The 537,213-nt window shown below is 45.1% G+C and overlaps 2 protein-coding genes and 2 non-coding genes across 4 annotated transcripts; 1 reads left to right on the top strand and 3 right to left on the bottom strand.

Annotated features, from left to right (window-relative positions):
* The first annotated feature begins 83,487 nt into the window (after positions 1-83,487).
* TRNAK-CUU lies at positions 83,488-83,560 on the top strand. Its single transcript has one exon. It is a non-coding gene; the product is annotated as a tRNA-Lys (tRNA).
* Positions 83,561-144,457: 60,897 nt separating this feature from the next.
* On the bottom strand, positions 144,458-455,929 carry SDC3 (syndecan 3). Its single transcript, XM_030218519.1, has 6 exons — positions 455,618-455,929; positions 339,313-339,393; positions 194,682-194,808; positions 192,717-193,264; positions 171,775-172,051; positions 144,458-144,705 (listed from the first exon to the last, which is right to left on the bottom strand). Exons 1-6 carry the CDS (start codon positions 455,666-455,668, stop codon positions 144,539-144,541), a joined length of 1,251 nt encoding a protein of 416 aa, XP_030074379.1. The 5' UTR covers positions 455,669-455,929; the 3' UTR covers positions 144,458-144,538.
* Positions 455,930-490,246: 34,317 nt separating this feature from the next.
* LOC115481015 (pumilio homolog 1-like) lies at positions 490,247-536,905 on the bottom strand. The gene is given in 10 exon segments (XM_030220000.1): positions 490,247-492,073; positions 500,133-500,325; positions 503,394-503,515; positions 509,377-509,502; positions 517,662-517,799; positions 522,217-522,351; positions 530,686-530,815; positions 536,423-536,509; positions 536,511-536,688; positions 536,803-536,905. Coding segments are annotated over 10 exon segments (1,344 nt in total). The 3' UTR covers positions 490,247-491,941.
* On the bottom strand, positions 535,270-535,354 carry LOC115481280. The gene has a single exon (XR_003943936.1). It is a non-coding gene; the product is annotated as a small nucleolar RNA SNORD103/SNORD85 (small nucleolar RNA).
* Positions 536,906-537,213: the final 308 nt, after the last annotated feature.

The raw sequence follows: 537,213 nt of genomic DNA, 5'->3' as shown, positions 1-537,213 counted from the left end.
ATAGGCGACAGCGGGTTGTTGGCGGTGGAGGGGGGGTCGAGAAGGTCGTTGGTGGTGGGGGGTTTGGCAATGGCAGGGGGGTCAAAGTGATGGCGGGAGGTTTGGCAATGGCGGGGGGCTCAAAGTTGGTGGCGGGGGGTTCGGCAATGGTGGGAGGGTTGGCGGCACCAGGGGGGGCTAAAATGTGCCCCCTCACCTCAGGCTCTGGACCCCCTCCCGCCGAAGTTTGGCTATGCCCCTGGTTATAAGTAATGAGAGTGCATTCTGGGGTCTTTTACAAAGGTGTATTAGCGTTTTTAGTACTCGCTAATGATAAGCGCACTCTAAATGCTAGAGATGCCCATAGGCATATACAGACATCTGTAGCGTTTAGCGAACGCTTATTATTAGCCCACGCTAAAAAGCTAGCGTGCTTTTGTAAAGGACACTTTGTTAACATGACTACGTTGATGCTCAAAATCTCTGTCCCAGTGGCATAGCAGCCCACTCACTTTGAGCCAGTGGCTTAACCAGACAGCCAGTTTTGGGTGGACCTGAGCCCAAAGTGGGTGGGCACAAATTTTTCTCTGCCCTATCCTACCCCACCTCAAAAATAAATACTTTACCTAATGAGGATCCCCAGGTTCTGACAGCTGAAGACTTTCTCTGAAGGTGGCCAGAATTCCCTTTTATCAAGCTTGGCAGGCAACAGCAACACTGACTCTAAGCCACTAATGCTGCACCCCGTACATGCTTAGCTGTCGGTGGCTCAAGGATGCTGTCACCGACTGCAGAACTTGCTAGAAGAGAGTTCTGGCCATCTTTGGAGGCGGTCCTCAGCTAGGGATCCCCACCAGCTATACAGCACGGCTCAGGACCGGTGCTAGACATGCTAGGGCCCAGGTCAGAAAATAAAATAAAGGAGAGCCCCATCCCTGATCCCCTTTCCTCCCTGCATCCCCTCCAATTTCCCCACCTGCCATTACTATCACATCGACAGACCCTCACCAAATACAGATCATAAATTAGAAATCAAAATAGACAAAATCAAATAGAAATGAATTTCCTTTTGTACTAATACAATACAAAGACATTTGTTATGCCATTTCCCAAACCTAACAGATTCCATTCAAAATATTCCAGATAATGATTTTTTTCTACCTTGGTTATCTGGACATTTTATTTTGCCATCATGTTGGTTTCAGTTTTTTCTTTTCTGCATTCCTGTCTGTCCTCTGCTAATTCTCTTTCCAGCAGCTGCTGCCCATTTCTTTTCCCTTCTCTCCTGTCTATTCCTCCTCACTACCCGACTTTGACATATTGATTGTTTCTTTATAGCTCTTTCATCTCTTTTTTTTCCTGCCTCTGTCAACTCAAATTTCACCATCTTTCTCACCCTTCTCTTCCTTTTTACTTTTCAGTTACCTATCAAATTTCCATCTTCTCCCAGTAGCTGTCCCATTCCCCATCTCACTCCTTCCTCAGCCCTCCATTCCCATTACCATATTTCTATCCCATCATATTTCTACCCTCTGTAAACACTACCCTCTCAATTATCCTTGCCTCCGCCCTCCTCCTCCCCCTCCTGGTCTCTTCCACATGGTTCCACCATTCCCGTGTTGATGGAAAGGAAGGCTATGCGGGGCAGAACTGTGGCAGTTGTGGGTGGAGCTGTGGGCGGTTTTGGACAGAACTATGAGTGGGCTGGGCGGAGCTATGGTCAGATTGGGGCCGAGCTCTGGGCAGGCCCTAAATCTCCCGCTCGGGAGCTGACCCTCTTGGCAGCTCTGCAACTGTCTTGTGCTTAATATTAGCCCTGGCTAAGTACTATTTAACCGGCCTAACTTAGCAACAACGAAGTACTCAGTCCTTTTTTTGATCGGACTTTAACCCCTGGATTCAGTATCATTTACTGAGTTTTCCGCACCCAAATTTGGGCACAATGTCGAGATGTGATGCATCTCAATTGATTAACAAGCCAGTTAATGCCAATAATTGAACGCTAACAATCAATTATTGGGGCTCATTGGCCTTGATTGAGAATTGGGTACGCACCTTGTTGTGACCAAAACTCATAGGGCAGGTGGGAAACCCCGGCGAGAGTTATGGGGTGGCGCTGGGAATAACTCAGCCAGACAAGATATATAATATGAAAATAAATGTTTTATTCACCTGAGTCCTGAGACCTGTTACCTCACAGGCCAGGAACCTCAGATGCAACAATTTCTCTTATTTAGTAACAGTCTTGAGCAGGCCTCTGGCTAGCAGACCAAGCAGTCTGTGGCTGATGGGGGCTACCCTGCCTCAAACATAGCCTGTAAATTCTCTGGTCTTCTGAAACTCTGGTCTGGCCCCATCCAGTCCTCAACAAAGCTTGCAAGTCTTAACAAAAAACAAAGTTGGCTTACCTCAGCCCAGTGGCGTAGCGAGGGGGGCTGCCACCCGGGGCGGGGCGGTTCGCGTTGTACCCCCCTCAGGTGCAGCACGATGACATACCCCTCCCTCGGCGATTCGACACCTCCCTGACCCAGTGCCCACCCTCTTCCGTCCAAAAATATCGGAATCTGAAGCCAGGCGCAGTGCCTCGCGCCTGCACGTAAAAGAAATGTGCACCGTCTCATCGGGCCTTCCCTCGCTCTGTTTGTCCCGCCCTCCGCTGACGCAACATCCTATTTCCACAAGGGTGGGACAGAAAGAACGAGAGAAGGCCTGATGAGACGGTGCACATTTCTTTTACGTGCAGGCGCGAGGCGCTGCGCCTCGCTTCGGATTCAATATTTTTTTAAAGGTAGGGAGCTGGTTGGACAGAGGAGGGTGGGCACTGGGGGGGGGGTGTCGATGCACCGAGGGGGGAGGAGCTGGCAGGTCACAGCAGTTAAACGTATTCCGTGAAGGCCTACAGTGCTTCCTTCCCTGGGCCTCCTAACTTCAACCTGGCCCTGTCTTATTAAACTCCCAGGTATTGACTCCACCCCTCCCAACTCAATTCCTCCCAGGGCGGGATCAGTGCTCTTAAGGTTGCCCAGGCTAGTTAGAGAGGGACTTTTCTTAAGGGTAAGGGGCAGTGTTCTATAAACCTCATCACTGGATTCAGTAAATGGTGCTCAAAATTCGATGCCAAAAATAAATTTGGCGCTAAACTGTATTCTATAACGGGCATTCTGGGATGGGCACCCTTTATAGAATAGTGCGTAGCAGCAGGATTCATACCCAGCTTTGGACACAAGGATTTACACCAGTTGAAACCTGGTGTAAATCCTGTCACATAAGTTAGGCACAGATCACCAGTATTCAGTAATACTATGTCCATCTTTAGTTAACGCCCCTGACTCGCCCTGAGCCTCCCATGGCATGCTCCCTTTTGAGCTAGCACGCGGATCATTATAATGCTTAGGAAGATGCATGCCCAAATCACAAATATTGCCAATTAACACCAATAATTGATTCTTAGCTACCAATTATTAGCGCTAATTGGCTCATTAGTCAATTTAGTTGTGCAGGCATGTCAGGATAGTGCACAATTCTGTACGCAGAATTTGCACACTATTTATAGAGTCCAGCTTACAGTGTGCAATGTAAAAGGGGAAGTGGTAATCGGGGGCATGGGTCGGTCGGGGGTGTTCTCTCCTAGATGAATATGGGGGATCCCCTGTCAACTTGCTCGCCAGAATTTACACCAGGTTTCAGCTGGTGTAAATCCTCGCAACCAGCTGGGGCGGGAAGCAGGGCCAAGCACTCATCTCAGAGCACCTTTTATTGGGTATTTTGTTGGGTATTATTAGGAAAGGTATGGAAGACAGGTGTGAGGATGTTATAATGCCGTTGTATCACTCCATGGTCGCCGCATCTCAAGAAAGATATAGTAGAATTGGAAAAGGTGCAGCGAAGGGCGACTAAAATGATAGCGGGGATGGACGACTTCCCTATGAAGAAAGACTAAGGAGGCTAGGGCTTTCAGCTTGGAGAAGAGACGGCTGAGGAGACATGATAGAGGTATATAAAATAATGAGTGGAGTGGAACAGGTGGACGTGAAGCGTCTGTTCACGCTTTCCAAAATTAGTAGGACTAGGGGGTATGCGATGAAACTACAGTGTAGTAAATTTAAAACAAATCGGAGAAAGTTTTCTTCATCCAACGCATAATTAAACTCTGGAATTCGTTGCCGGAGAACGTGGTGAAGGCGGTTAGCTTGGCAGAGTTTAAAAAGCGGTTGGACGGTTTCCTAAAGGACAAGTCCATAGACCACTACTAAATGGATTTGGGAAAAATCCACATTTTCGGGAATAACTTGTATAAAATGTTTGTACGTTTGGGTAGCTTGCCAGGTGCCGTTGACCTGGATTGGCTGCTGTCGGTGACAGGACGCTGGGCTCGATGGACCTTTGGTCTTTTCCCAGTATGGCATTACTTATGTACTTATGAATACCACTGAGTTCTGATTTTTCCAGCACCCAATTTTTGGTACCATTTACTGAATCTGGTCCTAAACCTCCACAGTCACTCAACTTTTAGGGACAGAGACCTTAAGGTGTCCGCAAGCCTTCTACAAAGCCACTGCTATTTCCTGGCAGGGATGAGGCACCTGTTAAAAGCATTCCAGTTGAGTAAGATCAAGTTTGAAAATGTGTCCTAGACATAACCTAGTTTCATAAAATTCTTGCCTGCAATGAAATTTTCAAGACCGCTTCTAAATAAAGCATAAAGCACAAAGCAACCCAGTCTACCGGGGCTCACTGAACTTACTGCTGTCTTTTCTAGCACAGAGATAAGAGACTAGCCAGCTTGCTGAGTCTCTCATTACCTGCCAGGGACATTTCATACTTTATAGAACCTATTAGAAATTAGATATTAACGCAAAGAATCTGAAACTCACTTGTTGAGTAAGGGCTTGCCAATTTTCACAAAGTTAAACCTCGCTTAGGTGAACTTCAGTCAATCCATGAATCTCCCGGGGATCATGTGGGTAGATCTGTTAGATTATGCCCCATCTCCCCCCGGATCTCAGAAAGTACAGCATAGATCTATTTCCAGGCTAGGATCACATTCCCTGTTAGATTTCTGTGGATCCACTATGAATTTTGTCAGCAAGAGGTCTGTCTCGTTCTCTCTCTCCCCCCCACCCATGTCTCCTCTCTCTCTCCTCTCTCTTTCCTCCCCTCCTCTTCCCCCTCTCTCTCTTTCCTCCCTTCTCTCTCACTCCCTCTCTTCTCCTCCCTCCTCTCTTCTCCTTTCTCTTCCCTCCCTCTCCTCTTTCCTTCTCATTCTCTCTCATCTCTTCTCCTGTCTTTTTCTCTCCCTCTCTCCTTCTCATTCTCTCTCTCTCTCTCTCTTTTTCTCTCCCCTTTCGTTCTTTCTCTTTTCTGTCTCTCCCTTTCTCCATCTCTCCTTCTCCTTCATTTTCCTTCTTCTTCTTCTTCTCTCTCTCTCTCTCTCCCCCTCCCTCCCTTTCTCTCCCTCTCTCTCCTTCTCTGTCTCTCTCCTTCTCTCTCTCTCTCTCTCCCTTTTTCTCTCCCCTTTTCTCTATTCTTTCTCTTTCTCTCTCCCTTTCTCCATCTCTCCTCCTTCATTTTCCTTCTTCTTCTTCTTCTCTCTCTCTCTCCCCCTCCCTCCCTTTTCTCTCCTCTTTCTCTTCTCCTGTCCTCTCTCTCTCTCTCTCTCTCTTTCCTCCCTCTCCTCTCTCCTTCCCCCTCTCTCTCTTTCCTCTCCTTCTCTCTCACTCCCTCTCTTCTCCTCCCTCTCTCTCTCCTCCTTCCTCTCCCTCTCCTCCTCCCTCTTTCCTTCTCATTCTCTCCATCTCTTCTCCTGTCTTTTTCTATCCTCTCTCTCTCTCTCTCCTTCTCTCTCTCTCCCTTTTTCTCTCCCCTTTTCTCTATTCTTTCTCTTTTCTGTCTCTCCCTTTCTCCATCTCTCCTTCTCCTTCATTTTCCTTCTTCTTCTTCTTCTCTCTCTCTCTCCCCCTCCCTCCCTTTCTCTCCCTCTCTCCTTCTCTGTCTCTCTCTCTCTCTCTCTCTTTCCTCCCTCTCTTTCCCCCCTCTCTCCTCTTTCCTCTCCTTCTCTCTCACTCCCCTCTTCCCTCCCTTCTCTCTCCCTCTCTCCTCCCTCTTTCTTCCATTCTCTCTCATCTCTTCTCCTGTCTTTTCTCTCCCTCTCTCTTTCTCTCTCCTTCTCTCTCTCTCCCTTTTTCTCTCCCCTTTTCTCTATTCTTTCTCTTTTCTGTCTCTCCCTTTCTCCATCTCTCCTTCTCCTTCATTTTCTTCTTCTTCTTCCTCTCCTCTCTCTCCTCCCCCCTCCCTTTCTCTCCCTCTCTCTCCTTCTCTGTCTCTCTTTATTTCTCCCTTTCTCCTTCTCTCTCTCTCTCTCCCTTTTTCTCTCCCCTTTTCTCTATTCTTTCTCTTTTCTCTCTCTCCCTTTCTCCATCTCTCCTTCTCCTTCATTTTCCTTCTTCTTCTCTCTTTCTCCTTCTTCTCTCTCACCCTCTTTCCTTCTTTCCCTCTTCTCTTTCTTTTCTTTCTTTCTCTGTCTCTGTCCTTCTATGTCTCTCCCCCCTGTCTCTCCTCTCCTCTGTCTTCTTTCACTTTGAAAGAATTAGTCTACCAGATCTATGGGAAAAAAATTAAGATTTTCCACAGCTTCATCAAATTGGCCTGTAACCTTTTTCAAGAAGATTTGCAGTCTGCTGCTACTGAGGGAAAATAAGGTGAGGAAGAAATTAACGACCACAGAATGAGAGCAGCGCGGAAGGCCTCCATCCTGGGCACAATGTGCTGCCATACGTGAATGAAATATGCTTGTGAAGATCAGCCAGTTGGAAAGTCCAGAAATGTATGAGGACTCAAAGGTGCATTTAACTGACAGGTTTTATTCCAGCACTGGGCTCCTCTGTCAAGAGCATTCAGCTCAGACCAGTTGTTGTAGATTAATAGGGTATTGAAGGAGTGTTTATGCCCTTGAAATACCCATAGAATTGCCGAATAGCTAGTTATGTTTCTGTAGTGAGAATGTTGTAGGAATGTCTAGGGTTTTCTGCATATTGTTCACCCTGGCATATGTTCGCCATGGGACATATTTTTATCTTAGTTAATCTTGCGATTTACCTAGCATCCTAAAGCAGCCGAGATGTGCAGGCAGTGGAAGAGTAACCTGTGATTAGAGCACCAGGCACAAACAGAGAAGTCCAGTTTAAACCTGGTGCTGCTCCTTGTGATCTTGGGCAAGTCATTAAATCCTCCATTGTCTCTGGTCCAAACTTAGGGCTCCTTTTACTAGCTTGGCAGTTTTAAAAGGGGTTAGACGGTTTCCTAAAGGACAAGTCCATAAACCCTACTAAATGGACTTGGGAAAAATCCACAATTCCAGGAATAACATGTATAGAATGTTTGTACGTTTGGGAAGGTTGCCAGTGCCCTTGGCCTGGATTGGGCCGCTGTCGTGGACGGATGCTGGGCTCGATGGACCCTTGGTCTTTTCCCAGTGTGGCATTACTTATGTACTTATCGAGCCCAGCACCCTATCAGCTGCCAAAGAACAAGCAATTTGTCCCGTCCATCCTAGAAAACTGTATTATTCCCTCGTCCGTTCAACAACATTCTATGGCTTTTTCCTCCAGGAAGCCATCTAACCCTTTTTTGAAGTCCGCTAAGTTAACCGCCTTAACCACCTTTTTGGGCCGAATTCCAGAGTTTAACTACTCGTGAGGAAGAAAAATTCCTCCGCTCCGATTCGTTTTAAATTTACCACACTGCAGTTCATCGCATGCCTCCTTGTCCTAGTATTTTTGGAAAGCGTAACAGACGCTCCGCATCGACACGTTCCATTCCACTCATTATCTTATAGACCTCTATCATATCTCCCCTCAGCCGCCTTTCTCCAGCTGAAGAAGCCCCAGCCTCTTCAGCCTATCCTGATAGGGAAGTCGTCCCATCCCCTGTATCATCTTGTCGCCCTTCTCTGCACCTTTTCCAATTCACTATGTCTTTTTGAGGTGCGCAACCAGAATTGAACACAATAGTCGAGGTGCGGTCGCACCATGGAGCGATACAATGGCAGAATAATATCCTTATTTTTGTTTTTTTCCAATCCCTTTCCTAATGATACCCAACATTCTATTTGCTTTCCTAGCCGCAGCAGCACATTGAGCAGAAGGTTTCAATGAATCATCAACGATGACACTAGATCCCTTTCTTGGTCTTGTGACTCCTAACGTGGAACCTTGCATGACGTAGCTATAATTCGGGTTCCTCTTTCCCACATGCATCACTTTGCACTTGTTCACATTAAACGTCATCTGCCATTTAGACGCCCAGTCTCCCAGTCTCGTAAGGTCCTCTTGTAGTTTTTCACAATCTTCCCGCGATTTGACTACTTTGAATAACTTTGTGTCATCGGCAAATTTGATTACCTCACTAGTTACCCCCATCTCTAGGTCATTATGAATATGTTAAAAAGCAGAGGTCCCAGCACCGATCCCTGAGGGACCCCACTAACTACCCTTCTCCATTGCGAATATTGACCTTTTAGGAGCAGCAAGGGTAGCAGGGGGGTGTCGGGCAGTGGCCGGGCAGGGGGCCCAAATCACCCTTAGTCCGCCCCTGGCAGATCCTTTCTAAAATACCACCACAATTGAGCACATCCCAATCTAGGCATCTCAATCCCAATCTCTGTGTTCTATATGAATAGGGATGTCTGTTTCTATTTATTTATTTATTGCATTTGTATCCCACCTATTTGCAGGCTCAAAGTGGCTTACATAGTTTGTTAACACAATTATTCTTGGATGTCAGGTACAATTATTGTTGTATAGAGATTAGTTAAGGGAAGAAGTAAAGAGTAGAAGGAAGGCATTTATTAGGTGTAGTAGACGGTGGGTTTTCAGCAGTAGATTAGTAAGGTTCTGGGTCTTCATTGTATGCTTTGTTGAACAGATATGTCGAGGGATTTGCGAAAGATAGTTGTTTCGTTGATTGTTTTCAGGTTTCTAGGTTACTTGGTCTCGGTAGCACACAGACATTTTTAATTGCCAGGGCCGCTGAGATAGGGGGGGCAGAGGGGGCAAATTCCCCAGACCCAGGCCCCCAAAGGGGTCCCGGCACCAGGGTCTCTCTCTCTCTCTCTCTCCTGCTGGGACCTGAGTGATCGCATCCCAACAGGAGCAGGAGAGAGACTCTGGTGCCACAGCCGGACCCCTTGGCAGCTGGGGAGGACCCAGAGGAGCAACTCCAGCACTGCTCTTCTGCCCAGCTGAGTGTCGGCTTTTCCCCTCAGGGCGCATACTCAGTTTTGAAACCCAGCATACCTTGAGAGAAAAAGCAGCCGCAGGGGCAGGCACTTGGTTGTAATCCAGAATTCATCTGTTTAGGTTTGCCTGTTTGCTATCAGACAGAGACCACTCTATAACTTTGCTTGTCGACAGCATGACAACTGTTTTTACGCAGCAAAAAGAAAACCATGCCATCTGTTTCATCTGAGAAGTACAGATGTCCAGCAAGATCTTAAGAGCAGACTTTCCACTGAACATGGTTTTTGAAAGTAAGGATACATTCTTTTGTTCTGTTAATAGGTGACAGAGCTGGTGCGGATTATGAGAGAGTTTGGATAAACAGATTATAAAGTAGAAGATAGATCTGTTTGTAACTGGCTAGATGGTTGGATTGCTTGTGAAAGTTATATCCGGTAAAGGGATTAAAGATTGGGAATACAGTATTTCTATTTGGAACAATAGCATTCCTTTCGCTTTATGGAATATGGGATTCTTTTACTAAGTGGTGATAAACCCACCGTGGGCTTGCTGAGCGGCAGTCGGGACTACCGCCAGTCCAATGCAGGCACCGGTGGTAGTTCCACCCCCCCCCCCCCCCCCCAGGGCGCAGCACTTCCAGGCACTAGCGGAAATATTTACAAAAATTTCCGCAAGGGGTTAACCGCTCAAGGGGTTAACCAGCGGTAATCGGGCAGTGCCGTGTGCTGGCTGGTTACTGCTGGTTTAGCACAGGAGCCCTCACCCTGCAGGGCAGTGGGGACAGTACAACCCCGGTGCACGCTGCAAGGGGGTGCAGGGAGCAGTCGCACGGCTGTCAGCTCCACCGGTTCCCTGCTCCCTCTGACGTTACTGTTCCAGGGCAGGGAACCGGCTGAGCCGATAGCCAAGCAATTGCTCCCAGCACCCCCAGGAGGTAAGAGCACTGCGCTGGGGGGGTGTGTGGAGGTGATGCGCCGGGGAGGTGCGCAGTGGCGATCCGCCCGGGTGGCAGCCGACTTTGTGCAAATGACACTCATTATACGAGAGGAAATAAAATTATTATCCTTGTAGAGATGTTTTCATTTACCCATGGCTACAGCAGCAATTCCCAACCCAGTCCTCGGGGCACACTGGGTCTCTTCGGATTTTCAGGATATGCGCAATGAATATTCATGAGTTAGATTTGCATGCAAATGAGGAAGTGCCTCCAGATGGGCAAGGTGTGCCTCCAGGGAATGGCTGGGCTAGAGTCAGATGTAATGGACACACCAAGCCAGTCACGTTTTCAGGATACCCACAATGAATATGCATGAAATCAGTGGCATTCCTAGGGGGGGGCGGTCCGCCCGGGTGCACGCCGCCGGGGGGGTGCCGCGCGCGCCTGCCCTCCGTTGTTCCATGCTTCTTCTCTGCCCCGGAACAGGTTACTTCCTGTTCCTGGGCAGAAAAGAAGCATGGAACAACGGAGGACAGGCGCGCGCGGCACCCCCCCCCCCCCCCCCGCGGCAACGTGCACCCAGCGGGGGGGTTCCTTCGCGGGGGTGTCCTTTTGCCGGGGGGGGGGTCCGCGCTGCATCGGGGGGGGGGGGCGCTCCATCTCTGGTCGTCTTCAAATCTAAGCTAAAAGCCCAACTTTTTGATGCTGCTTTTAACTCCTAACCCTTATTCACTTGTTCAGAACCCTTATTTTATCCTCACTTTAATATTCCCTTATCTCTTGTTTGTCCTGTTTGTCTGTCCTAATTAGATTGTAAGCTCTGTCAAGCAGGGACTGCCTGTTCATGTTCAAGCGTACAGCGCTGCGTACGTCTTGTAGCGCCATAGAAATGATAACTACTAGTAGTACTAGTCTTTGGGATTCCGGAATCTTGCTGCTCTTTGGGTTCTGCATGGAATCTTGTTACTCTTTGGGATTCCGGAATCTTGCTACTCTTTGTCCTTATCTCTTATTTGTCCTGTTTGTCTGTCCTAATTGGATTGTAAGCTCTGTCGAGCACGGACTGTCTCTTCATGTTCAAGTGTACAGCACTGCGTACGTCTAGTAGCGCTTTAGAAATAATAAGTAGCAGTAGTAGTAGAGAGAAATACCCCGGTGCCAGGCCCCCCTTGGAGGCACAGGTCCGGGGAATTTTGCCCCCCCCCCCCTTCTTAGCAGCCCTGCTGCATTAATATTGTCATGCAACTGCATATTGATTACAAGGGAGATAAAACAATGTTTGTTTATGTGAGTAACATCACTGTGCATCAGTATGGTTCTTTCTGCTAAGGGCGGACTTGTTCCCTCCACCTCTGCTGTTCTTCACACAGTCTGAATTAGGTATGCATTGTCTTTAATGTACCACATCCAAAAAAAAAAAAAATTAATGAGGTGTTAATGCATGCCCTTTATAGAAACTGTCATCTTGCTTCACTGTTTGGAAAACAAAACTTCCACAGTATACCATGTGGTTGAAATTATGCAAATGTTTTTCGAACAAACCATATGTGAGTGCTGTTTCCTTAGTTACGCCTGGTGACCTATACAACGTGTTGAATGCAGATTTTAGTACAGAAATAACGCCAGATCTAACAAAATGCAGTTTATTTGTGTCTGGCGTACAAAGATGCATGCTCTGTGGATTTCTGACTGAAGAAAAAAAAATTCAGGCAACCTTTAACCCTAATCTGACCAACAGGGGTTGCATGTTTACGTTAAACTGTTTTTCTACACTATCAAACAATCAGGTGGCTTTTCAGCCGCTCAGTGCAGCCATAACACATTTTGATGCGGAAACATTTGAAATTTTATTTCTGTTCAGGTCCCCTGGATACTCCATATTGCTATTTGAATTAAAAAAGCATTTATTATATTAACTTTAGATTTTACCTGTGCTGGTCACTTTTTGCACAATCCTGGTGAGCAATATGAAAAGAAGAATTAGGTTTAGTACTGCGGATGATCCGAAGCGCCTTTTGGAGGAAAGTAAAAAGCGTAGTGACGGTGCAAGTGACAGTCAACGCTCTGGCACAGAATGTGAAGACCATCACGCTTATTTTCGAAAGAGAAGGGTGCCCATCTTTCGACACAAATTGGGAGATGGGCGCCCTTCTCGCAAGGCTGCCCAAACCGGCATAATCGAAAGCTGATTTTTTGGCACCCTCGACAGCTTTCCGTTGCGGGGATGACCAAAGCTCATGGGGGCGTGTCAGCAGGGTAGCGAAGGCGGGACTGGGGTGTGATTAGGAGATGGGTGTCCTCGTCCGATAATGGAAAAAAGAAGGGCGTCCTTGACGAGCACTTGGCCGACTTTACTTGGTCCATTTTTTTTCATGACCAAGCTGTGAAAAGATGCCCGAACTGAGCAGATGACCACCGGAGGGAATCGGGGATGACCTCCCCTTACTCCCCCAGTAGTCACTAACCCCCTCCCACCATAAAAAAAACAGGTTAAAAATACTTTTTTGCCAGCCTCTATGCCAGCCTCAGATGCCATACTCAGGTCCATTGCAGCAGTATACAGGTCCCTGGAGCAGTTGTAGTGGGTGCAGTGTACTTCAGGCAGGGGGGGGTGGGGGGGGTTGGGGGGCTCAGCTTCCAAGGTAAGGGAGCTTTGCACCTGGGAGCAATTTCTGAAGTCCACTGCAGTGCCCCCTAGGGTGCCCGGTTGGTGTCCTGGCATTTGAGGGGGACCAGTGCACTACAAATGCTGGCTCCTCCATGACCAAATAGCTTGGATTTGGCCGTTTTTGAGTTGGATGTCTTTGGATTCCATTATCGGCTAAAACCAAGGTCGGCCATCTCTAAGGTTGACCCAAATGTTGAGATTTGGGCGTCCCCAACCGTATTATCGAAACGAAAGATGGACGCCCATCTTGTTTCGATAATACAGTCAGGGATGCCCCTTTACGGGGCCATCCTTAGAGATGGGCGCTCTTAGAGATGGGCACCCCCGTTCGATTATGCCCCTTCACGTGACAGAAGAGGCTCTAAGCAGTGATACTGAAATGGCAATTCACTCAGTACAAATTAAAGATTGTGGTATCTTTCTCATATACTTTGGTTAGTTTCTGCAAGCACTGAGGGTTCCTTTTACTAAGGTGTGCTGACAAATGGGCTGCACTAATGTAGGCGCGTGTTTTGGGCGTGCGCAGATTCATTTTTCAGCGCGCCTGTAAAAAAGGCCCTTTTTTAAAAAAAAAAAAAACCTTTGCTGAAAATGGACGTGCAGCAAAATAAAAATTGTTGCACGGCCATTTGGGGTCTGAGACCTTACTGCCACCCATTGACTTAGCGGTAAGGTCTCACGCAGTAATGGTCTATGCGCGTAGAATGATGATTACCGCCCGGTTTCCGCCACGAGCTGGAAAATAAAAATTATTTTTCCGGTGCGCGTAAAAAATGAAATTACCGCCTGGGCCACGCGGTAGCCAGGCGGTAACTCCAAATTGACATGTTTAGGACGTGCGTATGCGCCTATGCGGCTTAGTCAAAGGGCTCCTGAGTCTGGTCACTTCTCTAAGCAAAAACATGTTGGTCGGATGAGTGTTACCAAGCTGATTTTAATGATCCATTTTCATGCTTTAAAAGAACTTTTATAAATTATTTCCTGCTTAAAAGTTATGCACAGAGCAAATAGGCCAGTATTTGTGAGCAAGTAGGTGTGTTCAGGGGGAGCAGCTAGCTATACATAGGCTTATTTTCCACCTCCAAACCTCAGTGTCCTGTTATAAATTTTTCCTCCACAAGCCTATTGAAGCTCTCTCAGCTATTTCTGCAGATTTCTGAAAGGCAATTTTTAACAACTTGAGCTTCTGTGTTGTAGGAAGTAGAAAGGCTTTGATAAAGAGGTTACAGAATGCAGGGGAGATAACAAATCCAGATGGCTGTGAATTATGGTCAAGATGACCAGGGTCTCCAGAGAAATCTTTAAAATAAATGGTAAAAGTGTTATTGTCATCCTGGTTGCTCCCAAGCACTTCAGTGTCTGTGTTACTGTTTTCTATGTGCACTGCTGAACTACTGTATAATACACAGTTATATGGATTTCTTTTACATGAGTACATGTGAACATGTCACGAGCATGTATGCACTCACACACACACGCACACATAAACACACAGGCAGCATGCTGATGTCAACACGCATGCACCACATGCTGGCGCGTGCGTTATGGACCTGCACTGAGAATGCTGCTGATTGGAGCCGCTCAGCGGGAGACTCTCTGACTTTGGCAGGAGTGAGGGAGATGACTCGCCAAACCGGGAGTCTCCCGCTGAAAGTGGGAGACTTGGCAGGTCTGATAATATACATTCATGCACAAGCACACACAAAGGCACTCAAACACACATACATGCACACACCATGTTCATACACATGCAGACACATGCAGACACGTGTGCACACACACATAAGCACATGTTGCACATGTACAGACAGATGTGTGCACACACACATAAGCACATGTTACACACAGACACATGTAGACACATGTGCGCACACATACACATGTGCACACACATACACAGACACACACCTACACACACATGTATACACATGCACATTACAAATATACACGTGTGCACACACACATTACAAACCCACATACACATACTCACACACATACATATATACACACATGTGCGCACACACGCAGCAGACACGTGTGCACATACACATAAGCACACATTGCATACACGCAGACACAGCTGTGTGCAAACACACATAAGCATGTCATACACATAGACACATATGTGTGCATACATACACATATGCACACACATACACAGACACCCACCTACAACATATGGCATACACATGCACATACAAATATACACGTGTGCACACACACACATGTACACACTCACACACACATATATATACACACATGTGCACACACACACACACTATCTGACCCTCCTGCACACAGCGGATCATCTTTTATGTGATGCCCAAATAATGTGAAAGGATTACCTTCCTATTACAAAAATTGCATTGTCTTCCTATAGAAACAAGAATCATTTTTAAATTTTGTTGTTTGAAGATCTTTTATGGTCATGTCCTAACATATATAGGTCATTTGTTAATAGTCCCTTCTATCAGTAATAATACACATGTGAGAAACAACTTAACTCTTAATTTCCAGAAATGAAAGGGGTGACGTATAACAAAAGATATCCCCTCCCTCCCCCCGATATTCAAAGCGATTTCAGGGGGCAAGAGAGGTTCCTTTCCCACTGAAATCACCTATGGCTTCCTAATCCATGATATTCAATGGCACTGAACCAAGCAGTGCCACTGAATAACTGCTCTGATCGCCCTGAGAAAGTGGGTAGGTCAAGAGCTGTACAGGGGGCAGAGGTTGGGGAGAAGCAGGGGGTTATGCAGGTGCTGACAATATTCAGTGCAGGGACATGCATAACTAGATTTTACTTTTTAAATGGCTCCAATACCCCTCCTAGCCCCCCCCAAAAGAGCCCCCTCCTTTCCTACCTCCTACCCCCAGCCCATGAGACTCAACACCTCCTTGCCCCCCAAACCCCTGGGTCCACCACAACTCCAATATCTTGGGGGGTAGGTGAGAGAAGGAACATTTTTAAGAACTTTTTGCCTTGGGTATTTGCCACGGAAAGACCACCAGCAATAGATACTGTACAGTGGCCAAGTAGACTCAAATGAACCACTTCAGGTATTACCTCATCACTTGTTTGGTACCGCAAATCTCTTTTAGAAGATATTCGCCTCGAGTGGACATGATTGAAGGGATGTCATACAAGCCATAAGTATGGAGCCAATTGTGACATTGTAACAAATATCACCAATCAAGTTCCCCGTGCAGGGTGATAAATAACGTGTTGCCCTCTTCCAAACGTGCTTTCTCTCGGGAGCTACTGTGCATCCCAAGGCTGTATACTGTTTTAGTGTTTGCAAATCTACTTTCTAGTCAATTCAGTGCTCGTGAATTACAGTTAACTGGCTTTGCAAACCCAAGTCATCAATAGAAGGTAAAGCATGAGCAGTGTCAACTCAAAACTCCTCCACCCTGCACATACACACACACACACACACACACATCCATACACCCTCCCACACACACCTCTATATCCATACACACACACCCATGCGTGCACACACATACACTCACACACACACTCATACACACACGTAAACATACACCCATGCATGCACACACACACACCACACACTTACACACACATCCACACAAATACACATACCCGTACACCCATACACCTCTACACTCACACTGTCCCCACACAAGACATCCATAAACCCACACGCAACACACCATGCGTGCACACACACATACACCCACATGCACACACACAAACGTACACCCATGCGTGCACACACACACATGCATACACACACACACACACACACACATACATCCACATACACACACAAACAAACAAACACACATACCCGTACACCCATATCCACACCTCTACAGTCACACTATCCCACACAGAAATCCATACACCCTCCCACACACATACTCCCACACACACCTCTATATCCATACACCCCCACATACATACATGCAACATACACCCATGCATGCACACAAACATGCATACACCACACCACACACACACACACATCCACATGTGTATATGCTCACACACACATGCAAGCACACACACAAACTCACATGTGCATATGCTCACACACATACACACACATGCTGCTCTGCTAGTGTGCCTTTACCATGTCCTGGCTGGACCACATCTAGAGGAGAGAGGGTAATTGAGTCTGCATGCCTGTGTGAACTCTGACCTCTCTACGGAGACAGCCAAATCATGGTGCAAATTATAGTCAAATTCTGATTGTGATTTTGAGTGATGTGGCACCTGTCCTCTGGGCTCTGAACTAAGACTACAAAGTCATGTCACATAGACCACTTGATCACTTCCAGATGGCAACGAAATTTCAATCACTACCAATCTAAACCACATTTTCAAAGGTGACCTAGAAGTAAAAGGCTTAAGGGTGAATTTCAAAGGAACCTAGGCAGTTAAATAAGGACCCACAGAATAAAAATTGTAACCCACAGCCTGGATACATTTGCTCTCCTGGAGTCACCAGGAAGCTGCATATAGATCTGTAGCCAAAAATGGTAGTCCTGAGGAAAGGTTAAGCCAAAAGATTACTTAGCTGACTAATGGTTGTTTTCAGTGCTCTGGTAACTGGCTAAATTTACTTGGCTGTGAGCATATTAACAGCATTCCAAAACTTAGGGGTCTTTTCACTAAGGCGCACTGAAAATAGCTTGCGCTAGTGTAGGCGTGGGTTTTTGGGCGTGCGCCGATCCATTTTTTAACGTGCCCATAAAAAGGCCTTTTTTTGCCGAAAATGGACGTGCGGCAAAATCAAAATTGCCGCGTGTCCATTTTGGGTCTGCAACCTTACCGCCAGCCATTGACCTAACGGTAAAGAATCCGTGTGGTAATGACCTACGCGCGTCAAATGCCACTGGACGCACGACTGAAACTAAAAAATATTTTTCAGACTCGCGTACCGGACGTGTGCCAGAAATGAAATTACCGCAAGAACCACATGGTATTCGGGCGGTAACTGCATTTTGGCGTGCGTTGGGCGCGCGTAGACGCTTACGCGGCTTAGTAAAAGGGCCCCTTAGCCAGCTGGACTTTAGCATGTTAGACGTATAGAAAAAATTAATGCGGGCATTCACACCACTTTTGCTGTGGAAGCCTCAGTGCTGTGACCCTCCACTCCCTTGCACCCAATGCTAACCCCAAAGCCTCATATTATGGAAAAAACAGCTTGGACCTTGGCAATCACAGCCTCTCCCAACCTAGACGCCTGATAGATGCAACTCTTAAACCCCCAGACGCATGACAACAATCTCTTCTTCTCCAGAAACCATGACCTGAACCTTCTCAGATTCTATGTTTGCAGAAGAAGGAGATGAGCAGTAGCTCCACGGAGAAGGAGATTTGCAGATTGTGGCTTGCAGAAGAGAGAGAAGTGATTGGTGAATCTGGAAGGGGGGTTGGGATTGGTAGATTGGGTCTTTGATGGAAAATGGAGGGGGAGGAGATTGGTAGGTGCATGGGATGTTATTTTAGGTATGGTTTGCTTAAGTGATAAAGACTATTGGAGAGGGTTTGTCTGTTTGTCCTTCTGTATCAGTGGCGTAGCCACAGGTGAGCCCACCCACTTAGGGCTCAGGCCCACCCAAAAGTAGCACACGTTTAGCGGTAGCTGGTGGAGATCCCAAGCTCCATCAGCTGAAGACGGTAACGAAAATGCTATTCTCCACGATACTGGCACCTGCACATGCTCAGTTTTCAGCGCATGCCTGCTGCAGACTGCCAAGGTAGAAAGAAGCATTTTTCCCGCCAGCTGGGATATTTTCTTGGTGGTGATATGTGAGGGGAAGAACACTTGGTGCCCACCCACTTCTTACCTAGGCCCACCCAAAATCTGTTGTCTGGCTACGCCCCTGTAATCTGTATACATCTTTTTGTGTGCACATGTGCAACGAAGAGATGTGTAGGACTTCAATCCTCCTGAAGAGCAGCACTAAACACGGAGGAACTTCAGGAGAACCAAATTTTGCTGGCAGAGAAAAGACAGAGCTGCAAGAAGAGCCAGTGGGAGTCCTCAGGTCCCACTGGCAGAAAGAAGGGAAAACTGCTATAAAAAATTGGTTGGAGTCTCAAAGTTCCATCGGCAAGGACTGATTGATCTTTGGAGAAAGGGGAGAGAAGGGCTAGGTTAAGAGGGCAGGCTGGAAGGCAAGGAGAGGGAAGGGGTGAGGAATGGAGGATAAGAGAGGGGCAGAGAGTGCAGGGAATGAAAGGGGATAGTGCAGGGAAGAGAACAGTGGAGTGGAAGGAGGAGAATCGGGAGGGTGCGGGGAGCGGTTTGGCAAGGAAAGTAGGGAGAGGGGGAGGAAAAGAGTGACAAGGGGTGGCAGGGAAGTAGACAGAGTGCAAGGATGAATGTTGAGGGAAGAGGGAGATTGGCATAGGGGCAAGGAATAGTGCAAGAGGGTGAGGGGGACCGGTAGTGAGTGCAGGGGCCCTGAGGAAAATGCAAGGAAAAGATAAATCTAAATTCCTACAGACACACACACACAAATCACCTGCCAACAAGAATGAAAAAGGGATGGCAGGAATGAGGGGGAGAGTACACGAGGGGATAATGAAAGGATGGGTGGCAGGGAAGGGTAGGGAGTTCAGGACAGATGGTGGCAAGGGAAGAGATGGGAAAGTCTTTAAGAGAGTGGGAGGGAGTGTATGAGTAAGGGAGAAAGAAGCCTACATCCCCCCTCCCAACATACACACTCACATCAGTAGCATACCCATTCCCCAAATTCCCCAACCCCCAATATACTCATATCCCCTATACACGCATTCAGAGCCTCCATCATACTGATCCCCCAACACTCTCAGACCCTCAACCTTTTGCACACATTTCCCCCATATTCACATATCCATCACCCTCATACATTTATTTATTTATTTTTATTTATTTATTGCATTTGTATCCCACATTTTCCCACCTATTTGCAGACTCAATGTGGCTTACAGAATTTGTTATGACATTGTCATTCCATGATATCACATACACTTAGTATTGTATAGAGATTAAGTAAGGGAAGAGAGAAGGAAGGTGTTAGGCAGGATAGTATGGAAGGTGGACTTTTAGAGATTGGAAGGATTGGTGTGGTAGTTTTTGTGAGGCTAGGGTTCTCTTTGTAGGCTTTGTAGAAGAGACACCTCACCCCATACCCTGATATCCAACTCTCCTCCTCCTTCCACACGGATAAACAGCTAAACTCGCTCCACAGAGATAAATATACACATCATAGCACTGACACACGAACCTGTATTCACCATCAGTCACTAATCACACTCCGTATACACTGTCCCTCTCAACTCACACATCCTCTGCCACCCTACTGAGACTCACTTGTCATAAATGCAAATATTGTGGTTCAGTATTTGAAGTCAACGCTGACTGTGATGTTTAAATATCAGGTGGTATATTTGTAAGGCCAGTCTTGTGCCTGTACAGTATAAGATAAAAATGAGTTTAAATAAGAGTTTAACGATCGCATTATGTTGTCTGCCCCAAATGGCCAGTTCAAGCATTGCAAAATATGATGACCTCATTCACTGTAAATCAGTGTCCCAGAGCTAATGGAGGACAATTCCTTTCTCCTGTTGTATTTACAATAGCAAGTGACATCATAGTGGAAAAAAGATTAAATGCACTTGTCCATATTCAGCTTGATTGCTGAGCTGAAAGGAAATAAAAGCTGGCTTTTTGGGCTTTCAGCTCAATGAGATTGAGGACTGGGATCCAGCATCATGTACTTTCATTTGCAGCTATCTGGGGGATAGAAAAAAAGCCACTGTCAAATTGCAAAAGTGTTTGAAAATTTAACAAACGTGAGGGTCCTTTTTACTAAAGGGTGTTAAGCCCTAATGCATGCTTAGTGCATGGAAAACAGGCTACCGTTAAAGTGTGCTGCTGCGGCTAAGAAAGCAAATAGAATGTTAGGTATTATTAGGAAGGAATGGAAATCAAAAATGAGGATGTTATAATGCCTTTGTATCGCTCCATGGTGCGACCGCACCTTGAATATTGTGTTCAGTTCTGGTTGCCGCATCTCAAAAAAGATATAGTGGAATTAGAAAAGGTGCAGAGAAGGGAGGCGAAAATGATAAAGAGGATGGGACGACTTCCCTATGAGGAAAGGCTAAAGCAGCTAGGGCTCTTCAGCTTGGAGAAAAGGCGGCTGAGGGGAGATATGATAGAGGTCTATAAAATAATGAGTGGAGTTGAACGGGTAGATGTTCACGCTTTCCAAAAATACTAGGGCTAGGGGGCATGCGATGAAGCTATAATGTAGTAAATTTAAAACGAATCGGAGAAAATTTTACTCAACGTGCAATTAAACTCTGGAATTAGTTGCCAGAGAATGTGGTAAAGGTGGTTAGCTTAGCGGAGTTTAGAAAAGGTTTGGACGGCTTCCTAAAGGAAAAGTCCATAGACCGTTATTAAATGGACTTGGGGAAAATCCACTATTTCTGGGATAAGCAGTATAAAATGTTTTGTACTTTTTGGGGATCTTGCCAGGTATATTGTGACCTGGATTGGCCACTGTTGGAAACACGATGCTGGGCTCGATGGACCTTTGGTCTTTCCCAGTATGGCAATATTTGTATACTTATGTACTTATGTTAAAGGATTTTGCGATATTTTGCCTTTTAGCATGCACCAACTCGCACGTTAGCCATTTTTAAAATTATTTTTGGAGGGAGTGGTGTCATGGGCAGAAAATGGACATGGAAATGTTAACCAGCTAATGCTGAGTTAACACAGAAGCTTTTAGCGCCACCTACATAGCAAACAGTAAGTGCTCCCGCGTTAACTTGTTACAGGAAATGTGTTCTAATGTCAACATTTTAAAAAAATGATTCAAAATTGCCTTAAATTGTGCCTCATTGAATCTAGGCTTAGCACGTGGGAAATCCTGCATAAAGGCACGCTAAGCCCAGATTCTAATGTGTTTTAGTAATAGGCCCCTCAGTGACATACCAAAGGTGGGGTGATGGGTGCGGTCCACCCCAGATGCAGGCAGTAATGGGGTGCACTGAGCAGTCACACAGCTGTCGACTCTGCCCCAGAACGGGAAGTTGAAATGAGAGGGAGCAGGGGACCGGCAGAGCCGACAGCCGCACGACTAGTCAGTGCACTCCTTTACTGCTTGGAGAGAGGGAGGCGGCAGCGACGGGCGGATGGGGGGGGTGATGCAACTGGAGAAGAGAGGTGTTCTGCTCTGGGTGTTCAGTACCAGCTAAGCAAGCAAAGCATAGGACTGCCTTCCTGTGGTCCTACCTGTCTGCTTAGCTATGCGAGTACCGACACTAATGGGCGGTGCCTGTATAACCTCCGCCTCCTCCCGACTCTATCTGCATAATGCTACAGTGGTTAGATGAGATATTTATCAGTACCGTGTGGTTAAGTGCAGTTGAATATCCGGGGACAGCCTGCTGAGCAGGGTTCAAGTGGATAGGAAACTCTCCTGCCTGCCAGTGGCGTGCCTTGCCACTGTGCCCCCACCCCTCAAGGCGCATCACAACCCTACCTTCAAGTCGTATCACATCCCCACCCCTCCAGAGGTGCATCACACCTCCCCCCCCCCCCCCCCCCCCCCCACAAGACACATCACCCCAACCACCCTCCTTTTGGCAAGGAGGTGCATGGAGCAGTTGCATGGCTATGGGCTCCGCCGGTCCTCTGCCCCAGAACAGGAAGTAATGTCAAGGACGGCAGGGGACTGGTGGAGCCAACAACCACGTGACTGCTCCGTGCACCCCCTTGCTGCCTGCACCAGGGGGTGCACCACCCCGCCCCTTGGTACGCTACTGCTACCTGCTTAAACTCCATTGAATGACGGCCCTAAACGATAAAATTAGGGCGCAGAGTGACTGTTCTCTGTTTTGCTTCAGGCTTTCCCTCGCTGCGCTGGAGTCTGAAAAGAAATAGCAGGACTGCATTGCAGGCTGTTCTCCCACAATCTAGTTGTAGACATCCGTAAAATCCACCCCTTTCTTTCCGAGCACTCTACCAAAACCCTCATCCACACCCTTGTCACCTCTCGTTTAGACTACTGCAATCTGCTTCTTGCTGGCCTCCTACTTAGTCACCTCTCCCCTCTCCAGTCGGTTCAAAACTCTGCTGCCCGTCTCATCTTCCGCCAGGGTCACTTTACTCATACTACCCCCCTCTCCTCAAGACCCTTCACTGGCTCCCTATCCGTTTTCGCATCCTGTTCAAACTTCTTCTACTAACCTATAAATGTACTCACTCTGCTGCTCCCCAGTATCTCTCCACACTCCTCCTTCCCTACACCCCTTCCCGTGCACTCCACTCCATGGATAAATCCTTCTTATCTGTTCCCTTCTCCACTACTGCCAACTCCAGACTTCGCGCCTTTTGTCTCGCTGCACCCTACGCCTGGAATAAACTTCCTGAGCCCCTACGTCTTGCCCCATCCTTGGCCACCTTTAAATCTAGACTGACAGCCCACCTTTTTGACATTGCTTTTGACTCGTAACCACTTGCCTCCACCTACCCTCCTCTCTTCCTTCCCGTTCACATTAATTGATTTGATTTGCTTACTTTATTTATTTTTTTGTCTATTAGATTGTAAGCTCTTTAAGCAGGGACTCTCTTTCTTCTATGTTTGTGCAGCACTGCGTACACCTTGTAGCGCTATAGAAATGCTAAATAGTAGTAGTAGTAGTAGTAGTAATTTAATACAACAACATTCATTACAGTACTGACTTCATTTAAATTTCCCTTGGCTTGGATGTGTTCCATTTAGAGATAGGCCAACATTTTCATTCTTAACTTGTGGTCATAATCTTGAGTATTTAGCATATCTGATGAAAATGATATAGAAAATTCTAGGGCAGAGAAGGGGAAAGTTTATAGATTCTCGGAAAAATTCATGTTCCCTCATTTTTTTCTATGTGTTTTAATCCAATCTCACATGGTGAAAACCATAAAACCCACCCCCCCAGTGGCTGAAGTTCAGAACGTGGTTAATATGTCCTATCCTGATTCATGGATTTGAATTTGGGCCAACGTATAATGCTGTTTGAATTTACTAAACATTGACTTGGACGTGATCCAAGTTCAACTGAATGCATTTCACACTAATTTGAGGGAAGTAAGGAATCTACTGCAATTTTAAAATCACTGACAATAAACACAGTATGTCAGACGATTTAGAGACTCAGTTTACTAGTCAGTGAGACGCAGAATGCTTTTTCTTGGATGCTGAAAAGTGATAAATGGGGGCAGCTTCGTAGCTGTTGCTATAGGCTGGATAATCCTGGGAGGGGGTGAAGGCTGACAGGTTGTTACCGTGTGTGTGAGTGGAAAAAATATTTCCTCTATTCATTTTAAAAGTATTGCAATGTAACTTCATTGAGTTTCCCCTAGTCTTTGAAAGAATAACAATCGACTCACATTTACCCCGGTCTACGCCACTCAGGGATTTGTAGACCTCTATCATATCCCCCCTCGGCCGTATCTTTTACAAGCTGAAGAGCCCTAACCTCTTAAGCCTTTCTTCACATGAGTCATTCCATCCCCTTAATCGTTTGATCACCCTTCATTGTACGTTTTCTAATTCTGCTATATCTTTTTTGAGATACAGCGACCAGAACTGAACACAATACTCACGGTGAGGTCGAACCATGGAGCGATACAGAGGCATTATAGCATTCTTTGTCTTATTTTCTATCCCTTTTCTAATAATTACTAGCATCAGGTTTGCTTTTTTGGCCACCGCTGCACACTAACATAGTAACATAGTAACATAGTAGATGACGGCAGAAAAAGACCTGCACGCGTCATTTTTTGTGTATACCTTACCTTGATTTATACCTGTCTTTTTCAAGGCACAGACCGTATAAGTCTGCCCAGCACTATCCCCACCTCCCAACCACCTGCCCCGCCTCCCACCACCGGCTCTGGCACAGACCGTATGTCTGCCCAGCACTATCCCCCCCCCCCCAACCATCTGCCCCGCCTCCCACCACCGGCTCTGGCACAGACCATATAAGTCTGCCCAGCACTATCCCCACCTCCCAACCACCTGCCCCGCCTCCCACCACCGGCTCTGGCACAGACCGTATGTCTGCCCAGCACTATCCCCGCCCCCCCAACCATCTGCCCCGCCTCCCACCACCGGCTCTGGCACAGACCATATAAGTCTGCCCAGCACTATCCCCACCTCCCAACCACCTGCCCCGCCTCCCACCACCGGCTCTGGCACAGACCGTATAAGTCTGCCCAGCACTATCCCCACCTCCCACCGCCGGCTAAGCTTCTGGGGATCCCTTCCTTCTGAGGAGGATTCCTTTATGTTTATCCCACGCATTTTTGAATTCCGTTACCGTTTTCCTCTCCACCACCTCCCGCGGGAGGGCATTCCAAGCATCCACCACTCTCTCCGTGAAAAAATGGACTGCATATGTCTGGTAGCGCTATAGAAATGATTCATAGTAGTAGTAGTAGAATATGACCCCCTGCGCCTAAATCTATGCACTGGTATTTACGCCAAGTAAAACGTGGCTTAAATGGTCACCCCTGGTGACTCACTGGACTGAATCCTCCTTAAGAACTTGATTATTCTATAGCTAAACCAACCACCTACTGATCCCTCTGAATTGATTATATTAGCCATATTATCATTATTGGTCATCATATATTATTGTTTTTTATTATGTGTTATGTAAATTATTCTACAGACATATCTTCCTTATTTCTTACATAGTAATATGTCAAAATTTTTTTTTTTTACATTTGTACCCCACGCTTTCCCACTCATGGCAGGCTTAATGCAGCTTACATGGGGGCAATGGAGGGTTAAGTGACTTGCCCAGAGTCACAAGGAGCTGCCTGTGCCTGAAGTGGGAATTGAACTCAGTTCCCCAGGACCAAAGTCCACCACCCTAACCACTAAGTCACTCCTCCACTGTTGCTACTATTTGAGATTCTACATGGAATGTTGCTATTCCACTAGCAACATTCCATGTAGAAGTCGGCCCTTGCAGATCACCAATGTGGCCGTGCAGGCTTCTGCTTCTGTGAGTCTGACATCCTGCACATACTCACAGAAACAGAAGTCTGCGCAGCCTTCTACATGGAATGTTGCTAGTGATAGCAACTCAGTAGAAATCTCCAATATCAGCAACATTCCATGTAGAATCTTCAATAGTATCTATTTTATTTTTGTTACATTTGTACCCTGCGCTTTCCCACTCATGGCAGGCTCAATGCGGCTTACATGGGGCAATGGAGGGTTAAGTGACTTGCCCAGAGTCACAAGGAGCTGCCTGTGCCTGAAGTGGGAATCGAACTCAGTTCCTCAGGACCAAAGTCCACCACCCCAACCACTAGGCCACTCCTCCACTCAACAAACCTCTTACTCTGTTCATAACTATATCTTTTGTAATATAATGTAAGCCACACTGAGTCTGCAATTAGGTGGGAAAATGTGGGGTTCAAATGTAGCAAATAAATAAATAAATACAAATTTCTCTCTGAACCCCCTCCCCCGGTCCTACCTCAGAGCCGTTGCCCATCGCAATTCCTATAGGCACCCTGCGCCAGCCCTGCAGGCTTCTCTCTACTACATTCCCGCATAAGAAACAAGTAGTAACATCACTGAGGGCGGGACATGATAGAGAGAAGCCTGCAGAGCCGGTCCAGGATGCCCTATAGGAATTGCTGCCAGCAGTAGCTGAGGTAGATTGGGAGGGGGAGTTCCAGAGACAGATGGGCAGATACCAGGCCATGAGTGGAGAAGAGGGAGAGAGAGTAGTGAGGAGTCGCCACTGAAGAGTTTTGGGGGCCTCGTGGGCTGCTGACTGGGTGGGCCTGTGCCCACCCAGGCCCACTCTTAGCTACACCACTGCGGTAAACCCAACTCGGGTTTACCGCAAGCAAAATCGGAACTACCGCTGGCTCAGTGCAGCCACCAGCAATAGTTGTGGCTCGAGCGTGTGCCATGTCCGATGCGCCGGAAAACATTTTTTCCTAGTGCGGCACTAACTCAGTGGTAATCGGGCATCGACGAGTGCTGCCCGGTTACCGCTGGGTTATCATGGGAGCCCTTACTGCTACCTCAATGGGTGGCAGTAAATGCTCCCCACCACATAGCCACGAAGTAAGAGTTATTTTGCCTCATGGCCAATTATTTTTTTTTTTGGGGGGGGGGGGCTTTTTACCCACTGTGTTTAAAAGGACCCTGGCACATGGGAAAAATGGCCTCCGCCTCTTCCGCAGGGGCTTTTTTCCCATAGCTTAGTAAAAGGACCCCTGTGTGATTAACCTGACCAGTTTAGTTCTGCCAAAATAGCTGGTATGGAGTTCAGCGCTAACCAGTTCTTTTTAGTGGTGTTAACTGGTTAAGAGCCGCTGAAAATGGCTGGTTAGCCCAAAACAGACAATTTACGTGTGCAGGAGCCATTTCCGACTGGTTCAATTTCGTTGAATATCGACCCCCAGGTCTAGAAACATAGAAACATGACGGCAGATAAAGGCCATATCACCCATCCAGTCTGCCCATCCTCTGTAACCCCTAATTCTTCCTGTTCCTAAGCGATCCCACATGCTTATCCCATGCCTTTTTACATTCTGGAACAGTCCTCGACTCCACCACCTCCACCGGGAGGCCATTCCATGCCTCCACCACCCTTTCTGTGAAATAATACTTCCTTAGGTTACTCCTAAGCCTATTCCCATTATGACATCACAATATGGTTACCAGAGACTGAAACTCTTCACATTAAGGGGGGAAAGTAAGCCAAGAATAGGACAATTGAGCCATTGTGACATCACTGATGAGGTTGGCTCTTAGGCATTGGTGGAATAGAAGCATAGAAACATGACAGCAGACAAAGGCCACATGACCCATCCAGTCTGCCCATCCTCTGTAACCCCTAATTCTTCCTGTTCCTAAGCGATTCCACGTGCTTATCCCATGCCTTTTTAAATTCTGGAACAGTCCTCGACTCCACCACCTCCATCGGGAGGCCATTCCACGCCTCCACCACCCTTTCTGTGAAATAATACTTCCTTAGGTTACTCCTAAGCCTATTCCCTCTTAACTTTGTGATATGCCCCCTCATTCCAGAGCTCTCCTTCATTTGAAAAAGGCTCTCTTCCTGTACATAAATGCCCTTGAGATATTGAAACGTCTCTATCATGTCTCCTCTCTCCCTCCTCTCTTCCAGCGTATACAAGTTGAGGTTCATAAGCCTGTCCCTATCATTTTTGCATTCAAGACCGCTTACTAATTTTGTAGCCGCCCTCTGGACCGACTTCATCCTGTTTATATCTTTCCGTAGGCGCGGTCTAATTTAGTCAGTAGTGTCCAGCGTTTAAAGAAACACTAACCACCGCGGTGGGGTATTATCCCCTAACAGGAATTCATGTCTACATTAAAGACTTTTGCTGAGGCATCAGCCACGATAAGGTATCGTAATGTGTTTGTCAGGGGCTCCAATGCCAACCTTTAATGTGGAATATTTTTCAAGCGAATTCTGCGCTTGCATAATGCATGAGCTCGTCTCAGGTCAGGCAGTGAAAAATGCTGCATTAGCCCAGACAAAGTTGCAGGGGCAGCAAAACTAATCTCTATCTTTTTTTTTTCTTTTCTTTTTCTGTTTTCATGGACTATAAATGAATCCCCTTTTTTTCTGCCAAATAAAATGAAATCACCCCATGACAAACCTGCTGAAAGAGGGGCAGTTTCTTTGAAGATCCAGGAGGGCTATGGCAGTGAAAAAAGAGACTAGCCAGGATTTTTTTCTCTCTGAACCAAGAATTCGAGGTGCAGTTCCCTCATTGCCTGACATTCAAAGCCATTTAAAAGGCCACAAGAGGCTCCTGGCCATTTAAATCACTTGTCCGGAGCTAACCACGGATATTTTGTGGCAATTGCTGCTGAATATCTGTGGCTAGTGCCCAAGCCAATACTGGTTAATTTGTGAGCGGTCTGGCACTTATGCGGTTAAATGTTGATATTTAACACTTAACTACTCAGGGGCGTAGCCAGACCTCGTGGTGGGAGGGGGCCGGAGCCCAAGGTGGGGGGGGCACATTTTAGTCTGCCCCCCCCCCCCCCCCGCTGATCTGCCGCTTCCCACCCACTGCCGCAGCATGCTCAGTTTCACTAAAAGGAGCGTGCCGGACATGATGAGAAGACAGAGCAGGGCAGGCAATGCGGTGGCGCCGGAGACCGGTGCTGGACAAGGCTTCGGCTGGCGGAGGCTGGGGAACCCCGCCAGCAAAATCAGGGGCCCACAGGAGATTTGGGGAGGCCCAGGCCCCCGTGGCCCCACTTAGCTATGCCACTGTAGCTACTACTAATCATTTCATTTGCAGTGCTTTACACATTTTATGCAGGTACTTTTTCTGTCCCTAGAGGGCTCATAATCTTTGTACCTGGGGCAATAGAGGGTTAAGGGGTCTTTTTATTAAGCTGTGGGGAAAAGGGCCCTGCGGTAGCAGCGGGGACCATTTTCCTGCATGCCAGGGGTCTTTTTACCACAGCAGGTAAAAAGCCTCCCAAAAATGGCCATGCAGTATAACTCTTACCACGTGGCCATGTAGTGGGGAGCATTTACTACCACCCATTGAGGTGGCGGTAAGAGCTCCCGCGGTAACCCGGCGGTAACTGGGCAGCAAGTGGTGATGCCCGATTACCACCAGGTTACCGGCACGCTAGAAAAAAAATGTTTTAAATTTCTGGAGCGTCGTAAATGGCTTGCGCTGGAGCTGGAACTATATCGCTGGCTGCCACGTTGGTCAGGCAGTAGTTCAGATTTGGCATGCGGTAAGCCCAACGCTGGTTTGTAAAAGACCTCCTAACTGTCTTGCCCAAGGTCACAAGGAAATGCAATCGGAACTGAATCCAGGTTGCCAGGATCAAAGCCTGCTGCACTAACCATTAGCTCACTCCTCCACTTCCCTAGTTCAAGTTGAAGTTCAATTTATTTGATACTGGTGGAACCATGCCCGTTTCCTCAACAAGGAAACTGGCCCTAGGAAGGGTGTCATGTAAGCTTTTTTTTTCTCTCCCCTGCCCTCCTCTTCATGTCCAGCGATTCTTCCCTCCCCTCCCCTCTCCTCCATGTCCAGCGATTCTCTCCTCTACTGTCCTCCCATCCCATCCATGTCCATCAATTCTCCTCTGCCCTGCTCTTCACTCCCCTTCCCTTCCGTCCCCTCGATGTCCCGCGATTCTCTCCTCCCCTCGATTTGTACCTGAACATTCTCTGGCTGGCTGGCGCTGGCTTCCGTTCGTAACATCCCTCCTGACGTCAGCGCGCCTCCAGCATTCCCTTCCCTCTCACTGTTCCGCCCTCTGACGTCATTACGTCTTGACGCGAGGGCAGGACAGTGAGGGGGAATGGAACGCTAGAGGCTGGCTGACGTCAGGAGATGTTATGAACCCAGGCAGCCAGACGTGGAACGTTGGAGGTGCAAATTATTATATAGGTTTACAATACATAACCGATATAGGGGAAGAAGAAAGGGGCAACACACCACAACACGGAACGACACAAAACACGAAAGAAAAGCGGGAAGAGGAAAGGTTACATATTATCAAGAAGAAAGGAACTAGGGAACAGTAGGGAGCTTGAAGCTGTCTTGTACAGTTACTAGAGAACAAAGTCCCAGGGAGAGGGAAAAGCAAGATCAAGCAGCCATTTGGCGAAAAGTCATGGAAACGTGGAGGGGCATAATTGAACGAAAACGTCTATCTCCATGGGCGTTTGTCTCCAAGAATGGGTCCGTGAAGGGGCGGACCGAACCTTATTTTCGAAAAAAATAGATGTCCATGTTTTATTCGACAATTTGTGAGCTGGGCGTTTTTGTTTTTCAGTGATAATGGAAAATGAAAGCGCCCAGCTCAAAAACGAATAAATCCAAGGCATTTGTTCGTGGGAGGGGCCAGGATTCGTAGTGCACTGGTCCCCCTCACATGCCAGGACACCAACCGGGCACCCTAGGAGGCACTTTTACAAAAACCAAAAAAAAAGGTAAAAGAGCTCCCAGGTACATAGCACCCTTCCCTTGTGTGTTGAGCCCCGCAAATCCCCCTCAAAACCCACTGCCCACAAGTCTACACCATTACTATAGCCCTAAGGGGTGAAGGGGGGCACCTACATGTGGGTACAGTGGGTTTGGGGGGGTTGGACGACTAAGCATTAAGCAGCACAATTGTAACAGGTAGGGGGGGATGGGCCTGGGTCCACCTGCCTGAAGTCCACTGCACCCCCTAACAACTGCTCCAGGGACCTGCATACTGCTGCCAGGGAGGTGGGTATGACATTTGAGGGTGAAAATAAAAAGTTGTGAAACATCATGTTTTGTGGTGGGAGGGGGTTAGTGACCACTAGGGGAGTCAGGGGAGGTCATCCCCGATTCCCTCTGGTGGTAATCTGGTCATTTAGGGCACTTTTTGGGGCCTTATTCGTGAAAAAACAGGGTCCAGGAAAAGTGCCCTAAATTCTAGCTACAAACGCATACTTTTTTTCCATTATCGGCAAAAGGCGTCCATCTCTCCTCGGCCGATAACCACGCCCCAGTTCCACCTTCGCCACTCCTCCGACACGCCCCCGTCAACTTTGTACGCTTCCGCGATGGAGTGCAGTTGAAAACGTCCAAAATCGGCTTTCCATTATACCGATTTATTCGTTTTTGTGAGATAAACGTCTATCTCCCGATTTGGGTCGAAATCTAGGCGTTTTTCTCTTTCAATTATAAGGTGGATAGTAAGCTTTCAACTGGGACTTAGGGACCCTTTTACAAAGGCGCATTAAGGCCCTAAGCGTGTCCAGTGTGCGCCAAATCAGTATTAATGCCTGGCTACTGCGTATCTCGGGTGGTAATTCTGAATTTGGCATGCGTCGAAAACACACAGTACAAAATGTTTTCTGTTTGGCGCTTACCTGACGGTAAATGGCAGTGGACGTGCAGTGGGTCCCTACCACCCCGGTAGCGCATAAGACCTTACTGCTAAGCCAGTGGGTGGTGGTAAGGTCTCAGGCCAAAAATGGAGGCATGCTGGTTTTTATTTTGCTGCATGTCCATTTTCTGGGCCATTAAAAAAGGTCCTTTTTCCAGGACACAGTAAAAACTGGCCCAACGAGTACCCAAAAGACGTACTCGCGCTGCTGCAGGCCATTTTTTGCTGCGGCATAGTAAAATGACCCCATTTGTTAGCAAAGGACTCCTCAAGGCGCAGATATCGGGGAAGGGCATTCCACGATGTAGGGAAAGCGAACCTGAAGCAAGAACTTTTAAAGATGTCCCGAAAGACCTGGCGAAAAGAGGGAATCACGAGAGAGCCCTGGCCAGCCGACCAAAGGGATCGCAGAGGAACATAGGGAGTCAAGAGACTGGCTAAGAAAGATGGCAGCCCGAAGACTGAATCTGGCCTGCCATGAAGTCACCAAGAATTGCACATGTCAATTTGGGTATGCGCCTAATTTGTGTACACTATTTAATTAAATAACAAGCCAATTAGTGCCAATAATTGGCTTTTTCACAAGCAATTATTGGTGCTAATTGAAATCAATTAACATGTATGCATGTTTTATGTGTGTCCTGGAAAGGGGGCAGGGAAATGGGATGGTCAGGGTGGAGCGTGTGCGTGGATGACAGTTACATCTACAATCATAGAACAAGGGGTTTCCGCATATAAATTCAGGCAGGGATATTTGCACCACCTTTTCACTAGTGCAAATAGATGCACCTAAATGCACGTTCAACCCCTGTGCATAAAGCACTATTCTATAAACTGCATCTAACTTTAGGCGTGGCTTATAGAATAGCACGTAAGCATTTATTTCCACGCCGATTTTTCAGGTGCAATTTACAGAATTCACCCACATTGGGCCACATAAAAAGCAACGCTACCTTTGGTGGTCTTTTACTAAGCCGCAGTAGCGTTTTTAGCTTGCGGCAGGAATCAGCTTGCGGTAAATGCCGAGACACCCATTATATTCCTATGGGCGGCTTGGCGTTTACCAGCAGCTGATTTCTACCGCGAGCTAAACTCTCTACCGTGGCTTAGTAAAAGACCTCCTTTGGATATTGCACTTAACTGCATAAGTGTTATCCCGGATATTCCCTTACCCTTATTTGTTCTGTCTATTTACCTGTCTTATCTAGATTGTAAGCTCTTTGAGCAGGGACTGTCTTTGTGTGTATGGTGTACAGCGTTGCGTATGCCTTGTAGCGCTATAGAAATGATTAATAGTAGTAGTAGTAGTATTCAATGTTGATGCCTGGATATGGCCCAGCATTGAATAACTGAGAATAAATCTGCCAGCGGCCAAGAAAACGCTGCCCGCTGAATATCGGTTGGTCAATTTTAAATATTTTAGCAAAGGCAAAGACATTTACTAGAGCAAAAGAGGCAGATCTTTCATAGAAAACAAAGCAGGATTTTCACCAACATTTCCTCTTTCATTTCATTTTGTTTTCAAAACAAACAAAAATATCTCCAAATAAAAAATAGCCTCTTCTGGGTGCCTCACACGCATCATAGATTGTAGCATCCTTAAGGTCGGCAGTGACCCAGAATTGCTTCTGCCCCCTCAGTGCTACATGAATGCCGTTATGAACAATAGCGTTAACCTTGGTATGGCATTAGCTGCATCAGTGGAGCAGAAACGACTGAGGGTCAGTCTTGACCCTAATAGACAAAAGGGATAGGAGAGGGTCAGATCAGGGAAGCTTTTGTTATTTTGTGATGACCCAGCGGCCCTTTTACTAAGCCGCATTGCAGCCTACGCACGCACAACATGCATCAATTTGAAACTACTGTCCAGCTACCGCGCAGTGTGGCGCTAATGAGCAGTAATCAGCAGTGTACGCACGTTGACGATTACCACCTAATTAACGCAGGAGACCTAACCGCTAAGTGAATGAGTGGCGGTAAGGTCTCAGACCCAAAATGGATGTGCGCCAATTTTAATTCGCCGCACTTCCATTTACAGCTGAAAAAAAGCATTTTTTACAGGCACCCTGAAAAACGGATCTGCACGCGTCCAAAACAAGCACCTATGCTAACGCAGGCCATTTTTCAGCACACCTTAGTTAAAGGACCCCCTGATTTGTTTAAATGAAAAGAATGAAATTCCATTTGTTTTTCTTTGGTCTTAAAAGAAAGGTAACTGGAAATTTCATTTCAAACAAAAGCACATCGCTGTTCTACTTTTATGTGATATGAAACCCAATTTTCTCATACCCAGGTAAATGGGCTGTTTCAAAACTGCCCACCCCTCCTGCAGGTTAAAGTACACTTTAATGGTTCTTTGAGTTTGGCTGGCTATCAGATCCTATTGTTTTGCTTTGAATGCAGCTGCTCTTCGCTGTCCCCCAGGGCCGGAGTTAGCAATTGTGGGGCCCTGTGCAGAGCAGTTCAGTAGGCCCCCCTGCCCGTGCCCGCCCACGCCCGCCACCATAAGCCTTAATTTATCAGTTTAAAAGGAGGTTTAGAGCTCTCGGAACCCCACCTCAACCCGTACCTTGATATGCATCCACCACATTTCAGTAGAGAGCGGCAGACAGCGGCAGACAGCAGCAGCCTCCTTGCTGCTGCATCCCGCTCTTGTGGATGCAAGAAGCGACATTAAAAAGGGGGCGGGACGCAGCAGCGAAGAGGATCTGGGCTCGGCAGTTGACAGGCTATGAAACTCGCTGCCTGATGCTCTCTATTGAAATGTGGATGCACATTAAGGTACGGAGCAAGGAGGTGTTCCAAGACAGGAGGACAAACTTGCCAAAGATGCGGGACCCCTAGGAGCGTGAGACCCTGTGTCACTGCCCCTGTCACCCCTGCCTAAGACCTGCCCTTCTGCCCGCCCCCAGATGCTGCTGTCCTAGGCACCTGACTAATCTTACCTAGTGGTTGGGTCAGCTCTGAATTTATAAACTGTCCCTCTGAATGGTTAGATCCAATCAGGGCCGCAGAGAGGGGGGGCATGAGGGGCAAAATTCCCCGGGCCTCCTAGGGGGGCCCAGCACCGGGGTCAGGCCGCCGGTGCTACAGTCCCCGGTCTCATCTGCCTGCCTCCTCAGCTCCGGGCCCCCTGTATTCAAAGCGTCAGTCGCAGATCTCCTCTCTTCTGGCCTTCCTTCCCTGTGTCCCGCCCTCGCGGAAACCGGAAGTTACATCAGACAAGGGCGGGACACAGGGAGGGAAGGCCAGAAGAGAGGAGATCTGCGACTGCCGCTTTGAATGCAGGGGGCCCGGAGCCGTGGAGGCAGGCAGGTGAGACCGGGGACTGCAGCGGCGGGGGGAAGCGACAGAGGGCGGCAGTGGTGGGGGGAGCGACAGGGGGCAGCAGCGGCAGGGGGAGCGACGGGGGGGGGGCGGCAGCGGCAAGGGGGCGGACCGCCCTTGCTCCAGGCCCGGCCTAGTTTCTCGGCGGCCCTGGATCCAATAAAAATGGTGTAGAAATTGGACATGCAAATCTATCAAAATTAAGCATCACACACCTCATAATTCTGCTACCCTTTTCAGTTATATAAATCTACATGGTAAGCAAATAGTCAAGTTTCACTGGCAGGATTTGATTTCTTATAAGTAATTTCCCAGCTGACTGTAACTTATCTGTTATCTTTCTGAATCTGTTCCTAATCATTAGTAAACATTTCTTTTTTTACACAATGCGGGTTAAACTCATAAACTTGTTTAGTCTCTAATTCACACCACCCCGTTATACCTGGGATTTGAAAGCAATCAGAGAAATATGGATCCAAAGTATTGTGTAATTAGCGTACTATGAAACATTGTTAAATATATATAATGGCTTGGAATAACCTCTGGTGATGTATTTTCTATTCTTTACCAAATTATTATTATTATTTTCAACACTTGATATACTGCAAGTGATTCCTGAGGTGACTATGCAATTTACAATTTCGATTACAGGTGCTTTGCACTGTCCTTAATGAGCTCACGATCTAAGTTACATATATTTTACCTGGGCCAATGGAGAGCCACGTGACTTGCCCAGGGTTACAAATGAATATAGCAAGATACCAAAGCAAATAAAATAGTCCCTAGTCCTTCTAGGGCAAGAAATACATTCAGTTAGGTTTTCAGTTGACCTGCTGTAAAAAAAAACAGTACCTAAAACCAGAGTATAGAAATCTGCACTTCCCCAGCTGCAAAGGAATGAAATACAAACTAATGCATGCGTGAAACTTCACCTACCTGAGCACGCAGTTATGGAATGCACTGCCGCGCAGCTTGAAATCGATTCACGAAAGAACGAACTTCCGCTCATTACTGAAGACCCATCTTTTTAACAAAGCCTACCACAAAGATCAACCAATGTGAATATTTTTATTTTTGTTACATTTGTACCCTGCACTTTTTCCCACTCATGGCAGGCTCAATGCGGCAGGCAATGGAGGGTTAAGTGACTTGCCCAGAGTCACAAGGAGCTGCCTGTGCCTGAAGTGGGAATCGAACTCAGTTCCTCAGGACCAAAGTCCACCACCCTAACCACCAGGCCACTCCTCCACTCCATATGCACAACTCGCCCATTTATATTCAGAATTGTCTCTTAATATCTGCTTGTATACTGTTACTTTGTTTTATTATCATCATGTCGACCAAAACCCTGCAATACTAAATGTTCATTTACTAACATTCTTCCACTACTCATGATGTATTGTAAGCCACTTTGAGCCTGCAAAGAGGTGGGATAAGGTGGGATACAAATGCAACAAATAAAGAAATATAGAAATATAGTAAAGCAGTGCGTTTTCTCTAGCGAAAAAGGTGCCAGTACTCAAATGCCAGGCCACCCTTCAGGGGTGGGATGATCACTAAGGGACCCACCCCACTATAGCCGGGCCCCCTGCAACCAGTCACAGAATCTATGACAAGGCACAGTGGCGTAGGAAGGGGGGTGGTGGGGCAGTCCGCCCCAGGTGCACGTGCTGGGGGGGTGTCGGCGCCGCTGGTTACCTGCTCTCTCTGCCCCGGAACAGGTTACTTCCTGTTCCGGGGCAGAGAAAGCAGGGAACCAACGGAGCCGACGCAGCTCCCAGAGACGACGTGCACTCGGCGGGGCGGAGCGCCAGCGGTAAAGATGCACTTTGGGGGGGGGGGTTGCGTGCGCCGAGGGGGGGTGCGCTGTGCTGCACCCGGGAGGGTGCGCCGTGCTGCACCTGGGGGGGGGGGTGCGCAGCGGCGACCCGCCCCGGGTGTCAGCCGGCCTCGCTACACCGCTGACAAGGCAGAATTTGTGTGTAGAGCCTGAGCTCTTTCATTAAAACTAGGGGATCATGGGTCAATTTTAGCAGACAACAGGAAAATGTCCCGGTACTCAGTACCCCCCCCCCCCCCCCAAGTACCCCCTCAAGAAAAGCCCTGCAGTAAAGTCTCAACTATCCAACGTATGGGACCAGCCAGTCGGCTAAGTGAAAAGTCGGGAAAAACAGAAAACAATGGTAACCCCCTATCAATGCATAAACAAAGGCTGTAAAATCAGGGTCCCAACAGTACTGTTTTGCTGTAGAAGCAGGGTCCTGGGTCTGAAACAAATTGTCTCAGGTGTGAAACTTCCTTCTGTGCTATGCCGGACGACAGAAAGACGAAAAACAAATCACAAAAACCCTCAGGTATCCATATCCACAAACAGTAATGTGCACGTACAGTGTAATCATTTAAAATTGAAATTAAACACTTAAGACCCTCATAAATATAACCCACCAAGCAGCTTACTAGAAATCTGGTAGCTAAAGAGGGTGGACAGGTTTTTTTTCATTCATTCACAGTGCAAAACAAAGCCCTTAACCAACGTTCTCTTCATAAAAAGCAGTGTGGAAGAGCAAACAATCTTGAACGACTGCAAAAGAATTAATATAGCATAAATCAATATAGCAATAATCTTTTTTACACACATAAAATATCTAAATGCAGCAATAGTCCTTCAAAATTAGAAGGAGGTACGAGATTGTAAGCTCTTTGAGCAGGGACTGTCTTTCTTCTATGTTTGTGCAGCGCTGCTTATGCCTTGTAGCGCTATAGAAATGCTAAATAGTAGTAGTAGTAGTAGGGGGTCAGTCGGATATGCCGAATGGTCGGATTAACGAAGGTCGGATAATCGAGACTGTACTATAATTTTTTCAGATAGCATCCAATAAAAGACATTCTTACTTGTTTTGAGAAAAAATAAATGCTTCTGAAAATGTATGGGGTCTTTAATAGTCAAGACCCCATACATAGTAAACATAGTAAACATAAACATAGTAGATGACGGCAGAAAAAGACCTGCACGGTCCATCCAGTCTGCCCAAGAAGATAAATTCATATGTGCTACTTTTTTATTTGTACTGTCCTCTTCAGTGCACAGACCGTATAAGTCTGGCCAGCCCTATCCCCACCTCCCAACCCCGCCTCCCAACCACCAGCTCTGGCACAGACCCTATAAGTCTGCCCAGCACTATCCCCGCCTCCCAACTACCAGTCCCGCCTCCCACCACCGACTCTGGCACAGACCGTATAAGTCTGCCCAGCACTATCCCCACCGCCCAACCACCAGCCCCGGCACAGACCGTATTAAGTCTGCCCAGCACTAGTCCCGCCTCCCAACCACCAGCCCCAGCACAGACCGTATAATTCTGTCCAGCACTAGCCCCGCCTCCCAACCACCAGCTCTGCCACCCATACAGTGTTTTCAGAAACTTTGACTATCACTGTCAAAATACTGCCTGGATTATTTTTTTCTATTATTTTCTATTATTTCTATTATATCTATTATTTCTATTATTTTTCTATTATTTTCTGTTTTCATTATTTTTTTTTTATCTGTTTGGTTTTTGATAGGTATGATTTTGTGATGTTATTATTGTTATGTTGGTTTATGTGTTTAATTTGGAGTATTGTGTTCAGTTTTGGAGGCCTTATCTTGCTAAAGATGTAATAAGATTGGAAGCGGTGCAAAGAAAAGCTACAAAAATGGTATGGGATTTGCATTGTAAATCGTACGAAAGACTTGGCTGACCTGAACATATATACCTTGGAGGAAAGGAGAAACAGGGGTGACGTGATACAGACGTACAAATATTTGAAAGGCATTAATCCGCAAACGAACCTTTTTCGGAGAAGGGGGAAGGCGGTAGAACTAGAGGACATGAATTGAGGTTGAAGGGGGGCAGACTCAGGACTAATGTCAGGAAGTATTTTTCACAGAGAGGGTGGTGGATATGTGGAATGCCCTCCCGCGGGAGGTGGTGGAGATGAAAACGGTAATGGAATTCAAGCATGCGTGGGATAAACACAAAGGAATCCTGTTTAGAAGGAATGGTTTTCTACCCCTGATATCTCACCTTGCATCCAAACCAAAGTTTCAGCGTGCTTGTCTGACATTGCTGTCTGGATGTCTCAACACCACCTGAAATTAAACATGACCAAAGCCGAGCTTCTCATTTTTCCCCCCGTTTTCTATTTCTCTTGATGGCTCTCTCATTCTCCCTGTCTCCTCAGCTCGAAACCTTGGGGTCATCTTTGACTCTTCTCTCTCCTTCTCTGCTCATATCCAGCAGATCGCCAAGACCTGTCGTTTCTTTCTTTACAACATCCGTAAAATCCGCCCCTTTCTTTCCGAGCACTCTACCAAAACCCTCATCCACACCCTTGTCACCTCTCGTTTAGACTATTGCAATCTGCTTCTTGCTGGCCTCCCACTTAGTCACCTCTCCCCTCTCCAATCGGTTCAAAACTCTGCTGCCCGTCTCGTCTTCCGCAAGGGTCGCTTTACTCATACTATTCCTCTCCTCAAGTCGCTTCACTGGCTCCCTATCCGTTTTCACATCCTGTTCAAACTTCTTCTACTAACCTATAAATGTACTCACTCTGCTGCTCCCCAGTATCTCTCCACACTCGTCCTTCCCTACACTCCTTCCCGTGCACTCCGCTCCATGGATAAATCCTTCTTATCTGTTCCCTTCTCCACTACTGCCAACTCCAGACTTCGCGCCTTTTGTATCACTGCACCCTATGCCTGGAATAAACTTCCTGAGCCCCTACGTCTTGCCCCATCCTTGGCCACCTTTAAATCTAGACTGAAAGCCCACCTGTTTAACATTGCTTTTGACTCGTAACCACTTGTAACCACTCGCCTCCACCTACCCTCCTCTCCTCCTTCCTGTACACTTTAATTGATTTGACTTGCTTGCTTTATTTTTTGTCTATTAGATTGTAAGCTCTTTAAGCAGGGACTGTCTTTCTTCTATGTTTGTGCAGCGCTGCGTATGCCTTGTAGCGCTATAGAAATGTTAAATAGTAGTAGTAGTAGTAGAATGGTTCCATGGAATCTTAGCGGAGATTGGGTGGCGATGCCGGCAACTGGAAAACAAAACGGGAGCTGGGCAGACTTCTACGGTCTATGCCCTGATCGTGACTGAATAGATTGGGATGAGCTGGAGTGTAAATTTTAAGGGGCTTCGACGTTAGCTTCAGAACTTAGTACAAGGACAGTGCTGGGCAGACTTCTATGGTCTGTGCCCTGAGAAAGGCAAGGACAAATCAAACTTGGGTATAAAGTATCACATACCATGTAAAATGAGTTTATCTTGTTGGGCAGACTGGATGGACCATACAGGTCTTTATCTGCCATCATTTACTATGTTACCATGTTACTTTTTTGGATTCTACATGGAATGTTGCTACTAATTGGGATTCTGGAATCTTGTAACTCTTTAGGATTCCAGAATCTTCAGAACTTTTCATACAAGAACAGTGCTGGGCAGACTTCTACGCTCTGTGCCCTGAGAATGGCAAGGACAAATCAAACTCGGGTATACATATGAAGTATCACATACCATGTAAAATGAGTACTCTCATCCATGCTTTCATTACCTCTCGCCTTGACTACTGCAACCTACTCCTCACTGGCCTCCCACTTAACCATCTACCCCCCCCCCCCCTTCAATCAGTTCAGAACTCTGCTGCACGTCTTATATTCCGCCTGAACCGATATACTCATATCACCCCTCTCCTCAGGTCACTTCACTGGCTTCCGATCAGATACCGCATACAGTTCAAGCTTCTCCTTCTCACCTACAAATGCACTCAGTCTGCAGCCCCTCACTACCTCCCTACCCTCATCTCTCCTTACGTTCCCGCCCGAAACCTCCGCTCACAGGACAAATCCCTCCTCTCAGTACCCTTCTCCACCACCGCCAACTCCAGGCTCCATCCATTCTGCCTCGCCTCACCCTATGCCTGGAATAAACTTCCTGAGCCCTTACGCCAAGCCCCCTCCCTACCCATCTTCAAATCCTTGCTCAAAGCCCACCTCTTCAATGTTGCCTTTGGCACCTAACCTTTATACCTTTCAGGAAATCTAGACTGCCTCAATTTGACTGCTCCTTCTTGATTGACTGTACACTTGTCCTTTAGATTGTAAGCTCTTTGAGCATGGACTGTCCTTCTATGTTAAACTGTACAGCGCTGCGTAACCCTAGTAGCGCTTTAGAAATGTTAAATAGTAGTAGTTTATCTTGTTGGGCAGACTGGATGGACCGCTCAGGTCTTTATCTGCCGTCATTTACTATGTTACTATGGTGTAAGTTGGTATGGGCACTTACAAAAATTTAGGAGCGCACTCTTACATCACATCAATAAACTTCGTGCATACCTAAGAAAGACACCCATGCTCTGACTATGGGGTTGAATTGCCCCCATTTTGTATTCCTGTGATAGAGCACTTTTTAGTGTCTGACAAGCAAGACAAGTTTAAAATGGATCTAACCATTACTAATATGAAATGGAAAGATGATTCCTACTGAAGAATATGGAAATGAACCAATTCAGAAATTTCAAGATTTGTCTTCTTCGATTTCCTTTGGAAAGTATAAGGGTACTGTTAGTTTGAGTGTAGCTAATTAGCATAAATTGTTCAGAATAACTAATAAAAACAGACCAATGAGGAATAAATGTTATGCCTGATCTTTACGCTTATACAATAATGTACAACCTACATCATTGCTCTTTCTTAACCTTCCCTATACAAAATCCAAGATTTAATTGAACTCTGTTCAGGGAAATTTGCCCAAGATAACCTAATTAACACTTCTATTTTAATTATCCCTACAGAATTCAATTACTCTGTTCTCCATATTATTTCCTTATTGCGTAGTTTCATTGTTCACAGGACCAAGGAAGGATTGGCAACTCAGATTAGTTTTTTTTATCTTGATTGCCATTGTTAATGCTCCTCTCAGATCTAGTGAATTGAGAGCAGCTGAACTGTGCAATTAACCATAAAACTGGTCTTTAATTCTTCTGCAAAAAATGACACTGGATAGGCAGTGGCAGTGTAAAGCATCAGCTTCATTTTATTGGTGATTTAACCTGTCTTTTCTTGCAGCTCAAATAATACATTTATAAAATTAAACACATAAACCAAACTAATAAAAATGTAACAATAATAACATCACAAAATCATACCTATCAAAAATTAAACAGATAAAAAAATTCATTAAAACAGAAAATAATAGAGAAAAATAATCCAGGCAGTATTTTGACAGTGATAGTCAAAGTTTCTGAAAACACTGAATGCCGCAGGTTGATTCATTTATAGTATCTGCTCACTAACGCACAAGATAATTTATGGAGAAGCCCCTGAATATATGCTCCATCTCATCGATCTACTTTCTAGAAATGTGCTAATAACTGCAAAGACCTACCTCAATCTACATTATCCCAACTGCAGGAATGTTAAATACAAGACCCTTTTTGCTTCGTCCTTCCTCTACATCAGTCCAAAATTCTGGAATGTTCTGCCGAGACAACTAAAAGAACTTGTCGACCACCACCTGTTCAAAAAGTCTTAAAAAAACATTCTTATTCGCCAAAGCTTATTCCACTGGCAACTCCTATGTTTAACCTCTCTCCCTTCCTGACTGTACATGGTTATCTGCCAATTGCTTTGCCCCTGTCTTTCACCCCGTGTTTTCCACTGTTCCATTCCCTGCCTGTCTCAATCTGAAACTCAGTCATTATTTTTTCCTCTTGAATTATTGTAAGCCACATTGCGCCTGCTCCTGTGGGAAAATGTGGGGTACAAATGCATCAAAATAAATAAATAAATCCAATCAATCAATCAATCAATCAATCAGTGTTGGCCCCTATCCAGGTACTTCAAATACATCAGTCCAACTACATAAATTTAATAGTGTGTGTGTGTGTGGGGTGGGGGGGGGGGGGTCATTCAAATATGAATCATATATCACCCAATACTAAAAACTAAATTTATCACAACACCATACCATATAAGAATCTTCTGGATCTCAGTGGCAACTTTTTTCACACGGACCACTCAGTCCACGACTTGCCTGTCTCCTCATCGATCACTATTTATTAATTACCATTTATAACTCCTTCATTATTAATATCAAATCAATTTTAAAATGTTTTCTCTTAAATTTTATATATGAACTCAATGCCACTTATCTTAGTTTTCTGATGGTCCCGCTGTGAACATTGGGTCATGTTTTACTTTTGGTTGCATTGCAGAACAACCGAACTAGAAGTTGAGGGCCGCACCTTGACGCAGCCAAAGACGAAACATGGCCCATGATGGGAGCGGGTCCATCAGAAAAAGAAGATAAGCTGTGTTGATTTCATATATAAAATTTAAGAGAAAACATTTAAAAATTGATTTGATACTAATAATGAAGGGGTTATAAATGGTAATTAATAAATAGCGATGAGGAGGCAGGCAAATCGTGAATTGAGTGGTTCCTATCCAGGTACTGACACTGAATATGCAGGTACTCGACAGCTCCAGGAACTTATCCAAGTACCGGCAATATTTGGGCAAATTAGGTGGCCAAACAGAAAAGGCCAGAAGGATGCTTGGGTGGAAAAGGAGAGGAATGGCCAGAAGGAAAATGAAGGTGTTAGTGTCTCTTTAAGGAGTCGTTTTGCTAAGGCGCACCAAAAAATGGCCTGCGCTAGTGTAGGCGTGTGTTTTGGACGTGTGCAGGTCCATTTTTCAGTGCGCCTATAAAAAAGGCCTTTTTTGGCCGAAAATGGATGTGTGGCAAAATAAAAATTGGCGCGCGTCCATTTTGGGTCTGAGACCTTATCTCCACCCATTGACTTAGTGATACGGTCTCATGCGTTAACCAGGCAATAATCATCAGCGCACATACACTGCCAATTACTGCCCAGTTAGCGCTGCGCGCCAGAAAATAAAAAATATTTTCCGATACAAGTATCGGACGCATGTAAAAAATGGAATTACCACCCAGGCCATGCAGTAGCCGGTCAGCAGTTCCAAATTGACGCATGTTGGGCGCATGTAGGTGCCTATCCTGCTTATTTTCGAAAGAGATCGCCGGCCATCTTCTGACAGAAATCGGTTTTGGGGGGATTTGGGGGGCTCAGCACCCAAGATAAGGGAGCTATGCACCTGGGACCAATTTTTGAAGTCCACTGCAGTGCCACCTAGGGTGCCCGGTTGGTGTCCTGGCATGTTAGGGGGACCAGTGCACTACAAATGGTGGCTCCTCCCACAACCAAATACCTTGGATTTGGCCGGGTTTGAGATCACCAGCATTAGTTTCCATTATCGCCGGAAACCAATGCCAGCTAGCCAGCTCAAATGCTGAGATTTGGCCGGCTCCAACCATGTTATCGAAGTGAAAGATAGCCGGCTATCTTTTTTCGATAATACGATCAGGGTGCCGCTTTATGGCGCCAGCCAAATAGATAGCCGGCCATCTATTTGGCCGGCGCCATTCGATTATGCCCCTCCATGTGCCTTTGTAAAAGGTCCCCTAAAAGTCTCTAGTGAGACCTCATTTAGAGTACTGTGTACATTTCTGGAGACCACACCTTCAAAGATATGGTATGATTGAAGATTTACTCCTATTCTCAAAAAAATAGATCTGGCTTGAGAAGTTCAAAAACATTATTGCTTGATTTTCCCTCAACTAGAGGGATGCATATTCATTGTGGATATCCTGAAAACCTGACTGGCAAGGGGGTACTCCAGGACCGGACTTGGGAAACACTGCTTTAATATAAGGGATGACAGAAATGTAGCAAGCTGCCATAACTACCTACTTCAGATGATTCCATTGTGAATGCATGTCATTTCACATCTTCTCATTTGAATCGACCTACCTCCTGAAAACCTTGAGATTCAGTGAAAGAAGGGACTCCCTGGGAGATTACAAGCAGGCTCAATTATTTGAGATTTCTACATTTTGTTGGATGCAAATTGGTACCAAAGGCAACAGGCAAATCTTATCAGTTGGGGGTCCCCGGAGAATGGAGCTTGACTGCTCTGATTTATTCGAAAGACGCTTGCAGCTTTTTAAATGCTGTTCTTACTTCCATTTGAGTTGTCTCCGTGTTTATTACAGTAGGAACCTGCCATTCAATTCAACTCCTGCTTCACTCATTTATTTAAGATTGTGTTTAGGTAAAGTCAATCCATCTTTTGCACTTGCCCCAGGACTCTATATATGATGTCCAAATTTCCACCCTCAAATTTGGACACGTGCCAATGATGCATGCGCGATTTAATTGAGAAATGAGCCAATTAACATCCATAACTGGGTTCTAACAACCAATTATTGATATTAATTGGCACTCATTAAAATTTCTGAGTGCTCTGGCTGCACGCCATTCTATAAGACCTAAGTACATAAGTATTGCCACACTGGGAAAGACCAAAGGTCCATCAAGCCCAGCATCCTGTTTCCAACAGTGGCCAATCCAGGTCACAAATACCTGGCAGAAAAACAAAGAATAGCAACGTTCCATGTAGAACCCCAAAGAGTAGCAAGATTCTAGAATTTTAAAGAATAACAAGATTCCATGCAGAATTTCAAAGAGTAGCAACATTCCATGTAGAACCCCAAAGAGTAGCAAGATTCCATTCATAATCCTAAGTACATAAGTATTGCCATACTGGAACAGACCAAAGGTCCATCAAGCCCAGCATCCTGTTTCCAACAGTGGCCAATCCAGGTCACAAATACCTGGCAGAAAAACAAAGAATAGCAACATTCCATGTGGAACCCCAAAGAGTAGCAAGATTCTAGAATTTTAAAGAATAACAAGATTCCATGCAGAATTTCAAAGAGTAGCAACATTCCATGTAGAACCCCAAAGAGTAGCAACATTCCATTCAGAATCCTAAGTACATAAGTATTGCCATACTGGGACAGACCAAAGGTCCATCAAGGCCAGCATTCTGTTTCCAACAGTGGCCAATCCAAGTCACAAATACCTGGCAAGATCCCCATGAGGCTTAACTCTACTAACATGTAAGTGAAAAGGGAGAGTGGCCATGGTATGTCAGGAACGCTCCACAATTTGCATGCAGAATTATAGAATACGGCCTTCGTACAATATAATTTGGCATTTCTACCCAACAATAACCCCAAAGAGTTCCATGTGGTTTAGAAGCAAGAAGCTAGGCATTACTAAGAAAATGGATCATCAAAAAGAAACAACTATTAATTATCCTATTAGCAGACATTTAGACATTTTCTAAAAAGATAAGTTTCTAGCATTTTTCTAAAATGTTTATAGCTCAGATCAGATCTCATAATCAATGGTAACGAATTCCACCACAGAGAAGCTTGGTATGAAAAATAGCTACAAATATTTATTTATTAGGATTTATTTACCGCCTTTTTGAAGGAATTCACTCAAGGCAGTGTACAGTAAGAATAGATCAAACATGAGCAATAGGCAATTACAGCAGTAAAAATATTCAAATAAAAATACAAAGTATGGCATCGTATACTACTTACGATGTCAACACAATACGTAACAGAACATTATAGTTGATAGTGAAGGGTGAAATATAGATAGGTAAGAAAGTAGAAAGAGTTAGAAAGTAAGGTGATTGATTTAAAGAAAGTTGCACATAAGGTCAGAGAAATGGTTAAATATTACTCTCAGTGACGTACCAAGGGGGGGGGCGGTGGGGGCGGTCCGCCCCGGGTGCACGCCGCTGGGGGGTGCTGCGGCGTGCGCCTGTGGGCTCCGACTTCGCGAACTTCGCTCGTTCGCTGCAGCTCCCTCTGCCCCGGAACAGGTTACTTCCTGTTCCGGGGCAGAGGCAGCTGCAGCGAACGAGCGAAGTTTGCGAAGTCGGAGCCCACAGGCGCGCGCCGCGGCACCCCCCCCCAGCGGCGTGCACCCGGGGGGGTATCATTTCACCGGGAAGGGGGGAAGGTATCATTTTGCAGGTGGGGGGCCGCGCTGCACCCAGGGGGGGCGCATCGGCGATCCGCCCCGGGTGCCATCCACGCTAGGAACGCCACTGATTACTCTTTTATACTTAAATTTCTTAGCATGAGGGTAGTGTAACATCATATAAGATGTTACCAAGGCCTCACAATTTCTAGTTGGCAAGTCCAGGAGCTGCACCATATAACCAGGAGCTAATTCATGTACAATTAACTAGGTTGTGAGCAAACTGAAAATAATGTGAGCTCTCACCGGAAGCCACAAAGATCAACAAATGTGAACTCCTTCACACATATCCAGAACTGTTATACTACTATCATGCTTTATCATTAACATGTAACCCAAAATCCTCTGTAATACCAAATGTCTATTCTCTTCTTGTATCCACTACTCATGATGTATTGTAAGCCACATTGAGCCTGCAAAGAGGTGGGAAAATGTGGGATACAAATGCAATAAATAAATAAAATAACTAAATAAGCCAGTGGGGTTCCAAAAGAAGTGGAGTTACCCTTTCAAACTTTGAAGATTTATAAATAAAACGTGCAGCTGTATTCTGCAATGTTTGCACAAATTAAAGAATTAAATCGTTAGCTCCAATGTAAACTAAATTGCAATAATCCAGGTGGGCAAGCACAGTAGACATAGTAACACAGTAGATGACGGCAGAAAAAGACCTGGACGGTCCATCCAGTCTGCCCAAGAAGATAAATTCATGTGCTACTTTTTTATTTGTACTGTCCTCTTCAGGGCACAGACCGTATAAGTCTGGTCAGCCCTATCCCCGCCTCCCAACCACCAACCCCGCCTCCCACCACCAGCTCTGGCACAGACCGTATAAGTCTGCCCAGCACTATCCCCGCCTCCCAACTACCAGTCCCGCCTCCCACCACCAGCTCTCGTACAAACCGTATAAGTCTGCCCAGCACTAGCCCCGCCTCCCAACCACCAGCCCCAGCACAGACCGTATAAGTCTGCCCAGCACTAGCCCCGCCTCCCAACCACCAGCTCTGCCACCCATTCTAGGCTAAGCTCCTGAGGATCCCTTCCTTCTGCACAGGATTCCTTTATGTTTATCCCACGCATGGTTGAATTCCGTTACCGTTTTCATCTCCACCACCTCCCACGGGAGGGCATTCCAAGCATCCACCACTCTCTCCGTGAAAAAATACTTCCTGACATTCTTCTTGAGTCTGCCCCCCTTCAATCTCATTTCATGCCCTCTCGTTCTACCGCCTTCCCATCTCTGGAAAAGGTTTGTTTGTGGATTAATACCTTTCAAATATTTGAACGTCTGTATCATATCACCCCTGTTTCTCCTTTCCTCCAGGGTATACATGTTCAGGTCAGCAAGTCTCTCCTCATACGTCTTGTAACGCAAATCCCATAACCATCCTCGTAGCTTTTCTTTGCACCGCTTCAATTCTAGCAAGATACGGCCTCCAAAACTGAACACAATACTCCAGGTGGGGCCTCACCAACGACTTGTCCAGGGGCATCAACACCTCTTTTCTTCTGCTGGTCACACCTCTCTCTATACAGCCTAGTAACCTTCTAGCTACGGCCACCGCCTTGTCACACTGTTTCATCGCCTTCAGATCCTCAGATACTATCACCCCAAGATCCCTCTCTCCCCATCCGTATCTAGTAGACTCTCACCGCCTAACACATACGCCTCTCTTGGACTGAACTATCAATCGAAAAGAGTGTTTGTTGATAAACGTTTGCTCTAGTTCGTCTGTTTCCACAATAAATGAAAAACTTTGGTAACAATTGCAGATATCTGTGATTTAAATGTTAAATAACTATCCAGAATAGCTCCCAATATTTTAAGTCTGGGTTCTACATTAAAAATAATTCCATTAATGTTCAAACTCGGACATGTAATTTTCCCGCAGGAACTACACAGTATCAAAAATGTCGTCTTTCTAACAACTTTTAATTTCAATTTTAAATCTCTAGCCCATTGTTCCAACAGATCTAAGCCTAGTATCATATCTGTATAAATTTCTTGTACATCAGCATCTAAAGGAATTAAAATTGTGATGTCATTATCATAGATAGTTAGCAGTATATGATATCCCAAGATAATCCTGATGTGTTTATAATAGGAGGAAAAACCTCAAATTCAAAGGGAAAACTCCGTTGTTAGATAACCAACATAAGGGAGGACCCTTAAATCATCATGGGTAAAAAAAAACTCCTTTTTTTAAATGGCTACTGCTCAATAATTTTAGAAAATGTTATATTTATGAACCGTTTGCACTTTTAAAAAAAAAACGGATCAATATGCACTTATCTTTAACTTTACAGTCATAAAGATACCGTCCACGGTCCGACTTCGGCCCAAGTTTCACATTCTGCCTCAGGGTCCGTGGTGTCAGACTGCTAAGATCTGTAGAGAAAGCACAAAAAATCAGTATCGTATCTCAGCAAAGCATGACTTCAAAAGAGGACTTTCTGTAAAGACCCTTACAAGATACTTCGAAGTCAATATGCTTCTACTTCTGCTACCTTCAAAAGATGGCTGCTCTTTATATACATTGATGTCAGACGCCTTCAATTGTAAACGCCGCCCTTAAGCTGTCAATCAAATCATATTCAATCATCTGTCTTTATTCAAAAGAATTTATTCCACTCTATTCTCGTATTTATCCCAAATGGACATAATGTATGTAAACGGAAACTCCAACGTTGTTCTTGTCTTAATAACAAAAGTTTTTTTATCACCTCCTCTCGTATGCCATTGGAGCTGTTGGTGCACAAAGCATGTGAGGGGACCAGTGCACTACGACTCCTGGCCCCTCCCACGAACAAATGCCTTGGATTTATTCATTTTTGAGCTGGGCGCTTTCATTTTCCATTATCGCTGAAAAACAAAAACGCCCAGCTCACAAATTGTCGAATAAAACGTGGACGTCTATTTTTTGCGAAAATACGGTTCGGTCCGCCCCTTCACGGACCCGTTCTCGGAGATAAACGCCCATGGAGATAGACGTTTTCGTTCAATTATGCCCCTCCACGTAAGCCACATTGAGCCTGCAAATAGGTGGGAAAATGTGGGATACAAATGTAACAAATAAATAAATAAATACACAAAGATTCACAATAGCTTCTGGAAGGTATCTCCTATTTTCAAATGAATTACTAACAGGATAATTAAACATGTCGTAACGCAGCTATTTTTTCTTGTCGGTGAACAGACAATAATTGCACGGAATTCTCTTCTTCACATCAAATGATATTTTTCCAGTTATATCTCTTCGCTACACTTGTAAGTTGTCAAAAAAGAGCATTTGCCATGCACTTGCAGTCTTTAAAAGCAGTCAAAGAGCTTCCCTAGGCCCCACACGGGGAATTACCTGACATTTCAATTTAGAAATCCATCAGCACACTGTCACGGAGACATGCCATATGCCCAGGCACTCTTTGCATGCTCTTTAAAATTCGATCATGCCTGAATTCTAGAAATGAGCTTTTGCTATTTTGCCAGTATGGAAGTAGTTTTGACAACTCCAGCAATGCTCTGTAAGCATATTAAGGCAGCTCACCTGATTCCTGTTCACCGCAACTCCAAGGACCCACACACAAAAAGGTTAACATTTTCCACCGAACTTTCCTCAACCTTCACTTCCCTAATTGCAAAGGCATAAAATACAAAACGCTGCACGCATCAACCTTTTCTTATATGAGCACGCAATTCTGGAATACACTACCACGCAACCTGAGAACGATCTACGAACTAACCAACTTCCGCAAATCATTGAAAACCCATCTCTTTGATAAAACCTACTGAAAGGATCAAAACACATGAAGTCCACACACACTGTTAGTAATGCAACAAGGCATTCTCTTCTGAATGTGGTAATTTTACCACACTTATACCTCTACTCACAGAAAAATGCTATACCAAATTGTTCTCCTGCTATTGTTCAGCTGCCCTATCAGTTTCCCGTCGTTTCTTTCCATTGTTCCATTGTTCTTCTCCACTGTTCTATTCCCTTACGATACTCTGACTTTGTTTTCGCATAACTCCTCACAATGTAATCCATAATCGAGTTGTAACAAATTGTATTTCCACCATTCACAATGTATTGTAAGCCACACTGAACCCGCAAATAGGTGGGAAAATGTGGGATACAAATGCAATAAATAAATACATGTGACCTATGTCACTAATCACCCTAGACTTTAATAGGTGTTGCAGTGTTAATACAGGTACAGGTGGCCTTGTTTGTGTTAATGTTTGTGGTATGATAGAAGTCTACAAGATAATGAGCGGAGTAGAGCGGACAGATGTGAAGCGTTTGTTTACACTTTCAAACAAGAACAGAACCAGGGGACACAAGATGAAGCTAGAATATGGTCGATTTAAAACAAACAGGAGAAAGTTTTTCTTTACTCAGCGCGTAGTTGGACTCTGGAACTCGTTACCGGAGAATGTGGTGGCAGCGGCTGGCCTTACGGAGTTTAAGGGGGGTTTGGACAGATTCCTGAGGGAAAGGCCCATTGAACATTATTTTTAAAAAAAATAGGGGGGGGGGTTGCCGGGTTCTTGAAGCCTGGATTGTCCGCTGTCGGAGACAGGATGCTGGGCTTGATGGACCCTTGGTCTTTTCCCAGTATGGCGGTGCTTATGTGCTAATGTCATACAGGGACATCACTTACCCTAGTATCTGTTCGATACAGCATGGGTGTGATTTTCCAAGCTGGCTCACCTCTCTGGGGATAGCCAGGGGAGGACTTTATCTATTCATTTAATTTATAGTCCGTTCTATCTTAATATTTGAAGTGACTTCCAAATAAAACATACACAATATATTTTCACAACAAAAAAAAACTATGAAAATAATCCTAATATATAAAAAAAACAGTTCTAAGAATAAGTAGAAACAAATAATTCTTATAGTACAATATCATGGAAGACCTTTTATAAGAACATAAGAATAGCCAAACTGGGTCAGACCAATGGTCCATCTATCCCAGTATCCTGTTTCCAACAGTGGACAAGACAGGTCACAAGTACCTGGAAGAAACCCAAATAGTAGCAACATTCCGTGCTACCAATCCCGGGGCAAGCAGTAGCTTCCCCTATGTCTATCTCAATAACAGACTAGGGACTTTTCCTCCAGGAACTTGGCCATACCTTTCTAAACCCAGATACACTAACTGCTGTTATCACATCCTTTGACAACAAGTTTCAGAGCTTAACTATTTGTTGAGAGAGAAAAAAATATTTCCTCCTATTTGTTTTAAACGTATTTCCATGTAATTTCATTGAGTGTCCCCTGGTCTTTGTACTTTTTGAAAGAGTGAAAAATGGATTCACTTTTAGCCGTTCTACACTACTCAGGATTTTGTAGATCTTAATCATATCCCCCCTCACCAATCTCTTTTTCAGGCTGAAGAGCCCTAACCTCTTTAGCCTTTCCTCATACGAGAGGAGTTCTGTCCCCTTTATCATTTTGGTCACTGAACTTTCTCTAATTCCACTATATCTTTTATGATATGAGACGATCAAGGTGAAGTTGCACCATGGAGCGATACAGATGCATTAAAGTATTCTTGGTCTTATTTACCATCTCTTTTCTAATAATTCCAAGCATTCTGTTTGCTTTTTCTGGCCACCACCGCCACACGCGGGGCAGAAGATTTCAATGTATTGTCTACAATAACAGATCTTTTTCCTGGGTGCCGACTCCCAAGGTGGACCCTAGCATCAGTATTATTCTTCCCAATGTGCATCACTTTGCATTTGTCCACATTAAATGTCATCTGCCATTTGGATGCCTAGTCTTCTGGTTTCCTACGGTCTTCCTGCAATTTTTTACAGTCCGCATGTGTTTTGACAACTTTGAATAGTTTTGTGTCATCTGCAAATTTAATCTCCTTGCTTGTTCCGATTTCCAGGTCATTTATATATATATATATATATATATATATATAATTTCTTTATTTTCATATATCAAAATGCCTTTTTTCCAAGCGCACAGTGCAAATGGACCTGCGTGCGTCCAAAACACGTGCCTACACCAGCGCAGCCCACGTTTAGGTGCACCATAGTAAAAGGGCCCCTTAAGCAACTACCTCTTGTTTGTCCTATTTGTCTGTCCTAATTAGATTGTAAGCTCTGTCAAGCAGGGACTGTCTCTTCATGTTCAAGTGTACAGCGCTGCGTACGTCTTGTAGCGCTATAGAAATGATAAGTACTAGTAGTAGTAGTCTTTGGGCTTCCAGAATCTTGCTGCTCTTTGGGGTTCTGCACAGAATCTTGCTACTCTTTGGGATTCCGGAATCTTGCTGCCCTTTGGGATTCCGGAATCTTGCTACTCTTTGGGGTTCTGCATGGAATCTTGCTACTCTTTGGGATTCCGGAATCTTGCTACTCTTTGTCCTTATCCCTTATTTGTCCTGTTTGTCTGTCCTAATTAGATTGTAAGCTCTGTCGAGCAGGGACTGTCTCTTCATGTTCAAGTGTACAGCTCTGCGTACGTCTAGTAGCGCTATAGAAATGATAAGTAGTAGTAGTAATATTCAGTGCCAGATAGCTGGCTATCCAGCAGTGAATATTACTGCTTAGCAGCTTAAAGATAGCCTGTTATATCGGGCGATATAACCGGCTATCCATCGATTTTTAAAGTGAGGGTGGCCAAGTTTGGTGGCCATATTTGGCCACCACAAAAGGTGTAATAACTTTGGCCAGTCTGACTTTATATCAGCGTGGCCGGTTAAAATCAGACCGGCCAAAGTTAAACCAGATATTCAATGGCAGTCACCAGTAATGGACTGGCGTTGAACATCCGGGTTTAGCGGGGACCGCAAGAGACAGCCCAGCTATTCCCCATGGTCTGACTACAGTGGTGGAAATAAGTATTTGATTCCTTGCTGATTTTGTAAGTTTGCCCACTGACAAAGACATGAGCAGCCCATAATTGAAGGGTAGGTTATTGGTAACAGTGAGAGATAGCACATCACAAATTAAATCCGGAAAATCACATTGTGGAAAGTATATGAATTTATTTGCATTCTGCAGAGGGAAATAAGTATTTGATCCCCCACCAACCAGTAAGAGATCTGGCCCCTACAGACCAGGTAGATGCTCCAAATCAACTCGTTACCTGCATGACAGACAGCTGTCGGCAATGGTCACCTGTATGAAAGACACCTGTCCACAGACTCAGTGAATCAGTCAGACTCTAACCTCTACAAAATGGCCAAGAGCAAGGAGCTGTCTAAGGATGTCAGGGGCAAGATCATACACCTGCACAAGGCTGGAATGGGCTACAAAACCATCAGTAAGACGCTGGGCGAGAAGGAGACAACTGTTGGTGCCATAGTAAGAAAATGGAAGAAGTACAAAATGACTGTCAATCGACAAAGATCTGGGGCTCCACGCAAAATCTCACCTCGTGGGGTATCCTTGATCATGAGGAAGGTTAGAAATCAGCCTACAACTACAAGGGGGGAACTTGTCAATGATCTCAAGGCAGCTGGGACCACTGTCACCACGAAAACCATTGGTAACACATTACGACATAACGGATTGCAATCCTGCAGTGCCCGCAAGGTCCCCCTGCTCCGGAAGGCACATGTGACGGCCCGTCTGAAGTTTGCCAGTGAACACCTGGATGATGCCGAGAGTGATTGGGAGAAGGTGCTGTGGTCAGATGAGACAAAAATTGAGCTCTTTGGCATGAACTCAACTCGCCGTGTTTGGAGGAAGAGAAATGCTGCCTATGACCCAAAGAACACCGTCCCCACTGTCAAGCATGGAGGTGGAAATGTTATGTTTTGGGGGTGTTTCTCTGCTAAGGGCACAGGACTACTTCACCGCATCAATGGGAGAATGGATGGGGCCATGTACCGTACAATTCTGAGTGACAACCTCCTTCCCTCCGCCAGGGCCTTAAAAATGGGTCGTGGCTGGGTCTTCCAGCACGACAATGACCCAAAACATACAGCCAAGGCAACAAAGGAGTGGCTCAGGAAGAAGCACATTAGGGTCATGGAGTGGCCTAGCCAGTCACCAGACCTTAATCCCATTGAAAACTTATGGAGGGAGCTGAAGCTGCGAGTTGCCAAGCGACAGCCCAGAACTCTTAATGATTTAGAGATGATCTGCAAAGAGGAGTGGACCAAAATTCCTCCTGACATGTGTGCAAACCTCATCATCAACTACAGAAGACGTCTGACCGCTGTGCTTGCCAACAAGGGTTTTGCCACCAAGTATTAGATCTTGTTTGCCAGAGGGATTAAATACTTATTTCCCTCTGCAGAATGCAAATAAATTCATATACTTTCCACAATGTGATTTTCCGGATTTAATTTGTGATGTGCTATCTCTCACTGTTACCAATAACCTACCCTTCAATTATGGGCTGCTCATGTCTTTGTCAGTGGGCAAACTTACAAAATCAGCAAGGGATCAAATACTTATTTCCACCACTGTATATCGGGGCCAATATATCTGGGTCTAATTTAGCCAGTAACAGCCAGCATTTATAGAAATCCTGACCTCCGCCAGATAAATCGCCATCCCCACCTTTCTCCACCCATTTTCTGCATCGTTCCACTTTACCTGTTAACAAGGAAATTGCTGTCATTAATTGCTAAGGTGTCAAATTCAACGTTACTGCAGAAACCACATTAACTATTCACTTGCATTAATTGCTGTGTTAACAGCTAACAAGGTACATGGGTCCCAAATGTTTTACAAGTGAAATAATAAAACCTTAGCTGTGTGGTCATAAGAACTATGTGTTATGATCTTTAATTACATTCTGCTAGTTTTCTCAGGAGTTAAAGGCATTCGGCCAATTCAGCTGCCCAGAGGACAAACCCTGGAACACTTATCAATGCCCCCAGGCTGCCTTGACATTTTTAAAGGGCACTTTTTCTGTTTATGCTCTTTTTCTGTACCAAGTTCAGGCATATCAACAATCGCATTAAAGATTAAAGATCAACCAGTGAATCGAGGGCCATCGTGTCATATTACAGCAGCTTTCTCACTAGTGAGTTGGGATGGGCATGACAGCGACATAGCTAGTGTCATTGCATGTTGCTATGAAATGAAAATGAGCTAAAAAAAAAAAAAAACCACAATCCATTTACTATGATATTTAAAGTCATTTATTTTATTTATTTATTGCATTTGTACCCCACATTTTCCCAACTATTTGCAGGCTCAATGTGGCTTACATAGTACCGTCAAAGGCGTTTGCCCAGTCGGTGGATAAGAAATACAAAGTTGTATAGTGATCGTATGAGCTATAAGTGGAGGGTCGGAATGGATGAAGATTGCGTGATGTCCTGTTCGATCATAGTCATGCTGTGTTGGTAGATGAAGAGGGTTATGTGGGGTCGTTGGGGTAGGCCTTTTTGAAGAGGTTGGTTTTTAGTGATTTCCTGAAGTTCAAGTGGTCGTGGATTGTTTTCACAGCTTTTGGGAGCCCATTCCATAGTTGTGCGCTTATGTAGGAGAAGCCGGCTGCGTAAGTTGTTTTGTATTTCAGTCCTTTGCAATTTGGGTAGTGTAGGTTTAGGTAGGATCTTGACGATCTGACTTTGTTTCTTATTGGTAAGTCTATAAGGTCTGTCATGTATCCTGGGACTAAGCCATACATGATTTTGTGGACATATATTAAAGGGTCCATATAAGATCATGCTTGACTGCATAATATCTTATGAACTAAAGTAAAAACTTCAGGGGGTCTTTTATAAAGCGGCATGCTATCCCGGAACTACCGCCGGCCCAACGTGACAATTGGCAGTAGTTCCAGCTCTATTTAATCAGCTAGGAAAGGCACCTGGCTGGTTAAATGGTACTTAAATGGTGCGAAATCGGAAAGAAGTAGAGAGATTGTGGATGCTTTCCAAAGTGCTCTGCTCAGACAAATGGTGACGGAACCCACAAGGGAGGGAGCGACGCTGGATCTGGTGCTCACGAATGGGGATAGTGTGTCAAATGTCCGAGTGGCTGCGCACCTGGGAAGCAGTGACCATCAAACAGTTTGTTTTGATATAACGGCTCTTGTGGTTAGCGGCCACTCTAAACTCAGTCCTGGACTTCAAGCGAACTGACTTTAACAAAATGGGGGAATACCTGAGGAAGGAGCTGATGGGCTGCGAGAACGCACAACATGTGGAAGGACAGTGGTCCAAGCTGAAAGAAGTAATAAACAGGGCCACAGACCTTTATGTAAGGAGAGTAAATAAAAGCAAGAGAAAAAGGAAACCGATATGGTTTTCAAAGCAAGTGGCTGAGAAAATAAAGGCTAAAGAGTTAGCGTTCCAGAAATACAAAAAATCTCAAGTAGAGGAACACGGGGAGGAATACCAGATGAAACTGAAAGAAGCCAAGAGAGAGGTATGTCTGGCGAAGGCGCAAGCGGAAGAACAAATGGCTAGAAATGTACGGAGGGGAGACAAAAACTTCTTCAGGTATATTAGTGAAAGGAGAAAGACTAAAAAGGGGATTGTGAGACTAAAAGATACAGCAAAACGCTATGTAGAAAATGATGAAGAAAAAGCCAATTTGCTAAATAGATACTTTTGTTCTGTTTTTACTGAAGAAAATCCTGGGGAAGGACCAAGAGGGACTGACAAAAGTACACCTGAGAATGAGGTGGATAGAGCACCGTTCACGGAAGAGAGTGTGTATGAACAACTTGGAAAGCTAAAGGTGGACAAAGCCATGGGGCCGGACGAGATCCACCCCAGAATACTGAGGGAGCTCAGAGAAGTTCTGGCGGGTCCTCTTAAAGATTTGTTTAATAAATCCTTGGAGACGGGAGAGGTTCCGAGGGATTAGAGAACGGCGGAGGTGGTCCCTCTTCACAAAAGTGGGGATAGGGAAGAAGCTGGAAACTACAGGCCGGTAAGCCTCACTTCGACTATTGGAAAAGTAATGGAAGCCATGCTGAAGGAAAGGATAGTGAATTTCCTGGAAGCCAATAAGTTGCAAGATCCGAGACAACATGGTTTCACCAAAGGGAAATCGTGCCAAACGAATCTCGTTGAATTCTTTGACTGGGTGACAGGAGAATTAAATCAAGGACGTGCTATGGACGTCATCTACTTAGATTTCAGCAAGGCTTTTGACACGGTTCCCCACAGGAGGCTCTTGAATAAACTAGAAGGGCTGAAGATAGGACCTGAAGTGGTGAACTGGATTAGGAACTGGTTGACGGGCAGACGCCAGAGGGTGGTGGTAAATGGAGTTCGCTCGGAGGAGCGAAAGGTGAGTAGTGGAGTGCCTCAGGGATCGGTGCTGGGGCCCATTCTGTTCAATATATTTGTGAGTGACATTGCCGAAAGGTTAGAAGGTAAAGTTTGCCTTTTTGCGGATGACACCAAGATTTGCAACAGAGTGGACACCCCAGAGGGAGTGGAAAACATGAAAAAAGATCTGAAGAAGCTGGAAGAATGGTTTAACGTTTGGCAATTAAAATTCAATGCGAAGAAATGCAAAGTGATGCACTTAGGGAGTAGAAATCCAAGGGAGGCGTATGTGTTAGGTGGGGAGACCCTGATAGACACGGACGGGGAGAGGGATCTTGGGGTGATAGTATCGGAGGACCTGAAGGCGATGAAACAGTGAAACAAGGCAGTGGCAGTAGCGAGAAGGTTGCTAGGCTGTATAGAGAGAGGTGTGACCAGCAGAAGAAAGGAGGTTTTAATGCCCCTGTATAAGACGTTGGTGAGGCCCCACCTGGAGTATTGTGTTCAGTTTTGGAGGCCGTACCTTGCGAAGGATTTTTAAAAAATGGAAGCGGTGCAAAGAAAAGCTACAAGGATGGTAAGGGAGTTGTGTTCCAAGACGTATGAAGAGAGACTTGCTGACCTGAACATGTATACTCTAGAGGAAAGGAGGAACAGGGGTGATATGATACAGACGTTCAAATATTTGAAAGGTATTAATCCGCAAACGAATCTTTTCCGGAGATGGGAAGGCGGTAGAACGAGAGGACATGAAATGAGATTGAAGGGGGGCAGACTCAGGAAAGATGTCAGGAAGTATTTCTTCACGGAGAGGGTGGTGAACGCTTGGAATGCCCTCCCGCGGGAGGTGGTGGAGATGAAAACAGTAACGGAATTCAAACATGCGTGGGATAGGCATAAAGGAATCCTGTGCAGAAGGAATGGATCCACAGAAGCTTAGCTGAAATTGGGTGGCGGGGTGAAGAGGGGTTGGTGGTTGAGAGGCTAGGATAGGGGAGGGCAGACTTATACGGGGTCTGTGCCGGAGCCGGTGATGGGAGGCGGGACTGGTGGTTGGGAGGCGGGAAATACTGCTGGACAGACTTATATGGTCTGTACCCTGAAAAAGACAGGTACAAATCAAGGTAAGGTATACACATATGAGTTTATCGTGGGCAGACTAGATGGACCGTGCTGGTCTTTTTCTGCCGTCATCTACTATGTTACTGTGTTAAGAATATAAGAATAGCCATACAGACAAATGGTCCATCTAGCCCAGTGTCCTGTTTCTAACAGTGGCCAATTAAGGTCACAAGCATCTGGCAGAATTCCAAAGAGTAACAACATTCCATTCTACCAATTCCAGGGCAAGCAGTGGCTTCCCCCATGTCTATCTCAATAGTAGACCATGGACTTTTCCTCCAGGAACTTTTTCAAACCTGTTTTAAACCCAGATAGACTAACCAATATTGCCACATCCTCCGGCAAAGAGTTCCAGAGCTTAACTATTCTTTGAATGAAAAAATATTGCCCCTTATTTGTTTTAAAAGTATTTCCATGTAACTTCCTTGAATGTCCCCTAGTCCTTGTACTTTTGGAACGAGTAAAAAATTGATTCACTTCTACTTGTTCTACGCCACTCAGGATTTTGTAGACCTCAATCATATCTCCCCTCAGCGGTCTCTTTTCCAAGCTGGAGAGCCCTAACCTCTTTAGCCTTTCCTCATACGAGAGGAGTTCCATTCCATTTATCATTTTGGTTGCTCTTCTTTGAACATTTTCTAATTCTGCTGTATCTTTTTTGAGATACAGTGACCAGAACAGATACAGTGAGGTCAGAACATGGAGCAATACAGAGGCATTATAGGTTTTTCGGTCTTATTTACTATCCCTTTCCTAATAATGCCTAAGTAGAGGAGTGTGGTAGCCGTGTTAGTCCACTCTTAAGGTTATCAATAGAAATCAAACAAAATAAAACATGGAAAAGAAAATAAGATGATACCTTTTTTATTGGACATAACTTAATACATTTCTTGATCAAGAAATGTTTTATGTCCAATAAAAAAGGTATCATCTTATTTTCTTTTCTATGTTTTATTTTGTTTGATTTCTATTGATAACCTAATAATTCCTAGCATCTTGTTTGCTTTTTTTGGCTGCCACTGCACACTGAGCAGAAGATTTCAGCATATTATCTATGATTCAAATTATTCTTTCCAAAGTGTATCACTTTGCATTTGTGCGCAGTCTCTCTAAAGCAGGGGTTCTCAAGCCAGTCCTCGGGACACGCAGATCCAGTCAGGTTTTCAGGCTACCCAAAATGAATATGCATAAGATAAATTTGCATATATGGAGGTAGGGCATGCAAATCTATCTCATGCATATTCATCGTGGGTTTCACAAAAACCTGACTGCCTCGTTGTATCCTGAGGACTGGGTTGAGAACCCATGCTTTAGAGAGTCTGCGCACAAATGAAATATCGCACGCGGACACATATCGCCTAATTCTATAAACTGGTGCGCTCAATTTTACACTCAACATGTAGAAATTATGGGAACCAAGATGGCGGCATAGCAGGATGCGTCGAGAGGCAGCTCTGGGGTCCCGTTTGGCGCTAAAGTTTTTTTCCGCGATGATGCCTCATACCAAACGAAAGGGGTCTACGAGGTTAGCTCCCCCACCTACCTCGACGTCCTCCCCGTTCCACACGGGGCTCGAGCGCTTCTTCTCGCCACTTTCCCGCGGAAACAGAGACATGGATCCCGTTGCGCAGCCCTCGGGAGAGGCGGAGACCATGCTGGGAGAGGAGGTGTCTCTTTCACCACCAGCAATGCTGAAACCTCCGTGCCCAGCGTCATCGACGAGTCTGGTTGAGAAGCAGCAGCCTACCGGAAGTGTTTTGGCTGCTGCTTCCAGTGAGGGTCAAGAAACGTTGAGGAAGACGCTAAGAGCAGAGGCAGGAGCCTCAGGAAAAGAACCGGAGGTAAATCTTGAGATGATTTGGAAGACGCTGAATGAAATGGATACAACTTTACATCAGACATCAGGTGAAATTAGAGCCTTTAATAGTAAATTTCAAGAACTTAATTCTAAAGTGGATTTAATTAAAGAAGAAACTGTTGAAAAAATTCAAAGTGTTCAAAAGAATGTTGACTCTTTACAGGAATTTAGACTATCTGTGATTAAAGACAATGTTGACATTCGGAGAAAGATGGAACAGATTGAGAATTTCAATAAAAGACTAAATTTACGTTTGTTAAATTTCCCTAATCTCCCTGGGATTACTCCCTATGATATGTTCAAAAGATATGTGAACGAAGTTTTACAAATTCCTTTGGAAGCTATTCCGCCAGTAAATAAATTATATTATATTCCTGTTCCTAAGGGAGAGAAGGGGAAAAAACAAGAGCTTCAAGAAGTCAATCTGGACTTAAATAATATTTCAGCAATACTGGAACAGACATTGGATGAAAATACTGAAAGATCCACTTTAATTGTGTCATTCATTTTTCAACAGGATTTGAATAATATAATGAAACTTTATTTTAAGAACTTGAAAACCTGTTTTGGGGGAATTAAGGTTCAGATTTTCCCTGATGTAGTGAAATCTACCCAACAAAGAAGGAAAGCTTTCCTTGCGTTAAAATCAAAAACATCTGATATAGGAGGGAACTTCTTCTTGACATTTCCATGTAAATGCATTGTTAAATTGGGTCAGATTAAATACACCTTTTATTCACCTGAACACCTTGAATCATTTCTTGATTCAAGGCAGCAGTAATGATATAAATATAACGTGGGAATGTTAAGCCACTATCTTTTTTTTCCTAATTTTGTTAATAAATACTTGTTTTAAATCCTCTCTAAATTCCACCGACCCCTCTCTAACCTTAATGTGGTCTAAGGAAGCAAAAATTTATGTTATAGGAATTTGATAGAATACGATTTGTATATCTGTATAACTGTACGATATTTCCTTAAATGTTGTTTAATTTCCTCTTATGAATCATGGCTGTATTTCAATAACAAGTATTTTCTTGTTGTAATGTTTAAAATTAATAAACAAATTTAATTTAAAAAAAACATGTAGAAATTACTGCTTATGGTGTGGTAGAATTGCTTTGTAGGTCCTGAGTGTTTTGTATTCTCAGTATGCCTAGTACTGGATTTTGGAGGGGGTGTTAATGATCGGCCACGGATGTCAAATACCCTAGGTACGCCACTGAAGTTAGGCGTGTAATTGTGGACTTACCCTAGTATTCTATAACAGCAGTTGCACTCATAACACCACTGCAAAATTTTCATGTAGCACACATCATTCCGGTGCCTAACTTTAGGTAATGTATATAAAATTAGCCCCATAGAGTGCACTCTTTCAGAAAGAATGTGCCTCTTTGCACATACTGCACCCTCTTTCAAAAGAGTGCACACTCGCCAAATTTCTCCTTGATGAAAAATGGCCAAACAAACTCAAATAAAATGAACGTTTCTGGAAACAACATAGGGAACAAAAACCTCGCAGCGATAGAATCCCTAAGAAGACAGCAAAGGTGACTCAATAAAACAATGATGCTGTATTGGTCTAGGAGGTTTATTGGTCAACAACAACAACTCAATACGGCTGTGTTTCAGCTCACTGGCCTTCCTCAGGAGTCTTCTAATGTTGTTTGGATTGGTCTATCTGCATCACTTGCTGTAGTGAAGTATGTCAAATTCTATTCTTTGTTGCAATTTTAAAAATGGCGGGAAGTACTGCAGGTAGCGCTGCACACCCTCAAATAACACACTCTAAACTCTTCTCTAGACTTGTGACAATTTGTCCGTAGTCCAAAAAGTAAGAACTTGATATAGATAGACCAATCCAAACAACATTAGAAGACTCCTGAGGCAGGCTAGTGGGCCAAAACATGGCTATGTTGAGTCCTTGTTGTTGACCAATAAATCTTCTAGACCAGTATAGCATCATCATTTTATTGAGTCACCTTTGCTGTCTTCTTAGCTAGTGCAAAGACAGATATCCAAATAGGATGGCCATTGACTATACCACACAAGCTTGGGCCCGTCAGTAGGGAGCTTCTCAAAGTCATGTTAGAAAATACTTCTCATTTCTGTAGCACTAACAGATGTACACAGCAAAGTCATTCAATGCTGTAGGATATCAGATATAAATCACTTCCGGACCAGCTGCCACAGCTCAAGAGCTCTCCAACTTTCTTGGTGCCATGCTACCTGACCCTTCTTCATTACATTATACTTGTAATTAATTTATAGTAGAAAGAGAGTGGAGGAGTAGCCTAGTGGTTAGTTCAGTGGTCTATGAACCAGAGGAACTGAGCTTAATTCCCACTGCAGCTCCTTGTGACTCTGGGCAAGTCACTTAACCCTCCATTACCCCAGGTACAAAATAAGTACTTATATATAATATGTAAACCGCTTTGATTGTAACCATAGAAAGGTGATATATTAAAGCCTATCCCCTTTCCACAAAAAGACAAAGGGAAGGAGACAAAAGTCCCACTCTAAGGTCACAACCCAGAATGGTGAAAAGCAGAGTAGAAAAGCCACCCACAAGAAACCACATCAATAGGATAAGCTAGTCCAAAATAATAAGCTATTAGGAGTGTTTTGAACTTCTTAAATGAGGTTTCTACTTCATTTTGGGTTGGAGCAAGTGCACTAAAACAAGAGTGCTTTGTGCATCCTGGCCAAATTGTAAGATGTAATAAATTTTATTTATTTATTTTATTTGTTACATTTGTACCCCACTTTTTCCCACCTCTTTGTAGGTTCAATGTGGCTTACATAGTGCCAGAGAGCAGATGCATATTCCAGTGTATACAATTACAAGGTGAAGTTGTGGTATGGTAAAGTTCACGTGATAGGACCACATAGAGGAATTGTTCAACGGGAGAGTTCAGTGGTTATCATTACGAGTTATAGTGTTGTTGTGTTGCAGAGATTAGGCATTTACGTTGGATCTGTCGGGTATGCCTTTCTAAAGAGGTGTGTCTTGAGTGACTTTCTGAAATGTAGGTGGTCGTATATGGTTTCCAGGTCCTTTGGTAGTGCGTTCCATAGTTGTGTGCTGATGTAGGAGAAGCTGGATGCGTACGTAGATTTGTATTTAAGACCTTTGCAGCTTGGGTAGTGTAGATTTAGGTGAGTTCGTGTAGATGCAGATAAGTTTCTGGCTGGTAGGTCGATTAAGTCTGCCATGTAATTCGGTGCTTCGCCGTATATGATTTTGTGGACCATAGTACAGATTTTGAAGGCAATCCATTCCTTGATTGGGAGCCAGTGTAGTTTTTCGCGAAGGGGTTATACGCTTTTGAATGGCGTTTTTCCGAAGATGAGTCTTGCAGCCGTGTTTTGTGCGGTTTGAAGTTTCTTTAGGATTTGCTCTTTGCATCCTGCATAGATTCCGTTGTAGTAGTCAGTATGGCTCAGTACCATTGATTGAATCAGGTTGCAGAATATTTCCCTCGGGAAGTATTGTTTCACGCGTTTGAGTTTCCACATTGAGTAGCAGCTGAACAAGAATGTGGGAGATCTGAATAGAAATCGTATTAAGTAATTGTAGGAATCTTGAATGGAATTCAGTAAGAGAATGGGAGGTGATGTTCATCTCTTAGAAGAGGGATGACACAATTGTATTTTTTAGCTCCCGTGAAAAACCAAACAGAGGTGTTCTGAGTAATTTGTAATCTCCTTATTGGAGAAGATTTCAAGCCTTGATAGAAACTAAACAAACCTTCAAAGCTGTTCTTCACTGTTGTGGTGCCATCCAAGCAATGTTCAATCTAAAAGAGCCTTAGGCTACACATTGCATTAAGTGTTATAACATCCACCATGTTTCCTGGCAGCCACTAACATTCAAAAGGATGTTCGTGCAATGAAATTTTCAATTTAAGAAGATAATTGGTTTTGATTAATTTTTGCAAGCGTCTGTGTGTGTGAGTGTAATTGGCCTAAGGGTTTGAAGAGTCTGCCTAGCAGATGTCCAAGGCTGGAGTTTATTTTGTGATACTTCAGACAACAAAATTGCTCCTCGTCTTCCTTGATTACCCTGTTCTTCCCAGGGCTTCTTGTAATAACTTACAGCTTCTGCTGCCTGCGGTGTACACTGGCTTTAGGATCCAGAGTCTGCCAGATAACTTTAGGGAGCAGAATGTTGCCAGGAGATAAAAGGTCTGACCTCTCTGTTTTTCAGGTCGCCTACCATTAATAGGAGTCAAAGGTCGGCAAACAGGAAAAGGCATGGACCTTCCTTTATAGGTTCAACACGAAGGGTTCCCTTGACATATCCCATGTTGTTTCACATGAATGCACATCCTCAGCATTCCCCCCAGCTAAAAACAAATAATAATAATCAGATTTGCTGAAGGAACAGCATCTGAAATAGATTGTAAGCTCTTCTATGTTTGTGCAGCGCTGCGTATGCTTTGTAGCGCTATAGAAATGCTAAATAGTAGTAGTAGTAGGTCCCTAAGTACCAGCATCCCTATTATAATTCATTAAATAGCAATGATGTTCCATGGACTTGGGGGTTTGTACCTTACACCACAGTGGACCTCGTGATCAACCTGATGGGTAAAGAAAAAATGGTTAGGAAAAATATGCCTAAAGTTGACTTTAAACAGCTGAGACTGGGTTCTTGTTTCCTGGAGGAGATACAATGCAGTGATTTTTCCTCCACTTTTCTTTCAGAGGAAAATGGATTGGTTCCTTGAATGTAAGCAAAGCATATCCGTCATGCCTTGAGTCTGTCGATACAGTGTGGCTTTCTAAGGTCTGACAAGCTGTCTCACTTGCAAAATCCAATCTGTCTATATGAATCTTAAAAACATTCCATTACTGGGGCTCAGTTTTTGCAGCCTTCTTCCCCAGCTGACATCCTCCATCAGTCCGTGGAATGTACTGTACAGTACTCCATGATGGTATGGTATCGTTAAAGGTCTCAAGCCGAGCAAGTCTTCTTTAACCTCTATCTTACTGGAGGTCAGACCTTGATGGACCAGAACAAAGTCAATAACCAGGGAGGTTTCCATGGGAACCAGATAGCCTCTCTGAAAGAGAGCAAAAGGAAGGAAAGAGAAACTAGGGGACTCATTTTGTTTTGAAATAGATTTATGAAAAAATGGGAAATGGGTTTCAAAACAAACAATTTTCAAAGAGCCCATATTGGCTGAAAGTGTGGTCTTTGCATCAGTTTGCCATGGGAAAACACATGTGGAGTTTACTTTTGAATACTGCCTTCAGTGACAAGACATACAGGTAGCTTTGCAACCCTGTGGTTTCCCTTGAGAATTCGTTATGTGTCATGGTTAACTATATGAATGACAATAGAGGGTTTTCCTCTAAAGCAGAGGTCCGCTTCCTCTAAAAATATTCCTTGAACTGAGGTCTTTTAAGTTGTTCGTCCTCGCTCCCACTCCTCCGTGCTGCTGTTCAAACTCTGTGGAATCCAGTTTCGGAGTCTGTCTGACATCGCAGCACGTTGTACGTCGTCCTGCACGTACAACGTGCTGCGACATCAGACAGACTCCGAAACTTAAAAGACCTCAGCTCAAGGAATATTTTTAGAGGAAGTGGACCTCGGCTGGCGGGGGTTGTGGTCCCCCGCCAGCAAAGGTAGGTGTTGGCGGCGGTAGGGGGGTGGTGGTGACGGCGGAAGGGGGGGTGGCAATGGTGGCGGGGGGTGGCAATGGCGGCAGGGGGGGTGGCAATGGTGGCGGGGAGGGCTATAATGTCCCCCCTACTCTGGCTCTGGCTCCCCCTACCGCTGAACCCCAGATACGCCCCTGGTCTACCATTTTGCCCAGCACTAATGTCAGGCTCACCAGTCTATAATTTCCCAGATCACCTCTGGAATCCTTTTCAAAAATTGGCGTTACATTGGCTACCCTCCAATCTTCTGGTACCATGCTTGATTTTAAAGGTAAATTACATATTACTAATAATAGTTCTGCAAGTTCATTTTTGTCAGTACTCTGGGTTTAATACCATCTGGTCCAGGCAATTTGCCTCACTGCGTCTTCCAGGTTTACAGAGATTTGCTTCAGTTTCTCTGACTCAACAGCATTGGAAACCATTTCTAGCACAGGAATCTCCCCCCACATCTTCCTTGGTGAAGACCGAAGCAAAATATTCACTTAGTCTCTCCACTATGGCCTTGTCTTCACAGTGTGCCCCTTTTACCCCTCTAGAGGTCCAGCTGATTCTTTTACTGGCTTCTTCCTTCTAATATACTTTAAAAAGTTTTTACTATGTGATTTGCCTCCAACGCAGTCTTCTTTTTAAAGTCTCTCTTTGCCTTTCTTATCAGCACTCTGCATTTGACTTGCCATTTCTTTTGCCAATTCTGTACCAGATCATGTTCTCCACTAAGGTCTAGATCTATAATTATTCCCCCTCTTGTTGGTTCCTGAACCAGGTACTCCATAAAGAAGTCCTTAATTTCATCTAGGAACTTTACCTCCCTAGCATGCCCTGATGTTACATTTATCCAATCAACAGAAGGGTAATTAAAACCACCTATTACTACTACTACTTAACACTTCTATATTTATTTATTTATTGCATTTGTATCCCACATTATCCCACCTCTTTGCAGGCTCAATGTGGCTTACAATTCTTCATGGATGATGGAGGTAGAAGACAACATACAATTGGTTTTACAGAGGGTTTTGGGTTACATGGTGGTGAAATACATGATAGTTTTAAAGCAAAAGACATTAAAGAACATTTCTGGATATATTAGAGATAGTGCAGTTATACGTGTTGATCTTTATGACATATTTTGTCAAAGAGATAAGTTTTCAGTAGTTTGCGGAAGTTGGTCAATTCATAGACCGTTTTCAGGTTGCGTGGCAGCGCGTTCCAGAGCTGTGTGCTTGTATACGAAAAGGTTGATGCATGCATTGATTTGTATTTCAAGCCTTTGCACTTGGGAGGATGAAGGTTAAGGAATGTGCGAGAAGATTTTTTTGCGTTTCTGGGTGGTAGTTCTATTATGTCTGACATATATGCTGGGGCGTCACCATGGATGATTTTAAGGACTAGGGTACAAAGTTTGAATGTGATGCGTTCTTTGAGTGGGAGCCAGTGCAGTTTTTCACGTAGGGGTTTTGCGTTTTCGTATTTTGGTTTGCCGAATATTAGTCTGGCTGCCGTGTTCTGGGCTGTCTGGAGTTTTTTAAGTATTTGCTCTTTGCAGCCGGCGTAAAGTGAGTTACAATAGTCCAGATGACTAAGTACCAGTGATTGTACCAGGTTGCGGAAGACACTCCGTGGAAAAAATGGTCTGATTCTTTTTAGTTTCCACATTGAATGAAACATCTTTTTAGTTATGTTTTTTGCGTGATTCTCAAGTGTTAGGTGTCGGTCGATGGTGACTCCAAGAATTTTTAGGGTATCCGAAATTGGTAGACTTAGTTTAGGAGTGTTGATGGTGGTGAATTCAGTCTTGTTGTATTGCGAGGTGAGTACTAGGCATTGGGTTTTTTCTGCGTTGAGTTTCAGTTTAAATGCGTCTGCCCAGGAGTTCATAATATATAGGCTTTGGTTGATTTCATGGGAGATTTCTCTTAGATCTTCTTTGAATGGGATATAGCGCTACAAGGCATATGCAGCGCTGTACACCATACGCATAAAGACAGTCCCTACTCAAAGAGCTCACAATCTAAATAAGACAGGTAACAGACAGAACAACTAAGGGGTAAGGGGAATTAAAGAGGAGGAGATAAAAGGTACAGGCAAGTGAGCAGTGGTTAGGACTCAAAAGCAGCGTCAAAGAGGTGGGCTTTTAGCCTGGACTTGAAAACGGCCAAAGATGGGGCTAGACGTACATACTCGGGAAGTCTATTCCAGGCGTGTGGTGCAACGAGATAGAAAGAACGGAGTCTGGAATTAGCAGTAGAGGAGAAGGTGACAAACAAGAGAGATTTATCAACAGAACGGAGTGCCTGAGGGGGGGTGTAGGGAGAGACAAGAGTGGAGAGGTACTGGGGAGCAGCAGAGTGAATACACTTATAGGTCAGTAAGAGAAGTTTGAACTGAATGCGGAAACGGATAGGGAGCCAGTGAAGTGACTTGAGGAGAGGACTAATGTGAGCATAGCGATTTTGGCGGAAAATGAGTCGTGCAGCAGAGTTTTCTATCAACCAGTATGTTAGCTTCCTTAATTTCTGATAACATTTCTGCATCCGTCTGTTCATCCTGGCCAGATATATGGAATTTCTATCTACAAGGATTCCAAGGTGAGTTTTATGTCCTACAGAATTTGTAGTCTATTCGATTCCAGGCCCTCTTTAATGTCTAATGCTGCCCTTCCAACAATTTGGTCCAACCTGTCACTGGGCACCATTTATTGAGGGGTCCTTTTACTAAGGAGCGCTGAAAAATGGCCTGCGGTAGTGTAGGTGCGGGTTTTGGGACACATGCAGCATCATTTTTCAGCGCACCTATAAAAAAGGCCTTTTTTAAATATTTGCCTAACATGGACGTGCAGCAAAATGAAAATTGCTACGCATTCAATTTGAGTCTGAGACCTTACCACCATCCATTGACCTAGTGGTAAAGATTCATGCAGTAACCGGGCAGTAAATATATATTTTTCGGACATGCGTAGCAGATGCGCTCCAAAAATGAAATTACTTGCAAGGGCCATGCGGTAGCCGGGTGGTAACTCAGAACTGGCGCGTGTTGGTCACGCGTAGGCGCTTGCGCGGCTTAGTAAAAGGGCCCCTAAATCCGGTCCTAGTCACTGGGCACCATTTACTATATACTAGCAGAATATCTGACCTTCATTGCACATGCAAAACTCAGACAGATCTTCACCAAATACAGAGTAAGTGACCACAGACTAGAAATAGAAAGAGGCAGACAAGGACTCAAGTGGAAATTCAAGCAGTGGCGTAGCCAAGGGTGGGCCTGGGTGGGCCCAGACCCACCAAATTTGTGCTCAGGCTCACCCAGTAGCAGCACACCTATGAAGTGTCTGGCAGCCTCACCAGCCAAAAATTCCTGTCCTTCCTGCATACCAGCCTTCCCTCTGATGTATTCCCGCCTATGCGGAAACAGGAAGTTGCATCAGAGGGAAGGCTGTGGAGCCAACATGAGCAGTGTGTATTATTTGCTGCCAGTGAAAATCTGCTATTTAAAAGGAATGGGGGGGAGGGGGATGTTTGAGAGACCATATGGCATGCAGGGGAGAGAGGGAGAGACCAAATCACTTGTGGGACAGGGCGGAGTTCTTCTGCCCACCCATCTTGGGCCCAGGCCCACCCAAAATTGGGTGTCTGGCTATGCCCCTGAATTCAAGGAAGCCAGACTCTGCACTGCTGGAGAAAGAGAAACAGAAAAGCATTTCCTATTGCACTCAACAAAATACAAATACATCTGAGATATGCAATTCCCATTCCTAACAGAGAAAATCAAAAGAATGAGCAGGAAAAGCTCAGTGTAATCCTGGGTAAAAGAAGAGAATTAGCAGCTTTAGTAGCAAGTTAGGTTGTATCCTGCCACCAGGCAAGAAGTGTGAATTGAGCAGGGATAATGCAGACCAGGCCCAACCCTACTACTACTACTTATCATTTCTATAGCGCTACAAGGCATACGCAGCACTGCACACCATACACAAAAAGGCAGTCCCTGCTCAGCTTACAATCTAGATTATTCTTCCTATTGAGTTCTCTGTACATAGCTTTATTTTCCTGTTGTTACTATTACTTTGTAATTTATTTATTTATTTATTTATTTATGTGTTGCATTTGTATCCCAGATTTTCCCACTTTTTTGCAGGTTCAATGTGGCTTACATTATGCCGTAATGGCGATCGCCATTTCCGGAATGAGAAATACAAAGTATTGTCACATTAAAGTTCATAAATGTTAAGGTAAATTATAAAATAAGTTGGATAAATAGTTCTTATTATCACTTTCTATCTTTTTTCTCTGTCTACCAGTACATGTATTTCTTTGTCGACATATGTATAACTGGCATGTCAATAAAGTTATCCGAATCTGACGTGCAGGCATTTCCCACATTTTTTAAGAAGTCCAAACAGTCCATGATCCATACATGAGACCCAAAGACACTGTGAAAACAGTACTCACAGTACCCAGGGAAAGGGAGGGAAATTTCGGTCATCACATAACAGCAATCCCTAGTGCCAAGACACAGGAGCTAGAATTCAGGCCTCACCCCGCTGGTGAGGCCCATTGGTTGCTGAAGTGGAAAGGTCTATGAAATAAGCATCCAAAACATGATAGTTTTGAAAAGTGCGTTTTTTTCTAATGAAAAAGGTGCCGGTTCTCAAATGCCAGGCCACCCTTCAGGGGTCGGGTGATCACTGAGGGACCCACCCCACAATAGTCAGGCCCCCTGCAACCAGTCACAGAATCTATGACAGGGCAGAATTGGTGTGTAGAGCCTGAGCTCTTTCGTTAAAACTTGGGGACCATGGGTCAATTTTAGCAGACAGTGGAAAAGATGCCGGTACTCAGTACCCCCTCAAAAAAAGCTCTGGTTTTGAATGAAGTCTCTGCTCTGATTCCCTTGGACCAAAGAAATCATTGATTATAACATGTGTGTATCTCATTCTCATCCAAGATCACACATCCAGTACAGAGTCAGTTTTAAAACCTTGACAGTTTCTGGACCAAACCAGGGTTATTTCCAGCCTCCCCTTCCCCCTCCACCCACACATATACACTTCCAATTCCCTTTGGGGCTCCCATGATCATAGATTTGCAGACTGACTCTAAAGGTCAACATGACACTCAGGGCAGTTGCCCTTCCTGCTCACCCCTTGTGACAGCCCTGATTAAAACATAAGACTTTCCAACTGCCATGACAAAGCTCTAAGCAGAGGAGGAGATGGAGGCCTGGGAAATATGGAATTATGTTTGCCTTTAATGGGGTTGCTTTGGAATTCAAATGCATCTTTATCAGGAAATGACCTTGTAGGTTTACAACAGCATAATCAGCAGACAGTGCCAGATCCCAGCTGTGTCCTGTAACTTCACTGCAAATTCCCAGAAAGCTGGAGAGGGAAGCTGAGGGGTAGAGAGATAAGGTCTTTATACATTAAAAAATAAAAAATAAAAATCAAGGTCACAAAAGGTTAAATGCAAATTTGATCTAGCAGATCATCCCTTTAATCAAAGATGTGCATCTGTCACACTATGAAAAGAAAGATGCAATCTATTGTAAAGTCCAATATTTTGAAATGCCGAGGTACTCTTTTTATAAGCATTTGCATTTGTCAGCTCTCATACATTTTGTTAATGCTCCTTAAAAAAAACTTAGTGCAAGCTAATTCAATGTAACATGCATTATCCTACAAATAAATGTATGCAAAGTCCATTAGCATGCATTCAAAGCGGTTTTTTTAATTACAATGAACGTGTAAAATAACATTTTAAAAAATGGAGAAAAAGCCTAAGAAACCCTAAATTGCACTGAAAACGTTTCTACTATCATACCAGAAATCATTCCTCCCATGAAATTGAGTGGCATGCAAAAAAAAAATAAAAACCCCGATACTTTAACATTACAGTCCGTGTTGAATTCAATTGCGAAATGCAGTATTTAAATTTATCAAACAAATACTCAAAAAATCCACTTATTAAAAAACTAGGAAATCAGGCCCGTTTCAGGATCAAATGAAACGGGCGCTAGAAAGGTTTTCCTCCCCAACCCCCCCTTCTCCCTCCCTCCCTCCCTACCGACCCCTTCGTCGCCCCTTCTCCCTCCCTACCTACCTACCTACCTGCGGACCCCTTCGTCTTTCTGACGGCATTGCTACGCATTCCGCACCTGCCTCTTGGACGCACCGAACGCCATTGCTCCGCCCTCGACGTCATGACGTTTGACGCGAGGGCGGGGCCCCTAGCCTGGGCGATTTCGGTGGCTTCACCACCATGGTCTTACGAACCGTTCTGGAAGGAAGTGACAGTGACGTCACTGTCCTCAGAACGTTGAGGGTGAGTTTTATTATATAGGATGACTTTGTTTGAAGGAAAAAGGCCTCAAAGAGCTCCGAGATCAATTTTAATCTCATGGAGCTTAAACAGACCTGGACGGTCTTCTCTTCATCATAGGCCAAAAAAACCTTATAATGCCATAGGTTTAAACTTCTTACAATAACTGTGGTCAAAGATTATAAAGCGACTTGCATATTTTTCTTAGTTATAATGTAGGCAGTGGTGTGCTGGAGCAGGCTCTCACAGGCTCGCAAGAGCCGGTTGTTAAGTTTTTAAGAATTTTGGGAGCCGGTTGTTAAAGTAGGGCCCTCCATGGCTACTTTAACAACTGGCTCCCAAAATGTGGGCTTGGGCCCCCTGCTGAATTATCTTTTACTTTGCTGATGGGAATGCTGAGCCCTGCCAGCCAAGTAAATAGACTGCTGCTGCTCCCCACTCCTTGTTTCCAGCTCTGAGCAGCAGGCTGGGACTTCTCCAGCATGTGAGAGAAGTTCCAGCATGCTGCTCAGAGCAAGATGTTGGGAGTGGCGGCAGTCCATTTATTGGCTGCCAGCAAAGGTATGCCTAGCGTGCCCGCACGAAGGGAGGGAGGAGAGAGAGGCAAGTATTGCTCCCCCGGCCACCCCTGGCCCTTCCAACTGCAGAGCTGGCTAGGTCTGGAGAAAGAGCCTGTTGTTAAAAATTTACCAGCACACCCCTGAATGTAGGTATAGATGTTTACAAAACTATGTAAGCCACATTGAGCCTGCAAATAGGTGGGAAAATGTGGGATACAAATGCAATAAATAAAATAAATAAAAAATTACTATGCGATATCCATTATACACATTTGATTGTTCTGTAATTCCACACCACAGTTTATGTATTTAAATTTATACCTTGACACTCAGCTATTTCGCTGTCCTCATTTTTCCAGATAGTTATCCGGTACCGATGCTATTAAGGAGGCATTAAGGGCTCCTTTTACAAAGCGGCGGTAAGCCCAATGCAGGCTTACCGCTCGCTAAACAGGAAGTACCGCTGGGCTACCCCAGCAGCCCGGCGGTACTTCCCACCCCCAGCACGCCGTCGTATCTGGCGCTGGAAAACTTGGGTGCCCCGTTCGATTATGCCCCTCAATATTTATTGAGACATCTAATGTAAAATTTTATCAAAGCATTCCATCAACTTTAAAGTTGGGTCATTGTGTGTTTGTATGTTCGATCCTTGTTTGTACGGTATGAATGAAGTACATCTTTCCTGCCTAATTAATGGAGCTCCTTTCATACTCTTGTTTTATTTCGTTTCATTTTATTGCATACCGCTCAGGTCTGCCGGTTAGTTCAAGCGGTTTGTTCAATTCTAATAAATAAACAAATATTTTCAAAAGAAATGAAAAAGTGGGTATCATCAGCGTACATTCTACAGTTCACTTGCTGGTACACTTAAGCAGATGTAAATTCAATTAGTTGGTAAACACAGGCTCCTTGGTATCTTGGTGATAGATACAGTGGCTCAGCAGTGAAGATTTTTATCAGATGTTAGAATTAGCAGGATGCCTGGATGTAACAACAGCTACTCGGAATGAATCCTCTCCCCTTCTCCGGGACTAAAACAAGCCGGTAACCGGGTTTTGGGTCTGTTACTTGCCCCTTGGTCCTTGAATCCTTTAGTAAGTGCATTTAGTGATTTTTGTACTCAGGATTACTGAATCAGGCCGGACAGGAGGGATCTCCCTCTTGGCATGGGTCAAAGGTGGGAGATGGAACTCAAGACAAATTTTGCGGGCAAGCAGGGAGCTTATAACACATAGGAGGGAGATTACTGCTGCTATCAGACCCTTCCCCAAATCATCATAAGCCCTCCTACCCTTCTTTCAGGTTCCAGAGGCTTCTACCCTGTTCCCCATACAGTTCTTTACATCTTTGGAAACTTCTAGTGTAAACATGTGGTTTCTTGAACAGGTGCAGGAACAGCAAGTTCGCAGAAAGGCCACAAAATAATCTGGTTCCAAGCTGTCTATCAGCTGAGTGCTAGCGACCTGGAACGCATTGCTGTTGTAGAATGCATAATAGCAATATACTAGTTTTTCCACTAAACAAAATTGAAAATGATACAAAAAATCAGTATATTATTCAAATACTAGTAAAAGAAGCTCGTTTCAGAGCAAATGAAACGGGCGCTAGCAAGGTTTTCGTCGCCAACACCCCCTCCCTCCCTCCCTCCCTGGCCAACCCCTTCGTTGTTCTGGCATTGCTCCGCCCCCAACGTCATGACGTTAGACTCGAGGGCGGGGCCCGGAGCGATTTTCCACCCCCCCCCGCCTCCCTCCCTGCCAACCCCTTCGTTGTTCTGCCATTGCTCCGCCCTCGAGGGCGGGGCCCAGAGCAATTTCCCACCCCCCCCTGCCTCCCTCCCTGCCAACCCCTTCGTTGTTCTGCCATTGCTCCGCCCTCGAGGGCGGGGCCCGGAGCAATTTTGGTGGCTTCACCACCACGAACCTTCGAACCTTTTTGAAGGAAGTCAGAGCTTGGCTTCACTGACGTCAGTGTCCTCAGAACGTTGAGGGTGAGTTTTATTATAGTAGATAGTATGGAGGAAAAAAGTGCCTCGGATCTTAATCTGATCCTCTGTTCATCATTGGCTCTAAAAAAAAAACCCTCCAAAATGTCATATTATTCATTGCTCACTAACAAGTGATTAATTTATGAAAATAACTGTCGTGACAAAATGCATAGTTCCATAAAATTGTTGCTTCGCAATATATTAGAACTCGACGCAAAATGAGCACTTATCTTTTACATTAGAGGACTTCAAACACAATTCTTCAGACGCTCCATGCAGACAGACTCTTCTCTTCCTATTGGCTATCAGGGCTGCACAGGTCAGAAAGGTAAGACTGTTATTGAAAGAACTGTACTCAGCATAGAGAATTAAAGACAGCACAAACTGCTGCTGAAATTCTCATGATGTTGCATGCTCTTTGGGGATCTTGCCAGGTACTTGTGACTGGATTGTCCACTGTAGGAAGCAGGATACTGGGCTTCACAAACCATTGGTCTGTCCCAGTATGGCAACGCTTATGTTCTTATGTACCTCTAGAATGGGGGGTTTGTCCGTTTCTGATAATCATGTCACCTTTTTGAAATAGTGCGCCCGATGTGAAAAGAGGACACACTATTTCAGAAACAGTATACCCTCTTTTCTAATAGGGCCCACATGCAGAAAAATGGCCAGAAACGGCCTGGAAAACTCAAATAAAATGAACGTTCCCATAAACGACATGGAAAATTGGCATGAACTGAAAATGTTTTGGCTGCCCATCGCTGCTCTGCTTAATCACTAGGCTACTCCTCCGCTCCACAATGGGAAAAGAATCAGAGCCCCCAACACCAGAGATGCAGATCTCTCATTAATAGCTTGCATCTCTTGACAGAACTGTTACACTTGAAACAAATTACGATCCCAGGAGTTTAAAAACAGACTGAAAATGAAGACAAATCTAAGCCAAAGAATTTTAAAACACTGTCAAACATCCAGAAAAAAAAAGAGAATTGAGATAGGCATGGACAAAATATACAACGTCAGGTTGTACCACAGGGGATGAGCGATTGTGGCTGAACAAAACTTTTTCTCATCAACAGGACAGATTTCTCTCAAAGCTCACCCCACCCCCACCCTCCCGTCCCTGTTGTTTAACCTTTTTAGTTATTATGTATGTGTGTATCTTGCAAAGGGAGAAAATATCTATTCTATAACAATGCACGTAACTTAATTGGGTAACTAACTAATCAAGTAATTATCAGCACTAATTGTCATTAATTAAGATTTACGCACACAACTCTCTGAGTGTATTCTGTAACATGGTGCACGTAAATTCCAAGTCGCATAATTGGAAAAGGGGTGTGGTTATGGGCGTGGAATTGGTAGGTCATGGGCGTTTCTAACATCTATGTGCATTATTATAGAATACACCCGTTTTATACCTAATTTAGGCAGCAGAATTTATGCCAAGTAAAACATGGCCTAATTGGACGCAACCAAATTTGGTCTCCTGGAGAGGCGCTCAATGTATTCTATATACCGCGTGGAAATTTAAGCCTATTCTATCAAATTTGGCTATACTTTCCAGAATACGCCTAGGCGTTTTTTACCAAACGGATTTTGGGGGGCCATTTTTAGAATCTAGCCCTTAGCGAGCATCATCCCGGTGCCTAACTTTAGGCAATCTATTTATTTGTTGCATTTGTACCCCACATTTTCCCACCTATTTGCAGGCTCAGTGTGGCTTCCCTAATATCATCAAGGCGTTTGCCTAGTCGGTTGATAGCAAATACAAGGTTGTTTAGTGATCGAATGAGGTATATGTGGAGGGTCGGAAGGGATGAAGATTGTGTGTTGTCCAGTACGATCATTAGGCATGCTGTGTTTCTGGGTGAAGAGGTTTACATAGGATCGTTGGGGTAGGCCTTTTTGAAGAGGTTAGTTTTTAGTGATTTCCTGAAGTTCAGGTGGTCATGTATCGTTTTCACAGCTTTTGGGAGGCCATTCCATAGTTGTGCGCTTATGTAGGAGAAGCCGGATGCGTAGGTTGTTTTGTAATTCTATAGAGAATTACTCCCTATGAGGGTAATTTGACAAAGAAATTTGCTTGTGAAAGTGCTTTTATAAACTTGCACGACTGCAATAACTTGGAACTCCAACCCAGATGTCCATATGTGATGCCAGTCAGATATTGGTTGCAGGACCTTAGACTTCTTCAGCTGGACATAAACAGGTTCCAATCAAACATGACGTTATGGGAGGTAATTCTGTAACTGGGGGCCTCCATTTAGATGCCCTAAGGCCACACGGTAGAAGCTTATTCTGTAAAGGAATCTAGGCTGCGCCTAGGTTCTAATATGAAATGTTAGCATAACCCCATATCGGCATGCTGCCTAGATGCAACGGAGATTCGCACATTCTGTATGCTAGTAGTGAAAGAGCAGTGAAAGTAGGAGTCCTGCGGCAGGACTCCTGCCTGTGTCCCGCTCATGATCCACCCATGTGCATGCCTCCTTTTCAAATGCCCGCTGTGTATGTTATGCAGATATTTATGGAATAACACTTAGATTGTTGGTATTTACATGGTATGTGCACAGATATGTGCATATATGTCATTATTCCATACATTTATGTGCACAGCACATGTATAAATGCAAGCGCCTGGTTTATAGACTTGCCCTTTATTTGGGCTGTTTTAGATTGGTCTTGTTTAGCAGCTTGAGGTTAAAAGATATGCGAGGGAGAGAGGAAATACTGAATTTTGACAAGTGCAAAGTGATGCATGTGGGTAAGAGGAACCCGAATTACAGCTATGTCATGCAAGGTTCCGCGTTAGGAGTTACGGACCTAGAAAGGGATCTGGGAGTCACCGTGGATAAGACGTTAAAAACTTCTGCTCAGTGTGCTGCAGCGGCTAAGAAAGCGCACAGAATGTAGAGTATTATTAGGAAAGGGATGGAAAACGAACACGAGGATGTTATAATGCCGTTGTATCGCTCCATGGTGCGACCGCACCTCGAGTATTGTGTCCAATTCTGGTCGCCGCATCTCAAGAAACATATAGTGGAATTGGAAAACGTGCAGCGAAGGGCAATGAAAATGATAAAGGGAATGGAACGACTTCCCTATGAGGAAAGGCTGAGAAGGTTAGGGATCTTCAGCTTGGAGAAAAGGCAACTGAGGGGTGATATGATAGAAGTCTACAAGGTAATGAGCGGAGTAGAGCGGACAGATGTGAAGCGTTTGTTTACACTTTCAAACAACAACAAAACCAGGGGACACAAGATGAAGCTAGAATATGGTAGATTTAAAACAAACAGGAGAAAGTCTTTCTTTACTCAGCGTGTAGTTAGACTCTGGAACTCGTTGCCGGAGAATGTAGTGACAGCAGCTGGCCTTACGGAATTTAAAGGGGGTTTGGACAGATTCCTGAGGGAAAAGTCCATTGAACATTATTAATTTTTTTTTTGGGGGGGGGAGGAGGGGTTTGCCGAGTTCTTGAAGCCTGGATTGGCCGCTGTCAGAGACAGGATGCTGGGCTTGATGGACCCTTGGTCTTTTCCCAGTATGGCGGTGCTTATGTACTTATGAAGAAAAGTGGCATGGGTGAAGAAGCTGGCCAAATGGCTCAGGCACCTTTGTTAAGGCTGGCAAGGATCCCCAAGCCCCAGAAACTGAAGAAGTCCTGCTCCGGTGACCCAGAATGGTCCTGTACTCTCTATGGTCCGCTGCTGCACCAGTTCACTCCCCTCCCACGCATGCTCAGTTTTTGCACGTGCACAGGACGGAGGAGGGCCAACTTGGCAGCAATATATGGAAAGTGCTGCAGCAGTCTCCCACCGCCAAGCTGCCGTCGCCTACCTTTGCTGGCGGCCCCCGCCAGCCGAGGTCCTCTTCTTCCGGCGCAAGGCTCTGGACCCCCTCTTGCTGCAACAAGTACAGGAGAGTTCTGGGCTGCTGGAGCAGGACCTCTTCATCTGACAGGACGAGAATCTCCGCCAAATCAGGTATTTATTGAATTTTGGGATCACAGGGGGCAGCAGAAATAGTGTATGCCCACCCCCTTTGGATTCAGGCCCACCCAAATTGGCATGTCTGGCAACACCATTGTTCCCAACGCATATCTTTGAGAGACACCTTAAGGTAGTCTGAAGTCATGTGACTGTCCTACTCATGAAGCAGTTTGCCAAGGTGGATCAAAGTGGGAACCGGAGCCTAAACTGTGGTCCTCTTCTTTTGTTTTTCTGAGCTAAGCTGTGCTTTTGGGGTTTGCTTGCATGAACTAAGAATCAGAACCAAGTTGTTGAAGAAGTGGATTGAAATGAATATGGAATACACACAAACATCACTAGACACATATAAAGACTTATCTGCTCCAGGCTTAGGGCAACAAAATTCTTCCCGGTTTATCGTTCCAGAACTTGTTGCCACCCTTCCAAGGAGATATTTATTTGGATGTCTCAGTAGTCAGGGCAGGTCAAACCCAGTAAGCGGGGTAAGCACTGCAGGGGGGTGCCTGCCTTCAAGGGCGCCGCTGTGGCGCTGTGCCGCAATACCGCGCCACCCTTGGGGGTTTAAATCTTTAATTTACCTCCGTCCCAGCAGCCGCGTCATTTGAAAGCCCTGCCTGTCTCTAGCCTTCCCTCCGTTCATGAGTTCGTTCCGCAGAGTCCCGCCTTCTGACGTCATTTCCTCGAGGACGAGACTCTGAGGGAACGAACTCATGAAGGGAGGGAAGGCTAGAGATAGGCAGGGCTTTGAAATGACGCGGCCGCTGGGACGGAGGTAAATTAAAAAAGGCTTAAACCACGCAGGGTGGCAAGAAGAAAAAGAGGGATGTTGGGGGGAGAAGAGGGCGGGCAGGTGGTCATAAATGGGAGGGGGATGGGGGCGAAGGAGAATCGCTGGACAGGGGCAGGGTGGTAGAAGAGAGAAAGGAGATGCTGGGGGGGGGGGGTGCCAACTCATAGTCTGCAGGGGGGCGCCAGAGACCCTAGGACTGGCCCCTGTCAGTAGTGCAAGGAAATGGACAACAGTGGTGGAAAAGATGGACCTTTAGCAATTGGTGAGTTTTGGCCAAGTAGACTTGACATGATAAAGTGATTATTCAGTTGCAGGTCAGACTGAGGGTCAAGACATAATGGCCATTGTGGGATCAAGTTTTATAGTCAAGAATGGGGCATTAAGGTTTATTGCATTTGAAAACCTGGTACTTCCATAGTGTTTGCAGGTCTCTGCTAGTTTCTAGGCTCCATGATAGAAACGCAAAACACTTAATTTTCCTTTCCAAATGAGCTATTAGCAGCTTCACGATAAGAAATGGCTTGATCCCTGCCGCATCCCCCATCTTATTCTACTCATAGTTCTGCCAATTTCTCTTCAGTCTTCTGAGTCACAGACACAACTCCATCCAGACACTGTCATTGATCTGAAGAGTCTTTCTTCCTTTGCCCCTTTGTAGTGTTTCTTCTTCTGCTTTGTTTGTGCGGTGGTGGTGGGCTAAGTGCATTCTTCTTTCTCACAATGCACCTGAAAGGGCTCTTGCCGAAACGGACAATAGCTTGAGAGTGCATGAGCTAAATACAATTCGTTTCCAGGCCAAGCTAAGATCAATGAGATCACGAGCTCAATTCGGGTGCTCGTCATGGAGCCGGGAACTCCCCGCCGCTCCAACTTTCTTCTTTTCAAACAAATAAGCGTAAAAGGAAACAAAAATAACAAAAGTTTGGGAATGAAAGGCGAAAAGTGCAATTTAGAACGTGGCATCTCTTCTGGGATCTCACAATTTTACACTGTGATAAAGGAGGAGATTTTAAATTTCCATTTACCTGTTGAGCAGAGATGAGAAGTTGCTAGTGTTGAACTAGCCTTCAGGGGTCCCAGTGCTCAAAACTCCAGCGCCATTCCAAATAGCGCCATAAAAATATCAGCAGAACAGCGCAGAAGAACAATGCCCTAATGCTCAATGCTATTGAGATGCAAACATAGGCGCGCTCATAGCTTTGAGCATTAGGGAGTTCGGCAGGAGGGTTGTACTTGGTGCATGAGCAGAAGAGTTCAGCGGTAAGCTCAGCTCCTGTGTGCATTGAACCTGGTAAAACCCGAACGTGAAGCACACATTGGCGTCTGTTTTCTGCGGCCTAAATATAAGCATTTTATAAATGTATTTAGCTTGGACGCTTATATTTAGACACAGGAAACAGACTCCAATGTGTGCTTTCGCTTGGGCCTGCTGTTTCTATCGACCAACGCTTAAGGGCTTGTACTGGCTTCCTTCTGCTTCCAAAAGCAATCAAAACTGGCAGATTTTGCAGAAAGAATCATGAGAGAAGCATGAGAATCATGAGAAATCCTCTTTTCCGACACCCTAACGCCTGCTCTGATCTAGCGTTATTTCTTGCAGTGGTAATGCAGTTTTGTTTCGGGCGCTGTTTTCTGAGCCTTGGGGAGGAATACAAAATGACCTCATTAACTTTGGACGCCCGGGCCCGGGGAATTTTGTCGTCCCCCCCCCCCCCCCGCCCCACCTCTCAGCGGCCCTGAATGTTTGAGAGACCATCCAGCTTATTTTCGAAGGAGATCGCCGGCCATCTTCCGACACAAATCGGGAGATGGCCGGCGATCTCCTAAAGCCGGCCAAATCGGTATAATCGAAAGCCGATTTTGGCCGGCGCCAACTGCTTTCCGTTGCAGAGTCGGCCAAACTTCAAGGGGGCGTTTAGGTAGGGTAGTGAAGGCGGGATGGGGGCGTGCTTTGAGATGGCCGGCTTAGCCCAATAATGGAAAAAAGAAAGCCGTCCTTGGCAAGCATTTCGCCAGCTTCACTTGGTCCCTTTTTTTTCACAACCAAGCTTCAAAAAGCTGCCCAACTGACCACCAGAGAGAATCGGTGATGACCTCCCCTTACTCCCCCAGTGGTCACCAACCTCCTCCCACACACAAAAAAAAAAAATTTTAATATCTTTTTTGCCAGCCTCTATGCCAGCCTGTAATGTCATACCCAGCTCCCTAACAGCAGTATACAGGTACTTGGAGCAGTATTTAGTGGGTGCAGTGCACTTCAGGCAGGTGGACCCAGGCCCACCCCCCTACCTGTCACACTTGTGGTGGTAAATTTTAAGTCCTCCAAAACCCCCCAAACCCACTGTACCCACATGTAGGTGCCCCCCTTCACCCATAAGGGCTATGGTAATGGTGTACAATTGTGGGGAGTGGGTTTTGGGGGAGATTTGGGGGGCTCAGCACCCAAGGAAAGGGAGGTATGCACCTGGGAGCAATTTTTGAAGTCCACTGCAGTGCCCCCTAGGGTGCCCGGTTGGTGTCCTGGCATGTGAGGGGGACCAGTGCATTACAAATGCTGGCCCCTCCCGCGACCAAATGCCTTGGATTTGGCCAGGTTTGAGATCGCCGGCCTCGGTTTCCATTATCGGCGAAAACCGATGCCGGCCATCTCAAACCCGGCCATCTCTGACATTTGGCTGGCCCCAACCGTATTATCGAAACGAAAGATGGTCGGCCATCTTGTTCGATAAAACGGTTCGGTAGTGCTCTTTGCGGCGCCGGCCAAATAGATGGCCAGCGCCATTCGATTATGCCCCTCCATATGGCATGCAGGCAAGAGAGATAGGAGGGGGTTCTTCTGCCCACCCATCTTGGGCCCAGGCCCACCCAAAATTGGGTGTCTGGCTACGCCCCTGCCCTGGTATATCTTTGACCAGGTTAAAGATAACCAACTATGTGTTGCCCGGCTAGCTCAGTTGGTAGAGCATGAGACTCTTAATCTCAGGGTCGTGGGTTCGAGCCCCACGTTGGGTGAGAATAGTAATGTTTGTGGAGGAGTGGCCTAGTGGTTAGGGTGGTGGACTTTGGTCCTGGGGAACTGAGGAACTGAGTTTGATTCCCGGCTCAGGCAGCTCCTTGTGACTCTGGGCAAGTCACTTAACCCTCCATTGCCTGCCGCATTGAGCCTACCATGAGTGGGAAAGCGCGGGGTACAAATGTAACAAAAAAAATTGACATAGTCGGTTATCTTCAATCCGGCCTAAAAAAAACCCTGGATATTCAATGCCGGTCACTGGAAATGGCCTGTCCTTGAATATCTAGGTTCAGTGTGGACAGCGGGAGACAGCCCAGCTATATCTCCTGTGGTCTAAATATCGGGGCCTTGGTGGCTGCCGCTGCTTCTGAACCAAACCACTGAGTAATAGTACAGAGATATATCATTTTAAAAAAAGGTATCCATCCATTGAGTTCAAACATCTAAAGACTGCTGATAATGAGGCAATAATTCATTTGTGCTGATCCAGGGGACGGAAAAAACAGCGCAGCTTGAAACTGGTTGCTAGGAAACAAACACGTCCTAGCCTGAAGGTTGGGGTAAGGAATATAATAGAAATATTCAAATACCTTAAACAGTATAAATAATGCACCAGAAGAAAACCTTTTTCAGTAGAAAGGAAGTTTTATAACAAAACATCAACATTATGAGGCTGAGATGGGTTAAACTCAGGACTAGCATCAGAACATATTTCTTCACAGAAAGGATGATGGGTGCATTTTTCTATCCTAATTTACTAACAAACAAAGTGGGAGGCATTACGAACAAGTTCCAAGATGGCCAATGACACAATTTATTCTTCAGATGCAATAAATAGGCCGTGCTTCACCATACAGGCCTTCGTCAGAAGTCCTGTCCATCAGTGACCAATCCGCACAGCCATGCTGATTGTGATCTTAACTATTGGAACGGCGTGGCCAGCATAAGAAAGCGCGGGACCCTTTTACAGAGCGGCGGTAAACCCGACGCGGGCTTACTGCTCGCTCTTCCGGTACTACCGCCGGCTCAATGCGGCCACCGCCGGTAGTCTCGCCACGAGCGTGCGCTATTTCTGGTGAAAAAGAAAACCCCTGGAAATGGATTGCGTGGCGATAACCCGTTGGTAATCGGGCATCACCGCGCACTGCCCGGTTACCGACGGGTTAGGGCAGGAGCCCTTATCACCACTTCAATGGGTGGCGGTAAGTCTAAGTCTATCAGTTTTTGATATACCTCCTTCTACTGAAGCACAAATCAAGACGGTTTACATATATAACTATTCAGGCACTTGCTCTATCCCAGATGGACTCACAATCTAAGAATATTGTACCTGGGGCAATTGGGCTAAGTGACTCGCCCAGAGTCACATGGAGCTGCAGAGAGAATTGAACCTGGTTAGAAAGATAGAAACATGACGGCAGATAAAAGCCATATGACCCATCCAGTCTGCCCATCCTCTGTAACCCCTAATTCTTCCTGCTCCTAAGCAATCCCACATGCTTATCCCATGCCTTTTTAAATTCTGGAAAAGTTCTCGACTCCACCACCTCCACCGGGAGGCCATTCCACGCCTCCACCACCCTTTCTGCGAAATAATACTTCCTTAGGTTACTCCTAAGCCTATTCCCTCTTAACTTTGTGATATGCCCCCTCATTCCAGAGCTCTCCTTCATTTGAAAAAGGCTCTCTTCCTGTACATAAATGCCCTTGAGATATTTAAACGTTTCTATCATGTCTCCTCTCTCCCAGCGTATACAAGTTGAGGTTCATAAGCCTATCCCTATCATTTTTGCATTCAAGACCGTTTACTAATTTTGTAGCCGCCCTCTGGACCGACTCTATCCTGTTTATATCTCTCCGTAGGTGCGGTCTCCAGAACTGCACGCAGTACTCCAAATGAGGCCTCACCAGAGACTTATATAACGGCACTATCACCTCCTTTTTCCTGCTGGTCATGCCTCTCTTTATGCACCCAAGCATCCTTCTGGCTTTGACTGTCGCTTTTTCTGCCTGTTTGAAAGCTTTAAGGTCGTCAGACATAATCACCCCCAAGTCCCTCTCTTCCTTCACACACTGAAGCACTACACCCCCTATACTGTACCGTTCCCTCGGATTTTGTGCCTGACCCTGCATTTTTGGGGGGATTAAACCTTAGTTGGCAAATATCGGTCCATTCCTCTAGCTTCGCTAGGTCCTTCCTTATGTCATTCACACCCTCCAGGGTGTCCACCCTGTTGCAGAGTTTAGTATCATCCGCAAAGAGACAAACCTTACCAGACAGCCCTTCTGCAGGAGCTTAACCCACTGCTGACCGTTGGGCAGCAGTGGGAATCAAACCTGATTCCCTAGGTCCGCATCCCACTGCACTAACCATTAGACACCACTCTTCCACTTGTTGGTTCATTGACTTTTTGTGGAAGTTTTGGTTTCCTGTCTTTGCTTTTTTGTTCTGTCCTAATTTAACCATATAATTACCTGAATACAGCCACGGAATACCAGTGGTGCCCAGGTAGCTCCCATCTCTGTCCACAACTCCTCCCCTAGACTGCCGCAGTGGTACTGTCTAGATATGTGCCACTGAATATCTGGGTTTGGCCCAGTTAGTATGATTTAACGTAAGACTGGCAATGACTGGGGGGGAGGGGAAGATAGGTAGGAGTGTGGAGTAGGGAAGAAAACAGAAAGACTCTTGCTGGAAATGAAACTTCATTAATGCCTATTGTCAAGCAGGTTCCAAATCCAAAGCTGCAGGATAATGTAAAAAAAATTAGTTATTGGGGAGGTCCGTGAACTAAATGTTACTGTATCTTTCCCAGGTAATTTGACCAATAACATCCCTCCACCTCTCCAGGAATGACCCCAGCATAGGCAGAAGCACCGTAAATGCAAGAAATTGGACTTATACCTCTCAACATAGTAGTTTGCCTTCTCAACTCTGGGACACCTGCTTATCTTTTGTCAATTCCACTTAGCTGTCCATTTAATTTTTATACCTCCAATCCACGATACTCATGTGATACATCCGTTTCTGGTTCGTTAATGTTCAAGTTCTTGCTTTTATGTATGTTGCATATCAAAATTCAATAAACGTATTCTGAAAAAACAAAATTCTTCCTCTCATCCTCTTGACCCTTAATTTTCAACACTGTCTGGTCTTACACAAAGAGTGTGGAATCCTAAAATCAAGAATCGCATTAGAAAGTCCAAAGAATGGTGACAAGTGTAATAAAGGGCGACACAGCAAATGAAGAGAATGAAAAGCTGGAAAAAAAAAATAATCCTTTTGGCATCAGTCCCCATGTGGTTGCTTTATAGTTCCAGCTCCCTTTTCATGGCTATTTATAACTCTCTTCCAGGTTGAGCAGCTCCTGCGGATGAGAGAATGCAACCGACAGGCCCAACGCGTCTCCGCTTAGCAGTTGTCCGATCTGTGCATTCATTATCTTCTGGAAAGCTGCACATGATCTGCCACCCCTTCTTATTTCGAGAACAATTTCAGCGACGCTTTCATTTACTGGCACTTGTGATGAGAGCCAGTGCTGCGCAAATGGAAAAAAAGGGGGGGGGGGGTAGAGAAGTCTTATTTCCCATCTTCATTACATTTTCTTTCATCTGGTCTTCTGTCATGATGTCATGGGGACCGGTTACCGCATTTATTTTCTCTTCCGTGTAATATTCTGCAGAAATGACCCACCTACTCTTCAGGGCTCACATTGAAGCTGTTTACTAAAACGCTCTAAGCAGTTATCCCGGGATTCTATATAGGTTGTCCAAAGTTGGGTACCTAAATTTGGGCACCTATGGCATGCAAATTAATTAGTTAGGGACCCTTTTACAAAGTGGCGGTAGGGCTATCGCACAGGTAGCACCCGCCCGGTTAGCGCGCCCACCCGGTGATCATTTCAAAGTTGGCGCATACTGTTTCCCACAGTAGAAAATATTTTTCTATTCACTACCGTGGGGTAATTGGCAGCACAGCCACATTGGCGTATGCTGCATGAGAACCGCACATGTAGCGTGTAAGCCCTTACCACTAGGTCAATGGGTGGTAATAGCCGCACGGTACCTTTAATTCTAGCACATGGGCATTTATTGCCCCCATTTAAAAAAGCCATTTCTCCCAGCCGCGGTAAAAAAAAGTATTTCCACGTAACTTCCCTTGAGTGTCCCCTAGTTTTTGTACTTTTGGAACAAGTAAAAAATCAATTGGCTTCTACTCATTCTACACCACTCAGGATTTTGTAGACCTCAATCATATCTCCCCTACCACGAGGGGCAGAGCCAGCATTGTGCACCAGGGCTGGCGGCAGGTCAAGAATGTCCACAGTCTGCTCCTTTCTCCCTTCTAACTGGCCAGGGAGATATCAGGATGCATCATTTGGGAGGGGGGGGGGGGTGAGGGGGGAAATGTCCATACTGTTTAAAAACGGAATAATTTGATATCTGTGGATGGACTTTGGATTCAGAAGGATTTATTGTTTGGGTGGATCCCTGATATGCTGAAGATCTGGTGTCCATTCTATTGATAAATAGTGCCCTAGGAGGCACTGCAGAGGACTTCATAAAATGCTCCCAGGAACATAGCTCCCTTACCTTGTGTGCTGAGCCCCCCACTACCCACAACTGTACACCACTACCATAGCCCTTACTGGTGAAGGGGGGCACCTAGATGTGGGTACAGTGGGTTTGTGGTGGGTTTTGGAGGGCTCGCTGTTTCCTCCACAAATGTAACAGGTATGGGCCTGGGTCTGCCTGTCTGAAGTGCACTGCAGTACCCACTAAAACTGCTCCTGGGACCTTCATGCGCTGTCATGGACCTGAGTATGACATCTGAGGCTGGCACGAAATATTTTTAAAGATGTTTTTTGAGGGTGGGAGGGGGTTAGTGACCACTGGGGGAGTGAGGGGAGGTCATCCCCGATTCCCTGTGGTGGTCATCTGGCCTTTTCGGGCACCTTTCTGTGCCTTATTCGTGAAAAAAAAACATGTCTGGGTGAAAACGTCCAAGTGTTCGTCATGGACATCCTTGGTTTTTTCGACTATGGGTCAAAGATGTCCAAGTATTAGGCATGCCCAAGTCCCGCCTTCGCTACGCCTCCAACACGCCCCCTTGAAATTTGGACATCCTTGCGACGGACTGCAGTTGGAGACGTCCAAAATCGGGTTTCGATTATACCGATTTGGACGTCCATCTTCTGATTTATGTCAAAAGATGGACGTCCTCTTTCGAAAATGAGCCTCATAGTAACATAGTAAATGATGGCAGATAAAGACCTGTATGGTCCATCCAGTCTGCCCAACTAATTAAACCAAACCAATAGAAAAATAAATAAAAATTAAACTTAAAAAAAAACACAGTAGTAGTGACAACTAGATAGACCTTAATGTCATCTCTTTCCTACCACTCTTCCAAAGACCTAATCGGGAAAAAAGTCTTTTAAGGATTTTTTTTTTAATTTAGTAAAAAGAGGTTTCTGCCACAATAGAGAAGAGAATTCCTCAAGGTAGAAGCAAGAATAGCAAGAAATCTCTAGCCTAGGCTAGGAGTGCAGGAGAACCATCCACAAAAGAGCTTAGAAGGTTAGCGTATCGGGGTTTAAAAAAAGTTTGGACAAATTCCTGGAGGAAAAGTCCATAGTCTGCTATTGAGACAGATATGGGAAGCAACTGCTTGCTCTGGGATTTGTAGTATGGAATGTTGCTACTCTGAAATTTTTCATGGAATCTTGTTACTCTTTAGGATTCCAGAACCTTGCTATTCTTTGGGTTCTACATGGAATGTTGCCACGATTTGGGTTTCTGCCAGGTACTTGAGACCTGGCTTGGCCACTGTTTGGAAACAGGATACTGGGGCTAGATGGACCATCGGGTTGACCCAGTATGGCTACTCTTATGTTCTTATGTTCTAAAAGCATTCGTACAAATAAGCAGATGACATTGGAGGGGGCGGAGGGGGTAATAAAATAGCACATGTACATTGTAAATCACTGTATATTAATGGTTTCCCTTCCCTGACCCAAATCCACCCCAGGGAAGCCCATTACTGTGCCTAAAGGTACAGAATCTGCATTTTAATTGCATTTAAGGGGAGGGGAGCAATTTTCAGTCAGGTCGTGATCTCCAGGTAAAGACCCATTTTCAAAGGTATTTGAAAATTGCCCTTGTTAATCATAGAAGCCCAGTTGGTGATAAATTCTGTGTTAGGATTTGCATCAACCATATTAATCACCTGCAGAGTCCAGGCAGGCCTCTTTAATTTCTCCTTTGAAATACAGAGTAGCCGAGTGATCAGTAATTCATCAGAAACAAAGCAAGGCTGTTGGTGTGCAGAAATTCTGAGCATTTATTAGCAAATCTATCTCTATTTCTGCTTATTTTGCACATGTGGCATTTGCAACAAATGGCTGACATTGTAAACTAGTTATGGATTTACAGTAAATCAACAAGTTGCGTCTTTATTGAATGGAACAAAGAAGCCGGAAGAACCAGTCTTGCAATGCTGTAACCTCATGTTTGCTGATATCTCTATATACCAGTGCGTTTTTTTCTAATGAAAAAGGTGCCGCTACTCAAATCCCAGGCCACCCTTCAGGGTCGGGTGATCACTAAGAGACCCACCCCACAATAGTCAGGCCCCCTGCAACCAGTCACAGAATGTATAACAAGGCAGAATTGGTGTGTAGAGCCTGAGCTCTTTCATTAAAACTTGGGGACCATGGGTCGATTTTAGCAGACAGTGGAAAAGGTGCCAGTATTCAGTACCCCCAAGTACCCCCTCAAAAAAAGCCCTGATTGTAGGCATCTAAAATTGCTCTATAGAGAGCTGCTGGCAGCTGTGACTGCCCCAGCCTCTTTCCATTTTTCCCACATGCTGCCTGATGACATGGGACATAGAGGTAGATGCACTAAACGTTTTCATCGTTAAATGAGCCCTCAGGGAAGAATTTCCTATCCTTTCCATGCACTTAAGCCTATTTTCGACGACAGTAGCAGCTAACGAAAACGGAATGGAGATGAGCAATTAGTGTGAAAACCCCATTGAAACGACAATGCACTAACCTTTTCGATTGCCTTTACGCAGGAAAAAGGCAGGAAAACTAACGAGAGGTCTGGACCACTCGTTAGGACAGCTCTGTGCCAGGAAAAATCATTAAGAGAAAAAATAAAACAAACTTTGAGCCAATCCCAGCGCATTAGCAGAGCTAAAAGCGCTGTGATTGGTCCAAAGGACGTCAGAAAAACATAAATAAATAAAAATAAAAAAAGGATCGGGAGGGGCAAGGGCGCTCATCAGGAGCGTCCTGTACGGACGGCCTTGCCCCCCCCCTGCTGCTCCCCACTTTCCGCCCGCTCCCCCCACCCCGAAAAAGCAAAATTCAAGCAGCCCCTCGCCCCCTCCCTTCCTCACTACTCTCACCTCAGCTCCGCCTCACCGACATCCTCCGTCCTGTGCCCCGCCCCCTTTTGGGGTCGTCGCCGCCCATTCCCCTCTCCATCGGGCCCCCTCCCTCTTACGGGCCCGTGCAGCGCCTCTCTCCTCTGTCGAAGGCGCTGCACGGGCAAGAAGAAAGCCTGATGCCTGCCTTTGCCCAGCTTCGATGGCGCGTCTTTCTCCTGCTGGGCCCGCCCCTTTCTGACGTCGGTACCTACGTAGGTTACTGACGTCAGACAGGGGTTGGGCGCAGCAGGAGAAAGACGCGCGACCGAAGGCAGGTATCAGCTTTCTTCTTGCCCGTGCAGCGCCTTCGGACAGAGGAGAGAGGCGCTGCACGGGCCCGGTAGAGGGAGGGGGGCCCGATGAGAGGAGGGGAATGGCGGCGACGACCCCAAAAGGGGGCGGGGCACAGGATGGAGGATGTCGGGAGGCGGAGCTGAGGTGAGAGTAGTGAGGAAGGGAGGGGGGCAGGGGCTGCTTGAATTTTGCTTTTCGGGGTGGGGGGAGCGGCGGAAAGGGGGAGCAGCGGGGGGGGGGGCAAGGCCGTCCGTACAGGACGCTCCTGATGAGCGCCCTTGCCCCCTCCCGATCCTTTTTTATTTTTATTTTGATTTGGGAGCCATGTGCTTGTGATTTGACTGTGTTTGACTGTTTGTGGCATGCGCAGAGCAGCTAACATAAGCTTGGCTGCTCTGCGCATGATTTGGGGGCCGATTAACGATGTGTATTGTGATTCTTTGATACATTGTACGTTTCAATACCGATCTCAGCATGTGTGACTTTTTTTTTTGGTGCATTTTTCGTTATTTTAAAATCGTTAGGGACTTTAACGATTTAGATTTTTTTACGTTTGGTTGCTGCATCTGCCTCATAGATTCTGTGAATGGTTGCAGGGGGCCTGGCTATTGTGGGGTGGGTCCCTCAGTGTTCACCCCACCCCCGAAGGGGGGCCCGGCATTTGAGCACCGGCACCTTTTTCGCTAGATAAAATGCACTGCCTACAATTATGCCAGGTCTGAGTATTCTGTAATGATACCTGGGCACCCTACTGTCATTACAGAATGTGCTCTTATCTGGTGTCATCGAAGCACCTTACTAGAGGTGCCTTGTTAAAGAATTGTGTCTATAAAGTATCTGAATGTCTCTATCGTATCCCCTCTGTGTCCCCTTTTCCTTTAGGGAACACGTATTTCTTTCCTTAAGTCTCGCCTGAGGGCTTTTGGTGTAGGTAGCCTGTTTTAGGACTTCCTTACCCTTTTCAGAAGTACCGCCTCTTCCCGAACAGGATACAGTATCTTCATCATGGGCAGCTCTCCTTCAGCTCTGCACACTTATCTTGGTAATGCCTCCAAAGGAGGTGTAAGGAGGGGAAGATCAGAAAGTTAAAAAGAGGCAGGGAACAATGCACAAGGAATCTTTAGGGCCAGAAACAGTGGCGTAGCCAAGGATGGGTTTGGGTGGGCCCAGGCCCACTCACTTTGAGCTCAGGCCCACCATTAGTAGCACACCTATGATGTGGCTGGCAGCGATTCCCAAGCTGAAAACTTCTAACAACTGTCCCTCCTGCATACCTTATAAATTATTTATGGAGATGCCCTTCCTACATGGACACTCTTGTTAACCTACCGCCCAGGAACTCCCGAAGATCGGCCCGCTCGTACCTACTCTCCATTACCCTGCTCCCGTGGCCTCAAATATAAGGCCATCTATGGCTCCTCTTTTCCTTATCTCGGCATTCAACTGTGGAACGGGCTGCCTCGTGAGATCAAATTCACTTCAGATCACCGACCTTTAAGAAGCGTCTCAAGACCTTCCTTTTTGGCAGAGCGTTTACACGAGTCCTGCAGGAGCCGCAGCCTTTTAGCCCACAGCTCACTCCGTGATACCCTATCACACCCTCTCTTCCTTTCCCTCATCAGTCATCTCTTTCTCCCTCCTGTGGCCCTTGTCCACTGTACTTTATGTTATCGTATTATGGTTTGTTTATTAACTATGTACGCCACATTGAGCCTGCCCATGGGCGGGGAATATTGTGGGATATAAATGTATAAATAAATAAATAAATAGCAGATCTTTGCCTGCAGGAAGCACCGACTGATACATACTGCTTACACCGGCCCCACAGCCTTCCCTCTGACGTATTCCCGCCTATGCGGAAACAAGAAGCTGCATCAGTGGGAAGGCTGTGGGGCCTACATGAGTAGGGTGTATTAGTTGCTCCTCACTGAAAATCTGAAATTTAAAGGTGTGCAGGAGAGGAGGGATATTGAGAGACCATATGGCATGCAGGCGAGAGGAGAGACCAAATCACCTATAGGATGGGGTGGGGTTCTTCTGCCCACCCATCTTGGGCCCAGGCCCACCCAAAATTGGGTGTCTGGCTACGCCCCTGGCCAGAAAAGAAAGATGTAGCACAGAGTTAAGTAAAGTTCATAGTATTCGCAATAGCGTGCTTGTCTGACATTGCTGTCTGGATGTCTCACGCCACCTGAAATTAAATATGACCAAAACCGAGCTTCTCATTTCCCCCCCCCCCCCAAACCCACCTCCCCGCTCCCCCTGTTTGTCTATTTCTGTTGATGGCTCTCTCATTCTCCCTGTCTCCTCAGCTCGAAACCTTGGGGTCATCTTTGACTCTTCTCTCTCCTTCTCTGCTCATATCCAGCAGATGCCAAGACCTGTCGTTTCTTTCTTTACAACATCCGTAAAATCCGCCCCTTTCTTTCCGAGCACTCTACCAAAACCCTCATCCACACCCTTGTCACCTCTCGTTTAGACTACTGCAATCTGCTTCTTGCTGACCTCCCATTAGTCCCTCTCACCTCTCCAGTCGGTTCAAAACCTGCGGCTGCCTGTCTCATCTTCCGCCAGGGTCGCTTTACTCATACTACCCCTCATCCTCAAGACCTTCACTGGCTCCCTATCCGTTTTCGCATCCTGTTCAAACTTCTTCTACTAACCTATAAATGTACTTACTCTGCTGCTCCCCAGTATCTCTCCACACTCGTCCTTCCGTACACCCCTTCCCGTGCACTCCGCTCCATGGATAAACCCTTCTTATCTGGTTCCCTTCTCCACTACTGCCAACTCCAGACTTCACAGCATTCTGTCTCGCTGCACCCTACGCCTGGAATAAACTTCCTGAGCCCCTATGTCTTGCCCCATCCTTGGCCACCTTTAAATCTAAGATGGAAAACAAAAGAGCAGATCGTGTAAAAATAGGATATAATTTATTTAAACAGTATAGCAATACTCATGTAAATACAAACAGCCCGACACAGGCCGTGTTTCGCCCAACTGGACTGCTTCAGGGGCTATACAAGGGTCCTTTGCTGCCAAATATAAGGCAGACGGAGCAAGTCCTGTCAATAGATATATGAAGAATTGGTTTGGAAAAAAACAGCTTGATCAGAGATTCCAAAACATAATAATCCGCTGACATAGAGCCAGTGCCACAATCACGTATCTCTGAAATCGCACGATCTGCTCTTTTGTTTTCCATCTTGGAGTTTGCAGACCGTCTGCCTTTGTGCTTTCTTGGACCCCACCTTTAAATCTAGACTGAAAGCCCACCTCTTTAACATTGCTTTTGACTCATAACCACTTGTAACCACTCGCCTCCACCTACCCTCCTCTCTTCCTTCCCGTTCACATTAATTGATTTGATTTGCTTACTTTATTTATTTTTGTCTATTAGATTGTAAGCTCTTTGAGCAGGGACTGTCTTTCTTCTATGTTTGTGCAGCGCTGCGTATGCCTTGTAGCGCTATAGAAGTGATAAGTAGTAGTAGTAGTCTCTTGTAACCAGAGCTAATATTGTGATGTCATAATGCCTCAGGCCACCAATAAGAGCCAACCTCATCAGTGATGTCACAATGGCTTGATTGTCCTATACTTGGCTCACTTTTATTACATAGCTCTTTGAGCAGGGACCGTCTTTCTTCTATGTTTGTGCAGCGCTGCGTATGCCTTGTAGCGCTATAGAAATGCTAAATAGTAGTAGTAGTAGTAGTCTCTTGTAACCAGAGCTAATATGTGATGTCATAATGCCTCAGGCCACCAATAAGAGCCAACCTCATCAGTGATGTCACAATGGCTTGATTGTCCTATACTTGGCTCACTTTTATTACATAGCTCTTTGAGCAGGGACTGTCTTTCTTCTATGTTTGTGCAGCGCTGCGTATGCCTTGTAGCGCTATAGAAATGCTAAATAGTAGTAGTAGTACTTCTGTCTCGCTGCGCCCTATGCCTGGAATAAACTTCCTGAGCCCCTACGTCTTGCCCCATCTTTGGCCACCTTTAAATCTAGACTGAAAGCCCACCTCTTTAACATTGCTTTTGACTCGTAACCACTTGTAACCACTCGCCTCCACCTACCCTCCTCTCTTCCTTCCCGTTCACATTAATTGATTTGATTTGCTTACTTTATTTATTTTTCGTCTATTAGATTGTAAGCTCTTTGAGCAGGGACTGTCTTTCTTCTATGTTTGTGCAGTGCTGCGTATGCCTTGTAGCGCTATAGAAATGCTAAATAGTAGTAGTAGTAGTCTCTTGTAACCAGAGCTAATATTGTGATGTCATAATGCCTCAGGCCACCAATAAGAGCCAACCTCATCAGTGATGTCACAATGGCTTGATTGTCCTATACTTGCTCACTTTTATTACATAGCTCTTTGAGCAGGGACTGTCTTTCTTCTATGTTTGTGCAGCGCTGCGTATGCCTTGTAGCGCTATAGAAGTGATAAACAGTAGTAGTAGTAGTCTCTTGTAACCAGAGCTAATATTGTGATGTCATAATGCCTCAGGCCACCAATAAGAGCCAACCTCATCAGTGATGTCACAATGGCTTGATTGTCCTATACTTGGCTCACTTTTATTACATAGCTCTTTGAGCAGGGACTGTCTTTCTTCTATGTTTGTGCAGCGCTGCGTATGCCTTGTAGCGCTATAGAAATGCTAAATAGTAGTAGTAGTAGTAAAAATAACTAGACAAGATTAGCTTTATAGACATTATCCGCCGTCATAGGCTTTGAGAAAATAGTAATTCTCCCCTTACACGTTCATGCACAACTGTTCTGAAGAAAAACGGTGTTTTTCATCGACTCAGCTGAATGATTACAGCAGGACTAGAAGGCAGTTCTCCTTCCCGATAGTCTAAGAAATCAGAAAGTCTCCTTAGCACCACTCAAGGATTAGCACCAACGGAAAGGGTATCCGTTCCAGTAACAAGCACAGCAGTCCAGAGCCCCAGTAAGGGTATCAGTCAATCAATGCTGATAACTTTACTCCTTTTCCCCTCCAATCTCTTACAAATTAATTGTCCTGGTACCGTCGAGGTACTTGGTGAGCTGCAGGCAGGGAAATCTAGCACACTAATATGCTCTCACTCTGTGGGATCTCTCATAAAAGACAGCAAAACCATCTCAGTCAACCATCTCTGCCTGCTCTCCTGCTGCCCTTTATCTCAGAAAAGCATCCTAACTCCAGCAGTGCAAGGATGGTCCCAGTAGGGGGCAGTAATGAGCGTTTCACTCTGAAAGCAGCAGAGGAAAGTGGAAATCGTAACTGTGGGTGGCAAATGGTAGGACAGCAGCGTAAAGCTTTTAATAGCAGTTGTTATAGAGGACACTCAACTCAGGAGAAGATAGGAGACAGATATTTGGTGAAGGGTAATGTATTGGTACAGGTCTGTCCAATTTATTAGCTCTAGGTTGCCTTCTATATTTTTCTTTTTTTTTTTAAGGTGAGGAAAAGGATTATTGTGAACAAAGAATTTAAAGTGAATTGGAGACATCATCACACAAGCATGGAGGCTTACAGCTTTCAGAAACAAAAACGGAAGAGCAGGCAGGGGTCTGTGGTAATATGGCTGATTCTTCCCAGAAACAACCAAAGGGATAAAGGTAACGTAGAAACATGACAGCAGATAAAGGCCATATGCCATATCCAGTCTGCCCATCCTCTGTAACCCCTACTTCTTCCTGTTCCTAAGCGATCCCACATGCTTATCCAATGCCTTTTTAAATCTAGAAGAGTCCTCGACTCCACAACATTGACTGGGAGGCCATTCCACGCCTCCACCACCCTTTCTGTGAAATAATACTTCCTTAGGTTACTCCTAAACCTATTCCCATTATGACATCACAATATGAGCTCTGGTTACCAGAGACTGAAACTCTTCACATTAAGGGGGGAAAGTAAGCCAAGAATAGGACAATTGAGCCATTGTGACATCACTGATGAGGTTGGCTCTTAGGCATTGGTGGAATAGAAGCATAGAAACATGACAGCAGACAAAGGCCACATGACCCATCCAGTCTGCCCATCCTCTGTAACCCCTAATTCTTCCTGTTCCTAAGCGATCCCACATGCTTATCCCTTGCCTTTTTAAATTCTGGAACAGTCCTCGACTCCACCACCTCCACCGGGAGGCTATTCCACACCTCCACCACCCTTTCTGTGAAATAATACTTCCTTAGGTTACTCCTAAGCCTATTCCAAACTTTTTATTACTTCAACCAAGCTTACCAAAATCTGTTAGTGCACACGCTGGCTATCTTCCAATCATTGGAGCCGACTCTGTGGGTGCTTGAGCACCCCCAATATTGTGAAAATTCCTTGTATGTGTACAAGGAGGGGTAATTTCCATTGGGCTTAGCACCCCCAATAATTTTGAAAAGTTGGTTCCTATGCTTCTAATTCAAATCTCTTGGCATTTGGCTAGGCTCAAACTTGGCATACAGCAGTTCAAGGACAGCCATATACAGTCACAGGCCTTATTCTGGCCTGGACATATAGGATCACGACATAAGTACATAAGTACATAAATATTGCCACACTGGGACAGACCAAAGGTCCATCAAGCCCAGCATCCTGTTTCCAACAGTGGCCAATCCAGGTCACAAGTACCTGGCAGAAAAACAAAGAATAGCAACATTCCATGTAGAACCCCAAAGAGTAGCAAGATTCTAGAACTCTAAAGAATGCAGAATTTCAAAGTGTAGCAACATTCCTTGTAGAACCCCAAAGAGTAGCAAGATTCCATTCAGAATCCCAAGTACATAAGTATTGCCATACTGGGACAGACCAAAGGTCCATCAAGCCCAGCATCCTGTTTCCAACAGTGGCCAATCCAGGTCACAAATACCTGGCAACATCCCGAAAAGGTTCTATACATTTTATGCTGCCTATCCCAGAAATATCAAACAAAATTCACAAAGTGTATAAATGCAAATACGATAGTCTTAAATGATTCTAGACTAAAGTGAAGGAGAGTCTCATACAAAGTACTTAGTAATATTATTTTCACTCAATAGGTGAATATATTACATATATTTATGTCATAATCATTGACTCAACCTCCACCATCCCAATTGTGATAGCAAAAAACAACTTGCTCTGCTTTTTTATATATATATATATGTGTACCCATCAAAAGAAGCACACTGCACTTATCTTAGGCAGATTGGTGCCCTCTTAAAACCCCGACAGGTTCCCGTTTCGTATTGACTTTGTCAAGGGGGAGTGGCTGCAATTCCGATTCCTGCCCCAGGCTTTTGTGTGTGCTAGCTTGTATAATTTAAAAAAAAAAAAAATAAGCATTGGATTTTCCCCAAGTCATTTTAATAATGGTCTGTGGACTTTTCCTTTAGGAAGCCGTCCAAAACTTTTTAAAACCCCGCTAAGCCAACCAACTTTACCACATTTTCTGGCAATGAATTCCAGAGTTTAATTACACATTCAGTGAAAAAATATTTTCTCTGATTTATTGTGTGCCCCCTAGTCCTAGTATTTTTGGAAAGAGTGAACAAATGATTCACGTCTACCCGTTCCACTCCACTCATTATTTTATACACCTCTATCATATCTCCCCTCAGCCGTCTTTTCTCCAAGCTGAAGAGCCCTAGCCACTTTAGCCTTTCCTCATAGGTAAATTGTCCCATCCCCTGTATCATTTTCGTCACCCTCCTCTGCACCTTTTCTAATTCAACTATATCTTTTTTGAGATACGGCAACCAGAATTGAACACAATATTCGAGGTGTGGTCGAACCAGGGAGCGATACAAAGGCATTATAACATCCTCATTTTTGTTTTCCATTCCTTTCCTAATAATACCTAACATTCTATTTGCTTTCTTAGCCGCAGCAGTACACTGAGCAGAAGGTTTCAACGTATCATCAACGACGACACCTAGATTCCTTTCTTGGTCCATGACTCCTAACGTGGAACCTTGCATGACGTAGCTATAATTCGGGTTCCTCTTTCCCACATACATCACTTTGCACTTGCTCACATTAAACGTCATCTGCTATTTAGACACCCAGTCTCGTAAGGTCCTCTTGTAATTTTTCACAATCCTCCCTCGATTTAACAACTTTGAATAACTTTGTGTCATCAGCTAATTTAATTACCTCACTAGCTACTCCCATCTCCACATTTATAAATATGCTAAAAAGCAGCAGTCCCAGCACAGAGCCCTGGGGAACCCCACTAACTACCCTTCTCCATTGAGAATACTGACCATTTAACCCTACTCTCTGTTTTCTATCTTTTAACCAGTTTTTAATCCACAACAGAACACTACCGCCTATCCCATGACTCTCCAATTTCCTCTGGAGTCTTTCATGAGGTACTCTGTCAAACGCCTTCTGAAAATCCAGATACACAATATCAACCGGCTCCCCTTTATCCACATGTTTGTTCACCCCATATACTAATGCCCTTTAGAAAAAGAACCCCAAAGTGACAGGAACATACCAGATTCACCAGTCACAGAGGGTTATGCATGCATGAGAAAGAGTAGCATACGCTGTGTCTCTCATGTATACAAGTATATCTGCTACATATTTATTATGGATATTCTGAAAACCAAACCAGGTTCTAGAAAACTGCTCCATGCATCTACTGCACAGTCAAAGTGAAAAGTAAGTTCTACAATCAATGGAAGTACTTTCTTCTCCTCCGCCCGTCCACGATAAATTAGAGTCTTTCTCTGCGCTTATAGATTTGTTGTCATGTAAACATTTGAGGGGCATTGCAGATATAGATTTCCTGCCATGTTAGTTTGATGTATAGAAACAGATGGAATCCATGTAGAATGATAAACTCAACTGCCCCTGGGCCAGAGAATCAAGTAGTCCAGGTGACCTATAAAGCCCAGAGAAAAGCATGTCGGCATGAGCAGATACCTTGAAAATGTTATTTGAGTTCTCTCAAAGAGGAAAAGAAGGCGGAAAGGCGCAAACGTGAGCAACAAAACAAAAAAGAGTGAGGTATTCATCGTGTCACCGGTTTATCGGCAAGGCGTTGTTCACATTGCAGAGCGATTTTTCTACTTGGGACCGCATGGCGTTCTAGCAGCCAGGATCTTGACATCAAGTTTTGTCACCATAATATAACAGATTGGTTTGACCCCTGAGGCAGGCCTTTTGTGCTGAAACATGGCTGTGCTGGGTTGGTTTTATGACTTTTATAATAAAGACTCTCATATTTTGATATCCTCTTTGAGTCCGCCTCACTCTTTTCCATTTGAGTTCTCTCAACGAGGATTTCAACTGATGTGGACCCCTGCTTTAAAGCAGCAACTTTCATACTGTGCAGTCCAGGCAGGGCTGCTGAGAGACTGGGCCGGGTCCGGGGCAAGGCCGCCCCCGGGGTCCCGCCCCCTCCCCCCTCCGTCCGCCACAGGTCCAGGCCCCCTGCATTGAAATCACAGCGCCTCTCACCTCCATGTGAAAGCGCTGCAGGCAGCAGCAGATCGACTCTCCTCGGGCCTCCTTCCCTCCCTGTGTCCCGCCTTCGCGGAAGTTACATCAGACGAGGGCGGGACACAGGGAGGGAAGGAGGCCCGAAGGGAGGCGATCTGCTGCTGCCTGCAGCACTTTCACACAGAGGTGAGAGGTACTGTGATTTCAATGCAGGGGGCCCGGCCCGGTGGCAGACGGTCGACGACGGAGCCGAGGACGGGCGGGTGGGACTGCGGCACCAGGCTCCCCTTGGAGGCCCGGGCTCGGGGAAATTTGTCCCCCCTGCCCCCCCCTCTCGGCAGCCCTGAGTCCAGGGCAGGGGTATAGCAAGCCCTTCGATTTTTTTTATTGGGGGGGGTCCAGCAGTGCACTGGGGAGGCAATGCATTCTCCCCTCCTCCCATGCATGTTAAAAATACCTTTGTTGGTGGGAATGCCAGAGTCCCATCAGCCAAAGAAATTCCATGCCTAAGCCATTCTCCTCCTCCTTGTGCTGCTGCTGTAATGCAGAAGTCGGCAGTGTGCCTTTAGCTGCTGACCCCAGGACTTCTCCTTTGTGGCTAGAGGCACACCACTGACTTCGTAGTACAGCAGTAGCATAAGAAGGAGGGAGGCAGCTTGTGCACTGAATTTCTTTGGCTGGTGGGGCTTCAGCATCCCTGCAGATTTGAAGGGGGCCTGAGCTCAAAGTCAGGAAGCCCAGGCTCCCAAAGCCCCCACCCCCCATGAGCCTACACCACCGGTTCAAGGCTCTGTTGCTCTCATTTGTCTGACAAAAAGGTGTGTGAAGTATTAGAGGCCTGAACTTTATTTTAACTCCAAAAACATACTATGGACCGACCCTATATACAAAAGGATTGAACTGGGCAGGGGAAGCTCCTGTCCGAGTAAACCCCACTAAGATGGCCATCTGCCAATATTCAAGGGCACTTAATCAGGTATTGCCACTAAATATTGCCTCTGACCGGCTGTGCCTCTGTCCAAATATGTTGAGGTGGTTGAAGGGAGGAGGTTGGTGGAACCAGCATTTAACCAATCACTGATGTTATTCTACTAATTGGTTAAGTAAGCAGACAAAGTTAGGACGGTGAAAAGGCTGTCTTATCTTTATCCACCAAGATAGCTGTAGACTGAATATCAGCTGATGCTCAGTTAACATCTCGGCGACCACACACAGAAGAAACAGTCACAACAAGGGTGACAAAGGGAAAGGGCAGCAGACGATGTCCAAAATAACACCTTTATTGAAACATCCAGAGACTCGACACGAGTCGTGTTTCGGCCCACAAAGGCCTCTTCCTCTTGAGTCTTCAGTTGGATGTATGTTGATATAAAACTACGTCTAAAATGATATATATGTCGGACCTTATAGACCTACCAGCAAGGAACGCAAAAAAGTCATCACGCACATTCTTGAATCTCCATTATCCCAACTGCAAAGGACTTAAATATAAATCAATATATGCATCTAACTTTTCCTACATCTGCACGCAACTATGGAATGCATTACCATTGGCCATAAAAACAACTCACGATTTGACAACCTTCCGGAAACTATTAAAGACTTAACCTGTTCCAAGAGACTTATCATTTAGACCTTCTTAAATGAACTGACATCACAACTTTACCAGAACAAGTTAACATTGAACTTTTCTCTGATTTGTTTTTTTTTTTTTTGGTTTTTTTACATAAATTAATATAAAGGAAAAAGAAAACATTTTCTCTCATCAATATATATTATATAATTGTCCACAATTGGGAGATCCAAGATCAGGAAAACAATCTCAAAGAAAATAAGAAAAACTCAAAATGGTTAATCTTACAATTCACATTTTCTGAGGGAGGAAAGTTAATCGGTAATTTCAGCCGGTACAGTGGTAACTAAAGGAAGTTTTAATCGGTAATTTCAGCCGGTACAGTGGTAACTAAAGGAAGTTGCTGCAGAGGGTTCTTCATCTATTCTTTCAACTCCACAAACTCTTGTAATTTCTTAGGTTCAACAAATAAGTAATAAGGAAATAAAACACTTACAAGGGAATCGCACTAGGAAGGTCCCACCTAGGGCAATGATTACTGGCTTAAAAGCCAAGAATTCACGCCTCCTAGTCTGCGATTCCCTTGATATGTCAGGAAATATATTCATCTTTGAACCCAAAAAACTATCAGCCATGTGTCGGAAATACAATTTCAAAGCATTGTTCCTATCTAAATCAAAGGCGAAAGTCAACTTTTCTCTCATTTGTTTACTTTAATCTCATTGACACTATTGAATGTTATATATTATCCTTGTTCTCAAATAGCTGAAATGTATTGAACAGCTAATCATTTCTAACTTATTTTATATATTTTTTTGTACTTTATTTGCAATAATACTCTGTATTTTCATTCTGTTAATGGCGATTACCCTTACGGCATAATGTAAGCCACACTGAGCCTGCAAATAGGTGGGAAAATGTGGGATACAAATGCTGCAAAATAAATAAATAAATACTGATGATATTTGATATTTTGCCGCTTTCTTCCAATAAACACTCCGTGGAACGTTTTTGTTTTTTTTCAAATTTGAACTCCTGAGAGTCCAAACGTTCCACGGAGTGTTTATTGGAAGAAAGCAGCAAGATATCGAATATCACCAGTATCATTTTAGACGTAGTTTTATATCAACATACATCCGACTAAAGACTCCTGAGGAAGGCCTTTGTGGGTCGAAACATGACTCATGTTGAGTCTTTGGATGTTCCAATGAAGGTGTTATTTTGGACATCGTCTGCTGCCCTTTCCTTTGTCCCCCTTGTTGTGACTGTTTCTTCTATGTGTCTACAAGGGTTACTCTTCTTCTGTTTTCCTGCCGTATAAATTTGAGCACCATTTATTGAAATTTCCCCTAAAGGTGTGTGTTCATGTACGTTATAATGCATGTTATTAATGCATCTTTTGCTAAAGGGCACGAAGCCCTAGTCAGAAATTTACGAGTTAAAAACTACAGTGCAGTCTGCTTTTAATGCAAGAAGTTTAATACACCTTGAAAAATTAAGCTGTCACTGAACAGGTTCCATGAACCAAAACCTGGCCTGACTCTGTGATTTTGTTATGATTGGGAAAGAGCTATGTAAGTGCTTGCAGGCTTTGGCACATCAAAGCAAAATCATGTAATTACTACAGGCATTACCTGTTTTCTCCTGGTCTATTAAATAACTCCATTTATTTTAATTTTTAGCAGCTGCAGCCACCGTCTTCCCTGTGCGCGTTCATTACGGCTCAGCAGTTTCCCCTAGTGAAGTGATTTGAAAGATTCATAAAAAGAAGAGGTATGCATTCTTTGCAAGATGTTCCCTTCTGTATTCCATCTACACAGAGGTTAGGTATGCAGAGAAAGCTTATCCACATTTTAATCCATAGCTCTGAAATTCGACCCCCAAAGAAGCACAGATCGGCCGGGAAATATTCAACGTTTCGAAAATTGTGCCTTAAAGAAGCTTTTAAATAGCAGTAGAGTGATCTGATGATCACTCTACTATTTTTAATTCATTTTTGGCTTCCTTCATGTTTTGAATTGTTGGTATTATGGTTGCATTGTTTTTAAGTGTGCTACTTTTATGATTATGTTTATTAATTGTTGTAGGTTGCCCACAGTTGCATTTTTTGTGACTTGGACAAATTATAAATTTAAGTAATCGCTTATTTTCCCAGGAATAGACCAGTAGCTCAGTGGCAGTGCTATACACTGGTGTAGAGGACCTGGGTTTGAGGTCAGGTGTCCCACTCAGTTAGGCCGGTGGTCGGCAAACTCATTAGTCAACAGAGCCAAATATCAACAGTACAACGATTGAAATTTCTTTTGAGAGCCAAATTTTTTAAACTTAAACTATATAGGTAGGTACATTGTTAATAACTTAATTAGGGTACTCCTAAGCTGGCCTTTGCTACAAACTCAGTCCTGGCCAGCATTGTGCAGTAGGACTGAACTCACTCAGTTGTCCTGGCTATTTCAAAGTGCAAGGAACTTGTGCAAACAGTATCTACCATTCACTACTTTTAATAGAATTACAGCATTAAACCCAACCATTCAAGGAAACTGTATAACTCCACCCTCACCCCACGCAGCATGAGTTTGAGGTGCACTGCTACCCAGCCCCGCCCCCACCTGCCCACCACCCTCAGCTCCCCAACAGCCCTCCTCGCTCCATTCCTGCCGGCCGTGGCCACCCAGGGTTTAAACTTTACCTTTTTATTTTAAGTCGCAGCGACCGACGGCTCACTTCCAGGCTCCAGCTTTTCCTTTCCCCGCTCAGTGACTCCCGCCCGGCCTCGCGGAAACAGGAAATACCTCATCAGGAAGGCAGGGCATTGAGCGGGAAGTGAAAGGCTGGAGGAGGTGAGCCGTCGGCCCGTCGCTGCAACTTAAAATAAAGAAGTTTAGACGCTGGGCAGCCACCGGCAGGAACGGAAAAAGGACGAAGGGCTGTCGGGGAGCTGAGGGCGGGCGCCTATGGACTGACTGTGAGCGCCGGACAGTGGTGGGGAGCGGACTCGCGGGAAGAGCCACACTCAAGGGGCCAAAGAGCCGCATGCGGCTCGCGAGCCGCGGTTTGCCAACCACTGAGTTAGGCTTAGAGATGCTATAGAGGCAAAGGGGAAGGTGCTCCATTCATCATTCAACAGCAACCCCTAGAAATTGGACTTACGGAGCATGACCTTAATATTCCTGGAGGAGCCCTGGTGCCTGACCCCCCATACAAGGTCTATTATTTCAATTGTTGGACAGAGTGAGTTGGGACAAAGAGATGTGCCCAGGTAGAACATTTTCAGTTCACTATCATATTTGTCAGACGTTCCTTTGGGCTTATTTTTTCATGGTTTATCACTTTATTGCACACAAATTGACTGTACCCATGTGGATTCATAATGTAAACACAAGTTGGACGATATTTAAAATCATTTAACTGGCCAGGAACAGCACCTGGCAAGTTAAATTATACTTTACCGGCTATCCAGAGATATTTAGTGGGAGATAGCCAAATATCTGTTCACTAATGGAGGCAGTGTTTCTGATATCCGGGTGGGTGCCCACCTATGTAATAGTGATCATCACACCGTATGGTTTGATATAAGGGCAAAGGCAGAGTGCAGACGCACAAAACTCAAAGTACTGGATTTCAGACGTACTGATTTTGATAAAATGGGGGAATACCTGAAGAAGGAGCTGTTGGCGTGGGAAGGCGTAGGAGAAGTGGAAAAACAGTGGTCCAAGCTAAAGGCTGCTATAAATATGGCGACTGATCTTTTGGTGTGGAAAGTAAACAAAAATGAGAGAAGCAGGAAGCCTATATGGTTCTCCAAACAAGTAGCTGAAAAAATAAGAGCAATAGAGGCTTTGTTAAAAAAATACAAAAGAACGCAACGAGAGGATGACGGAACAGATTATTGGATTAACCTCAAAGAAGCGAAGAAGGAAATATGGCTAGCAAAAGCGCAAGTGGAAGAAAAAATGGCTAAAGATGTAAGATATAAACAGGATGGAGTTGGTCCAGAGGGCGGCTACGAAATTAGTAAGCGGTCTTGAATGCAAAAATTACAGGGACAGGCTTAGGTACCTCAACATGTATACACTGGAAGAGAGGAGGGAGAGAGGAGACATGATAGAAATGTTTAAATATCTCAAGGGCATTTATGTACAGGAAGAGAGCCTTTTTCAAATGAAGGAGAGCTCTGGAATGAGGGGGCATATGACAAAGTTAAGAGGGAATAAGCTTAGGAGTAACCTAAGGAAGTATTATTTCACAGAAAGGGTGGTGGAGGTGGTGGAGTCTAGGACTTTTCCAGAATTTAAAAAGGCATGGGATAAGCATGTGGGATCGCTTAGGAACAGGAAGAATTAGGGGTTACAGAGGATGGGCAGACTGGATGGGTCATGTGGCAAAGCTTTATCTGCCGTCATGTTTCTATGTTTCTAGGTGGTGTTAAATACGTGGTCCCAGGAAGCAGATTAAACAAATTTTTTTTGTTACATTTGTACCCCGCGCTTTCCCACTCATGGCAGGCTCAATGCGGCTTACATATTATATAAGGTACTTATTTGTACCTGGGGCAATGGAGGGTTGAGTGACTTGCCCAGAGTCACAAGGAGCTGCCTGTGCCTGAAGTGGGAATCAAACTCAGTTCCTCAGTTCCCCAGGACCAGAGTCTACCACCCTAACCACTGGGCCACTCCTCCATCCAATTTATTGGGAGATCCTAGATCAGCCTCCAAACATATACCCAGGAGCTGCTCACAGCAGGAGCCCAGTGGTAGTTCCCACCCCTAGTGCACACCACGTCCGGCACTATACAAATATTTTCCATTTTTGTAGCACCGGTGCTTACCCGGCAGTAATCGGGCAATGCCACGCACTGCTGGTTACTGCTGGGTTAGCGCGGGAGCCTTTACCACCACCTCAATGGGTGGCGATGAGTACTCCCCATTGAAATGGCCAGCCCTTTACCCACTGCAGTAAGAAGGGGCCTCAGTGCGCATCAAAAACACGCGTTGATGCTAGCACAGGCCCCCTTTTATCGCAGCTTAGTAAAGAGACCCCTTAGAGAGTTCCAGAGCAAAAAATGAAAATGGATCACTTTAACTTGCTATAAAACATGAACCAATCCTCCAGGGTCTGCTGTTAGGCACATTTCAATTTTCTCATGATTAGATGTGATGATCTATGGTATTTTCTGATTTCAACCTTGGTAAGTTTATTTTATTTTTTTTTCGTATACAGTTACAAGATGTTCAGGATTTTCTGAACTTCTCCGCTCTGGGATATTTGAGGCAGATTAATTTGCTCTGGAAAGGCACCATCAGTGTGTTGTTAATTATCAGTTCACTTAACGGGAAAATAAGCATCCAACTGCCTTACACCCTTGAGCTGCTTGCTGTGAAGCAGTCTAGTGACAAATATGTTTGGGTGAGTTCAGGTGCCGTAGAGGCTCCTCATCTGTTTGTAGTGAATCTCAGCTTTTCACTTTCCTGCACCCTCCTCCTCTTAGTAAACTCGACTCAGGAGAGAGACCTTGGGGTGTTGGTGTCCGAGGATATGAAGGTGAAGAAACAATGTGACAAGGCAACGTCTGTGGCCAGAAGAATGCTAGGCTGCGTGGAGAGGGGCATAACCAGCAGGAGAAAGGAGGTGTTGATGCCCCTCTACAAGTCGTTGGTGAGGCGGCCATATCTTGCTAAAGATGTAAAAAGACTGGAAGTGGTGCAAAGAAAAGCTACGAAAATGGTATGGGATTTGCGTTGCAAACCGTACGAGGAGAGACTTGCTGACCTGAACATGTATACCTTGGAGGAAAGGAGAAACAGGGGTGATATGATACAGATGCTCAAATATTTGAAAGGTATTAATCCGCAAACGAACCTTTTCCTGAGACGGGAAGGCGGTAAAACTAGAGGACATGAATTGAGGTTGAAGGGGGGCAGACTCAGGACTAATGTCAGCAAGTATTTTTTCACAGAGTGGGTGGTGGATATGTGGAATGCCCTCCAGCGGGAGGTGATGGAGATGAAAACGGTATTTCAGACTGAAACTGCCTTAACCCAACTATCCTGGATGTGACTCTATCACAATGTGTAGACCATTACCGCCCATTACCGCGTGAGACTTTACCACTAGGTCAATGGCTTGCAGTAAGGTCTCAGACACCAGCAAAAAAAAAAAAAGGCATTTTTTGTAGGTGCGCTAAAAAATAATTCTGCGCGTGCTCAAAAACCGTGTCAACACTACCGCAGGCCATTTTTCAGCGCACCTTAGTAAAAGGACCCCTAAACATATAATCAAGCTAAAAACAAAACAGCAGAGGTCTTGCACTGGTATGGATCAGTTTCACTCTTTCTTCCAACCCAGGATGTTAATTCAAGAAGCTTACCTTGATTTTCATGGGATGTTCATGGGTCAGAGCCTTTCAAGCATTTAAAGTTTATTCATTTGATTATCTATTCTATCTTTCATGAACAACAAAAAGGTAATGAGCACAACTATGGATGTTTAGGATTTCTGGAGTCGGGTGAGAGAATGAGGAGAGGAATAAATGAGCTTTTCAGCGGCCTGGGATGGTTTGTGGAGAGTGAGTGGAGGTTTGCTAGGAGGGAAGGACATCTAACATAGCCTTATACCTTGCAGCGCACCTAGGCCAGACCAGTGGCATAGCTACAGGTGGGCTCTGGCCCACCCAATTTTGGTACAGGCCCACCCAGAAGCGTCACACCCCAGCCAATGAAAATTCAACATCCCCGCTCTTCCTTCCCTCCACCCTCGCATGTCTAGTGCTTTTCACCTCTCCCACAGTTTCAGCACTTCCATATCTTTCTCCCCTGCCACAGCGGCGCTTGCACTTTAATGCTATCATGCCGCTGGGCAGGATTTCCACGTGATGCGTCGTGGCCTTCCCTTTACCACGACTCACCCACTGATGCAACTTCCTGTTTACGCAGGCTGGGCAGGACGTGGCAGAGAAAGAAGGCTCCGACACAGCACACAGGGCTGTGTGGAGTTTCTGCTGGGTGGTGATGATAGCATGAAGTGCAAGCGCCGCGGCGGGAATGGGGGGAGAGTAAGGAAGATGCGGAGGTGGCGGTGCCGGAACTGTGGGAGGGGAGTGGGGAGCTGGACATGCAGGGGTTGGATGGAAGGGAAGAGGCGCTGGACATGCATGCATGCAGGCGGGAGGTTGGAGGGAAGGAAGAGAGGCACTGGGCATGTATGGAGGTGCTGGAGGGAAGGGATAGAGATTTGGAACCTCAAGGGAAGGGAAGGGAGAGGTGCTAGATATGTAGGGGGAGGGAAGGGTGAGAGGTGCCGGGCATGCAAGGGGACTCTTTCAAAAAGTTGGCAACTCTAGTGCCCACCCATCTAACCTATTGGCCCATCCAAACATTGCCTTCTGGCTACGCCACTGAGCCAGACCCAATCTGACACGGACCTGGGGCAATTTCTAACCCGAAGACACTCTGTACTCTCCCATCAATCACTGAAACTCAAAAGCCTGGGGATATTGCTCCCTCAGCGCTCCCCTCAATCCTGCACCGAACAGAGAGAAAACATTTTCAGTTCTGTCACAATTCTTTCTGTATTGATTTCAAGTACTCTCCCCTCCTTCATATCCCTGTACCTGGCAGTGCTTCTGCCTAATCAGTTAGAAATGTATGTGAAAGGCGAATGCAATCAGAAAGACTCCCTACTGGCAAGAAATCAAAGCATAAACTCTTATCTAGAAATGCTGTAACTGTTCCAGGGATTCCAAGAAGAAATGGAAGACAGCAATGGATGTATCTTCTTAATAATTATAATTTAATTGTTCAGTACCTCTGATTAGCCTTTGTTGCATTCACAATAAGAATATATTGTTTTGCCCAATTAGGGAAGAAGCAGGCTGTGGACCCTCAGTAGCTGCAGATGTTTTTCTGACCCCTCTCAAGAACAGCTGGTCGGTGCAGAGACACAAATAGATTGTAACATAGACCCTATTGTTCAACAGACGAATGATAGAGGTTTGCTCACTACCTCTACGCACCAGCTCAGGAAGTTTCCTAAAATATACAGCATGGAAATGTCAACAGAAAACTGTGGTCTGCATTGTTTCATCTCACCCCCACCCCTTCCTTTTCTGCTCCCTTGATCCCTCCACCTTCATCAGATACAGAATTGTGAGACTGAGCATCACAGCAGCCTTGTAAGGAAAGCGTATTTGCAAGGTTAAATGATCCAGCACTGATCTTGCACCAGAGAAAAATGCTTTACTTACAGTTTTATATTGCAAAAAACTAAAAATAATAATAATTTGTTAAACAAGGAAGTCAGAATTTAAGTGTGGCTTGGAAAGCAAGGGGAGATAGGGAAATTTAGACATAAGACATAAGATTGCCATATTGGGTCAACCAAAGATTCATCTAGCCCGATGTCTTTCTTCCACCAGTGGCCAAGCCAGGCCACATTACCTGGCAGGATGCAAAAAGTAGCAAGATTCCTTAGTACCAACTCCCCCCCCCCCCCCCCCCCCCCCCCCAGTGATAGGCAGTAGCTTTCTCCTGGTCTTCTCAATGGCAACCCAACTCTCGAACCACTAGGCTTCTCCTGTTTGGGATCTCCAAATTTCTTCATGCCTCTCGTGAGAGTTACTTCACACTCTGTAAGAAATAGTCATAGAATTTACAAAACACCTGAATTCTACTCCTAGGAGTTTTGTCATTCATCCACTGCTCCAAGTACTGAAAAGGACTGGGAATATCCACTCTATCATGCATAGACCAGTGGTACCTAAAGTGTGGGCCATAACTCTAAAATGAAATGACAAAACCAGTAGATGATCACAGGAACTGGGCTGTTCCCCCTCCTTCCAGGCTGTTACTTGGGACCTTCTCTGGTGACTCCAGGAATTCAGATGCTACCAGAACAGGGTCTGTATCTCTGTCTTTTTTTCAATCTGACCTCAATTTCAGAGGTCAAGCAAATTCCATAAGCTGTAATTGCTACAACTCCAGCATTAAATCCTTCCCCTCGTATTTGGAGACTTCTTTGAAGGCCTATTTGTATTATAAAGTTTATGTTTTAAGTAATGCACCCAGGGTCACTGCAAGGATATTAGGCACCCTAGGCAAAGTTACAGTCTTGTGCCCCCAAATTTTTTAAGCGCCCTGCTGCACCCCCCTCCCCCAACAATCATGATCACCCCACCTCTCCCAGAATAATCTGGGTGAATGGGTTATCTGAAAACTGCCCACCCTCCCTGCTGGTTAAACAAACTCCTGCAGTTTCTGACAGTTTATTTTGCTTTGACAGCAGATGCTTTTTTGGAGCCCCTCAGAACCTGCTGCCCTAGGTGGCTGCCTAGTCCTGCCTAACGGTTGAGATGGCTCTGAATGAATCTATCTGGTGTTGTTATCAGAAAGCCTCCTTCTCTTTATTGTAACCTGCACCGAGTCCCATAGCAGAACAATATTAAATAAAATGGAAAATATACCCTCCCGCGGGAGGTGGTGGAGATGAAAATGGTAATGGAATTCAAAGATGTGTGGGATAAACACAAAGGCAGTGGCATAGGAAGGGGGGCGGTGGGGCGGTCCGCCCCGGGTGCACGCCGCTGGGGGGTGTCGGCGCCTCGCTGGTTCCTTGCTCTCTCTGCCCCGGAATAGGTTACTTCCTGTTCCGGGGCTGAGAGAGCAAGGAACCAGCGAGGCGCCGACACCCCCCAGCAGCGTGCACTCGGTGGATTGGCCCTCCTACCCGCCCCTCACCGCCTTCCAGGTATGTTCTCGCGGCAGGGGGGGTTGCGCTACGGAGGGGGGAGGGTGCGTCGCGCTGCACCCGGGAGGGGGGGGTGCACAGCGGCAACCCGCCCCGGGTGTCAGCTGCCCTCACGACGCCACTGCACAAAGGAATCCTGTTTAGAAGGAATGGATCCACGAAATCTTAGCGGAGATTGAGTGGCAACACCGGTAATTGGGAAGCAAAACCGGTGCTGGGTAGATTTCTACGGTCTACACCCTGATCGTGACTGAATAGATAGGGATAGGCTGGAGTGTAAATTTTAAGGGGCTTCGACGTTAGCTTCAGAACTTAGTACAAGAAGATTGCTGGGCAGACTTCTACGGTCTGTGCCCTGAGAAAGGCAAGGACAAATCAAACTCGGGTATACATATAAAGTATTGCATGCCATGTAAAATGAGTTTATCTTGTTGGGCAGACTGGATGGACAATACAGGTCTTTATCTGCCATCATTTACTATGTTACTCTTTGGGGTTCTACATGGAATGTTGCTACTAATTGGGATTCCGGAATCTTGTAACTCTTTAGGATTCCAGAACCTTCAGAACTTTTAGTACAAGAACAGTGCTGGGCAGACTTCTATGGTCTGTGCCCTGAGAAAGGCATGGACAAATCAAACTCGGGTATACATATAAAGTATCACATACCATGTAAAATGAGTTTATCTTGTTGGGCAGACTGGATAGACTGTTCAGGTCTTTATCTGCCGTCATTTACTATGTTGCTATGTTACTAATGGTTGAGATGGCTCTGAATGCATCTGTCTGATGTTGTTACCAGAAAGCTTCCTTTACTTTATTGTAACCTGCACCGAGTTCCATTGCAGAAAAATATTATTTATTTATTTATTGTATTTGTACCCCACATTTTCCCACCTTTTTGCAGGCTCAATGTGGCTTACAGAGTATGGAAATGAGAACGTCATTACATGATTTAAGAAAACAGTCGATCATAAGCTGGGGTGAGAGAGGAATTTAGGTAGAAGGTGTTAGGTAAGGTGGTGTGAGAGGTGTTTTTTGGTGTACTTGGGTGGTTTAAGGAATGATTTGTTTCATTGAGGGTGACTTTTGTAGGCTCTGTTGAAGAGATGTGTTTTCAAAGCTTTGCGAAAGCTGGTTAGATTGGTCATGGTTTTTAGGGACATGGGTAGTGCGTTCCAAAACTGTGTACTTTTGTACGCAAAGGTAGTAGCATAAGCCTGTTTGCATTTCATTCCTTTACAGCTGGGGAAATTCAGGTTGAGGAATTTGCGGGCCGATCTTTTGGCATTCCTGGGCGGTAAGTCCACTAGGTTTAACATATAGAGTAAAATGGAACATATACTTGGAGATGGCATCCTGTCACAGTCCCTGCGGCACGGTCAGAAGTACATTTTTTCCACAACTGCTCCGTCATCAGAGAGCCCTCCTGCCCAGTAACATTATTAGACTGGGGTATGTTCTGTATCTGATTTCAAACTACTGACCTCAGTACCTCAGCCATGCAAGATCCTTAGCTACTAAAGGTCTATTAACTTTAAGAATTAAAAACAAATAAAAAAGAATCCAAACAAGCCACATTTAAAAAGGGCAAATTTTCCATCCAAACGTACTCAACAGCTCCTAAAAAGGAAACGTTGGAATGAGCTCTTTTTGAGTTTCATTACATAGGGCTATTACTGAATAGAGCAACTTCGTGTTCTCATTCTTCAAACAGAAGACAATTCTAAAGTGGGCCAGTTTCTGTCATTCTGACACCTTTCCCTCTACCAGAAATCCAAAGGTATTTCTGTTTCTCAGTCACAGCAAAGATACACGAAGCTCCGTGCTTACTGAAATTACACCACCTGGAAATCTTAGGTGAAATGGCTCTCAAACTGTGTGTACAGCTGCTGGTCCTAAATGTATTCTTTTCTTTTGCTTTATCAAGTCCAAATGAATGTGGGATTTGGCTCACACCTTTCTCGGCAGCTCAAGGCAAAATACGTTCAGATAAAATAGGGATTTTTGTTCACTCAGAGGGCTTACAATGTAAGTTTGCACTTGAGGCAATGGAGGGGTTAAGGGCACTGTTCCCTCTAAGCTGAGTGGGAGTCCTCCAATCACCTTGCTGCCAGTGGGGGGCAGTGCTTCAATATTGTGTTTTCAATCGCTAGGGACAAGCAGGTTTCCAGAAATCTTGCAGAACTTGTCTGTCCCTCACTGTTGAAAATGTGACAGTGAAACAGCGCCGCCCACTGGCAGGAGTGTAGATGGAGTAGTAGTAGTAGGACTCCCACCCAGCTTAGAGGGAACAGTGGTTAAGGGGCGAATTCTATAAATGGTGCTCAAAATTTGGCGCAGGGAAAAAAAGCACTAAGCACGATTCTCTAAAGGGTGTGCATCCTTTACAGAATCACGCTTTCCACCGATTCCCACGCTTAACTTTGAGCACCAGACTTACGCCCTGCTGAAATCTGGTGTAAATGCTAGCACCCACGTTAGGCTCACTAAAGCAGTATTCTGTAATTACACACACAACTTTTCTGAACACCCCTGAAATGCCCCTTTTGAGTTAAGTGCCAGAAGTTAGATGCCACGCCGCATAGAATATTTGCAGCCAGATGCGTGTGCAAATTTTAATAGGTGCCAATTATCTTCAATAATCAGTTGTTAGCATCCAATTATTCACATTAATTGGCTCATTAGCCAATTAATTTGCACACACATCTCAGGAGTGCACCCAAACTTTGACTCCCAAATCCAGGCACCATATACAGTGGTGGAAATAAGTATTTGATCCCTTGCTGATTTTGTAAGTTTGCCCACTGACAAAGACATGAGCAGCCCATAATTGAAGGGTAGGTTATTGGTAACAGTGAGAGATAGCACATCACAAATTAAATCCGGAAAATCACATTGTGGAAAGTATATGAATTTATTTGCATTCTGCTGAGGGAAATAAGTATTTGATCCCCCACCAACCAGTAAGAGATCTGGCCCCTACAGACCAGGTAGATGCTCCAAATCAACTCGTTACCTGCATGACAGACAGCTGTCGGCAATGGTCACCTGTATGAAAGCCACCTGTCCACAGACTCAGTGAATCAGTCAGACTCTAACCTCTACAAAATGGCCAAGAGCAAGGAGCTGTCTAAGGATGTCAGGGACAAGATCATACACCTGCACAAGGCTGGAATGGGCTACAAAACCATCAGTAAGACGCTGGGCGAGAAGGAGACAACTGTTGGTGCCATAGTAAGAAAATGGAAGAAGTACAAAATGACTGTCAATCGACAAAGATCTGGGGCTCCACACAAAATCTCACCTCGTGGGGTATCCTTGATCATGAGGAAGGTTAGAAATCAGCCTACAACTACAAGGGGGGAACTTGTCAATGATCTCAAGGCAGCTGGGACCACTGTCACCACGAAAACCATTGGTAACACATTACGACATAACGGATTGCAATCCTGCAGTGCCCGCAAGGTCCCCCTGCTCCGGAAGGCACATGTGACGGCCCGTCTGAAGTTTGCCAGTGAACACCTGGATGATGCCGAGAGTGATTGGGAGAAGGTGCTGTGGTCAGATGAGACAAAAATTGAGCTCTTTGGCATGAACTCAACTCGCCGTGTTTGGAGGAAGAGAAATGCTGCCTATGACCCAAAGAACACCGTCCCCACTGTCAAGCATGGAGGTGGAAATGTTATGTTTTGGGGGTGTTTCTCTGCTAAGAGCACAGGACTACTTCACCGCATCAATGGGAGAATGGATGGGGCCATGTACCGTACAATTCTGAGTGACAACCTCCTTCCCTCCGCCAGGGCCTTAAAAATGGGTCGTGGCTGGGTCTTCCAGCACGACAATGACCCAAAACATACAGCCAAGGCAACAAAGGAGTGGCTCAGGAAGAAGCACATTAGGGTCATGGAGTGGCCTAGCCAGTCACCAGACCTTAATCCCATTGAAAACTTATGGAGGGAGCTGAAGCTGCGAGTTGCCAAGCGACAGCCCAGAACTCTTAATGATTTAGAGATGATCTGCAAAGAGGAGTGGACCAAAATTCCTCCTGACATGTGTGCAAACCTCATCATCAACTACAGAAGACGTCTGACCGCTGTGCTTGCCAACAAGGGTTTTGCCACCAAGTATTAGGTCTTGTTTGCCAGAGGGATTAAATACTTATTTCCCTCTGCAGAATGCAAATAAATTCATATACTTTCCACAATGTGATTTTCCGGATTTAATTTGTGATGTGCTATCTCTCACTGTTACCAATAACCTACCCTTCAATTATGGGCTGCTCATGTCTTTGTCAGTGGGCAAACTTACAAAATCAGCAAGGGATCAAATACTTATTTCCACCACTGTATAGAATCCAGGAATAAGTGACTTGCCCAAGATCACAAAGAGCAGCAGTAGGATTTGAACCAAGCCTTCCTGGTTCTAAAAACACTGTTCCAACCTAACATAGTAACATAGTAGATGACGGCAGAAAAAGACCTGCACGGTCCACCCAGTCTGCCCAACAAGATAAACTCACATGTGCCATTTTTTTGTGTATACCTTACCTTGATTTGTACCTGTCTTTTTCAGGGCACAGACCGTATAGGTCTGCCCAGTGCTAACCCCGCCTCCCAACCACCCGCCCCGCCACCCACCACCGGCTCTGGCACAGACCATATAAGTCTGCCCAGCACTATCCCCACCTCCCAACCACCAGCCCACCTTTCAGCTGTTCTTCCACTCTTGTGTATGTGTACTTTTAATTCTTAACTAATCTACTCTGTGGATTAGTTAAGAATTAAGAGTGGAGGAGTGGCCTAGTAGTTAGAGCAGTGGTCTTGCAATCCAGAGGTGGCCGGTTCAAATCCCACTGCTGCTCCTTGTGATCTTGGGCAAGTCACTTAACCCTCCATTGCCTCAGGTACAAACTTAGATTGTGAGCCCTCCTGGGACAGAGAAATATCCAGAGTACCTGAATGTAACTCACCTTGAGATTCTACATGGAATGTTGCTACTACAGGAGATTCTACATGGAATGTTAATGTTGCTATTCCACTAGCAACATTCCATGTAGAAGCCTGCCCTTGCAGATCAGCAACGCGGCCTGTTTCTGTGAGTCTGACGTGCAGGACGTCAGACTCACAGAAACAGGCCGCGTTGCTGATCTGCAAGGGCAGGCTTCTATATGGAATGTTACTAGTGGAGGAGTAGCCTAGTGGTTAGTGCAGTGGAACATGGAATGTTGCTACTATTTGAGATTTTACACAGAATGTTGCTAGTGGAGGAGTGGCCTAGTGGTTAGAGCAGTGGTCTTGCAATCCAGAGGTAGCCGGTTCAAATCCCACTGCTGCTCCTTGTGATCTTGGGCAAGTCACTTAACCCTCCATTGCCCCATGTAAGCCGCATTGAGCCTGCCATGAGTGGGAAAGCACAGGGTAGAAATGTAACAAAAATAAAATAGATACTATTGGAGATTCTACATGGAATGTTGCTATTCCACTAGCAACATTCCATGTAGAATGCTGCGCAGGCTTCTGTTTCTATGAGTCTGATGTCCTGCACGTGCAGGACGTCAGACTCACAGAAGCAGAAGCCTGCGCGGCCACATTGGTGATCTGCAAGGGCCGACTTCTACATGGAATGTTGCTAGTGGAATAGCAACATTCCATGTAGAATCTCAAATAGTAGCAACAGTGGAGGAGTGGCCTAGTGGTTAGGGTGGTGGACTGTTGATTCCCACTTCAGGCACAGGCAGCTCCTTGTGACTCTGGGCAAGTCACTTAACCCTCCATTGCCCCATGTAAGCCGCATTGAGCCTGCCATGAGTGGGAAAAGTGCGGGGTACAAATGTAACAAAACAAAAAAAAAAAGAACATGCTTGGAACTACAGGAGAGACCCCCATCCCCTTCTAAATGGGAGCTAGAGGCTCGATTAAATGCAATGTCCAAGCACACCTCGGTAGGCTGCCTCTACAGGTTACAGCTTATGAACTCCAGAAAGAAGCTTTCTTTGGCATGATGCAAGTAGTTTATCATTTCTTAAAGTTTGTTTTACTGCCATGTCTGAGCACAGGTACAGGGTGGTTTACAATCTTAAAAACAATATAAGAAAAGAACTACAAACTTTGACACAAAAGACCTAAACAGCCAGTGCATCTTTTCTAGATACCGCATACAATTCAAGCTTCTCCTCCTTACTACTACTACTACTTAGCATTTCTATAGCGCTGCCAGGGTTACGCAGCACTGTACAAGTTTAAACATGGGGAAGGACAGTCCCTGCTCAAGAGAGCTTACAATCTAAAGGTTACAAACTATGTAGTCAGTGTAGGTAACAGGAATGGGGAAGGTGGTTAGGCGCCAAAAGCAAGGGAGAAGAGATGGGCCTTGAGTAAGGACTTGAAAATGGGCATGGTGTATGGGCTCGGGAAGTCTGTTCCAGGCATAAGGTGATGCGAGGCAGAAGGGGCGGAGTCTGGAGTTAGCGGTGGTGGAGAAGGGTACAGAAAGGAGTGCTTTGTCCTGAGAGCGGAGGTTACGGGTGGGAACATATGGGGAGAGGAGGGTAGAGAGGTATTGGGGGGCTGCAGATTGAGTGTACTTGAAGGTCAATAGGAGAAGCTTGAACTGTATACGGTAGCGGATCGGGAGCCAGTGAAGCGACTTGAGGAGAGGGGTGATATGAGAGTATCGGTTTGCACGGTAGATAAGACGTGCGGCGGAATTTTGGACAGATTGAAGGGGGGATAGGTGGCTAAGCGGGAGGTCAGCGAGGAGAAGGTTGCAAAAGTCAAGACGAGAGGTAACGAGCGAGTGGACGAGGGTTCGGGTGGTCTGTTCAGAGAGGAATGGGCGAATTTTGCTAATATTATAGAGGAAGAAGCGACAGGTCTTAGCTGTCTGCTGGATATGGGCAGAGAAGGCGAGGGAGGAGTCAAAAATGACTCCGAGATTGCGGGCTGAAGAGACGGGGAGGATGAGGGCGTTGTCAACAGAGACAGAAAGTGGGGGAAGAGGAGAAGAGGGTTTGGGTGGAAAGACAAGGAGCTCAGTCTTTGCCATGTTCAGTTTCAGATGCCGGTTGGACATCCAGGCAGCGATGTCTGAAAGGCAGGCCGAAACTTTGACCTGGGTTTCAACTGTGATGTTGGGAGTGGAGAGGTAAAGCTGGGTATCAAATGCACCAGGTCTGCGGCTCCTCACTGCCTCTCTACCCTCATCTCCCCCTATGTTCCCGCCCGTAACCTCCGCTCTCAAGACAAATCCCTCCTTTCAGTACCTTTCTCCACCACTGCCAACTCCAGGCTCCGCTCATTCTGCCTTGCCTCACCCTATGCCTGGAACAATCTTCCTCAACCCCTACACCAAGCCCCCTCCCTACCCATCTTCAAATCTCTGCTTAAAACTCACCTCTTCAATGCTGCTTTCGGCACCTAACCTTTCGAGAAATATAGTATGCCCTATCAGATTGACTCTACACTTGTCTTTTAGATTGTACACTTGTCTCTAGATTGTACACCTGTCTTTTAGATTGTAAGCTCCTTGAGCAGGGACTGTCCTTCCATGTTAAATTGTACAGCGCTGCGTAACCCTAGTAGCACTTTAGAAATGTTAAGTAGTAGTAGTAGTTCTACCAAAAAAGGTGCCGGTACTCAAATGCTAGGCCACCCTTCAAGAATGGGGTGATCACTGAGAGACCCACCCTACAATAGCCAGGCCCCCTGCAACCAGTCACAGAACCTATGACAAGGCAGAATTGTTGTGTAGAGCCTGAAATCTTTCATTAACACTTGGGAACCATGGGTCAATTTTAGCAGACAACAGAAAAGGTGCCGGTACTCAGTACCCCCAAGTACCCCCTCAAAAAAAGCCCTACTTGCCCAAGCCCACCTCAACAGATAATCCCTTCTCTCACACAGTAACCCCAGTCTGAACCCTTCTCTGATGAAATAGCCCCAACGGTGAGCGTTGGCAGTAAATTTGAGTGACTGAGATCATGCTCTACTTACCCTGGTTTAGTCATGAGGTTCATCAATGTTATAGTATGTGCAAAACTAACTCATTTGGAGACATTGACCCCAAGAAGAATGCATACTTGTGTGGAAAACTGCCCAAGACAAATGATCAACACTCATCCTAAATTTTAAGATATGCTAAACACACATGCAACAGTTAAAATCCAACATTTGTGCAGCATGATGAGTAAGACAACAGGTACCCGCCTGGACGCCCAGACATGTCCTCAAAAAGAGGACATGTCCAAGTAAATCCGGACGTATGGTAACCCTAAGAAGGGAGAGTGCCTTGGACAAGAAGCAAAGTGGGGGCAGGCAGGGCCGCCAAGAGGGGGGACAAAATTCTCCAGGGCCCGGCTTCAAAAGGGGGTCCCGCCCGACACTGACATGGCTCGCCTGCTCCTGTGCACCACAGAGCAGAGTTATCAAACTATTGCGTTAACTCTGCTCTGCTGGTCACAGGTCCTTCTTCCTGCCACGTCCCACCTCCTGTGTGAAGTACTTCCTGTTTGGGCGTGGCAGGAAGAAGAACATGTGCAGCAGAGTGGAGCAGGAGAGGAGACAAGTAAGGGGGGGGGCATGCGCATGGCCCAGGGAGGGGCAGGCCTGGGGGCGGGGTTGCCCTGGGCCCAGCTTTGTCTCCCGGCTGCCCTGGGGGCAGGTGGCAGGACCTCTCCCCCTCCCCTCCCCACCATGCAGACTGAAAACTTTGCAGATTATATCACAGAATGAATATGCTCAACTGACATTCTTCCAGCAACAGAACGGTTAAACAAATATACAGTTCAGTTTAGTTTATTCACTTATATTTTGCATAATTAACTATGCAGATAACAAAAATAACATACATAATCCAAAATAAATTGATATATTAAAAACAACAAAAACAGCGAGCCTCATTCTAATCCGTCTTCTGCAAAATAATTAATCTCTTTATCTGACTAAAAATAAAATTTAGCCCTCAATTCTGAAATGCTGCACAGAATAAATATGTTCTAAGCAATTTCTTAAACTGAGTTGTATCAGTCATTAATCTGATCTGTAAAGAATTCCACATTGTTGGACCTGCAATAGAAAAAGTCTTTTGCCTCAATTCTTGAAAATGAATCTTCCACAAAGCTGGAAGAGATCATAAACAGGCAGTTGGCCTATCTCAGGGACCTAGTTGGTTGATAAATCAGTATTTCTTCCCGAGGGAAATATTTCGTAACCTGGTACAGTCCATGGTACTAAGCCACGCAGATTACTGTAATGGAATCTATGCGGGATGCAAGGAACAAATCATAAAGAAACTTCAGACCGCCCAAAACACAGCAGCCAGGCTTATATTTGGAAAAACACGTTTTGACAGCGCCAAACCACTCCGAGAAAAATTGCATTGGCTACCAATGAAAGAACGTATCACATTCAAAATCTGCACGACTGTTCATAAAATTATTTACGGCGAGACACCGGGATACATGACAGACCTCATCGACCTGCCAACCAGAAACACCACAAAATCTGCACGATCATACCTAACCCTCCACTACCCAAGCAGCAAAAGACACAAATTCAAATCCACCTATGCAGCCAGCTTTTCCTACCTAAGCGCACAACTATGGAACGCATTGCCAAAAGCAGTAAAAACTACACTCGACCACCTAAATTTTCGGAAAGCACTAAAGACAGACCTGTTCAGAAGAGCATACCCCACCGACCCAACATAAAAATGCCTGTTCACCTGCGACACAATGCAACTAAAGACCGTAAAGAACATTACCTGAGTCTTCTTCCCCATTTCCCCCCCTACGTTCCCCCCAATTGTACCTACCATACAAGTACCTCATTCTACCACAATATCACTTTGTATTCATTCATACCATGTATTTGTTCAGACCGGAATCGGCTAACGCCATTAACGGTTATATGTAAGCCACATTGAGCCTGCAAAAGGTGGGAAAATGTGGGATACAAATGTAACAAATAATATTAATAATAATAAATCTTAACAACAGTTCTTGAGCAATAATAAGATTCAAATTTCGATACCTTATGAATTAAAAGCAAAATTTTAAAATGAAAATCCTTCAATATTAGAGAGATATGCTGAAAAGATGATTGGCCAGATACAAGACGTGCAGCTGTTTGCTGGACAACCTGCGGTGCTCTAATACTGGACCTGCCAAACCCAAGTATAAGGCGTTGACGGGTCCTTTTACTAAGGTGTGCTGAAAAATGACCTGCGGCAGTGTAGATGCGTGTTTTGGGCCCTCGCAGAATTATTTTTTAGTGCACCTACAAAAAAAATGCATTTTTAAAAATTTTTGCCGAAAATGGACATGCAGCGAAATGAAATGTAACACGCTTCCATTTTGGGTCTGAGACCTTACTACAAGCTATTGACCTAGAGCTAAGGTCTCACACAGTAACCGGGCGGTAATGGTCTATGTGCGTCAAATGCCACTTGACGCGTGTAGCTGCCACGCGTAAGAAAATAAAAAATATTTTTCAGATGCGCATAGTGGACGCGTGCCAAAATTGAAATTACCACAAAGGCCACATGGAGGGGCATAATTGAACGGGGCCGGCCATCTATATGGGCGGCCATCTCCAAGGCCGGCCCAGGAAAGCGGCATACCCGACCGTATTATCGAAACAAGATGACCGGCTATCTTTCGTTTCGATAATACAGTCGGGGCCGGCCAAATCTCAACATTTGGGCCGGCGTTAGAGATGGCTGGTGTTAGAGATCGCCGCCATTGGTTTCCCGCCGATAATGGAAACTAATGGCGGCCATCTCAAACCTGGCCAAATCCAAGCCATTTGGTCATGGGAGGAGCCAGCATTTATAGTGCAGTGGTCCCCCTCACATGCCAGGACACCAACCGGGCACCCTAGTGGGCACTGCAGTGGACTTCACAAATTGCTCCCAGGTGCATAGCTCCCTTACCTTGTATGCTGAGCCCCCCCAAAACCCCCCAAAACCCCCCCAAACCCACTACCCACAACTGTATAACACTACCATAGCCCTTATGGGTGAAGGGGGGCACCTACATGTGGGTACAGTGGGTTTCAGGTGGGTTTTGGAGGGCTCACATTTATCATCACAAGTGTAACAGGTGGGGGGGGGGATGGGGCTGGGTCTGCCTGCCTGAAGTCCACTGCAGTATCCACTAAAAACTGCTTCAGGGACCTGCATACTGCTGTCATGGAGCTGGGTATGACATTTGAGGCTGGCATAGAAGCTGGCACAAAAATGTTAAAAATAATTTTTTTTGGGTGGGAGGGGGTTGGTGACCACTGGGGGAGTAAGGGGAGGTGATCCCCAATTCCCTCCGGTGGACATCTGGTCAGTTGGGGCACTTTTTTGAGACTTGGTCCTAAAAATAAATGGACCAGGTGAAGCCGGCCATCTCGTAACCACGCCCCTTGTCCCGCCTTCCGTACCCTACCGAAACGCCCCCTTTAACTTTGGCCGGCCCTGCGATGGAAAGCAGTTGAAGCCGGCCAAAATCGGCTTTCGATTATACCGATTTGGCCGGGTTTAGGATATGGCCGGCCATCTCCCGATTTGTGTCAGGAAGATGGCTGGCCTTCTCCTTCGAAAATAAGCAGGATGGTAACCGGGCGGTAACTCCAATTTGGTGCACGTTGGACGTGCATAAGTGCCTACACGGTTTAATAAAAGGGCCCCTGAGGTAGTCCAATCAATCAATCAATCTAAAATCCTCCCCTGAAAAACAGCCCTTCAACCTGCTTAGCATCTTAAGCTTAAAAAATGAACTCTGAACTACTTTTCTAAAATTGAAATGAACACCTAAAATAACTCCCAAATGATGAACCTCTTGTGTCAAACAGACCTCATTTTCACAAAGGTTGATTGTATCTGGAATCTGTTCCTCACGTCATCCACCAAAAAACATCATTTCAGTTTTATTCGCATTTAAAGCCGATTTGTTATCTGTTAACCACTTTGCTATTACACTAAAAATTGATTTTAATCTTACCACTGCATCTTCTATAGATGGTTTCGAAGGGAAAGAAAAACTGAATGTCATCAGCGTAAAATCTATAATGGATGTTAAATAAATATTAAACAGAACTGTAAATAGTTAGAAAGGTCCCCAAATTCTAGAACTATGTATGTACTAAGACAGGGCGGAACAGCTGTCAGGGTATCTCTGCTGGGTTCTCCCACTGGATGTCTACCTGGCTGAGGGGGAGGGTGCAATTTTTTTCATCCTATAGGTCAGTGTTTTTCAAGTTAGTCCTGGAGTACCCCCTAGCTCAGGTATGGGCAACATCGATCCTCAAAGACCACGACCCAGTCAGGTTTTCAGGATTTCCCAAATGAATATGAATACATTATCTCAGTGGCGTAGAAAGGGGGGCGGGAGGGGCAGTCCGCCCTGGGTGCACGCGCTCGGGGGGTGTCGGCCCCGCTGGTACCCCGCTCCCTCTGCCCTGGAACAGGTTACTTCCTGTTCCGGGGCAGAGAGAGCAGGGAACTAGTGGGGCCGACGCAGCTCCGAGCGACGTGCACTCGGGGCGGATCGGCCCTCCTACAGGTAAGAATGTGCTCCGGGGGGGGAGGGGGGTTGCGCTCCGGGGGGGGGCTCTCGCTCCGGAGGGGGGTGTGCCGCGGAGGGGGGGGGCGCGCCGTGCTGCACCCGGGGGGGGGGTGCGCAGCGGCAACCCACCCCGGGTGTCAGCAGCCCTCGCTACGGCACTGCATTATCTTCAACAACCGTTGTATTTAATTATCAATCTTTATTAAATGTTTAATTCAAAATGTAATCATGTTATCCATATTTTAAAACCTTTTCACAGGTGAGTCTGACGTCGGTGCCGGGCAAGATGGTGGAGGCTATTATTAAGAATAAAATTGCAGAGCATATACAAAAACATGGACTGATGAGACAAAGTCAGCACGGATTTAGTGAAGGGAAGTCTTGCCTCACCAATCTAATGCATTTTTTTGAGGGGGTAAGCAAACATGTGGACAATGGGGAGCCGGTTGATATTGTATATCTGGATTTTCAGAAGGCGTTTGACAAAGTGCCGCACGAAAGACTCCTGAAGAAATTGCAGAGTCATGGAATCGGAGGTAGGGTACTATTATGGATTAAGAACTGGTTGAAAGATAGGAAGCAGAGAGTAGGATTGCGTGGCCAGTATTCTCAGTGGAGGAGGGTAGTTAGTGGGGTCCCGCAGGGGTCTGTGCTGGGTCCGTTGCTTTTTAATTATTTATAAATGACCTAGAGATGGGAATAACTAGTGAGGTAATTAAATTCGCCGATGACACAAAATTATTCAGGGTCGTCAAGTCGCAGGAGGAATGTGAACGATTACAGGAGGACCTTGCGAGACTGGGAGAATGGGCGTGCAAGTGGCAGATGAAGTTCAATGTTGACAAGTGCAAAGTGATGCATGTGGGTAAGAGGAACCCGAATTATAGCTACGTCGTGCAAGGTTCCACGTTAGGAGTTACGGATCAAGAAAGGGATCTGGGTGTCGTCGTCGATGATACGCTGAAACCTTCTGCTCAGTGTGCTGCTGCGGCTAGGAAAGCGAATAGAATGTTGGGTGTTATTAGGAAGGGTATGGAGTCCAGGTGTGCGGATGTTATAATGCCGTTGTATCGCTCCATGGTGCGACCGCACCTGGAGTATTGTGTTCAGTACTGGTCTCCGTATCTCAAAAAAGATATAGTAGAATTGGAAAAGGTACAACGAAGGGCGACGAAAATGATAGTGGGGATGGGACGACTTTCCTATGAAGAGAGGCTGAGAAGGCTAGGGCTTTTCAGCTTGGAGAAGAGACGGCTGAGGGGAGATATGATAGAAGTGTATAAAATAATGAGTGGAATGGATCGGGTGGATGTGAAGCGACTGTTCACGCTATCCAAAAATACTAGGACTAGAGGGCATGAGTTGAAGCTACAGTGTGGTAAATTTAAAACGAATCGGAGAAAATTTTTCTTCACCCAACGTGTAATTAGACTCTGGAATTCGTTGCCGGAGAACGTGGTACGGGCGGTTAGCTTGACGGAGTTTAAAAAGGGGTTAGATAGATTCCTAAAGGACAAGTCCATAGACCGCTATTAAATGGACTTGGAAAAATTCCGCATTTTTAGGTATAACTTGTCTGGAATGTTTTTACGTTTAGGGAGCGTGCCAGGTGCCCTTGACCTGGATTGGCCACTGTCGGTGACAGGATGCTGGGCTAGATGGACCTTTGGTCTTTCCCAGTATGGCACTACTTATGTACTTATGTACTTATGATTAAATTTTGAATTAAACATTTAATAAAGATTGATAATTAAATACAACGGTTGTTGAAGATAATGTATGATATACAAATTGTAACCAATTATTGAGTATATACCTAGACTATAACTTTGTTTGATCAATGAATATGCATGAGATCCATTTGCATACAATGAGGTAGTGCATGCAAATAGATCTCATGTAAATCTCAGGGCAAATCTTGAAAACCTGACTGGGTGGTGGCCCTCGAGGACCAAGGTTGCCCACCCTTGCCCTAGTCCTTTGTTCTTCACTCCCAGTCCTTGAGGTCAGGTTTTCAAAATGTCCCTAACGAATATGCATGACAGAGATTTGCATGCCTACTACTTCAATTGTATGCAAATCTCTCATACATATTCATTAGGACTATCCTGAAAACTTGACTTGTTGGCAGTCTTGAAGACAGGGAGTGAAGACCAAGTTATGCATGCAGTGGAGGTGGTGCATGTTAATCTATCTTATGCATATTCAGTATGAATATCCTGGAAACCAGACAGGCTAGGAGGCACTCCAGGAAACAAAAAAGGAGAAAGGGCCCCTACGAAAGGAATGCCAAAGGACAAGGAAGTAGGGGTGGACCAATAAAAATGAATAGTGGAACCTTGGAGTAAGAACTGATAAAACATATTGGGCCTGATAGTCAGCCTACGGCGGGCAGCAATTTTGCAGTCCGCCAATGGCATTAAACTTGAATATTCAATGCTGGGCTGTTATCTATTCAATGCTAACTTTTTAGTAGTTAAAAATAGACCTGCTATTTATGCGGCCTATTTTAACCACTGAACATAACCCGTTAAGGGCCAGTTTCTATGTAAGGCACCTAAAAACTCCACGCAGTAAACATTTCCATCTAAACGTATTCCATAAGCATCACCTAGATTTAGGCGCAATATATAGAATATGCTTAGTCAATATCCTAGTGCCTAAAATTACGCACATCCATTTACACCAATGAAAATGTGGTGTAAATCCCAGAATGTAGATTTAGGCACAGGCTATCTCTCTATATAAAAAGCAACACCAACGTTCTATGAAGCCTCCAGCCGGAAGTGTGAAGGGGGCGAGATATCCGGTTTCCCTATGAGTGTCTGCCCCGCCCTCTCTGTAACACAGTCAGTGAAGGAAAACCGCAGAGCACGAAATCAAATCGCTGGCTCTGTAACAGTGAAGGACTCAGAGGGGGGAGGGGAGAGAGGCCAGAGGGCAGGGACACACACACTCCCACATGCACACAGAAGAAAACATTGCTAGCCCCCGTTTCATTTGCATCAGAAACGGGGCTTTTTTACTAGTATTCTATAAAAATGCTTGTAAATTTTGGAACACCCGCGAAATACCCATTTCCCTGCCCATAACCATGCTCCTTTTTGCCTGTGTGTGTTAAAATGTAGGCACAGAATGTTACAGAATGCGCTTAGGGAGTTGTGCGCGTAAATTCTAATTATTGCCAATTAGTGCTCATTATTGAGTGTTAAGTGCTGTTAACAACAATGATTGGCTTGTTAAGCCAACTAAGTTATGCGTGTTGTTATATAATATGCTTGATTTTTGACATGGAACACTAGACGCAATATATAGAATCAGGCGGTAAGCGCTGAATTTTCTGCACCTAACTGGCTATGTTGTGCAATATAGCCAGTTAGCAGCTAGCCACTAACTATGGGTATTTAATGGGAGATAACCAGTTATCTCCCACTGACTAGCCGGGACTAGGCACCCCTTAACCAGTCAGTGTCCATATCTGGTTGGTTAAATCGTTTTGAATATTGTGAGGTAAATGTATTATGATTGAAAATAAAGACCACAGGTCTACATAAAGCAAATCTCCAAAAGATGGTCTGACTCTATCTTCTGAATTCTACCATCTTCTAAATTTCTACCATCTATCTTCTGAATATCTACTTCAAGGCTCCACTATTTCCTTCCTTGTCTAGGGGGCCTCTCCAGACCAGCCTGAGAAACATTGATTTATAGGTCAGTCATGGAACACTTTTCCAGTGGGTAAGAATGAAATGATTGATTTTAAAATTTCTTAATGCGTTTGGTATAATTAATTAGTTGATTTAGTGCAGGCTGTTTTTAATTGCTCCCATTTATTCTGACCATTAAGAAAGGTCAGATACCTCTTCCTCCTCTTTCTAATTTTCATTCTTTTGGCATGCTCCAAATTCTTTTTTGAGGAGGTGGGAAGTTGGGTGAGATCAGTCAGATTATGCTTAGCATTCTTAAGTACAAGACTGTTTGAATGGTTATAGAAACATAGACAAATAGAAACATGATGGCAGATAAAGGCCATATGACCTATTCAGTCTGCCCATCCTCTGTAACCCCTAATTCTTCCTGTTCCTAAGTGATTCCACGTGCTTATCCCATGCCTTTTTACATTCTGGAACAGTCCTCGACTCCACCACCTCCACCGGGAGGCCATTCCATGCCTTAACCACCCTTTCTGTGAAATAATACTTCCTTAGGTTACTCCTAAACCTATTCCCATTATGACATCACAATATGAGCTCTGGTTACCAGAGACTGAAACGCTTCACATTAAGGGGGGGAAAGTAAGCCAAGAATAGGACAATTGAGCTATTGTGACATCACTGATGAGGTTGGCTCTTAGGCATTGGTGGAATAGAAGCATAGAAACATGACAGCAGACAAAGGCCACATGACCCATCCAGTCTGCCCATCCTCTGTAACCCCTAATTCTTCCTGTTCCTAAGCGATCCCACATGCTTATCCTCGATTCCACCACCTCCACCGGGAGGCCATTCCACGCCTCCACAACCCTTTCTGTGAAATAATACTTCCTTAGGTTACTCCTAAGCCTATTCCCTCTTAACTTTGTCATATGCCCCCTCATTCCAGAGCTCTCCTTCAGTTGAAAAAGGCTCTCGTCCTGTACATAAATGCCCTTGAGATATTTAAACGTCTCTATCATGTCTCCTCTCTCCCTCCTCTCTTCCAGCATATACATGTTGAGGTTCATAAGCCTGTCCCTATAATTTTTGCATTCAAGACCGCTTACTAATTTCGTAGACGCCCTCTGGACCGACTCCATCCTGTTTATATCTTTCTGTAGGTGCGGTCCCCAGAACTGCACGCAGTACTCCAAATGAGGCCTCACCAGAGACTTATACAATGGCACTATCACCTCCTTTGTCCTGCTGGTCATGCCTCTCTTTATGCACCCAAGCATCCTTCTGGCTTTGGCCGTCGCTTTTTCTACCTGTTTGAAAGCTTTAAGGTTGTCAGACACAATCACCCCCGCGTGGATGCCAAAAAGATTCTGCTTAGCAGATCTATATAGCAAGAACAAAAACCCAGCATGACATTCATCTGACTAGCATTTGTACAGATAGGGGTCCTTTTACAAAGGCGACCTGAAAAATGGCCTGCAATAGTGTAGGCGCGGCGTTTGGGAGTGCACAGAATCATTTTTCAGCGCACCTGTAAAAAAAAAGGCCTTTTTCTTTTTGCCGAAAATGGAGGTGCGGCAAAATCAAAATTGCCGGGCATACATTTTGGGTCTGAGACCTTACCGCCAGCCATAGACCTGGCGGTAATGACCTACGCGCGTCAGATGCCACTTGGTGTGCGTCTGCTACACGTGTCCCAAAATAAAAAAATGTTTCAGATGCGCGGCAAAATTGAAATTACCGCAAGAGCCACGCGGTAACCGGGTGGTAACTCCAATTCGGCACACATTGGGCGTGTGTAGGCTTAGTAAATGGGGCCCATAGTTTCCTGAGCCAGAGAATTTGTGAGCCAAGAGTCACATGTGAATTTTTTTTTAAACTTTGAGGAGGAGAATTTTCAAAACCTAGTACATGGGTAAAACAGCTGTTTTAGCTGCATAAGAAGGGCTGCTGATAACACTAGCATTTGTACCAAATCCAATGACACACTCGAGGCAATTATATTTCTCAAATTGGCAAGACACTGGCTATAGCTTTATTTACTAAACATCAGCTTTACAGACTTAAAACCTTTTTCAAACATGTTATCATAAACTTTTTTCACCACCCATGTAGCTAGATGGTGACATACTACCTTCAGTATTTAACCTCCTCCCGTCATACCTTCCCCATTACCCACCCGTGGCAGTGACTTACATCAGACCAACATTTCTAAGCCTAAGACCATAAGCGTTGCCATACTGGGACAGACCAAAGGTCCATCAAGCCCAGTATCCTGTTTCCAACAGAGGCAATTCCAGGTGACAAATACCTGGCAAGATCCCAGAAGCAGTGCATTTTCCCCAAGTCTATTTTAATAACGGTCTATGGACTTTTCCTTTAGGAAGCCGTCCAGACCCCTTTTAAACCCTGCTAAGCTAACCACCTTTTCCACATTCTCTGGCAACAAATTCCAGAGTTTAATTACATGTTAATGAATTTAGGCCCTATGATTTGAAATTCTGCCCAAATTTACAGAAATAAACTTAATAACCCCCCCCCCCCCCCCGCAACCAAGCTGCGACCCCACAATCTCCCCGATTCCAAAACACCAAAAATCAATTTTCACCAGGGTGGGCCAGGTGGGCAAGTTTCATCCACACAAATACTCTCCCAATTCTCTCCTCACGCAACTTTTCCTTCCCGCCCAATGTCCCTCATTCTCTCTAACACTAGCCCCGCCCTCGATGCACATTTATCCAATCCATGCTTCCAAAACATATTCTTCAAATTTCCTAAAACATCACTTTACAAATTAACCCCTCTCCCCCCCCCCCCCCCCCCATTATAGTGGCTCTCTGCTGCTCAGCCAACGTTCCACTTTAGTGTGTAGAGTTTTTAAATTGTCCCACACCCTACTCCACCATTAGCCTTCAGAAAAGATTGAGTTTAGGTTGATGGAGGAAAAGCATACAGAGGGTTTACATTATCAAATGCCTACATTTGCAACTGCTGAAAAATGAGAAGGTTCTTTTTAAACATGAGCTTCCCAACACCTCCTCGCCTAGGGGCAGTGTGAAAATTGCCTCATTTATACCCTGAAAATTTTTATCAGGGGACTCACACAAATGGAGCAGACCTTTGCTGAGCTGAGCCTAATTATGGGCTCATAACAGGCAGAATCTTAATTGGTGCAATGTTGTGCAACTTATTGGGGGATTTTTAGCTCGGAAACTGGGATTAACATCCTTGTCTTGTCAAACGCGTTCACGTTATTTTCAGTGGAGAAATCCCAGCCAGTTTAATTATTTCTAGATCTCTCTCTTTTTCAGACTGCAGAGACTCTGTTAATGACATTAGAGCTGATATCATCTGTGTCAGAGAGAAAATGTATTATTCCAGCACCAATTCATTCCATAATGTTACTTTTCGTGATCCTGATCAACACCTGGCCAATGATGCACAAGATGAAATTTAATATACATCCTCATTCTCTGCTTCTCTAGATTTGTCCTTCATTACCAGATTCCTGTGTCCTTTTATAATCTTTTGGGTGCGTATTTGAACTGCTGGTGGTCAGTGTTTTTAGAATTGAGACCCAGACTTTCAGTGCAGGACCATATCCGGGTCAGAGGCAGTACCAGGAAGCTAGGCATATATAGCCAATAATCAATACCATACCCATGAAGCCAATCAGGGAACAATAGGGTGGCTATTTAAGCAGCCCTGCTTGCCCAGTTTGCTATATGAGCACCAGTCATGAATAGCGCCGATGCCCACATAATTCTTGGTTTTGCCCAGGCTCTGTCCCCAGGCAATGGTCAGAGGGGATATTCACTGGCACTGCCTGTTCAAGTGCCACTAAATATCCATCCCCTCCTGACCCACTCAGCGCGATTTAACCAGTCAGGTGTCTGGTTAAATCGTTTTGAATATTGCATGCTATATTTTACCAAAGGAAAAAAAGCACAGCTGGGCCTTCAAGACTGAGACAACAGGAGTCCTTTATTAATATCAGACCCGACATGGGCCGTGTTTCGGCGTGAACAACGTCTGCCTCAGGGGTCTCAAGACTTCAATCGCAGAAACTCCTGACGGCGTAAGACAGGAGTTTCTGCGATTGAAGTCTTGGGACCCCTGAGGCAGGCGTTGGTCACGCCGAAACGCGGCCTGTGTCGGGTCTGATATCAATAAATGACTCCTGTTGTCTCAGTCTTGAAGGCCCAGCTGTGCTTTTTTTGTTTGCTATTTGTGAATACTGTTTTACCCTCTCTGGTTACTGTATTCTATATTTTACCCAAATAAAATGTTTAGTGCACACAGTAAAAAATGGCAGGTGGAGACCCACGTGGTCCATCCAGTCTGCCCAATAAAGTGGGCCAGAACCATGGCCGCCACTCTGTGTGGGGTTCCAGCCACCCATGTTTAAATGCTGGCTGTCAAGTCTCCACAATGCCAATCATAGAGGCAGCCAAACAGGATGAGTCTTGGTTATAACCATATATCCCCTAGTACTGCTGACAGTATTCAACTTACCAGTCAAAATGTCTTCCCCTCCCCCCTGAGCTGCACAGCACCCTCACTCACAAGACAATAAAGTGATCTACAACACTGGAGTTGCCGAAGCTTCACCTGCCTTTTGCCATTTGCAGGACACAGACCATAGAAGTCTGTCCGGCATCGGCCTCAGTTCCCCCATGCTGGATTTGGCCAATCATCTTTCAGTCTCTTGCCATTTGCAGGATACAGACATAAGTACACAAGTGTTGCCATACTGGGACAGAGCAGCTCAGTCCATCAAGCTCAGAATCCTGTTTCCAACAGTGGCCAGTCCAGGTCACAAGTATCTGGCAAGATCCCCAAACCGTACATTTTATGCTGCTTATTTTAGAAATAAGAAGTGGATTTCCCCCAAGTCCATCTTAATAATGGCTTATGGAGCTATCCAAACCTTTTTAAATCCCGCTAAGCTAACCGCTTTTACCACATTCTCTGATAATGAATTCCAGAGTTTAATTACATGTTGAGTGAACAAAGTCTGTCTGGCATCAGTCTCCGTTCCCACTACTTTCCCAATATAACACCTCAACAGCCATGTTATATTCCCATCCTCTTTCTATTTAGGCACCCCCGTGTCTATCCCATGCATCTTGTTTAATTTGCTCACCATTTTTAACTCTACCACCTCTCCTGGAAGGGCTCGCCAATCTTTTGTTAGTCATGACCACAATTTGCATGGTCACTGAAAGCGCGTGACCCTTGGAGGGTCGGGACAATACTGTCCAATATAGCACCCACTCAGGCTGTGACCCCATACGTGAGTATCATGACCTTGTTTGGGGTTATGACCCCCAGATTGGAAAGCTCTGACTTAGTAAATTGTTCTTTCTTTGCTCCTGCTGCTTAGCTGTAGCCCCTCATCAGAGCACAGAGGTCTCTGCATGCCATAAAATCTCATCTGAAGTCCAGCACATTCACAGCCAGGCTCCTCCTGCAGCCTTCTGGTCCTGGCGTTCTTCTCTTTCCGTCATCCTAATGAACCCACTTTCACGCCGAGATTGTAAAGCAGATGCCGCAGATCCGGAGCTGGCAAATGCAACTGAAGAAGGCTTATGAAATCCATTCAAACATTGACTCGGACAACTCAGTGGTTCTTGGATCTGGACAAAACATTGCTATGAAAATGCTGTCCATTAACCAAGCAGATCTTCCCAGCTCATTAACCGACAATAACAGAATACAAGGCTTTTATCTTCTGCTACACATTGATCTGTATCATCACATACTATAACACCCCCCAAAATTAATAAACATGCACAGAGCCAGGTATTTCTGAGCTTCCTTCCAATGCCTTTATTTTCTTTTATAAATGGGCACAACACAGAAATAATTAAAAATATATATATAGAAAGAGAGACAGTACCATTACAGTGCTAGCTTCATTGGCAAAGACATTTTAACTCTTATTAACCTCTCTTCACTTTATTTTCTTTCAAGTTTTGGCCTTTGACTTGGAACAAAAACAATTAAAACAGTTTTAACAGACACTATGAAGCATTAAAGTACTAAAACTCAAGAAGAGTTATGTACATACAAAAAAAATCTGTTTAAGATTATGTGTTCTATTCAAAATATTTACATGCAGGTTTCGTTCTTGTATTGGTTGAATAGTTGAACACCCTAAAATTCACCTACTATCAAAAGAATTTCAATTCCTTCCCCATTTCAGTTCAGCTCGGGAAGGTTAAGAGTCTTTAGGTCATCTGGCAAGAAAACAATTTGCTCTATTTCAAGGTCTCTTTTGGATTTTGTACACGATTTTCTCATTTATTTACAGGATCACATAGGCATGTCGTCTGTCCGGCAAAATGAACAGAAACCCAACCGCAAAACTGTCCTGCCTGTGCAACCCCTGGTCATTGCCGGGTTCAAAGCCAGTCCTGATTCTCTAAGGCTGCCTCCATTATCGTGGTGAAGCTAATTGTTTATGAATTAATGCATTCTTTGATTGATAATGTAGCCTAGTTATGTTTTTAAATCTCCAGAGCACTGATCATATATCTTTGTCAGCGACCATCAGTGAGTCGCTCTGACATGGATCTAAGTGTTTCAAATGTATGCTGCTTTAGGTTAAAACTAAAATAAAGCCCCTGGTAAGAAACGAACCAAAGGTTTACTGAAATATGCATTTGTAAATATGATGTACATTTCTTCACATAAGAGAATGGTACCTTCCTTTCTGCATGTCCATTTGGGGTAAAATAATTCTAAAAATATGTTGGCATATGATGATGGGGACCCATTTGAAAGGTTACACAATCGAGCATCTGCAGATTTACTCTTATGTTGCTTCATTACAAAGTATCAAGACCTTTAAAGAATCTGGGGCCCATTTACGAAAGCCATGTGGTAATTTCATTTTTTACGTGCGCCAGAAAATATATTTTATTTTCTGGCACGAGGCGAAAACTGGGCAGTAACTCCGACTTGACATGCGTAGGCGATTACCGCACGGTTAACGTGAGAGACCTTATCGGTAAGTCAATGGCTAGCGGTAAGGTCTCAGACCCAAAATGGATGCGAGGTCATTTTTAGTTTGCCGTCCATTTTCGGCAAAAATTTTAAAAAGGCATTTTTTTTTTGCAGGCGCGCTGAAAAATGGATCTGCGCATTCCCCAAACCCGTGCCTACACTATCGCAGGCCATTTTTCAGCGTACCTTAGTAAAAAGACTCCCCTCTGTTTTTCTCAAGACCGACCCAACCACTAGAATGCTGCACCTGAATCCCTGGAGTTCTGCACTGCTCTGCAGTTCTTGAAGAAAACAGTTAGAACAGTACTGCGCTACCCAGCCCACTTTAGATCGCAAAATCAATGGGGCAGAGAACACCCATAAAGCCATTGTGTGGGGCTGAAATACAATGTGCTTATTAATTAAGGATACAAAGGTGAACATTTGAACGTGGCTCCCTGAGAAAGCACACCATGGAAGCTCCCTGTGCAGCGCAACTGCTGCACCCCGAGTGTGCCATTTGTATGGATGTCTATACAGGGGGTAGTGTGAGATCCGTTCCATGTGCCTTCATTAAGCCTTTCAACTTCTACCTTTATGGTGCTCATTTCAAAGCCACTGTTCTTTCCAAGAGTCCCTGAGGAGCTCTTGCTTGCCTATCACTGCTCTGCATTATATCAGGGGTTTACCCTAGTGAGACATGCAACCATTGAGACAATAACCAATATTGTTTATGCTTTAGCCTATATGTCTTTCATTAGCACCAGAAATACACATTATCAGCTGTTATAATATAATCTTCATTGTGGGTCCCAATGTATTTTCTGGAATCTGAGGTATCTTGTAATATATCCCACCCCCAGTGTACTAAACAACTCACAACCCAGGAGGGTTGTGTGGGTGACAAACAGGAAGCCTACGATGCTTTTATCCTAGAAAGCCTGCTAAGATACAATCAAATCTCATGCCAGACCAATGTTCTCTTGACTTTTCTATACAGGGACAATGAATATAAAAACATCAGAATCCCATCATGCACAACAAGGACTTGCTTCATAATCAGAATGGCTCCCATATCTACAAGTCAATTTGTACACTTACAATTTTTTTTTCCAGTGTCTGCGCGTTCAGTAAGTTCCAAGCATTTCCTAAATCTCCATACATGGACTTCCATCCCAAAATCTGTTCGTCCTTATGAAACGGTCTGGTGAAAGTGTGCTACAGAATGGATGTATAACACAATTCAACACTAAGTTCATTTCCTATTGAACTGAAGTGAGTAGCACCAGTGACAAACCTTCTTCTAAGTTCCTTAGGAGTCCATTATTTCAAGATGAATTTTGATGTTGCTTGTTCTGAATTACCCAGCTGTGTGCACGTGACTTTGATTTAGAAACACAACAGGCGAGTCCAACGTGTTCCGAGTTTTTGTGTGCGTCTGTACAAATTATTAAAACAAATGTCTTACTTGGATGAAACTGATGTATAACCATGAGATCCTTGGGCAAGACGAATGTGAATGATCAATAAGTCCCAGTTCATATCTGCTCATTTCCCCACTTCAAGTTATTGGTGGGAATTTTCCAAAGAATAGATATGGATACCAGCAGCCAGTTACCTGTATTAAGTTTCTAATGAGTATTTTCAGCTTCTGTATGGATAGTGGTGGGCTAAAAATATATCTAACCACTCCACCAGTACACATATTAGTAAAGGGATGGAGCAAGAAAGAACTAAAAAGGCCTTCCTCAGGATTTAGCTAGCGGTAATGAAATACACGTGATGTCTAACACCTTGCCGCTTGCTGTTGGCAAGGTGTTAGACATCACGTGTATTTCATTAAAGCTAGCTAAGAATCCCCACACATCCAATAGAAGACTCCTGAGGAAGGCCTTTTTAGGCCGAAACACGACTCATGTCGAGTCTCGGATGGTGCAATAAAGCCAGCCTTCTTTTTGACGTGGTCTGCTGCTTTTTCTTGTGTCACCCTCATTGTGTTTGACTTGTTGTAGTGACTGCAAGGGTTACTGTTCTTCTGTTTTGTTTTTGCAAGAAAACTATTCACAGAGGAGGGAATTCAATAAATAAATGGCACTGAAACTTACATGCCAAAATAATTCTGCGCTATCTAGAATAGCATGTAGCCTAAATCCTGTGCCTAACTCTTGGCTGTTGGACTTCTGCCTGCTGAACTCTAGTGTAAATGCCGGCGCCCAAGTAAGGCACGGTTAGGCAGTAGTCAGAATGCCCCTGACGTGCCCATGGCCATGCCCCCTTTTGAGATATGGGCCATGGAGATTAGACGCCATGCCTTACAGAATAGCATATATCCAGATGTGCACACAAATGTAATGAGTGCCAACTGCCGTCAATAATTGGTTGTTAGCACTCAATTATTGATCGTTCCGAGCTCATTGTCCAGTTATTTGCGCGCGCATCTCAGAAGCACCAGATATGATGGTGCACTATGGGTGGGAAGTACCGCCAGGCTGCTGCAGTTGCCCGGCGGTACTTCCTGTTTAGCTAGCGGTAAGCTCGCGTTGGGCTTACCGGTGATTAGTAAAAGGGGCCCTAAGTTGCATGTGTATTTCTGGAATTTAGGTGTAAGCACATATGCCAGTTCTATGGCTGGTGTAATTGTTTGAGCCTAACAGTATAAGTTCATACATACCATGTTATCCTTTCCAGAATAGGTGCCTGTATGTTTTAGAACTATCCCCAAAGCATCCCAGACTCTGTTTACACTACATGACCTACCAAGTGCATTCTCTTCTAAATGCTTTTACCCACTGTCCAAAAAAATCAAGACTCATTTTAGAAATCCAGAATATTAGAGTTGGAAAACAGTTTTCAAAGATATCATAAGTACATAAGCATTGCCGTGCTGGGACAGACCAAGGGTCCATCAAGCCCAGCACCCTGTCACCGACAGCGGCCAAAAGAACAAGCAATTTGTCCCGCCCATCCTAGAAATACTGTATTCCCTCGTCCATTCAATAACATTCTATGGCTTTTTCCTCCAGGAAGCCGTCCAACCCTTTTTGGAAGTCCGCTAAGTTAACCGCCTTAAACCACCTTTTCCAGCAGCGAATTCCAGAGTTTAACTACGCGCTGAGTGAAGAAAAATTTCCTCCGATTTCGTTTTAAATTTACCACACTGCAGCTTCATCGCATGTCCCCTTGTCCTAGTATTTTTGGAAAGCGTAAACATACGCTCCACATCGACCCGTTCCATTCCACTCATTATCTTATAGACCTCTATCATATCTCCCCTCAGCCGCCTTTTCTCCAAGCTGAAGAGCCCCATCCACTAATCATGGATCTGGGTATCTCGGTCCCTGGGTATCAAATCTGCCCTGGAAACGGACACCAAGAAGATGATTCCAGATGGCTTATGTGTTCTCTGCACAAGTAAACGGCAGGGTTACACATGCAAATCAGATTACACATATAGGTACTGATTTAGGAAAAGACACTGTAAGATGTATATGCTAACCCTCCATTGCCCCTGGTACAAATAAGTACCTGTATATAATATGTAAGCCGCATTGAGCCTGTCATGAGTGGGAAAGCGCAGGGTACAAATGTAACAAAAATAAAATAGATACTATTGGAGATTCTACATGGAATGTTGCTACTATTGGAGATTCTACATGGAATGTTGCTATTCCACTAGCAACATTCCATGTAGAAGGCTGCGCAGGCTTCTGTTTCTGTGAGTCTGACGTCCTGCACTTACGTGCAGGACGTCAGACTCACAGAAGCAGAAGCCTGCGCGGCCACATTGGTGATCTGCAAGGGCCGACTTCTACATGGAATGTTGCGCTAGTGGAATAGCAACATTCCATGTAGAATCTCAAATAGTAGCAACAGTGGAGGAGTGGCCTAGTGGTTAGGGTGGTGGACTTTGGTCCTGGGGAACTGAGGACCTGAGTTCGATTCCCACTTCAGGCACAGGCTTGACGGAGTTTAAAAAGGGGTTAGATAGATTCCTAAAGGACAAGTCCATAGACCGCTATTAAATGGACTGGAAAAATTCCTCATTTTTAGGTATAACTTGTCTGGAATGTTTTTACGTTTGGGGAGCGTGCCAGGTGCCCTTGACCTGGATTGGCCGCTGTCGGTGACAGGATGCTGGGCTAGATGGACCTTTGGTCTTTCCCAGTATGGCACTACTTATGTACTTATGCAGTTCCTTGTGTCTCTGGACAAGTCACTTAACCCTCCATTGCCCCTGGTACAAATAAGTACCTGTATATAATATGTAAGCCGCATTGAGCCTGCCATGAGTGGGAAAGTGCGGGGTACAAATGTAACTAAACTAAAATAAATATGCTATGGAGCACACAGATTTAAATGGCATATTCTGGGCACTCCCTCAAAGAATTTGTGTATTTGTATTGTAGAATGGCAGTATGCCTTGGAATAATTCCACACTGACATCTGCTTTGAGTTTTGCACAACCCTTGGCTAACTTCTCCCTTTCACCTGGAGGAGAGCTTACCCACTGTGCACTGACAAGTGCCTCAAACTGCTCAAATGCAGAGTTTCGGTGGACGGTTCCCTCACCAGCTTTCCAAATGCAAATAAAAGAGCAGGCAAGCACTGGACGGTACACACTGGCCGTTACAGAACATGGCCAAACCTTGGGGAAAACGTTAGAAGGATATTTGCAGGACATGCCCCCGATGAGGCATGCAGGGGACTTTTAGGAGGTACTATTACACTGCGTACTCTCCCACTGATAAAGGAAATAACGTGGCCTTGCTCATGGAGGGCCAGCCCAGATGTTGGCTGGCACGCACTGTTGACCAATTACAGCATTAAGAAATGAAGGTACTGTAAAATGTTCAGCCTCATTGTAACAGGCCACGCTCCGAGAGGTTCACTGGACCATGGTTTCATGCTACAATTTGCATCATGCAAAGAACCAATTAGTTCCTTTTTAGGGGGTAATTTTAAAAGCTATTTAATAGCATAAACAGAAGAGTGTGCCTAGAAATGGCTGGTTATAAAACTGCATGGAGTATATGCTGGCAGAAGGCTGCACAAGCTTTTTTACCCGTGATGAACAAAAGCATTCTACAACACAGTTTGCACTTAGGCACAGACTTTAGGGTTTTCAAAAATAAGGTGCAAATTTTCTCAGAAATATTGCGGGTTCTTAACAGCAGGTATCAATAAGCCTTTGCTTAGTTGCAGTAAAGCATTTTTTTTTTTTTTTTTACAAAGGACAATGTCTCTACTTTCCTTCTGACAATTGGTGCAACTTACGTGCATATTCCGTGCACAAGTTTGACAGCCTGGGACAAATTTAGAGGTGCTTTTACTAAGGCGCGCCTAAAAATAGCCTGCACTGGTGTAGGCGTGTGTATTGAACGTGTGCAGGTCCATTTTTCCAGCCCGCCTGCAAAAAAAGGCCTTTTTTTTGGCTGAAAATTGAAGTGCGGCAAAATAAAAATTGATGCGCAACCATTTTGGGCCTGAGACCTTACCGCCACCCATTGACTTAGTGGTAAGGTCTCGCGCATTAATCGGGCGGTAATTGTCAGTGCGCGTACACTGCTGATTATCGCCTGGTTAATGCCACGTGGTAGAAAGTAAACAAATATTTTCTGCCACGCGTAAAAAATATTCGAATTACTGCCTGGGGCACGCGGTAGCCGGGCGGTGGTTCTAATTTGAGACACACTGTACGTACGTAGGCGCCTATGCGCCTTAGTAAAAGTGCCTCTTAGTCAATTCAATTCTTGTATACTGCTAATATCCCCTTTCCAGGGTTCGGTACGGTCTACATTCTAGGTACCACCCTAGTCACTCATTTTAGCATTATGGTGGGGGATGTTATACAACAGCCACTAACAGTTACATGTGTATTATGCAGGTAAATGTTTAGAATGATGGCATTTATCTGCATCTGAAGTCAAGCAAAGAAGCACCAAAGGCCTCCAAGAGTGGGTTGGCATCCAAAGTTTACTGAAGGACCTGACACAGGTCGTGTTTCGGTGAAATGCCTGCATCAGGGATTGTCAATATGAATCCTACAATCAGGGTATTGTCCTCTGTTCAAGTATCATTCCGTCTTGCTAGGCAGCGAAAAACCTGTGAAAAAGCTCACGGCTTAGCAAGACGGAATGATACTTGGACGCTCTACAGTCTTGGCAGTTAAGTTGTGCAAATTGGCTACGTTATTTTAACCTTTATAAGTGTTGGTATGACCCACTGATTTTTGAAGGAACAAAAGACAATATCCTGATTTGTAACATTCACGTTGACGGCCCGATACAGGTGTTCCGCCAAAACACGGCCCGTGTTGGGTCCTTCAATCAACTTTGGATGTCAACCCCCTCTTGGAAGCCTCTTGTGCTTGACTTGATTTCCTGTGCTTTGGGCTCCCTCTCTTCCTTTTGCATTTATGTGCACTACATGTAAACGCCAAATTTTCAGCTGACTGCTATTCCGCAATTATTACTGGCACTAATTAGAATTTATGCATGCAACTGTCTACGCGTATTCTGTAAAGTGGTGTTTGTAAATTCTAACGCATGGATCTCAAAAGGGAGCGTGGCCATGGGAGAGCCAAAGGCAGGTCATGAGTGTACCTAAAAATTATGAACATTGTTACAGAATATGCCCGATCCATGCCTATGTTAAGTGCTGGCATTTGCACCAGGTTTTTGCTGGGCGTAAATGGTCAGCCTAAATTTTAGCCATGGGAATGGACGCTATGTGTATTCTATAAACTGTGCCTAACATTAAGTGAGGCTTACAGAATAGTACTAAGTACATTTTTTTCAGTGCCAATTGTTTTGGTCCATACACAGAATTCAACTTGGGTCACTTTGCGGCCGAATGTCGCAGTTCTTCGCAGCACTTTTGATAGGCATGCGCTACGCCAGCACCCCCCTGAACGGCAGTCGTTCCCACTGTGGAACCCTGACCAACGTCATTCTTAGTGACTAGGCGTGATCCGTACCCAAGCGGGTTATGATGACCCTATGATCACCTTGCTCATTTGCAATGCCCCCGTTTCATTCCTCATTGACACAGGCGCTTCCCGCTCTGTGTTGGCGAATGTTCCTCAAAAGTTGAAAAAGCACCTTGAACTGTCCCATGAAAACCTCACCACCACAGGTTTCAATGGGGTCCCCACAGACACCCCCATTCTTGAACCTTTACCCATACAGTTTGCAGATCCACTGTTATCAGCTTCACTGTTATATGCTCCTGTTTGCCCTGTTAATTTGCTTGGCAGAGACCTGCTGACGCTTTTCAAGTTTCAAATTAACTTTGATTTACCTGGTCCCACAGCCAGTAATTCCCTTTTGATGGCAGTGACATCCTACGTTGATCAGCAGATCACTGATGCCCTTAACAAATGACCTGGTTACAAGTTGCTTCCTATTCATTCCTGCACCTTTCTGCTTTCCTTATTCTAGTGAAGTGATTTTCAGGGGTCAGTCAAGTTGGAAGGGCATGGGGGTGAGCAGATTATGAAAATTCTTCTTGCCCCCTTCATCAACCACCTCAGGCATCCTCCATCTTGTGTCAAAATTTGCTGAACCTGAGACTTTTCCTCAAAAGATATAAGCTTTACTGCCTCCATCTACAAACTGGCAAAACCCGATTGCACCCAATTTTGGAAGTAGGCGTTCAAATAGAAAAAAACAAGTATTTATCCCCCTCCTTTGGATGCCCAAGGATCTCCAAAGAGAAGTTTAGCGTCATTTCTACTGGCTTGCCAAAAGATGGCTGCTTCTTGGCTGTTTGTTTTCGAAACCATTCAGTTACTAAACTTTATCTTTTGGGGAAAAAATAAACATCTGTGTTAGCTTTGCATTCCCGCTCTGTGATCGTCTGCTCAGGTTACCTCACATACTCCCGGGATTCAATATAGCGTTGCCCAGAATTCCGCGTGATTCTGCGCTTAAATCTAGGTGTATTCTATAACTACGCACGCATATTGTTTTAACAAGCTGTTAAGCATTAAGAGCTCTTAACAAGCAATAATGACCACTAATTAGCAAAAATTAGAATTGACGTGCATACATTGCTAAGCATATTCTTTAATACAATGCGCCTAAATTCTAATGCACACAGGCAAAAAGGGGTGTGGAAATGGGCATTTCGTGGGCATTGCAAAATCTACGCGCGTTGTTATAAAATATGGGCAAGTGTGTGTAAATCTATGCGCAGGGATTTACACCAGCTTTTCACTGGTGTAGGTGGACGGACGTAGATTTAGTCGCATGAACGATGCCTGAGTGTATTCTAAATACTGCACGTAAATACGCATAGGTGTAATTGCCTAACGCACATTAATTTTAGACACCATATATAGAACCGGGCCCATAATATTCAAATTTTGATCCTACGACTAGGTGCTCTGGACATAGACTGATCGACTCATTAGAAATTACAGTACATTGCACTATTTCAAATAAATGAGGCACAGTGAAGTCACGAAATGGAAAATCAAATTAGCCTGTAAACCACTTCTTTTCGTCCCAGTTTTCATTGCTGCTGCCGCTGGCTCACAAAGCTTACAGCTGCAGGACTCCTTAACTGATATAAACTAGAGACCATAGCTATTCTTATGGTGATTGCGTTTCTACCAAGCAATGTGACCCTTGGAATTAAAACATCATAGCAACCAGGCCAGTTATTTCTGCAGAAAAGCAAAATGCACGTTGATATGTGTGTACGTGAGAGCTGAAGGGATGAAATCTCAGCAGGGTGAGCTCCCACCTCTCTTCCACAACTGTGTGTCCCAAGACAGGGTGGTCATTCACACGGGGTAGCTTCTTCTTCCGCTACCTGCTGGACATGTTTCATTGTGCTTTTCAAGGCTACACGGGATATGATGATGTCCCCACACACCGTCCCCCATCCCTGTTTTGTTTTTTTTTTAAATCCAAGTCTGCTTCATCTGAGCTGCAGCTCCATCCCCGCAACAGAAATGCCTTCATGTTAATCCAGAGGGACAGACGGCCTTGTAAGCCCAATCACTGAGGCTTCCGCACCACCTACCAAGCCGCTCTCATGAAACATTATCCTGGTAGATGCTGGTTTCTGCTTCAACTCCGCAATCTTAGCGATTACTTTCTGCACCGAAACACGGTGGAGAAGATTTTAGTCTGCAAATGTTTTTTTTTTTTTTTAAAATCTCCTCTGTTTCATTTTTTAAACTTAAGACATTTAAAAAAAATGTTTTAATCTTCTAGTTCGACCAGAAAAAAAAAAAAACAAATAAAGGCAAAAAGAAAAACCAAATTGGGGGTGAAGAGGGAGGAAGAAAGAGGCACTCGGGGGATATTCGCCGGTCTATGCATAGAATTCCTCCTGTTTGTCGGGTTTTTGGTACGTGACGCTGGCTTGCTTTGGTTCCTCCAGCGTGTAGCTTCCCTCGTCTTTCTTCTTCATTCGGTAGATCAATAGCATGACCAGGAAGGCAGCGAAAAGGGCGCCCACCACGCCTCCGACAATCACAGCTATGGAAGAAAAACAGACAGAATATAAAAGTCACACAGACAGCAAAGCCCGACATTAGTCACCAAACGTTTATGGATACATGGCAAAATCCAACAGGCATTATGGGGTGGAAAAGTCCACAGCACTTTATTTTTCAATTCAAAAGTATTCCAATTAATTACAAATAGTTACATTTTAGTTTAAGACTTTTTTTCTGTCACCAATAGTGTCCCAGACCGTAGGCATTAGTGTAAAGTCTAAAATAACTCTCCCTACTACAAGGCAACAATATCTGGAAAAGCTAAGAGAAGCTGGTAGGGTAGTCAGGAAAGCAAAGATGCAAATCACAGAAAAAAATAGCCAATATGGTAAAATGGAGGGGACAAAAACATTTTTTTTTAGATATGTTAGTGATAAAAGGAAGTGCAAAAGTGGCATTGTGAGACTCAAAGGTGAAGGGGAGGAATAATTAAAAGCTGATAAGGCGGAATTGCTTAATAAATATTTCTGTCCTGTGTTCACAGCTGAAGGGCCAGGAGCAGGTCTGCAGAAGACAAACACAAATAGGAATAGAGAGGGGTAGTCCCTGAACGATTTTTAGAGGACTGTGTTTGTGAGGATCTGGCTAAAGGTGAATAAAGCGATGGGGCTGGATGGAATACATCCGAGGGTACTGAAAGAACTTAGGGAAGCTCTAGCAGCTCCACTGGCTGACCTTTTCAATGCTTCTATAGAGTCGGGGAGTGGTCCTGGAGGACTGGAGAGCAGATGTGGTCCCCCCTCTCCACCGAAGCAGAAATAATGAAGAGGCTGGTAAGTCTGACTTCTGTGGTAAGTAAATTAATGGAAATGCTTTTAAAACAGAGAATAGTAGTGTTTTGGGAATCCAGTGGATTACAGGACCCGAGGCAACATGGTTTCACTAAAGGCAGGTCTTGTCAGACAAATCTGACTAATTTCTTTGACTGGGTGACCAGAGAGTTGGATCGAAGGACGGCGCTAGATGTGAAGTATTTAGATTTTGGCAAAGCCTTTGACACGGTCCCACACAGACGACTAATAAACAAACTGAGTTTCCTTGGCATGGGCCCTAAAATGACTGACTGTTTAGGAACTGGTTGAGTGGAAGGTGACAGAGGGTAGTGGTAAATGGGGCTCATTCTGAGGAAAAAGATGTTACCAGTGGTGTGCTACAAGGTTCGGCCGTTGGGCCAGTTCTTTTTAACAATTTTATAAGCGAAATTGCTGAAGGGCTGGCTGGTATGCTTTGCCTCTTTACAGATGATACCAAAATCTGCAATAGGGTAGACACCCCTGATGGTGTGGATAACGTGAGGAAGGACTTAGTGAAGCTAAAGGAATGGTCTGGAATTCGGCAGCTAATTTTTAATGCTAAAAAATGCAGGGTCATGCATTTGGGCTGCAAAAACACGAGGGAGTGGTACAGTTTAGGGGGTGAAGAACTTTTGTGCACGAAAGAGGAGCAGGACTTGGCTGTGATCGTATGTGATGATCTTAAGGTGGCCAAACAAGTAGAAAAGGTGATAGAGAAAGCTAGAAGGATGCTTGGGTACATAGGGAGATGAATGGCCATTAGGAAAAAGGAGGTGATGATGCCCCTGTATAAGACTCTGGTGAGACCTCATTTAGAATATTGTTTACACATTCTTTGCTCCTATCTTAAAGATGTATTAGGGACCCAGTAGTGGTCACTACAGGCAGCAGTCTCAGTTAGAGTCCACCTAACTCTGGTCATCTCTTATGACTGCCTCAAAGTCTTCAAAGACAGGGCATGTCACTCCTGGCTTTATTCCATTGCACTGGGGAAAGCATTTACACTATCAGGCTGATTTTCGAAAGAGAAGGGCGCCCATCTTTCGACACAAATCGGGAGATGGGCGTCCTTCTCCCAGGGTCGCCCCAAATCGGCATAATCAAAAGCCGATTTTGGGTATCCTCAACTGCTTTCCGTCGCGGGGACGACCAAAGTTCACGGGGGCGTGTCAGAAGCATAGCGAAGGTGGGACTGGGGCATGCCTAACACATGGGCATCCTCGACCGATAATGGAAAAATGATGGGCATCCCTGATGAGCACTTGGGCAACTTTACATGGTCCATTTTTTCTTACGACCAAGCCTCAAAAAGGTGCCCAAACTGACCAGATGACCACTGGAGGGAATCGGGGATGACCTCCCCTTACTCCCCCAGTGGTCACGAACCCCCTCCCACCCTAAAAAAAACTTTTAAAATATTTTTGCCAGCCTCTATTCCAGCCTCACATGTCATACCTAGCTCCCTGACAGCAGTATGCAGGTCCCTGGAGCAGTTTTAGTGGGTACAGTGCACTTCAGGCAGGCGGACCCAGGCCCATCCCCCCCACACCTGTGACACTTGTGGTGGTAAATGTGAGCCCTTCAAAACCCACCAGAAACCCACTGTACCCACATGTAGGTGCCCCCCTTCACCCCTTAGGGCTATGTTGTATAGTTGTGGGGAATGGGTTTTGGGGGGCTCAGCACCCAAGGTAAGGAAGATATGCACCTGGGAGCAATTTATGAAGTCCACTGCAGTGCCCCCTAGGGTGCCCGGTTGGTGTCTTGGCATGTCAGGGGGACCCGTGCACTACAAATGCTAGCTCCTCCCACGACCAAATGGCTTGGATTTGGTCGTTTCTGAGATGGGCGTCCTCAGTTTCCATTATCGCCAAAAATCAGGGACGACAATCTCTAAGGACGACCATCTCTAAGGTCGACCTAAATTTCCAGATTTGGGCGTCCCCGACCGTATTATCGAAACGAAAGATGGACGCCCATCCTGTTTTGATAATACGGGTTTCCCCGCCCCTTCGCCGGGAAGTCCTGTGAGGAAATCCTCAGGAAAATTTGGGCGCCCCTTTCGATTATGCCCCTCCACGTAATCCTGGGACTACCAACACCCGTTCAAGGTTCAGGGTTCTGCATATTATACTTAAAATCATAGTGGTTACAGCAATAGGCAAAACAACAAAGATAAATGCATGCAACCCCCCCCCCCCCCCAAAAAAAAAAAAAAAAAACAAGTATAGGTAGGACACACATGCAAGGATCGGTTCTGCCACTACCCTCGCTGCAATTGCACATACCTTGGCTGGTGGGGGTTTCCAAGCCTCGTCAGCTGAAGCCTTTCTCCAGCGCTGTTCTTCATTCCTCCTTGCTCCTGCTTTTTCCCTCATGTCGCGCATGCTCAATTTCATCGAAACCGAGCATATGCGACATGAGAGGAAAAGCAGCCGCAGTGCAGGCAATGCGAAGGAGTGAAGAAGGGAAGGGAAAATGGGACTTGATATACTGCCTTTCTGAGGTTTTTGCAACTACATTCAAAGCGGTTTACATATATTCAGGTACTTATTTTGTACCAGGGGAAATGGAGGGCTAAGTGACTTTCCCTGTGTCACAAGGAGCTGTAGTGGGAATTGAACCCAGTTCTCCAGGATCAAAGTCCGCTGCACTAACCAGTAGGCTACTCTAGCAACATTCCATGTAGAATCTCACATTCCATGTAGAAATGGGACTTGATATACAGTCTTGCTGTGGTTTTTGCAGCTACATTCAAAGTGGTCTACATAGTATATAAAGGTATATTTCTACCTAGAGGAGGGTCAAGTGACTTGCCCAGAGTCACAAGGAGCTGCAGTGGGAATCGAACTCAGTTCCCCAGGACCAAAGTCCACTGCACTAACCACTAGGCTACTCCTCCACTCCAGCACTGGAGGAAGGCTTCTTCTGCTGGTGGGGCCTGGGGACCCCCGCCAGCCAAACCAGAGCCCCAAAGCCCTGTGCCTGCTCCTCCTCAGCCTCTAAGGGAGGCCCAGCACCAGAGTTTTCTTTCTCCTATTCCTGTTGGGAATGTAATCACTTAAATACCGTCAGGAGCAGGAGAGAGAGAGAGAGAGCCCAGCGCCGGGACCCCCTTGGAGGCCAGGCCCGGAGGAATCCTGCCCCCTCTCTCACCGGCCCTGAATGGCACCCATAGTTAGATGCCGTTATGATTTGCACTAAGATAGTATTCTATAAAGGGCACCGTCCGCAAAACGCTCTTTCCAGAATACTAGCTTGGAACATTTCTCATGCCCAACTTTCGGCGTGAGCACTTAGGCCTGATGGCAGTTAGTTGTGCAAATCTAGGTATTCTATAATGTCACATCATAAGGTGCAAGTCTAAAGGGGGTGTGGCCATTGCCCATGTCCCTCCCGTGGCCACACCCCCTTTAGAGTTGCACCTTATGAAATTTAGGCACACATGTTATAGAACAGGTTTTAGGGCAGATCCATACGTAGCTCTTGATTACTGCCAAAGAAGTGCCAATTGACTCCAATAATTGATCGTTAGCATCTAATTGACTAATTAGTTTACGCACAGATCTGCAACCGCTTCCAAAATTTGGATGACCTATATTGAATCCGGGGGTAAAATGCTTAATAATAAAAGGTTAATAATAAAATTAACAATAACTGCAAAAAAAGGAATGGAGAGGGAAAAACAAGACGACATATCAATGCTCTTTCAGGAGTGGAAGAACACGTCAAAAAGCTCTCTCAAAAAAAACACGTTTTCAGTTGAGCTTTAAATCTAATCAATGAACGTTCAAGCCTAATACACAACTGCAAATTATTCTACAGGCTGGGAGCCATAACCGAAAAAGACATACACTGAGTATTTTCAAAGCAGGTTTCACGGTAAGATGGAAGAAGCCTTTACTCTGAAGAACGAAGAGGCCTCAAAGGAACAGAAAATATTGGAGAGTTAGAAAGAAATTCAGGTTGTTTAGAATGAAAGGCCTTATTACTTATAGGAAGAAGCTTAAACTGTATACGAGAGGATACTGGGAGACAATGATCTTGTGTCTACAGGTATGGAGCCATCTAGCAACTGAAAGCATGGGGCAGAAATCTTTCATTGACCTCCGAGTAACAGTGGTCATCTGACACCTTCTAATAAGCAGCTTAAAAAAAAAATCCCTCAGAGCTCAGTGACCTTCCTTGAAAGCCTGTGTGCTTACAACAGTCTTTTTGACATCCCAATGAAAAGGATTACACTGCCCCCCTCCGAAATCCAGTTTTCTCTAACCCCCCCCCCCCCCCGAGGCCAACCTGCGTTTAACACGCTGTGAACAAATTTTTACCCAATCTCTTCCCATCTTAATCCATGCCAGACAGGATGCAGCATGAATGTAATCTTTTGCTGCATTTAATAATCCTGCCACAGCTCAGGAAAAACGGCCACGTCAGATGGTTTGCTAGCAGACTAATTAGTCTTCGGTTGCTGTCCTGCCGTAGGGCCCACAATCAATATTCTTCCTGCTAACTGTAACTCCTCCAAGCCGTGCTGGAAATTCAATGCTGTGGGTGTTTTTCTGACATTTTACAACAGTTCTACTGACAAATTCCCGTTTTCAGTGGCTTAGCTGGGAGCCAGAATGAATAAAACTATAAAATCTCTTCTTTCTTCATGATTTCTAGCTAATTGGCTGCTCCCACCTCACATTAAAGGCAGGGCTCTTTAAAAATTGGGGGAGGGGGGGGGGGGAAGGACCTTGTGGCTTTCTGCCATGAGGGGAGTGTAGGCTCGGCCTTTGTCATGAATGGAAGAAATCTAGGAATGGAGGAGAGGTAGCTTTACTGTTTGTCAGCATTTTACAGGACCAGGACACTGTACCAGTGACTTCACAGTGAGAATCCTGAAAGGTAACTTTAAAACAATACAGGAACGTATGACCTTTGAAGTCAGAATGATTGAATATTTTAACACCCAACAGAAAGGACTTAACAAGGATCTGGGGTTCCTAGCCCATTATAAACCATAAAGCTGTATTTCTCTGTTGATCACCCTACCCCTCACCTATCCACACTCATCAATAAGGTGGTTCTCAGTCGACGGTGAATAGTTGATGCGAACGTTTAAAAACACGTGGTGTGGTGATCAACGAAGTTGGTCTTTAAAAAGACCTTTTCCGAAGAAACTTGCTCATAGACAATTGAAACGTCCTTTTCGTTTTACGCTGACGTTTCAATTGTCTATGAGCAAGTTTCTTCGGAAAAGGTCTTTTTAAAGACCAACTTCATTGATCACCACACCACGTGTTTTTAAACGTTCGCATCAACTATTCTCCGTCGACTGAGAGCCACCTTATTGATCACCATACCATGTGCTTCTAAACGTTTGTATCAGCTGTTCTCCGTCGACTGAGAATTACATATATTCAATACATTAGAATGCTCTGCAAAAAGATACATTTAAGAGAAGGTATACAGACTCCTGATGCAGGCCTAACGGCCGAAACACAACGTTTGTGCCGAGTCTTTTTTTCATCAATAAACAACTGTTTTAAGAATCCATCCCTCCAGTCTTTGATTTTCTGTGGTCAAACATCCCACTCTATCCCATATTTGTATTCTCTCGTGGGGCGTTCGAGTTCTCCGCTTGTTGCGGATTATCTTATCATCTGAAATATAACACATCCTTCAGGCTATCAATATAGATTTTAGATAGACCATTGGGGGAAGAGGACAATTAGAACTCATTCCCCTCCCCTGCTGAAACCCACCCCTTAAAAAAATTGGGGCCGTTTTACAAAAGGCATGAAACCTGGGCTTGACGTGTTCTAACGCTGGACTTTCTAGCATGCTAAGCCCATATTTAATGTGTCACTTTTTAAGAGCTTTTTCCATTTTTTGAATTTCAAGTTGTGTGCTAATGTTTGCATTAGCGCTCGATATCTGTAAAAAAAGTTCATGCGAGAGACCTTACTGCCTCCTATTTAGAGAGATCAGATATCCTGCGAAATTCTTCAAGCAACCAGAAAAATGATACCATTCTGCTACCAGCACCCTTAGTTCTAATGATGAGAACACAACTAAGGAATGCTTCACCCAAATCCGTAAAATCAACCCAGAACTATCTAAATTTTAGAAAATTATTGAAGACCATCCTGTTCAAGAAGGCTTACTTTCCTGACTCAACTTAACCCACCCATTCCTGGATTTCAGCAAGATTCATCAACCTTATTAACATGTAACTACTTTGAATTATCTTTTGAAACCTTACTTGTTTAAATGATGCCTATTTGTCTATTACCTTACTCTTACATTGTTTAATTGTACTTTTCTGTACTGTAGTCTTCTCTACGGTTCTATGTAAGCCACATTGAGCCTACAACTAGTGGGAAAATGTGAGGTATAAATGTATTAAATAAATAAATAAATAATAGCCAGATACATGCTACCTATGGAGTCACTTATGGCTTTTAAGAGCAAGTCAGATAAATATTCGTCTAAGATGATATTGGTAGAGTGGATGCTGGGCTATATATTTGACAGCTTCCACGGTTTGGTTTTCAAAATACCAGCATGAGATAAAATTTGCATACATTGGAGACCCAATATTCATTGTGGACATCCTGACAATGTGGTGGGCTTTGGGGTCACCTATAAAAGCTGTGGGCTATAGAACTTCTTCAGGTCCCTTCTAGAGATGGCTGAGGGAAATACGATAGAGGTCTATAAAATACTGAGTGGAGCTGAACGGGTAGATGAGAATCACTTCTTTACTCTTTCCAAAAATACAAGGACTAGGGGGCATGAAATGAAGCCACTAATGTAAAACAAACTGGAGAAAATATTTCTTCACTTAATGTATAAATGAACTCTGGAATTCAATGCCAGAGTATGTGGTAAAAGGAGTTAGCTGAGCAGGGTTTAATAAAGTTGGACAAGTACCTAAAAGAAAAGCCCATAAGCCATTATTAAGATGGATGTGGGAAAGTTCGCTGCTTATTCTTGGGATAAGCAGCATAAAACCTGTTTTATACTTTTGGGATCTTGTCAGATAACATATAACATAGTAAATGACGACAGATAAAGACCTGAACGGTCCATCCAGTCTGCCCAACAAGATAAACTCATTTTACATGAGTTTGATTTGTCCTTGCCATTCTCAGGGCACAGACTGTAGAAGTCTGCCCAGCACTGGTTTTGCTTCCCAATTGCTGGCATCGCCACCCATTCCTTCTAAACAGGATTCCTCTGTGTTTATCCCACGCATATTTGAATTCCATTACCGTTTTCATCTCCACCACCTCCCGTGGGAGGGCATTCCATGTATCCACCACTCTGTGAAAAAATACTTCCTGACATTACTCCTGAGTCTGCCCACTTCAACCTCAATTCATGTCCTCTAGTTCTACTGCCTTCCATCTCCGGAAAAGGTTTGTTTGTGGATTAATACCTTTCAAATATTTGAACATCTGTATCATGTCACCCCTGTTTCTCCTTTCCTCCAAGGTATACATGTTCAGATTGGCACGTCTTTCCTCGTACGGTCTGCAACGCAAATCCTATACCATTTTTGTAGCTTTTCTTTGCACCGTTTACAATCCTTTTACATCTTTGGCAAGATACGGCCTCCAAAACTGAACACAATACTCCAAATGGGGCCTCACCAACGACTTGTAAGTAGTCGTGACCTGGATTGACCACTATTGTAAACAAGATGATGGGCTTGACGGACCTTCAGTCTGTCCCAGTATGGCAAGGCTTATGCTCCTATGTTGTATATCGAAGGTACAGCTGTGTTGCAATTCCACAGAAGCAGATTGTTAACACAGGGGAGCACATGCCAATGATAACAGGGGTACAATTTTCAGGCGTCAAAAAGCTTTGGTGAAAAAAAATAGAAAAACAGTGTATGAATACCCTATGTCAGGCCTAAGTAAAGTCATTAATAATATGAACGATCCACCTCACTGTTTCAGAAACTAATACAGCATCCCTGTGCTGAACGAGTACTATAATGTCCTCCTCTGAGACGTCTCATTTCACATTCATATTTGCAGCTGATATTATCGAGAAGTCCCTGGGCAAAAAGGAGCCAGACAAACTTCATCTATTATTCTGATGAATTATCACCATCCTCAGGTTTCTTTGCATCCACAGATATTTTTTTTTCACCAGTGTTGCATCCCTGTACTATTAAAACTGAAATGCAAAATGTTTAGTAAGTATCTATCCTGATTGAAATATGGTGCTCCAACACAGCTTCCTGTCTCCTAAACTACTTGTCTTCAGGACTGCCCCACAGATTCTGCTTAGCTAATGGCAGGTATGACTCTGACCACCTTTGTTGGGCAGACTGGATGGACCATGCAGGTCTTTATCTGCCGTCATTTACTATGTTATATAGAGGGGCTATTTTAACACAGAACCTGTGGTAAAATAACCTATCTTAACGGAAGCCCATACTGATAACCTCCCCCCCTAACATTTTTGTGGGCAATTGTACACTTATGTGCTTAAGAGGTATCAGAACAACCAGGTGATATTCTGTAATAGGCATGCGCAGATCAGGGGCATTCCCAGGATTTAGGCATGCATTTAGACCTCATAGATCTACCAATAAGAAACAGAGTCAGGTCGTCAAGATCATACCTAAACCTACACTACCCAAATTGCAAAGGACTGAAATACAAAACAACCTACGCATCCGGCTTCTCCTACATAAGCGCACAACTATGGAATGGCCTCCCAAAAGCTGTGAAAACAATACATGACCACCTGAACTTCAGGAAATCACTAAAAATCAACCTCTTCAAAAAAGCCTACCCCAATGACCTTACGCAAACCTCTTCACCCAGAAACACAGCATGCCTAATGATCGTACTGGACAACACACAATCTTCATCCTTTCCGACCTTCCACACATACCTCATTCGATCACCATACAACCTTGTATTTGCTATCAACCAACTGGGCAAACGCCTTGACGGTACTATGTAAGCCACACTGAGCCTGCAAATAGGTGGGGAAATGTGGGATACAAATGCAATAAATAAATAAATTTATATAATACTGGGCATGAGAACTTACACCAGCCTTTGGTGCTCACGTCCAAAGTTAAGCAAAAAAAATTCCATGCTAAGCTAGTATTCTATGAAGACAGCTGTGCATGGAACTGCGTTTACAGAACTCATGCTTAATGCACATCATCTCAGTGCTTAATTTTGGCCAACCTTTACTTAATTCCCCCCCCCCCCCCAATGCGCCTACTTTTGTGCCTCACCTTACGCGTCTCCACTCTAACATGCACACGCCATCCACATCCATTCCACTAGTCCCTCTGCCTCAGCCCACTGTGAAATAACATGCACATATTCTTTTAAAGTGCATAAATCATATTCTTACAATTTTGTAATTCTCTTCCAGTTTTATTCCAGAGGAATAGCTATAAAGCCATGCTCTCCATCCTTAGCAGCAAAAACACGACAATGGCCAACAAATCAAAACACCTAGGAATCTATTAAAGCATGTTTCTGGGCCAGCGGGTGAGATTGATGTTCTGGAAGGCTTTGTTTATGCTGAATGATTACAAACCTTGGGTGTATTTCCACTTAAAGATCAATACAACTGTTCAGCACCACCTGCGTGGACAGCGTCTGTGATAGGCAGATGGATGGACAAATGCCCATATATAAAATTAACAGTGCTTTTCATATTTTTGAAACCATTAAAAAAAAAAAAACACTCTATGGATAGAGTATGCCATTGTTAAACTACTGATGGTTTAATGAGTGTTATATGGAGCAGTCAGGATATCATATTTCCTAACTAAAATGCATGGCAACCTCTGCATATGCTCTTTATTGTACAGTAGAGGTTTTATGGAACTTAACAACCACAGCAGTAGCAGATAACTTGAAAAGATGTTGCCAACCAGCGTGGCGGAACACTGAGAACTTGTTGGCAATCGTCTCCAATAGCCACTGTGTGATCAATAGTGAGCTGACAATAACCTTCCATTAACATTATTGCAATTTCTCAAAGGAAAAGAGTGCATTATAGCTTAATTATAAAAGTCCAACCTTCTGCCTAAAAATCATCATAGCATTCTTCATATACTGAAAGAAGCTACCAGAGTCTAAGAATGTTCGTCTAGTCACTAGTGACAACCTTCAGGCTTCAGAGGTTTTAGAACAATCAAGTGATGAAGCAGAACTGAGACGCTCTGGATTACGTTCGTCAGTAGAAGACAGTGTTTAGACAGCAGAAAAGGATGCCAGCTGACAATGGGTCCAACAAAAAGAGGCCGAAAACCACACAAGATCATCAAAATGATGGACGTGGTCTAGAAAAACGAGGTAGATCAAAAGTACGAATCCCAATATGGTGAAAGGAGGATGTGTTAAAATGATACCAGTATGGCTTTGGCTTTGTAAGATGCACTTTCAACACATCCACTTTTTTCATTTCTTTGTAATTTTCACACATTGTTTTAGTTGTTTATTTACATATTTTTACAGATAATACCATACCCTTGAAGCAGGCAATAGCCGAAACGTAGCTGTGTCGGATCTTTGGTTTCACTATATTCCAATAAATTTTCTTCTTGCCATTCTGGAATTTGTGATCCTTTTACCATATTGGGATTTTTCCTACGGATCTACTTGGTTTCTCTAGACCAGGTCTGTTATTTTAATCATCTTGTCAACTGATAATGTACATTTCTTCAAGTATAAGAAATTGTGAATTCAAAAAAAGTAAAACAGTGTGCCTATGAGCTTAAAATAATACAATGAAATGTAAAACTTCTGCTTGATAAAAAAAGTGCAATTCAAACCATAGCTGTTTATATGTCGATACTGGGCCAATTTTCAAAGGGCTTGGGGGCAATTCTTTAACTTATTTCTCCATTTAGGTGCACTGAAGCTGCACCCTGATCACCAAATCTATAACATCATCTGTACATCAAGATGCCACTATAGAATATTAGCATAAACCTGAATTGGCGTGCCTAAATTTACAAATAAACAAAAATATATAAAAATGGGAACATTATTACTACTACTACTTCTATAAAGCGCTTTACAATTGAACATGAAGAAGAAAGACAGTCCCTGCTCAAAAGAGCTTACAATCTAAATCAGGACAAACAGACAGGACCAAAAAGGATAAGGGAAGGACAGATAGAAGGACACATAAGGATAAGATAAAAGTTACACGTCAGGAGTCGAAAGCAGCATCAAACAGGTAGGTCTTTAGCCCAGATTTGAAGGCAGCCAGGGATGGAGCTAGACGTAATGGCTCAGGAAGCCTATTCCAGTCATAAGGTGCGGCGAGATAGAAGGAGCAGAGTCAGCGATGGAGGAGAAGGGTGCAATTAGGAGAGATTTGCCTAGTGAACGGAGTTCTAGGGAAGGAGTGTAGGGAGAGATGAGGGTGGAGAGGTAGTGAGGGGTAGCAGAGTGAATGCACTTATAGGTTAATAAGAGGAGCTTGAATTGTATACGGAAATGGATAGGGAGCCAGTGGAGTGATTTCAGGAGAAGGCTGATATGGGCATAACGACTTTGGCGAAATATTAGTCGTGCGGCAGAGTTTTGAACAGATTGAAGAGGAGAGAGATGGCTGAGTGGAAGACCTGAGAGAAGCAAGTTGCAGTAGTCTAAGAGAGAGGTGATGAGAGTGTGGATGAGGGTTCTGATAGCGTGTTCAGAAAGGAAAGGGCAAATTCTGGCGATGTTATAAAGGAAGAAACGACAGGTTTTAGCAATCTGTTGAATATGGGCAGAGAAGGAGAGGGAGTAGTCGAAGATGACTCCAAGGCTGCGAGCAGACAAGACAGGAAGAATGAGCATGTTGTCGACAGAAATAGAGAATGGGGGAAGGGGAGAGGTTGGTTTAGGAGGGAAGATAAGGAGTTCAGTTTTGGACATATTGAGTTTCAGGTGGCAGTGAAACATCCAGGTAGCAATGTCAGAAAGGCAGGAAGATACCTTGGACTGGATTTCTGCCGAGATTACTGGTGTGGAGAGGTAGATCTGGGAGTCATCAGCGTAAAGGTGATACTGAAAGCCTTGTGATGAGATCAAAGCACCAAGGGAGGAAGTATAGATGGAGAAAAGGAGAGGTCCTAGAACAGATCCTTGAGGTTCACTCACTGACAGCGGGATAGAGGAAGAGGAGGAACCACCAGAATATACACTAAAAGTACGCTGTGAGAGATAAGAAGAGAACCAGGAGAGAGCAGAATTCCGAAATCCAAGTGAGGACAGCGTGTCAAGGAGTAGGCTGTGATCAACAGTATCAAAGGCAGCAGAAAGATCGAGAAGGAGGAGGATAGAACAGAGCCCTTTGGATTTAGCCAGGAATAGATCATTGGAGACTTTAGTAAGTACTGTTTCAGTTGAATTACTCATTTAATGGTCTGAAAAATATCTCAAAATACAAAAAAGATCAGTCTAATACAAAAATAAAAAATTATAAAGCTACACTTTTATGAATACAAGAATAATACAAAGAAGGTGCTCAGAATCAAGTGCTCGTGATTACTCTACAAACTGGCAGCCACTAAATTCAATCAATGCACCAACAGTCCCTACCAAAAAATAAATAAATATTTTCATTCAAAAGATCTCATAACAATAGATCAAAAATAAACTTATCTGCAAAAGATGATTCCATAAACTTTCATGTATCAAAGTGCAGTGCTCATGTGCCAGATTTATGGTATGAAACCCCGCCCAGCGCATCCCAGAATGCAGTAGGCAGGCCTGGGCGCCACCTTTTTCGAGGAGGTGCTGCTGGAAGTTGAAGGAGTCTATCTCCCTCCTCCAACAAAGGTACAGGGGGAGGAGAAGGGGGGGGGGGGGTTGATTCGCGGCCCACTGGGCCACCGGGGCTTTACTTGGGGGAATGCTAGGGGGGGTCAGGGGGGCTGGAGACCCACCGGATCTCCAGCCCCCCTTGAACTTGTGTCAGGAGGACTAGGGGACTGGAGGTTCGCTGGACCTCCAGCCCCCATGTCGCTTGTGGGGGTCCTGGTTCCTGCTCCTGCGGGAGGCTGCATTGGGGGGAATGGGGGGGCATGCTAACATGCAAATGCATGCTGGACAGGGCTCACCATTCCTCTCCATTGGTCTGCAAACCCTAACGCCAGCTCCAAGCTGGTGTAGGGTTTGCCGCTGACAGCGTGCAAATGTCTGGTGTGCTGCTCACTGATTATTGGGGAGGAATAAGTTTAGAATACATTTGCATGCTAGTTGCATTCAGAGACTGTGATTGCATTGTTTCATGCGCTCGGGAACTCTGATCATGGGGCGGTAGCAAACGCAGGCACTAGTACGTGGCTAACAGCCTCTAGCACCCGCGTTTGATCATCTGCACCTCAGTTTTCAGTCTTGCGCAAAACATGCCCAGGCCATGCCCCTTTGCCATATGCATATTTTCCAGTTGTGGATATCCTGGAATTCTAAAATTGGGATTTAGATGTGTAGCAATATACACATCTAAATGCCAGTTTCTGCACATATAAAACCCAAATATCACTTCTAAAATAAGCACCTTAGACTCTGCATTAACTGGGCTCTAGAGAGAGTTTCAATTTTCCATCCCCTGGGCCAAAGACTATTGAGGTGGCTATGTTGAGGCGATGGTTGGGCTGAGCTGGCAGACTGATAGAAAAATAAGGGAAAATGCTCCCCAGCTAGTTGCATAAAAGGATTGCACAGCCCAGTAGACTGCAGTTTCAATGCACTTGCAAGTTCATAAGAGCAAGAGGAAACCGTCAGACCAAAACAACAAATGACCATAATGTCTCAAAGACCAACATACCTAGAAGACCTCTGCAATCCTATGAATCAATTACATATTTGGAAAATATAAAGGATGCTTTTCTATCTATGCATTAACACCCGGATTCTAAATACCGCGCCTAGAGATCCGCGCCGAAATCCACACGAATTCTATAATTACGTGTGTAACTTAATTGGCTTAATAAGCAAATCAGCATTTTAACAGCACTTAACAAGCACTAAAGAGCACTAATTGGCACTAATTAGAATTGGCGTGCACAGCTCGCTAAGCGTATTCTATAATACAGTGCGTCTAAATTCTACAGCATGGAAGCAAAAAGGGGCATTGTTAAGGGCGTGAAACCGGACATTTCGTAGGCATTCCTAGATTTACATGCATAGTTATAGAATCTGACCTACTGCTCCTAAATCCACGCACAGGGATTTACACCAGCTTTTCATTGGCGTAAATGGATGTGCGTAGTTTTAGGTGCTGTGACGTCGATAGAGCAAATTCTATATACCACACATAAATTTAATAGAATATGCTTAGGTGCAAATGTGTTCCACATGGAACTTTTAGACGATGTTTATCGAATATGGCCCTAAGGGGCCTTTTTACTAAGCTGCGGTAAAAAGGGCCCTGCGGAAGAGGCGGCGGTCATTTTTGTCATGTGCCATGGCCCTTTTTACCGCAGCAGGTAAAAAGCCCAAAACAACGCATGGCCATGAGGAGTTAGCACTTACCATCACCCACTGAGGTGGAGGTAAGAGATTCCGCACTACCCGATTAACGCCGGGTAACCTGCTGCAGTGTTTTTTTTTAATCCAGCAGCAGCAGAAATGGCGCACACCGGAGTCAGCACTACCTCCAGCGGCCGCGTTGTCCCGGGTTGCTGCGCGGCAAACCCTTTAGTAAAAGGGCCTCTAAATATCACAATATATTAAAAAGGGAGTTTAACCTATAAATTAATCAAACACACACTAAAAATCTCAGGGGTCCTTTTACTAAGGCGCGCTGACAACAGGGCTGCGCTAGTGTAGGTGCATGTTTTGGACACGTGCAGGTGCACTTTTCGGTGCGCCTGCGAAAAAGACCTTTTTTGGCCGAAAATGGACGTGCGACAAAATAAAAATTGGCGCGCATCCATTTTGGGCCTGAGACCTTACCACCACTCATTGACAGCAGTAAGGTCTCGTGCGTTAACCGGGCGTTAATCATCAGCACGTGTACACTGCGAATTACCCCGCCCGGTTAGCGGCGCGCTGCAGAAAATAAAAAAATATTTTCCGACACACATATCGGACGCACATAAAAAATGGCATTACCGCCCAGGGCATGCGGTAGCTGGGCGGAAGTTCCAAATTGATGCACGTTGGACGTGCCTAGGCACCTACGTGTCTTAATAAAAGGGCCTTTCAGAGAGGCAGTACCTAAATTTGCCACACTCATTTTTATCCAGTGAAAAATTAACACCAAAGAAAAATTTTGCACAGGTTGGCTGTACCACAGCATTCTCACTGGTTCTTTCTTGGCTGCTGCCCTCAACATCTTGGCAGCAAGCCAGCATCAGACTCGAAAGCTCCCGCTCTCCCCTGCCTCTTGAATTAAACAGATGGTATTAGAATCGACCCGGACAATAATCTAAGCTCTTTATGAATAAATATTAGTTCAGCTTGCAAATGGCTTTTAAGCCTCTAGAATAAAGGGAGCGTGTCTTGATTGAAATGTGTTTTCTAAAACAGCATTGGCCACCAAACCCCCAAAAGAACAAGGATCCCCCAGGGAATTTACTGGCACAATAATGAGTGGGTCTGGTAAACGTCAGATTTCTGTGACAAACCAACTAAAGTCATATTACGTAACAAAGGGGAACTGAGGAACTGAGTTCGATTCCCACTTCAGGCACAGGCAGCTCCCTTGTGACTCTGGGCAAGTCACTTAACCCTCCATTGCCCCATGTAAGCCGCATTGAGCCTGCCATGAGTGGGAAAGAGCAGGGTACAAATGTAACAAAAATAAAATAGATACTATTGGAGATTCTACATGGAATGTTGCTACTATTGGAGATTCTACATGGAATGTTGCTACTATTGGAGATTCTACATGGAATGTTGCTATTCCACTAGCAACATTCCATGTAGAAGGCTGTGTAGGCTTCTGTTTCTGTGAGTCTGACGTCCTGCACGTATGTGCAGGACGTCAGACTCACAGAAGCAGAAGCCTGCACAGCCTTCTCCTGCGCAGCCTTCTACATGGAATGTTGCTAGTGAAATAGCAGCGTTCCATGTAGAATCTCCAATAGTAGCAACAGTGGAGGAGTGGCCTAGTGGTTAGGGTGGTGGACTTTGGTCCTGAGGAACTGAGTTCAATTCCCACTTCAGGCACAGGCAGCTCCTTGTGACTCTGGGCAAGTCACTTAACCCTCCATTGCCCCAGGTACAAATAAGTACCTGTGTATAATATGTAAGCCGCATTGAGCCTGCCATGAGTGGGAAAGCGCGGGGTACAAATGTAACAAAAAAAAAACACAAAAAAACCCCAAAGGGGTTAGAAGGTAAAGTTTGCCTCATTGCGGATGATACCAAGATTTGTAACAGAGTGAACAACACCCCGGAATGAGTGGAAAACATGAAAAAGTATCTGCAGAAGCTAGAAGAATGGCCTAATGTTTGGCAATTAAACTTCAATATAGTTTAGTTAACACATTGGCTTAGGACGGCGCATGCGGAAACGGATCTCCGGTTTGTAGTGTTGTACCAACTACCAGCTGATTTTGATGGCAACGTCATGGCAGCGCTGATACGGAGGGAACAGCGTTTGATTTATCAGTGGCGCACAGTGATTCCGTATGGACTGAATAGGGAGACTGATTGGTGGACTGTGACACATCTTTCGTAAGTTTAAAAGGGGTCGGTGGAAGATTGGTGAGCTGCTACTGCGCATGCACCGGCGTTGCCCTGCCGGTTGAGAGGAGGCGAGGCTGATTCATCCAAGGTTAGCCACTATGATTGTACAAGAGTCGTTATGAATAAGAAGAGACACAGATATATTGAAATGAAGGATAGCTAATACTGTTATTTTATTTATTTATTTATTTATTGCATTTGTATCCCACATTATTCCACCTTTTTGCAGGCTCAATATGGCTTACACAGTGTTGTTATGATGCAGTCATTACATGATCTTAGATACAGTCGATAATAAGCAAAGGTAGGTAATTTAGATGTAGGTGCTAGGTAGGTGTTGTAAGAGGTGTTTTAAATGCATCTGAGTAATTTGGGGAATAGTTAGTGAGGATGTCCTTAGTAGGCTTTTTTGAAGAGATGTGTCTTCAAAGATCTGCGAAAGCTGGTTAGGTTGTCCATTTTTTTCAGGGCCATGGGTAGTGCGTTCCAGATCTGTGTGCTTTTATACTCAAAAGTAGTAGCGTATGACTGTTTGTATTTAAGTCCTTTACAGCTGGGTAAGTTCAGATTGAGGAATTTGCGGGCCGATCTTTTGGCGTTTCTAGGTGGTAGGTCCACTAGGTTTAACATATAGAGAGGGGAGTCTGCGTGGATGATTTTGTGGACGGTTGTGCAGATCTTGAACTCGATTCGTTCCTTGAGTGGTAGCCAGTGTAGTTTCTCTCTTAGCGGTTTTGCTCTTTCGAATTTAGTTTTGCCAAAGATGAGTCTGGCTGCGGTGTTTTGGGCTATTTGGAGTTTTTTAATGGTCTGTTCTTTACAGCCTGCATACAAAGTGTTACAGTAGTCCAGGTGACTTATTACTAATGATTGTACTAGGGTGCGGAAGATGTTTCTTGGGGAAAAAAGGTTTTATTCTCTTGAGTTTCCACATCGCGTAGAACATTTTTTTCGTAGTATTCTTCGCGTGGGTATCGAGTGTGAGGTATCGATCAATGGTGACGCCAAGAATTTTCAGATTCTCTGAGATAGGGAGAGTGCAGTATGGTGTGGTTATGGTAGGGTAGTTGTTTGAATTGTATTGGGAGGTGAGCACTAGACATTGAGTTTTTTTCTGCGTTCAATTTTAACTGGAATGAGTCCGCCCAGGAGTTATGAATTATATCTTGGAAATAATGAAAATTAAGGTAGAATGTTGAAGCTCCCATGTTTTTAACAAGATGTTTGGTTTTTCTTCTAGTCTACTTGTTCCCCTGAGGACGCTTAGGGCGAAACATGTATGCATGTCAAGAACTACCGAGATTTTAACATCCAGGACGATGAACACCTTTGAAAAATTGAGTCACACGTTTACATATCACTGATTTGGGGTGCACCCAGCAGGAGCGAAGTCACCGTGATAAGAGTTAAGATAAGTACCCCGGCTACGTGGTATGATTGGGACATTAAATATGAGAACTGCAGAGTAATGAAATACCGTGGTAGGCGGTAGGGTGCGATGATGTTTTAAGGGGATAGGCCCTAAAAACTGGATGACGAGCCGATGCAAGAGGGTACACCCTGATGCTGAGCACAATTAGCATAAAAAAAATTAAAAAATTGGTTTTGCACATTGCCACAATTTTGCAAATTTGATTTCATGGTTTTATGCGAAGCTGACTAATAAGTTTGGAGGTTTTATAAGAGTTATTTAATTAAAATTCAATGCAAAGAAGTGCAAAGTGATGCACTTAGGAAGTACAAATCCACGGGAGACGTATGTGTTAGGCGGTGAGAGTCTGATATGCACAGAAAAGGAGAGGGATCTTGGGGTGATAGTATCTGAGGATCTGAAGGTGACGAAACAGTGTGGCAAGGCGGTGGCCACAGCCAGAAGGATGCTGGGCTGTATAGAGAGAGGTGTAACCAGCAGAAGAAAGGTGGTGTTGAGGCCCCTCTACAAGTCATTGGTGAGGCCCCTCCTGGAGTATTGTGTTCAGTTTCGAAGGCTTTATCTTGCTAAGGATGTAAAAAGACTTGAAGTGGTGCAAAGAAAGCTACATAAATGGTATAGAATTTGCGTTACAAGACGTACACAGACAAAACGGGGTGTGGTTATGGGTGGGGAAATGGGCGTTTCATGGGCATTCTGAAATTTACATGCGTAATTATAGAATACTAGTAAAAAAGACCCGTTTCTCAAACAAATGAAACGGGCGCTAGCAAGGTTATCATGTAATGGCGATTATGTTTTTAAGGGAACCGTTAGGAGAGAGAGTGTGTGAGACAGAGAGAGAGTGTGTGTGTGAGAGAGAGACTGTGTGCGTGTGTATGAGAGAGAGTGTGTGTGTGTGATAGTGAGAGAGAGAGACTGTGTGTGTGTGTGTGTGTGTGTGTGTGTGAGAGAGAGACTGTGTGCGAGTGTGTGTGTGAGAGTGTGTGTGTGATACTGAGTGTGTGTAGAGAGAGAGTGTGTGTGTGAGAGACTGTGTGCGAGTGTGTGTGAGAGCGTGTGTGTGTGATAGTGAGAGAGTGAGAGTGTGTGTGTGTGAGAGAGAGACTATGTGCGAGTGTGTATGTGATAGTGAGAGAGGGAGTGTGTGTGTGTGAGAGAGAGAGAGTGTATGTGTGTGCCTCATACAGTAGCTGACAGCAGGAACGGACCATGCTGACACCATCAAAGTTTTGCTCTCAGTATTATTGGAACAGCTCTGTTAAACCTGTTATCTTCCCCTCCTCCCCTTTGCTTGTTCAACTTCAGAAACCGAAACCTACTTCCCCTCCCCTTTCCTTTAACCCTGGAGGCTGGCTGACGACAGCCTCTTAAAGATGTTACGAACCCAGGCAGCCAGACGGAGGTGCAAATTATTATATAGGATGGTCCAGTGCGTGTAAATCTACGTGCCGGGATTTATGCCATAATTTTGTTGGTGTAAATGGATGCGCATAGTTTTAGGTGCTGAAATATCAACTAAGCGTATTCTATAATTGGCATCTAAATCTAGGTACCGATTATAGAATATGGTTAGATTATTTTAGGCACTATATATAGAAATCCCCCCAGAGCGGGTGTATTCTATAACAACGAACAATGATTTTAGAAATGGCCACGTCCCCTTTTCAACTATGCGAATTAGGGGTCCTTTTACAAAGGTGCGCTGAAAAATGGCTTGCGGTAATGTAGGCGTGGGTTTTGAGCGCACACCGATCCATTTTTTAGCACGCCTGTAAAAAAAGGCCTCTTTTTTATTTTTTGCCGAAAATGGACATGTGGCAAAATCAAAAACTGCCACGCGTCCATTTTGGGTCTGAGACCTTACCACCAGCCACAGACCTAGCGGTAAAGAATTTGGGCGGTAATGACCTAGGTGCGCTGAAAAATGATTCTGCGCGCGCCCAAAATCCGCAGGCCATTTTTCAGCGTGCCTTTGTAAAAGGATCCCTTAGTATCTTGTAACTACCGCACCTGAATTTATCTCGCTTTATGCTACTACAGAATGGGTGTGAGATAAATGCAAAATCTCTTTCTTACAATCAAGCATTTATTTCTAGATCGGTTTTGTCAAAATTGTACAAAGGAGCAATTTTCAAAGCCACTTTCTATGGTTAAACAGTGCAATACGTGTGAAGGTGAAATTTGGAACTACACACAATAGTTTTGCAGTTATCATTCCCGGGATAATTTTTTTTTTGTTACATTTGTACCCCGCGCTTTCCCACTCATAGCAGGTTCAATGCGGCTTACATATTATATACAGGTACTTATTTGTACCTGGGGCAATGGAGGGTTAAGTGACTTGCCCAGAGTCACAAGGAACTGCCTGTGCCTGAAGTTGGAATTGAACTCAGTTCCTCAGTTCCCCAGGGACCAAAGTCCACCACCCTAACCACTAGGCCACTCCTCCTCCACTGTTGCTACTATTTGAGATTCTACATGGAATGTTGCTAGCAACATTCCATGTAGAAGTCGGCCCTTGCAGATCACCAATGTGGCCGCGCAGGCTTCTGTGAGTCTGACGTCCTGCACGTACGTGCAGGATGTCAGACTCACAGAAACAGAAGCCTGCACAGCCTTCTACATGGAATGTTGCTAGTGGAATAGCAACATTCCATGTAGAATCTCCAATAGTAGCAACATTCCATGTTGTTGCTACATTTGTACCCTGCGCTTTCCCACTCATAGCGGGCTCAATGCGGCTTACATATTATATACAGGTACTTCTTTGTACCTGGGGCAATGGAGGGTTAAGTCAAGTGACTTGCCCAGAGTCACAAGGAGCTGCCTGTGCCTGCAGTGGGAATCGAACCCAGTTCCCCAGGACCAAAGTCCACCACACTAACCACTAGGCCACTATTTTCCAAGTGTTTTAAGTCCTTTCATTTTGAAAACCTGGCAAATGTTGTATGTATGTTTCATCTGTGAAGGCAGTTATAAATTTATCCCTTTAATTCTGTGACGCGAATACAGCTTATCATGGGGACAATTTTCAAAATGCCAGCGGTGGTTCAAAGCAAGGGAGAAAAAAAATTTTGATTTATTTTTTTTAAATCACCATTTTTTTTTATTTTTTTTTTTTACCATTTTTCTCTCAACATTTCATAAACATTTTTTTTAAATGAACCTAGCTCAAAGATACCATCATAAATAGTAGTCATAACTTCTGATTCTATTCTATGAGCATGCGAGCTAAACAGCAGCAGGTCCAGGTAAGAGAGAATAGATGTGATCCGGACTTTGTGGGTGGTCTACAATGCAATAAAAACCCCCACACAGTCAAGGCGTTATCTCTCTCTAAAAGTGCAAAGGGGAAGAAGGTCAATGAACAGAAAATTTCGGGACCATGGATCACATCTGGACAAGAAGAGAGAGTCTGGATAAAACGGTAGGGGGTAGGGAGAGGAACAGTAAACAGAACAAGATAGGTGCAGTGGAACGTGAGGTAGGAGTCTGACTCTCAGTGTATCCTCCCATTGACTTTTGAGACCAACTAAGGAAGCTGTGGACAGGTAAAAAATTTTTTTATTTTGCTACATTTGTACCCTGCGCCTTGGCGGGCAATGGAGGGTTAAGTGACTTGCCCAGAGTCACAAGGAGCTGCCTGTGCCGGGAATCAAACTCAGTTCCTCAGTTCCCCAGGACCAAAGTCCACCAACCTAACCACTAGGCCACTCCTCCACTGTTGCTACTATTTGAGATTCTACATGGAATGTTGCTATTCCACTAGAAGTCGGCCCTTGCAGATCACCAATGTGGCCGCGCAGGCTTCTGCTTCTGTGAGTCTGACGTCCTGCACGTATGTGCAGGACGTCAGACTCACAGAAACAGAAGCCTGCGCAACCTTCTACATGGAATGTTGCTAGTGGAATAGCAACATTCCATGTAGAATGTCCAATAGTAGCAACATTCCATGTAGAATCTCCAGTAGTATCTATTTTAGTTTTGTTACGTTTGTACCCTGCGCTTTCCCACTCATGGCAGGCTCAATGCGGCTTACATGGGGCAATGGAGGGTTAAGTGACTTGCCCAGAATCACAAGGAGCTGCCTGTGCCTGCAGTGGGAATCGAACCCAGTTTCCCTTAGCCACAGATATCTGGGAGAATTCAGCGGCACAATCCAGACAGGGCCACTGAATATCCTTGCAAACCACCTTGGAACCCTCGGGATGGTGCTGGGGCACACTGGGCGGAGCACGGGCGGTCACAGCGGTTAACCATTTAGTGGCAATATTCATACCGCTAACTGAATAAAGACTGCACGGTTTTACAACACGTGTAATTTGACCACAATGAAAAGGGGTAAGGTGGACAGGGGCAGAGCTGGGGTGTTTAAGATGGGGGAAGCTTAGGGAATTAGAAGCAAATGTCCGGAGGTACTTTTCTACCTGCCAGACCCAAATTTTCAAAGGGGACGTCCAAGGGGGAGGGGCTTCCCTTTGCAAATGAACTCGCAAACCTGTAAAAATCATACGTTTATGCACATACATCTGGCGCTTACACCTGCTTTATGGCTGGCTTGCTGCTGCCCAAGTTATAGGCACGTACGTCACCTCTAACCCTCTTGGCACCTCCGTTTAGGCATCGTGAGGCTATGCTGTAGGAAGCCTATTCTATATTGGTGCACTTAACTTTCAGGTTCTCTGCATACTACAAGGGCCAAGAACTGTAAATGTAACCCATCATCACTTTACTTTAAATGCTGAACTGTTTCTTCCTATATCTGTTTAACTAATTCTATTATGTCATCCATGATCTCTATGAAACACCAATTGTTATCTTCTACTCTGGAATGGTGAAAGCCATAACGGAGCATTGTAAGCCACACTGAGCCTGCAAATAGGTGGGAAAATGTGGGATACAAATGCAATAAATAATATATGTGGGTACAGTGGGTTTTAGGTGAGTTTTGGAGGGCTCACACTTTCCACCACAAGTGTAGTAGATAAAGAGGGATATGGGCCTGGGTCCCCCCCTCTCTACAGTGCACTGCACCAACCACTAGGCTACTCCAGGGATCTGCTTGCTGCTCTAATGGGGTTGGCTATAATATCTGAAGCTAACATAGAGACTGGTATGTACTATTTTTTTCACATATTTGGTGAGGGGGTAAAAGGGGGTCAGTGACCACTGGGGGAGTAAGGGGGGGGGGGGGTCATGCCTTAATCCCTCCAGTGGTCATCTGATCATTCAGGGCAACTTTTTTGACTTAGTCATGATAAAAACAGGTCAAGACTAAAAATGTTTAAATTGTAGTCCCAGACATTTTTGCTATGTTCCATTATGGCACAAAAATGTGCAAGTCTTAGGAACGCCCAAATCCCGCCCCTTTGCGATTCGAACGCACTGCCGATGAACCGCACGGAAAAACATTTAAAAATGGGTTTCAAAAATACCAATTCAAATGTTTTGGCAAGCAAAAAGTCCAAATGGCGCTTTGTGCCACTTTTTGAATGTTTTCCTGTTTTGAAAAAGGGTCCCTAGGAGGGGCATAATCGAATGGGGCGCCCAAGTTTTCCGGGCCGTCCTCGCAGGACGGCTCCGTGAAGGGGCGGGGAAACCCGTATTATCGAAACAAGATGGGCGTGCATCTTTCGTTTCGATAATACGGTCGGGGACGCCCAAATCTCAACATTTAGGTCGACCTTAGAGATGGTCATCCTTAGAGATGGTCGTCCCCGGTTTTCGGCGGTAATGGAAACAGAGGACGTCCATCTCAGAAACGACCAAATCCAAGCCATTTGGTCATGGGAGGAGCCAGCATTCGTAGTGCACTGGTCCACCTCACATACCAGGACACCCTAGGGGGCACTGCAATGGACTTCAGAAATTGCTCCCAGGTGCATAGCTCCCTTACCTTGGGTGCTGAGCCCCCCAAACCCTCCCCAAACCCACTCCCCACAACTGTATACCACTACCATAGCCCTAAGGGATGAAGGGGGGCACCTACATGTGGGTACAGTGGGTTTCTGGTGGGTTTTGAATGGCTCACATTTACCACCACAAGTGTAACAGGTGGGGGGGGGGGGGGGGGGATGGGCCTGGGTCTGACTGCCTGAAGTGCACTGCACCCACTAAAAACTGCTCCAGGGACCTGCATACTGCTGTGATGTACCTGAGAATGATATTTGAGACTGGCATTAAGGCTGGCAAAAAAAAAAAATGTTGTTTTTTAGGGTGGGAGGGGGTTAGTGACCACTGGGGGAGTAAGGGGAGGTCATCCCCGATTCCCTCCGGTGGTCATCTGGTCAGTTCGGGCACCTTTTTGAGGCTTGGTCGTAAGAAAAAATGGACCAAGTAAAGTCGGCCAACTGCTCGTCAGGGACGCCCTTGTTTTTTTGAGGGCGCCCAAAATCGGCTTTCGATTATGCCGATTTGGGTGACCCTGAAAGAAGGACGCCCATCTCCCGATTTGGGTCGGAAGATGGGTGCCCTTCTCTTTCGAAAATAAGACTGAAAGTGAACAAGATTTATTTAACCAGAAAGTAGTTTTTTTTTTTTTTTTTAAAGATTTCAGAAAAACAATTAATCTCAGTAATATGCAGGGTAAAACACAGCACACAGTGGTCAGTATTTTTTAAAATGCTTTTTACACCCGGATATTCTGCATCAGGTCATACCTGCATCCTGAGAACATTTTATTCCAACAATCTGTTAGAGCTGATTTAAAACGATATGGTGATTTTATTTAATGGTGTTTTATACACTGAGCTCAGTTCTTTGAATACATTTGTCAGATTTAAAGTTTGTTTTTTTTATGTTTGATTACGTGTGTTATTTTGTACTCCGCTGAGAATAGTAAATCACGTGGGTTATAAATGGTGTAAATAAATAAATAAATACTGGCATGGACTACCTGGGTATGAAGTGGCTGTCATCACTTCTCCGGATACCAGAGATCAGTAACATAGCCAAAAACAAATTTTTGGGGTGCTATCAGGTAGGATGGCTGGGCCGTAATTTCCTCTTACCTCTCTCCACTCCCCTGCCAAACTTTTACTAAGTCGCGTGTCTACACGCACCAAAATGCAGTTACCGCCCAGGTACTGTGTGTGGCTCTTGTGGTAGTTTCATTTTTGGTGCTCATCCGATACGTGCGGCCGAAAATTAATTTTTAGTTACAAACGCGCGTATCGGATGCACGCCAAGTGGCATTTGATGCGCGTAGGTCATTACCACCCGGTTACCGCATGAGACTTTACCGCTAGCTCAATGGCTGGCGGTTAGGCGCGTTGAAAAATGGTTCGGCGTGTACCCAAAACCTGCGCCTACAGTACCGCAAGGCATTTTTCAGCGCACCTTAGGCAAAGGACCCCTTAAAATGTAAAAAATTTTAGATGAAGGGGATCTCCAAGCTCTGCCAGCTGAAAACATCTTGAGTCCGGCACTCCCTGTCAGAAAATGTTGGACATTATTCAGCCACCAAACCTTGCACATGAACCAAGAGTGAGGAAGAACTAAGAATGCTCTCCTAGTGGTAGCATCAGTGGCTGCATGACTGCCACGCTTTTCTGACTGGGGCAGTAGACGTTAGATGTCTTCAGCAGGCAGGTCTTAAGGATTCCCAACAGCTACATAAATGGGTGTGCAGGCTCCTGGGTGGGCCTGAGGCAAAAGTGGAGGGGCCCAAGTTGGCTAAGGCCTACCCTTGGTTGTACCCTGCCAAAGACATTCATAACAGTACTGACCCCAGTTAGTGCTATTTATCAAAGAAGCAACACCCACTACCCAGAAAAATAGCTTTAGATATCAGGCCCCACATAAAATGTGCTCTCTCGACATTGCATCGAATCTTAGAAACAAATCTGCTCTCAAACGTCTCTCTGCATGCGTCTTCAAACCCCCCAGTCTCTTTTCCTTCTCAGGGTAGAATTAGGGCGTGCAAACAGGGCAATTGCCTTAGGTCCCCGTGCAACAGGGGGCCCTCAAACCCACTTGAAGCTACATGAAATACAGCCCATTAGATGGTATTTGGGGCCCCTCTAAAATTTCTGCCCCGGGCCACAAAATGTTCCACACCAGTCCCGCTCTCTCTTTTTTTAGAGCCCCACTGACATCTGGCCCCTCCACCAAGTTTTCACACAGAGGAAGAACGTGGGCCTCACCTATTAAGACTTCTTTCCTCTCCAGAATGTTCTTCTGAGGCAGTTGCGCTGCTGAGTTTCCAGAGTCGATGGTATTGTCTATGAGGCCGGTCTCCGCGTTCCTCCCAAGTCCCGGGCCCACTGCTGGGGTAACCACAGCAACCACCTCATTATTCAGCTCGGGCCTAGTCGTATCCTCCTCCTCTCGGATCTCAAAGTCACCGCTTGGCCCTCCACTGACGGGGATTTCCACATCGTTGTCAATAGCTGTGGCCAGGATCACATCCCAGCTCTCCGTCTGTATGTGCACATATGACAAAGACAGAGAGAGAGAAACAGAGAAAGAGAGAGAAAGAGAGATAGTGAAAGAGAAAGCGAGAGAGAGAGAAAGCAAGAAACAGAAAGAGAGAAAATAGAGAAACAGAGAGAGAAAAAGAGAGAGAGATAGAAAGAGGGAGAAAAAAAATCTTCATTTATTTATCAATGCTTTGAAAAAGAAACTGTTCTTAAAATGATTTGATTATCTTTTTGCTGGTTCTTTGCCAGACTTGGCTGAACACTTTTTAAAGTGCTGTATTCCATCACCACCCCCATGCAGTGACAAGCAGATGATCAAAAGCCCTGAGCTGTTCCAAACAGCGCTCTAAAATAGCGCTGGAACAGCGCGGGGCTTTACCGCACCGATGCTCAGAGATAATTGCATGCAAATTTAAGCACGCAATTATCTCTGATTATGGGGTAGACGTGCGGGAGAATTGTGCCTGAGCATGCGCTGGCCGCTGATCACTGGGGATGAATATGTTTAGCCCTGTTTAGCATGCATTTGCATGCTAGTTGCGTTCAGAGCCCTCAAGCGCGTTATTTCACGTGCTTGAGGGCTCTGATCACGGGGCGGTAGCAAACGCCGGAGCTAGTACGGCGCTAACAGCCTTTAGCGCCGGTGTTTGCTTCTGATCATCCCCCTGTGAGACAGTTAAACAAGGCACTTCCACTATCTGAGAATAAAATGCCCTGGAGAAATGGGGGGGGGGAAGACTCAGAAGGGTGGAGGAGGATAGGAAAGTTAAACAGTGTTCACTTAGACACATTCCATAAGATGACACCTTGCCAGTTTCTTAGGGATCCTTTTACTAAGTTGCAATGTTTTTGACATGCGCTCAGTGGCGTTCCTAGGGGGGGGGGGCGGTGGGTGCGGTCCGCCCCGGGTGCACGCCGCTGGGGGGGTGCCGCGCGTGCCTGTCCTCCGTTGTTCCATGCTTCTTCTCTGCCCCGGAACAGGTTACTTCCTGTTGCGGGGCAGAGAAGAAGCATGGAACAACGGAGGACAGGTGCGCGCGGCACCCCCCCCCCCCCCAGCGGCGTGCACCCGGCGGGGGGGGGGGGGGTCCTTTGCGGGGGTGTCCGTGCTGCATCGGGGGGGCGCTGCACCCGGGGGGGGGGGCGGGGCGCATCGGCGATCCGCCCCGGGTGCCAGCCCCCCCAGGAACGCCACTGCATGCGCTGAGGTCCCCTATTACCGCAGCAGGTAAAAGGCTGTTTCTTTAACAAATGGCCATGCAGCAAGTGAAGTATTTGCCGCACGACCATTTCGAGGGGCTCCCCCGCTAACTCAGCGGTAACGGGGCAGGGTGTGGCACTGTCCGATTACCACCGGATAAACACTACAAAAATAAAAACTTTTGTCGCACCGGAAATGGCACACGCTGGAGGCTGGGAATACTGCCAGGCTGCTGCAATAGCCCGGTGGTACTTCCGGTTTAGCGAGCGGTAGGTCCACATTGGGCTTACCGACGCTTAATAAAAGACCCCCCTCAGTGCTGTGCCTGGGCAAGTTACTTAACTCTTCATTGCCCCAGGTACAAAATAAATGCCTGTATATAATAAGAAAGATCTGTATATAATACAAAAAGATCGTCAGGCATTTTCTTGAACCTCCATTACCCCAGTTGCAAAGGACTTAAATATAAATCAATTTATGCATCTAGCTTCTCCTACGTCAGCTCGCAACTGTGGAATGCACTACCAAAGGCCTTAAAAACAATGCACGACTTACTAGCCTTCCGGAAGTTACTAAAGACTAACTTGTTCAAAGAGACTTATCTAAAGGATCCTTCATAAATGACTAAACATCAAAACGTTACCAATACAAGTTAACATTGAACTCTTTATTTGTTTACTTTATTCACATTATTACTGTTGAATGTTTTACATTTACCCTTGATCTTTAATGCCTGTACTGAACTGTATATCTACTTCTTATAACTTATTTTATATTTTCTGTACTTTAAATGTAATAATATTCAGTGTAGCGCTATAGAAGTGATTTGTAGTAGTAGTATTTCTCATTCCGAAATGGCGATGTAAGCCACGTTGAGCCTACAAATAGGTGGGAAAATGTGGGATACAAATGCTGCAAAATAAAAAAATAAATAAATATATAAACCTCATTGATTGTAACCACAGAAAGGCGGTATATCAAGTCCCACCCCCTTCCTCTGTCCCTTTCCTTATCTAATCTTTAGACCTCCTTTCTACTTTTCCTTTAAAAGAATTTGAGAAATAGAGAGACCAAGGTTCAAATCCCACTGATACTCCTTGTGGCCTCGAGAAAGTCACTTAGGACCCCTGTTACAAAGCCCACGAGTACCGCCGGGCTACTGCAGCAGCCCAGTGGTACTTTCCACCTCCAGCATGCCGTCATATTTGTCAAAAATATATTTAATTTTGAAGCGCCGGTGCATACCTGGCGGTAATCGGGCAGTGCCGCGGGCTGCCCAGTTACTGCCGGGTTAATGTAGGAGCCCTTATCGCCAGCTCAATGGGTGGCAGTAAGGGCTCCCCCCCCCCCCCCCCCCCCGAAATGGCCACATGGCCATTTCCTCAAGTAAGGAAACACCTACCTTTTACCCACTGCGGTAAAAGGGGGCCTCGGCACATGTCGAAAACACGAGCCGACGCCAGTGTAGGCCCCTTTTTGCCGCAGTGGGTAAGAGGTGCCCTTAACCTTCTATTGGCTGAGATACAAACTTAGGGGTCCTTTTACTAAGCTGTGGGGGAAAAAATGGCCTTTGCACATCCTTACCTGGGTCTCTTCTGCACGCAAAGGCCATTTTAATTGCAGCCATAAAATAGCTGATTTTCTATTTTGTTTTTCTATTAGTGGCCATGCGTTAATGTTAACCGTAAAGCAGCACTGCCACTTGAATACAACACCAGATGCTAACAGCAAACAAGTGTTTCGGTTACAGAACCTGCTTCCGGGACAGTTATAAAGGCGAAGTATGAGAGCGCCAAACCCCTCAGAGAAAAATGACATTGGCTTCCACTAAAAGATCGAATTGCATTCAAGGTTTGCACCTTAACCCATAAAATCATCCATGGAGAAGCTCCAATATACATGTCAGATCTTATTGACTTACCTGCACGAAACATCAAAAGTTCATCACGTACCTTCTTAAACCTCCACTACCCCATTTGTAGAGGACTCAAATACAAATCACTACATGCATCTACCTTCACATACCTCCGCACAAAATCATGGAATAAACTACCGAATGCCATAAAAACAACACATGACTTGACAATCTTCTGGAAGTTATTGAAGACGCACCTGTTCGAAGAGACTTACAATAAAAATCCTCCATAATGACTTGATTCCATTCTATATCTAAACCAACTAATACTGATCCCTTCTAATTTGATTATGTTAATCACATTATCACTATTGGTCATTATATCTTACCTGTTTTATTTTGTGTTATGTAAATAATTCTACTGACCTATCTACCTAATTTCTTACACAGTAATATGTTAAATTAGACCATGCCTCTTACTCTGTTTATGATTATACCTTTTGCAACATAGTGTAAGCCACACTGAGCCTGCAAACAGGTGGGAAAATGTGGGGTACAAATGCAGCAAATAAATAAATAAATAAATATGGGTCCACAACCAAAAATCTTCAAAATGGCACGATGCCAGTATAGAAACTCAAGACACACAGAGAGCACACTGAAAGAATATATATAAAGTAAGAAAGGGGTAGAGAGAGGACCTCAATGGAAAACAAATTTTATCCGAGTGTTTTGCTTAATTCTCTTTGATTTCGTTCCTGTGTAAAATTTTGCTGGTTGACACGTTCGATGGTGAACAGGTTTCAGCTTGGCCAGGCTTTTGTGGAGCCCAGCTATCAAATAACCTGAATGAAAAAAATAAAAAATAAAACTGCTCGTATTTCAAACCTTTTTTCCTTCTAATTGGCAAGAAAGTCATCTGGACTACAAAACGCATACAGGGATCTCTTCCAAAGCTCTAACTCCGGCTTCAGACATTGCTCAGAGTGATGTCTGACGCAACAATGAAGGCAAAAGAAAATTCTGAAAGATATGACCTCCTTTTGCAAACAGATTGGATATTAATTAGTTGATTGTAGGACACACTCTGTTCCCTTTCTGAGTAGGGCTGTGGCAGACACATAGTTTTTACAGCAGCTGCTTTCTAAGGGCGAGAACAATCAAGGAAATTTGTAGTTTACCAATACTAAACCCACATCTTGGAAGGAGACACTTGTGGTTTTTCAGTGTCGTGAATATGGTCATTACAGAAGACACAGTTTTCAAGGATGTAGAATGGAACCAGGTCCAGAAGCAAATTCACTGCCGGAAAAGCATTTTCAAACAACCAATACAGTGACAAAATTCATTTGAGGGGGGGGCGGGGGGGGGGGAGGCGTGATTATGCAGCTCCATATTTAGCTCAACTGCACTGGCTGCCAATAAAAACCAGGGCTGAATTTAAGGGGCCCTTTTACTAAGGTGCACTGAAAAATGGGCTGTGGTAGTGTAGGCGCATATTTGGGTGTGCGCAGTTCCATTTTTCAGTGCGCCTGTAAAAAAGGTCTTTTTAAAATGTTTGCCAAAAATGGACACACGGCAAAATAAAAATTAGTCCGTGTCCATTTTGGGTCTGAGACCTTACTGACAGCCATTGACTTAGCGGTAAGGTCTCGTGCGTTAAACGGGTGGTAATCGTCTATGCACGTAGAATAACGATTACCGCCCGGTTTCTGCCGTGCGCCAGAAAATAAAAAATGATTTTTCGGCACACGTAGCGCAGACACACGTCAAAAATGAAATTACCGCAAGGGCCACGCAGTAGCCGGACAGTAACTCCAAATTAACGCATGTTGGGCGCACGTAGGAACCTACGCGGCTTAGTAAAAGGGCCCCTAAGATTCTTAACATAGGTGATCTAAACAATATATAGTGTGGGCCCAAATTGTTTTAATGATATAATAACTGTTTATCGCCCTTCCAAAAAATTACGTTCATATGCAGCGATAATATTGGTTAAACCATCAAAGAAAACCTGTCTTCTAGTTGTAACAAACAGAACTGTACTAGGGAAAGGTCCAGAACTTCTTACCAGCAGACATCAGAATGATGTGATCAGTAATTATGTGAGTTTAGGTGAGAATTACAAACATGTTTTTTTTTCAAAAATACCTAAAGTAGTTTATCTGAGTGAAAGAATGCACCTCAATGGAATCTATGCAGGATGGAAAGACCAAATCATAAAGAAACTTCAGACCGCCCAAAACACAGCAGCCAGGCTAATATTTGGAAAACCGCGTTTTGACAGTGCCAAACCACTCCGAGAAAAACTGCATTGGCTACCGATCAAAGAACGTATCACTTTCAAAATCTGCACGACCGTTCATAAAATACTTTACGGTGAAGCACCGGGATACATGACAGACCTCATCGATCTGCCAACCAGAAACACTACAAAATCCACACGATCATACCTAAACCTCCACTACCCAAGCAGGAAGGGACTCAAGTACAAATCCACCTATGCATCCAGCTTTTCCTACTTAAGCGCACAAATATGGAACGCATTGCCAAAAGAAGTAAAAACTACGTTCGACCATCTAAACTTCCAGAAAGCACTAAAGACGGAACTGTTCAGAAGAGCATACCCCACCAACCCAACATAAAAAACCTGGACACTTGCGTCACAATGTACCTCGTTCCACCACATTATCACTTTGTATTCATTCATACCATGTGTTTGTTCAGACCGGAATCGGCTAACGCCGCTAACGGTAATATGTAAGCCACATTGAGCCTGCAAATGGGTGGGGAAATGTGGGATACAAAAGCAACAAATAATAATAATAATTTATTGCATTTGTATCCCACATTATCCCAAATATCTCTTGTCTTTTCACCTGATGAAATCAACTGAGAAGTTAAATACAAGCCATTAAATATCTTAGGGGCCCTTTTACTAAGCCACGTAGGCGGCTACGCGTGTCCCCCCCCCCCCCCCCCCCCCCCCCACACTTTCTGTTCCTGACATTGTCGTTCTCCCCTTTTTCCTATTGTTGCAAGTCTGGTATGTCCATTCCTTTTTCTCTCTATTTTTCTTTTCCTTTTTTTTCCTTTTTAAGATTGTTAGCCGCGCAGACACACATTTGATGGGCGAGAAAGTAAATTATTTAATAAACTTGAAATTTGAAAACTTACATTTATCCCACACATTTTTGAATTCTATCACCATCTCCTGCAGGAGGCCATTCCAGGGCATATCCCATCCCAAATCTGTCCACAGCGATCAACGTTTCAGAAAATGTTGACTGCCAAGGGCTGAATATTGAATCCTTAATAAATATGACTGCTGATCCTGTCTGCATGCAGGGAGGCCTGTGGGGATGCAGGCTATGACCAAATTAATGACGGGGATTTAAAATTTCACACTGATAGGACAATGGGCATCCCATAGGCCAGATGTACTAAGGAGTTTAAGGGAAAGGGTTTGTTACATCTGCAAGACGAAATACAGCACATGTGATCATAAGTGGCTGTATTTTATGTCTGTGGGTAGGTACTCTGAAGTTCATGGTTAACCCCCCCTCCCCTTAGTTATTCTTACAGTTTGAGCTGAGAGGGAGGGGGAAGAGAAGGCTGAAGGAGGGTGAAAAGGGAGAATCAGAGAGCATAGTTAAGAGTTGGTGAATGAGAAGAAGCTACTTGATTTTGAAGACCCTTCTTGCCATGTAGATTCTCTTGATTTTCACCAGTCACTCATTATTGCATTGTTTTTATGTATATATTTATTATCTCATTTGTACCCCACAGTTTCCCAACAGTGTCAGGCTCAATGTGGCTTACAATGCACCACAGAGGCAGATGCCAATGCAGTAAAATGAAGCTAATACAGCAGGAGACCTACAAGGGACAATAGGGAAGAGTAGGAATGGACAGAAGGTGAAGGGAAACTTTGAGGGAAGGGGGATGTGTCCCAATGTCTCTAGATCGATGCGCTTCCAGCATTGGAGACACTGGAAGAGGCCGTGGGATAAGCACTTCTGAACAGCATGGTCTTCAGAGATTTCCGGAAAGTTAGATGATCTGTGATGGTTTTTATGGTCCATAAGTACATAAGTACATAAGTAGTGCCATACTGGGAAAGACCAAAGGTCCATCTAGCCCAGCATCCTGTCACCGACAGTGGCCAATCCAGGTCAAGGGCACCTGGCACGCTCCCCAAACGTAAAAACATTCCAGACAAGTTATACCTAAAAATGCGGAATTTTTCCAAGTCCATTTAATAGCGGTCTATGGACTTGTCCTTTAGGAATCTATCTAACCCCTTTTTAAACTCCGTCAAGCTAACCGCCTGTACCACGTTCTCCGGCAACGAATTCCAGAGTCTAATTACACGTTGGGTGAAGAAAAATTTTCTCCGATTCGTTTTAAATTTACCACACTGTAGCTTCAACTCATGCCCTCTAGTCCTAGTATTTTTGGATAGCGTGAACAGTCGCTTCACATCCACCCGATCCATTCCACTCATTATTTTATACACTTCTATCATATCTCCCCTCAGCCGTCTCTTCTCCAAGCTGAAAAGCCCTAGCCTTCTCAGCCTCTCTTCATAGGAAAGTCGTCCCATCCCCACTATCATTTTCGTCGCCCTTCGCTGTACCTTTTCCAATTCTACTATATCTTTTTTGAGATACGGAGACCAGAATTCCAAAGCTGAGTGCTAATGAAAGAGAAGGAGGTAGCATACGTAGACTTGTACTTGATGCCATTGCAGTTTGGATAATGAAGGGTAAGGTATGAACGGGAGAGTCGGAACGTATTCCGAAGCGGTAGGTTGATGAGATCAACCATATAGCCAGGAACTTCACCGTACAGGATTTGGTGAACTAGAGAGCAGAGTTTAAAGGTGATACGATGTTTGACAGGGAGCCAATGTAGTGTATGTATGTATGTATTGTTGTTGGGTTTCTTTTTTGTTGTTGTTGTTCTTTTACATTTCTGGGATTTGTTTAGTGTCTATGGCAGTGATTCCCAAACATGGTCCTAGAGGCACCCCAGCCAGTCAGATTTTCAGGATATCCACAAAGAATATTCATGAGATAGATTTGCATGCAGTGGAAGCAAAGTATGCAAACCTATCTCATGAATATTCATTGTGGGTATCCTGAATGGTTGGGGTGCCTCCAGGACAAGGTTTGGGAACCACTGGTCTATGGAAATAATTCTATTGTCTTTTGGAGAGCAAGACAATAAAAAATGTAATGATTTAGGGAGCGTCTGTTATGTTACGTTTTATTTCTGGCACGTGGGAAGTAAGAATACTCTGTAAACATGCTTCTTAGTAACATAGTAACTCTTGGCAGATAAACCAACATTCTGTTCCTTGTTACAAATTGCTTGCAAACCTGGGGATCATCTCAAAAGTAGCACACTTTGATTTGCAGCACAAAATGAGCAACAAGTTAGACTACAAGTCAGAACCTAGAATATGCTTCCCTACTTAGGGGAAGATGCACTAAAAAATCGTTAGAGCCCTTCCCTTACCGATTCCCTTAGCGAATCGGTAAGGAACAGGCATGCATTAAGGAAAGGGAATGCAAATGAGCTACTCGTTGTCACTTGCATTCTCTATTCTATCGGTAAACACGGCCAATCGGCCGGTCGAGCATGCGCAGAGCAACCAAGCGTTATGCTGGCTGCTCTGCGCATGCCAAGAACATCCTTAATGGGCGTCCACTCAAAAACAACAACAAAAAAACCTCATCCGATCCGCAGTGGCGTACCAAGGGGGGGGGGGGCGGTGGGGGCGGTCCGCCCGGGTGCACGCCACCGGGGGGTGCCGCGGCGCGCGCCTGTGGGCTCCGACTTCACTAACTTCGTTCGTTCGCTGCAGCTCCCTCTGCCCCGGAACAGGTTTCTTCCTGTTCCGGGGCAGAGGGAGCTGCAGCGAACGAGCGAAGTTAGCGAAGTCGGAGCCCACAGGCCTGCGCCGGCGCACCCCCCCTCAGCGGCGTGCACCAGGGAGGGGGTGTCATTTCGCCGGGGGGAGGGAAGGTGTCATTTCACAAGCGGGGGGGGGGGCGCATCGGCGATCCGGCCCGGGTGCCATCCAGGCTAGGAACGCCACTGCCGATCCGTTTCAAAGCCTTTCAAAAGTCCCAGAAACATGGTTAGCTCCCTCCCCCCAGGCAGTTGCTCAGACTACTACTACCACTTAACATTTCTAGAGCGCTACTAGGGTTACGCAGCGCTGTACAGTTTAACAAAGAAGGACAGTCCCTGCTCAAAGGAGCTTACAATCTGCCTGGCTGCCGGGACGAGCTGCAAAAAAAAAAAAAAGAAACATCTCCTGCAACTTCTTCACAGCTCAAATGTCGTTTTTGGCAGTGCGTCACTCAGCTGAGAGACCTGGAAGTCTCTAAGCCAATCACAGCGCGTTTAGCTCATCTAAAAGCGTTGTGATTGGCTCAGGGACTTCCAGGTCTCAGCTGAGTGAAGCACTGCCAAAAAAAGACGTTTTTATTATTAAGGGGGCCAAAATGGACGGTTTTTTTTGGATGGGCACCCATTTTGGCCGCCTTCCCCCCCCCCCCCCCTTTGCAATAATAAAAACGTCTTTTTTGGCAGTGCTTCACTCAGCTGAGAGACCAGGAAGTCTCTGAGCCAATCACAGTGCGCTGAAAAAGGGGGGGAAAGCAAGTGCGAGACCAACAGCACGGGACAGATAAACGCTTCAGTTGGCGGGGGTTGGAGACCCCCACCAGCAAAGGTACCTGGTGGCAGCGGCGGTGGTTGGAAGCGGCGTGGTAGGGACGGCGGCTGGGGAAGGCAGGCTAAAATGTGCCCCCCACTTTGGGTTCTGGCTCCCCCTCCGACCGAGGTCTGGCTACGCCCCTGCCGCTAAGTCAGTGGGTGGCGGTAAAGTCTCAGGCTCAAAATGGACGCGCAACAATTTTCATTTTGCCGCACGTCCATTTTCAGCCAATAAAAAAAAAAAAAAGACCTTTTTTGCTGGTGCGCTGAAAAATGAACCTGCACTCATCCAATATTCGCATCTACACTATTGCAGGCCAGTTTTCAGCGCACCTTAGTAAAAGGACCGTTCAGTCACAAAGCAAAAAACCAAAGGCCTACATAAGCACACAACTGTGGAACGCATTACCAAAAGCCTTGAAAACTACGTACGACCACCTAAACTTCCGGAAAAAACTAAAAACTAACCTGTTTAAAAAGGCATACCCTACCGGTCCAACATAAATGCCTGATCTCTGTAACACAACAAAACTAAAGTACGTAATGGATATAACACAACTCTTCCGTTGTAAGATTCCCTAATGTGGCTGTGCCACACGAACTTTATCTTACCACAATATCATTTTGTATTTGTTTACACCGGAGTCTGCAAACGCCTCTCCAGTACTGTGTAAGCCACATTGAGCCTACAAAGGTGGGAAAATGTGGGATACAAATGTAACAAATAAATACATGAAATAGGCCCTAAGGGGTCCTTTTACTAAGGTGCACCAAAAAATGGCCTCCGCTGGTGTTGACGCTTGTATTGAGTGCAAGTAGGTCCATTTTTCAGCTCACCTGCAAAAAAGGTATCTTTTTTTTTGGCCAAAAATGGACATGCAGCAAAACAAAATTTGGTGCGCGTCCATTTCGGGCCTAGGACCTTACCGCTACCCATTGACCTAGCGGTAAGGACTCGCATGTTAACATGCATACAATACCGATTACCGCCTGGACGCACGTAATAAATGAAATTACCGGGGGGGGGGGGGGGGGGGCAAAAACAGGTATCAGGTACACTGCTCATGGTTCAACAAGTCGGCCATAAGCACCTGTAAATCGAAAAGTCTTAAGAACTGGGTTTAAATTGGGATAGGGAGAGAAGAACCTTGAGACTGAGCGGTAGCTGGTTCTAAAGATTAGGGTATGGGGTACCTCCCCAAGGGATTCTCTCTTTTCCTCTGCTTCCTTTTCCATCTTCAAAGACACTCTTCTCCCTACAGCATGACTGCTTCTGTGGCCCTCCTAATATCCATGTTCAGCCTCCACTGAGCCACAGTCCCCCAGCACATATATACTCCCCATTTTGGCATTAAATCCAAATATAACCCCAGGACCCTCTCCCAATACTGTACGAAATAGAGCTAGGACATTTTCCCTTTTAACTTACCAGCCCCCCCAAAAAATTCAGATTCTAGTTTCATTTCAGTAACAGCAACATAAACCATCGGTGGTGGGAGGCGGGGCTCTTGGTTGGGAGGCGGGGATAGTGCTGGGCAGACTTCTACGGTCTGTGCCCTGAAAATGGCAGATACAAATCAAGGTAAGGTATACACAAAAAGTAGCACATATGAGTTTATCTTGTTGGGCAGACTGGATGGACCGTGTAGGTCTTTTTCTGCCGTCATCATCATCATCTCAGTACCAGGCATATTAAGGGCATTCTGTTATCTAAGTACCTGCATTTACATACCCCTTGAACATGTAAATTTATAGTATACTAGTATTTATACGTGTAAGTTTACAAATACATACGGGGTGCCTACATGCTATAATCCAAGCTGCAAAGGACTTAAATACAAATCTACCTACGCATCCAGCTTTTCCTACATAAGCACACAACTGTGGAACGCGCTACCAAAAGCCTTGAAAACGACGTATGACCACCTAAACTTCAGGAAAATACTAAAAACCACCCTGTTTAAAAAGGCAAACCCTACCGATCCAACCTAAATGCCTGAACTTGGCTACACACTAAAAGCACGTAAAGAACATAACACAACTCTTCCGCTCTACGATTCCTAATGTGGCTCTACCACATAAACTTTATCTTTCCACAACATCACTTTGTATTTGTTCACACCGGAGTCTGCAAACGCCTCTCCGGTACTATGTAAGCCACATTGAACCTACAAATAGGTGGGAAAATGTGGGATACAAATGTAACAACTAAATAAATAAATAACAGTGTGTATAAGTGACATAGTGCACACTGTGTAAATGAAGGGGAGCATATAGATGGGTGGAGCATCCCCTCTGCATTTACATGTCCGCTGTTCTACCAGGTTTACGGCTGGTGGCATTGCAAGCCCACAAAAGTCGGGTGCACCGATACCAGGTTATGCTAGTATTTTGTAACAGAACTTGGGTACCTAAGTGCTGTTATAGATTAGGCTCCAACTGCCTACTCACGGGATATTTAAATGGAAGTGCCCAGTTGTAGAACTGCCCCCACCTAGAAAAAGTGGCTCCTAGAACATCAGTATATCTATTACCGTGTTTCCCCCAAAATAAGACACTGTCTTATATTAATTTTTGCCCCCCAAAATGCGCTAGGTCTTATTTTCAGGGGCTGTCTTATTTTTCGGGGAAACATCAGGGTTGGATCGGGGTTGGCCCGCCCGCCCTCCGTCGCTCCCGGAACTAACCTTAAACGCCTCCTTTCACCTTCGCAGCAAGCAGCAGCAGGGCAGGCCACTCCTTCCTTCCGTGTCCCGCGCTCGCCTGACATAACGTCCGCGAGGGCGGGGCAAGGAAGGAAGGAGAGGTCTGCCCTGCTGCTGCTTGCTGCGAAGGTGAAAGGAGGCGTTTAAGGTTAGTTCCGGGAGAGACGGAGGGTGGGTGGAGGGGGGGCCCAGCAACCTCAGGTGGGGGGGCGGCCCGGGGGCTGCCTTGTCTGGCTCTCGGCGGCCCTTCTTTTGGGTGATATCTTACATTCGGGGAAACAGGGTAGGAAAACTGAATGAGCTCTATTAAATATTCTTACATAGAAATTCCACGCTTAACAGAATCCACAGCCTCAGTTGCACAGGCAGAACACAGATAAACACTTACCAAATACAAAATAAGTGACTACAAACTGAAAATACAAAGCAGTACAGAAAAATTAAACTAAAACCTAAGAAGCCAGATGCTGCAGGCAGTGCAACACCAGAGCATTAGATAGAGATGCATAAAGACAGCAGATATCAGGGATGGCATTAATGGGGTGCGATCAGGCCAACTGAACTGAGCCCCTAGACCAGAGACCACCCAAAAACCTGTCTAAAGAAGACACAGCCTGCCAGTGAGCTTTGGGAGTCCTCCCCCGAATTTGTGCCCTGGGTGCCAGGCATTTCTAACACTGGCCCTGGCAGATATATATTGCAAAAACTGGCATATCCAATCATTAATTAGAAAATAAAATTATTATTCTAACTTTGTTGTCTGGCCCTTAAACAAAAAATTCTAATTGTTTCAGTTCCAGGCTTTGGATTCTGCTTTTCTCAGCTTTCTCTTACCTCTGTTTCCAGGATCCTTGTCCATTGACTATTTCTCTCCTCTCTTCATTTCCTCCCCTATACCCATCTCTAACATTGATATCTTTCTTTCAGCTTTCTTCTATTAATTTTTCTGCTTTTTTTTTTACCAGATATCACTCCTTCTCCTTATCAACCAGTTCTCAATCTTTCTCTTTTGTTACTGCATCAACATACAGCTCTCCATCTCCTTCCCCATTCTCTTCCCCTCATGCCCAGCATCACCCCTTTCTCCTTCTCCCTGGATCCACCATCTCCCATCTCTCTACTTCCCTACGTCCAAGCTTTCCTTCTCTCTCTGCACCCCTCCATCTAATATCCCTCTCTCTCTCCGTAGTCACCTCTCCCTATGTTCAACATCCCTTCTCTGTCTCCCTAGTCCCCCCTGACCAGGTTGTCCAGTATGTCACATCTGTGCCCCTATCCCTCCCTCTTGTGGCCAAGCACCACCCTCATCAGTTTCCCTATCCCCTCCTCATAACTCCTCCCCAACATATCCCATCCCCTTATTCTCCCCACTCCAGGTCCTCCAGAATCTCTCCCAGCGTGGTTAACAGTTGAAGTGAGAGAGGCTATTGAGCCAAAAGAGTGTTCTTCAAAGAATGGGTAAAGGATCAGAATGAAGGGGATGGTGATACTGTTGTGCAGGCCTTTGGAAAGTGGGGAACTCAGGTCCAAGACAGCAGTATGCAGGTCCCTGGAGCAGTTTTAGTGGGTACTGCAGTGCACTTCAGACAGGTGGACCCAGGACCATACTCCCCTACCTGTTACATTTTTTGGGGAAACAGTGAGCTCTCCAAAACCCACCACAAACCCACTGTAGCCATATATAGGTGCCCCCCTTCACCCGTAAGGGCTATGGTAGTTGGGTACAGTTGTGGGTAGTGGGTTTTGGGGAGCTCAGCACACAAGGTAAGGGAGCTATGTTCCTGGGAGCATTTTATGAAGTCCACTGCAGTGCCCCCTAGGGTGCCCGGTTGGTGTCCTGGCATGTCAGGGGGACCAGGGCACTACAAATGCTGGCTCCTCCCACGCCCAAATGGCTTGCATTTGGAGTTTTTGACATAGACGTCTTTGGTTTCGAAAATCGCCGAAAGTTAGAAACGTCCATGTCTAAGGATGTCCAAATCTAGGGACGTCCAAATTTAAGGATTTGGACGTCCCTGACGGCATTTTCGAAACGAAAGATGGACGTCCATCTTGTTTCGAAAATACGGGTTTCCCCGCCCCTGTATTTCACCGTTTTGCAAGGACGTCCAAATCGGAACTTGGACACTCCTTTCGAAAATGCCCCTCCACGTGTGTCCATTTACACCAATGAAATCAAGGCGTAAATCCCGGCACATAAATTTATGTGCACTGGGCCATATTCTATAACAACGCGCGTAAACTTTGGAACGCCCACGAGACGCCCATTTCTCCGCTCATAGCCACGCCCCTTTTGAACTACACGCTTTAGAATTTAGGCGCAGTTCATTACAGAAACCGCTTAGCACGTTATGCGTGTAAATTCTAATTATTGACAATTGGTGATCATTATTGCTTGTTAAGTGCTATTAAATATGCTGTTTGGCTTGTTAAGCCAATTAAGTTATGCGCGTTGTTAAAGAATAAGCCTGGATTTTGGCGTTGATCTCTAGGCGCTCTATAGGCAGTTAGTGCCTGAATTTTTGGCATATAACGTTTGGCACACTTTTTTAAATTCACCTCTCATACTATGCATGCAAGAACTTAATTCTCAGGTATATATGTGTGCAAACAATTTGCACACAATTTACATTTTTAAGTATCCAAATGAATCAAACACACACTCCTATAAACCCAAATAGAAGTCAAAGGGAACAGAGAGGAGAACAGGGCCCTGCAGTCAGATCATACAAAGAAATGCAAGATGTAAACTTCAGCATTACCAGTAATGATTTGTGCAGCTTCACTTGCTCAAAGATATAATAATAAACAAAAAAAAGCCAAATGAAAGGACCATCAAAGTGAGTGAAATGTAATAAGAAACCATCAAGGCTGGAATAAATTGACTGCAGCGCATACTGGCAAGGAAGAAATTCAAATACTGCAGAGATCCAGTGAGACCTGGGACAAGAGGCATCAAGGGCCAGAGGAACACATGAGGGGCCAGGAAAAGAGGGGGGAGGGGGGAAGATATAGCCTCACTGCACAGTAAAAATGGCTTACAAAGCTCAGAACCTTACTTCCACAGTAGGTGTAACAGAATGAAGGTTGAGTTTAATTACACCTATTATAGTGTCATGTATTCTCAATTAACACTTATTATTTTTCTCTGATATGATTATTCTACTGTGATGTTTTAATGTTTTATCTATCTGACACTGGGCAAGATGCACTAAACTTAACGAGCCATTAACGAGCAAGTAGTAAACCCTGGCATGCACTACAGGCTTCTCCGAGCCATTTTCCGATCACGGTAGCAGATAACGAAAACGGAATGCAGATGATCCAAAGGCTATTGCAAGGTTATTATAATGAGATGCACTACGGTCTTCCGATCCCCTTACCGTGAAAAACCTAACAGGAGGTCTACACCTCTCGTCGGGGCAAATCGGAAGAAAAAAATGTCGTCAGGGACGTCCTTTTTGGACGTCCTTCACCTGGAATAAAAAAAACCCACTCCAAAGACGCTCTTTTTGGACGTCCTTCACTTAATAAAAACCGAAAGGAAGACGCCGCGCCACTCACCCCCTCCACGGCCTGCTGCAGGAAGACTCCGATGCGGCTCGATCGTAGCAGGAGAGTGCAGTTGAGGACGTCCATCCAAAAAGACGTTCTTTTTGGACGTCCAACACCCCCCCCCCCCCCCCCCCCCAATAATAAAAACGTCCTTTTTGGATGTGCTTCACTCAGCTGAGAGACCTGGAAGTCTCTGAGCCAATCACAGCGCATTTAGCTCAGCTTCTCCCTTCTCACCCATTACTTCCCTCACCCGTAACTGTCTTGTCTGTTTGTATTATTTAGATTGTAAGCTCTTTTGAGCAGGGACTGTCTCTTTGTATCAGGTGTTCAGCGCTGCATGCGTCTGGTAGCGCTATACAAATGCTAATAATAACAATAATTCCTTTTCCATGATGCATGCCCGTTCCTTACCGATTCGCTAGGGGAATCGGTAAGGGAAGGCCTTTAACGATTTTTTTAGTGCATCTTGGCCACTGTATCATGTTGGTCCTATTACTAGGACTCAATTTGCCTGTCTCCAAGTTTACCTCATTGATTTGTATGTAGAAATTAGGTCTTACCTGATAATTTTCTTTCCTTTAGTCCTTCCCACTATTCCAGAACCTGTGGGATATCTGCTGTACACTGCCTTGGTGGTTAATAAATTCCAATCAATCAACAAACAAACAAACAAACAAACACACTAGCCATTTCCCTTTTCTGCAGTTACCAAACAGGTACAAAATAATGACTTCAGAGCAAAAGAGGGTCCAGAGATATAGTAACACAGTAAGTGACGGCAGATAAAGACCTGAACGGTCCATCCAGACTGCCCGACAGTCACATTCATTATCAATTCAAGATTTAAATCAACAATGAACGTGATATTATATACTTGATCGTGGTCTTTCTTTGGTGTTTCTGTGATATAGACCAGGGGTAGGCAACTCCGGTCCTCGAGAGCCGCAGGCAGGTCAGGTTTTCAGGATATCCACCACGAATATGCAGGAGATAGATTTACATACCATGGAGGCAGTGCTTGCAAATCTATCTCCTGCATATTCATGGTGGATATCCTGAAAACCTGACCTGCCTGCGGCTCTCGAAGACCGGAGCTGCCTACCCCTGGCCTAGTGGTTAGTGCAGTGGAACATGGAATGTTGGCTACTGTTGGAGATTCTGTTGCTACTATTTGAGATTCTACATGGAATGTTGCTACTATTTGAGATTCTACATGGAATGTTGCTACTATTTGAGATTCTATGTGGAATGTTAATGTTACTATTCCACTAGCAACATTCCATGTAGAAGCCTGCCCTTGCAGATCAGCAACGCAGCCGCGCAGGCTTCTGTTTCTGTGAGTCTGACATCCTGCACGTACGTGCAGGACGTCAGACTCACAGAAACAGAAGCCTGCGCGGCCGCATTGCATCCACATGGAATGTTGCCAGTGGAGGAGTAGCCTAGTGCAGAGGTAGTGCTTGCAAATCTATCTCCTGCATATTCATTGTGGATATCCTGAAAGCCTGACCTGCCTGCGGCTCTCGAGGACTGGAGCTGCCTACCCCTGATATAGACCATAGAAGTCCGCCCGGCTCTGTCCTTATGTTCCAACTATTGGAGTTGTCGTCAAAGCCCACTCCAGCTTATCCACATTCGTCTCGTCATTTGCGGGGCAAAGACCGTAAAATCTGCCCAGCACTGTCCTCATGGAAAAACAAAACACTATATTGTAACAGTGGACTGCGTCCTTCAAACAAAAGACTATCAAGGACTGCACAAGGTACCTAGTGATAATAAATTGTTTTTAATACCTAATTGTCCATGCCCACCCCCCTTCCATCTCAGGTTAAATGGTATGCCCCAGTGACACATGTCCTCATTAACCAGGAGAGCAGCCTCTCCTACCTGGTTAACGAGAGTTGACTATCAACCCCATAATGTCATCAATATTGATTACGGATATCTTGAGAGGAGAGGTGGGAGGGAGAAGAGACCCTCCTGTTCAGGTCTCAAGGATCCTGGTTGGCCACCTTTATAATGGGATGCTTTTATTCTGTTCCCTACAAGACCAACAAAGCAAACATGAGGCACCCACGGGGCTTCAGTCTAATGGAATAACGATGCAATGATGGACAGAGGTTTTATCAGATGAAAGAAAGTTATTTTTTTTCAATCGGGCTTTGGTTGCTTTTGTTACAACAGGATTCCATCCACCATAGCAAGGAAGGTTACTGCCCACGTCCTAGTAGGATCCATGACTATCTAATCTTTCATTCATAAAATCTCCTCTTGTCCTTTGTTTTTTGTATTTTTCTTTCACTCAGCAAAATTGTTATTCCCTGGCTGAACTCATCCTTTCATGAAAAAAAAAAAAAAAGCTTATCTAGAAAACAAACAGAACGCTGGAGAGATAATAGGATTTTTTTAAAAATGAAATGGAAAGGCTGAAATCTTCAGGCATTAGCAAAAAAAAAAAAAAAGAGCGAAAAAGAAAATGATTGTTTTCAGGAGTAAAATCAAACATCTCGGATAAAATTATTTCTCTGAATCCCTGTAAATAAGCTAAGATCAGCAAATATGGTGATACAATATCCGAGTTTTTCACTAGTAGAGAGCATTTGAGGGTTTTCATCTCCACCACCTCCCGTGGAATGCCCTCCCGCGGGAGGTGGTGGAGATGAAAACGGTAACGCAATTCAAACATGCGTGGGATAGGCATAAAGGAATCCTGTGCAGAAGGAAGGGATCCACAGAAGCTTAGCTGAAATTGGGTGGCTGGGGGAAGAGGGGTTGGTGGTTGAGAGGCTAGGATGGGGGAGGGCAGACTTATACGGGGTCTGTGCCGGAGCCGGTGATGGGAGGCGGGACTGGTGGTTGGGAGGCGGGAAATACTGCTGCACAGACTTATACGGTCTGTGCCCTGAAAAAGACAGGTACAAATCAAGGTAAGGTATACACATATGAGTTTATCGTGGGCAGACTAGATGGACCATGCAGGTCTTTTTCTGCCGTCATCTACTATGTTACTATGAACTGTGCAGGTGATCCCACAGCAAGATATCCAAAATGAATAGGCAGGAGATACATTTGCCTATAGCAGGCTTTTCTGTCCATGGGCTCCTTTTACTAAGCGGTGGTAAGTCCGACACGAGCTGGTGGCAATTTCAGATTTGGCGTGCGCACACAATGCTTGGATGAATTATTTATTTCCTCTCACATGTGCCATTTCAGGTGGTAATCAGCAGTTGGCGCACGCCGACTGGTCACCGCGCGTGTAGTGCGTGAACCCTTACCGCTAAATCAATGGGTGGCGTTAAGGGCTCAGGCCGGTTTTAGACGCTCGCTGGTTTCAGTTTTACTGCATGCCCTTTTCCCGTCACATTTTTTTAAAAAAACCTTTTTTGCAGACGCGGTAAAAACTGGCCCAACGCGCGCCTAATGCAAGCGCCTACACTGCCGCAGGTGACTTTTTAAAGGGCCCCTTAACCTGTTCAAAGAGAGAGAAATTAGTCTTGATGCATTATGAGATGTGCCGCAGTGAACGGATGGAATCAGGTGCTACTAATCTCGCACTGCCTTGGAATGTAAGTTCAAAGCCAGGACTGGTCAAAACGTCTCGCTCCTGGAACTGGGTAACTTGGCAGCTCTAGCCCCTGCTCATGTTCTTCCTAAAAGCGTGATGGATATATCAAGGGTCCAATATGGAGTTCGCGGTGGTCAGCATCAACTGCTGCGGATGGAAAACAACCTGGATATTTAACGCTGGGTCTAATCCATGCACCGGCTTTGAATATCCGGACTTTTGCTAACCGCTAGAAGTTATTTGGGTCCCAGTTAATATTCAGACCAGTGCCCAAATAACTGCCCGGGTAAAGTTAGGACAACCTGTTTTCTGTCCTAACTTCCTGTGGGCACTTACCCCGTTAGCAGAATGAAAATTGCCACTAACCAGATAAGTCCGACTCCGCCTCTGGACCAGTGGCATTCCTAGGGGGGCTGACACCCGGGGCGGATTGCCGATGCGCCCTGCCCCCGGGGTGCAGCGTGACCCTCCTCCCCCCCCCCCCCCCGGCGAAAGGGCACCCCCCCAGCGAAGGAACCCTCCCCCGGGTGCACGCCGCTGGGGGGGGTGCCGCGCGCCTGTCCGCTTCGTTCGTTTCCATGCTCCCTCTGGCCCGGAACAGGAAGTAACCTGTTCCGGGGCAGAGGGAGCACAGAACGAACATAGTGGACAGGTGCGTGGCACCCCCCCCCCCCCCCCCCCCCCCCCCAGCGGCGTGCACCCAGGGTGGACCGCACCCACCGCCCCCCCCCCCCCCTAGGAATGCCACTGCTCTGGACCAGCCCAGTCTCTGCAGTGGTGGTCTGTGCTGATATTTAGCAGCATTGTCTGGTTAAGTGCCACTGAAAATAAGCAGCAGAGCGGGCCAGCAGGATTTAACCAGGTAGGAGCCTTCCTACTCGGTCAAATCACATTGAATATCTACCCCTTATTTTTTCTTGATAAAGAAAGTTAACTGAAGAGATCGTCTCTATAAAATTTTGTAATCATTTTATGGTTCAACTTGATCGTTCATCTGTAGTCTAAAAGACCCAAATTAATCCACATCTATTCTGTTATTCGTGTCCATACCTGGAGTATTTCTGTGGGTGCGGAGGTTGCAGTGGTAGCTTGCGCTGTGCTCTTCTCTAAGAAGGGGATAACGTCCAAGGTCCTGGAAGTAGCAGGCCTTGGTAGGCTTTTAGGTTGGGCAGTGCTGGTGGACATGTGCCTGGTGGTGGCAGCTTCCGTGATGGCGGCGGTTTCCATCGTGGTCACTGTAGTCCCTTCAAGAGTAGAAGTCTTCCTTGATGTTAACGTGAAGACATGTGGCAATAACCTCCTGGTATTTGTTGGCTTGGCTGTCTTCATCGTGACAGCTTCGGCAGCAGCGGCAGTGCTGGTAGCTGCACTGGTGGTCACCTTCCTGTGTGTAACCACTGGTGCCTCCGTTACTCTGTCCGTGTGCAGGATGCTGGTGGCGTGCTCTGTGGTGGCTTCCTCTGATGGGAACATTTCAAAAGGAGTTGCCACTGGCTGGATAGATGTGATAGGCAGCACAACCGGTGTGGTCGTTAGTGTTACTGAAACATCTGTTGTAAGCCTCACTGCCATGTCGATCCCAGATTCTTGTTCAAAATCTGAAACAAGATCAAACATGCAAAAATACCCAGCAAAACACTTGAGAGAGCAGAAAGAGGCAGCAATGCATCCTACTCTTCACAACTAATGGCAATTCATACGAGAGGGCATGAGACCTCTTTGCTTTCTCAGATCCCATGGCATCCCACTATACTATCAGCTATAGACTGTTTGAGGTAAGAGATGAAGTTCGAGAAGAGAGAAAAACAGATGGGAGACTAAAATAGGATATTAATGGGAGGAGAGAGAGAGAAGAACAGAGACAAGAGGAGGTTGGATGGAAAGAAAAGAGGAGCAGATGGAAGAGAGGAAAAGTCAAAAAGGGAAAAAAATGAAAACCTAGAATAAAGAAGGCTGGAAAAAGAAGAGATAGTGAACTACTGTGAGATGAGAGAGAGAAAAAACAGATTTTAAAAAATGCAAAAAAAAATGCAAAAAAAAAAAAAACAAAAAACGGTGAGAAAAGTTCATAAATAGTACCCAACAAAATAAATCACAGGTAACAGTAAGGTTCCCAAGAGTAGGTAATTGCCAGCAAATCAACAGAAATGGTAAAATATTCAGAAGTGATGAACCTGAGACAACTTCAAACTATGGAACGAACTGGGGTACTTCCCAATTAATAGGCTCTCTTTGGATATGGCACAGGCTCGTTTTGGACCCAATCCCTTGGTTGAATGTTAATGATATGTAAACAGTCAAAGTAATGATAACTAAGGAAAGCAATCCTGGTGAGACTAAGTTGGGTTTACATCTAACTTTTGCTCGTTAAAATTGGATTGAGGATCACAGTGTCTATAAAGCTTGTTCAAATGTTGGGGTGTACCCCAGGGAAGCTCCAACTTTAAGGTCTATGAACCCTGAAGAACAAAACAGCCAAGGAAATATTATATTTGTGCAAAAGTTATTTGGGGATGAAGCTGTCTCTTCCATTATTTGACACTGCCCTCATGTCCTAGGGTTATGTAAAATGCAAAGTTCCAACATGTGGATGTATAGACAGTAGGCTTCGGGTCTCTCAAATGCCACTTGGATGTAGAGTGTCCAACTGCATTAACTACATTACGGTCGATATTCAGTGGGATTTATCTGGTAGGAAGACTCATACTCAGTTAAGTCTCTGACCGCCATGACACAATACGGTTAGTGCTGGGGCAATCTGAGGACGGAGTTGGGTGTCCCCCAAAATTATTCAGGCACTGCCGATATTGAAATATCTAGACAAGTAGGACCACATAACAATCAATCTTATTTTGCCAGGTTAGCTACTGGGGTACTGGTACCCAGATAACTTCTACGACCCGCTGAAGACTCATCTATTCATTCCCAGTACCTAGTTAAGTCTAATTTAGCTGGTGGCAGCTGAATATCAAGCCCATCATTCCTATTGCCATGGAGACAATGTTTTATACTTACACCCAGACCCAGATCCAAAGCCCGAGTACACATCATCAGTGTCATCCTCTTCGAGCAGGTCATCACCACCTGAGCTTTCTAGGTCCACCGGACTTTCATCTTCATATTGACTGGACCAGCGCAGAGCCTGGAAAAGAAACACAAGGGAATGAGCTAAGGTTCTGCGCCACTTCAGCTCCCAGACAGCACTTCCCTTACACGGGCCCCCCAGAGTTAGACAGGGAACAACCATCAAGGTGGAGAAACTGGATCCGCTATGAGAAGAATAATGCAGCAGAAGCAGCAGCAGCAGAGGAATAGCGTAATCAACAAGACACTTCCAAAAAGCCAAGAAGACGAAGAGTAGAAAAATGTACTTGAATAGTAGATAAGACTTGATACGGCACCGTGTTTCGGCAAACAATGCCTGCCTCAGGAGTCTGTATATGATGGTAACTTGAAGGTGAAATCAAAGGACAAACATGCCAAATCAAGTCTTTAAAAAGACTGGTGATAGGTGAGCATGAATGATGCGATTGATAGACAAAAACTCTAAATCGATTTAGAGTTTCTTGTCTATCAATCACATCATTCATGCTCACTGATCACCAGTCTTTTTAAAGACTTGATTTGGCACCTTCATCCTTTGATTTCACCTTCAAGTTACCATCATATACAAATTCCTGAGGCAGGCATTGTTTGCCGAAACACGGTGCCGTGTCGAGTCTTATCTACTATTAAAGAACATTTTTCTACCCTACGTCTCCTTGCCTTTTTGGAAGTGTCTTGTTGAACACGCTACTCCCCCCCCCCCCACCCAGAGTTAGACCACAGACAAAGTGGAAGAACACGGTTACTCTGGGCAATCACACTGATGTCCGCCTTGGCCAATGAGAAATGAATGATGCAAGAGCCAAAAATACTTAGTGGTTGCTAGAACACAAATCATTCTGTTCCATTCTCTTCATTGCTTTATTTCTTTTTCCATTTTCAGAGATTATTTCATTGAAACAAACTTAAACCAGAATATAGTGTTGTCACATCAAATACTACAATGTACAGTATTTTTCAATTTAAAATGTATAGCCTGCACTATCTGTAATAAAAACACAGATAATAAAAATCATAACTATCCAATACTGTAAAATAAATTATACATACATGTTAAAAATAACTATCCAATACAGTAAAACATAATAAAACACACATAATAAAAATCATAACCACCCAATACAGTAAAACAAATAACACACACGATAAAAAGTATAACAATTCAAATACAGTAATTACAATAAACTAGAAAGACAGACAAACACTGGTGACTGAATATCAGCCCCAAAACTGTGAGCAGGAAGTCAACAATCTGCTACTACTAATCATTTCTATGGCGCTACTAGATGTATGCAGGGCTATATAGATGTATGCAGGGCTGTACACATTATATGTAGGTACTTTCTCTGTCCCTTTTTGTACCTGGGGCCAGTGGCGTAGCAAGGGCGGGGCGGTGGGGTGGTCCGCCCCGGGTGCACGCTGCTGGAGGGTGCAGAGAGCAGCCGTGCACCTGTCGGCTCCGCTGGTTCCCTGCTCCCTCTGCCCCGGAACAGCTAAGTATGCACCCCGGGGAGGGGGGTGTCATTGCGTCGGGGGGGAGGGGGAGTGTCGTGCTGCACCCTGGGGGGACGGATACTGCTGCACCCTGGGGGGGGGGGGGGGGTGCGCAGCGGCGATCCGCCCCGGGTGGCAGCCGACCTTGCAACACCCACTGCCTGGGGCAATGGAGGGTTAAGTGACTTGCCCAAGGTCACAAGGAGCTGCCGTGGGACTTGAACCCAGGCTGCCAGGATCAAAGCCTGCTGCACTAACTACTCCTCCACTCTTGAATTACATCCATTTTTTAAAATCAAGAATAAAGTGTACCCCCCCCGCCCATATTGCCTACCTCCCCTCCCAAACCCACCCTCCAACTCAGCATCTACAATACCAGAAATATGGTCCAATATTAATAGTACCAAACCCACTATGAATTCCTGCAGCCCACCCCCCCCCACCGTCCCCCCATCTCTACATCACTTTTATTTCCTTTTTTATTTCGGTAACAGATTAAATGCATTTTCATTGCATTCTTGCTCAATGTTTCTGTATATGAAATGTACTAGAACAGATTTCTTTGGTGTGAAATGAATGCACTGTACAAAAAAAAACAAAACTCTGATTTATCAAAGAAGCTGTATTTTAATGATATGCCTGACAGTGCTTTGATGTATCTGTTTGTCATGGCAGGATCAGGAGGGGGGGGGCCTAATAAAAACGATTTGCACATCATCCCCACATGCCTTTGAGTTTGCTGAGTCACAGATGAGGGGGAGGTTATGGATTTTTCAGGAAAGTGACATCTCCCAGTTTAAACAGTCACTCCTGGGACCATGTTATTCACGGTAGCATCACTGACGTTTAACAATATGAAGAATGAATGAGAGAGGGTTGATTATTTAAAACGGTGGCTCAGCGTAGGAGAGAACAGAGCAAGGACTGCACCGCCTCTCTCTGCCAGGGCATGTGCATTTCACTGATGTAGGCTGTAGATTCCCTTATAACCAGTGTTAAGTTCTCCATAAAGGTGTGTGAGCCAGTTAGAGGTAAATTCTGTAAGTGGTACCTAAAAATCGTTGTGAACATTTTACGTGCTTAGCGCTATTCTATAAGAAAGCGCACAGAATGTTGGGTATTATTAGGAAAGGGATGGAAAACAAACACAAGGATGTTATAATGCCGCTGTATCTCTCCATGGTGCGACCGCACCTCGAATATTGTGTCCAATTCTGGTCGCCACATCTCAAAAAAAGATATAAAGGAATTGGAGAAGGTGCAGAGAAGGGCGACGAAAATGATAAAAGGGATGGAACGACTTCCCTATGAGGAAAGGCTGAGAAGGTTAGGGCTCTTCAGCTTGGAAAGCCTTTTTGAAGAGGTTGGGGTTTTAGTGATTTTCTGAAGTTTAGATGGTCATGGATTATTTTTACAGCTTTTGGGAGTCCATTCCATAGTTGTGCGCTTACGTAAGAGAAGCAGGATGCGTAAGCTGTTTTGTATTTAAGTCCTTTGCAATTTGGGTAATGTAAGTTTAGGTATGATCGTGATGATCCGATTCTGTTTCTGGTTGGTAGATCTATGAGGTCTATCATGTATCCTGGGACTACGCCGTAGATAATTCTGGCCAGCACTGATAATTGGTTGTTAGTAGCCAATTATTGGCGCTGATTAGCTTAAGGAATTAAGTTGAGTGCACAACAGCTATGCACGCTGATTTACGCTCACAGCTTTAGTCACCATTTATAGACTCCAGGGGTTATTGTGTATCATAAGTTCAGTTCTTAAACACAAAAGTACTGTCTGGGGAGGCTAAAAACTCTGTTTGACCTTTTAGATTCCTCACTGATGAGAGCCAGATGGACAGTACCCCAGGGCTTTGCTATATTTATTTCATAAATTACTTACATACCACCTACAAGCCTGAAAGCTGTCAAAGCGGTGTATATTCAGGTACAGTGGGTATTTTGCTGTCCCTGGAGGGCTCACAATCTGAGGGGTCCTTTTACTAAGGTGCGCCGAAAAACGGGCTGCTCCAGTGTAGGCTCATGTTTTGGGCATGCGCAGATCCATTTTTCACTGTGCCTGTAAAAAAGGCCTTTTTGTTACATTTTTGCTGAAAATGGATGTGCGGCGAAATAAAAATTGGCGCGCGTCCACTTTGGGTCTGAGACTTTACCGCCAGCCATTGACTTTGCGGTAAGGTCTCACGCGTTAACTGTGCGGTAATCGTCTACGCGTGTAGAATGGCGATTACTAACCGGTTTCTGCCTCGTGCCAGAAAATAAAAATTATTTTCTAGCATGCGTTAAAAATGAAATTAATGCAAGGGCCACGGGGTAGCTGGTCAGTAAGTCCAAATTGGCGTGCACTGGGTGCGCGTAGGCGCCTACACAACTTAGTAAAAGGGCCCCTGAGTTTGCACCTGAGGGTTGAGTCTCTAGTCCCTACACTCCTTCCCTAGAACTCCGTTCACTAGGCAAATCTCTCCTAATTGCACCCTTCTCATCCATCGCTAACTCCAGACTCCGCTCCTTCTATCTCGCCGCACCTTATGCCTGGAATAGGCTTCCTGAGCCGTTACGTCTAGCTCCATCCCTGGCTGCCTTCAAATCCGGGCTAAAGGCCTACCTGTTTGATGCTGCTTTCGACTCCTGACTTGTAACTTTTATCTTATCCTTATGTGTCTGTCCTTCCCTTATCCTTTTTGGTCCTGTCTGTTTGTCCTGATTTAGATTGTAAGCTCTTTTGAGCAGGGACTGTCTTCTTCATATTAAATTGTAAAGCGCTGCATACGACTGGTAGCGCTATAGAAGTGATTTATAGTAGTAGTAGTAGTAGGTCTTCCTTAAATAGGAACCTGGTGAGGTTTCAGGGGTGACAAGAGCTGTTGGGAGCAGACCATAACCTTCTTGAAATTCCAATCCTATTACACAATTCTCTGCTTAAAACCCACCTCTTCAACGTCGCCTTCGGCACCTAACCTCTTCACCTCTACCCAGGAAATCTAGTCTGCTCAACTTGACATTTCGTTCTTTAAATTGTAAGCTCCTTTGAGCAGGGACCGTCCTTCTTTGTTTATTTTGTACAGCGCTGCGTAACCCTAGTAGCGCTCTAGAAATGTTAAGTAGTAGTAGTAGTACACACTGGGCCTTCTCTTTCTTCCCCGGGGCCTGTTCTGTAGTAAAACATTCATGGAAGTCTCCCATTTGTACTTTCTGTTTTATCTTCCCTTAGATTTTCTCTGTTGACCTGATTCTTCTCCTCGTTTTCCCTCTGTATCCCTGGAAAACGTCTATGCATGGGCAAAGGTTTAAAAAATAAAATTCCAAAGCCAGAAGTTTGTGGGTGTGAATTTCAATGGAAGTAAACTTCAGATTTAAGTTTGGAAATATTCTTGGGCTATGGAAATAGAAACAAATCCACAGTGGTGCACAGAGTTCACTCCAAGTTAATTCATTAAGGGTTCCCAAGTACTGTATACTGCTGATAAGAACAACAGAGAAACTATGAAAAGAAGAAAAAGTGTTGGCTAGCTTGTTGGGCACGAGAGCTCTGTTGTTCAAGATATGGAGCAGAGAAGCAAGGTCTGTGGTGAGGTCCCCGATGCCAGTACCACCTGCGGCATCGGCGTCTGTTGCCACCCAGTCGCTGGAGGGAGTTTCATCGTTGCTGGCATGGGAGTCGACTTCTTGGAAATGCCATTGAAGACATAGTTCCTCGGCGTCGGGACGGGCCCGGTTTCGGACTGCAGTTAGAGAACTCTTGTCCGATACCGAGTAGGATGCCTCGTGGGATGAAGGAGAAGATCCAAGGTATTTCTCTTCTGAGGAGTCTTGTGGTCTTCCTTCTGATCCCACTCCTTCGCCAGAAAGAAAGCTTTCTCCCCCGGAGAGTCTTTCTTTCTCGTCATTTGTCCGGGAAATGTCTGTGGCTATTCCCTTCCCTGTGGTATCTGAGGATGAGCCCAGGACTGAGATGCTCGAGGTCCTTAACTATCCTTCGCCACTACTGCATGGTGGAGGCGGGCAAATTCCAGAAGTATTAAAACGCTCATGCATCTTCCCTACAGCTAAAGCGGTATGGCAGTGGATTTGCAGGTATCATCACTTTTCTGGCAAAGTCACACCCTTCTTGGCTATTTGCGGTAACCCCCAATTCCCACCTGGTCGACTTCATTATGCTTTCTGGCGATGGCAACAAAATGGCCTGGTGTACATTTTACAGGTTTTGACCGAGGAAGGACGGATCAAACCTTTCAAAGAACTTCCAGGCAGGTTTTCCTGCAAGCCGGAGACTATTTTCATTATGTGCAGCTTCGTCACTATATAGCCAGCTTGCCTTGGGAATGCCTCACGGAGAATGTACAAGAGGAGCTTTCACGGAATTCAAACATGCGTGGGATAAACATAAAGGAATCCTGTTCAGAAGGAATGGATCCCCAGGAGCTTAGCCGAGATTGGGTGGCAGAGCCAGTGGGGGGAGGCAGGGATGGTGGTTGGGAGGCAGGGATAGTGCTGGGCAGACTTATACGGTTTGTGCCCTGAAGAGGACAGGTACAAATCAAGGTAGGGTATACACAAAAAGTAGCACATATGAGTTTATCTTGTTGGGCAGACTGGATGGACCGTGCAGGTCTTTTTCTGCCGTCATCTACTATGTTACCAGACATTTGAATGAAGAACAGTCTTATTCCAAACTTAAACGTGTGAAACCATTCTTCCCGAGGGCAACTTTCCGCAACCTGATACAATCAATGGTACTAAGCCATGTTGACTATTGCAATGGACTTTATGTGGGATGTAAATCACAACTCATAAAGAAACTACAGACTGCTCAAAACACAGCAGCCAGGCTTTTATATATGGAAAATCGCGATTCGACAGCGCCAAACCCCTACGAGAAAAACTGCACTAGCTCCCAATCAAAGAACGTATTACTTTCAAAATCAGCACCCTGGTCCACAAGATTATCTATGGCGAAGCCCCAGGTTATATGGCTGATCTCATAGACCTACCAACCAGAAACACAATTAGAACATCACGAACAAACCTAAATCTTCACTACCCTAGCTGCAAGGGACTCAAGTACAAATCAATTTACGGATCCAGCTTCTCCTATATAAGCACGCAACTATGGAACGTATTACCGAAAGCCATAAAGACAACGCAGGATCACCTCAACTTCCGGAAATCACTAAAGACCCATCTGTTCGAGAAGGCATACCCTACGGATCCAACTTAAGCGCCTGAACTCAGCAACACAACAAAACCAAAACTTGCAATGAACAGTATATAACTCTTCTCTTGATTCTCTAATGTGACTATAACAACATCACTCTGTATTTGTTTCATCACTGGACGTGGCTAACGCCTCACGGTACTATGTAAGCCACATTGCGCCTGCAAATAGGTGGGAAAATGTGGGGTACAAATGCAACAAATAAATAAGTAAATAAATAAATAAATGCAATATCTAAAATTATTCAAATGAACATGTAAAATGTTAGCTCCAGACAGTAGGTGGCAGCCAAGTATGCACAAGTTCAAGAGCATGCTTCTCCACCTAGCCCTGGGGACAACCCAGTCAGTCAGACTTTCAGGATATCTACAATGAATATGCATGAGACAGATTTGCATATGTACTGCCTCTTTGGTATACAACTCTCTTTCATGCATATTCAGTGTGAACACGTTATGTTATGTAAAGGATTTGTATACCGCCAAAGCCCTAATCAATCAGGTTAAAGCAGGTGGAATCATCATGAAATCTACAATCTTAAATGAAATAACATTTATAAAAATTAACAATCAACGCATACAGGGTCCCTTAACTAAGGTGCGCTGAAAAATGGGCTATGTTAGTGTAGGCGCATGTTTTGGGCACGCGCAGATCCATTTTTCAGCACGCCTGTAAAAAAAGGCCTTTTAAACATTTTTGCTGAAAATGGACGTGCGGCAAAATAAAAATTGGTGCGTGTCCATTTTGGGTCTGAGACCTTACCGCCAGCCATTGACTTAGCGGTAAGGGCTCATGCAGGAACCGTGCGGGGATCATCTACACGCGTAGAATGACGATATTCATTTTCCCACACGCGTAGCGGATGCGTGTCAAAATTGAAATCGCCACAAGGGCCACACAGTAGCTGGGCGGTCACTCAAAACTAATGCGCATTGGGCGCACATAGGAGCCTACGCGATTTAGTAAAAGGGCCCCATAAACTTGGTTAAAAAAACACGTGCGTTTTCAGCTTCTTTCTAAATTCCATGTAAGTCGAAATTAGACGAATGTTCAGAGTTAAAACATTTCAAATACTAACTGCACCGCAACCAAAGTACCTTTCACGAGCAGATTTAAACTTCACTGATGGAAAAGACAAAATTAAACATTCGCTATTTCTGCCACCTAAAAGTTGAAACAAAAGAAAAGCCCTCAGGTGCATCACCATTCGAAGTTCAAAAAAAAAATGTGGACCTCAACAGGAAGCCAATGAAGACTCACAAACAAAGGGGTGAAATGATCAATTGCTGAAAACTGGACTGCCTGAGTGTTCCCCCGAGGACTGGTTGACAAGCGCTGTCCTAGAGGAAAGATCCATTATTAGATAAGTAGACTTAGGGAAAGGAACCACATATCCATGGGAGTGACAGCAACAATCAAGACATGGATTTGTACTTCCTAGTGACCTGGCCTAGGATGCTGGACTTGATGAACCTTTGGTCTGATCCAGCATGGCACATCTTACGTTCCTAGAGCGAACTCTCGCTAAGCATGCACCATAAATGACATCAAGGGGAATGCTCTCTATACAAAAGGACCTTACGAGACTGGGACACTGGGCGTCCAAATGGCAGATGACGTTTAATGTGAGCAAGCGCAAAGTGATGCACGTGGGAAAGAGGAACCCAAACTATAGTTACGTGATGCAAGGTTGCACATTAGGAGTCACCGACCAGGAAAGGGATCTAGGTGTCGTCGTTGAAACCCTCTGCTCAGTGTGCGGCGACGGCTAAGAAAGCAAAATAGAATGTTAGGTATTATTAGGAAAGGAATGGAAAACAAAAATGAGGATGTTATAATTGTCTTTGTATCGCTCCATGGTGAGACCGCACCTTCAATACTGTGCGCAGTTCTGGTCACAGCATCTCAAAAAACATATAGTGGAATTAGAAAAAGTACAGAGAAAGGTGACGAAAATGATAAAGGAGATGGGACGACTTCCCTATAAGGAAAGGCTACAGCAGCTAGGGCTCTTCAGCTTGGAGAAAAGACAGCTGAGGGGATATATGATAGAGGCCTATAAAATAATGAGTGGAGTGGAACGGGTAGAAGTGAATCGCTTGTTTACTTTTTCTAAAAGTACTAGGACTAGGGGGCACGCAACGAAGCTACAAAGTAGTAAATTTAAAACAAATCAGAAGAAAATATTTCTTCACTCATCGTTTAATTAAACTCTGGAATTCATTGCCAGAGAATGTGGTAAAAGCAGTTAGCTTAGCGGGGTTTACAAAAGGTTTGGATAATTTCCTAAAAGAAAAGTCCATAAGCCATTATTATGATGGATTTGGGTAAACCCACTGCATATTCTAGCATAAGCAGCTTAAAATTTATTTTACTGTTCCGGGATCTTGCCAGGTAATTGTAACCTGGATTGGCCTCTGTCGGAAACAGGATACTGGGTTTGGTGGACCTTCAGTCTGTCCCGGTACGGCAATGCTTATGTTCTTACGTTATGTAAGCAGCATGCATAGGTCACAGCCCTGACAGAACCCGTGCTACCTCCTGCCTCTCATCATTCAGCCCTGCACAAAGGCATAACAAACTCTCCACAGCGTTTCCCTTTAAAATCATCTGGCTGACCAGCTCAGGTTTCAAGTAAGCCACATTGAGCCTGCAAATGTGGGGTACAAATGCAAAAATAAATAAATAAATAGGTGGGGAAAATGTGGGATACAAATGTAACACAATACCACTTTACAATGCAATTAAAGCAATACCACTTTATTTCTCATTCTGGAAATGAACTCTCTATACCTAACTGCTTAAAGTACTCTGTCACTTATGAACTTTAATGCAATACCACTCTGTATTTCTCATTTCGATAATGGCGACTGCCACTACGGCATAAAGTAAGCCGCACTGAGCCTGCAAATAGGTGGGAAAATGTGGGATACAAATGCAACAAATAAATAAATAAATAAATATACCATATCAGGGATCTCTTACCTCAGATAATTTCTTAGTGCAAAGTATTTGTTCATTTATTTATTTACTAGCCGTTAAGCCCGTTAAAACGGGCAAGATTTCCAGCTACCCTCCTCGCCGCCACTCCTTCCCCCCTCCGTGCCGGGCCCTCCGCACTGACCTGACAGTGCCTCTCACCTCCGTGTGGAAGTGCTGCAGGCAGCAGCAGATCGCTCTACTGCTCCCTGCAGCGCTTCCACACGGAGGTGAGAGGCGCTGTCAGGTCAGTGCAGGGGGCCCGATATGGAGGAGGGCGGGGGGGGGGGAAGGTGGAGGTTGGTGTGCGCGATGTTTGTTTCCAGGCGGCAGCGTCCGACAGCGACTCTGACTCCGTTTCCCTCTCTGTTCCGCCCTCTGAAGTCATCACGTCTTGACGCGAGGGCGGGACAGAGAGGGAAGTCTCTACTGCACATTTGCAGGTGAGTCGGTCACTTGCCGTTTATATGTTTGATTTTTTTTTAATTCTTCTTTTTTTTAATCACCAACTCATCTCAAAGGAAATAACTGGTGCACAACAACTGCATAATACCATCTTACAATAAAACACGCAGGGGTTGATATTCAAAGAAGGGCATTTTCTATATGACGTCTAGGTCCAACTTTGGATGTTTTGCTGAAAACGTCCAAAATTCAAGTGGGGAATTTAGCCATTTTCAAAACAGAAAAACGTCTTATCTTTTTCATTCAAAAATGGCTATTTGCTAGCTGTTTTTGTGCTCTGTGCATTTATCCTTTTGGTCAATTAAAAAAAAAAAAGTCCAAGTGAAAAACGCACAAAATCAAGCCATTGGGATGTAGGAGGAGCCACCATTCTTAGTAGACTGGACACACAGACATCTCAGGAGAGTAACGGGGCACCCTAGGGGGCACAGCAGTGGACTTCAAATAAATGATCCCGGGTGCACATCTCACTGTTACTCACTTATCTTTATTTATTTAGATTTTTCTCACATCTTTTTCAGTAGTAGCTCAAGGTGATTTTCATTCAGGTACTCTGGATATTTCTCTGTCCCAGGAGGGCTCACAATCTAAGTCTGTACCTGAGGCAATGGAGGGTTAAGTGACTTGCCCAAGATCACAAGGAGCAGCAGTGGGATTTGAACCGGCCACCTCTGGATTGCAAGACTGGTGCTCTAACCACTAGGCCACTCCTCCACTCCATCTTGTCTGCTGAGCCCCCCAAAACCCACTACCCCCAACTGTACACCACTACAATAGCTCTTATGGGTGAAGGGGCCACCTATATATGGGTACAGTGGGTTTCTGGTGAATTTTGGAGGGCTCGCAGTTTTCACCACAAGTGTAACAGGTAGGGGGAAGTATGAGCCTGGGTCCACTTGTCTGCAGTGCACTGCACCCACCACTAGACTACTCTAGTGACCTGCATGCTGCTCTAATGGACCCGAGTATAACATCTGAGGCTGGCAAGTAATGTTTTTGGGAGGTGGGAGGGGGTTAGTGACCACTGAGGGAGTAAGGGGAGGTCATATCTGATTCTCTCCAGTGGTTATCTGGTCATTTAGGGCACTTTTTTGTGGCTTGTTCATCAATAAGACAGGTCTAGACCAAATCATCCAACTTATAGCCCTGGGTGTTTTTGTTTTGTTCCATTATGGCAGAAAAAAGGCCAAGTAACACAAACACCCAGATCCTGCCCTTAACACGCCCCCTTGTGATTTGAACACACTTATGACGGACTTCATAGAAGAACATCTAAAAACTGTTTGAAAATACCAATTTGGATGTTTTTGTGAGGAAAACATCCAAATGCAGATTTATGCCATTTTTTGGGGACATTTGTCTCTTTTGAAAATGAGCCCCACAGTGATTTAACTGGTCAGAAACAGTATAAAAGTCAGTCCTATCTTTGGGGCCCTTTTATCGAACTGCGGTAAAATATGGCCTTAATGCACCTTTAAGCAGGCCATTCCTGCATGCTAGGCCATCTTACCGTAGGGGTAAAATATTAAAAACCTAACCAGAGAAATATATATCTGTAAAACATACAATATATATGTAAAATATCAATATGAATAATAAAATGTACATGTAAAACATAGACATGAACTATAAACATTGAGAGTCTCTTTTGATTCAAAAATTAATATAAACATTTAAAAATATAATAAAATAAACATATAAATATAAAAAAGCTAATATAGGGCGATTTATATATTGATACACATTGGATCACAATTAAATTCATAGTACACCAGTTCTTGGTATTTGACACACATTTTCACACAAAAGGTGCCTTATAGACTTGCAGTTCAAAAAATTCCTTTTTTTCATTATTCACCTTAACACTTTTTTATTATTTTTTATTATTTTACCATTCTTCCACTTTTTTCAATTTTTTCATTAATGGGATTTCATCATTACTTATCAATATTTTTGTCATTTAGGGAGACGCTGTTTTGTGCTGCTTGTGCTGGTTTTTTTAAATTCCTTTTATCCTTGTCCTGATATGCAATTTGCAAGTATTATATACCTATTTGACTTTTATTAACAATGTTGTTTATTAAACATGTTGTTTATTTGTCAGTATTTTTTATTTTTTCATTATTTTTTATCTTTATAATTACTTTTTTTTAATTCATTTTCATTTTTTATTTTTTTCATGGAATTATGCATTTTTTCATTATGTGATACACGAATTAAAAGATTTACATATTTTTACATATTTGTTCTCCGTTTAGTTGTTCTTATTTAAGAAAGATAAAGAATAGGTATGTGTCCTTATTCTTCTTTTTTTAATGGTTTTGCAACTTATTTTATTGATAAAAATTAGATTTTTATGTTTGTGTCTGTGCCCTTTCTTTGCTGGTAATTCATAATGTGTGTGTTTTAATACATAGTTTTTTTTTATATATTTTTATATATTTTATATATATATCTATATGCATTTCTGTTATATTTTTAAATATTAATGTTTAATTCAATTTATTTGATATACTGCAGTGTTATATTTATATGTTTATTTTATTATATTTTTAAATGTTTATATTAATTTTTGAATCGAAAGAGACTCAACGTTTATAATTCATGTCTATGTTTTACATGTACATTTTATTATTCATGTTGATATTTTACATATATATTGTATATTTTACAGATATATATTTCTCTGGTTTGGTTTTTAATATTTCATGTTTTTATAATGTTTAGATTTTATAATTTGATATGTTTGTTGTTTATTATAGCCCCTGATGCAGTCCTTTTTTGGGGCAAAACATGGTCTGTGTCGGGCAACTGTCTAACATACGGTATATATTCAATAAAATATTTTGGATATTATATTGTGTTCAGTTTTGGAGGCTGTATCTTGCGAAGGATGTAAAAAGAATTGAAGCGGTGCAAAGAAAAGCTAAGAGAATGGTATTGGATTTGCGTTACAAGACATATGATGAGAGACTTGCTGACCTGAACATGTATACCCTGGAGGAAAGGAGAAACAGGGGTGATATGATACAGACGTTCAAATATTTGAAAGGTATTAATCCGCAAACGAACCTTTTCCGGAGATGTGAAGGCGGTAGAACGAGAGGACATGAAATGAGATTGAAGGGGAGCAGACTCAAGAAAAATGTCAGGAAGTATTTTTTCACGGAGAGAGTGGCGGATGCTTGGAATGCCCTCCCGCGGGAGGTGGTGGAGATGAAAACGGTAACGGAATTCAAACATGCGTGGGATAAACATAAAGGAATCCTGTTCAGAAGGAATGGATCCTCAGAAGTTTAGCTGAGATTGTGTGGCAGAGCCGGTGGTGGGAGGCAGGGACAGCGCTGGGCAGACTTGTACGGTCTGTGCCAGAGCAGGTGGGGGGGGCGGGGCTGGTAGTTGGGAGGCGGGGATAGTGCTGGGCAGACTTATACGGTCTGTGCCCTGAAAATGACAGATACAAATCAAGGTAAGGTATACACAAAAAGTAGCACATATGAGTTTATCTTGTTGGGCAGACTGGATGGACCGTGCAGGTCTTTTTCTGCCATCATCTACTATATTACTGATCTGCAGGCTTATTCTCCGCGTTGGATTTTGCAGATCATTTGCCTTGCTGTTTTCTGGGTCTGTTAAGGGACCATTCCAGGTTTTATTATAATTAGGTCCACTTGCACTTCCTGCCCATCCAGGTAGAGCCAAAGACTTCCTGACTATTTACACATGATTAATTACTTTCACGGGGAATCTAGAATGGCTTCAAATATTAGCACAAGGGTCCCTAACAAGCTCCATGTCATAAGAACGGGCTGAGCCAGTCCTGGCTTTACCCCACTGCATGTAAAAACTTGTACTTCCACTTTCTCTGAGAAAGACTGGACTTTAGGTCCAGAGATGGGATCCAATGGGGTCAAACCCTAGCGATTTGTAGCTTGTTGGTGGACTGCTAGCAACACTGCTCCCCGTTTAGAAACTGAGGTATAGAAATGCCAAGACCTGTCGCTTCTTCCTCTTCAACATCAGCAAAATTCGCCCTTTCCTCTCTCAGCACACCACACGAACTCTCGTCCATGCTCTCATTACCTCTCGCCTTGACTACTGCAACTTACTCCTCACCGGCCTCCCACTTAGCCATCTATCCCCCCTTCAATCCGTTCAGAACGCTGCCGCACGTCTTATATTCCGCCAGAATCGATATACTCATATCACCCCTCTCCTCAAGTCACTTCACTGGCTTCCCATCAGATACCGCATACAATTCAAGCTTCTCCTCCTTACCTACAAATGCACCCGGTCTGCAGCTCCTCACTACCTCTCTACCCTCATCTCCCCCTATGTTCCCGCCCGTAACCTCCGCTCACAGGACAAATCCCTCCTTTCAGTTCCCTTCTCCACCACTGCCAACTCCAGGCTCCGCTCATTCTGCCTTGCCTCGCCCTATGCCTGGAACAATCTTCCTCAACCCCTACGCCAAGCCCCCTCCCTACCCATCTTCAAATCTCTGCTTAAAACTCACCTCTTCAATGCTGCTTTCGGCACCTGACCTTTCGAGAAATATAGTATGCCCTATCAGATTGACTCTACACTTGTCTTTTAGATTGTAAGCTCCTTGAGCAGGGACTGTCCTTCCATGTTAAATTGTACAGCGCTGCGTAACCCTAGTAGCGCTTTAGAAATGTTAAGTAGTAGTAGTGTGTCACCAATTCAGCCTTCCTAATGATTAAGAAGGACCTATCACAGTGTAACAATAGGACACAATCTTCTCAAAACTCACCTTCACATTAAAGAAGGCAAACGTAATGCAAGCTAAAATATTAGCGTCTAGCCCTGCAAGAACCTTCTGACTGATGGCTTTGGGACTCTTACTTTGATGCATCCCCTTGTCATAACTCACGTGTCACGCATCTCATGTGGCACTATTAATACTGCAGATAAGGCACCAGCCAACTGCTGTGTAATGTGTCAACATCTGGAAGAGAGTAGGAAGGGAGATAAGGCAGCCCTGCACACAGCGGAACTGAAGACACATTATTCCGGGGCTGCCGAGACAATCTGGCAGCAGTAATTCAAACCACTTGGTGGCTGAAGCAGTGGCTGTTTCTCTGAAGAGACTGCCCTTCAACTCAAGGAGCTCTGACTGAAGTCTTTTTGTCAGGTGCACTCTATTCAAATTATAAGCCCGTAAATATACCTGTATGATCAAAGACCACTTTGGTGCTCGTTTTCAAAGCTGACAGATGCCTCAAATTGCCTAAAGAAAGTCCATCTGCTAACCATGTCTAAATCCCGATTTTGGAAAGTCAGAATTTGGACACTTCACACTGCAGTTCATCCACATTGCAAGGGGGCACATTTTTATTTTTTTTTTATAATAAGTTTATTAAATCATAACAATACACCACAGAAAATGCAACAGAACAGTACAAAACACACAATATGGTACAGAGTGCTGAGTTCTAACCCTAAAATTAGTCCTTATTGGATAGAAAAAGGTCTAAAGACTTCCATTTGCGGATAGCTGATTTGTGTCCAGACAGGGAGAGTACTGCAGATTGCTCATATTTTTTATAAAGCAGAATCCAATTCTACCACACCACCACATTCACATGGGAATTATCCTTCCAGTGCGAAATGACCAGTTTCAGCGCAACTGAAACCAAAAAGTCATACAATAATTTATCATTGTCCGTGTAGAGAAATGATATACAAACAGATTTCCATATCACATATTTAGGTAAAAAAGATTCTTGGAAACCAAAAATCTTTTCCAATTTTTCCCAAACATCTGACCAAAATGTTACAAGAGGTGGACATTCCAACAGTAGGTGTGTGAGAGTTCCAGTTTTGTTTTTACAGGACCAACACAAATCACAACTAGAGGACCCAGACAGTTTACTCTTTCTAGGTGTCCAGAGGGGGCACATTTTGGACGGGATTAGGGAAGGCCCGTTAAGTAAGACGTCAACAGCGATTTTCAGATGGAAGAAACATCCACGTCTAAAAAGAAGGACGTTTTTATCTAGGCCTGTTTCAGTCACGCACAAGTTTTAAAAAAGGTGCTCTGATTGGGCAGCTGACGGTCCCCCCCCCCCCCCCTCCACTCCTCTGAAAGTAAAGTGGTGTGGTAGCCGTGATAATCCACTTTCAAAGGTAATAAATAGAAATAAAACAAAAAAATAGAAAACTAAAATAAAATATCTTTTTTATTGGATTAATTTAATACATTTTTTGATTAGCTTTCAAAGGTAACATCTTCTTCTTCAGATCAGAAATTTCAGTACACATAATTGCCAGTGGCTAAGTTGGGTGCCAATCGAGTCTATTCCGTAATAATGTGTATAAATTCTGGGAACACCCCTGTTCACACCCCCTAGAAATTATGTAACATAGTAGGTGACGGCAGAAAAAGACCTGTACGGTCCATCCAGTCTGCCCCAGGGGCGTAGCCAGCCTTCCGTGGGGGAGGGGTCCAGAGCCCGGGGGGAGGGGGCACATTTTAGCCCTCCCCCCGGCGCCGCCCCCCCCGCCGACATTGCCGCTCCGCCCCTCCCGCCGCGAACCCGCCGCCGCTGCAGCCTACCTTTACTTTTGCTGGCGGGGGATCCCACTCCCCGCCAGCCGACGTCTTCTTCTCAGTCGCTTCCTGCTCTTCAATTTGTTTGCTGACGTCCTGCACGTTGTACGTGCAGGATGTCAGACTCAGAGAACAGAACTGTTCTCTGAGTCTGACGTCCTGCACGTACAATTACATGCAGGACGTCAGCAAACAAATTGAAGAGCAGGAAGGACTGAGAAGACGTCGGCTGGCGGGGACTGGGATTCCCCGCCAGCAAAAGTAAAGGTAGGCGGCGGCGGGGGCGGGTTCGCCGGGAGGGGGGTCCTGGGGTGAATCTGCGGGGGCCCCGGCCCCCTCAGGCCCCACGTAGCTACGCCACTGGTCTGCCCAACTAGATAAACTCATATGTGCTACTTTTTGTGTATACCTTACCTTGATTTGTATCTACAATTTTCAGGGCACAGACCGTAGAAGTCTGCCCAGTACTAACCCCGCCTCCCAACCAATGGTGCTGCCACCCAATCTCCACTAAGCTTCTGAGGATCCATTCCTTCTGAACAGGATTCCTTTATGTTTATCCCACGCATTTTTGAATTCCCTTACCGTTTTCCTCTCCACCACCTCCCGCGGGAGGGCATTCCAAGTATCTACCCCTCCCTCCGTGAAAAAATACTTCCTGACATTTTTCTCGAGTCTGCCCCCCTTCAACCTCATTTCATGTCCTCTAGTTCTACCGCCTTCATGTCTCCGGAAAAGGCTCGTTTGGGGATTAATACCTTTCAAATATTTGAACGTCTGTATCATGATCACCCGTTTCTCCTTTCCTCCAGGGTATACATGTTCAGGTCAGCAAGTCTCTCCTCATACGTTTTGTAACGCAAATCCCATACCATTTTTGTAGCTTTTCTTTGCACCACTTCAATTCTTTTTACATCCAACGATAGGGACCCTTTTACTAAAGGGTTGACGAGCGGCAGTAGGCTTGCCGCGCACCTATCCGGAACTTCCACCAGGCTACCGCAGCAGCCTGGCAGTAATTCCACCCCCAGCGTGCAGCATTTCCAGCGCTACAGAAATTTACTTCCGTATTTTGACCACCGGGTTAGCGTGGAGCCCTTACCGTGCTATAGGAGTTCCACACACAGCGTTACAGGATGCAATGTGTGTGGAACTCCCACTCAATGCTAATTAACACCAATAATTGGTTGTTAGCAGTCAATTATTGCTGCTGATTTATTTCTTGTTACATTTGTACCCCGCGCTTTCCCACTCATGGCAGGCTCAATGCGGCTTACATGGGGCAATGGAGGGTTAAGTGACTTGCCCAGAGTCACAAGGAGAGCTGCCTGTGCCTGAAGTGGGAATTGAACTCAGTTCCTCAGGACCAAAGTCCACCACCCTAACCACTAGGTCACTCCTCCACTGTTGCTACTATTTGAGATTCTATATGGAATGTTGCTATTCCACTAGCAACATTCCATGTAGAAGTCGGCCCTTGCAGATCACCAATGTGGCCGCGCAGGCTTCTGCTTCTGTGAGTCTGATGTATGTGCAGGACGTCAGACTCACAGAAACAGAAGCCTGCGCAACCTTCTACATGGAATGTTGCCAGAGTGGAATAGCAACATTCCATGTAGAATCTCCAATAGTATCTATTTTATTTTTGTTACATTTGTACCCTGCGCTTTCCCACTCATGGCAGACTCAATGCGGCTTACATGGGGCAATGGAGGGTTAAGTGACTTGCCCAGAGTCACAAGGAGCTGCCTGTGCCTGAAGTGGGAATCGAACTCAGTTCCTCAGGACCAAAGTCCACCACCCTAACCACTAGGCCACTCCTCATCTCCCTAATTAATTAATGAAGTCGCGGGCGCAAATAGGCTATGCGTGCTGATTTATATGCACAACTTTAGTCGCCATACATAGAATCCAAGGGAAAATGCTTGGCAAAGACACATCAGGTATTATGAACGGCTGATCAGTTTTATTCTGTTGCAACAGTTTGACAGTTTAATGGGCCACCAGATGTTGTTAAGCTTGCCTTTGGGTCGGGGTGGCCACCAAGGCTGCTAGGGGCTATCTAAAGGCATCCACACACATCAGTATTTAAAAAAAAAAAAAAAAAACATATTAAAATCCAATTAGCAGGATAAAAGCCAGATGGATTCTTGTGGCGCCACCTAAGATATTTTACGAAGAACACATGTCCAATTACGATGCACCCAAAGTCAAACACCCTTCAGAAAACTCTTTTGTCACATTCGGATTTCATTTTACCCCTTCTCCCCCAGCAAATACTTTTTTTTTCATTAATGACAGATGATGGTAAACATTTAAAAAAAATATCAATGCTCTGGACCCATAAGTGGAAGCAATTTCTCAACATATAATGAAGCATACAGAATGAACCAAATACGTTTCTCAATGTCTTTAATCAATGCCTCAACATTAGCCATATTTTTATTTATTTATTACATTTGTACCCTGCGCTTTCCCACACATAGCAGGTTCAATGCGGCTTACATAATAAACAAATTACAAGTCCAGCAAGGAGAAAATTACAAACAATAGTGGAGGAGTGGCCTAGTGGTACAGCGCTACGTAACCCTAGTAGCGCTCTAGAAATGTTAAGTAGTAGTAGTAGTAGTGGTTAGGGTGATGGACTGAGGAACTGAGTTCAATTCCCACCTCAGGCACAGGCAGCTTCTTGTGACTCTGGGCAAGTCACTTAACCCTCCATTGCCCCATGTAAGCCGCATTGAGCCTGCCATGAGTGGGAAAGCGCAGGGTACAAATGTAACAAAAATAAAATAGATACTATTGGAGATTCTACATGGAATGTTGCTATTCCACTAGCAACATTCCATGTAGAAGGCTGCGCAGGCTTCTGTTTCTGTGAGTCTGACGTCCTGCACGTCAGACTCACAGAAGCAGAAGCCTGCGCGGCCACATTGGTGATCTGCAAGGGCCGACTTCTACATGGAATGTTGCGCTAGTGGAATAGCAACATTCCATGTAGAATCTCAAATAGTAGCAACAGTGGAGGAGTGGCCTAGTGGTTAGGGTGGTGGACTTTGGTCCTGGGGAACTGAGTTCAATTCCCACCTCAAGCACAGGCAGCTCCTTGTGACTCTGGGCAAGTCACTTAACCCTCCATTGCCCCATGGAAGCCGCATTGAGCCTGCCATGAGTGGGAAAGCGCAGGGTACAAATGTAACAAAAATAAAATAGATACTATTGGAGATTCTACATGGAATGTTGCTACTATTGGAGATTCTACATGGAATGTTGCTATTCCACTAGCAACATTCCATGTAGTAGGCTGCGCAGGCTTCTGTTTCTGTGAGTCTGACGTCCTGCACGTATGTGCAGGACGTCAGACTCACAGAAGCAGAAGCCTGCGCGGCCACATTGGTGATCTGCAAGGGCCGACTTCTACATGGAATGTTGCGCTAGTGGAATAGCAACATTCCATGTAGAATCTCAAATAGTAGCAACAGTGGAGGAGTGGCCTAGTGGTTAGGGTGCTGGACTTTGGTCCTGGGGAACTGAGTTTGATTCCCACTTCAGGCACAGGCAGCTCCTTGTGACTCTGGGCAAGTCACTTAACCCTCCATTGCCCCATGTAAGCCGCATTGAGCCTGCCATGAGTGGGAAAGCGCAGGGTACAAATGTAACAAAAATAAAATAGATACTATTGGAGATTCTACATGGAATGTTGCTACTATTGGAGATTCTACATGGAATGTTGCGCTAGTGGAATAGCAACATTCCATGTAGAATCTCAAATAGTAGCAACAGTGGAGGAGTGGCCTAGTGGTTAGGGTGGAGGACTTTGGTCCTGAGGAACTGAGTTCAATTCCCGGCACAGGCAGCTCCTTGTGACTCTGGGCAAGTCACTTAACCCTCCATTGCCCCATGTAAGCCGCATTGAGCCTGCCATGAGTGGGAAAGCGCGGGGTACAAATGTAACAAAAAAAACCCCCATAGAATAAAGGACTTAATAATATGTAATATGACCATGGAAAGGTGCTACAATGATAGGATAAATAAAAGGGAAAGGGAGGGGTATGGTATAAGGAAGAAGATGGTGAAGGAAAAGACAAGGGGGTAAGCATGAAGGATATTGGGAGACATGGTTTAAGATATAAACAACATCGAAACAGGGTCACGAGGGCGCGCTTATAAGGTTAATTCCGGACGTTTGGGTAAGCTTGTTTAAAGAGGTGAGTTTTCAACATTTTTCTAAACGGAAGATAGTCATTCAGTGTTCGGATGGATCTTGGTAGAGCGTTCCAAAGCTGGCTGCCTAAGAAGGAGAAGCTGGATGCTTTTCAGTCTACTTTTTAAAGCAAAACAAAAAGGTGTTTATGAGATGTATGTCCTCCTCATAACTTTTGAGTTTGGCATCTATCACACCAAATTTTCAAGACCAGGACTTGTTATTTGGGGAGGGAGAGGGGGATTCACATATACATGCACATCCTGGTAAGTAGGCTCCATTACCTCTATGTGGAATTTGTTGCGGAGTAAAATGCTAGGGGTGAAAACAAGACTAACTCCATCCATCGGTAAAGACATAGCTGCCTTTACCGATACGCAAGACTCATGCTGTGTTCAAGTATCTGATTCTGCTTGACCTCGTATGCACTAAATTTACTGGGATAATTCTGGTGATAGCTATCTTTGCATTACACCCAACTGCTGATCCGCTACTGAAGGTCGTCATCTCTTTTCTGAAAAGCTTATATTTCAGGTGGAAATAATAGTGACTCAAGAATTAGTAGAATTTGGTTTAATGCATGCTCAATTATTGAACAAATTCAACCCTATTTGAGTCCAGACAATATGACTAATGTCGTCCTTGCTTAATTCTTTAACTATGATGATGCCTTTTAGTTGATTTTACCTAGGAAATCATTATACCATATCCAAATATTGCAACATACTGCAGCTTGTTTGGTAGGGGGGATTGAGAATGATAGATCGGTCTCTCTCCATTGATGAAAAGTCATCATTGGCTTCCAGTCTAACAATGAGGAATATTTAAAATTTTGGTTATGGTATATCATGTGAGGGAGGGCTTGGGTCCGGGATACTCTGATCTTTTAGTACCTCATCAACCAGATAGAAGAGCCTATTCCCCCCGTTTGCACAGGTTTTTTACCTCCCTGTGAAGAAAACCGAGGAACAACAGATGCAGAATATTCGAGATAACCAAGAGCTTAATGTTACAGCTTTGTTAGAAACCTCTGAATTAGATCAAATAATACCAACTACTTTAGTGGTGACAGTAGCTCTAATACCGGATAAGTCTTGGATACTGAAATTGTTCTTCAAAAATAAGGATAAAACTTTCAAAGGACTAAAAATTTGAATTTTTCCAGATGTTTTGTTACATTTGTGCCCCGCGCTTTCCCCACTCATGGCAGGCTCAATGCGGCTTACATGGGGCAATGGAGGGTTAAGTGACTTGCCCAGAGTCACAAGGAGCTGCCTGTGCCTGAAGTGGGAATCGAACTCAGTTCCTCAGGACCAAAGTCCAGCACCCTAACCACTAGGCCACTCCTCCACTCTTGCTACTATTTGAGATTCTACATGGAATGTTGCTATTCCACTAGCAACATTCCATGTAGAAGTCGGCCCCTTGCAGATCACCAATGTGGCCGCGCAGGCTTCTGCTTCTGTGAGGCTGACGTCCTGCAAATACGTGCAGGACGTCAGACTCACAGAAACAGAAGCCTGCGCAGCCTTGTACATGGAATGTTGCTAGTGGAATAGCAACATTCCATGTAGAATCTCCAATAGTAGCAACATTATATGTAGAATCTCTAATAGTATCTATTTTATTTTTGTTACATTTGTACCCTGCGCTTTCCCACTCATGGCAGGCTCAATGCGGCTTACATGGGGCAATGGAGGGTTAAGTGTCTTGCCCAGAGTCACAAGGAGCTGCCTGTGCCTGAAGTGGGAATCAAACTCAGTTCCTCAGGACCAAAGTCCACCACCCTAACCACTAGGCCACTCCTCTCGAAGGAAACGCAAAAGCGAAGTCAGAAATTTCTTCAGATGAAACAAGAGACACAAAAAATTGGAGCTACTTTTTTTCTTAAATACCCATGTAAATGTTTGATCACTTATCAGTCAATGAAATATGCATACTATGATCCTATTCAACTCTCATCTTTTATAACATCTAAAACTAATGACAGAATAATAACTCTTGATTATTGATAGTGAATCTATTGCAACCGATTTATATGTTGAAGTATTTTCTTTATATCTCCAATATACCATCAATGGACTCCATATTGTGGACTGTTGCGAGGTTAAGATTTTCTTATTTCTATTAGAACTATTTTCTATTAATGCCAATGTAACTAACTGAACTTTCTTTACAAACTTTTTAAGTTTGTTTGATGTATAAATCTAAAAATTATAAAAAAAAAAGTTAATAACAGTTAAAGATAGACCTGCTATTTAAGCAGCCTATCTTAACCACTTAACAGCCAGAGAGGAATCTGAAGACCTCCAGATATGATTCTGCAGACTCAAGCCACCTGTAAAGCTCAACAGAGGACCAGTTGATGGACCAGGAGCAAAGCACTCAGCAGGGCCGGTCTTAGGCCGAGGCGACCGAGGCGGCCGCATAGGGCCCTGCGCCTCAGTCAGCCTTGACCTAGTTCCGGCCGCCCGGGGATCGTCATGACGTCAGAAGAAGGCAGGACACAGCGAAGAGAAATGCTTTTACTGGGAGCGCTTTCACTGACGCTGTCGGACTGGAGGTAAATTTAAAAGGAAAAAAAGGAAAGGGATCGATCGTGGGGGAGAGAAGAGGGCGGGCAGTTGGGGCAGGGAAAAGAGGGACATGGATGGGATGGCAGGGCTCAGGGAGAGAGGGGAATTGCTGGATACATGGGTGAATGGAGGGGGGCATGGGAGAGAGGAACAGATGGGAGGGCAGGGCCCAGGGAGAGGAGAAATTTCTGGAAATGGAGGGGAAGGGAGAGGGGAGAATTACTGGATGTGGATGGAGGAGGGAAGGGCAGAGAGGGCCAAGGATGGACTTGGATGGGATGGCAGTGCTCAGGGAGAGGAGAAATTGCTGGAAATGGAGGGGAGGGGAGAGGGGAGAATTGCTGGATGTGGATGGAGGAGGGAAGGGCAGAGAGGGCCAAGGATGGACTTGGATGGGATGGCAGGGCCCAGGGAGAGGAGAAATTGCTGGAAATGGAGTGGAGGGGAGAGAGGAGAAATGCTGGATGTGGATGGAGGGGAAATTGTTGAATTTAAGGGCTGGATCGGAACACTTTGAAGGCAGATGCTGAAACTGGAGAAAGGATAGGGACAGGGGGCTACAGATGGTAGACAGAACACATAAGGACACAGGAGGATGGTGGACATGGTGAGAGAAAAAATATCAAACGGAAAGAAGACACTGCATAAAACACTGGGCCCAAAGCGAATAGAAAAACTAAATGATCAGACAACAAAGGTAGAAAAAAAAGTATTTTATTCAGAATTTATTAATTGGAATATGTCAGCTTTTAGAAATGTGCATCTGTGATATTTTGCATGTAAGTTTCAATTTTTCTAGTATTGCTGCATGCTGAGTCTGACTTCTTGAGGTAACTTTCCATTCAGTATTTTGCCTTCATATTTGTTGTGTCATGTGTTTTTCATGTGTGATCCTGCTAGCGTGTAGTATTTGCAGCCCTTTTTTTTTTCCACAAGGTAGTGTATTGGTGTTTTAGAGCCTGGTGTAATTACAGTTCTGCCTTTCCATGCATAAGGTTGTAGCTCGTCCTGTCCTTGGAATTAGTGCTGTTATGGTTTGGTAAGGTTCTGACTGTGTTTTTGCACAAGTTTGTGTATAGTGTTTTGCAGTGGAGAGATTGTGTGTCCACACCTCTGACCCCCCGGGGTTATGAGAATTGGAACTACTAATTGTGGACTTGAACTGAATAATTTCTTGGGAGGGGGGTTTCATAATAGCATTGTGCTTATTTCAATCAGTTTTTCTGTACAATTTTAGCTTCATTTGTCTTTATTTGAAATTTCATAAATAAAAAATGTTCTAAAAATTGAATAATCTTATCAATGGGTGGGGCGGGGGCGGGGCTAGGATGGGGTCCCACCAAATTGGTCTGCATAGGGCCCCGCACTTGCTAAGACCGGCCCTGGCACTCAGAACCACATGCTGAAAAGTATGTCCATCCTCCTGCTGGAGATAGAAAATACCGAGGAGCTGGACTGGATGCCAAAAGAGATATGTCTCAGCTCAGTTTTCCGTTCACTATCTCTACCTGTTGATTGATGGACACAACTATCCCACAGGTTCTGAAATAGTGGGATGCTATATAATGGAATTACTTTTTTTTAGATAAGAATAAAAATATTAATTTAATATCTTTCCTCCCCCAGGATACCATAATGCTTTGTAACTCAAAATGTCAGACACTTACACAGTCATCTGTAACAATAGATGATTTTTCAGCACATTTCCAGCACCTGGTCAGAGATGTCCAAAAAGGACAAGATGAGGAAAAGAAGGCAAGGTCATTACATACAGGTGAGTAAACTCAAGAGCACAAAGAGATAACATCCCTTGGTGAAGGTCACCCAAGGTCTTTCTGTAAAAGAAATCTGAATTCGCAGCTTAGGCGTTCTCCAGATTTGAGATCAATGTTATAAACAAAAGACCACCCAGTTAATGAAACACTGTTTAAATTCACAGCAGACAGGCACACCATGAAGACTGCAACACATGCTTTTGATAAGTGTGCTTTTTTCCCCCGATAATAACAGCCCTGGGGCAGAGATGAATACTAAGCAGTCATAAATTTGCATTGCATGGAAGTTCTCATTTGTCTAGGGCATCTGCTAGATACTTGGTTGGGCGTGGTCAACTAATCATCACTGGAATGGTGCCAGGGTACTACATTTCATAAGGTATCATGTGGAGCCGTTGAAAGGTTATATTTCCCGTACACTGTCAAATGTTCTGCTCAACAACGAGAGACAAACCCACAGTAACCCTAAAGAAGGGTAAAGCCAGAACTAGCAGCTAAGCTAACTGAAGGTCGAGGGCAGACTGGATATTGCTTGTTTCTTGGTATCAGTGTTGAGGCCAAATAAAATTGTGTGACCCCCCCCCTTCCCCCCCGGAGGTGAAAAATAATGATGCACATATAGAGGAGCCTGCCTAGGTTGTGACTCCAAACTTAGGGCCATGTTTACTAAGCCATGCTAGTGTTTTTAGCATGTGCTGTGTAGATGTCCATATGGGCATCTACACGGTTAGCGTGAGCTCATTTTTAGCATGGGCTAAAAATGCTAGCGCACCTTAGTAAACAAGGCCCTTTGGTTTTCTTGATCCCATCTGGAGTCCCAAGCCATGGTTTGGGACGTTCTGGTACACATAATATTTTGGATTTGTATACAGAAGAACAACATGTGGAGAGCAATTTTAGTACAGGGCGCCTAGTTTAAGAGGGCTTCAAATGACGAAAGAGAGGGTTGCAAAGTATTCAAACAAAGAAAAAAAGCACAACTGGGCCTTCAAGACTGTGAAAAACAAAAGTCCTGTATTCATAAAGACCCGACACGGGCGGCGAAACAACACCTGCCTCAGGGGTCCAAGTTAACGAGGCTTTCGAAAAATACAAACAAAACAGGTGAAAAAAATCCTATCTAGTTCCACTTTCCTTTCGGTGATGGTATATCCAACAAATTAGCTAGGGCAACAAATAAAACCTCCGTGGCGAACACTATCATTTGGTGTTTTTTCTAACCGATAGTGTTCGACATGCAACATAGGAAGTTATGGGGACTATTCCCTCCCCACCGCCACAATATTCCAGTCCATTGTTAATAAGACCCACCCAACTCCTTGCCCCCCCCCCCAAAAAAAATGAGCAGGGAAACTACACCTCTGATCTCCTAGAGCACTCTGAACATCCTAGTACATTACAAGATGTGAAGGCATGTGATTCACGTGCAATACATATGCTTATATGGAGCTGATATTCAGACCATGGGAGAGAGCCCGGCTAACTCCCGCAGTCAGCGGTCGGACCAGATATTCAATGCTAGGCCATTTCTGGTGGCCGGCATTGAAAATATGCTTTATTTTTGGCCACTTTAGACTTAACCAGCTAAGTTTATATTATGAGATAGCTGGTTAAGTTTAAACCAGCCAAAGATATTCCAGCTATTTACGTAGCCCGATGCGACCGCTTACAATAGCCGGCTTTGCACTGAATATTTGGGGATATCCAGCTATATCATGTGATATAGCCGGTTACCTCCTAGTGGCTAACCAGGAAAATTCAGTGGGAGATAGCCGGTTCTCCCCCACTGAATATCGCCGGATAGCCGGTTTAAGTGCCATTTATCCAGCCAGGTCTGCCTGGCCAGTTCAAAGGGTTCAAAGGATTCATCCAGGACCGCCAAGGGTAGGGGAGCAGGGGGGACAAGATTCCCCAGGCCCAGCACCAGTGATCAAAAGACTGCCCTGCCGGCTGTGGGCCCTTCTTTCTGCTGCATCTAGGGTTACTATATGTCCGGATTTACCCAGACATGTCCTCTTTTTGAGGACATGGCCGGGCGTCCGGACGGATTTGGCCAGCCTGCCCATTTGCCCGGATTTCTGGACAAACGGGCTGGCTGGTGGGGGCGGGACTCCCCTACTCTACTATCCCTGGTGGTCTAGAGTTACCTCTTCGGGGCAGGAAAGAGCCCCCTCTTTCCTGCCCGGAGCGCTGCTGATAGCTGCCCTGCATCCTGTGAGTCTGGCTCTCGGCGTTTCAAAATGGCCGCCGAGAGTTGAAGAAGCCTCGCGAGACTTCAACTCTCGGCGGCCATTTTGAAACGTCGAGAGCTGGACTCACAGGATGCAGGGCAGCTGGCAGCAGCGCTCCGGGCAGGAAAGAGGGGGCTCTTTCCTGCCCCGAAGAGGTACCTCTAGACCACCAGGGATAGTAGAGTAAGGGGAGGGGATGTGTAGGGGGGGGAGTGGAGATGACAGGGGGAGGGAAGGTGATGGGGAGGAGGGGGTGACCGGGGGAGGGGAATATGCGTCAGGGGTGGGGCGAGGACATGAAAGTGGCGGAGCAGGGGGCGTGAAAGTGGCGGGGCAAGTGTCCTCTTTTTATGAGGACAAAAAATGGTAACCCTAGCCGCATCCTGCCTCTGAGGAATCAGGAAGTTACTTCACAGGAACCAGGACGTGGCAGAAAGAAGGACCTGTAACAGTGCATTCTCTCTTGTTCACTGCTGCGGGAGGGGGCAGCGGTGGGGGGTAGGGGGTAACAGCGGGGCCTTGAAGATTGTATAGTAGATGATGGTCCATTCAGTCTGCCCAACATATGCATACTTAGTCAAGCTGTCCTTGCCATTTTCAGGGCACAGACTGTAAAAGTCTAATGGTGTCAAGCAGCTGTAAAATTCAGAGTTCTCTGGGTCTAAGATGGTTTTGTCTACACTAATTTCCTTTACTATTCAGTTCCCAGGCTGCATGGGAGGGCTGGGCCTGTAGTTTAATTTGCAGCCGACCGATCTGAGCCAGAGAGACCTCTAGAGATTATTCCTCTCACGAAAGCCACCACAATTAGAATGGCTACAGCTATTTTCTATTTATTTCTTTACGACTGGCCTGTTCCCGACCTTGCCTCGAGATACAAATGAAGACAGGCATGAGCCAAATTCAAATAATAAAAACCTCTCGAAAACTTCTCAAAGATACATTCAGTTAGTTAGTCCAACAGAAAAGTATCACGGCAAAAAGTCTGTGCTAACTTTAGCCACTAAATCTCTTTTCATGATACAACTCAGCCTTCCCACGCTACGCATTGGAGAAGCCAACAAACCCTGTGCTTCAGGCTGTAAACCTCTCCTAGGGCAGTAAATCTGAATCAACTACTCAAGCTCAACAGGCTGCCCTCCATGACCCATCACCAAGATTTTAAACTGGATTCAAAATACACTGGCAACTAGTGTAGCATTTCCTACTATGAGGAAAATGTGATTTTGGCAGCGACACTCCATCAACAGCCGCAACGCCTGTGTAGAACACCTCGACAACGCTGTTATTGTACATTATTCAATACTACAACCAGTAGAGTAGATCTACAAAGATGTACCTGACGTTGAATAGTTAGAAAGTATCACACTTGAAAAAAATATACAAATCTTGAAGTACAGGTAGGAGGGAGGTTGTCAATGATTAAATTCGTCGCCATTTAAAAGGACATACACCGAATAGTGTAAAAGATTATTATGGTGACTGTATGAGACTCTCCCTTGAATAGCTAATAGTATTTAGTGGCACATTGCGTTACTATATATACTTCATAGATCTTCTCTACTGGTTGTAGTATTGAATATTGTATTGTTACAGTAGAGTATTGCCAGAACTAATTGACAGTTTATTGTACATTAGCACAAGGAGACAAAAACACATGATCTTACTCTACCTGCCCTGGCTTCACGGCCGCTAGTTTACGCAGTTGTAAGAAAGGGTTTTGGCCAGTCTTGGATTTCAGGCAACCCTACCTTGATGCACTATGCGGAAGTACCAAGGGGGAGCATTCTATTTTTTTTTCTTTTGCAGGAGATTTTGTCCTGCCAACCTAGTTCATGCTTCATCCCATTCTGCCAATGGCCTTCCCCCACTCCACCCCCTCTGTAACACTTCTCTCCCAGCCCTGTGACCCTGAACATCTTCCAGTCTTGCAGCTGATACTTCATGCTTCCTATCTGTGGTCAAATGCAGGCAGAGAAAAGGCTCAGCAGTGACTCCCAAGTCCTCTGCATTCCACTGGAAATTCCAGCATCTCCGATCCAATGCAGGAGACTTGGCAGGTCTCCCTCCTGGAGCTAGGTAACTTGGCAGCTCTGTGTCCTAGGAGTGAGGTTCATAACGTTTGTGTAATTTAACCCATATGGAAGCATTACAAGAATGTTTGTTAGGTACATAAGTACATAAGCATCGCCATGCTGGGACAGACCAAGGGTCCATCGAGCCCAGCACCCTGTCACCGACAGTGGCCAAAAGAACGAGCAATTTGTCCCGCCTATCCTAGAAATACTGAATTTATTCCCTCGTCCATGCAATTACATTCTATGGCTTTTTCCTCCTGGAAGCCGTCCAACCCTTTTTTGAAGTCCGCTAAGTTAACCGCCTTAACCACCTTTTCCGGCAGCGAATTCCAGAGTTTAACTACGCGTTGAGTGAAGAAATATTTCCTCTGATTCGTTTTAAATTTACCACACTGCAGCTTCATCGCATGCCCCCTTGTCCTAGTATTTTTGGAAAGCGTAAACAGACGCTCCACATCGACCCGTTCCATTCCACTCTATCGTATAGACCTATCATATCTCCCTTCAGCCGCCTTTTCTGAATTTTGCTGATCTAAGGACACTAAAGTAAGCAATGACACCATGCAGTAAACAACGGTTTATTGTTTCCTACACTTTAGCTGTTTACCGCCCTACATAGCGTGCCTAGAGATCTGTGCTGAAATTGGCGTGGATTCTATAACAGTGCGTGTAACTTAACAAGCTTAATAAGCAATAATGAGCACAGATTGGCACTGATTAGAATTTAGGCCCACAAGTTGCTAAGCATATTCTGTAACAATGTGCACCGAACGTCTAACGCATGCAGACAAAAAGGCGTGATTATGGGCGGGGAAAATAGCATTTCGTTGGTGTTCTGAAATTTTCACGCCTAGTTACAGAATATGGCCCAGTGCGCCTAAATCCACATGCTGAGATTTACGCCATGCTTTCATTGGTATAAATGGATGCACGTAGATTTGGGCGCTGAAATATCAACTTAAGCATATTCTATAATCGGCGCCTAAATCTAGGCACCAATTATAGAATATGCTTAGCTGGAACTGATTTTAGCGCCGATTTTCTAGGCGCCATATATAGAATCTCCAAGGGCCGCTGAGAAGGGGCAGGGGGGGCCAAAATTCCTCGGGCCCGGGCCTCCAAGGGGGGCCCGGCGCCACAGTCCCCTCCACCCGCCCCCCCTCTGTCCACCACCGGGCTGGGCCCCCCTGAATTCAAATCATAGCGCCTAACCTCGACCTCGCTCCGTGTGAAAGAAGCGCAGCAGCGGCAGTCTGCAGATCGCCTGCCTTCGGGCCTTCCCTCCCTGTGTCCCGCCCTCGTCTGACGTAACTGAACTGGCCAATTTCCCAGTAGGAAAGATAAAATAGTGTGGTGGCTGCATTAGTCCCACTTTTAAGGGCAATAAATAGAAATAAAAGAAAACAAAATATAGAAGATTATACCTTTTTTTATTATTGAATTTAGTATATTTTTTGACTCGCTTTTGAGGGCAATACCTTCGAAAGCTACTCAAAAAATGTGCCAAGTTAGCGCAATAAAAGTTTATTTTATTTCTATTCATTACCTGTAGGAAAGAGAAAGAAAAAAGGGATTAGTGTGAAGGGGACATGAAAAGCGTGTGTGAGAGGGTGAGCGAAAGGGCAGGGGGAGTCTTCTGGGTGCCCTATTACCTGCGAAAGAAATCTGAACGAAACTGGATGAACAATTCAAACATTCGTCGGGGAGAGTGGAGGATAGAGAGATACAAAGTCAGCAAGTTTCCTTATAAGAAGCTTGGCTATAAAATACACCGTTAGGAATCTGGCACACATTGCATTAACTGTTGTATTATTACCATAGCGACATACAAATGCGTTTCAGATTTTTCGTAGCACTGTACCATATATTTTTCACAGAATGGCAATAGGGAGAGGAAATGGCCTAGAGGTTAGAGTGTTAAAGGCCACTGGAATCTCAGTTGCATGAAAGATGGGTTTGTGAGGATGATAGGGTGGTTTTGTGAAATAGGAATTTAAAGGAGTGTTGATGTTTTAGGGATTGGAAGGAGAGTTATATGCTGGCCTGTTATAGTGTTTCAGTTAACGTCAGTGCGTTTTTTTTCTAGCAAAAAAGGGGCCGGTACTCAAATGCTAGGCTACCCTTCAGGGGTGGGGTGATCACTGAGGGACTCATCCCACAATAGCCAGGCCCCTGCAACCAGTCACAAAATCTATGACAAGGCAGAATTGGTGTGTAGAGCCTGAGCTCTTTCATTAAAACTTGAGGTCCACGGGTCAATTTTTGCAGACAATGGAAAAGGTGCTGGTACTCAGTACCCCCTCAAAAAAAGCCCTGGTTAACGTCATCCACTCTGAATAGATTGTAAGCTTTGTCAAGCAAGGACTGCCTCTCACATACTACTACTACTACTACTAATAATCTCTATAGTGCTACTAGAAGTACGCAGCGCTGTACACATCATATACAGGTACTTAGGGAACTCACAGGCAGGGGCGTAGCCAGACTTCGGCGGGAGGGGGGGTTGAGAGCCCGAGGTGAGGGGGCACATTTTAGCCCCCCCCCCCCCCCCATTGCCGACTCTGCCGCCACCAACTTTGACAACCCCTGCCGACGACCCTCTCGACCCCCCTCCCACCGCCGACCCTCTCGACCCCCCATCCCGCCACCGTGGTTGCCGCAAGATGGCTTTGTTCTGTTTCTGTGAGTCTGACGTCCTGCACATATATACGTACAGGACATCAGAAACAGAACGAAGCCTTCACAGGAAGAGGAGGACCTTGGCTGGCGGGGATTGGGGTCCCCTGCCAGCAAAGGTAGCCCACGGCTATGACGGCGGCAGTAGGGGAGGGTCGCGGCGGGGGGGGGGGGGGGGGGGGTGTCGAGAAGGTCATCGGCAGGGGGTCCAGGGCCAAATCTAGGGGGGCCCAGGCCCCCGTGGCTCCGCGTAGCTAAGCCACTGCTCACAGGATACCTAGAAGGCTCACAGTCAAAGTTTTTTGTACCTGGGACAATGGAGGGTTAAGTGACTTCCCAGGGTCACAAGGAGCTGCAGTGGGAATGGAACTCAATTCCCCAGGACCAAAGTCCACTGCACTAACCACTAGGCTACTCCTCCACTAGCAACATTCCATCTAGAATCTCTAATAGTAGCAACAGAATCTCAATAGTAGCAACATTCCAAGCAGAATGTCAAATAGGGGAAGGGAAATGGGACTTGATATACCACCTTTCTGTGGTTTTTGCAACTACATTCAAAGCAGTTTACATAGTACATACAGGTACTTATTTGTACCTGGGGCAATGGAGGGTTAAGGAACTTGCCCAAGGTCACAAGGAGCTGCAGTGGGAATCAAACCCAGGGAGGGAAGGCCCGAAGGGAGGCAAATCTGATCTGCCACTGCTGCGCTTTCAGTCACGGAGGTGACGGATGAGGCGCTGGGATGAATTCAATGCGGGGGGCCCGGCCCGGTGGCGGACGGTCGACAGAGCCGAGGGTGGGTGAGACAGTGTACTGTGGCGCTGGGCCCCCCTTGGAAGCCCGTGGAATTTTGTCCCTCCAGCTCCCCCCCTCTTGGCGGCCCTGCTCACAATACAGCATGCTTCTTAAAAAGCTTGCCGGGTGGCCCTTCCTTGTGAAAACCAAGCAGAACTGCCACACCTTGGTCTTTACAAGGAAGGGCCACCCGGCCACTCATTAACAAGGGACATTTCTGTCCATCCAGAAGTAAAACACATGCCTAGCCATAGTGAACTGTTCAACATTACAGCACCTTTCTGTCCCTATCACCCTTTCCCCTCCCTCAAAGACCTCTCTTTTCCTTAAGAGATCAGGAAGGGAAAGGTGGAGGAGCGGCCTAGTGGTTAGGGTGGTGGACTTTGGTCCTGGGGAACTGAGTTTGATTCCCACTTCAGGCGCAGGCAGCTCCTTGTGACTCTGGGCAAGTCACTTAACCCTCCATTGCCCCAGGTACAAATAAGTACCTGTATACAATATGTAAGCTGCATTGAGCCTGCCATGAGTGGGAAAACGTGGGATACAAATGTAAAAAAAAAAAAAAAAAAGGATGATGGCAATCCCCAGGAAGGGCTTATTAAGGAGGTAGGAGAAAGCAGGTGGCCTACTGCTTAATAGATAGATATATAATTATTTTAATGCATATACAATTGTTTTAATATATTTATTTTTGTGAGCTGTTAAATTGCCTCCCAGTCCTTTTCGTTTATGAAATGTCAAAAGGCCTGGCAGAAGCAGAATCCTCATCCTCCTCCATGAATCCTGCTTGCCCTGAATTTTGCTTTAGGGAAAACAATCACTAGACAGCTGAGCACTGGGTCCATTCCAAAGTTTTGCTTTGTTTTTGAGTGTTAGTCTACTTTTGAAGGTAATAAATACAAAAAAGCAACACTGGGCCTTCAAGACTGAGACAACAGGAGTATTTTATTGACAGGCGACCCGACACAGGCCGTGTTTCGCCAGGGCAGCGTCTGGATATAATTTGTTTAAAATTATGTACGTGTCCAATGTCTCCGAAAGTAAACGGAGAAGATCTTTACAACCAAACTCGCCTGTCGGAACAGTTCGGCGATGTAGAGTGAAGAACTCCTGTATAAGCCTTTTCTTTAGCAAAAGCAAATTATAAAATCGGCGAGGCAGACTACAAGCGAACTTTATAGTGGTAAAAAAGGCGCCAAAAGAAAAAAAAAATTATATCCAGACCCTGACCCCTGAGGCAGGCGTTGTTTAACGCCGAAACACGGCCCGTGTCGGGTCACTTGTCAATAAAATACTCCTGTTGTCTCAGTCTTGAAGGCCCAATGTTGCTTTTTTGGTTTGTGCACTTTCTATGTATGCTGTTTACCCTCTCTGTTCGGTTTGAAGGTAATAAATCAAAACATAGTAACATAGTAGATGACGGCAGAAAGCGAATGCTACATACCTGTAGAAGGTATTCTCCGAGGACAGCAGGCTGATTGTTCTCACTGATGGGTGACGTCCTCGGCAGCCCCTCCAATCGGAATCTTCCTAGCAAAGTCCTTTGCTAGCCCTCGCGCGCCCCGCGCGCACCGCGCATGCGCGGCCGTCTTCCCGCCCGAACCGGCTCGAGCCGGCCAGTCCAGTATGTAGCAAGACAATACACTTCAAGGGAAGACACAACTCCAAAGGGGAGGCGGGCGGGTTTGTGAGAACAATCAGCCTGCTGTCCTCGGAGAATACCTTCTACAGGTATGTAGCATTCGCTTTCTCCGAGGACAAGCAGGCTGCTTGTTCTCACTGATGGGGTATCCCTAGCCCCAGGCTCACTCAAAACAACAACCATGGTCAATTGGGCCTCGCAACGGCGAGGACATAACTGAGATTGACCTAAAAAATTTACCAACTAATTGAGAGTGCAGCCTGGAACAGAACAAACAGGGCCCTCGGGGGGTGGAGTTGGATCCTAAAGCCCAAACAGGTTTCTGAAGAACTGACTGCCCGAACCGACTGTCGCGTCGGGTATCCTGCTGCAGGCAGTAATGAGATGTGAATGTGTGGACAGATGAACACGTTGCAGCTTTGCAAATTTCTTCAATAGAGGCTGACTTCAAGTGGGCTACCGACGCAGCCATGGCTCTAACATTATGAGCCGTGACATGACCCTCAAGAACCAGCCCCGCCTGGGCGTAAGTGAAGGAAATGCAATCTGCTAGCCAATTGGATATGGTGCGTTTCCCTACAGCCACTCCCCTCCTATTGGGATCAAAAGAACAAACAATTGGGCGGACTGTCTGTGGGGCTGTGTCCGCTCCAGATAGAAGGCCAATGCTCTCTTGCAGTCCAATGTGTGCAGCTGACGTTCAGCAGGGCAGGAATGAGGATGGGGGAAGAATGTTGGCAAGACAATTGACTGGTTCAGATGGAACTCCGACACGACCTTTGGCAAGAACTTAGGGTGAGTGCGGAGGACTACTCTGTTATGATGAAATTTGGTGTAAGGGGCCTGGGCTACCAGGGCCTGAAGCTCACTGACTCTACGAGCTGAAGTAACTGCCACAAGAAAATGACCTTCCAGGTCAAGTACTTCAGATGGCAGGAATTCAGTGGCTCAAAAGGAGGTTTCATCAGCTGGGTGAGAACGACATTGAGATCCCATGACACTGTAGGAGGTTTGATAGGGGGCTTTGACAAAAGCAAACCTCTCATGAAGCGAACAACTAAAGGCTGTCCCGAGATCGGCTTACCTTCCACATGGTAATGGTATGCACTGATTGCGCTAAGTGAACTCTTACAGAGTTGGTCTTGAGACCAGACTCAGACAAGTGCAGAAGGTATTCAAGCAGGGTCTGTGTAGGACAAGAGCGAGGAGCTAGGGCCTTGCTGTCACACCAGACGGGCAAACCTCCTCCACAGAAAGAAGTAACTCCTCTTGGTGGAATCTTTCCTGGAAGCAAGCAAGACGCGGGAGACACCCTCTGACAGACCCAAAGAGGCAAAGTCTACGCTCTCAACATCCAGGCCGTGAGAGCCAGGGACCGGAGGCTGGGATGCAGAAGAGCCCCTTCGTTCTGCGTGATGAGGGCGGAAAACACTCCAATCTCCACGGTTCTCGGAGGATAACTCCAGAAGAAGAGGGAACCAGATCTGACGCGGCCAAAAAGGAGCAATCAGAATCATGGTGCCTCGGTCTTGTTTGAGTTTCAACAAAGTCTTCCCCACCAGAGGAATGGGAGGATAAGCATACAGCAGGCCTTCCCCCCAATCCAGGAGGAAGGCATCCGATGCCAGTCTGCCGGGGGCCTGAAGCCTGGAACAGAACTGAGGGACTTTGTGGTTCACTCGAGATGCGAAGAGATCCACCAAGGGGGTGCCCCACGCTTGGAAGATCTGTCGCACCACTCTGGAGTTGAGCGACCACTCGTGAGGTTGCATAATCCTGCTCAGTCTGTCGGCCAGACTGTTGTTTACGCCTGCCAGATCTGTGGCTTGGAGCACCATGCCGAGACGGCGAGCCCAGAGCCACATGCTGACGGCTTCCTGACAACAGGGGGCGAGATCCGGTGCCCCCTGCTTGTTGACATAGTACATGGCAACCTGGTTGTCTGTCTGAATTTGGATAATTTGATGGGACAGCCGATCTCTGAAAGCCTTCAGAGCGTTCCAGATCGCTCGCAACTCCAGGAGATTGATCTGTAGACCGCCCGTTCCTGGAGGGACCAGCTTCCTTGGGTGTGAAGCCCATCGACTGAGCTCCCCATCCCAGGAGAGACGCATCCGTTGTCAGCACTTTTTGTGGCTGAGGAATTTGGAAAGGACGTCCCAGAGTCAAATTGGACCAGATTGTCCACCAATACAGGGATTCGAGAAAACTCGTGGACAGGGATCACGTCTTCTAGACCCCCAGCAGCCTGAAACCACTGGGAGGCTAGGGTCCATTGAGCAGATCTCATGTGAAGACGGGCCATGGGAGTCACATGAACTGTGGAGGCCATGTGGCCCAGCAATCTCAACATCTGCCGAGCTGTGATCTGCTGGGACGCTCGCACCCGCGAGACGAGGGACAACAAGTTGTTGGCCCTCGTCTCTGGGAGATAGGCGCGAGCCGTCCGAGAATCCAGCAGAGCTCCTATGAATTCGAGTTTCTGCACTGGGAGAAGATGGGACTTGGATAATTTATCACAAACCCCAGTAGCTCCAGGAGGCGAATAGTCATCTGCATGGACTGCAGGGCTCCTGCCTCGGATTTGTTCTTCACCAGCCAATCGTCGAGATATGGGAACACATGCACCCCCAGCCTGCGAAGTGCCGCTGCTACTACAGCTAGGCACTTTGTGAACACCCTGGGCGCAGAGGCGAGCCCAAAGGGTAGCACACAGTACTGGAAGTGGCGTGTGCCCAACTGAAATCGCAGATACTGTCTGTGAGCTGGCAGTATCGGGATGTGTGTGTAGGCATCCTTCAAGTCCAGAGAGCATAGCCAATCGTTTTGCTGAATCATGGGGAGAAGGGTGCCCAGGGAAAGCATCCTGAACTTTTCTTTTACGAGATATTTGTTCAGGGCCCTTAGGTCTAGGATGGGACGCATCCCCCCTGTTTTCTTTTCCACAAGGAAGTACCTGGAATAGAATCCCCAGCCCTTCTTGCCCGGATGGCACGGGCTCGACCGCATTGGCGCTGAGAAGGGCGGAGAGTTCCTCTGCAAGTACCTGCTTGTGCTGGAAGCTGTAGGATTGAGCTCCCGGTGGACAATTTGGAGGTTTTGAGGCCAAATTGAGGGTGTATCCTTGCCGGACTATTTGCAGAACCCACTGATCGGAGGTTATGAGAGGCCACCTTTGGTGAAAAGCTGTCAACCTCCCCCTGACCGGCAGGTCGCCCGGCACTGACACTTGGATGTCGGCTATGCTCTGCTGGAGCCAGTCAAAAGCTCGCCCCTTGCTTTTGCTGGGGAGCCGCGGGGCCTTGCTGAGGCGCACGCTGCTGACGAGAGCGAGCGCGCTGGGGCTTAGCCTGGGCCGCAGGCTGTCGAGAAGGAGGGTTGTACCTACGCTTGCCAGAAGAGTAGGGAACAGTCCTCCTTCCCCAAAAAAATCTTCTACCTGTAGAGGTAGATGCTGAAGGCTGCCGACGGGAGAACTTGTCGAATGCGGTATCCCGCTGGTGGAGATGCTCTACCACCTGCTCGACTTTCTCTCCAAAAATATTGTCCGCACGGCAAGGCGAGTCCGCAATCCGCTGCTGGAGTCTATTTTCCAGGTCGGAGGCACGCAGCCATGAGAGCCTGCGCATCACCACACCTTGAGCAGCGGCCCTGGACGCAACATCAAAGGTGTCATACACCCCTCTGGCCAGGAATTTTCTGCACGCCTTCAGCTGCCTGACCCACCTCCTGAAAAGGCTTGGCTTGCTCAGGGGGGAGAGCATCAACCAAGCCCGCCAACTGCCGCACATTGTTCCGCAAGTGTATGCTCGTGTAGAGCTGGTAAGACTGGATTTTGGCCACGAGCATAGAGGAATGGTAGGCCTTCCTCCCAAAGGAGTCTAAGGTTCTAGAGTCTTTGCCCGGGGGCGCCGAAGCATGCTCCCTAGAACTCTTAGCCTTCTTTAGGGCCAGATCCACAACTCCAGAGTCGTGAGGTAACTGAGTGCGCATCAGCTCTGGGTCCCCATGGATCCGGTACTGGGACTCGATCTTCTTGGGGATGTGGGGGTTACTTAATGGCTTGGTCCAGTTCGCAAGCAATGTCTTTTTCAGGACATGGTGCAGGGAACAGTGGACGCTTCCTTAGGTGAGAGAAGGATATCCAGGAGCTCAACATTTCAGCCTGGGCTTCGTCCTCCACAACCACCGGGAAGGGGATGGCCGTAGACATCTCCCGGACAAAGGAAGCGAAAGACAGACTCTCAGGAGGAGAAAGCTGTCTTTCAGGAGAGGGAGTGGGATCGGAAGGAAGACCCTCAGACTCCTCGTCAGAGAAATATCTGGGGTCTTCTTCTTCTTCCCACGAGGCTCACCCTCGGTGTCAGACACAAGTTCCGGACCCTGTGTCTGCAACCTCGCCCGGCTCGACTCCGTGGAGCCACGTCCCGATGGGGGCGTCGAGAGGTAGACTCCCTTGCCCGCATCGGCGAAGCTCCCTCCGCCGACGTAGTCAGGGAGCCCTCCTGGGAGGTGGCCGCAGTCGGCACCGCACGCGGTACCGACGTCGGGGACCTCACCCCGGGCGATGGGCCAGCCGGTGCCACGCTCGACGGTACCGGAGGCGCAAGCACCGCCGGTACCGGAGGGGTAGGGCGCAACAGCTCTCCCAGAATCTCTGGGAGAACGCCCGGAGGCTCTCGTTCAGAGCGGCTGCAGAGAAAGGCAGGGAGGTCGATGCAGGCGTCGACGTCAGAACCTGTTCCGGCGTGGAGGCTGGGTCCGGGCTGTCCAGAGTGGAGCGCATCGACACCTCCTGAACAGAGGGTGAGCGGTCCTCTCGGTGCCTATGCCTGCTGGGTGCCGACTCCCTCGGCGACCCAGAGCTCTCGGTGCCAACGCGGGGAGGAGACCGGTGTCGATGCTTCTTCGACTTCTTCCGAAGCATGTCACCGGAGCTCCCCGGCAACGACGAGGAGGACGTAGAATCCATCCGTCGCTTCCTCAGGGCCGAGGTCGAAGCAGGTCGATCCCCGGGGGGGCTGTACCGCAGGAGCCCTCAGGGTAGGGGGAGACCCACCGAAGGCTCACCGCCACCAGCAGGGGAATGGACAGCCCTCACCTGCACTCCACCCCGATGACACCACCGTCCGACGACATCAGGAGACGAGGTCCCGGTACCCCCACCGACGTCGATGCAGCTATCCGAGGTCTCGGCGCCGATGCAGAGGGCCGATGCCTCGATGCACTCGATGCACTGGCGGCCAAGATGAAGGTCTGGACGCTGATGACGTCGATGCACACGATGACCCCGGTGCCGATGCCGACGAAGAGCCCGAGAACAAAACGTTCCACTGGGGCCAATCTCGCTACCTGAGTCCGCCTTTGTAACAGGGAACACAGACTACAGTTCTGAGGACGGTGCTCGGCCCCCAGACACTGAAGACACGAAGAGTGCCTATCAGTGAGCGAGATTACCCGGGCGCACTGGGTGCACTTCTTGAAGCCGCTGAAGGCTTCGATGTCATGGGCGGAAAAAATCACGCCGGCGAAATCAAAATCCGAAATGACGAATTTGGAGCACCAAAACTTTAAGGGAGAAAAATCTCGACCGAGGCCGAAAAGAGGCCTACCCCGACGACGAAAGAAAACTTACCGGGGCGAAAACTGGAAACACGGGAAGGGGCAAACAAAACCCAAGGGGGTTTCCGGAGCACTTCCCGAACAAAGTTAGAACTTTTCCGAAGAAAAAACACGTCTATTTTAAACGGACGCGCGAGGTTCGACCTCTCCGGGCTCGACACGACAAAAACACCAGCCGTACCGAGTGCGGACGAAAGAAGACTGGCCGGCTCGAGCCGGTTTCGGCGGGAAGACGGCCGCGCGGGCGCGCGCGAGGGCTAGCAAAGGACTTTGCTAGGAAGATTCCGATTGGAGGGGCTGCCGTGGACGTCACCCATCAGTGAGAACAAGCAGCCTGCTTGTCCTAGGAGAAAAAGACCTGCACGGTCCATCCAGTCTGCCCAACAAGATAACTCATATTTGCTGCTTTTTGTGTATACCCTACTTTGATTTGTACCTGTGCCCTTCAGGGCACAGACCGTATAAGTCTGCCCCGCACTATCCCCGCCTCCCAACCACCAGCCTCACCTCCCAACCACCGGCTCTGGCACAGACCGTATAAGTCTGCCCAGCACTATCCTCACCTCCCAACCATTAGCCCTGCCTCCCAACCACCGGCTCTGGCACAGACCGTACAAGTCTGTCCAGCACTATCCCTGCCTCCCAACCACCAGCCCCGCTTCCCGATCTTGACTAAGCTCCTGAGGATCCATTCCTTCGGCACAGGATTCCTTATGCTTATCCCACGCATGTTTGAATTCAGTTACCGTTTTCATTTCCACCACCACCTCCCGCGGGAGGGCATTCCAAGCATTCACTACTCTCTCCGTGAAAAAATACTTCCTGACATTTTTCTTGAGTCTGCCCCCCTTCAATCTCATTTCATGTCCTCTCGTTCTACCATCTTCCCATCTCCGGAAGAGGTTCGTTTGCGGATTAATACCTTTCAAATATTTGAACGTCTGTATCATATCACCCCTGTTTCTCCTTTCCTCCAGAGTATACATGTTTAGTTCAGCAAGTCTCTCCTCATACGTCTTGTAACAGAGAAAAGGAAATAAGATGATACCTTTTTTATTGGACTAAGTTAATACATTTTTTTGATTAGCTTTCAACGGTAACCCTTCTTCTTTTAAATGCAGTTCTGGGAGCATCACTATCCCTCATGGCACCCTTATTTATTTACTAGTAACGAAGGCCTGTTTCAAATCGCAATGAAACGGGCGCTAGCAAGGCTCTCCTCCGTCCCTTTGTGTCTCCGTGTGTCGCCAGCCCCCCTGCAGCCTCCGTGCAAATGTGCCGTCACCCTGGCCCTTTTGGCACGCCCCCCAGCGTCCGTGACCGTTCCCTTCCCCCCGATGTGTGTGTTGCCAGTGCAACCCCCTTCCACCCCCACCGATGTCGTCGCTGCCGGCGCTCCCCCCTCTCCGAAGGCCCCCCCACCCCACTGACCTGCCGAAACAGAAGATTTTAGCGTCATGTGAATGCCCCTGCAGTAGGAACCGATAGAGTAATGTGTGCCCCGCCCTCGACGTCATCGCGTTTTGACGCAAGGGCGGAGCAGAGCTACAGTGCTCCGCCCTCAACGTCATAACGTTTGACGCGAGGGCGGGGCCCACAGACTGTGATTTTGTGTGGCTTCAGAGCTTCGAACTTACGAACCTGGCTTCAGTGACGTCAGTGTAAATAGAACGTTGAGGGTGAGTTTTATATATATAGATTTGTTTGTGACATTTATATCCCACATTATCCCAAACAAGTTTGAGTTCAATGTGGCTTACAATGAACAGTATAGGATACAGAACAAAGAATAATGCATAAGAAAGTAATTTGTTGTAAGAATCCAATTTTACAATACAGCGTCATGAACATACTGGGATAGCTATGGATGTTTAACATTTAGAAAATCTATTATGAATGAGAAATTGTACATCAAGCAAAGAGAAAGTTAATGGTAACTAGAGTAATAACCAATTCAGGTGCTGTGGGGATGGCTTTGTGCTGGAGGAGAGGGAACACCTTGAAGTGAGATTCCAGCAAGTGATGAACGTGGAGAAAGGGCACGACAAGGGTGTTACCAGGAGAGAAAAATACCCAGTTTTAAAGTAGGAAACCATGACTGTTCAGTTTACCCAGTGTCTTTCCCTTCGCCCACCAGCATTTTGAGGAGACCCATATTTAATCCGTAAATATGTCTTCAGCTCTCAGTTGCTGGTGGCTCTTGTGTGAACATTAAAGCCCTCTCCCAGTGGCCAATCACATGACAACGGTCACCATGGCAACCGCCTCCTTCATCCTAAGGACTGATACCTAACACTCCCTGGTGATCTCCAGAGGAAAGAGCGGGAAGAGATCACTTTGATGTCAAGAGTTTTTAATGAAGCCATTTCACAAATTTCCTTATATATCTGTTTAAAGGTTGCCTAAAGGAACGGTTTCGGCGAACAGGAGCCCACAGACCACCTTCTCCAGGGCCATGCTCTTTTCAATTAAATACCCTGTCGCTTATGCTGCTGCTGCTGCAAAAAAAAAATCTTAGCGAGCTGTAAATCCTAGGAGTAGGAAGCTGCAATCATTTAGTTAACTAAATTATTACAAGCAAAGCTAATCTATCTTGGGTTTAATTATTCAAGCATCTTTCATTGCAGCAGAATCGCTAAAACTGCAGAGCAAAGCAATACGCTGACATGCAAGCAGCCATCTCTGGGGTGCATGCTAACTGTGAACCCTGCATATAGAAAGACAAGGGTCAATGTTCAGCATGGTTTGTTTACGCAGGCAGGAGAGGCCCCTGCCCTCTTAAAAGTATGCTAATAGGCCAGCCACCAATTCAGCAGCCTTTAACCAGAATGCTGAGGGGCCCTTTTACTAAGATGTGTAGGCTCCTACACACAGCCAACCAAGGTCAAATTGGAGTGGAGGAGTGGCCTAGTGATTAGAGCACCGGTCTTGCAATCCAGAGGTGGCTGGTTCAAATCCCACTGCTGCTCCTTGTGATCTTGGGCAAGTCACTTAACCCTCCATTGCCTCAGGTACAAACTTAGATTGTGAGCCCTCCTGGGACAGAGAAATATCCAGAGTACCTGAATATAACTCATCTTGAGCTACTACTGAAAAAAGGTGTGAGCAAAATCTAAATAAATTGGAACCACCATCTAGCTACACATGCCCTGGGCAGTAATTCCACTTTTGATACATGGTAGAAAATATTTTCTCCGTAAATAACATTATTTTACCGGGGGAGGGGGGGGGGGGGATATGGGTTTTCCCCGATGTGACCAAGCAAACCCAGGAGAGAAGAATAGCTTTTCTTGCGTTAAGAACTGATACTATAGCTATAGGGGCATTTGCAACGCACTGTATGTTGGCTGCAAAGAACAGACCATCAAAAACTTCAAACAGCCCAGAATACCGCAGCTAGACTCATATTGGGAAAACAAAATATGAAAGTGCAAAAAAAACCCTTGAGAAAGAAACTACACTGGCTCCCACTTAAAGAACGCACCACGTTCAAGATCTGCACAATTGTTCATAAAATCATTTAGGGAGATGCCCCCGACCTACATGCCTAGACCTAGTGGACCCTCCACCCAGAAACGCAAAAAAGTCTTCCGCACCTTTCTCCACATACACTTCCCTAGTTGTAAAGGACTAAAATACAAATTATCTCACCGCGACCAGCTTTTCCTATATGGGCACACAGCTGTGGAATGCACTTCCAACACACCTGAGAACGATCAACGAACTAATTAACTTCCGCCAATCGCTGAAGACTTACCTCTTTGACAAAGCCTATCATGAGAACCCATAGCTAACCTAACACAACACCTTTCCAACTTTAGGCAGAATGTATGTCTCTACAAATACTTGATCAAATCCTTTTGTCTTCCTTGACTTCTGTGTAACATCAAATGTATACTTCACCCTGTATGGCAATGCCACAACAGATCTTTGTAAGCCACATTGAGCCTGCAAATAGGTGGGAAAATGAGGGATACAAGTGAAATAAATAAATAAATAAATATACTTTGTGGTCTAATACAAGATGTAAATTTATTACTTTTGATCTTGACGTTTCTAGATTATGCCTGTCTGTTTTTCCTGTACAAGATGTAAAGCCTTGTAAAGAATATAAATTTATAAATAAAATAAAAAAAAAAGAAAATATTTTCTATTTTCTAACCGCGTGGTGCTTACCCAGAGGCAATCGGCAGTTTACACGTGCTGACGCTTACAGTCCGGTTAGCGCGTGACACCTTACCACCAAGTCAATGGGTGGCAAGTAAGGTCTCAGGCAGAAAATGGGCACGCGCTGGTTTTAATTTTGCTGCACGTCCATTTTCGACCACAAAAAAGAAGGCCTTTTTCAGGCGCGCTGAAAATGGAACTGCATGCGTCCAAAACGCACGCCTACACAAGTGCAGGCCATTTTTCAGCGTGCCTTAGTAAAAGGCCCCTGAATTTGGTCCTGGCGTAATCCAGGAGTGATGAAGTAGCCTGGGGCGGAGTCATGGCGTTATCCCAAAGTTCTGCAGATACTGACAATTTTCAGTGCTGGCGCCCACATACCTAACCAAGCAGAGGAGAACCGTGTAAAATGTAGACTTATTTTTGCCCAGTTAGTAAGCGTTTATCGACACTCAGGGGCCTTTTTACTAAGCCGCGTAAGCGCCTATGCGCGCCCAACGCACGCCAAAATGGAGTTACCACCCGGCTACCAAGTGGCTCTTGCGGTAATTTCATTTTTGACGTGCAGCCGATACGCACTGCCAAAAAATAATTTTTATTTCCTGCCGTGCACATCGGACGCACGCCAAGCGGCATTTGGCGCATGTAGGTCATTATTACCCGGTTACCATAGTGAGACTTTACCGCTAAGTCAATGGTCGGCGGGTAATGTCTCAGACCTAAAATGGACACGCGGCAATTTTCATTTTGCCACATGTCCATTTTCAGTAAAAAAATTTTAAAAGGCCTTTTTCACAGGCGTGCTGAAAAATGATTCTGCACATGCCCAAAACCTGCACTTACACCACCGCAGGCCATTTTTCAGCACACCTTAGTAAAAGGACCCCGTAGTATACAGTGGTGGAAATAAGTATTTGATCCCTTGCTGATTTTGTAAGTTTGCCCACTGACAAAGACATGAGCAGCCCATAATTGAAGGGTAGGTTATTGGTAACAGTGAGAGATAGCACATCACAAATTAAATCCGGAAAATCACATTGTGGAAAGTATATGAATTTATTTGCATTCTGCAGAGGGAAATAAGTATTTATCCCTCTGGCAAACAAGACCTAATACTTGGTGGCAAAACCCTTGTTGGCAAGCACAGCGGTCAGATGTCTTCTGTAGTTGATGATGAGGTTTGCACACATGTCAGGAGGAATTTTGGTCCACTCCTCTTTGCAGATCATCTCTAAATCATTAAGAGTTCTGGGCTGTCGCTTGGCAACTCGCAGCTTCAGCTCCCTCCATAAGTTTTCAATGGGATTAAGGTCTGGTGACTGGCTAGGCCACTCCATGACCCTAATGTGCTTCTTCCATGAGCCACTCCTTGTTGCCTTGGCTGTATGTTTTGGGTCATTGTCGTGCTGGAAGACCCAGCCACGACCCCATTTTTAGGCCCTGGCGGAGGGAAGGAGGTTGTCACTCAGAATTGTACGGTACATGGCCCCATCCATTCTCCATTGATGCGTGTGAAGTAGTCCTGTGCCCTTAGCAGAGAAACACCCCCAAAACTAACATTTCCACCTCCATGCTTGACAGTGGGGACGGTGTTCTTTGGGTCATAGGCAGCATTTCTCTTCCTTCAAACACGGCGAGTTGAGTTCATGCCAAAGAGCTCAATTTTGTCTCATCTGACCACAGCACCTTCCTCACCAATCACTCTCGGCATCATCCAGGTGTTCACTGGCAACTTCAGACGGGCCGTCACATGTGCCTTCCGGAGCAGGGGGACCTTGCGGGCACTGCAGGATTGCAATCCGTTATGTCGTAATGTGTTACCAATGGTTTTCGTGGTGACAGTGGTCCACAGCTGCCTTGAGATCATTGACAAGTTCCCCCTTGTAGTTGTAGGCTGATTTCTAACCTTCCTCATGATCAAGGATACCCCACGAGGTGAGATTTTGCGTGGAGCCCCAGATCTTTGTCGATTGACAGTCATTTGTACTTCTTCCATTTTCTTACTATGGCCCAACAGTTGTCTCCTTCTCGCCCCAGCGTCTTACTGATGGTTTTGTAGCCCATTCCAGCCTTGTGCAGGTGTATGATCTTGTCCCTGATATCCTTAGACAGCTCCTTGCTCTTGGCCATTTTGTAGAGGTTAGAGTCTGACTGATTCACTGAGTCTGTGGACAGGTGTCTTTCATACAGGTGACCATTGCCGACAGCTGTCTGTCATGCAGGTAACGAGTTGATTTGGAGCATCTACCTGGTCTGTAGGGGCCAGATCTCTTACTGGTTGGTGGGGGATCAAATACTTATTTCCCTCTGCAGAATGCAAATAAATTCATATACTTTTCCACAATGTGATTTTCCGGATTAATTTGTGATGTGCTATCTCTCACTGTTACCAATAACCTACCCTTCAATTATGGGCTGCTCATGTCTTTGTCAGTGGGCAAACTTACAAAATCAGCAAGGGATCAAATACTTATTTCCACCACTGTATATAGGTACCTATTTGTACCTGGGAACAATGGAGGGTTAAGTGACTTGCCCAGAATCACAAGGAGCTGCAGTGGGAATGGAACCCAGTTCCCCAGCCAGGATCAAAGTCCACTGCACTAACCACGAGGCTACTCCTCCACTCATTCCACCAATACGAGCCAACCTCATCAGTGATGTCACAATGGCTTGACTGCCCAATACTTGGCTCACTTCTGATATTGTGATGTCATAAGGGAAAGGGGGAAAGAGAAATGGGACTCGATATACTGCCTTTCTGAGGTTTTTTGCAACTACATTCAAAGGCGGTTTACATCTATCAGGTACTTATTTTGTACCAAGGGCAATGGAGGGTTAAGTGACTTGCCCAGTGTCACAAGGAGCTGTAGTGGGAATGGAACCCAGTTCCCCAGGATCAAAGTCCACTGCACTAACCACTAGGCTACTCCTCCACTCCTTACCTTGCTGGCCATATTTTTGAAAATGGTGCCACATTCATGTCTCTGTTATTTTGTCAAAAGTTGGATGTTTCACTTTGGAAAATAGCTAGTCATTGTGGATATTTTCAGTCCAAAAATGTCCATCTCAAACAGAGACCTAGATGTTTTTCCTGTTTAATTATGATTGTGAGGTGGACTTTTTGTTTTTGGAAGTTATGAGGCGGATGTTTATTTTGGACTTGAGTGTTTGGGTTTGTTTTTATAATGCCCTTCCACGGCTTTAAATAGGCTTGCAGAGCTATTGGAAAATTTCTATTGTTCACATCCTGTATAATAATTTGCACCTCCAACGTTCCATGTCTGGCTGCCTGGCTTCGTAACAATCTTCTGACGTCAGCCAACCTCCAGCGTTCCATTCCCTCTCACCGTCCCGCCCTCGCGTCAAGACGTAATGACGTCAGAGGGCGGAACAGTGAAAGGGAAGGGAACGCTGGAGGCGAGCTGACATCAGGAGGGATGTTACAAACGGAACAGAAGCCAGCGCCAGCCAGCCAGAGAAGTTCAGGTACAAATCGATGGGAGGCAGAGAATCGCAGGACATCGAGGGAGGGAGGGAGGAAGGGAAGGAGAGGGGAGGGGAGGGGCAGAGGAGAATTGATGGACAATGGATGGGAGGACAGTAGAGGAGAAAATCGCGGGACACGGATGGAGGCAGGGAAGAGGAGAATCGCTGGACATGGAGGGGAGGGGAGGGAAGAATTGCTGGAAATGGCGGGGAGGGCAGGGGAGAGAAAAAAAAGCTTACATGACAGCTTTCCTAGGGCTCATTTCATTGTTGAGAAAACGAGCATGGTTCCACTAGTAATTTAATATTTATAAACTTTCCAAAGTACACCGAGAACATCTACTATGAAATGCTGACTACATATTTAGAAGTTCTGAGATTTCTTCTATGCCTACTATTTTGCAAGCATATTATTTCTAATTTATCTGGGAATCTAGCAAATGAGGAAGTTAATCCAGCAGACTCGTTAGATTTTTCTCAGAGCCCGAATGTTCAACCTGAAAATTGGCTGGTCAGTCTTTTGAAACTACCATGATACGAGACTTTATTCTACAGAAATTTTTTTAGATGTAGACAGTAAATGTTCTGTGGTGTGAAAATTTGGGCTTTCCAGTCATGACATCAGCAGATTTTGCCTCTCAGACCCACAGTCCAGCCTGTTACTGTTTTGAGCTTCCTTGCAAATGTTTAGTGTGATATAACAATGTGAAATATATTTTCTGTGAGCCATCACAGTTGACTTTCTTTTTGTCTGCTAAAAGCCCTAACACGCTTTCTTCAGAGAAAGTTTTAAGGCATCTATCCCAAACCCCTTCCCAGTGGAGAGGAATAGCCTAAGGGTTAGTGCAGTGAGCTGAAAACCTGGGTAACTGGGGTCAACTCCCTGTGACCCTGGGCCTCTCACCCAACCCTCCATTGCCCCAGGTACAATAAACCCAGGAGGCCTCTTACAAAGGCATGTTAGCATTTTTAGTGCACATTAATGATTGGCACGTGCTAAGTGCTAAATATGCCCATAGAAATAAATGGGCATCTCTAATGTTTAGCGCATGCTAAAAAACTTTAGTGTACCTTTGTAAAAAGACCCCTTAGATTGAGAGTCCACCAAGAGACAGAGAAAGTACCTGCATATAATAAAAGTAATACTGCTTTGGTTATGAAACATAAGTACATTAAGTATTGCCATACTGGGAAAGACCAAAGGTCCAGCATCCTGTTCCCAACAGTGGCCAATCCCAGGTCACAAATACCCGGCAAGATCCCCAAAATGTACAAAACATTTTATACTGCTTATCCCAGAAATAGTGGATTTTCCCCAAGTCTATTTAATAATGGCCTATGGACTTTTCCTTTAGGAAGCCGTCCAGATCTTTTTTAAACTCCGCTAAGCTAACCGCCTTTACCACATTCTCTGGCAACGAATTCCAGAGTTTAATTACACGTTGGGTGAAGAAACATTTTCTCCGATTCGTTTAAATTACTACATTGTAGCTTCATCGCATGCCCCCTAGTCCTAGTATTTTTGGAAAGCGTGAACCGACGCTTCACATCTACCCGTTCAACTCCACTCATTATTTTATAGGCCTCTATCATATCTCCCCTCAGCCGCTTTTTCTCCAAGCTGAAGAGCCCTAGCCGCTCTAGCCTTTCCTTATAGGGAAGATCGTCCCATCCCCTTTATCATTTTCATCGGCCCTTCTCTGCACCTTTTCTAACTCCACTATATCTTTTTTGAGATGCGGTGACCAGAAGCCAAGAAATACAATAAGATAACTCAACCAAAAACCATAATTTATTCATTGACCTGTTTTCCATCATTATACTAAGGAGACTATTAACTTATCAGCTAACCCTAACCCCAACAATGATATAAAGCAGGCATGTACTTTTATGCCCAGCTGTGACAAGTCTGGCTTCAATATGGTAAAACTAAGACAAATGTCTAATATCAGTATCCTATGGCCAGTTCTCTGAAAGGATCCATTTTTGAAATAAACACATTCGTGACGCCTTTATAATCCATTCACACTATACAGTACACTGAGCAAGAAAGCCATAATTTCAACTTGAAACATAAAGAAGCTGGAAATAATGGAACGACATAGTACAAGGTTATTAACACCTTATTTCTGGTGGTTTCTTCCCTCCCTCACCCCATTCTTCTCCTCTCCTTCTCTTCCTTTACTTCTCCCTCACTGCCTCTATCCCTCCTTAAGAACGTAAGAATAGCCATACTGGGTCAGACCAATGGGTCCATCTAGCCCAGTATCCTGTTTTCCAACAGTGGCCAATCCAGGTCACAAGTACCTGGCAGAAACCCAAATAGTAGCAACAGCATTCATGCTACCAATCCTAGGGCAAGCAGTGGCTTCCCCATGTTCTGTATCATAGCAGTTCAGGACTTTTCCTCCAGAACTTGTCCAAACCTTTTTTTTAAGCCAGGAACGCTACCACTGTTACTATATCCTCCAGCAAAGAGTTCCAGAGCGTAACTATTCGTTGAGTGAAAAATATTTCCTCCTTCTCTGCACCTAGACCTAGTCTAAAAGGTCAAGGCAACTGGAGATGTGTATTATTTTAAAAAAAGAAAGAAAAGGAAATGGCATTCTCATGTCTAATAGAGCGTTTTGCTAAGCTCTGACTAATTTATTATTTGCATTTCGAAGAGGTTTCATATCTCTGCCAGTCAGTCACTCGAAGCAGTGAGACGGAAGAATGGCAGCCCGATGGAAACAAAGAGCCGTGCTTAATGGAAGTCAAGATGATGATTTTTTTTTTAGAAGACCGAGGCGAATACTGCTTCTACCAGAATTATTCCACACCATTAGAATTTCTATCTCTCTGTGTAGCAGTCACCTCACCTGTAAACTAGAGTGTTTGCAGGCTCATATGCTTTCACTGCACCTGGTACAGGCCTTAGCCAAAGACACTGGGACCAAGCAGCCCCCTGTCCTGGTTGGATCCTATTTCACGTACAAAGCCGGAGATCTAATTTTCCAGGGGTTTTCTCTAAGAAACACAGGACAACAAAAATGGCAATTCTATAACCCAGGCCTGCCACTCCCAACCCAATCTTCGGGACACACCTAGTCCCTGCGGTTTTCAGGATAGCTACAATGAATACGCATGAGTTAGATTTGCATGCAAATGAGGCACTGCATGCAAATCTCTCTCATGCACATTCATTGTGGATACCCTGAAATCCCGATGGGATTAGGTGTGCCCAGGGGACTGGGTTGAGAATGGCTGACGTGGAGGGGCATAATCGAACGGGGCACCCAGTTTTTCCTGAGGGCGTCCCCACAGGACGGCCCCGTGAAGGGGCGGGGAAACCGCTATTATCGAAACAAGATGGGCGTCCATCTTTCGTTTCGATAATACGGTCGGGGACGCCCAAATCTCAAGATTTAGGTCGACCTTAGAGATGGTCGACCTAAATGTGTGGATGGTCGACCTTAGAGATGGTCGTCCCTGGTTTTCAGCGATAATGGAAACCGAGGACGCCCATCTGAAAAAACGACCAAATCCAAGGCATTTGGTCGTGGGAGGAGCCAGCATTTGTAGTGCACTGCTCCTCCTCACATGCCAGGACACCAACCGGGCACCCCAGGGGGCACTGCAGTGGACTTCACAAATTGCTCCCAGCTGCATAGCTCCCTTACCTTCGGTGCTGAGTCCCCCAACCCCCCCCCCCAAAAAAAAAACCCACTGCCCACAACTGTACACCACTACCATAGCCCTAAGGGGTGAAGGGGGGCACCTACATGTGGGTACAGTGGGTTTCGGGTGGGTTTTGAAGGGCTCACATTTACCAGCACAAGTGTAACAGGTGGGGGGGGATGGGCCTGGGTTCGCCTTACCTGAAGTGCACTGCACCCACTAAAACTGGGTGGGAGGGGGTTAATGACCACTGGCGGAGTAAGGGGAGCTCATCCCCGATTCCCTCCGGTGGACATCTGGTCCGTTTGGGCACCTTTTTGAGGCTTGGTCGTGAAAAAAAATGGACCAAGTAAAGTCGACCAAATGCTCGTCAGGGACGCCCTTCTTTTCTCCATTATTGGCCGAGGACACCCATCTCTTAAGCACGGCCCAGTCCCACCTTCGCTACGTCTCCGACATGCCCCCGTGAACTTTGGTCGTCCCTGCGATGGACTGCAGTTGAGGGTGCCCAAAATCGGCTCTCGATTATGCCGATTTGGGCGACCCTGAGAGAAGGACGATTTGTGTCGGAAGATGGGCACCCTTCTCTTTCGAAAATGCCCCTGCTAGGCACTCACATTTGCACACATAAATATATAAAATACTAGCACTTCCATACGTACATGCCCATATACCCACGTAAATCCTAGCAGGATACCTAAGTGCTATTCTGCAAATACCTGTTAACTTACATAGCGCGTAGTTGCGAAGGGAGCGCGCAAAGGGGTGAAGCATGGAAGGGACATAGGCAGGGCTCACAAGGGCCTAACTTAGGGGCCCTTTTACTAAGACGCATGGCGCCTAAGTATGTCCAAACGCGTGTCAAATTGGAACTACTGCCCGGCTACCGTGTGTCCAGGCAGTAATTCCATTTTGAAGCGCGTCCAGAACACACGGTAGAAAATATTTTCTACCATGTGGCGCTTACCCGGTGGTAAGTGGCACTTATCGCCCGGTTAACGCGTGAGACCTTACCGCTAAGTCAATGGGGGGCAGTAAGGTCGCGCGCTGGTTTTAATTTTACCGCACTTCCATTTTCGGTCACAAGAACCCCCCCCCCCTTTTTTTTCCCAGGCACACTGAAAAATGGGCCTGCGCTCGTCCAAAACACACGCCTACACCAGCGCAGGCCCTTTTCAGCACGCCTTAGTAAAAGGGTCCCTGAATAAGTTAAAAAACAAAAGTTGTGTGATTTGGAGCATATGATCTGTTGCCTGAAAAGAGTTTTAAATTAGAAACAGGAGAGATATTAGTAACAGAGAATCATTCCAAGGTTTTGGGAATTGTATTACATTCTGCCTTAACTTTTGAATTGCATGTAAGGGCCTTGTCCAAGAGATTTTTTTTTTTTTTTCAAATGAGGCAGCTTAGAGTAGTGGTCCAAGCAATTTTCTTCCTATATTTTGATTATTGTAACTCACAGCTTGGAGGATGCAATAAAAAGCTTTTAAATAAGCTACAGTTTTTGCAGAATACGGCTGCAAGGCTAATATATGGTTTGAGAAAATATGATAGGGTGTCACAGTGTGTTGAAGGAATTACTGTGGCTTCCTGTAAATTTAAGAACACAATTTAAAATTATTTGTATGGTGTATAAATCAATGTACAGCGAGTGTTCCGACAAATTGGATTTTCATACTTCCTTTACCTTGGCAAAGTCAGATCGTAGTTTGAAGCTGAATTATCAACCGTTTAAGGGTGTTTTAAAAAAATAAATTCTGGAATCTTCTTTTTCGTGTCAGGGGGTTACATTGTGGAATAATTTACCTTTAGTTATTAGGAGACTATCGCTTTACTAGGCTTTTAGATAAGCATTAAAAACATTGTTGTTTAATGGAAATGATATTTATAACAGTAATGAGATTAACAGTTAGGATGACACTTATTAACCTTATTGTACCCTTCCATGATTGAAGGAATCTAGCAGTCCTTTTACAAAGCCGCTGGAGGGCCAACGCCAAATCGGCACTACTACCGGGGTAGCACATATTAACATGGTGACATAGCAGATGACGGCAGAAAAAGATGTATACAGTCCATCCAGTCTGTCCAACAAGATAAACTCATATGTGCTACTTGAAGTGTATAACTGACCTTGATTTGTATCTGCCATTTTCAGGGCACAGACCGTATAAGTCTGCCCAGCACTAGCCCCGCCTCCCAACCACCAGCCCCGCCCTCTCCCACAGGCTCTGCCATCCAATCTCTGCTAAGCTCCTGAGGATCCCTTCCTTCTGAACAGGATTCCTTTATGTTTATCCCACGCATTTTGAATTCCGTACCGTTTTCATCTCCTCCACCTCCCGCGGGAGGGCATTCCAAGTATCCACCACTCTCTCTGTGAAAATAACTTCCTGACATTTTCTTGAGTCTGCCCCCCCTTCAATCTCATTTCATGTCCTCTAGTTCTACCGCCTTTCCATCTACGGAAAAGGTTCGTTTGCGGATTAATACCTTTCAAATATTTGAGCGTCTGTATCATATCACCCCTGTTTCTCCTTTCCTCCAGGGTATACATGTTCAGGTCCACAAGTCTCTCCTCATACGTCTTGTAACACAAATCCCATACCATTCTTGCACCCGGCAGTAATTCCAAGTTTGGCGCGCACCAAATCCCGCGGTAGAAATACTGTTCTATTTGTTACATTTGTATCCCACAATTTCCCACCTATTTGCAGGCTCAATGTGGCTTACACGTACCGTAGAGGCGTTCGCCATCTCCGGCATGGAAACAAGGAGTTAATGTGTCGGATAAGGTTCATGTGTTATAGACACATTGGGGGAATTAAAAGAGTTATAGAGTCTGTTACAAGCTTTGGTTTTTGTTGTGTTGCGGAGTTTTAGGCACTTAAGTTGGGTTGGTGGGGTATGCCTTTTGAACAGGTAGGTTTTTAGTGATTTCCGGAAGCTTAGGTGGTCGTACGTTGTTTTCACGGCTTTTGGTAGTGCGTTCCACAGTTGTGTGCTTATGTAGGAGAAATTGTATCCATAAGTTGATTTGTCTTTGAGACCTTTACAGATTGGGTAATGGAGATTTAGGTAAGTTCATGTTGATCTGGTTGCGTTTCTTGTTGGTAGGTCTATGAGGTCTGTCATATTTCCCAGGGCTTCGCCGTAGATAATTTTATGGACCAGTGTGCAGATTTTGAAAGCAATACGTTCTTTAACTGGTAGCCAATGTAGTTTTTCTCGGAGGGCTTTGGCACTTTCGAATCGCGTTTTCCCAAATATAAGCCTGGCTGCTGTGTTTTGGGCGGTCTGTAGTTTCTACCGCAGGGGGCGTTCCGGTGGTAACTGGCAGTGCAGTTACATTGGCGCATGCTGCATGGTTGCCAAGTAGGGTAGCGCGTGAGTCCTTACCACTAGGTCAATGGTGGGCAGTAATGGCTCAGGCCGTAAATAGAAGCGTGCTAGTTTTAATTTTCCACCCATGCCTATTTCCACGCACATTTTAAAAATGCCTTTTTCCCAGCCGCGATAAAAAGCGGCCCAGCGAGCGGCAAAAAAGATGTGCCCACACTACCATAGGCCACTTTTCACCATGGCTTTGCAAAAGAACCCCTAATTTGTTATCCGCTTAGAATCTTTTGAATATAGAAGAATATAAGAACATATATAGTATAGTTATAAAGCTGAAAAGCATCTGAAAGGCGGTGTCCGCTTATAGAATTGATTCCCCTGTGACAGCATAAAATGTTCAATTTATCATTTTTGATTCTTAGAAAAGGATAATTAAGAAGTGGAAAAAGTACACCCTGAGGCAGACAGTGTCGAAATGCAAGGCCCTGGACCGGATTATGCTTTAAGTGGCTTTCAATCGAGATTCCATCTTCAGTGTTTTCACACCAATCAGCACAAATTCCAGTCTGCCACGATTCCCACTGGCTGCACAACATTTCCGGTCTGTTTGCAATTTTTATCTCTTAAAATTTTATTCACGTGATTTTGCAGCACTCGACATTAAAAAATGACATAAATATTACTGGAGCTATGATTACACTGAAATTAGGAGCTTACATCCTTACGATAAAATGACCCTTTGCATCTTCTTTTTAATATGTCATTCTGTTTCACTATTCCTCCTCGTTGGGATGCTGCAGATCCCCTGCATTGGGCTCTCCACTAATTTATACATCTTCAAAAAAATTCCCCTGCCATAAATAAGCCATAACGCAAAGGAGAGAAGTATTTTTAAAGTGTGTCGACTGAGAAGGCTGGGGATTATACTCCCTGGGGCAATCAGAGGAGAAAGTAGTCATACAGTGCTTGACCAGGACTGATGCAATTTCTGCCAATAATCGGTAACTTGCAGGTTATTTGTTTATTTGTGATGCTGGATTCCTGAAGGGAGAAAAGAAACAGGCTGGCGATAAGGTACATTCAGTAATTTAGAATGCTAAGCATTTATCGCTCTGCACTGTAGCATTCCTCCCCTTACATATTTCTTGGGCAGAAGCATTGCTATGTCCATCCTCAGAAGGTGGTCTTGCTGTGGAATTGCTGTTTGTAACCTGTGTCGCTCACTAATAAGGTATCAAGGGAGAAGAGCGGCCGCTGGCTCAGATCAAGCTGTGGTGTGAAGGTCTCTGTGTGTGCACAAACCCTCCAGCAGAGTCTGCGCAGGCTAAAAGGGTGGAATACCTAAACAGGACTAGCTGCTTCTACTACTACTACTACTTAACATTATAAAGCGCTACCAGGGTTACGCAGCGCTGTACAACACAGAGGACAGTCCCTGCTCAAAGGAGCTTACAACCTAAAGGACAAAAAAGTGCAGTCAATCAAATTGGGGGCAGTCTAGATTTCCTGAATAGATGAATAATGGTTAGGTGCCGAAAGCGACATTGAAGAGGTGGGCTTTGAGCAAGGATTTGAAGATGGGCAGGGAGGGGGCTTGGCATATGGGCTCAGGGAGTTTATTCCAAGCATAGGGTGAGGCCAGGCAGAAAGGGCGGAGCCTGGAGTTGGCGGTGGTGGAGAAGGGTACTGAAAGGAGGGATTTGTCTTGAAGAACGGAGGTTACGGGTAGGAATGTAAGGGGAGATGAGGGTAGAGAGGTAGGGAGGGGCTGCAGATCGAGTGCATTTGTAGGTTAGTAGGAGAAGCTTGAACTGTATGCGGTACCTGATCGGAAGCCAGTGAAGTGACTTGAGGAGAGGGGTGATATGAAGCATATCGGTCTAGGCGGAAGATAAGACGCGCAGCAGAGTTCTAAATGGATTGGAGATATCTCAGATGTCCAGTAAACAGCACGGATGTGCATAAAGCAAGATTTCGTGTTGATTAGGGCATTTTTCAGTCCATTTCACACATGCCCCGAAATTCTATATATCACGCCTTAATTTCCACGTGGGAAATCGAAGCGTATTCTATAACAATGTGCTTAATTGTTTACCTAGCTAATTAGCGCTGTTAATTAGATGTTAACAAGCAAATTATCAGTACTAATTGGCATTAAGATTTACCCGAACAATTCGCTAAGGGCCCCTTTTACCAAGTTGCGGCCAAAGGGGGCTGGCGCTGGCGTCAGTGCGTGTTTACATGCGTGTTGAGGCCCCCTTTTACCGCAGCTGTAAAAGGGAAGTCTCGCTTTCCGACAGGAAAGTAAAGTACTTGCCACTTGGCCATTTCAGGGCAGGCCCTTACTGCCACCCATTGAGGTGGCAGTAAGGCTCCCGCGTTAACCTGGCAGTAAGTGACACTGCCCGATTGCACGCTGCCTGATTACCCTGGGTACATTCCCAGCGTTACAAAAATGTATTTATTTTTGTAGCGCTGGAGTGATGGCACATTAGGGGTGGGAAGTACCGCCAGGCTGCTGCAGTAGCCCGGCGGTACTTCCTGTATAGCGAGTGGTAAGCCCACGTTGGGCTTACTGCCGCTTAGTAAAAGGAGCCCTAAATTTATTCTGTAACGAGGTGGGTGGAAATCCTAAGTCGCATAGTTGAAAAGGGGATGCGGGGCATAGGCGCTTCTAAAATCTATGCGCATTATTACAGAATATACCTGCTCTGTGCCTAATTTAAGCGTCGGGATTTACTCCAAGTAAAATATGGCCTAAACAGACGTGGCCAAATTTGATAGTGTGGAGATCCGCTCGGCGTAATTCTACATACCGCATGGAAATTGAAGCCTATTCTATAAAATGCGGGGGTACTATAAAGAATACACCTAGGCATATTTTTTTTCCGCATGGATTTTTCAGGCGCCATATACAGAATCCAGCCCTTTCTATTTAAGAAAAAATAATAATAATGTGCATTAGAACTTTTTTAATATTCACTAAACGCTAATTCTATAACACATCGTCTATATTTATTCACCAACTGTGTGCCTAAACATGGGCACTTAAGTAGTAATCTACTAACAGGTGTTGCCCGTCATGTTGCACCTAAGTTTCAGCTTGTCAAAGCGTCTTTGACCTACTATTCTATAACGGGTTAGTCACACCTAACACAGCTACAGAACTGGCGCTAACAGCACTTCTTTGGACGCCTACATTTCGACACCACTAGACTGAATTGCCCCCATATCATGTATTTGTAAGGGAACGAAGCTGGGCAGATCATAGGCGGGCAACTTACAGAATACTGTAAGTTTTCCCCATGCCCGCTACATTTAGGTGCCTCCCATTTATGCCAGAACGCATCCATTTTCCGGCCTGAGACTTTACCGTCACCCATTGACCTAGCTGTAAGGTCTCACGCGCTACCCGCAGCGCGCACCAACTGCTGTTTACCGCCGGTAAGCGGCCTGCGGTAGAAATAGAAAATTATTTTACTACCGTGGGATTCGGCCCGCACCAACTCAGAATTACCGCCCAGCTCACGCGCTAGCTGGTGGCAGTGCCAATAGGGCATTATCTGTATGCGCATGGGCCCTTACGCAGCTTAGTAAAGGGTCCCTCTATTTTATAATTTCATTGTTGTTTTATTGTATGCATTTTTTTGTTCTTAACGTTTTTAAGTTCAACGTTACACATTTGATCTTGATTGTTGTGTTTTATTGTGTATTGTTGGTTGTTACCCACACTGAAATATTTGTAAGTTGCGTGTCTCTACTTTCTCCGCACATGCCCCTATAAGCTGATAAGCTCTGCCAATGTAGAAATGAGCTGTGGATGTTATGGCATTCAGATAAAGGGTTAAAGTGTGATTCATTGCGGTCCATTTGCTAAGGATGTCTGTCAGCGTTATTGCCAAGGGATTTTTTTTTCAACTGGCATTTTCAGCTTAGGGTATGGAAGATGTTGCTGAGTAAATATTTTCTCCTTACTGTCTCGTGGTTTTTGCTTATAAAAGACCAGATGAATTAAACTTTGTTCTCAAAGATTTGAAATGAAAAAAAACCCAAAACAAAACAAAATTTTTCAGCACATCATGCCTAAATACTTTCAAAGCCCTCTTGACAGACGGGGCTTCTCACGGTAGCTAAGGGTCCTTTTAGCAAGCCGTGGGAAAAAATGGCCCTGCGCTAGCGGCGGGGGCTGTTTTAGCGCAGTGGGTTAAAAATCCACCAAACACACATGGCACATGCAGTAAAAGAACTCTTATCACATGGCTATGCAGCGGCAGCCCTTACCACCACCCACTGAGGTGGCGATATGGGCTCCAGCACTAACCCGGCGGTAACCGGGCAGCACACGCTGATGCCCGATTACCGCCGGGGTTATCGCTGCGAAAACTATTTCTGGGGTTTTCTTTTCCCTGGAAATAGCGCGTGCTCAGGGCGCGACTACCGCCGGCAGCCACGTTGGGCCGGTGGTAGTCCTGGAAGAGCGAGCGGTAAACCCGCGTTGGGCTTACCCGCTGCTCTGTAAAAAAAAAGTCCCCTAAATATATCAGTTTAAAGGCAGAAGTGTCTTTGCCTGGTAGTATTTATGAGAATTTGTAACAGGAAACCGCCCGGACTGAATGACAGGTTAGCACAGTTGAAATTGGCTAAAGTCATCAGTGGACTGAGACCAAAGAAGCCAGGGTTCAAATCCATCTGTGCTCCTTGCGATCTTGGGCAATTCACCAGTGGAGAAGTCTGTAACTTGACACCACAATCGGGTACACTAGGTGGCACGGTCGTGCCCAGGTCCCTGGCTCGCAGTCACCTCAGTCCCCAGGGTCAAGACCTGGGGAATGTTGCAAATTGATGGTTTACCGGTTCCCGTGTTCCAGAAAGATATGCTGGTCCGGTCTGGATTCTTCCAGCTCTCCAGATTGTTTTGGGAGTTTTGGGAACCAAGCAGCAACCCATACCTAGTGAACTCCCTTGTGACCTGCCTTTATTAACCACCTGGTAAGGTTCCTAGTTGCCTTGCAACAGTGTTCTTCAGAGGTGTTCCTTTGGTGTGAGTTGTTGCAGTGCCTTTGTGTTTTTACTCTTTGGTGCTTTGTCTCTGCTTGGCTACTGGACTTTTCTTCTGCTTGCCGCCTGCCTAGACCCGGATTGTTACTGGACTATTCTTCTGCTTGCCGCCTGCCTAGACCCCGATTGTTACGGGACTATTCTTCTGCTTGCCACCTGCCTGACCCGGCTTGTTTCTGGACTATTCGTTTGCCTGCTGTGTCCCTGGAACCCAGCGTGTTTCTAGTGTTCCTGCTGTCTGTCTGCCTGCTGCTGTGTCCTGCAGTCCGGCCTTCCTGTCCTGTCCGGTAAGTCCTGCCGGCTGCCTGCAGCCCGGAACTTAACTCTGGGTGAAGGGTAGCTAAGTGTAGGTGAAGCCTCGCCCGATCCACTGTGTTCCAGTTCCGGTCTGCCTTGTCTTGTGTTTGGGTGATTCTCCTGCCGCTGCCACTCCTCAGCAGTGGTCTAAGGGCTCACAAACCTAGTTACCTGCTGTGTATACGTGACATTAGGGGCCCTATTTACTAACCCACGCTGTTGGAAGCTAACCTTTTAGCTTGCGCTAACGATAGAGACGCCCATTATATTCCTATAGGTGTCTCTATATTAGCGCGCGCTCAACGTTTGCACGCCTACAGCGAGGTTCAGTAAACAGGGCCCTTGATGCCAATTCTATATTAGTTTATATATATATATATATATATATTTATATTATTCATATCCCGCACAATGAAACATTCACAGGGGTTAGTTTAAAAACATTCATAATCATTCCATACAAAGAAAAACGCACCATAAAACAAACATCATACTCAAACAAAAATTCTTTCATTACAGTCGGCCATCTCCAACTTTTGTACCACAACCACATGCTCCCTAATATTCATATCCTAACTCATGTTTCTTCAGAGCAATATGCTTCTATCATGAAATAACGATCATGCCACTCGTATACCTCAGTCCTGCTTGGACAAAATTGTTTACAGCTCTTTCTTAATGCATATTCTGTATTACTCTCTATTGCAAGGGAAAGTATTCCATACTATTGACCCTCTCACCTTAAAAATAGATTTCCAATATTCCTCCAATCAGCTAATGCGAAAGGATGGCACTTCCAACCAAGACCTGGAGACGGATCTTACTGCTCTAGGTGAATAGACTCATTTTCATGTCAGTAGGAGCTGAAAAGTGGGACCATGTACAAAAACACCACAGTTGAACATTGCTAAGGCCAACCTCGAATACAGGCAACATTTTCTTTTTCTAGGAAAAAAAGCCCTGGTGGGGAGGATGGTACAGTAACCTAATTTCTTCCCACTATAATTTACAGCCCTTCGGAAAAATGGTCACCGCTCAACTTCAAGCAGCTAATTGCCATAAAATGCAAATAATAAAATCATATGTAATTAGAGGAGCCAAGGTCGCCTTTTAATTAGTAGGTTGGAAGGAAATAAATCTAGCTTTGATATGCACGGCTAGAGGCAAGAGAAAAAGAATATAGCTTAATTCCTGTAGTATTTATCACCTGAGAAATAAGCTGCTCTCATGCACGAGAAGGATTTTTTTTCTCTTTCCAAAGATGAAGCGCCTTGCAATATTATAAAGACTAGTATAAACGGCCCGTTTCGGTAGGCAATGAAACGGGCGCTAGCAAGGTATCCCCCCCTGCAGCGTCCTTCCTGTCTCCCCTGCCCCCCCCTGCAGCCACCCATCTGGTCTCAGGACCCCCTCCCCACCAACCCTCCTCTGCCCCTGCAGCCACCCATGTCCAGCGACTCTCCTCTCCCCCTGCAGCCACTCATGCCCAGCAACCCTCCTCTCCCCCTGCAGCTACCCATGTCCAGCGACCCTCCTCTTCCCCTGCCCCCTGCAGCCACCCATGTCCAGCGACCCACCTCTCTCCCCTGCCCCCCCTGCAGCCACCCATGTCCAGTGACCCTCCTCCCCCCCTGCCCCCCCTGCAGCCACCCATCTGGTCTCAGGACCCCCTCCCCACATCCCTCTTCCCTGCCCCCCCGCAGCCATCCATGTCCAGCGACCCTACTCTCCTACTGCAGCCACCCATGTTCAGCGACCCTCCCCTCTCCCTGCCCCCTTCAGCCACCCATGTCCATCGACCCTCCCCAGCCAATGCCAGATGGCTGTCTATGGAGCCACGTTTCAGGTTAAAAATCTTTTTTTGGCTTTTTTCTTTTTGTACCGGCCGCTGCTGCTCCAGAGGAGAAGCAGCAGCGGCCAGACAGTGTTAGTATTGGCGGCTGCGGGTGGCGAGGGAGTTGATGTGCCCGAGAGGGGGGGGGTAGGGGCTTTGGTGATGCGTTGGGGGGAGGGTCTTGGGTGATGTGTCGAGGGAGGGGTAGGGGCTTGGGTGCTGCGCCGGGGCGGAAGGGCTTGGGTGTTGCGCCGAGGGGGGGGGGCACTGAGAGCTGATTGGTAGGCAGGGGGAGGAGTAGGGAAACACGCTCTGCGTGTTTCCCTACTCCTCCCCTTCCCTTGGAATCAGCTGTCAGTGACATCACTGACGTCAGTGCATTCTAAACTGCCTAGCAGACCACCTCCGAGGGTGCCACGGTACCAGGCACATTAGAACGCTGGAGGTGAGAATTATTATATAGGATGTAAGACCAGAGAGTGGTGATGTGTACAAATACAAAGTAACATAGATGACAGCAGAAAAAGACCTGCACGGTGCATCCAGTCTGCCCAACAAGATAACTCATATTTGCTACTTTTTGTGTATACCCTACTTTGATTTGTACCTGTGCTCTTCAGGGCACAGACCATATAAGTCTGCCCAGTACTATCCCCGCCTCCCAACCACCAGCCCCGCCTCCCAACCACCGGCTCTGGCACAGACCGTATAAGTCTGCCCAGCACTATCCTCGCCTCCCAACCACCAGCCCCTCCTCCCAACCACCGGCTCTGGCACAGACCGTACAAGTCTGCCCAGCACTATCCCCGCCTCCCAACCACCAGTCCCACTTCCCACCACCGGCTCTGGCACAGACCGTATAAGTCTGCCCAGCACTATCCCCGCCTCCCAACCACCAGCCCCGCCTCCCGATCTTGACTAAGCTCCTGAGGATCCATTCCTTCGGCACAGGATTCCTTTATGCTTATCCCACGCATGTTTGAATTCCGTTACCATTTTCATTTCCACCACCTCCCGCGGGAGGGCATTCCAAGCATCCACCACTCTCTCCGTGAAGAAATACTTCCTGACATTTTTCTTGAGTCTGCCCCCCTTCAATCTCATTTCATGTCCTCTCGTTCTACCGTCTTCCCATCTCCGGAAAAGGTTCGTTTGCGGATTAATACCTTTCAAATATTTGAACGTCTGTATCATATCACCCCTGTTTCTCCTTTCCTCCAGGGTATACATGGTCAGGTCAGCAAGTCTCTCCTCATACGTCTTGTAACGCAAATCCCATACCATTCTCGTAGCTTTTCTTTGCACCGCTTCGATTCTTTTTACATCCTTAGCAAGATACGGCCTCCAACACTGAACACAATACTCCAGGTGGGGCCTCACCAACGACTTATACAAGGGCATCAAACGTAGAGAAAAAAGAGCACACGTGGGCAGACGGTCAAGAATTAAGCAACAGAAATCCCTTTTCTAAAGAGGAATGCAGGAAACAACCAGCTGACATGATGTATTCTCTATTTTTTTTTTGTTTCTTTGTTTGTTTTGTTTCTGCTTTTTGCAGAGGGTGAGGAATAAACAGCAGGAACAATTTAGAACCACTGTGGAGCAGAGCTTGATGGAAATCGATTCCAGAGGCCGCAAAGGGAGAGTAGAATCCCACTTGCAAGACTTGTCTGGTATGTGCTGAAAATGTCAACTACAAAACAGTTTATTTATTCTCACAAGGGAGTAAAGAGAAGGACAATATTATGTTGGAGTTTTCTACAGTCTGACGTCCACTTGTCACCTTGGGTACGTCATTCCATACTCTAACCACGTAGCAGTTGTAACCACACAACACAATCTGATACTACCACCACCAACTCCATCTTTCAGAAGCTGTCAGATGATCCTATATAATAAAAAGCACCTCCAACATTCTGAAGCTGACTCTGTGGCACTGTGGCAGTGTAGGGTTCGTAAGTCTGTAGTTCAGCGTTTCATTGGCTCTCACTGTCCCCGCCCTCACCAATCAGACAGAACGGAACTTGGAGGAGGGAAGTGGAGTGGATTGAATCTCTAACAAAACAATCATATACAGGGAGGTAGGAACATCAGTGGAGGCAAGTGCACAGAACGGAAGGGAAGACAAACATTTAATCACTTTGTCACTCACACACTCAATCTCTCTGTGTATCTCTCTCTTACACTGTCTGTAAAACACACTGTCGCTATCAGTCTCTCACATGGGCAACTGTATGTTGCATTCTCACGAGTAAGGAGCTCTTCTGATGTGATTGTTAAACTGATTGAAGGGCCTGAACAAGGAAAACTTTTACCACATTGTAACACAGTTTACACAAAAAATATTGTGTATAAAGAAATCTTACACATGTAAACAACAATTATATTCAGAATTCAACCGTGGAAACATTAATGGCAGGAACTCATTACATTGCTAGCGCCCGTTTCATTGCGTTAAGAAACGGGTCTTTTTTACTAGTATAAAATAATGTCACTTGAAGACCGGGAAAGCCATATTAAGATGACGGCTTTACTTTCAACTTGTTCTTGAGTACAGTGGTGTGGTAGCCATGTTAGTCCACGTGTTCTGATCTGAAGAAGAAGGGTTACCTTCATAAGCTAATCAAAGATGTATTAAGTTAGTCCAATAAAAAAGGTATCATCTTATTTTCTTTTCTATGTTTTGTTTTTGTTTCTATTTGTTAACTTGTTCCTGGAATGTGAAGTGATTCCTTTCCCTTCTGCAAGATGATGGCGACCATCGATAGTAATGGGGAAGCTTGAACTCAAGCCCCAGGTCCAAAGTCATTGCTTGGTATTTCTAATCATGGCATCATTCCTTCCAGATGCTAAAACTGGAAAATGTAATGTCAATATTCAACTGGAATTCAACCGAATAATTTTATATGGACAAGCTATCCATATAAAGCTATGCAGATTTTCAGCAATCGTATCCATTTATGTCAGACCCTTTAAAATACTGGGCCAATTATATGGAAGTAACAAACACAGCGAAGGTGACACCAAAATAGAAACAGACTAGATGATGTATAAATTATATATAATTTTAATTAAAACATTCAAAGACGAGACACAAATCGTGTTTCGGCCACTACGGCCTGCCTCAGGAGTCTTTAAAACGGATGCCTTCTAATGCTCTATTTTTCACCAATGATACAATTTCATGCACCTTCAAACATAGTCACACAGGTAGCCAGTGTGACAATGTTTGTAAGCTTGAAAGCGCATGAAATTCTCACATATTTGAGAAACAGAGTATTAGAAATGTGAAGCTGTGAAATCCTGGTTAGTTGTTTATGATTACCCCTGATGCAGCCTTATTGGCGAAGCGTGGCCACGTCGGAACTTGATTGAATAAAGACTTTTTTGGACTACACAGTGTCTATTTGGAATGTGAGGACAGGACCGGGCAGACTTTTACAGTCTGTGTACCGCAAATGACAAGACGGATTTGGATAGGCTGGAGTGGGATTCAACGGCAACTCCAGTACTTAGAATCTAAGGACAGGGCCGGGCGGACTTCAACGGTCTCCATCCCAGAAATGCCAAAGAGAGACAATGATCAAGTATTTTATATCACATTCATTGTTGGTTTAATCATGACTTCATAATGAGTGTGACTGTTGGGTCTGACTGGATGGTATCATTCAGGCCTTTATCTGCTGTCATTTACTATGTTACTATGGGGCTGATATTCAGATCGTAGGAATTAGCCAGGCTGACATCCGCGGTCAGCGCTGAGCCTGGATATTCAATGCCGGGCAGTTTCCAAGTGATCAGCATTGAATATCCATTTTACTTTTGACCAGTTTCAATCTAACTGGCCAAGTCAATATTCAGCGCTGGCTGGTTCAGTTAAAACTGGCCAAAGATAGGCCTGCTATTTCGGCGGCCTAATTTGACTGCCATACTTAGCCGGTAATGCGCTGAATATCAGTGGATAGCCGGCTATATCATCTCCTGCTGAATATTTGCGGATAGACAGCTAAGCAATATTTAACCAGCCAGGACCCATTCCTGGCCAATTAAATAGCACTGAATATCGAGCAATATGTTACTAAGAAAAGTAGACGCCTACTTTACTTTAGAGAATATTAGTGCAAGTGGCTACAAACATGCTTACAATTAAGGTACAAGCACTTACCAGCCCTAGATGTAAATGCTTACACCAAGTTGCATTCTAGAATGTGCATAAATTATGGTAGTCAATAATTTACATGTGTGCCCCACCCATGCACATGCCCTCTGTCAAAGAATGTGCCTTGCCGCCTACAACTAGGTGGGGTTTTTTCTACAATTTGCCCCATATAGGATGATTTTATTACAGGGGCCCTAGGTTAAGAAAGCAGGCCCTCATTTTACAAGACCTATTCAGGTCAATATGCACATCAACGTCTAAGTCCCCATTGTATAAAGCCTGGGATATGAATGTATTAGACCCAAGTGCATGCAAATGGCAAGATCATAGATGTTTAGTCCCAATTTCAGGAGCGGACTAAATATCTAACTCCTATAAGATTGACACAGGGAGTTAACACCTGCTCCCAAGCATGTTTAGGATTTAGTGATGAGCTGACATCGAGCAGCACTCCACTGGAGGGGGGCTCACCCTTTAATCCCTCAGTGGTTTATGGGCTCCCAAATGCCAACCTCCCAAGGTTAATAGGTCACTCTGATCCCAGTTATGGGATCCTTTTACTAAGATGCGCTGAAAAATGGCCCGCGGTAGTGCAGGCATGTTTTGATCACGCGCAGGATCATTTTTCAGCACACCTGTAAAAAATGCCTTGGGGGGGGGGGGGGCCAAAAATGAACGTGTGGCAAAATGAAAATTAGCGCGCATCCGTTTTGGGTCTGGTACCTTACCGCCAGCCATTGACTTAGCGATAAGGTCTGACGCATTAACCAGTTGGTAATGGTCAATGCATGTTCAAATGCCGATTACCACCCGTGCACCAGAGAACAAAAATGTTTTCTGACGCGCAATCGGCCGTGCGTTAAAAATGAAATTACCATCCAGGCTGCGGTAGCCAGGTGGTAACTCAGAATTAATGTGCATTGGATGCACATAGGCGCTTATGCGGCTTAGTAAAAGGGCCCCTGTGTTTCTAAGATTGCAAAAATAGACAGTTACGTATCGGCTTTCTAAATGTCAATATTCTACACATTTATTTTTCTGAAATGGATGTTTATGCTGCCTGCACTCAGCACATAAACATCCATTTCTTTATATACTGAAATGACAATGTTAACAAAACTATATAAGCCACATTGAGCCTGCAAATAGGTGGGAAAATGTGGGATACAAATGCAATAAATAAATAAATATTTCAGAACAGCCTCTATGTCAGCAGATTCTGTTCTAAAATACTGCTGAAACTGGAGAGGTCCTGACCTGGATCGCTCCATTCTGACTTCTACGGGCTGAGGTGTGACTTGGCCCACAGACACAAGGCGACCTGCTCATTGCCAGAAGAGTCCGTCTACTTTCACTGCTGCAAAAAGAGCCTGTATGGAAACTGCTATATGGATACTGTTATCCCCTGGATTCTATAGAAGTCATGCAAAGCTGGGCTCCTGAATTTGAGCATCCAAGGCAGATGCGTGTGCAAATTAATTAATTAATGAGGTGTCAACAATCAATACTTAGAGTTCATTGGTAGCAAGTTGGATTTGAAGGCGCATCTGCCCTAGTTGCTATTCTGTAACAGCAAAGCTTAAATATCATAGAGTGCAACTCCAAAGGGGCGTGGCTATGGGAGGAGCATGTATGGATCGGGGGCATTCCCAGAAGTTAGGTACGATGTCATAGAATACTATAAGATGCATAGCCAACTACCAAAAATTGGGAGCTGCTATGTACACCAGGTTTTGGTAGACATAAATGCTGGAGCCCAAAGTTAGGCACAAAATCTGCAATAAGCCAGTAATCTATAACGGGCGCTCTGCACTTCTCCCTCTACCCCCCAATTTCTACACTGATCACATGCAGGGCACTGCTCTCCCCCCCCCCCCCCCCGCCGATCAAATGCAGATCACTTCTCTTCCCCCCCCCCCCCCCCCACTGATCACATGGAGGGCACCGATCTCCCCCTCCTCCACCAATCACATGCAGGGCACTGCTCTCTCCCCCCCTCTGCCGATCACATGCAGATCACTTTTCTCCCTCCCCCCCCCCCACTGATCACATGGAGGGCACCAATCCCCCCCTCCTCCACCGATCACATGCAGGGCACTGCTCTCTCCCCCCCCCCCCCTGCCAATCACATTCAGATCACTTCTCCCCCCCCCCACTGATTACATGGAGGGCACCAATCCCCCCCTCCTCCACTGATAATATGCAGGGCACTGCTCTCCCCCCCTCCCCACTGATCACATGGAGGGTACCAATCCCCCCTCCTCTACCGATCCCCCCTCCTCCACCGATCGCATGTAGGGCACTGCTCTCCCCCCCCCACACTCTGCCGATCACATGCAGGGCACTGCTCTCCCCCCCTCCCCACTGATCACATGGAGGGTACTGGTCCCCCCTCCAACTCCACAAATCACACATAGAACACTACTTTTCCCTCTTTTCCAGACCCCCCCCCCCCCCCCCCACTCCTCTGATAACATGCAGGGCACTGCACTTCGTCCCTCCACTGATCACACGCAAAGCAGTGCTCTTCCCCCCCCCCCCCCATACATTCTGACTATACAAAGGGCACGGCTCTTTCTTTCCCCTCCCCCCCACCAAACAGATCATACGCAGGGCACTGCTCTTCATCCCTCTTCATAGGTTCTGATCAGAAGCAGGGAACAGCTATTCCCAATGTCCACACCGAAGACAGATTTATTTACAGGCAGCTCTTGGTAAAATCATTCCAGCCTTTTTCAACAAGTCCATTCATCTCCCAGTGGAGCTGCTCAATGGACCTTTCTGTGCTTTCAGGGGTTTGTGCCAAGAACTACAGACTGGAGCCAGGCCCCCTGCTTAAGCAGCTTAAAGTGCATTTCCTTCCCAGTCATTCACCAGCAAAGAGCTTTTTCTCTAGCTTTCTTTTAATTACAGCATATTTTATACTTTTTTTTTTATTATTAACTGGATTTTTGATCAACAGGAACTCGAACCATAGCTTAGACATTTCATCTTTCCCACCAGTGTTTCTTTTGCTGCTGGATAATTCAAGCCTCACTCTGGGCATGGGGCATTTTCTGTGCTGAATTTATCCCAGGTTAACCATCAACATAGGAGCCAGCTCTATGGGTGCTTGAGAACCCCCAATATTAAACAAACTTCTTCACTGTGTCTAGGAAGAGGTCATTTCCATTGAGTTTTGCACCCCCAATAATTGTGAAAAGTTGGCTCCTATGACCACCAACATCAGTTCTCCACCTAAACTGAGATGTAGCAGGGAAAAGTTAAGTGTAACCATAGGTAGAACTGTATTTTATTTATCTGATGGCATTTCTGGCCCTTCATGGGCTAATTGGTACCCTCAGTAGGATGGGCATGGCGGGAGGAATCCCCATCAACAATGCAGCTGGCTGAGGCCCCTTTCCGATGACCCAACCACTCATACCACGAGGCCGGATTTACATGTAAACCGGACAAGGTACAGTTTAGGGCCTCATGCTTAAACTAAAAAATAAATTCACTTATAAACAATGAAAGCTAGACCTTCAATTGCTTATGAAAAGAAGACAGCTGTCAATCACTCTCAACAGGAGGGTCAAAGTATTCTATAACAATGGACAAGCCACCCGGAAAACACTCAAACTCCACTAAACATACAGTATAAAAAGGCACATCCAGTAAGGAAGGGGGGGTGGGGAGGGGGTGGGAGCAGGGGAGAGAAGGAAGTTCGATGAAGTAAGCAAAATTATTGCGTGAGATGTGTAACATGTAGATTTCAATTTTGTTTTTGTTTGGATATTCATGTCATACAGTAAACGCAAAGATATTGTATATGGAGAAATGATTGGGAGTGGGGGAAGAAAATGATAAAACCATTGATGATAACTGATACGGATGAATATATACAAAAATGTTGTATTCCTTAAAAGGTCAAGTAATCGGTTATGTTGATATTGTTGAATCATCAATAAAAATTGTTAAAACCTAAAAAAAAAAGGCACATCCAATAAACTTTTATTCGCAGAGCGCAAAGATCGTGATGGTTGGTAAATTTTCAAAGTTGTTGCAATAACTATTGGCGCTTCATTGTTCCAAGCTCTAAAAATCAATATACCGTATTCTCTCTAATTAATAGCCCACCCTTCTGTTTCAGCATTGAAAAACCCTGTAAATTTCATCTTAAAAGGCACTGCTCTCCTGCATCATCCACCTCCCCCCCTCCGTGATGGCCAGATCCTTCTTCCTTCCTGGCGGTAGGTCGGTGTGGGGCCTAGAGCATGCACAGATACTTGAGGCTTTGAGCACGTGCAAATGCTCAAAGCCCTTCACCGGCCAAGCACCGTAACAATGAAGAGAGTTAAGAAGAGAGATCCGGTCATCGCGGTGGGGGTGGGGAGGGGAGTGAAGGAAAGCAATGTTGGTTACCACAGGGGAGCAGGGTGGAGGCGAGAAATGGTGCCTCCATTAATAGCCCACCCTAGACTTTAGAAAACTCATTGCCCCCAGTATTCAGCATTATCCAGCCAGGAATGGCTCCTTGCTGGTTAAGTAGCACTTAGTTGGCTAAACGCTAATATTGAGCACGAGATAGCTGGTTATCTCCACTGCATATAAGCGCTTACCTCCGGATTCTATATAGCGCACCTAGAGATCCGTGCCGAAATCAGCGCAGATTCTATAACAACACACATAACTTAATTGGCTTAACAAGTTAAACAACATTGATAACAGCTCTTAACAAGCAATAATGAGCACTAATTGTCACTGATTAGAAGTTATGTGCACAACTCACTAAACGTATTCTGTAACGAAGTGCGGCAAGCTTCTAATGTGTGCAAGCAAAAAGGGGAGTTTAAAAATGGTTTGGACGGCTTCCTAAAGAAAAAGTCCATAGACCGTTATTAAATGGACTTGGGGAAAATCCACTATTTCTGGGATAAGCAGTATAGAATGTTTTGTACTTTTTGGGATCTTGCCAGGTACTTGTAACCTAGATTGGCCACTGTTGGAAACAGGATGCTGGGCTTGATGGACCTTTTGGTCTGTCCCAGTGTGGCATGTACTTGGGATTCTAAATGGAATCTTGCTACTCTTCGGGGTTCTACATGGGATGTTGCTACACTTTGAAATTCTGCCTGGAATCTTGGTATTCTTTAGAATTCTAGAATCTTGCTATTCTTTGGGGTTCTACATGGAATGTTGCTACACTTTGAAATTCTGCCAGGTATTTGTGACCTGGATTGGCCACTGTTGGAAACAGGATGCTGGGCTTGATGGACCTTTGGTCTTTCCCAGTATGGCAATACTTATGTACTTATGGCATGGATATGGGCAGGGAAAGGCATTTCATGGGCGTTCTGAAATTTACATGCGCAGTTATAGAATATAGCCCAGTGCGCATAAATCTATGTGCCTGGATTTACACCATGTTTTCGTTGGTGTAAATGAATGAACCTAGTTTTAGACGCTGAGACCTCAACTAAGCAAAACGCTCACCGCCAACAGCTGAATATTGACCCCTACGTTTATACAATAGGGGTGTAAGTTATTTACAGGCGTAACTACAAATTAGTACCTATTTCTGTTTGTTGACATCAGTTATTGATACTTAATTCCTACTTAACGCCAATTAGCTAATTTAGTTACATATGCCTTTACAGAATTTGGGAGTTTATATGGGTCTTCGTCATATGAGTCTTAAGAAATTGCAGTGCATTCAAAAATGCAGCAGTAGGAATGGTGGCCAGTGAGTGTCATCAGGACTGTATTACGTGAATCCTCAAGGGCTTCTACTTGCTCCCAATTGATTTCAGATGCCAATTTAAGATTCTCTTATTGGCATTCAAGGCCAATGCCCTGGTTCCAGCGTTCCTCCATGAGAGAATTTAGCTCTCTGTCCTATTGTGCCCAAGATCTACCCAAGGGGATTAACCGAGCATCACTGCACCCTTGCGGGCACAGTTGACCAAAAGGAGGAACAAGGTCCTTTCGGCAGACCTGCAGTTGCGGATCACCTTCCCATTTGACGATGTTCCAAAAAATGTTAAGCTCTGGTTTTATAAGCCTGCTTTTGGGGCTGTAGGATGATGTCATGATGTGGAGAAATTATGTTTTACTGAAGTATAACTTACGTCCTTCTTTTATAGCATTTGTTGTATTTTGATTTTTTTTTGTACAATACGTTAGCAAACTGATGTGGTCGCCATGTTAGTCCACTTTTAAAGGTAATAAATAGAAATAAAACAAAACAGAGAAAAGAAAAGGAGATGATACCTTTGTTGTTGGACCAGTGGCGTACCAAGGGGGGGGGCGGTCCGCCCCGGGTGCACGCCGCTGGGGGTGGCGCGGCGCGCGCCTGCTGCGAGAGTTCGCTAACTTCTCTCGTTCGCTGCAGCTCCCTCTGCCCCGGAACAGGTTACTTCCTGTTCCGGGGCAGAGGGAGCTGCAGCGAACGAGCAAAGTTAGTAAACTCGCAGCAGGCGCGCGCTGCAGCACCCCCCCAGCAGCATGCACCCAGGGGGGGCTCTTTCGCCGGAAGGGGGGGTCCGCGCTGCATCGGGAGGGGGGGCGCTGCACCGCCCTGGGTGTCCGCCCCCCTAGGAACGCCACTGTGTTGGACTAACTTAATACATTTTTGATTAGCTTTCGAAGGTAACCCTTCTTCTTCAGATCAGAAAACCGTACAATACTTTGCAATTTAGAAAAGTTTGATAAAATGAAAATGAGCCACAACTTCACCAGATCGTGATAGTTTTTTTTTTTAATATTCAAGTCTAGGAGATAACAGGAAACCTGTTACAAGTTAGGTGCAAAGAGCAATGTCTTTTATTCCCTAAGAAAATCAACACATTTTGGAAAACAATGGCTACCTGTTATTTCACTGATATTCCCTAATGACTCTTAAAAACACCACTGAAAAGCAATTGGCAGATTCCTTCTACACCATTCACACTTTTAGCTTTCCTTGTTTTACTAACAGGTTCTTGCAGTCCACCACAGAAAGAGATCCACATAGCCACATTTCCAGCTGTCAACCACCAGCTCTTAAGAAGAGTCTTCCTTTTTCTCAATTTTTGAGGTATCGGAGGATTTGCTCAGAATTTGAATGAATTTAAAGAACACGGCCCAAGATATTCAACTGTGTTTGATTTCTGGAGGATATCCCAGGCTAACTGTTAAGACCATTTACGGACCAGTGAAACTTTTGAATTGGGATTTGTTGGTTTTACAGCAATCCATAACACAGGAGGAGTGGGTTCTTGCCTCTGTTCTGAAATATGATTCCCCATCTGATCAATAGAACACCCCTCCCAGCTGCCTCTGCCTCCTCCTTCTGCCTCTGATCAACAGTGCACCCCTCCCAACTGCCTGTGCTCCATTACATAGATGCCAACGTTTCAAAATGATTGGAGGTGCTAAGCACGACACAAGTTATACCTCTATGGACACAATAAAGGAACTTGCTCAATATTGGGGGTACTCAGAACCCACTGGACTCGCAGAGCAGGCATTTATGCCCCTTCCTATAACATCTCTCCTAGCGGCCAGCTTGCCTTCCTTCTATCTCTAATTAATAGCATGCCTCTGCCAGCTGCCTGTGCCCCCTACGTCTGCCCCTGAGCAACGGTACACCCCTCCCAGCTGCCTGTACCCCCTTCCTTCTGTCCCTGGGCAATGGTACAACCCTCCCTGCTGCCTGTACACCCTCCTTCTGTCCCTGAGCAATGGTACACCCCCCCCCTGCTGCTTGTACACCCTCCTTCTGTCCCTGAGCAATGGTACACCCCCCCCTGCTGCTTGTACACCCTCCTTCTGTCCCTGAGCAATGGTACAACCCTCCCTGCTGCCTGTACACCCTCCTTCTGTCCCTGAGCAATGGTACATCCCTCCCTGCTGCTTGTACGCCCTCCTTCTGTCCCTGAGCAATGGTACATCCCTGCCTGCTGCCTGTACACCCTCCTTCTGTCCCTGAGCAATGGTACATCCCTCCCTGCTGCTTGTACGCCCTCCTTCTGTCCCTGAGCAATGGTACATCCCTCCCTGCTGCTTGTACGCCCTCCTTCTGTCCCTGAGCAATGGTACACCCCTTCCTGCTAACACTCTCTGTCCTGTCCCTGAGCAATGACATACCCCTCCCAGCTGCCTAGGCTCCCCACATAGCACATACTGATAGAACAGTTCTCGCTTTTTGCCCTCAGCGGACATGTTATCTCACCTTTTGAAGTCTGAATTGTACCTGGAAATCAAATAGACAGAGCTTACACAGAAATAATTACATGCTGAATACACCATAAGAGCTTCCGTTAACACCTTAGGTGCTGAATCAGGAACCCTAGAGTAGGCTGGAAACAATTCCATGGCCTCAGAAGGTTAGTGTTGGCCTCATGGCATCCATCCAATACCTGTCAGATGGTGCAAATTTATCTACATTATGGAGACTCTGTGTCCATAACAGACAGCATGTGTGGGAGGGAAAAGCATAAACCTTTGCAAACAAATTCTTGTCTAACAGCTTATAGGAACCAAATTGCAAATTACGTTCTTGTATTCTGTCCTTCATCAAAACTCAACTCTCAAAGCTCGGTGTGGTGTGACAGACTGGAAACAAAATTAGAGAGAGCTATATATGTGATCACAATTCAAATTAATTGCCATTCTCGAGAAGGATGTAACGCAATGCAAGTTTTATTACGGTTCACAATTATTTATTGGTTTGAAGCTGCCTAACATTGGGGAGCTAATGGCAGATACATGGTAATTAGACTATGGGCGAGATGCAGATTCCATGCAGTCAGAGAACATTAGAAAAAAACAGGCACTGACCATGCATGCCTGACATACATTAAATGAATTTTTATTCCCTATAGCTGAGCACATCAGGTCCTTCACATTATACACACAACCCAAACTCATCCAGGAAAAACTTTTACCATACACAACCAGAATATGAACTCTTGAGAACTGTATATATACCAGCTGTGCAGTTCCACCCACACCACCAATGTAGTTAGCTTAGCAGGGTTTAAAAAAGGTTTGGATAATTTCCTAAAAGAAAAGTCTATAAGCCATTATTAAGACAGCCTTCGGAAAATCCACTGCTTATTTCTATTTTACTGTTTTGAGATCTTGCCAGGTACTTGTGACCTGGATTGGCCACTGCTGGAAACAGGATACTGGGTGGGCTTGATGGACGTTTGGTCTGACCCAATATGGCAATCCTTATGTATTTATGCTTCTCCTCCTGTCCCTTCATTTATACTAAAATTGACCTCCATCACCAGCACCAGCACTTTTTCTCTGCTGCTAGTACAACCACCTCTTTTTAATCCACCCAGGAGCCCCCATCCGGTTCATCCACTTGCAACAAGCATAAGCTTTCTACTGTGTACAAGACTGTCACAACTAGAAGGCTCCCCTCTAACCCTTCAAATAATCCCCACTTACCTCTCTAAATAGGAAATTCACAAGAGGAGAGACACAACTGCTGCAACAACAACATTAAGGTGGCCATTTTAGAAGAATCTCTATGTGGAAAAAGTGGGATTTACATGTGTGGATTGAGTCGGCAAGGATACAGCCAAGGGAGGTCTTACCACACCTATTTGCTTCACTTCTTAGCAGGCATGAATAAACATGTTGATAAAGGTGAAACGGATGATGCAGTGTATCTAGATTTTCAGAAAGCTTTTGGCAGAGTTCCTTATGACTCCTGAGAAAATTAAAAAGTCATGGGATAGGAGGCAATGTCCTTCTGTGGATTAGGACAGAAAACAGAGGGTAGAATTAAATGGCCATTTTTCTCAATGGAGGAGGGTGAATAGTGGAGTGCCACAGGGATCTGTATTGGGACCGGTGCTATGTAACATATTTATAAATGACCTGGAAATCGGGACGACGAGTAAGGTGATTAAATTTGCAGATGAAACAAAACTATTCACAGTTGTCAAAACACATGCGGATTGTGAAAAATTGCAGGAAGAACTTGGCCATGGGAGGGGCATAGATGGGTCGGGGCACTCCTAACATTTACGCGCATTGCTATAGAATTAGCAGGATCCACACCTAATTTACGTGTGGAGATTCACACCACGTTTTCATTGGCATAAATGGTGGTGCCTAAGCGCCCTGTTTACTAAGCCGCGTTATAGACATGTTAGCGTCTTTAACGCGCATTAACCATGTACACGCCTACATCGTTAACACATGCGCTAATTGTAGGCATGTTAAAAATGCTAATGTGCCTTCGTAAACAGGGTCCTAAATGAAGTCATGTTTCCCGGCACTAAGCCCCATTCTATAAACCACGCCTAACTGAAAGCGTGGTTTATAGAACAGCTGTAAGAGCTATTTATAGAATCGACAGGCAGATGATCAAAAGCAAACGCCGGTGCTAGAGGCTGTTAGCACCATACTAGTGTCAGCGTTTGCTATGGCCCATGATCAGAGCCCTCGAGCGCGTGAAACAACGCGCTCGAGGGCTCTTAGCGCAAGTAGCCTGCAAATGCATGCTAAACAGGGCTCTTAGCGCAAGTAGCCTGCAAATGCATGCTAATCAGCGCTTAACGCATTCATCCCCAATGGTCAGCGTCCAGCACGCCAAAGATTGGGTCGCTGGCAGCGACAAACCCTACGCCAGCTCCGAGCTGGCGTTAGGGTTTGCAGATCATTGGGGAGGAATGGTGAGCCCTGTCCAGCGTGCATTTGCATGCTGGCAGGCCCCCATTCCCCCCTATAGCAAACCTGCCAGCGAGGGCAGTTGAGGACGTCCAAAATTTGGACGTTTCTGTGACGGGGCAAGTTGAGGACGTCCAAATTTTGGACGTTTCGGCAATGGGCAGTTAAGGACGTCCAAAATTGGATGTTTCTATGAGAAAGACGTCTTAACTGCCCATTGCCGAAACGTTCAAATTTTGGACGTCCTCAACTGCCCCGTCGCTATACCTCCGACACCCCCTTGAAATCTGGCCGTCCCTGCAACAGGGCACTTGAGGACGTCCATCTTCCAATTTAAAGATGGGCGTCCTTCTCTTTCCATCGCTCTCCAGCCCAGACCTGTCAAATAAGTGCGGGAGGATTGCGCTGAGCACATGCTGAGGCACAATTCTCCCGCACTTCTACCTCATCATCAGAGATAATTGCGCTGCTTATATTTGCATGCATTTTCTCTGATCATAGGTGTAAGAGCGCCCCGCGCTGTTCCAGCGCTATTTTAGAGCGCCGTTTGGAACAGCGCGGGGCTTTTGATCATCTGCCTGCGAGTGCACTGTAAGCTAATGGGAACATTAGTGCATGACCTAAAAAGAAAAAAAAAAGCCCTACTTTAATGTCCTGTTAAAGCTGGGCTCAGCATGATGGGAAAGTCCAGTGTTAAAATGTGCTAAGCCCAGATTTTACCGCACCATAGTAAAAGGGCCCCTTAGTTTTGAACAGATTCTGTTCCATCTCCCTAATAACAATGAAGGAGGGTCAGATCTTAATCGGATTTTATATACTGATGTCTATGCCAGAGCCGGTGGTTGGGAGGCGGGGCTAGTGCTGGGCAGACTAATATTCACAAAAGTAGCACACATGAGTTGTCTTGTTGGGCAGACTGGATGGACCGTGCAGGTCTTTTTCTGCCGTCATCTACTATGTTACTATGTTACTATGATGTTCATGGACTGCATCATCATTGGATGGTCATTCCCTCTGTTGTTACAGCACATTGGGAAGTGTCTAGAGTGTGCTTTTTTTTTTTGCCTTGTGCTGCGTCTTTGGAATCGTCTTCCTGTTCTATTACGAGCTGAGCCCTTGATGATTACATTTAAAGAGTTTATTAAAAACATATTTTTTAAATCAGGCCTTAGGGTGGTGTCTGGAAGTTTGTTCTAGGTTTACTTTTAGAATGTTTGTACAAGTCTTTCCTATTGAAATGGAGTTTCTTGCTAGGCTGTATAGAGAGAGGTGTGACCAGCAGAAGAAAACAGGTTTTAATGCCCCTGTATAAGTCATTGGTGAGGCCCCACCTGGAGTATTGTGTTCAGTTTTGGAGGCCGTATCTTGCTAAGGATGTAAAAAGAATTGACGCGGTGCACAGAAAAGCTTCGAGAATGGTATGGGATCTGCGTTACAAGATGTATGAGGAGAGACTTGCTGATCTGAACATGTATACCCTGGAGGAAAGGAGAAACAGGGGTGATATGATACAGACGTTCAAATATTTGAAAGGTATTAATTCACAAACGAACCTTTTCCGTAGATGGGAAGGCGGTAGAACTAGAGGAAATGAAATGAGATTGAAGGGGGGCCGACTGAAGAAAAAATGTCAGGAAGTATTTTTTCATGGAGAGAGTGGTGGATACTTGGAATGCCCTCCTGCAGGAGGTGGTGGAGATGAAAACGGTAACGGAATTCAAACACGTGTGGGATAAACATAAAGGAATCCTGTTCAGAAGGAAGGGATCCTCAGAAGCTTAACCGAGATTGAGTGGCAGAGCCGGTGGTGGGAGGCGAGGCTGGTGGTTGGGAGGCGGGGCTAGTGCTGGGCAGACTTCTACGGTCTGTGCCCTGAAAATGGCAGATACAAATCAAGGTCAGTTATACACATAAAGTAGCACATATGAGTTTATCTTGTTGGGCAGACTGGATGGACCGTGCAGGTCTTTTTCTGCCATCATCTACTATGTTACTGTTTTCTTTGATCAGGTTGATATTCAAAGCGATTTAACCAGCTAACCTGTCATTTTCAGCAGCATTTAACCAGTTAGTGCCACTGAAAATATCCAGATAGCGCCTAATTGAAGTCTCGGCAGCCATTTTGAATCTCGCCGAGACCGTCATCACAGGCAGCATACAGGAGGATGCAGAGCAGCGCGCTGGGCAGGAAAGAGGGGGCTCTTTTCTGCCCCGACGTCACTAGACCACCAGGGAAGATCGCGTGAGTAAGGGGAGAGGTGGTGACAGGGCTGGGGGGAGGGGAGGTAACCCTAGGGAGGGCGATCCTGAACTCGGAGGGAGGGCAATCCCAAACTCGGAGGGAGGGAGGGAGGGATTCGGACAAGACGCACCGGAGCACCTAGGTTTTAGAGGAGGGAAAAAGTGCGTCTTATAGTCCAAAAATGTTTTTTTCCTATTTCCCTCCTCTAAAATCTAGGTGCGTCTTATGGTCCGGTGCGTCTTATAGTCCGAAAAATACGGTAAATGTCACGAATAAATAAATACATTTCTGCTGCAGCTTCAAATGTTTCTGCTTTCTGAGTATCTGTCATAATAAAGAGGGATAATTACAGTCTAGGATTTTATGTAACATATCTTCAATAGCAGTAAAAATATTGTTCCTCAAGGCATGATCAATAATTGGAATGTAATTGCCAATAATTTGCAATTGTGTACACACATCTGCCCTAGCTGCTATTCTATTACATCCATAGGGCTTTTTTTGAGGGGGCACTTGGGGGTACTGAGTACCGGCACCTTTTCCATTGTCTGCTAAAATTGATCCATGGTCCCCAAGTTTTAATGAAAGATCTCAGGCTCTACACAGCAATTCTGATTTGTCATAGATTCTGTGACTGGTTGCAGGGGGCCTGGCTATTGTGGGGTGGGCCTATCAGTGATCACCTCACCCCTGAAGGGTGGCCTATCATTTGAGTACCGGCACTTTTTTTGCTAGTAAAAACACACTGTCCATACCTAACTTTCTAGCATGCATTTCAAAAGGGGCGTGGCTATGGAAGGAGTATGGGCTGATCAGGGGTCGTCTCTAAAAGTAAGAGTGATGTTACAGAATACTGTCATTTGCGCGTCCAACTGACAAAAATGAGGGGCCAGCATTTACAACAGGTTTCAGCAGGAGTAAATGCTGGCAACCAAAGTTAAAAACCACGTGATGGCAAAACTCGCAAATACCACGAAGGAAGCAACGAGAAAACAAAAAGTGAGAAACGAAAAAAGGCTCAAATCAAACAATGGGACTTAAAAATAAGTCAGTACTTTGATTTATATAACTCATAAAATAGTTCATTTATAACTGTGACATAAAACACTCAGGGTCCCTCTGACTAAGCAGCAGTAAGCTGAACGCGGGCTTAGCGCTCACTAAACAGGAAGTACCACTGGGCTACCGCAGCAGCCCAGTGGTACTTCCCACCCCTAGCACGCCATCATATCCGGTGCTACAAGAATATATTTATTTTTGTAGCGACACAGTGTACCCGGCAGGGGGTAGCCAAACTTTGGTGGGAGGGGGGTCCAGAGCCCGAGGTGAGGGGGCACATTTTAGCCCCGCCGCCGCCAACACCAACCTTGACCCCCCCCCACCAATGACCCTCTCGACCCCCCTCCTGCCGCCAACCCTCCCCCGCCGTCGCCTACCTTTGCTGGCGGGGGACCCAACCCCCGCCAGCTGAGGTCCTCTTCTTCCTTCGTTCTGTTTCGGAGTCGAAACAGAACGAAGGAAGAAGAGGACCTCGGCTGGCGGGGGTTGGGGTACCCCGCTAGCAAAGGTAGCAGACGGCGACGGCGGGTTGGCGGCGGGAGGGGGGGGTCGAGAGGGTCGTTGGCAGGGGAGTCCAGGGCTAAATCTACGGGGGCCCAGGCCCCCGTGGCCCTACGTAGCTACAACCCTGGTACCCGGCAGTAATCAGGCAGTGCCATGCACTGCCCAGTTACCACCAGATTAGCGCAGGACCCCCCCCCCCCCCCCCCCCCCCCCCGAAATGGCCACGCAGCAACTGCTTTACTTGCCGCACAGCCATTTCCTGCAGGAAAGAGAGACTTCCCTTTTACCCGTTGTGGTAAAAGAGGACCTCGACACACATGGAAAACACGCACCAACGCCAACGCAGGCCCCCTTCTACCACAGCTTGATAAAAGGGACCCTCAAGCTTTTGCATAAAAGACTCGACACAGTGCTGCGTTTCGGCCCAAAAAAGCTGTCCTCAGGAGTCTTACAGATAGATGTTTGTCCATAAAAGTAAAACTTACAACTTTAAACAAACAATGTGGAAAGGTCTTTAAAAAGATCTTGAGAGAAATCCGCGCTAAGTTAATATTCTCTAAAAGGCGTGCAGCGCAGAGTTCTCTTTACAAAATACTTGTTTATTCTGGATCTTTCCACTGAATCCAGCCCAAAGTGTGTGGGCAACACACCATGACCATGCATCATTTTAGAGAAAACCCCCTTCAATCCCTCAGCAACTCAGGGGAACTGGGGTCCTTTTACAAAGGCGCGCTGAAAATGGCTTCTGGTAGTGTAGGCGTGGGTTTTGGGCGCACGCCGATCCATTTTTCAGTGCGTCTGTAAAAAAGGCCTTTTTTAAATTTTTGCCAAAAAATCCATTTTGGGTCTGAGACCTTACCGCCAGCCAATGACCTAGCAGTAAAGTCTCACATGGTAACCGGGTGGTAATGACCTACGCACGCCAAATGCCACTTGGCACGCGTGTAATATGCGCTGCCGAAAATAAATATCGGACGTGCGCCAAAAATGAAATTACCGCAAGAGCCATGCGGTAGCCGTGCGGTAACTCCATTTTGGCGTACTTTGGGCGCGCGTAGATGCTTACGCGGCTTAGTAAAAGGGCCCCTGGACTACAACAAAGTCACACAGAGAAACAGGCTTCAAGTCAAGCTGGAACAAAAGCAATCGGCGTTCTCATAAAAATATATTAGAGAATCAGAGTCATGCTCCAAGTAGTCTTACTCTAAATTCAAATAATAAGATTCCAGATCTGCACCAGAGTCAAGCACAATCCTAATCCATGGGCCAAACCGGAGTGCTTTGCCTTACAGTAATTTGAACCGTGGCTGAGTCCTCTTGCTCTGTCGTTGAATTATGCCGCTGTTGTGGTTAAAATTCAATAAAGATATTAAAACAAAACAATTCTACAACTCGTGGGAGGCAGTGGCAGGGCTACAAAGTGGCCGGGTCCCTGACGAAAGCCGCATGATGTCCAGCTGTTGCTATGGAAACTGCCAGTTCAGGTGAGCGAGCTCACGTTCTGAGCCTCTGACACACAAAGGAACCAGCGTGTGTGAAGGACTGGCTTGCAAGCTTCAAACGGACCTTCATTTCCCCCCCCCCCCCCCATTCTACAAAGCGAGAGAAATGAAAAGAGCCAACTTCTAAAAATGTCCCATGACAATTCCCCAGAAGAATAGCCAAAGTTCTTAGAAACGCAATAGGAAAGTGGATCATAAACTTCATCATTTTCATATAAATCTCTCTGTACAAGTCCCATAGAAATAGCGACACAGATTGCAAAGAAATTCAACAGGACGGTGTTTAACAATATTTCTGGAAAAATACTTACCATGCTGAGTTCCTGTTAAGTAAGATTTCTATGGCTTAACTGTGGCAGCTAGAAATATGAGAAGACAGGAAAACTGTGCCTTTCCAGGGTTACGGGAGTGAAGGTATAGCCTAATGATTAGAGCAGCAAGCTGGAAGCAGGGGAACCTGGTTCAAATCCCACTGCGGCTCCCTGTGAGCCTGGGCAAATCACTTAAGGGCCCCTTTTACAAAGGCGTGCAAGGCCCTACGCGCGTCCAGCACGCACCAAATCAGCAATACTGCCCGACTACCGCGTGCCCCGAGCGGTAATTCTGAATTTGGCGCATGTAGAAAACGTATACTTACCCGGCGGTAAATGGCAGTGAGCGCGTGCTGCAAGCCTACCGCCCAGGTAGCACATGAGACCTGACCACTAAGTCAATGGGCGGCAGTAAGGTCTCAGGCCGAAAATGGATGTGCGCTGGTTTTCATTTTGCCGCAAGTCCATTTTCCGGCACATCTGAAAAGTCCCCTTTTTTACAGGCGTGCTCAGGAAATAGACCAGCACGTGTCCAAAACACGTTCCTACAACAGCGCAGGCCACCTTTGGATGTGCCTTAGTAAAAAGGCCGCTTACCCAGCTAAGGGATAGCCGGCCACACAAACCAGGCCATCTGCCCCCAGATTCTATATAGCGCGACTTAAGTTGCATAGGCAAATCCGGTCGTATTCTGGATTTGCATACACCACATAATCAGTTAGCTTGGATTACTGCAACCTGCTTCTCACCCGCCAAAGTCGCTATGCTCACATTAGCCCTCTCCTCAGGTCACTTCACTGGCTCCCTATCCGTTTCCGCATTCAATTCAAACTTCTCTTACTGACCTATAAGTGCATTCACTCTGCTGCTCCCCAGTACCTCTCCACTCTTGTCTCTCCCTTCGCCCCCCCCTCAGGTACTCCATTCTGTGGATAAATCTCTTGTCTGTGCCCTTCTCCTCTACTGCTAATTCCAGATTCCGTTCCTTTTATCTCGCTGCACCTCACGCTGGGAATAAACTTCCTGAGCCTGTACGTCTAGCCCCCTCTTTGGCCGTTTTCAAGTCCAGGCTAAAAGCCCACCTCTTTGACACTGCTTTTGACTCCTAACCACTACTCACTTGCCCTGTACCCCACCTCTAATTCCCTTTAATTCTTAGTTGCTCTATCTGTTTACCTGTCTTTTTAGATTGTGAGCTCTTTGAGCAGGGACTGTCTTTTCGTGTATGGTGTACAGTGCTGCTTATGCCTTGTAGCGCTATAGAAGTGATAAGTAGCAGTAGTAGTAGTTAGCAAGCCAATCAGTGCTAATAATTGCCAATCAACAATTATTGACAATAATTGGCATTAATTAAAATTTCCATGCAAAACTGTCCAAGCTTATTCTGTAATGTGATGTGCGTAAATTCTAAGTCGAATAGTTGAAAAGGGGGCTTGGCCATTGACATGGAATCGGTGGATCATCTGTGTTTCTAAAATCTATGCGTATGGCTATAGAATACACGTGGTCTGCACCTAATTTAGAAGTCAACATTTACACCAAGTTTTATTTGGCGTAACTACCTGCAACTAAATTTACTCATGTGGACAGGCGCTCAGTGTATTCTATAAACCATGCAGAAATGTAGGCGTATTCTATAATAAGACGTACTTTATAGAATACGCCTAGGTGTATTTTTTTTGGCGACAATTTTTTTAGGCGTGATATATAGAATCAAGACCTTAATGCTGGTGCCTGGACACGGCCCAGAAGTGAACCATCCAGGTATAAGTACATAAGTAATGCCATACTGGGAAAAGACCAAAGGTCCATCGAGCCCAGCATCCTGTCCCTGACAGCGGCCAATCCAGGTCAAGGGCACCTGGCAAGCTTCCCAAACGTACAAACATTCTATACATGTTATTCCTGGAATTGTGGATTTTTTCCAAGTCCATTTAGTAGCGGTTTATGGACTTGTCCTTTAGGAAACTGCCTCACCCCTTTTTAAACTCTGCCAAGCTAACCGCCTTCACCACGTTCTCCAGCAACGAATTCCAGAGTTTAATTATGCGTTGGGTGAAGAAACATTTTCTCCAATTTGTTTTAAATTTACTACACTGTAGTTTCATCGCATGCCCCCTAGTCCTAGTATTTTTGGAAAGCGTGAACAGACGCTTCACATCCACCTGTTCCACTCCACTCATTATTTTATATACCTCTATCATGTCTCCCCTCAGCCGTCTCTTCTCCAAGCTGAAAAGCCCTAGCCTCCTTAGTCTTTCTTCATAGGGAAGTCGTCCCATCCCTGCTATCATTTTAGTCGCCCTTCGCTGCACCTTTTCCAATTCTACTATATCTTTCTTGAGATGCGGCGACCAGAATTGCTGGTGGCCAAAAAATCACTGACCTCCCTCAGCTGAATTTATTTATTTCATTTATATCCTACATTATCCCAATAGATCAGGTTCAATGTGGCTAACAACTTATTGTAATTAACAGTACAAAACGTGATGCGGGATAGTATACATTAAGTAGTAATAACAATGAGGATTACAATATGGAATATGAAAACGAATGCTAGATGCATAAAGGTAACAATTTATAGTCATCTATGTATAATAAAAATTAGAATGGAACTGAGAACTTGAACAACTGTACAATTAGGGGTTTAAATTAATGATGATCATCCGTGAGAAATTGCTTTAAGGTATTTCCAGAATATTAAATAATTAGGTTCCTATCTGATGAATTTCAGGAGAGAATATTTACCTGTATCTTATTGTGTGTGTGTTTGGGGTGGGGGTGGGGTCTTAACTTAAAAACCACCCTGTTCAAAAAGGCATACCCTCCCGACCCAACTTACCATTCCAATCCAACTTAAAAGACTGACCATGGCTACACAAGAAAACCAAAGAACATATGGAGTGGAGGAGTGGCCTAGTGGTTAGGGTGGTGGACTTTGGTCCTGGGGAACTAAGGAACTGAGTTCGATTCCCACTTCAGGCAAAGGCAGCTTCTTGTGACTCTTGGCAAGTCACTTAACCCTCCATTGCCCCATGTAAGCCACATTGAGCCTGCCATGAGTGGGAAAGTGCAGGGTACAAATGTAACAAAAATAAAATAGATACTATTGGAGATTCTACATGGAATGTTGTTACTACTGGAGATTCTACATGGAATGTTGCTATTCCACTAGCAACATTCCATGTAGAAGGCTGCACAGGCTTCTGTTTCTGTGAGTCTGACGTCCTAGGACGTCAGACTCACAGAAGCAGAAGCCTGTGCGGCCACATTGGTGACCTGCAAGGGCCGACTTCTACATGGAATGTTGCTAGTGGAATAGCAACATTCCATCTAGAATCTCAAATAGTAGCAACAGTGGAGGAGTGGCCTAGTGGTTAGGGTGGTGGACTTTGGTCCTGAGGAACTGAGTTCGATTCCCACTTCAGGCACAGGCAGCTCCTTGTGACTCTGGGCAACAAAAATAAAATAGATACTATTGGAGATTCTACATGGAATGTTGCTACTATTGGAGATTCTACATGGAATGTTGCTATTCCACTAGCAACATTCCATGTAGAAGGCTGCGCAGGCTTCTGTTTCTGTGAGTCTGACGTCCTGCACATACGTGCAGGACGTCAGACTCACAGAAGCAGAAGCCTGCGCGGCCACATTGGTGATCTGCAAGGGCCGACTTCTAGTGGAATAGCAACATTCCATGTAGAATCTCCAATAGTAGCAACAGTGGAGGAGTGGCCTAGTGGTTAGGGTGGTGGACTTTGGTCCTGAGGAACTGGGTTCGATTCCCACTGCAGGCACAGGCAGCTCCTTGTGACTCTGGGCAAGTCACTTAACTCTCCATTGTCCCATGTAAGCCGCATTGAACCTGCCATGAGTGGGAAAGCGCGGGGTACAAATGTAACAAAAATAAAAAAAATACAACACTACTCTTCCACTTTACGACTCTTACTGTGGTTTTTCCATATAAACTTCATCCTACCACAACATCACAATGTATTTCTTCACACCGGAAACTGTAAACGCCTTTCCGGTACTATGTAAGTCACAAATAGGTGGGAAAACGTGGGATACAAATGTAATAAATAAATAAACCAGTGACAATGCTGGCAGAAAATTTTCCCCTATTTGCTTTGCTCCTACCACAAGACTGGTTCTAAGAAGGATGGCAAAAAACCAAAACCTAGCTCAGGGCACCACAACCCTTCGGACCGGCTCTGGCCCTTTGACATGAAACCATAGATAAGTGGGGAACCAGGACTTTAAGAACTTCTTTCAGCAATATGAACATCTTCTCATCTTCCCACGGCCGGGTGTGGCGCTGCTTCATTCTGTTACTGCGGCAGGAGGCTTTCTGGGATGCAGAACAGCGCGATCAGAAAGCAACTCACAATGGTTCACTGTCTGCCCCCTCCATTCCTGGAGTGCCAGCAGCTAGTTGTCCTTTCCACAGATCTTTGACAGGAAGCAACTTGCTTCCACACCAGAAAAACAGCTAAAACCAGACACTGTGAGGACCGTCTTTGAAACAAGCCAATGAATGACAGCCAGTATAAGTTTGCTATTCGTATCTTTGAAGTACAATTATTATTATTATTAGCATTTGTATAGCGCTACCAGACGCACGCAGCGCTGAACACCTGATACAAAGAGACAGTCCCTGCTCAAAAGAGCTTACAATCTAAATAATACAGACAAACAAGATAGTTACGGGTGAGGGAAGTAATGGGAGCTAAAAAGCAGAAGTGAAAAGGTGGGTTTTCAGCATAGATTTGAAAACAGGTAGAGATGGAGCTAGACGTATAGGTCCAGGAAGTCTATTCCAGGCATAAGGTGCCGCGAGACAAAAGGAGCGAAGCCTGGAGTTAGCAGTGGAGGAGAAGGGGGACGACAAGAGAGATTTGTCCAGTGAGCGGAGTTCACGGGGAGGAATGTAGGGAGAGATGAGAGTGGAGAGGTAATGGGGGGCTGCAGAATGGATGCATGTAAAGGTCAGTATGAGAAGTTTAAACTGAATGCGGACAGGGAGCCAGTGAAGTGACTTGAGGAGTGGGCTAGTGTGGGTATAACGATTCTGGCGGAAAATAAGTCGTGCTGCAGAAGTACAAAAACCCAAAATACCGGGGAGGTTGATACTGAAAATAATGAAAACAAAAAACCCACCCTCCAGTCTGTAACAAAAAAATGTGCAACCTTTGATATAATATATGTGTACGAGAGGTCGTTCAGTTAAAGGAGCTATATCACCAAACGCCCCTGGAGCATAAATATATAAATAGGCAACTTTATAGCTAATCCATGGCTTTTTAGAGGGGGTACTTGGGGGTACTGAGTACCAGCACCTTTTCCGTTGTCTGCTAAAATTGACCCATGGACCCCAAATTTTAATGACAGAGCTTAGGCTCTACACATCAATTCTGCCTTGTGATAGATTCTGTGACTGGTTGCAGGGGGTCTGGCTATTGTGGGGTGGGTCTCTCAGTGACCACCCCACCCCTGAGGAGTGGCCTAGCATTTGAGTACCGACAGCTTTCTTGCTAGAAAAAATGCACTGGGCTAATCATAAAAGGCTTCTTTCACATCACCAGACCTCTCTTATAGTGCAAAATAGTGCAACAGATGCAAATTAAGGGCCAGTGCATCTCTCCCTACATTCCTCCCCGGGAACTCCGTTCACTGGGTAAATCTCTGTTATCTGCACCCTTCTCCTCCACCGCTAACTCCAGACTCCGTTCCTTTTATCTTGCTGCACCATATGCCTGGAATAGACTTCCTGAGCCGGTACGTCAAGCTCCATCTCTGGCCGTCTTCAAATCAAAGCTAAAAGCCCACCTTTTTGATGCTGCTTTTAACTCCTAACCCTTGTTCAGAACCCTTATTTTATCATCCTCACTTTAATATTCCCTTATCTCTTGTTTGTCTGTCCTAATTAGATTGTAAGCTCTGTCGAGCAGGGACTGTCTCTTCATGTTCAAGTGTACAGCGCTGCTGCGTAGTCTAGTAGTGCTATAGAAATGATAAGTAGTAGTAGTGTTTGGGATTCCGGAATCTTGCTGCTCTTTGGGGTTCTGCACAGAATCTTGCTGCTCTTTGGGATTCCGGAATCTTGCTACTCTTTGTCCTTATCCCTTATTTGTCCTGTTTGACTGTCCTAATTAGATTGTAAGCTCTGTCGAGCAGGGACTGTCTCTTCATGTTCAAGTGTACAGCGCTGCGTACGTCTAGTAGCGCTTTAGAAATGATAAGTAGTAGTAGTCTTTGGGATTCCGGAATCTTGCTGCTCTTTGGGGTTCTGCACGGAACCTTGCTACTCTTTGGGATTCCGGAATCTTGCTACTCTTTGTCCTTATCCCTTATTTGTCCTGTTTGTCCGTCCTAATTAGATTGTAAGCTCTGTCGAGCAGGGACTGTCTCTTCATGTTCAAGTGTACAGCGCTGCGTACGTCTAGTAGCGCTATAGAAATGATAGGTAGTAGTAGATGCAGTAAATGGTGTTGTAAAAAGTTGGCATGCACAAGAGTGGAGGGATGGCCTAATGGTGAGTGTAGCAGTTGCAGTCCTGGGGAACTGGGTTTGATTCTCACTGCTACTTGGTGGTCAGCAGTGGGTTGAGATCCTGGGGAACCAGGTTCACTTCCCTCTGCAGCTCTGTGTGACCGTGGGCAAGTCACTTATCCCTCTATTGCCCCAGGTACAACAGTAGTGTAATGTACAACCTACACTGTGAGTCCACTAGGGACAGATCCCATACCTGTAAAGTGAAACAGTAAACCATTTAGGTCTAAGCCCCATCCTTGGCCACCTTTAAATCTAGACTGAAAGCCCACCTCTTTAACATTGCTTTTGACTCGTAACCACTTGTAACCACTCGCCTCCACCTACCCTCCTCTCTTCCTTCCCGTTCACATTAATTGATTTGATTACTTTATTTATTTTTTGTCTATTAGATTGTAAGCTCTTTGAGCAGGGACTGTCTTTCTTCTATGTTTGTGCAGCGCTGCGTATGCTTTGTAGCGCTATAGAAATGCTAAATAGTAGTAGTAAGCGATATATAAATACTCAAATGAGCGATATATAAATACTCAAATGAATAGCGTTGAGTGATGATTTGGGCACCAGGGACCTTTACCGGATGAAACCAGGTGCAATTCCTGGCGCCCAATTTGGGTGCACATCCCCAGTATTCTTTAACACTGAATGCAAATTTTAGGAATGCCCTTGACCCGTCCATGCCACGCCCACCCTTTTAGGTTGTGCACTATGGGATTTGGGTGAACATTGTTATAGAATAGCGCATAAGAAGTGCGCCCGAATTCTAACTGATGCCAATTAGCACCCAATTTTTGGCACTAATTGGCTTGTTAGCCCATTTAGTTGGGTGCACATCTTGGATTAGTGCCCAAATATCGGCACCCAATTTTGGGCTACATGTGGAGGGGCATAATCGAACAGGGTGCCCAAGTTTTCCTGAGGGCGTCCTCACAGGACGTCCCACGAAGGGGTGCGGAAACCCGTATTATCGAAACAAGATGGGCGGCCATCTTTCATTTCGATAAGGTCGGGGATGCCCAAATCTCAACATTTAGGTTGACCTTAGAGATCGTCGACATAAATGTTGAGATGGTCGATCTTAGAGATGGTCATCCCCGGTTTTCGGCAATAGTAGAAACCGAGGACGTCCCTCTCAAAAACGACCAAATCCAACTCATTTGGTCATGGAAGGAGCTAGCATTCGTAGTGCACTGGTCCCCCTGACATGCTAGGACACCAACCGGGCACCCTAGGGGGCACTGCAGTGGACTAACTGATGCACTAACTGAACGGAAAAAGCCCTTCCCTTACCGATTCCTTAGCGATTCGGAAAGGAACGGCCATGCATGAAGGAAATCGCATGCAAATGAGTTGCTCGCTGTTAGCTCATTTGCACACGATTTCCTTCCTAAGGAGGGGAAGCCAGTGCAGAGCAATCAAGCAGTTGAACCCGATCAAAATCGGCTTTCGATTATACCGATTTCGCTGGGTTCAGGAGATCGCCGGCCATCTCCCGATTTGTGTCGGAAGATGGCCGGCGATCACTTTCGAAAATGAGCTGGATATCTATCAGGGGCCATCTTCATGCATACACTAGGCTGAAACTTGATAGAAGAGTGTGGCACTGAGATGCCAACACACCTGCCATACCTTCAGCTATACGTACAGTGGGAGGGTCCCTTGATACATCATGAGAGTGGGGCAACCTGCTATTTTAGACAATAAAGGGTGTAGTTATCAATGTGGGTTACCATAAGACATGTTATTCTATCACTAACTCATCTTATTTTAGCACAGATGTAATGTTATGCAATGAGACCTAGTTACTAATAACTGGGGTTAACAGTCAAATAAAACGTCTTAACAGTAGCCCATGTTGATAACATCCCCCCTTAATTAAAGGAAAAAAAATAATCTCCCTAGAAATCAAAATCACTGCTATGTGTCATAAACGTGAGTCAAGTATAAGACAGAACCTTTTTCGGAGACGGGAAGGGGGTACAACTAGAGGACATGAATTGACGTTGAAGGGGGGGCAGGACTAATGTCAGGAAGTATTTTTTCACGGAGAGGGTGGTGGATATGTGGAATGCCCTCCCGCGGGAGGTGGTGGAAATAAAAACGGTAATGGAATTCAAATCAGTGGCGTAGCTACGTGGGGCCAGGGCCCCCGTAGATTTGACCCTGGACTCTCCTGCTGACAACCCACCCGACTCCCCCCTCCTGCCATCAACCCGCAGTCGCCTGCCTTTGCTGGCAGGGGACCCCAAACTCCGCCAGCCGAGGACCTCTTCTGCTCACAAAAGGCTTCCTTCTGTTTCTGATGTCTTGCACGTTGTCAGAAACATAAGGAAGCATTTTGCAAGCAGAAGAGGACCTCGGTTGGCAGGGGTTGGGGTCCCTTGCTAGCAAAGGTAGGCGACGGCGGGTTGGCGGTGGGAGGGGGGGTCGAGATGGTCGGCGGCAGGGGAGGGCAAAGTCTGCAATGGCAGGGCAGGGGGGTGGGTGTCGGCAATGGCGCCGGGGGGGGGGCTAAAATGTGCCCCCACACCCCGGGCTCTGGACCCCCCTCCCGCCGAAGGCTGGCTACACCCCTGATTCAAACACAGGTGGGATAAACACAAAGGAATCCTGTTTAGAAGGAATGGTTCCGTGGAATCTTAGTGGAGATTGGGTGGCAACATCGGTAATAGGGAAGCAAAGCCAGTGCTGGGCAGACTTCTACGGTCTATGCCCTGATCGTGACTGAATAGATAAGGGATGGGCTGGAGTGTAAATTTTAAGGGGCTTCGACGTTAGCTCCAGAACTTAGTACAAGAACAGGGCTGGGTAGATTTCTACAGTCTGTGCCCTGAGAAAGGCAAGGACAAATCAAACTCGGGCATACATATAAAGTATCACAAACCATGTCAATGAGCTTATCTTGTTGGGCAGACTGGATGGACCGTACAGGTCATTTACTATGTTACTATGTAATTGAATCATTGTGACATCACTGTCGAGGTTGGCTCTTGGGCATTGGCAGACAAACACAGGAATATTATAGGCATCTGCACGGTTAGAACGCGCTAAAAACGCTAGTGTGTCTCCAGCGTGGCTTAGTAAACATGGCCCTTAGTTACTAATAACTGGGGTTAACAGTAAAATAATCTGACTTAACTGCAACCCATGTTGATAACTCCCCCCCCCCCCCCATTACCACTAAATGAGAAGCTGGCACTGAAATGCATTTTTTTAAATTTTATTTTTGTTACATTTGTACCCCGCGCTTTCCCACTCATTGCAGGCTCAATTTTCTCTGTGTTATTTGATATGCATACGATTCTGTTCTTTGTTCTTTTCTCAATAAATCCTGTATCCAGCTGAGCAGGCACACAGCCCATCAGCTTTACCCTAAGGATATATATTTTACACTAGGGGAATTCTGGAGAGGTGCATGAAGCACAAATATAGGGCTTTCTCTACTTGCTTAAGATACTCTGTGCTAGACAGAGTACCAGGTTTCAGCTGATAGAAACAGGTTTCACTCTGGTGAGCTGCTCTCTCTTTAGGGAAGGAATTACACAAACAGCTCTGTAGATTATCTATCTTAATTTACTGGGACATGGATCACTCACTTCTTTCAGGGAGCATCGAGTAAGATGCAACACTCAAGGTCCCACTCACCTGAAGGTGCTCAGCAGCTCAAAAAAGCAACCTGTCATTCCCAGCGCAAACTGGGAAAGGAAAAAAAAATCAATGAAAAGGACAGGGGGCTTAATCTGGAAAGGAAAGGCGGCTCCAACAGGGGGGCTAATCTGGGCAAGAAATTTTAAAACAAAACTTGAAATCTGGGTGACTCATATCAGGAAGCTGGAGGGAAGCGAGGGGTAGAATTCTTGGAAATGGAGAGATATTGTGTGGAGAGGGAAGAGGGGTGAGAGAGGGAGAAATGTTAGACATAGGGGTGGAGGGGGGAGGGAGGGAGAGATCCTGCATGGAGAGAGGTGAGAGAGGGAGAAATGTTGGACAGAGGGATGGCGGGGGTAGGGAGAAAGGGAGAGATACTGCATGAGATTCATGGTGTCCCAGAAAAATGTGCAGCTGGGGGGAGGGTTGGAGGGGCGACCCAAGAAAAAATGTCTGGCAGGGAGAGGAGACACCTGAGAACCTGAAAGGAAATGTGTGGTCTGGTGGGGGAGAGAAATGTGTGGCTGGGGGAGGGATGCTTCAAAAAATTACTTGGACACTAAGGGCGCCATGAACTGAAAAAGTTTGGGAACCACTGATTTAGAGACTAGGATGCAAAATCTATTAAGTTATCCTTTGCAAACAGAAGATGGAAGGAAAGGTTACAGAGCACCTATCTATTCTTTCCAAAGGCAAGGGATGGCATGACTTATATCTTCCGTAGACCTCACCTCTGCAAACGTGTACCAGATTGCAGCAGGTCTGAAGGGGGTGAAAAGGGAATGACACATCCAGATTTATAGTTACTTCCTGTCCAAAAAGCTAGAAAGAGCAGGAATCAACAGCTGGGCACCAGACATCATATGGTAAGTCTTACCAACGCTACCGGAAAAAAAGAAGATGGGTTCTTTACAAGGCTCAGTGTTCGAAGTTAATAAAATTTATTGACCATAAGAGCAGAACTCCTGGGGGCTTATTCAACCTTTTCCTTATGCTGCAGATGCACAACCGAACAGACAATAATAATGATTATTACCCACAATTCACAAATGGCATGTCACAGCAAATGTTAGCCAGTTCCCTTCATCATGATTTGAGCCCTACCCATGGGCTTCGGAATCATGAAGGCAGCACTTTCAGTGCCCAACAATGCTGCTGTCTGTAGTTGGGCTGTCATAATTTGGTCCAACTTTAGACAGTCCAAATTTCTTCAGAGTCCTCATGACATGGCACCTAGTGCCCTGGTGACAATCAATACTACTGTTGATTTATTTTTTCTAAATTTTCACAATTTTTACGTTGTGACCTTTACGAATTCCGTATCTTCCAAATTCCTGTCTCTTTGAATGTCTATCAGGCTCATTTTCGAAAGAGATGGACGTCCATCTTTCGACATAAACCGGAACATGGATGTCCATCTCCCAGGGACATCCAAATCGGTATAATCGAAACCCGATTTTGGACGTCTCCAACTGCAGTCCATCAGAAGGACGTCCAAATCTCAAGGGGGCGTGCCAGGGGTGTGTTCAAGGTGGCACTTGGGAATTCCTAAGACATGGACGTCTTTCAGCGATAATGGAACAAAACAAAGACGTCCAAGACTAAAACTTAGATGTTTTGAGCTAGACCAGCTGCAGTGGGAACTGAACTCACTTTCCCAGGATCAAAGTCTGCTGCACTAACCACTAGGCTACTCCTCTACTCCACACAAGAGATGCCCCAAATGACCAGATGACCACTGGAGGGACTTGGGGATCACCTCCCCTTACTCCCCCAAATCAAAAAACATTTTTCCAAACAACACTTTCAAAAGGAAAAAAGACTTTTTTTGTAGAGATTAGTATTTGGTCTAGAAGGACACACTAGATAGGCCGTATAGTCTTTATCTGCTCTCATTTTCTATGTTTCTATACACAGAGGATCTCTGAAGGGGAGGAAGGGATAGTAGAGATTAGTATTTGGAGACTGAATAGACCATATGGTCTTTATCCATCGTCATTTTCTTTGTTTCTATGCTTCTATATCTTAGTAAAGACCAACATCCTGCAATTACCTCCTGCACTGTGAGCTTACATAGTAGATGACAGCAGGTAAAGACCCGTATGGTCCATCCAGTCTGCCCAACAAGATAAACTCATTGTATGTGATACTTTATATGTATACCTGTTCTTGATTTGTCCTTACCATTTTCAGGGCACAGACCGCAGAAGTCTGCACAGCATTGGCTTCGCTTCCCAATTACCAATGTTGCTACCCAATCTCCACTAAGCTCCTGTAGATCCATTCCTTCTAAACAGGTTTCCTTTGTGTTTATCCCAAGTATTTTTGAATTCTGTTACTGTTTTCATCTCAATAAAATCATCTTAACTAATTCATTTTTTGCATTTTTCTTGTGTCGTCTTTTTCTGTTTTTTGATTTTGTTTATATACATAATTTTTGTTTTTTTCTTCTCTTGTGCACATTTTTGCAATTTTTATTTCCTTGTTCCATTTTTTTGTTGTTTCTTCTTTTTTCTCCTTTTTTATTTTTTTCCGTTATTTTGCGTCATCTTCGCTGTTTTTGATTATTGTTGTTTTCTGCGAAGACAGGTTTCTTCTGTATTTGTTACACTGTTTTCATCTCCATCACCCCTCGCGGGAGTCCATTCCAAGTATCTACCACTTTCTCCGTGAAAAAATACTTCCAGACATTATTCCTGAACCTACCCCCCCCCCCCCCAACCTCAATTCATGTCCTTCTCTCTTGAAAAGGTTTGTTTGCGGATTAATATCTTTCAAATATTTGAAGGTCTGTATCGTATCACCCCTCTTTCTCCTTTCTACCAGCTCAATTCGAATTGGCTACCGTTGAAGTATAGAATGAGCCTTCAATCTGGAATCTTTTCCCTACTTGATACCCCCTTTCCCACTCATAATCCTTCCACTGCAATGATCATGTTCATCTTCGGGCCACACATCGCAGTTCCTTGTGGAACCCTACAGTTTAAGAGTGCCATTAGGGACGTAATTCTATAACTTGGCACCCAGATGTAAATGCCACTTACGCCCATCAGAGGCACCAATAACTGGTAGTTATGGGCAGGGCTTTTTTGAGGGGGTACTTGGGGGTACTGAGTACTGGCACCTTTTCTATTGTCTGCTAAAGTTGACCCCACGGTCCCCAAGTTTTAATGAAAGAGCTCAGGCTCTACACACCAATTCTACCTTGTCATACATTTTGTGACTGGTTGAAGGGAGCCTGGCTATTGTGGGGTGGGTTCCTCAGTGATCTCCCCACCCCTGAAGGGTGGCCAGGCATTTGAGTACCGGCACCTTTTTTGCTAGAAAAAATGCACTGGTTATGGGTGAATGTGTATAAGGTAGCACTCAAGTGCTATAGCAATGTAACTGCAGGGGGGGCATTTGCATAGGTGGAACAAGGGAAGGCCATGGGCATCTCTCCAAGGGACACACGTAACTTAAAGAATACAGTCAGTTACACGTATCACTTGGGATATGCTATTGCACCCACTTACACCTACCATTAACATGGCGTAAATAGCCATGCCTATAGTGAATGGTATAACATCAGAGAAAAATCTAACAAGGAGATAAATAAGTGAAGGGATTAGCCTAGTGCAGGTCTGGGTGATACATCAAGAATAGAAAAATTTACGGACAGTTACGGAGGAGAGGCACTCTCTTATACTGGAAGATAGTAAAAATGATCATATTCAGAGTTCCTGAAGAAGAATTTCGAAACTCTGCAGAGTCGGACTCATTATGATTTCATTTGAAAGCAGACGAATTGAGAGGTCGGACAGTCAGATTGAGGTCCCATGGAACCAGCCTTGTAGGATCCTATGTTGTTGCTACATCATAAACTTTTTAAGTGTTGGTGAAGGACACAAAATAACAAAACATTTTTCTAGTCAGACTATGACACAGAGATAATTGTGGACACCGCCAGTAACGGAGACATATCTTCTGACAAGTACGGCGTGCATTGAAGTTCCCTTTAAATACTCTAACGGAGACAGACTGCTGCCAAGGACTGTGCCCATTGAGGATCCTCTCGACTACTCAAACGTTAAGTGCCTGTTTCTTTGATTAAATATATTTAAGACAGCACACATTCGAGTGCATCAACGTTATAGAAACTATATATTTTAGAATAGAAACATCAGAGCACATTTGTTATTTTGGATGTGCAGGAGGTTTTATTGGAGAAAGTGATAGGATTAATTTACTCAGTTCTGAGATCTGTGAGGGGAGAATTCACATATTTAACAGTATATTATTGGAACATGGGTGTTAAAAAATTTATACAAAAATACACCTAAGAGAAGTTCTATGATCGAGAAATTCGTCCACCCTAAGAGGCGTCATGTAATATCGTGGTGCCTCGCTTGGGTGAGTTTATAACTCCGAGAACATCTCTATTATATATAAAAAAAAAATTTCTATTCTTGATCTATCACCCAGAACTTCACTAGGCTAATCCCTTCACTTATTTATCTCCTTGTTAGATTTTTCTCTGGTGTTATACCATTAGCTTTATTTTTTCCAGAGATTTAATTGGGAACATTTTCTGCCGTCATCTACTATGTTACTACTATGTTATAGTGAGGCATGCCCAAGATGATGTATGCCAATATTCTATGACATCATCTTGGTGCTCAGATGCTGTTATAGAATTGGTGCCCAGCACATGGCATCAGAGGTGCCAATTTATAGACTTGCCTCCCAGGTGTCAGAATTACATGATGGCAGGGACTTTCTCTCCTTGAGAGAACCAAACCTAGGACTTCCACGTAGCCAGCATTTCAAGTCTCTTCACTCCGCAGTCTGTTGATTTCTCTAGTGTTTTCTCCTCTCCCCATTGCCCTCTACTCACGTGTTCCCTGTAATCTGGAGCCTCCAGAGTACACAGTCCCTGTACAGTGTATTTTAATGAGCTTACCTAATTATATTTAAATCTACAATAAAATGAGCAGAAGCCTGGCAAAATTCCCTACAAAGTTCTCATAAAGGGGAAAGGGAAATGGGACTTGATATACCGCCTTTCTGAGGTTTTTGCAACTACATTCAAAGTGGTTTACATAGTGGGGCAATGGAGGGTTAAGTGATTTGCCCAGAGTCACAAGGAGCTGCAGTGGGAATTGAACCCAGTTCCCCAGGACCAAAGTTCACTGCACTAACCACTAGGCTACTCCTCCACTCCTTACTCTTTGGGATTCCGGAATCTTGCTTTTCTTTGGGGTTCTACATGGAATGTTGCTACTCTTTGGGGTTCTACATGGAATGTTGCTACTCTTTGGGGTTCTACATGGAATCTTGTTAATGGGACTTGATATTCTGCCTTTCAGAGGTTTTTGCAACTACATTCAAAGTGGTTTACATATATTCGGTGCATATTTTGTACCAGGGGCAATGGAGGGTTAAGTGACTTGCCCAGAGTCACAAGGAGCTGCAGTGGGAATCGAACTCAGTTCCCCAGGATCAAAGTCCACTGCACTAACCACTAGGCTACTCTTTCACTCAATGTTCTCAATGTCAGTGTGACCAAAACCTATTTGCAGGGTTTTTTTTGTATGTTTTAATGAAAAAAAAAATGTTGGAATTCAACCAGTACCTGCCTGTTACACATCCATAACCCTGGGACCAGATGAAAGCACTGTGAAAGAAATGACTTGCAAGTAACAGGATTTACTTCCATCAGGGCTCTGAAAAAAAAACCATTTTCAAAGGAGTTTCTGTAAGTGCCCACCAAAGCACATCCTCATGGCTTCAAAGGGAAAGAAAGATCCTCTATAAGCAATGAACTGAAGCACTTGATACAAATGACCTGTAGTCTGGGCTTAACCTAGACGGCAACATTAGTGATATTGCCCAGGGCTAATTCACTATAAAGGTGGCGGATGCAAGACCTCTCCCAGACTGTATTCCGAGAACCTCTCTTTGGGGACTGGTGGGTGAATGAATTTTCTACTGGAGTCCTTCTATCCCACTTTCATCTTCCCCCTTCTTGACTGAATATTCCTCTGCATCCGTAAACAGCACAAAACAGCTTCTGTCTAAGGACCACTGCATGACGCAAACTCAATCATCATTGAGAAAGCGCCTTTTTTCATTTTGTGTTCATTGGATCAAAGAGACTTTTTATGAGCAGCTGAAGAATTCAGAAGTATTTAGTTTGCTGTTTAAACTCCTTAAGTACATGAAGACACCAGATGTTAAACTATACATGCACTTATGTTTGATTTCTAGACACTCAGTTCATAGTATCCAGCTTTTCAAAATAATTAAAGGGGTGGCCAACACCACACATTACTGTTTCCTGAACAGAATAAAGCAGTTTGCTTGATACTGGAGGTAACCAGGACCCAGCAAACTCACATGGCCGGCACCTATCAGGCTTATTTTCGAAAGAGAAGGGTGCCCACCTATCGACACAAATCGGGAGATGGGCGTCCTTCTCTCAGAGTCGCAGAAATCGTCATAATCGAAAGCCGATTTTGGGCGTCCCCAACTGCTTTCCATCGCGGTGATGACCAAAGTTCCCGAGGGCGTGTCGGAGGTGTAGCGAAAGCGGGACTGGGGCGTGCCTAACAGATGGGCGTCCTCGAGCGATAATGGAAAAAAGAAGGGTGACCCTGACGAGCACTTGGCCGACTTTACTTGGTCCATTTTTTCTTACGACCAAGCCTCAAAAAGGTGCCTGAACTGATCAGATGACCACCGGAGGGAATCGGGGATGACCTCCCCTGACTCCCCCAGTGGTCACTAAAAACCTCCCACCCCGAAAAAAACAACTGTAAAAACTTTTTTTGCCAGCCTGAAATGTCATACTCAGGTCCATCGCAGCAGTAGGCAGGTCAATGGGGGAGGGGGGAGGTATGTGTGTGTCAGCGGAGGCATAGCGAAGGCGTGGATGTCCTTCTTTCAAACATTTTGGACGTACTGAACTGCCCCCCCCCCCCCACACACACACACACAGGGATGGCCAAATTTCAAAGGAGTGGAGGAGTGGCCTAGTGGTTAAAGCACTGGTCTTGCTATCCAGAGGTGCCCAGTTGAAATCCCACTGCTGCTACTTGTGATCCAAAATCCAAATAAATAAAGGGGGTGTCAGAGGCATTGCAAAGGCATGGACAGCCTTCTCACAGAAACATCCACATTTTGGATGTCCTCAACCGCTGCAGGGACGGAGGCATAGTGAAGGTCGTCTTTCACCCATACTCTTAAAAAAAAAAAAAAAAAAGACATCCCTGAGGAGCACTTGGACGTTTTCACCTGGACTTGTATTTTTCTAAGGTTGTAGACGGCTATTATACACGCAGCTTGTCTGCGTGTATGACGCCGTCTTTGGCATGCGCAGAGCAGCCACGCATAACGCTTGGCTGCTCTGCACTGGCTTCACCTCCTTAGGAAGGAAATTGTGTGCAAATGAGCTAACAGTGAGCAGCTCATTTGCATGTGATTTCCTTCATGCATGCCCGTTCCTTCCTGAATCGCAGAGGGATCGATAAGGAAGTGCTTTTTCCGTTCAGTTAGTGCATCAGTGAGTCCATTGCAGTGCCCCCTAGGGTGCCTGGTTGGTGTCCTGGCATGTCAGGGGGACCAGTGCTCTACGAATGCTAGCTCCTCCCACGACCAAATGAGTTGGATTTGGTTGTTTTTGAGATGGGCGTCCTCGGTTTCCATTATCGCCGAAAACCGGGGACGACCATCTCTAAGGTCGACCATCTCAACATTTAGGTCGATCATCTCTAAGGTCGACCTAAATGTTGAAATTTGGGTGTCCCCCGACCGTATTATCGAAACGAAAGATGGACGCCCATCTTGTTTTGCTAATACGGGTTTCCCCGCCCCTTAGCGGGGACGTCCTGCGAGGACGCCCTCAGGAAAACTTGGGCGCCCCGTTCGATTAAGCCCCTCTATGTCACATATATACATATAGGACTACATTCAGTTAATTGTGCTGAAAAATCTGCGCAGAAAAAATTATGCAGCGAATGCTATTCTACAAAGGGTATCTGCACTTTACAGAATAGCACCTAAACGCCTAATCTGCACCTAAATTAAGGCGCCTACATTTACGCCTGCTGAAACCAGGTGTAAATTCTGATGCCTAAATTAGGCGCAGATCGGGCTTTTTCTATTAAAATGCGCATAACTCATAGGAATACCCTCTCCCTCCAAACATGCCCTCTTGAAATTATGTGCTATAGGAGTTATGCGCACATTGTTATAGAATATGATGTGTATGTAACTCCCAATTAAGGCCAATTAATGCCAATAATTGTTAGCAGCCAATTACTGGCACTGATTGGCTCGTTAATCAAATAAGTTGTGTGCACAAATCAGCTATGCGAGATGATTTGCACATGCAACTTTAGTCGCCATATATAGTATCTTGGGGATAGGGGTAAATTCTATAAATGGTGCCCAAAGTTAAACGCTGAGAAGATCCGCGCTAACCCCCGGATTCTATATAGCACGACTAAAATTGTGCATGCAAATCCGGTCATATTCCGAATTTGTGCTTGCAATTTAATTACTTAACAAGCCAATCAGCACCGATAATTGCCACTTAACAAGCATTTACTGACCCTAATTGGCATTAATTAGAATTTACAAGCACAACTTGCTATCTACGGCAGAGGGTAAGAAAAGAGGAGTTAAGAAATCTATGGGTACATAGCAGGGGTGAATGAAGTTATTAAGCCCGTGCAGTACCTTGAATTATGATTTTTTTCTTTTCGTAGGGGATAGTCCTTGAGACAGCCCGAGGGTGGGCGAAACATGCGTGTCGGACACTTTTAACCCCCCAAGCCAGACAAAAAAAGATGAGTATTTGGTTTCAGACTTAAGTTTAAAGCAAAATCATGTCTAAACTTTATACCAATACATATCAAGAAGGGGTAATCGGGTGAGCCAATGAAGAGGTGGGTGCTAGACACATAGCTTCTCGCAGGTATTAGCAATGAGCACCGCTGAGGTTCCCAAGAAATGAATTCAATGAACAAAAGGACTAAGTGAAAAAGCTAAGAAAGATTGGTGGTTTAACGTAAGTGTGGGATTTGGAGCCGTTTGAAAGAGTTGGATATTATAGAATAGCACGTAGGCAAATTTGTGCGTAAGTCTTAATTAGTGCCAATTAACGTCAATAATAGATTATTAATGGTGCATTAACTAATTACTTTGCGCACGGATGGGCGACTCTTATAGATTCCGGGGGATATTGTAGATATATACACACATCTATATAAGACAGATACATATATATAACTGTTTTATTACTTTCATCATGATGTTGCAGAGAATACTTAATCATATCATTGGAACACACATTGAGCTCGCTGTCGTTTTCAAGAGAAATGTTGACATGTCCAAGAAAATTGCGACCTGGTCTGTCATCATCAAACTGTCATATCGAGGATCAACTCTGTTAATCATTTTTTAATTGCATTTTAATGATCTGTGTTTTCATCACATTGTGCATACTAGCTCCAGTAGGGCTTCCCACAGTAGGCTGCTTCAACCAACCAGCCTGCGGTTTTCTTCCTGAAGCAGCCAACATCAAGTTATGATAATAGATGCAAATATACATGTATAATTTTATTATATCTATTCCAGGCCTAGCCCTGTGTGCACAGGAATGTACGTTTCCTGCTGGCATACCAGCTGTATGTCACTTATTTCTACAACCAAGCAAAGAAGCTAAATGCTTTCTGCCACCTACAGATATTTCAACAAGAACTTGCTGGTTGTGGGGGAGGTAGAAAAATGTCTCCGGTACTGCAAATAAGCAAAGAGTTCTATTGTGGGAGCAATTTGGGGGGGAAGGGGGGGACTTTCAAAGTCAAAACATTTACTTACTCTTCTGATCGTAGATTTCAACAGTTTTGCGCTAACCTTTCTGTTCTTAGCTAACCCATGCTTTATTTTATTAGATGGCTCTTCGATTCATGTTACTTCAGTATACGAACTTCTCATTGTATTAGGTTAATACCAATTTCTCAACAAAGACTAGCAGCATGCAGAAGCTACATCCGACTCGGCTAACACTTAAGTAGGTCAAAGACCTGGCAAAATTCAGGAGGTTCTTCAAGCAACAGTAACTGCTCAATGGCAGGCAACGTTCCAGCATTTGGCACCCAGCCCAGAGCCTTAATCACAGGCATGGACAATCTAAAATTTACACATCCATGAGACAAGTGGAGAGGACAAGAAAATGCGCTTTCTCCAGCCAATGCATGGGGTGCAACCAGGAAGCAAAACGGTACAGAGGGGTTCCCAATGCCTCGTTACAATAAATCCTATTCATAGATGCTCACCACATTGCTGAAACCCAATGGTATGTTGCTAAGGCGTCTTCAATAGATGAAGTAGAACACCAACAGGAAAGCAAGTAACTATAATTTGACTTGTCATCATGACTGCCTTGTATGGGCTAGGAAAACAGAAATCATTGTTTTCCTTTTGAGGGGAAACAAGGGCAGCTTTCACCCTTCTCCAAATGCCTAGAATTTACAAAGTGTTTACCTAGGAGAGAAGGTCAGTAGTAAGTTGGGGCCGAGATGAGAGGACGGAGTTCAGAGCAGCAACACGTTGAGAAGAAAGAAGGATCTGGAATTGAGTCAATTATAGAAAATGAGGAATGGACGGCACTTAAAGATAAGGAAGCAGGTAAAGATAAAGGCAATAAAGTAATCCAGCGCATGAATGAGCTTGGACAGAAGAAGGAAAGTCTGAGACATTTGAAGGAGATAAGTACGTAGTTTATGATTTGTGGTTTATTTGGTATTTACTATATCGCCTTTATTGGAAACATCAAAGTAGTATAAGCCAAAAAAAAATACATTATGTATATATAGGAAAGGAATGCCATAATTTGCCTAGTGGTTAGGGTGGTGGACTCTGGTCCTGGGGAACTGAGGAACTGAGTTCGATTCCCACTTCAGGCACAGGCAAGCTCCTTGTGACTCTGGGCAAGTCACTTAACCCTCCCCATTGCCCCATGTAAGCCGCATTGAGCCTGCCATGAGTGGGAAAGCGCGGGGTACAAATGTAACAAAAATAAAATAGATACTATTGGAGATTCTACATGGAATGTTGCTACTATTGGAGATTCTACATGGAATGTTGCTACTATTGGAGATTCTACATGGAATGTTGCTAGCAACATTCCATGTAGAAGGCTGCGCAGGCTTCTGTTTCTGTGAGTCTGACGTCCTGCACGTAGACTCACAGAAGCAGAAGCCTGCGCGGCCACATTGGTGATCTGCAAGGCCGACTTCTACATGTAATGTTGCTAGTGGAATAGCAACATTCCATGTAGAATCTCAAATAGTAGCAACAACAGTGGAGGAGTGACCTAGTGGTTAGGGTGGTGGACTTTGGTCCTGAGGAACTGAGTTCGATTCCCACTTCAGGCACAGGCAGCTCCTTGTGACTCTGGGCAAGTCACTTAACCCTCCATTGCCCCATGTAAGCCGCATTGAGCCTGCCATGAGTGGGAAAGCGCGGGGCACAAATGTAACAAAAAAACAAAAATAGAAGCAAGAAAAGTATAAGACACAAACTAAACCAACACACAATAAAGAGACGGCTATGCATGCCTACATCGCTGGACCCAACCTGCAGAAGGAAAGGCAAGATTGAATAAATAGATTTTTTAAGAGCTTTAAACCTGCTAGGTGTGCCTTCTGCACGAAAGTCACGAGGTATTGAAATCCACAACACCGGAGCAAGAAAGAAAAATTCAATTACGCCTGCACCGGAAGAGGAGTGACAGGAGAAGCTCTTTAGATGAACGGCGATGACGGGATGGCCTATAGGGAATCAGCAAAGTAAACAAATACAGAATGACATTTTTGTAAAGTGTGTTATGTGCGAGCAATAGAATTTTTAAACAGATGACAATAACGAATGGGAAGCCAATGATGTTGATAGAGCAAAAAGTAAGGAGAAGCTAGGCCAAGGGGGTCAAGAAGGTGTGTACTTCAACAGATAAGGAGAAACTGAGACAGGAAAGTGAAGTATCTCACAGCCAATCAGGTTTTCAGGATAACCACAATGAACATACATGAGATCAGTTTGCATATATTAGGCATTCTCTGCACATATTCAACAGACTGCTAAAACCTGTCGTTTCTTTCTCTATAATATCAGCAAAATTCGCCCTTTCCTTTCTGAGCACACTACCAGAACCCTCATCCACACTCTTATCACCTCTCGCTTAGACTATTGCAACTTGCTTCTCACAGGTCTCCCACTTAGCCATCTCCCTCCTCTTCAATCTGTTCAAAATTCTGCTGCACGACTAATATTCCGCCAGTGTCGTTACGCTCATATTAGCCCTCTCCTCATGTCACTTCACTGGCTTCCTATCCGTTTCCTCTTATTGACCTATAAGTGCATTCACTCTGCAGCTCCTCAGTACCTTTCCACTCTCATCTCTCCCTACATTCCTCCCTGGGAACTCCGTTCACTGGGTAAATGTCTCTTATCTGCACCCTTCTCCTCCACTGCTAACTCCAGACTCCGTTCTTTTTATCTTGCTGCACCATATGCCTGGAATAGACTTCCTGAGCTGGTAGGTCAAGCTCCAAATCGGTTCAAAACTCTGCTGCCCGTCTCGTCTTCCGCCAGGGTCGCTTTACTCATACTACCCCTCTCCTCAAGACCCTTCACTGGCTCCCTATCCGTTTTCGCATCCTATAAATGTATTCACTCTGCTGCTCCCCAGTATCTCTCCACACTCGTCCTTCCCTACACCCCTTCCCGTGCACTCCGCTCCATGGATAAATCCTTCTTATCTGTTCCCTTCTCCACTACTGCCAACTCCAGACTTTGCGCCTTCTGTCTCGCTGCACCCTACGCCTGGAATAAACTTCCTGAGCCCCTACGTCTTGCCCCATCCTTGGCCACCTTTAAATCTAGACTGAAAGCCCACCTCTTTAACATTGCTTTTGACTCGTAACCACTCACCTCCACCTACCCTCCTCTTCCTTCCCGGTCACATTAATTGATTTGATTTGCTTACTTTATTTATTTTTTGTCTATTAGATTGTAAGCTCTTTGAGCAGGGACTGTCTTTCTTCTATGTTTGTGCAGCACTGCGTATGCCTTGTAGCGCTATAGAAATGCTAAATAGTAGTAGTAGTAGTAGTAGTAAGCTAAAAGCCCACCTTTTTGATGCTGCTTTTAACTCCTAAGCCTTATTCACTTGTTCAGAACCCTTATTTTATCATCCTCACTTTAATATTCCCTTATCTCTTGTTTGTCCTGTTTGTCTGTCCTAATTAGATTGTAAGCTCTGTCGAGCAGGGACTGTCTCTTCATGTTAAAGTGTACAGCGCTGCATAAGTCTAGTAGCACTATAGAAATGATAAGTAGTAGTACAGTGTGTGCAAATATAATAAGAACATAAGAGTAGCCATACTGGGTCAGATCAATGGTCCATCTAACCCAGTATCCTGTTTTCCAAACAGTGGCCAAGCAAGGTCACAAGTACCTGGCAGAAACCCAAATCGTGGCAACATTCCATGCTACCAATCCCGGGGCAAGAAGTGGCTTCCCCATGTCTGTCTCAATAGCAGACTACAGACTTTTCCTCCAGGAACTTCTCCAAACCTTTTTTAAACCCAGATATACTAACCACTGTTACTAATCCTCTGAATGGACATCCTGAGAGCCCGACTAGCTGTGGGCTCCCCCAGACAGGTTTGGAACGCCCTGTTTCCAGCTTCTGCCTTGGAACCAGCCTCCGAGTGGAAGTAAAATGCAACACAACTTCCAGGAACCCCAGGGATGAAGAAAAATTATGCCTTCTGTTGCAGTGATAACAGCTTCAAAAACATATCCTCATCCTCCTCCAAGCACTCCCTTCCACATATATCAAGCCATTTCGGAGGCCAAAATAGTTTACGGTTTCTCCCAATAAGCTGCTTTTTCATGCAAACTTTTGCCAGGTGCACAATGGTTGGGTTCTACAGAGGTCCTTTAAGGACACAACCTCTTTTTCCTCCTTTACCCAGCCAACTTTGTCACCAGCCCACGATTTAAGCAGTTATTCCGAAAAACAAGGGACGTTCATCTGGTTAGGAAGAAGTAACCTTACTAGGTGAAGAGTAGATTCCTTTGTCTTTGGCGGCTTCCAGATTAGAACCAGCCATGGCCTTCATTTACATGGTTTCTCCCCATGTTACAATAGAAGCTATGGAGTTGATAGTCATCCTGCGGCGGTGAGTGGCTCATAAGCTACTCCCAGTTCACCCTGGGTACTCCGTGCCGGCCCAGAAGTTAAGCAGGCGCTGGCTGATATTCAGATCGGTACCCAGATAACTCACTGCATAAAGTTAAAACAGCTGTTTTGCTGTCCTAAACAGAAGGCATAATTTTTCTTCATCCATGGGGTTCCCTGAAGTTGTGTTTTGCCGTTTACTTGCACTCGGAGGCTAGTTCCAAGGCAGAAGCTGGAAACTGGGCTTTCCAAAGCTGTCTGGGGGGAACCCAGAGCCACTCGGTTCTTTAGGATGTCCATTTTGAGGATGAAGTAACAGCGGTTAGTGTATCTGGGTTTAAAAAAGGTTTACACAAGTTCTTGGAGGAAAAGTCTATAGTCTGCTATTAAGACAGACATGGGGAAGCCACTGCTTGCCCGGGGATTGGTAGCATGGAATGCTGACACTATTTGGGTTTCTGCCAATTAGTGGACTAATAATCACTGCCTAACAGGCTGAGTAGACACTCTGCCTTAACTCCGCTCCCAGCTCGCCCCTAACCTATCCAGTTAGGGGATGGCCAATTAGTGGCAATAGCTGGTGAAATGCTGATGAATATCGAATGCTCAGTGGGGTTTAACCAGACAGGAGCCTCCCTTCTTTGGTTAAACCCTTTTGAATATTGGCCCTTATGAATTCTGCATAGGGCAGCATCCTGGCCCAGACTGATGAATCGAGATGACAGGCTCTGGAATACAACCCAAATCACCAGGTAACAGTGCAGCGCTGCAGTCCCCACCCGCAGCCCCATTGACAGACCCCCTCCGTCTGCCACCAGACCCCCTGCATTCAAATTGGCAGCGCTGCAGCCTCACCTCCCTGTGAAAGCGACAGATCGCCTCCCTTCGGGCCTTCCCTCCCTGTGTCCCACCCTCACGGAAACAGGAAGTTACATCAGAAGAGGGCGGGACACAGGGAGGCGATCTGCTACTTTCACAGGGAGGTGAGGCCGCGGGGCTGCCAATTTGAATGCAGGGGGCCAGGCGGCAGACGGAGGGGGACTGTCGACGGAGCCGAGGGCGGGCAGGTAAGACCGGGGATGCGGCGCCGGTCCCCCCTTGGAGACCCAGGCCCGGGAAAGTTTGTCCTCCCTACCCACCCCCTCTTGGCGGCCCTGATTGTACTTTGTTGAAAGTCTCTGTGATTAGGAGATTCTTTCAGCTAGAGACACAAATTTGGGGAGGAGGGGGGCTGGCACTTAAGAATTACAAACCAGCAGAGTTTACAAAACAATCAAGATCTAACTTAAATTCAGATTTAATGGGCTTCATCCATCATTACTGATCATTCAAGACCTACTGTGAAAGCCCTTATTCGGAAAAATAAAGGACATAAGAGGAGACTTTAACGCTACCAAATACTATTAAAATATTTATACAGACAGTGCAAATGACTCCCGACTCCAAATGAAGCTCACAAATGAAAAGAGCAAAGCCCCTTCCTCTCCTGCCCTCCTAGTGTCAATTATGCTGGTAAGGAAACAAGCTGTCGACATTGCAACTTCCAAGCTTTATTTAGGAAATTTATCGTAATTGTTAACTCCAGAAGAAGTCCTTATACAGGTGCAGACGGTCTTTAGAAAGGACGGACATCTCAAGGTCCACTAGTTATTTTAGACATAGAGTTTGTCTAAAACACACAGTGAAATAGGTGTGTTTACAGCAATTACATGTGGCAGGTGCATCCATTTTTGGACCGTAAATGCCTAAAATATCAACAGGTCGACATAGGAGTGGAGGAGCGGCCTAGTGGTTAGAGCACCAGTCTTGCAATCCAGAGGTGGCCGGTTCAAATCCTACCGCTGCTCCTTGTGATCTTGGGCAAGTCACTTAACCCTCCATTGCCTCAGGTACAAACTTAGATTGTGAGCCCTCCTAGGACAGAGAAATATCCAGAGTACCTGAATGTAACTCACCTTGAGATTCTACATGGAATGTTGCTACTATAGGAGATTCTACATGGAATGTTAATGTTGCTATTCCACTAGCAACATTCCATGTAGAAGCCTGCCCTTGTAGATCAGCAACGCGGCCGCGCAGGCTTCTGTTTCTGTGAGTCTGACGTCAGACTCACAGAAACAGAAGCCTGCGCGGCCACGTTGCTGATCTGCCAAGGGCAGGCTTCTATAAGGAATGTTACTAGTGGAGGAGAAGCCTAGTGGTTAGTGCAGTGGAACATGGAATGTTGCTACTATTTGAGATTGTACACGGAATGTTGCTAGTGGAGGTGTGGCCTAGTGGTTAGAGCACCGGTCTTGCAATCCAGAGGTGGCCGATTCAAATCCCACTGCTGCTCCCTGTGATCTTGGGAAAGTCACTTAACCCTCCATTGCATCTGGTACAAACTTAGATTGTGAGCCCTCCCGGGACACAGAAATATCTAGAGTACCTGAATGTAACTCACCTTGAGCTACTACTGAAAAAGGTGTGAGCAAAATCTAAATAAATATTTGAGATTCTACATGGAATGTTGCTAGTGGAGGAGTGGCCTAGTGGTTAGAGCATCTTGTAATCCAGAGGTGGCCGGTTCAAATCCCACTGCTGCTCCTTGTGACCTTGGGCAAGTCACTTAACCCTCCATTGCCTCAGGTACAAACTTAGATTGTGAGCCCTCCTGGGACAGAGAAATATCCAGAGTACCTGAATGCAGGGCTTTTTTTGAGGGGGTACTGAGTACAGGCACCTTTTCCATTGTCTGCTAAATTTGACCCATGGTCCCCAAGTTTTAATGAAAGAGCTCAGGCTCTACACAACAATTCTGCCTTGTCATAGCTTCTGTGACTGGTTGCAGGGGGCCCGGCTATTGTGGGGTGGGTCCCTCAGTCTTCACCCCAACACTGAAGGGTGGCCCGCCATTTGAGTACCGGCACCTTTTTTGCTAGAAAAAAATGCACTGCCTGAATGTAACTCACCTTGAGCTACTACTGAAAAAGGTGTGAGCAAAATCGAAATAAATAAACAGGCAGATAAACATTTATGCACTGGCATAAACACATTTTATGTTGTGAAACAGCAACACAAATATTTCTATGCCTAAACATGAATGCTTAAGTCAGCCATTTTGGAAACAGAATTGCGTGATAGACATGCATAAAGCAGCATATAGCGGCCCTTTTAACAAGCTGCGGTAAAAGAGGCCCTGCGCTAGAGGCAGCGGCCGTGCGCTGAGGCCCTCTTTACCGCAGTGGGTAAAAAAGCCAAAAAAGAAATGGCCATGCGGTAAGTTTGCACTTGCCATGCAGCCATTTCGGGGGGAGCTCTTACTGTCACCCATTGAGGTAGCACCGGACAGGGACGTAGCCAGCCTTCGGCGGGAGGGGGGGCCAGAGCCCAAGGTGAGGGGGCACATTTTACCCCCCCCCCCAGCGCCGCACATCTCCCCCTGCCGCCGCCGCCAACTTTGACGACCCCTGCCGATGACCCTCTTGACCCCCCCTCCCGCCGCCAACCCTCCCCCGCCATCGCCTACCTTTGCTGGCGGGGGACCCCAATCCCCGCCAGCCGAGGAGGTCCTCTTCTTTCCGTGAAGGCTTCGTTCTGTTTCTGACGTCCAACGTCAGACTCACAGAAACAGAACAAAGCCTGGCTGATCTGCAAGGCTCCGTTCTGTTTCTGTGAGTCTGACGTCCTGCACGTTGTCAGAAACAGAACGAAGCCTTCGCGGGAAGAAGAGGACCTCCTCGGCTGGTGGGGATTGGGGTCCCCCGCCAGCAAAGGTAGCCCACGGCAACGGTGGGGGAGGGTTGGTGGCGGGAGGGGGGGTCCAGAGGGTCGTCGGCAAGGGGGTCCAGGGCCAGGCCCCCCTGGCCCCACGTAGCTACGCCACTGGCGCCGGAAATGGCGCGCACTGGGGATGGAACTACTGCCAACACCCATGTTGGGCCAGCAGCAACCCTTTAGTAAATTGGCACTACCACCATGCTAGCGCATGTAATTGCAAGCTTGGTGCGCGCCGAATCCTGCGGCTGAAAATAATTTTCGATTTTCTATCGTGGGGGGGGGGGGGGGAGTTCCCGGCGGTAATCTGAAGTTGGTGCGCGCTGAACGGTTACCGCACAGGTAGCGCATCAGCCCTTACCCCTAGGTCGATGGGTGGCGGTAAGGGCTCAAGCCGTAATTTGGTGCGCGCTAGTTTTAATTTTAGCGCAGGCCCATTAAAAAAAGCCCTTTTCCCCAGCTGCGGTAAAAAAAGTGGCTCAGCGCGCGCCCAAAGCACGCACCCATACTACTGCAGGCAGCTTTCTACCGCGGCTTAGTAAAAGGACCTCTTATATTGCACAAACAACTACATCCTGAAAAGTCAGAATATGCTTATGTAAAACGCTAAAATACACATATGGCGAGGGGGCGTGGTCTGGGCATGCTTTGGGGACAGACTAGGCCAGGCCTAAAAATTAAAATATAGGACCCAATATTGAGCCACAGGTGGGCAGCACATTTGCTGTCCACTGCCAGTATTAAACCCGGATATTCAATGCCGGGCTGTATCCGGTGACCAGCACTGAAGATCTGGGTTTATTTGGCCACTAAAAAGTTAAGTGGCTATGCCAATATTTTTAGCGGTCAAAGACAGGCTTGCTATTTAAGCAGCCTATTTTGACTGCTCAACAGAGCCAGTTTTGCGTTGAATATCCACGCCTAACCGGCTATGTTGAGCGATATAGCCGGCTAGCCACTAACCAGGATATTCGGTGGGAGATAACCAGTTACTTCCCACTGAATATCTGTGGTTGGGGGCGGGGCATTCCTGGATGGTTACATAGTTTTTGGTTACATAAATATTGGGGGGAGGGGGGTTAAATAAATAGGACTTATCTGGCAATCACTGTTCCTTGAAAATAGGGTACAGCTACCCATAGTGCTGAATATTGGCACTTAACTGGCCAAATGCTGACTCCGCCCTAAAATGTCCCCAAAATAGCCGGTTTGCAGTTTAGTGCTAACCGGTTATTTTCGGTGGCACTAACTCGCTTTGAATATCGACCCTGTTATATATATTTTTTTTTTAATATCCCAACTGAAATTTCATTGAGACAACATGCCGTTAACATTTTTATTGTCAGTTTGTTTATTTATTTATTTATTTATTTGTTTATTTATTGGTCAGGTGGCTTCCAATTCAATCTCTGCTGGGGTAGGTACCATAAGCCTTCTTCATGGGGTGAGTGGGAGGTCCCCTATATGTACATACCCTTCCTAACTCTAACCAACGATCGCAGCTCTGACCCTCCAGAGTTTGGCTACTACGGGTTCAAAGTCCACCCACTCGGTATTGCCATGGAGCGACAGCTGACGCTCTCCGCGGCCCCCTTCCCCTCTCTTTCCAGGGGGGGGGGGGGCACGTATTCTGTCACCACAACATGCCCAGATGAGATGAACTAGGAAGTCTGCAGCATTTGACAATGAGTCACTGGGTCGGCCTCATCGAGCATTTTGGTTATGGAAAAGTAAGTCAGTTTAATATATACACTGTAAGAAAGCAGCATTACACAGTGTTAAATACACAGGCTCATCTCTCACATTCTTATTAAAGTTTTCCAATTATTTATCACTCTGCCTAACTGCAGCGGACAGTAACATAACCAGCTAAACACCAAGTGCTCTTGAGTTACCCTTTATAGAAATCTTTAATTAGCTGAAAATGACTCTCGGTAACAAATTAAATACACAGGAAGGAACATTACAATGAAGCCGCATGAGTGCAACCCGACAGCATTAACAGGCATGCAATAAACTGTAGCCGAAAGTTACGGTAGGCTTCTTCAAGCTATGAATGCCCAAACTGAGTGCATGCAAATCTCTCTCGTGAATATTCATTGTGGATATCCTGAAAGCCTGACTGGCTGGGGTGCCTCCGGGAGCAGGTTTGGGAATCACTGACTCAGGATGAAGTTAAAGGGATGTAGCCTCAAGAGTAATCTAAGGAAATACTTAGGGTGATGGATACGAGGAACGGCCTCCCGGTGGAGGTGGAAACAAAGGCTGCATCTGAATTCAAAAAAAGCATGGAATAAGCACATGGGATCTCTTGGACAGAGGAGGAGATAGTGGATGGTGCGGATGGAAAGACTGGATTGGCCATTCATAGAAACAGAGAATCTGCTGTCATGTCTCAATATTTCTATGTTTCTAAGGGGGGCGTAGCTACATGGGGCCACGGGGGCCTAGGAGCCCCGTAGATTTGGCCCTGGACCCCCCTGCCGACGACCCTCTCAACACCCCCCCTCCCGCCGCCAACCCGCCGTTGCCGTCTGCTACCTTTGCTGGCGGGGGACCCCAACCCCCGCCAGCCGAGGTCCTCTTCTTCCTTTATCCTGTTTCTGAGTCCAACGTCCTACGTCAGACTCACAGAAACAGAACGAAGCCCTGCAGATCGCAAGGCTTCGTTCCGTTTCTGTGAATCTGACAGAAACAGAACGAATGAAGAAGAGGACCTCGGCTGGCGGGGGTTGGGGTCCCCCGCCAGTAAAGGTAGGCGATGGCAGGGGAGGGTTGGCGGCGGGAGGGGGGGAGTCAAGAGGATCGTCAGCAGGGGGGGGGTCAAAGTTGGTGGTGGTGGTGGTGGTGGCGGCGGATGGTGGCAATGGCGGGGGGTGTCAGCAATGGCGGGGAGGTCGGCGGTGCGGGGGGGGGGCTAAAATGTGCCCCTCACCTCAGGCTCTGGACCCCCCTCCCGCCGAAGTCTGGCTACGCCCCTGGTTTCTAAGTATAAAAAGCAGGATGGGCCAATTAGTCTTTTTCTGCTATAAACTGTAGCTGTTTCCCTCACTCAGACAGGGCCAGTCTTAGCAATTGCAGGGCCCTGTACAGACCAGTTAAGTGCCCCCCCCCCCCTCCCCGCCTGCCACCATAAGCCATAATTTATCAGAGTTTAAAAGATCATCAGGCAAAAGCAGCGATTTTCATATCCTGTAAGCTGCCATGCCCAGAGCCTGCTCGCTGCTGCATCCCGCCTTTGCAGAAGCAGGAAGTGACATCAAAAGGGGGCGGGGCGCAGTTGCGAGGCGGCTCTTGGCTCGGCAGCTTACGGGATATGAAAATCGCTATCTGATGTTCTCTACTGAAATGCGGATGCACATTAAGGTATGGAGCAGGGAGGTGTTCCGAGACAGAAGGACAGACGTGCCAGAGACGTGGGGCCCCTAGGAGTGCGGGGCCCTGTGCGACCGGCCCCCTGTCGCCCCTGCCTAAGACCGGCCCTGCACTCAGAATACTTACTTTTGGTCACAGCAGGGGCCCAGAAATGGCAACAAAACCAGCTTTATTTATAAGGTGGAGATGTCACTGTTCAAAGACCAGTCCCCTTATGGGCAAAAGCAGGGGAAAGACAGGACGAGGGAACATCACCTGGCTTTTGTAGTCTCTTCAGCACAGGAAGGTGGAGGGTATGAGTCGATGATTATAGTAAATTGCACGCGCGCAGATTCACCACGGGAGTGAGGTGACTAGAAGCCGTGCTGAAGCAGATGAGACTCTACCTCTTATTAAGCGATATGAGTGTTTCCTGATATACTCTCTACTCGTCAGATTTTTCTGAGTTGGTTCAACAATTGTAAAGGAGTAGCTGAGAGCCATAAGGACCTTTTTTTTGATATCCCAGGAATAACCAGTGGATTTTCCCGAGCCCACCATAATAATGGTTAATGGACTTTTCTTTTAGGAACAAGTTCAAACCTTTTTAAAACTCTGTTATGTAAACCTCTTTCTTTTACCACATTCTCTAGCAATGAATTCCAGGGCTTAATTACACATTGAGTGAATAAAATATTTTATTGATTCTAAATGTATTACAAGTTCTAAATTTGTTACAGATTGCAACACAAACAAAAATAAGCATTCCATATCAGACAAACCCCCTCCTTAAAACATCAGAGTGATTTAGGGCACATGAAACAGGAGAGTATTGTAATTCAAAAGAAACTTTATTGGCATAAGAATTTGTATGTACGCTGCCAAAGTGCTAAACAAATTTATGTTCCAATCATTTTTATTACACAAATGTCAGAAAAACAGCAAGTATGATTGCAAATTAGCACTATATTTATAAAAAAATAAAAGAATATAAAGAACACTGAATTGGTTTTGGTGATGTTTAGTATTGTCTCTGGTTATTTATGGAGGAAAAGAAGGAAAGTTGGAATAGAAGAAAAAGAAATAGAATCAACCGCACCTGGAGTATTGTGTTCAGTACTGGTCTCCGTATCTCAAAAAAGATATAGTAGAATTGGAAAAGGTACAGCGAAGGGCGACGAAAATGATAGTGGGGATGGGACGACTTTCCTATGAAGAGAGGCTGAGAAGGCTAGGGCTTTTCAGCTTGGAGAAGAGACGGCTGAGGGGAGATATGATAGAAGTGTATAAAATAATGAGTGGAATGGATCGGGTGGATGTGAAGCGACTGTTCACGCTATCCAAAAATACTAGGACTAGAGGGCATGAGTTGAAGCTACAGTGTGGTAAATTTAAAACGAATCGGAGAAAATTTTTCTTCACCCAACGTGTAATTAGACTCTGGAATTCGTTGCCGGAGAACGTGGTATGGGCGGTTAGCTTGACGGAGTTTAAAAAGGGGTTAGATAGATTCCTAAAGGACAAGTCCATAGACCGCTATTAAATGGACTTGGAAAAATTCCGCATTTTTAGGTATAACTTGTCTGGAATGTTTTTACGTTTGGGGAGCGTGCCAGGTGCCCTTGACCTGGATTGGCCACTGCCGGTGACAGGATGCTGGGCTAGATGGACCTTTGGTCTTTCCCAGTATGGCACTACTTATGTACTTATGTACTTATGTACTTAAGTGAGAAAGAGCAAAGACTAAAGAGAAGCCAGGATCCAACCAGGGGTGTAGCTGCGTGGGGCCACGGGGGCCTGGGCCCCCCGTAGATTTGGCCCTGGACCCCCCCGCCGATGACCCTCTCGACTCCCCTCCTGCCGCCAACCTGCCGTCACCGTCGCCTACCTTTGCTGGCGGGGGACCCCAACCCCCGCCAGCCGAGGTCTTCCTTCGTTCTGAGTCTGACGTCCTGCAAGTTGTGCAGGACTTCAGACTCAGAAACAGAACGAAGGAAGAAGAGGACCTCGGCAGGCGGGGGTGAGGTCCCCCGCCAGCAAAGGTAGGCGACGGCGGGGGAGGATTGGCGGCAGAGGGGGGTTCGAGAGGGTCGCCGGCGGGGGGTCAAAGTTGTTGTTGTTGTTGCAGTGGCGTTCTTAGTGGCGCTGACACCCGGGGCGGTCGCCGATGCGCACTGCCCCCCCCCCCGGTGCAGCGCGAACCCCCTCATCCCCCCCCCCCCCATCCCGGCGAAAGAACCCCCCCCCCAGAAGTAACCTGTTCCGGGGCAGAGGGAGCATGGAAACAACAGAGCTGACCGGCGCGCAGCACCCCCCCAGCGGCGTGCACCCGGGGCGGGCCGCACCCACCGCCCCCCCTTAGTACGCCACTGTGTTGTTGGTAGTGGTGGAGGGGGCAGCGGGGGTGGGGGGGGTCGGCAATGGCAGGGGGGCTGTCTGCGGTGCCGGGGGGGGCTAAAATGTGCCCCCCCCTCACCTTGGGGTCTGGACCCCCCTCCCACTGAAGTCTGGCTATGCCCCTGGATCCAACAAACACAGGAACAACACTAGGAGTTAAGACACTAGAAACACACAGCAGTATGGTGAAGAATCCTTTACTGGATATAATGCCTGATGTTGGCATGCACCTGCCTCAGGGGCAGGCTCTCAAGCAGTGGCATTCCTAGCCTGTTCGCCACACAGGGCAGGTCGCCACTGTGCCCCTCTGGCGTGTTCCTCCCCCCCCCCCCCCCCCCCAAAGTGCATCCCACACACACACACACCGAAGTGCATCACCACACCTTTCCTCCCAGCAAGGGGGTGTGCGGAGCAGGCACACGGCTGTCGGCTCTGCCAGTCCCCTGCCCCAGAACAGGACATAATGTTAGAGGGGAAGAGAACAGGCAGAGCCAACGGCTGCACACCTGCTCCGCGCACCCCCTTGCTGCCTGCACCCAGGGCACACCGCCCCCACTGCCCCGCCCTTGGTACGCTACTGCTCTCAGGGACCGATATTCAGACCGCAAGAGTTAGCCGGGCTGCCTCCTGCAGTCAGCACTGAGCCTGGATATACAATGCCAGGCTGTTTCCGGTGACCAGCATTGAATATCTGGTTTATTTAGGCCAGTTTCAACTTAATCGATGTTAACTTCCTGTACAAGTGGTTGCTTGACTGTATATTTGAATTCCATGAATACTTTTTTTTTTTAAAGAGATATTCCCGAGGAAATAATAACATGAGATGTTTTAATGCCCCTGTATAAGTCATTGGTGAGGCCCCACCTGGAGTATTGTGTTCAGTGTTGGAGGCCGTATCTTGCTAAGGATGTAAAAAGAATCGAAGCGGTGCAAAGAAAAGCTACGAGAATGGAATGGGATTTGCGTTCCAAGACGTATGAGGAGAGACTTGCTGACCTGAACATGTATACCCTGGAGGAAAGGAGAAACAGGGGTGATATGATACAGACGTTCAAATATTTGAAAGGTATTAAACGAACCTTTTCCGTAGATGGGAAGACGGTAGAATTAGAAGACATGAAATGAGATTGAAGGGGGGCAGACTCAAGAAAAAATGTCAGGAAGTATTTTTTCACGGAGAGAGTGGTGGATACTTGGAATGCCCTCCCGCGGGAGGTGGTGGAGATGAAAACGGTAATGGAATTCAAACATGCGTGGGATAAACATAAAGGAATCCTGTTCAGAAGGAATGGATCCTCAGAAGCTTAGCTGAGATTGGGTGGCAGAGCCGGTGGTGGGAGGCGGGGCTGGTGGTTGGGAGGCGGGGCTAGTGCTGGGCAGACTTCTACGATCTGTGCCCTGAAAATGGCAGATACAAATCAAGGTCAGGTATACACAAAAAGTAGCACATATGAGTTTATCTTGTTGGGCAGACTCAATGGACAATGCAGGTCTTTTTCTGCCGTCATCTACTATGTTACTATGTTTATTTGTTTATTTATTTATTCAATATTCAGCGCTTGCCTGTTAAGCTGAAACTGGTCAAAGATAGGCCTGCAATTCCAGCAGCCCAATTTGGCCGCCAAACTTAGCTGGCGATGTGCTCAATATTAGCAGATAGCCAATTATATCGCATGATATAGGCAATTATCCACTAACCCCTGAATTCTATATAGCGTGCCTAGCGTTCCGCACTGAAATCAAAGTGTATTTTGTAATAATGCACATAACTTAATTGGCATTAACAGCACTTAACAAGCAATAATGAACACTAATTGGCAATAATTAGAATTTAGGCGCATAACTTGCTAAGTATATTCCATAATGCATTGCGCCTAAATTCTAATGCACGCTGGCAAAAAGAGGCATGGTTATGGACAGGGAAATGGGCATTTCTGTTCCAAAATTTTCATGTGTAGTTATAGAATATGGCTCAATGGGATCGGAGGTAGGGTATTACTATGGACTAAGAAGTGGTTGAAAGATAGGAAGCAGAGAGTAGGATTGAATGGTCAGTATTCTCAATGGAGACGCCAGAGAGCAGGGTGGCGGGAGAGAAACGGCTACCAGTGTAAGGTGGCGGGTAGGAGAGAACAAGTTGCAGGAGCACCGGGGAGGGAGGGGGCAGCATGATGCGATTAATCAAGTTAAAATGATCGTGAGTTTAAAAAAAAAATCTTGACGTGAATAATTGCATTAAATGAACAGCCCTAGTATTGATCAATCAGAAAGTGTATTAATAAAAAAAAAACAGTTGCACTGGCATTCTCAGCCTATGAGGAGTGGCCTAGTGGTTAGGGTGGTGGGCTTTAGTCCTGAGGAACTGAGTTCGATTCCCACTTCAGGCACAGGCAGCTCCTTGTAACTCTGGCCAAGTCACTTAACCCTCCATTGCCCCATGTAAGCCTGCCATGAGTGGGAAAGCGCAGGGTACAAATGTACCAAAAATAAATAGATACTATTGGAGATTCTACATGGAATGTTGCTAGTGGAATAGCAACATTCCATGTAGAATCTCAAATAGTAGCAACAGTGGAGGAGTGGCCTAGTGGTTAGGGTGGTGGACTTTGGTCCTGGGGAACTGAGGAACTGAGTTTGATTCCCACTTCAGGCACAGGCAGCTCCTTGTGACTCTGGGCAAGTCACTTAACCCTCCATTGCCCCATGTAATCCGCATTGAGCCTGCCATGAGCAGGGGTGTAGCCAGACACCCAATTTTGGGTGGGCCTGGGCCCAAGATGGGTGGGCAGAAGAACTCCACCTTGTCCCACAAGTGATTTGGTCTCTCCCTCTCTCGCCTGCATGCCATATGGTTTCTCAAACATCCCCCCTCTCCTGCATACCTTTTAAATAGCAGATTTTCACCAGCAGCAACTAATACACACTGCTCATGTTGGCCCCACAGCCTTCCTTCTGATGCAACTTCCTGTTTCCACATAGGCGGGAATACATCAGAGGGAAGGCTGTGTGGACAGTGCGAGCAATATGTATCAGTCGCTGCTCAGTGCAGGCGAAGATCTGCTATTTACAAGGTATGCAGGAGGGACAGTCATTGGGAGTTTTTGGCTGGTGGGGCTTGGGGATCCCTCCCAGCCACATCATAGGTGTGCTGCTATTGGGTGGGCCCACCCTTGGCTACGCCACTGGCCATGAGTGGGAAAGCGCAGGGTACAAATGTAACAAAAATAAAATAGATACTATTGGAGGTTCTAGATGGAATGTTGCTACTATTGGAGATTCTACATGGAATGTTGCTATTCCACTAGCAACATTCCATGTAGAAGGCTGCGCAGGCTTCTGCTTCTGTGAGTCTGACGTCCTGCACGTCTGACTCACAGAAGCAGAAGCCTGCGCGGCCACATTGGTGATCTGCAAGGGCCGACTTCTACATGGAATGTTGCTATTGGAATAGTAACATTCCATGTAGAATCTCAAATAGTAGCAACAGTGGAGGAGTGGCCTAGTGGTTAGGGTGGTAGACTTTGGTCCTGGGGAACTGAGGAACTGAGTTCAATTCCCACTTCAGGCATAGGCAGCTCCTTGTGACTCTGGGCAAGTCACTTAACCCTCCATTGCCCCATGTATGCCGCATTGAGCCTGCCATGAGTGGGAAAGCGCAGGGTACAAATGTAACAGAAATAAAATAGATACTATTGGAGATTCTACATGGAATGTTGCTATTCCACTAGCAACATTCCATGTAGAAGACTGCGCAGGCTTCTGTTTCTGTGAGTCTGACGTCCTGCACGTACGTGCAGGACGTCAGACTCACAGAAGCAGAAGCCTGCGCGGCCACGTTGGTGATCTGCAAGGGCCGACTTCTACATGGAATGTTGCTAGTGGAATAGCAACATTCCATGTAGAATCTCAAATAGTAGCAACAGTGGAGGAGTGGCCTAGTGGTTGGGGTGGTGGACTTTGGTCCTGGGGAACTGAGTTGGATTCCCACTTCAGGCACAGGCAGCTCCTTGTGACTCTGGGCAAGTCACTTAACCCTCCATTGCCCCATGTAAGCCGCATTGAGCCTGCCATGAGTGGGAAAGCGCAGGGTACAAATGTAACAAAAATAAATAAATAAAAAATAAATTTCTAAGTCAGACGACAAGATTTCACATTTACTTCAAGAACATATCATTACACCTATCAAGCACAAGTTCTTCTCTGAAGCTCTAAATTTGCTCTGGTTGGGACCATTAAACACTACATAAAAATCTGTGTAGTTTGTTAAAATCCGCCACTTGGTTGACCGAAAACCCTTCATGTTTTGATGTTCCGATAAAGCAGTTGTTTTTTTATTTACAGCTGCACAAATTTGGGTAAAACACAGATAGGAGAAAATCTGCAGAAAACTAGAAGGCTGGGTTATCTGTTGAAAAAGACGAGGCATGAGCCCCCTAAAGACATTCTCCTTCTCAAACGCTGCATAAGACCCTCTTATGCAGTTGGTTAGAGATTGAGCATAAATAGGGCATGAAGTGCCAGGATGTTTCCATATCGGTCCTTCAATGGTCAAATCAATAGCGGCATTTAAACCCTGTGGTTCAATCGTGTGTAACCTATTAATCCAACGTTGTTTAAGTTGGTAAAGTTTTTTAACCTGGTCCTCTCCCCTTATTGTGTCCTTAACCTGGTCTATCGCAAAGCATCTCAAATCAGATATATTATGATTCATCGTTATACAATGTCGTGAAATGAGATTGAAGGGGGGCAGACTCAAAAAAGATGTCAGGAAGTATTTTTTCACGGAGAGGGTGGTGGATGCTTGGAATGCCCTCCCGCGGGAGGTGGTGGAGATGAAAATGGTAACGGAATTCAAACATGCGTGGGATATGCATAAAGGAATCCTGTGCAGCAGGAATGGATCCTCAGAAGCTTAGCTGAAATTGGGTGGCGGAGCAGGTGGGGGGAAGAGGGGTTGGTGGTTGGGAGGCTAGGATAGGGGAGGGCACACTTATACGGTCTGTACCAGAGCCGGTGATGGGAGACGGGACTGGTGGTTGGGAGGCGGGAAATACTGCTGGGCAGACTTATACGGTCTGTGCCCTGGAAAAAGACAGGTACAAATTCAAGATATGAATTTATCTTGGGCAGACTAGATGGACCATGCAGGTCTTTTTCTGCCGTCATCTACTATGTTACTATATGTTACTGAGGGATGATATGATAGAAGTCTACAAAATAATGAGCGGAGTAGAGCGGAAAGATGTGAAGCGTCTGTTTACACTTTCAAACAATAATAGAACCAGGGGACACAAGATGAAGCTAGAATATGGTCGATTTAAAACAAACAGGAGAAAGTTTTTCTTTACTCAGCGTGTAGTTAGACTCTGGAACTCGTTGCCGGAGAATGTGGTGGCAGCGGCTGGCCTTACGGAGTTTAAGGGGGGTTTGGACAGATTCCTGAAGGAAAAGTCCACTGAACATTATTAATTTTTTTTTTTTGGGGGGGAGAGGGTTGCCAGGTTCTTGAAGCCTGGATTGGCCGCTGTCAGAGACAGGATGCTGGGCTTGATGGACCCTTGGTCTTTTCCCAGTATGGCGGTGCTTATGTGCTTGTTTTCAAGGCTTGAGCTGTCCTAGCACTTCGTGCTGAAGATACAACCATTAAGGGGCATGTTTAGATTCACAGAATAAATTCACATACTTTGGGCAACAGCTCAAAAAGCCAGCAATGTGCCAGTACTAAATATAAATCCTATTATGGTACTGAAGATCTCGATTTTGGATGTAGATGATTCACTCCGTTCAGAATTCTTACATCACAAACATGAGTATCAAATTTAAAAAAAAAGAGATTATTTTACCTCTGTCAGAGCTTATGGCTGCTACTTTTATCTTTAGAGATCACCAGCAAGACTGAAAATCAAATCCTCTGTGCAAAAGCTAATGCTTCTGGAATAATAGCTATTTTGGGAATAATGGGAAAATAAACCAGGCACCAGCTTATAGAATTGCCCCAGAATAGCCCCCAGAAGCTTAGCCGGAGGTGGGAGACAGGGCTGGTGGTTGGGAGGTGGGGATAGTGCTGGGGCAGACTTATACGGTCTGTGCCAGAGCCGGTGGTGGGAGGCGGGGCTGGTGGTTGGGAGGCGGGGATAGTGCTGGGCAGACTTATACGGTCTGTGCCAGAGCCGGTGGTGGGAGGCGGGGCTGGTGGTTGGGAGGCGGGGATAGTGCTGAGCAGACTTATACGGTCTGTGCCAGAGCCGGTGGTGGGAGGCGGGGCTGGTGGTTGGGAGGCGGGGATAGTGCTGGGCAGACTTATACGGTCTGTGCCAGAGCCGGGGGTGGGAGGCGAGGCTGGTGGTTGGGAGGCGGGGATAGTGCTGGGCAGACTTATACAGTCTGTGCCAGAGCCGGTGGTGGGAGGCGGGGCGGGTGGTTGGGGGGCGGAGATAGTGCTGGGCAGACTTATACGGTCTGTGCCCTGAAAAAGACAGGTACAAATCAAGGTAAGGTATACACAAAAAATGGCACATGTGAGTTTATCTTGTTGGGCAGACTGGATGGACCGTGCAGGTCTTTTTCTGCCGTCATCTACTATGTTACTATGTATTAGGGTTGATCCTTCACAGCCAAATAAATTCTTTCCTTGTTTCTTATTACTAACACCATAAACTATGAATATATAATAGTCGACCTTTGTTTTCCTCACCACACAGAAAATGGTTCTCTTCAGCAGAGTGATTGACAGTTTTCACTTCGTCTATGACCTGTTGCCTTGGGCTGCTCTAAATCCCAAGCTGGCTACCATTTTCTGTCATGGTGTCTTCCCTTTCCAGCTATTTGCCCTGGTAGGAGAGAGCTGTGCCATCCAGCCATGAGCATAGCCAGACACCCAATTTTGGGTGGGCCTGGGCCCAAGATGGCTGGGCAGAAGAACTCCGCCTTGTCCCGCAAGTGATTTGGTATCTCCTTCTCTCGCCTGCATGCCATGTGGTCTCTCAAACATCCCCCCCCCCCCCCCCCCCCCCCCCCCCCGCATAGATTTTAAATAGCAGATTTTCACTGGCAGCGAGCAGCAACTGCTCATGTTGGCCCCACAGCCTTCCCTCTGATGCAACTTCCTGTTTCCGCATAAGCGGGAATACATCAGAGGAAAGGCTGTGGGGCCGGTGCGAGCAGTATGTATCAGTCGCCACAGGCAAAGATCTGCTATTTACAAGGTATGCAGGAGGGAGTTGGGAGTTTTCAGCTGGTGGGGCTTGGAGATCCCTGTCAGCCACATCACAGGTGTGCTGCTACTGGGTGTGCCTGAGCTCAAAGTGGGTGGGCCTAGGCCCACCCGGGCCCACCTTTGGCTACACCACTGCATTCAGCCACTAGAGGTCACCACAGTGCCAGAGAAAGGCTGCCCATTACAGCTCCCTGATGTGAAGCAAACTCAAAGGAAGAGGAAGAGGGTGAGTAGGTCAACAGTTAAGATTAGTGGAATACAATAGGGAAATCATAACTACAAGTCCCTGCAAGCAATAGGATAAAACATGATTAGATCAACCCTATCGTGCTAATCTGGATCTACTTGGCAATCCTACTTTTAGTCAGGTTTCATTTTTCTCACAAACAGAGACAAGAGTACAGTGACCCATTCTCAGCACTGGCCTCATCAGCCTCTACAAGCGTAGGGGCCTTTTTGTTAAGCCGTGTAGGCGCCTACGCATGCCAACGCACGCCAAATTGACGTTACCGCCCAGTTACCACGTGGCCCTTGCGGTAATTTCAATTTTGGCGCGCGTCCGCTACGTGTGCCCGAAAAATATTTTTTTATTTTCTGGCACGCGGCAGCTATGCGCATCAAGTGGCATTTGACGTACATAGACCATTACCACCCAGTTACTGCGTGAGACCTTACCGCTAGGTGAATGGTTTGCGGTAAGGTCTCAGACCCAAAATGGACGTGCGGCAATTTTCATTTCGCCGCACGTCCATTTTTGTTAAAAAAAAAAAAAATAATAATAATAAAGATGCATTTTTTGTAGGTGCACTAAAAAAATAATTCTCTGCACGCCCAAAACATGCATCTACTATACCGCAGGCCACTTTTCAGCACACCTTAGAAAAAAGGACCCCGTAGTGACACGTTTTCCCTGCCTCTCCACCTCTTCAGTGTCTGTAAATTCTACCTCAGGAACCTTCCCAGCCCTGGCTAGTGAGAGGAGCAGGAGCCTGAGCTCAGAATGCAACCCAATTTCCCACAGCTTGCTAATGAAAATAAAATACAGGATAGAGGGGCCGTACATGAGCACGCAGCTGTGGAATGCATTACCTACTGACTTGAAAACTATTGACGAAATAACCAACTTTCGTAAATCTCTGAAGACGTCTCTCTTCAACAAGGCCTACAAAGAAAACCTACAGCCTTACTAAATTACGTCGCCAACCCAACCCGGTTAAGAAAGTCTACCTTCTATATTTACCCAACAATCCTGATCCACCTAACTCTTTTCTTTTCTCCCCTTATCTAATCTTTGTACATCACCTACTGTATCTGATATCCTGTAATGACAATGCCATAACGGGACTTTGTAAGCCACATTGAGCCTGCAAATAGGTGGGAAAACGTGGGATACAAATACAATAAATAAATAAATAAAAATAAAATATGGATCACTAGGTCATCATTTAACAACATGAACATACAGCATGTTTTTTTTGTTTTTTTTTAAATCTTTCATAACTATTTTGGGTGGTTTAAGATCAAGACTAATCAACTAGATCAAAGAGCCTCTCCAGAGTGGTGCAGGTCTGTTGTTAACTGCAGAAATTACTGGCTGGTTAATTGCGCTCCCTCTGAATTATAAAGCAGCGTGGAGCTTTTGTGCTGCAATCAAGGGAGCATTTCACGTAGCAAGTGTTAACACCCTATCAGGGGCATTTTGGAAAGAGAAGGGTGCCCATCTTTCGACACAAATCGGGAGATGGGCGTCCTTCTCTCAGAGTCGCAGAAATCGTCATAATCGAAAGCCGATTTTGGGCGTCCCCAACTGCTTTCCATCGCGGTGACGACCAAAGTTCCCGAGGGCGTGTCGGAGGTGTAGCAAAGGTGGGACTGAGGCGTGCTTAAGAGATGGGCGTCCTCGGCCAATAATGGAAAAAAGAAGGGCGTCACTGACGAGCATTTGGTCGACTTTACTTGGTCCATTTTTTTTCACAACCATGCCTCAAAAAGGTGTCCAAACTGACCAGGTGACCACTGGAGGGAAATCGGGGGTGACCTCCCCTTACTCCCCCAGTGGTCACCAACCCCCTTCCACCCCCCACCCCCCAAAAAACATTTCTTCCAGCCTCTATGCCAGCCTCATGTCATACCCAGCTCCATCACAGCAGTATGCAGGTCCCTGGAACAGTTTTTAGTGGGTGCAGTGCACTTCAGGCAGGCGCACACAGGCCCACCCCCCCTTACCTGTTACACTTGTGGTGGTAAATGTGAGCCCTCCAAAACCCACACAAACCCACTGTACCCACATCTAACTGCCCCCCTTCATCCCTAAGGGCTATGGTAGTGTTGTACAGTTGTGAGGAGTGGGTTTGGGGGGGGGGGGGTTGGGGGGGCTTAGCACCCAAGGTAAGGGAGCTATGCACCTGGGAGCAATTTGTGAAGTCCACTGCAGTGCCCCCTAGTGTGCCCGGTTGTTGTCCTGGCATGTGAGGGAGACCAGTGCACTAGGAATGCTGGCTGCTCCCATGACCAAATAGCTTGGATTTGGTCGTTTCTGAGATGGGCGTCCTCGGTTTCCATTATCGGCGAAAACCGAGGTCGCCCATCTCTAAGGTCGACGGTCTCAACATTTAGGTCGACCATCTCTTAGGTATATGTCACGCGCTACTTACAATTTGCTCTTCTTCACACCCTCTCCTACCCATGCCCTGCCTAGTTACCACTCCCTGACAACCAAATGCTACTAATGCACAAATTGGAATGCGCTGTTAAAATAACGCAAAACCACCTACCGCACTTGCGCAGTAGCAGTTAACATACACTAAGTCACACATCAATTGCCTAATGTGCTTTAGTAAAAAAGCCTCAATATTTTTTCTTTAGTCTAAAGCTCTGTCTCATTAAAAAAAAATAAACCTACTCCATTTACCGATTCCAAAAGCAGGTTAAGACTGTTCCCATTTTGCTCTTTTCTCATCCCTAGATCACAGGATGCTGAGATACACCATTAAACTTAACATAAGAAGTAGAGGATGGATGTTGAACGTGACTTTTCGAGACCACACAGTCTCCTTCTTCAGATGTGGAGATCTGTGTGGTCTCAAAAGCTCATTGTAACATCTCTGAGTAAACCAGTCACAGCCTGCAAAGAATCCTGTTTTCTTCATGACCAATGGAGTTTCCGCACTTATATTTCCCTCATAGAAAACAGAACAAAAAAATACATTTTTTAAGCATTAACCATCCTAGAGAAGTCTTGTCCATTGCTAAAGGAGATCCCATGTCTCCCTCTTGATAGTATAAGAATAGCAACGTGGAGGGGCATAATCGAACGTCGCCGGCGATCTATTTTGGTGGCGGCGCAACAGCTGGCTGGAACCGTATTATCGAAAAAGATGGCCGGCCATCTTTTTTTTTCGATAATACGGTTTAGCCCGGCCAAATGCCAGAGTTCGCCAGGTTTGAGATCGCCGGTTTTGTTTTTCAGCAATAATGGAAAAAATGTTGGCCATTTCAAACCCGGCGAAATCCAAGGCATTTTGGTCATGGGAGGAGCCAGCATTTGTAGTGCAATGGTCCCCCTGACATGCCAGGACACCAACTGGGCACCCTAGGGGGCACTTCTAAAAATGTTACAAAAAATACACAAATAGCTCCCAGGTGCATATCTCCCTTACCTTGGGTGCTGAGCCCCCCAAATCCCCCCAAACCCACTCCCCACAACTCTACACCATTACCAAAGCCCTTATGGGTGAAGGGGGGCACCTACATGTGGGTACAGTGGGTTTTGGGGGGGTTTGGAGGGCTCAACACTTAGCACCACAAGCGTAATAGGTAGGGGGGGGATGGACCTGGGTCTGCCTGCCTGACGTGCACTGCACCCATTAAAAACTGCTCCAGGGACTTGCATACTGCTGTCAGGGAGCTGGGCATGACATTTGAGGCTGGCATACAGGCTGGTAAAAAAAGGTTTTTATTTTTACTTTTTTAGTGTGGGAGGAGGTTGGTGACCACTGGGGGACTACGGGGAGGTCATCCCCCATTCCCTCCGGTGGTCATCTGGTGAGTTGGGGCACCTTTTTGAGGCTTGGTAGTGAAAATAAAAGGACCAAGTAAACCTGGTGAAATACTGCTTAATGCCGCTTTTTTTTTTAATCACTATCCGTGAAAGCCGGCCATCTGGTAGTCATGCCCATGCCCGCCGCCGACACGACCCCTTGAACTTTCACCGGCGCGGCGACGGGAAAGCGGCGATGGTGTCAAAAAAGCCGCTTTCATTTATACCGATTTCGCTGCTTTTCAGAGATCGCCAGCCATCTCCCGATTTATGTCGGAAGATCGCCGGTGATCATTTTCGAAAATAAGCCTGATAGTAACATAGCAAATGACGGCAGATAAAGACCTGTACGGTCCATTCAGTCTGCCCAACAAGATAAACTCATTTTACATGGTATGCGATACTTTATATGTATACCCGAGTTTGATTTGTCCTTGCCTTTCTCAGGGCACAGACCGTAAAAGTCTGCCCAGCACTCTTCCTTTACTAAAAGTTCTGAAGCTAACGTCGAAACACCTTAAAATTTACACTCAAGCCCATCCGTATCTATTCAGTCTCGATCAGGGCGTAGACCATAGAAGTCTGCCCAGCACCGGTTTCGCTTCCCAATCACCGGCATCGCCACCCAATCTCCGCTAAGATTCTGTGGATCCAAATAAGTAATAATTATATTTGACAGATAAATGCAAGGAAAAGGATCTAGTACATTCTTTTTTGGCCATGATTCTTATTTAACTCCCGAGGATACGCTGCGTATTTAAAGTTTCTTTAAGTGTCTCCTGCTTTGAATCAGGCAACAAAGTAAAATCACAGGGGGAGGTGCTGATCCTTCTCAGGAACCAACAAGTGTCACCCGAAAATGTGCAAAGTGTGAACACAGTGTCAAGAAATGGAGATTAGAATCAGGGAAGATCTGTATTTTACAACAAAGAGTAATAAAAAGCACATTTTCCCAAATAAGTACCAAAAGAAAAAAAAAAATTTTAATGATGATGTTGTGATAAAAAGGGAGAACCAGGAATCAAACCAAAAGAGAAAGCAACCATGCCAAGTAAAAGACTAGGTGCTACTTTGAACAATCTAGTTCTGTCATTACAAAAAAATCCCACTTATTGTGCACTGAGCAGCAGTTTCTGAGGTCTTTTGGTGAGTAATAAGCTTTCTCGCTGCATACACTTAGCATTTCACATTTAAGTTCCTCTTTTTTCATACTAAAGTTCCTATTTCTGGGTTCCTTCAGCTGCTCTCTTGCAACACCCTTTAAATCTTGGGATTGGGGGGAGGGAGAAAGACAGTCACTACCAGCTATTAAGGCTCATTTTCAAAGCACTTAGACTTACAAAGTTCCATAGGTTACTATCCGCCTTATTTTCGAAAGAGAAAAACGCCCATATTTCCACCCAAATCGGGAGATTGGCGCCTTTCTCCCGTGGGCGCCCAAATCGGTATAATCAAAAGCCGATTTTGGGCGTCTTCAACTGCAATCTGTTGCGGAAACGGGCGAAGTTGACGGGGGCGTGTCGGAGGCGTGGTGAAGGCGGGACTGGGGCGTGTTTATCAGCCGAGGAGAGATGGGCGTCCTCAGCCGATAATCGAAAAAAGAAAGGCGTTTTTAGCGCGAATTTGGGTCACTTTTTTTTCACGAACAAGTCCCAAAAAAGTGCCCTAAATGACTTGTACAGCGCTGCGTAACCCTTGTAGCGCTATAGAAATGCTAAGTAGTAGTAGTAGTAGTAGTAGACCAGATGACCACCGGAGGGAATCGGGGATGACCACCTCTGACTCCCCCAGTGGTCACTAACCCCCTCCCACCCAAAAAAAACAACTTTAAAAACTTTTTTTCCAGTCTGTATGCCAGCCTCAAATGTCATACCCAGCTCCATCACAGCAGTATGCAGGTCCCTGGAGCAGTTGTTAGTGGGTGCAGTGGACTTCAGCCAGGTGGACCCAGGCCCATTCCCCCCCCCACCTGTTACACTTGTGGTGGAAAATGGGAGCCCTCCAAACCGCCCCCAAAACGCACTGTACCCACATCTAGGTGCCCCCCTTCAGCCATAAGTGCTATGGTAATGGTGTAGAGTTGTGAGCAGTGGGTTTTGGGGGGGATTTGGGGGGCTCAGCACCCAAGGGAAGGGAGCTATGGACTTCAGAGGTAGTTAACGTTTTTTTTTTAACTGTTACAAGTGCCCCCTAGGGTGCCCGGTTGGTGTCCTGGCATGTGAGGGGGACCAGTGCACTACGAATCCTGACCCTTCCCACTACCCAATGCCTTGGATTTGGTCATTTTTGAGCTGGACGCCTTCAGCTTCCATTATCGCTGAAAAACGAAACCGCCCAGCTCAAATCCACACAAATTCGATGCATTTGGCTGGCACAAACCGTATTATCAGAAAAAAGATGGAAGCCCATTTTTTCCACAAATACGGTTTGTCCCGCCCCTTCACATACCCGTTCTCGGAGATAGACGCCCATGGAGTTGGGCGTTCACGTTCGATTATGCCCCTCCACGGGGCTCATTTTCAAAAGAGAAAAATGTCCAAAGCTGCATTTGGAGGTTTTTCTCACAAAAACATCCAATTTTTAGACGTTTTAGTATGAAGTCCATCAGAAGTGTGTTCAAATCACAAGGGGGCATGTCAGGGGCATATTAAGGACATTCCTAACACGGGCATTTTTCTGCCACAATGGAACAAAACAAAAACATCCAGCCATTTAAAAAAAAAAAAAAAGATAAATGTTTTTCTGTTTTGAAAATGGCTATAGTCTCCATTTGAATTTTGAACGTTTTTAGCAAAACATCCAAAGTTGGACTTAGACATCGTAATGAAAACGCCCCCCATGTAACTTTGCAAGTCTAAGAGCTTTGAAAATATGCCTCAAAGTGTCTCCAATGACACCCCACGCACGCATGTGGGGGAATGGCCTCGTGTGTGTAGTGTCATTGGGGAGACCGTATTCAAGATTCACAGAGTCCCTCACATCTCAATTTGCTCTATAATTTAGAAAAACAGAATCTCCCAGCTGGTGGCAACTTGCAGTGGGCTGTGGTAGCCTGAGGTCAACGTCACTGAAGTCATGACAGTTCAGCCTTGGTCAAGGCCGGTCAAACCCGGCAAGCTGCGCTGCCATACCGCGCCGCCCTTGGCGGTTTAAATCTTTTATTTACCTCCGTCCCAGCGGCCGCATCATTTCAAAGCCCTGCCCGTCTCTAGCCTTCCCTCCCTTCGTGAGTTCGTTCCCGCAGAGTCCCGCCCTCTGACGTCATTTCCTCAAGGGTGGGACTCTGAGGGAACGAACTCACGAAGGGAGGGAAGGCTAGAGACGGGCAGGGCTTTGAAATGACGCGGCCGCTGAGACGGAGGTAAATTAAAAAAGGCTTAAACCACGCAGGGTGGCGAGAAGAAAAAGGGGGGTGTTGGGGGGAGAAGAAGACGGGCAGGTGGCCATAAATGGGAGGGGGATGGGGGTGAAGGAGAATCGTTGGACACGGGCAGGGTGGGAGAAGAGAGAAAGGAGATGCTGGGGGGGGGGGGGGGGGCGCCAACCCATAGTCTGCAGGGGGGCACCAGAGACCCTAGGACCGGCCATGGCCTTGGTAATGCATTCCTCCTGCATAAGAGGGGCAGGGACTGGGCTTCTGTGAGCGCCTACATACTGCGATTCATACTACAAGAATAAAACATCTTTTCACCTGCAGAACATTAATGCAAGATCTGAATGAAGTGCTGTAATTATGGCATTTCTGGTGGTGATGCAACCTGGAACAGTGAAAGGAGGAAGAGGAGAGCTTATCGCTGCTAAATTCTCCACCTTCCACACAACAGCAGAAGGAACTAATCACCCTTGATCCAGCAGCCTGACTGATTCACACATGATATAATCCCCCTTTAAACTTTAAACTCATCATTTATAGAAACAGCATTCTCCCAGGACTTCATTTCCACTTCATTACACTCTGGGTAAGTGCAGAAGCATCAGGATATGTTTAATGTATTTTAGGGATGAGCAACAGCAGTAGGTAATGTTCGTGCATTGACAACTCAAGCCACCTGAAGACAGGACTTCGAAAAACATGCCCCCGAACGATGGTGTCTCCAGATCATGATATTTCAAAACTTCTGCCCAGGGCCGGGCCTAGGGTTTCTGGCGCCCCCCTGCAGCCTATTAGTCTACGCCCCTACCCTCCGATCCTTCCCGCCCTCAGCTGAGCTTCCCGATGAAGAAAGCACTGCGGGCTCCTCCAGCTTCTCCCTTCTCTTCTGTCACACAGTATCCCGCCCTCGCGGAAACAGGAAATACGTCATCGCAGAAGGCGGGACACGTGTGAGGGAAGGGAAGGGAGAAGCTGGAGGAGCCCGCATTGCTTTCTTCGTCATCACTGCCGTCGCCACTCGCTGCCAGTAAGTAAAACAGATAAACATGCGCCGGGGGGCGGGGGGAGACGGAGAGAGGAGGATTGTCATCGGGAAGCTCAGCTGAGGGTGGGAAGGATCAAAGGAAACCTCCGAGAGCTGCTTGGCTGCAGTGCCAGGCAGCCCCACGTTTGGGGGGCGGGGCAGGGGGGTAGCAGCAAGGGGAAGGTTACGGTTGGGTTCCCCAAGCCTCTTATACGGGGCGCCGGCGCGAGGGTAAGCATGGTGCGGCGGCGCCCTCCAGAAGTCGGCACCCTCCTGCCATGCTTACCTCGCTTACTGGGTTGGCACGGCCCTGCCTCTGCCTTTATGTTAATCTCACTCACACACACAAGGAGTGACACGGGCTGCACATACTGCAGCAGGACATGTTTAGCCGCTCCTACCCTAGCTGAGATAATAGTTAACCATCTCTCTGACCTCATGTGCACCTTTTTTAAATTAGTCACCTTGGGTCCGTTTTACCCAGCTGCGAGAAAATGGGCCCCAAGATGGCGGTGGCAGCAGTTCTTCCTGCGTGCCAGGCCCATTTTTACCACAGCACGTAAAAAAAAAGCCCCCAGCACCCATTGAGCTGTTGATAAGGGCTCCCGTGCTAACCCAGTGGTAACCGGGGCAGCGCGCGGAATGCCCGATTACTGTCGGGTTACGCCACGGAAGCCATTTCCAGGGGGGGGGGGTCTTTTTTTCCCCGGAAATGGCACACATTCGGGGTGGTACTACCACTGGCGGCCGCGTTGGGCCGGCGGTAGTCCCGAGAGAGCAAGCGGTGAGCCCGGGTTGGGCTTACCGCTGCTCTGTAAAAGGGCCCCTAAAGTTTATTCCAACCTTCCTAACCGTTACCCTCTTCTCATATCTTATACCTCAAATCCATACCCTAAACTTATCAAATAGGAAAAATAAAATACAAGTTAGAAGGTGACTCAAACACCATGGCACAGCGCATAAGGTCAGGCTTTTTCTTCTCTATTTTTTTTTAATTCTTGCAAAGGTAGAACAAGGAGGATCACTTAAAACAGGTTATCAAGTTGCTGCCCCTGAAGTTCCTGCATGATCCCCCTTTCCCAGGTAAGTGACCCTCAAGACATGGCTGAAGATCCCCATTCTGGGGTTCCCATTAGGAATGTTTATGCCTGGCCTATCGTCTGCTTGGACCCCTTAACGTTCATTTCTGCCCCTCCCTGAGCGGGGCTCTTGGCCATGTCGTTCAACTCTGCTCCTGATCTGGGTCTGGCCCTTGGCTGGCTTGCCTTGTGCCTGTGTCCAGTGTGTTTGGAGCAGCTATTCAGCGTTACGCCCCTCCCCCACCTTAATATATGAAGTCTTAGGTTTTCCATTTGTGTAAGACCGAAAATGCTATAATGCCTCTGCATCGTTCCATGGTGCGACCTCACCTTGAGTACTGCATTCAATTCTGGTCACCGTATCTCAAAAAAGACATAGTGGAATTAGAAAAGGTTCAAAGAAGAGCGACCAAAATGGGAAAGGAGACGGAACTCCTCCCGTATGAGGAAAGGCTAAAGAGGTTAGGGCTCTTCAGCTTGGAAAAGAGACGGATGACGGGAAATATGACTGAGGCCTCCAAAATCCTGAGTGGTGTAGAAAGAGTTGAAGTAAACCGATTTTCTACTCGTTCCAAAAGTACAAAGATCATGGGACACTCAAAGTTAAATTGAAATATTTTTAAAACAAATAGGAAGAAGTTATTTTTTTTTCACTCAAAGAATAGTTAAGCTGGAGGATGTGGTAACAGCGGTTAGCATATCTGGGTTTAAGAAAGGTCTGGACAAGTTCCTGGAAGAAAAATCCATGGAGGGGCATAATCGAACGAAAACGTCTATCTCCATGGGCGTTTATCTCCGAGAACGGGTCCGTGAAGGGGCGGACCGAACCGTATTTTCAAAAAAAATAGACGTCTATGTTTTATTCGACAATTTGTGAGCTGGGCATTTTTGCTTTTCAGCGATAATGGAAAATGAAAGCGCCTGGCTCAAAAACAAATAAATCCAAGGCATTTGTTCGTGGGAGGGGCCAGGATTCGTAGTGCACTGATCCCCCTCACATGCCAGGACACCAACCGGGCACCCTAGGGGGCACTTTTACAAAAACAAAAAAAAATGTAAAAGAGCTCCCAGGTGCATAGCACCCTTCCCTTGTGTGTTGAGCCCCCCAAATCCCCCTCAAAACCCACTGCCCACAAGTCTACACCATTCCTATAGCCCTAAGGGGTGAAGGGGGCATCTACATGTGGGTACAGTGGGTTTGGGGGGGGGGGGTTGGACGACTAAGCATTAAGCAGCACAATTGTAACAGGTAGGGGGGGGATGGGCCTGGGTCCACCTGCCTGAAGTCCACTGCACCCCCTAACAACTGCTCCAGGGACCTGCATACTGCTGCCAGGGAGGTGGGTATGACATTTGAGGGTGAAAATAAAAAGTTGTGAAACATCATTTTTTGTGGTGGGAGGGGATTAGTGACCACTGGGGGAGTCAGGGGAGGTCATCCCCGATTCCCTCTGGTGGTAATCTGGTCATTTAGGGCACTTTTTGGGGCCTTATTCGTGAAAAAACAGGGTCCAGGAAAAGTGCCCTAAATTCTAGCTACAAACGCATACTTTTTTTCCATTATCGGCGAAAGGCGCCCATCTATGTTCGGGTGATAACCATGCCCCAGTCCCGCCTTCACCACGCCTCCGACACGCCCCCGTCAACTTTTAAACGCTTCCGCGATGGAGTGCAGTTGAAAACGTCCAAGTTCGGCTTTCGATTATACCGTGTTATTCGTTTTTGTGCGATAAACGTCCATCTCCCGATTTAGGTCGGAACTTGGGCGTTTTTCTTGTTCGATTATAAGCAGGATAGTCTGCTATTGAGACAGACATGGGGAAGCCACTGCTTGCACTGGGATTGGTAGCATGTTGTTACTAACTGGGTTTCTACCAGGCACATGTGACCTGGATTGGCCACTGCTGGAAATGGGATACTGGGCTACCTGGACCTTTGGTCTGACCCAGTACGGTTGGCTCTTCTTATGTTCTTATGATCAGATTCTGAAGACTTCTGCCTTACGCTATTATTCTTCAATTAGGCTGTTGCCAGGAAAACCAGGTGACAGGCCTAAAGAAATGAAATTAGCATTCTAAGAGTAATTACTGAAAAATGCTGTTGCAGCTGTTCTGATTATTATAAATGTATTACGGTAAGTTCCCAGTCTTTTCCTCGAAGGTATAATTATGTCTTCACCTATTCCTGAAGAAAGCAGAGCCTGACGCGCTCCTGTGTTACACCGAAGACGTTGCTTGATTTCACGGGAAGGATTTTTTATGGTGTGTAAATTTTACAGGTCTTCAAATTGCTCTTTACTACCCTATACAAAGGGGTGTGCTGGTAAATTTTTAACAACAGGCTCTTTCTCCGGACGTAGCCAGCTCTGCAGTTGGAAGGGCCAGGGGTGGCCGGGGGGAGCAACACTTGCCTCTCTCTCCTCCCTCCCTTTGTGCGGGCTCAGCATCCCTACCAGCAAAGTAAAAGATAATTCAGCAGGGGGCCCAAGCCCACATTTTGGGAGCCAGTTGTTAAAGTAGCCACGGTGCTGTGACGACCATAGCGAGTGTGTCTGTAGTGAGTATTTCCCATGCGGTGGGTCCTGAACAGCTGCCGTAAAATCATCCATGCAGAGGTGGAGCTGTTTTGCTTCTCCTTACATTTCTCTATGTCAGGTCTTTCACAGAGCACTTTTTGCAACCTTCCAGCCAGGTGGTCGGCACCACTGAAGTAACCTTCTTTGTTGTCTTGATGCCTCCATTCTCCAGACAAACGAACCTTTTCCGGAGATGGGAAGGTGGTAGAACGAGAGGACATGAAATGAGATTGAAGGGGGGCAGACTCAAGAAAAATGTCAGGAAGTATTTTTTCACGGAGAGAGTGGTGGATGCTTGGAATGCCCTCCCGCGGGAGGTGGTGGAAATGAAAACGGTAACGGAATTAAAACATGCGTGGGATAAGCATAAAGGAATCCTGTGCAGAAGGAATGGATCCTCAGGAGCTTAGTCAAGATCGGGAGGCGGGGCTGGTGGTTGGGAGGCGGGGATAGTGCTGGGCAGACATACGGTCTGTGCCAGAGCTGGTGGTTGGGAGGCAGGGCTGGTGGTGGGAGGCGGGGATAGTGCTGGGCAGACTTATACGGTCTGTGCCAGAGCCGGTGGTGGGAGGAGGGGATAGTGCTGGGCAGACTTATACGGTCTGTGCTAGAGCTGGTGGTGGGAGACAGGGATAGTGCTGGGCAGACTTATACGGTCTGTGCCAGAGCCAGTGGTGGGAGGAGGGGATAGTGCTGGGCAGACTTATACGGTCTGTGCCAGAGCTGGTGGTTGGGAGGCAGGGCTGGTGGTGGGAGGCGGGGATAGTGCTGGGCAGACTTATACGGTCTGTGTCAGAGCCGGTGGTGGGAGACAGGGATAGTGCTGGGCAGACTTATACGGTCTGTGCCAGAGCTGGTGGTTGGGAGGCAGGGCTGGTGGTGGGAGACAGGGATAGTGCTGGGCAGACTTATACGGTCTGTGCCAGAGCCGGTGGTGGGAGGAGGGGATAGTGCTGGGCAGACTTATACGGTCTGTGCTAGAGCTGGTGGTGGGAGACAGAGATAGTGCTGGGCAGACTTATACGGTCTGTGCCAGAGCCGGTGGTTGGGAGGCGGGGCTGCTGGTTGGGAGGCGGGGATAGTGCTGGGCAGACTTATACGGTCTGTGCCAGAGCCGGTGGTGGGAGGAGGGGATAGTGCTGGACAGACTTATACGGTCTATGCCAGAGCCGGTGGTGGGAGGCGGGGCTGGTGGTTGGGAGGCGGGGGCAGACTTATACTGTCTGTGCCACAGCCGGTGGTGGGAGGCAGGGCTGGTGGTTGGGAGGCGGGGATAGTGCTGGGCAGACTTATACGGTCTGTGCCCTGAAAATGGCAGATACAAATCAAGGTAAGGTATACACAAAAAGTAGCACATATGAGTTTATCTTGTTGGGCAGACTGGATGGACCATGCAGGTCTTTTCCTGCCGTCATCTACTATGTTACTATGTTACTATGACATGGCCAAATCAGCAGAGGCGTGATTGTCTTTCAGAATTCAAACAGAATTCAATGGAATTCAAAAATGCATGGAATAAGCACAAAAGATTCCTATACGGAAAAAAATTAGGAAGTTGTGGTGCTTAAACGGTAATTTTGGTAATTGGGAAATAAGGCTAGACTTCTATGGTCTGTGCCCTGATTATTCCTACACAGACATAGATGGGCTAGTCAGTGGTGTCCTTAGGTCGGCTGACACCCGGGACGGATGGCCGCTGTGCTTCCCCAGCCCATCGCTGCACCCCCGCAAATCACACGCCCCTGGCACATCGCTCTTAGCTCCTGGGGGTGCAGGGAGCAGTCGCACGGCAGTTGGCTCTGCCAGTTCCCTGCCCCAGAACAGGAAGTACTGTCAGAGGGAGCATCCCATTGCAGCATGTGCCCAGGGCGGATCACCCCCACCACCCCACCCTTGGTATGCCACTGGCTGGAGTGGGTTTCGACAGCAACTCCAGGAGCTGGGGAATAAGTGCCAGGCAGACTTCTTCGATCTGTGCCCCGAAAACGGCAAGGACAGATCAAGATCAATTATGTATACCTTAGATCACATCATACCATGTGCTATGAGTTTATCTTATAGGGCAGACTGGATGGACCGTGCAAGTCTTTTATCTGAACGTCATCAACTATGTTACTATGGGGCTCATTTACGAAAGAGAAAAACGTACAAAAAGTGGAATGAATCTGTACGTGGACGTTTTTCTCACAAAAAAACATCCAAATTGGCATTTTCAAAAACAATTTTTAGACTTTTTTTATGAAGTCCGTCTGAAGTGTGTTCAAATTACAAGGGGGTGTGTCAGGGGTGGGATCTGGGCATTCCTAACACTTGGACGTTTTTCTGCCATAATGGAACAAAACAAAAACATCCAGGGCTATAGGTTGGATGTTTTGGTCTAGACCAGTTTTATTAATGAATAGGCCACAAAAAGTGCCATAAATGACTAGATGACCTCCCTTACTCCCCCAGTGGTCACTAACCCCCTCCCAACCCTAACATTGTGATTAAAAACATTAAATGCCAGCCTCAGATGTTATACTCAGGTCCATCACAGCAAAATGCAGGTCCCTGGAGTAGTCTAGTGGTGGGTGCAGTGCATTGCAGACAGGTAAACCCATTCCTATACCTTCCCTTACCTGTTACACTTGTGGTGGAAACTGTGAGCCCTCCAACATTCACCAGAAACCTACTAGACCCACATATCGGTGCCCCCTTCACCCATAAGGGCTATTGTAGTGGTGTACAGTTGAGGGTAGTGGGTTTTGGGGGGCTCAGCAGACAAGATAAGGGAGCAACGGTGAGATGTGTTCCTGGGAACATTTATTTGAAGTCCACTGCAGTGCTCCCTAGGGTTCTCCATTGCTCTCCTGGGATGTCTGTGTGGCCAGTCTATAAGAATACTGGCTCCTTCTACATCCCAAAGGCTTGACTTTGTGCGTGCTTCACTTGGATATTTTGGGTTTTTTTGATAATGGACCAAAAAGATGAATGCACAGAGCACCAAAACATCTAGCCAATAGCTATTTTCGGGAAAAAAAAAAAAGATACATGTTTTTCATTTTGAAAATAGCTATGTTCCCCACTTGAGCTTAAAGTTGGTCTTAGACGTCATATCGAAAATGCCCTTCTAGGTTACCTTTTCTTCCACCCCAACAGTGCGTGTAATCTTTTGGGCAGTGGTTAAACCCAGTATTTCACCTCTTCCCCTCGTGTGCTCTTAATTCCTTTCGGTGTTCACTCTATGGAACCGTGTTCCTACCTTTTACATACTGCTTGGTTACCTAGACAAATGAATTTGAATGTTTTCTTCATTGCATTCAATTCAACGAAGCACCACCAAGTGCGCTGGAGAAATGACCTAATTCAGTACTACACCTGTGGAAACACGCTGCAATCCTGTGCTGTTCGGGAGCCAGCTGTTTCACCTGCATTAAAATGTGTACGGTGAGAAATATGTTAAGCAAAGAAAACCTCGGGGATTTGGTGACACGATTCAGTACCCTTCTCCCTCTTTCACAGCCAGAAAGGATGTTAGCTAAGCAACAAAAGGAAAAACGATATAAACCTAGCCCCTAGTACACTACGAAGGAAAACCAAGCATCCTACCCCTCCCCCCCCCCCCCCCCCCCCACCACCACCAGATAGTCAAAACCATTTAACCAGCCAGGAATGGAGGACAGCAATTCCCCGTTGAATATTCCCAGTTAGCGGCTAGGAGATAACCGGCTGTATCTTTATTTTTATTTATTTATTTTATTGCATTTGTATCCCACATTTTCCCACCTATTTGCGGGCTCAGTGTGGCTTACAATACATTGTGAATGATGGAAATACAATGTGTTACAGTACGATTATGGGTTACATTATGAGGAGTTATGGGAAGACAAAGTCAAGTCAAAACATCATTTGGAGCGTAGAAACAATGGAATGTTACAATGGGGAAAAGATAGGGCGATAGAACAATAGCACGAAAACCTTATAGTATAACAATTTTATATGTGGGTGGAGTATTAATTGTGGAGAAAATACGGGGTAAGAGAATTCAGAAGAGGGTGTATTGATGCATTTCTGTTAGTGTGTGTGGACTTCATGTGTTTTGATCCTTGCAGTAAATTTTCTCAAAGAGATAAGTCTTCAATCATTTGCGGAAGTCGGTTAATTCGTAGATCGTTTTCAGGTTGCGTGGTAGTGTGTTCCAGAGTTGCGTGCTCATATAAGAGAAGGTTGATGCGTGTAGTACTTTGTATTTTATGCCTTTGCAGTTAGGGAAGTGGAGATTGAGGAAAGTTCGGGATGATCTTTTAGCGTTTCTGGGTGGCAGGTCTATTAAATCAGACATGTATGCCGGGGCTTCACCGTGGATGATTTTGTGGACTAAGGTGCATACTTTAAAGGTGATACGTTCCTTGAGTGGGATATATCGTGCGATATAGCTGGCTAGCCCCCAATATACAGCACATAGCCGGCAAATTGTAAGTGGCCACATCGAGCCGCTTAAATAGCTGGAATATCTTTGGCAGGTTTAAACTTAACCGGCCGTCTTCGAATATCGACTTGGTCGGTTTGGCCAAAAATAAACCAGATATTCAATGCCGGTCACCGGAAATGGCCCGGCATTGAATATCTGGGCTGATCGCCGACCTCCCTCCTGCGATCTGAATATCTGCCTCCAAGAAACTAAAGCATAAGATTATTACAAAAGAATCCGACTGCTAAAGTCTTTTATTGTTCATTTATTAACACGTGAACACCTGCCATCACCTGTACAATGCAGCTCATTTTATTATCAAGTCTCTTGAATTAAAAAGATGTGTGATGCTCAGCTAACAAAAACCAAACTCTGTTAATATCAGCTCTTTTGACTGTCACACCACACTGCACTGCCAAAATGTGTCTAGGCCTCACAAAGGTGTATTTTCAAAGCACTTAGGCTTACAAAGTTACGTAACAACCTATGGAACTTTGTAAATCTATGTGCTTTGAAAATGAGTCTCACAGGTAACCATCTGCCCGACTGCTTGTTGTAAATATAGCGGAATACGCAGCTCTGATATGGTACCCATAACCTCAACTGCAGTAATCACCACATGAAATGACCTAACCAAAGAAGGGTGCTGGTGCTCAGAATTCAAAGTGGTTTATTGCTCTATCTAGTAATGTTTGTTCATTTGTTTAAAATCATTTATAGCTCACTCATCCAAAGGTCTCAGAAAGGTCCAAAGGTCTCAGAAGGAATGGATCCTAAGGAGCTTAGCCGAGATTGGGTGGCAGAGCCGGTGGCGGGAGGCGGGGATGGTGCAGGGCAGACTTATACGGTCTGTGCCAGTGCCGGTGGTGGGAGGCGGGACTGGTGGTTGGGAGGTGGGGATGGTGCTGGGCAGACTTATACGGTCTGTGCCAGTGCCGGTGGTGGGAGGCGGGACTGGTGGTTGGGAGGTGGGGATAGTGCTGGGCAGACTTATACGGTCTGTGCCCTGAAAAGGACAGGTACAAATCAAGGTAAGGTATACACAAAAAGTAGCACATATGAGTTTATCTTGTTGGGCAGACTGGATGGACCGTGCAGGTCTTTTTCTGCAGTCATCTACTATGTTACTAGGTTACTATCCACCTTATAATTGAAAGAGAAAAACGCCTAGATTTCGACCCAAATCGGGAGATAGACGTTTATCTCACAAAAACAAATAAATCGGTATAATGGAAAGCCGATTTTGGACGTTTTCAACTGCACTCCATCGCGGAAGCGTACAAAGTTGACGGGGGCGTGTTGGAGGCGTGGCGAAGGTGGAACTGGGGCGTGGTTATCGGCCGAGGAGAGATGGGCGCCTTTCGCCGATAATGGAAAAAAAGTATGCGTTTGTAGCTAGAATTTAGGGCACTTTTCCTGGACCCTGTTTTTTCACGAATAAGGCCCCAGAAAGTGCCCTAAATGACCAGATTACCACCAGAGGGAATCGGGGATGACCTCCCCTGACTCCCCCAGTGGTCACTAATCCCCTCCCACCACAAAAAATGATGTTTCACAACTTTTTATTTTCACCCTCAAATGTCATACCCACCTCCCTGGCAGCAGTATGCAGGTCCCTGGAGCAGTTGTTAGGGGGTGCAGTGGACTTCAGGCAGGTGGACCCAGGCCCATCCCCCCCACCTGTTACAATTGTGCTGCTTAATGCTTAGTCGTCCAACCCCCCCAAACCCACTGTACCCACATGTAGGTGCCCCCCTTCACCCCTTAGGGCTATAGTAATGGTGTAGACTTGTGGGCAGTGGGTTTTGAGGGGGATTTGGGGGGCTCAACACACAAGGGAAGGGTGCTATGCACCTGGGAGCTCTTTTACCTTTTTTTTTGTTGGTGTCCTGGCATGTGAGGGGGACCAGTGCACTACGAATCCTGGCCCCTTCCACGAACAAATGCCTTGGATTTATTCGTTTTTGAGCTGGGCGCTTTCATTTTCCTTTATCACTGAAAAACAAAAACGCCCAGCTCACAAATTGTCGAATAAAACATGGACGTCTATTTTTTTCGAAAATACGGTTCGGGCCGCCCCTTCACGGACCCGTTCTCGGAGATAAACGCCCATGGAGATAGACGTTTTCGTTCAATTATGCCCCTCCACGTCTCAGCAGGTTCCAATAAATACATAACCTAATACTGTGCATACGTAATACAATTGCATAAAATCAAACGACATACACAAGAGGAACAAATCCAAAACACCAAAACATTCCTAAAACAACATCATCGTTAAATTCAAGCATCTTACCAGTACTATTTAAAAGCTTCCTCAAAGAAAACAAATTAAGATTTAACTTCCTTCTGAAAGTTCAGGAGCTCCATCAGCCTCCGAAGGTCAATGGGCAATGAGGTCTCTACACTGTGGGACCTGCACAAAGACCTACCGTGTGTTGACATATTTCAAGCCCATGTTAATGGAGGAGTGATCAAAAGTTGTTCATCTTGCAACCTTAACCTGAATTCCAGACAACACAGGACAAGTACAGATCTCTAAGGGACAGAAAGGGACTGAAGAGCTTGGTGTGGATGGGCAGAGTTGTCATTTTCTACATTTCTCTGTTTCTTGGTTTATTTTATCAACCGTTCCTCATTGTTGTTGGCAACATCCATTTTTGTGCTACTAAAGAGCAGTAATGTTAACGGATCCGTTCTCTCTGGTAGGAAGTACATTTTGACCTCATGGACTGCCCTGTAGGCCCAACACAAAATGTGAGCTTCCACCAAAAGCCAGGAGCTCTTATCAAGCTAAGCTATCTCATTAGCCACTCATCAAGTTGGACACGTCTAGGTACCTCCACAACTCACCATCCTGGTCTCTGGAGAGTTCTCCCTCAATTTGCAATCTCTCTGGTACCATGAACAGCTTTCAGAATCGCTTTCAGAATCCCCAAAAACCTAGTGTTTGCTCTTAAAACAGACCATATTGTAAAAATTCAGGATTCACAAGTTTGCTTAAAGCTGATCATGTAATCCATCTACATGCCATGATTTTCACTGCAGAAGTATTAAATAAAAATCTTAAGACTATCAAAATACAATCAAATGCCAAAAATCAGTATCATAGATGGTGAAATTCATAAGACCTTTATGACCAATTATTAATGTCTCTTTTCTGCATGGTACCTCTTACTGTATGTCGGAGTTGTGGGCTTGCAAGAACATTTTGTATCTCCTCCCACCCTAGAAGAGATGGCAGGAGAGAAAGGAACGAGAGCCTAGAAGCAGCGAAAATGCTTAGGAAATGTTAAATCAAAAGTTAGCAGGAAAAGAAGAGGGAAGGGAAAGTCCTTGCAATGCCACTGTCCTTAAGACACACCCAAATGACATCGAAACAAGAGATACCAGAGCACATATGGGGAAGAGCATAGTCATACAAAACCCTACTACAACTCCTTAATGTCAAACCACACACAGCAAATGTTAATGAAGAATGAGAGCGATCAATGCTATAGACTAGTTGATGCCACATGTATGTCCTGGGAGAGGTATCCTTTCCATGTCAATCAACCGGTGAATGAGGATATCCCCCTTGGATTTGCGTATGCATCAACTTGGTTAATCTAATACAAATATTTTCCATAAACAAATACAGTCAAAAGAGAGCATAATGGCAAGCAAGCACCATATGGATGACGTGAAGACAAACCCTGCCCTTCACTGAAGACTCAAGTGGCGGAGTGGCCTAGTGGTTAGAGCATCGGTCTTGCAATCCAGAGGTGGCTGGTTCAAATCCTGCTGCTGCTCCTTGAGATCTTGGGCAAGTCACTTAACCCTCCATTGCCTCAGGTGCAAACTTAGATTGTGAGCCCTCCTGGGACAGAGAAATATCCAGTGTACCTGCATGTAACTCACCTTGAGCTACTACTGAAAAAGGTGTGAGCAAAATCTAAATAAATAAGTTGTCTTAGGGTCTGTATCTCCAAAATATGTAAATGTGCAAAGATTCAGTTTCCCAAAGGTACACTGCAGAGTGTTGCTGCATAAAGAAAACCTTTAGAGGTGTTCTTATACAACAGTTGAACAGAAAATCTTGGTGGGTCAATAGAAGGTGTTGTCCCACGCCACATCTGCCTGGCTCTCGTTTTCAGACCCAAACATCTGCATAGATCAGTAATGGATTAACATATTTCATGAACAGAGCATATACGATTGCAGATAAAAGTGGGATTCAAGAAAGAGAAAGCTCACCTGGTAACTCCTTTCCCAGCCATCCATCCCGGCAGCGATGGGCCCCTGTCCCCATCTCCTGGCGCTCCGCTGGGCTTCAATCTAGAGAGAGTGAGAATGTGATCTGATCAGAGATTCAGCCTATTCCTCTCACAACACCACATTCGAGACTGGTCTCCCATCTGTTTCTAGGACTATGGCGGAACGGACAGTGCAATTCCTACGGAGAACTGCTACAACTATTTCTAGTCAGAGTGGCTTCCCTGAAACTTTCTTTTAATCGGTGAAAGAGTGTCAGTGGAGAGTAGAAATGTCAACTCTCGTTCCAAGGGTTCTCCAGACCCATATGCCAACACTCCTCAGAGCTAGACCAAACCTAGGGACAATTCTAGGTGGCTTCTCTGAAACTTTCTTTTAATCGGTGAAAGAGTGTCAGTGGAGAGTAGAAATGTCAACTCTCGTTCCAAGGGTTCTCCAGACCCATATGCCAACACTCCTCAGAGCTAAACCAAACCTAGGGACAATTCTAGGTGGCTTCCCTGAAACTTTCTTTTAATCGGTGAAAGAGTGTCAGTGGAGAGTAGAAATGTCAACTCTCGTTCCAAGGTTTCTCCAGACTCATATGCCAACACTCCTCAGAGCTAGACCAAACCTAGGGACAATTCTAGGTGGCTTCCCTGAAACTTTCTTTTAATCGGTGAAAGAGTGTCAGTGGAGAGTAGAAATGTCAACTCTCGTTCCAAGGGTTCTCCAGACCCATATGCCAACACTCCTCAGAGCTAGACCAAACCTAGGGACAATTCTAGGTGCTAACATTTACATACATGTTACTTCATCATCATAAATATGACTTTTATAAACCATTTTAACGACAAAACTCAAAACAGTTTACATTTAAAAGTGGGGGTGGGGGACCAGAATGGCATACTGAATCCAGCAATTACAATAATCATTTTTAAAAAAAACAGCATTAAATCTAATGTAAATGTTTCCCAAATAGGCGAGTTTTCAAACCCTTTCTAAATCTTAGATCATCATAAAGGTTTAGTTAAAACAATACTAGCATATATGCATAAATGTTTACAATACAGTACAGTCTCGATTATCTGACCTTTAGTAATCCAACCATCAGGCATATCCAGCAGCCCCCCCCCCCCGGTGATGTCATAGCTATATTTGTGCTTGAATTGCTTGCCGCCAGGGGAGCCTTAGGGGCCTGGTCCCCCTAACTTTGAAGCTACAAAGTAGTAAATTTAAAACGAATCAGATAAAATATATCGTCATTCAATGTGTAATTAAACTCTGGAATTCGTTGCCAAGAGAATGCAGTAAAACAGTTAGCTTAGCGGGGTTTAAAAAAAGATTTGGATGGCTTCCTAAAAGAAATGTCCATAAACCATTATTAAAATGGATTTGGGGAAAATCCACTGCTTATTTCTAGCACAAGCAGAATAATATATATTATACTGTTTTGAGATCTTAGTGTTACCATTGATCGAAATCTCACACTTGAAACGCACGTGAAGAACACAACTAAGAAAATGTTCCACTCCATGTGGAAACTCAAAAGAGTAAAACCCTTCTTCCCGAGATCCATCTTTCGTATCCTGGTACAGTCAATGGTGCTAAGTCACTTGGACTATTGCAACGCACACTACACTGGCTGCAAAGAACAGACTATTAAGAAACTTCAAACAGCCCAGAATACCGCAGCCAGACTCATATTTGGTAAAACAAAATATGAAAGTGCAAAACCCCTAAGAAAGAAACTTCACTGGCTCCCACTTAAAGAACGCATTACGTTCAAGATCTGCACGACTGTTCATAAAATCATTCACGGAGATGCCCCGACCTACATGCTAAATCTCATGGACTTACCTCCCAGAAATGCTAAAAGATCAGCCCGCACATTTCTTAATCTACACTTCCCCAGCTGTAAAGGATTAAAATACAAACTAACACACGCAACCAGCTTTTCCTACATTAGCACGCAACTGTGGAATGCACTACCAGCTAACGTGAAAACAATCAAAGAAATAACCAACTTCCGCAAATCTCTGAAAACCTCTCTTCAACAAAGCCTACCACGAGAACACATTGGCTCCCTGTCACACAGCGTATCACCTTCAAACTTTGCTCTCTAGTACACCAAATACTTTACGGCGAGGTACCTGGCTACATGATAGATCTCATCTTCTTACCACTCCGGAATGCATCCCGCTTGCCCGCTCGTATCTTACCCTCCACTATTCGAACTGCACTGGAGTCAAGTACACAACTGCGTACGCTACCTCCTTCTCTTTCCTTGGGACTCAGTTTTGGAACTCTTTACCAAGGTCCATCAGAACCATTGCAGATCATCCAACGTTCCGGAAATCACTGAAGACCATGTTATTCAGAAACGCCTACCCTGCTGGCTCTCCCAGTGACTCCACTGCTGGACGCACGCCAACCTAAGAAATTTGGACATATTCCCTTCCCTACCAGCTTGCCCTCTATCCCCATTCATTCCTATCCTTCCCCATTATCACTTGTAGATTTGCTGTATTAGTTTCATTTTACTACATTGGCATTTGCCTCTGTGGTGCATTGTAAGCCACATTGAGCCTGACATTGTTGGGAAACTGTGGGGTACAAATGAGATAATAAATAAATAAATTATAACACTTCACCACTCCACCCTTACTCTGATAGTCATACTTCTGTAACAGTTTGCGTAGATCTTTCCTGTCATCCTTAATCTTATTGGTACACCAATTGTACCTTTTACCCTGGTATGGCGATGCCATAACAGGACTTTGTAAGCCACATTGAGCCTGCAAATAGGTGGGAAAATGTGGAATACAAGTGCAATAAATAATAATAATAATAGAAGCAGCAGCAGGCAGAAAACAGTTGGATTCTTTCCTGCCCCGCAGAGGCCACTAGACCACCAGGCCCTTCAAGGTAGGTCCGGGGAGGGCTGCAATGTGCTGTGGCGGCAGCAGGCAACTATGCAGAGCCTCTGGGCCCTTGGGCACTGCCTGGTTGCCCGAAAGATCAGTCCATCCCTGATGGTTATACAGTGATACCTCGGTTTTCGTGGATAATCCGTCTGAAAACAATCGGCGAAATCCAAAACCGACGAAAACCGAGGCAATTATTTCCATATGAATCAACACTGGAAAGCAATGGAAATGTTTGGGTACACGCGCGGTGTGGAGGAGTGGCCTAGTGGTTAGGGTGGGGAACTGAGGAACTGAGTTCGATTCCCACTTCAGGCACAGGCAGCTCCTTGTGACTCTGGCCAAGTCACTTAACCCTCCATTGCCCCATGTAAGCCGCATTGAGCCTGCCATGAGTGGGAAAGCGCAGGGTACAAATGTAACAAAATAAAATAGATACTATTGGAGATTCTACATGGAATGTTGCTACTATTGGAGATTCTACATGGAATGTTGCTATTCCACTAGCAACATTCCATGTAGAAGGCTGCACAAGCTTCTGTTTCTGTTTCTCACAGAAACAGAAGCCTGCGCGGCCACATTGGTGATCGGCAAGGGCCAACTTCTACATGGAATGTTGCTAGTGGAATAGCAACATTCCATGTAGAATCTCAAACAGTAGCAACAGTGGAGGAGTGGCCTAGTGGTTAGGGTGGTGGACTTTGGTCCTGAGAAACTGAGCTTGATTCCCACTTCAGGCACAGGCAGCTCCTTGTGACTCTGGGCAAGTCACTTAACCCTCCATTGCCCCATGTAAGCCGCATTGAGCCTGCCATGAGTGGGAAAGCGCGGGGTACAAATGTAACAAACAAACGAGAAACAACGCCACACTGAGCAGGAGAACGCCTGGGTCGCCCTTTGTTTTGGCAAAATTAGCAGAGAGGTCACGTGGGCACGCCGACGAAATCCGAGGCAACCGACAAAATCTGAGACAAACGTTTCACGGAAAAAAAGCGACGTAAACCAAAACAGACGATAACCGAAGTCAACGAAAACCGAGGTATTACTGTATTTTACTATTGTTATGCTGTTAACAAATTGAGGGTCCTGTTTATTAAGGTATGCTAGTGTTTTTAGCACGTGCTAACCGTGTCGATGCACATAGGAATATTATGGGCGTCTACATGGTTAGCATGCGCTAAGAACGCCAGCGCACCTCTAGGACAGCTTAATTTCACCTTGTACCTGCTGTACACCACCTTGGATGAATCTCTTCATAAAGACAGCTATTAAATCACAATAAATAAATAAATACACCCTCATTCCTTCCTTCCCACCACTTCAACTGCAGCAAAGAGAAAATTTCTCATCAGAACGGAAAACAGGTAGCATTATTAACGTGCACTAATGCTAGAGACACCCATATATTACTATGGGTGTCTCTAGCATTAGCGTGCGCTAAAATCGATGGTGGGGAGGGGTGAGAGCGTTGGGCCTGAGCATGCAGGAAGCATGGCCTAGCTCACTACCGCGTGTATCTTGCATGTTCCAGATTCCGAACTTGGCAAGGACTACATCGTTAATGCAGCATTACTACAGAAGTAAGGGAAGCTAGGTCCAGCCTTCTTATGTATAGAGTGGCCTAATACCTTTTGATTCTTCCCTGTGGACATCTATTATTCATGACTACAAGTTAACTTCTGCAGCTCAGAGACTGCCTTGACTCTGCCTTAAGGTAGTGACCAGATTTATAAGTCAAGCTCTTGAATATGGATGCATCCATATTCATGTGCTACTGCCTTGCTTCAAATTTCCCATGGGTGCTATTCTCTCATCCACCCCCTTCCTCCACCCATCAGCCAGGGCAAGCTTCAAATTATGCACCCCCCTCCCTCCCCTATCCCAGTCTTTGGCCTCCATCAAGCTTCAAGCCAGAAATAAAATTTAAAAACCCTGTATCCCACTCAGTGCTGCCACCACAGTGAACCCAACCCCTCCACCATAACTCTTGTCCATCACCATCTCATTTTAACAAGACCGGTAACTGTACTGGATAGGGATCCAGTACTCTTTCCACCCCTTTCTTACATGTATACGCAGAAGATTTTCCTGCCAAGTTTTCAGAACGCCACAACACGCCCATGGCTAGACCCCCTTTTGAGTTATGTGCAAATCTGGGCACCATATATAGAATCCAGGGGCTTGTGGATAAGTTAAGGAGGACTTGAATACAAATGATTAGGTTCATGTCCTCAAAGAGATAGAACATATTCTACGTTCAACACATGTAATCTCTTATACCAGCCACTTAGAAGGAAATGCCTGCACTTCGGTCTATGCTAGAACCCACGACGATTAGACTATTCTATAATTTACACACGTACTTGTATGCCCCCCTCCCCCCCACTCTGCCTAAATTCCACCCACTAGCAAAGAATGTGCCATCAGATCATGGTGCGTACCTTTCCGCTAGTCGGTATTCCATAAGAGCTCATTTACATGTGTAAATGACTGGAATACCATTTAGAAGTACTTTCTAACCCCGGATTCTATAAAGGATGCCCAAATATCCGTGCCTAGATTTTGGCATGCTCCAGAGATGCGCACACAACCAAATCGACAAGCCAATTAACAACCCCCTAATATTCAGTGCTACTGAATATTAGGGAGTGAAGGAGTGGCCTAGTGGCCTAGTGGTTAGAGCACCAGTCTTGCAATCCAGAGGAGGCCGGTTTAAATCCCGCTGCTGCTCCTTGTGACCTTGGGCAAGTCACTTAACCCTCCATTGCCTCAGGTACAAACTTAGATTGTGAGCCCTCCTGGGACAGAGAAATATCCAGAGTACCTGAATGTAACTCACCTTGAGCTACTACTGAAAAAGGTGTGAGCAAAATCAAAATAAATAAAAATATTTAACTGGCCAGGAACGGCTCCTGGCCAGTGAAATAGCGCTTAACCGACTATCCACGAATACACAGCACATTGCCAACTTAAGTTTAGCAGCCAAATAGGGCCACAGAAATAGCAGGCCTGTCTTTGGTCAGTATAAACTTAATTAGCCCAAAATAAACTACATACTCAATGTCTGTTACTAGAAATGGCCCGGCATTGAATATCCAGGCTCACCACCGAGTTAGCTGGCTGCCTCCCACGGTCTGAGTATCAGTCCCATCAATAATTGGCTCAATTACTGATGTTAATTGGCACCAACCAGTGGTTGCGCGCACACCTGGCCACGCACTATTGTACAATCCTGGGCGCCCAAATTCCATAGCATGCAATCCAAAAGGGAATGTGACCATGGGAGCAGCAAGAGTGGGTCGTGGGTTTTCTCGAACAATGTACGCTGTGTTACAGAATTTTGGGGATCCATGCCCACCTTGCATATCAGGACTTACATCAGGTGGCGTAAGTCCTTGCGCCCAAAGTTGAACATGGAAATCCCCATAGGCACTATTCTATAAAGGGCGCTCATCCCCCAGCGTCCTTTACAGAATAAGCGCTGCGCATTGATTTTTCCCAGTGTATTTTTCAGCACCATTTACTGAATTCAGCCCTATGTGCATTCGCTAGTATGACTTGTATCTCTTGCAAAAATAGTGCCGAATTTTTACTCCTGGATGACTCTCCTATTAATGACAAAAGGCCCTGTCAGTCCACACAAATTCTTTCTTACCCCCTTTTAAGCCCTACAAAAAACTCTTCTAAGTCTATAATCAAGGTGAGGTGCGTAAATTATAGTACTAGCATTACACATTCATTCATTATCTGCCTACATCACCCAGCATGAAATCCGATTAAAATCCATTGGACACATCCACTTTGTAACTGAACAGTAAAAAAAAATCAGCAGCCAATCAGATGTCTCCACTTTCCAGATTCTGAGACCCTCAGGTACTGCACGCAGTACCTGAGGGCCTCAGAATCTGGAGCCAGTTGAGAAGTAGCAAATCCACTTTCACCTTCCTCTTTGGGGGGGGGGGGGGGGGGGGGGGGAGGGTGGAGGGTGGGAAAGGTCAACAAGCCTAGTGGTTAGTGCAGCGGACTTTGATTCTGGGGAACTGGGTTCAATTCCCACTGCAGCTCCTTGTGACTCTGGGCAAGTCACTTAACCCTCCATTGCCCCTGGTACAAAATAAGTACCTGAATATATGTAAACCACTTTGAATGTAATTGCAAAAACCTCAGAAAGGCAGTATATCAAGTCCCATTTCCCTTTCCCCCTGTCCCTTATGACATCACAATATCAGAAGTGAGCCAAGTATCAGGCAATCAAGCCATTGTGACATCACTGATGAGGTTGGCTCTTATTGGTGGAAGGAGTGGAGGAGCTTGGTGGAAGGAGTGGAGGAGCAGCCTAGTGGTTAGTGCAGTGGGTTTTGATCCTTCAGGCAATCAAGCCATTGTGACATCAATGATGAGGTTGGCTCTTATTGGTGGAATGAGTGGAGGAGTAGCCTAGTGGTTAGTGCAGTGGACTTTGATCCTGGGGAGCTGAGTTCAGATTCCCACTGCAGCTCCTTGTGACTCTGGGCAAGTCACTTAACCCTCCATTGCCCCTGGTACAAAATAAGTACCTGAATGTATGTAAACCGCTTTGAATGTAGTTGCAAAAACCTCAGAAAGGTGGTATATCAAGTCCCATTTCCCTTTCCCCATTCCGCTGCCTATGCCCTGGACACACTGAAAAATCTGTCTGGGATGGTCCAATCTCAGCTTCTCTGAGGAAATGCACTAGCGATAAAAAAAAACCTCACGAGGCAGGCCTACAACTGGTCAAAGGGCAAATTTAATTGTTGACCTTCCCCACACTCCACACTCCCCCTCCCCCCCCCCCCCCCCCCCCCCCCCCAAAGAGGAAGGTGAAAGTGGATTTGCCACTTCTCAACTGGCTCCATTTTGTTTTCAGGACAAGCTGATCCAGGTCTGATATTACAGCTCACCAATTGAATGCATGAACCTGTAGAGTTGAATTCTTCAAAAAAAAAAAAAGCCCATGGGGGTGAAACCTGGGATGCACCAGCTTCTTCTCATAAAAAGCAGAGCCAGTTAATAGCTGTAGACTAGGATGTTGGGAAAAGGGGTGTAACAAACCTTCAGACGGAAAATTTCTAAATTAATAAACAGAAAAACCAAACTCCCTCCCCCATTAGTAAAGTCAAAAAAATCTTCAAAACTTTGGTAATTTATGTGCCCAACCTAGAACACCTCGGCTCCTAGATGCCCCCAATTGAATTGGCAATCATTTTGCAGTAATTTAAAGTCCTTAATATTCCCCTTTACAAGATGAGATTGCTTTGAAATTACTTCAATTAAACTCAATCACCAAGAACGGAACAGAGGAAGAAATGCACACGTACAAAATCTGATATTGCTGCAATTAGGTTGCAGCTTTCTTTAATGGGTTTCTTTTCCAGACCCAGCACAACAAGCTGGCACACTCGACTCGGAGCAGGCTGCTGCTAGACAGAGGGGCCAACGCAGAAGGCTTGCGTAGACAGACGCCCGAGATTAGCGAGACAGCTGCGAACACGATGCAGAAAAGGGTTTTGTGAAGAAGCTAACCCTGCTCAAAATCTTGCATTAGGCGCCAGGCCCACATCATATATGAAGCTATTAGCTATTCTGTACCAATGCGGAGCAGTGCGCAGAAGATTTAGGCAGGGCCGTGCCGATGCGGTAAGCGGGGTAAGCACCGCAGGAGGGCACCCACCTCTGGAGGGCGCCGCCGCAGTGCTTACCCTCGCCCCGCGACGCCGAGGCCTTTAAATCTTTTACTTGCAGTCACAGCAGCGTCTGTGAAAACGGAGCGCTGCCGACGTCTCCCTTCCCTTGCACTCGTTGGTTCCCTCAGTGTCCCGCCTTCTTCTGACGTCAGAAGAAGGCGGACACTGAGGGAACCAAGAGCGCGAAGGGAAGGGAGACGTCGGCAGCGCTCCGTTTTCACAGACTCTGCTGCAACTGCAAGTAAAAGATTTAAAGGCCCCCAGGGCGCGCAGCGATCATCTTCATGGGGGGGGAGAGGGGCACGCGCGCGCCAACTGTTCTTCTGCGGGGGGGCGCCAACAGTTCGTCTGCGGGGGGGGGGGGCATAGACCCTTGGCACGGGCCTGGATTTAGGGATAAATTCAAGAAAGGCACATTGAGCCTGCAAATAGGTTGGAAAATGTGGGGTACAAATGCAGCAAATAAATAAATAAAGGTCGCCTAAGTTAGGGGGTCAAACATCTGGGGCGCAATTCTATATATGGTGCCTAAAATTAATGCGCGGTAGGCAATCACGCCTAAGCGTATTCTAAATACCGCCCATAAATCTACGTGCAGTATTTAGAATATGTTTAGGCGTAGTTAATGCGAGTAAATCTACGTGCGTCGATTTACGCCAACAAAAATCTGGCATAAATCCCTGTGCGTAGATTTTTGTGCACTGGCCTATATTTTATATCAGCACACAGAGATTTTGGAATGCCCATGAAACGCCCATTTCCACGCCCCCTAACCATGCCCCTTTTTGCCTGCGTGCATTAGAATTTAGGCGCAGTACATTACAGAACATGCTTAGCAATATACATGCATAAATTCTAATTATTGCCAATTAGTGCTCATTATTGCTTGTTAAGAGCTATTAACAGCTTATTAAAATAACTAATCTACACCCGTTGTTATAGAATACGCCTAGATTTATGCACATAACCCTGCGTAACTCTAGGCGTGCTACATAGAATCCAGGGGTTGGGGGCTAATAATCAATTCCATAACGGCAATTTGTCAGAGAAATGCACTTATACTACAATGTAGTAAATTTAAAACGAATCGGAGAAAATGTTTCCTCACTCAACGTGTAATTAAACTCTGGAATTCGTTGCCAGAGAAAGTGGTAAAGGCGGTTAGCTTAGCGGAGTTTAAAAAAGGTTTGGACGGCTTCCTAAAGGAAAAGTCCATAGACCATTATTAAATGGACTTGGGGAAAATCCACTATTTCTGGGGTAAGCAATATAAAATGTTTTGTACTTTTGGGGGATCTTGCCAGGTATTTGTGGCCTGGATTGGCCACTGTTGGAAACAGGATACTGGGCTTGATGGACCTTTGGTCTTTCCCAGTATGGCAATATTTATGTACTAAATCCCATGCTAACTGCTTAGCTTTACTAAATAGTCTCCCATGAGAAAAAGCTGGACTTAAAGTACATACTTGTGTTCATTCACTGTAGCAAACAATTGCCAAATATTCCTACATCCTCATTTCTGTTAAAAGCAGGGGGCAGGGATTATTTTTATATCAAAAACAACTTGCAGTGCATGAAGTCCAAGCATTGAGCAACAGAGGATCTGGCTTTAAGGTTAGAACGGACAGAGGAACAATGTCGATCACATTCTCTCCCCACATCCACCTTTTGTCATTAGTCTGCTCCAAGTCTTCCTAGGAACACTTTCTATAAATCCTAATTTTCCAAAAACAAAGGCCCACATATCTGCATTTTTCAAAATTAAATATTTGGAAAAACATACAGAACTGTTTTAACAAGTGTTAAATCTCTCAAAACCCAAATCCTCTGCAAATTGCACATTCCTAATGTACATATGTTTAACGAAAGAGAATGAGACGTGATTAATTGCTTGCAACAGCACTGCAGATTACCGTTAAGGAGCGAGCTGCCAGAAAGGAGCATTTGGTAAGAAGGACATGTTCAGACTGCCGTGACACCTCCTTTCAAGTCACAACACTTTAAAATCACCTTTTTGCACGCATCAAACTAGGTGATGTCTGTATGTTACTCACCTTGAGATCTGCCAGCATTTTAGGAGATGTGGGTCACTAGCCCTACCACAAGACAAATTAAAAATGCACAATTTCTTAAACCCCAAGGGGCCGATATTCAGATCATGGGAGTTAACCCGGCTAACTCCCGTGGTCCACGGTGATGCTGGATAGTCAATGCCAGGCAATGAAAAGGCAATTTAAAATGGACACACTTAAAGATCCATCTCATTTTAAAAGACGGGGGCAGATATATGTCCAAGAATCAAAACAATTGACCCAGCATCTTATAATTTGTAACAAATTCTTTCTTTTCCACAATTGCTTGAAAAATTGTGTATATATAAAACGATTTTTTTTCATGGCTTAACTAGCTTTGTGACGTCAACTTAATTTCTCTATATTTCTCTCTATAAGGACCGTTGGCTGACATGTGGCGTGTTTCGTTAGTGCTGCGTCAGGGTACGGTTCAGGCATTGAACGCCATGATCCGAATGCTGCTTAAACATGGGGCCATGTTTAAGGAAAATAAAGCGTTTATTCCAAATTATAAGACACTGGGCCAATTGTTTTGATTGTGGGCCATGAAAAGGGGAATAGGCATGGGCGGGGCATGGGCATTCCTAGAATTTACGTGGTGTTATAGAATATGCCCGTTCCACATGTAACTTTGGCATTGGTATTTATACCAGGTTTTCGCTAGCGTAAATGGCCTCGACTAAATCTAGTCGCAGAAAACGGGTGTTGGGGGCGTATTCCAGGGGTTCCCAAACCTGGTCCTAGAGGCACCCCCAGCCAGTCGGGTTTTCAGTATAACCACAATGCATATTCGTGCAAATCTCTCTCATGAATATTCATTGTGGATATCCTGAAAACCTGACTGGCTGGGGGTGCCTCCGGGACCACGTTTGGGAACCACTGGCGTAGTCTATAAACCATGTCTAAATTTAGGTGTAATTTATAGAATACGCCTAGGAGTATTTTTTTCAGTGCTGATTTTTTAGGCGTGATATCTACCGCCCAATATTCAAAGGTATTGAATTTCCAGGTTCGCTAACTCCCGTTGTCTCAATATCGGAGCCACAGAATCTGGCCCTATAAGGATAATTTTAAAACAAGCTGCCTAGATTTTGAGGCGATGGCATCTATTTGCGGCCCATTTTATAAATGTCTCTATCTTTGTAAAATACTAGCAGAAATCCTGCAGTAATCGCGACTAGACTGAAGGTACAAACAGAAGCAGGCATGAATGTCAACACATAAAGAACATGAATATTTAAACATGCAAATCACAACTCCGCCTGTGTTCTACACAGACTCCTCTCCCCTGAACACGCCTACTCTAGAGGCCTAAGCGCACTCAACACGCACAAATTCCGAGTTACCGCCCGGCTACCGCATGGCCCTTGCGGCAACTTTATTTTCTGGTGCACGTCAGCTACATTTTGCCGCACGTCCATTTTCGGCAACACATTTTAAAAAGGCCTTTTTTTTACAAGTGCGTTGAAAAAGGATTCTGCGCGCGACCTAAACTCTCGCCTTTACTAGCACAGGCCATTAGTCAAGATCGGGAGGCGGGGCTGGTGGTTGGGAGGCGGGGATAGTGCTGGGCAGACTTATACGGCCTGTGCCAGAGCCGGTGGTGGGCAGCGGGACTGGTGGTTGGGAGGCGGGGATAGTGCTGGACAGACTTGTACGGTCTGTGCCAGAGCCGGTGGTTGGGAGGCAGGGCTGGTGGTTGGGAGGTGAGGATAGTGCTGGCAAACTTATGCGTTCTGTGCCCTGAAGAGCACAGGTACAAATCAAAGTAGGGTATACACAAAAAGCAGCAAATATGAGTTATCTTGTTGGGCAGACTGGATGGACCGTGCAGGTCTTTTTCTGCCGTCATCTACTATGTTACTATGTCAATGCACCTTAGTAAAAGAACCCTTTAATGTTGCACGCAAGTGTTCGCCTGATTGTATGCATGAGGTAATTTTATGAGGTCTTTTACACCTGTAAATCATATGAAACAAGTTTATAAAATTATCTCCCATAAGTCCCGGATACAGCTGCTCTGTTCTCTATGTGAAAACCCTTTTATTTTTAAAACACTCTCCGTTATTATGGACTGGGAAGGTCAGAAACAGAAGCCTGGTGCCTGCCCAACGAGAACACACTCATTCGGCAAGCAATCCATTTTCAATATGCAGTAAAATGCCTATGCTAGGGACATGTCAACTTCACTGGCTTAAGCTAGAAAGATTGAAGTGTGTCTTAATTAAAGCTTTCCCTGCAGGGCACAGTCTGACCCACTCTGAGATCTGTGAAAAGTGCAGCATGTTTGCCAACCGCTAATGGCCATCGCAGGTAAAGTAAACCTCCTTTATGAACAGGGTAAGCTCCAGTCAAGGGTGCAGAGGAAGAGCCTGTCCTGGATTAACCCCACCCCACTGCATGCATAGAATTCTTTTCGGGGGTTCTTTATATGGAGAATTGGAACTACATCTCCCTGTATGCACTAGAGGAGGCTAAAATGAGAAACGGCTCAATTTGCCCTTCCCCCCACTTTCACATACAGCTACACAAGCATCCTATTTCTTTTTAACGTTTTATTTATTTATTTAAACCTACAAGTCAGGGGCGTAGCTACATGGGGCCAGGGGGCATGGGCCCCCGTAGATTTGGCCCTGCCCCCCCCCCGCCGCCAACCCTCCCCAACCCCGCCAGCCGGTCCTCTTCTCCGGCGCGGCTGCATTGCTGATCTGCAAGGGCAGGCTTCTGTTTCTGTGAGTCTGACGTCCTGCACGTACAAACGGCTGGGCTGGGGGGGTTGGGGACCCCCACCAGCAAAGGTACCCGACGGCGGGGAAGGGTTGGCAGCGGCGGGAAGAGGGGGTCGAAAGGGTTGCCACGGGGGGGGGGTCAAAGGTGGTGGTGGCGGGGGGGGGATCAAAAATGGCGCCGGGGGGAGGCTAAAATGTGCCCCCTCGCCTCGGGCTCTGGACCCCCCTCCTGCTGAAGTCTGGCTACGCCCCTGCTACAAGTAAAGACATGAAAGGGGAAAAAAAGAGCTGGATATATACAGCTCTTCTAATTTATCAAGAAATAAAAGGAAAAGAAAGCTCTAAACTAGGTCAAATGTCGTCCACAAATATAAGGGATGGAATCTATAAACTAAAGAGAGACAGACATAAACCCCCTGATTCCATAAAGGTCGCCAAAATTGTGCATGCAAATGTAGGTGCATTCCAGATTTTTTGTGCATAATTTAACAGAATGAGATAATTAGTGTCAATAATTGGCTTTTTAACAAGCAATTATTGATTGGCTCTAATTAGATTTCATTGGAACTTAAATAAAGTTAGGCAAAGGATCCATGCCTAAAAATTACACGCAGTCCAAAAAAGGGGGGGGGGGGCGGAAATAGGAGGGTCATGGGCGTTTCAGGGCGGATCGGGGGCATGGCTTTGAGTTACGCACATATTTGCAGAATAATGGTGCCCTGCGCGTACATTTAGGCATTTTCATTGGTGCTCAAATTTTTAGGACCTGCAGAAGGACTTCACATTCAGGCGTTATGAAAGGATTTATTTATTTATTTACTTACTTACTTATTAGGCTGTATTTACTGCCTTTTTAAGGAATTCACTCAAGACGTTGTACAGTAAGAATAAATCAAACATAAGCAATAGACAATTACAGCAGTAAAAATATTCAGATAACAATATAAAGTATGACAGTTTACTACTTACAAAGTCAACACAATATGTAATAGAACATTTTAATTGATAGTGTAGGGTATACGCTGCTGGAAAAGGGGGCCGGCGCTGGCGTTGGCGTGTGTTTTAGGCGTGCGCCAAGGCTCCCTTTTACTGCAGCTGGTAAAGGGAAGGTCTCACTTTCCTGCAGGAAATGGCTGGGTGGCAAGTAAAGCACTTGCTGAGCGGCCATTTCAGGGGGGAGCCCTTACCGCCACCCATTCAGGTGGGAGTAAGGGTTCCCGCGTTAACCTGGTGGTAACTGGGTAGCGCACGGCAATGCCAAATTACCGCTGGGTAGAGTCCGGCGCTACACAAAGAAATTAATTTTTGTAGCGCCAGAAATGACGGTGCAGTAGAGGTGGGAAGTACCAGCGGGCTGCTGTGGTAGCCTGGCAGTACTTCCGTTTTAGCGAGCGGTAAACCTGTTACTTCTGCTTAGTAAAAGAAGCCCATAGGTAAGGAAGTAAGAGGAGTTAGAAAATAAGGTGACTAATTTAAAGAAAGTTGCACATGACATTAGAGAGATGATAAAATGTTATCTCAGCTATGGCAAAAGTGAATAAACATGTCCTGCTGCGTTATGTGCAGTACATGTCATAATATTTTAGATGGATTGTGACAAGGGAAGATAAGATAAAAGGGTATTTTCTGTATGCTTAAGATGTATTGGGTGAAAATGTGCTTCAGATTTAGTCAACAGGACACATGTTAAGTTTCCAAGCACAAAAAAGAATTTCTTTCCTGCAGCGGCAGTTGCTCTACACCATTTCACATGGTCCAGATTTAGAGACTGGGGACACCAATGGCACCGCAGAACCAGGGCTGCACAATGGGCAACAGAGGGAGCATTGTCTAATGAAGTGGCTTCCTAACCTGCCCTGGGGGAACCACAGCCTCTACTGCATGCAAATCTAACTCATGAATATTCATTGTGGATATCCTGAAAACCTGACTGGCTTTGGTTCCCCCAGGACAGGTTTGGGAACCACTGTAATATATCTGAGCAGAATGTTTACCAGTGGGTGATCTTTTCCTCACACTGGTAACTTTTGTCTGCTTAGGGTTCTATCCACACCGAGGGGACAATTCTATAGAGGACACTGAATTTTATGAGTCCGAAATCTAGGCACTAGATTAGTAGTCCAGAACAGCACATTTGTGTGCCTGATGTGTTCCAGAACACCTGCAGAAGTCATCAATTAGTCCCGGATATTCAAAGCTACTTAACCAGCCAGACACGGCCGCTGAGCGGTTAAATAGCATATCGGCGCTTCACCGCTAATATTCTGAGGTAAATAACTGAATATTGCTAGTTAGTGCTATATTGTGTGACTTATCCGGTTAGTGCCGATATTCAGCACCTAACTGGATAAATTTAGCGGTCAAATAGACCACATAAATAGCTTAAACGCAGGCAACAACATGCAGGTCATATCGAAAATGCTCCTCTTTGTGTCATCAGCAAATTTAATAACCTCAATAGTTATTCCCATCTCTAGATCATTAATAAATATGTTAAAAAGCGGCAGTCCCAACACTGACCCCTGTGGAACCCCACTATCTACCCTTCTCCACTGAGTGGAGGAGTGGCGGTTAGTGCAGTGGACTTTGATCCTGGGGAGCCGAGTTCAATTCCCACTGCAGCTCCTTGTGACTCTGGGCAAGTCACTTAACCCTCCATTGCCCCTGGTACAAAATAAGTACCTGAATATATGTAAACCACTTTGAATGTAGTTGCAAAAACCTCAGAAAGGTGGTATATCAAGTCCCATTTCCCTTCCCCCCTTTCCCTTATGACATCACAATATCAGAAGTGAGCCAAGTATTGGGCAATCAAGCCATTGTGACATCACTGGTGAGGTTGGCTCTTATTTGTGGAATGAGTGGAGGAGTAGCCTAGTGGTTAGTGCAGTGGACTTTGATCCTGGGGAACTGAGTTCGATTTCCACTGCAGCTCCTTGTGACTCTGGGCAAGTCACTTAACCCTCCATTGCCCCTGGTACAAAATAAGTACCTGAATATATGTAAACCGCTTTGAATGTAGTTGCAGAAACCTCAGAAAGGCGGTATATCAAGTCCCATTTCCCTTTCCCTATTTGAGATTCTACATGGAATGTTGAAACTATTTGTAGATTCTAGATGGAATGTTGCTATTCCACTAGCAACATTCCAAGTAGAAGCCTGCCCTTGCACATCAGCAATGCAGCCGTGCAGGCTTCTGTTTCTGTGAGTCTGACGTCCTGCAGGACGTCATATTCACAGAAACCTGAGCGGCCACGTTCCTGATCTGCAAGGGCAGGCTTCTACATGGAATGTTGCTAGTGGAGGAGTAGCCTAGTGGTTAGTGCAGCGGACTCTGATTCTGGGGAACTGAGTTTGATTCCCACTGCAGCTCCTTGTGACTCTGGGCAAGTCACTTAACCCTCCGTTGCCCCTGGTACAAAATAAGTACCTGAATATATGTAAACCGCTTTGAATGCAGTTGCAAAAACCTCAGAAAGGCGGTATATCAAGACCCATTTCCCTTCCCTACTCTCTGTTTTCTGTCTTTTAATCAGTTTTTACTCCGCAATAGGACATTACCTGAGCACTTTCCAGTAGAATATCATTAGCTACAAGGTAGGTGTGCATCAAAGTACCCACTGACTAGCTATTCAAAATTTCACCCAAAATGTGCAGATTTGTACTGGTAGAATAACCCACTATGTCCAGTTTCCCTAAGGTCCCAAGGCTCAAAACTCCAGTGCTATAGCGACCACCACCTGCCCCATACCACAGGAACAGCGCAGTAAAATAGCCTTCCAATGCACAAAGCTAATTGCATTCAGATTATATGCGCACTGTGAGACTGCAAGTAAGGGGGAGGAATATGCCCGGCACATGCGCACAAGATTTTCGCAGTAAGGGCAGCTCTTGTGCGCATGCGCCAGACAAACCCTGAAGTGAAGCACACATTGGTGCCATTCTTCTGCGCCTTTAAATATAAGCTTTTCAAATTTTGTTGCACCTGAAAGACTTATATTTAAGTGTAGAAAGCAAGTGCCAGTGCACGCTTTCGCCTTCAGGTCTGCTCGGACACACATACATTTCTTTCTCAGTACCGGCGCTTATAGGCTTGCACCAGCTTCTGCTTACGAAAGAAATCAAAACTGTTAAGATTTTAAACTGAAAAATCTAAAGAAATCCTCTTTTCAAACACTGCAATGCCACATCCGAGCTGGCGGTAGGTTTCCAGCGGTAAGAGCAGGGTTTGTTTGGACGCTGTTCTCCGAGCATTGGGAGGGAATAGTAAATGACTCATTGACACCCTTTTGACTACATTTTAATATAATTTGCGGCCTTCTCTGGCGTACACTTTATTACCTGCGCTAAAGCCCTCTGAGCATACCGCGCAGATTAACGCTGTTACTAATTCAGTGCTAATTAGCTCTAATGCCGGTGTTAGGTTTTGAGCATTGGCCCCTAGGAAAGGCAGGAAAAACAAGCCCTCAGTGCAATGAGGAATAAGCAGGACGGTACCTCAGAGCTCGGGGCTATCTGGTTTCATTAAGTTACGTTTACAACCTGCTCAGAGTACACCTAGGGGAATTTTAACCAGGAATCTAAGCAGATCCGAGCTCGTACGGCTGAGCGTTGCCTACAAACAGACCCAGAGGTCTAATTTTGGATGATGTGCAGATGGGAACATATGACCTCGGAGAGCATTAAATCATCTAGGGAATTCCACACATGATCTTAAACATAACGGCCTGGGATGTATTTTGTTGTGGTTGTTGCTTTATCACTTGCATAATACAGGCAGCGATTTTGTTTGCAATAGGAAAAAGCATTACAGCTGTTCAAATTTTTATGTTTTACCTTGTCCTGAAGCTATATGAAAACCCAGCGGAAAGTATAGAAATGGCAGGTTACATACGACTCGGAAACAGTGCCTGGGAGTGAAGAGGTTTCGGCATCCCTGAACAGCAGCACAGGCAGAAAAAGACCTGCACGGTCCATCCAGTCTGCCCAACAAGGGAGAGGGTAGCGAGGGAGGAAGCAAACAGCCTCACAGCCAAGGAAGCTGGGCGTCTAAATGGCAGATGACGTTTAATGTGAGCAAGTGCAAAGTGATGCATGTGGGAAAGAGGAAACCGAATTATAGCTACGTCATGCAAGGTTCCACGTTAGGAGTCACCGACCAAGAAAGGAATCCAGGTGTCGTCGTTGATGATACATTGAAACCTTCTGCTGAGTGTGCTGCTGCGGCTAAGAAAGCAAATAGAATGTTAAGTATTTTTAGGAAAGGAATGGAAAACAAAAATGAGGATGTTATAATGCCTTTGTATCGCTCCATGGTGCGACCGCACCTCAAATTCTGGTCGCCGCATCTCAAAAAAGATATAGTGGAATTAGAAAAGGTGCAGAGAAGAGCGACGAAAATGATAAAGGGGATGGGACGACTTCCCTATGAGGAAAGGCTAAAGCGGTTAGGGCTCTTCAGCTTGGAGAAAAGGCGGCTGAGGGGAGATATGATAGAGGTCTATAAAATTATGAGTGGAGTTGAACGGGTAGATGTGAAGCGTCTGTTCACGCTTTCCAAAAATACTAGGACTAGGGGGCATGCGATGAAGCTACAATGTAGTAAATTTAAAACGAATCCAAGAAACGTTTTCTTCACTCAACGTGTAATTACACTCTGGAATTCGTTGCCAGAGAATGTGGTAAAGGCAGTTAGCTTAGCGGAGTTTAAAAAAGGTTTGGACGGCTTCCTAAAGGAAAAGTCCATAGACCGTTATTAAATGGACTTGGGGGAAATCCACTATTTCTGGGATAAGCAGTATAAAATGTTTTGTACATTTTTGGGATCTTACCGGGTATTTGTGACCTAGATTGGCCACTGTTGGAAACAAGCTGCTGGGCTCGATGGACCTTTGGTCTTTCCCAGTATGGCAATACTTATGTACTTATGTAACCTCACCCACCCACCATCACCACCACCACAGGTGCATCACCATTCTCAGAGTATCTAATGGCACTACATTCATAGATCTGAAAGTTACTTTATTTTCAAAGCTAGAGCCTTACATTTTCAGAGAACAGATTTAGGGGTCCTTTCACTAAGGTGCGCTGAAAAATAGCCTGCGGTAGTGTAGACGTGTGTTTTGGGCGCAATCAGAATCATTTTCAGCGCATCTGCAAAAAATGCCTTTTTTAAAAATTTTTGCTGAAAATTGCAGTGCGTCCATTTTGGGTCTGAGACCTTACCACCAGCCACTGAATTAGTGGAAAAGTCTCACGCGGTAACCGAGCGGTAATGACCTACGTATGCCAAATGCCACTTAGCGCACATAGCTGACACGCACCAGGAAATAAACATAGTTTTCGGGCGTGCGTAGTGGACGTGCGCCAAACACGAAATTACCGCAAGGGCCACATGGTAGCCGTGCGGTAACCCTCCATTTTGGCAAGCGATGGGCGCGCGTAGACGCTACACGGCTTAGTAAAAGGGCCCCTTACAGTGATAATTTAGATACGTCATAGAAGTAGGAATTGAGACATACAGGTCAGAACATCTCAATTTTCACCTGTACTTTAGAACAGAATCCGCCGACATAGAGCCTAAAATACAGGGAAATGGGTGTTTTTGTGCCGGCTGCATTCAGCATAAACAACTATTTTTTTAAAAATGTATAGAGTATAGATTTGCAGAAAGCCGGCACATAACTGGTTATGTTTCTAAAACCGGGAAGATAACTGGTTATGTTCTAGCACATAACAGGTTATCTTTGTGATCACAGAAACATTTTTCATTATTACATTCAATGTTTGGTTTGAATGACAATTACTTACGTTTATTATTTTTGTATGGTTTTATGTTAGACCCCTGCGGCAGGCGTTTGTACGCCGAAGCACGGCCCGTGCCGGGTCATTTCCAGAATTAAAAGGACGACATTTATCTCCATCCCGAAGGCCCAGTGTTGCTTTTTTTCTGTTTCTGTGTATGCTCGCATGCTATTTTACCCTCTCTTCTGTGACTTCGGACAAAAAGTAAAAAGCCTTTTTTCCAGGTGCACTGAAAAAAATGACCCGCGTGCGTCCAAAACACGCACCTACACCAGTGCAGGCCACTTTTGGGCGTACCTTACTAAAAGGACCCCGCGTCAGAGCCAGTGGTGGGAGGCGGGGCTGGTGGTCGGGAGGCGGGGATACTGCTGGGCAGACTTATACGGTCTGTGCCCTGAAGAGGACAGGTACAAATCAAAGTAGGGTATACACAAAAAGTAGCACATATGAGTTTGTCTTGTTGGGCAGACTGGATGGACCGTGCAGGTCTTTTTCTGCCGTCATTTACTATGTTACTATGTTAGCCTGCCTGGTAACAAAGAACCAAGGTCAATAAAGAAGGTGCAGTAGTGACCTTTTTAATGAACCAACTTCATCCCTTTGTGAGCAGCTTTCAAGAGCTCTAACCCTTTCATCAGCTCCGTGCAGCAGGAATGAAGGATGATGTTACCTGAATGCACAATTTATTTCCTATGTTTCATTTACCAGCGTTTTGAAGAAATTCACCCAGGGTGATGTACAGCAAAAACAAGCCACTCATAAGCAATAGACAATTACAACAGCAATATTCAAACAACACTACACATAATGGCATGGTATGTTGGTTAGGATGTCAACACAATACTCATTGAAATGTCTTTTAAATGACAGCATAGGGTGTAAGCGGAGGTGGATAAAGTAACAGGAGTTAGACAGAAATAAGAGAACTAACATAAGGAGAAATGACACATGAAGCCAGAAAAAGTAGGGGGCTCGGAGTTATTTTAAGCTAGGCGTTCCAGTCTACAGGATGCTTCAGGGAAAGGAACCTTTTTATTTTTTTAAAGTGATGTCTGTATTATTGGGGGGGGGGGGGGAGTTAAACCGTTTAAGGGCCCAATGTTTGTTATCTTTTCCATCCATCAGGAATGTTAGGTATAAAAGAATTTTATCATCTTCTCTTCCTTACGAAGCTCCAGTTTTTTGTGTTTTTTTTTTTTTTACAAATGTGTTGCTTTTGGAGCTGAGGCAAAGTCCTGACTTGCTTAAGTTCTGAAGGATGCTTTAGACCTTTTTGTTCAAGGAATTTGTAGTGGGATCCTTTAAGGGCCCTGTTTACTAAGGCGCGTTAGCGTTTTTAACGAGCCTACAATTAGCGCACCTGCTAACCGTGTAGGTGCTTATAGGGATATTGTAGGCGCGTACATGTTTAACGAGCATACATGGTTAACATGCGTTAAAGTTGTTAACATTAATGTGAGTGGAGGAGTGGCCTAGTGGTTAGTGCAGTGGAACATGGAATGTTGCTACTATCTGAGATTCTACACAGAATGTTGCTAGTGGAGGAGTGGCCTAGTGGTTAGAGCACCGGTCTTGCAATCCAGAGGTGGCCGGTTCAAATCCCACTGCTGCTCCTTGTGATCTTGGGCAAGTCACTTAACCCTTCATTGCCTCAGGTGCAAACTTAGATTGTGAGCCCTCATGGGACAGAGAATTATCCACCTTGAGCTACTACTGAAAAAGGTGTGAGCAAAATCTAAATAAATAAATGCACCTATAACACAACTTAGTAAACAGTCTTTTTATTTTATGTTTATTATGGTATATTGCATTGTAGTTTGAACACTGTATTTCTTATTTTGTAACCCGCAGTGAACTGTACTGGAGTTCTGTATAAAATAAAAATAAATAAAATGATTTGGCTAGAGTAGGAGCAAATCATTATACAATATGTGCAGCTGGTGTTAGTCCTTCCTCCAGATATGCAGCCAGTGAGAGGCAGTACAGTTCGCTGCCACCGCTGGCACTAACCTTGGATACTCAATGCCAGGCCACATCTGGCAACCAGCATTGAATATCCGGTTTCAGTTTTGTCCGTGGCAACTTAACTGATTATCAGTGCTAACCAGCTAAGGGGGTCTTTTACTAAAGCTTAGTTCAAGTGATCTGCAGCAAGGTCCATTTTATTTCTATGGGCCCTCCTGCAGATAACTCACACTAAGCTTTAGTAAAAGATCCCCTAAGTGCTTAGAACATAAGAGTAGCCACAATGGGTCAGACCAATGGTCCATTTAGCCCAGTATCCTGTTTTCCAAACAGTGGCCAAGCCAGGTCACAAGTACCTGGCAGAAACCCAAAAAGTAGCAACCTTCCATGTAGAACCCCAAAGAGTAGCAGCATTCCATTCAAAATCTCAAATAGTAGCAACATTCCATGTAGAACCCCAAAGAGTAGCAGCATTCCATTCAAAATCTCAAATAGTAGCAACATTCCATGTAGAACCCCAAAGAGTAGCAGCATTCCATTCAGAATCTCAAATAGTAGCAACATTCCATGTAGCACCCCAAAGAGTAGCAACATTCCATTCAGAATCTCAAATTGAAGCAACATTCCAGGTAGAACCCCAGATCATGGCAACACTCCATACTACAAACCCCAGGACAAGCAGTTGGTTCCCATGTCTGTATCAATAGCAGACTATGGACTTTTCCTCCAGGAATTTGTCCAAACCTTTTTTAAACCCAGATACACTAAGCGCTGTTACCACATCCTCCAGCAAAGAATTCCAGAGCCCAACTATTCGTTGAGTGAAAAAATATTTCCTCCTATTTGTTTTAAAAGTATTTCCATGTAACTTCCTTGAGTGTCCCCTAGTCTCTGTACTTTTGGAACGAGTAAATATCGGTTATTCTACTCGTTCTACACCACTCAGGATTTTGTAGACCTCAATCATATCTCCCCTCAAATCCAACTCTTTTCCAAGTTGAAGAGCCCTCACCTCTTTAGCCTCTCCTCATATGAGAGGAATTCCATCCCCTTTTTGTAATTTTGGCCGCTCTTCTTCGAACCTTTTCTAATTCTGCTTAGGAGGAGATTCTCTATATGGTGCCTAAAAGTCGGCAATGAAATCAGTTCTGACTAAGCGTATTCTATAAGCGGTGCCTAGATTTAGGTGCCGATTATAGAATACAGTTAGTTCATATTTCAGCGCCTAAATCTACGCACATCCATATACACCAACGAAAATATGGTGTAAATCCCTGCGTGCAGATTTAGGCACACTAGGCCATAATCTATAACTAGGCGCATAAATTTTGGAATGCCCATGAAACACCCAATTCCCTGCCCATAACCAGGCCCATATTTACCTGCGTACGTTAGAAGTTAGGTGCACTGCATTACAGAATACGCTCAGTGAGTTGTGAGCCTAAATTCTAATCAGTGCCTAGTGCTCATTACTGCTTGTTAAGTGCTGTTATCAGCGTTCATGAGCATTGTTATAGAATCTGCGCCAATCTAGGCACACTATAGAGAACCCAGGGGTTAGCGGTTAAAGATAGGCTGCATAAATAGCAGGCCTATCTTAACTGCTAAACTTAGGGGGCCCTTTTACTAAGACGCGGTAGGCTATGCACGCATGCAGCGCTCGCCAACATGAGACTACAGCCAGGCCAGCGCGCCCTCCTGGCGTTCATTTCAGATTTGGCGCATGCCCATAACACCTGGATAATTTCCTCCTATGCGCGCCAGTTCCGGCGGTAATCGGCACCTGGCATGTGCCAACTGGTCACCATGCACGTAGAGCGTGACCTTTTCCCCGCTAGATCAACAGGTGGGCATTAAGAGTTCAGACCAGTTTTTGGTGCAAGCTGGTTTCATTTTTACCGCAGGCCCGTTCCAATTTAAAAAAAAAATTTGTAGATGCGGTAAAAACTGGTCCGGCGAACACCCAATACACGCACCTACACTACTGCAGGCCACTTTTTACCATAGCTTAGTAAAAGGACTCCTTAGCCAGTTAGCACTTAATAGTCACGCTTAACCGGCTAACTCACACTGAATATTACCAGTTAACTAGCTAAGTGCTATTTAACCGGCCAGGAGCCTGTTCCAGGCCGGTTAAATAGCTCTAAATATCAGGCCCCTTGTGTGTAGGTCTAGTTAGTTAATTGCTGGTATTACATTGCATTAAAGGTGATATTACAGCGGGCACCTGGTACTTGCATTCAAAGCTGTAGCACTAGACAGCAAAAGGAGGAGAGGCTGGAAGACATTTATATACATCTTTGAATCAATAACATACAAAGAGAATGATCGCATAGGATTAATTTTAAGTGCATTTCTTGATGCTGGTTTTTATAAAGTGTTTGTATTATTTTACTACTAGTAAAAAAGGCCCGTTTCTGACACAAATGAAACTGGCACTAGCAAGGTTTTCGTCAGAGTGTGTAAGTTTGAGAGAGTGTATGTGAGAGTGGTTGTGTGTGAGAGAGAGAGTGAATGTGCGAGTGTGTGTGTGTGTGAGACAGAGAGAGTGAGTCTGGGTGCGAGCGTGTCTGTGAGAGAGAGAGAGTGTGTGTGTGAGAATGAGAGTGTGTGCAAGTGCGTATGTGAGACACAGTGTGTGAGAGAGAGAAAGTGTGTTTCACACAGATACAGTGTGTGCGAGAGAGAGTGTGTGACTGAGTGTATGAGACCAAGAGAGTGTGTGAGTGTGTGAGACAGAGTGTGTGAGAGACAGTGTGTGAGAGTGAGAGAAAGACATTGACTGTGAGAGTGTGTGAGAGAGAGAGTGTGTGTGTGACAGAGATACCCCCCACCTTTGGTGTCAGGCCCCCCTCCCTCTCTCTCTCTGGTGTCAGGCCCCCCCTCTCTCTCTCTGGTGTCTGAGCATTACTGTGCACGACGCTGAGCTCTGGCTGTGCTTCAAGGAACTGACCAATCCTATTTAATAGAATGCACCTCCAACATTCTGAAGCCGAGAAACCTCGTGTGGTTGGTCACTTCTGCTTGTGACGAACCCGGAAGTACGTGATGTCAATGGAGAAGATGGATACAGAGAGCAGGAATGCCTCAGCCATGCATTCAGCTTCAGAATGTTGGAGATGCGTTTTATTATATAGGATGTATATTTTTATTTTAGTCACCTAGAATTGTGAGACAGTGAAGTTTATAAATGTTTTAAATAAAATAAATTAATTAAAAAATAAACCAGGCACACAGAATGGGCCAAATGACCCTTATCCACTGTCACTGTCTACGTCAGCACTTTTCAAACGTCACCTAGCCAGTTGAGTTTTCAGGGTTACCATGAGATAGATTTGCATACAATGGATTTCTAAAATATGCAAATGTTTCCAGGGGACAATTGAGAAGTACTGGTCTAAATTAGTATCAGTCTTTCAGACACAGGCTAACGAATGTCTCAACTGTGTGAACCTCATCCGTGCTAGGAATGGGGAGGAGGAGAAAGAGAAACTCAATTAGGCAGCTTAAAGTGAGAAAGTCTGGGAACTCCTTTGGGAGAAACAAATCACTTGATTGGGCAAAACCTCCACAAACTGTTAGGTGACAGATACTTTGTGTGGTCTGGAAGTTCACGTAACCTCCCACTGCCTCGGATACCCCCTTCGATTGTAATATCTTTGGGAAAGGACCGTATTGTGCTTGAAAGGTGAGCTAAACATCCAAATTCATTTGCCCAGTATTTTCACTGTCAGGCAGGAGGCATGATGGCAGATACCTTAGAGAAATGGCACAGGAGACACAGACACCACAGATGTTCCAGTAACATCTCCCACACTGCACATAAAGATCCATTGAAGAACAAAGCAACTAAGGATTTAGTATCGCTTCAGAAATTATTCATATAAACTACTGAAATTTAAACAGTTAACCATTTAATGATGGCAGAAAAGCTGCTGGAAACTATAACCAGTCACCCCCCCCCCTTCCCTGTGTACCCGCACAACTTCCCCCACCCCACCTACACTCACATGATCCATGGGCTGTCCCAACTGCAGCCCAGGCTGACCTAACATCAGAAGCTATTCAATGCTGCTGGGAAAGAGGAACCCAAGAGTCAGTCATGGGCAGACTTGGGAATGTCCCCAAGTCCCCGCCTGAGCACCAGAATACATTCATATGTAAGACTCTGCATGATATGGGTTAACAGTTAATATTTTATATCCCTCAATGGCAGCCATCTCCTATTTTTTAAAAAGGGTCAAAGTTTTCCCTTGCAAAAGCTGCTTTTGATTCAAGAAACAGGACAAGGCAACTCGGCTGAATAATTTATTGACCCACTAAAATTTAGAACTCAAGGAAAAAGAGAAGCTTCCTGGAATTAAAACTCCTTGCTTCCCATCTCATCAAAGACCCAAAGAGAAGTAGGGAAGGCAAGATGGCGACGAACCAGTAACTGTGCCTGCGGGTAAGACTTTAAGACAGTTATTATTATTATTATTAACATTTGTATAGTGCTACCAGACGCATGCAGCGCTGAACACCTGACACAGAGAGACAGTCCCTGCTCGATAGAGCTTACAATCTAAAAATACAGACAGACACTGAGAACACTGAGAAGCATCAAATACCAACCTCTGCGTATGCGCTTACTCCAACATTATGAAAAACTTTACCAGCCTGTACTAAGATTTATTAAGACAGCAGCCCTCTTTTTCCAACTTCCAATATGCCCGGAGCTTTCTTTTCCTATTTGCTTATGCAGGGGGATGTACGAGTTCTGGCCTTCATCCACTGGATCTGGATCCGATGTCCAGTCAACATCACAATTTTGTCACTAAGCAGTCTTTTTTGAAAGCAAATAGAATGTTAGGTATTATTAGGAAAGGAATGGAAAACAAAAATGAGGATGTTATAATGCCTTTGTATCGCTCCATGGTGCGACCGCACCTCGAATATTGTGTTCAATTCTGGTCGCTGCATCTCAAAAAAGATATAGTGGAAATTAGAAAAGGTGCAGAGAAGAGCAACGAAAATGATAAAGGGGATGGGACGACTTCCCTATGAGGAAAGGCTAAAGCGGCTAGGGCTCTTCAGCTTGGAGAAAAGACGGCTGAGGGGAGATATGATAGAGGTCTATAAAATAATGAGTGGAGTTGAACGGGTAGATGTGAAGCGTCTGTTTACGCTTTCCAAAAATACTAGGACTAGGGGGCATGCGATGAAGCTACAATGTAGTATATTTAAAACGAATCATAGAAAAGTTTTCTTCACTCAACGTGTAATTAAACTCTGGAATTCGTTGCCAGAGAATGTGGCAAAGGCGGTTAGCTTAGCGGGGTTTAAAAAGGTTTGGACAGCTTTCTAAAGGAAAAGTCCATAGACCATTATTAAATGGACTTGGGGAAAATCCACTATTTCTGCGATAAGCAGTATAAAATGTTTTGTACTTTTTGGGATCTTGCCAGGTATTTGTGACCTGGATTGGCCACTGTTGGAAACAGGATGCTGGGCTTGATGGACCTTTGGTCTTTCCCAGTATGGCAACACTTATGTACTTAATTGCTGTTTCAAAAATGTTAACAGCACCAATACATTCGCCTGTCTGTGGCAGGCGCTGTCCAGGCAATAGTGCTGAACAGCACTGAAATGCCCCTGGTGAGCTGCAAATAGATACATACTGGTGCATAAATTGCTGAAGAGACCTCTCTGATGTTCTAAGCACAGACCTGCATTCTTGCATAGACATTCAGCAATAAGAAAAGCACATATTATTTATTTATTTTTGACATTTGTATCCCACATTTTCCCACCTATTTGCAGGCTCAATGTGGCTTACACAGATCCGTAAATGGTGAATACCAGTTTCGGAGCAGAGAAATACATAGTTAAGGTAGAGGTTACAAAGTGAATTTGGTTACAGGAAGGAAAGTTTGTCTTATAATAAGAATTGAAAGGTATTAGGTTAACTTTGTTCGTGAAAGATTAACTTGAACAATTAGGAATATTAAAACTACAAATCAAGATACTTGATACTCTTTGGTCAGGAAACTCAAACTAAAGGAGTCCTGTACTCCAGAATGCTGCTGTCTCAAAGTGCCTCCAAGACTGGAACAATGGAAAGTCCGTTAATTCACAAAACCGGACACGGGCCGTATTTCAGCGCAAACTCTGCCTGCTTCATGGGTCAAACTAGTACACTCAGTAAAGGCTAATTGAAGCCCATAAGGTCCTTCAAGACAGCACATAAAGGTTAGCAGCAAAACAAACCAGATGCGTCCTGGCCACTTAAATAGCGCTGAATATCGTTCGGTACATATGTGCTTAGTGCATATTCTAGAACAGCTTTCTAGCACGCCTAAGCGTATAGGAGGAGATTCTACATATGGCGCCTAAAAAATTGGTGCTGAAATCAATGCCAACTAAGCATATTCCACAATCGGTGCCTACATTTAGATTATTATGTTTAGTTCCTATTTCAGCGCCTAAATCTACGCGCATCCATTTACACAAATGAATACGAAAACGTAGTGTAAATCCCTGTGCGTAGTGTAGGGGTATGCCATATTCTATAACTAGGCACGTAAATTTTGGAATGCCCACGAAATGCCCATTTCCCCACCCATAACCACGCCCCTTTTTGCCTGCGCACATTAGAAATCTGGCACACTTCATTACAGAATATGCTTAGCGAGCTGTGTGCGTAAATTCTAATTAGTACCAATTAGTGCTTATTATTGCTTGTTAAGTGCTGTTATCAGTGCTCTTCAGCTTGTTAAGCCTGTTTCATTACGCATATAGTTATAGAACCCACGCCAATTTTGGCGCTGATCTGTAGCCTAGTGGTTAAAGTAGTGGACTTTGATCCTGCGGAATTGAGTTCGATTCCCACTGCAGCTCCTTGTGTCTCTGGGCAAGTCACTTAACCCTCCATTGCCCCTCGTACAAAATAAGTACCTGAATATATGTAAACCGTTTTGAATGTAGTTGCAAAAACCTCAGAAAGGCGGTATATCAAGTCCCATTTCCCTTTCCCTATTTGAGATTCTAAATGGAATGTTGATATTCTGTTGCTACTATTGGAGATTCTACATGGAATGTTGCTACTATTGAGATTCTGTTGTTACTATTTGAGATTCTACATGGAATGTTGCTATTCCACTAGCAACATTCCATGTAGAAGCCTGCCCTTGCAGATCAGCAATGCGGCTGCGCAGGCTTCTGTTTCTGTGAGTCTGACGTCATGCACGTACATGCTACTATTGGAGATTCTACATGGAATGTTGCTACTATTGAGATTCTGTTGTTACTATTTGAGATTCTACATGGAATGTTGCTATTCCACTAGCAACATTCCATGTAGAAGCCTGCCCTTGCAGATCAGCAACGCGGCCGCGCAGGCTTCTGTTTCTGTGAGTCTGACGTCATGCACGTACATGCAAGAAGTCAGACTCACAGAAACAGAAGCCTGCGCGGCCGCATTGCTGATCCTCAAGGGCAGTTTTCTACATGGAATACTGCTAGTGGAGGAGTAGCCTAGTGGTTAGTGCAGTGGACTTTGATCCTGGGGAACTGAGTTCAATTCCCACTGCAGCTCCTTGTGACTCTGGGCAAGTCACTTACCCCTCCATTGCCCCTGGTACAAAATAAATACCTGAATATATGTAAACGCTTTGAATGTAGTTGCAAAAACCTCAGAAAGGCGGTATATCGTCCCATTTCCATTTCCCTTCTGACAGTCAAATATATAGAATCTGGGGGATAGTGATTTTTGCACATCAAAACTTAGACACAATCACGTATACCATGTCAATGGCAGGCGGAAGTGAAAACACCTGAGGGTTAACTTACAGTATTCTATACGTTATGTAAGTTGGCACCTTGCCTATAGTCCATCCATGTATACACTCCCCTCCCATCTGCCCACAGGGCTAGATTCTATATATGGCACCTAAAAAATCAGCGCCAAAAAAGCACTATTCTATAAGCCATGCTTAGGTGGGGTTTATAGAATAACGCTTACGCCCAGGAGTCATGCCTAACTTTAGGCGTGGCCATTTGCACCAACTGAAACATGGGACAAATGTACACAGCTATGGAAGAAAGTGGGATGTTTGACCACGGAAAACCAAAGACTGGAGGGATGGATTCTTAAAACAGTTGTTTATTGATGAAAAAAGACTCAACACAAATGTTGTGTTTCGGCCGTTAGGCCTGCATTAAGAGTCTCGGTCGACGGAAAACAGCTGATACAACGTTTAGAAGCACGTGATATGGTGATCAATAAGGTTGGTCTCAGTCGACGGAGAACAATTGATGAAAACATTTAGAAGCACGTGGTATGGTGATCAATGAGGTTGGTCTTTTAAAAAAACCTTTTCCGAAGAAACTTGCTCATAGACAATTGAAATATTGTATCAGCTGTTCTCCGTCGACCGAGACTCCTGATGCAGGCCTAACGGCCGAAACACAACGTTTGTGTCGAGTCTTTTTTCATCAATAAACAACTGTTGTAAGAATCCATCCCTCCAATCTTTGGTTTTCCGTGGTCAAAACATCCCACTTTCTTCCATACCTGTATTCTCTCGTGGGGCGTTCGAGTTCTCCGCTTGTGGCGGATTATCTGGGCAAATGTACACAACTACATTAGGCACGTATCCTATTATTCTCTAACAATGTGCATTAATTTTAGGAACGCCCCTGATACACTCATGACCCTTCTATTTCCACACCTCCTTTTTCAGATTGCACCTACATTTACACATGTAAATACTAATTAGATCTAATTAGTGCTTCTTTAAAAAAATCGGTTCTTTAAAATTGCTTCTTAAAAAACTGCCTCGTTAATCAATTAAATTTGAGCACACAATTCTTGGCAACTTCTATAGAATTAGGGGGTTAGTGACTTGCATGCAAAGTTTGTAGAATAGCGCAAACCACTCTTGCAGGTAATTGGCATTTTTTGGTGTCAATTATGTATGCATAGATGCTAGCAATCTTTAACTTTGGCACACTAATGGCACCTACTAGGAATGTAGCCGACGGCCCATTTTGGGGGGTCCCCCCCCCCATTCAAAATTTTACCTTTGCTGGCAGGGATGCCCAAGCCCCGCTAGCCAAAGAGCTACGCAACCCGAAACCTCCCCCAGCGTGAAGAAGTCGGCAGTGTGCTTTCTAGCCATTTTTGCTGGCACTCCTTGAGCATGCTCAGTACATGCACATGAATTGAGCATGCTTCAAAGCATGCCAACAACTTCCTCACCCTGAGGGAGGTTCAGGTTGTGGAGCTCTTCTGCTGGTAGGTCATGGGCATCCCTGTCAGTCATTCAGGGCACTGCAGTTTGCAGGTGGGGGGGAGCCCCTGAGTCCAAAGAGGGGGCCAAGCCCCCCCCCCCCCATGACTATGCCACTGACGCCTACCGTTAGGCTCCAGGTATAAAATTGCCTTTTGTGTTTTCTACGAATTCTAAAGCCACCGCCTACTACGCTAAGTGCTTCCAGGACTCACTTATGGCTAATGTTCCTAACCCAAGAACAAAAATACATGGCAACTGCTTTGCTCAAAAAGCAAAATCTTACAAGAACTGCATGACTGGAATGAAGTAATAATGCGAGAGAAAACCTTTGGCCAACCACGTGTGAATGACATCTGAAGGAGTGCTTTGTGACATCACAGAGACACTGATGTCCAGCACCCAAAAACCCAGCCTCAAATATCCATACAGAGAAATTAGTTCAAGGGTGAGCAACCTGCAGCCCACCACTGAATTTTATGTGGCCTGAAAAACTACAGAAAACAGTCCGTACAAATGTAATTAACCAGGGTTTTGTTGTCAGTGGAACTGGTGAAGGATACAACGACAAGACAAGACAAGACAGAAGTGTATGGTAACAGACCATTCTGGTAACAATGTATGTTCACTGAATCATCACATTGCGTTTTGTTGGCAGTGAATTATATGGCACATTTGTTATTCTTCTTTGTGCGGTCCCTTAGGGATAGTACCTTCCTGCAGCCTTCATGCACCCTTCTGTGTATAAAGGTTGACCACTCCTGAGATAGCTCAATGTGCCTTCGAGAAAACCCTGTCATATATGGCCTATGCAACACGTATCATCTGGAAGATGGATTCCCCCAATCTATGCTAAGAAAAAGAAACACAGAGCCAAGTTGTTTACACTGCCTGAAAAGTCTAGTGAGGTTAGTGCTTATGAGAAATCGTGTACACCATTAAGGTATGCTATTATTAGCATCTGTTCTGATCCCATTAGTGGATTATGCGGTAATACTCTAGAAGTCTTTATGCTGTTGTCCGCAGCGGGAGTCTGAGAGAGAAAAATTCATGTAAGCTCGTGTGATGTCAGTGTGTGGCTGAATGCATGCCCCACCAAAGCCTAGGGAAAACATTGGCCACGGTCTCCTCTCTGCCATGGTTTCTATTAGCATTTTCAACTCCAACAAAAATGGTTCACAATTTCCTGATTATTGACAAGTATTGGCATTTTCCTCACTACGTATCCTCTCTCTCGCATGTTCCAAGTGTCTGGGGTCCTTTTATTGAGCCACATAAGCGACTACGCGTGTCCAACATGTGCCAAAATGGCGTTACCGCCCGACTACCACGTGGCTCTTGCGGTAATTTTTTTTTTTTGGCATGTGTCCAATATGCACGTCTGAAAAATATTTTCAGGCGCACGTAATGGACGCGCGCCAAGTGGCATTTGGCGAGCGTAGGTCATTACCGTCCAGTTACCGCGTGGGTCTTTACCGCTAGGTCAATGGCTGGCGGTAAGGTCTCAGACCCAAAACGGATGCGCAGCAATTTTCATTTTGCCACTCGTCCATTTTTGTCAAAAATTTTAAGAAGGCCTTTTTTACAGGCGCGCTAGAAAATGGATCGGTGTGCGCCCAAAACCCGCGCCTACACTACCGCATGCCGTTTTTTAGCGCGCCTTTGTAAAAGGACTCCTCTGTGTGCTCGAGAGGATGTGAATAAAGCGGAATCTGGCTGAAGGTGGAAAGGTGCTCCCTCTGAGGTTCTTTCCAGCTCTATTTTTCAATGACAAAACTGAGATCAGGAGATTTGAAATGGACATTGAATATTTTGATCCATTACTTTGCTTCCAATCATCCCATGTGATCAGCAGACCATGCACTAGTGCCTCAACTTAAGAATCCAGGTCAACTGCGAATCTTGAATTATGGCAAAAATGTTTGCATTACTGGAACATTATTTTAAAGTTATTTAACGCCTGTTCTGTAATTACATCTAGGTCTCTAGATAATATCCCACAAGAATCTATTCTGTCTCACTGGAGGTTAAAAATGCAATGTCAAAGTAAATGAACTGAATTGTGAATTGGTTACAAAAGAGCCACATGATGGATATTTCTTGCCGTCATGAGTCTCGACGGCTGCGCTCACTCCCTCCCTTTGGAGGGCCTGTTCCTTCAATTCTATTCCTCTGCTTTACAGGTTGAGCAACTGAACTAAGACTCAGATAGACTGGATATTGCCAATACTACCCCTCTCCTTGTCCTCATTAAACCACACCAGACGCTCATAGCTAAGTTACTATCTTCTTTGTTACAGCATCAGCCGCTTACAATTTATTTATTTATTTTTATTTTATTTGTTACATTTGTATCCCACATTTTCCCACCTATTTGCAGGCTCAATGTGGCTTACATAGTACCGTAAGGCGTTCGCCACTTCCGGTAGAGAAAACAAATACAAAGAGATGTTATGGTCGGATAAGGTTCATGTGTTATAGACACATTGGGGAATCGTAGAGAGAAAGAGTTATGAAGTCTTTTACAAGCTTTGGTTTCATTGTGTTGCAGGGTTTAGGCACTTAGGTTGGGTCGATAGGGTATGCCTTTTTGAACAGGTTGTTTTTTTAGTGATTTCCGGAAGTTTACGTGGTCGTAGGTTATTTTCATGGCTTTTGGTAGTGCGTTCCACAGTTGTGTGCTTATGTAAGAGAAGCTGGGTGCATAAGTTGATTTATATTTGAGTCCTTTGCAGCTTGGGTAGTGGTATGTTCGTGTTGATTTAATTGTGTTTCTTGTTGGTAGGTCTATGAGGTCTGTCATGTATCCCGGGGCTTCACCGTAGATAATTTTATGGACCAGGGTGCAGATTTTGAAAGCAATACATTCTTTGATTGGTAACCAGTGTAGTTTTTTTTCACTTTCCCCAAGTACAAATTCACTAAGGGGGCAGTGTAACTTGGCACCTCAAGTCAGGCACCTCAATGTTGAGAACTGAGTAGCAATTCTACGATGGCATCTTGGCACCAAGATTTGTTTATATAATGCTAGCATAAGTTGGCTTTAACATGGCTATATTTACGCACGCCCAATAATTCTAGGTTTTAAACTGGCACACTTAAATGCACCACGCAATGCACGCAACTTAGAGTATTTTTATAAAGCAATGGTCTTCATTCATTTTGAAGCTGAGGCCACTCTGGACTCTAATAAGCTGAAGGAATGCCGCCATATATCTTCCCAAGCAGGGCGATGACACTGCTGACCAGTGTGTGTCAATGATATCTATCTCCTCTAGCCCACCTTCAAACTTCATTTGGGAGTATCCTCAAGGTTCCAAGGTTGCTGGCTGGCTGATCTGCAAGGCTTCGTTCTGTTTCTGTGAGCGGCGTTGCTGGCTGATCTGCAAGGCTTCGTTCAGTTTCTGAGTCTGACGTCAGACTCACAGAAACAGAACGAAGCCTTGCACCGGAAGAAGAGGACCTCGGCTGGTGGGGGTTGGGGTCCCCCGCCAGCAAAGGTAACTGACGGTGGCAGCGGGGGAGGGTTGGCGGCGGAAGGGGGAGGGTCGAGAGGGTCGTCGGCAGGGGGGTCCAGGAACAAATCTACGGGGGCCCAGGCCCCAGTGGCCCCACGTAGCTACGCCACTGATGCATAACTTAGTGCCCCGCCCAGACTCTGTCTATCCATCTGTCAAATATGCACTATGTAAGAGTGCTAGGATTTACATAAAGGGGTGCTCGACGTCAGTCCTCGAGGTCCGCAACCCAGTTGGATTTTCAGGATTTCCACAATGAATATTCATGAGATCTGTTTGCACACAGTGGAGGCAGTGCATGAAAATAGAACTCATGCATATTCATTGGGGAAATCTTGAAAACTCAACTGGGCTGTGGACCTTGAGGACCGACATTGAGAACCCCTGATTTACAGAATGGTGTTTAGGCAGAATTTTGGCATTCGCTCACCTATGTGCCCGCGGAACATTTATGCACGTAACTGGCGTGTATATGTCAGCATCCACTTTAAAGTCTTTCTTGATGCCTGTCCCTCGTTTAGAATTTTACTTTTTTTTTGGGGGGGGGGGGGGGGGGGGGGGGGGGGGGGGGGTTGGACATGCTCCTTTGAATGTTCAGTCAAATGTGGGGCTGAGATCCGATAGAAGCCACCATTATTCTCATCCTATATAATAAAAAGCACCTCCAACATTCTGAAGCTGACTCCGTGGCACTGTGGCAGTGTAGGGTTCGTAAGTCTATCATTCAGCGTTTCATTGGCTCTCACTGTCCCCGCCCTCACGTCGAGGAAACGGAATGCTGCATAGTTGCCAAGCAAACAAACGCGACATCACAGGAATGAAGAACCAATCAGACAGAACGGAACTTGGAGGAGGGAAGTGGAGTGGATTGAATCTCTAACAAACAGTCATATACAGGGAGGTACGAACATCAGTGGAGGCAAGTGCACAGAACGGAAGGGAAGACAAACATTTAATCACTTTGTCACTCACACACACACACTCACTCTGTGTATCTCTCTCTTACACTGTCTGTAAAACACACTGTCACTCTCAGTCTCTCACATGGGCAACTGTATGTTGCATTCTCACGAGTAAGGAGCTCATCTGATGTGATTGTTAAACTGATTGAAGGGCCTGAACAAGGAAAACTTTTACCACATTGTAACACAGTTTACACAAAAACTATTGTATATAAAGAAATCTTACACATGTAAACAACAATTATATTCAGAATACAACCGTGGAAACATCAATGGCAGGAACTCATTACACTGCTAGTGCCCGTTTCATTGCGTTAAGAAACGGGCCTTTTTTACTAGTTACTTATAGTGCTGGGCAGACTTATACGGTCTGTGCCAGAACTGGTGGTGGGAGGCGGGGCTGGTGGTTGGGAGGGAGGGATAGTGCTGGGCAGACTTATACGGTCTGTGCCAGAGCCGATGGTGGGAGGCGGGGCTGGTGGTTGGGAGGCGGGGATAGTGCTGGACAGACTTATACAGTCTGTGCCAGAACCGGTGGTGGGAAGCGGGGCTGGTGGTTGGGAGGCAGGGATAGTGCTGTGCAGACTTATACGGTCTGTGCCAGAGCCGGTGGTGGGAGGCGGGGCTGGTGGTTGGGAGGCGGGGATAGTGCTGGGCAGACTTATACTGTCTGTGCCAGAACCGGTGGTGGGAGGCGGGGCTGGTGGTTGGGAGGCGGGGATAGTGCTGGGCAGACTTATACAGTCTGTGCCAGAACCGGTGGTGGGAGGCGGGGCTGGTGGTTGGGAGGCAGGGATAGTGCTGTGCAGACTTATACGGTCTGTGCCAAAGCTGGTGGTGGGAGGCGGGGCTGGTGGTTGGGAGGCGGGGATAGTGCTGGGCAGACTTATACGGTCTGTGCCAGAGCCGGTGGTGGGAGGCGGGGCTGGTGGTTGGGAGGCAGGGATAGTGCTGGGCAGACTTATATGGTCTGTGCCAGAGCCGGTGGTGGGAGGCGGGGCTGGTGGTTGGGAGGCGGGGATAGTGCTGGGCAGACTTATACGGTCTGTGCCCTGAAGAGGACTGGTACAAATCAAGGTAGGGTATACACAAAAAGCAGCAAATACGAGTTATCTTGTTGGGCAGACTGGATGGACCTTGCAGGTCTTTTTCTGCCGTCATCTACTATGTTACTATGTATGTTACTTTATATTCCTTACCAATTTACTTTATCCTATCGTCCTTGGTTTTGTGCACTGTGTGTTTTGCTTCTTCTCCACTATCTGGCTTTTCTGGACCTATCTGAGGAGTGTTGGTCTTCTTGTTTTCGGCTCCCTTTCTGTCAGTGCATGAGCAGCGATTTGTTCACATACAGTGGCATACCGAGGGCAGGGCGGTGGGGGCGGTGCGCCCCGGGTGCATGCTGCAGGGGGGGTGCAGGGAGCAGCCGCGTGGCTTTTGGCTCCGTGGGTTCCCTGCTCCCTCTGCCCCGGAACAGGAAGTAACAGCAGAGGGAGCAGAGAACCAGTGGAGCTGACAGCCACGTGGCTGCTCCCAGCACCCCAGCAGGTAAGAAGAATGCACCCAAGGGGTGGGGGCTTGTAGGTGATGTGTGGAGGGGCAGTGATGTGCCGGTGGTATGCTGCACCCGGGGGGGGGGGGTCTTGCTGCACTCGGGAGGGGGACGGACGATGCTGCACCCGAGGAGGGGGTGCGCAGCAGTGATCCGCCCCAGGTGGCAGCCGACCAAGGAACGCCACTGCACGTACAGACAGGAAGGAGAATTTTTTTATATCTGTTGCTTATGGTCCCCCCCCTCCCCATAAAAAAAAGAAAATCCCTAGTAGTCTAGTCACCTTCTCCCCGAAACGTCTGATCTTCAGCCTCAGAAAGAACCCCCTATGCCTCAATTCCCCACCCCCTACTCCAGAAGGTTCTTACCCCCACAAGATGCCCCCTCCCCATCTTAACACCGCCAACACAATTGGACTCCCCCATCCCACTGAGATGACTCCCAAAACTGCAAATTCTTTATAACCTAATGGACCTTGAATCCTCCAGGACCCCTACCTCTTTCCCTCCCACTCCCCCCCCCCCCCCGCATACTTTATGAAGAGGCAGAAGCAATGCCCCCTCACTCCTGCCTGGCCCTGGGTGGTGCATCACAAGGGGGGTTAGTCTACCCAATAAGGAAATTCTCCCTATCCCAGTCTACCAAATGAGGGAAAAATTCCCTTATTGGGCAGACTAACCCTGCAGCGTGCACCCCCAGGATTTTAAAGGTACACTGGGGAGGGGATCAGGGTCTAATAGACTACCAGGTATTTTTGGGGGTGTCGGAGAAGTCTGGGTCATTTCTGAGGTCAAGAGGTAGAGGGGTTCACTAGACTACCTGGGATTTTCTGGATAGTGTTCGGGGGCAGGAACGGAGAGCATCCCTTGGGGGTGGGTCATTGGACAAAGGGTTCCTTTCTGGGGTGGAGGAAACAGGGGGTCCACTAGACTGCCAGGGATTTTTGGGGAGGGGTGTTGGGGCACCCTGAGGCAGTGGGTAATGGCTGTATTAGCTATTGTGTTCTGACACAACTGCTGCAGAAGAATGAGCTAATCCTTCTGTGCCTCCTCTGACCTGGTGTTCAGGGTCCCCTGTTGTGCTCGCCTTAAAGTCCTCCACCACAGCAGTTCTCTATATGTAACAGTCGCATTATCATCCATTTTAATAGCATGTGCACTGGTGTGTAACTCCCCTTTTCTACATCATTCCCAGAAAATGAGCACACGTGTTACACAAACTGCACACGTCTGTCTGTTCTAACTTTCTGGAATGGGCCCCATGTCTGTACCTGAGGCAATGAAGGGTTAAGTGACTTGCCCAAGATCATGAGAAGACACAGAGGGATTTGAACCAGGTTGCTCCTGCTCTTTCACATGTTTGCAATTTAGAAAGGAAGCATGCATGGGGGGGAGGGGGAAGGGGCAGGGGTTGTGCACAAGTTCTTACCATGTTTCTTCTCTCCTTCCCCCTCCCCCCAAGCTGCTGGCCTGAGCCTCTCACTTGCACTTCCATGGCTTGACTGACGGAAGAATGGAGAGGACCCTGAGGGAGTTCAAATCTGGAACGAGTTAGTATGAAAGAAATGGAATCTTGAGCTAAATCCAAAGAAACATAAAAATTAAAAAAAAAACGTAAAATTAAATAAAATCTCCATCTTTGGAGGCTGTAAAGAGGAGATTAGATAAATATCTGTCTGCGAAGGTTTAGGCTTAGGCAGCAAGGAAAAAAACAAGGCAACTGCTTGAGGCCTTTCCAGCCATATTTTCTTCCGTTCTATTAAGGTCAAGCAGAATTACTAGCTATGAATACTAATGATGGGTAGCCTCTGATTTACAAGGGAACGGAAAAGATGCAAAACATTAATCTACCTTCTTTTGTCATCCTTAGAGATGGAAGAGTTTGGATTACTTAGAAAACCGTTTCTAAATAGCTATCTAGTACGCACAAACCCAGCAGAATACTGGTCAGCCCGAGATGCTAATGTATGTGGCAACAAAAACAGGCTCGCAGTGACACCAGGCAGGCATTTCTGAGAGCCAAAGGGCCAAGAATCTTCCGGCAGGGATTTTGGATAGGATGCTTCATCAACGCATAACAGATGTCCTGAATCTACCTGTCAGCAGTGGCGTACCAAGGGGGGAGGGGGGGCGGTCCACCCCAGGTGCACGCCGCTGGGGGGGTGCTGCGCGCCTGTTGGCTCTTCATTTTCATGCTCCCTCTGCCCCGGAACAGGTTACTTCCTGTTCCAGGGCAGAGGGAGCATGGAAACGAAGAGCCGACAGGCACGCGGCACCCCCCCCTCCCCCCAGCGGCGTGCACCCGGGGGGGGGGGTTCATTCGCCGGGGGTCGCGCTGCACCCGGGGGTTATTTCGCAGGGGGGGGGGTGCTGCACCCGGGGGGCGGGGCGCATCGGCGATCCGCCCCGGGTGTCAGCGCCCCTAGGAACGCCACTGCCTGTCAGCATATACTGGTATATCTAAGACAGTGAAGATAAACATTTCCTGCCCAGCATGACATTAAATAGAAAGATACAGGGGAAAAAATTCTATACATGGTGTCAAACGTTAGATGCTACTTTGGCGCGAAAAAGCATTCTAACAGACGCAAGGTGCCCAAACAGGGCAAACATGGCAGAGCCATGAAAAAAACAGATTTGCTCCACCATTTAAAGAATAATGCATAAGTATTTTTGCACAGGTCTTCAAAGAAGGTGTAGCCATGCGAGGGACATGGGCGGCAGGGGCGTAGCCAGACGCCCAAGTTTGGGTGGGCCTGGGCCCAAGATGGGTGGGCAGAAGAACTCCGCCTTGTCCCATAAGTGATTTGGTCTCTCCCTCTCTCGCCTGCATGCCATATGGAGGAGCATAATCGAACAGGGACAACCATCTCTAAGGGCGCCCATCTCTAAGGACGTCCCAGCGAAGGGGCGGGGCATCCCGTATTATCGAAACAAGATGGGCGTCCATCTTTCGTTTCGATAATACAGTCGGGGACGCCCAAATCTCCACATTTAGGTCGACCTAAGCACCCTAGGGGGCACTGCAGTGACTTCACAAATTGCTCCCAGGTGCATAGCTCCCTTACCTTCGGTGCTGAGCCCCCCAAAACCCACTCCCCACAACTGTACACCACTACCATAGCCCTTAGGGATGAAAGGGGGCACCTAGATGTGGGTTCAGTGGGTTTCAGGTGGGTTTTGGAGGGCTCACATTTACCACCACAAGTGTAACAGGTAGGTGGGGATGGGCCTGGGTCCGCCTGCCTGAAGTGCACTGCACCCACTAAAAACTGCTCCAGGGACCTGCATACTGCTGTGATGGAGCTGGGTATGACATTTGAGGCTGGCATAGAGACTGGAAAAAAATGTTTTTTAATTTTTTGGGGGGTGGGAGGGGGTTGGTGACCACTGGGGAAGTAAGGGGAGGTCATCCCCAATTCCCTCTGGTGGTCATCTGGTCAGTTCAGGCAACTTTTTGAAGCTTGGTCGTGAAAAAACAAGGACCAAGTAAAGTCGGCCAAATGCTCGTCAGGGACGCCCTTCTTTTTTCCATTATTGGCTGAGGATGCCCAGCTCTTAAGCACACCCCCGTCCCGCCTTCGGTAAGCTGCCGACACGCCCACGGGAACTTTGGTCGTCCCTGCGACGGAATGCAGTTGAGGGCGCCCAAAATCGGCTTTCGATTATGCCAATTTCGGCAACCCTGAGAGAAGGACGCCCATCTCCCGATTTGTGTCGAAAGATGGGCGCCCTTCTCTTTCGAAAATGCCCCTGATGGTCTCTCAAACATCCCCCTCCCCCACATACCTTTTAAATAGCAGATTTTTACCGGCAGTGAGCGGCAACTAATACACACTGCTCATGTTGGCCCCACAGCCTTCCTTCTGATGCAACTTCCTGTTTACGCATAAGCGGGAATATATCAGAGGGAAGGCTGTGGGGCCGGTGCGAATAGTATGTATCAGTCGCCACAAGCAAAGATCTGCTATTTACAAAGTATGCAAGAGGGACAGTTGGTGGGAGTTTTCGGCTGGTGGGGTGGGGGATCCCTGCCAGCCACATCATAGGTGTGCTGCTACTGGGTGGGCCTTGGCCCACCCTTGCCTACGCCACTGATGGGCGGGCCAGGGATGTTCAAAAAGCTCCAGGTGCCTAACACTGGGTACTTGTGCCTAGGTAGCAGCCAGTACCAGGTATGGGGAAGCAACGCCAAGGAGCCTCTGCTAGAACCAGGAAATTGTCGCAGTGCTTAAGGCTGAAAAGCCTCTGTTGCCGCTATGGACTCCACAGTGGTGAGGCTGGGCGTAAAACTGGAATGAAAAAAAAAGTGGAAATGGAGGAGTGGAGCAAAGAAAGGTCAATGCAAAAGACAACTTCAAGAATAGGCCTTTTTTTCCTTGACTCAAACATTTTGGCTGGCACCTACGTTTGAAAAACATTTTCAGTTATGTCTGTGTAATATTATTACACATCCACGCTCTTTATAAACCTGCATATTGCTTTCAGAAATAGTTAAACTGAGACATATCTATTTTCAAATCATAAATGACCTAACTAATAATTTTCTGCCTTTCTGCAGTCTGTTATTACCGGGCTTTTTCTTCGAGACATTTCAGACCCAAAACAGTGGAACAAGCAAAAGGCTTCAGTGGTATCCATTTATCATTTTTATCATTTCAAACTCTTGCAAAAATTGTGAATTATTTTTTCATGGGGTATAATAGCACAGTGTTTGCCAAGTCCAGTCCTGGAGTACCCCTTGCCAGTCAGGTTTTCAGGATATGCACAATGAATATGCATGAACCTGATTTGCATACACCGCCTCCATTATATGAAAAAACTCTTTCATGCATATTCATTGTGCATATCCTGAAAACCTGACCGGCAAGGGGTACTCCAGGACTGGACTTGGGAAAGCGTGAGGAAATCCAGTATGGGTTATACACGACAGGGAGCAACACTGGGCCTTCAAGACTGAGACAACAGGAGCATTTTACTAATAAATGACCTGACACGAGTCGTGTTTCGGCGTTAAAGAACGCCTGCCTCAGGGGTCAGAGATTGGATGTAAATAATGTAAACAATGTATGAATCCAATACCTCCGAACGGGAACGGAGAAAATCTTTAAAGCCAAGCGTGCCTTGTGGAAATAGCAGCCGCAATAAAGGTTCGGAGGTATTGGATTCATACATTGTTTACATTATTTACATCCAATCTCTGACCCCTGAGGCAGGCGTTCTTTAACGCCGAAACACGGCTCGTGTCGGGTGATTTATCAATAAAATACTCCTGTTTTCTCAGTCTTGAAGGCCCAGTGTTGTTCCTTTTTCTTTGTATACTTTCTATGTATGCTGGTTACCCTCTCTGTTTGGCTTATATACGACAGTGAATTTTTCTGAGTGCCTTTCTCCTCCACTCAAGCAAACCAAAAGAGCCACAATTGAGTTAAGTCTGTGCCAAGTTGTGTGTGTTACAGAACGGACATTTCATGGTACTTGTGGCTAAGAATTTCTTGCCTGTCAGTTCATCAAATGCAAAGCCAGAGGGCATCTAAAGGAAAACTCTCTCTGCAAAGAGAAATACACTTGGTCCTTTTACAAAGGCACGCTGAAAAATGGCTTGCGATAGTGTAGGCACGGGTTTTGGGCGCGCACCGATCTATTTATCCGTGCGCCTGTAAAAAAGGCCTTTTTTTCTTTGGCCAAAAATGGACATGCGGCAAAATCAAAATTGCCGCACATGCATTTTGGGTCCGAGACCTTACCGTCAGCCATAGACCTAGCGGTAAAGAATCTGGGCGGTAATGACCTACGCATATCAAATGCCACTTGGCGTGCGTCCGTTACGCGTGCCAGAAAATAAAAATATATTTTTCAGATGTGCATAGCAGACCCACGCCAAAATTGAAATTCCCTCAAGGGCCACGCGGTAACCGGGCAGTAACGCCAATTTGACATGCATTCGGCGTGCATAGGCACCTACGCGGCTTAGAAAAAGGGGCCCTAAGTTAACTTAAACCTCCACTACCCAAGCAGCAAAGGACTCAAATACAAATCCACCTACGCATCTAGCTTTTCCTACTTAAGTGCACAACTATGGAACGCACTGCCAAAAGCAGTAAAAACTACGTTCGACTATCTAAATTTCCGGAAAGCACTAAAGACAGACCTGTTCAGAAGAGCATACCCCACCGACCCAACATAAAAATACCAGATACCTACGGCACAATGTAACCAAAGACCGTAATGAACATTACCCGACTCTTCCTCTCCCTCTCTAAGTTTCCCCAATTGTACCTACCATACAGTGGTGGAAATAAGTATTTGATCCCTTGCTGATTTTGTAAGTTTGCCCACTGACAAAGACATGAGCAGCCCATAATTGAAGGGTAGGTTATTGGTAACAGTGAGAGATAGCACATCACAAATTAAATCCGGAAAATCACATTGTGGAAAGTATATGAATTTATTTGCATTCTGCAGAGGGAAATAAGTATTTGATCCCCCACCAACCAGTAAGAGATCTGGCCCCTACAGACCAGGTAGATGCTCCAAATCAACTCGTTACCTGCATGACAGACAGCTGTCGGCAATGGTCACCTGTATGAAAGACACCTGTCCACAGACTCAGTGAATCAGTCAGACTCTAACCTCTACAAAATGGCCAAGAGCAAGGAGCTGTCTAAGGATGTCAGGGACAAGATCATACACCTGCACAAGGCTGGAATGGGCTACAAAACCATCAGTAAGACGCTGGGCGAGAAGGAGACAACTGTTGGTGCCATAGTAAGAAAATGGAAGAAGTACAAAATGACTGTCAATCGACAAAGATCTGGGGCTCCACGCAAAATCTCACCTCGTGGGGTATCCTTGATCATGAGGAAGGTTAGAAATCAGCCTACAACTACAAGGGGGGAACTTGTCAATGATCTCAAGGCAGCTGGGACCACTGTCACCACGAAAACCATTGGTAACACATTACGACATAATGGATTGCAATCCTGCAGTGCCCGCAAGGTCCCCCTGCTCCGGAAGGCACATGTGACGGCCCGTCTGAAGTTTGCCAGTGAACACCTGGATGATGCCGAGAGTGATTGGGAGAAGGTGCTGTGGTCAGATGAGACAAAAATTGAGCTCTTTGGCATGAACTCAACTCGCCGTGTTTGGAGGAAGAGAAATGCTGCCTATGACCCAAAGAACACCGTCCCCACTGTCAAGCATGGAGGTGGAAATGTTATGTTTTGGGGGTGTTTCTCTGCTAAGGGCACAGGACTACTTCACCGCATCAATGGGAGAATGGATGGGGCCATGTACCGTACAATTCTGAGTGACAACCTCCTTCCCTCCGCCAGGGCCTTAAAAATGGGTCGTGGCTGGGTCTTCCAGCACGACAATGACCCAAAACATACAGCCAAGGCAACAAAGGAGTGGCTCAGGAAGAAGCACATTAGGGTCATGGAGTGGCCTAGCCAGTCACCAGACCTTAATCCCATTGAAAACTTATGGAGGGAGCTGAAGCTGCGAGTTGCCAAGCGACAGCCCAGAACTCTTAATGATTTAGAGATGATCTGCAAAGAGGAGTGGACCAAAATTCCTCCTGACATGTGTGCAAACCTCATCATCAACTACAGAAGACGTCTGACCGCTGTGCTTGCCAACAAGGGTTTTGCCACCAAGTATTAGGTCTTGTTTGCCAGAGGGATTAAATACTTATTTCCCTCTGCAGAATGCAAATAAATTCATATACTTTCCACAATGTGATTTTCCGGATTTAATTTGTGATGTGCTATCTCTCACTGTTACCAATAACCTACCCTTCAATTATGGGCTGCTCATGTCTTTGTCAGTGGGCAAACTTACAAAATCAGCAAGGGATCAAATACTTATTTCCACCACTGTACATGTACCTCATTCTATCACAATATCATCTTGTATTGTTCATACCTTGTATTGGTTTCAGACCGGAATTGGCTAACGCCGTTAATGGTACTATGTAAGCCACATTGAGCCTGCAAAAAGGTGGGATACAAATGTAACAAATATAATAATAATAACTTGCTCAGTATGTAGATAGGGAGCTATTTCCAGTGTTAATGTTGTGTGATGTGGTTCAAACTTCACAGGATTAAGAGGAGAAGAGAAACATAATTGCAGTTCTTTAGGGATGCCAATTAGAGTGGGGTCATATTTCACTGTGGTCCAAAACCCAACAGCCCTTGGGGTCCTGTTAGCGTGCCCTGAAAGTCTGCTAACTTGATTAGTGTATAAGAATACAGAAACCACCATGCTGGGTCAGATCAAAACCCCATTCAGCCCATCTCCCACAGTGGCAGGAGCTGGGCACTTGGAGGAGGTCTATAAGAAAAAGGGCACGTCTTAATGGCTAGTACAGTGGCCTGCGAACCAGGGGAACTGGGTTCGATTCCCATTGCAGCTCCTTGCGACTCTGGGCAAGTACTCAACCCATCATTGCCCCAAGTACAAAAAAAGTACCTGTATATTTTTTTTTGTTACATTTGTACCCCGCGCTTTCCCACTCATAGCAGGTTCAATGCGGCTTACATATTATATACAGGTACTTATTTGTACCTGGGGCAATGGAGGGTTAAGTGGCTTGCCCAGAGTCAGAAGGAGCTGCCTGTGCCTGAAGTGGGAATCAAACCCAGTTCCCCAGGACCAAAGTCCACCACACTAGCCACTAGGCCACTCCTCCACTGTTGCTACTATTTGAGATTCTACATGGAATGTTGCTATTCCACTAGCAACATTCCATGTAAAAGTCAGCCCTTGCAGATCACCAATGTGGCCGCGCAGGCTTCTGCTTCTGTGAGTCTGACGTCCTGCACGTACGTGCAGGACGTCAGACTCACAGAAACAGAAGCCTACGCAGCCTTCTACTTGTGGAATAGCAACATTCCATGTAGAATCTCCAATAGTATCTATTTTATTTTTGTTACATTTGTACCCCGCGCTTTCCCACTCATGGCAGGCTCAATGCGGCTTACATGGGGCAATGGAGGGTTAAGTGACTTGCCCAGAGTCACAAGGAGCTGCTTGTGCCTGAAGTGGGAATCAAACCCAGTTCCCCAGGACCAAAGTCCACCACTCTAGCCACTAGGCCACTCCTCCACTCATAAACTACTTTGATTGTAACCACAGAAAAGCAGTATATCAAGTCCCATTCCATTTCTCTTAGCAGTCCAATCTCAACCACAGAATTGGAGATCCCTGCAGAGATGATTTATAGTTGATTCACACTAATACCAAAGAGGAGAAACCCACCCACAAGAAAAGGAGGAGCTTAATATGTTTTCGATTACTTTGACTGCCAGCTGAATTACCTACAAAAAGAACCACTCTAGTCTTGTATAACCTTTGTGAAATTTGTTAAATAAAGAATTTGGAAAAACAAAAACACCCATCGGTGAAGCGTACAAACACCCACAAGACAATTCTTCAGGTTCCGCCCCCTCCTTCCCCGTTTTGCCAAGTTGCACTCTGCACACAAAATCCAAACTTACGCCTCCTCATTCTATAACCTGGTATCTAAAGTTGAGCGCCAATCGAACGCATAAAATACACATGTATACCCACAGATTTTATATACTGCAATTAAGAGTTCCACGCACATATCAGCATGGACGGATCATGGGCGTTCCTAAAATTTACTTGAAGTGTTATAGACTATACCTGATCCACACCTTAATTATATGTGCTTTTACAACAGATTTTATTTAGTGTAAATGGCCATGAGGAAATTTAGTCACAGGAATAAACTGCGCCTAACTTTAAGTAGTTTATACAATAGCGCTGCGTGTGGTTTTTTTGGTGCCATATACAAAATGTGGTCCATGAAGTGCACTTAGCATAAATGCTAGGCACTATTTGAGGAACATACATGCACAAATCACTTAGGACTTCCTGAGCCAGTACGTCAAGCTCCATCTCTGGCTGTCTTCAAATCTGGGCTAAAAGCCCCCCTTTTTGATGTCGCTTTTAACTCCTAACCCTTACTCACTTCTTCAGTACTCGTTTTTATCATTCCCACCTTTGTAATTCCCTTATCCCTTATTTGTCCTGTTTGTCTGTATTGATTGTAAGCTCTGTCGAGCAGGGACTGTCTCTTACATGTTCAGTGTACAGCGCTGCATACGTCTAGTAGCGCTACAGAAATAATAAGTAGTAGTAGTGTTTTGGGTTCCAAAATCTTGCTGCTCTTTGCCATTCACAGAATCTTGCTACTCTTTGGGATTCTGCACAGAATCTTGCTACTCCCTGGGATTACTGACTTTTACAACTCTTTGTCCTTATCCCTTATTTGTCCTGTTTGTCTGTCCTGATTAGATTGTAAGCTCTGTCGAGCAGGGACTGTCTCTTCATGTTCAAGTGTACAGCGCTGCGTACGTCTTGTAGCACTATAGAAATGATAACTACTAGTAGTAGCAGTCTTTGGGATTCCGGAATCTTGCTGCTCTTTGGGGTTCTGCATGGAATCTTGCTATCTTTGGGATTCCGGAATCTTGCTACTCTTTGGGATTCCAGAATCTTGCTACTCTTTGTCCTTATCCCTTATTTGTCCTGTTTGTCTGTCCTGATTAGATTGTAAGCTCTGTCGAGTAGGGACTGTGTCTTAACATTCAAGTGTGCAGCACTGCGTATGTCCAGTAGTGCTATAGAAATGATAAGTAGTAGTAGTAGTAGGAATAGGTTCAGGAAACGGCTCTCAAAATTCATCATCGATAAAAATCAGCAATGAACAGTATTCTATAAAGAACACTGCGGCATGGACATACTTTAGAGAATAGCGCATAGCGCACGGATCCAAGCATTTACACCAAAACCAGGTGTAAATCTTGGCATATAAATTAGGTGCAGATCTCCTGAATTCTATAATACTGCATTGCATCTTTAGTGAAAGTTCCAGACCCGCCCATGCCCCTCCCATGGCCTTGCCCCCTTTTCAGTTATGTGCTAAAAAATCTGCATGCGCAGCTTTACTGAATAGCACTTAGCAAGACGCGAGCGCAAATCCAAACTGTTGCCAATTAATGCCAATAATCGATTGTTAGCACCCAATTATTGGCGCTACTTGGTTCATTACTCAAATTTGCACTTGCAACTGCAGGCACTATATATAGAATCCGGGGGTTAATGTGTAAATGCAAGATGGGCATAGACGTGGGCATACAAGTGTCTTTATCACAGATCTACATTTGCACACATTAACTTAACTTAAGGATTCGATCCGACAATATAATTTATCAGTATGTTTTTCTCTGTTACATCATATAGAGTCCCCGTATATGGACATATAATTATATATGTATATATATGTGCCTTTTATCTCATGTTATCTCTTTTAGACCATATAAGTTCATTTTATCATTCCGCATTGTTTATGTACATCTTTATATATATCATGTCTCCATGCTTATAATTTCATTTTACTTTAGATATATTTTTACTTTAGATAATTTTACTTTAGATATATATTGTTTAAAAATTTTTTTGGATGTATAATCTCCTACCATTATTTCTTAATTTTGTTGTTTATTTCAATTTATGTTATCAAATGCTTATTTTTGTTTGTTTATTTGAATTGATGTTTTTAAATATTTGTTGTTTTTAGACTCCTGAGGCAGGCCTTCTGGCCGAAACACAGTTTTTTTTGTGTGTCGAGTCATTGAATAAAGTGGTTCCTTGGTATTTTATTTCCCGTTTTCCTGGAGTCATTGGTCCATTTCCCACTCTTTTCTTGTACTGTTATTTTAACGTGGGAGTTTGTGTTCATCCACTTAGGTGGATTACTCTCTCCTGGTTATGCACATAACCTACAGAATACTGTAGATTACATGCATCACTGGTGCACTTGGGTACATAAGTAATGCCACACTGGGAAAAGACCAAGAGTCCATCGAGCCCAACATTATGTCCACGACAGCGGCCAATCCAGGCCAAGGGCACCTGGCGAGCTTCCCAAACATTCTATACATGTTATTCCTGGAATTGTGGATTTTCCCAAAGTCAAGAGTAGGTGCCAACAGTTATGCCTATCAAAGACATAACCTAACTGTTGGCACCTCAGAAAAGGCGGCTGAGGGGAGATAATGATAGAGGTCTATAAAATAATGAGTGGAGTTGTTTGGGTAGATGTGAAGCGTCTGTTTACGCTTTCCAAAAATACTAGGACTAGGGGGCATGCGATGAAGCTACAATATAGTAAATTTAAAACGAATCGGAGAATCTTTTTTTCACTCAACATGTAATTCAACTCTGGAATTCATTGCCAGAGAATGTGGTAAAAGCGATTAGCTTAGCGGAGTTTAAAAAAGGTTTGGACGGCTTCCTAAAGGAAAGTCTATAGACCGTTATTAAATGGACGGGGAAAATCCACTATTTCTGGGATAAGCAGTATAAAATGTTTTGTACATTTTGGGGATCTGGATTGTCCACTGTTGGAAACAGGATGCTGGGCACGATGGACCTTTGGTCTTTCCCAGTATGGCAATACTTATGTACTTATGTACCTACATTCAGGTGTGCCAATGCTGATCTATACTAGTATTCTATAATAGCATCTTGGTGTCCCGATATCACTACAAAATTGGCACTCAACATGCAGCATTGGGTTGCCTAAAATGGAAGACCAAGTTATAGAATTGTCCATATGAAAGGGTAAGAGTGGCCTAGTGGTTAGGGTGGTGGACTTTGGTCCTGGGGAACTGGGTTCGATTCCCGGCACAGGCAGCTCCTTGTGACTCTGGGCAAGTCACTTAACCCTCCATTGCCCCATGTAAGCCGCATTGAGCCTGCCATGAGTGGGAAAGTGCAGGGTACAAATGTAACAAAAATAAAATAGATTCTATTGGAGATTCTACATGGAATGTTGCTACTATTGGAGATTCTACATGGAATGTTGCTATTCCACTAGCAACATTCCATGTAGAAGGCTGCGCAGGCTTCTGTTTCTGTGAGTCTGACGTCCTGCACGTACGTGCAGGACGTCAGACTCACAGAAGCAGAAGCCTGCGCGGCCACATTGGTGATCTGCAAGGGCCGACTTCTACATGGAATGTTGCTAGTGGAATAGCAACATTCCATGTAGAATCTCAAATAGTAGCTCCTTGTGACTCTGGGCAAGTCACTTAACCCTCCATTGCCCCATGTACGCCGCATTGAGCCTGCCATGAGTGGGAAAGCGCGGGGTACAAATGTAACAAAAAAATAAATAAATAAAATAAAGGATAAAGGGTCATGGATTTGATAGATCGCCTTTCTGTGGGTACAACCAAAGCAATTTACATATACTATATGCAGGTACACATAGGTCCCATCAAAGCCTGATACCTAGTTTGGTACTCTTTCCACCTGGAATAACATGGACACCTCTACAGTTAACAGCAGGGCTTCCCAAACCTGTCCTCTACAATCAGTTGAATATATACGAGATAACTCTGCAAAAGTCTGGGAAGCCCTAGGTTGGAAAAACATGCAGCCACCTTGTGTCTTGCTACTCTTTTGGCACTGTAGTTTGCTTCTGCTCCTTTGGGTTTCTAGTTCAGTCGTAACTGATCCCTGTTGGGCAGAGCATCTGCCTTCCTTCATACCAACTTGGGAGAGGGGTTCCCTCATTTTATATCCCCTCCCAACTCACTTTTTCCCAGTTTCTTGCCGTAAGGGCCCCAGCCAGAGACCACATACCAGGGCTCCAACTGGGGCTCTAAGTCCTGCCACTAGGTGTCTCCATTGTACAATGATCAAGACTCCCTCTTGCAGTAACTTCAACCTCAGCTATCCCAGGGGGCAGAAGACCTGCCCCAGTCATGAAATCCCCCAGGCTGGACCTTTATGACGTGTTTCTGACTGTCCTCAGTGATGCTTTTCCAAATCGCAGCCCATCTCCCCAAGAGGAAAACCTTACTGGTGGGGGGGGGGAGAGACTCTGGCTCTTACAGCATCAAAGAGGTACTAGTTTAATTAATTTAACACCACAGAGAACTCCAGTCTCAGTAGCTGGTTATATTACAGACCTCATCAAAAGCTGCTGCTTTTCTTTAGGACACAGATTTTGCTCTGGGCCTGAAATTCTCCATTGCTCAGAAGTTGTGGCCTCACCGTTTGAAGTACAATATTCCTCTGTTTCTCAGACAGCAAACGTGCTCAGAACTCATCTGATGCCCCCTCCTCTCCCCCTCCGTGAAAACATGCCGCTCTCTGGATGACCCCCCTCCCCTGCTTCCCTTCTCTGGTGGAACAAGCAGGGCACTGTATACACTGTGAAATTGTCATGCATAGAGTCACTAACCCTTTGATCCCTGGGGCTAGTCAATGACATATGGGCCCATGAAGCCTGTCTTTGGAGTGAGCTCTCCCCTCCTTTGCTCAAAGGGTTTGACTGAAAGAGATCACAGGTCCCACATACTCCTGTAAATGGATATTTTTAATGATTTTTCTTTGTTTCATGGCCTGCTGGTTAATTTCAGTGAGAGTTACAGATTCCTCTTCCAGACCAACCCCTGCCTCCTCAGCTACCCAAGGCAAGGCAATGGCCATCCAATGTTGCACCTTTGATGACACTGCAGGGTCAGCTGAACAGCAGCCCTGAAGGTAGCTCTCAGGATAGTTGGCAGCCCGTATTTTCAGGTGATGGAGGTAGTTACAGAATGTGTTGTTGAAGAGGAAGAGGAAGGGGAAAAGACTAGACGCTGCATACGATGGATATGAGACAGTGTATTTTTTTCTAAGCTGGCATCTCCAGTCGATAGCCTGATAAAAACAGCTCTAGAAAGAACACATCACGAGCTTTCCATTCCATTTCCACTGTGCAGAAACAGATCATAATTTATTTTTTTATTTATAGCATTTGTATCCCACATTTTCCCACCAATTTGCAGGCACAATGTAGCTTACATTTGCCGTAATGGCGGTTGCCATTTCCGGGTAACAGAATTACAAATGTTGTTGCGTTAAGGTGACATCTTATATTACTACTACTACTATTTAGCATTTCTATAGCGCTACAAGGCGTACGCAGCGCTGCACAAACATAGAAGAAAGACAGTCCCTGCTCAAAGAGCTTACAACCTAATATGCCTGTAGATCAGTCACATGTACAGGTAACCTAAACCTCTCATTCCTGCAGATTAACTCCTCATAAAGGGGTTACTACTCTCAGGGTTAAGCATGGTTTTGCCTGGCTGTAAGAATAACAATTTTCAAGTAGACAGAGTCTTTCCTTCAAACACAATCTTAGTTTAATACCACAGAAATATGTACATGGCCCATGAGAGATGCAAAAATCTTTAAAAATGGGATGCATGAACCTGTGGATTTCTTGACTTGCTTTGATGAGCCTCTGTTACAGTGACAGATCTACCACCTCCCCCTGGAATCGTTAAATTGTCCTGTTCCAACCAGGTAGAAATGCATCTGAGTCATAATGAAAATTTTAAAACTTTTGTACATTTTTGACAGCCAGTCCGGGGTGGATGGTCCAGCAGCACATTTCTGATACCTGGATGACATAAAAACTTCCAAGCACACAAAGGAAAAATATTCTTCTTAATACTATCAAATTGCAGGTCGCATCTAGTCATCTGAGGAGGATTTCATCTCGTATCCCTAGTGTTTTCTTGACTCACAGCTCAGGGGCCCTTTTACTAAGCCGCGTAGGCATCCGTAGGCACCAACGCTCGCTCAACGCACATCAGAGGCGTATCTGGACTTCGGCGGGAGGGGGGCCAGAGCCAGAGTGAGGGGGCACATTTAGCCCCCCCCCCCACGGCGCCACCAACCCCCCCCACAAACTTTGACCCCCCCCCCCCCCCCCACCGCCGACCCTCTCCACCCCCCCTCCCGCCACCAACCATCCCCGCCACCGTCGCTTACCTTTGCTGGCGGGGGACTCCAACCCCCACCAGCCGAGGTCCTTCCATTGCAAAGCTGGCGGGGGACCCCAACCCCCGCCAGCCGAAGTCCTCTTTTCCGTTGCAGCAAAGCTTCCTTCAGTTTCACGTGCAGGACGTCAGACTCAGAACAGGAAGCTTTGCTGCAACAGAAGAGAGGACCTTCGGCTGGCGGGGGTTGGGGTCCCTGGCCAGCTTTTCAACGGAAGAAGAGAGGACCTCGACTGGCAGAGGTTGGGGTCCCCCGTCAGCAAAGATAGGCGATGGCGACAGCGGGTTGGCAGCGGGAGGGGGGGGGTGGTCGTCGGCAGGGGGGTCCAGGGCCAAATCTATGGGGGCCCAGGCCCCCATGGCTCCACACAGATATGCCCCTGAAGCACGTCAATTTGGAATTACTGCCCGCCTACTTCGTGGCCCGTGCGGTAATTTCATTTTTTACACACATTTTTATTGTCTGGCGCACAGCGTTAACTGGGTAGCAAAAAGGCATTCAACGCGCATAGATCATTACCGCCTGGTTAGCGCATGACCTTACCACTAAGTCAATGGCTGGCAGTAAGACCCAAAATGGACGCCTGCCCATTTTTGTTTTGCTGCACATCCATTTTCAGCCAAAATTTTAAAAAGGCATATTTTACAGGTGTGCTGAAAAAATAGATCTGCGCATGTCCAAAACACACGCTTACACTATCGCGAGCCATTTTTCAGCACACCTTAGTAAAAGGATCCCTCAGTGCTGTGGCCAGTGAGGTACAACCCAAATGTCTATCTCTGATAAGGATTTGCAAGTAGGAAACCCTTTTTTTCGACTTTGATGACCAGACTGTAAAAATCTCAAAAACGTATCTGCAAGAGGCAGAAAATTATATGGGGATACTGATGTGCTTTGCTGAAAATAAAAAGGGGGCATTAATTTCAAAATTGTTTTGGTCAAAAGTTTCATGTCAAATTCTGCAGCTCCCCTCGCACACTCCTTAAAAAAAATGTTTTCATTAATTAATTTTTCCAGAAAAATAGTTTTTAAAAATCTGCTTTTGATCAGTGAAAATTGAGTTGCATATTTTGCTCACACCTTTTCAGTAGTAACTCAAGGTACACTAGGGATTTTCCTATTAGGAAAGGGATGGTGAATAAGACCAAAAACACTATAATGCTTTTGTATCACTCCATGGTGCGTCTGCACCTTGAATATTGCGTTCAGTTCTGGGTCACCGTATCTCAAAAAATATATAGTAGAATTAGAAAAGGTTCAAAGGAGAGCAACCAAAATGATAAAGGGGATGAAACTCCTCTCATATGAGGTTATCAATAGAAATCAAACAAAATAAAACGTGGAAAAGAAAATAAGATGATACCTTTTTTATTGGACATAACTTAATACATTTCTTGATTAGCTTTCGAAGGTTGCCCTTCTTCCTCAGATGGGAAATAAGCAAATGTGCTAGCTGACAGTGTATATAAGTGAAAACATTCAAGCATTACTATGACAGTAAAATAGATACCATTGGAGATTCTACATGGAATGTTGCTACTATTGGAGATTCTACATGGAATGTTGCTATTCCACTAGCAACATTCCATGTAGAAGGCTGCGCAGGCTTCTGTTTCTGTGAGTCTGACGTCCTGCACGTACGTGCAGGACGTCAGACTCACAGAAGCAGAAGCCTGCGCGGCCACATTGGTGATCTACAAGGGCTGACTTCTACATGGAATGTTGCTAGTGGAATAGCAACATTCCATGTAGAATCTATAGAAATCAAACAAAATAAAACATGGAAAAGAAAATAAGATGATACCTTTTTTATTGGACATAACTTAATACATTTCTTGATTAGCTTTCAAAGGTTGCCCTTCTTCGTCAGATCGGAAATAAGCAAATGTGCTAGCTGACCGTGTATATAAGTGAAAACATTCAAGCATTACTATGACAGTCTGACAGGGTGGGAGGATGGGGGTGGGTAGGAGGTATGCATGGGGACATCAAAGCATATCATTGATATTCTAACAGGATGGGTGTGGATAGGTGAGGGGTGGGGTGATCAACAGAGACATACAGCTTTATGGTTTATAATGGGCTAGGAACCCCAGGTCCTTGTTAAGTCCTTTCTGTTGGGTGTTAAAATATTCAATCATTCTGACTTCAAAGGTCTTACGTTCTTGTATGGTTTTAAAGTTACCTTTCAGTATTCTCACTGTGAAATCACTGGTACAGTGTCCTGGTTCTGTGAAGTGCTGTCCCACCGGGGTGGGATCTGAAGAAGAAGGGCAACCTTCGAAAGCTAATCAAGAAATGTATTAAGTTATGTCCAATAAAAAAGGTATCATCTTATTTTCTTTTCCATGTTTTATTTTGTTTGATTTCTATTGATAACCTTAAGAGTGGACTAACACGGCTACCACACTCCTCTCATATGAGGAAAGGCTAAAGAGGTTAGGGCTCTTCAGCTTGGAAAAGAGACGGATGAAGGAAGATATGATTGAGGTCTACAAAATCTTGAGTGGTGTAGAACGAGTAGAAGTAAATCGATTTTTTTTACTCGTTCTAAAAGTACAAAGACTAGGGGACACTCGAGGAAGTTACATGGAAATACTTTTAAAACAAATAGGAGGAAATATTTTTTCTCTCAACGAATAGTTAAGCTCTGGATCTCTTTGCTGGAGTGTGTGGTAACGGCAGTTAGCGTATCTGGGTTTTAAAAAGGACTAGACAAATTCCTGGAGGAAATGTCCATAGTCTGCTATTGAGACAGACATGGAAAGCAACTGCTCTGGGATTTGTAGTAATGGAACGTTGCTACTCTTTGAGATTCTGAATAGAATTTTGTCACTCTTGAGGATTCCAGAATCTTGTTGTTCTTTGGGGTTCTACAAGGAATGTTGCTACTCTTTGAGATTCTGCATGGAATCTTGTCACTCTTTAGGATTCCAGAATCTTGCCCTGATTTGGGTTTCCGCCAGGTACTTGTGACCTGCCTTGGCCACTGTTTGCAAAACAGGCTACTGGGCTAGATGAACCATTGGTCTGACCCAGTATGGCTACTCCTAAGTTATGTTCTTATGTGAAAGGCCAGTAGGTCTGTGACAATCCATATGAGAACATATGAGCACGTTTTCGAAAAATTTCTTTAAAAGTTTTTGGATAATTTGTTAATGGTTGTTGATATAACATAACTATATGGGATATGTATTTTGAGAGCGATCTGTGCTTCCCATTAGTGAGATCCATTTTTCTCCGATTATTTTGTGTTACTTTTTATAGGGACCAATGTAAGAATTTTCCAAAGATGACGATGCACAGGAACCATCAAAACGACTTTGGATACTTCTTTTCAAAGGTTGTCAGACACATAAGAAGATGAGCAGGGGCTGTGCAGTTTCACACCTCAATGGAATGGGACTCCAGGCTGCCAAAACACAAACACCTCTTTTGAAAGACTTCTGGGCTAGCAGAAAGTGAAAACACCCAGCAGTTATTAATGGGACTGGGCGAGAGGGCAGCAGTAAGACCAAATGCTCAGTGAAGTGTGTAATAACCTGTCGGGTTCCCTCATTAACCGATTATTGCCATTTCCAGGGTACTTAACAGCCATGGTACAGTCTTTGGAAAGGCGGAATAATGGCTTCCATGTAACCGGATGCTTTCTGGGAGCCTGGAATGCCACATTTATGGAAAGGACGCCTTGGAATGCTGCACTGCTGCTGCTACAGTAAAAGGACAGAGTCACAGCGAGACAACCGGTTAGTGCCTGTCAAACTTTTAGATATGTTCAATCCAAATACATTATTAGAAGGAGCATAACATGGACCTCTCATACTTTATTACAAATAGGAGGAAATATTTTTTCACTCAACGAATAGTTAAGCTCTGGAACTCTTTGCCGGAGGAGGTGGTAGCAGCAGTTAGCATATCTGGGTTTAAAAAAGGTTTGGACAAATTCCTGGAGGAAGAGTCCATAGTCTGCTATTGAGACAGACATGGGAAGCAACTTCTTGCCCTAGGATTTGTAGTATGGAATGTCGCTACCCTTTGAGATTCTGCATAGAATTTTGTCACTCTTGAGGATTCCAGAATCTTGTTGTTCTTTGGGGTTCTACATGGAATGTTGCTACTCTTTGAGATTCTGCATGGAATCTTGTCACTCATTAGGATTCCAGAATCTTGCTGTTCTTTGGGGTTCTACATGGAATGTTGTCACGATTTGGGTTTCTGCCGGGTACTTGTGACCTGGCTTGGACACTGTTTGGAAAACGGGATGCTGGCCTAGATGGACCATTGGTCTGACCCAATATGGCTACTCTTATGTTCTTATGTTCTAAATATTACAATATCAGCATTGGGATCATCAGCCTAAGAAAATTATGGAGAATGAAGACATACAATTACCTGGACCATCCCCATTCTGACTGATAAAAAACTGGATGCAAGGAAACTAGATGTATAGGTTACTTCTACGTTTCATCCTACAACCTCCAGAGGGACGCTCTCTTTTGCACAATGCAAGGAATTTAACAGTAAATTTGAGACCCCATTTTACTAAGGCACGCTCACATTTTTAGCACGCACTAAAATTGGGTATGCACTAAACGTTAGAGACACGTATGCTTTCCTATGGGCGTCTCTAATGTTTAGCACGCGCTAAAAACGTAAGCGTGCCTTAGTAAAAGACGCCCTGAGAGACTAAAATACTACTCCACATACCCTGAGTTAGGCGTGAGGATCATTATTCAGTTCAAGGTTGGTCTTCTATACCGCTAAAATCCCCATTGAGGTTCAGTGCGGTTAACAACATTTGGGTCAAATCAGGTGGAGACAGGCATGGGGAAAGTAGATGGAGGGCTGAGAAAGGGGATAGCGGGAGATAAGAAGGGGAGGGTAACTAATGGAAGGCTTAGTAGCTTGATGGTGTAATGGAAGGTGGGGGGGGTTGAGGAAGAGAAATGTCACAGTATGCGTAAAGTTAACCCATTGGGAGATATTGCTCAAGTGTGTGTGTCTGTGTGAAAACCTCAAGGGCCAAAGGCTGAAATCAACACTGCGCAACTGGAAACAAGCCACCCACTTTTGTCCAGCCTTCCACTTTTCAACATACGGCATAATTATGATGAGGAATTTATAACAAATAGGCCGTTAAAAGTAAGCCACAGAAGGGTCCATTGTTTGCAAACTCAGTAAAATAAGAGAAAGGAGTAGGAATAGACCAAAATCTGGTGCCAAAAAAAAGTTCCACATGAAACCCCGTTTTGGATTTCCTCCTCAACTCGTCCTCACTTTTTGTGTTCATTGCTTTTGATTTGTGCGAGGATTCTCCTTCCCGCTTTTTGTTTTCCAACGATAATATCCAACAGATGAAAATGGAATTACACATAGTACATATGTTGTAGAAAAAAAGTGAGGCTGAACCAAGGAGGAATACCAAACAACTTTATTAAGGATTTTCAAAAAGCGACCCGACACGGCCGTGTTTCGGCCCTAAGGCCTGCCTCAGGGGTCTTGATTAATCTCAGATGTAGCAGTGTGAAAATATTACACCGATGAAAATTTATACTCGAATAATGAACAATACAATGCCTCCTCCAATCTCTCCTCCGTAGGAAATGGAGTATTGTCCACTGAAAAAGTTAACTGAGGTGTGTGTACACGGTTGCAAGTTCAACGAGGGAATTTAAAATAGGAAGTAGCTTTGTGTGACCCAGGGGGTGCTGAGCACCCCCAATATTGGGCAAGTGCCTTCATTGTGTCCAGGAAGGGGTAATCTGTATTGTGTCTGACACTCTCCAATCATTTTTGTAAGTTTGCCACCTAAGGCATTTAGAACACTAGCCCCAACAGAAAGCGAAGATTCAGTTCGTCTCACATCAGGATCAACAGAAGCCATAATGTTATGAGGCTAAGTAGGCTGTAAGATCAGCTGCTTCTAAAGTGTTATTTATTTATTTATCTATATATCTATTCATTCATTTATTTAATTGACTTTCTAGACCACCCATGCTCCGAGGTTGAAGGCCACTTGTTGAGAGCAGTTGACATGTTCCATTTGCCATGACTCGTAATTCAATAACCCTATAAAATTCAGTAATTAGAGGGACAGTGTGTGTGTGGTTGGGGGGGGGGGTCATAAGGCAAGAGGTCTGGGTTCAATTAAGTCATGGCTCAGAGGGAAACAGAATTAGTTTTCAGGAGACAAAGGAAATCGAAATATGGTGTAGGCATCTGATGTATTGTGCAAAATGAAGACACCAGATTCCCTGCCCACGAAATGGCAGCACAGGAACCCTTTTCATTCCAGGAAACATTTCCTTGCTGACATAGAATCAACCACTTCAAATACCCTGAGACTGGGAAACTCTTCCTGCTTGGTCACATCCCGCCAGAAGGAATATTTGCAGCTGTGCCAAGACCCAACAGAGCCCCATGCAAGATATACGAGATAGCAGTAGAAATAGTCAAGAACTTGTAAACCTTCAGGCAGGAGGGAGGAAGATTCTTTAAATCACAAGTGCACAAAGTCACAAAAAAATTAACACAGCCATTTGCTCTTGACACCTTAGAAAAAAAAAACCACAGCATTGAAGAAGACAAGGCTTAAAATGGTCTACCAACTGAGGAGGTGGGGGCCTGCACTTGTGAGCCAGATATTGAAGGCAGAGGTGGATAAAAGATTAAGAGGTCAAATTAAAAAGAAACTATATAGGGTAGGGGAGGACTGGTATTGGTTTCCATATGGGAAATGTATATATACATCTACCCACAATGGAAGAATCTCAACTGGAAGACTGGATGAGTTAATTTCTTTGTTAACTACCATCATGTACTGCAAAACTTAAAATATATAATTCAGAAGCACAGTGGCATAAAACAGAGCACATATGGATCCTGCTTGAATAAAAAGGCAAAAAAAAAAAAAAAAAAGATCAAACCACCCACCAAGAATGAGCCCATTTATCCTTAGCATGCACCCGACACTCAGATGGCAGAATGCAACACACTCTGATGAATCTTATCCCCAGCTTTAATAATTAGCGTATAACATATTACACTAATTCCCATTACTAACACATCCGGCTCACTGCGATACTGCAGGCAGCTGTCTTTGAAGTTCAGGGAAGGACACAAGGGCCAAAGACACCCAAGCAATGAGGCTCAGCGGGAAACGAAAGGCACGTATAGCGCTTCCAAGCTGCAGGAGAAATCCTCACTTACTCACTTTCTGTCTTTGCAGCTTGTGTATGCTCTGTGGTTCCTCTCCCAGACTTCTAAATTACAGTTTACCAAAAGCTCTGACTACCCACACTTTACTGAAAACAATTATCTTCAAATAAGCATCTAGTCAACCGCTCACTCAGCGGGGGAATGGGAGGAAGCCAAGAGGAGCACCCTATAATTGCACCATCAAACCCAGTGCATCTCAAGAGCCTGTCTCTGAAAAATCCCCAACAGAGCTGCCAAGTTATCCAGTGCCGGGAGGAAGATTCAGGCCAGCCCTGGATTTCAGATAAGCCCATCCTGATGCCCCGTGGGACACACAGACTGATTTCAATGTGTGGAATCAAGTACTACTAACACTATAATACATTCATGGAAATAAGTTCAAAACCAGGACTGCCTGAAGAACCCTCCATCCTGGAACTGGGTAACTTGTCCAAAGAGCATCAGTGGAAAAAGTGGGATTTGAACTGTGGTTTCCCTTGTTTTCAGCTCACCTTTCTAATCACTAGGGCTACACCTCTAGTCCATGGGTCAAACTGTTTTTTTCTTTGAGCTGTAATGGGTAACGATACAGACTGATACATAAATGTCACCAGCATTGCCACCACCTCACTACACAGGACACATGGCCTCTCAGGACCGGCCTAACCCTTAGGCAAGACTAGGTGGTTACCGAAGGCAGCAGCTTCTTGGGGGCAGCAAAGAGCTACTGTGGGCAAAGCAAAGGGGCCAATGATCAAATTCCTCGTGCTGTTCTGACCAGCGCTGAAAAATTAGCACAGGAACAGCACGGAGAATTAAAGCCCCATGATCAAAACTAATAGCATGCAAATTTATGCGAGCTATTAGTTTTGATCATGGAAGGACTTCTGTGGGAGGATTGTGCCTGGGCATGCGCTCAAGGCACAATCCTCCCGCAGAAGAGTGGTTTGACAGGTCCGGACTGTCAAAAAAAAAGCCCGGATCATAGTAACATAGTAGATGACGGCAGAAAACGACCTGCACGGTCCATCCAGTCTGCCCAACAAGATAAAGTCGTTTGTGCTACTTTTTGTGTATACCTGACCTTGATTTGTATCTGCCATTTTCAGGGCACAAACCGTAGAAGTCTGCCCAGCACTAGCCCCGCCTCCCACCACCGGTTCTCTGCCATCCAATCTCGGCTAAGCTTCTGAGGATCCCTTCCTTCTGAACAGGATTCCTTTATGTTTATCCCATGCATTTTTGAAGCAAACCACCAGAACCCCCTACCCACCCCCAGTCACGGAGTTAGATGTCTGGTGGACTTCCAGACCCACATACACACACGGCCCCCTAACCCCCCCCCCCCCCCCATAAAGACCCCCCACACACACACACACACACAATAAAGATCAAACTAGTTAAGAAGCCATTAGCAATTACTGACGTTAAATGACACTAATTTGGATGCACTACTCTATAACAAAGCGTACCCAAAGTGTCTCGCATGCAACCCAAAAAGGGGCGTGGCCATGAGAAGCATGGGTGGATCAGGGGTGTTCCAAACATTTAGGCACATTGTTATATACTACTTAGGTTAGACATCCAACTTGTGCGCCAGGATTTACAGCAGATTCAGCAGACACAAGTCTTTGCACCTAAAACTGGGCGCAGAAATCCGACCTCAGCACTATTCTATTAAAATCATTATTATTTTAAACTTGAAATGATGATGATAATACATATATTTTTTATTCATGTATCATTCATGTGATACCTTTTCAAGTGCGCGCATGAAGTTGTAACTGGCTTATCGGCTCTTTGGAGCAGGGGTGTAGCCAGACTTCGGCAGGAGGGGGGTCCAGAGCCCGAGGTGATGGGGCACATTTTAGCCCCCCCCCTGCCAACTTTGCCCCCCCCCACCGACCCTCTCGTCCCCCCTCCTGCCGCCAACCCACCGTCGCCTATCTTTGCTGGTGGTGGACCCCAACCCCCCGCCAGCCAAGGTCCTCCGCTGCCAACCCTCCGACGGCAGGTTGGCAGCGGGAGGGGGGGTCAGGCAGGTCGTCGGCAGGGGGGTCCAAATCTACGGGAGCCCAGGCCCCATGTAGCTACGTCACTGCTTTGGAGAAGGAGGCTGCTGTAGAGGGACTCATTCTGGTCAGTGGAAGCCAGTGGCTGAAAGTAGGAAGCGATGGGACTCCTGATGCAGGCCTCATAGGTCGAAACACAGCTGTGTCGAGTCTTGTTCATCCTTCAATAAACAGTTCTTTTTATCTGGAGCGTCGTCCACTTTTTGAGTCATCTTCACTGTTTTGCCTTAGGCTATATACTTCTTTCTTCTGTTTCACATGGATCATGCCTTTTCATGTGGCATTAATTTGTGCTTGCATCGAACGATTTCTGATGCAGGAGCTTAGCTGCCCGTGTTGAGTCCTTTTGCATGTAGAATCCTGACACACTGATGACATCAACAAAGGCGACTTTCTGTTATCTTTGAGTGTGCCCTTGGGTCTGTTTTGGAAGGCTATCTCTGTCCATCCCCATCTGTAGGGTTGCACTGTCTTCTTTCTTCTGTGGTGAACCCTTTGCTGTCTTACAAGTTCACTATGATTTACCCTCTAGGGATTTCCTTCCTCATATGCAACTGCAACATTTTATGGCCTCTCAGGGGTGGTTTAGGGAAGACCTGGAAGAGAAGGTATATTTGGAGAACCTATGGCTCCGATTGGCAAACGTGCCTAGGCCTGTTTCTGTGCTACACAGATATTTGAGAGGCTCTGAATTGGATAAACATAAGTTTATGTCACATTGGGAGGAAGGTCTGGGATGTGAATTTACTAAAATAGAACGGAAAACTATCCGCCCAATATTCAAATGAAAATGGCCACTAAAACGGCACTTAAGCGGCTCTCCGGCACTGAATATTGCCACTTAGCGGCTTAAAGATAGTTGTTTATATCGGGTGATATAACCGGCTCTCCGCTGATTTTTAAAGTGAGAGCAGCCAAGTTGGCGGCCATAACTTTGGCCGGTCTCACTTTAAGTAGCCAGCGCTGATGTGGTCTTAATGTCACGGCTGATGTGTTTAGAGGTTAAATATGCATCTTGTGTCTTAGTGCAGAACAATGCTTATGCAGTCCCTAACCGGTAGTATTATATGTCAGTGCGTTTCAAGGAAATGTTTCTCAACATTTCTGATCAATGCTGGAGGTGTGGACTTATGGCGGGGTCCTTCCTACACATATGGTGGAATTTTATTCTCATTCGTCATTTTTGGGAAGAAGTCACGTATACTTTTTGTGTGTTACACCCCAGCATTGTTTGTTGAGATTGAATAAGTGCTAGGGGCAACCAATGGGAAAACAGACTTTTACGTCTGGGACTTGCAGCAGCTAAATGTCTTATTGCTTTACATTGGAAGAATACCACGGCGCCTACTTTGAGCGACTGGAAACGCCAACTTCATTCCTTGACTAAGTTGTAATATCTCATACATAAGAGAAAGGGGTGTTATAAATGGCGTCAAATGGACTGAGTTAAAATTAAAGCCTGGCTAGTAGGTTAATTATACAAGTGTGGAGGGGAGGGGTATGAAGGGTTGGGGAATGGGTGGTTGGGGATATAGTTAGATTGGGGTGTCCTGAAGGAACCACTGGGCACTCTGGATGTATTGTAGACCTTAGTGGGGTGGAGGAAGGGGGATGGGGAAGGTGGAGAAGGGGGATTATTAGGGATAGATATTAGATCTGCTTGTTTCGGAGTGGGTATAGTTGGGGGGTATCGATCCTTAGAGAGGGGGTGACCATTTGCCTTTGTTGAAGATTTTTGAGTATTGATGTATTCTTTTATTTTTTTAATTAATAAAAATGTAATGAAACAACCAAAAATATAAAAAAGATACACTGCTTAGTAACTGGGACGGAGACAGGGTACAAAAGGCAATACTTAGGACAAGGCAACCCTTAAATTTCACAGTTTCAACAGCAACAAGCTTTCACTCATTTGGGAATTCGTTTTTTTTTTTATTTCTTATATACTGCCTGCAAGCCCACTGCTCTACTCCTCCACTCCAATTTAGTTTGGCAGAAACAGCAAAGGGGAAGTAAGCAGAGAACAGGACAGCAGACAGCATGAGTTTACAGAGGAGAGATCACCCTGCTGTTCTGAATGGAAAGCTGGCATTTAAATCTAAATTACTATACCTGACTCATTTCTGAAGCAAGATTAGCAGGGCCTGAACCACAACACCTTGAAAGGCTCCCATTTCTAACAGCAGAAATTTCCAAGACTATCCCCCTCCCACCTCCACCCCATGCCACCTCCCTCATGCTACCAACGAACATGGTGCCAGGCTACACATCGCAGACCACTGCTCCGATGCTAAGCTGAAGAATGCCTTTCATTCCCAGGACTGAAACTCAACAACAATATCCGAAACTAGGTACGATCAGAGTTCTGAAAACAGGAATCAGATTAAATACACTTCAGGCACAGGCAGCTCCTTGTGACTCTGGGCAAGTCACTTAACCCTCCATTGCCCCATGTAAGCCGCATTGAGCCTGCCATGAGTGGGAAAGCACAGGGTACAAATGTAACAAAAATAAAATAGATACTATTGGAGATTCTACATGGAATGTTGCTACTATTGGAGATTCTACATGGAATGTTGCTATTCCACTAGCAACATTCCATGTAGAAGGCTGCGCAGGCTTCTGTTTCTGTGAGTCTGACGTCTGAGTGTGACGTCCTGCACGTACAGACTCACAGAAGCAGAAGCCTGCGCGGCCACATTGGTGATCTGCAAGGGCCGACTTCTACATGGAATGTTGCTAGTGGAGGAGTAGCCTAGTGGTTAGGGTGGTGGACTCTGGTCCTGGGGAACTGAGTTTGATTCCCACTTCAGGCACAGGCAGCTCCTTGGGACTCTGGGCAAGTCACTTAACCCTCCATTGCCCCAGGTACAAATAAGTACCTGTATACAATATGTAAGCCGCATTGAGCCTGCCATGAGTGGGAAAACGCGGGGTACAAATGTAACAAAAATAAATAAAAAATAAAATTGTTTCAAAGGGATTCAAGTTTTACGGAGTGTAAGAAAAGACCTCCTTTACTGAGAACCTTTCCAAGTTACAATTGCAGAATCAAGGATGATGTAAGGGTCATGGATTTGTTATACTATCTTTGTGGCTTAACCAAAGCGGTTTACATTTATTATATACAAGTACTTTTTCTGTCCCTAGTGGACTCACAATCTAAGTTTTTGTACCTGGAACGATGGAGGGTTAAGTGACTTGCCCAGGGTCACAGGGAGCTGCAGTGGGACTCAAGCCTGGCTCCCCTGGCATTCAGCCCACTGCGCTAGCCATTAAGCTACTCTCTCTCCACCCTCCCCCTCACCCCCCATGCACATGCACCAATCTGCAAACTGCTTGCGGGGTCTCCCACAAGTGTGACGATTTCCGTGGCAGGCCCTAAGCAGGTTGAGGTTGTTAGTAACGACCTTAGAAAAAACCCCCACTGCCACCACCAAAATTCTCTAAAGCACCACACAGCAGTGATAAGGCACTGCAGTCAGATGTCCTTTTCAACTCTTACGGGTCCAAGATCTCCAAAACAAAGCCTGGCTAGCAGCAGCCAAGGACGATTTTTTTTTCTTTTTCCTCCATGATGGGGGGAAGCAGGGAAGAAGGCCAGTCAGTAACAAGGCACCCTGAACCTGCAAGAGTCCTATGGCAGACCTCTACTTCCCTGCCCCTCCCCCAGCCCAGATCAGGTCAGCAAGATGTGCACAAAGGAGGCTTTGATTTTGGACGTCATCCGATCACTGCCTGATTCTCATGTGCGGAGCTGGCAGAAGGCTGATATCAGATTGCACTAGTCACCAAGCCATAGGGGCTGTTTCATTCTCAGGAGATTACAGGTGCTCACACAGCAAAAACGATGGCGCGGGAGAGGCTCAGGTGCACGTGGTAGGCACTGTGGAGCTCACAGAACAGACAAAACCTTTCAGCACATCTGGCCCTGAGACCTGACCCCATTCCAGGACTGAACTGGTGGGAGGTCTTGAGAGGGAGAGAGAACGGTTCTAATTTCTCATGCTCTCCTGAGACCCTAGTGATACTTCTCCCAGGGAAACAATGCCTTCCTAAGCCTCTATTTTCCAGCTAAATTGAGACAGGACACTTCAGAAGCCCTGGTATATTTTATGGGACCACTGCAAGATATACATAGAGGTTACAATCCCCTAGGTCTCTTCTCCACATGCAGTAGTCACCGTGGAAGTCCTTTTATAATCTCACAAAAACAGGAAGGTCTTGCAGGTTCTCAGAGGATTCATGCCCACCAACTCTCCCCACCCCACCCCTCATTATTTTCCTTCTTCCTCACCGATCAGCAGATCAGGTCATTTCCTCTTCTCCACCTATACACTCAAGATACTGTAGTGCCATACGCAGCTCAAAGCACAAGCCAAACCCCTAGAGAGGGAGGAAGATGAATCGGTCAAATGCACGGCCTCCTCCTGCAAACACATCAACTGGCTCCAGATTTGCCCAGCAGGGTTGACCCAGTCCTGTATTTAGTCCATTGCAAGCTAGGACTTCTAACCTATTTTTTTGGAGGCCCCGATAGTCATTAGCACTCCACACAGGTCGCTAACGGGTCAGGTTTCAGGATTTCCCTAATGAATATGAATGAGAGGGATTTTTTTTATGTCTGCTGCTTCCATTATATCCAAATCTCTATCATGTATACTCATTAGGGACAATTTTCCTTTACACCTTAGGCTACAGTCCTCACTTCAAAAATTTAAAGGTGGACCTTAAGACTATTTTCTTTATAAGTACATAAGTAATGCCACACTGGGAAAAGACCAAGGGTCCATCGAGCCCAGCATCCTGTCCACGACAGCGGCCAATCCAGGCCAAGGGCACCCGGCGAGCTTCCCAAACGTACAAACATTCTATACATGTTATTCCTGGAATTGTGGATTTTTCCCAAGTCCATTTAGTAGTGGTTTATGGACTTGTCCTTTAGGAAACCATCTAACCCCCTTTTTAAACTCTGCCAAGCTAACCGCCTTCACCACGTTCTCCGGCAACGAATTCCCGAGGCCTTTGAGTCTTTAGATACATTTCATGCACTTGGATGAGTACCAGGAAAGGGGACAAGAACCTGGAATTCTCAGCAGCAGTTTTTTGGTTTGTAAGTAGATTTTCTTTTATTTATATATTTTATTATATCTTTCATGTATCTGTTGCATCTTTTTTATCATTGATTATAAACTTCTCTTCTATCATTAATTTTATATTTTTGTTTATATATATTTCAAGAATTTTATTTTATGTAAACTACCAAGGTGGTTATCCAATAGGCGGTACATCAAATAAACTAGAAACCTGAAAAGTAGAGATATCCTGAACAGTGGCGTTCCTAGGGGGGCGGACACCGGGGCGGCGCCCCGCCCCCCCCCCCCCCCGGGTGCAGCACCCCCCCCAATGCAGTGCGGACCCCCTCACAATGCAGCGCGGACCCCCCCCGGGTGCACGCCGCTGGGGGGGTGCCGCTGCTCAGAGTTCCCTGACTTTGCGCGTTCGCTGCAGCTCCCTCTGACCCGGAACAGGAAGTAACCTGTTCCAGGGCAGGGCAGAGCAGAAGGAGCTGCAGCGAACGCGCGAAATCAGCGATCTCAGAGCAGGCGCGCGCCGCGGCACCCCCCAGCGGCGTGCACCCGGGGCGGACCGCCCCCCCCCTTGGTACGCCACTGATCCTGAACACCTGACCCGTATCACTGTTGTAAAAGAATGTTATTCAGAAATCAAAAGTACAGGGTGAAGCATAAAAAGTAACCCCCCCCCCCCCCGAGTTTTTTTGCCATTTTCTCAGCAACCACTTTCAATTTCAATGAGAAATTTTACGTACTTACTTAGTCATCATACTTATGTATTACTATTAAGCAACATTTAATTATCGTAAGCTATGTTGATCTTACCGACATTTCAGCGATTTTTGCGAGTAAAAAATGCTCAAGGTAAAAACACAGTAAAATAACATCATTCAAATGATACAATTAACAATAGAAACACAGAAACTCAGAAAAATTTGTCAGAATTTCACAATCACTGTGAATGCTGAAAGAGTCGCCCCCCCCCCACCACCACCACCCAGCTGCTATTGCCTATTTATAATGTTCCCAAGTTGTATGTGATCTATTGCCTATCTATACACACCGTACGTCACAAGACTCCTGAATCAGGCATTTTGACGCCGAAACACAGCAGATGTCGATTCGCTTTAAGCTGTTCCAATAAAGATCACCCTTTTGAACCAGTGTCTCCCTTGGTTTATTAGAAGAGCCAATCTACCCTACTCCTTGGTCTCTTGCTGATGCAAGTAGGGATTGATTGTTTGTTCCTGCACTTTGTGTGGTTGTCCCCGCCCCCACCCCCCAATCCCTTGCTTTAACACGGACCATCAGTCACTTAGGGAAGCTCTTAACAGCCATGTCGATGGGTCCTTGTGGCAGGCTATCCCAGATCCTCTGCAGGGCTTCCTTGAGTTTGGCGATTGTTTGCAGCTTTGGGTGGAACTTGTGATAGGCCTCCAACATTGCTCCCCAGACAGAAGTCTACAATCACTGTAACATCATGAACAGTAAGCTGGTACCCTTTCTTTTTTTTTTTTTTTAAATAATGGTAGTTTTACAGTGCAAACATTTTTGAACGAATGAAAATTGCTGGGTGGTCATGCTAGAGATTGTGAAACTTTGTCGTGGATAAAGATAATCTCATTCCACTTGGACTGAATGAAGTCTGGGGAGAGAGAGACTGTGTGAAGTCCATGGGGAGGGGGGGTTATGTGTGAGTGACAGAGAGACTGAGGGGGACAGGTTTTGGTGACACGTGGCTGGGCGAAGCGTGGCTGAGCTGGGGGCGTGGCTTAAATCTCCCTCTCAGAGATTAGGCCCTCTGGTAAAAAGAGGAAACAAAGATTTTGCAATTCTTCCCAACTGTATTTCTCTCTGTAAACCACCTTTTCATCTGACTGAAGCCTCTGACTAGATAGATGCCTTATAAATTGAAATGATAAGTAAATTCCAGCAGCAGGCCATATGAGTCTAGAAACTTTTGCATACAATGAGGTACACAATGCATGAAAATCTCTCAAATGCATCTTCATTAAGAATATTTTGAAAAACCAAACTGCAGCACCCAAGGATCAGATGTGAATATTACTGGGCTACAGCAGAGAAGCCAAGTTACCCAGTTCCAGGCTGGGGATCATCTTGGATTTCTGATCACCCCATTCTGGAGCATTATAGGACTTGCGGCACTGATTTCAATGGGCAGGACCAGGCACTACAAATCCCATGCTGCCTTGGGACATAAGTTCAGAACCAAGACTGGCCAAAAAGTCTCCATCCTGGAACTGGATAACTTGCCATCTCTGTTAGAGAAATGGGCTGAAATCTTGGGAAGCCAGAGTTCACCTTCTGCTTTTTCCCACTGACTGAGCAATTCCATTATCACCACGTCCTCAGCATCCCATATAGACTGTAAACTCTTTGGAGCTAAAATTTAAAAAAAAAGGAGATCTAGAAATGCGAAGTGTTATAATATGACAACCATACCTAAAAAATGTGCAAACAAATAGCTCCACACCTCGTGGCCGCCTTCTAACTTGCTAAGACACGTCCGAGAAATCTTTGTGAGCATGAGATCCACTTTGGAAAATCCCATATAAGCGTTAATATAAGCACGACTAATATTCTGCCATTGTCGTTATACTCATATTAGCCTTCTCCTCAAATCACTTCATTGGCTCCCTATCCGTTTCCGCATTCAGTTCAAACTCGTCTTACTGACTTACAAATGCATTCACTCTGCAGCTCCTCGGTACCTCACCACTCTCATCTCTCCCTACACTCCTCCCCGGGAACTCCGCTCACTGGGCAAATCGCTCTTATCTTCACCCTTCTCCTCCACCGCTAACTCCAGACTCCGTTCCTTCTATCTTGCTGCACCGTATGCCTGGAATAAACTTCCTGAGCCCAGTGCCGTAGTGAGGGCAGCTGACACCCGGGGCGGTTCGCCGCTGCGCACCCCCCCCTCGGAGCGCATTCTTACCAAAGAGGGCGGGCGGGAGGGCCGCTCCGCCCCGAGTGCACGTCGCTTGGAGCTGCGTTGGCTCCGCTGGTTCCCTGCTCTCTCTGCCCTGGAACAGGAAGTAACCTGTTCCGGGGCAGAGAAAGCAGTGAACCAGCGGAGCCAACACCCCCCCAGCGGCGTGCACCCGGGGCGGACCGCCCCCCCCCTTCCTACGCCACTGCCTGAGCTGGTATGCCAAGCCTCATCTCTGGCCATCTTCAAATCTAAGCTAAAAACCCACCTCTTCGATGCTGCTTTTAACTCCTAAACCTAACCCTTCAACTGCCCCCTATCCCTGATATGTCCTGTCTGTCCTAACCCTTATCCCTTACTTGTCCTGTCTGTCTGTCATAATTAGATTGTAAGCTCTATCGAGCAGGGACTGTCTCTCCATGTTCAAGTGTGACGCGCTGCGTACGTCCGGTAGCGCTATAGAAATGATAAGTAGTAGTAGTCTTTGGGATTCCGGAATCTTGCTACCCTTTAGGATTCTGCATGGAATCTTGCTATTGTTTGGGATTCCGGAATGTTGCTACTCTTTGTCCTTATCCCTTATTTGTCCTGTTTGTCTGTCTTGATTAGATTGTAAGCTCTATTGAGCAGGGACTGTCTCTCCATGTTCAAGTGTGAAGCGCTGCGTACGTCCGGTAGCGCTATAGAAATGATAAGTAGTAGTAGTAGTAGAAGTAGAAGTCTTCCCCTTCAAGCTTTTCTCTCATCCCTTTTCAAGAGCTGCCGAAATTTACGACTAGAAGGTAGGGAGCAGGGTCCTTCAATGCTGAATGCCCCACCGCTGCCAATTACCGCAGTACCCCGTTTCCTCATTCTTACAACAGACAGTGTTAATTCTTCTCCATAACCTCAAACCAGCCCAACCCACAAAGACACTGACACATTCATTACATGATGCCCATTACAGCTGACCTTTTCTCCTGTCAAGGTCACCGAGCACTACTTGCAGGCAATTCAGTTACTGTGTAAAACCCCCTCCCTTCAACCAGTCCAGCCTACTCTTAACCTTATTGTAGGAGGGGACAATGTTTCTCTGACAATCTTGTTGTAACACTAAAAACCTGGCACAGACATTACCTAGAAGGCCATTAACAACCCAAAACTAGAGCATGCTGCGATGGGTTAGCCAGACATTTCGCCTTTTCCTGACGCTGTTGTGAAAAGCAAAATTTATTGCTCTACCACAAAGATGATGCCAAATTAAACTAGGAGAGGGAATCAGGGGGCACAGAAGAGGGAGGGAGGGGCTGGTGATGTACTTCAGTCAACCGCACAAACTATATTAATAGAACATGAATTTATTACCTTTCTGTAGGACTTTGGCTCAAGATACATGGACAGTACAAAGCCAGTAAATGAACATAACATTTCAGAAGCAGAGAGTGGCCTAGTGGTTAGGGTGGTGGACTTAGGTCCTGGGGAACTGAGTAACTGAGTTCGATTCCCGGCACAGGCAGCTCCTTGTGACTCTGGGCAAGTCACTTAACCCTCCATTGCCCCATGTAAGCCGCATTGAGCCTGCCATGAGTGGGAAAGCGCAGGGTACAAATGTAACAAAAATAAAATAGATACTATTGGAGATTCTACATGGAATGTTGCTACTATTGGAGATTCTACATGGAATGTTGCTACTATTGGAGATTCTATATGGAATGTTGCTATTCCACTAGCAACATTCCATGTAGAAGGCTGCGCAGGCTTCTGTTTCTGTGAGTCTGACGTCAGACTCACAGAAGCAGAAGCCTGCGCGGCCACATTGGTGATCTGCAAGGGCCGACTTCTACATGGAATGTTGCTAGTGGAATCTCAAATAGTAGCAACAGTGGAGGAGTGGCCTAGTGGTTAGGGTGGTGGACCCTGGTCCTGGGAAACTGAGGAACTGAGTTTGATTCCCACTTCAGGCACAGGCAGCTCCTTGTGACTCTGGGCAAGTCACTTAACCCTCCATTGCCCCATGTAAGCCGCACTGAGCCTGCCATGAGTGGGAAAGCGCAGGGTACAAATGTAATAAAAATAAATAAAATAAATGGGAAGGACAGAAACGTAAGCTGTGAATGGGCTGTGTTGGCATTGCCGCGTGGCTTTGTAAAAAGGGGGGGAGGTAAATTTAACTAGAGATTGGGAGGGCACGTACGACGCTAACTATGGGAGACTATTTCAGAGAGCGGAGGAGGACATGGAGAGGTGAGAGAGAGTTTTATTTTTCATTGTTGGGCAGAAATATGAGAAGAGTGATGAAAATGATAAAGGAGATGGGACGACTTTCCTATGAGGAAAGGCTAAAACGGCTAGGGGCTCTTCAGCTTGGAGAAAAGACGGCTGAGGGGAGATATGATAGAGGTCTATAAAATAATGAGTGTGGTCAATGTATACATGGTGGATTTTAGTTTGCATGATTAGTATCTGAACGCAATATGTCCATGTTCTAAAGATCTTATAATCTAATAACTCATTTACTAAACTGCATTAATAGATTAATGAGCATTATTAACACAATTTAATGTGCGTTAAATGATGCAAGCCGCATGATTCTCAATGAACTCTTTTTATGAACCATGCTCTTAATTCTAATTAACATATATTAACTGGTTACATAGCAAATGATGGCCAACCTGAATGTGACATACAACAAATGTTCCTAATCTGTTATTATTGTTTTCGGGACACAGACCATAGAAGTCTGCCCAGCACTGGCATCACGTCCAACTACTGGTGTTGCCATCTAAGCCCCCGCTAAGTTTGATTTCATACTCTCTCCATTAGGGATCCTTTTGCTTTGATTCTATACCCTTTCCGTATAGGGATCATTTGTGTTTATCCCATGCATTTTTTTATTCTGTCATTATTTTTGTCTCTATCGCCTCCTCCGGGAGGGCATTCTAGGCTCCCACCACCCTCTCCATGAAAAAGTACTTCCTGATGGCTACTCCTACTTCGACCCCCCTCCCCCCACACACATAACCTCAATTCATGTCCTCTAGTTCAACTGCTTCCCCATCTGACCTACTAGGAGGTCCAGCCTCCACGTAAGGGATGCAGTATCCAGGAGTGTTTTTGAAAAACTTTTGATACTACTGTGTTTTTGTGAAAGGGAGAAACTTTTAGAGAGAATTTTAGATTTGTATAGGGTTCATGGCACAGTACCAACGCTGTTCTTGATATAGGTCCTCAAAATATTTAGCAGGAGGCATGAAGCACTGAGGAACCCTGGTTACCCAGCCTAGGACCCTAGAAGAAAGAAAAAAAAAGATGGAATCCACCTCTGAACTCCGGAAGAGAGACTGGGGAGACAAAAGAAGAAGGAACCTATGTGATATCACCTAAGCAAGAAGAGATGAGACTTGGAGACCTTATCCGTTTGAGTTCTACCAATTTTTGAGTTTTCTTGTTTGCATTGTAGGTATCTTGAGACCACATCAAGGGGGTCTTTTACAAAGGTGCGCTAGTATTTTTAGCGCATGCTAATGATTAGCGTGCACTAAATGCTAGAGACACTCATAGGAATATATGAGCGTATTTAACTTATAGCGCGTGCTTATTTTTAGCACGCCTTGGTAAAAGGACACCTAAATAAATAGCTTTTAAGAAAATCATCCATGATGTGGACTTTAAATATTTGGAGTTTTTATTCCAGCTGTGATCAGCCAGTCAGGGCTTTGGGGCATCTTCCTCCTCCTCCTCCTCCTCCCTGCCCTAAGAAGAATGTAAGACAAAGGTAGTGATAGAAGCTTGCCATACACCTTGGAGAGTTTCTGCTGGAAAAGGAAGGGTCTCCCCAACTTCCCCTTGCACTTAGGAATAATAACCAGGCAAAATTCAAAGATAAATTATTTAAAACAAACTCAGAATCCCCACAGCTCAGCTACTGCACCTTACTCAGATGCCATCTTAGACCCTACAGTTTTACCTTTTGATGACAATACCTCCCATATTCTGAAGAAACAAACCATTCTGATGGGAAAAAAAATTAGGACAAACTAGTGGTTGTTTTTTTTTCCCATGTCGTATCCGTCGCAAGCCTGCATGACATAATTATTGATTGTTGAGTCTTGATGTTCAGAGCACATCTCACATGGTCATCAACAGCCTCGTCCAAGACAAGCCAAGTCTCTGAGCTCAGGAGAAGTTAAACAGCTTGTTCACAGTTGTGCAGAGATGAGCACAAGAACAATCTAGAAGTTCACAGGTCTGTACCCAAGCAACTCCTACTTCCATTCAACCAGACCACATCTGTTCAGCTCATATTTTCGGACAGAATTACTAGAGCCTTTGAAGATTCTCAATAAATTAGAACTAGAAAGTACTTCTAAAGGTGACATCAATCAGGACCATTTATCATTGCATGCAGGATCATGACCCAAGTCTGAGTATTCAGGAACCTCTAAAGGATTCCATGTTATCAACCTTCCTCTTCTTTTAATCTGTACTATAAAACTACTACAAAGAGTTTGCCAGCAGTTAAAAGATCGCTGGTGGGATGACGAGAATCCTACATAACCTTTAAGTCTTGTGCATTACTTTACTGAAATTATTCTCATTTTCAGCATATGCTGGAGTCTCTGATCACCATTCCAGTAGACATGCCTAGGGAGATATGTGGAGCTGGGCTTAAACCCAGGGCCACTGAGAGACTGGGCTGGGCCCGGGGCAAGGCTGCCCCCGGGGCCCCGCCCCTGCTGCCCTCGCCGCCCCACCCCGCAAGATCGCCGCAGCCACTGCTCCCCCCTCCACCTCCGTCCGCCACCGGGCCGGGCCCCCTGCATTGAAATCACAGTTTCACCCCCCTGAAAGCAATGCCTCCCTTCGGCCCTCCTTCCCTCCTTGTGTCCCGTCCTTGTGGAAGTTATGTCAGACGAGGGCAGGACAAAGGGAGGGAAGGAGGGCCGAAGGGAGGCGTTCTGCTGCCTGCAGCGCTGCTTTCATGGAGGTGAGACTGCGATTTCAATGCAGGGGGCAGATGGTCGACGACAGAGGGCGGGTGGGACTGCAGCACCAGGCCCCCCTTGGAGGCCCGGGCCCGGGGAATTTTGTCCCCCCCCTCTCGGCGGCTATGCTTAAACCCATACTACCTCTTCACCCTCCTCCCAGACTCTGTTCTCTATCAAAAGGGGGCCAAGAAAGTCTTAAAATAAACTGCTACTATCACAGACATCATAAGTACATAAGCATTGCCAAACTGGGATAGACTGAAGGTCAATCAAGCCCAGTATCCTGTTTCCAACATTGGCCTATCCAGGCCACAAGTACCTGGCAAACTCCCAGAAGAGTAAAACAGATTTTATGCTGCTTATCCTAAAAATAGGAAGTGGATTTTCCCAAGTTCATCTTAGTAATGGCTTAATGGAGTTTTCTTTAGGAAGTTATCCAAACCTTTTTTAAACCCTACTGCTTTTACCACATTCTCTGGCAACGAATTCCAGAGTTTAATTACACATTGAGTGAAGAAATATTTTCTCTGGTTTTGTTTTAAATTTACTACTTAGTAGCTTTATTGAGTGCCCCCTAGTCCTAGCATTTTTGGAAAGAGTAAACAAGTGATTCATGTCTACCCATTCCATTCCACTCAGTATTTTATAGACCTCTATTATATCTCCCTTCAGCTTTCTCTTCTCCAAGCTGAAGAGCATTAGCCACTTTTGCCTTTCCTCACAGGGAAGTCATCCCATCCCCTTTATCATTTTGGTCACCCTCCTCGTTACCTTCTCTAATTCCGCTATATCATAACGGCTTGCAAGTTTCTATTAAGCTATAAGATGTGTGAAAAGACAGAGTTGACATTTTTTTCTGAGATCTGCAAGAAAAATCCATTGGATTTTATGCCACAGATCTCAGAAATCCACAGAAATCTTAGGCAGTTCCACAGAAATTCAGTGAACTTACTGTGGTGTCAACAGATTAATTGATGCACACTCTTTTGCAGGTGTTCTAAAACCTCTGAGGCTACTGAACAAGTCATACTTGAATAGCACTGCTGAAAATCCAGGCAGACCACCTCAGGACTATCTGGGCAGTATCAGAACGGTCCGTGGGCAGAGCTCTAGTTGAGAAAAATTGCAAGAAAAGCCAGGAGTTCAGCTTGGGTCTCCTGTACTCCATTAAGAAGTAAATTGGGCAGACTAGATGGACCTTACAATCTTGTATCTGTGATTGTATTCAATGTCCCTGCTCAAGGGAGAAATGGGAAACAATGAGGGAGAGGGTAGAAATGGAAAGAGGGAGGTAAACGGAGACACAAAGGCGAAAGAGAGAGAGATAGTGAGCTATAATGATCGACAGTTATGCCACACGGAGGCATTGCTTTCTGGATTGGTACACTTGGAGCCGATGCAGAAAGCAACTGAAGGCTTAGCCACAGGGTGGGTTACTGCGAGTTGCATGCACCGCGCAATGCAGAGGGGACTTGAGCGCGGGCATAAACTCGCTCAGAAGACAAAGCCGCAAGTTGTATTGAAAAAGTACACTGATGAGCTAAGTTAGGTACTCCGTGCCATGCAGTGTATGCCGCCCACTTTTGACGCTAGTGTCCGGGATAGTACAGAAGGTTTTGTGGAGAGGATTTCTTGGCAATCTTTCAAGGCAGATGGAAAGTAACCAACGTATGTGTGTGTTAGAACAAAACCAAAAGCGAAAGCATTTATCAGCGCTTGTTCTCTAGCCTCAATATGAGCCTCTCAAAAGTTTCATGTGCGAGCAATTTTCGCAAGTCTCATAGTTAGGCACGGAAGAACAAAATACCGATGTATGCTGACACTTTCGCTTTTTGTTTGGACATGCACACAAGAAGCTGCACTTACCACGAAGCCTTGTGCACATGCATCCAGCATCCCTCCCCCCTCCCCTCATTTACCAAAGGCTTTCTGCGCAAAAGTTTTACATACAATTAGCTTCTTGCGGGCCACAGTATTACGCCTATGGTAGAAACCACGTGTCCAGAAATCTGTGTGCGGCTCTACCGCGAGCCTTTCTGCATATTTTCAGATTATTTTTATCACATATCACATGGTTTGTATATGTAAATGTAGTATGTTAATTCCCCATGGAAGTTTTGTCCAGTTTTTTAACGTTCAATTGTTATTATTTTGGATTTTATACTATCCTTTATAGAATTTTGAGTGTTATCTCCGTTTATACTTACTTTGCTGGCTCTCAAATAACATCTGTGTGCCATTTGTTTTAATTTTGTTTATATTATGTTGGTTTTTATAGATCCATTTTGTAGCTTTTGCACTTTGTTACTGTTATATATATTTTTTGTCAGTACTTTATTTTGGAATAAGCAATCTATGTTTAATTGTATAATATATGCTTTTTAATGTCTGACTGGTTGCTCTATCGCTTAGCCTTAATTTTTGTGATTTATATTTATGCTTTTATTTTATTTTTATTAAGAACTCCTGATGAAGGCTCTGTATGTCGAAACACGGCCGTGTTGGGTTGGTGTGTCAACACATCGCTTTGAAGACTAAAGGGGCCCTTTTACAAAGGTGCATAAAGGCGTAATGTGCGTCCAAGTGTGTGGCACATCGGCATTACCGCCCGGCTCCTGCGTCCCCCGGGTGGTAATTCAGAATTTGGCGTGCGCTGAAAACATGCGGTAGAATATATTTTCTACCACGTGGCGCTTACCCAGCGGTAAACAGCAGTGGGCACACGCTGCATGCCTACCGCCCAGGTAGCGTATGAGACCTTACTGTTAAGTCAACGGGCGGTGGTAAAGTCTCAGGCCGAAAATGGATGCGCGCTGGTTTTGATTTTGCCGCACGTCCATTTTCGGCCCCTTAAAAAGGCCCTTTTTCCAGGATGCGGTAAAAACTGGCACAGCATGCGCCCAAAAGATGCACTCGCACTGCCGCAGGCCACTTTTTGCCGCAGCTTAATGATAGGGCCCCGGAATTTGGGCTTCCTGGACATTGTGGCTTGGCTTATTCCACTCTTTTTACAGACTGATCCAGGGGAAGGACAGAACAGCCATGGTGGTGCGGTGGGGGGAGTGCAGCACTTCTGCAGACAAATTCTTCTAGATGGTTAGAATCTCAGACAGGAGATAAATTTGATTTGGATGGGCAAAACAAGCAATCTCACCGCTTCATGAAGCAACAAACAGAGTCATCTGTGCACAGGAAGAACCCGGAGCTTCCCTCCAGACTCTATGTGATGATAAATGGCATGGGAGGGTCTTTCTCCTCCTAGCAGGATGCTTCACCTTCTGTCAGTCAGCGTGCACGGCACCATTCTGTGAGGGAGTGCAGATGTAAAAGTCTGTGCATGTGTGTGCAAATGACCACAGATAGTTTTTCAGAGGCAATCTGGACAGAGCGATGTTTTTTAATCTCCCCATGAAATGCATGGGATTCAGGGAATTTTTAGACAAGGGACATTACTTAAAGAACAACATTTCTCATTTTAACAAATGAGGGAAAGTTGGCAGCTCCGCATACATTTCAGAGCATGTGTGTCTCAGACAGTCCAGCTGTGTAAGACCTTTACTCATCACGTTTTACATGTGGAAGACTGATCTACTAGTTCTCTTGCAGATGCTCAAATACATCACATTTGTAAAGTCTCCCGGCCTGAGATCTAAGGGTGGAAGAGTTTGTCTACTCCACACTTGAAGAGTGAGAGGACTACGGCATACAAGGATCGATGCATCAGGACTTACGTTTTGAAAAGCGCATGGGGGAGGGGAGGGGAGGAAGAAGTTGAGAGCCAGGTGCACAAAACCTAATGAGCCAGCGTGGTTTTTACACTGGTTCTAGCCAGTTTAGTGAGCAAGGAGTACAGCGAGACATACAGAAAAGGGTTCTCTGAGCTCTTTTCCTGTCACGATAGCAGCTAACAAAAAATTGTATGCAAAGCTATTATAATGAGCTAATTACTATACAAATGTGCATGCAAAGCGAAGCACGGCCATTTTCCGAGTGATGCACAGAAGCAGCTTCTACCTTTACCGTGGAAAATTTAACGGGTGGTCAGGAGCTGCCGGTACTGCCTAGAATGACAGCTGAAACAGTGGAAGGAAGGGATGGAGGTAAGAAGCAGCCTGTCGAGCTGATATTGATAAAGGTTGTGCCAAATAAATTATTTCAGTGCATCATAATGAGTGCTGGGTATTAGGTTATGCATTTAAATGTAAATCTGAGGCCCCACACAGAATACATCTTGAAGATGAAGTGAGACAATCGGCAAAGAGCGAAGGATGCAGTCACATCAGTTTGTAGCAAGCTACTACTAGCAAGAACACTGAAAGAAGCCTTCTATGATACTGTGGCAAGCCAAGATACTCTTACAGTAATAATATGATGAAGACGTGCAAGGGGAAAAAAAATAAGAGAACTAGATAACAGGTGAGAACTGAAAGCCAGTCTGGTGCTGAGACTGTGATACCTTTTAACAGGACTGTCATATATAAACTGGTAATCATGCAGGCCTCGTCTTCCCTACGTTCCAGGGATGGCTGCACACCCCTCCTCCTCCAGGATCATAAAGTTTAATAGTTTCTGGCATTGCAAAACAGCTGAGCTCCTCTTTCATTGGGCAAAGTCATGGAACACCAGCCCCTCTACCCGCATCCCAGGGTCGACGAGAGGGGGGCGGGCAAAATTCCCCGGGCCCGGCCTCCAAGGGGGACCCAGCACCGGGGTCTCTCTCTCTCCTGCTCCTGATGGGCCCCGAGTGATCGGGTCCCGACAGGAGCAGGAGAGAGAAAACTCCGGCCCCAGGCCCCCCTCCTGCGATGCTCTTCGCTGGCTTCTACTGCCGTGTCGAGCGGCTGCTTTTCCCCCTCATGCGCATGCTGAACAATCTATCATTTGCTGGAGATAGGAAAATAGCTTTCCACTGAGCACCAGCATGTTACACCAGTGATGTCACTGGCCAAGTTCAGTTTCTCTACCTTTATCTGCTGGTAGGAAGAGATAACACCTGCTTGTTAAGAATGGTAAAACCTGACTAAAGGAAGAAAATTAACCAGTATGACTACATTTCACCTTAGTAGATGTTTCCAGTGAATGGATGTCAGCTGAGGTGTGAACAAGTTGAAAGCAGAAAAGTCAGCATGCTGACAACCAGTTCAGAAAAGGCCTGAGGGGTTCTAGCCCCAATTCAGTCATCAACTAAGAATTTTCCCCCATTCTCTATCCATATGGGAAAGAAAACTTTGTAAACCCAACTCTACGGGCCCTGTTTACTAAGGCGCGTTAGTAACGCACCCACAATTAGAACGCATGTTAACTGTGTAAGCACCTATAGGGATGTTGTAGGTGCGTACACAGTTAACGCACGTACATGGTTAATGCGCGTTAAAGATGGTTAACGTGTCTATAACGCTGCTTAGTAAACAGGGCCCTAAATGAGTTTATTACATTAATTAAAAGATTCATCAGGAAAAAAACAATATACGACAACATCTCTTTAACGAACTAACCACGCATTCCTTGGCAAGCTTTTGGGAATTACACCTCCTTCTATCAGGTCAGAACAAAGATGCCACTGCATTCGACGCATTCAAGCACACAGCGATCACACAACTTCATTAGGATTTTACAGATATGAAAGCATTGTCTTGGGAGAGAGGAAAATCACTCATTACAAAATTCACATATTTTCTAATGAGTGATTTTCCTCTCCTCCCTCTCTCCCAAGACAAGAATTTCATATCTGATATAATTTACTGGCTACATAATACCAACCTATTTTCAATAAATAATAGAGTCAATATTCAAAGTGATTTAACTGGGCAGGAGAGACTCCTTCCTTATCATATGACTTGTGCGGGGCTATCCACTGATATTCCGTGGCATTTAACCAGATAGTGCCATGGAATGTCAGCACTAACCATCAAACTTGTAGCCCACAATTCTGTGGGTGCTCCAGGGATGGTCAACACTTAATGTTAACTGGACAAACAGGAATTCGTAAAACAAAATCCTATCTTTGTTCAGTTTAACTTATGCAGTTAAATGCTGAATATCGCATTTAACTGGATAAGAGATAGCCGGTCACACATAACCGGATATTCAATGCCAGTCCATATCCAAGCATCAGCAAGGAATATCCTTTCAGATCGACAGTGATGGCCGTAAAAGGCTAACCACCCTCAGCTGAATATTTACTACAACATTTTCAAAATTGTTGGAAATAATCCTAGATTACACAAGAACGTCCGGTCTTAAGGTTCGGGCATCAAGCATACATCTATATGCCCTGGGGAAATGGGTTAATCTGAGCGGATTGTCATGTGTGGGAGAGAGAAAGGAACTCTTTCATTCCTGCGGGCATTGGTTATAGTTTACCCTGCAGAGAGAGCTCTCAGGCAACAGAAGAATGGATAGGCTGGGCCTCTGGTCATCTTACACCACAACTATCTATGTAAAAATATTCTTTCAAAGTCACTATACAGTGCTTACCATAAAACAAAATATCCTTCCAAAAACCACATGGGCCATTTCCCAATCAGCGAAAGCACTTCCTGTTCTGTCACCAGTCTTGGTGTGGTCTTTCCATGTCACCCTGGATATGTATACCCTAGTGGGGATATGGACATGTTCTTATGTAAATGTCTGTAAGAATAGCCATACTGGATCAGACCAATGGTTCCATCTAACTCAGTGTCCTGTTTCCAACAGTGGCCAATCCAGGTCACAAGTACCTGGCAGAAACCTAAAATAGTGGCAACACTCCATACTACCAATCCCAGAGCAAGCAGTAGCTTCCCCATGTCTGTCTCAATAGCAGACTATGGACTTTTCCTCCAGGACACTGCTCCAAACCTTTTTAAACCCAATCCTCCAGCAAACAGTTCCAGAGCGTAACTATTAATTGCGTGAAAAAAATATTTCCTCCTATTTGTTTTAAAAGTATTTCCATGTAATTCCTTGAGTATCCCCTATGTCTTTGTACATTTGGAACGAGTAAAAAATCAATTCACTTCTACCCGTTCTACACCACTCAGGATTTTGTAGACCTCAGTCATATCTCCTCTCATCCATCTCCTCTCCAAGCTGAAGGACCCCAACCTCCCCAGCCTTTCCTCATATGAAAGGACTTCCATCCCCTTTATCATTTTGGTCGCTCTTCTTTGAACTGTTTCTAATTCCGCTATATCTTTTTTGAGATGATATGGCAACCAGAACTGAACGCAACACTCAAGGTGAGGTCGCACCATGGAGGTATTATTATGAAAGCTAATGTTTGTTAAAGACTGGAAAGTGGCAGAGCTAGAGGTCATGAACCGAAGTTGCTGGGTGGAAGACTTAGGAACAATGTTAGGAAATACTTTTTCACAGAAAGGTTGGTAGACGCCTGGAATGCCTTCCCACAGAAGGTTGTGAAGATAAAAATGGTGACGAAATTCAAGAATGCATGGGATAAACACAGAGAAGCACTAAACAGAAAAAGAATGGAATCCAATTAAAATTTAAATGATCTCATAGCTAGAGTGAGCTCTGACAGCAGCTCCAGAGGTTGGACAAGTAAGAACAAGGCCGGGCAGACTCTACAGTCTGGGTCCCATAAATGGCAAAAACAGATCAGGATTGAGCCTGGAGTAGGTTCCGATAGCTACTTTAGTAGCTGGGAAGTACGACCAATGCCGGGCAGACTTCTACGGTCTGTGCCCCAAATTGACAAGAGAGACAGAGATTAAGTATAAACGTGAAAGGTATTGTTTGCTACATTATGTGCATTCCTTATAAGTATCAATAAAGACTTCTTATTTAAAATTTGTGCAGAGTGCCAGATTCAACTCTGGCCACCTTGATGAGCACACTGGATGACAAACAAAAAGGAGGCTCAAACCTCATGTGAACAACAAGCCAAAAAAAGTGAAGTAGATCCAAGGAGGATATCAAGTAGTTTTTATTGGAAGAACAGTTTAAAAGACGACCTGACATGACCTTGTTTCGGCTCAAAAGGGCCTGCCTCAGGGGTCTGGTGAATCTCTGATGAAATGCTTAACAATGACATTGTGGATGAGGTTCTTGCTGTTAAATCCTTGCGACATCCTCAACGGAACAAAAGCGCTGAAAAAGTGGCCGTCCAAACGGCAAGAGTCAGTGCCGCAAATTTTTTTGGCTTGTTGAGCACACTTGATGGACCATGCAGACATTACTATGTTACTCTTTGGGGTTCTACATGGAATGTTGCTACTAATTGGGATTCCGGAACCTTGTAACTCTTAGGATTCCAGGAATCTTCAGAACTTTTAGTACAAGAAGAGTGCTGGGCAGACTTCTACGGTCTGTGCCCTGAGAAAGGCAAAGGACAAATCAAACTAGGGTATACATATAAAGTATCACATACCACGTAAAATGAGTGTATCTTGTTGGGCAGACTGGATGGACCGTACAGGTCTTATCGCCATCATTTACTAAGTGGACTCTTTGGGGTTCTACATGGAATGTTGCTACTAATTGGGATTCTGGAATCTTGTAATCATTAGGATTCCAGAATCTTCAGAACTTTTAGTGCAAGAACAGTGCTGGGCAGGACTTCTACTGGTCTGTGCCCTGAGAAAGACAGGACAAATCAAACTCGGGTATAAAGTATCACATACCATGTAAAATGAGTTTATCTTGTTGGGCAGACCGATGGACCGTTCAGGTCTTTATCTGCCGTCATTTACTATGTACTATACTATGGGGTCCTTATACTAAGGTGCGCTGAAAAATGGCCTGCGATGGTGTACACGTGTGTATTGGATGTGTGCAGGTCGATTTTTCAGCGCACCTGGCTGAAAATGGACGTGCGGCAAAATAAAAATTGGCGTGTCCATTTTGGGCCTGAGACCTTAGCGCCACCCACTGACTTAGCGGTAAGGTCTCGTGCATTAATCGGACGGTAATCTTCAGCAAACGTACACTGCTGATTACCGTCCAGTTAGTGCCACGCGGTAGAAAAGAAAAAATATTTTCTGCCATGCGTATTGAACACACATAAAAAAATGGAATTACCACCCGGGGCTGATGGTAGCTGGGCGGTAGTTTCAAATTGACGCACGTTGGATGCGCGTAGGTGCATACACGCCTTAGTAAAAGGGCCCCTATGTTACTATCCAGCTCATTTTCGAAAGAGAAGGGCACCCATCTTCCAACACAAATCGGGAGATGGGCGGCCTTCTCTCAGGGGCGCCCAAATCGGCATAATCGAAAGCCAATTTTGGCCGTCCTCAACTGCTTTCTGTCGCAGGGATGGCCAAAGTTCAAGGGGGTGTGTCAGCAGTGTACCAAAGGCAGGACAGGGGCGTGGTTAACACCTCTATGACAGCCCCAAATGTTATACCCAGCTCCATCACAGCAGTATGCAGGTCCCTGGAGCAGTTTTAGTGGCTGCAGTGCACTCCAGGCAGGCGGACCCAGGCCCATCCCCCCCTACCTGTTACACTTGTGGTGGTAAATGTGAGCCCTTCAAAACCCACCAGAAACCCACTGTACCCACATGTAGGTGCCCCCCTTCACCCCTTAGGGCTATGGTAGTGGTGTACAGTTGTGGAGAGTGGGTTTTGGGGGGCTCAGCACACAAGGTAAGGGAGCTATGCACCTGGGAGCAATTTCTGAAGTCCACTGCAGTGCCCCCTAGGGTGCCCGGTTGGTGTCCTGGCATGTCAGGGAGACCAGTGCACTACAAATGCTGGCTCCTCCCATGACCAAATGCCTTGGATTTGGTCGTTTTTGAGATGGGTATCCTCGGTTTCCATTATCGGCGAAAACCGAGGACGCCCATCTCAACATTTAGTCGACCATCTCTAAGGTCTTGTTTCGATAATACAGGATGCCCCGCCCATTCGCCGGGACGTCCTTAGAGATGGTCGTCCCCATTCGATTACGCCCCTCCACTTTACCTATCCCAATCAGGAGATTCTTGTGACCGAGAATCCAAATTGGTATTTTCAGTCATTTATTCTGTTTTCACTCTGCAGAGCTGCTACTGTTTGCAGGATAAATCTGAGCAATCAGCATTTCAGATGACACTACTTGAAGGTGATGGCGGGCAACTACTTGTGAGCTGGTGTTAATTGGATGCTACAGAGTTGGCGCTTTTCACAAATTAACTGTAAAATCACAATAGTTCTACATTTAACCCCTACTGTGCGGTACTTTTCCAGACTGAATCTAAGTGGCCAGTATTTGTGTGTGCATAGGTAGAAGAATGGGACAGGCCACTGAGGCCATGGCCTAACAGGGGTAGCCTAATGACTAGTGCAGTGGCCTGGGGAACTGGGTTCAAATCCGCCATCAGTTCCTTGTGACCCTGGACAAGTCACCTGCATTGTCTCAGGTACAAAAAAAAAGCCTTAGACAGACAGGGACAGAAAAACCACTTTGAATCACCATTTGACGTTAGCACAACCAGTGGCGTACCGAGGATGGGGCGGAGGGGTGCAGGGTCGGCTCCGCTGGTTCCCTGCGCCCTCTGCTGTTACTTCCTGTTCTGGGGCAAAGGGAGGAGGGAACCAGTGGAGCCGACAGCAACGTGGCTGCTCCCAGCACCCCAGCAGGTAAGAAGACTGCACCCATGGGGGGTGGGGGGAGGCCTTGGAGGTGATGCGCCGGGAGGACACTGTGGAGGGGACGGATGATGCTGCACCCTGGGGGGGGGGGATGCGCAGTGGCGATCTACCTCGGGTGGTAGCCAACCAAGGAACACCACTGAGCATAATAGTGAATGTTCTCACTATTTCCCTGCTGCAGCAGCAAGATTGTCAGCCGCAAAACCCTGGCCACCACTGGAATGGGACGGCTGAGTGCACAAAACTCCTTAAGCTAAGTGCTGCTTTCTTTACAAAAAGTTTGTGAAGCTTGCAAAAAGCATTTGAAGAAAGTTTTTTTTTTATTCCCATGATAGAAAAATAAGGCTTTTTCCTTCTTTTGAATGTATTTGCATATTGGAGAATAAAATATTTTAAACGTTGTATGAAAAAAATGTCACAGTGATTCACAAAGGAGGAGTATTTATTTGATCTGATTTCGTTTGTATATTGTATATTCAAAATACAAATTGTACCACAGAAAGGCGGAATATCAAATCCCTTCTCCTTTCCTTTCCCTATTTTGCCCAACACAGAACCAGGGACTACAGAGCTTGGAGGCAGGGTCAGAGATTGGATTCTTCTGCTGGCCCGGGAAGACTGTTCACCAGGTGCGTAGCCAGACAACAGATTTTGGGTGGGTCTAGGTAAGAAGTGGGTGGGCACCAAGTGTTCTTCCCCTCACACACTACCACCAAGAAAATATCCCAGCTGGCGGGAAAACGCTTCTTTCTACCTTGGCAGTCTGCAGCAGGCATGTGCAGGTGCCAGTATCGTGGAGAATAGCATTTTCGTTACCGTCTTCAGCTGATGGAGCTTGGGATCCCCACCAGCTACCGCTAAACGTGTGCTACTTTTGGGTGGGCCTGAGCCCTAAGTGGGTGGGCCCTGGCCCACCTGTGGCTACGCCACTGCTGCTCACATTAACCTTCTGAGTCCTTCAGGGACAAGAGGAAGACAGATGCACTTCAGGGCTTCACATAGTGACTGACACTTACATTCCCTCTCCACAACCTGTTCACTGAGCCAAATGAGATCAAGTGTAGTCCAGGGTTTGGCCTGTGTATTGTATTGTATTGTATCCGAGTGGAGGAGTGGCCTAGTGGTTATGGTGGTGGACTTTGGTCCTGTGGAACTGAGGAACTGAGTGATTCCCAGCACAGGCAGCTCCTTGTGACTCTGGGCAAGTCACTTAACCCTCCATTGCCCCATGTAAGCCGCATTGAGCCTGCCATGAGTGGGAAAGCACAGGGTACAAACGTAACAAAAATAAAATAGATACTATTGGAGATTCTACATGGAATGTTGCTATTCCACTAGCAACATTCCATGTAGAAGGTTGCATAGGCTTCTGTTTCTGTGAGTCTGACGTCCTGCACGTACGTGCAGGATGTCAGACTCACAGAAGCAGAAGCCTGTGTGGCCACATTGGTGATCTGCAAGGGCCGACTTCTACATGGAATGTTGCGCTAGTGGAATAGCAACATTCCATGTAGAATCTCAAATAGTAGCAACAGTGGAGGAGTGGCCTAGTGGTTAGGGTGGTGGACTTTGGTCCTGAGGAACTGAGTTCGATTCCCACCTCAGGCACAGGCAGCTCATTGTGACTCTGGGCAAGTCACTTAACCCTCCATTGCCCCATGTAAGCCGCATTGAGCCTGCCATGAGTGGGAAAGCGCAGGGTACAAATGTAACAAAAATAAAATAGATACTATTTGAGATTCTACATGGAATGTTGCTACTATTGGAGATTCTACATGGAATGTTGCTATTCCACTAGCAACATTCCATGTACAAGGCTGCGCAGGCTTCTGTTTCTGCGAGTCTGACATCCTGCACGTACGTGCAGGACGTCAGACTCACAGAAGCAGAAGCCTGCGCGGCCACATTGGTGATCTGCAAGGGCCGACTTCTACATGGAATGTTCATAGCAACATTCCATGTAGAATCTCAAATAGTAGCAACAGTGGAGGAGTGGCCTAGTGGTTAGGGTGGTGGACTTTGGTCCTGAGGAACTGAGTTCGATTCCCACTTCAGGCACAGGCAGCTCCTTGTGACTCTGGGCAAGTCACTTAACCCTCCATTGCCCCATGTAAGCCGCATTGAGCCTGCCATGAGTGGGAAAGCGCGGGGTACAAATGTGAAAAAAAAAAAAAAAGCAAACAAGGTGATAATCAGCCTACAGCAGTCAGCGTTTTTATACACTGGTTGTCACAAGGCTTTTGTGCCCGGATATTCAATGCAAAGGGCTAAAATACAAAACAACCTATGCATCTAGCTTCTCCTACTTAAGCGTACAACTATGGAATGGACTCCCGTATGCTGTGAAAACATACATGACCACCTAAACTTCAGGAAGTCACTAAAAACCCACCTCTTCAAAAAGCTTATCCCAATGATCCAACATAAATCCCCAGCCTGCAACACAACATAATCAAAGATCGGACTGGACAATTTACCATCCTCTTTCCCTCGACCCATAAGTACATAAGCGCCGCCATACTGGGAAAAGACCAAGGGTCCATCAAGCCCAGCATCCAGGCTTCAAGAACCCGGCAAACCCCCCCCCCCCCCCAAAAAAAAAATGAATAATGTTCAATGGACTTTTCCCTCAGGAATCTGTCCAAACCCCTTAAACTCCGTAAGGCCAGCTGCTGTCACTACATTCTCCGGCACCGAGTTCCAGAGTCCAACTACACACTGAGTAAAGAAAATCTTTCTCCTATTTGTTTTAAATCTACCATATTCTAGCTTCATCTTGTGTCCCCTGGTTTTGATGTTGTTTGAAAGTGTAAACAAACGCTTCACCTCTGTCCGCTCTACTCCGCTCATTATCTTGTAGACTTTTATGACGCCTGATTCACCTCTACCTCATTTGACCACAACACAACCTTGTATTTGTTATCAACCGGAATGGCAAACGCCTTTACGGTACTTTGTAAGCCACATTGAGCCTGCAAATAGGTGGGAAAATGTGGGGTATAAATGTAACAAATAAAGAAATGCCAGGCCATGACCAGATACCAGTGCTGAATACCTGGGAGTAAGACCGGAGCTGGCACTTAGGGTTCCTGTGATATTAGACTGGTACTTAGATAACCAGCCAGATAAAGTTAGTCTGGCCTTTTCCATGTCCTAACTTTATCCAAGCAGTTCGGACTGAATATTGCCTCTAACCAGGTAACTCAGCTCCACCCCTGGACCACCCCGGACGCTACCCATACAGCAAGAAAAAGGGCCAAGGTGATCAAAGAAAAGAAAAGCAGCCAAGGTTGTCACCAATCTAAATTTATTGAGAGATTAGACCCAACTCAGCTGAGTCTAATCTCAATAAATTTGGATTGGTGACAACCTTGGCTGCTTTTCCTTCCTATGACCACTTTCACCCTTTTGGTTCTTATACACACTGCATGAGTTCTTTCCTGTTTCCTTGGTTACTACCCAGATAATGTTAAAAAAAACACTAACAAACCCTTCACTCCCGTTTCACACCCATGAATCCATAGGTCTGGACTGCAAGACACCTCACAGATGGGCAGATGATCAAAAGCTTTGCGCTGTTCCAAACAGCGCTCTAAAATAGCGCTAGAACAGAGCAGGGCTTTACCACCCCTATGACCAGAGATAATAGCATGCAAATTTAAGCACGCTATTATCTCAGATCATAGGGTAAAAGTGCGTGAGGATTGCGCTGAGGATGCACTGGGAAGGGCTGGGCCCCGCCAATTTCAAGGTGGTGCTGGAAGAGGAGGGAGTGTACTACTCCCTCTTCCGTCACTTCAGGTATGGGGGGCAGGGAAGGGGGCCAAGTTGGGGGGGCTTGTGTTCGCAGCCCATTGGGCCACCAGGGCTTTAATTTAGGGGTGTGAGGGGAAATTAGGGGGGCTGAAGATCCACCGGATCTCTAGCCCCCCGTGAACTTATATCGGGGGGGGGGGGGGGTCAGGGGACTGGAGGTCTGCCAGACCTCCAGCCCCCATGTTGCTGGTTTGAGGTGGGTGGATCGGGGTTCCTGTGGGTGGGGTTCTACTGGGGGAATGGGGAGCCTGCTAGCATGCAAATGCTGGACAGGGCTCACTATTCCTCCCCAATGGTCTGCAAACACTAACGCCAGCTGCAAGCTGGGGCAGGGTTCACTGCGGACAGTGCGCCAATGTTTGCCATGCTTCCCACTATTCACTGGGGAGGAATAATAAAATACCTGTTTTAGCATGCATTTATATGCAACTTGTCAGAGCCCACGAACACATTTGTTTCATGCGTTTGGGGGCTCCGATCACGGGGCGGTAGCAAACGTGGGCGTTAGTTTGGCACTAATAGCCTCTAGCGCCTCCGTTTGCTTCCGATCATCTGCCCAAGAGTTCTCAACCTCCCAACTCCTGTCTCCTCTCTCTCCGACGACCCCCGTCTCACTCCACCCTGTGCACTGCATCAACCAGGCATCCTGCTAGAAGCACACAGCACATTTCAGGAAAAAACGCCTATTCATTCATTCACATCCTAAGCAGAGAAGACTTCAACCATGGAATTGTAACGCAGGCTGACCTCAGCTCAGCAGAGCAGCATTGTGCATGAATAAGTGAATCTACGGAAGAGTCAGACCCAGCCACAAGGGGTCAACCCTAGGAAACCACAAGCCACAGAGAAAGACCAAACCCACCTCCGATGTGGCTTTCCTCTATAAATGGAGGTAAAAAGACAGACCCTGGACATGCCTCCTAGATTCATTTACTTAAAAAAACCAAAGGACTGAATTATTAAACATGGCATTACTGCCTGGCATGAAAGGCAGAGGGAGGGTGTCCCCCCGTCCTCTGTATAGAGAGGTGGCTTTGAAACCTGTAGACTGCTGACCAAAGCAATTTTTCACAATGGAAGATGGCAGCTCAGCTCAGAGCTGAAGGCTGAAAACTGCAGAGCCTGGAGACCACCTTCTAATCCCACCCCCCTCTTCTCCGCCTGGCCTTGAGCAAGTGGCTTAAGCTCCTTTCCACAGGCAACACAGCAACAGCACATGATTGATCTTGCAATACCGAATTTACTGCCGCGAATACTTTATGCTAGCCGTGCCTGTATGCTGCTGAGGATGTAGCAAGAGAAACTGAACTGAACAGCCATCACTGAACCCACCACGGGCTGCAGGGACCTTTCTAAATGCAAAATATACTGGCGTTGATATTCAAAGTGATTGAACCAGCCAGAAATGGCTCATAGCCAGTTAAATCGCTTATTCGGAACTAATTGGTCATTTTCACCAGCACTTACTTGGTTAGTGATTAATGCAAACCCGGCTATCTTGGGGGCAGAATCAGCACTTGGCTGGTTAAGGGGCGCTTTTAACAAGTAGCGAGCGGTAGTGTGTGCACGTCTTTTGGGCGCGTGCTGGGTCACTTTTTGCCACAGCTGGGGAAAAGGCCATTTTTTAATGGGCGTGCACAAAAATTAAAACTAGCGCGCGCCTATTTACGGCCTGAGCCCTTACCGCCATCCATTGACTTAGCGGTAAGGGCTGGCGTGCTACCCGTGCAGCACCCACAGGGGCCTGGGCCCCCGCAAATTATGTCCGGGCCCCTGGTGTGGCTGCCAGGGGTGCCCAACCCCCACCAGCCAAAGCTTTCTTCAGCGCCGTCTCAGGCGCAGCCGCGTTCCTGCCCCGCTCTTCTTGCTCCTCCTGTCCTGTGCACGCTGACGCTCCTTTACGTAAAACTGAGAAGGAGCATCAGCGTGCACAGGACAGGAGGAGCAAGAAGAGCAGGGCAGGAACGCGGCTGCGCCGGAGACGGCGCTGAAGAAGGCTTCGGCTGGCGGGGGTTGGAGACCCCCACCAGCAAAGGTATTTGCGAGGCGAGGGGGGGTGCGAGACAGGGGGAGGTGAGGCGAGGCGTGGTGGGGGGGGCGGCACTCAACATGTGCCCCCGACCTCGGGCTCTGGCCCCCTCCCACCGTAAGGTCTGGCTACGCCCCTGATACACAGACCTACAAAGTCTGCCTGGTATTTTCTCTGTTCCTAGGGAGCTCACAATCTACCTGGGCAATGGAGGGTTAAGTGACTTGCCCAGGGTTGCAAGGAGCTGCAGTGGGGATCAAACCCGGTTCCCCAGGATTTCAGTCCACTGCAGTAACCATTAGGATACTCCTCAACCCTTTCAAGACAGTCCCGCTCTGCAGATAATCTCTTAACATTTAGGAAAGCAGTGAAATCTTTTTAATTAATATAGCTTTCACATCTTAATGATGATCTGTTATTTCATGTTGGTGTAGTAAAGCACTTAGTTGAATCTTACTTTGTATGCAGAATAAATGTTTGAGTTAATTTTTAGTTTGACTAACAGCCCTTTCTGACTTTTTTTAAATCTAATTTGCATTTATCTTATTTACAGTATCTACATTTGTATAAAAAGATAATAAAATTGTTGTTATCTGATGAAGTGATCTGTGTGCCGTTCTCTCAGTGCATTTCCAGGCATCATTAAACAGTCGGCTAAACCAAGCCAACATCAAAAGGAAGACTCGCTTTCTTAATTCCCAACTGTTTACTGCAAATAAGTGAAACACATAACTTACTGCATGCAGATAGTTGAAAACCAAGACTTCTGCCCAGGCAGGGTGAGTCCTCAAAGCTGGATGCGGCTCAACTGGACGGCAAACTGCCAGTTTGAAGGCGTGGATGTAGGGTGGCTGCAGAGATGGATTCTGAATTATGGCAGAGGTGGAAGTTAAATTTTAGTGGAAAAGGAAGACCTGTCTTGACTGGATAGATGCAGGAAGGATAATTCGTGGGTCTTGTAAAAGGATACTGGCCTCTTTATGGTCAAAAAGAGGATGCTGTCTCCCAGGGGCAGACTGACCATTCGGGCAACTGGGCAATGCCCGAGGGCCCAGAGGCTCTGTCCGGATGCCCTTGCCCGCCGCTGCCTCTGCACACCGCCGCTGCCTGTGTCGGCTCCGCTGTTTAAAATGGTGGCCGTGAACTCTCGCAAGACTACTGTGAGAGGTCACAGATGCCATTTTAAACTGTGGAGCCAGCACAGGCAGTAACAGCGGGAGCATTCAGCAGCAACTGGGATGGAAGAAGGTGGAAATGGGGAGATCGGAGGACATGCTATTGGACATGGAGGAAGGTAAGGACTGCGGGGATGGCGACAGTGGGGTGGGGCCCAGAGTACTCTCAGTCCGCCCCTGCTGTCTCCAAAAGACGGAGAGGACAGAAGCTGAAGGCAGCTTGCCCTTTAGCCAAGATGCAGCCTTCTGGCATGCATGGAGGGGTGCAGAGAATATACACAAGACTAGGGGTGGGGGTACGGAATGACCAACAGGGTGAGAGTATGTACTCCTGTTCTGCCTGAAGCAGAAAGCTGGCAGGTTTCTCAGTGACTGGAAGAAACAGATCACATGAAAGGGGTGACCTATGATAACAGAGAGTACAAGTCCTACCAGGAAGTTGATGCTAGCTTGAATTATTTTAATACAAATACAGTAGAGTCTCAATTATCCAACATAAATGGGAAAAACAAGTGGTTGGATAATTGAAAAGTCAGATAATACAGAAAAAGTGGATGAGGGATAAAAGAGAGGCATGTTGAATGCATGTTTCAAAAGAAGAAGCAGTAACACAAGTTTACAAGCTTAGGGGTCCTTTTACTAAGGTACGCTAACGATTAGCGTGCACTAAATGATAAAACGCTCATTATATTCCTATGGGCGTCTTATTATTTAGCTCGCGCACCAACTCTGTAGCCTCGTAGCTGCCAACGCCTGAGGCCTCAACCCCAGGCAGAAAGCCACGTCCTCCTCATTCTGGGGATGCCTTGTCTTTGGACTTTAGCCAGCTCCTCATTCCACGGTCCCTTCTAACGACAATTACCACTATATAAATTGAAACAAAAGAAAGCGAATTATTTCTACCAAAGTGCTACAGAGGCATCTTGATTTGAAAGCGAAGACGCTGGTATCAACTAGTAGGGTTTCAAAACTCAAACACTTCTTTTGTAACCTCTCCAACACACAGAGCGGCCCGGATTTTAGGTAGAGGCAACTGCCTATGGCACCAACTACCAGGCCAAAGAGAAGCCTGGTCCCTACTCTAGATGTCATATGCATGTATTGTTTCAAGGGGGTCCAAAAAAAACAGAAAGCCAAACAATCCCACGAGAAGCAGAAAAAGCAAAGCAAGAAGTGGGAATGACGAAGGCGATGAGACAGGAGACACTATTCAGTCTTTATTGCAAAAATCCACAAAAAGCATACATTCACTGATTCATTGACTCTGGAGTCTACACAGTCTGTGTTTCGGCATAAGCCTTCATCAGGAGTCCCAGTAAGACAGCCAAATGCCATGGAACCACTATCAGACAAGATAATGTGCCAGCCTTATCTTGCCTATGGATGCCAAAATCTTAAAACCAGCCCTGCACACATGCATGTACACACAGAGTTAAAAAAAAAAAAAAAACAGTCTGGCAGAGCTCTTCCAAAGATCCCTGGGAAGAACATGGATATAGATCTGTGGGTAGGTGGTGCAGAGAACAAGTTTTACCACCATCACACAAAGGTCAAGATTGTGAAAAATTACAAGCGGACCTTACGAGACTGGGAGACTGGGCGTCTAAATGGCTGATGCCATTTAATGTGAGCAAATGCAAAGTGATGCATGTGGGAAAGAGGAACCCGAATTAAAGCTACGTCATGCAAGGTTCCACGTTAGGAGTCACGGACCAAGAAAGGGATCTAGGTGTCATCGCTGATGATACGTTGAAACCTTCTGCTCAGTGTGCTGCTGCGGCTAAGAAAGCAAATAGAATGTTAGGTATTATTAGGAAAGGAATGGAAAACAAAAATGAGGCTGTTATAATGCCTTTGGGTCGCTCCATGGTGCGACCGCACCTCGAATATTGTGTTCAATTCTGGTCGCCGTATCTCAAAAAAGATATAGTGGATTTAGAAAAGGTGCAGAGAAGGGTAAAGGGGATGGGACGACTTCCCTATGAGGAAAGGCTAAAGCGGCTAGGGCTCTTCAGCTTGGAGAAAAGGTGGCTGAGGGGAGATATGATAGAGGTCTATAAAATAATGAGTGGAGTTGAATGGCTAGATGTGAAGCATCTGTTCACGCTTTCCAAAATACTAGGACTAGGGGGCATGAGATGAAGCTACAATGTAGTAAATTTAAAACGAATCGGAAAAAAGTTTTCTTCATTCAACGTGTAATTAAACTTTGGAATTCGTTGCCAGAGAATGTGGTAAAGGCGGTTAGCTTAGCAGAGTTTAAAAAAGATTTGGACGGCTTCTTAAAGGAAAAGTCCCTAGACTGTTATTAAATGGACTTGGAGAAAATCCACAATTTCTGGGATAAGCAGTATAAATGTTTTGTACATTTTTGGGATCTTACCGGGTATTTGTGACCTGGATTGGCCGCTGTTGGAAACAGGATGCTGGGCTCGATGGACCTTTGGTCTTTCCCAGTATGGCAATATTTACGTACTTAACAAGAAACAACATACCAAATATGTAGGTTGTTTTACATCAAGCTGTATCTGTTGGGTGAATCTCTTAATAAAGAGGGGGTAATAAATCCCGGTAAATAAAATCGATAAACATGAAAAAGAACAATATGAACAACTGGCCAAAGAATCATTCACACCTCATGATTTTATTAATTAGGGTGCCAAAACCTCAGAAAGGCGCACCCCGAGTGAATCAGTATTCAATGTGGAAGGCGTTTCTTTCTCCCCCAACGACTTTCCTGATTAGAAACAAAAATAGTGATTTCAGGCACAGATGTAATAAAAAATTACAGACTTGAGTCCCCTGGCTGCCTTTTGTTCTGGAGGATTGATTTACACTAGCTGAGGAACAAAAGAGCCCAGCTAGCTCAAAGCCAGCCTTCCAAAGGGTTGCTTGCAAAAGGCTATAGATACACAGAAATGACTGACTTAGAGACATTCCAGCCCCCAGCAATGGCCCAGATACAGAACCGCCCACAGCTCCAGAGCAGGACAGGCAGGGGGGAACTGGGAGTACAGTGAGCTCACCACAGCTGGACTCTGAGCCAAATGGAGATCTTCTGTCAGCAGAGAGCACATTCTTGTACTCACTATAAAAAGATCTCAGGGGCTTTGTCTCCAAATGGGTTACTTTACGCATTCCATGACAGCAATGAACTTCACTCCTAAGCCAGGATATGTGGAGTATGATCTCAGTCTCTCAAATTTACCGCTAATGTTTTAACTAAGCCGGGTAGGCGCCTACGCGCATCAATTTTGAGTTGCTACCGCGTGGCCCTTGCGGTAATTTCATTTTTTATGTGCGTCCGCTATGTGCGCCGGAAAATATTTTTTTTTTCTGGCGCACGAGGGCGGTCATCGGCATTTCACACACGTAGACCAATTACTGCCCGCGTGAGACCTTACTACTAGGTCAATGGCTGGCGGTAAGGTCTCAGACCCAAAAAGGTGTGGCAATTTTCAAGTTGCCACACGTCCATTTTTGGCAAAAATGTTTAAAAAGGCATTTTATTTTACAGGTTCGCTGAAAAATGATTCTGCGCACGCCCAAAACACACGTCTGGAACAACCGCAGGCCATTTTTCAGAGCGCCCTTGTAAAAGGGTCCCTGAAGCACTTGCATTGCGCCAAAGTGAGATTAGTTCTGGAGTTCATAAGATGTAACATGTATAGGCAACTTATCCAGGTCAGTTGGAAGTCCTTTTTAATCACGCCTGTGACACCCAAAACAATGAAAAATATTTCTGTATTTTTCTTCCATATTTTCTTGGTCTCAGATTGCATTTCTCAGTATTTGAGGATTTTCTCTCTTTCCACACAATTCACAGAGTAATTGCTTGGGACTGACATCTCTATGATCAATGACCACCACCAAGAAAAATGGGAAAATATTATTCAAAAATTGAATGAGAAAGGTGAGTGAACTACATTGCATATAAATTCCCATCTAAAACACAGTAACAAATGTTACAAATTTTTTTTCATTGAATTTTTTTAATGAATATTTCCCCCTATATATGTGTATAGGGGCGTGCTCGTATATTTCCAGTGGACAATCAGAGACTCAAAAATCTTCAAAAATGTTTGGATTTCTAATCATTGCATGGCTTTAATGATTTTAAAAGTGCCTCCATGTGCCTTGTATTAACGTTTTATGTGCAAAGTTAAGTGAAAGTGTCTATAAATTGATTTGCACATAAAACATTCAAAGCGGTTTACATAGTACATGCAGGTACTTATTTGCACCTGGGGCAATGGAGGGTTAAGTGACTTGCCCAGAGTCACAAGGAGCTGCCTGTGCCTGCAGTGGGAATTGAGCCCCGTTCCCCAGGACCAAAGTCCACTGTACTAACCACTAGGCTGCTCTTCCACTAAAGCAAGCAGACAACTCCAACTCTTGGAGTAGAGAAGGAACTAGTGGTTAGAGCAGTGGGCTGAGAACCACGGGAGCCTGGTTTTACAGTTCAATTTACTTGATATGAGGCAATTCTAGAATTAAAATGTACGCGGTTTACAGAAATCTATGTAGACATCAATGCAGACATCTACTTATCTAGACATCTATGTAGAAATCTAGACATCTATCTACGTAGACATCTATCAATGTAGACATCTAGCCATCCATCTAGACTTCTATCTATCTAGACATCTATACATCCTTCTAGTCATCTATCTAGACATCTAGACATCTACCAATCTAGACATCTATCAATGTAGACATCTAGCCATCCATCTAGACTGCTATCTATCTAGACATCTATACATCCTTCTAGTCATCTATCTAGACATCTATACATCTATCAATCTAGACATCTAGCAATGTAGATATCTAGACATCCATTTAGACATCTATCTAGACTCCGAGGCCAGTGATGTTCCTTATGCTGGCAACCTCCTTCGCTTTTAAGATTGGGAGCTCTCCAGGACAGGGAAATACCTAGTATACCTGAATGTAAGTCACGCAAAGCTACTACTAAACAGGTGCGAGCAAAATCCAAATAATAAAAATAAGTTAAGCCAGTGTCCTTCCAAAGAAACAGTTACAACCTGCTGGATGCAAAGGTTACCCGTATTGGCCTGGACGTTGTGCTCTATAGAACACAAAACCAAGTCTAGGTCATGGGTTGCTTCTGTCCTCTTCTCTTTGGGAAACAGAAACGAATGACCCTGTACACCAGATAAGCAGCGGAGCTACAACTAGGACATTTTAGCACCCAGAGCATATTTGCACCCTTCCTGCACACCCTGAATTCTGGATCCTCTCTCCCCCCACCCCCAACTTTCCACACTGATCCCCTAGCCTCCATACCACAACCCACCAATCTGGGCAACAGGACAGTGGGAACTCTTCCAGCCAGTTCCATCCTCTGCTGACCCATGTTTGCATTTCAGTCATTTTTCCACACCCATGAGGCTTTGCGCTCTGGTGCCTGCCCTCTCTACCACCCCCGGCTACACCCCTGTTGAGCAGAATCCCTGCTTGTCCTAATGATAACTCTCAGCTGTCTCCTATCTACAGAATCAGTGCTGCAAGGAACAGACAAGGTTTATGAAGAGGAAACACCCCCCCCCCCCCCCCCCACTTCTTAATTACGCTCTCCTCCGAGCCTGTATTTACTCAGAGGAGACACGATCAACAGATCAGTCTTGACACCTTCATACCCCCTTGTCCATTGTATTGCCAAGGGAGGGGGGTTGCTTGCTAGCAAGGCATCAGCATTTGACTGCTTGGAAAGGACAGAAGACTGGGACAAATCTACCCTGGAAGAGGCTTCACCTGAATGCACAGAGCCTTAATTAACTTCCTCCTCAGACGGAAAGGCTCAAGCAAGTGGAACAGAATACCTTCTACGTGGATTCTGCCTTGGCACCAGCTAAAGTCTCACTTACTCTCAGTCTAATGAACTGCCAACAACAACAAAAAAATGTCAGGGGCTTTCCAGAGATTTGTATTTAGCTCAGATTTAAAAAGCAGAGAAGAAATTATTGCTCTCCGGAGCAGACTGTCAAACTCATCCCCCTCCACAGCCACATAATATATGAGCACACATAAAAGATAGCCGTAAATCATCACATTTTCAGTGAAATTTATGGGAGCTTGTGTGGCATAGGAAGAAAAGGTAGAATGAATTGGGAAAAACTGTTCTCTGATTTTAGGCAGACTATTAAATGCTACCACACATCCCAATTTAACTGGGACTACTCAGTTTTATTCTGCCTACCTCAACATATTAAATGATAAGAATATGAGAATAGCCACGCTGGCTCAGACTACCCCTGTATCCTGTTTCCAACAGTGACCAATCCAGGTCACAAGTACCCGAAAGAAACCCAAATAGTAGCAACATTCCATGCTACCAATCCCAGGGCAAGTAGTGACTTCCCCCATGTCTATCTCAGCAGCAGACTATGGGCTTTTCCTCCAGGCAGGGCCGTGCCGATGCGGTAAGCGGGGTAAGCGCCGCAGGGGGGCGCTATCCTCTGGGGGGCGCCGCCGCTGCGTGCTTACCCTGCCCTCCCGCTCCCATGTAGGAACTGCCCGCCCTCTTCTCCCCCCCAAGATCCCGTTCCTTTTTTTTTCTTTTAAATTTACCTTCCTCCGGCAGCGCAGCGTCAGTGAAGAAGGCGGCGCTCCCAGTCCCGACGTCTCTAGCCTTCCCTTGTTCGCTGCTCACGTCAGAAAAAGGCGGGGCAGTGAGCAGCGAACAAGGGAAGGCTAGAGACGTCGGGACTGGGAGCGCCGCCTCCTTCACTGACGCTGCGCTGCCGGAGGAAGGTAATTTAAAAGAAAAAAAAAAGGAACGGGATCTTGGGGGGGAGAAGAGGGCGGGCAGTTCCTACATGGGAGCGGGAGGGCAGGGGAGAGAGGGGAATCGCTGCCTTGGAGCCAGGCAGGTGCGGGGGGCGCCAACTGGTAGTCTGCAGGGGGGCGCCAGAGACCCTTGGCACGGCCCTGCCTCCAGGAACTTGTTCAAGTCTTTTTTAAACCCAGTTACACTAACCGATGTTACCACATCCTCCTGCAATGAGTTCCAGAGCTTAACTAGCTGTTGAGTGAAAAATATTTCCTCCTATTTGTTTTTAAAATATTTTCATGTAATTTCATTGCATGTCCCCCCTAGTCTTTGTACTTCTTGAAAGAGTAAAATATCGATTCACTTCTACTCATTCTACATCACTCAGGACTTTGTAGTCCTCAATCATATCTCCCCTCAGCCTTCTCTTTTCCAAGCTGAAGAGCCCCAACCTCTTTAGCCTTTCCTCATATGAGAGGAGTTTCATCCCCTTTATTGTTTTGGTCGCTCTTCTTTGAACCTTTTCTAATTCATCTATATCTTTTTTGAGATACGGTGATAAGAATTGAATGCAATACTCAAGGTGAGATCGGACCATGGAGCAATAGAGAGGCATCATAGCTCTTGGTCTTATTTGCCATTCCTTTCCTAGTAATGCCTCGCATTCTGATAAAGACGTGTATGATCCATCCAATTTGCCCAACAAGGCAGCCAGAGTTGTACCTGCTGCTCCACCAGGCTGCATCCCTCTATGCCTTGTTTAAAGCATGAAGGTCATTAAAGTTTTGCTTCAATTCTGTCTTCTATGTTTATCCCGTCACTTCTGTCATTTTGTCCCCACCACCTCTACAAGGCCGGTGTTTCAGATGTCCACTACCCTCTCTGTGAAAAAGTATTTCCTGATGTTACTCCTAAGTCTACTACCCTGAAACATCAATTCATGTCCTCTAGTTTGACTGCTTCCCCATCTCTGAATGCCCCTTTTGCTCCTTCATGATCTAATGGTCCCGCAGATTCCCTCAGTGGCTTTCTGCTTCTGATGTACCAGGAGTCCCCATTGACACCAATCTTATTCAACGTTTGATGTCACCCTTGGGGAAAAAAGTTGGAAATGGAAGGATTTAAGTTGTACATATACACGGACAACATAATGCTATACATCCTCTTCAAAAGGGATACCAAGAACATCATAGGGGGAATTCAATCAGGAATCGAAATAATGGAAACATGGGCCTCAACATTTACAATAAAACTACTAAATGTCTAGAAATCAGACTCCCAAACTGCACATCCACACATAAGAGCTTCATAATTAGTCAAACCAACTACACAATAGAAAACAAAAAAAAAGTCCTTGGAGTCACAATAGATCAACACCTAACACTCGAACAACCAAATATCGGCAGTAACCAAACAGGTTTTCAGAACTTATGGAAACTAAGAAAAATTAGGGACCTCTTCTCAACAAAAACATTCCACAAAGTCCAAACCCTGATCCTATCTAAGATTGACTGCTGTAATGGGGTATACGCAAGTTGCAAGACTCGGAGCCTTAAAGAAACTCTGAACTGCCAATAACACTGGAGCTCACTTAATTTTCAAGGCCTCGTGGTACCAAAGGGCAACCCCACTACCACGTTCTCTACACCGGCTGCCAGCGGTAGCCAAAATCCACTTCCAAACTATACTTGTCTTCCAAACTATATGGAATAACCCCTGACTACATTGCCATCTCGATAAGGAACACCATAAAGGGATCCCAGAATTTCTTCCTACTCCATCTCCCCAACTGTAAGGGAATATAGTATAAATCCATACACGCTGTGGGTCTTCCCTACCTAGCAGCAAAGTTATGGAACTGAAAACCAATAGGTTTCAGACAGGTAACTGATTACCTACTTTTCCAAAAAACACTCAAATCGCACTTCTTCAAACCTTTTCTAACAGAGGCAGACTAATGAAAATGAACAAATCAACATCCAATGATCATATGTAATCTGCTCGCCTATATACTATCCATTTTGGGGAGGGGGAGCACTTACCACCACTCACTGAGGTGGCGGTAAGGGCTCCCTTGCTAACCCGGCGGTAACCAGGTAGCGATTTACCACTGGGTAAGCACCGGAACTACAAAAATAGAAAAATATTCTTGGCGTATGCTGGTATGGGAGCTACCACCCCTGTGGTAGTTCCAGATTGGCATGGGCAAGCCCACTGCTGCACGCCAACCCTTTAGAAAAAGTGCCCCTAAGTGTTTTTCTATCAAGAGTACTTTGCATTTGCCGTTTACTGAATCCAACCTTGGTCTTTTTCTGGCATCATCTGCTATGTTACTTTGAGGGGCATAATCGAACGGGGGCACCCATCTCAAAGGACGGCCCCGTAAAGGGGCATCCCCGACGGTAGTATCGAAACAAGATGGGCATCCATCTTTCGTTTCGATAATACAGTCGGGGACGCCCAAATCTTGCCAATTAGGTCGACCTTAGAGTTGGCCGCCCTTAGAGATGGCCAACCTCGGTTTTCGCCCATAATGGAAACCAAAGACATCCATCTGAAAAACGGCCAAATCCAAGCCATTTGGTCGTGGGAGGAGCCAGCATTCGTAATGCACTGGTCCCCCTAACATGCCAGGACACCAACTGGGCATCCTAGGGGGCACTGCAGTGGACTTCAGCCCACCAAACCCACCCCCCCAGGTCCGCCTGCCTGAAGTACACTGCACCCACTACAACTGCTCCAGGGACCTGTATACTGCTGCGATGGACCTGAGTATGGCATTTGAGGCTGGCATAGAGGCTGGCAAAAAAGTATTTTAACCTGTTTTTTATGGTGGGAGGGGGTTATTGACCACTGGGGGAGTAAGGGGAGGTCATCCCCGATTCCCTCCAGTGGTCATCTGCTCAGTTCGGGCATCTTTTCACGGCTTGGTCATGACAAAAAATGGACCAAGTAAAGTCTGCCAAGTGCTCGTCAGGGACGCCCTTCTTTTTTCAATTACCGGCCGAGGACGCCCATCTCCCAGTCCCGCCTTCGCTACCCTGTTGACACGCCCCCATGAACTTTGGTCATCCCTGTGACGGAAAGAAGCGAGGGTGTCAAAAAATCAGCTTTCGATTATGCCAATTTGGCCGCCCTTGAGAGAAGGACGCCCATCTCCCGATTTGTGTCGGAAGATGGGCGCCCTTCTCCTTCGAAAATGAGCTGGTTTGACTCTCTCATCCTCTCCCAGCTGCCCTCCAATACGCCGCTCTACCCCCTGCACAAAGACCCAGTTCTCAACTAGAATCCCAGACCACTGGCTCTGAGTTGGATACATCAAGCCAAACACTTACCACAGCCCATTATGGAGAACTCTTGAGATCTGCCACTGAAAGAGATTAAACTGTTCTCTTCTGCACTTGTTAACCATGTGAATTAAGAGGTAAAAACTTCTGCTAGTGAAAAAGAAAAAAAAATTACAGTTTCCAAAAGAAAAGGGAAGAACTGTGAAAGCTGTTAATGGATCAGTAATTACACTAGACGCTGCTATGTTCCGCTCCATTCTGCTCCGGCAGTGGCTTATGGTTTTTTGGACTAGTTCAAATACATTGTCGAATGAAGCAACATTTTATGGGACTCTGTGAACACTTTCACAAGAGCAGCAGAGTCATGGAAAGAGAACAGAATGATGCTCTTTAATCCACCAGAAAATAACTCACATCCAGGCTTATACAGTGATCATCTGAAAGCTACAGGGAAGCAGCAGCAGAGAGAGATGGACTTCCATTTCAGGAGGCCAGGGCCAGTTCAAGAGTATTGGGCTCCTTGGCAAACCTTCAGCTTCATGCTACACCCTCACAATTAATTTTCAAGTCCTTAGCCCACCAGCTCCCCCCTCCAAGATCTTAATAATTGAACTCTACAATCAAGAACACCTTACAAAAATTCTATAAAAATGCCTAATTGGACATCATACTTTTAATTATTAAACTGTTTTGCACACAAAAGTATATGCTGATGGTTCTTTGAATTTGTGTGGCTGTCAGGATTTACTGTTTTGCTTTTTCCGCAGCTGCTTTTTGCTGCCTCGCACATACACACAAACCTTCTGCCCTAGGCGGTGGCCTACTGTTGCCTAATGGTTGGGCCAGCCCTACAGAGGCGCCCTGGGATTTCAATGCCCTAACCCAGTGATTCCCAAACCAGTCCTGGGGAAACCCCAGCTAAGTCAAGTTTTCAGGATATCCAGAATGAGTATTCATGAGATCAATTTGCATACATTGCCTTCTTGGTATGCAAATCGAGCTCATGCATATTCATTGTGAGCACCCTGAAAATCTGGCTGGCTGTCCTAACCACAAGATCTTCCTTCCTTCTGCTGTGAGTGGATGATGCACTTACTTTCCATTTACAGAATCAGTCGTCACCCCATTCCACAAGCAACATTCCAGTCTCCTCTCCCATCCATCCCTGCTCTCTGACTGAAGCAAAAATCCTGGCATGCGGTACCAAACAGAAAAGTCCCCCCTTAAAAAGCACCACCAAAACAGGGCACAGCACAGTGAGCCCTCGGTCTGTATTAAAACAGAGAGCTCTAATACACTCACAGCTGGCTGCCAGATGAACCAAATTTATCAAGAGAAAGACAATCTAAAAATTCACCATATCTATAGACATACAAGATAGTATGCACTGCTAGATGGACACAAGAAAGAGGCCATGGCATAAGACTGGAGAATCCCACAGCAAAATCAATATCGTCAGATCTCTCTCCCACCCACTGGTCTTTCCCTGCAGTTTAAGACACGTGTGCAAATGCAGAATGCGTTCTTTAAATGCATACAAAAGGTACACGATGCAATGGAGTGTTGCAGTCCCAGCTCATCCATCCCTAGCTTTATCCTGCCACAAGAGGGGAAAGTCAACTCGCTGCCTGGAAAATGAACAAACCTCCCAGTTACTGTAGCTCAGAACAAAAACCTCAGCGAGGTCTCCCTGGCACCACACTATTAATTGATATCTCCTGGAAACCGGCAGGGAAAGGATTTCCACAGTCAAGAGTTTCTTTCACAATATTTACAGCCACTGCATCCATATAAATCACGAAGCTTATGAGGTAGCCGATATCACTGCTGCTCTGTGTTCACTAGAGAAAGGGCAAACCTGCCTCTTTTCCAGAGAGATGAGAACTGAGACATCCCTCAAAGTTATTCTTACAATGATATTATTTTTCTGGCTCTGTTTCAGTAAAGGTGTGTGTGTATATACACACACACACACACACACAGTAAAATCCTGACTGTGTTATCGGATTGCTGGCAGTGATATTTAAGCAAGGATGTGTTACAGCATGGGACACATTGCTTCCCAAAAAGGGCAAAGAATGGGAGGACCTGCACCCAGTGGCGTAGGAAGGGGGGCGGGAGGGGCGGTCCGCCCCGGGTGCACGCGCTCGGGGGGTGCCGGCCCCGCTGGTTCCCTGCTCCCTCTACCCCGGAACAGGTTACTTCCTGTTCTGGGGCAGAGAGAGCAGGGAACCAGTGGGGCCGACGCAGTTCCGAGTGACATGCACTCGAGGCGGATCAGCCCTCCCGCAGGTAAGAATGCGGTCCGGGGGGGGGGATTCGCTCCGGAGGGGGGTGCGCCGCAGAGGGGGGGGTCGCACCGTGCTGCACCCGGGGGTGGGGGTGCGCAGCGGCGACCTGCCCCGGGTGTCATTAGCCCTCGCTACGGCACTGCCTGCACCTACAGTACAGATTACTGCTGTCTTCAATAGGAAGAGCAGAGGTAATGAGGAGGCTCAGCCCAGTCACAAAGTAGATGACGGCAAATAAAGACCTGTATGGTCCATCCAGTCTGCCCAACAAGATAAACTCATAGCATAAGGTATGATTTAATACTACATATGCATCCTTGATCTTGATTTGTCCTTGTCATTTTCAGGGCACAGACCATAGAAGTCTGCCTGGCAGCAGCCTTATTCTCCAGCTTCTGAAGCTATCATCGAAGCCCCACTCCAGCCCATCCAAATCTCTCCAGCTACGATACTGATCAGATCATAAGTACATAAGTATTAACACACTGGGACGGATCAAAGGTCCATCAAGCCCAGCATCCTGTTTCCAACAGTGGCCAACCCAGGTCACAAATACCTGGCAAGATCCCAAAAATTTTCAATACATTTTATGCTACTTTTCCCAGAAATAAGCAATGGATTTTCCCCAAGTCAATTTAATAATGGTCTATAGACATTTGCTTTTGGAAGACATCCAGACCTTTTTTTAAACCCCACTAAGCTAACCGCCTTTACCACATTCTCCGGCAACGAATTCCAGACTTTAATTACACGTTGAGTGAAGAAATATTTTCTCCGATTCATATTAAATTTACTACTTTGTAGCTTCATCGCATTGCATTTGTGCTGGAAGATTGTAGATAACACCCGAGTGGATACACATTCCATCTTCTCTTTCAGGGGTGATCTATATAGCTTCATCCTTTACCCAGGTTCCATGCATTTTTGCTGCTCCGATTATTTTTCACATAGAGCACCACTCCTCCACCTCTTCGGCCCTCCCTATCCTTCCTAAAAAGATTAAAGCCCAGTATGGTCTCATCCTATTCATGGGGACTATTGAACCATGTCGATGTAATGGCAGCAATATCCAAGTCTTCCTCAAACATCAGGGCTTGCAAATCTTGAACCTTTTTACTTCTAAGGCTACGAGCATTTGTGCTCATTGTTTTCCATGTGTCATTAACAGGCTTATTTTCGAAAGAGAAGGACGCCCATCTTTCGACACAAATCGCAAGATGGGCATCCTTCTCACAGGGTCGGCCAAATCGGCATAATCGAAAGCCGATTTTGGGCGTCCTCAACTGCTTTCCGTCACAGGGACGACCAAAGTTCTCGGGGGGCATGTCGGAGGCAGGGCAACAGAGTGACTGGGCAAGGACGGCCCGGGGAATTTTGTCCCTCCTGTCCCCCCCCCCCTCGTGACCTTCAAGCCCTGATGTTGGAGACAGACTTAGACATTGTTGCAATCACACCTCTCCTTAAGAAGCCTTCACTTGACCCTACTTGTCCCTCTAATTACCGACCCATCTCCCTCCTTCCTTTTCTCTCCAAATTACTTGAGCGTGCTGTTCACCGCCGCTGCCTTGATTTTCTCTCCTCACATGCTATTCTTGACCCATTACAATCTGGTTTTCGCCCTCTCCACTCAACCGAAACTGCGCTTACTAAAGTCTCCAATGACCTATTACTGGCTAAATCCAGAGGTCAATATTCCATCCTCATTCTTCTTGATCTTTCCGCTGCTTTTGACACTGTCGATCACAGCATACTTCTCGATACCCTGTCCTCACTTGGATTCCAGGGCTCTGTCCTTTCCTGGTTCTCTTCCTACCTCTCCCTCCGCACCTTTAGTGTTCACTCTGGTGGATCCTCTTCTACTTCTATCCCTCTGCCTGTCGGCGTACCTCAGGGTTCTGTTCTTGGTCCCCTCCTCTTTTCTATCTACACTTCTTCCCTTGGTTCATTAATCTCATCCCATGGCTTTTCCTACCATCTCTATGCTGATGACTCCCAAATCTACCTTTCTACCCCTGATATCTCACCTTGCATCCAAACCAAAGTTTCAGCGTGCTTGTCTGACATTGCTGTCTGGATGTCTCAACGCCACCTGAAATTAAATATGACCAAAACCGAGCTTCTCATTTTCCCCCCCAAACCCACCTCCCCGCTCCCCCCGTTTTCTATTTCTGTTGATGGCTCTCTCATTCTCCCTGTCTCCTCAGCTCAAAACCTTGGGGTCATCTTTGACTCTTCTCTCTCCTTCTCTGCTCATATCCAGCAGACCGCCAAGACCTGTCGTTTCTTTCTTTACAACATCCGTAAAATCCGCCCCTTTCTTTCCGAGCACTCTACCAAAACCCTCATCCACACCCTTGTCACCTCTCGTTTAGACTACTGCAATCTGCTTCTTGCTGGCCTCCCACTTAGTCCCCTCTCCCCTCTCCAGTCGGTTCAAAACTCTGCTGCCCGTCTCATCTTCCGCCAGGGTCGCTTTACTCATACTACCCCTCTCCTCAAGACCCTTCACTGGCTCCCTATCCGTTTTCGCATCCTGTTCAAACTTCTTCTACTAACCTATAAATGTATTCACTCTGCTGCTCCCCAGTATCTCTCCACACTCGTCCTTCCCTACACCCCTTCCCGTGCACTCCGCTCCATGGATAAATCCTTCTTATCTGTTCCCTTCTCCACTACTGCCAACTCCAGACTTCGCGCCTTCTGTCTCGCTGCACCCTACGCCTGGAATAAACTTCCTGAGCCCCTACGTCTTGCCCCATCCTTGGCCACCTTTAAATCTAGACTGAAAGCCCACCTCTTTAACATTGCTTTTGACTAGTAACCACTTGTAACCACTCGCCTCCACCTACCCTCCTCTCTTCCTTCCCGTTCACATTAATTGATTTGATTTGCTTACTTTATTTATTTTTTGTCTATTAGATTGTAAGCTCTTTGAGCAGGGACTGTCTTTCTTCTATGTTTGTGCAGCGCTGCGTATGCCTTGTAGCGCTATAGAAATGCTAAATAGTAGTAGTAGTAGTAGTCAATGGTTCCCATGTAAACATACCAGGCTGTAATCTATTTAGGAAGGACAGAGAGGGTCGTAAAGGTGGAGGAGTAGCTCTATATGTGAGAAATGATATCACAGCGACTGAAATGACAGGGACCTGGGGAAACGAAGAAGCGATATGGATCACCTTAAAAAGAAACGATAGAACCTCTGTCCACGTTACCGTGTTAAAAGCTGAAGGCAGATCTCATAAGAAAAGACAGCAGTACCCCATGACACCCAAAGTATGAATTCAACATAAACAGTAGAAAACAAAGAGACCTCAGTGGACAGGAATGTACAATACAGGGAGACCATATTCACTGGGAGATAACTGGTGAGGAGAGACCCCCAACCCATTATTTCCCATTGACTAGTGATCCTCAGATTTTTAGTGCTGCTATAAATCCAGGGAGACTGTTGTGGCTCTATCCAATTAATGCCAGGGTGGTTGGGAGCAAAATCCGGGGTGAGCCAGGAGTTACTCAGGGGCCCCTTTTACGAAGCCGCACAGGCATGTACGCGCGTCCTATGTGAAATCAATTTTGGACTACAGCCCAGCTAGTGCATGGCTCGGGTGCTAATTTCATTTTTTATGCACGCTGGAAAATTTTCCAGTGCATAGCACTAACCGGGCAGCAATCAGCATTCTACGTGCGCTGATGATTACCGCTGGTTAACGCGCGAGACCTTACCGCTAAGTCAATGGGTGGTGGTAGGTTTCAGGCCCCAAAATGGATGCATGCCAATTTTCATTTTGCCGCACGTCCATTTTCAGCAAAAAAAAAGGGGCCTTTTTTTTTTTGCAGGTGCGCTGAAAAATTGATTTGTGCGCGTTCAATACATGTGTCTACACCAGTGCAGGCCATTTTTCAGCATACCTTAGTAAAAGGACCCCTTAGGTACCAATACTCAGCGGTACCCAGGGTAACTCCTGGCAGGCTACAGACTGCCCAGATACTTCAGTGCCCATGCAGAGATAGGTGCCAGTACTTAATTTTCAGGCACGATTCTGCTGGTAGCAGCCAAAGTTTTAAAAAGTGCTGACTGCCACCAGTTGAATATTACCCCCTTAATACAAGATACATATGGGTCGATATTCGTGCTGCGGCAGCTCCACTGATTTTGTCAAATATAGGGTAATGCATAAAGTATTGTCAGGTTTTGTATGAAACAGAGTAGGGAATAGAAATCCACGGGAGATATATGTGATAGGCGGGGAGAGTCTGATAGGTACGGGCGGAGAGAGGGATCTTCGGGTGATAGTATCTGAGTATTTGAAGGCGACGAAACAGTGTGACAAGGCGGTGGCCGTAGCTAGAAGGTTGTTAGGCTGTATAGAGAGAGGTGTGACCAGCAGAAGAAAGGGGGTGTTGATGCCCCTGTATAAGTCGTTGGTGAGGCCCCACCTGGAGTATTGTGTTCAGTTTTGGAGGCCGTATCTTGTTAAGGATGTAAAAAGAATTGAAGCAGTGCAAAGAAAAGCTACGAGAATGGTATGGGATTTGCGTTACAAGACGTATGAGGAGAGACTTGCTGAACTAAACATGTATACTCTGGAGGAAAGGAGAAACAGGGGTGATATGATACAGACGTTCAAATATTGAAAGGTATTAATCCGCAAACGAACCTTTTCCGGAGATGGGAAGGTGGTAGAACGAGAGGACATGAAATGAGATTGAAGGGGGGCAGACTCAAGAAAAATGTCAGGAAGTATTTTTTCACGGAGAGAGTAGTGGATGCTTGGAATGCCCTCCCGCAGGAGGTGGTGGAAATGAAAACGGTAACGGAATTCAAACATGCGTGGGATAAGCATAAAGGAATCCTTTGCCGAAGGAATGGATCCTCAGGAGCTTAGTCAAGATCGGGAGGCGGGGCTGGTGGTTGGGAGGCGGGGATAGTGCTGGACAGACTTGTACGGTCTGTGCCAGAGCCGGTGGTTGGGAGGCAGGGCTGGTGGTTGGGAGGTGAGGATAGTGCTGGGCAGACTTATACGGTCTGTGCCAGAGCCAGTGGTTGGGAGGCGGGGCTGGTGGTTGGGAGGCAGGGATAGTGCTGGGCAGACTTATACGGTCTGTGCTCTGAAGAGCACAGGTACAAATCAAATTAGGGTATACACAAAAAGCAGCAAATATGAGTTATCTTGTTGGCAGACTGGATGGACCGTGCAGGTCTTTTCTGCCGTCATCTACTATCTACTATGTTATGCAGGTTTTACAACTTTAGTGTCCTGGGGTTCCTTAAGGTCTGAAGCTGCCAAGAGATTGGATGTGGGTGTTAGGGGAACAACTCGCTATGCAAGTACACAGGCTTCCGCTTTTTCAGTGGCTGGTCCACTAGCCTGAAATAGCCAACTTTGTGGGCTTTAGAAGTTACACAAAACTCTGCAGCAAGGTTGCTCACAGGTGTTAGCAAGATGGAGCACATCACACCTCAGTTGCATTGGTGCCCACTGTGCAACGTGTTGAGTTTAAGATCCCGTTGGTCTTTAAAGCACTGGCCAATGATGTTCCCTTGGCTTTAGTCCAGGGTTTGCACATGCGTTGTCCCAACGGGGTTTGGACATCTCAGAGTCAGGGGTTGTTAGCTGTTCCTTCGTTTCATCAGGCCTGCTTAAAGGATGTTCACTCTTGTGCATTTTTTTTTGGTCTTGGGCCTTGTTTGTCGAATGCTCTTCCCTTTGCGTTGCGTTCAAATCTCGTCCTTACCTTTGTTTAAAAAGCAGTTGAAAACGTTTCTGTTTTGTAAGGCCTTTTTCTTGAGGGCTTTTGGGGTGGTTTTGAATGCCTGTTGGGTATTGCGGGGGACTGTTCTATTGTTTGTGGGGGGGGGGGGGTTAAGATATCCAGTAAAGCTTTGTGAATATCACCCAAATCCAGCGAAAAATTAAAGCTAAAAGTGTTGGGCAATGAATCTCGTCAGTCCTACACTGCGTCTACAGAGCTCTTGCACAGAGACATACACTCAAATAGTCATCGGTTCAATGGCCGCCACCTTCCTCTAGTAATTGATTTAAACGTCCCAATTCATAAATCTAATCAAATGATTTGCTTATTTATCTTATTGTTTTTAACATTTACTTGATACTCCTCTTAGAAATTAGACCTTTTTTTCTACTCAGCTAGAACTCTTTTTTTTTTAATGCATGTTTTATTGTAGTCTGCAAGATGTTTGGATGGGCGGACTATAAATATCCTATATAATAAATAATTCTCACCTCCAATGTTCTGACTTGCCTGGGACCGTGGCTCATTCCGAGTTGGTCTGCTAGGCTCCGTAGATCAGGCTGACATCACCGTAGCCATTATGATGTCAACTTCAGAACCCGGGGGGGGAGGGGAACATGCCTCACAGCTGATCCATGTCCAGAGGAGGGTCACTGGACATGGGTGGCTGGAGGGGGGCAGGGGAGAGAGGAGGGTCGCTGGACATGGGTGGCAGGAGGGGGGCAGGGGAGAGAGGAGGTTCGCTGAACATGGGTGGCTGCAGGGGAGCCGAGGAAAACCTTGCTAGCGCCCGTTTCATTTGTGTCAGAAACGGCCCTTTTTAACTAGTGTTAAATAAATAAATTATCAGGTTATCTAAGATTGTGCAAAGAAAGGGGTCATTTTAAACTGTTAAAACAGCTCAGTTTGTGGAGGCCTTTTCTTACATAAGTACATAAGTATTGCCATACTGGGACAGATCAAAGGTCCATCAAGCCCAGCATCCTGTCTCCAACAGTGGCCAATCCAGGTCTCAAATACCTGGCAAGATCACAGAAAAAGTACAGAACATTATATACTGCTTATCCCAGAAATAGTGGATTTTCCAAGTCCAATTTTATAACGGTCTATGGACTTTTCCTTTAGGAAGCCGTCCAAACCCTTTTTAAAACTCCGCTAAGCTAACCGCCTTTACCACATTCTCTGGCAACGAATTCCAGAGTTTAATTACAAGTTGAGTGAAGAAATATTTTCTCCAATTCGTTTTAAATGTACTACTTTGTAGCTTCATCGCATACCCCTAGTCCTAGTATTTTTGGAAAGCGTGAACAGATGCTTCACATCTACTCTTCAACTCCACTCATTATTTTATAGACCTCTATAATATCTCCCCTCAGCCACCTTTTCTCCAAGCTGAAGAGCCCTAGCCGCTTAGCCTTTCCTCATAGGGACGTCGTCCCATCCCCTTTATCATTTTTGTCGCCCTTCTCTGCACCTTTCTAATTCTACTACATCTTTTTTGAGATGTGGCAACCAGAATTGAACACAATATTCGAGGTGCGGTTATCATAGAGACTTCTTGAGGGAAGCTTTCCAGTCTCTATGATAACTGTATTACTGTATTATTTTAATTTTGTGATGATGTATTCTGTCATGTTGTCAGTTTTATATTATGTATGTTGTATTGTGAACTGCTTAGGTTTTAAGCGAGCTAGAAATTTAAAATAAATAATTATATCTCCAGCCTGGAAATAGGTAACTTGGCATCTCTGCATATCGGCAAGGCTCAAATGAAACTAACTACTACCAATTTTTTTTAATGGCTAATTTCTTCAAACCAATAGGAGAAAACATTTTTTCCCTCAACGAATAGTTAAGCTCTGGAATTCGTTGCCAGAGGATGTGGTAAAAGCCATTAGCGTTGCTGGGTTTCAAAAAGGTTGGACAAGTTCCTGGAGGAAAGTTCATAAACCACTATTAAGGGGAAGTCAAGGAAAGCAACTGGTTATCGCTGGGATTCAGCAGCAACAAGCTACTTTCTTCAATCCTGTTAGAAACGTGTGACCTGAATTGGCCACCATTGGAAACAGGGTCCTGGACTTAAAGGACTTGTGGTCTGACCCATTATGGCAATTCTTTTGCCCTTATGCTAATGCAACCTCATAAATCTGCACGCAGCTATGGAACGCACTACCGAAGGCAATAAAAATAACGCAAGACCTAACTGTCTTCCGAAGGCTACTGAAAACAGATCTGTTCAAGAAGGCATACCATAAACATCCATTTTAAATACTAAATAATTAGACTATACACGACTAGACACAACTGAAATCTATCACTTGACTGATAACCTCCTTACCACTAATGAATAAGCATAACCACTTCAATCTCTATGTCGAATATGGTCTCTCATAGTCGATGACCTGAAGACTGATACAACCCAATTTGGTACTCAGGAACGTTCATGTATTACCATAATTTATTCTTCCTTAACATATATATGCCCATGATATATATTCTATACCATGATCTGTTCACGTATGTTAAATGTATGTTACCATGTATGTATGTTACCATGTATATATGCAACTTAACACATTACCATTTGTAATTCTGTTACCCGGAAATGGCAACCGCCACTACGGCAAATGTAAGCCACATTGAGCCTGCAAATTGTTGGGAAAATGTGGGATACAAATGTTACAAATAAATAAATGTCATGCTTGTTACAAGGGAAACATTCCACTCACCTCCACCCCCTCAAACTCATTCTAGTGGAACTGTCACCGGTACTGTCCAGGTCAGGAGGCAGAGGTCAACCCAAAGAGCTGAATCCAGTCCTGGCTTTACCCCAATGTGAACACGGTGATGTATAAATGAGTTCCTAAGAAGGATTACTACATCATTATGAGGCTCATTTTCAAAGCACTTAGCCTCCCAAAGTTCCATAGAAACCTATGGAACATAGAGGCATATTTTCAAAGCACTTTGGGAGGCTAAGTTCCATAGGTTTCTATGGAACTTTGGGAGGCTAAGTGCTTTGAAAATATGCCTCTTAGCCTCCTAAAGTGCTTTGAAAATATGCCTCTATGTGTGCAAGGCAAAACCAGGGAAGAATTAGCCTCTTGGTTTGATATGGGTCAGGTAGCAATCCCTCATATTGTGGTTCCTAAGACTGTATGGAACATCTTTAAGAAGCATAGAGATGTCTAAATGGCTAACATAATTAAAAGCAATCTGCACTAGCTGTACACATCATTGCATTTGAGTTTATCAGCGATAGGATTTCAAGCAACTGTTTGGCATATGCCCACCTGTCTCTCATAACTACTATCTGGTCATCGGTGACATTAGCTCCTCAAGGATTCATAGCTCCAGTGAGAGAGTTCACACATCACCAACACATGAGAATCTGCTGGGGGAAAAAATGTTCAGCTTCTAAGTCCTAGGGGAACAGCTACCTCTGAAAGATCCCAGCGCTGGCACCTGTAGAAGCCAAGATATTCCCTGGAGAGTTAGAATTAAAAAAAAAAAAAACAGCTAAGAAAAAAAGTGCTTGAGAAAAAGAAAATAGGCTGTCACCCTTTATACTGTCCCCTCCCCCACTAGTTTCTCATCCTCACACATCATTCTCCACTTAGCACTGCTTAATAAGCTGTATTCTAATTCCTAAGCAGCCATAAGGATCACAGGGGGATGAGGAGCTAGCTGTAGGGGCACACACCTGAGGAGGTCACCTGGCAAGCTTCACCCTATATAGAAGGGCTGTAACCCCTCCGGGATTTCACTGTATCTTTACAATGGCGCGCTGAAAAATGGCCTGCGGTAATGTAGGCGTGGGTTTTGGGCACGTGCAGAATCATTTTTTCAGCCCACCTGTACAAAAAAAGGCCTTTTTACATTTTCGCCGAAAATGGACGTGCGGCAAAATCAAAATTGCCGCGCATCCATTTCGGGTCTGAGACCTTACCGTCAGCCATAGACCTAGCGGTAAAGAATTTGGGCAGTAATGACCTAAGCGCGCCAGAAAATTTTAAAAAATATATCTTTCAGACGCGTGCCAAAACTGAAATTACCACAGGGGCCAACGGTAACCGGGCGGTAACTCCAATTTGGCGCGCGTTGGGTTCACGTAGGCGGCCTACGCGGCTTTGTAAAAGGGCCCTTCTATTTGCAATGCAGCAGCATCTCAAATGTAGCATCCCATTTTAAACGTGCAACCTCTCACAAACGCCAAGCATCAAAGGAGTTTTCTTCCATCTGCCAGTAAGAAGTGTTATATTATAATGCAAAAACATTATCCCATCCATTATGTCACGATCCATTATTCATTTCATCAAGTTGTATATCAAATCATTCTCGGGGCCATTTATCTTCAACAGATATCAATTCTACATCTAAGCTGCAAGTACCCGAGTAAAAGCCCTTAAAAATCAAGCTAAAAAAATATTTCCTCCAGCAAAAAAAAAAAAAAAACCCACTTGTTCCAGGCACTGCAACATCACCATCTCGACCCTCCCCTCCCCTTCCCTCTGAAGGATCAGGAGCAGCCCTCTAAAAAAAAATCCAGCAAGAAGAAAGAAAGCAGCACTGCACAGAAATCGGAAGAAAGGCAGAGTGAATTCACACCCACACCTCTCCGAAACGGGACCACCGGTACCCATCCACCCACAGAGAAATCGGCCATCAGTCCAGGGTGGGGGGTTCCGTTTAAAGACTCTGCCCACCTTACAGCACGTAATCTAATACCTTGCAAAAGCTCATCCCTGTGAAAACACCCCGTTCAATGTCCGGTCAAGTAGGGCTGTTTCTATTTTTCATGCAAGCACCGAGGAGGAAGAATCCGGTCGAAATCCAGGCAGGCTGCATTGATCGTTAGGAGTGGGGGGGGGGGAAGCAATTTGGATATTTATCTTATATTTAGATTGGGGGGGGGGGGGGGGAAGCAGTGGTACTCACCAGGGCAGCGTGGCTGAGCAACAGCAACAGGGAGCCCGGCAACAGCTTCATGGCACCGGGGCTGGAACGGGACCGGACCGGATCTCCTCTCCTCCTCCTCGCCCAGGCTCCGGCTTCCCCAAATCCTCAAGGCGGACGCCTTCACTTCCTTCCCGCGGGTGGGCTGCGATCTCGTGTCCCCTCCACCCTGAGCGCCGGCTACAGAGAAATCAGACGTCGAGAATATTTTGCACCCTGTTTCGCTGCTGATCTTCAAGGGGGGGTGTGAGAGAGACTGAAGGAAGGAGCGGATGCTCTTCCTCCCAACCCCGCTATCTCCTCTCTCTCCTTGCCCCCGATTACATGGAGGAGGAGTAAAATGTGCGTTTCCTCTGGGCAGGAAGCGTGCGAGCGATCCGCCTCCATTCAATCAGTGCGAGGAGGAAAGGGGTGCGATGCCCCCTGCTGCCAGAGCCAAGACTCTCTCCCTCCTTCCAGGGAGAGCAAGTGGGAGTTTAATTTAAATAAATGTCATCACTGGCTGTGCTTTTCGTGAGGGAGGGGGGAGCAACAGTTGAAGGGAGCATGCACGCTCTGCTCACTAAAACGGATCGGTAAGCGGAAAAGAGAAAATACACGTACACCTCCAAAACATTCCTCAGCTGGTTGCGCGGGTACCTTTGCTGCTATGACTTAACTAAGTACATAAGTAATGCCACACTGGGAAAAGACCAAGGGTCCATCGAGCCCAGCATCTTGTCCACGACAGCGGCCAATCCAGGCCAAGGGCACCTGGCGAGTTTCCCAAACGTACAAACATTCTATACATGTTATTCCTGGGATTTGGGATTTTTCCAAGTCCGTTTAGTAGCGGTTTATGGACTTGGCCTTTAGGAAACCGTCCAACCCCTTTTTAAACTCTGCTAAGCTAACCGCCTTCACCACATTTTCCGGCAATGAATTCCAGATTTTAATTACACGTTGGGTGAAGAAACATTTTCTCCGATTTGTTTTAAATTTACTACACTGTAGTTTAAATCGCATGCCCCCTAGTCCTAGTATTTTTGGAAAAGCGTGAACAGACGCTTCACATACCTTGCAGAATCCTACCGGCTTCCTCCCTGAGGCTTTCCAGAGCTAGGCAGGGAATATTTATGATTCACATAGGAGGCCAACTTTTCAAATTATTGGGGGTGCTAAGCCCAGTTGAAATGATCCTTCCTTGGATACATACAAGGAATATTCTCAATATTGGGGGGTGCTCAAGCACCCACAGAGTCGGTGATATCGCCCCCCCCCCCCCCCCCCCCGGAAGAACAGAGTTAAAGACTCCTTTTTTTTTACACATTTAACTCTTAATACAAGGATTAACACTTTTGATCCGGAAAAGCGTTACAATCTAAATATTATTAACAATAATCAATACTAATAAATTCTGACACATTATAATAACGCTCAAGTCCACATTAGTTTGGGGGGGGGGTTCCTTCTACACAAATTAAGAGGAAATTTAAAGAATTCAATATTCAAAGAAAAAATGCAGCTAGGAAAAAAAACAAGATATTAAACTTACACTCCCTCGGCTCTTTTTGAGCCGAGGGAGTGATGGGAAGCGGGACTGGTGGTTGGGAGGCAGGGATAGTGCTGGACAGACTTGTACGGTCTGTGCCAGAGCCGGTGGTTGGGAGGCAGGGCTGGTGGTGGGGAGGTGAGGATAGGGCTGGGCAGACTTATACGGTCTGTGCCCTGAAGAGGACAGGTACAAATCAAAATAGGGTATACACAAAAAGCAGCAAATATGAGTTATCTTGTTGGGCAGACTGGATGGACCGTGCAGGTCTTTTTCTGCCGTCATCTACTATGTTACTATGTGGGATGGTTCCAGGAACAGATAAGGGAAAGTGGGAAGTGGACCAATGACTCCAGTGTTTTATAACAAACAATACGCTTGCAAGGAAATCTAAGATAAAATGTGCCTCCTAGTTGCAAACTGTAGGCTTAATAAAAAAAATTGTTTCCGCCTCTTTTGTGGATCCCTCCAGACATCTGGAAATAACAGTATTTTTAATACCTTAAACAATTTTTCTTTATTCCTAAAAAAAAAGACGAAAAAGCCACTGTTGTCCGGAAGTAAAGCCACTGGGGCAACTAAAGTTGTTGGAATAACCCGCTCAGTGTCTGAAGTTTCCAAAAGGGCAGTAACATCCAATGGTGTCTGTAGCTGTGTTGAGACTGAGGGCCAGATGCACTAAACCTAAAGAGCCCACAACTTGCATTTTAAACTGGTTCCAGCCAGTTTAAAACGCAAGTAGTTTACCGGAGGGGCATGCACTAAGGGCATTTTCCCTGTCACGGTAGCAGGCAACGAAAACGGAATGCAAATTATTCAAAGCTATTATAATGAGATGCACTACTGTTTTTTTTCCGATTCCCTTACCGTAGGAACCCTAACGGAGGTCTGCACCTCTCGTTAGGGCTCCTGTGAGGGAATCGGAAAAGAAAAGGGCCCCCCAAAAAAGGTAAAAAAGAAGAAAAAAAAAAAGCAGGGAGTGCTTGTGAGGGACATCTTTTTTTTCAACCCGTTTTTCGCTCTGCCGGCGCTCGTGACTGAGGTGGGTTTTTCCCCCTTCTATTTTGTCTTCGCCGTGCCACTAACCCTCCACAGCAAAATGTTTCTATTTTCCTCGGTTGCCGGAGAATCAGGACGTCCCTTTCGATTATGCACCTCTTTCCTGTCTCTTCAGCCAATCAGAGCGCGTTTAGCTGACACCAGCCAGCTAAACGCGCTTTGATTGGCTGAAGAGACCAGGAAGAGGTGCATAATCGAAAGGGACGTCCTGATTCTCCGACTGGCAACCGAGGAAAATAGCGAATGCAAGTGAGCTACAACGAGTAGCTCATTTGCATTCCCTAGCGTTGATGCATTCCCGTTCCCTACCGATTCGCTATGGAATCGGTAGGGAACGGGAATTACCGACGACTTTAGTGCATCTGGCTCTGAATCTTTTCGAGTGGAGGAGTGGCCTAGTGATTGGTGGACTTTGGTCCTGGGGAACTGGGTTCAATTCCCACTGCAGCCACAGGCAGCTCCTTGTGACTCTGGGCAAGTCACTTAACCCTCCATTGCCCCAGGTACAAATAAGTACCTGTATATAATATGTAAGCCGCATTGAACCTGTTATGAGTGGGAAAGTGCAGCTGCCCTACCTCTTCTTTTCGGCATATTAGTATTTAGGAAAAGAGGTTCTCCACATTCCTAGTTGCATGCCGCCATCTTGGATTCTCCCGACCTTGTAAAGACATCCTTTTCTGCCTGAGACTTTGTAGGACGTGGTAACTCAGGCTTCAAATCCATGGAGCTCATTAAAGGAGAAAGTTACTATAGAGCACGTTTAGACATTCGAGCTATTAATATTTTATGACTCATTAATCTGGATGCTAAGAAACCTGTCTTCTGGACTCTAAGAACATGTCTGCAGTCCTATGTCATATACCCATCTCTCCTTCCTTTCTGCTACTCTCACCAAGCTCCCCACTGGTATTCAGTCGGTGGCCCTGGATTGCTGCATTCGGTAATACCTACAGTCAGTGACGATCCTAGGTCGGCTGCCTCCCGGGTCGGATCGCCGATGCGCACCCCCCCCCCCCCCTGGTGCAGCACGACACCCCCCGGGTGCATTCTTAGCTGCTATGTGCAGCCGCGTGGCTCTCGGCTCCACTGGCTCCCTGCTCCCTCTGCCCCGGAACAGGAAGTAACCTGTTCCGGGGCAGAGGGAGCAGGGAACCAGCGGAGCCGACAGGCACGTGGCTGCTCTCTGCAACCCTCCAGCGGCGTGCACCCGGGGTGGACCGCCCCCACCGCCTCACCCTTGGTACACCGCTGCCTACAGTACAAATAGGCAGTGGCATCGCTATGGAGGGCCTGGGCCCCCCAAAACTGGATCTGTTTCCGTAGTTTGGCTGGCGGGGGTCCCCAACCCCTGCCAGCTGAAGCGTTTTTTTCCAGCGCTGGTCTCCGGCACCGCCGCATTTCCTGCCCTGCTCTCTTGTCCCCTCACATCCGGCATGTGTGTTTTAGTGAAACCGAGCATGCTTATCCCAGAAATAGTGGATTTTCCCCAAGTCCATTTAATAACGGTCTATGGACTTTTCCTTTAGGAAGCCGTCCAAACCTTTTTTGAACTCTGCTAAGCTAACTGCCTTTACCACATTCTCTGGCAACGAATTCCAGAGTTTAATTACACGTTGAGTGAAGAAAATGTTTCTCCGATTAATTTAAAATGTACTACATTGTAGCTTCATCGCATGCCCCCTAGTATTTTTGGAAAACATGAATAGACACTTCACATCTACCCGTTCAACTCCACTTATTATTTTATAGACTTCTATCATATCTCCCCTTAGCCGCCTTTTCTCCAAGCTGAAGAGCCAAAGGCTTGTATCCTTCCAAGCATTAGGTCTTGTGGATATATATGGTGCCTTCAACACCCTAATGGTCAGAAATACTTCTTTTATTCGGTTCCACATCACTCATACTCAAGAACAGACTTTTGTATTCTCTCTAAATCCTTAACAACTCAGACCATTGACATGAAAATTGATCCAATTTTAATTACTGATCACGCTATGATCCATCTCAAATTACAGCCTGACTATAGTAAACTGAAGCACATAAGGAGATTTAATAATAAATTCCTCGAGGATTCAGATTTCATAAAAAAAAAATTGATAATTTTATAATGAATTTCTACACGTCATAATAATATAGATTCTCCACCACCTATCACCTGGAAAGCCTTCAAAGTTTGTCTTAGAGATTAAATAATTTGCTGTCTGGAAGAAAAAAAAAACAGGAAATTTTGCAACCTTTTCAGCTAGAAAATAAAAGTAAAGAATACTAAACACCACAATATACTTATGTCTTTGATTCAATTTAAATATGAATAAAATTAATTATGTATCTATCAAGCTAATCTCAATTTGGCTGTGCATGAAACTGGTCTCTATACTTCAGCTAAGAAAGCTGGTAGACTACTTGCCAGATATGTTGCTATAAGACATCAAAGGCATCGTATATCAACTATACATTTAAATAATGATCACATATCTACCACGGATAAAGATATTTCCAGAGCTTTTGTTGCTTTGCTGAAGCACAAGTTATTTTACCCAAACCAGGATGTGACAAAATTTTCATCCCATATCTCTACTTATTTATTTATTATTACATTTATATCCTGCATTTTCCCACTGATCGCAGGCTCAAAGTGGCTTACAAGGTCTGTAGTGCAAGCAACAGTACAAGAAAAACAATTATACAAATTGAGAATAAGATATAAAATAACAATTAAACATCAAAAGGCAAGTGATAATGACAGGTAATTATTGTCCTTGGATCTGAATTTATAGTAATAGTTAATTCAAGTTAGGTTAAATCTGTGGAATAAGCCTTCTTAAACTTAATCTAGACAGTAAAAGTATGGCTCAAGTTTTAGCTACATGACTGGAGTCTACACTTGGTTCTCTAATCCAGACTAATCGAGTTGGATTCATGTCTGGAAGATTCATTGGAGACAATGCTAGAACATTTCATGGCCTATTGATTTTACATCGACAGGAAGAGAAGAACAAAAGACCCTCACACAGGTCAGTCCAACAGGCAAACCACAGCGAAGGTGACAAGGATGATGCAAAAAAAAAAAAAAAAAAAACGTTCAATGGACTCAATGTTCACGACGTAAAACAAAAAAGTGAGGAGAAACCAAGGAGGATACCAAAAAAAACTTTAATTGGGTTTCTGAAAAACGACCCGACACGGCCGTGTTTCGGCCCTAAGGCCTACCTCAGGGGTCTTGATAAATCTGTATAAAAAGTTCACAACAGTAACTTTATTCAAAGTAAAATGGACTTAGCACTCAACCAGTATTGGAGACAACAACCTAGACACGGTGAAACAAATGCAAGCGCGCTTACCTGCAATCTCGGATGTAGGCGCTCTTGCATTTCTTTCACTGTAGCTAGGCTTTTGTGGTAAAATCAGTTCGCCTACCGGGGTTTAAAAAAGGTTTGACTAGCTTCCTAAAAGAAAAGTCCATAAGCTATTATTAAAATGGACAGGAAAATCCTCTGCTTATTTCTGTTTTCCAATTCAGATTCCTAGTAGCATAGTAAATGACGGCAGATAAAGACCTGTATGGTCCATCCAGTCTGCCCAACAAGATAAACTCATTTTACATGGTGAAGTTTAATGCTGTGAGATTAAAATAGTTTTCTTGCTACATCTCTCTGCTTTTGTCTTTTAATTTCCTGGATGAGTGGCTACAATGAAGCTTTTGCCTTATGGCCCACTGGAAAGCCTTCTGGCTACCCCTAGAGGGATCAGGTGCCGGCCTTAGGAGATGCTGCTGTCTTGGATGTGAAATGACAGCTATCAGAGAAAGCCAGAGCACATCTTCCCTCCTATAGCACCCTCCTGTGGCAAACCTCAGGAACTTCACCTCAGCTCTGACACAGGCACAAGCATCAGATGCCACCTGACCTATTGGCGCATGCATGTGGTGACCTCTCAGCACACAGTGCCAGTGAATCAGAGACAAATCATACATGTGCACACCAGAGTGTTTTCCGAGTTCCAACTTCTGTTTCTTCCTTGCCTGCAGTGCTGTGGCTTAAACCCAGAGAGACACAACTGGAATTGTTTTTTTTATGTACTATTAAATTCTTGCGGGGATGGGTGGGGACGGGTTAAAATCTTGTGGGGATGTGTGCAGATGGATAAGATTCCAGTGGGGACAGGTGGGGATGGGTAAGATTTCTGTCCCCGTGCAACTCTGTATTCCAGAAGCTGGTCCTGACTTTTCAAAAGCAGTGCCCCCCCCCCACCCCCCACCAGTAGATCATTGTGAACGGAATGGAAGGTATTAATAGAACTTTGTGGTAGCTGCTGAGTAAGTTTATTTTAGGGGGGGGGGGGCTGTTTTGCATGCTTACTTTTTTTTTTTTTTGCAAAATATCTACTTTTTCAGCTATTGCTCATTGCCTTCCAGAGGTTATAATTTATTTTAAATGGAACTTGTGAAAATATCAGTGTGACTGCTTTGACATAGCTGTGACATATTCAGCCTTCTCTCTTGCTGATATTCAGTGGTAGTTAACCAGTGAGTGTCGCTGATTATCAGCACTGATCACTAAATTCACAGCCGGCTATTTTGTGGGAGGTTCAGGGGCGGAGCCAGCGCTTACGCAGTTTAGTGTCGATATTCAGCACTTAACCAACTTAGGGCCCTGTTTACGAAGGTGTGCTAGCCTTTTTAGCACATGCTAAAAATTAGCACGCACTGACCGTGTAGATGCCCATAGGAATATTAAACATGCTAATGTTTAGCGCGCCTTTAGCACAGCTTAGTAAACAGGGCCCTACGCTAACCGGACAAACCGGAATGCATTAAACATAGTCATGAGGCTGCTTTTAACTCTTAACTCCTATTCACTTGTTCAGCACCCATGTCTGTTTATATCATTCCTACCTTAAGCAATTCCCTTATCCCTTCATTTTCCTGTTTTGTCTGTCCTGATTAGATTGTAAACTCTGTCAAGTAGGGACTTTTGCTTCATGTTCAAGCGTACAGCACTGCGTACGTCTAGTAGTGCTATAGAAATGATACGTGGTAGCAGTAGTGTTTGGGATTCCGGAATCTTGCTACTCTTTGGGATTCCAGAATTTTGCTACTCTTTGTCCTTATCCCTTATTTGTCCTGTTTGTCTGTCCTAATTAGATTGTAAGCTCTGTCAAGTAGGGACTGTCTCTTCATGTTCAAGTGTACAGCGCTGTGTATGTCTAGGAGCAATATAGAAATGATAAGTAGTACTACTAGTAGCAGCAGCAGTCTTTGGGATTCCGCAATCTTGCTACTCTTTGTCCTTATCCCTTATTTGTCCTGTTTGTCTGTCCTGAATAGATTGTAAGCTCTTTCAAGTAGGGCTGTCTCTTACATGTTCAAGTGTATAGCGCTGCGTACGTCTAATAGCGCTATAGAAATGATAAGTGGTAGTAGTAGTAGCAGCAGTCTTTGAGATTCCGGAATCTTGCTACTCTTTGTCCTTATCCCTTATTTGTCCTGTTTGTCTGTCCTAATTAGATTGTAAACTCTGGCTAGCAGGGACTGTCTCTTCATTTTCAAGTGTACAGCGCTGCGTATGTCTTGTAGCGCTATAGAAATGATAACTACTAGTAGTAGTAGTCTTTGGGATTCTGGAATCTTGCTGCTCTTTGGGGTTCTGCATGGAATCTTGCTACTCTTTGGGATTCCGCATTCTTGCTACTCTTTGTCCTTATCCCTTATTTGTCCTGTTTGTCTGTCCTGAATAGATTGTAAGCTCTTTCAAGTAGGGCTGTCTCTTACATGTTCAAGTGTATAGCGCTGTGTACGTCTAATAGCGCTATAGAAATGATAAGTGGTAGTAGTAGTAGTAGCAGCAGTCTTTGAGATTCCGGAATCTTGCTACTCTTTGTCCTTATCCCTTATTTGTCCTGTTTGTCTGTCCTAATTAGATTGTAAACTCTGGCTAGCAGGGACTGTCTCTTCATGTTCAAGTGTACAGCGCTGCGTATGTCTTGTAGCGCTATAGAAATGATAACTACTAGTAGTAGTAGTCTTTGGGATTCTGGAATCTTGCTGCTCTTTGGGGTTCTGCATGGAATCTTGCTACTCTTTGTCCTTATCCCTTATTTGTCCTGTTTGTCTGTCCTGAATAGATTGTAAGCTCTTTCAAGTAGGGCTGTCTCTTACATGTTCAAGTGTATAGCACTGCGTACGTCTAATAGCGCTATAGAAATGATAAGTGGTAGTAGTAGTAGCAGCAGTCTTTGAGATTCCGGAATCTTGCTACTCTTTGTCCTTATCCCTTATTTGTCCTGTTTGTCTGTCCTAATTAGATTGTAAGCTCTGTCGAGCAGGGACTGTCTCTTCATGTTCAAGTGTACAGCGCTGCGTATGTCTTGTAGCGCTATAGAAATGATAACTACTAGTAGTAGTAGTCTTTGGGATTCTGGAATCTTGCTGCTCTTTGGGGTTCTGCATGGAATCTTGCTACTCTTTGGGATTCCGGAATCTTGCTACTCTTTGTCCTTATCCCTTATTTCTCCTGTTTGTCCTGATTAGATTGTAAGCTCTGTTGAGCAGGGACCATCTCTTCATGTTCAGTGTACAGCGCTGCGTACATCTAGTAGCGCTATAGAAATGATAAGTGGTAGTAATAGTAGTAGAGTAATGGGCTGTGTTGGCTTTGTAAAAGGGGGGAGGGAGTTATGATTTTCCTCCAGGGGATCTTCCAAGTCAACTGACACCCCTGTCTGAGCTCAGATATATATAAATGGTTCACCTTTCTCAGACTTCTGGTACTCTTTCTAGACTGTCTTTCCCATTTTTTTTAATGCTAAGTGGAATTGAAATAGCTTTAAATAAATAAACACCGCTGAAGTTTATTTATTTAGAGGAGTAGCCTAATGGTTAGAGCAGCAGGCTGAGAGCCAGGTTCAAATCCCATTGCTGCCTATTGTGATCTTGGGCAAGACAATTAACCCTCCGTTGGCTCAGGTACAAATTCAGGGCTCTTTTACTAAAGGGCATTAAGCCCTAATGCTCAATTTACATGTGAAAACATCCTACTGCAAAATGTATTAAAGTGTTTTGTGGTATGTTGCCTCTTTGCACATGCTGATTGCACATTATTTATTTTGTTTATTTTTGTTGAGAAGGGGTGTGGCATGGGCGGGGCATGGGCATGGAAGCATTATCGAACTAGTGTGTTCTGATTAGCACGTGCTAATTAGTTAAGTGGACTTAACGTGGGACCACTTAGCATCTCCTAAATAGGAGGCAGAAAGTGCTCCTGTGTTACTTTTTTGCAGGTCCCATGTGTGAATGAGTGGAGGAGTGGCTTAGTGGTTAGAGCACCGCACCGGTCTTGACAACCAGAGGTGCCCAGTTCAGACCCCACTGCTGCTCCTTGTGATCTTGGGCAAGTCACTTAACTCTCATTGCCTCAGGTTCAAAATTAGATTGTCAACCCTCCAGGGACAGGGATATCCCCAGTGTACCTGAATGTAACTCACGTCGAGCCACTACTGAAAAAGGTGTGAGCAAAATCCAAATAAATAATAGAAAAATTTGCACTGGACCTGCAAAAATTAAAAAAACAACTAATAAACCCTCACATTAAATCTGGGATTAGCACATGGGAAAGTCCTGTGTTAAAATGCTTTCAAGACCACATTTTAACACATTTTAGTAAAAGGGCCCCTTAGATTGTAAGACCCCCTAGGAATACTGTTCCCACTAAACTGAGTGGGAGTCCTCCAAGTACATTGCTACCAGTAGGGGATGATGCTTCAATATTGTGTTTTGAATCTCTAGGGACAGGCGGGTTCCCTGAAGTCCTGCAGAACTTGCCTGTCCCTCAGTATTAAAAATGTGATAGTGGAGCAGCACCACCTACTGGCAGGACTGTAGATGGAGAACTCCTGCACAGCTTAGAGAGAACAGTGCCATGGCTCTGGAAAACATCTGCTGTACCTGACTGTAACTCACCTTCAGACACTACTGGAAAAGGTGTGAGGTAAATCCTAAAGGCTTTTCAGGGATCAGTCCTTCCCCCAAAGAGCTTACAATCCGTTACCCAAGACAACATGAGACAAACCCCTGGATTCTATAAAGGCCACTCAAATTTAGACACTCAAATTTGCGCATGATCATGGGATGCATGTGCAACCTAATTGATTAATGAGCCAATTAACATCAATAATTGGATGCTAACAATTATTGATGCTAATTGGCACCAATTAGGGGTTGTGCGCAAATCTGGCTGCACGCTATTGTATAACACTACGCACCCAAATTCCATAGTGTGTAACCCAAAAGGGAGTGTGGCCATGGGTGGAGCATGGGTGGATCAGGGATTATCTTAAAAGATGCAAGTCGCTCCCAACTTGCGTGCCAGGATTTTACACCAGGTTTCAGTTGGCGCAAGTCCTTGCGCCCAACGTTGGGTACAGGAATCCCCCACTAGGCTCATCCTGGCACACCCTTTAGAGAATAGCGCTGGTTTTTCCCAGCACTTTGTTTTCAGTGCCATTTGCTGAATCCTGCCCAAAATGATTTGTCCAGTATCTCAAGAGCAGTGTTGGGGAAAGGAAGACTGGCTTCCTTGGTTAGTAGCCTTTGTGCTAACTGCAAGATGTGTCATCTTCAAATGATGGTAAAAGTCTTGCTTGCCTGACACTGATCACATGGGTCAGTCCATGCCCCTGATTTACGCTGGCAACAGAAGTCAATTTTACCTTCAAACTTTGGCTGTTTTGTGCCCCATTAGTACAGCGAAACCTTCTAGTAGAAAGGGCAAGCAGAGAAAGCAGTTCACAATCACTTTGAAGAGAAACTCGCACTCCCTTATCTAATTAACCACACAGCAAATGACTGTAATTACAACAAAATAAAAGTTGCAAGAGGAAATCAATTTGCCGCAACGTACATGCAAATTAATTTACAGCATGAAACATGTCAAGAAATGTTGCCAAGAGCAAGCCTTGTGGAGCTGCCTGGTAGGAAAAGGCTGATGTGTTACTGAGTGCATTTTCTCAGATTATGTGAATTGCAGTCATTGCCACATGGAACATTCCTTGGGGCTGAAGATAGGACTTTTCTGTCACTTCACTGGGAACTGATTTCTGCTGGACCTCAAGTTGAGTCTGTGTGTGCTTTGATATCTATTGAATAAATCTGTTATCATCTACCTCTTTCATATGGTTGGCCAACATCCCTTCTCTACTTCCTTTTTTGCTGTGGATTTGGTTTCGTAGGGGATTTTGTTGAGGTGTGTGGTTGTCTGGACCTCAAGTTGTTTCATGGAAACACCACATTCACTGACGCTCCATGTGACCTTGCATTAGGAATGAGCGGTCCCAAAAATGTTCATTTTGTTTCATTTCCAAGTGTCATTTGCAGCATGATCCCCTGGATTTTATAACAATGTGCACCCAAAATCCATAGAAAGCAACCCAAAATTGGGCACTGAAATCAACACTATGTAATGGGGGGGGGGGGGGGTCATCCTTGAGTGCCCGTTATAGAATAGCTTTGAGCACTGGCATTGAATATCCAGGTTTATGCGGCTGCCTATCTCTGACCCAGTTAAGTGCGATATTCAACGTGTAATTAAACTCTGGAATTTGTTGCCAGAGAATGTAGTAAAAACAATTACTTAAATGGGGTTTAAAAAAGGTTTGGTTGGCTTCCTAAAGGAAAAGTCCGTAGACCATTATTAAAATGGACTTGGGGGAAATCCACTGCTTATTTGTAGGATAAGCAGCATAAAATGTATGGTACTTTTTTGGGATCTTGCCAGGTACTTTTGACCTGGATTGGCCACTGTTGGAAACAGGATGCTGGTTTGATGGACCTTCGGTTTATCCCAGTATGGCAATATTTACGTACTTATATAAGCAACACTGTATTCAGTAGAGGGGTGGAGGAGTAGCCTAGTGGTTAGTGCAGTGGACTTTGATCCTGGGGAACTGAACTCGATTCCCACTGCAACTCCTTGTGACTCTGGGCAAGTCACTTAACCCTCCATTGCCCCTGGTACAAAATAAGTACCTGAATATATGTAAACCACCTTGTAGTTGCAAAAACCTCAGAAAGGCAGTATATCAAGTCCTATTTCCCTTTCCCCCTGTCCCTTATGACATCACAATATCAGAAGTGAGCCAAGTATCGGGCAATCAAGCCATTGTGACATCACTGTTGAGGTTGGTTCTTATTGGTGGAATGCGTGGAGCAGTAGCCTAGTGGTTAGTGCAGTGGACTTTGATCCTGGGGAACTGGGTTTGATTCCCACTGCAGCTCCTTGTGACGTTGGGCAAGTCACTTAACCCTCCATTTCCCCAGGTACAAATAAGTACCTGTATATATGTCAAATGCTTTGAATGTAGTTGCAAAATACCACAGAAAGGTGGTATATCAAGACCCATTTCCCTTTCCCTAGTTGAGATTCTACGTGGAATGTTGCAAGTGGTGGAGTAGCCTAGTGGTTAGTGCAGTGGACTTTGATCCTGGGGAACTGAGTTCGATTCCCACTGCAGCTCCTTGTGACTCTGGGCAAGTCACGTAACCCTCGATTGCCCCTGGTACAAAATAAGTACCTGAATATATGTAAACTGCTTTGAATGTAGTTGCAAAAAACTCAGAAAGGCAGTATATCCAGTCCCATTTCCCTTCCCTTCACTCCCAACTCAGTCCAGTCATTACAGTGGAATCCCATGGTCAGAAACCACAGACTGAGACTCCATCAGGACTCCAGTACACCTCTACCCTTGAGTCTGGCCATTGGGCGTCAGTCATTATTGAGTTATAGTTGGCAAATTCCATTGTCACATCCATTGTTCACAGCCCTCATTGTCTCCTCAGCATCCTCAGCTGACCTGGAGGCAGGAGACAGACCCAGGAATTAAAGTGTAGTGCTTATCACAGATACGAAGCGAATCTAAGCAGTTTTTCTTTCTTGTATGCCTTGTCTGCATCAGGAAGGTAACATTGAGTAAATGCCCAAGAACTCTTGCACCTTGGCCATTTTCTTCAGTCTGGATCACAATGAGGGCCAAGTATCATTTAGAATTGAAGCTGTAAGCAGGAGAGGGCTAGCCTCTGGTGATTGAAAAGAAGTGGCTCATTTTCCTTGCACGCGACTGGCCGATCCCAAAAGAGCCAGGGAATTTGAGCTCTGATGCTGGGGTGGCGTGTTTAATGTATATGCTGCCTTCTGGTTCTTAATGCCTATGTATGGTCACTCTCTCTTCGTCCCCTGCCAATGTATAGTTACGATGTTGAACTTTTTGGTTGATATTGTCACAGCTGGCTTTGAGGGGGTTCGAACACCAAAGCAATTATAGTGAGGGGGTAGTTCTATAAGGATACTCCTGGAAGAACTCTGTGTAAAAAATATCAACCATGAATATGCATGGTCAGTTGGTAAGATGCTCCCTGCCTCTGGGATGTGCAGACCAGGGTTGTAGCTACGGAGGGCCATGGGGGCCTGGGCCCCTGCAAATTTTGTCCGGGCCCCTGGTTTACGTGAAACTGAGGAGCGTCAGCGTGCACAAGAGGAGCAAGAAGTAAGAAGAGCAGGGCAGCGAATGCGGCTGCGCCGGAGACCGGCACTGAAGAAGGCTTCAGCTGGCGGGGGTTGGGCACCCCCCTCCAGCAAAGGTATTTGTTTTTATGAGGGGAAGCGGCAAGGAGGTAAGCGAGGCGGTGGTGGGGGGGGGGCGAGGAGGCGAGGCAGTGGGAGGGCAGTGGGGCAGCACTCAAAATGAACTCTGGCCCCCTCCCACAGTGAGGTCTGGCTACGCCTCTGGTGCAGACACATATATAGTAACATAGTAAATGACGGCAGATAAAGGCCTGTACAGTCCATCCACTATGCCCAACAATCTGTCCATCCAGTCTGACTGACACACTGTACTATGTTCTAATAAATACTTGAATAGGCAGTTAGTGAGAAATTCTCTGCCTCTGAGGTGTGCAAACATGCTGTATCACATTTCATGTTTGTTTATTGTTTTTAGATCATAAGATGAGTTATATTCAGGTACACTGGGTATTTTGCTGTCTCCAGAGGGCTTACGATATTAATGTTCATATAATTGTTTTGAATATACTATGCTATGTTTAGATTTATGTTTAATGGCTTTTGATATACCTCCTTTCAATTTAAACATCAAAGCAGTTCACAACAGTCACAAAATAAGTAAAAAAAAAATAAAACAAAAGCAAAACCCAGGAACTACAAAACATCAAAGTACAGAGACCAGCAAGAACAAAAAAAATTCCAACAGAACTGCCAGAGGATAGCAATCCAGCCCCTATGCTTCCTGTAGAGTTAAGTCTGCAGAAATGTTTTAAATCTCGCATAAGATTATTCTGCCCTAATCAGGGCTGGGAGCGAATTCCAGAGGAAGGGTGCAAGATAGAAGAATGCCATGCGGCCTGTAGACTCAAGGCGAGATTGAGAGACTGAGGAAGGGCAAGCTGGTGTTCAGATGAAGAACATAGGGCATGAGAGGGCAGGTGGGGGGGGGGGAACGAAGGCAGACAGGCAGGGGGAATCCCAGTATAGAAGGCCTTGTGAGACAATGTGAGGATCTTGTACTAGATGCAAAAAGGAAATAGGAGCCAGCGGTAGTAAGGCAAAACAGGGGAAACATGGTCAAACCGATGCATGTGAGAAAGCAGTTGGACCACCGTGTTCTGGACTATCTGCAACCTTTTCAGAAGCAGCTAAGGGAAGCTGGCAAGCACAACATTACAGTGGTTGAGCTGTGAGGTCTCCAAAGTGTGTAACGATGTGGCACAGGCATTAACATCTACGTTGTTGTGGAGGGAACAGATAAGGTACAGGGAAGAGAAACAGGAATGTTGGGTATTATTAGGAAAGGTATGGAAAACACGTGTGAGGATGTTATAATGCCGTTGTATCGCTCCATGGTGCGACCGGACCTTGAGTATTGTGTTCAATTCTGGTCGCCGCATCTCAAGAAAGATATAGTAGAATTGGAAAAGGTGCAGTGAAGGGCGACTAAAATGATAGTGGGGATGGAACGACTTCCCTATGAAGAAAGACTAAGGAGGCTAGGGCTTTTCAGCTTGGAGAAGAGACGGCTGAGGGGAGACATGATAGAGGTATATAAAATAATAAGTGGAGTGGAACAGGTGGATTTAAGCGTCTGTTCACGCTTTCCAAAAATACTAGGACTAGGGGGCATGCGATGAAACTACAGTGTAATAAATTTAAAACAAACCAGAGAAAAATTTCTTCACCCAACGCATAATTAAACTTTGGAATTCGTTGCCGGAGAACGTGGTGAAGGCAGTTAGCTTGGCAGAGTTTAAAAAGGGGTTAGACGGTTTCCTAAAGGACAAGTCTATAAACCACTACTAAATGGACTTGGGAAAAATCCACAATTCCAGGAATAACATGTATAGAATGTTTGTACGTTTGGGAAGCTTGCCAGGTGCCCTTGGCCTGGATTGGCCGCTGTCGTGGACAGGATGCTGGGCTCGATGGACCCTTGGTCTTTTCCCAGTGTGGCATTGCTTATGTACTTACGTAGGACCTCATCAATGCGAAAATGTGAGGTTCAAATGATAGGTAGGAGTCAAGAATGACTCCCAGGTACTTCAAGGACTTGACTAAAGACACTGGGGACTCTGTAAGAAGAGGCACCACTGAGAGGTGGAAGGGGCAACCAGTGATACAGATGGCCAAGGTTTTAGAGGGGTTTAAGGACAAGTGATTAGTAGTTAACCCTCAACAGCAGAAAGGCAGGATTGGAACGCAGATAAATCTGGATAAACAAGGTCCTGAACAGAGAGGAGGAGAATGTCATCGGCATAAAATTATAAATTAACAGAGTTTCTGCATCAGCATGGCAAGGCGACTGAAGAAGATATTAAAAATGAGGGGGAACAACACAGAACCTTGGGGAACACCAAAGGGAAGGGGGAAGGAAGGGCGTACAGATGAGGAGCAGTTTGAGAGAAAGGAAGAAAACCATTCCAAACAGGAGAAAAACACAAGGGAAGGAGAGAGTGACTGACAAGGTCAAAATCTGTGCTCAAGCCTAGGGAGATAAGGAGAACAGAATCACCTTGCTGAAAAGCTGAGTAAAAGTCGTTGAGAAGGGAAGCAAGGACAGTGTCTGTCTGTAGAGTAGCCCTGGCGAAAGCCAGACTGATAGAGATGAAGTCAACTGGGATCCATGCTCAGCCAACTTGGAAAGAAAAGGAAGATTAAAAATAGGTCTGTAATTCAAGGGGAGGAATACATAAAGAGAAAAATGTTTTAAGAAGGGACGGATCAGGACTGACTTCCACAGGCTAGGTTCTACACTGACCACATAGCTTATTACCTTTAGATTGTAAGCTCTCTGGAGCAGGGACTGTCCTTCCCCTTGTCTAAACTTGTACAGCGCTGCGTAACCCTGGCAGCGCTATAGAAATGCTAAGTAGTAGTAGTAGTAGTGTATAAAAGTCTAATTTTATAATAGTGGAGGTTGTTTTGCAGGAAGGAATAGAGAGGATTTTACCCTCCCTCCCCCCTCCCCCATTCCACTAAATGACAATATATTTCGAGAGCATATGACATTTTGCATCTGGCACCCTAATGAGATTTAATGTACTCAGAGCAAACTCTCATACTTCAGTTCCAGTCTTGCCAATAAGTTCTTATAACCCTCTTGTGTATCACAGCGCAATATTCTGTGATGACATCTGCACTTTGCAGTGGTTTCTCTCAAGACACAGGTTGCCATCAAAGAATTATGGCAGGGCTTGAGTATAATTACTGACACATGAGCAGAAGCAGCAGGATTTGAGGAGGAGAAGAGGTCTGACATATTCAAAAGTAGGCAGTTATTACAAGTTAAATGCTGCCCTTCTGCAGCGCTCTTCCCATAGGCTGGGAACAGCCCACTGTGCTAAAAGCCTTCCCCACTGTTTAGAAAATGGGACTGCAGTGTGATGTTTTCTCCAGGACCCCTTCCCCCCCCCTTCACTTGTATAGAAAGCCCATTGCCAGGCAGTCAGCAGAAGAAGGTGGGTGTTGGGGAGGAAGGACGTCTGGAACATCGCATCCCTTTCCACATTCACTCTTTGCATTTTCCCTCGAGACTCATCAAACGTGAAATAGAGACGTGATCTGGGATAAGCCTAGTTGAGTAGAACTCTTTGGAAAAGTATGGGAAATAGATTTAAAAGACATATAATATGCAAACCGCTTTGATTGTAACCATAGAAAAGCAATCTATCAAATCCCATCCCCTTTCCCTTCTCCCATTAAGTATGGTGCGGACAAGAAATAGATTGGAAGCATTTTTGAAATAAATCTACTCAACCCACAGAGTCCACTAATCTATCACAGTCATTTTACTTTATAGCACAGCCAGCATTTTGGACATCTCTTAAAAAATGAAAAGCTGGTATATCTGATACAAATAAATGTTGCCTTGTAATATACATGAAAGTACCCTATCCCATATAATTTATGATTGTCCATGATTACAAAACCTTTGGCAAGACATATGGAAAATTGTTGAAGAATATTAAATTTTAAACAGCAGCAGTCCTCAGCCATCATTATCCTTTGATCTTCCTTATCAATCTCAGAATTAAATGATTCACAACAAAACCTACTTGGCATACTAATATTTATTTCCATTCAAATCATCCTAAGCAATTGGAAAAAAAAATGCAATAAATCTAATTGCTACTTTGGTGGCATACAATGTGCCAAATATATAACCCTCCCCCTCCCCATTTACTAAGCCACGCTAGCGGCTGTTGTGCGCTAATTCTGACGCAGCCCATTCACTTGGCATATTCTACAAAGTTCCATGCAGTTTATAGAATGCGCCGATGGCCCCCCTTTTGACAACGTGCATTACAATTTACGCACACCACGTTAGCGTCCATTTTGTAATGGCACTTAGGCGCGACTAAGTCATTGTGGAATATCAGTGCACTGTGACAGTGGCAATGGCAGGTGTATAAGGTCACGCCTAAGTGCGTCATGTGACATGCATAACTAATAGTATTCACGTTACACACGTCACTTGGCCCAATGCCCGTGGTCCACTTTTGCTCCTCCCACTTATATGCCCACCTTGGAGTTACTTCATGGAATAGTTGTAACCATTCCCAACCCAGCCTTTGGGGTACACCTACTCCCACTGGGTTTTCAGGATATCCACAATAAATATGCATGAGATAGAATTGCATGCATATCTAACTCATGAATATTCATGGTGGATATCCTGAAAACCCAGTGGGACGAGGTGAGCCCCAAGGACTGGGCTGGGAATGGCAATAGTTGCCTAGTGCACTTATGCATGAAACCACCAATTAAAGGCGCCTTTGACTTGCGTAAGTGATGAATAGCTCTAGGTAAGAGATTACAGAATTGTCCTGTACTATTCTCAGTATATTTCCTTATGAATTCTTTCCTTCCAAGCACAGTATATTGTAACTAATCTTTCATACTTCCAATGTTTTATTTATGTATTTGTTACATTTGTATCCCACATTTTCCCACCTATTTGCAGGCTCAATGTGACTTACATAGTACAGTAGAGGCGATCGCCAATACCGGTTTGAACAAATACAAAGTGGGGTGATGGTAAAGTAATGATCAAGTATGATAAACACATTGGGGGGTCAAAGGAGGAAAAGTTAGGTTATGTCCAGTCTGAACTTTTATATTGTTATGTTGCGGGGTATAGGCTTATAGGTTGGATCGTTAGGGTATGCCTTTTCGAACAGGTTAGTCTGTAGGAGTTTCCGGAAGTTTAGGTGGTCGTATGTTGTTTTCACGGCGATTGGTAGCGCGTTCCATAGTTACGTGCTTATATAAAAGAAGCCGGATGCATAGGTTGATTTGTATTTGAGTCCTTTGCAGCTTGGGTGGTGGAGATTTAGGTATGTTCGTGTTGATCTTGTTGTGTTGCTGGTTGGTGGGTCTATGAGGTCTGTCATATATCCTGGGGCATTGCCGTAGATGATTTTATGAACCAGGTTGCAAATTTTGAACGCAATACGCTCTTTGATTGGGAGCCAGTGTAATTTTTCTCGTAGAGGTTTGGCGCTTTCAAATCTTGTTTTTCCGAATATAAGCCTGTCTGCTGTGTTTTGAGCAGTTTGGAGTTTATGATTTGTTCTTTGCATCCCGCATCGATTCCATTACAGTAATCTAGATGGCTTAGTACCATGGATTGTGCCAAGTTGCTAAATATTTCCCTCGGGGGGGGGGGGGGGGAAGGTTTCACTCGTTTGAGCTTCCACATTGAGTGAAACATTTTCTTTCTTGTAGCTTTCACTTGACTCTCTAGTGTGAGATTTCGGTCGATTGTAACTCCGAGAATTTTCAGGTTGTCTGAGATAGGGAGGGTGTAATCTTGGGTGGTTATGTTGGTGAGTTCAAAGAAGCTTTTTAATTTTGTTCTATTTTGTTATTTTTTCATTGGTTATACATTTTAAAATCAATGCAAATGTTTGAACTACAAACAAAAGAAGAAAAAGCTTTGGGAAGGCAGCACTTTCTTTTGCATTTGGAGTGCACTGGCTTCCATCACAGCAACAGATGAGGGCTGCCAACAAACTCCAACCCTGGGGACAGACTGAGCCAGCCCTGGTTTTACTCCTGGCATTTATGAACTTGTAGCCTTGCCTTTCCTAGCGAAATTGCCCATGTAAATGGTTAAAAACAGGACTGGCTCAGCCTGCTCCTTCGGACATAGAGTTAGCGGCAACTGATAACAGACCTAGCAAATAGCCAAGGCCAGAGCAAGGACATTTGGAGGGGCATTTTCGAACAGGGACGCCCATCTCTAGGGCGGCCATCTCCGAGGATGGCGCCACGAAGGGGCGGAGCCAACCGTATTTTCGAAAAAGATGGCCGGCCATCTTTTTTTTCAATAATACGGTTGGGGCAGCCCAAATGTCAGAGATGGCCGGGTTTGAGATGGCCGGCCTCGGTTTTTGCCCATAATGGAAACCGAGGCCGGACATCTCAAACCCGGCCAAATCCAAGGCATTTGGTCATGGGAGGGGCCAGCATTTGTAGTGCACTGGTTCCCCTCACATGCCAGGACACCAACCGGGCACCCTAGGGGGCACTTCTAAAAATACAAAAAAAAATAGCTCCCAGGTGCATAGCTCCCTTACTTTGGGTGCTGAGCCCCCCCAAATCCCACTCCCCACAACTCTACACCATTACCATAGCCCTTATGGGTGAAGGGGGGCACCTACATGTGGGTTCAGTGAGTTTGGGGGGGATTTGGAGGGCTCCCATTTACCATCACAAGTATAACAGGTAGGGGGGGTGGGCCTGGGTCCGCCTGCCTGAAGTCCACTGCACCCACTAAAACTGTTCTAGGGACTTGTATACTGCTGCGATGGACCTGAGTATGACATTTGAGGCTGGCAAAAAAAGTTTTTAAAGTTGTTTTTTTGAGGGTGGGAGGGAGTTAATGACCACTGGGGGAGTCAGGGGAGGTGATCCCCGATTCCCTCCGGTGGTCATCTGGTCATTTCGGGCCCTTTTTTGGGACTTGGACCTGAAAAAAAGGGACCAAATAAAGTGGACCAAATTCTCGCCAGGGACGCCCTTCTTTTTTTCCATTATCGGGCGAAGCTGGCCATCTCAAAGCATGCCCTCGTTCTGCCCCTGTCCCGCCTTCGCTACGCTACTGACATGCCCCCTTGAAGTTTGGCTGCCTCCGCGACGGAAAGCAGTTGAAGCCGGCCAAAATTGGCTTTCGATTATACCGATTTGGCCGGCTTCAGGAGATTGCCGGCCATCTCCCAATTTGTGTCGGAAGATGGCCAGCGATCTCTTTTGAAAATAAGCTGGTTGGCATCCTAGATGAACCTTTAATCTTGCCCCCCCCTCAAGCTCTAGCCCCTCTTGCAACTTACCAGTTTGGCTTGGCTGCCCCAGAGGCCCTACCCCAGCACTTGACCAACTACTTAGCCCATGTGGCAGCAGGAAGAAGAGCACAAGAGCACACCAGCTTTCTTTGCCTGAGCCCAAAGTGGGTATGTTCACCTGTAGCTGTAACATAGCATCAAAGTAACATAGTAGATGATGGCAGAAAAAGACCTGCACAGTCCATCCAGTCTGCCCAACAAGATAAACTCATACGTGCTACTTTTTGTGTATACTTGACCTTGATTTGTTTCTGCCATTTTCAGGGCACAGACCGTAGAAGTCTGCCCAGCACTAGCCCCGCCTCCCAACCACTAGCCCCGCCTCCCACCAGCGGCTCTGCCACCCAATCTCAGCTAAGCTTCTGAGGATCCATTCCTTCTGAACAGGATTCCTTTATGTTTATCCCACGCATTTTTGAAAGTCAGTACACAATCCCCCCCCCCCCCCCCCGAGTTCCAGCCCCCTCCCCTCCATGCCCCCTACCTCCCTCCCTCCCTCCTTCCACTCCCCCCTCCTCCGAGTTCCACCACCCCGCGCCTCCCTCTCTCTCTGTGCCTTCCGAGTGGAAGCAGGACGTGCGCGGCTGCCCCCCCCCCCCCCCCCCCGCAAGCAGGCGCATACCCTCTGTGTGTATCCTTGTTCGTGCAATTTGATAAAAGTCCATTTCTGCTTATAAAAGAGGCTTTGCTTTCTAAAATTATCCCTGAAAGAGACATGGACTTCACAGAGGAAGGATCCTCTTTCTTTCTCACCTCCTCTTCTTCTCTCTTGGTTGACTTCAGCTCCTCCCTTCGTGCTTTCACTAGAATACCAGAGCATTAGTATAACAATCACAGCTCAGTTTATTTTATAGACTCAGGTCTACAGATGTTGTTCTCGTACCTATTGCATATTAATATCCATTATTGTTCAGATCTAGTAACTTGCAAGAGCTAGTATACTCCAGGGGCTCATTACAGTTTCAGCTCACCACAGATTCAGTATTAGAAAGACTAGACCAGACTGTTGGAATTCATCCACAATCTGGAGTAGAATTCTTTTGTTTAAAAAAAAAAGTGGATTTTAAATATGCTGGTTTTCAGAAGAGTTCATTCTCTTATGCGTTCACAACAATATAAAGTATTGGTGATCACCATTTCATGATCACCCTTAATTACATATGTTGGAGCTGTTCTCAGCTTCAACACTGGAGCGCCCTCTAGCCAGGCTGGCTTTTAAGATATCTTCACTGCATATACATGAGATAAACTTGCATACAGTGAAGGCAGCCTATGGCAGTTTATTTTTCATGTATTTTCATTGTGGCTGCCTGATAACCCTATTGGCTAGGGGCTATTATTAGCCCCACCTCATTCTATAAAGTTACATGCCCAAATTTATAGATAACATGCAAATTTCTGCATGCACTTTAAGGTCAGTTGCGTGTGCAGCTTAATTAAATAATTGATTGTTAATTGGACTTAGCCAATTTCCGGCTATAATTGGACTTAACTGGTGTTAAATGGCACCAGTGGGCAATTGTGCATGTGACTGCCCTTGGTGTTTTAGATGTTGCATGCACAAATTCCAATGTGTGAAGCTGCAAGGGGATGTGGACCAGAGAAAGACATTAAATCATTGCAGCCCATTAACAAATAATTGGGCGCCGATCTGGGATCCGTGGAGTGGAGGAGTGGCCTAGTGGTTAATGCAGTGGACTTTGATCCTGGGGAACTGAGTTTGATTCTGCAGCTCCTTGTGACTCTGGGCAAGTCACTTAACCCTCCATTGCCCCTGGTACCTGTATATATGTAAACCGCTTTGAATGTAGTTGCAAAAACCTCAGAAAGGCAAGTCCCATTTCCATTTATAGAATCCAGGGGTTATTCCCCATTCCAGAAGGGGATTAAACGTCAATGGCCTTACAGATGTCAAGATTTATACCATGCTACCAAGCATTGTTTAGGTTTTGTTCCCTGTTCTCTGCTTCTCCCTCCCCACTGAGCTTTTCTGGATTAGTTTCAAGAATGCAGAACCTTTTGCCTCCTCAAGATACTGCTTGCATTTTATTAACTTGCTGGTTTACACTTTTTAGTTGAGCAGTTTCTGTAGTGCTGCCATCTTTTCTTCTGAGTCATCTTTGCTCCTCCATTTTGGAGTCAAGCTCTCTCAAGGACATTGCATACTGGTATGTTTTTGTTGTTGGGGGGGTGGGGGGGAGTGGACTGTAGAGTATGGGACTATATTTTCTGCTCTTATTGTGACACTAGATTGCTCCAGTCTTTTTGTTCAGAAGGGGATGTACTGTACTTTTGCATCTTGTTGCTGCTGGAGTTTGGGGGGGGGGGGGGGGGAAGCGGTTTCTTGGGTTGTGGGAACTTTCTCTCTAGTTTGAGCCCTCGAGTTTTGGACTTGAAAACTGCTTTTGTAGTTTTGGTGGGGTGGTGGGAGGGTGGGGGGGGGGAGGGTGGGGTGGGGTTTCTATGTTTAGATTTTGTTTAGGTTGGTAGTGTGGTTGAATTGGTCTGCTACACTCATTTTATGGTTATGCCAGCTTTTTATCCTGCTGGAGTGGCCTACATACTGTGTTCCTCATTGAACCACAATGTCTCCTCTTAGGATACTCACCCTCAATGTTAAGGGGCTCAGTTCGCCTCATAAGCACTCATTGGTGTTGCAAGAGGTGCTCTAAAAAAAAAAAAGCTGATATTGTTTTGCACCAGGAGACACACTTCAAGAGGGTGTCATGAACACTAGCTCACTCACAAAGCTTACCCTAAGCAATTTTTCGCTTCTGATTTGGCTGACTCTAAGACTAAGACTCTAAGACTAAGGGTGTGTGTGTGGTTTATCAAACGAGATCCAGGTAGTTGCTTTTTGTATTTGCATGTGATTATTGATACTAGGAAGGTTATTATTGCTAATTTTTATGTGCTAACTCTCTAAAAGAAGTTTGTTATATATAATTAGTCTGTGAGTGTCCCTTTAATTATGGAAAAAGCTCCACTTATATTATATTACAAACAATTGAAACCTCAAATCTCCAAACAGGAAAAAATACAAAAGTATTTATACTATCCTTGTTATATCAGGAGTAAGTTAATATCACTGGTTTCTTAAGAAGGGTTTGGAGATTTGAGGTTTCAATTGTTTGTAATATAATATAAGTGGAGCTTTTTCCATAATTAAAGGGACACTCACAGACTAATTATATATAACAAACTTCTTTTAGAGAGTTAGAGTATTTCAATAGAGTTTGTTTTTCCCCTATTTAGTATTAGAGTAATTTTTATGTACCAAATGCTAATCAATCCAATTTCTTTCAGGAAGTTCGGACATCACTCTCTGCTTTCTCCACTAATCATAGGAACAGATTATAATGTTTGTGTTTTCCTAGATATGACTTCCACTGGAGTAACCCCCCACCACATGATAATAGGCACTCGCAGACCCTGAGGGACTTTTTTTTTTTCAGGATATGGGGGTGGTGGATGTGTGGAGGGAGGATAATAAGAGGGAAAGGCAGTATTCTTTTTTTTTTTTTCTCTGCTGTTCACCACACCTACAGTAGGTTGGATTACATTTTGCTGGACACATTCTTACAGAGGAGGTGCTTACTAGTAAGATTGGTAGCATCATTTTTTTCGAACCATGCTCCCTGTTGGTTGGACTTGGTTGGTCTTCAGACTGAGCATAGGGAATCTAGGTGGATCCTTAATGCGAGTCTTCTAAAGGAAGAGCAACTACTTTTAGATCATAAAACTCTTTATCAAGGATTATCTGGAGACTAACTCAACTCCTGAACCACAAGTTCATGTGATTTGGGATACTTTTAAAGTGGTCTCCGGGAGGTTTTTTTTTCTAGGGCAAGCTGCTAGATTTAAATGAGAGATACCCAATGGGAGCAACTTTTGGTCACCATAGCTGATTTGGAAGCTAAACATAAAGCAAATCGGTTCTCCAGTGATCGGACAGTCTTTGCAGAATGCTCGCTTCTCCTTGGACAGCATCCATCAAGAGGTCTTAGCTCTTAATTAGTCTCGGCTTAAGCAAAAGCATTATGAGTATTCTGGGAAGATGAGTAGGATCTTAGCATTTCGCTTGAGACAACAGTGAGTTGTTTGAACCATTGTGCTGGTCGTGACATGCAGAGGTTGCCGGTTCAAATTCCACTGCTGCTCCTTGTGATCTTGGGCAAGTCACCTAATCAGGTACAAACTTAGATTGGGAGCCCTCCTGGGACAGGGAACCACCTAGCGTACCTGAATATAACTTACCTTGAGCTGCTACTACTGAAAAAGGTGTGTGCAAAATCCAAATAAATAAAGAGACAAGACTGTGAGATCAAAAGCAACAATGCAAGTGAAACAAAAAGGATAGAATGTTAGGTATTATTAGGAAAGGAATGGAAAACAAAAATGAGGATGTTATAATGCCTTTGTATCGCTCCATGGTGTGACCGCACCTCGAATATTGTGTTCAATTCTGGTCGCCGCATCTGAAAAAAGATATAGTGGAATTAGAAAAGGTGCAGAGAAAGGCGACAAAAATGATAAAGGGGATGGGACGACTTCCCTATGAGGAACGGCTAAAGCGGCTAGGGCTCTTCAGCTTGGAGAAAAGGCGGCTGAGGGGAGATATGATAGAGGTCTATAAAATAATGAGTGGAGTTGAACGGGTAGATGTGAAGCGTCTGTTCACACTTTCCAAAAATACTAGGACTAGGGGGCATGCGATGAAGCTACAATGTAGTAAATTTAAAACGAACCAGAGAAAAGTTTCTTCACTTGTGTAATTAAACTCTGGAATTCGTTGCCAGAGAATGTGGTAAAGGCAGTTAGCTTAGCGGAGTTTAAAAAAGGTTTGGACGGCTTCCTAAAGGAAAAGTCCATAGACTTATTAAATGGACTTGGGAAAAATCCACTATTTCTGGGATAAGCAATATAAAATGTTTTGTACATTTTTGGGATCTTGCCAGGTATTTGTGACCTGGATTGGCTACTGTTGGAAACAGGATGCTGGGCTTTATGGACCTTTGGTCTTTCCCAGTATGGCAATACTTATGTACTTATGACCTAGTGTTGTTTGCCTTCCTCTGTCTCCTTCACCTTTGGAGGTGGCTGCAGTGCAGTAGGCAGTTTTTTCTTCTTCTTCTTGTTGGTTGGTATGTTTTTCATATATGGACACATGCTTGAATGAAATGTCATTTCCTAAGATTTTGTCAAAGGATCTGCTTAGGTATGGCTCCCTGACTAATTGCAAGCATTAGTCATTCACACCATCTGAAACAGCTGAGGATGAGCAGGCTTATGGTGTCAGGGATCAATCTTTATTTATACCACTCACTAACCTTCTGGCACAAGAATTATCTTGCTCCGCATTCTTCCTCACTGAGGAAGAAGCATCTGGGATAATTTAGTTTTTCCCTTTAATCTTCTTCATAAGGTACCAATTAAACTGGTCTAGGAAGACCCACCTCTCTCATCAGCCACAGTTCTCATTTTTGGAAGGTACCATAGCAGAATTTGGATAATAACAATATAAAAATAAAACCACCTCCATCTGCCTTAACTACAGCTTCTCTGTCTAAAGTGGAGTCTGGTGCAAGTAAATACAGAGATGACAAACTTTGTGCATTCCTTAGGCTGAGATCTGTCTACATACCCACAAGGGAGTATAAGTTTACTCCTTTCTCTTCATATTTGTGCTATGAGGGCCTAGTTTACTTCCAGCTGAGTTAGAGGAAGAGAGAGGTGACATGAGGGTCATGACAGAATAACTGTGGTTCTATTGGATTTTCCTTTTGCCTGGAGATACAGCAGAAGGCTAGTTTTTAATGATTCACGCCAGGTCCATTGGAAGATGAGGCCTGGGACAGTCCACTGTTTCTTTGGCCTGCTACAGGTCAATTCAGTTTCAATGGACATAGGAATAATAGCACTGGCCAGTCTGTTGAGAATGGGTTTCAGGGCTGCTTCCAGTTGAAGAGTCCTACTGGAGTTATGGTGCTTTTCAGAATCCTCTCGCTTCCTCCTGGCTGCTCAGGCATCACTCTTCGTAGAGCCCATATAACCAAATTAGAAAAGATACAGAGAAAGGTGACCAAAATGATAAAAGGGATAAGATGACTTCCCTACAAGAAAAGACTAAAGAGACTAGGGCTTTCCAGCTTGGAGAGGAGACAGCTGAGGGGAGATATGATAATGAGTAGAGTGGAATGGGTAGATGTTACTCTTTCCAAAAATACAAGGACTACAGGTCACACAATGAGGCTACTAAGAAAACAAATTTAAAACAAATCAGAGAAAATATTTGACTCAACATGTAATTAAGCTCTAAAATTCATTGCCAGAGAATGTGGTAAAAACAGTTAGCTTAGCAGGGTTTAAAAAAGGTTTGGACAAGTTCCTAAACGACAAGTCCATAAACCATTATTAAGATGGACTTGGGAAAATCCACTGCTTATTCCTGGGATAAGCAACATAAAAGGTTACTCTTTATTCCTGGGATAAGCAACATAAAATCTATTTTACTCTTTTGGGATCTTGTCAGCTACTCGTGACCAGGATTGGCTACTGTTAGAAACAGGACCTGTCTATATTCCCTCTAATTCATAGGAGACCTGGATCAAACAACTTCCTGTTACGGGGTAATAATTTTACCTTATAAGGCAAGGGATTCTATATTTATACACATACATTGAGGATAACATCCTTTGATAAAATACACTATAGTTTTAGTTCCAGTAAGTTCATCACTCAATAAGATAGTAACACCCTTGGCTCCCTAAAACATGGCTGCCCAATTACATGGTAACATAGTAAATGACAGCAGATATGTCCTTGCCTTTCTCAGGGCACAGACCATAAAAGTCTGCCCAGTATTGTTCTTGTACTAAAAGTTCTGAAGCTCACATCAAAGCCCCTTAAAATTTACACTCCAGCTCATCCATATCTATTCAGTTATGATCGGGGTGTAGACCGTAGAAGTCTGCCCAGCACGAGTTTTGCTTCCCAGTTACCGGCGTTGCTACCCAATCTCTGCTAAGATTCCGTAGATCCATTCCTTCTAAACAGGATTCCTTTGTGCTTATCCCACGCATGTTTGAATTCCATTACCATTTTCATCTCCACGTATCTACCACCCTTTCCATGAAAAAATACTTTCTGATCAGATGGGATACATCCCAGGATACCTCTTAAAGATCTATTTAATAGATCTATAGAGACGGGAGAGGTTCCGCGATATTGGAGATGAGCGGATGTGGTTTCTCTTCACAAAAGTGGAGACAGGGAACTACAGACCGTTAAGTCTCACGTCAGTGGCAGGAAAAATAATGGAGTTGCTGCTGAAAGAAAGGATAGTTAACTTTCTAGAAACCGACTGGTTACAGGACCCGAGGCAACATGGCTTTACCAAAGAAAAATCCTGCCAAACGAATCTTGACTTTTTTGACTGGGTGACCAAAGAACTGGATGAGGGATGTGCGCTAGATGTAATCTACTTGGACTTCAGCAAAGCCTTTGATATGGTCCCCCACAGAAGACTCGTGAATAAGCTGAAAGGGTTGAACTTAGGACCAAAAGTGGGAACTGGATAAGAAACTGGTTGACCGACAGGTGGCAGAGGGTGGTGGTAAATGGAATCCGCTCGGAGGAAAGTAAGGTGAGCAGTGGAGTTCCTCAGGGGTCGGTGTTGGGGCCTATTCTGTTTAATATATTTGTGGGAGATATTGCTGAAGGGTTGGAAGGAAAGGTGTGCCTTTTTGCGGATGACACGAAAATAGTCAATAGAGTGGATACCCTGGAGTGAGTAGAAACGATGAGAAGGGATCTCCGAACATTAGAAGAATGGTCGAGGGTCTGGCAGTTAAAATTTAATGTACTAATCTATTTTCTGGGTAACCTATAAGGATCGGTTTCAAATATCACAATTGATAGACTGTTACAGAAACCACAATGCAAATGTATTAGTATCACAAAAACAATTTTAAAAGGAAAAACAAAATGTGTAAAATATGAAATATATTTGTGTATAATATTGGTTTGTGCTCAGTTTTTTGGTGTATTACAGTGACCAGGCAGTTCAAGATGTATGTATACACACCATTTTCTTACATCATTGCACACCCTACCGCCATCCTAAACATAATGCTAACAAGGACAATATCGTTTATCCAAAAATAATGATATTCTGTTGATGAAAAATGTATATCAACTACTTAGCTTAGGTTGAGTCTGTGCAAGTCCAAACTTTTTTTCTTGCTGTAAATTCTTGATCACTGCAATACTTTTTTTTTTTTTTTTTTTAATATCAATCTGTGTGAAGCTCTTGGTGAAAGATCAATATTCAGAGTTCCTAGTTCCCTACATGGGCCATGTTTCGCCAAACTAATGGCGTCATCAGGGGAACTGATCTGTGAAAAATAATATATGCAACGTATAAAAAACAAACCTCATACAATATATAAAAGATGAAGAATATGCAAAGTTAAAATACTCAAAAATATGACAATATTCATAAATTCAGCAAAATTGGTTAAACTTTGTTACTCACTGTTCAGCATAACAAGGGAGGAGGAGGAACACCCAGCCCGGTCCAAAACCTGCTAAAGAACGCCCGCACATGTGCAGATTATATATCGGCTTGTCAGCTGTGTTTCTTCAACTGCGGGAAAAATTCAATGAGTGCTTGCCACTCAATTTCTCTATTAAGGCTACCAGGGGCTACTGTTCGACATTGGTAAATAAACTCCTGTTCTTTTCTGAGAAGAGTTCGAGAAACATCACCCCCCCCCCCCCCCCATAGGTAAATGAATTTGTAAAAGTACAACAAATTTTAAATCTTTAATATCATGTTGTGCTTGCAGCCAATTCCAGGTATCTATCATCCTCTCCATGAAAAAAGTACTTCCTGACATTCCTGAGTTGGCCCCCCTGCAACCTCAAATCATGTCCTCTAGTTGTACCACCTTCCTGTCTCTGGAAAAGGTTTTTTTTTGTAGATTAATACCTTTCAAACACTTGAATGTCTGTATCATTTCCTCCAGGTTATTCATGTTCAGGTCACAAATCTCTCCTCATACGCAAATTCCATACCATTTTTGTCACTTTTCTCTGAACCACTTCAAGTCTTTTTACATGCTTAGCAAGATATGCCCTCCAAAATTGAACACAATACTCCTAAGGGGACTTCACCAACAACTTGTACAGGGGCATCAACACCTCCTTTCTTCTTCTGGTTATACCACTCTCTATGCAGCGTAGCATCCTTCTGGCTGTGGTCACCGCCGTGTTGCATTGTTTCATTACCTTGATATCCTCAGACACCATCACCCCAAAGTCCCTCTTCTGAGCTGTGCTTATCAATCTCTCTCCTATCTTTCACATCTCCTTTGGATTTCTGCACCCCAAGTGCATCACTCTGCACATTAAAGGGAGACCCTTCAGCTCTGACACCCCCTCCCCCCCCCCCAAAAAAACTAAATTGAAGCCATTTTTTTAGTCACCTATGACTGAATCATAAACATCGCTTGATTTTAGTGTGAGGAGCAGTTCAGATGAATGCACAGAAATTAGCGTCTGGATTGAAGCTGGATGATTTTAAGGTTATAATGCCCCCATGTGGAAAAGATTGGGATCCAAAGACAACTTTGCCCAGTTTGAATTTTTGCATTTTTAAAAAAACTTTATAAAAATTTTCAGATACATATAAATATCTCAGAAGAAAAAGTAACATCACGAAAAAAATATCTCCCATTCCTTTGCTTTCTCTGATAAGAAGAGTACATCTGCCTGGAAGCAGAGATGCACTGTATGACCAATCCTGTGATTGTATCACCAAGTACTGAAAGACCAATTCATTATGGATTATTCACATATATAATAATTTATTCACACCACAACCAAAAATAACCCCATCCACCTTTCTATTCTGCTATTAGCCTACATAAGCTAACACCTTAAACTTACAGAGAAAGGACTATTTTGCTTGTCTCGCTAGTATTTGAGGCTTATGAGAAAAGGAGTAGCCTGCTGGTTACAGCAGCAAAATGAGAATCTGGGGTGCTTGGTTCACAGCGCCTGTAGCTCCTTATGACCTTGGACAAGTCGCAGGATCTGAAGCAATGGAGGCTTAAAACAGATTGTGAGCCCTCCAGGATCAACAGCTACAACTGACATAGGCATGAACCGAATAAAATGTATTTATATGGGGAAAATGGTCTGAAATTTCCTAATTATCATGACTAGAGCGGTATAAAGCCATCTTGGCAATGCACTAGAAGGCTAAATTTGGGGCTTGTTTTTTTTTTCCCCCTTAGATATCCATAAATATATGTTTACGTTTTCTGGAGTTAATTACGTTTTCTTCACCCCAAGCCATGATGTTTCTTCTTGGACGTTAAATAAGTTGTCCAGGACTCTGAACTCTCCTGCTGTTCATTGTAAATAATCAAGGGCAGCCTTTGCTCTTTTAGGCTTGAACTACTTAGGATACAGCTGGGTTTTTTTTCCCTAGATTAAAAAAATGCATTATCTCCCGTATGAATTAACTTCTTCCTTTTTAAGAAGGGCATTAACAATCAAAATGTTTTGCCTGTGTGGCGGCTCAAAAGACGTAAGTAGACAGCCGCTTAAATTGCAAGGCTATTAAAAATTGTCCTAGCCAAGCAGCTGCCATTACAGATCAAGGTTTCAATTTTGAAGTAATAGGAGCATATTCTGGTTCCCCAGATGATTCTGGAAAGTGTTTCACTGCTCCCCAATCTAGAAAGATCTGAAGCTTAGCATGATACGAGGATAGAGGCGCAATGGTTGTAGGCAGAAAGGTGGTTGCCTGTCCATGCCTGAGAGGAGTGAAGCCCCAGTACATCCTTATAATCTCAGAGACTCAATTTCCTCAACCGTCTGCTCTACTAGCATGCAGACGGCTGGCATGACTGCAAACCAGAAGGTATCAATAGCTTAATGGCCCAGCTCTTACCTTCAACTGATCTACTTTAACTTTATGAGAATCATGCCGAAGGCTTGGCCTTGTCTCAGGAACTATAAAGGTTTGGACTTCAATATATTTACTAGAGTTCCTAGATCTTCCCTGAAGAGCGTTTTGCTCCTGAAGGACGTCTGCCAGATACATGTTGGGGGAGGAAACCACAATCCCCTTTTTAAGCCATAAAAGAGGAATGATCAAAGCTATTATTGGCCCACCTCCTGCAGAAAATTTCAAGAAATCACAGTGGCCATATGACATCCCAATGTTCAGAAACTGCCAATACCTAACATTTCCAGGTGCGATGTGCCTGAGTTCTGCTGGATTCAGTGCATGAATTAGAATATTAGTGCTTCACTCTGTCACTTAAGAGTTAGGGGTGAGATGAAAAAGCCTGCTTCCAAAACAATTCCAGCTAGCATAGTATTCACTGAGACAGAGATCCCTTTCCCCTAGTATGGTGGTCTCTATGAAACTCTTTGAAACTTAGTCATTCCCCTTGCTCAGGTACCAAAAGTAGAGTGCAGGTCTGCTTGTGGAGAAGATCACTGCGCTTAAATCAGAGCCTGAATTGATTAAAAAAAAAAAAGGGGGGGGGGGGGAGATCTTGAGCTGTCCGATCTTCTCCATGGTGGACTTCCTCACCAAGGTAGGGCCCAGGAAGAAAAAAAGCACCATGTTCAAGAACCCCAGAACATAGGAATTAACCAAAGGAAGCTCTATTCTTTATAACAGCAAGACTAATGAATACCCAGTACTTATGGGCATTAGTTGCACACACTCTTCTGGTAAAGATCCAACTCCAAGGACTGCAAATTTTGACTTGTGAAATTTCCAGTGGAGCTCAGGATTTCCACTTGCTATGCCACCAGGTAATCCAGAGTTGGAAGTGGAAAAGAAGCACTATTACTCTGAGCTTCCTCAAAGTGCTAAAATAAAAAAAAAAAGAAAAAAAAAAGAAAAAGAAAGAAAAGCCTATGAGAAAGTCCTCCCAAACGCCAAGGAAAATGAAATTCCTACTCCCAGGTATCCCAGTCAGACTACATGTTATGAGAGACCCTTTTCCACTGACATGACCTTCCTATAAGGATTAGCAACCATGGCAGGCAGTTGGTCTGCTCTAGTAAAGATTTAGAGGCTGGAGTTACTTCAGAAGGCTGCACAAGATCTTCCCATGCTTATAACTGTGATCCATGGGTTTGCAAGGTACCACTAAATGTCTGTTTTGACTGAAAGGTAGCTGGAAAGCAGGTTCCGACTTGTTTCGCAGTAAGCACTCAAATAGAGAGCCAATTTCAAAAGACCCATTGACTGTGCTAAATGTGGCCCACTGGAGCTCCCTCCAAAATATGCCCTAATGATTTCCTCAGGCACTTGGGCTGCATTACTATGCAAACCCTTGGCTGTGGCCTAAACACCATTCAGGATGCTGCTCTTGCTAGCAAAGGAAGATGACTGCAACCCGAGTTCCTCCAGGCTAGGCAGAAGAAAACAGTAGTAAACAAGGCAGAGGAAGGGGGAGGACAGGAGGAGAACTCAGATTTCTCGGAGTATCATCTTTGCTCAGAACGAAACGTCACATATATCTTTAGAGCTTAACAACCCCTCTGCTCAACTGACACCCTCTCCAACTGGGTCAGAAGCTACTTCAGCAACCACCCATTACCACAGTCCACCCATAGACAGAAAACTGAGGGTAGAGTTAAATGGTCATTTCTCTCAGTGTTCATTTGACTAATTTAACTGCTTTTCTTGAATCTTCTTCAGTAGAGGTACTAGAGAGAGTGACCTTATTGGTACAATTTGTTTTTGATCAAGATTTAAATGCTACGAGGAGGTTGTACTTTAGAAGATCAAATGATTTATTTCAAGATCAGAAGATTTTTTATTTATGTAACCAAGGCAACTCAAGAAAGGAGGAAGGCATTCAAGTAAAAGCATCTTTTCTATCAAGTTATCCTTGTAAATGTAGTTGTGAAACATTTAGGAGTGAAGTAAGTTTTCTTTGTACCCGATTGGTTAAAATGTTTCTTGGACATGAAGTTTGACTGATGTGGTATAAAATAGAAGGAACCTTAAAGGAAACAAACCAATATACAGTCTCCTCTCACCCACCATAAACAAATGTAAATAAACAACTCAAACCAGATTTGAAAGTCCTGTATTTTCAAAATAAAGATCACACATTGTTTAGAGACAATCTACACAAGAGTTACAAAAAAATAGTTGCCCAGGCATAAGCATACACAGGTTTGTTAATTATACACATATGGTTACAAGTGTGCTTGCAAAAAAGTTCATTGGAAATATACACAAGGCTCTGTAAATGTACACCGTGTAGTGTTACACTTCTATATTCAAACAAGGATAATTGACAGTATGTTACATTCACTTACAAGTAGACAAAATGCAAAATACAGTTTTATCTTCTGTACAAAAATGGGGTGGGAGGAAGTAGTCACATTTTACAAGGTGAAAGGGAGTTCTGATTTTAAGGGGCAAAGTTCCAAGAGGGCATCTGTAATTTAGTACATTTTATATTACCTCTTTCCTTCCATATACTGTTAAACCAAAAGCTTTTCTTATTAAAAATCCCAAAAAGCCAACTGTATTTTGAACTGAATCTTGTTCAGTATTTTAGAAATGACCGTACTGCTCCACCAAGGTGACAAATAAAATCAAGCCTTTTTCTTCTTTATGAACATTAACTAGTTTATATAAAGAAAAAAAAATTCTCTTAAAGGGAAGGGGAGTAAATTACTTCTGGCTGAAATTACAATTTACAATATACAACACTATATGCTACGACCATAAAAGGTGTGAATATACATTGAAATGCACAGGTCTGCTAAATTTAATTTTTTTCTTACCAAAAAACGGGTTTATGCTGAATCAAACTTCTCCACATTTACATTACAGAGGTTTACAAATGTACAATTGTACAATCAAATTATGTTCCACTACTAGGGTACATTTTAGATACAGATTAACATCAAAAACAAGAAAATACTACAAATTTTTATATGTAAAGTCTACACCATGTATACACTATATATTTATAGAAGCAAGATCAATGCCAACTTTTTTTTTTAAACTTTTCTTCATGCTAAATAATCTAATTTTGCTTTTTTCAATGTTAAGAAACCAGATGTTCAACCATGTGCTTCACTCCCTTCTGGCATGCAAGTCACCAGAAGGATGCACGTTTCTTTCCACGTTTCTTTCCAAAAAACTGACTGCTAAGCTAAATTCTTTATCGCATTAAATTGTTAAAAAAAAAAAAAAAAAAATGTGGGGATAAGCAATTTAAAAAGTTTAATAAACTTTGGATTGAAAATGACTTTATATATTTATAAACAAAGTTAAATGTGGCTTTTGTGCAAATTTTAACTAAAATTCAAAATGCCAATGAGCATGGACTAAAACAAGAAAAAAATATCTTTTTTTTTCCTGCACAATTCATCCGCCAGGCAGATGAAATTAAAAATTAATTTTCAAGTCAACCATTGCAAATGGTACCACATTTACCATATAGATACAACAGGGAACAAAAGGAAAAATGTGGCCATGGATGTTCATTTGAAACCTATGTACAAGTATTCTATACAACAGTGATACAGCAGAGTAATTGCTTAATTAAAAATAATTAGTACATGTTATGCATAATAAAATTAAAGAAATTTACAAAGGCTTTTATATTGGGTTTGTTTTCCTCAGATATTAGCAACCCATAAACGTTTTCTTATGGTATATACTGGAATACTAGAGGTTGCTGGTTCTACACGACCTGATGCGAAATTTGAAGGTTTTTGTTTTGCTGCTTTGCAAAATTCCAGCATCTCAAATGATACCATTTGGTGGCCCACAGATCGGCCCCAGATCAACCCCATTCTTCATGTAGAATTTTTCCAGTTTTGCCAAAATGTGTTTTCCATAGGTGTACTTGCGTAATGTTGCAATGTGAGGCCGGATCTACGCAAATTAGAAAAATAAAGGAAAGAAATAAGTTATTTGAATAGGAAATCAAAGCCCGTTAGCTGTTACATGAGATCTTGTCCTACACCTACTAGCAACAAGCTGATTTAAAACATCAAGGACATTTGTTTTTCACATCCAAAACAACAAAAAAAAAATCATTTACATCATTTAGCATCTGGAAAAAGTGAAACAAAAGCAACATTTGCTCTTCATGTACATGCTAACTCAGCCTTCCCCTAGTAGCACTCTTTAGACAGGTCACGTGGCTCACAAGCAGCACTATTCTCTTGGCCTGGGATCCCATAGGTTGCTGAATCCCACAAGAAATCAAGGTACAGTAAAGGGTGAACTTTTACCGCACCTTGATGAACTCCCCTTTAGACTGTAAGAGTCCCATATCTGGGGCAGGGCTGACTTACTTTAACTATGTGAAACTCACTTTGATCTTGGAACTGTAAAGAATAAATTGAAAATCCAACTTCAATCTAAGGGGGGGGGGGGGGGGAGGGAGTTATCAACATGGGCTACTGTTAAGTCAGGTTATTTTAGCATAGGGTCACACCTATCTTAATGTGTTACCACGAGCAAGCCTGACCTCCAGCTACTTAGAAATAGTTGTCTCTGGTGCTGGGACTTGGTATTCACAAGATTGAATATCTGAGTACACAAACAGTGCTAGTATTTTCAATACATGAAAACAGATTCTTGCATTAGGCAACTACATCAAAATTATCTATCTACAGCAACTCTTTCCTGCCCACTGTCGTTGCTCTGTTCAGTGCTACCGTTTCTTCAAAATGGCTCCTAAGACTTCCTGTGGTAACCTCGCGTAGGGTTACCATATGTCCGGGTTTCCCCGGACATGTCCTCTTTTTGAGGGCACCGTCGGGAGTCCGGGTGGGTTTCTGAATTTCCTGGATTTATCTGGGTTTCTTCAGTTCGGGTCATCACATGACCTGTCCTGACTCCTCCTGATTTATAGTATGCACGCACGCGGCGTGGGCCGATGCAGGCAGGCTGCAGTGTCTGTGCATGTGTCAGCCAGCCTGCCTGCTGATCAGCTGATGATGATCCTCCTTCCTCCTGCATGCTGCACGCAAGCGCAGCACTTTTCACTGCTACTGCCTTCCGCCTGCAGCCGCCGCCATAACCCCGACGACGAGGCTGCAGCGTCTGTGCGTGTGTGCCAGCGGCCAGTGCCGCCAGCCAGTCTTAGCAGTAACCATCTGTGTCTCATATCGCGAAGCCAAAGCGTTAAACTATATTTTAGGGATCAGCTGCGAAAAGAGGGGAGTCTCAAATTATAACGATATAACAGTTCAAGCGGCAGCCTCGCGAGACTTCCATTGAAGTCTTGCACGGGGGGGGGGGGGGGGGGGGGGGGCGCGAGAAAGGGGCAGGTAAGGGGTGTGACAGGGGGCGGGGTATGTGTCCTCTTTTTTTCTTAGAGCAAATATGATAACCCTAACCTCGCGAGACTGCTGCAGGGAAATCTCAGGAGCCAGGCAGAGTAACGGCAGCAGGCAGAAAAGAGTGAGGATCTTTCCTGCTCCCAAAGAGGCCTCTAGACCACCAGGGCCCTTTAAGGTGGGATATGTGGGCTGTAGGGGAGGGGGGAGAGAGCCTCTGGGCCCTCAGGCACTGCCCGGTTGCCCATTTGGTCAGTCTACCCCTGGTAGCAGTTCAACTCTGATTGCTGGAACCCCCCTGGATCAGGGTCTATCCCCTGGATTCTACATATGGTGACTAAAGTTGTGTGCACAATCAATGGTACTAAGCCATGCAGACTACTGCAATGGCGTTTATGCGGGATGCAAAGAGCAACTCATAAAGAAACTACAGACCGCTCAAAACACAGCAGCCAGGCTTATATTTGGAAAATCATGATTTGAAAGCGCCAAACCCCTCCAAGAAAAACTGCACTGGCTCCCAATCAAAGAACGTATAACTTTCAAAATCTGCACCCTGGTCCACAAAATTATCTATGGCGAAGACCCGGGATATATGACCGACCTTATAGACCTGCCAACCAGAAACACAATCGGACCACCACGAACATACTTAAATCTTCACTACCCTAGCTGCAAAGGGACTCAAGTACAAATCAATTTACGGATCCAGCTTCTCCTATATAAGCACGCAACTATGAAATGCACTACCGAAAGCCATAAAAACAACCTACCACCACCACCTTAGCTTCCGGAAATCACTAAAGACCATCCTGTTCGAACATGCCCTACTGACCCAACTTAAGTGACTGAACCCAGCAACACAACGAAACCAAAGCCCATAATGAACACTGTGTAACTCTTCTCTACAATTCTCCTAATGTGTCTGTAATACATGAATCTCTTTGATAATAACATCACTTTGTATTTGTTTCATCATCGAAGGCGACTAACGCCTCACGGTACTATGTAAGCCACATTGAGCCTGCAAACAGGTGGGAAAATGTGGTGTACAAATGTAAAAAATAAATAAATTATTTAACAAGCCAATCAAGGTAAGGTATACACATACGAGTTTATCTTGTTGGGCAGACTGGATGGACCATGCAGGTCTTTTTCTGCCGTCATCTACTATGTTACTATGTTCTGCCTTTTCCAATTTGAAGCCAAGACATTGCAGTTTCTGGTTATTATTTGTGGATTGGATTTATTAATTTGATATACTGCTCGAAACCAGCATGTCTGAGCGGTTTACAACAAAATGCATACATCATACAATATATAAATCAATAAAAATCTGCATCATTAAACATTATAAATTTATCTAAAATCTCTCTATATACAATAATTGCTCAATCTGCATCCCTGGGTGGCTGGTTGGCTGTCCCGCCCTCGCAGAAAGAGGAAATTACGTCAGAGGAGGGCAGGACACAGAGGGAAGGAAAGGGAAAGCTGGATGCCGAGCCTGCCGCTGCTGCGACTCAAGGTAAAATAAAAGTCTGGAAGGCAGGGTGACAGGGAAGAAAAGAGGGCTGTTGTGGGAGAAGAAGGCGGGCAGGTGAGGGCTGGGGCGAGTCACTGGACATGGATGGGATGGGACGGAAGAGCAGAGAAGAATCGCTGGACATGGAGGGGAGGGAAGGGAGGAGAAATCGCTGGACATGGAGGGGAGGGGAGCGAGGAGAAATTGCTGGACATGGAGAAGAAGGCAGGGAAGAGAGAAGAGTTGCTGGACATGGATGGATGGAGGGCAGGGGAGCAAAGAGGAAACAATAGAAAAAAAATGCTGATTTGGAAAGGGAGAGAATTTAAAACATAATGGCGATCAGACGATAGCCTTGCTGGGGCTAGTTTCATTTTTCGTGAAGTGGGCTTTTTTGCTTGTTGCTGAAATAGTAAGATCTTCAGGGCTTTTTGAAAACCACAGTATAAAGGTCAGAAAAACACTGCAACCATGAATTCCATAATAATGGTCCACTGTAGGAAAATGCTCAATTTCGAGTTAAAGACAATCTGACAATGTCCAAACAAGGCAATTTTAAAAGTCCTTTCAAGGACGTAGTTCACATGAAGGGGAATACGTCACTAACTTTTTAGACAAGTATTCAGGATTCCCTAACTTCAAAGCTTTAAAAACAAAACACAGCATCTTAAATTCCATCCATTTCTCAACAGGTAGCCAGTGCAACTCATATAATATCGGTCTAATATGATCTGATTTTTTGCCACCAGTTACCAGCCTTGCAGTGATATTTTGTACTAACTGTAAACTTTGTAAACTAGCTTTACTGGAGTCAATTACTAGGGAATCACAATAGTCTAATCTAATGAATGCATGAACTAGTCTGCAAATTCTTTTTAGTAAGAATTGATTTCAATTGCCTTTTCATACGTAAATAGTAACAACATAATTTTACTATATAATTTATCTGCAAATGAAATGACAAATCACTGTCACAGTGAAACCCCAGTGACTGTATTCTGAGAGAGTGATAAGAAATGACCACCAATCTCAGGAAGAACCCTTAAGACATTATGCTTAAGCGAGAGCCACATGGCTGAGCACTTCTTAGCACTCAAAAGTTCCTTGGAACTCATCCAGCCTGCTAGAGAATTGAGCGTGTCATTGAAAGTGGAAATAATTATTTCTTGATTATCGTTCATAAATACAAATAGCTGGATGTCATCTGCAAAGAAATGAAAATTTACTTGCCAGTTAGCTAGTAATCTGGCCAACAGTGTTAAATACAAATTGAAAAGAACATTTCGTAAAAGAAAACCATGAGGGAATCCGCTTTTGGAAACCTGTTTTGAAGAGAGTTCAAAGTTCCAGCAGACTGAATAAGTTTGATTTGAAAAATATGATTTGAACCATTGGAATACAGTAGAATCAATACCAATGTCCTTTAAACACTGCAGTAAGTTAGAATGAGAAACTGTATCAAAAGCTGCAAAACGGTCTAATTGTACCCAGAGCATCAAAACCTTGATCTGCCTTGAGTAAAATTTCATCCACTATTGTCAAGAAGCAAATATTCTGTACTATGATCACAATGATAACCAGATTGTTCAGAGTGCTAGATTTTTTTTATTATCTAAATAGTTGGTTAATTGGAATAAAACAACTTTTTCAAGTGCCTTAGCCAATAGCGACAAATCTGAAATGGGTCTAAAACCTGAATAACCTATCTTTAACACTCTTCCCCTTCTTCAGAATAGGCTTCATTATAGCTTCTTTTAAACAATCCGGAACATTGCCACTATTCAAAGATTAACTAAGTAAATTTACAAAAAAGGAGCAAAAGTCCCTGCAAATAAAGTCAGATCATTAAATGGCAAAAAATCCAGCAACATGGCAGAAAACTTAATGGACTGTAATACTTTCACAACCTCTATAGGAGATACTGAACAAAATTTACTCCAAGTTGGCAATTTTTAAAAAGGAAGACTGATCATTCTTAAGGGTAGAGCTGACTCGCACCGATTAGAATCTGACAAACATTAAGCAGATTTAACTTCAGTCATCTTCATCAGGGGACTTAGTGCGATCTCTGAATACAGGTAAGAATAATAGTTTCACTTATCAAAAAACTCTTGGAATCCTTCAGCTGACAATAAGCAAAGGCTTCAAAACAAGACTGCGCATTAGTTAAGGCAGATATGATTTTAAACAGACGAGGATTATTGCCAACTTCTGAGAAGATAATTTTCAGCTTCACCACCCATGAACTTTGAAATCAACATATATGGTCTTCTCAGTCCTAGCCAAAAGGAAATTAAGAAACAAATCTAGCTCGATCGCTTGAACTTTAGGTGATACAGAGCATTCACAGAGACCATCAAGAGAGATAAAAGCAGAGACTTTGGGTATCCTAAACTTGGCTCCTTCTCTCTGAAGAGGATCTCCTTTTCTGAAACGAGGAAATTCTTTGAGAACTGCAACGCCAATTTAATTTGTGCATCTGGGGCAAAGCCAGGTCAGAAGGAGAAGGAGATTGGTGGCTTCAGAAAAATGTTTCTGATTGGTTGCTCTAAGGTTTTATGACAGGAGACGGCATGAGACTATCTGGCCCATTCTTGTAGGCTGTCGCTGGGCAGAGCTTGCTGCCATATTGAGGGACCCCAAACATTCATATACACTACTGAAAACAATAGCAAACTTGTGAGGTTTATATTGTTTTAGTAAACCTCCTTGGTTTTGCATTCTTTCTTTCTGTTAGGAGGGGATCGGGGGGGGGGGGGGGGGGGGGGGGGGGGAAGGGTTATATTCAAAATGTTATTGTCATTGCTCCAGAGCTTGCTTTCATATTTGCAATGCTGTATTGTAGATTTCAGTGCTGTGCTATATTCCTTTATTCTTGTTTACTAGTAAAAAAAAAAGGCCCGTTTATGACACAAATGAAACGGGCACTAGCAAGGTTTTCCTCGGTGTGTGTATGTTTGAGAGAGAGAGAAATAGAGAGAGAGAGTCTGGGTGCAAGTGTGTCTGTGAGTGTGTGTGTGTGAGAATGAGAGTGTGTGCAAGTGCGTATGTGAGACACAGTGTGAGACAGAGTGTGTGAGAGTGAGAGAGAGAAAGACATTGACTGTGAGAGTGTGTGTGTGACAAAGATACCTCTCCCCCCCCTCTCTGGTGTCAGGCCCCCCTCCCTTCCTCTCTCTGGTGTCAGCCCCCCCCCCCCCTCTCTCTCTCTGGTGTCTGTTACTGTGCAGGACGCTGAGCTCTGGCTGTGCTTCAAGGAACTGACCAATCCTATTTAATAGAATGCACCTCCAACATTCTGAAGCCGATAAACCTCATGTGGTCGGTCACTTCTGCTTGTGACAAACCCGGAAGTACTCGAGGGCGGAGCTTACAGAGATGGAGCCTGAGCTTCAGAAGCTTCAAACCCTTCACTGAAGCCACGAAGTCAGCTTCAAAATGTTGAGGTTGGTTTTTATTATATAGGATGATGACAAGAAAGGTATTTCTATGTAAAAACAATAGCAAACACTTATGACTGCCTATGTGTGTTTTATTTGACAGCTTTATTTATTTGAAAGCTTCCCCATATGTAGACATACCTCATGAAATAAAATTGAAAATCACTAAAACAGAATTAAAATTACTGTAGCCAGTAGAAACAGCAGTAATAAACTCTCTGTGTAACAATTTTTTAAATTCTTAACTCGTGTGTGAACTGATTCGATTGTGTTCTAATGAGCACCACCTCAGGGGGATCCTATGCTGCTGCGATTTCCAAGTCCTACAGGATTAATACACAAATCTAGTTACACTTCATGCTTTGCATATCAAGCTCCCCTGATTTGGAATGCTCTTTCTCTTAATATAACATCGATATGAAGTTATGTTTTTAAAGAGTTTCTAAATATTATTATTATTAGCATTTGTATAGCGCTACCAGACGCACGTAGCGCTGAACACCTGATACAAAAGAGGTAGTCCCTGCTCAAAAGAGCTTACAATCTAAATAATACAGACAGACAAGACAGTTACGGGTGAGGGAAGTAATGGGTGAGAAGGAAGGAAGGGACAAGGGGAGGGCAATTGAGTAGTGGCTAGGAGCTAAAAAGCAGTAGCGAAAAGGTGGGTTTTCAGCATAGATTTGAAAACAGGTAGAGATGGGGCTAGACATATAGGTCCAGGAAGTCTAAAACAATTTTTTAAATGCATTTTTTTTTTTACTAATGTAGTAAACATATTTTTATTGGTTGTATTTTTGATTGTACAATTTGCTGGGAATTGTCTGGCTTTCTTCTCTTGCTGTAATCCACATAGAACTTGAAAGGTGTTTTACGGAATATAAGCTTATTTGTAATGGAATGTAACAGACTCCCATCTCGCTGCTGTACTTCTGCAGCATCCTCAGCTCTGGCTGGACTCAAGACATCAAAACTCAGGCCTTCTGCGTGGACATTTCATTAAGCGCTTCTCAAATTTGTAAAGGTGACCAATTCGTTTAATAAAGCCAACAGACTCATTTCTCTTACCCAGGGGCCCTCATAAGGGAGAGGCTGCTTCCAAGCCATCCTAGTCTAGTGAGAAAGATCATCTCCTCAGCATGTTTACTGGAATGCCTTCACGCTCTTGAGGTCCTGTGGATACAGCTTTCTCTCTGGAAGGAGCACTACCCCACTACAATAATGAAGCATCTCTACAAGGAAATAATGCACTCGAAGATATATGTTGACTCCCCTGAGGTCAAGAATGGGATGAAAGACCTATCCTCTGGAATCAAAGTAGAGGGACAGAGTTTCTTTACCACTGAGCCAGCCTTATGAGTTATATTTTAGTCTCTTATCGCTTGACTAAATTTTAGGTTAAGCAAATTATGTGATCATCACCTTCCCCCACTGTCTCATGTGCTGGGCTGATGTTAAACAAGCTGGGGCACACATCAGCAATCTGGGAGGAGCCACAAAGCCCACCAGCAGGCTGTTATCTTTTTCAGCATCGGGTAAAGCCGATGGGAGGCGAGGACAACTGCCCTGTTTGCACCTCTCCTAACACCAGCCCTGCTCATGTGCAAGATTTCTATAGTAAGCCTTGTCTATCCCTTTTCTATCTTCTACTATAAAATTTATTTTGAATTGTAATTTCTTACCTTGTGCATGACTATCTTACGTTGGGCCGGCTCTGCCACATCGATCATTTTCTGTACCACGTAGTTCGCATACTGATCCTTCATCATGGTGTATAAGGCACTGTGAGGACCATCATTCATAGTACATACTTCATCGATCAACATGGCACGCTCTGTGCGGGATGCGTGAGTCACACACTTCTCCACAACGTTGCTACAGTAAAATGTAAAACAGCAAAGGGGTCAAATATAATATCTGTTCCTATCACTTCCCATATCCACCACGTACAAAAAGTAAGCCAGCTGTTTAGCACATACTATAAATAGATTATATAACCTCCTCACCCATGGTGACCCAACTTTGATGTGGATTTTGCTAAGACACAACTCAAGTTAGTTAATGACAGATAAAACAAGGTGTTTTCAGTTATGAGACAACACAAGGGTAGGGGTACTTCATATACAGTTGTGAAAAGTGATCTATGGTGATAATGTTTTATAGAAGGGAGGCACTACATTTCATCACATCTGACCTGTAAAATCTGACCCTTTTGAATCTAGCTGCTTTCACACTAGTTTCCATAAAGTAGCAAGAACTCCACTTTTTAATACCACAGTTAACGTATTAGCAGAAATTAGACCTCTGTCAAAAAATACATAAACAGAAAATAAGATGTTAGATAAGATCAGTCCCAATTAATGTGCCCAACAAACTTCCTAGTATGTCAATGAGGGCTGTTTCATGAATTCATTATTCTTTCCACGAAATTGATTCAAAGTATCATGAATATCAGAATATCATGGACTCCTAGAAAATATAAAATGTCTAGTCTCAGCAAATCAGATCTATCTTGATCATGTAATAATCATGTCGTCACTCTAACGCATCTTATCTTTGAATGCTCTAAATCTACAAGTTTTCTGGTCTGATGTGTGGACCAAGATTCAGGACATTCTTCACTTCCAAGCACCACTTCTTCCGAAAAATGTACTCCATGCAAAGTTTCCTTTTGAAAAATCAGGGTTCGGGGGCACCACAGGTATTTCAGTGCCTTTGGATTTTCCCAAGTGCAAAGTCTTAAGTTATGTACAGAAATTTAAAAATTAAATCCCCACACTCTGGCTGCCAGTTCCCCTCTCCCCTCCTCCCTCTGCGGTACTATTTTTATCCACAGAAAGGGGAAGGTAATTTCCGGCTTCTCATTTTACCAGAGCAACTACTTAGTTAACTATATTATATATTAGGGTTGTTCATTTAACATGATTAATCGCGCCAAAGTTTTTTTTTTTTTTTTAACTCACAATAATAAATTTAACTCGATTAATTACATCATGCTGCTCTCTCCTATAAGGAGGAAGAAAAATGGCAGAAAGTTGAATGTGAAAGATGTAACAGGGGAAGAAGTGAAGGGGAGAGAAAAGAAATAGTGAGGAGAGAGAGGAGGCCCTGAAAATAGAGTTCAGAGCACAGACAGAGGAACAGAACCTGAGACAGGGAATAAGATGATTAGAAAAATAAAATCACTGGACAACAAAGGTTGGAAAAATGATTTTATTTTCACTTTAGTAAAAAGTACAATATGTCAGTTTTGAGAATTGACATCTGCAGTCTATAGGTGAAAATGTGAAGGGGGAGGGGGCACTTAATGGCACCAACCAATCGCGATTAGCCATGTGGTTGGAGCTTTTAATCCATGAACAGCCCTATATATATATATAGAGAGAGAGAGAGAATGAATCACAACAGAGTTCCTCTCAAAAAAAAAAAATTATCATAAAAAGGTCAAAAATTCAAAGAGAAGGTTGGGCATTATTTAAAAAGGCATCAGGAATAAATGGAGAATATCATTATCCTTGTAGATCTTGAAATCCACCACTGTCTCAGGTACAAACAGTCTAAGTCCTTCAGGGAAAGGAACTGCACCTGTATGTAACTTGCCTTGAGCTACACAACTGAAAAAGGCATGACCTAAATCCCAAATCCCTTCTGTATCAATCCATGGTGCAACCATATGTTGAGTATTGACCATACTTGTTGCCCCATCTCAAGAGAACTAAAAAGGTACAGAAAAAGTGACAAGTTAATTAAATGGATGGAATTGCTCCTCTATGAAGAGAGGCTTAAGGCTCCTCAGATTGGAGAAGATATGGAACAGGTAATCAAGGAACACTGTAAACCCTTCCAAATAATACTATCAGAGGACACTACTCAAAATTAATGGATAGCAGATTTAAACCAAATCTGAGAGAATGTCTTCACACAGTGCACAACATAGCTATGGCATTTCTTGCTAGATGGTGTGGTCAAGCTCCCATAGCTTACAGAATTTCCTACAGGATCCTTGATTTATGTTATCAAATACAGTCCTCTTTTGTCTGGTCATCTTATTCCATACTCCCCTTTGAGGGCCCTCCGTTCTTCACACAGCACCTCTATCGTTTCATCTTTTTCCCATGTTTACCTCGACACTAATAAGATCTCACGCTTCAGTGTAGTTGTTCCTCAGGAACAAACTCCCCCTATACTTCCAACCTGAGCAATCAACTGAAAAATTGAAGCCCTTGCTAAAAAAACACGCTTTTCTGTCTGCACCACGGGATTAGTCCCCTCCTCCAAACTAGGTTCTACATCTCTAAGGCCAATTGCATTGATGTCTCCTGAAGAACAAGAACAGCACTGTATTTGACTACCCCCCCCTCTTGCAATCTCCCCTCCCATCTTTTCCTCATCATAAATTGTAAACTTTCCTATCCCTTATTTCCTTCTGTGTCAGTCTCCTGAATATAGTTCTGGTTTTTAATGTCTACTCAATTTTACACGCCCCCCCCCCACATTCTTCTAACTGAACTTGTAAACCTCTTAGATTTGTTATTAGATTGGTGGTATATCAAATAAATGAACCCGAATTTGGGTTTAGAGAGGATCCTGGAGGAAGTGTCCATAAACCAATATTAGCATATAAGGCTTGAGAAGCTACTAGCTTATCTCTATGAGTGAGCAACAAGGAATGGATTTACTCTTTGGGATTCTGCTGAGTACTTGCAAGCTGTATTGACCACTGCTGGAAACAGGAAGCTAAGCTCAACGATCCTTTGATCTAACCCATCACGGCATCTCATGTTCTTAAGAAGAAAATGGTCACATTAAAAAAATATCTATAAAGACAGAATCAAAACCAGCAGCACTGACACTTATCTTGAGTACCTTCAGGTCCAAGGAGATCTATCTGCACAAGACTCTACATAAAGCAAAGGCTAATGTAACACAAATAAACATTGTACCTGGCAAATTTGTGTTGACTTAGAACAAGTACATTGCCTCTAATTTCAGCCACAATCTTGCTTTTGTCCTCTGGACGTCCATGTTCCAGCACGTGCTGGATAACATAGTTCCCATACTGATCCTGTGACAAAGAGGGAAGAGGAGGAGACAAGGAATTAGTTCAGAAGTCATAAAGCATCAGATGTCACTAGCTGTTATTTTTTGCACATCCAGTTTACTCTCACATCTCATGTTTAAGGACAGGAACAGATCACCATGATAGCAGCAATGTGAAAGCTACAAAAGCCATACTGACTAAGCCACGTGACATATTTCTCCATTATATGCCATTCCGACGCTAACCTGTCAGTCATATCCTATTTTGTTCTGAGCACAATTTGCTTAATTATGAAGGTGCTTGTACTATCCAAGTGCTTTCTACTGCTTATTTCAATTATACTACTAGATGTACACAGTGCTGGTAAATTAAGTCACTGCAGCCTTAATAAAGGATAAGCCTTGACAGATACCAATGAAGGTGATGATCTGTGAATGTCACATTTTCACTAGTAAAACAAAACAGGTGGCAAGATTTTGCACCAGCCTCCACTACAAGAAACTTACGTAATTGGTAGAGGATGGACCAGGCATTGTGGCGAAAGACTGTAAAAGGTGTCAATTTTATTAATAAAGGATAAAGAGTCGGCTGAGGATGTTGAATTTGGTAACTGTGAAGTATGAGGATGTGTAAGATGATGGTAAAATGAGATCAAGCAAAAATGGAGAAATTACAGTTTTCTCAAAATAAGGGCAAGCAATAAATATCCACTACAAAGCAACAGGTTGGGTCAAAAACAGAGGGATAAGAATTCTACATACTGGCTGGATAATTCTAACGAACATTGAAATCAATCCAACATTCTAATGGAGGACAGAAGTCTCCATCCATTATAGTAAATGACATAGAGGCATATTTTCAAAGCACTTAGACTTACCAAGTTCCTTGGGTTCCTATGGAACTTTGTAAGTTTAAGTGCTTTGAAAATGAGCCCCATAGTAACATAGTAAATGACAGCAGATAAAAACCTGAATGGTCCCATCCAGTCTGCCCAACAAGATAAACTCATTTTACATGGTATGTAATACTTTATATGTATATCCGAGTTTGATTTGTCCCTGCCTTTCTTAGGGCACAGACCGTAGAAGTCCGCCTTGCACCAGGTTTTATTCTCCAAATACCGGAATTGCCACCCAATGTCCGCTAAGATTCCATAGATCCATTCCTTCTAAACAGGATTCCATTCTTTGACCGCTCAGTATCCCCTAGCTCTTCCAGGTGTAAGTGTATATTCAGTGTATATGTATAGTTTATAGTTGGCATATCTTGAGTACCTTCAGTTTATTGCAATTTACTATACCGCCCTGACAGGCAGAGTGGTTTATATACTATCAATTAAGAAAAGGAAAGGAACTCCATCCCATTACAAGCCATTCTTTGACCACTCAGTATCCCTAGCTCTTCCAGGTCTGTGTATATTCAGTGTATAGTTTATTGCAATTTACTATACCCTGACAAGCAGAGCAGTTTACATACTACCAAATTAAGAAAAGGAAAGGAATTCCATTAATAATAGGAAAGATAAAACTATCACACAAAAGGAAAGAAAAGTTAAGAACAGGGAGAAAAAAAAAAGAGTGAGGGAGGGAAGAGAAGGTAAAGGACTGCTACTGGTGGTGGTGGAGAGGGTGTTTGAATAGCCACATCTTCAGTTTGGATTTGAAACTACGAAAAGCGAGGTCACTGGGAAGAAGGGGAAGATTGTTCCAAATGTGTGGTGACAAGAAAGAGAAGGCGCTATATCTATTAGATTTAAAACAGCAAATTTAGGACTCAGGAGGATCAGACGATGATCACTGACTGACCAGAGAACCTTCGCTGGTGAGTAGGGGACAGTGAGAAAGGCGAGGTAGTCAGGACAGTCGAACCTGAATGCTTTAAATGTAAGGATAGCCACTTTATAAGTGATGCATTGTTGAACCAGTAGCCAGTAATATTGTTTCAGTAAAGGTATGATCAAAATGGTGAGCAGAACATAGTAGTCTTACGGCTGTCTTTTGAAGGGTTTGTAGTTTCTTAAAGACGTATGAGGTAAACCAGCATAAATAATATTGCAATAGTGGAGTTGTGAGGTGAAGAAAGAGAAGACAAGTGAATGGAATTGATTACGGTCGAAGAGATGGCGTATCACCTGCAGTTGGTGGAAAACAAAACTAACCTTAGAAAAAATGTGAGATTTGCGGATGAAAGGAAAGGGAAGAATCGAAGATTATACCAAGATAACAGAAACTCGGCTCTGGGGTGATTAATGTATCAAAAGCTGAATGGGGAGGAAGGCGTGACCAATGTATTTGAAAACCAGGAGACTGTTTTGTCAGCATTTAATACTAACTGGTGATTCTTTAGCCAAGTAGTAACTGTATCAAGGTAGGTTTGAAGGGGACCAATTGAGGGAGAGAGAGGGGAAGTGGGGCAGAGTAAAAGGATATCATCAGCATACATGTGAACAGATATATCAAAGGATTAAATAAGGGTAGCAAGAGGACTTAGAAATAGATTAAAAAGGAGAGGAAAGAAGATTGAACCCTGGGGAATCCACAATGCAGTTCCATTTTCTCAGAGACTGCAACAGCAGTGATAACCTGAAGAGAGTGATGTGATAAAAAAGAAACAAACCAAGACAAAACTGAACCTGAGATACCTAAAGATGACAGATGGGAAAGGCGAAGGGAACGGTGAGACATGGTCAAAAGCTGCAGATAGATCTAAAGAGACTGTCGGGACAATTCTATGATTCTCAAAGTGTGAGTGTAGTTTGTTCAGAAGAGCTATCACTGTTTCTGTACTAAAATGCTTTCTGATCATCTCGTTTCGCGGTTCTGCTGGGCTAAGAAGAAAGCAAAGCTGTGCTCTTCTCATTTGATGGGTAACTGGTCTCAAGGGGGGTTGGGCCTTCCCAATATGAGACTTTACAATATTGCATGCCTCCTACGTCATGTTCGAGACTGGCTCTACTCCTCCAGTTACTTTACACGTCTTACACTCAAGTTGGCGTACTTTGCCCCATATACTTTGTTATCTATACTGCACGCAGAGAGATCTTTGATTCCTAGGTATTTTAAGAATAGTGTGCTCTTAAGCCCTCTCAGGGAAGTATGGAGGTTTTTGGTGAAAGGGGTAGGAGGGGACCCACAAGTCGCTGAACTGCTACCTATAAGAGGAAACCTTGCTTTTCCCTCAGGATTGGATAACCTGACCTTCATTCCGTGGGAGCGGTTTGGATTGAGAACTTTGGAACATATCCTAGATATGGAAGGAGGGTTGAAATCTTTGGACCAATTAAAAGGTCAAGACTGTATTAGATGGGGAGACACTTTTGCCTATTGTCAGGTGAAACATTACATTCGGTCCCTGTCGGTAGGGGCTCTGGGGTTACGGAGTGGGGACAAGCTTCGAGATTTTTTTGAAACAGTTACTGATGGTGCCCCCATGGTATCTGGGATGCATAAGGCTTTATGGCAATTCTGGAAAATCAAAGGGGTGGATGAAATCAAACTTAAATGGGAATAGGACGTGGGGGAGAAGTTGGACTCGTGGGACTTTTTTGCTATTTATAGGGAGTGCTCTTTTTGTGTCTATTACAGAGCTTATTCGTCCCAGGTTCAGCTTTTTCGGGCGGGAGGTATTCAATTGCCATCTTGTTTAAAATGTAAATTAGCAGACAACACTTTTTTTCCATGTGTTTTGGAGATGTGTGGAGATAAGCTGATTTTGGCTTCGGATTACAGACTACTTGGCGTTAATTTTTTCTTGTAGGATCGCCGGCTCCCCACTCCAGTTAGTGCTGGACTGTCCGGGGGACTTTTGAGGCCCTGCAGCAGAAAATAGACTGATGTTTCGTAAGCTGTGTTTACTGCCGAGGAAGTGTATTTTGCAGACCTGGACCTCCGACTCCCCACCCGAATTTTGGCATTGGCATAATATGGTACACTTGTTAGTATCTTGGGAGGCACAGGAAGTAAAAGGCTCTTTTAAAAATAAAACACGTTTTTTTTTTAAAATTTGGAATCCCTACTTGGCCTCTTTGTCCCCAAGAGGAAGAAGTCTTATTATGAATGTTAAGCTGTCAGCGAGACTGTAGGGGGGTGGTGGGATTAGCTTAGGGTAAGTTGCTTTCCGCCCAATGTTCTGGGGGGTCATAAGAGTCCAGACCTCTTGGGGTATGGGTGGGAGGAGTTCTGTAGGGATAAAGGGGAGGGGGGAGGGAATGGAAGGAGGAAGGAAGGTTCAGTTGGGTTGGATCTAGGTTAATAAGATTTTGTTGTTATTGCTCTTTTGAGTCAGTGGCCAGTTCTGCCTGGCTTATACTATTATTCTTGTTTATGTTTTAAGGCAGTGATTATTTCTCCTAGGGATGGGAGGGGGAGAAAATTGTTATTTCTGTGCCAATGGTTTCTTGCTCTTATGTAGCATGCTCCTGAGATTCAATGTATGCTATATTGATGTAGAAGGATTTGTTCAACATGCTGGTTTATCAATAAAAATGGTTGGAAATTAAAATGCTTTCTGAAACCGGACTGGCGAGGGTGAAGGGCCACAGAATTTTCTCAGAAAACGAGATGAGTTGATCGAATACTATTTTTTTTCCAGAACCTTAGACATGTAACAGAAATTGCACATGGGATGACAGTGAGATCTAAAGAAGGTTTTTCCAAAATAGGATGGACTATGGCTGCTTTCTGTTGAGTGAATGGCTTTGGGCTGCTTCGTATGATCAGCATATTCTCTGTATGTCTTGTGCTCCATGTGAGAGTGTTGCCTCAGCTTTTTAAACACATTATTTTGGTTCAAAAACGGTTTTGTGACCCCCTGAAGCAGGTGGTTTTTGTACCACCGAAACATGGACCATGTCGGGTCCTCCCTTCTAACAGCAAATAAAGGGGTTTTAAGCATCATTTCCTGTGTTGGATCATCCTTTGCCAGCCTCTACTTTCTTCTGCTTGTGCTGTTTCATCGTAGAGATTTTTTCCTGTTTGCTGTGCTCGATTTCCATAGATCCAGGAATTGCCCAGTTGATAAACTGAGGTTTATTAGGGATAGTATGGTGGGTACTACATCTAATTCTGATGTCTTCAGCCAAGAGGAGGGAAACGGATCACAATGGCTGTACGTGGTTCTCATTTTGGCTAAAGTCTTCTGCAGGGAGCATAGGATTTGTGGTTGGAAAGAAGACCAGGTGGATGTTCCTCAATGGCATGAAGGTGATACTAAAGTAGGGGACAGGACAGTATGGGACTTACTTGATTGGTAGAGGATGGACCAGGCATTGTGACGAAAGATTGAAAAGGTGTCAATTTTATTAACAAAGAATAAAGAGTCGGCTGAGGGTTCTGAATTTGGTAACTGTGAAGTATGAGGATGTGTAAGATGATGGTAAATGGAAATAAAGATTCTTAGAGGGGTTTGGCGATTTCAGGAGTTTTGTAGCAATACAGGCCTTTTTCATTTTCTTAAGGAAAAAAATTATATTCATGGTGAAGCTGCTGGCATTTCAGGAGATCAGATGGGGATATTGATTTTTTCCAGATTCTTTGGCTCTATGGTATTGGCGTTTAAAAAGATAAAGTAGATTTTTTTGAGGAAGAATGAAAGATTTTAGGGGCGACTATGTCAAGGCCACGTTCTAGGACGAAGTGCCAGGATTCAATTTGGTCAATTAGAGATTTAGAGGAAAAGTCGAGAGGGGGAAAGTGCAGATGGATCGACTTTGGAGATACCCCTTGCCCAGTAACCAACTGACTTTGGGGGTGTCTGGGGAACTGAAATTTAAGAATGTTACATCAGCATCATAACCCAGTACTTGTGCTTTAATGCTGGTCTGTTTCAGGAAGGCGGACAAGCAGAGCAAACTGCGTTGTGGTTTGTTTCTCATTTTCTTGGCACACCTGAACAAGTTGTTCTGTGTGTTGATGAAGTTCTTCTAGGATGGGGAGAGTCTGCTCCGGCAAACAATGCTCCAGGATTCTCTGAATCACACGGCAGCCATATGGATGTGTAGACAGTGCAAACACCTGTATGGAGACATTTACAGAATATTTATTACTCTTCAATAGTTTGAGGAATCAAGACAATCATTATTCTATGACAGTTGTATGTGATTAAAATTAGATTACAATTTGCTCATCTACTGTCCAATGATGTGATATAATTCAGAGATTTTCTTTTTGAATGGCTGGTTGGGAGCAACAGAAGTAGTAAGTTGTAACACTGAGGGCTAGTCAAGACAAGAGTCATTAAGGAAGCAGTGCTAGTGGTAAGATGAAAACACCACCCCAAAACAGAGAATGTGAAATGAAAGCCTATGTGGGGAAGCTTGATTTATATGCAGTATACAGTGGTGGAAATAAGTATTTGATCCCTTGCTGATTTTGTAAGTTTGCCCACTGACAAAGACATGAGCAGCCCATAATTGAAGGGTAGGTTATTGGTAACAGTGAGAGATAGCACATCACAAATTAAATCCGGAAAATCACATTGTGGAAAGTATATGAATTTATTTGCATTCTGCAGAGGGAAATAAGTATTTGATCCCTCTGGCAAACAAGACCTAATACTTGGTGGCAAAACCCTTGTTGGCAAGCACAGCGGTCAGACGTCTTCTGTAGTTGATGATGAGGTTTGCACACATGTCAGGAGGAATTTTGGTCCACTCCTCTTTGCAGATCATCTCTAAATCATTAAGAGTTCTGGGCTGTCGCTTGGCAACTCGCAGCTTCAGCTCCCTCCATAAGTTTTCAATGGGATTAAGGTCTGGTGACTGGCTAGGCCACTCCATGACCCTAATGTGCTTCTTCCTGAGCCACTCCTTTGTTGCCTTGGCTGTATGTTTTGGGTCATTGTCGTGCTGGAAGACCCAGCCACGACCCATTTTTAAGGCCCTGGCGGAGGGAAGGAGGTTGTCACTCAGAATTGTACGGTACATGGCCCCATCCATTCTCCCATTGATGCGGTGAAGTAGTCCTGTGCCCTTAGCAGAGAAACACCCCCAAAACATAACATTTCCACCTCCATGCTTGACAGTGGGGACGGTGTTCTTTGGGTCATAGGCAGCATTTCTCTTCCTCCAAACACGGCGAGTTGAGTTCATGCCAAAGAGCTCAATTTTTGTCTCATCTGACCACAGCACCTTCTCCCAATCACTCTCGGCATCATCCAGGTGTTCACTGGCAAACTTCAGACGGGCCGTCACATGTGCCTTCCGGAGCAGGGGGACCTTGCGGGCACTGCAGGATTGCAATCCGTTATGTCGTAATGTGTTACCAATGGTTTTCGTGGTGACAGTGGTCCCAGCTGCCTTGAGATCATTGACAAGTTCCCCCCTTGTAGTTGTAGGCTGATTTCTAACCTTCCTCATGATCAAGGATACCCCACGAGGTGAGATTTTGCGTGGAGCCCCCAGATCTTGTCGATTGACAGTCATTTTGTACTTCTTCCATTTTCTTACTATGGCACCAACAGTTGTCTCCTTCTCGCCCAGCGTCTTACTGATGGTTTTGTAGCCCATTCCAGCCTTGTGCAGGTGTATGATCTTGTCCCTGACATCCTTAGACAGCTCCTTGCTCTTGGCCATTTTGTAGAGGTTAGAGTCTGACTGATTCACTGAGTCTGTGGACAGGTGTCTTTCATACAGGTGACCATTGCCGACAGCTGTCTGTCATGCAGGTAACGAGTTGATTTGGAGCATCTACCTGGTCTGTAGGGGCCAGATCTCTTACTGGTTGGTGGGGGATCAAATACTTATTTCCCTCTGCAGAATGCAAATAAATTCATATACTTTCCACAATGTGATTTTCCGGATTTAATTTGTGATGTGCTATCTCTCACTGTTACCAATAACCTACCCTTCAATTATGGGCTGCTCATGTCTTTGTCAGTGGGCAAACTTACAAAATCAGCAAGGGATCAAATACTTATTTCCACCACTGTATAAGCATGCTTTGAATTATAAGGTAAAATTAGTCCTTACCTGGTACTTTTCTTTCCATTAAACTCAACAGATCAATCCAGAGACTTGTGGGTTATGTCCCTCTGCCAACAGGTGGAGATAGAGAGAACTTCAAAGGTTTGCTATACGAGGTCATGTGCAGTTAACCTCAGTATTGTCGATAATAAAGAATAAAGGGAAGAAAATCCAACATACAAGTCATCTCCTGCTTCTATAAAGCCAATGTAGGCTTCCTCAACCACTACTGCAGGAGGGAAACATACGCTGTGCCTTGCAGTGAGTTCTAATTTTTTTTTTTTTAAACACCAAACGAAGGAACCAGACGCATACTAACCAAACCGAACAGGAAGAAAAAAAATGTTGCCAACATCAACAGAGGGTAGGCCTCTGGATTGATCTGTTGGGACTAATGGAAAGAAAATTACCAGGTAAAGACTAATTTTTCCTTCCATAGTGTCCCACAGATCAATCCAGACACTTGTGGGATGTACCAAAGCAGTCCTCAAATGGGGCGGGACACTGCAATTCCAGTATCCAGGACTGAAGCCCCAAATGCTGCATCCACATGCGCAGCCACGTCCAGTCTATCATGCTTACAGAAGGTATGTACCAAAGACCAAGTGGCCGATCTGCAAATCTAATCCAAGGAAACTAAGCTGGATTTGGCAAAGAAGTCACCCGCGCTCTTGGTGGAATGCGTTCTCACCTGCAACAGTAGAGACTTCCCCATAGAGAGGTAAGCCAAAGAAATATCCTCCCTCAGTCAGCGAGCCACCGTGGTTTTCAAGGTCAAATTCCCTTTCTTGGGACCAGCAAACAGGTCAAAGAGATGATCAGAATGACGGAAATCATTGGTAACCTCCAGTTAGCAGAGAAGAATGTGCCACAAATCCAGGCACCACAGGGCCCGGAATTCGGTCAGACAATCCCCCCAGCAAAAGGCCAGCAGAAAGAGCGGCTGATTCAAATGAAAATGAGATACCACCTTAGGCAGGAATGACAGAACCATCCTAACAGAAACCCCGCTTCTGTGAAACGGAGAAATGGATCTCTGCAGGACAGGTCCTGCAGCATCAATACTCACCTAGCTGAAGTGATGACAACCAAAAATACCATCTTCAGTGTCAGATCTTTCAAGGATAAACAGTCCAAAGGCTCAAAGGGAGGCCTCTGTAATGCACGCAGGACCAGATTAAGATTCCAAGCTGGAAGAACAGGTAAATGCGACAGGCATGGGTGGTTTACTCCCTGGAGGAAGTGCATGATGTCCGATTGGAACACCAGAGAGGCACCCTTAAGGCGCCCCTGAAAGTAGTAGGCCAAAGCAACCATCTAAACTTTCAAAGAACTCAGGGAGAGAGACTTATCAAGGCTGTCCTACAAAAAGGCTAGAATGGACGTCACTGAGGCTGAAGTCGCAGAAAAGCCTGCTGCAGAGCACCAGGACTCAAATATCTACCAGACTCGTGCATAGGCCGTCAAACTTGAATGCTTCCGCACCTGAAGCACTGTGATAATCACCCTGTCTGGGTAACCCTTCCTTTTCAACTGCGCCCTCTCAAGAGCCAAGCCATAAGACCAAAAGAGGAGGGATCCCCCATGACGACTGGCTCCTGGGTCGATCTGGGGCCACCAAAATCACAGATCCTCGATGCCATGCAATGCGCCCTACAATGCGCCCCACCATGGGCCACAGTGGGAACACATAGAGAAGGGGGGACATGGGCCAATGCTGGAGAAGCGCATCGATTCCTTCTGAGCCAAACTCCCTGCCGCTGCTGAAGAAGCAGGGCACCTTTGCATTGGCCCCAAGGACCATAAGATCGATCGCCACAACTCCCCAGCGCTCTATGATCTGAGAAAATGCTTGTCCCAAGAGCTCCCATCCCCCAAGGTCCAGAGAGTTAAGTCTGAGAAAGTCTGCCTGCATGTTCAGAGATCCCACAATATGTGCTGCCAAGAAGAGGGAAAGGTGTTTCTCTGCCCAGAGGCAGAGGAGGGACACCTCCTTCGCTTGAGGAGCACTCTTGGTGACCCCTCCTGCACCACTGTAGCACTGTCGGAAAGGACACGGACTAGCTTGTCCTGAAGAAGAAGCACAAACTCCCGAAGTGCCAACCGGATTGCATGCAGTTCCAGCCGGTTGTTCGTACAGGATGCCTCCACAGGGGACAAACTTGAGGTCAAAAGAGGTCAGGAGCTTCACTTGATAAACTGCCAAGATGATGGAACGCAAGGTCTCCATTCGAAAATGCCGGACATGCAACGCCTTGTTCATGGCTTTGAAATCAAGTACAGAGTGAAAAGACCCGCCCTTCCTGGGCACCATGAAGTAAATGGAATAGCAGCCGAGACCGAGCTCTGAGGGCGGCACAAGTAAAACTGCCCCAAGGCAGACCAAAACTGAGAGAGTCAGCAGACTTACAAGGTGACTCCAAGGAAAAACTCTGCCAGAGGACGAGCAAACTCGAGTTTGTGACGGTCTCAGATGACCTCCAAGACCCATTCGTCTGAAGTAACTCTGGCCATTCCCCTATAACTGGCAGGGGATGGACCGGAGACCTATCACTGGGTCCTTGTGGCAGGCGCCGCTAGAGAGGAGGAGACACTATAGCGCCACTTCCCCCAAAAGGGCTGCCGCGTCTGCTGAAAATAAGGAGATGGAACGGGATTGGCTGATAATGCTTTGCTTCCCTGAAACGGGAAGGACCTGCTTGGAAACTCGCCTTAGGTTTATCTTTGGGCAGGCACTGTCCTTTAGATTCAACAAGATCTTTAATCTTTTCCAGATCCCCCCAAAAAGCAGCATACCTTGAAAAGGCAACTGAGCCAGGCGAGACTTGGGAGGCTGTATCAGCCCTCCCAATTCCATAGCCAAAGCCAGCGGTGAGCAGTCACCTCCAAGGAGACATCCTCGGCTGATGCTTGGAACAGATCGTAAAGAAGGTCCGCCAAATATGCTAGACCACTCTCCAGAAACAGCAAGGAGCTAATCAGCTCATCCACCGAAGAAGCTTTCTGCACCCAAGACAGACATACCTGAGCTGCATAAGAGCCGCAAACTGACGCTTGGAGATAAAGTCGCCACTTCGAAGGACATTTTAAGGGAAGATTCCAACTTCCGGTCCTGGGGATCTTTAACAGCCGTTTCACCCTCCACGGGTAAAGTGGTCTTCTTCATGACCATTGTAATAAAGGAATCCACCGCAGGCAACCGCAAGAGACTCCAGTCCCCGTGTGTAGTGGGTAGAGGTGCACCATAGCCCGCGTCACATACAAACCGGCATCTGGCGTATCCCATTGAGCTCAGATGAGGATCTTCATGGCCTCATGAATACGAAGGTTATAGGGGGGCCTTTTAGTCCCTTACATAATGGAAGGACTGTAAGGTGACACGAATGAAGACTCTGTGGAAGAGATGTCCAAGACTTCAAGCGCCCAGACAATAAGGGCTGGACGTTCTTCCTTCCTAACAAGCTGCGTCGCCATGGGGTCATCACCCTCCTCCTCCAGCATGTCCGAAACAGTTGGTAGGGAATCTACATCTGAGACCACAAAGTCCCCCATCCAGGACCGCAGAGCCTCTAAACACAGCTGTTTAGGTACCAGTGGCAGAAGGAGAATAAGGGACCCCTGGCAGCCAGGCAGAAATGGAGAAACCTGAGGCCCTCCAGGCCTCTTTGCAAAAAAGCTTTGTGCATTAGAAGCACAAATTCTGGGGAAAACAGGGCGTCTTCCATCCCCAAGCCCCTGCCAGTGTTCCCCAACGATCTGAAATTGGGCGGGCAGGAGGCGGCTCCAGCTAATTTTCTCCCATTGGCGTCTCAGAGGCTGCAGTTGCACGTGGAGGAACAGTAAAAATGGAACAGCAGGAGGCACCCACCAACACCAGGAGCAGCGCTTAGCAGTCTTAGAAGGCATTGCCATGTGTCACCAAGCTGGGCGCTGATGAATACCGACCCCCTCGCGCTGCTGCGTGCTGATCCTCCGCTTGAAAGCTCCCCCCCCCCCCCCCCCTCAATAGGCTCAACAGCTGAGGCTTTTTTTTTTTTTTTTTTTAAGAGGCAGGAGAGGGAAGCTAGAGCCAGATGCTCACAGCATAACAACCTGGGCAAACAGAGGAAGCTGGCGGGGGGAGGAAAGGGAAGGACCAGGCACCACCAGGTGTACCCTTATCAATCCTAAGGCACGGAGACCTCAACCCCAAAAAAGGCTCAACTCGACCCAGGTGACAGACCAGGAGCCAAATTAATTCAGAGCTGCACAGGTATGACCCTCTACCTAATAGATAGCGCGATTACTGAGGTTAAAGTGGCTGCACGTGACCACATATAGCAAACCTCGGAAGTTTTCTCTATCTCCACCTGCTGGCAGAGGGACATATGGAATTAGGTATAGAAAATAAGCTTCAAAATTTAAGTTAACCAGTACAGCAATCTTTGCTATACATGCAATAGATACCAAGCTATGACAGTTCTGAGGTCTTTTGTCTCCTCATATTTAGCCATACTATAAGGTTGTGCATATTTTTATATTTGAGAGTGGAATGCATCATGCTGGGTCAGATCTTTGGTCTATCAAGCCCATCATTCTATCCCAGAAAGTGGCCAGGCCACTGTTCCCTCTAAGCTGAGCAGGAGTCCTCCAACTGCTGCCAGTGAGGGAGCCATGCTTCAATATCATCTTTTCAATCACTGGAGACAGGCAGGTAACCCTGGAGTCCTGTAGAGCTTGCCTGTCCCTCACTACTGAAAATGTGATAGTGAAACAGCACCACCCACTGGTAGGACTGTAGGTGGGATGTCCACTCGGCTTAGAGAGAACAGTGCAGGCCAAGTCACCTGAAGTACCCATCAGATCCCAGACAGACATGTTCGTCGTAAGCTGGTCACCCCCCAGAAGCAGAAGATAAAGACACTTGACTATTTAGCAGTCAGAACACATATTAACTGGAGAGTGCTGCTGAAGTGACACTGAATGTAGGTTCCTGACCTGGTTGGTGTAGTTTATCTGGGCAGGAGTCGCTTCTGCCTTATTAAACCATGCTGATCAACCAGCCCCACATTTTATTTAATAAGTTTATTGTGCAGACTTTGAAATTGTTGTAAAAGACGAAATTACTGGATTTAAAAAAAAAAAAAAAGCATGAGAGCAGCTGTGGGAAATCTTATCAGGTTTCGATTCAGAGTTTTTCTATATAGATACCGTCTGCACATATCAAAATTTCCAGCTTGTTTCTACTACATAATAGGAGTGTTTTCATTTCTTTAAAAAAAACAAAAAAAGTAAACTTCTGTCTTTAGTTGGTTTACAGTAAACCAGGGCAGATAATTATATATTTTTTTACACTGTAACCCTAAAACTCTTTTGAGGTGAACTCTCTTCTATATATAGTGCTCAAAACTGCACGTGTAATATAATTGCTTAAATGGCCAATCAGCACCGATAATTGGGCACTAAATTATTGGCGCTAATTGGCAATAACCAGAATTTACACATGCATCTTTATAGTTGCTATTCTAGAAAGATGAGCATTTAAACTATTCTGCATGGATCCAAAAGGAGAATGGCCATGGGCAGGTCAGAGGCGTTTCTACAATTTCCTTGCAGTGTTATAGAATTCACGGGACCCACGTCTAATTTAGGCGCGTGGATTTACACTAGAGTTTGGTTGGTGTAAATCCTCTCGCCCAATCTGGAGTGTCAATTATAGAATAGCACTTAGTGCACATTTTTTTTGGCACCCAAATTTGGAAGCCATTTACAGAATTGAGTACAAAGTGTGTATTTATTGTTTGGGGCAGGGGAAGGGAGGAAGTGAAGGTGGGCGAGTGTCATCAATCCATATGGAGCCACTCATCTCACATTAGTGGAAGAAGTATCGAGGACTAGAGCGGATGGAGCAATCAAAAGTCCCTGTTAGACGACTGAAGTGACACTGCTTGCCCTGTTGTTCTTAGAGAAAGTGGCGGGGGTGGCTAAAGGTTAGGACAATAGCATTTTGGGAAGAGAGAGTAAGTGTGTGTGTGGGGGGGGGGGGGGGGGGGGGGGGGAGTGCTTGAACAAGGAAGTAGCCATGGAGAGAGTGAAATGATTAAGTCTAATAACTATCCCGTGTATTACTGTCTTAAAATTGGCAGCAGAAAAGGAGACAACCCTCCTAGCCCTGCCTGATAAAGAAAAGATGGAACAAGGTAACCTGAAGGCATGATTTTGTGAGCTTACCTGACCCTTAAAAGCATCAATGATGAACTGTAAAGACTGGGGCTGCACACACTCAATGCACTTCTGCACCACATGGTTCCCGTTCTGGTCCTTCACACACTTGAGCACATGACCGTCCAGTTCCCGCACCATCTCATTCTAGGCGGAGGAAGCGAGAGACACCAGGCACCATCAATCACATTTTTAGAAAACAAGCAGCAGAATCTCCACTAGGGAACAAATGAGCACAGGAGCTAAGCTGCTATGTCTTAGAAACAAGTAGCTGAAGAAAGTTATTTTCATGGCCTACACAAAGCTTCCTGTCAAGAGAAAGGACCAGAGGATTCGCAAAACTGTTGAACTTCACTATACTCTTTGCTAACTGGCTCCTCTTACACATGGCAGATAGTTTTATGAAAGGATGCCTTTGACAAAGTTGGAAAAAGGCAACATAAAACACCTGTGTGCTTTTATGAAAGAGGTGTCCAGACCCAATCCCTGTAGTGCCCAAATCCTCTCACATACAACTTTATTCCCGCTCCAAAGAGACTGCAAAAGTGCCATGTATTTGCATATTTTATAAAGTTATGCATCACAACTCCATCTCAACTCTGTCCAAACTACACAGCCAGAAACACTTAAGAGCGATCCTGTCAGTGTGTGTGGTAATTTAGCTGCACAATTTCATAAGAGCTCCTTTCTGTATGTGGAACATGCTTTGCAAGCAGAAAACTGTGCTATAAAATTACCCCCTTTCCACATTTGGAGAGGTCCTCTGCTTTGATTCTCACTATAATAATATTCATCTGAGGCATTTCAAACTTACTAACCAACAGCGCATAAATACTCAAAGGCAAACAAAAATCAAACTACTTCTCATGAGAACTGTACTGCAGGTGAATAAACCAAGCTGTGTTTTTGGGTTCTGGTTTGCCAAGATACTGATGTGAAATATACATGGATGAACAACCTCCAGTGGCATGAGCCACTCATTAAATATATTGTTTTAAAGTGATTACTTTTGGAAATTTTTTTTTTATTCTGGTGCATTTGGAGACATCACCAAAGGGTACTACTAAACTATAAAATCTACTGGTAATATAAATACAATTTAGCATATACAAGATTGTTTTCTGTAGCTTGTAGACAGACAGTGCTTCAGTTTTTATCTTTACTTGCCTAGGATATATGGAAGAAACTGGATATGGATTTTAGATTTATTACTTACCTTTTCCAAATCTGAGCTCCAGGTAATGAATTACTGCCCTACCCAAACTGGCTTAATGTGAATGTGGTTGCAAGAAACCACAGAAAGGCAGTATATCAAGTCCCATTCCCTTGTATCTAAAGCAATGGAAGGTGAAGTGACTTGAATAAAGGTCAAAAATGGTGTCAGTATTTGAACCCCAATTTCCATTTTTTACTGTACAATCATTTTGTTATACTGACCTTCAAACACTTTGTCAGAGAAATTTATGTTCAAATTGAAAAAAGAAAAGAAAAAGTAATCCCCCCCCCCCCCCCCAAAAAAAAAACAAAAACCTACAAAGAATGGAGGTCACAGCAGACAGCTCCCACCTTCACCAACCAGCTCTGTGACAGCAAGCAAAATAGGCCTTGAAGATAGAAAAGATTCTATGGTTCGCAACCTGCTGCTCTAACCACTAAGCTACTCCAACTCAGGAAAGGAGGTTAGATGGGTCCCTGCTTCCTTAGCTGGCACTGTCCATTCTTTCAGTATTCTCATAACAGCATGCTTTTTCCAGTCTTGTGCCTTCCCTAGACCCTAACCAGGGATGTAAAATTCCCAGGTGACCTGAAACATTGGCACAAAGAGCTAAACCATGGTGATGGGTCCAGATAAGACAGGAGTTGCTGTGGTGGACTCAAGCTCAGACCTGAAGAGAGGTAGAATTTCTAGGGCAGGGTTGGGTCTAAGATTAGCTGTTCTGTGGCCTAGAGCTGCTATGTACTTGCTCTGACAAGAAGAGGCTAAATAAAAAGGGAAAGTGGGAGAGTGGTAAAGAGAAAGATGTTTGGGGGAAGGAGGAGACGGAAACAAAATTAAGACACTCCTTTTTGGCAATATTGAGAGAAACAAATGTTTTGCCCTGTCTCCTAAAACTTTCAGCTGACACCCAAGTTTTCAAAATATTTTTCTACCTCCTTTATGAATCAATAAAGTCAACTATTCTCCTATCAAATAAGGGGGACTTCTCTTACATGTGTGATTTTTTTCATCTCTTTGCTGTTAAACACATGAATATCCAGCATATACTAATCTTATCCAGTCTCACTCATATACAGGCTCTCCTTTCTTTATCCTATCTCCACAGTGATGTTTTTCAAATTTTGCAAGACCACTGATTTCCTTGCACTTTCCTTTATGTCACTTTTCTGCACAGATATAGTTTAACTTTAGCTAGACCTATCTTTCCGTAATAAAAACAGTTATTTCTAAAAATAAATTCATAACTTACAGAAGTATTCCAGATCCTCTCCTGGAGGAACATCTAGCCAGTCAGGTTTCACCGCTACAATAAATATGCATGAGATACATTCCTCCCCGTGACCTCCACTCACTGGACAAATCTCTCATCGTCCCCCTTCTCCTCCACTGCTAACTCCAGGCTTCGTTCCTTTTCTTATGCCTGGAATAAACTTCCTGAGCCTGTACGTCTAGCTCCATCTCTACCTGTTTTCAAATCTATGCTGAAAACCCACCTTTTCACTACTGCTTTTGGCTCCTAGCCACTACTCATTTGCCTCCCCCCACCCTTGTTCCTTCTCACCCAGTACTTCCCTCGCCCTTAATTGTCTTGTCTGTCTGTGTTATTTTAGATTATAAGCTCTATTGAGCAGGGACTGTCTCTCTGTGTCAGGTGTTCAGCGCTGCGTGCGTCTGGTAGCGCTATACAAATGCTAATAATAACAACAGACTGAAGACTGAGTGTATGCAAATCTGTCTCATGCATATTTCTTAGGCCTCCAGGAATGGGTTGGGAAACAGCACAGATTTAAGCTCTAACAATATACTTGGCCCAATACCATACACTATCATTTACAGGAATGAGAAACTCTGAAATATACAGGGGCCCAGTACCGTGGTGTTGCAACATAACTAACATCTCTTGCATGTAAAGGCTGCAAATCACAGCGTAGCATTTCTCTTGTATATTTGTTAGAGATATCCTGAAAACCTGACCAGTTTGCAGCCCTTGAGGACGAACGTTTGAGACTCCTTGTGTAACACAGACCCATTACTTCAGCAGTTACTGGCTCAGGTGTACAAAGGTGAAGCACTATTTGCCAAAAGGTATTTTGAAATACCACCTGAAACACTGCTTTGCTTTTCAAAGCATTACCAATCTACAGATTTGATGGGATCTAGATGCAGAGAGACAGAGCAAACCTTTTAAGAGAGACTGAGACCTTCTATCAAAACTGCCTATGAGGAATCCAGATGCTTCCTAACTACAAACTCGGGTCTCTCTTTTGTTCCAATAAAGAAAAGTAGGTTAGACAGAAGATCGATCAAAAAAGGTCATCATATTTAACCACAGTTAGTTTCAATGGCTAGTGAGGATGAAGAGGAAGCCAAAGAAAAACCTTTGTCATAAGTACTATCATCCCAGAAAACTGCCTCCATGATGTCAAACTAACAACTATGTGTTGGTGAATGGCGACAAGAGTTTTATTTTTTTATTTTTCACGTAACTGCATTAATTTTATTCTCTAATTCTTCTATACCGAGTGACTTCTTCATAATCTCTGCGTTTCTAGTAAGCTCTTTATTTAGCCAAGTATCTCAGCTGCCACCAAAGGTTCAAATTCTTTATTTCTAGGATTAGATGTAAGGAAGCTATATTTGTCCAACGAAACCAGGCAACTTATAAGAACTGATGTTTTATCCTCAAAGTGATTCCCCTGGAGAAATGCATTATTATTATTATTTTTTTTTTTTACACATCGTAGTCATCAATGGAGAAAGTGTGTGTGCAAAAAGATTTATATTTTCTAAGTAGGTCATGCAACTTGGTCTTTTAACAGGCACAATGGTCTATAAAAATAATATAAAAACTAATAAGGCCTAGATTAAATAACATCCAGAGCAGTTTGTCCAGAAACAACTTCAGTATTTGTTAGACATTACTGCCATCCTTAATAAATAAAACTACTGATAAGGGGAAGGGGATGGGACTTGATATTCCGTCCTTCCGTGCTTACAATCAAAAGCGGTTTACATATTATATACAGTTACTTATTTAAACCCACTAAATAAAGCCCACCATTTCAAACATACTCAGAAATCAAACTGGTCCTCTTGAACTAAGTAGTTTTGTAAAAACTAAGATCAGACCTGCCATTTCTAGCAGATTGTTTAACTGGTTAAAATAACTGCTTCAACGTATTGGGGCAATGTATTGTAAAAGGCTTCAGAGGCCTGAGATCAGCTCTTAGCACTTTGCATTACACCTGCAGTCTTTTCTTTTGCTGGAAAGTCACTATGCAAAGAGTCTACATGCCCAATTTTGAAAAGCAAATATCAATGAAAAGAATTATATAGACAACTTACGATGACCTGCTGGTCTGGAGGAATAAACTCAAGGGCCTTCTGGATAACCCTACAGCCATACATCTGCAAAGCCAGAGATAAAACATGACCACGTATACGCTCTGCCAAGGCCAGTTTCTGTTCCAGGCTGCCAAACTGGAAGAAAAGGGTAGATATTAGCAAAATATAAACAAAACCTTCATCTGTATAACAATAAGGCAGGAACAAGATCATCCCACACTGTGCGACACACTAAAGCACATACCAGAGAACTGCTATTCAATATATTGAATGTTTTTACTCTACATCAAACATCAGGGTTCACAGAACTTACAGCAAACATTAAAAGGTACATTCTACAAGACGACTAATGTCAGGTGCCAAATACGCACTTGCGCATATCACTGGCGCCAATAATAGGAACTTATGCACATTAGTGCTAGGCGCTATTCTATAAAGTATGCACCATATTCGTTTAGCATGTATCTGGCAAGGGGGGCGTAGATGTGGGTGCCAGCATAAGTATGTAGCCACATGATATGTGCAACTTACAGAATAAGTAATCAGTTGCGAACTTAGGTGCACCTACTTACACCAGCTTTGGACCTGCCATAAGTGGGTGTGCCACAGTTTCAGCGCCAATAAGCCTTTAATGGCTTAGGTGCACCTAAGTGCCATTATAGAACTGTAGCTAAACGCGCCCCATTGCGGCACCTACATCAAGTCATCCAATTATAGAACTGGCCCATAAGTATGTAAAGTTTCACAGAACTAAATATTAAAGGGGGTAGTTGAGAATGGAAAGTTCATTGCACCCTTAGCTCAGAGGCTGGCTGAAGCCTGAGGGAGGAGAGGAGTAAACACTCAACTCCTTAACACCTCAAACTCTCATTTTTGAAACAAGTACAGAAAATACAAGCAACCTCTCACTGGTAGAAATGTGTCTGCAGGAAATCTGTGTGGCTTGCATACTCTTAGGGCCCTGCCTAGCATGCCATATTTTGACATAAAAGTATAAAGCCAAGTTACTTTCTTGCAATAGGTGGGTGTTGTCTCAGCACAGGAAAGCTTCTCCAGCAGCTTTTGAGAAGCCTACCATGTATACATGTCATTTCATGCCTGCCACTGCTGTGCAGAGACTACTAAAGGTTAGATTAAAATGTAACTCCTTGGGAGGTGGACTGGTACAGGAAGATTTGTATCCTGCTGTTCATGGGGAAAGCAAAGTTGCTTACCAGTTAACAGGGGTTTGCAGAAGACAGCAAGGGACGCCACATTCTATGGTTATGCCACACTGACGTTGCCTGTGCCCTAAGCTTAGAGAAATCTTTTTGACTTCTCTAAACTTGTGCAGTGGGGTTCCCATGCTGCCACACTGCCCCTCCTCCCCTCAGTCTACTCCAAAATTTCAGCTATGATGTTTTGAAGTACTACGTGATGAACACCTGTTTTTTTTTTTTTTTTGGGGTAGGAGGGAAGGTGAATGTGGCTGCATTTCCCTGCTGTCTACAGAGAACCCTTGTTAAGGGGAGGGGAGAATGGAATAAGATTCTAATTCTCAAAGAGGGTCTGAAGGATAAATTGGCCAAGACTACTGCTGCTTCAAAGTCCTTTTCCAGACAGTAAGGAAATCTGAATGTATGGACAAAAGTGTATGGCTGACCTCAAATGGGCTACTGAGGAAGCCATAGCCTAATGGCGCTAAGAGTCAAGCCTGGGTTTAAATGAAGGAATACAGTCTTTAAGAGTGTATTTGGCAATGACAGCCCCTGGTTTATTAAAGTCAAATGAAACAAAAAGCTGGATGGACTTTCTAAGGGCTAGGGTCCACTCCAAATAGATGGCTAAAACACATTTGCAATCCAATGTGTGCAATGTGCTTTCAACTTTATGGGCATGTATACTGTTGTAATATCATCTATCTCCCAGGGTTTCTTCTTCACAAATTGTTACCATTCAGACCTTTATTTCAGCTGTAAAGTACTCTGGTTTGTACACCAGCATGATGTCACGATACCTTGAGCAAATTGTGATATATCAAATGTCAAATAAAGTGAGGCTGAGGGAAAAATATTGGCAGCATGACTAATTAAGATGGAAAACCAACACTAGCTTAGGAAAGAAGTTTGAAAGGGTGCAGAGAATGGCCCTAAAGTTTAGGATAAGATGGATCATTTACTCACTTACTAGAGCCTAGAGCTCACTTATTCCGCTTTAGAGGCGGACAAACTACTTTTTTTCAGTTTGGGTCAAAAACAAAAAACTGCCACCGAAACTTGTCACCCAGTTTCAGCCAAAGCTGAAACCAAAAATTCACTTTTGGTTGTGTGAATGTGAACCAGTGAGAGATGCTTGGGATTGTCAGAGCTTGCAGTCTGCATCCTCTCTGCTAAACCCAAGGTATCAAAGCCAGAATGCAATAATGTAAATAATGAAAGACCGTATTTTACCTCCAAGCAAAATAGCCTCCACACACATGGACTGCAGCTAATGAAACCTGACACTAAAAGCAATGGTGCTGTTACAGTGGCTGACTCTGTATCACACTCAGTGTGCCAGCTGACATCACAACTCCACAGAGAGGCTAATTCCCAAATTTACAAACTAGGGGGGTCCTTTTACTAAGGTGTGCCAACAGATTTAGTGTGCACCGAATGATAAGCGTCTTATGTAGTGCATGTTAATCAGTAGCACTCGCTAAATTCTTTAGTGCATCTTAGAAAAAAGGACCCCTTAAACTCCTGGAAAATATTGTATAAAAGCATTTATTTGGAGCACTCTCTTTACATACAAACTATTGTGCAAGATCTCTGGCTCACTATTCCCAGTACTAGGAGTTACATTTTGGAACTCTTTACCTATTACCATTAGAACAGACAATGCTACTAGCAGCTGGAAGAGGTTAAAATCCTCTCTTCCCAAAAAAAGTTCCATAAAAATCTATGACTACTTTTGTTTCCTCAAATCTTCCATAAGACTATCCTATAACACTCTATAACAGTCGTCCTCCTGCCTCAACTACACCTCTAGACTACTAGAGATTGTAAGATAGGTTGGGGGGGTCCTTTGGGTGGGGGAGGGAGGGACAACTCCTGTTCAAGGTGGAGGGGAGGAGACAAATCTGACAAAATATACATTTTTTTTAGCTTCCAACAACATGGTCAAAAATTAAGATAACCTTTTAGTTAAAACAGAAAAATTATTCTGGACTGGTTTTGGCACCATAAAAAAATGAAATTCGGTTGGCCTCTATTATTCTTGTTGAATTCACCACCACCAAACAAACAACTTTCCAGGTCAGGTACTGAAGTTCACAGGTGTCTAGTAGCTCGAAAGGCACTTTTATGAACTGGGTTAAAACATTAACATCCCATGGACACTGGAGGCAGCCTGATGGCATAAAACTAAAGAATGTACACAGATGTGTTTACCTTCTATATGGTGGCGATACTCACCAATTGAACTAAGGTGTACTCTTGATTTTCAAACCTGACTCAGGTGAATGTAGAAGATATTTAAGTAGCTTTAGTGTAGGACTGAAGAAGGGAAATCTAGGGCTTTTCTGTCATAGCAGACAAACCTGTTCCATTTACTTCCAACGGAGTGTCTCCTGGAAGCCAAAATTGCTTGTGATACACTGTCAGGCAGATTCGGGGAAGCCAAGACTACACTCTCAACATGCAAGCTGTGAAGGCAAGGCTCGATGCTGGGATGCTACAATCAGAAATGGAGAATTCTCCAATTTATGGGTCTTTTTACTAAGTTCTAGAAGGGAGAACCACACGTGTCTCAGCCAAAAGGAAGCTATGAGAATCATGATTCCTCCGTCCCATCTGAGTTTCAGGAGTCTTCACTATTAGGGGTACTGGAGGATACATGTACATAAGGTCCTCTTCCCAATCCAGTACAAGGCATCAGAGGTGAGCTTGCTGTGTATTTGTATTCTAGACACAAGAAGAGATTCCTTTATGTTCTGAGTGGCAAACAGATCTATCAAGGGTGTGCTCCAATTTTTAAAAAAATCATCCAAGCTACACCTGAGTCCAGGGACCACTTGCACGGTTGAAGTACGTGACTTGTTTGTTTGCCAGGGCACTGTTCCTTCCTGGTAGGTACATGGTTTTGAGGGTCATCCTGTGAGAGACAGCACAGTTCTACACTCTGATAGTAGTTTCACAAAAGCAAGAAGTAGGATCCTGTTCCTCCCCACTTGCTTATAAAATGCACTGCAATCTGAATTGTTGGTCTGTAATAGTAAAATGTTGCTGGCTAACCGATCTCTGAAAGCCTAAGTGTTTCAGACTACTCTCAATTCCAGGAAAGTTCCTTGAATATGGAGTCTATCTACAAGGGCTCCAAAGGCAATTTGGATGCATCTGTTTTGAGCATTATTTAGAATGATGGAATTTGGAAATGGGATGCCCTTTGCCAAATTGGAGTGAATCATCCACCAGACCAGGCTGGGAGGAGTTACTGACATACATATCTCGCACACTGAGTGGCCTCCAAGGTCAACAAAGCTCATCTCATTTTGAGATATGCTAAAGGAGTCACATGCACCATTAAAGCCATGTAGCCCAACTTCCTCAATATGACCCTTGCTGATGTTTGCCAATTCTCTTGAATTTCATCCAGAGTGGTGATCCTTTCCCGTGGAAGAAAAGCCTTTGCCCTAAGTTGTGTGTCTAGCAGATTGTCTGTGAATTCAAATATAGTTGACAAGCCTTACAGAGACTTGGGATAGTTTGTGACACAACCTAGCAATTCGGTGGAGGTGCTCACCAATCTGAGCTACTTCCTGATATGCACTTAGGATTAGACAATCGTACAGATAGGGAAATATGCACACTCAGTCTAAACAGAAGTTGCTTCTCTATTATGAGCTTGAGATACATCCCAATCGAAGGACGTATTGTTATTTGGACAAAAGCATTCTTCAAGTCCAGAGAACATAATCAATCTCCTTTTTTCAGGCAGAGAATGAGGATACTCAGGAAAACCATCTGAACTTTTTCTAAATGACATATTTGTTCAGGGCCCTTAGATCTAGGATGACATGATATCTCCCCCACCTTCTTTATGAACAGGAAATATTTGGAGTAAAATCCCTTCCCTCTTTTCCATGACGGTACAAGAAATGGAGAACACAATTTTACAATCTGTTATTTATGGTTTCCATTTTTTAAAATCTTCTCTTTCCTCTCAGGAATGTACACATTAGGTCTGTCCTTTTATGATTTATTTCTTTAAATATCCTTGTTTTAACTGAACATCACCTTGACCCATTAAGGCAGGGTGGAATATCAAATTTTAGTAAACTGTTAAACTGTACAACCACCTCTAAAAGGGAAGAGAGCTCCTTGAGTATCAGCGTGGACAGGTTTGACCATGATGCTCTCAGTGGACAAGTTGGTGGGATGTTGAGTAGATGGAGACAGTATTCTTTAGCAACCAACAGTCAGAGGTTATAAGGGGCCAGCAGTCTGTAAATTCTATTGGAAGTCTGTCTGGCACAGGTACTGGAACATTGGCTTTTTTTCTTGTGGAGGTGGTCAAAACCCCAGTTCCTAGCTTTTGACTACATTGTTGATTGGGATTTCTTGGCCCTCTGTCGTCTGGATGAGAATGAGAGCCCCATTGTGTTTGGGATATCAGGAAGGAGGAGGTTATATCTCCTGCAAGAAAGGGAGGCTAGCTCAGAAGTGAACATGGAGAGGAATTTAATGGTATCCTTGTACTATTTAAGTAAGAAACAGCCACCTTAACCTTATCCCTGAAGAAATGTTTCTCCATGGTATGCACGCAGAACATGTCTATAAACTTTTCTTGTATATCATACCTCAGGTCTGAAGCCCAGAGACATGAAAGTCTCTGTCTGAGTGTCTATAAAATTCACAGAAGATCCTGATGTCTCAGAAACATAAGTTGCTTGGACCATATGCTTTCCACACTTTCCTTATGACCACTAGTGAACAGAATTGCACGGCTTCTCGAGTGCCTGCTCACACTCCATCTTGTAAATTTTTTCATGTATATGGCCTCAAAAAGGTAGTAAGAAGATATGCAGGAAGTTAGCATAGCATTCTAAAAGAACCTTCTCCCAAAAAGATTCCACTGTCCAAGTCGCTGCCTGGGAGCAACAAAGAGTGCAACTCGGCGTAATTACCCCTTAATCTCACCACCATGGAAGCTGTTACATCTCAATTCCAGAAGTCTTTTGCACTCTGTACACAGAACCAACCTTCTTATTTATAGACTGAACAGAAAGGGGGTGGGGATGTCATCCACATTCTCCTCTGTATATCCTTGAGGATTCTGTTAGCAACCACTGTCACAGCTTCCTTGGATGGGTCGAGGAATTGGAGGATGTCCATTGTTTCTCCTCTGTATCTAATTTAAATTAAATGTTTTCTGCCATTTCCCTCATTAAATCTATGAATAAAAGTTCCTCGGGTGAAGACTCTCTTCATGTGGTAGACATGGATCTGATGGTACAACTAGTCGAACCCTCCTCTTCAGAGAAACTTTCTGGCTCAAAATCCTAGACATGCTTAATCTCAGACCCAGAGAAATACTTTAGAACAGGGGTTCTCAACCAGTGTGTCAGAACACACTGGTCTGTCACCAAGAGCTGGAAGGTGTGTAACCAAAAACCTCACAGCACACTTATGCTTTCCTTAACAATGTATGTGGCAGGTTGGGGAGTGCTGAGAACTACGAAGTCAGGTACTTGAAGTCTCCATAACTAGTCCTTACTTGTCACCAACCCCAACTAGAAATGTTGTAGAGGCCATGTGGCCCAACCACTCTCCTCCACCATCACCATTGTGTTTGTATGTTTCTTCTGCATCATTGTTAGGACAATGAAATGATACACACGGCTTATTTCTTTATTCAGATAATATAGTGTTTAGTGAGTCGTACATGCGAATGTTGTTAGGTATGCCACAATAGAAGTTTCAGAATCACTCTAGAAGAGATGATTGACCGGGTCTCTGCCTATGAGAGCGTCAACACCCCGATGACCTCTGATGTTTTAGTGAAGCTTCCACCCCTGATACACCAGAAATGAACATCACTGCAAGCAGACTTCAAATCTGAGATCCTTCAAGACCTTGGTGAAGTGTATCTCCTCCAGTCTGTGGGTTTCAAGGACCAGCTGGCTTTTTCAATGTATTGACAGATGTCGAAGTTACAATGCTGCATGTGCAAACATTTCTGCTGCTAACTAAACTTCCTCATGAGCTACTCCTCAAAGGTTGCCAATTTTAAAAGCATGGAGGAACAAAAGGAGAAATCACATTCTCCTAAGTCACTTGGGGTGTAAAGGCTTGTCTCGGGTCCCTGGAAGCTATCACATTTCATCCTGGACGGAGGAGGATGAGTGGTCCTCTTGGTGGGAACTCATCCAGGACACCATGATCTTAGTGTTATCAACATACTGAAAGTCGTATCCTGGCCTCTGCCTAGTGTGCAACACTTGGGCCCTCAATGATGAAGATGAGAACAAATCTCTCCTCTTTTACAGGTGGATGTACAATCCTGTTGGCCTCTATCAATACTCAATGATGAGGGTGATCAATGCACTCTCAATGTCAATGCATCTCCACAGTCCTTTGCAGTTGTACATAAAACTACAATGAGAAGGTTCATAGTCTGGCCCTAGGCACGGCAAGGTCTGCTAGGAGCTTAACTTTGGGATGTATCATAAAATAGCTGCAGCAAAATCAAACAACTTAAAAGTGAAAACTTGCACCCATTAAGGAAGTCCTTGGCACTATAAGTAGGCCTGACAGGGTAGTCACGAAAAAAAAAAATTGTGAAACAGCTGAAACCCCATCTAAGGAAATGAGGACACCAGGAACCTGAATAAGAGCAAGAGGATATAAAATAAACTCACTAAATTAAAAAAAAAATGCATCTTAAAAGGGAGCAATGGTGACACATCGATCGACCTGCAGAAATATGAAAACTGAGGCAGTCCCTGCTAAACAGTAGCAGATGGTGATGTGACACACATGCACGATAGGCTTCTCTAAAAGTCCTGGATTCATCTAAGCTGCAGTATCTTCTCATGTTGGGCTCTAATGGTGACATCATCCATCGGTAAGGATTTGCCTTCCTGCTTGGATGCAGAGATTCTGTGTTCCTATCAGACATATGCATTTCCCTAAGAGCAGTGCATCTATCCAACTGCACACTCTGTAATTGTCCATAATATTTATATTAGATTTCGCTCTCGGGAGTTTTTTTCCCACTGAAATGCTCAGTGCTGATGGCCCAGCCTGCTCCTTCCAGCACATGCTGTTTGTTTACCCTTCAAAAAACAAAACACTGGAGTCACATGTGTAAGAGATGTACACACTTATCAAGGTTTGATAATTTATAGAAAAAGGGCTGTGGCCAATTAGGCTTATGCTTCTGTTGACTCTACTGCACATACCTTCCCCACATTTAGGATTAATTCTGGAATCTAGACTGAACACATACCTCAAAGAATTTCTGGATGACATAATTTCCAAATACATCCACCATTAGTTGGTACGCTGCCTGTAAAATTTCATTGAATACAAGCTGACGCTCAGCAGGGGTAGCACGTTCTAGTTTCAGCTGAATAAACCTATTAAGAAAAATGCACACCCTCTAGTTGATAGAAGCAATTGATAAACAATTAAATACAATACTTAAAATTCATGATTCTATATGGTAACAAGCAGTTAAGTTTTGCTTTGCTTAACAACAAAGTACAGTGTTTTAATGAAATTTGTCAACCAGAACAAAAACACACACATTCATAGCTGTATACTATATATCAAAAAAAAACTGCCCAATCAGTAAATCATCAACCACTGAGAAAAATCAGGTATGGCACATGAGTACAAATGCATATGCCAAACAAATGCCAGGTATTTTACAAAGCCTGCCTGAATCAACAGTGATAAAAATCAGGAATTTTCTTATTGCCTATTACTGCTCCATTAGTTAGTACACAGACCATGGTAATGCAAAACAAGTTACAGTGTGACAGAATGGCACGTACTAGGGACTGGGTGGACAAGTAGGATCTGTGTTGTGCGACTGGTAGTATGTTTATGAAATTAAGAAATGAATTACCTACACTAACATTCTAGGTGGGAGAAACAAAGGACTAATACATACGGTGTGCTGGTAGATTTTTAACACAGGCTCTCTCCCCGGTCCACCTCTGCACCCCCCCCCCCCCCACACACACAAATTGCAGAGCTGGCTATACCCAGGAGAGAGCCGGGGGGGGGGGGGGGGGGTCATGCATTACTAATGCCATAAATAAGTAAATAGTCAGAAACTCTGAACATTGACAACCTGATTCCCATAACGTAACGTATTATAAAGAATGCATTACTTTCAAAATCTGCACCATGGTCCACAAGATTATCTATGGAGAAGCCCTGGGTTATATGATTGACCTGACAGACCTGCCAACCAGAAACACAATTAGAACAACACGAACATACCTAAATCTTCACCACCCTAGCTGCAAAGGACTCAAGTACAAATCAATTTACGGATCCAGTTTCTCCTATTTAAGCACGCAACTATGGAATGCATTACCAAAGGCCATAAAAACAACCCAAGACCTCAACTTCCGGAAATCACTAAAACCGTTTTGTTTGAAAAGGCATACCCTACGGATCCAACTTAAGTGTCGAACTCAGCTACACAACAAACACCATAACTTGCAACGAACATTATTTAACTGTTCTTCTCTTGATTTTCTAATGTGCCTGTAACGCATATATCTCATTTCTCTATAATATCGCTCTGTATTTGTTTCATCAATCGGAGGTGACCAATGCCTCACGGTACTATGTAAGCCACACTGAGCCTGCAAATAGGTGGGAAAATGTGGGGTACAAATGCAACAAATAAATAAACATGTCTGTTTTAGAAGCCCATTACCAGAAGAAAAAAAAAATCTCTGCACCAATAACAGGGTTAAATGTCATAAATAAGTAACTAAATAGATAGAAACTGAATGTTGAGCACCCGATCTTTATAATATGACATCTGTTTTAATGGCCCTTTATCAGGAGAAAAAAGATCTCTGCACAAATATAATACATGCCAGGGTGTCCCTATAATCAGCCCCTCTAAATGACACACTGATTATGATTTAACAGATTACTACTCTATGAAAAGTTATTCCATTACTATACTTCCTCTGACCTCTGTGCACATCTGTATGCTGTAAAAACTGGCATGTTTGAAAATATAAGCGAGATTGAATTAAAATGCTACCAACAATAAAGAACGACAACATGGATGCAGCACCTGATTTCTTATAACATGATATCTTGTTTTAGTGGCCCTTTACACAAACAGCCAGTCCCACAGCAGGGGTGGAGATCCACTGAAACCTGACAATCAGAATTTAAAAATGCTGGGATCCAAGATGGCTGCCTGACCAGACGTGTGTGCGAGAGCTCCAGAAGTTTTCCGCTGAGGGCTGGCGATACGGAGCGCTCCCCGGGAGTAATGGGGAAGAGAAAAGGCAAAACTGTGGCTCCTACCTCCTCGAGCGCAGTTAAGGTGCCCACCATGTCGCAACCCACGCTGGAAAGCTATGGAATCCGCCCACCGGGAACGCGGTTCAAGCTTCTAGAAGCTCCACAACGCCATCTTTGGAGCACAGTACAGAGGGAGCTATATTGAGCCCCCTAGCCGGTTTGACCCCTCCGCAACCTGGAAGGATTAGCAGAGCTGAGAGAGGGCCGTATGAGGGAGCGTCCGGAGTTGGTGACTTTCCGACGGCTGTGGGAGGACCAGCCCTCGCCTCTACCCCAGGTACTATAACAACAGAAGGGGGTTACTTACCTCTAGGAATAATCCATGGAGAGTTTTCTCCTGGTTAGGAAGAGGTTCGTTAAAACCGGAAAAAGTCACTATGGACACTCTCTGGGAGGCTATCCAAGGGGTAAACACGTCTCTACAGCAGATATTTAATTATGCTCAAACTGAAGTAAGTCAAATAAATCTACTAATGCACAGATATCCACTAAGGTTGAAACTCATACTGCCAAATTGGAAACTTTGATTCTGAGTTAAAATCTTTACAAACTACAGTGGTGTCTGTAATCAAGGAAAATAAAATCCAGGCACAGAAATTGGAATATACTGAAAATCAGCTTAGAAGGAACAATCTTAGGTTTTTGAACTTTCCATTTTCTTCATTTATTTCAGCTATTGAACTTTTGAAAAAATATTTCCAGGAGATTCTAGATATTCCGTTAGAAAGTCACCCTCCTGTGACTAGAACACAATATCTTAAAAAATTATGCGATCAACAAATGGAATACCAGAACCTCCGCAAGAATTGAATTTAACTGATTTTCTTGAAAGATCTGAAATTTCAGATGAGCAACATTACTTTTGCACTGGAGTCGGATAAAAATTTGATATTGCGTACTTATTTCCGAAAAATGAATGCTATCTTTATGGGAGCTAAAATTCAGATCTTCCCAGATCTAGCTAGAGAGACTCAAGCCAGGAGGAAGGAATGATGGTTTTTAAACCAAAATTCTTTCACTTGGGGGAACTTTTGTTGTTAAATTTCCTTGTAAGTGTATGATTTCTCTACAGGAGTTCATTACCTTTTTTCTTGTCCCAAAAGATTACAAGAATTTATTACTGCTAGAGAGAATGTGAGGGATACCCCTGAAATGGTATCTTCCAGTTAATGTACTGTCTAGGCTGCATGATCCTAAAATCCTTCTGGTCAATTTGAATTATTAATATAATTTTATTTCTGCTATGTACTTGATACTTGGATTTATTATTCTTGGATCCCTCTATTGTGGACAAAATATATATTTGAATTTTTTTCCTTTTTACTGTGTTATATTGAATGTTGTGAATTTCCAAAGCATTTTGATGTAATATCATCTCTATGTAATTAAGTGAAAATCAATAAAAGAGTAAATATTTAAAAAATGCTGTTCGGTGTAGCTTTCCTACCAACACATCTATGCCATTATAATATGCACATTGTACTTTCTTTGCTTTAAGTCTTCTTCTGAGACCACCACATTAATGTCTGCTTAATTTCCTGAGATTGAAGACCAAACCTGCTCTCCAAACATAAATCTTGCTGCCTTAGTTTGGCTCACTGGTTTACAAAACATAAATCATTAATTCATAACTTCACAACTTGGTTCTCCTTACCGGTGTCTCTAGCTACAGGTAAACTCAACCACTCAATGCATGAAGATGCTGCTGGAAAGAATTGCTCCCCCTCCCTTAATTGCCACTGCCACAGTCAAACTTCTCCATATCGTGGGGAAAAAAACATTTCAAGCCTAAGTGGTAAACCCAATAGTTGACGTAAGACTGGTACCAGGCAGACTTCTATGGTCTGTGTCCCAATTATGGTTAGCTAGGTCTGGGTGGAATGGAGCAGGCTTCAACAGCAACTTCAGTAGCTGAAATTAAGCCAGCGTTAAGCAGACTTCCTCGTTATTTTCAGTCTGTTCCCTGAAAATGGCTAGGACAGCTCAAGATCAAGTATGTATATGTTATATCATATCACATATTAGGAGTGTATATTGTTGAACAGACTGGATGGACCATGCAGGTCTTTATGTTACTAAGAAGCGTATTTTCAAAGCACTTAGACTTACAAAGTTACATATTAACCCATGGAACTTTTAAGTCTAAGTGCTTTGAAAATGAGCCCCTATGTAACAGGCCTATGCTGAAAGAGAGCATGAAAACATGTCTCAGCCCTATTAAGACCAACAGCAAGTGCAAGAGCAGCAGTGGGTGCTATAATTTTGCAGGTCCCCCAAATCCTTGATACAAAACTGAAGTAGGAGGGGCATACCTTTACAAGTACAGATCCGGGGGGGGGGGGGGGGGGGGGGGCAGGGAGGAAAGAGAATATGGAACCAATATTTATGTGAAGATAAAACAGAGATCATGACATTAGGATGTATACCATTAAAATAAGAGGAAAAAAAATAAACGGTAATGTTATAATGCATCATAGAAAGACAACAGCTGCTTTCTTGGGTTAATTGATGACATGTGTTCTCAAAGTCTGGCTCAGTAATTCTGAGTACATAAAGAGTTCTCATTAGCGAACAGTGTTCTCAGTGAGGGCAAGTGTTTCATCATCGCCAGACTTCAAAGAACTTTTTATTTACAGCTAAACTTACAGATATTTAACTTGTGGCTTTAGTTCCAACTCTCCTTAAAACTTCTGGAAATAGAGCTCAAAGACCACACAATACACACCAAGGGCTAGCATTGTTAATGTGTATAATTAAAGAATAGGTTCCACTGCATAAAATGGAACCTGAAGTAAATAGAATGGTTTAATGCAGTACTGCAATTTAGTAAATCAAGACTTAAAAGGATTTTTATATCAGCTAGTGCTGGAAGTAAAAGACAACCATCTGCTCCTCATTTTTTTAAATAAATATTTTTAAACATACATTTTACTGAGTGAGTAATAAACTTTACAGCTTAATCTATCATTGATGATAAATAGTTGAATTTATTGAGGCCATTTTCAAGAGGGATTTCTGTTAGTGAACAGATGTTTACTTCCACAAAGATTCTTTAAAAATTTCCCAAGGCCCTCAGGAGAGAACAGTGGCGTTCCTGTGGGGGGGGGGGGGGGGGGGGGTCCGCCCCGGGTGCCGCGCACGCCTGTCCTTCGTTTGTTCCATGCTCCCTCTGCCCCGGACCAGGGTCAGCCCCCCCTAGGGACGCCACTGGGAGAGAAAACTTCCTCCTTTTTCCTCTCTATGGAATCAGCTAGTCAATTTTTCAAGGCAGACCCCCTGGAGGTAGTTGCCCTTTAAATTTCTGCTTGCAGTCCAGGCACACAAAATATCTGCAGGCTTAGCAGGTTTGATTCATTTTTGGAGACTACATTATGGGGCAGCCAGCTTTGGTTTTCAAGGGCTTTCAGCAGGGTCAGGTTCTTCTCTTAAGTTACTGGATGAGAGTAGGCCACAATCTAAATAACAGGACAAAAATAATATCTGATTTGGCCTTGGTAAAAATTACATCACTAAAGTTCTGAGATGCTTTAAAACCCCATAAACAATGTACTTTTCTCTTAGGAGGAAATTTCTTAAATATACATTTCTCACTTCCACAGTCACAAGAGAACCCTCAATCAACAGAATATTTCTTGCCACAGACTATTTTTGATTTTGGCTAACTCATGAGGTTCCCTTACCTTGACCCATGCTGATCTTGGGAAAACTCCATGATGTGCCCTGCAATTTCCCGCAGCTGTAAATTTGGGTACCGGTTGTGCGGAAGTTTCTAGAAGCCTGCTTCGCCCTGAAGGCATGACATCAGACATGCCGTAACGCAAGCGGGAGGAAGGAAACAGTGTGCTGCTCGGGCTGAAGAGGCTGGAGACACTGCTTGCACTGCGATACTTTGCTTCGGCTCCGGGAGCAGCGGATATATACCGTCCGCTTCCATTTGTTAGCCCTCCTGTTGGTGGAAGACAAGGGTGTTTAGGGTCTTGAGATATTAGCCAACTACCAAATGTTTAAACAAAAACCTACAAACTTCACATTAAGATTCAGAATGGCAATGAACGCCCACTGCGGTACAGCCACAATTGGTTGTGCTTCCAGTTAAGCTGATCTACAAGATATGCTGTTGCATCATAATACATCAGATACAGCAGCTCTACTGCCATCAACATGTCTACTCTCAGAAATATGCCCATAATCCTTCATATCTACAGAAGAAGAGACCCACCAAAAAACAGTATTATTTGTAGCATTTATACCCCGCTCAATAGCAGGTTCAGTGCGGCTTACAAAGTATGGTACAAAGTATCACGGAGATAATACAGGTATGGAAACAATGTATCACAGAGATGACATAATTACATAGAGTGGGTTTCAGTGCGGCTTACAAAGTATGGTACAAAGTATCACAGAGATGATACAGTATGGTACAAGTATCACAGAGATGAAACAAAGTATGGAACAAAGTGTCGCAAAGATG

This window comes from Microcaecilia unicolor, chromosome 11 (genome assembly GCF_901765095.1).
Source record: "Microcaecilia unicolor chromosome 11, aMicUni1.1, whole genome shotgun sequence".
Classification (NCBI taxonomy): Eukaryota; Metazoa; Chordata; class Amphibia; order Gymnophiona; family Siphonopidae; genus Microcaecilia; species Microcaecilia unicolor.
The sequence above is the reverse complement of the archived record's forward strand: the minus strand, read 5'-3'. Positions and strand labels throughout refer to the sequence as shown.

Bases quoted from the DNA above. Each gene is read 5' to 3' on its own strand.
- SDC3 (XM_030218519.1), bottom strand. From the start codon at position 455,668: ATGAAGCTGTTGCCGGGCTCCCTGTTGCTGTTGCTCAGCCACGCTGCC. The intron at 339,394-455,617 runs GTGAGTACCACT...CACTCTCTCTAG, and splicing joins TGCTCAGCCACGCTGCCCTG to ATTGAAGCCCAGCGGAGCGC. The intron at 194,809-339,312 runs GTGAGCTTTCTC...TTTCTTTTCCAG, and splicing joins GCTGGGAAAGGAGTTACCAG to GCTCTGCGCTGGTCCAGTCA.